Consider the following 576,716-nt stretch of genomic DNA (forward strand, 5'->3'; position numbering starts at 1 on the left):
AGTCTGAGCTATGGTTGTAACAGGTTTTGCACTGACAAAAGTACTTAAGGAAAAAGGGCTTGAGAAAAGGTCCTTGTACAAACGAAAAAAACAACAACTGTGGGCAGGAAACAAATCTGTCAGAGACCCTTATCAGTTCAAGAAGGTACTTACATCTGGAATGCAACAAATCTGGGGTTCAAGATCAAGACCTGAAATAGAGAGTTAGCTTCACAACTTAGCTGATGGTATCCAGTGATAAACAGTAGTCCGTAAGGTTTTCAAGCAGCACCTTTGGGGATAAAAAGCAGGCAGGGAAAGGTGGTTTCAGGGTGTTTCAGATTAGGGCCCTGCAGCTGCCTTTTCTTGAGAATAAAAGTGCCTGTTTTAAGCACTAAAGAAAAAAAAGGGGGGGAGCACAAATAATGTAACATGAAGTTTGGCCCTTGGCTGTTTCTTGTGGTGTAACATCAAATTATACTCAGCATTTCAAATGACTAATTTTTATGTTAATTAACAGCATGCCACAAATTCCCTCATGCCTAATGGATGGGGATTGGAAAAAGCAGCCCTCAAGATATTACACATTACAGTCTTCGTTGTTTTTCACTGTGTTCTGAATAGCATATTCTTTGTTTTTGTTTTTTTAATGCCGATTTGTATGATTGAATTGATTGGAGACTGGCACTTTCAGTTCTGCAGATATAAAGAAAGGGGTTGTCAGTCGCCGGGGCAACAACAGCAATTTCTAAGTTGTCACTTTCGCTGGTTGCCTTGAATTTGTTCATTACTTTATTGCTTGAGACCACGTCAGTTGCAAATGCATTCACATCCTTTTTTACCTGGGTGTTGCTGTCCTTCAAACCACTTAATGACCAGCTGATCGTGATACTGTCTAGACTCTGAGCATAATAATCACAAAATGTGTATTGGTTGATTCTTTCATGGATATTTATTTTCCATATTGGTATGAAGTTACTCTTCCCCAGGGAAGGCCAGGGAAGGTCGAGAAATTCTTTTGTGTAGACCAGCTCTCAGAATGACTTACTTTTAAGCCTAATGATTTGCATCCAGTGCAAATTGATTACTTGGTATAGGATGCTTGTGAACTGGCATGTGGCCCATGAATAGATGCATTTCAATCAACACAAAGGTCAACAAAATAATTGCTTGCTTGGAAATCTAAGTCAAAGGCTCACAACAGATGCAGCTTGAAGTTACCGTATTTTTCGCTCTATAGGACGCACCAGATCACAAGACGCACCTAGTTTTTGGAGGAGGAAAACAAGAAAAAAAATATTCTGAATCCCAGAAGCCAGAACAGCAAGAGGGATCGCTGTGCAGAGAAAAGTGATCTCTCTTGCTGTTCTGGCTTCTGGGATAGCTGTGCAGCCTGCATTCGCTCCATAAGACGCACACACATTTCCCCTTACTTCTTAGGAGGGAAAAAGTGAGTCTTATAGAGCAAAAAATACGGTATGTGTCAAGGCACGGAGGAAGGTGACACAAGATAAGTCTGACGGAAATTGCCCTGCGACAAAACAATTTGAGGCTATGGGAAAGGGCCATGGCTCAGTAGGAGAACATCTGCTTTGCATACAGCTGGTCTCAGGTTCAGTCCCTGGAGAACTGCTTCCAGTCAGTGTAGGCAGTACTGAGCAAGAGAGATCAATAGTCTGACCCAGTATTATTATTATTATTATTATTATTATTATTATTATTATTATTATTATTTATATACCACTTTATACCCAGGGGTCTCAGGGCAATTCACAGAATAAAATCAGGACATAAAAACCACAAAATACCTAATAAAAATAAAAACAACAACCCAATAGCCCCCACCCCACAAAAAACCACATTTTAAAAGGGCATAGGATGTAGATTCGATCAACCAAGGCCTGGTGAAAAAGGAACGTTTTTGCCTGGTGCCTAAAGGTGCATGATGAAGGTGCCAGGTGAACTTCCCTGGGGAGAGCATTCCACAGATGGGGAGCCACTGCAGAGAAGGCCCGTTCTCGTGTTGCCACCCTCCGGACCTCTCAAGGAGGGGTGTAAAGTATATTCCTTTGTTCCTTTGGGTGTCCAGAGCAGCACTGTGCATGTCAAGAGGAGATATGTAGGAAAATGTGTCAATGAGCATCATAGCAGAGGAATTTCTTGCAGCCATAGATTTGTGCCGTTCATATTTTCTCATTCTAAATGCTACCCCTTGCTTCTGAAGTTCATTATTTGCACTAAATGTGGGAGAAATGCCCCAGGCCAAAATAAAATAAACTGGGGAGGGAGAGTGAAATGGTTTATTAGCACAGCATGTCTCTTCAATGAAGACAAACGTGGGCCTGGAAGTGGCTCATTTTGAGCACTCCGTGCACCACCATGCGCAGAATAAATATTCCATGTTTGGTAACAAACGATACCTCTGCATGATGCCTAGGCACAGACTGTTGATGATTGCTCTTGATTTCAGATTTCCACTCCCATGCTGTGCTTGTCAGGATGGTATGTTATAGACGGGCATTCACTTAAGGCTGCTTCAGACTGAGCATTTCAACTTCCCCACATGGAAAGCACTTCTTTGCAGGGAAAGGCATGAAAAGCACAAAGCAGCAATTGCTTGTGTGTCTTTTGGGTTGCGCTGAGCATTCAGCAGGAGAGATGCACGTAGACATCATTGCACATGAGCATCCACATGTCCTCTGTTTCAGGGGTAAAATTGGGGACAAATTGCATTTATTTGCTTTGAATGGCCGTCATAACATCCTCTTTTTTGCTCTTCAAAATATGGCAACTCTACACACATCTCTTCTGTGGTCTGCAACTCTGAAGCTGCTTACTCAATAGAAAAATTGTCACATGCACATATAAGCAAATTATCACATCACATTTGTATACCACTCTTCCGCCAAAGAACACCTGGCCAACATGTCCTCACATCAACTTCCCAAAGGTCATGTTGCAACCTTCAAAGATAAGCATGGGTTTCAATCCTGATTCCCACTCCTGTTTCCAAAACTGCATCCACCATACTACTCTGGCTGTCAAAGGAAGAGAAAGCTGATATATTGAGCCATCTGCCTTTGGATGATCTGCAAGCAGCCTAGAGAATCATTGCTGGTCCCATGAGGCTTCCAGGTGTGCTGCACCTGTGTGCTGAATGCTAGGAAAACTGTCTAGCTGGCAGTGCCCATAGTAACCAATTTGTCTCCACCTGGGTGCTGGGCAGATTGACTGGGTCATGCACAATTTAGCACTGGCTGCCAGTTTGCTTCTGAGCTCAAGTCAAGGTGCTAACCTTTAAAGCTCAAAATGGCTTGGAACCTGGCTATACTTTAAGGACCACCTCCTTCTGTATATTCTTCTCCACATGCTCCAATCGTCCTCTGAGGCCCTCCTCCATATCCCTCAATCTTGCAGGCTTGTAAACTAAAATAGCTTAAGAAAGTTCACAAAAGAAAAGGTTTCCCCTTCCCTGACCTCCTAGCAGACCCTGTGTCCTGTCCCACAATGTTCAAGAGGACCTCCTGACCTCCAGAGAGACTTGGGGGTGGGCAGTGATCGGGTAGCTGCAAGGGGAATAAGAGTATGGCACATTCCCTTCTGCAAACTTCCTTAAATTAACTTACTGTAGAGTCCAAGCCTACAGGTGTCAACATCTTGGTTGCTAGGTGGTAACTGCTAACCCACCTGGAAAATGGAATGACTCCTGTGACCTAGCCGATGGTTTGTGTAAAATAATGCAAGTTTTCACATCATGCATTCTTTCTCAAGCGTTGGTGTTCGGAGCAAAAATGAGAGGTGAAATTACACTTTGAAATATGTTCTTAAGAACTTATGCTGCATCCTCCATTGTTAATGGTGATGTAGCTCAGGGGTCAGCAAACTTTTTTAGCAGGGGGCCGGTCCACTGTCCCTCAGACCTTGTGAGGGGCTGGACTATATTTTTTTTGGTGGGGTAGATGAATGAATTCCTATGCCCCACAAATAACCCAGAGATGCATTTTAAATTAAAGCACACATTCTACTCATGTAAAAACACACTGGTTCCTGGACCATCCGTGGGCCAGATTTAGAAGGCGATTGGGCCGGATCCAGCCCCCAGGCCTTAGTTTGTCTACCCATGCTCTAGCTGAATCAAACATACACTTACCTAGCTGGCTATAAAGTGTGAGTGGTTGATTTGGGGTTCTTTAATCCTAAATGGAGCATGCAAGAGAAGGTAGTGCATCTGTCTCTCCCTCCCCTAAACCAGGGACCTCACTGTGCTCTGCTGTTTTGAGCCAACCCACCCCCACCCCTAGACCAGCTTCCCAGTTCTACAGGAACTAAACCGTGAACAATAAAATGCTTGCACACTCTCCAGAACAAAAGTTGATCGATAAAAATGTTCTTATGTATTTTGTGCACCTGACTTAGTTTGGCTATTTATAGAATCGTTCCAACAATAGAATGCCTAAAGCTCTTGATCAAAATCCCCACCCTAAAGAATAACATTCCTAGCAGGAATAACTTCAGGATATATATATTTTTTAAAAGCAGAAACTTCCAGCGTTGCAAGTATCTTGATAACAAACTTTGTTACTTGCCATGGTTGGTAGTTCTAGAAGGTACTGAAAGATTTGCCAAGGCCCTGCTCCTTTTATGTTTCTGTCGCAACAACGCCCATATACTAACTGCATTCACCAAGCACTGCTTATTTGCTGCAATTAACATCAATGAACTTTAAAGGAAGTTACGCAGTTATGTCAGGCTGCAGCCCTAAGACACACGAGAGAAAGCCCCACTGAATGCAACAGGACTTACTTCAAAATAAAGATGTATAGCAGGGATGAAGCCTCGGGGATAATGTGTCCTCCATTTGGCCTACTGATTGCTAGGAGTGACACAGATACCATAACTGAAGACCAATTGAACAGCTGTGAGCCAGACATTTGAAGAGACGAATGTCCAATTGTGTGGGAATTCTGGCTGCGGTCAATAAAAATAACTCCCTTCCCTCCCACCATATGGCTAGGCTCCGTCAAGGAGACCTTGATCAAAACCCAGTCTAGAAGAGTAGGCCAAAACCTAATCATAATTTTATAATGATTGAGCAGGAAGTAGAAAGGTTCGCTACTGCTGCTGTATTGGAGGATATAGAACAAGGGTTATTAATATGCACCGTCCAGATCAGTCCTGGAATCTCAATGCATCCCTGAAAAGAAGGCAAAAATAGACCTATGAAGGAATACTCAATCTATAGTGGTTTCTAGAGTGTCCCGGATATGTCCAATTCAGAACAAATTAGAGATAATGGTCGCTACACTCTAGCTCCTTAACCCCTTTGCGGTGACCCCATTTCTTATTCAGTGCAGAGAGCTGCCTCATATGATCTCAGTATAATAAAATACCCACAGCAAAAGGGCAATACCCCAAAGTCCACAAGAAACAATCAAATTCCTAAGAGTGTCCAAAGTTTAATTTAAAAAAGAATCCAGAGATCTTGAGATGTAATAAAATGCCTGGTTCCTTTAAGATTATTTATATTTTTCTAAAAAAAAATCTCCTCAATGTAAAAGCAAAATTTTCACATGCACTCTATGTGCTTTTTATAAGCTTTCAAAATTAATACCAAGAAAATAAATAAACAAACATAAAGTACACAGTGTTTCTCTGCTTTTAAAACAAGTATTTTTGAAGAACTGAACTGACACTTTTTGTTCACTGTCCTCTAGTTTTTACAAAAAAATACTTCACAATAACACAAAAGCATCTGTATGGTATTAATGGAATTGACTAATTCTCCTAAGTCCCCCCCCCCCCGTCTGTTCTGTTATCTTAGGATAAATTGTCATCTTAGAAACTAAAGAAGAAGAAAAAGCATTTTTAAAAAAGATGGGGGAAGTCTCTCAGCTTATTTTGGATCCAGCAGTTTGGATCAAGTAATGAGGCACAGAATCCCATTACGGAAACTGCCACCCACACCATGACAAGACTTACTATGAAAAGAGCAAGAGAGCAACAATAGGAGGAGCTGGCGCTGGCTGAAGATTAACTGAAGTGGCTGAATTTAAGCAGAGGGTGCTGTTAGGTGGGTGGCTAAATAAAAAAACCCCAAAAAGATGCCGAGGCCACACAAAAAATAGCAAAAAATCTGGGTGACAAATTTAAGCCAGTCATCATAGCTTGCATTCAATGAGACACACACTTGCAGGAATTATTATGACAATGGGAAAGTTTGGTGTTCGGGTGCTTATATGTCAAACTTAAGACTCCATTTCTTATCCAGTGTAGGGAACTGCTTCATATGATCTTGATATAATAAAATACCCACAGCAAAAGGGCAAACCCCAAAGACAGCAAGAAACAATCAAATTCCTAAGAGTGTACAAAGTTTAATTTAAAAACTGCTCTTTAGTGCTCAATCAGAGCAAATGACAGTTGGGTTTTCCATTCACTTCCTTGGATTTTGGTGAGCTCATTTTGAAGGAAGGCTATGTTTTAGTTCTCGTCCTAACTGGTCTTCCATCCTTGCAGGGGAGAATAGCTGTTGCATGCCTCACCAGGAAGTGGTCTGACCAAGGCAATGGAGTGACATCCATACACACTCCTATTTCCAGACCCCACCTCTCTCCGCCTAATTCAAGGGTATGCCCTGCTTTCTGCTTTGAACTGGTGATGATTTCAAACAGGTGCATGGTATCCATGGAAGCCATGAATTCCTGACCCAGACCTGACACATCCTCAGGATGGATGTTGCAGCCACTCAAAACCACTCCTGAGACCACCTCAATACAATACAATACAATACAATACAATACAATACAATACAATACAATACAATACAATACAATACAATACAATACAATACAATTACCTTTATTGGCATTATGAGTTAAAACATTTCAAAACACTGGGATAAATTTAAAAGGGACAGGAGTGAGGCTGTCGAGGGTCACAAGGTACTCAATTGTTCTGCTTCACCCTGTCTATTCCCTAGAGAGATGATTCATTAAGAAGCCTTTTGGGTAAGATGGAGATTGAAAAGGAAGCCACTGAGGCAGTAATGTCCTTGTCCTTATCCACTAGGAGGAACCTTGTTTGGCTTTCTCTTGGAGCTGTGGGTCGCAGGTCCAATATCTTGCTCAGCATCTGTTTGTGGAGTCTGCTGTGCAAAGGGCAGTGAGACCACTTCCGTCCGAGAGGCTGTTGAGCAGCTGAATGGGCAAGTACACCGACAGCATCCTGACCTGTCTCTTTAGCCCAACACCCAAACTAATGCAGAAAGTTAGTGTTTAATGGTTGAGGGGTGTGTGTTAAATGTCTAATAGTCAGACTAATAATAATATTATAATAATACTTTACTTGAATTATTGCTATGTCTTGTTTTCCCCCTGTCAATTACTGCTATTGGTTAATGCAAGAACAGACTATAGGCACTGTCATTTTAAACAGGATTGGTGGCTATTTACCAGATAACTAAAGACTCATTTGATTGAATGCATCATTGGATTCAGATACTGCATTGTTATTTTTTATTCCATAATGCTGTCATTTTTGTATGTTCCAACACTATTAGATTTCAATCATCCACTTTGCCCCTTTTAAGGTCATTGCTTTTATATTACCAGTCAGTTGTAAATCCACACATTCTTTTCGATCAGAAAGTAAATGAAATTGGGTCTCCTGGCTGTGCAGCCAGAGACTAATGTCTGCTGAAATGAATGATGAGACTCTGTTATCCTCTGGTGCTTCCACCTTTTCTCTACCTTCCTCTTCAAACTACTACAGGGAGCACATGAGAACATAAGAAAGGTCCTGCTGAGTCAGACCAATGACCCATCTAATCCTGCACCCAATCCTGAAGTCCTAGAAGGACTGATAAACATTTACAACTGCACGTGTAAATGTATGAGTTGTTCATCTTTAAGGGAGAGGATAATTCACAGTTGTGTGCTGTAGCTGCTGTCCCCCCCTTATTTTTTTGAATTTGCATTTCATTTATTTGTTAACATTCTTATATTACATTGGTAAACGTTGTCATATTACATTACAGGACCTACTATAATATAATTTCCAACATGTATACAAAAATTATATACAAATTTTTTTATACCTAGAAAGAAAATGAAACAAAAAAAAGAAAGAACAAAGAGAAAAAAACAAAAACAATTCCCCCCCCCCAAATCATATACATACCAACACACTAGACTTCCTGTCTTTCCCATTGTATATTCCTTTTTTACAAATGAATGTGCTCTTATTGTTGTATATTTCTTTACGTATTATCTAATACATTCCTATATCAATATGTGCTCTTAGTCTTATTTCTCAACTCAGTCTCACTCCAAAGTCAATCAAATGCTAGCATAGATAGCAAACCTTTACTGTATTTTTGAACATATGTTTTATATCTATTCCACTTTTCCATAAATTTTTGTTTTTAATTGCCTCTCAGGGTATTTGTTAACTGCGCCATTTCAGCAAATTCTTGTAGCTTGTAATGCCAGTCCGTTATTGTCGGGGCTTCTTCTTCCTTCCACCCCTTTGCCACCAAAGTCCGAGCTGCGGCCGTTGCATATAAGAATACCTCCCTAACGGCTTTCGGGATGTCCCTGCCAACAATGTTTAACAGAAATGCCTCTGGTCTTTTAAAAAAAGTTATTCCAAACATTTTTTTCAACTCCTCATAAATTAAGCCCCAGAACACTTTGATCTTCCTACATGTCCACCACATATGATACATGTCGCCATTACTCCCACCACACCTCCAACAAGTATTCGCTAAGTTTTTAAACATCTTCGATAGTCTTGAGGGGGTGAGATACCATCTGTGCTGCATCTTTAACATATTTTCTTTGATGTTATAACACGCCGTAAATTTCATATTTGTTTTCCAAACCTCTTCCCATTTGGCCATCATTATTTGACGCCCATCTAATCATTGTTGCCTTAACCTCCTCCTCCCTAACTTCCCATTCCAGGAGGAGTCAATATATTCTTGAAATTACCCTGATTTTATTATTTATTAATTCTGTTTCGAGTTTAGAGGGCTGATTATCAAATCCAATCTTTTTATCTTGTTTAAATATTTTGTATATTTGATGGTATTCCAACCAACCAGAAAGCTGGTCTTTTATCTCCTCATATTTTCTAAATTTAATTTGGCTGTCCTCTTCTAATGTTTCCAGCAGGATCAGACCATGATTTTTCTACCCTAACATTTCAACAGTGGCCAAGCAGATGCCTCTCAGACAGAGATGAGGAACCCCGTGGTCCTCCAGAGGCTGCCAGACTCCAACTCTCACTAGTCCCAGCAAGCATAGCCAATGGTCAGGGATGATGGGGGTTGTAGTTTAACAACATCTCGAAGCCACAGCTTCTGTGTTCCTGGTCTAGGAAGTTCACAAACAGGGCATGGCTATCCCTGTAGGTTGTCCCCTTGTGTAGCATCTCAAGACTTGTGGGGGCAATTTATCTGAACTTGTTCCTCTTCATAGGAGCCTACTGGATCAGGCCAGTGGCTCATCTAGTCCAGCATCCTATTCTCACAGGGGTCAACCAGTTGCCTATGAGAAGCCACAAACAGCACCCGAGAGCAACAGTATTCCTTTCTCCTGCAATGGGTATTCAGAAGGCTCCAAACAGTAGAGTGGTCTCTCCTAACTTCCCGTCTCTTATACAATTAAGGCAACAACTTGTTCCTAGAGACTACTACTGTCCGCAGGCTCCCATTAGTTCCCCTGATCACTAAAGAGAAGCAGGGGAACAGAGCCCAGAGCAGCAGGAGTCTCCCGCGACGTGTGGCATTTGTTCCATTAGCATGTCACTCTGTACTAATGCAGATGGACAAAGATCACCCGCCACTTCCAAAGGTTAAAAGCTTTTCCATTTCGAACTTTCTGCTGAATGTAATTTTGTCGAGATAAAGCAGCACCAGAACATAAAACCGTGCCCTTTATTCCTGTACATACATAATTCAAGGACACTAATGAGAACAGAGGAATGTGGCACTGTGACCGCATCGAGGGACTCTTCCAGGAGAGGGCTGCAGACAAAGCGCAAATGGCTGGCCCTTAATGGCTCCTCCTGCGTCGCTGCGATGTGGAAAAGGGTTCAGGGGTTCCAGTCCAATTGTCTTAGTCAAAAGGCTGCCTTTGGAAGGCTTCTTTGAAAAAAAAGAAAAGAAACAAAGGGGGAAGAGTAAAAAAGAGGAAGTGTTAATTGCAAACAAGAGAAGAAGAAGAGTTTGGATTTGATATCCCGCTTTATCACTACCCGAAGGAGTCTCAAAGCGGCTAACATTCTCCTTTCCCTTCCTCCTTCCTCCCCCACAACAAACACTCTGTAAGGTGAGTGGGGCTGAGAGACTTCAGAGAAGTGTGACTAGCCCAAGGTCACTCAGCAGCTGCATGTGGAGGAGCGGAGACGCGAACCCGGTTCCCCAGATTACAAATCTACTGCTCTTAACCACTACACCACACTGGCTCCTAACCACTGGCACCACACTGGGTAAACAAGACTGGCCGGTACACAAGTAAGGCCCATTCTATTATGATCTGTGTATCATGCAAGAAGGGTAAACTTTTTCTTAAAGGAATCTTTAGGAAATATCGATCTTATTGGGGGGGGTTAAGAACATAAGCTAGGTGTAGAGCAGTTGTAGGACATCAGCCTTGCATGGAGAAGGTCCCAGGTTCAATCCATAGCCTTACCAGGTAGGGCTGGGAGCAGGGCTGTCTTAAGCATATCTGGTGCCGTGGTGCAAAGATCCCTCCGGTGACCCCCCCCCCGGCAACTCAAAAACAAGGGAGGGGGCGGTGGAAAATGTCCTCTGCCTCCCCCACCGCCTGGATCCCCAGCGTGGTGGCAGCGATCAAGCAGGAAAACGTGTTGGCGGACATGCTCTCCGGCGTCGGGGCATCCAAGAAGGCAGCCCGGGAAGGCTGTGTGCCGTTTTTCACCAGGAAGCAGGAGGAGGACGGGAGCAGGGCTGTCTTTAGCAGATGCAGAGGCTTGGGAGGGAAGCTGCGCAGCTTCCATCCTAAGCCTCTTTTGGGATCGCTCTCCTGCTGCAGAGGCTTGGGAAGGAAGCTGCATGCCCGCCAGCCATATAGTTGGCCGGGCACAGCTGGCGGGCATGCAGAGAAAGGGGAGGCTGCTGGCACTCGCTAGGGCGCCCCTGAGAGGCCGGCGCCCTGGCGCAATGAACCACTAAGACCAATGGGAAAGATGGCTCTGGCTGGGAGAGATTCCTCCCTGAGACGCTGGGGAGCCACAGTCAGTCAGGTAAACCACAGATGGACCAATGAGTCTGACTCAGTATTAGGCAGCTTCCTATGTTCCCAATAAATACAGAAGACATAGTTACAGATAGGTAGCCGTGTTGGTCTGCCATAGTCAAAATAAAAAAATTCTTTCCAGTAGCACCTTAAAGACCAACTAAGTTAGTTCTTAGTATGAGCTTTCGTGTGCATGCAGTGTATCTGAAGAAGTGTGCATGCACACGAAAGCTCATACCAAGAACTAACTTAGTTGGTCTTTAAGGTGCTACTGGAAAGAAGACATAGTGTGTTAGTGTAGGAGTTTGTGCCAGCAGCACATGAAATAGACAGAGATTGTGAGAGGTTAGAGCAGGCTTCCTCAACCTCGGCCTTCCAGATATTTTTGGCCTACAACTACCATGATCCCTAGCTAGCAGGACCAGTGGTCAGGGATGATGGGAATTGTAGTCTCAAAACATCTGGAGGGCCAAGGTTGAGAGTCCAGAGCTTGCTTGGTTGCATTCAGTTGGCTCCAGTGTGGCTTGTTTACATGTGGGAGGGGGTGGATTGCTGGGTCAGGTTAGCCATATTAATTTGTATGCCGTTGTGGAAGATATGTCATTGCCTTGTTGTGCACAAAAGTGTCTCTCCCTACATGTAAACAAACTGTGAAAAGTGGAGATGTACTTTCCCCCATTTATTTGCTTGATTTATAGCACAAGAAAATATTTAATAAAAACCAATTTAAGTAAATACAGTCTGTTTGACTCCTGGAATGGTTTGAAAACCAAGGCGTGGTTTCCAACTGAGTGCAGTATGCCGCAGAAGGAGCGTTGTACATTCGACTTCCGAAAAACATTTGCAACCCAGAACATTCACTTCCAGGTTTGCGGCATTTGGGAGCCGATTTGTTTGTGAGCCAAGCTGTTCGACAACCAAGGTACCACTGTAAATTAATACAGAGGACAGAGCAGTACAGGTACAAAAACTAGCAAAGAGCTAGTATAGTGGCTAAGAGACGGGCATTCCAACCTGACAGCATCAGATCAAACAAAGACCTTAGGTACAAGTGGAAACCACAATAAGTCAAGTATCTCCAGACACCTGAGATAACAGGCATGTTTTCACTATCAGAATTTCTTAGAACAAAATTTATGGCAAGTGTCTACATTTGATAAATGCTTTCATACTAATGATACTTGAATGAGATTCAGAGATGGGAAAAAAGAGGGGATTTAGTCATGGCAAACAATCCACTTAAAAATGGCCACCTGCGTCCCATGAGGTGGCCCTATTTGGAAGAAAAGGTTACCTATGACGGCTTTCTTGTCCTTGTCAAAGCCATCAGAGAGGCCTGGGCTGAACTTGGTTTGCAAACATAAGAATGGTTTTAAGGAGGTAGTCTGCTCCTTCTAAGTGTACAAGAAAAGAGTTTCTCTATCATCAAGGTAACATGTGGAAGGTTATGGCGAAAGGTGCTTGCTTCTGGCTTCCAGCTGCAAATGGATCATTAGAGCCAGTGAGGATTAAAGGTGCACTTAGCTCACCTAGGAGCACTTTTTTCATTTGATGGCGTGTTTCCTGGAACAACTCTACCCTGGTTTTCAAAATAGCATAGAATCAAGTTGAAAAGGGTGACTCTTTGGTAAGATTGTTGGAACAGTGAAACAGCATCTCCTATGGAATGTTTAAAGGAGTGGCTTTAGGAAGCTACAACTCTGGTGAACCTTAAACACCCATTGTTGTAATCATCTTAGGCTAAACTGTGGCCTATAAGGCCAGTGCTTATATATGGCTGGCTCACTGAGGCCAGCATTTTAAATCATCATAAGTGAACTTGATTTTATAACCAAAACAAGCAGAGAGGCCACCTTTTTCTTGGGCAGCATTCCTGTCCCTTGACCAGCAGTTTGATGAGCAAGTGCACATATGAACAGGTGAAGTTATCTCTCATGCAGATGCTTTGTTAAGGAAAGCTGCAACCACTCAAATTCTGCTTGTGGTAAAAGCTAAGGAGATCATTAAACATTTAAAAACTTCCCTATACAGGGCTGCCTTCAGATGTCTTCTTAAGGTTGTATAGTTATCTCCTTGGCTTGGTCGCATAGCTCCATAACCTCCAACATTACTCTGATGAAAATAGGGACGTCCTAAGGAAAAGCAGGACATTCTGGGATCAAATCAGAAACTGGGACGGCTTCTGTAAATCCAAGACTGTCCTTGGGAAATAAGGACACTTAGGTTGAATCTACACACATATAAAAAAAGTTGTGAAAATGCTGTTGTAAAAAATGTTTTGAAAAACATTTTGAATTTGCCATGGCTCACAATCGCCTTCTAAACACATTTGTATAATGCACTTTACAACACACTTAAAGTGTTTTATTTGCAGCTGTATAGCTAAGTCCTTGGAGGACCAGTAGAAAAGCTGGCAACCCAAGGTAAAAGGCGCCCAGAAAAAAACTGGTAATGCTATATGTTTCCTCAGTTTATATTTCATACGGGTCTTTCCTAAACACAACAAACTGAAAGAGTGGAAAGAAAATGACTTCTAACCTGAAAATGAGTGGGGAGGGGAGGCTGGGAGAAAAAGTGAGAGGAGGGCACTGAACAGAGAGTGGCATTAACAGGATAAGGAGACGGTAGCAAATAAGGCCACCTTTGCAATGCTACTTGGGTCTTACAATCCTTGGATAAAAATGCTCTTCACCACAGCTAATAGTACCCTACTTGCACATTCAAGGGGAAGGGGGTGGAATTTGCTTCATGAGACATAAAGTAAGAGCTTTTGAAAGAGATTGTATTTCAGATACCTGGCAGGTAGCAATAAAAAAAAGGAAAACAAAATGGTGGAAATTTACAGCCTCTTCACTTCAAAGACAGTATTAGTGACCTGCGCTTTCGTTGGTGTCCCCTCCAATAGCTGTAACTTTTTAAAGCGTTTTTTGTTTACAAGGTAGCAAGGAATGTGATTTATTTTTATTTTTTTAAAAATCATTTCAGAGTGCTTCAAAAGTGTATCTTCATAGCACTGTCTCCTTTTGATCAACCCTTGATAATTGGCTTCTTTTAAAGCAAGTATAATTCTGTTTTCTTCCAAGATCAACCATAATTATGCATGGCAAGTTTCTAAAATGTAGAAATTTTTGTTTTGTGTGAAAGAAAGATGCTTCAGTTGCTACTGTCCACCCACATTTTCAAACTGGCTTTTGTGGGGATGGGGTGCGGGAATGAACAGAAAGAAGCTGGCAGTTCTGTTAACCCCCTTTAGGCTGGAGTAGAGGAAGCACGCAGATTCGAAAAGCAGGATTGGATTAGGGCCCTCTCCTCACATTTCTCACCCACGCCCACCCACACACCTTTAATGGACTTGCAGAAGATAGTAAAAACAAAACAAAAAGACGTCTTTGGGTTGATAGAAGGCTGGTGGTTTTATTTTAAGTTGTTAAATGGTGGCTTTATCTTTTTAGCCTTTTAATCTTGATTACATTTTCATTCTGACCATTTTTAAATCTTGATTACATTTTCATTCTGACCATTTTTGTTTTAATGGGATTGTTTTGTTGTGTAATCTAACTACTGTGCACAATGTTCTCTAAACGGTTCTTATATTTTGTAAACTGTTTAGGATCCTATTTTGGCATTATGTACATAAATAAGCAGAGGAATGGTGCTGGTCTCCGATTGGTCGACAGTGATGAATCAGCCTGGGGATTTGCACTCTTCCTATGAGATCCTGCAGGGGTCAGGCACATAGAATCAGTGAACCACACTCCTGAAAAATTCTCCACCTGGAAGCACCCAGTGAGATGATATGGGACTGAAATCAGGCTACACGGGCGGTGCTCAGGCTGATGAGCTCACTGAGCATGAAAATAGGCCAAGTGGCTTGTTTCTTATCTGTATTCCTTCCCTGAGGACAGAAAATTCTTCAAGGCCATAAGGATAGCTGAAAATCCAATAACCTCAAGTCAGCTCAAACGCCTCATTAGGTGGTGGTGGTGTTGTTTAGACGTTGTTTAGATGTCCAACTCTTCATGACCCCATGGACCATAACACACCAGGCACTCCTGTCTTCCACTGCCTCCCGCAGTTTGGTCAAACTCATGCTGGTAGCTTTGAGAACACTGTCCAACCATCTTGTCCTCTGTTGTCCCCTTCTCCTTGTGCCCTCCATTTTTCCCAACATCAGGGTCTTTTCCAGGGAGTCTTCTCTTCTCATGAGGTGGCCAAAGTATTGGAGCCTCAGCTTCAGGATCTGTCCCAGTGTTAAATACTTATCTGTGTTTATACCACCATTGTCCTCAAGGAGCTCAAGGTGGGGTACATGGCTCTGTCCCTCCTTGCTTAATCCCCACAACAATTCTGTGAGGTAGGTTAGGCCGAGTGGCAGCGACTGGCACAAGACCAGCGAGTTTCATGGCTGAGGGGGGATTTGAACCCTGGTCTCCCAGGTCCTAGTCTGACACTTTAACCATTACACCACACTGGCTGTGTGTAAAGCCATGACAAGAGTGCTACACAAGGTAATAATGTGGAGTCTATATTAATTAATTTAAGTGATACCAAACTATCCAACCATGGAATGTTGCTCCGGTTTCAACAGCTTCAGAAACGTAGGTAGCCATAATATACTAGCAGTGCAATCATATCTACTCAAAAGTCCTGTTGAGTTCTGTGGGGCTTGTTCCCAAGTTATGTAGTACAGGGCTGCAGTCTAAATAAAGGGGTGAACAGGTAATACACTACTGGTTTGATTCACCTCCAGCTGTTCTTTTTGTTTAGCCCTACGCAGTCAATTGTTTAAACTCCAAAAATAAATAGTAACAAAAACAATGTGCCTACACAGAATTTTAATTCAGATAGCATGCTGAAGAATATTTCCTAATGACTGACCATGTGCTAGGAATTCTGGCAAGCCATCTTCCGGTTCTGACAAGCTTGTTCATCATCAAAAGCTTCATGGAAAGAAAAAACATGAAGATTTACTATGGCCTCGAGGATAGGCTTCGGGTGGAAGTTGAATTCTTTACAACTTGACAACTGAATGAGATCACTTTTAGCTCAGTGTCTGGAATACAGAAACTTGGTTTCATTCTTAAAAGCATACTAGCTGTGCGATCCTATGAATGTTTATTCAGAAGTAGAGTCCACCACATTCATGTGAGTTTACTCCCGATGTGTGCATACTCTTGCAGTCCAAGGCACCAACTGGAATATCAACCCACATTTGCTTCCAGCAAAAGGATGGATTCCTAAGCCAATTAGAAAAATGAAGGTGTACAGCTCAGTCACATGCACACGTATTCTGTTGCAACCCAGGGATTTAAACAGAAGCACAATGATCACACAATGCAAACACATATTGCAATCAAATATCAGTAGGTGTAGAAAGCAAATATCAAATGTTCATGAACATTCAGTAGATATTCAAGGCTTTTTACATTATGCCTGTGCCAATGCCAGAAGTCCACCTGGCACCATGGCGGCAGCCACAACCAAAGCTTCCCCCCCCCAGCAGCTGGTATGCAGTCCTTATTGTTTCTGCACTTCTAAAGCAGCTAAAGCACATTCCCAAAATGTTTACTTTACAGTGGTACCTCTGGTTAAGAACTTAAATTTGTTCCGGAGGTCTGTTCTTAACCGGAAACCATTCCAAACCTGGGGTACCACTTTAGCTAATGGGGCCTCCTGCTGCCGCCATGCCACCACACCCACCCGATTTCTGTTCTCATCCTGAGGTAAAGTTCTTAAGCTGAGGTACTACTTCTGGGTTAGCGGAGTCTGTAACCCAAAGTGTTTGTAACTTGAGGTACCACTGTACAGTATAGCATTTGAGGTTTGCTCTCAGTTTAGTGTGTCCCAAGAAACCCTGCCCATTACTCACCACACTTTTAGCTGTGAAAAGAATACAGGCGGATAGCTTTAAAAGCAACCACTCTAAAGTTTAGAGTCTAAACAATATTGTGACAAATTTAACTTTCTCTTTCCACCAACCTCCTATCTCCTTTGTAACTTACTTCCCCTCAGGAATTCATCTGTCAGATCTCCTGTTTTCTGTTAAACTCACTTTGCAGCATCCTCAGGGACTCCTTCTGCCCTTGTTGACTAGAATTTCTTTGATTTCCATGCCATTTGCTCAAACGCAAAAAGGTACAGTTAAAACAGGAAAGCAATTTAGGTTGCTCACTGAAGGACAAAGCAATCATGCCGTTTGCCGTTGCAGGCAATTGATTTGGACCAATAAATGAAAGGCGCTTGCAGTCATATGGATCCTAAAACCTAATTTACCTCAATTTTTTGCTTGTTAAAAGTTCGGCCATGCAAAGTGTATAAGACAGACTACACTGAATCAAAGACATTTACTGAGACTGGATTCCCCCCCCCCCAACTTATATTCTAGTGTTGTGCCTTTATATTTTCTCAGGATTTCTCCTTTCTACACTTTTTCATGTTGGCTGGTGCCATTTCCCTCCTCCAAGAGATCTGCAAATGAGGCCCTTCTTGTGGACCCCTTAGGAGAGGCTCATGGTGCAATGCCCCAAGATGGACACTGTTTATAGCAGCTCTCATAGAAATATAGAGATACAGAATGTTTTTCTAATCTGCAGGCTGTAATTTAAAGGTGAACATATGGAAAGGGCTCGTTGCAAACTTATTGTTCATGTTCCGTCTTCCAGTTTTACCAGTGTGGTTCAATTTGCTTGTCATATTGTTCTCCCTAAATTTTCCGCGTTTTCACTCTCCTCTTGAGATGCCCATTTCAATTCCCAAATAATATACTCCTTGTCCTCTGTGAGACAGACATTTCTGACAACACACGCCACCTTTCTTTAATTCTGAAAAACCTGGCAAATCCTGTCTTCAGAATTCTTTTACATGCACCTCTTTTCTTGCTTGTCCATAAAGTGCTCAGTTACTATTTTCAATGATGGGCAGGATCCACTCATTTTCTCATTTGGCTCCATTACATGACAGGTTGTCATTTCCTTCTGTAACATTGCACACTAATTTAACTGTGTGCTACCGCCTTAACCTCTACAGCTAAAACTGATTGTGCATCAAGGTCCCTGCCAAAAAGATCTGTATTCTGCTTTTGAGAAACCGGCTGCATAAGAACATAGAGAGAGAAAGAATTGACTACAATCTAATGCACGTTTTCCTGGTGGTAAGCCCCACTGAACATGCTTACTTCTGAGTATACATGCTTAGGTGTGCATTTTACACCCTTGACTTGTTTTCTGCTCCAAGTGGGGGGGGGTGATCTGGAAATGAGTGTCTCTGAGATCCTGTTGTCTTGGTCAGACCACTTGCTGTTGATATTTGGATTCATGGCAGCTATCACCTCCACAGAGATGGGGGACTGACTAAAATGGTGAACCCAAGGAAACTTACAGAAGGATCCCTTAATGCTCCATGGGGCTTCCCAATAGATAGAGGGGATATTGTCAAGAATCTCTCCTCTTGTTGTGGAATGGCAAGATGAGAAGGTGTGCCGATATGATCGCTCCTTCATGCCCTTTCCAACATTGCAGTGCCCACAAAGCTCCCTGACCTGCTAAGGAGCTGAAGACAATGAAACAGACCAGACCATGGCTACAGCACCTGCAATGCTGATGGACTGCTTTCCCTTTTCCCTTTGGTGGAACATAGGTTGTACGGGCCATGTGTGATTACCCAACACTATCAAACCTATAGTTACGTAAATACAACTAACAAATATACGCACAATGTAACTGGCTGTGTTTAACTATATGAATTCTTTATAAATCATATAAACATAATTCTTTTCACATTATCTAATTGAGTAGAAGCAATTAAAGACCAACATATAAAACAGGAAATACAAATAGATCAGTTTTTATATACGTAATATCCAAATAGAAGCTTTTTGTGTTCCACGTATGCCTTTGCGAATACAGGTGTCAAACACAACTTTAAGGAGCAGTACTTGCAAAAGATGAACTTTTCTTTGTAATGTTCCACATCTGCCTTTGCAAAGTATAGTTGTTGTGTGCAACTGCTGTATGCAGGTATCAGACGAAGGATACGAAAGATCTTAACATATGCATTTTCAAAATATAGTTGCTGTATGCAGGTATCAGACCAAAGAACTTAAAACAAGGATTCCCGGAATAATACCTTGTTTCGCCCTGCTGGGGCTCATCAGCTGTGCATACTCATATTTTGTGTATCAGAGACATGTGTGGTTACCAGCATATTTCTACCATGTGCATGGAAGGAATGGGGGCAGGAAAAAGAGGGCTGGAATGAATGCTTATGTGGGTTGCAGAGAACCGTCAGATTAAATTATTGCAAAAAGGTACATGGTCTAATTGTGTGATATACAGAAGGCTTTATATTTGCTACTTCACTTAGAAAACAAAACAAGTGACAGTTTCAGAACAGGTCATTCTGCATTTCTATTCACCATTTCTAGGAAATATATGACTGTGAAAGGTACTTTATTTCAGTGGAGCAGACCATCGCTAGTTCTGACATACTGCATTGAAATGTGTTAGACATCAGTCAAATTTATGTATCTGAGTAAAGAGCAACAGAATCTGGCACAAAATGTCGCTAGGCATTCTCGTCCTTAAACAGGAGTGCTCCTTTTCAAGGTGCCAAACCCCCATCCCTTTCTCCAGGGATACCATAAGCTGCAATGGTCAATCAAGCAGATCAATTCATTCTTCCTTCTGTTTTTCACACTCAACATTCTGTGGCTACTAAGCATGCCCAGACCTCACTGGCTTTGGGGACATTTGGACTTGAAAGGAGTAAGAAACAAGATTTGGGCTCCACTTTTGAGTATAGAGGTCTGGCCGGAAGAAACATGGATCCCGTTGGGCCAGAGCTTCTCCGAGATTTGGTGTTCAATATTAAGGACTATCAAAAAAACCGGCAGAGAGGAATTGAGAGAGAATTAAGAGCCTCGGATGTGAGATCTCCAGGCTGATAGTAGATTAAGACTGATAGACATTTATTGGGGACTGAAACCGGGAAAGGGGGGGTGGAGTTTGGGAATCCAAAGGGTACATAATTATAATTTGCTTTGTTTTTATTTTGTTTTGTTATTTGTATGAAAATTGGGAAATTCGTGGAAGGGAATTTGGATCGACTTCAGAAAAAATGTTTTAAGAATGAGTATTGATGTATAAGTATTGATGTTTAAGTTTGGATAAGGTAAAATTGGTTTTTTTAAATGAACTAAATTAAATGAAAATAAGGTTAGCAAAAATAAATTGAGGAAATGGATGAAAGAGAAAAAGTAAAATAATAATATGTTAAATTAAATTATTAAGTTAAAGTTGAGAAATAAGTAATAAGGATTTGCTGAGCTAATAATTCGAATTGGAATACAAGAAGGGAAGGTGTGAGGAGGTCTGAGAAATAAGTTAAAAGAAATAAGCAATTGAAACTTTATGTGTTTTTAATTGTTTTTAAGTTTTACATTATTGTATGTTTGTTATATTTTCTTTTTGTTGTGGTTGTTTATTTTTGTTTTTGTTTCATTATAGAAAATGCTAATAAATATATATTAAAAAAATAAAAATAAATGCTAGATGGAGTTACAGCCTCAGGTTAAAGTTCTAGAATATGGCTAGATTCCATATGGCCTAACTTGTTCATAGTCCCTCCCTCTACAGTCCCTTGAATTTCTACATACATGCCTCAGGTAGAGAGGGGTGTCTGCCCGTCTCTAAAAGTTAAAACATGCTGCATTTCCTGGAACAATAGTCCACAGTACTACAGTGCTAGACACCTTAACACAGAAGTAAACCCCAGTAGTTGAATGGGGCTTACTCCCAGGTATATATGCATAACTGTGTTTACTATGAAATTCACCAAGACCTGTCTTGGGGTTATATGTGTAGAATCAATCTGTTTATTACATAGCTAATCGTTTCACAATGTCAAATCAGACGCTCAGATTTTGAAATCCTAACTTATCAGGGTGTCTAAGCATCAGTTGTCCTCAAAATGGTTGATTTTGGGAGATGTTTCACCAGGAAATCTTTTTTTTTTTTTAAAGAGAAAGCTAATCCATTTTATTACTTTACCAAACCCTTGAGAACGACAGCCCCAGATGTCAGCTCGTGACTTTTCTGCTGCATATTTATCAAAGCAATTTTGTGTGCAGTATTAAGACATTGAATGAAAAACGGCAAAATTTTTGAGGAAGGCATTCTTTCCTCATTAATATATTCAACTCACAATCCTGACAAGTTAGAATAACCTTGTGGCCATTTTGTTATTCTCCACCCTTCCTGCTTTTTGCACAGGAGTCATCCTTTATGCTGTTTTGCCTATAATTTCTAAGGAACTCATTTTGAAACCTGGTTTGGTGTGTGTGTTTTCGTTATACGTTTTAGGAGAGAAACAGAGTGTATGGAATATCAATAAGAATATCTGAAGGGCAAACATCGTGAATGATCAGAACACCTTTTTTAATGAGTTGTACAATTATTACAGAAATGGATGTGAAAAACATCATTTATAATTTCATTAACCCATTCCCTTAACAATTGATTCGCAACACATACACCGCAAAGCAAGTTCTGGGATAATGAAAGATAGCTGCTAATGTAAAAATATTGCAAATGATTATGGGCTAAGAATGAAGTTCTTAAAACATTTTTAATGTTTAACATCTGGAGGTGGGGACGAGTCTGTATTTCTTTCTAGATCACATTATCAAGGCACAGACGTCAAAGGCACTTCATGAAGTTGGTTGCTTTTAGACATCAAGTATAGTGTTCAGGCATTCTTACATTTCAATGCTGTTTTGTAGTTCACAAAGCTGAGGGCTATATCCAAGCATTCAGCAGCCAGTAGCAGGCACTGTAATCTGCAAACAAACATGCAGTTGACAAGGCACCCAACAACCTTGCCTGTGGTTAACTGAAACAATCTGTGATATTGCGTTGGCCTTGCTATTAGAGAACATACATGCCAAAAGGTTTTGTGGTGCATGCAGTGTGACTTGAGGTAGACCTATCTAAACATTTACAGTCTCCACAGAGACACACAGTGGCTTGCCATGCAAGTCACACCTATTGCAAGAAGAATTCCCATGCCTTCACATTGCTGTGCCTCCATCACATCCTCCTGCAACTGCCAATAGGATGTCAGGAGTCAGTATGGTATGCTGCTCCACACTACAGCCACACAGAGGGCACTTTAAGATTATTGTACTGTTTAGACAGGGCCTTAGAAAAGCTGCTTTCTGATACATCACCATATTTGCACCACCTGACATACAAATGTATTTGCGCCATCCGTCAACAGTACAAGATGCTCCCTTTTTAAACACTGAGATTAATCTCCACATGGGAAAAGGAGAGGCTCTGTGAACTGCTTGGGGGAAAAAGCAGATGAGCTCCTCCAAACTCTGTAAGACCTGATATTATATAAAAATGTAAATTTCTAGCTTCCTGGAATGCAATGAGTACATGTAAAGCAGGTGTTAGCTACAACTTAGCAAGTCAGAGACATAATGTGAGGAAGAATCTAATGAGCCTGACATACAATAGTGTTCAAGGAGGACTATAATAAAAAATTCAAGAAAGTAATTATCTCTCTTGCCTTATTTTTTTTAAAAAAAAACCAAGAAGGCTGACCTTAATATAGTTGCAGAAACTATAAACACACTCCCTGAAACAAGATTGCAACAGCATTATTTGGATCTCAAACCTCTCCAGCTGGAAGACTGTTACTCATTAAACCAGGGGTAGTCACCCTTTTTATACCTACCACCTACTAATGCATCTTTCTTGATGGTAAAATGTCCTCACCGCCCACCAGTGCTCGATGGGAGGAGGATTCAGCTTGTGCCGCAGAACCCCCTACTGCCCACCTAGAATCCTGAAACTCCCACTAGTGGGCAGTAGGGACCAGGTTGACAACCCTTGCATTAAATAGTGCAAGATTTCTACTGCACAAGATCCTGTCCTCTTCCAAATGGCCCGAGAGTAGTAGGGTGCCAAGGCAATTATACCGGTCAGCAGGTATTAGGTTAACAGGTAGTATGTTCTAGGTTAGCTGGTGCAGATGAATTCTGGGGGGACTCCCAGACAAAACAGATGCTATTTCACAACAGTCCTATGGACTCATCTGAGCACTTAAAGGGCAAATGCAGATTTGCTTAGTGCCCAAGTGCTGCGCCTGCAGTACTTTATGAGGTACTGTCACTGGCAATGCTCATACCATAACCCTGCTTCCAATTCAGTTCAAATGCACACCCAGCTTCCCTGTTTGTTGCATTCCTATTTCAACACTTAAATCACAGATCCTTAGATCCTTCCTTCTTAAGGGCTCAGTTGCTTCTCAGCACCGAGATGGCTTGGAAACACGTGTCTATTTTTCCTCTTCTTGCATTCAACGTGCTTAGCGCGAGGGAGCAAGAAAGGGAGGCAGCCAGCAGGGCAGTTGGCACACTTTTCAGTCCCATTAGCCAGCTGTCAAATAGCTGTTCAAATGACTGGTTAGGCTGGCTCATTGCTAAAGGAAATGAATTAAAAATGACCTGACATAACTGCTGTGCTGGGTAAATCTAAATTTAATCCAGACTGCTCCAGCAATCTCAGCCATAAAACTGCAGGTGACAAGGTTGAAAAGGACATGGTTTTATGTCAAAACAACATAATCCTCCCTACTGCTCCAGAACATATTTTATTTAACCAAGACTTAAATATTTCTAACACTGTATGTGTACCTAAGCATCACCCAGCAGACCATATCATGTTTACAATGTCTATCCGGTGCAGAGGAGTTACCAGATTGCGGTTATTATTTGTCCTCCCAGCACTTCACCTAATGCATAACGCTGACAACATTTTGTGCAAATAAAAAGGAAATTTTTTATATATGCAGACATTTAAGTACTTCTTATTAGCATTGTGGCACACATTATACATTATTAGTAATTTGCAAATCTAGCGTTAGTTCTCCTGTATTTCAGAAAAGGGCATTCAAGTAACATTTCATATCTGAAAACAGAATGGTGTACACACACATTTTTTAAAAAAACAACATCACCAAAAATGTCCAAGAAAGAAACGAAAACCTGAGCCCTTATGTCAACTTACCACTTAATTAGATGTCAATTACCTAGTTACAAGCACTGAAAGACTAAACAAGTTTTCCATCTTTTTAAAGAGGGCTACCACTGGAATTCAGCATTAAGTTAATAAAGATTCTGAGAAGCTTTTGTAGGTTTGAAAAACTAGCAAGGTTTGGCAACAGTTCACATTTTAGAGGGATACATTGGCAAACTGGAGGTGCATTAATAGCATTTTGGAGGTTTTAAAGAATGGTATTTGCATAACACAAGAATTTTGAAACTAAAATAATCTTGCAGTTCATGTAAAGTCTTCATGAGATATAGATTCACAGTACCTGTTAATAAAATGCCTCCATTTCAGTTGCACTGCTGTGGAATAGATTCTCTGCCCTGAACAACGGACCATGTATTAAAACAAGAGTAAAATCTTCTTTCTTTTGGCTGATAGTCTTTCCGTAGTGCCAATGTGTGTGGGGTTTTTTGAGGGGGTGGGTAGGAATCTTTTTGATGATTAGTCTATGGGAGATTAAAGAGCAACTACACAGTGATGTATTTTTCCAAACCATACTTTCGTTCGCCATGATCACACTGGTTCACAGATTTTAAGTTGTGCCATTCCACATATGCTGCTTAGTTTGTAGGCAATTGTCTTCCTTCAACTCAGTCTTTCCTTATTCGTCAATCTAACCCATAAAGTTAACTTCAGCAAGAAGCAGGCCTGGTAATGAGGACATATTGCTGTGGTTCTACTTTAGACACATGGAGATTTCTCCTCCTGTAAGGTACAAAAAAGTGTGTCTTAGAAGAACATTTATAACAAACCAATCAATAGCCATTTGCTCTCGTTTCTAGAACTACTTGAAGAATACATACATTGTCCTCCATGAAAAATATAGGGGGGGGGGTTACTTTTATGAAAACTACTGAATTTGATTATCACATTCTTATAAAAGAAACAGTATAACACACTCACATTTCCTCATTACAAAAAGGGGCTCCCAAACTGTTCTTGTAGAAGTTTCTCCATTATCGTAACACCCTGTAAAAAGAACACAGACAGTAATTTTGAACCGTCTGAACATTTTACCAGCACACAATAGCTTTACAAATTGAATCTCTCTGTTTAGAGATCATCTAAGCAGATCAAGACCAACATCACTAAGGAAATATATCAGTCTTTACTGTGATGCCAAGATTGGTGCCCACCACTCTGGGTCCATACGAAAGATTGGGGTGGGGCAACATATCCCATCCTGGAGCTTCGTCTAGGGGAAGCCTCTCAATAAGACTTTTGACTTCTGCTTCAGGGACAGGGGACCAAACAGGTAACCTCTCCAGGGATAGCTTGTCCTCCATTTCATTCCCTACTGTTTCGTCCTCCTTAACTCAAAGATACTGGCAACCTGATGACAGAGCAGTGTGATGGATCACTGAAGCTCACATCAATGGATCTGAAGGAAGGAAGGAGAATGCATCACATGGTTGAGGACAGCAATAGCTCAGCAGTGGAGTTCATGCCCTGCATATAGAAATGGGGATTCTAGGTTCTGGTGATCATCGGGTCACACTTTTGGACACTCCAGATTTGTGTGCCTACTCACAACTCATACATGCTATTTTAAGTACAGTGAAACTAGAGCTGGAGCATCATTTTGCCTTGTTGTCATTTGTGGGTTGTATAGATGGGGAATCTCCTCTTTACCTGCACATCTGCATAGTGCAGAATATTATTTCAGCCCTGGACTAAGTCTGCTACAACTATGAGAAGTATGCCAGCAATATGCAAACCACAACTTGGCAGATTGGTTGTGGTAATTAACTACATGCTACTTGTTTTGCAGCTGTCATCACAGACCTGGGCAAGCAATGAACAATGACCATGAGTGAAAGCTCTGCAACCACAGAATCTCTCTGTTCCCTTTTAGCAAAAGGGAAGTTTCTACCCACATAGTGAAGAATGCCCCCCTCAAAAAAAGACACAGCAGCTTTCCTGTCCCATAGTGCAATATCATGACAAATATGAATCACTTCCAAACAGCAATAACCTGAAGAGACCAACATTCAGTTTGTTTTATCATCAAGTAATGCAAAGGTTTTCAAAGTGATGCTTTCCAAATTCAAGCCAAACATTACTTTAAAAAAAAATCAGGGAAAATGCTTTCTCTTTCTCTTTCATTTCCAGAGGAAGTGAGAATGGGCTAGCACAGCCCATCTGTCCAAATTAAGTTTACCACCATTTACTAAGTAGTTAATTGACATAAGTGAAAACCCCGAGGTTTGCCTTGAGAATTTAAAAATGTTATTTATTGAATCAATTATGTTCACACTGTGACAGTTGCTTTTTCATTTCTCCTCTTAGCACAGCAGTTTTAAGGGAAATTGTTTGACAGAGGGGCTTAAGGAAGCAGAGAAGGGAGATTTATGAAATGAAGACGAAACATTAAATGACAGCTATTAGTAAGCACCACTGTTCTTTTCGATTAGACAAGGCTCAATCAAAGTCTGATCAATATATTCCTTTAAACTAAAGCTCTTGTGCTTAAATTTTGACACATGAGATCAAGCTTCAGAATGTTAACCTTACAACATGATGCACTTGAAATGTAAAGGAACCTATTCCTACCTAATAAAATGATATAAATTCTGTTCAATATTTTCTTTAAACCATCTTTTAAAATGAGGCTTAAAAGCCCTTTTCTTTACTTTTTAAACTTTTTCTTCTTTCAATTCAAAAATTCATCAGATTACTAACTTCACAGCATAGTTATGTGTTCTATTCAGACACAGTTAGTTACATAAGGTTCCCACTTATTTCAGTGCAACTGAATATCCGCTAATGGGCAGGGCAATCCTAATGCTGCCCCAAGGTTGCTTGGAGAGGTAGAGCCAAGCACTGTATCCAAATCTCTGCTATCTCTTGCTGGTCAGGGCAGAAAACAGTGGGTGGGTGGGTGTTTCTTAATTTTGCTGCACCAGCTCCAGGCAAGCACTCCACCATGGCTCTCTGCAGCAAATGGACAAGCTTAGGATCAAACAGACTGTTGCCTTGCTATGCTTTGCCTCTGAAATGGCTTGTTTCAAGGACTTACAGTTCCTACCTCTGGGGGGAAAACAACAGGCAGTACCTCCGCAACAGTCTGCACTTTCAGTAGGTGCAGTTTGGACTTCCGTGGCAGCGGAACCCCACTACCCTCTGCCTCCTGGACATAGCCACTGAATTCATTACATATTGAATTACACACAATACATATTAAAACAGTATTTAACATAAAATGATTGGTTATCATCACAAAATCTAACAAAGGGTGTCCATGTGTGGTCTTTTTTTTTTACACTCCTTTCTCATATATTTTTTGCAGAGATATTCTTTGGTTCCCTGTTAGCTGGTACATGAAGGCCTAGCAACAACATGACCCTAAGTTAGCTTGCTTAAAAGTGGATATCACTGAGTTAAATGGGACTCGCTGCCTAGCAAATTGGTACTGGCTGTAATCCTATGACAATTTGACACATGGGAGCAGGTCCCATTAAAGAAAGTGGGATTCTTCATAAACATGCATAGGGTTACTCTCAACATGTCTCCAAATAGTACACTCTCTTTAGCATATGCTAAAAGACGTAATAGGTCAAGTCGTTAAACTGATCTTAAAATTCTCACTATTACATAGATGTAATGTACAATCTAGACAACATTTTAAAACGTTTCTCTAGTATACGTGTTCAAGTAAAAATTAAAATAATTTATCTGAAAATATTCCCTAATTATCTAAGAATTTTTCCTGAAATAGCTCAAGGTATTCTGCCATATAATCTTGACTTGTTGAAACTCATCGAGTCATATTTGAAAAAAACCTTGCAGTTTTTCAAATATAGTTCCCCCCCCCAAAAAAAAAACTTATTATACTTATCAGTTTGATCTTAAAGAGTAAAGCAGATCACCCTGTCATGGTCATTTAAATTCTAATATTTATATATCTCTTCTCCTAACAATCTCAAATTTTCCTTGCTGTAGATTCAATTATAGGTCATCTATTACAAAAGCCATTAGTGACATTGTGGGTCCAACTGTACTCCATTTCCATCTTACGTTTTTGACCAATTTGATAATAAAAAAACCTAATCTTTTTAAACTTCTCTTGGATTTGAGCTGTTATTTATTCATGTCACTTACAAGCATAAAAGCTTTTCTGATTGACAAGTCACAGAACAAACACACACACAAGATCCACTTCCCTCAAATAGTTCCTGGCTCAGATGCCAAAGCAGAGGTGGGCAACCTGCAGCCTGAAATTTATATTACATGTGTCCCCCTCCCTGCCACCACCTCCTGGAGCTGTCCAATCCCCTCCTTCCATCAGAGCTCTTTCTATTGCTGTTTCTCAGCATCTGGTATTCAGTGGCACTAATAACCACCCACACACCAATCTACCATGCGCTCAACTAATCCTCTTTTAAACCCAGCTTAGTTTGTGGCCATCACATCTCGTTGCAGCACATCCCATAAATTATTTATTCATTGGTCTGTCCTAAATCTACTCCAAATCAATTTAACTTGGGCGATCTCAAGTTCTAGCTATTATGAAATGGAGACAAGCTTCTCTCTATTACCCACCCCACACATAAATTTTATGAGCCTCTATTATGCCCCTCACTCCATAGTCTAAACATAAAAGAGAGGCCCAAACACTTTAGCTTTGCCTTGTGAAGAAGATGCTCTGACCCCTCAATCATTTCGGTTGACCTTTTCAGGACTTTCTCCAGCTCTACTATATTCTTTCTGGGAATGGCCAGAATTGTACACACACTATTCCAAATGTACCAGATCCATAGAGAACTACAACTCTGGCAGCTTTATTTTCAATGCTTTTCCGAATAATCCCTAGCAAGTATGATCGTACTTGCCAGGGAAGGCCAAGGTAGTCAGGGGATCCTCTAAATGAGTCACATGATAATGAATCCTAACTACATGTTTTAGAAACAGTGGGTTTTTTAGAAACAGTGGCTAAACCAGGGTTTGTTTTAACCAGGGATTGTTTCTGAAAACTTGAGTTGCCTCACAGAGAAGTACCGTATTTTTTGCACTATTGGGCGCACCGGCCCATAGGGCGCACCTAATTTTTTTTGGGGGGGGGATGAAGAAGAAAAAATATTTTCCCCCCCAGGTGCGGGGCTTGGGCGGGGGAAGCCCAAGCTTCCCCTGACCCCAGCCCCCAGAACAGGCTGCTATCCTGCGGGAACTCCCGCGGGCTCCCAAGGCTTGCGGACATCTGCCCGAAGCCCGGGGTGTGCGGCGGAGCGCTCCCCGGGTTTCGGGCTGCAGGCTGCTATCCGCAAGCCTAGGGAGCCCGGAGAGAACTCCCGCTGGGCTCCCCAGACTTTGGGATGCAGGCTGCTATCTGCAAGCCTAGGGAGCCCGGAGAGAACTCCCACCGGACTTCCCAGGCTTGCGGATAGCTTCCTGAAGCCTGCATTTGCCCCATAGGACGCACACACATTTCCCCTTTATTTTTGGAGGGGAAAAGGTGTGTCCTATAGGGTGAAAAATACAGTAAATAAGCTACAGCTTGTTTCTCCAAGGCTTGGCTTGTTTTCTAACTGCCCTTGTTTCATGCTTCTGTAGTTTGGGCAAGCATCTGAGGTCAGGTAGCCAAATAAACCATGGTTAAGCAAGGCTACTGGGTTCAGACTTAGCTCCAAATCAGCTGAAACAAACTGTGGCTCATAAACCAACAAGTCACGGCTTCACAAGGTGGTTTGCCAGAAACAAAACCAAGGTTACTGGGCTGGTTAGATTTTCAAACCATTCACACTTTGGCAAAATAAGCCAGAGTGCTACGTGCAAATCTGGTGAATGGGTCTAAATTATGTGGCAACACTACCTGATTTGAAGAGTATATCCATCGGTGACAAATAAATATATACTTATAGCACCGTTTAAATGTTACCATACATGTTTTCCAACCTCTATAACAATACAGGTAATTCTCCCTATTGAGCTGCATCTGGTGACTGTTTCAAAATCTAAAGCATGTCCCTCGTAAGTACAGTGCATCCATCTATTTCTTCCTAAACTGTGTGTACTGTGGGTTGCTCATGAATTCCTTGCCTTGCTTGTGCCGTGTATAGACATAATGGAAAGGTCAAAAAGCAAAGCTTTCTCCCAAAGAACAGCAACAGAAAATACTTACAGCTGTAAGAAGATTTGAGCCACCTATAACTACAACAAAAATGTCAAGCATCCATTCAGACAAAATGAGTTTCCAGGTTTATCTGGCAAAATAAACAGCAGAAGTCTGAATGCCTGCAGACTAGAGGGGTTTTAAAAAATCAATGATTCTCTTTATTTAGAAAAGGTATAGAAAGAAGAGCTCATGTGGCATCCATCACTTCCTCTCATGGTGTGATGCAGTTCTATCTGCACAATCTTAAAAAGTTCTGACATTTATCCGGAGAACGCCAAAAAGGTGCCAGAAATCAATTGTTTTCTTTTCTCAGAATAATTGTGCCAAGATTTTTAAATTATTCATATAAACTATCTTATCAGCTACCACATGGCTGAATGAAATCTACAAGATTATGGAGAAGGTTGGGGAATACACAAAGAAAGAAAGAGGAAAGAGGTTTTTGTGTTTTTTTCACTTTAACATATTTGCATAGTTCAGTCCCCTGCCCTGAGGACCCTCCACTGCCAAATGCTCCTGAATTCCATGTCCATGTAATAAAAACTCTAAGAATAAGAAACAGCTATAGTGCCCTTCATTCATGTCAGCTATATTTGGGAACTATTTTCCCAATAACATTGTTGAACTATTTAAAACGTTCACACCACGTGGCTGATGCAGATTGCAGGTTGGATAAAGTCATGGAGATACAGCACTTATAAACCTTACTACCCTGGAGTAGACATTCTAGTACAGGGGTCAGCAAACTTTTTCAGCAGGGGGCCAGTCCACTGTCCCTCAGACCTTGTGGGGGGCCAGATTATATTTTTTGGGGGAAATAAACGAATTCCTATGCCCCACAAATAACCCAGAAATGCCTTTTAAATAAAAGCACACATTCTACTCATGTAAAACACCAGGCAGGCCCCGCAAATAGCCCAGAGATGCATTTTAAATAAAAGGACACAGTCTATGCATGTAAAAACACGCTAATTCCTGGACCACCCATGGGCCGGATTTAGAAGGCAACTGGGCCAGATCCGGCCCCCAGGCCTTAGTTTGCCTACCCATGTTCTAGTAGTATTTAGAAACTACATGCAGCTGGATTTGGATGTGATTTTTCATGTCTTTGAGTAGCAGAGACTAGGGAAATCTGTAAAAATTACAGCTGTGATTGGCCCCAAAATTAGAAGCACGGCTCCATGTCAAAGTACTCTTGTGGCCCACTTGGCATGAAAAGCTGGACCATCCTCATTTACGGTAGCTCATAAACATTCTCACTTAGTTCAGCACCTGTGTTTCACACATTTGCCACATCCCCATCAGAATGAAATTACAAAGAAATGGAACACAGACAGGAGCCCAGAAGTAGATGTAGGCTATGAATCTAAATTAATACATAATGGGAGTTATTTTGTACAGGAAGCTGCCAAACACCCATCAACTGAAATTACTGAGCAAGGAGTTGGGGAAAAAGTCATAATGAACATTCACTAAGGGTGACGCATAATGTATCTATAACATAGAAAAAAACTTTTTTCCCCAAAATTAAATTAAATTAAAGAGCTTACCCTTTTCACTCCTTGATTTAAAAAGGTTCGTGCAAAAACTTCCAGGAAACAGTTCAGGAGACCTGACCCTCTTATTGATACTTTGCCATTCTGAATGAACTCTGTCCTACAAAATAGAAATGCAATTAAACATTTTCTTTCCCTCCCAATAGGTACTGTGGTTCTCTAATAAAATTTCACCCTGTAAAAGGAATAAAGACCGTATATGAACACACACAGAGAGAGAGAGAGAGAGAGAGTGGGTGCTTGTTTCAAAATCTCAGGGCCGGAACAGAACAAGTCTTCTTACATGTCACCACTGATTTTCCAGTATGCATGCAATTGCAGTAAATTGCTGCTACTAAATCTGATTGTGGAAAGACAAACTCGCAGCCGCCGGAGCTCATAAAGTACTGATGTTATGTTTCCTGTAACCAAACACTGGTAATCAAACTGTCTCCATCCTTGTGAAGTTTCTGAATCATTCCAGGCCAGGCTCATCTAGAGTGTAGTACAGAAGTATATAAATGAAAAGTTATCAGCACATGCAACACATTGGCCCCATTCCCCCTTGTTCCAAAAAGGGGAGTAGTTGGACTATTTTAAAGGCAGGAAGACATCCTATGGCCTATTTCATAGGAAAGAGATGCTGCACATCATGAAATAAGAATCACAGCTTTGGAAGGGATCCTGGAAGTAACCTAGCCCAACCATCTGGTCAGTGCAGGGGGTGGAATCCAGAACAGCACTAAGACTCTTGTCCCATCAGCACAAGGATTTCCCCCTGCGAAATGGAACATTCTCCCCCTCTTCTCAATTTGTGTGCCCCCTAAATCTGTTCTAAAGGTTCTCCCCAATTTGGGGAGGGAATGGGGCAAGTCAGGGGGGCAGGAGTCCTGTTGTGCAAGCAGAAATACTTGAGCTCACAGGTGAGTTGAGAATCACCCCAATCTGGAATAGCAGAGGCAACTACAACATCCCTGACAGATAACAGCCCTTCCTACACTTAAACAGCTTGATCCTTATTCCCTTCTGCATCTGAAGCGGTTCAAAGACCCAGCATCCCTATAAGTGGAAGCATTAAAGATCCAAACTCACATAGTTGCATTAGAAGAAAGCTCTTTGCATACGCAATGTGCTGTAGAAATAACCAATAATATCCCATCAATGCAAGCAACTAGTGGGTGAGGTTTTTCCTAAGAGAGGCAGCAACAAAAGGCGAATGGCATTTGGGGAGTTATTAAACCTGATAAAGCAATTATGAGAAGAAGCCCAATGTTGCTATTTCTTTTTCTTTTTTTCCACAGCCTCTGAAAGACACGAAAAGCTCACAGAAAATATTGATCTCAGATTGATCCTTGCAACGCAGAGCTGGGTGATGCGCCATCATTACAACAACACAGTGGCAGAGAGAAGTCTATTAGCGAGATCCAACTACTGAATTATTGACTAGTTAAAAGTATAGCAAATTTGGCTTAATTGTTTTTGTGATTGGAGTTTTATACTAAAGATCCTTTAATTAAAGTCTTGATGTTTCAGTTCAGATAAGATTTCTTACCATGGATGCCTTTAAAGGAAAAAGAAAAGTTTTGAAACTTTATCAATTGAGAAGTTCTGGATAAAATATTCAGTGGGGATTCTGAAAAAACTCCCATCTCTTCTATCACTAGCAGTCCATCTTCTTTTCATGTCATGAAACTGCTCTGATAACAGAAGCATCTCACTGGCTTCATCTGCAGAACTGGGGTGGGGGTCAGTGGGGGGGGAGGCATCTGCTCAAGCAAGTTTCCACTTTCTGTCCCACAGATTGTTTCCCCCATATTGCACTGTTCATGTGAGCACACTGTTTGACATACTGATACTCATTCAGAGCAAGATAATTTCATAAGAAGAATCAACCCAGGAGTATGAGAACTCAAAGAAAAAGAGATGGACAAGACCGGCATTTGGGGAAATGCTCAGCCATTAGAATCTTACAGATCTTTTCTTGCATATTATAATTTTTATGGTGGCAAATGGCATTTCAAGGTGTGCAGTGCATGAGACTTGAAGGAAAGATTCAGCCAGACGAACAGGAAATAGTGGGTGCCTTCATGAAAATGTGATGAAGGAAACAGCGCAATTTTATGCACAGTCACTGGAGAAATAGGTTTCTCATCCAGCAAAGCACATCTACAGACAGAATTATGCTCACTGCTCACTGTATACTTGTGCTAAAAAAGAAGAATCCAAATTCTGCACCTGCATAATTATGAAAGTTTGCATTGTTTCTCCTGCAAAATGTGTCCTTCAGCGCACACCCCTATTTTCTATCATTTACAGTGGTACCTCAGTTTAAGAACAGCTCTGTTTACGAACTATTTGGTTTACAAACTCCGGAAAAACTGGAAGTAGTGTCCAGGTTTGCAAACATTACCTCGGTCTAAGAACTGAAGCCAAACGGTGGGTGGGCACCAGCGGCAGGAGGCCTCATTATGGAAAGGGCCTCGGTTTAAGAACAGTTTTGGTTTAAGAACAGACTTCTGGAATGGATTAAGTTCGTAAACCGAGATACCACTGTATTTTGCTTCTTTTAATGATGTGAATAGGGAAGGCACTGAACCTCAGCTCCCTGGAAATCTTAGCAACTCCTATAGCAGGTGTTGCAAACCTGTAGCCCTCCAGATGCTGTTGGACTCTAACTTCCATCAGCCACAGCGAACACAGGAATGATGGGAATTGGAGACCAAAACACCTGGAAGGCCACACATTCCCCACCACATTCCCCTATAGTTTTGGGGGTTTTGCCAAGAACTGCCCACAAACTAAAGCATATGTTCACAATCATAATGACTAGCAAGGGGGGGGGCTATTAATCTTAGGACTTAGGAAGCTGGATTCTGCTTCCAATATATCACAATTTGTACATCTGTAGAACTGTAGTGCATAGTGCTGGCTATAACTGAGCATTTAACATCTGCTGAGATGACATGCTTCACAAATTACAAAATCTGGAGATAAATCAGATTTGTCTAAATACCAGTGTCCAATACCCAGTGGCAGTGAACCAAAGTTTGGTTCTCAATAATAATAATAAACAACTCATTGTTATATCAGCCTAACAAATAAGCCAATCTTCTATAGTCATGGATCTACAACATTCAAATTGTTTCTCAAGTTGGCCTTTTAAAGCCAGATTTCCCACCTGAGATTTCTAGAAGGTCTAGAAACTCTTCTTGCCAACAAGAATCAAAGACCAAATTGTCTGATCTTCCTACCAAGCATATTTCTAGTTTCATAAACAGGTATTAGTAGCAGAGATTTAGTAGCAGAGAGCACACCAAGTTTGACTTTCCACATTCTGTTTTTCTATGACTACTGAGAAAAATACATTCCTTTGTGCAATGCAGATTAGGGGCAAGGTTCAGTCAAATTTAATGATATAGAACAAAGCTTCAGCAAGCTGTAATTTCAAAGGGAACAAGTGCTGCTGCTGTAATTTCAAGGACTGCCTTTCATATATTCTGGCATCACTTTTGACAGAGTATTTTTTAAAAAACAGGATGAGTGAGAAGAATAGAGGTGGAGCAAAATTCACACTGTAAAAACTCCCCCCCCCCAAAAAAAAATGTATAAGACATAGTGCAACATTGATTGATATACAATAAACAAAATAACCTTAGACACCACGCAAACATGCATTAAAACAACATAACAGGAACTGGAAATTGTCACAAATTTATTCTTTCTAAATGCATGGGTGTTTCCACCCCAGAACCCATAATCAAATCCATCACCACCAAGTAACCTAGCTGCTAGAACTGTTGATAAGATCTAAGTTTCTAAAAAGCTGTTTTTCAATTCAGTAGTAAGTATTAAGGCTACCAATATATAATATAGGCTTGTAACTTTTGTTGTACCATTGTTATTTTCTCATGTTTGTGCAAGGATACAGATAGCAGCCTCGTACCCAGAATTGCTTAGGAATTCTAAGAAATAATAAATGGGTGCAGTTTTGGAATCACTGGTTAAAATCAATGAAAGGTTCAGGCTGCTATCTTGATTGAAAAAGGAGCTCAATTTTATCCCAATACAGACAAAAACCTGCTCCTTGAGCTTAGGAAAAACTATATTTGGTTACAATATTTTAAGATGCATAGCAATCAAATAAGCAACTTTCCAAAAAGATACAGTAGACTTGGTTATATCCTATCATATATTACTTTATATTTGTAATAGTTTTTAAGGCCAAATATTGAGCCTTATTAAAGAGGGAAGTACCAAGGACAGAAGCACTTCTGTAAGGAGACGAGAATACACTGCAACATTTTCCTGCTCTGCCCCATTGATAATAATATTACCCATTGAATATCATCAGTGAATTCATGTGCTTCACTTGTGTTGCATAGGAACACCAGATTTTGGAAGAAACTAGAAGAGCATTTGTTGTCTCCCTCCACTCACACCACATTTCAATAACGACATAAACCAGATGTTTCAGGAAAGGCTGAAAAGAGAAATATACACCTGGCCATTTGTGTTCTGCCGTAACATTGAAGAGGTTTCCTCTTCAGCCCAGCTGGCCACTAGCTTACACAACCTGAAGTACCTTAATTAATAACCCTTTGATGCTTACACTGAATATATACTGTCAGTGCAGCATATGCTGAGAAATAGTGATATATTGCTGCACCTGGGCCTGGGTGCCTTATACTTTTTTACAAATTAAAGGGTAAACTTGTCAGTGGTGCTTTTATTTCCACATGGCAATACAACTTGGTGGTTCATGGAATCACTTAGGGTTAGAGATGTAAAATTTTTGGAAATTTTGAAGCCATGGGGGGGGGGAAATGTTCTCCCCCCCCATTTTTTTTCCAGGAAAAAAATGGAAATTTTGGAAAAATTGAAAAAAAGTTCATTGTGGAGTAGTTTTACAAATTGCGTGAAATGCAGTGTATGTATTATGCTTGCAATAAAGCAGGTAACCACGCCCCTTTCCCTCAAAAGCAACAAAAAAAGCAAGAAACCATCAACATAAATTATAATCAGATTTGCCCCTTAGAACCAACAGCAAATAAAGTTAAGGTCCACCTCAATATTTAAGCTCCACAGAAGGTCTACCCTTTGAGTAGTGCTTTTAAAAAAAACAAAAACAGAAGACACAACATATACATGCAGTTTATTCTAACTCATTTTCTGAACTACTGCTATCATTTTCCATTTATTCTTCCTCTTCCTGTTTGTCATTTTTCTCATGGACTTCTAAAAAACAGCTTTGGGGGAAAATGGGGGGGGGGCTGTTCTCCCCCCCCCCTCCGATTTTTTCACTTTTTCCCCAGGCCTTCCCATCTCTACTTGAGGACAGCCAGGGCAAAGTGTAAGGAAAATTTTTTGCATGCCAGGCCCAGAAGGAACCAACATCCAGTTACTGAATAGTATGTTGCGCTAAGGCTCAAACTCTGTTTGAAAGGAAAAGGAGTGTGTGTGTTTTTTAAATTGAATTTGTTATTATATATTATAAACTGCATGATGGTAAGAGAGCTTCTAAACAGTTTACAAAAATATACAACAGAACATTAAAATGATTGATAATACACAGTTAAAAGCAGGTATTTAAGAGTATTCAAAAGATGATTAAAGTCAGTAGTGGTTAAAAGGAAGTAAATCGCATGCAGTTTCTGCGTGTTCAGATGGGCTGTCCCTAACGAAAATGTTTTGAGCAGTTGCCAGAAAGCGTACAGTGAAAGCACCTTCCTGGTGTCAGCCGGCAGGGAGCTCCAAAGGCTGGAAAGCCTGGGGGGAATGGAAAAATGGGGAGGGGGCACAAGTTTTTCTGTTTTTCCCCAAAGCCATTTTTTCAGGAAAAAATGGGGGGGGGGAGTGTGCAGAATATTCAAACTATATCAAACTATTTTTTTCATTTTTTCTGGAAAAAAACGGCTTCGGGGAAAAACCTGCCCCCCCCAGGTTTATAAAGTATGGTAACAGATAATCCAACATGCTCATCAAATGCTGTGTGTTAAAACCGCATGGGCTAATGCAAAGTTATCAACAAGAAGGAAGTGAGCTAGATGAAAAGCACTGAGACTCCCTATAAAGAGAAAATCTACAAGGGATTTTGAATAAAAGGAGCATGTTTTGCTTCTTCCGGTCTCCAGGGATGAGAGAGCAAAGCTTTAAGTCATGTATACCGGAGCAGTTACTGCTGGTATTTAAGACCATCATCATCATCATCAACCTTTTATTCGACCGTCAGTCAGAAAAAAGTACAATTGTCAATACACAGTTAAAACATCCAAGAAGATTTTTGAGCTTAGCCAACACTAAAATGGGCTAAACAGATAGCCCCATATCAATACAATCAATTAAAGTCTTGCGACGCTTAAAAGCTAAAAAAAGAAATTTGGCCACCAAGGAAGGTATAGCTCTAGTGACGTTATTCAGCAAGTGTAAAACCTGGTTTTCTCTGGGTAGGGAGCTAAATTGACATAGAAGTGGGTCTATAAAATTTTGTCTAAGCTCTGCATAAGAAGGGCAAGTCAAGAGAATGTGTTCGGTGGACTCAACCACACCCATGGCACAATGACAGGTTCTCTGGGCGTATGGTACTCCCCTGTACCTTCCCCACAATATCGCAGAGTCAAGGACATTTAATCTAGCCGCTGTAAGAAGTCTGCGGTATTCCACATAGTGGATTTCTGCGAGGTAGGGGGCTGGTATGGTCCGATAGATCTGGTCCCCTAGGAACATCCCTGGTTTTACCTGGGCTATGTCCTCTTGTCTAGCAATGTCACTCAGTCTCCGGGAGATCACAGCTCTAGCTTGATTGTACGACATAGACTCAAAGTAAAGGTGAGACAATCCGCAGGATTGAACCTCATTAGTGACCTCCCTTTCCCACGATGATTGGAAATCGTCCCTCAATATCAAGGGGGCAATACCCACTGGTTTAAAACAAAGCTTGAGCCATAGCCAGAGCTTCGTCTTCAAGGCCACATACCGTAGAGCTTGCCAGCCGACCTCTAATCTCATAACTGCACCCGCTACCGAGGGGGGAATCCTAAGGATGGCTCTAAGGAATCGCGTTTGGATAGAATCCAGTTTCAAAAAGTCCCTACGGGAGCCTAAAGAGATGCCCACCAAAAGAAGGGGGAGGACTTTCATTTGAAAGAGTCTCAAAGCTATCGTCACTGATTGAGCCTGATTCTTAGCATATAGAGATCTAATCTGGATGGCTGCTTTAGATGCATTAGTTGTTATATAGTCTCTATGGGCCAGAAAAGACCTATTTGACCGTATTACTTGTCCCAGATATTTAAAGCAGTTAACCTGCTCTAGGGGGATCCCGTTCATCGACCATCGATAGAGTCTCGGTCGGGCAGAGAAGACCATGATCTTGGTCTTAGCATAGTTGGGTTGGAGCTCATGCTGATCACAGTATTCATGTAGAGCTTGCAACATTCTCCTCAGTCCAATAGGGGATCTAGCAAGAAGTGCGGCGTCATCCGCATACAGAAGAACATTCAGAGATCGGCCTGCTAGTTTGGGGGGGTGGAAAGCATCATTGGCCATGTGAGTCACCAGTGAGTTAATGTAAAAGTTAAACAATGCTGGGGCCAATAAACAACCCTGTCTTACCCCTCTAGTGGTGGTAACGGGGTTGGAGACTAGGCCTTTATTGTCTAGCCTGATTCTCAGAAAGGTGTTTGTATGGAGGCTGATAATCAGATGAAGGAGACGACGATCGATATTTGTTGCAGCCAGTTTTGTCCATAGCTGCTTTCTAGAGATTCGATCAAATGCCTGCTTAAGGTCAATAAAAGCCACATGAAGAACCTTTGGGGCTTTGCCGGCATACTTTTCCGCCAGGTGATTCAAGGTTAATATTTGGTCTGTAGTAGATCTTCCAGGGCGAAAACCCGCCTGTTCATCGGCAATGATATTGTCGTCCTCCATCCATTTCGATAGTTTGTTTAGTAGGTACCCCGAGTAAATCTTCCCAATGACATTTAGCAAGCTGATTGGCCTAAAGTTGCTCGGCTCTGTACGTGGGCCTTTCTTATGTATTAATACAATCAACGCAGAGCTCCAGCTAGAGGGAAATTTTGCTGTTTTGTTTATATGTGTGTAAAGTGCTGCTAAAAGTGGGATCCACCAATCTTTATTTGCTTTGATGGCATCAATGGATATAAGGTCATCACCGGGGGCCTTGCCTGCTTTAAATCGATCTATGAGAGTTTCAACTTCAGGGCATGTAACTGGGTCCCAATCGGGCAGTGCTTCCGGCTCCACCGTATCTCCGCAGGCATCATGGGCTGCATACAGATCGGCGAAGTATCTTTCCCAAGTGTCCGCTGAGATGTGGGGTTCTATTCTTGCAAGCGGCCTACCCAGGTATCTGGAAATTAACTGCCAAAAAGAGGCTGGATTTCTATTCTCTGCAGCTATCAAAAGGTTGTTCCAATTGTTTCTTTCTGCCTCAAGCTTCTTTTCCTTTAGTAGGGCTTTATAACTTCTCCTGAGGGTGATAAGACGGTTACTTGGCATGGGGTCATTTGATGCTCTGTATGCCAACCATTCATTATACAGATGATTCTTGAAGTTTTTGCATTCCTCATCGAACCATTTTTTGTGGAAAAACTGTTTACCATGCTTTGTGGGGGACCGGACTAGTGTTGGTTTTAGAAGTTCTACTATATCGTCATATATTGGTAGAGGCTCATCCGCCTGCATAAGGGAAGCCCTTTTTATTTGGAGCTGATCAGACCAGAGAAGTTCGTTCAACTGCTGGGCCGAATTGGAGGTCCATTTAAGGGCTGTAGGTCTTATCTCCAGATGATCATTTGATAGGTGCACAAAGGAGTGCCTATCAAGTTCGTCAGCCAGAGTCAAGGAAATTTCTAGAGGGAAGTGATCACTCTCCAATCTTGTAGCCACCTTAAAGCTGGATATTTTTGGGGTAAGGTCAGGAGATATCCATACAAAGTCAATAGTGGATGCACGTGAACCTGACCAATAGGTGAATTCGGCAGGGTAGTCCGAGCTGACTGCCCCATTTAGCAGAAGGAAATTGAGGGCCAGCAAGGTTTGCCTGCATTTGAAACCTGCGTAGGTGGCTATGTTATCGTTGAATTTCCTTGGTAAAAGATCTGTAGTCACAAGAGGTGAAGAAGGGTACTTGCTAAATTTAGAGAATAAGATTTGGTCAGTATGTGACAGGCGTCCATTAAAATCTCCCGCCAACAGAAAAGTGGCTTCGGGGTATTTATCAAAAAGTGTTTCCAATGTCACTTGGATTTCCTGCCATCTCTGATCAACCAAATTTCTCTTATAGATTGGGCATAAGTAGATATTGATCACTACTATCGTTTCCTCTGCTGTTTGCAACTTTATAATCAGCATGAGTGACGACTGGATGTCAATTTTTTCGGCCTGAAAATTTATGGCTAAGGAAACAAAGGTAGCCAAGCCTCCTTGCGGTCTACCATGTGATAACGAGTTCTGTGTGGCATTCAGGTAAAAGCCCTTGTATCCTGTTAGATAGAAGTCCTCACAGGCCCATGACTCTTGGAATAGAAGGATGTGGCTGCCATTTATATAGGCAACAAATGATGGATCTGTCAGTTTGGATTTAATACCAGCCACATTCCATGATAGTAGTGTAAGAGGCCGCTTTGTGTTTCCCTCAAGTCATGATTTCTCTTGCGTGGTTAATCCTGGAGAATCCAAATGGGGGTGCACGCTGCGTGGAGGGGCAGTAGGGTGAAAAAAGGCAGTGATTTTTGATTGTTTGCATTTCAGGTTCAAGTTGTCACATGTCACAGGAGCAGCCAGTGGCTGGGGCGAATTTATAGATCGCTGTAAGAGAAAGTCTTGGTACGAGGGGGTGTTACTAGCCGACAAGTCCATAGACTCGTCGTTTGCCGTATGCTCTATAGTTGCAGGAGTCGTGCCTTGAGGATTGAGGCTTGTTGATGGAAAAGCACTATGTAAGACAGAAGAAAGACATCCTTTTCGGTTAGCTTCCAGTAGCATGTTTAGCCTTGCCACTGCCTCAGTGTTTGTCCAAAGGGCTGCTGGATCTCCCAGAGTCTCTTGCATCGTCATGGTATCAGCACAAGGAATGCAGCCATTTTGAGGACTGGAGATCGTTATCGCTGCAGGGGGGTCCACATGGGCTTGTGTCTGGCAATCTTTAGGAGCATCTATAATAGCCGAAGCTGGACCTGTCAAAGCTCTACCCCTTAAGGCAGTCCCTTCTTGCCGGTGGGATGGTCGGTTAGTAAATCGTGGGGAGGGGTTCATAGGAAGGGTCCGTTGCTGGGAATTCCGATCATAATCCTCAATCCTCCTTGTAGGCCTGCTAACCAAGTTTGCTGAGTTTGGGGTTTTCCCAATAGTGCCCCTACAGTTGTTAAAGAAGCATCTTTGTGGGAAGATTCCAAACCAGCTGAGACGATTTTGAAGTTTGCTCAAAAGTGCAGGAAGCCTGGGAGAGTCGAACTTGAGCAACAAGCGCTTAAATTTTGGAGTCTCTGGCAGCCATTCTAATGATAGGAGACCACCCTGGGCCAAGTAGGACCTGGTCAACCTTCGCAATGAGATCACAGCTGCTTTACAATTTCTCCAGGCATAGTAGGGGAAGCAGGAGTGAGCGATGTTCAAGCATATATTGTTAGGAGTGAGTTGGAGGTTTACTAGCTGCTGCCCCCTACTTAGACTCTGTGCCTCATGATTATCAGGTCCCTGATGATTTAATGGCGGATTCAAAATCGAGACAGGGGTTTTGATGAAGGCATTTAGTTTTTCCTCTAACATATTGATGGAAGCTGATAGCACCTTTATTTTGTCAGCCAAGTGCAGGCAAAATTTCTGCAAAGTCCTCAGCTCCACTGATTGTACTATATCACATAAAGATTTACGATGAGAGTCGGGGTAGGGAGAGAGGCCATCTGGGCTGGAGGTTATATCCAACAGCGATTTGTCTCCTGGCAAGGGAGTATTTGCAGTCGTTGCAGGGTCACATGGGCAGTCTACCTGCTTGGAGGTGTTTAAAAGGTTGTTTGGAGTCATTGCAGGATCATGTAGGCAATCTAACTGCTTGGAAGTAACAGGTGAAGGAGGCACAAGGTTGCAGAAAAACTCCTCCAATGATGAGATAGAAGGCTCGAAGATCTTAGGTGGTGAATCCAGCCCAGTAGGCTTCAAAACCTTAGACATAGGTTCTGAGGCATTAAAGGAACAGTCTTCCACAGAGGAGGTACGGCCACGTTTTAGGCTCGTCATCCTAAACCCCTTGAGCGGCTCGGTTATCTAAGAGTCCTTCAAAGGCCAAACAAGAGCTGTGGAAGGCCAGGGAAGCGCGGTCGGTGACTGCCCAAGTTACAGCTTATCAGGTTGTTAGAGAAGCTCATTAAGGAGATTTATGGCGCTGACTTTGCAAGCTTCCACCGGGTGAGTTCCTGGCGTTTTCATCAAAACATTATCGTGCCAACTTCCAGAGAAAAATAGGAGCGGAGTAAATTACAGCATGAACTGGAAAGGGGAGCTCCGACAAGCGTGTCTTACTTCGTCGCCATCTTGGCCCCTCCCCGGAGCAGTTACTGTTTGATACCAGAGTTGTTGTTTTTCAATGTGTACAAGCATTATGTTAACACTAGAGTTCAGTCTGCTATATTTGTTGCCCATTGTCCCAGTGTCGCAAGATCCTTTGGATCTGTCCAGTCCATCAGATTCCATCTTCCGGATCAGATCCTAGGAGTATGCTTAGATATTCCATTTGATTGATGAGGCACAAATTCTGTTTATAAAACTCACAAAGACCACTTTCCTGACAGTACTCAGAACTTACGTCATTCTTCCTAAAAGTGAAATGAAAATTTCAGAACCATTCCTGGTACCATTTTGAAGGACTAATATTACACTACCTTATTTCTTTTCTTTTTTGCATAAAATCTGAGCTCATAAAGCGGTTACATATTTGTTGGCAGGTTAAAAAAGGAATTCTGCACTCTTTCATAACCCGATAGCTTATTGTTTATATACTTTATTAAGGAGTTAGTATAAATTTCCAGGCAAAAATAGCAGGATGTCAATGGGAAAGGGTAGCTCAGAATTCAAAACAAGTTCACCTGGGGCAAAACTCATATACTCTTCCCTGCAAGTCTTACACCACTATCTAGTGAGAAGCTGCCCTAAAGGTCTCTCTAACGGCCAGAAATGGCCTTCAATAGTTCATCTCATGAGCATTGTGGGAAATGCCTTCCTGTCATATTCCAAGCACACAGGTGAAGCCAACTGCATGTCTTCCAAGCCAAATGTCACCCCAAGCAATTGGCCCCAACCCACTGGTTAGAACAGGGATGGGGCACCTCAGGCCAAGTGGTCACCTGGAGTCCCCCAGACATCTCTACCTGGCCCATGGGACTCTCCTCAGGCCACATCTCCTCTCCCCAGAACTACACCCCCTAGGTAGCCCTGCTATGCACACTCCCTGAGGGTTTTTGCATCTTTGAATCCAGATGATGCTTCCTGCTTACATGGATGGAAGATAGAGCGTATGTGAGAGTGTTTGTGTAGAAGCTGGCCTGGAGTAGAAGGGTGAAGTTCACTTTTTGAGGGTATGCATTGATGAAAGGGGCCCTAGTTATATGTATACAGGAATAAATGAGCAGAAGTGACTAAGACTTGCTTTAGATTTAAATAAGCTGTTGAAGACATTCCTAAAATAAAACTGAGTACACATATGAACAGCTATCCAAAATACGTCCCATATGTCTTCACACTTCCAATTGCAATATTTTTTTATTGATCCTTTTTATTAACTTGGGGAGATTGTTCAGTTTTATTTTTACTTCCCGGGTTGTTGTTGTTTTATTTTTGAGGCATTATTGCAGTGAGCCAGTAGAAGAATTTGCAGTGGATTGTGTCATTCAGTATCATTTTACACTCCATCACATATTTCTTCTTATTACAGCCCAATTATTCACGGGTGCCATTTCTACTCTTACTGAGGGTTCATTACATTTGTTGCTTTTTACCAGAACAAATTCAATAAATATAGTTCAGTTGCCCTAAAACATCCAGCCATATATTTTTATATAAATATATATTTATTTTTTATAAACTGGCACTATGAGAAAAAGCAGAGGGAAGCAAACCTGCCAAACCAATCCCTCCTCCTTAATGTCACCACTGTCACTAAGTACTTTTCATTCATTGTCTCAGCTGCCTCCACTAAACAGCCCTTTAACTTTCTGGACTTTAATTGGTCCAACCTACTCCCAATCTGGGTAGAGTGATCTAGCAGGCAGGCACAGGGTGAATATAAAGGTGCGAAGGCCTGGGGGGAACTGGAAAAATGGGAGGGGAAGTCCCCCGATTTTTCTGGGGTTTTCCTGAGCTTTCACATCTCATTGTGTAAAGTAAGGCCTCAGACCTATTTTTTTCCAAAACAAACTATGCTTTTATATTTCCCCCTATGTTTGGCCTATGAAAGTTTTGCCTGTACAACTTCTGACATAGCACAGGAGCCATGTATTTTCATGGCTCGGCTAACACACAGAAAGAGCCTGTTTTGGAAGTCTAAGGCAGGCCACCGGAAGAAGTTCAGTAAGCCTTCGGTTATGCATGCCCAGCTGCCAGCCTGCATTTGGCTTGGTGGGTCACAAGTTGTGCAGACCTAATTTCGGTATCAGCTGTGAAATTCTGGCTTGAAAGCTACTTGCTACAATGTGGCTGCCTACATTATCTAAACCGCAACCATCAGATCCTCCTGGTGTTGCCTGGTAAACAGAATAAATATAAATTAACTAGAAGGCCATATACAACAATGTGCATATAAATAAGTTACACCTTACCAGTTTGGATTCTCTGAACTTTCCCTGAAGACTGACTCTTCCTTTAGAGTAGCATACTGTGTCCATGTGAGGCACCGAGTCTTCATAGACATAATTCTATCCTGCTTATTAAGCCAAGATTCTTCTTCTAGGTAGACCTCGGGCACTTTCAGGACACTGATCTGTTAGACATAATGATTACATGTTTAAATAACGTCAAGGTGCTTGAAGAAAGAATGAGGAATTTGTTTATATTTAGCATTTGTTTCCATCCTCACACAATAAAACAATTAAGGACTGAAGCCACCCATAACATTTATCTCTTGATGCTAATACAGAAATTAAAAACTTTTAGCTGTTAGTGATGAAACCATGCAAACAATTAGGGACTTGTTCTCACGGCTCGGTGCCTAGTTAGATTTTGCCAACTGCTGCATCTTAAGCATCAGCTTAATTTATGTGGCATTTTAGTTGCCCACATGTCCTGCTTAAAGTAATGTATTCTAACAGAAGACATTTGTCGACCGTTGCACTCAAGACATAAACAGCCAAAACATTTGGTTCATTTTACATTCTGTTTGGTACCTGGAATTTTTATGTTTCCCCATCTGGACGAGGCATGGAAAAAAAAGGCAAACAGAAATGTGACAGAGAGAAATCATTTGAGTTTTGACAGACAGAATAAAGATTGCAAGTAAACAGTTCACAAAATGGAAGGTGATACATAGCAGAATGTAAATCCAAAGAGTTGCCAAGCTACAACTTTAGGACACAGAAAGTTTAAACGGAAGAAATCACTATCCTGTTACGATTTTTTAAAAAAGAGAGTCCTAGATTATAAGGACATTGTTTTGATTTCCTTTTCAAGCTCTCAAAATGGCAGATAAGAGTTGTTTTTGGAAAATGCTCTTTTAGGAACTAAGGGAAGGATACAGGATTTCAAACACAGTCCCATCCTCAGTAGTGGCTCATATGGGGGGCACAGCATCCTCTGGACAGCATTGCTGTGCTTGTAAGTACAGGGATGGGGCAAATTGGTAGCAGCAAGGTCAAGGGGGCTCTGAGTGTTGGTGGCAGAAGCCCCACAGAAGCCTCTCTGACTTCCACCCCATCCCCATCCAAGCACAGTGCTTCCACCAGGACAAGGCCACTTCCCCACACCCTCCTCGCCTCGCCCACATGAGCTGCTGTTGCCTATCCTCACGTGGTCCACCCAGGATACTTAGAACCTTCCTAGTTCAAGTGGACAATTCATTCTTTGTGGCTACAAACCTGCACCGTTCCCCCTATATCCTTAAAAACCAGCACGCATCAACCTTGACTGACATTAATTACCTGTCTTAAGAAGTGTGGAATTACATTCTGGCACGTTGCAATCCTCCTCCGGTATATGATTCCTGTAGACAAATCTGAGCATAAAAGAACAAACCAACTTACGAAAGTGCTATTTTGGAAAATAGAGATTTTTTTTATAGTAAGAAAACAAAACCAAAGGCTTGCACTATAGATGCAAGGAAGCCTGAATGTGGTAGAGGGATTCAATGTCCCTTCTTCTCAGCAGCCAAAGGATTCCAGCCCAGTTGCCAGATGGACCATGATGAAAACGTTTAAAGGGTTATATGCTTAGTCCCAAAACTATAGTATGTTTGCCCACCTCAACACATACAAAAAACCCTACTGGGCAGGGGACAGATGGTGTGGTTCAAACATTTTATTGGCATCTATGCTGGCAATGACAAAGCATCACACAATTCCAAATCCGAGCTTCACAGATTTGGCTAGAACTGCAATGGAATTGCTCTACAATTTAGCTGGTAGCAGTTGGGGAGTTAATTTTCGAGGCTCTCATGTTGCTAGCTACAAGCTTCAAATATCTTCCTGGGTCAGCACTTCAGATCAAAAATGGCTTGTTCTGCTCACTCTGCATTTTGAAATACATCCTAAGAGTACAAAATACCTCTCCACCCACCATTGTCAATGTTTGAGGCCTAAAGCAATTCTCTCGAACAATTAGAATTTATTTTTATAATGAGTTGGGCCAGTGACAAGAACAAAGCTCCCTACCAAAGAAAGAAAGAAAAGCCCCACCGCCTCTAAAACCCTTCACAAATTATAGTTATTGAGCTACAATAAGAACGTGACTGGCTTCCAAACTCACTTTGCATGTTAATATTTAATGATCCCAATCAAGTCCAGAAGCCTCAGGATGATGTTAATTGATGATCTGACTAGGCACACAGCCCGGTGGAAAAGGAGTTCTCAGGAAGAGACAAATCTCTCCCGCACAAAGTTTATCTGTGTTTTTTTCTTCCCCTGGTTTTGTTCCTGGGAGGCAGCATTTTGCAGTAGGCTTTAAATAACCACGCTGGCAGTATATTTGTCTTTCCCAGTGTGACACATTTACAAGGGGTCATAAACTGGTATTTCCCAAGAGAAAGGGATGGCTAAAACTATTATTATATATAATATGCAATGGAAAATCCAGAATTTGAGCCTCTTTTTTTTTCAGTGGTGGGGGAGAATAACTAAACTCAAAAGACTGAAGTGAATGGTGTGAAAAATGGGAAAGGGGAGATTTGTGCTGAGAGCCCTGCCTGCCTCAGCTTCAGCTACTTGAAGCAGAGATCATCTTTTATGTAGTCCTTTTGCAGCATCTGCATTGGGGAGGGGGAACAACACTAATTCCTTTCCTCCACCCGGGCTGCTCCTACTTTCTGTTCTTCTGCCATCTCAGTATGAGAGACTTGGCTGAGAAGAGGGTTCTTCTGGGAGAACAGAAAAAGCAGTCTGGCTGCAATAAACTTGGTCTGCAACCGCTTCCTAATGGTGGGCAACTGGGCAATTTGTCTTCAAGAGCCAGTTGAGGCATGAGGGCAATGCACAGAAAGAACAAGAGCCAGGGAGATAGTTCGCAAATTGCTGTCTCCAAAGTGCTCTGAGCCACAGAGGCTGAATCTCAGAAACAGGGATGAATATTTATGGATTCTGACTGCAAATTTAGTAATGGGTAAGGGTTGGGTGCGGGGAAGAATTCAGGAGGTTCAATGCGAGATCACCTGATCCACAGCTCCCAAATGAAGATGCAAGCAATTCAGTAACTACTGCCAAATTGGAGTGAAGTGGTCCATGGGCAGCTTAAAAATTAGCTCTCAGTAATCACCCACCTCTATATATCAGTGGATCAGCTCAACCCATGAGTGGCACAAAACCACTTCAATCTCTGGAAGTGGCATTTTTACAGCTGCCCCATAACATTTAATCTTAACTTGTTAGGAATTGGTGTTTTAGTGTGGCAGCTTTTACACTCAAACTCCCTCACCATTAGGCAGGCCTTTTCACTATATTCCTTTCAGGGCCTGCTGAAATCTTTTCTATTTAGGCAAGCCTACCCAGACATGTACTCCAGGCAGGCAAAGAAGATGAAGGTATTCTGGGGTAGGCAAGGGAGACCTTTCCTACTATCTCCCTTTACCTCACAACCTTAGCAGCACAAGCATAGAGGACTAGAAGGCTGAAAGAGAACCCTACTGGTTCAGTATCACCTGCCTAAACCAGAGGCCCTGTAAGTCAAGGCATGATTTGTGCCAGCTGCCTCAAGCAATGTGTGAGGTGAGTACAAGAAATAATTTCCATTACATTCAGAAAAGATAAAGCAGCACCTCCAAGCTGCATACCTGATCCTTCGTTGAGAGTGCAACCACACAGAATAAGCTTGTGCGCCTATCCCCCAGCTGGAAGAACCCCTAGCCAAAACCACCCCTTCTAGCTAGATTTAATTTCAGTGTGCTTTCCCCCACCATTTAGCTCCAAGGTAGAGCCAAGGGTCACAACATATTGATGACATTTCACCCCAAACCTCGGAGTAACCTTAGTTACTGCTCTCACGTACCTGTAAATTACTGAAAACTTTCTGGAACCTTCTAAGCAACAGTGAAGTGTCCAACTTACCTGTTTTCTCTTCTACTGTTTTTACAGCCGTGACATGCTTCTCCATGGGACTTGGATACTAAAGGAAAAGGCAAGAGAGTACACATCACAATTTATTATGTGTTAAACACTTTGGGAAATGTTTTTCCTGAAAAGTGATGTATATGTTAATTACATCAGTAAGTAGGTACACAAAAGGAAATTTCCTACTCATTGATAAAATCCTATGAGAATTTGCATGGTATTTCTCAACAGAGCTGAGTGTGGTGGCTGATTTATGCTAGGAGTTTGCTGTGATTGTTTAAGCCAATTAAGAAATTTCCCCTCAGGAAAACAACAAACTTTTTTAAATGGTCAGTTAACTCTCTTCACTATTGCCACACAAAACACATTACGCACATATTTTAAAATTGAGATCTAGGTTACAAGGTGCCTTCAAAAGAGTAAAATGAATGAGATGGTAATTTTAAACCTGTGTGATATCATCCAAACTCCACCCACTACCCACATCAAATGAACCCAGGCTTTTCAGATGAAGGCTATGCACATCTGTGAGCCGTGATGAAAAACTGGAAACAACACAAAGGGACTTAAAACCCTTTGTGGTGTGAGGAAAACAACTGGATGAATCTACCCTAAGAGTTGCATGGGGGAATTTGAAATGCATACTCTTGCATGCTCAATCCATTTTAACAGCCTTAAAGCTCATCTTAAAAGAAGCCAACATCATTCTCTTCCCTACACAACCAATAATCAATTTTGAAATAGAAAACCCGGCCTTTGAATTTCTGTATCAAAACTCAGAATCCACCTCTTTCCATTTTAGGATACAATTTGAATAGTAATTATACTTCAACTCCCCCCTCTGCCACCACCCTAGGCATTTCATTTTATGTGGGACGATGGAGTAGTAGTGTGTCTATTTGACAGGGTAAAGTGTCAATAAGATCACAGGGTGTGTCTTGAATCTCTCAATCTTAACACATTGGCCAGGTTAAAGTACACCTAGAAACCATGGTTTCTTTTCATAGAATCATAGAATCATAGAGTTGGAATAGACCACAAGGGCCATCGAGTCCAACCCCCTGCCAAGCAGGAAACACCATCAGAGCACTCCTGACATATGGTTGTCAAGCCTCTGCTTAAAGACCTCCAAAGGAGGAGACTCCACCACACTCCTTGGCAGCAAATTCCACTGTCAAACAGCTCTTACTGTCAGGAAGTTCTTCCTAATGTTTAGGTGGAATCTTCTTTCTTGTAGTTTGGATCTATTGCTCCGTGTCCGCTTCTCTGGAGCAGCAGAAAACAACCTTCCTCCCTCCTCTATATGACATCCTTTTATATATTTGAACATGGCTATCATATCACCCCTTAACCTCCTCTTCTCCAGGCTAAACATGCCCAGCTCCCTTAGCCGTTCCTCATAAGGCATCATTTCCAGGCCTTTGACCATTTTGGTTGCCCTCCTCTGGACACGTTCCAGTTTGTCAGTGTCCTTCTTGAATTGTGGTGCCCAGAACTGGACACAGTACTCCAGGTGAGGTCTGACCAGAGCAGAATACAGTGGCACTATTACTTCCCTTGATCTAGATGCTATACTCCTATTGAAGCAGCCCAGAATTGCATTGGCTTTTTTAGCTGCCGCGTCACACTGTTGGCTCATGTCAAGTTTGTGGTCAACCAAGACTCCTAGATCCTTTTCACATGTACTGCTCTCAAGCCAGGTGTCACCCATCTTGTATTTGTGCCTCTCATATTTTTTTTGCCCAAGTGCAATACTTTACATTTCTCCCTGTTAAAATTCATCTTGTTTGTTTTTGCCCAGTTCTCTAATCTGTCAAGGTCGTTTTGAAGTGTGATCCTGTCCTCTGGGGTGTTAGCCACCCCTCCCAGTTTGGTGTCATCTGCAAATTTGATCAGGATGCTCTTGAATCCATCATCCAAGTTGTTGATAAAGATGTTGAATAAGACCGGCCCCAAGACAGAACCCTGTGGCACCCCACTAGTCACTCTTCTCCAGGATGAAGAGGAACCATTGATGAGCACCCTTTGGGTTCGGTCAGTCAGCCAGTTACAAATCCACTGAGTGGTAGCATAGTCAAGACCGCATTTTACCAGCTTCTTTACAAGAATATCATGGAGCACCTTGTCGAATGCCTTGCTGAAATCAAGGTAGGCTACATCCACTGCGTTCCCTTCATCTACCAGGCTTGTAATTCTGTCAAAAAATGAGATCAGGTTAGTCTGACATGACTTATTTTTCAGAAATCCATGCTGACTATTGGTGATCATAGCATTCCTTTCTAGGTGCTCACAGACTGTTTGCTTAATGATCTGCTCCAGAATCTTCCCTGGTATTGATGTCAGACTGACTGGGCGGTAATTATTTGGGTCCTCTCTTTCCCCCTTTTTGAAAATAGGGACAACATTTGCCCTCCTCCAGTCTGCCGGGACTTCGCCTGTTCTCCAGGAATTCTCAAAGATGACTGCCAGTGGTTCTGAGATCACATCTGCCAGTTCTTTTAATACTCTTGGATGCAGTTCATCTGGCCCTGGAGACTTGAATACATCTAAACTAGCCAAGTATTCTTCTACTATCTCCTTAGTTATTCTGGGCTGTGCTTCCTCTGCTGAATCATTTGCTCCAAATTCTTCAGGTCGGGCATTGTTTTCTTTATCGGAGAAGACGGAGGCAAAGAAGGCATTGAGGAGTTCAGCCCTTTCTGTGTCCCCTGTTTGCATTTCACCATCTTCTCCTCTGAGTGACCCCACTGTTTCTTTGTTCTTCCTTTTGCTACGGACATACCCATAAAAGCCTTTTTTGTTGCTTTCAACCTCTCTAGCAAGCCTGAGTTCATTCTGTGCTTTAGCTTTTCTGACTTTGTGTCTACATGTGCTGGCTATTTGTTTGAATTCCTCTTTGGTGGTTTCCCCCCTTTTCCATTTTTTGTACACATCCTTTTTTAATCTTAACTCAATTAAAAGTTCTTTAGATAGCCACCCTGGCTTCTTTAGGCACCTTCCATGTTTCCGTCTCATTGGTATTGCCTGACATTGTGCTTTTACTATCTCCCTCTTAACAAACTCCCAGCCATCATGAACTCCCTTTCCTTTTAGTATTACTGTCCATGGGATCTCACCCAGCACTTCCCTAAGTTTTATGAAGTCGGCTTTCTTAAAGTCAAGAAATTGAGTTCTAGTATGCTTGGCTGCTCCTTTCCGCTGTATAGTAAACTTCAGAAGAGCATGATCACTCGCGCCTAATGATCCTTCCACTTCTACCCCACTAACCAGGTCATCAACATTGGTTAGGACCAGATCTAAAATGGCTGTTCCTCTTGTTGCTTCTCCCACTTTCTGGACAATGAAGTTGTCTGCAAGGCCAGTGAGGAATCTGTTTGACCTTATGCTCTTGGCTGAGTTTGACATCCAACAAATATCCGGGTAATTGAAGTCCCCCATTACTACTATCTCCCTTCCTTTTGCATGCTTGGCCATCTGTTCCAGGAAGGCATCATCTATGTCCTCCGTTTGGCTTGGGGATCTATAGTAAACTCCCACAATGAGGTCTCTGTTATTCTTCTCTCCCTTAATTTTGACCCAAATGCTCTCACTTTGGCTTTGAGGTTCTAAATCTTGGATCTCTTCACAGGTATACACATCCCTGACATATAACGCCACTCCTCCTCCTTTCTTGTCTGGCCTGTTTCTCTGAAATAGATTGTATCCCTCCATTATTACATTCCAATCGTGGGACTTATCCCACCAGGCTTCAGTGATGCCTATTATATTATATTTAGTTTGCTTTAACAAGAGCTCAAGCTCATCTTGTTTATTTCCCATGCTTTGCGCATTAGTGTACAGACATTGAAGTCCATTAATCATTCCCCCGTGTCTCTTATTTAAGGATTTTTTCCTCCCACCACTAGGTCTGCGTGCTGTTTGCTCCATTTGGTCTATGACATATGGATGATCATCTTCATCAACTGATAGACTCCTACCTTCAGGAGCACTGTCTCCCTCCCCCACATTAGTCAGTTTAAAGCCCTCCTGATGAGGTTTCTGAGATTTTTGGCAAAAACATTTCTCCCAACCGTTGTGAGGTGCAGCCCATCACTTGCCAGAGGTCCATCTTCAAGAAACTGCAGTCCGTGATCTAAGAATCCAAACAGTTCCTGTTTACACCATTTGCGAAGCCAACTGTTCATTTCCACTATTTTTCCCTCTCTCCCTGGGCCACGTCGTTCAGCTGGGAGGACAGATGAGATGACAATTTGTGCATTTAATTGCTTCAATTTCCTGCCCAGAGCCTTGTAGTCTCTTTTGATCTTCTGGAGGCTATTGCTTGCAGTGTCATTGGTTCCCACATGAGCCAAGAGGAAGGGGTATTTGTCAGTGGGTTTTATGATTCCTTGCAGTCGTTCAGTTACATCTTGGATCTTAGCCCCGGGGAGACAGCACACCTCCCGAGACATCTTGTCAGGCCCACAGATCACTGCTTCTGTTCCCCTCAGTAGGGAATCCTCTATCACCACTACACGCCTCCTCTTAGGTTTGGTCGGGGTTCTTCCGTGAGCTGTCCGTTCCAAGGTCGCCTGCACATTCCCTGAGGACTGACTTTGCTGCTCATCTTCATATACCTGATCGACTGTAATGAGGGAGAGATCCTCAAATGGAGTCTGTTCTTCGTCTTCCATGCTAGGGGAGAGGACTTCAAAGTGATTGCGTATTTCTAAACAATCAGAGCGAACCCTGGGCCTCCTACTTCTTTGAGTCACGTTTCTCCATATATCTGGCACCTGTGTTGGTGAACTAGCCTCCTTCTCAGGGGTGTCCCGTCTCCTCCTTGGTGGAGACGGGTGTTCTCTGTTGCTTCCAAGAAGAGCTCCAGCTCTCTAATTCTTTGGAGCATAGCTACACGTTCCTCCAGTTGCTGGACTTTGTCTTCTAAAAGAGCAATCCACATACAATTGCTGCAGGTAAAGCTGCCTGCAACCCTTGGTTTCACATACACAAGCTGCAGCAAACCTCGGGCTAATGCACAGAAGGGACTTGTTGCATGCCAAAAGAGGTGCCCACTTTCAATATAAACCAACTGAGTTTTCCCCTGACACATGAAGCTGGGCACAGTGATTTGTTTCCAACTGTATTCTGAGACCACAAACTGAAACCATGATATGGCTTTTAAAAAAGAAAGAAAGAAAACCCACAGCTCCCCAAATGTGTTCAAAATTGAACAATATTCCAATCTCCTTCTCTGAAAATTGAACCAGGAAGCGGGGGACAGGAAGACAGCACAAAACTGATATTAGATAAAAGATAGTAGTAGTAAATGGGTTGTACAGTGATGATAAAAGCCAGGTATACAAGTAAATATAAATCCCAAATGAGAAAACATGGTAAAACTCAAGAAGAAGATACTAACTGAACTATGCATTTCTATGTTCACTGTAAGAAGTTTCATTAAGTGACGTATATGGCAGTTAAATCTGATGCTTCCATGCAGCTTGCTGCTTTCAAATGGTAAGTAACAGTCTAATTACATTATCAATGAAACTTACAGTCTATAAGACCCATTCGTGTGAAACAAAAAAGCCATTTGCATAACTCTTCCACTAAATAGCAGACTCTATTACCCAAGTATTTAACTAGGAATAGACTCAATTTTGTGCACAGCTTAATATAAGGGAGATGAGTTAAAAGCTTATGAGTATGTGGACGGTTTAACTATTAGCAGCACCACAGCTTTCCCTATGTCCATAATGCCTTGTTTATAAACAGAATGCAGAAAACCCAAGAGGAAGAAATACATTGATTGAGCAAGCTGAATAAACTCTCTGTTGGATATATAGGTTATGTGCTCATGCTGGGATAGCTCAATCAGTAAAGCAAGAGACTCTTAATCTCAGGGTAGAGGGCAAAAAGTGGCAACCCCACATTGGGCAAAAAGATCCCCCCTGCCTTACAGTGTCTACAATTCTATAATTCTACCATTATATCAGCTACTTTCATGGATGCTAGTATCTTAAGTTGCATTCTAAATTGGTGAGTTATGTGTGTATGACCTGTTGTGCCTCAATCACCTGACCAAGGAAAAGAGAAAGCAAGAAAGATCTCACATTTCCATTCCATACGGTTGTACCATGTAACAGTTGGAGATGATGATTACCATATAAACCCTACATGTGAAAACAATTTAGCTACATATAGCTATCAGTTACATGTAAAAAGAGAGAGAAGAGGAGGAGGAGATCCCAGAGATATGTAGAATGGTAGCATTCTTCACTGCTTGGTGGGCATTTGCTTTGCACAGGTGAAATATATGGATGAGTGAGCTTAGCTGAAAGTTCTGTTTTACTGGTGAGCACTGTTAACATTTCTTTCCAAAAACAAAAAAACTTCTTCAACTAGACCACAGCCTTCAAAAATGATATGATGCCATCTCGTGGTCAACTGTTCAAGTGCATCAAATATGCAAGTAGGAGACAGCAACCAGCAAGGGGTGTGTGTAAAGGGAAAAACATGCACTGTGGCTGTTTATTCCTGGAATCCCTACAGATTAACTGATGCTCATCCAGTCTTCCAAAGCTTCAAAACTGACTGCTTAGCAGATTTCACAGCTGAATGAGAAAGTGGCGTCCTTATGAGGTGTCTTGTAAACCTGCTACGAATAAGGTACCAATCACAAGCATCCCAGGTTGGACCCATATTGAATACTAGTGTGTTATTATCACCAAGCTGGAAGCTTTGTTTTAAAGTTAGACAGCACAACCGTCTTCCATCAGAGACCAAAGATACAAAAGGTTTTACAGTGACCCAGGAAAAGGTTAGGCTCACGTTTATCACAGAGGCATAGGAGCTACTTCTCTGTGGTATAATATATCTGCTGTCAGAACCACACAGAACCTGTCTGCAGAATAGTATATAATATATAATGAGCATACATTAGATATAATCTTCATTCTTAAAATCACCCACAGGTCACAGCAATCTCTATGATTTATTGCAATTATGTGATTCACTTTGCTGGGTGCTCCAATATATTAATTAGACGTATTAAAAAGATTCAATTTTCCTGAAAATTTAACAGATGCCATGCTACATTAAGAAGAGACCAACAATTCAGGAAGCTTGCATGTGGAAAAGATTTTGGGATTACTTACTGGGACTGTAATTCTTTCTCTCCCCTTCTACCATCCTCTACAAAGCACCAGGTCACAACTGCTTTTGAAACTCCACTCCAATGACACTATAAAGACGTTTGCTTATGATACAGCGAGAGGCTGTTTTGAGAGGGAGATGAAAGCACTTCTTGGTGTGAAGATCAAGTAGTGCTCATCACTGAATTCTGACATATGATGAGCTATAATGGTGACTTTCCTGCTCTGTTGAAAAAGATGGATTACTTTGAAACTCTGTGTTTGCATAGTTTGCAATTATTGATTAATATTGTTTTTGCTTTATGTACTGCTTTTTCTGAAAAACATTTGTTTTCCATACAAACCTTCCACAAATACAAAATAAAGTAAGTATCACAAAAGTCAGCATGAATTCACTTTTCAAATGGGGCTTCCAACAAGGTTAAGAGAAGGCGCAATCCTTAGAATATGATGAAAACCAAAATACAATGCAAGCACGCTATATAACATTCACAAACACATAAATGGCTTAAATTAAATCATAGCAAGAGAACCATCTAGTCTTCTAGTTGACTTCACAGAGAATTCAGCATGGTTTAATATAATTTGTAATGATAACCAAAATCCTTCAACGCAAGAACTGAGTTCATATTTAAGTACACATGCTCAAATGCAACTAAAAAAATGGAAGCATCACAGGACTGCAAAATATATTTGAAGGATTCTCTTTTAAATCCCAGTGGGAAAGAAATCAGTTCCAACGATTTCAGGCTTCGAGGATATCACAGCAAATAAATGTATCATAAAGTAAACTCTAGTAAATGCGTGGCACAGCTAGTAAGAGAACACATATCAAACACAGTAAGGGGCTGACGAGACCAAAAAAACAAACAAACCAGTAGAAGTTAGAAACCAAGTTGCCATTTTCAAAATCTATCTAAAGTGGCTGGTATTTTATTTTACTCAAGGTGAAGCATGCACCCGCTTCAGATCTCATTCCTTCTACATTAGTAGTTATGGCACAGAGCAAAGATGAGATTCCACGGGGTCCTTGTGCATGCTTTTGAGCAATTGAAACAGCTCCCTTTATGTTGCTGTCCTTACAGTAGCCAAAGGAGTGAAGATATAGAATCACAGAATTATGCAACGGCTTGTCATGGGAAGAAAGACTGCTCACCATTTTTTAAAAAAAAAAACTTTGACAGTTGAAGAAAGGCATGTTGGGAAAGAAAGGTGCAGAACAAATGTCAACACTCAGGAGCAACTCATACATACACACACACACACACACACACACACACACACACACCTAAAGTAGGTACAAAAATTGTAGGAGCATCATAGGTGTGGGTGGTTTCCTCAATTAGTAATCTTCTTCTTTGGTGATCACTCGTAGCTGAGAAAGATTGTCTTCCATAAACACGGGTGGAGGCCAATTGTGGATCCACATGTCCTTCCACAGTGGGGACACTGGCTGCCAATGGCTGCCACACAACATGTTTACGTGGATGTGATGGACAGTGAAGAAATGTCCGTCCCCCCCGCACACACACACTAGCAACCAGAATTTATGGCTCAAATGCTGGGGGGAAATGCAGTTTACTCACAAGGATTAAGTTAGCATTCCTCAGAAGATTACAATTTCCCCCCAAATTAGTTGCCTCAACCCTTCAAAAGCATTTCTCACATTCCCATGACCAAGCACAGGCACGTTTCACATTTTCTTGGGCAGGAAAACTAAAATGCTTTCTGTTTTCAATATTATTAGTTACTTTTAAGGGACACGGGTGGCACTGTGGGTTAAACAACAGAGCCTAGGACTTGCCGATCAGAAGATTGCCTGTTTGAATCCCCATGAGGGGGTGAGCTCCCGTTGCTTGGTCCCTGCTCCTGCCAACCTAGCAGTTCGAAAGCACGTCAAAGTGCAAGTAGATAAATAGGTGGGAAGGTAAACAGCATTTCCGTGAGCTGCTCTGGTTCGCCAGAAGCAGCTTAGTCATGCTGGCCACATGACCTGGAAGCTGTACGCCGGCTCCCTCGGCCAATAAAGCGAGATGAGAGCCACAACCCCAGAGTCGTCCACGACTGGAGCTAATGGTCAGGGGTCCCTTTACCTTACCTTTACCAAGTTACTTTTAAGTTTAAAACTACAGGTCTGTCTCAGCACAATCTGGTGTTCAAGATCAAGTCAAAATGTTTAGTTATGGAGTGACAGCCTTCCCACACAATCATACCTCTCAGGCTATTTACAGATACATATTGCACACAGAAGTTCAGTTTTTACTGCTGTGGAGTAAATGCTACTTTCCCTTGCATCCACTCCTCAAAAACACACATACAGCCTCTGAATCAAATGTCAAGTGAACCTTCCTTTTTTGCCACCTGAAGCATGCTTCAGGTGAACCATAGTCCTTTCTCTATCATACATCTTGGATAACAGCTTAACACATTTTCTGTTTGGTCCTAATAAAGGTATTATCCAACTATGGGTTTCTGGATTTTTATTTTCTTATGGATCACATGGCTACCCTTGGGGTTTTTTATGTGCTAAGGTGATACCTGTCTAGATTCATCTTCAGAGTTTGTGGTTTTTTAGAAAACGAATAATCCAAACTAATATTTTGCTGCTGTCAGAGACAGAAAATGCAAAACTATAGAATGGTCACACCACAGCTGCATCCTAGTGAAAATGAGAAGGAATTCTACTAAGTATTTAGGCAGTCAAAAAGGAAAAAGATTTGTCAGTATACTGGACTGGAGTAGTAGAGCCAACACCATCTCAGGGTTGCAAGCAACAACCCAAATGAACCAAGGAAACTGGCCATCACTAGAGAAAGAACAATTAAATATATGCCTAACAACAACAACAGATCATGCAGAAATAAATGACCTATCTGGTGTAGATAACAGCGGCATACTGCATGAAATCAGCTGACATACCTGTACATAGCATTTACAAATCCTGGACAATTCTGAATCAAAGGGTGAAATCAGTCTTTTTAAAAACAAACAAAAAACAAACAATAGCCACCTCATTGATTTTAATTGAGCAGGTTTGCAGCTTACAGTGGAAAGGCATGACCCAAACTAATAGGAATTGTTTGACTCAATACTTCACACAAAGATTTAGATTAAATTAAAAACCAAAATACACACATGAAGAAATGCACTGTGCAAAAATTGCACTGTTACTTGAGGCAATGATGATCTGTAAAGATGGGGGTCACATTAATTACAAGAGAAATGCACATGCTGAGAAGCAAAACTAGATAAAAATGAAACTGGTAACAGAAGAGTTTGCAATAAAGCTTACATTGCTAGATATAAGGTGGAAGAACACCTCAATGGCAGTGCCTCTCCAATCTCTTACATTCAGCATCAACAGAAAGTAGGAAGAGAAAGTATGGTGCAAAAACTACAAGCCTGCCAGTGAAGTCATTCCACTGGATGAAAAGTGCCAGGTTGCTAAAAAGTTGTCCTTTTGTACCCCTTGAGCAGAGGAGAGACAGTATTGAGCAGGGTCATCTGACCTTAGTATGCCGATTAAAAAACTGGCAAAGAAATAGCAATTACTTTTAAATTTCAGTTTCATTTCTCAAAAGCCACAGCTAGAGGGCAATAAAGTCACCATATTATGAACATCTATAATTAAACAGTTTCTATACTTCTATTCAGATTAACAATAAAAGAATAGGAAAATACACATAGGAATTGAACACCGAAGCCAGACATCAAACACAGATGCATGTAACTTCTCTCTTTTTTTTTCTTAAATGAAAATAGCCCTTTCTGACCAGCTGCTATCAGGTAAGACCAGCATGTAAGGGGGAGCGCTCAAAAGGAAGATGGCAACTCCCTAAGGCTCCTTTTTCATTTTAAAAGATTGGTAGGGGAGAATTAGGCATCTGTGTGTAACATCAAGCTTGCCCCCAAGAGTCAATCTAGTGTTCTTCTGTGTGCGCTTGAAGCTTCGAGGAGAGGCTGGGATCTCTACCACTTGCAACGGGGTTATGAAGAAGTAAAAAGGACACAGAGAAAACTCCTGGTGTGTTTTACCTTCCCCAAACCTCAAGGCCAAATGAGATAGTAAGACCCAGCCTGTGATGCACTTTAGAGAAGAAACAGCAAGAGCTTCTCCTCCCTGGAGGAATTTATGTAAAGGATGTGGAGTCATCTGTCTGGGACACTGCTGTCCCACCATGCATTGAGCAGGCCACTGATCAAGCTCTCTTGCAGCTCTGTAATACTATTATTTATTTAAAAGAAACAAGAGATATACTTGCTACTCCAAGGTAGAGGCAGTGCCTTATCTCTTATCTAGGTTTGGGAAAGGTAAAAATAATAGAGGTCTCTCCCTCTAGTTTTTGTCATCTAAAAACCACACACACCATAAAGACTTTGCTTCCCCCTAAAGCTCCACAACAAGCACCAAAGGCTTGGGAAAGACAGTCTTATATTACTTGCACTCAAGATAATTCCCCCCAGTATGCTGATGACACCCATTTTTCATTTATGTTACATCAGTAATGACTTGTGAACTGATGGAGCTCTAGTGAGGAGTGCATGCATGCCCTAAATTATTTGAATGCATAGCACACATACCATTTTGGCATACCTGAAACATTTTTTTTTGTTAGTTTGAACATAGGCATTTTGGCGGCAGTGTTTGAAACTCTCATTGTTCTGGGTGCATTTTGCGACAGAGAATTTCATTGGCGTGAGCAGTTTCTGAGCTCTGGGTGCAGTACTGCGCCTAAGATTTCAGATTAAAACTGCAGAGTGGAAGGAACAGAGGACCTTTTTCTGCCTCCCCACTTCCATCTATTCTCTGAAGACTGGGGAAGAGACCCTCTCAAGAATATTAGGGGGGTGGGCAGGGGAAAGACTAGACCATGTGAAAAATATGTGCAGTTCATTCATTTTCAGCTTTCTATTCTTGCTATAAAAAAGTGAAACTTGTTTGATATCACTTAAAATCATTTAAGGTTTAGAATTTCTTTATTTCCTTCTGAGGAAACTGATTAGTTCAGTGAAATGAGTTTTGTAGCCGGCATCTCGTTAAGTCTTTGTTTAATTTTAGGTTAATTTTTCCTTAATTTTTTTGGTTTTTGTTATTTAATTCAATTCTATAGTTGATTACTTCTCGTTTCAGGGATTTTCACGGCAATTCTTTTGTTTTGTGTAATTTCTTGGTTCCGCGGCTGTCTTTTTTTCCATAGGTTTAGCTTTTGGCTTTCATATCTCAGTTTCTAACACTGTTTGGCAGGCAATCCTGTCCTGTGATGCAGCAAGCCAGGAGTGGACGTTAACCCCCAGCTGCCCCTGCACGTTCTGGCTGCCTGGGCATGGTGGCAGCACAAGGGGCTGCAACCACCAGCCAGCCAGCCAGGACAGGGGTTTGCAGCCACTCTACCCTCAGGACTGGTTGCAGCTAAACAGGGGAATACAGATGTTTCTCGCACATCCTGCAGTCTGTTTCAGTCTTAAGATGACAGTGCAAAGAACTGTGCCTTTATAGTTACATCTTATCAATATGGTTACACAATGTATCAATAAACAGTAACATAACAGCACAGTATTCATTTTATTATTTACTTATTGCATTTATACACCACCTTAATTGCCAAGGCATCCAAGGCTGTTTACAGTTCAAAACATTAACACACAAATGATACAAAATATTCTCAGGCCAACTTCAGAAGCGGATGGCACTAGCTCCCTGCCTCCGATTCCTCTCTTCTGCTTTTACTTGGAGAACCTAAGTCTTAAGCATCCCCAGGAATGGTTGGGGTAAGGCTGCCCCAACTGTTCACGCAAGGCCACTGAGGTTTCCTCTGGGAGCTGAAGGCAATGTGTTCACTGGCCTGGACTCCTTTGTACTAATGGTAGCATGTTATTAAATGGTAGCAAAACAGTTTGACAAAAGCAGCAAATTAATATGTGATCCTGTGCATTCCTTCTTGAAAATAAACTCATTAATTTCAATAGGGCTTGCTTCCAGATGTGAGCTCCAATAATCTCACTTTGGAAATACAAAAAATAAGTCATTTTCAGATCCCATCTCTGGCATTCTTGTTTTTAAGTAACCCAAGATAAGGGTTTCATTTGAGCCAAGGTTTCAAACCAGAACCAGATGAGAATGCTATGGCTAACTATGTAATCCTAACCACATCAGTATTAATTAGTAGTAGTATTGATTGCAGATATTCATCACTTGCAACAACAAAAAGTCTCAAAGTGACTTACATCTGTAAAAGCATACATGAAACAAAATATAAAATACATCAAAAAGATAGAAGAATGTTAATTGACTACAATAACATAAAAGGGATAAACCTTACCCCCAAAATATGAACAGGAATACAGGCTTGGGTATCATTATGCCCTATTATACAACAGCTTCTTCTGCAACCATATTTGGCCACCTGTGGCAGGTAGATGAAGCCGGACAGGGTCTACACTCCACACAAGATGCATGGATACTATTTGCTCCCCTTTGTGAATAATTTTTTACAGGCTAGCATTCTCTTGGGCCATGGCCTGCTGCCAGATTATAGCCAAAGGCACAAGTGCATTTTATCAGCTCCATATTTTCATTGCTTTATTTATTTAGATATTTGTGGCATTTATATACCGCCTAATTAACCATGTCCCCTGGGCAGTTCGCAAATTAAAAACAATAAAACACAGATGCAATTAACAACTAAATACAATCAATATGAAAGTAGCACCAGTACAAAAGTCTGCGTAAAACCAGCATAAAACCATACAAGTTGCAGTACAGTACTAAGAAGTGGGGACCATCATCCATGCTTTTGTAACTCCCACATTTGATTGCTGTTTGATTGAGTACGTTCCCAGTACGTTACCGAGCACAATTCAAAGTGTTGGTGCTGACCTTTAAAGCCCTAAAGGGCCTCGGTCCAGTATACCTGAAGGAGCGTCTCCACCCCCATCGTTCTGCCCAGACGCTGAGGTCCAGCGCCGAGGGCCTTCTGGCGGTTCCCTCATTGCGAGAAGCAAAGCTACAGGGAACCAGGCAGAGGGCCTTTTCGGTAGTGGCGCCCGCCCTGTGGAACGCCCTCCCACGAGATGTCAAAGCGATAAACAACTACCTGACATTCAGAAGACATCTTAAGGCAGCCCTGTTCAGGGAAGTTTTTAACGTGTGATATTTTAGTGTATTTTTGGTTTCTATGGAAGCCGCCCATAGTGGCTGGGGAGGCCCAGCCAGATGGGCGGGGTATAAATAATAAATTATTATATTATTATTATTATTATTATTATTATTATTATTATTATTATTATTGATACATCACATGTGTGGCTTCCCTTTAAGGGTATTTGGATGAGCATAAAATCATGCAAGAATCTCAGCTAAAGCATCAGTGGCAGATGGCTATCCAACCTCTGCTTAAAAACACCCTAGGAAGGAGAGTTCGCCATCTTCCAAGGGAGTCCGTTCCACAGTTGGCTCTTACTGCCAAAAAATTCTTCCTGGTATTTAGTTGGAATCTCATGTTTAGTTTGTGGTCCACTAAGACCCCTAGATCCTTTGCACGTGTATTACCAGTAAGCCATGTGTACCCCATCTTACATTTGAGCAGCTGGTTCTTCCTGCCTAAGCGCAGAACCTTACATTTGCTCCTATTGACATTCCTTGTTAGTTTTGGCCCAGTTCTCCAATCTGTGAAGGGCATCTTGAATGCTGATTCTGAATTCATCCTGGCTGTTCCACCAAGGAGATGAAGACAGGCACTTTGGAAAGTATACAACACACCATGGGCGTAGCTGGGGGGAAGGGGCAGCTGCCCCCTCCAAATCAATAAAAATATATAAATATACATAGTTAACTGAGGTTCTGCTCGAAAAAAACAAAAGGCCTCCCCCAATAAAAATCCTGAGTACACTCTGAAGACACAAAAAACCTTGTCTCAATTCAAAGGAGTGGGCAGGAGCGCCTTGGTATTTATAAGTTCTGGTGAAGTAACACTTTCGTGAGAACTAAGCGAGAAAAGCAGCAGCGCCCACCAGCAATCGCCAGGGCGAAAAACGTGCCGGAGAGAGAGCACGTGCGAAAGGTAGCAGTGGGAAGGAGAGATCCAGAGGCGTGTTCACACCCCCATCCGATAAACACGGGGAGCCTCTGTCTCAGCCAGGAGGATGGCAGCTGGGTTAGATAGCACGGCCCCCACCCGCGACGCAACCCCCCCCCCCAATACCCCAAAGGCTCGGCCTCACCGCGTGTTACGGGGCCAGCAACAGAAAACTGCAAGGGGGCACTGAAGTCGGGGCTCTGCTGACAACCAAAGGAGAAAATCGGAGGCTGGAAAGCACTTCCAATTAGTTTTGCCAGACTGGAGAGGGCGTGCGTGGAGTGTTCAATATAAAGATTGGGCTGGGGCGCACCGTTGCCGCCATTTCTCCTCCTTATCCTCTCCCCCCCCCCACACACACACTTGTGAATGAACCCCCTTGAGCCCGAGGAAACGGGGCCTGACACACAGCTTCGGGGAAGGGGGAAGAAAGAAAATGAGCTCCCCTTCTTTACCTTGCGGAGATAGCTGGCCACTACCTGCTCGAAGGGGTATCTGTAAACCTTGCGCGCCTCCACGGTCACCCCCATGGCGGGAGCCGAGCAGCCGCCGCCGCTGCCCTTCGAGCGGGCCCCCTCCTGCCAGCTTGCTCCCAAACGCCGGCGGCGCTCGCTCGAGGGCCTGGCCGCTCCCTTCCCGCGCAGGCTCCGGCAGCCCCCTCCCTCCCCCTCTCTGCACAAACACCCGCTCTCCCGCTACGTCGTTTTGCAACGGGCCGCAGCGTTGCCTTCCGAGTAACACCTCCCTAGGTCACAATGCAAACGCGCGCCCAGACGGGGCTGAGCGGCTTAGGCCTCTCTGGAGGTTGTGGGCAGGGGAAAGAAAAGCTCGCTACAGTTACGAAGTCATTGGACCGTTGCGCTGTTGTTTTGAACCAAACTGTGCTTTTTGTTTTTTGTTCTGGGGACTTCATAACGCGGGAACACAACGACACGTGTTCGGCGCTGGCGCGTGGCCGCTCCCACGTTCCTTTATTTCCTTTACTTCCCCTGCCTCGCGGGGGAAGGCGCATTCTCCGTAGAACCTTAATGACGTTCCAAGTGGAGAGAGGCCCCCTCCGGAATCCAATTACGCAGCCCAATTCCCCCCACGTGTGCCAGAAGCCACGCCCCCTTCCTCTCTCTCTCTCTTTGATTCTTGTTCAGAGGGTCAAAGTTTGCGGAAATGTTTGAGAGAAAATGTAACAATACCCCGGGCTTTCTGAAAACAGAAATATACTCCTAAAAATAGCCATAGTACCGCATTTTCTACGGGCATGGTGAGAATCACCACGCCAAGAGAGAAACCCAACTGCAATCCTTTGCGTGTCTACTCAGAAGTAGATCCCTGTTGACTTTAGTAGGATTTAACTCTCGGGTAAGAGTGCGTATATCTTGTGCACATTTAACTTGGAAGCACGTCACACAAAGAATCAACTTCCTTAGGACGGGGCTGCCTATGCAGATGCGTTCTGTTGCCCTTAGAGGGTGTACAAGGAAAAGGATTCTGGTGAGGCGACAGTTTTCAGAGAGTTAAGTCTCTTGCACAGAGACTCTTGTGCCACCTTAAAGGGCATTTCCAGGCAGGATTTTATTGTCAAGTCAGTCCTGGTCAGGCCCAGAAGTTTTCTGCAGTATCCACATAACATTGCTTTCATCATAATGCCAGCCCCCTTTTCACATTTAAAATGGATCTGATAAATGAAAAAATAACTTGTTATACAGTCTGCAGCCACTGCTAGTGTGGAACACGCCCCCCCCCCATTTTTGTGGGCATGGTGACATTTCAGTGGATGAGCTCTATTTCAGCACTCCAACTTCTTTGTGTTCCCACCCAAACACAGCCTAGCCCATGGGTAGGCAAACTAAGGCATGGGGGCCAGATCCAGCCCAATTGCCTTCTAAATCCAGCCTGCGGACAGTCTGGGAATCAGCGTGTTTTTACACGAGTAGAATGTGTCCTTTTATTTAAAATGCATCTCTGGGTTATTTGTGGGGCACAGGAATCGTTCATTCCCCGCCCCCCAAAAAAATAGTCCGGCCCCCCATAAGGTCTGAGGGACAGTGGACCAGCCCCCTGCTGGAAAAGTTTGCTGACCCCTGCCTAGCCATTTTGTTTCCAGTGGCCTCCAATACCAAAGAAAGAAACCTATTTCCACCAATTGCCACATGCCCAGTTTGGAGGAGATATTCTCACAGTAAATGCTGGGGATTACCTGGGAGACCAATCTCAGTACATACATCAGGCTTATAATATAACACTAGTAGGAAGATCTTGTGCACTCTTGTGCAAAACCTTAGTGTTTTCTAAAAAATGGAAATGGATATTCTCCCCCCAAAAAATCTAGAAGTTTAGTTAAAGCACTTAGATCATAATATAGTCATAGCTTCAACTCTCACCCACATTAGTCCAAACACTGTCATTTGTAACTAGCCTCAAATTTTTGGACCTCCCTAATGACTAGATAGTTGTCATACTTTGTTAATTTTATAGAGCCTGCAAATTCCCCTTGTCATGACTGGTCATAGAGAGAGAGAGAGAGAGCTTCTATACTGCAGCAATGTAGGTAGATGAGGAGAGGAGAAGATAGGATGCTGCACTTTCTTGGAGAGAAGCCTAATCAGTGAGAGCCATCCAGTGACAATGGTGGGAGGCAGCTTTCACATTTGCTGCAGTCAAACCCTAAGTGCAGATCTTAGACTTGAATGGCAGCCCTTCGCGTACATGGAGAAATTAATGGGACACACTCAGGGACACCATTATGACCAGGGTTTAATTTGCTTCCTGTCCCTGGGGACCCCCTATCCTGTCCCTACCTATGTAAACCCTATCTCTCTTCCCTTTCAGCCACCCTGAATTCTAATTCTTGGTCACATTAGTGTTTGAGAAAGTGCTACCACTGGCTTTTGACGTGAAAGGGCAGGGGAGAGAGAGAGAGAAATGGCAAGGAGGGCTCACAATGTTCTGCTTTTGATCGAACAGTTAGGATGGATATCTTTTCTGACAAATATGATATAAGATCAGAAAAGAGAAAGGCTTCTTTGTGTTGATGAGGAAACAATAGTTTGTCCCAAATTAGACCTAATATAAACGAGATTACCCAGCAAAAGTAAGCTAACTCGTCTCATTGAGGTTGTGTACATACTAAGGTACTATGCAAGAGGCTCATTTATAATTATATTTTGGGAATGATTCATGTACTTAAGTAGCTTCATTGCTTTATACTTTCTGGATGTCGCATGTTCATATTATAAAGTAGTTGTGTTCTATGTTGTTATAAATCAAGCACTGCTAGGAGTTGTTTCTTTTGTTTCCTATTATATTTCTTATCAACAAAAAAATCAGTGTGGTGCTAGAAAACAGTTTGAGAACCACTGGGTTAAGGCTTGTGGCTGGACCTGCAGAAATGGGTCCATGGCCTGTTGTTATGTCTCTCCAGTGACATGAGTGACAAGTTGACGGGCACAAGCTACCCGCTTCCCAATCCAGGATGCCCCTGTTGCTGGACAAAATCTTTTCCAGGGCCTGTGGGAAGTGCTCCTGCCATCTTGTGCCATCTGACATCTCTGGGAAATAATAATAATAACCCCACAGGAAGAAATTATGCATCTCAGTGTGCTTCGGGTATAGAGCTGTGCTGTGTCTTTTGATCATGTTGCAATGTGACCAAGAGATGAAAACCAGGAACCAGTCTTTTTTATATTTATGAGCCTGGTAAAACATTTCCTTTTGTGCAAATGCTCAGCTCAGTATTTCTGTCACAGGTAGCTTGGCTGTGATAGGCAAATACATGTTGAAATATTTTGTTCGTGTTTACTTATATGAATAATAATGGCACTTAGGCAGTACTTGTCACTGTCTCAATGCTGTATTGTTTTATTGGTTTTATGCATTTCTTACTCCACCCTGTGAAAAGTCCCCAGGGTAGTTTACTGGGTCATATGCTTGCCACAGAGAAGCATGAAAGGCTTGATATTACTATAGAACAAAAAAGTGAGCTTTAACAAGGTTCACATGAAACCTTGCAGTTTTATTATTTTTATCCAAGAGAGTAACATTCACCTTGCCAACAAAGGTCCGTATAGTTAAAGCTGTGGTTTTCCCACTAGTGATGTATGGAAGTGAGAGCTGGACCATAAAGAAGGCTGATTGCCGAAGAATTGATGCTTTTGAATTATGGTACTGGAGGAGACTCTTGAAAGTCCCATGGACTGCAAGAAGATCAAACCTCTCCATTCTTAAGGAAATCAGCCCTGAGTGCTCACTGGAAGGACAGATCCTGAAGCTGAGGTGCCAATACTTTGGGCCACCTCATGAGAAGAGAAGACTCCCTGGAAAAGACCCTGATGTTGGGAAATATGGAGGGCACAAGGAGAAGGGGATGACAGAGGACGAGATGGTTGGACAGTGTTCTTGAAGCTACCAGCATGAGTTTGATCAAACTGCGGGAGGCAGTGGAAGACAGGAGTGCCTGGCGTGCTCTGGTCCATGGAGTCACAAAGAGTCGGACACGACTAAACGACTAAACAACAAAAACATTCACCAAATCACTAACATGTCAGTCATAAACACATTTCTTGATGGTGTGTCCCATTTATTTCAGTGGGATGTATTTCCAAATAATACATTTGGAAATTTTCAGAACATCACAATCTAAGCAATGATTAAGGAATCTGACCAATAGCATTTACATATTTGAGACCTGATTGAAAAACTCTGTAGACATACATGATGCTGTGTGAAGATGGTATTCCCACCTGAGCATGGAGTATTTTCATGTGAGAACTTTACTGTGTATCTCCAAACTATGCGTGCAGAACTATCCCCATTGAATTGAGTGGAAAGCTGTTGTGGATGCCAGTGCTTTTACAAACCTTTTAGATCACAGCCAAACAACCTGACCCAAATTTGTTTCTCTAAGGCAATCCCAGTGATACTCCTAGAATTTACTCACTACTGTATTTAGAACCTCTTAGCCGATGCCTTTGCCTTATTACTTACTAGTCATAAAGATGGTGCTGCCTTTTAGAGTGGCGTTCAAATGGCCAGAATGCAGCCAAATGTGAATTTTGCTTCTGAGGTTCTCAGCAGATGTGACAGCAATGGACCTCTGTCTTCAAAAGCAGATCTGCCCCAATGACACCTATAGGTAACAATAGAGGATGGGGTGTGATTAAAAGCACCAGCAGTGGAACACATGGTGGGACTGAATCACTGCTGTTAGCCCTTCAGTCTGTTCCCCAATATCCTTTGTTCCCCAGGAAATGAGCCTAAGTGGGGTGTGAGGAGTCCCTGGGGATGAGGGTGACTGCAAAGCAGGAAATAGCTGACTGTAAAGGGTTCTGCACCAGGCAACGGACACTTCAGTGCCTTAGATCAAATACTATATATCCCTTTATTTTAGACCCACATTTGAAGACTGAGGTCTGTTGCTCAGACATATAATTTGCATTTGAGGTGCTCAGCAGAGCTCCCACATTTTTCAGAGCACCTATCCAGAGCGGAACTGATGTGAAGTTTTCATTTCATGGCATTTGCATGGCTTATAAGACGTATAGCCACACTGAAAGGCCTAAAGCTGAGCTGCTGCCATGCCCATTTCAGAATGTGGTAACCTGAAGCTGATGCAATCTAGTGCAACACTCAATCTTTTTGGAGTCCTGAAGGAAAATGATTTTTGAGTGGTTTGTTTGTTTGTTTGAGTGTTTTGAGCATCCTGGCCATTGGCTGGGAGTCAACGCTGTACACAGGACTCCTGTTTTGCTTATCGAAAGGCAAAGTTTCCATACACACAGGGTATACGTAGCTGTCTGTCCCCCTGTCCCCCCATTGTAAACATGTGCTATTCTGGCTTTTCACAAGTCACAGGCCACATTTGAGGTAGGCTTCAGTCTCAGAATCAGCAGTGAAGCGAAACTGACATTGAATGATTCAGAAATGAAATACAACAGGGGTCATAAGTTCTATGTGGATGGAAGGATAACATCTGAAGCACCCTCCATTTTGTGCACTAGCCATGCTTCCATTAAAATTCAAGGCATTTTTAGAACTGAGAAAAGCCTTAGCAGTAGTTATACATTTGCAAAGACAATCTTCAAAGCAGAATGGGATTCGTACTTGAGAATTTCAACATTAAGAGAATTCAGTCAGGTCTTAGAAATATGATGGCATTAGTGCTACTAATACATCTGTTTTCAGAGAAATCTTCTAACATACACATCCCAAAGTACACAGTTGACCATAAATTACACTGGCTATCCTTGCAAACTCAGCAGGCGAACAATGTGAGGCATCTCTTAGCTCATCAAGAGCCTTAGATCTCATATGTAAGCAAAGCCAGCCTTGACATTAACAGAGTAACAGTAGAAAGCACTTTCATTTACTTCCTTATTTGTAGTGGTTTTGGCGCTGCAAGTGGTAGCATGCTAAGTATTCAGCAATTAGAGTTCATGGTTTAGAAATTACAACTGGGGACACATTTTAAACAACACAAGCTCCATTTGTTAACAAGTGAATCCTGAGAGAGGCAGAACTTCCCCCATTAACTTCAGTGGCAGCATCTCTCTGAATAAGGCCATAAAATACACATTTTCTCTCTCTTTCCCCCCATTGCACTGGTGTTTCCCTCCCTCCTTCTCTATGGTAGTGTTTAGAACTGGGAGGTGCTGCCGAAATCATGCAGGAAAAGAACACAGTGTGCTCTAATAACAATAAAATTGAAATGAGCTAGATCTGCAGAAAACGGCATGCACCTCAGGAGGGATAAATGTGCAGCTATATGCAAAATGGGCTGTGGATTGAAAAAGATCACAAATGTTCAAGGCAAAAGGGCAAGTGAAATTATAAATCATATAACATGTTATGATTTATTTTATCAGTTGAGGTGTGGACGCTTCTGCGGTTGATTGAATCTAGAAGGATCCTTATTCTAGCAAGCTGCAAAAGGAGTGTTCATTTCCGTCCTACAATACCCATAACCTGAAACCAGGAAATCAGATTACAAATTATGAGGAATACCATTAGCCTAAACATATGCAAAGTTAGGGTAAACATGTGTTCAGGAGTTGTGATATAGTTATCAATAGGTGCAAAACTTCAATATCTCTTGTGGGAAAGGGGATAGGAGGAGGTGAGACGATTTCTATGAAAAATAACCCAATTTATGCAACAAGGAAAAGCTTCTCTCTCATTTGGCTTCCTCATTTGAGTTCTGCTGCTGCTGCTGTTAGCATGGTACTTACCGTATTTTTTGCTCTATAAGACTCACTTTTTCCCTCCTAAAAAGTAAGGGGAAATGTGTGTGCGTCTTATGGAGCGAATGCAGGCTGCACGGCTATCCCAGAAGCCAGAACAGCAAGAGGGTTTACTGCTTTCACTGCACAGCGATCCCTCTTGCTGTTCTGGCTTCTGATTTTTTTTTCTTGTTTTCCTCCTCCAAAAACTAGGTGCGTCTTGTGGTCTGGTGCGTCTTATAGAGCGAAAAATACGGTATTCAATGCTGCTACTTCAGGGACACAAATTAGAGTTTCTCAATTGGAACAGGAGTGTCAACTAAAAGAACCCAGGACATGATTCAGCCAAACTTAAGCCCTTTAAAAATGATTTCACTTGGAGAGTTAATCTTAAATCTCATCCACTGAAATCAATGAGACTTGGCTGGATCATGGCCCAATTTGTTAACAAGCTGATAGCAAGCCATAGCACTTTTAATGTCATGGAAGGGAATTGCTATTTTTAAATGGGTACCGCCTTATGTAACATATCAACACTGCATACAAACACTTTTATACCTGCAGGTGTAGCCTGAGTGCAAAGAGGTAAATACAATAGACATGAAAACTTGAAGGATTCTTTTTCTACACAAAACAAGCAAATGAGGGAAGTAAAAGGAAGCCAGAGAGTAGATACAGTCATTGAACACAGGTCCGGCAGGGTTGCCGGCCATTTTCGTTACAAGCTGGACATCGCAGAGCTCTGTAGGACTCTTTAAATCGGTTCGCCAACATTGAAAACTTGCTTCCGTGGCACACAGAGCAGGGTGCAGAGCCTGATCCCTTACACTGGGAGCAACTGATATCACCATTTGCTTCCTGAAATACAAAGGGACTGATCAAAATAAGCTTCCTTAACACCAGTTCACAGAATCCTTTACCTAAAGTAAATCCAATTGGCAGGCTAAATCCCTCTAAGATGTGTATGGCTCTTACGGTTTTTGAACATCTAGCTTTTCTGTTTGCTTGATAAATATTAGTAGGAATACTAATATCTGTTCCTCCCTGTGATTCTAGTTCCTTGCTAATGTTCCCTTGTTTCTTGTACAAGTTACGCAAAATAAATGCACACACATTTCCTCAATTTGCACAGGTCTGATTTCCGAATTTTAATGACTAGTCACACATGACTTAACTTAGTCATGATCATTGATTTGTATGGGTCTACTGCAAGCAACACATAGCTGAGCACCACCCACAACGTTACGGCTCATTTATGTACCTTGTTTTGGGCCAAAGGCCCCCATCCTGAAATATTCCTTTGGTACCTTCTTGCATGTCCATTCAAGTCCCATAAGTCAGTCCATTGTTTCGAACCCTGATGCCTTGTTTTTAAATATAAATTCTTTAGAAATGTTCACTTTATCAATGAGGCAAAGACTCTTTTTATACAATTTTGAAGCTGCAAAGCAATATCTTGCCGTTGATTTAATTTAAGCGCAATGGATTCCCCAACTGGATATCCCATAAGCTTTAAAGCCGTGGCATTCTGAATTAGAGGATCAGTTTGTTTACTAATTTTATTCATTAGCACGCTATAAAGTCCCATTGTATTACTTTTCAATTACAGTGGTACCTCGGGTTACAAACACCTCAGGTAACAAACACTTTGGGTTACAGACTCCGCTAACCTGGAAGTAGTACCTTGGGTTGAGAACTTTACCTCAGGATAAGAATAGAAATCGTGTGGCGGCAGCAGGAGGCCCCCTTAGCTAAAGTGGTACCTCAGGTTAAGAACGGTTTCAGGTTAAGAATGGACCTCTGGAACGAATTAAGTTCATGACCAAAGGTACCACTGTATTTGTAACAGAGGGCTACATTCAGCCACTGGACCTGAGGTTCCCCACCTCTGCCATAAGTCCTGGAACTGACAGATTTCGTATCACAACATTTGGAGGATGTCATCGTTTCCCTTTTTCTTTTAATGCACAAGCATATACTTTTACATCTCTAGACCAGGGAGACGCCACTACCTTACGTCTTAATGCCTGCATCTGCTCCCAAATGTACCATGCATGTTACCTGCATATGCTCGTTGTGAACAAGCTCACATTCAGTCTCCTTTATGTTCTCATCACTTGGGTTACTGCAAGTTTCTCCTCTTCCTTCGTGGTATGTGAAGGACCAGTCTTCAAGTCCTTCATCCTGTATTATTTTTCTCACCAGCTCCTTCTTAGTCAGTGGTGATCGGATGATTTTCAGATTGCTAGTGTAGATGATAATCTTCCCAATATCTAGAACAGGGGGATTCTGAAATGAAGCAGGGAACATGTAAATTGAAAGTCCAACAGCTCTCTTAGGTCCCCATCTGCTGTACAGTACACATTTGAAGCAATGTCATACCACTTAAAACAGTCTTGTCTTCTCCCCACAGATTCCCAGGAACTGTAGTTTGTTAAGGGTGCTGAGAGTTGTTAGGAGACCCCTACTTCCCTCGCAGAGCTATAATTTTCAGAGTTCCCTGGGAAGAGGGATTGATTGTTACAGTCATACCTTGAGTTGAATGCGCTTCACGTTGAGCATGTTTGAGTTGCACTCCACGGCAACCCGGAAGTAACGGAGCACATTACTTCTGGGTTTCGCCACTTGCGCATGCGCAGACGCTGAAAATGCTGTCACGCGCATGTGCGGAAGCGGTGAAACGCGACCCACGCATGCGCAGACACGCCGTCACGTTTTGTGTTCCGTTCGGGATGTGAACGGGGCTCCGGAATGGATCCCGTTCGCATCCTGAGGTACCACTGTATACCACACTGGAAATTTTTAACTCTGTGAGGGGAATAGGGGTCTCCTAACATTTCTCAGCTTCCCCATTCTTGCCTGGAAACTTCGATGACTCCCACAACCAGCAACAGTGACTGGTGCTTCCTATAGTGAGTGGCTCCTGGATACGGGAAGCAGAAATTGTGAAGTGGGAATGTTCCAAATAAGTCTGCTTATCCCTTCATGGGCGCAGCGGCCTTGTGGGCTGGGTAACACCTCCTTCCCTGAACACAACGGGAGTCATTAGTGCCGGAGGACTTCCCCAGCCGTCATGTGAGCTCTGGCTCACATCCTCCTGGCATGGAAGCCGGCTCCGTGCCAGTCTGCTGAACTGGCCAATGGCTAGCCAGCTCAGAGGGCTGGATCCACCCCCAGGGGCGAGCATGATGGAACATTTAGGCTTCTCTTAGGTCCACTCTGGGGGGATTTAAGCCAGCCTGCGCCAGCCCTTGATACTCGGCTCACCTCGTTGCATCAACACACTCACGCACTCCTTCAACAATGCATTTCACAGCTGCTTTGGCCTTGCTGTGGCCATGATGGTTGCCATATTGAGAGCCGGGTAGGAATTTGCCTGTCAGGCGAATTAGCTTTGGCCTGAGGGTTTGGCCTACCTCATAGCAATCATCACAAATTTGGCAGTTTAGGCACTGGGTAACCTTAGTCTTGGATGGAGGGGAGGTTGTACCTTCCGCTCCCCCTCCAGAAGTAGGGTATCTCTGAAGGAATTGCTTCTGTCCATATGCCCAGACAGGGGCCTGGGCCTCAGCACTCCTCAAGGCAGTGATCCCTGCAGGGATCCCCCTATTTGACGTAAGTCATATGAATCCCCACTGTCGGGTTGACCCTTGATGTCATTTCCGGCAGGCCGGCCAGAAGTAAATGGTTACCCATTGCCTATGCCAAACCTCTTCATCTGTAGTCAATAAAGTTGTGGCCAGATTCGATCCCATTCTGATGGTGTGGTGTCCTTCATTTCTAGCCCGGTTGGTGAGGTGGGGAGAGTGTGGGTCCTGGGCCTGCAAGGAGACATTCATTCTTTCATCTTTTACCATTATTTCTGTCTTGCAGGGTGCAATTCTTCCTAAGGCAACTTAAAAGTAACATTAAAACACAGTTTTAAAAACCACTGTAGACAATATCCACCTATAACGAGAGTCGCACAGGACCATGAATAGTGGATTGCTCTGTGTGCCTTGGGATGGGGAGTGCAGCTGGAGCAAGCTCTCAGGTATCTGTATCACCTGTATCCACCTGTCCCTTGGAATTTCTACAATGCTTACATGCACCATTGGGTCAATATCCTTGGTGTGCTTCAAAGCATTCATTTTTGTAGGTTTTACTTATGGATGCATCTATTCCACGGGTGTCAAACACAAGGCCCGCCGTTCTCGCCCGTCCAGTGCACCATCGCCTGGTTGTGCGCCGCGTCGCCTTTCAGCACGAAGGAGGTGGTGAGCAGAGAGGCCGCCTCCGGAGGTCCCCCACCGGCGCGACCCCGCAGGCCGCCCGCCTCGTCCCACGGGCTGCCGCGTCTCTGGCAGGGGGGGGGGGGAGGCTTCGCAAGGCTAAAGAGGAAGCCAGGGCAGCGAGCGCGATCCATCCCGTTCGCTGCTCTGGCTTCCTCTTTAGACTTGCGCGCCTCTCCAGGGGGGGGGAGGCTTCGCAAGGCTAAAGAGGAAGCCAGGGCAGCGAGCGCGATCCATCCCGTTCGCTGCCTTGGCTTCCTCTTTAGCCTTGCGTGCCTGGGGGGGGGGGAGGAGGCTTCGCAAGGCTAAAGAGGAAGCCAGGGCAGGGAACGCGATCCATCCCGTTCGCTGCCCTGGCTTCCTCTTTAGACTTGTGCGCCTCTCCAGGGGGGGGGAGGGGGGAGGAGGCTTCGCAAGGCTAAAGAGGGAGCCAGGGCAGGGAACGCGATCCATCCCGTTCGCTGCTCTGGCTTCCTCTTTAGACTTGCGCGCCTCTCCAGGGGGGGGGGGGGAGGCTTCGCAAGGCTAAAGAGGGAGCCAGGGCAGGGAACGCGATCCATCCCGTTCGCTGCTCTGGCTTCCTCTTTAGACTTGCGCGCCTGGGGGGGGGGGGGAGGCTTCGCAAGGCTAATGAGGAAGCCAGGGCAGCGAGCGCGATCCATCCCACTGCCCTGGCTTCCTCTTTAGCCTTGCGTGCCTCTCCAGCCGCAAGAGATCTACCAGAGGTAGATCTTAACCCTTGCCTCACCTGGGAGCTTCTCTGGGCAGGAATTCCCTTAGCTTAAGTGGGGTGGGGGAAGTGTGGCAGGTAGGGGGGTACCTGCCTAGACACTGAAGCCACATGTCTCTCAGATGAAAATTGGGAGTGGGCATTGTGTGAAGTGGTCTGATGGTGGGCATTGTGTGAAGTGCTCGGATGGTGTGGGCATTGTATGAAGTGCTCTGATAGTGTTTCCTACTTGGCAGGGGGTTGGACTTGATGACACTTGTGGTCTATTCCAACTCTATGATTCTATGATTCTAAGTGGCTGTGGATCTCCTGCTGCAGAACTGTAGGACTGTATAGAGTTGGGAGGGCCACCCGAGGGTCATCTAGCCCAGCCCCCTCACAATGTAGGAATCACAGCTAAAGAACGCCAGACAGATGGTCCCCCAACCGCTGCTTAAAAGCCTCCAGTGGTGGAGACCCCAAACACCTTCCGAGGTCATAGAATTGCAGGGTTGGAAGGGAACCCCAGGAGTCATCTAGTCCAGCCCCGGTGGACAGCGGGCGCAATCCATCCCGTTGCGCAAGACTAAAGATGCTGCGCAAGGCTAAAGAGGAAGCCAGGGCAGTGAGTGGGATGGATCGCACTCACTGCCTTGTCTTCTTTAGCCGCGCTGGAGAGGTTTAGCTCCTGGCTGGAGAGGTTGCGCGGCTATGGATCCCGTGCGCTGTCTTGGCTTCTTTGCTCTTTGGGGCTGGTGGGGGAACCCGGGCTTCCCCCGCAGCCCCGAGAAGCTCTGGGATAAGCAGACAGGCTGCACGCAGCCTGTCCGTTGCTCTTTGGGGCTGGGGGGGAGGGATAATATTTTTTTCCTTGATTTTCCCCTGTAAAAACTAGGTGCGTCCTGTGGTCTGGTGCGTCCAATAGAGCGAAAAATACGGTAAAAGCCCATCAACTTCAGGGGTCTCAGCCTGCTCAAATATTTTAGGCCGATACAACCGGCCCTTTGAGGGTGACCAAACTGCTGGTGCGGCCCCCGATGAATTTGAGTTTGACACCCCTGATCTATTCTATTTTATTTTATTTCATTTCATTTTATTTCTTATAAGAACATTTCTAGCCCACCCTTCATTAGATGATTTCAGGGCAGGTGCTAATACAAGAACAAAAGGAAGATTACAATAAAACCAATTCATCATAACTTATTACAGCAGCAAAAACACAGCCGATCCTTAAGAAGCCCAAGGAACCACAACCTGAACTCCTCATTCACAGCAGTGACATAACTACTAATAACCTCCCAAAGTCCAGGAAAACAGATGAAAAAAGAGTTCGCCTGAAACAGCAAAAGCAGGCTGGGGGGGGGGGGAGAGATTCCATAGGCCAGGCTGTCACCACAGAAAAAGCCCTGTCCCATACCACCATATACAGTGGTGCCTCGCAAGACGAAATTAATTCGTTCCGCAAGTCTCTTCGTCTTGCGAGTTTTTCGTCTTGCGATGCACGGTTTCCCATAGGAATGCATTGAAAATCAATTAATGCGTTCCTAGGGAAACCGCCTTCAGACCAGGTCCGGGGACAGTCTGTCCCCGACCTCTTCTGAAGGCTGGGGGGGGGACAAGGGCTTTTCTTCCCACCCCCAGCATTTTAAAAAACCCCGGGACAGCGGAGGACTTCTCCGCTGTTCGGGGCGATCTTAAAATGCTGGCGGGCAGCATTTTAAAATCGCCCCGGGACAGCGGAGGACTTCTCCGCTGTCCGGGGTGATTTAAAAGCCCCCGGGAAGGCAGGCAGGGGGGAGCAAAGACTTTTGCCCCCCGCCGGCCTTCAGAAGAGGTCCAGGACCTCTTCTGAAGGCCGGCGGGGGGCAAAAGTCTTTGCTCCCCCCGCCTGCCTTCAAAAGCCGTCCGTGATAGCGGGAAGCGCTTCCCTGCTATGCCAGACTGCTTTTAAAATGCTGGCGGTGGGGAGCACAGCCTTTCGGCCCCCGCCGGCCTTCCTGGACCTCTTCTGAAGGCCGGAGGGGGGGAAAGGCTTTGCTCCCCACCACCTGCATTTAAAACAGGTCCCCGGAGATTTCCCTATGGGCTTTCGTCTTGCGAAGCAAGCCCATAGGGAAATTCATCTTGCGAAGCGCCTCCAAAACAGAAAACCCTTTCGTCTTGCGGGTTTTCCGTCTTGCGAGGCATTCGTCTTGCGGGGTACCACTGTAATGTACTGTTCCTGGTGGTGGGACAATGAGAAGAAACAGCCCACCAGATCTAAGAAAACAGGCTGGCTGATACAGGGCAGGATGAGGTACTTCTTCAGGTATTTGGATCTGGTAATATTTTGATGGTCAACACCATCGTCTTTAAGTCTGCAGTGGTTCTGAGTACCTGGTGGCTCAGAGTCAGCGAGAATCAAAAGCCATTTGAAATTACCAGCATTAGGTCTGTTGCGCCTTCATTCCCATATATGTAAATGGACATTGAAACACACCTGTGTTGTAGGAAGAAGAAGGCAAAAAGGTAGCCACGCTGTTTCCTTCATCATTCATGTTTTACAAAATGCTTTCTCTCACTGAAGAAAAAGTGCTGCAGAACCTAAAAGCATTGTCTGTGTCCTATTGGATTTCACTTTTCACAATAAGGAATGAAACTGAATAAAGTGCTTCATAAATCCTGCCATTTTCTTCGGTGATATTGATTTTAAAGCTCTCAGTGGTTTTCTGGCTGATGTTTGTTTGTTTGTTTCCTATGTATTCTGTAGCCTTTCCCATCTATTTTACGCAGGTTGTACTTCATACTGCACATCCCATTGTTGCTAGGGCTGCTCAACAACTTTAGCAGAAAAGAAAAGAAAAGCTCAACAGCTTTTCTGTCCACATTTTCACTTTTTGAAGTATGGCAACTCTACATTGTCGCACACCTAGGTCTAAACACCAAGGCATAGGAAGAGTTGCTTGGCCAACATGAGAACTAGGTTCTGCTTCTGACTACCGCATTTGCCATTTTACAATCATTTCCATAATGGGTCATTATTAAACAAACATTACTTACCATATGGCTCTCCTCTGCCTGGTGGTCATTTAAGAGGGAAGGGCTCCCCGTGAGGGTGTATTTGTTCCCTTCTCTGAATACACTGATCCTCTGCGCATTCATTTTAGCTGATGGACAAAACCCGGATCCTGGGGCTTCACCAAGCCCAAAGAAGTCGTCTTTGGGTTCAAAGCTGCAGTGCCGAAAACTATGAGGATATTCCTCCTGCGGGATTTCAAGTTCCTGTCCATCTTCATATACCTGCTTTAAAACTCGACCACTGTAGGCAGAGGAGATTTTGAATCTGACTTTTCGGGATCTTGCATCATGCCTGGGGCTCAGTTTCATCTGAAGCTCATCCATAGATAGGGGTTTTTCACGGTGCTTCCCAGAAATTAGTTCAGCAAGGGATAGCTTTGGACTTACAAAAAAAGGCTGCTTACATGCAGCTAGGCGATGTATAATTCAACAGTTCTAGTTGGCTCTCTCACATTACAGTTTAAGAGGACACCTTGATATGAAACATTGATAGCGCCTCATGAGAAGCAACAATTGCTGCGATGAAATGCAACGGGAAAGTTGCTCAAGTAAAATGGTGACGGGGTGGGTTTGTAAGACATAAAATTGTGTTGTCTTTGAAGGACAACGTTAAAGTGGATTTATCATCAGAGGCAAAGGAAATAGGCATATAGATGTGTGCACATTTCATAGTGACAGGAATCCTTTCAAATGCACAGAACCTGCACTGGGTTTTGTCATTATTTGGCAGCTGAGTTGAGCCATTTCGCCTTAATGAATCACAGAAATAAGTGGCAGAGTATCAAGAAGAAAGGTTCACCTCCAGATTAAAGAAAATCTTGATTTTACCACCAACAGAAAGAGCAATGTTGTGTACATTTAAAACATGACATTTTAAGCATATTCAAAGCACATTGCTTCCCGCAAAGAACTGTGGGAGCTGTAGTTCACCCCTCACAGAAATCCAGTTCCCAGCACCTTTAACAAAGGACTGCAGGTAACTGCATAATTATACTCAGTCGGAAGAGAGGGAGTCCTGCCAATGGGACGGCACTTGAAATGTTCGTGGGGCAGACTGAAAGGCTAGCTGAAGACAAACCTATTTCCTTAGGCCTTTTCAGTGAAGCAATGTAACTGAGACTGAATTCCATTAATCAATTGTTTATCTGCTCTGAAATTCAATATGTATGCTTTCAAATGCGAACAAGTTTGTTTAAGGTGCAGAATGGCTTTATTGTTTGTTTTGTTTTGTTTTGTTTTATATTGTAATACACCCTGGGATCAATAAATTGATGAAGGGCGGCCTAAACATTGAAATAACAAATAAATATATGTATAATGCTCCTGCATTATATCAGCTAGGCTGGCTTCCAGTGCACATCCAAGCTGAATTTAAAGTGTTGGTTTTATCCTTTAAAGCCATACATGGTTTCAGTCCAAACTGTCTGATATACATACCATCCTTCTCACATGCTGAGATCTCAATCTGCCTCCTAGATCTAAGAGGAACATGGCCATAAGAGAGGAGACCTTTTCTGTGGTGGCCCCACACCTTCCGAACTTCCTCCCTTTGGTGCCTGACCAAATATGGGGTGCACCACTGGCATGATAATGTTTGATTATATATATATATATATATATATATATATATATATATATATATATATGCTTTCGTAGATTTTCACGGGTACAGGAATGCAGGTTTTGGTGTCTTCGGGTGTCTTCCCGTGTAAGAGTTGGGGTGTCTAGGCGACGTTTCGACGAGGTCTCACTCGTCATCTTCAGGCTGGTGCTTTCGGCTTCTTGTTACTGGAACAGAGCAGGATCTCAGTGTTTGAGTTCCTATAAATACTGTTGAGGGGGTGTGGTGTATAGCCTCCAACGTTCTGGGCAGAGAGGAAGTTCCCAGGTTAGTGTGTCTTTTGTTCTTTTGTTCATTAATTACTTGAGGGATATCTTGAGTGATTTCTTGAGTGATATTCTGAGTACCACTTAGGAGGGTCATTAGGTGTGGATTAGTTGCTAAAGCTTTCGTGTCTTGACCTCTTGAGCTTGTGAAGAGTTTTTTCTGAGAAGATGGCTGTACTGCACTTAGTTGTGCTCTGGCTTGGCTACGTGTATAGGGGCGAGCTGTGGTTTTGTGCCCTGTGCCCCTGCAATCCCTACACAGATCTGGCTGGCACAGGGCACAAAACCACAGCTCGCCCCTATACACGTAGCCAAGCCAGAGCACAACTAAGTGCAGTACAGCCATCTTCTCAGAAAAAACTCTTCACAAGCTCAAGAGGTCAAGACACGAAAGCTTTAGCAACTAATCCACACCTAATGACCCTCCTAAGTGGTACTCAGAATATCACTCAAGAAATCACTCAAGATATCCCTCAAGTAATTAATGAACAAAAGAACAAAAGACACACTAACCTGGGAACTTCCTCTCTGCCCAGAACGTTGGAGGCTATACACCACACCCCCTCAACAGTATTTATAGGAACTCAAACACTGAGATCCTGCTCTGTTCCAGTAACAAGAAGCCGAAAGCACCAGCCTGAAGATGACGAGTGAGACCTCGTCGAAACGTCGCCTAGACACCCCAACTCTTACACGGGAAGACACCCGAAGACACCAAAACCTGCATTCCTGTACCCGTGAAAATCTACGAAAGCAAATATATATATATATATATATATATACAGTATATAGTTGAAAGTTTATGGGGAGGGTAGAGAGGGACAAATTTTGCTGTCATGGCCGCCTTTTTTATTAAAAAAAATCTGCATTAAGAATTGTAAGTTACAGGAGGTGCTAAGAAGCTCCCCACACTCCAAAACTACAACAACCAAATACGATTTCCAATGTATGTCTGATGGCCCTTTCACGGGCTACACAGCAATAAATATAGATTAAGAGTACACATAAGCAAGGAGCCCCAGACAATCCTGGCTGTCTCATTAGTGTAGCTGGATAACACACACATTTTCAAAAACACCAGATTGTGACATTCATACATTGTATTCTCAGGTACGCCCTTAGATTTCCAAATATTACACCTAAAATTTGGTGTGTGAAGAGCCTTTGGTGCTTAGTGGGGTTCAAGGAGAGCCGAGCTTTGACATCAACGCAGCTTGTGCTCCCAGGCTCTAGCAAGTTTGACAAGTGCCCAGCCTTCCTTCCAACTCTGAAGCCTCAGAGTTGGACAGGGATGATCCTGACCATTGCATGGCAACAACCACCACCCAGGGTGGTACTTCCTTAGTGCGCTCTTAATTTTTATTGATTGATTTGGTTGATTTCTGTGCCCCCGTGATAGTTGATGCACATGAAAATTTATACCTTGAGTTTGTCTACTAATTAACTGTTTGAAATTAGTATAGAAAGTAGCCATTTTAGGCACACGTGCATCATGCCAAACCCAGAGGTGACCCAAAAACATCACCAAAAGGGATGGGATGGAGCGGGGGTGGAAAGGGGTGTTTGCAGGCTTTCTCCATAGTGTTTCAAATATACGCAATTTCACTTAAATGTGCAGTGTCTTGGAATGTAACCCCTGCATCATCATTCAGCCACAAAGCAGACACTTTGTGGATACAACCCACCTTGCAAGTTTGTTGTGTGGGCAAAGGAAATAAAAAACATATCCACTGCTCTGAGTTCCTTTGGGAAGCGGTGAGATAAAAAGACTAAATTTTTTTGGAGATACCAGAATCTCTTGACTAATTTGCACTGTAATTTGACTAATTTGCACTGACAGACACTTTTCTGGAAAAGCATTTGAAGAAAACACCTTGCCTGGCTTAAATGTTACAAGCATTTTGTTTACATCCATGCTATCAGCAATGAACGTCCTTTTACAGATGACAGCTCTGATGAAAATTTACATTTTCATTTCTGGTCTATTATTAACTAGCTAATGCAGTCATCTACCAATTTATCCAAGTCTGCTGTCAGACACATTAAAATGGGTGCTTCCTGTACATAATGTATAATTTGAACCTCCTGTTGTTGCAGTCCGCTACTGTAATTTGCTTTGTTGTTTTTGTTTTGTTTTGTTTTGTTGACGATGATTAACACCAGCATTACATAAAGTGCTAGGAGCCTAAAACTGGTGACTCTAGCAGGGTCCAACTGTGCAACTAAATGGCACATACAAAATGATTTATGCTAGCACAGTGGAACTTCCCCTCCCTTTCTTCCTCTCACATACGCTCTCCCCCAAATCTCCTCTGGGTTTTCCTCATCCCTCTGGAACAGATTTGGTGGTGGTGCTGGAGGTGGGGAAGAAAGAGAGAGATTAAGTCCATCCACACGCATAATGATTCCATTTGCTACAGCCCTGTATATTTATTTAACTAAGAGTAGTTTTACATACTAGTAGAAGTAGCCAAGAATAAGCCACCTACAAATGTGGAACTCAGTTGCCAAAACTGCTTTTTGATATATGTGCAGGAACTATGTAGGAGGAATTGTGGCAAGATGTGTGGGTTTCACAACATGACCAACACAATTTTGAAACTGGGACATGACCACTATGCTTTTTGTAGTTCAGTAATTTGCATGCTCTGCCCAATTTTGAAAGTGGCAATATTGTTCTCACCAGCAGGCCTTACTCTGGCAAACTCTCTGCTGCTCAGGTATCTCTTCCAGAAGGTAATTCAGTAAGGGACTCAGGTACTGGTGTTCAAGGTCAGGTTATGCTAAACTTTTAAACTGTTGCCCACATATGAGATTGAAACTGGAACAGGGTCAGTTTAATAGAACAAAAAACACCTTGGTGGGTATCACCAATTGAAGCTTCGTTACTCAAACCACTTGGTAAAAAGGGGAAGTGGCCTACATATAGAGATTTACTGAGAGACCAAGAAGGAAAATGGAAATTAAAAGATTATGAGGAAATCAAAGACTATGCTCATAGTTTGCTGCATTACTGACAATTATAGGAGATGTACAAGGAAGATAACAAAAAAGGGTTTAGCTATACAATTTCTAGATTTCAAAAGGAGGTTATAAAAGAAGAAGTGAAGCTGCTGAAGAAAGCATATAGTATTCTGCTAGAATGGGAAACAAAAGATGTGGAGGTCAAATCCGTTATGATCAAATGGGCACAAGATATTGGACATAATATACAATTTGAGGACTGGGAAAAGTTGTGGAAGGTAGATTTGAAATTTACAGACTGCTCTCTTTTGAAAGAAAACTATATGAAAATGATGTATAGATGGTATATTACACCAGTAAAAATGACAAAAATGTATAAAATGGGGTCAAATACATGTTGGAAAGGTAAAGAAAAAGAAGGTACTTTGTATCACATGTGGTGGGAATGTAGAGAAAGTTAAAAATTTTGGGAGATGATATATGACGAATTGAAAAAAATGTTTAAAATGACATTTGTAAAAAAATCAGAAGCATTTTTGTTAGGGATTTTAGGACAAGACCTGCCAAGAAAAATAAAGAACTTATTTATGTATGCTACAACAGCTGCAAAAGTCTTGTTAGCAAAAGGATGGAAGAATGAGGAAATCCAAAAGAACAATGGCAAGAAAAATTGATGAGCTATGCAGAGTTGGCAAAGTTAATATATAAATTACGGGAGAATGACAATTGTGACTTCAAGGAAGAATGGGAACTTTTTACAAACGATTTAAAAAGACAACAAAAAGATTTGGACTCCTTGGCAGGTTTTGAATAAGCATCCACAAATTTATTAGTAGAATATATGATAGACAAGGCAATGATATGTACAATTTCACAACATGCAGAGAATAACAGGTATAAACAAATCAGAGAGGGAAGCTGAGGGAAGTCTCTGGTGGGTGGGAGAGGGAGGGAGGGGGAAAAGGGGGAAATGTAATTGGTTATATTGATTTATAATTTGATTTGTTAAATTTGTTCAATAAAAATATGTAAGAAAAAGAAAAGAAACTAGAACAGGGTCAGGTTGCATTCTCCAAAATGCCTATACAGTGGTACCTCGGGTTACATACGCTTCAGGTTACATACGCTTCAGGTTACATACGCTTCAGGTTACAGACTCTGCTAACCCAGAAAGAGTACCTCGGGTTAAGAACTTTGCTTCAGGATGAGAACAGAAATTGTGCTCCGGTGGCGTGGCAGCAGCAGGAGGCCCCATTAGCTACAGTGGTGCTTCAGGTTAAGAGCAGTTTCAGGTTAAGAACGGACCTCCAGAACGAATTAAGTACTTAACCCGAGGTACCACTGTATATGGGACGCAGGTGGCGCTGTGGGTAAAAGCCTCAGCACCTAGGGCTTGCCGATCGAAAGGTCAGCGGTTCGAATCCCTGCGGCGGGGTGCGCTCCCGTCGTTCGGTCCCAGCGCCTGCCAACCTAGCAGTTCGAAAGCACCCCCGGGTGCAAGTAGATAAATAGGGACCGCTTACAAGCGGGAAGGTAAACGGTGTTTCCGTGTGCGGCTCTGGTTCGCCAGAGCAGCGATGTCACGCTGGCCACGTGACCCGGAAGTGTCTTCGGACAGCGCTGGCCCCCGGCCTCCTGAGTGAGGTGGGCACACAACCCTAGAGTCTGGCAAGACTGGCCCGTACGGGCAGGGGTACCTTTACCTTTACCTTTACCACTGTATATAATATGCTGCTATCAACAAAAAGCCATGCCGTCTTTTGAGGAAGGGCCTGTGATTCAGTAGTAAATCCCATGCTAACCTTTTCTGGAAAACTCCAACTGCTGAGATAATCGCATTTCAGAACAGAAACATAGCTGTTTCTTTACACTGCATTTAGATGTATTTCTTTTCAATGAAAATTCCCCAGCATCCCAATTCATGGAACCTTGTGGTTGATTGACCACAGAAATGGTGCGGCGGCAACGGGAGGCCCCATTAACTAAAGTGGTACCTCAGTTTAAGAACAGTTTCAGGTTAAGAACGGACCTCCAGAACAAATTAAGTTCTTAACCCAAGGTACCACTGTAATATCAATCTGAAAGTAAAAACAGGGGTCAATTTAATACCAGTTAAAGCATTCTCATGCCATTTTAACAGCTATAGCTTCCCCCAAAGAATTATGGGAAGTGTAATTTGTTACAGCTGCCAAGAGTGATTAGGAAATACTTCACACATAGCAACTCTTCCTTGTATTTCGGTGGAAGTACCTTTCCTGGAGCATTTATTCATGAGTACATCTACTCACTAATAAGTGTTCTAGCTTGCTGGCTGCTACAGAGGATACTTTGTTGCCATTTCAGATCACAAGCTTGTATAGTACCCCTCATTTGGTCTGTCCTGTTATTTCCTTAGACATACCAGGGGTGGAACAGCAGATGCAGATGCTACCTAAAACACTGCCTTATTACTGGATTATAACTTCAAGCAGGAAAAAACAACCCCCAAATTATTAGTTTCTGGAACTTTGGAACAATTGTTCACGCAAGCCAATATGATTTAGTTCCTCTCCTCGCAGGCATTAGTTTGAAAGTCTGAAAACACAGGTAAGTACATCTTTTGTTTCTGCCAGCCTTCAAAGGGAGCAACAATACAAGACTTGTGTGGAGTATTTATGGGTGGGAGGACAAGCAGTTAGCTTTAGATCTATAATTTGTAGCATCTAGTAACTAGCAACTAATACACCCTATCCTTGGGGATATTTAAAAATGGAACTTGTCTGCTAAGATTGCCATGAAATCTGGGACTGTTTTATAACAAAAGCCTTTGAAAGTATCAGTTCCAAAGAGAAATGCTGTACGATATACTCCCTCCTGCCTGTTCTTCCCATTCTTCCATTGCTCACTCCATGATGTCCAGTTCATTGCCATTTACATTATTAGTAATCCATTTCATCATGGGTATGAAGGTCACATAAGGTCAGTCAACCTCTGACTTGATGAATACCTATGGGGAGAGGGATCAAGGTCATATCTGTGACTGCTGCATGCTCAAGGTGACGTTTGCACAGACGCCTATACATCTGAGCATGCAAGTTCATCTCATTCATTCTAAGGTGTAATAGCACAGGCTTTCTTTGAAAATGGCATCTTGAACACAGAAAGAGCTGGATTGGAGCCAGTGGGCACAAATGCAGCCCCACCTCCATGCATTAATTTCCACGTGGAAATGAGCGAAGGCAGAGGACTAAACCTCACTGCGCAATGAAATCCTCTGAATTTCATAGGTACATGAGCATTTAATGAATGTGCGCATATGCACACACACCTTCAAAATATGTAGTATGACTGCCCCCTCTATCCTAGCAAGTTCTCTGTCTTAGACAGGGATCCCTTACTTTTCAGTTTCTGCATTAGGTGCTATAGTATACCTTATACCTAACAATTGTTACTCTCTTTTGTTTTGTTGCCTTTTTTTATAGGCATGGACAAAACCCTCAATTTTGGTTCTCATTTTTCCAGTCTTCAGTTCTCCACATTTCCACAGTAATTTGCATTTTTTTTATAAAAAAAAAACCCATTAAAGTTTGTCAACATTTTAATGCAAATTTCTCCTAATAAATGTATGTGGGTACTGTATGCTGTTTTGGCTAATGAACACATTGAGCTCCTGTTGTACGGTCCCAGCTCCTGCCAACCTAACAGTTCGAAAGCACGTCAAAGTGAAAGTAGATAAATTGGTACCGCTCCGGTGGGAAGATAAACAGCGTTGCACTGTTCTGGTTTCGCCAGAAGCGGCTTAGTCATGCTGGCCACATGACCCAGAAAAACTATCTGCGGACAAACATCAGCTCCCTCAGCCAGTAAAGCGAGATGGGCGCCACAACCCCAGAGTTGTTTGTGACTGGACTTAACTATCAGGGGTCCTTTACCTTTACCTTTTTATGAGGTTTTGAATGTATTACTCAACCAGAGAACTGCATTGTGAAATTCAGGAAAGTGCAAATGTGTGTGGAAGGGGCAGGGCAGAGGCGACTCAGAATCTGGCTGGCCCCACTGCTGTCACATGACAGCATCTGGCCCAATCCAGACTGGCACAACCATCTGCCTGCCCCTGCCCCTGCCCCCGCCTTGTACCCTGTCCATTGTGTGTGGCAGGGCAGTAGATACAGCAGTGCCCCCCCCCCACTCCTTAAAGCCTTGCCATGCTATGGGCGGTAGCGTGGATTTAGGATTACTTTCTAAATATTCCAGTGGTGGAAATATTACAAAATAGAGACAACAACCTCTGGAAACTCTTCTGCGTTGCTGGTAGCTACCACTGTCCTCGAAAAGGATAGGCAGCTGGGCAAAGGATCAGTTCAGATAGCTCAGTATGAGACTCTTGATCTCAGGATTCTAGGTTCAAGCCCGACGTTCGGTGAAAGATTCCTGAATTGCAAGAGGCTGGACTAGATGACTCTCATGGTCTCTTCCAGCTTCTATGTCTCTTGCTTTATTTCATACTTTATTTCATCCTTGGTGTCACAAGTTGCCCTAGATCAGCTTGTCCTTATCCAAGAAAAAAAGCTCAGCTATGCATTAGAACAAGAACAAAAAACAAAACAAAAACCAACCAACTTAATTGAGATTTCAAATGCTGTCAAGGTTTTCCTAAAGCAGTTCTTATTATGGAGAACAAACATCCCACAGGAGAACATCCAAAATTAACTGTCCTACAGAGATCACACGAGGCTGGAACAAAGGTTGGCATTTCAGAAGCAGCGTACAGTATCTGTTTCTTTCTCCAGAGCTAAACTAATCACCTGGAGGCTTTTATTTTAGATTTCTCCTATCTTGCTTTGTTGAAAAAGTAATAATGTTGCAGAGAGTGATGTTTTTAATGCAAAGTAGCTTAATTCTGCACAATCATATTCTTTTCAGCTGATCCCAATTACAGCTCCAGCTTCAGTTCACCCTCTTAATCCCCTAAAAATGCATTTATCATGCTAGTTGGTGTTTTCTAGTCCTTTGTGCAGAGGCTTGCTTTGTGTTTTTTTATTCTCTGTCATCCTTTTACACTCCTCCTCCTCTGTTCCTAAAACAGGATAAGCTTCATAAAATGCTTTTTTAAAAAAATGTTAATAAAATAGCTGAGCCCAGTTACTGATCTAAGTTACAGTGATGCAGAGCCTGAATAGCTCACATCAAGCCTATGTGTGTGTGTGTGTGTGTGTGTGTGTGTGTGTGTGTGTGTGTGTGTGTACACACACACACACACACACACACACACACACACACTCAACAGCCCCACTCCTGGTTCAGAATCAGACTTAGCCATTCCCCCTTGCCTGAAATATGTGTAGGAGGATCAGCTTGGCAACCTACGAGTTAACAAGGCAGCACGTGTTAAGTTGAGCTAAGTGAGTAATGCACCTAGTTAAAGTTTTCAACGCAGCTGCAATTTGGGGAGTGAAAGAAATGGAAAGAGCCAGATCAGAAGCTGTTATTTCACGAGCTGAGCTCATTTTAAAGAGGGTCATGAACACAAGGTCAGTAGCACTCGCAGAAATTAGTAGCTTGCTCCAGTTTCTTTCTTTTTTTCTTTTTCCACAGCTTCCTTCTTCAGAGAGGAGAAGCATTCTGGAAGAAGGTTTTAACTCCCAAAGCTTATGACCCTTCTTCATCAGGGTGAAACTTGTTCAGTGGATAATGATTTGAACTGTCTAACGCTGAGTTGTGGGGAGGGGGTATTGCTTTCTAAGGAAGGGGGTGGAGAGAGAACTTAGCCACATTAGATCTGTCTTTATTCAGCCACACACACACACACACACACACACACACACACACACACACCCCTACTCCTCTGTGTGATATGGGTCGGTGCTGGTTTTTGCAGGCCAGGACTTGAATCTGGAATTTACCTATCTGCTTCACTTCTGCTCCGTGTACAGTTGTGAAAGGTGCCAAACAGGTTGAGTCACTTTTTCTGCTGTGGGAGGAATACTGATTTCTCAGGCTGGCTTTGGATGATTAAGTCAGCTAAGAAGAGGCAAGAGACAAAAACTGCCAGTCTCCTCAAGTCAAGCGAGGCTCTTTTACTCCCAGGTATGCCAAAGTAATGATTGTTGTCAAAGTGACTTGCAGATGAGAAAATCTAGAGAATGAAGAGAGATGCCTTTTTGAGAGAGTGTGAAGCACTGTGGGTGGGCCAACAGAGTGATGCCTGTTCAATGTTGGCCTGTTTAGAAAAGGGGAGTGGAAACAGGAATGTGTTCAGCCATGTGTTTTACCAGAACACCTTCTGGCTCTTCTCTGGAGTGATCATTTTTTACTGCTTCCACAGTTATTCTTTGCATGCCATTTTTAAGATGGGCTGATCCCTCGGCAATACATCTGAATAGGAATATGATGCCCTGGTGTCAACATCTCACTTTGAGTGGAATTTATGGGGTCCTCTAATTTTTATTTTTATAATCACCTGTGCCAGTGTGTGAGATGCAGCTGCCTCCTCCCTGCCACACAGCAGCCAAAGGATATGATTCTGCTTACTGGTACTTATATTCAGAAATGACTAATGCCAAACTTTCTTTGTTTTGGGGGGTTGGGACACACCATACAAATCAGCTCATGAGGCTTTGCTTCGACTTGTAGGTGGCATGCATTTCATAATACCAAAGTAGTCAGGTGCTGAAATTGGTCTCTCCCTCTCTGTTGTTTTCTCCTGACAGGATGGCGATTTTCGGATCCTAACAATTGCAAGCATCCTTCCTGAGCAGCGTATTTGGTCACGGCAAACATCATGTGGAGTTTTCTGGCTCTGCTTTGAAATTGGATTTCTTTGTTGAAAAGGGGGGAGAAAGAGTATGGATGATTCGGCCTTCTTTGACATGCTAGAATGCCCAGTGTGCCTGGAGAAGCTGGACGTCTCGGCCAAAGTACTCCCCTGCCAGCACACCTTCTGCAAGCCTTGCCTCCAGAGGATCTTGAAGTCACACAAGGAGCTTCGGTGCCCTGAATGCCGAGCCCTGGTCCTCTGCAGCATTGAGGAGCTTCCAGCCAACCTGCTTTTGATCCGCTTGTTGGATGGAATCAGATTTGGACCCAATAGGATGAAGTTTGGCTCACTGCAAAGATCTGGGGTCCTCTCCTCTCCTGCCTCCATCAGGCGATTCCAGGAAGAGCCAAGAGCTGTGCAACTCAATCAATACAGGCTGACTGCCAGTCCCAGGATCCCTATGGAAGGGGTAAGGAGGGTTCATTTATTATACCGCTAACTTTATCAAGCAGGACACACTTTTGTAGGCCACATTTCATTTCAAAGGGTCGAATGTATTCAGATTGTGTATAGAGTTGGGTGCTTTCTTCCCCAGCTATCTCAACTGGATTTATGTCGCAACTCCCTTTTAAGTTTAAACTTATTCCGGCTGGAACCATTTCATGTGACAAATCCGGCTACTAGGCTTTTCGGGGATTGCCATCTCCAGCAGAGCTCAAAATTGTGCTGAGACTTTTCAGGTGACATTGCCGTACTTCTATTTCCAATCCAAGATTAAACCAGGGAACGGACGATTTATACATTTGGCAGAGCCAAACTACTTTCACACCTGTCGAGGACTGAGAAAGGGTTGATTTTCACTGACCTTTTTTAAGAAAAACCCGAAGGAATGCTTTGTCCTGTGCCAGTACAACCTGAGTAGGAAAAATATATATCTGTAATAAGACTAGAATCGAGTTACTAGAACTTTTAACTAGATGTGTGACTGGGTCTGAGTATGGGTAAAAAGTAGGTCAGCTGTGCCCTAGTTTCTAGTTTCTTCTTCCTCCTGCCTGTCGCACCAGTTCTTCTATCCTCAAGTGCCTTTCACGAAAAGCTCATTGTGTGATTCCCCCCTCCCACCATGTTTGTTTTCACAATTATGTGAAGGCACAAAGTGTTTGGATTTGGGTGCTTGGCAGACTGTGAGAATCACGTACGTATGGCTGTGAATGCTTCTTCAACAGTTTTGCTTGGCGATCACTTTTTCAGGGAGTTTCTGCAGCTGGTTAGCCCTTATGTAACTATACTCCTTGGGAATAATATGTATCTCGAACAGCCCTACTATAGTTCCCCTTTACCAGCGGTCATTTAAAGTAACACTTAAGGGAAATGCATGCAAAGGAACTCTCAATGGGTTGTTGCTGGTTTTGCTACATTTCTATCCTTTCGTTCTTCCACAGAGCTCAAAGCAATGCCTATGGGTCTCCCCGCTCCATTTTATCCCCACAACAACCCTGGGAGGTAGGACAGGCTGGGGTTGCATATGCACCAAACTTTTAAAGCACCCCCCAAAAATACTGGGAACTATAGTTTACCTCTCACAGAGCTACAATTACCCACACCCTTAACAACCTACAGTTCCCAGGATTCTTGGGGTAGGGGAATGTGCTTTAAATGTTTTTTAAATGCATGGTGGATACACAGATGGAGAGATAATTGCTGGTCGAAGGTCACGCAGTGAGCTTCATATGGCTGAATCCTGGTCTCCCTGATTCTAGTCTAACATTCTTATCACTATGCCACATTGGTGGGGGTTTTGTTGTTGTAACCCAGAAAAAAAATTACGTTCAGCTATCTTATTATCTTTTGATTCTGGGTGGCATCATTTTAATTCATTAGGGCAGTAGTCCAGATAAGCAATCAGAACAAGTCAAAAATGGGTGAGCGCCATACCTGTCAAACTTGGTATTATCTGTAACCTAGATCAATCATCGCTTGCTAGATAGTTACCAGGCCAGCTTCACCCTTCTTGTCACATTCACATTGCAAAGGCACCCGCAAAATTCATTGTGTAATTCTACTTTCTTCATCAAGGGTGGAATTGCCCACATGGTGCTCCTGCACAAGCCCATTGTGATAAATATGACAGTGTTTGGAAGGCTGGACTCTTAACAAAGGTGAGGGAAATGCCGTTCAGCAAGCCTGGCCACCTACATCGTGGTTTCATTCTAACATACAAATATTTAGAACAGTTCAAGAATGTCAGCATCTAATTTCTAGTGTCTAGTGTTTGGATGCTGACATGCTTTAGCTGTTCTGAATCTGGATGATGAAATCTTCAAAACAGCTTTCAGGTTACTAGATTCAAGTCAGGATGCAGCAGCCTTGCAAACATTTGCCAGCAATGCATGGTTCAATAGACCCGCCGTGGCCTCCAAGACTTAATGGCCATGTAACATCTGAGCAACAAGAAATGTCTGTATATACAAATGGTACAGAGAACCAAGACTGAATGAAGGTTGCAGGATATTAAACATGTGCACACATACAGTACACGGGATACAGTGCTACCTCGGGTTAAGTACTTAATTCATTCTGGAGGTCCGTTCTTAACCTGAAACTGTTCTTAACCTGAAGCACCACTTTAGCTAATGGGGCCGCCTGTTGCTGCCGCGCCGCCGGAGCATGATTTCTGTTCTCATCCTGAAGCAAAGTTCTTAACCTGAAGCACTATTTCTGGGTTAGCGGAGTCTGTAACCTGAAGCGTTTGTAACCCGAGGTACCACTGTATTAAAAAGTGGGCCAGTTTTCAATCCCTGTCTCCAAAGGCTGACTTTAATGTGATGATCTAAAGAAAAAGCTCTGAGAACTAGTCTTGTGAATTAGAGAGATGTGTAGCAGTTGCTTCAAATAGTGGAAGGGGGAAAGAGACAACACAACCATTGAAAAGCATGTTGCGAAATTATTTCTTTTGCTAAATGGCACTGTGGATAGCTTCATGCCTGGGACAGAAACCATTAGAAATTGCAAGGTAGGGAGCATGAGCCAGCAGACTGCAGTGTAATGTTTGGTGGAGTTGACAGGTCTGTTCGAGTAATTGCTTCCAGCAAGTAAATGCACGAAGGAGAAAGAGGAGGAGGAGGGAGGAGGAGGAGATTGTGGTACTGATTTGCTTTATAGCTATACCCATTGGTTCCCTTTATGGTGTTCTGTGGATCCCATGCTGGGCCAATGGAAGGATGGAGGAACATGTCAGAATAAGAGTAGCAGTTCTGAGCAGCATTTCTTCCTGGTTTGCAAGACCCCAGGTGAGGGCCAACGGGCATAAGCAGGAGCAGCATTCCTATAGGTAACCGAGTGGGAGGTTCTAGGGTTTTAACATCAGAGTGGAGGAAAATCCAGACTGACTTCACTGCCTGCAGATCAGCTATTAGGAGTGGGTGCCCAGGGATTTGCCTCACCCTCTGGTGTTCGCTCAGGACCAGGGCTTATCGCCAGTCACGTTGCCATATGGCTGCCACTAATCCAAAAATTACAGTTATCTAATCCACAATGTGTCCTCTCCCATAATAACTCTGTGTGAACAACTTCCAAATGTTTGGATTATCTGATGAGACATTCGGATAATGAAGAGTGCTCTCTGTATATTAAGACATTTCAAAATACCCTTTCAAGTCAGCCAGACCTTTTCAGTTGATTTTATATGACATCAAAAATAATTACAGCCATCAATGTTGTTTTCTATAGCGTCAAAAGGAGCCTTGCAAGGTGTCTGCCAGTGCTCCCTAGGGTGATTTTAGTTCCTTATACTTGTCAGAACCTCTGCAATAATTTCCCTCCCAATCTCACAGGGCTTTGAAAAATGACCTTGTCTTGAAATGACTAGATAACAAAGGGATTATCATTTTTTTTCAAAAGGGGAAAGTTCCTATAATAAGAAAGTAATAACATGAAGTGTATTGATTTCTCATTCCATGTCTGCATTCAAGTATATGTTACAATGGTCCCATGCTAATGTTTCTCAACAAGAAGTTGTATTATTATTATTATTATTATTATTATTATTATTATTATTATTATTATTATCATCATCATTATCATTATTATCATTATTATCATTATTATCATTATTATCATTATTATTATCATTATTATTAATTATTTATTGAATTTATATACTGCCCAGAGGTCTCAGGGCGGTTCACAGAAAAGATCACAATATATAAAAATCAAAAGAAAAACTATAACCCAATAACACCCCCCAAAAAGAGCCACATTTTAAAAAGGTTATAGGGTATAGTTGTAAGAGTTCATGAAAAAACATGACCTCCTCCCAAGGAGATCTTACTCTCCTACATATGCTGAGTATTTCCTCTTGGTGCATATTTGCATATGTGGCTTCTAAAGAACTCTTAAAGCACCCTCTGTTAAACTTTGCCCCCTTGTTTTTTCATCCTTGCCTGGCTCTAAACCTGCAAGAAAGCAGCCCCACCCATGCCAAGCACAGCTTCTGCCATTCCAAGTGATATTTCTTACAGCCATCGTTTGGCACTGTATACAGACTCAACACATTCCTGTGCACAGTAAACTATTATGCTTCCTGGATCTCAGCACGCCGTATCTGCGAGAAACAGTTTTGCACAGAGTCACACCAGGGAAATTGACCTCTTCACAGGTTTGGCAATAGGGTGAAAGTGAACGAGACAATGTTGGCAGACATTCAATTCACACCTTCCTGATTCTCAGAAGGCAGCTCCCTGGAGACAGTTAGAGTCAATCTTGTTTTATTTTGATTGAACATACTGTTCAAATCGGAACACTTTCAAAAGCCTCAAGGAACCACTAAGGCTGCAGAAGCGTCTGATTCTTCACTATGGGACATAAAGTACTCTCTGTACCATACCCCCACTTATGCCCACTTAGGCTTACTGAAATAAAATGAAACAAAAGCAGTTTAAGTACTAGTATATGCATGTTAAGTACCCGGTAGTTTGCACCCTGCCCAGTAGAGAATGCTCTCCATTCTGCAAAGATCTATTTTGCAAGGATCGGGAAGAGCGAAAAGTTGGGTCTGTGAAACCTAAAAATAAGAGTGCTGCACCAAATACTATTTTTACTTTTTGATCAGCAGTAGCGACTTCCATGCAGTATTTTCTTTCTGGCTACAGCAAAGATTCATCATCTTTCCCCCTAACTGCTGTTTCTTTCTCTTTCCTGAATTAGCCACATAGATCATCCCAGCCAATGACAGATCATATAATAAATGAGAAGATGTCATAATAGGAGGTAGTCAATCATATATGGTTACATGACATGAGGCAAGTGAATGCAGTTGAGAACGAGAGCAATTGAAAGCAGTATAAATGAATGGAAAGCCCCCCCCCCTCCTCTTTTTTTTTACAAAAAAAAACGCTAAAAAAACTTTCAAGCAGAAAAGAAAATTTTGGCAGTCCTGAAATGGTTCACACAAAGAAATCTGAGAATCATATTGGTTTAGCCTTAAAGGAGGGTGGTGAAGGAATATGTTCTTGCATACTACAGATACATAAGAAGAATTAATTGTGGACTATATCAAATATTAATTCATCTTCATTTTTGTGCAGTTTCCGTGACCTGACTTTTTCTTGAAAGTTTAGGTTAACAAAAATATTTGGACCCTGTCAAAAATCTTTGATACTTCCTTCCCAGAATGTGATTCTCAAATGCTTGTCAGAGGTCACATTATGTATTTTCTCAGTATTTGGGGTGAAATTTATCTCACTATTCTGCCTTGTCGTGTTGGACCACTGCTGTTCCTGTTGCCTCCATTTCTACTGTTTCATTTTAAATGTCTCTTCAGTAAACAAAAATTAAAGTTGACTTCATGTGCTGACTTCATCCCAAAGCAGGGGAAAACACACTATCGAAACTTTCCAAAAGCCTGCTGAAAAATTGACACTAATTTGAGAAACTGCTTTAAAACAGTAAAAATAGCGACATGTCAGATGCTGTTTTGTTAATTAATACAATTAATTAATTAATTAATTAATTAATGCAATGATTAAAGGTGGGATAGGGGTTCTTGGACACCAGAAGAAATGTAAATTGTCCAGTATTTACAGTAGTGGTGACTTTTGAAGTTCAGGAACTTATCATCACAGTATCCCCAATTGCCATGTTTAGAAAAACATAAACAGTACTTAAAATGAACCCCATGGTTATGACTTTCTTAGCATTGCTATGCTTGATTGGCAGCTAAGCTCCCAGGAAATATTAGTTTCTTCAATTCTCTTAAAGTCATTCAAGTTTTAGTTTATTTTTGTAAACAAAACAGCATGCTAGGCTCTCATAAAGACCTGTGCTCAAACCGAAACACATGTGATGCATACAGATTTACACACAGAGACACAACTGAGATCCACACATATATATTCGCACACTCATAAACACATGCACACCAAAGAGCAGCGCTATATTGCACAATACCTAATTTATTAGGATCAGCGTGGCTGCAATCCTATGCATAGTTGGTGAACCTGGGAGCAAGCCCCTTCGAACTCAGTGGGTGCTTCCTTCCGACTGCATCGATTTCAACTTGTAAAACACATTGAGATTCGCGAGACATTTTAAGCCATCTGTAATGCAGCCTTTAGCTTTTAATAAGAAAGCAGAAGTGTTGCTGCTTAAACAGCTTGACTGAAGCAGGAACCCCATTAAAGAAAAGTAAAGAAGTATCCATTCTCTGCTTGATCATTTTTCTCATCCTCTGACTGCTTCTGTGCTAATCTGTCACAAGCTGGAAAGTCTCCTTCTCACCTAATTCACATCCTAGAGAAAGGATGGTCCTTCCATCACCCAGTGCAGCAGCAGATTAAATCATCGCTCCTGACCTGGAAAAAGTCCCCAAGCTACCCTCTCTTTATTTCCCCTTCCACTACACCACTAATACTTGCCTAGACTTGACAGAATATAATGCCATGCAGTTCCAAGACACTCCTCATTCTATAGGCAAAACTTTATCTTAATAATGACCATAACAATGATGCTAGGTATCAAAAACAGAAAACACACTTTCAGAAAGGCTATAGGGTCACACTGCCAGCTTTGGGATGTTAACAGCAACAGAGGATGGATAATAATGCAGTCATGCCCTCTAAGGCCACTCAATCATTTCTGAGAAATATATTGGAGCTAGTACAGAGGTTAAGAGCATGAGCCAGAAAGTGTGTGGTTCAAATCTCACCTACGTTATGGTCTCAATAAAACTGCAGTCCTATGCCCATTTACTAACCCTGGGACTATGCCCCACTAAATCCAATGGGACTTACTTCAGAGTAGATATGTATTGTAAGTGGCATATTGAAAGCTACTGTTTCTCAGACCCAGCTGCTGCCATGTATCTGCACTGCAGTACAGCAGTGACAATATTGACCTGCCTTATTCAGCTGATGTAAAATTATTGAGATCATGTATGCGAGGTGCTATGAACGCAGAGAACTGTATAACATAAATGATTGTGATGGAAAGGGAGAAAAGAACTGGGAATTTCCCTTCCACAGACAATAACATTGCAACTTTTTCATTCGGATATGCAGTGTCATCTGAAAAATATTCAGACTTTTCTGAAAGTTCTCTGTTTTGATGCGCTGCTTTGATCAGCGCACTCCCATCCTGGATGTTCAGCCATCTCTAAATGGGAGACAGAGACTCTTTAATAATGTACAGTGGGCTGCTCAATCATGAGAGCAGGAGGAATTCTGGCATACACAAAAATTGGGGCAATCATCGACTGTTACCAAAAAGAATCGAAAAGTTTCTTTAGATCTTTAATGCCTAGGCAGAGAAACAAGACTTTGCTTTTTAAAAGTCTTCTAAAAAAGAAAGCCTTTCCTCCTAAACACAAGTAAATTGCAGGGAACTCACTTTATCTAGCCAAGATGAACAAAGGGTTTGGAAAGAGCAGAACACAAGGGAGCTTAAATAATTTAAAAGATGGTGCTTTAGACCCATTAAATCCATTCTCTCCATGTGAAATATATACACTAACGTACGAAGGGAGAACCAGCCTTGAATCAAAGGAAAGGAGAAAGAGGAAATCCAGCACTGACACAAAGCTAATGACACAAAGAGAGAGATGCTCCTGGATGAGGCTTCCTGCACAAGAACTGCCTCCGTGGATATAGCAGGGTTCACTCCCTTTGTTTTCCTTCCACAGCCAAGGATCTTGCCCATTCATTACAAAGAGCTGTTGGGGTTGTTATTAATGTGATCTAGGTCAATTTCAACATTGGATCAAACAGGGCCAGTCCAAAAGATAAATCCCACTGCTGTCTCAATGAGATGCCAATGGTTCACCTAGATATAAAAGCGTTTCTTTGGAAGTCTTCTGCTGCGAGGGCCTTCCTTGCATGCAACCTTCTCTGTGTGAGCAAGAGAATAATACCCTTCCCGTGCTACTGATGAGACACATAAATCATCTGCTGAGATAAAAATACACTCAACTCCAACGTTGCCACCTTCTCACAAACCCCTGAATATATACGCTGCAATATTTTCTTATCTTTCAAAGACATCCTTTCCCCCCTCTTTTGAAGGCACAGATGGGATTTGTCTAACTTGTTCTTCCAAAATTAGCCTCCAAAACTGGCCTTCACAGATCACTTGTCTTGGAATGTAGCTCAGTACACCACTGATGTTTGCAGGCTAGAAAGGACAACCTGCTATTATTGACGTGAGAGAGACTGCTCAACATACAGCTCCCAAGCTATGCATGGTATGCCTGTTATGCATGCATTGTAGCCTCCCAGATGCTCGGTCAACTTTCAGTCCCCATGGCCTTTCTTACTGCAGCCATAAAAACAAGGGGACGTTTCAAGTACCTGATGTGCCACATACAGTCTGAGAGCCACACTACAATTTTCATACACCCCAGCCAGCACAATCATGTTGACTGAGGCTGGTGGGAAGATTAATCCAAGACATCTGGGTGGCACCAGATTGGCAAAAGTTAATTTAGACTTTTGATAGCGCTGTGCTTGTTAGATTCCTATGCACCTTACAGGTGGCTTACCAAAATAGATTTAAGATGCCATTTTAAGGTGCCATGTGTTTCTTTGTTGTTTTTATAGTAGTAGACAGTGGTGTATAGTAGGAGGAGCACATAGTCAAGATGGAGAACCTGTGGCCCTCTAGATGTTGTTGGACTCCAACTCCCAGAAGCCCCAGCCAGCATGGGCAATAATCTAGGATGATGGAAGTTGTAGTCTGGTTACACCTAGAGGGCATCAGGATCCCCAATCCTGGTTTAGACTATCTAATCTCTAAGCATGAAGGAATGAGTTATTTTCCACTCTTTGGGCCTTCAATTCACCCCCTGATTATAGAAACCAGGGATGTCACAATAAACCATAGTTATCACTAACATGGGGAAGTCTGAGGCGGAAGGAGGAGGAGAAGGCATGTGTTTGTGATTAGGGTTGCTTGATTATAGTCACCCAGCCATCGTTTGGTGATTGAGCCTTTTTCCACCTGAACATGCCACAGAGGAAAGAGGTATATGGAGTATTCTAGCAGCAGGTTGCTTTGAGAAGCTGGGCTTTGCAGAGCCCAACCCATCATGAAATTAGTTCCAGAAAAACTAATTGCTAGCTAGCAATATAGATATCAATCATCCAAGAAATTAATTGTGCTACTCTGAGAGCGGGGCAGAGGCTATTTAGATAAGGCTACAAATGCAACATCTGTCCAGAACCCTCACTCTGGCCTTGTGAAACTTGCCAGATAACTGCTCCCTTCCTTCTCTAAACCTGCTACTTAATGCCACTGCTGATGTCTCCCCACCCACCACCCACAGCAATCCTGATTGTATTAAAGTTTCTACCACAGTGCCTTGGCTGCACTAAACCTCCAATATTCAGTTTCTGCTGTGGTCAAATAATAATATTATCATCATGCCTGAGGACGATGTGGTGCCATCTGAAGGATAAAATGCAGGAATAAACTAGTCTCTTATCTACTACTTTTGAATGATCTATTTGAGGCAACATGCAGAGAATAGAAGCAGTGGGGAACAGAGGGTTACTTCCCCCTCCCCTCCATATCACTTTGCTCAGGAGAGTAAGTTATTTCTCCTCCCCTTCTTAGTCTGTTTGATTATAAGACTAATAGCTCTGTTTGTGCAACATTGGAGGGTACAGAAAATGTGTGTTGAGAGGACAGCAAGATCGGATCCCAGACCTCTGCATGTTGAGCAGAACATCTGAATAGTGCCTGCATAGGTGCAAGTTGTACACGTGTAGGATTTCTGTGCAAAAGGCCGCGTTCATGATTGCACTTATGTAATCTAATCCTATACAGTTGTACACGTGTTGGATCCATTCAGACCTTCCACTGGAAATGCAGAGTCTGGAGTGGGGCCAATAGGTGTGAATCCAGCTCCCCAACCCTTTCCTGCATTCGCTGCACATTCAGTGTAACATGAGCAAGACTAGAGCCAGGAATCCATAGCATGTTCCTCGTGGTTGCTTTGGACATGGTTAGACAGGTTGTCAAGATAAGAGCCATTTTGACCATTATGAACTTCCCGGCATTGCAAAAGACTGGTGGGAAAGGACACCCCCCCCCACACACACACACATACTTTTTTGTTTTTCTTTTGCCAGGAAGTATCAGTGAAAAGAACGGCACATAACTTGCCAAGTGTTTTTTTCCTCAGCTTCAGAATCAACACTGTGTGATTTGCATCGTGTCAAAGTGCATCCTAACACTGTTTACTTTCCATTCCCTCTGCAACCCGTTTTAGCATGTCGCTGCTGTGTACTATAATTAGGAAGCAATTTACTGAAATGTGAAAAGCTTGACAACCTGAGGACTGAAAAAGTAGTGTGCAGAGGCAAACCATTTGGAAGGCATCATCTGATGCTAAGTTTTAGCTCAGGGGATGCTTCCATACGGTGGATTTACTGTAGGATAAACTGCTCATCCAACAACTGCTGTTCATTCACAAACATTTTTCATACCATTTACATGAAATCATCATCTTCAAAATGCCAGCCTATGTTTCTTCTTCTTCTCCATCTCCACCTCCATTATCTCCTTCTTCCATTTAATCTGGACTTCCTCTTCCAATTTTTAATGTCTAACGTTTTACAAATTTTATGTGTGGGGATATAAATAAGAACATTATTATTATTATTATTATTATTATTATTATTATTATTATTATTATTATTATTATTATTATTTACATCCACAGTCACTGCTAATAAAGCAGCTCTTTAGGGCATATTTTTGGCGGGTGGTTTGTCATATGTTTTGGTGGGTAGCCCCTAACACTACACCCCTACTTCCAGGAGCATACCTTAACATTTTGTGTCAGACAACCTACAAACAAAGTAAGTGTGCTTCTTCCACATAAGAAATACAATTGGCTGGCTGCGCAGCAGCAGCATCTAACACTCACGTGGGAATGCACCACACTGAGAGCACCCCAGGCGTCCTTTTAATTATGTATTCATGCTTATTTCTACTCCTGATGGTATCTGGGCAGCTAGATACAATACTGCTTCTAATACTGTTTGCACCTGGAAAAGTTTCAGGGTGGTCCTATTGCTTTGTATCCAGACAGTGCATGTTCTATAACCTCCTGCTGTAATCCTGTAATTCATTATACCACAACTGTTCTGGTTTATTTTATTTTTGTCCTGCTTTTGTTGTGCTGTAGTTGAAGATGCAATAATATCAAGGAAGCACCACAGAATAATTAATAAAGCAGAATTACATGTTGATGGTCCAATATAAATCCACCACTATTGCACTATTAGTATGTCAATGACATGCTTCAGGGCACGCCCACAAAACAGCGCCAGACTGAAGGGGCCCTCAATTGATTGTGTGAGTTGACACTTACATACCCTCCAACATTTCTCCAATGACAATAGGGACGTCCTATTCCTCCATCATCATCATCATCATCATCATCATCATCACTTTATTATTTATATCCGGCCTATCTGATTGGGTTGCCCCAGCTATTCTGGGCGGCTTCCAACATACAGTGGTACCTCTGGATGCGAACGGGATCCGTTTCGGAGCCCCGTTCGCATCTTGAAGCGAATGTAAGACGCGACTGCGCATCAGCGCGTGCGTGGGTCACGTTTCACTGCTTCTGCGCATGTGCGTGACATCATTTTGAGCACATGCATGAGCGGTGAAACCCAGAAGTAACGTGCTCCGTTACTTCTGGGTCGCCACGGAGCACAACCTGAAAATGCTTCTCCTGAAGCGTATTCATCCCGAGGTATGACTGTATTAAAAAACATCATTAAACATTAAACATTTAAAAACTTCCCTATGCAGGGCTGCCTTCAGATGTCTTTTAAAGGTTGTATAGTAACTTATCTTTTTGGCTCTGGGGTCGCATAACTCCATACCCTCCAACGTATCTCTGATGAGCATCTGAAGGAAAAGTGGGACATTCTGGGATCAAATCAGAAGCCAGGAGGGCGTCTGTAAATCTGGGACTGTCCCTGGACAATAGGGACACTTGGAGGGACTTCACTTGGAAACTTAGGAAAACAGGAAAAAGAGGCCAGAGCAAGCTGCAGAAGGTGAGAGAGAGAGAGAGAGAGAGAGAGAGAGAGAGAGAGAGAGAGAGAGATGTTTTAATTTAATTTGTAACCAAGGAAATGACTCAAACAGAAAGAAATGGGAAAAGATTAGCAGGTGTGTATATGCAGGGGGTGGGTATTGTTTTTGTTACTATGTTATGCATTTTTATATTGTGAAGCGCCCTGTGATCCTCAAATGAAGGGTGGTATAGAAGTTTAATCAATCATAATCATATTCATGATTAACCAATGACACCACTGGCAGTGGCTGCCATGAGGCAAACATTTTCCTGTTTTCTAGATTCTCTGTCTTATATTTGAAAACTCACACCTGGTAGATAGCAGGTACTGTAACTGCACAACTAAAATGAAGCTATTCTCCAGATCTGTTGTCTACTGCAAGGTAGAGGGACCAAGGCATTTTTTAGCTTGACGACCAGCGTTGAAGAAGAAATGGAAAGGAATAAAACTACCTCCCACCAAGAAGAGTGAATGGTTTGTTTGTTAAATTTGCATGGCACCTTTCCACCAAACGGTGGCTAACAGCAACAGGGTATGTGTTATAAAATGTAATGATGTGCCATAAAACAGCAAAAAACAAACATAAAAACAAGGGAAGAAAAACAGCCAATTCAAAAAGATTACAGAATATCTCCAGTACATTGCTTCTATGCTCAACTCTTCTTGCTGCATATCTTCTTTTCCTGAATTGTTCTTTTCAACAAGGTATGGAGCTTGCCACTCATAAGCTGTTTTGCCAAAGGCAAGGCTGTGTGTGTTGCAATTCATTGGGAGCGCAGAATAAGCACTGCATGCGGAAGTGGCTGAAGAATCCACACCTAGAGAATCTCTGCTTTTTCTGTTGCTTTTTCCACATACCTTAGTGCTACCTTGTAAATTGCACCAATATAATAGTCTGCTCCAAAGAGGGATGTTACACACAACACTGTTGAGAAAAATGAGTCCCACATCAGTACACCTCTTAGAGAGCCACAGTCAGTCAGGTGCTCCCCTGCGGTGCGTACTAATACGAAGCCCATGCTTCAAAGTGCCTGATTTTAAATACAGTACTGTCCACACTCTGCAACACACTGAAGATAGTAGACGGAAATGGGCCGAGTAATCACTCTGAAGGATGTGTGCATGACTTCAAAAGAGCTGAGGTGAATATTGCTCATCCACAGAATGTAGAAAGCGAGAGGAGCTAAAATGTCCTTCTTTAATTAAAGGAATTTAGCTTTTTTTTTCAGCCACACTCTAATGGTGGTAAACCTGCAAAAATCTACCCTGTTCTACCCTGGCAGGGAAGCTTGAGGGGATGCAGTAAACTAGGCAAAACTCCAGTTTTGGTGAAGGGGTAGAAAGTAAATGACCCACACAAAACAGATCTAGCTAGTGGAAGAGTCAGCTTCAATTGTTTTGTTTTAAGGGGAAACTTAGCCTTTAAAAACAAGCTCAGTGTACTTCAGTTTTCCTAGATTAAAACGGTTAGGTGGTTTGGTAGGTGAAAAAAGCACTCAGCTAAAAGTTTCAGCTTTCAGTTTGGTTTGAACCACCTGAAAACCACTCCAGTTTATGCAACCTAGAGTTACAACTAATTGCGCTTTTAAAAATATGTTCTGTTCAGTAAAAAAATCAGGTAAAAGCTAGTTAGCTTCTTCTTCTTTTTTGAGGAAACTTTCTCAGGAAAGAAGGAAGAAATCTTCCCTGAGGAGTGAATCCCCAATTAATTCATTGCCTTGTATACATTCAGTGTCCTGATACAACAAACGCAAATCCCCCTCCAGCCATCAAATTAATAATATGATGAGTAGAGAGGGGGTGATGACACAGAGGTACGCAGCCTGCCTTCTTGGCTGTGTGTCTGTGTGTGAAGTGTGTGAAGTGTGCAAGTGTGAAGTGACCCCTAGATGATTGGGACAGGTGAACGTGGTCCTGGGCCAAAAAAGGTTAGCCATTTAGACTATGTTTATATAGCCACGGTATCAAGGAGCTGTCAAGGCGCCAAATCAACCACAGGGCAGGCACACACATGGAAGGCATGGAATACAATTAGCTCTTTATTAACAGAAAATTACAACACAGCAGAGTCCTCTGGTTTGCTTTAATCCAGCTAAGGCATTGCTGAAACTGACCACTAGCTCCACCCTTCCCCCTCTAGCCCTTCACTCTGGATCCTTCCCAAGCACACAAAGGCTGTGTTAAGGGGACGAGCTCCTCCTCTGGACCTGTTTGGTTCATTGCTCAGCAACATGCAGGACTCTCCTCAATTGGGGTGTCAGAGGGGGAGGTGAGCCAGCAGGACTAGGACTGTCCTGCTGCCAAGGAGCAGGGCCAACCTCTGACTCCTCTCTGCCTCTAACCCTGTCCTGGAAGACCCTTCTTCTCCTGACCCGTCTTTATCACCCAAACCCCCTGCTTTTAGCACCTCCCACCTCATCCCTTCTACATCCCTTCAGTGTCCCACCACCAGGATCTGGGATCTAAATCATCATCTTCTGTGCCCTCCCTGGGGGGCTCTTGGGCAGGCAGCTCCCACCACAAAAGGAGGCATCTACCTTAAGAGGACTATGTGAGATATCTGAATGTGCAAATGCAAAAATGTTAGGGCTTATCCATGTATACCTTTCCTCTGCACTTTCCAGGCATGGTCCATGCTTTCAAGCTCCTCTTCTTCTTCTTCTTCTTCTTGCTCTAGAGCTTTCCCCATGAAAACCCACTCTGAATGGGAGCAAATGGCAATCCACTTCAAAACCCAAATTTCCATTTGTTGTGCTTCAGCTTTAAAGAGCATGTTTTCACAGGTAAATCTCTGGAGGAAAAAATAGTAAGTGCCATCAGACACAAACCAGGAAAACACAGAACTGTGCTTGGAAACAGCAGGGCAAAGGGTAAATATGGATAAGCCCTTAGTTAGAGTCTCCGACTTCGTAGGCCTCCATAGAATGACTGTAAACCTAGACTGATTGAAAAAAGCTCAGTAAAAGGGATCTGCTTGACTGCTTTGTGCCTCTTCTTAGCCTTCTCATCAATATGAACTTTAAATTTAAAATCAACCAAAGGAATACGAAAAATAATTGATGCACTGCATGAAGACACCTGCAAAAGGACCGTTTGCTTGCGGGAAGCTCTGCAGTTTTTCTAAGAGGAGAAAGGAAAGTTAAGAAACTCCAACTGTCTTGAATTCCCAGAAAATAATTATAGGAAAAGATTGAAATGACAAGTTCACTTTTTGACAGTATTGTTCTAGGTGACAAGACTGAAGTTATCTCAATTGCTTAAAAAGCAGAAAAACAGAACTGAAATTATAATGAAGTTACCATAAAATGGCACCATTCCTCCACAATAGACATGTGGGCGTTTTGCAAGCTGATCACACAAACTGTGTAAATAACAACCTCTCCTTTCATCCTGGAAGTGCAATCTATGGCTTCCAAAGAACTGTTAATGGCTGCCACGTATGATTGCAGAGACTGGTAATTTTTTATTATTTCCTTGTCAATTGTCTTTCTGTGAAATGTACCTTGTCTTTCAAGGCAATGCACATACCTGCCCAATGGGATTAACCACCAACAAGAGCAAGAGCTGGACTTGCAGGTGGTTGACCACATGACTCCAACTTTCAGGCGAAGCTAAACAGCCTTGTTCCCAGCACAAGCAGATGATGCACCAGACTCCTCTGGCTTATACTTGGGGAAGAGAGGGACTGAAACCCAGAAGTAGAGCACATGTTTTGAATACCAAAGGCATGGCATCCCCAGCTAAAATGATAAGGTAGCAAGTGGTAGCTTTTGATGCTCCCTATCTCTCAACCTAACAGTTCCAAAGCACATCAAAGTGCAAGTAGATAAATAGGTACCGCTCCAGTGGGAAGGTAAACGTTGTTTCCGTGCACTGCTCTGGTTTTGCCAGAAGTGGCTTAGTCATGCTGGCCACATGACCCAGAAAAACTGTCTGAGGACCAATGCCGGCTCCCTCGGCCAGTAAAGCAAGATGAGCGCCGCAACCCCAGAGTCATTCGTGACTGGACTTAACTGTCAGGGGCCCTTTACCTTTTTATCTCTCATTATAGGGAAGCAGGTGATGCTGTGGTCTAAACCACTGAGCCTCTTGGGCTTGCCGATCAGAAGGTTGGAGGTTCGAATCCTCACAATGGGGTGAGCTCCCATTCCTCGGTCCCAGCCCCTGCCAACCTAGCAGTTCGAAAGCATGCCAAAAAGTGCAAGTAGATAAATAGGTACCGCTCCGGCAGGAAGGTAAATGGCGTTTCCGTGCACTGCCCTGGTTTCGGTGTTCCGTTGCACCAGAAGTGGCTTATTCATTCTGGCCATATGACCCAGAAAAACTGCCTGCGGACAAACGCCAGCTCCCTCGGCCTGTAAAGCAAGATGAGCGTCACAAGCCCAGAGTTTTCTGCAACTGGACTTATCTCTCATTATAACAAAACATCCCAAATTAAACCATTTTATTCACAGAGTACCTTGGAAGAAGGTGGCTTTTTTTTCCCCTTCCTTTGGGAAAATTGATTTTTAAAGTTCCCAGTCATAGAATCATAAAATCATAGAGTTAGAATAGACCACAAGGGCCATCGAGTCCAACCCCCTGCCAAGCAGGAAACACCATCAGAGCACTCCTGACATATGGTTGTCAAGCCTCTGCTTAAAGACCTCCAAAGGAGGAGACTCCACCACACTCCTTGGCAGCAAATTCCACTGTCAAACAGCTCTTACTGTCAGGAAGTTCTTCCTAATGTTTAGGTGGAATCTTCTTTCTTGTAGTTTGGATCTATTGCTCCGTGTCCGCTTCTCTGGAGCAGCAGAAAACAACCTTTCTCCCTCCTCTATGTGACATCCTTTTATATATTTGAACATGGCTATCATATCACCCCTTAACCTCCTCTTCTCCAGGCTAAATATGCCCAGCTCCCTTAGCCGTTCCTCATAAGGCATTGTTTCCAGGCCTTTGACCATTTTGGTTGCCCTCCTCTGGACACGTTCCAGTTTGTCAGTGTCCTTCTTCAGTCCACACAGAACAACTCCTCCCATAGGACTGCAATCAGAATTTTTCTATATCAAGGGGGATTTTGTTATCTGAGGGAACATTTAAAAATATGCTGCCCTTGAAATCTCAAGTGGCCCAGATTAGAATTCTCTTACGTCAATCTTACATCGAAGAGTTAAACATTATAGGTTGGATAAGCAAGAAAATGGTGGCATTTCCCCCACTCACCATTGTCTATTTGGCTTGGGTTCTTTATTCCCTTCCTTCAGATTGCTGAGTATCACAAGAAGGGCCATTGCAAGCAGCAACCACCTGTAGGGTTTGTTCCTTTCATAAATGGTTTTACATTAAATCGTTCTTCTGCAGCCTCTTCTTGATGCATTCCACTGACTCAAGCCTTTGTGGGTGAACTGTTGGATGATCTAGCCAATGAGATGTCTTTATGTATCAGAACCAGAAGAATCTTTATTTGCATCAGCTACTAGTCACAGCAATAACATAAAATAAAATGTACTGAAGATAGAGGTAAAAACTTAACTATAGAAAATACATTTTGGGGGTTTACATCAATAATCAAATAGTAGGTCTTACTCTAACTGCTAACCCGCTTAAAAAAAAGAAAAAGCATTGCAGTTGTTGCTGTCACCTTGTCATCTTCATACGCTAAAAGAAAGGACACAGTAGCAATGGTAGAGCAACCCGGCATGGACAACCTCACTCCTCAAATCTTTATAAAGAGTGCAAGCCAGAAGCACATGAGCCACTGACTCAATACTGCCATCTCCACAGGGACATAACCATTTTTCTGGTGGATTTTTTGTTTTAAATCAACCCCCAAGTACAGCCAAAGGCAGTATATTCAATCTTGCAAAAGTGAACTGTAAAATTTTGCAAATAGGGTGTTCCATGATACCTCTTTCTTAATTTAGTGACCCTCCCCCCTCCTTTTTTATATAAATCTAATAATATGAGCTGGGAATCTTATAATAAATATAATGTCAACAAAAGCTGCAACTAGCTCATTAAGCAAAATCACAGTGCACATTTCTTCGAGCTCTGAAGAGAAGCTCTGAACAACTTTCTTCACACAATATGTATTCCGCCCCCTCCTCACCCTCTATTTTATGCAATGGGTAAATCTAGCATATTAGATCATCATCGTCGTTCAACTGAGGCCAGAAATCTATTTTTGTTTTCCTTGGAAAGCCTAAAACCACCAGCGATAGAGCTGAAAGTTGAGCTGAAATGAATTTGTCTCCAGTGTTCCTTTCAAAAATTCTCTTCTGCAATTTTTTATTCTGATATTCACTTGACTAAATCTTCTCTGGTTTATTAAAACATTTGAGCACAGTATTTAACATACAGTGATATTTGATTTCAATATTAGACTTTGATTTGATATGTAACAACACCTGATATTTGACAAGAAACAACATTTAATTGACTTTGACAGTTAATATGCACAGGACCATGGACATGAAACAGTATTTCTTATTTGGCTGTATTTGATAGAAGTCATCCATTGTCATTTAGCATTGAGGAGTTGACAGCTTAGGATAGATCATGTCTGACACGTGCAAAGAATTAAAATAATCAAGGCATACTAACAAGACAAAGAGTGTGATCCAGTACATGCAGAGAACATTTAGCATGAAATGGTTTTTTTTTAATTACTGAGAGGCTAATGTAATGGTTTTACTAAATCATGTGGGAGTCAATTCAGTGGTTGAACTATGCAAAGAAGTACCTTCTTCTGTCTGTGCTAAATCTATCAACATTCAACTTCATTGAGCCTTCTTTGGTTCTAGTATTCTGGGGGACAGGATGGGACAGAAACTCCCCTCTATGCACATTCTCCACATCACTCATAATTTTATATACCTCTGTTTTGTTCTCCCTTACAACAATACCAGGAGTGGCTGGCAGGAAGGGGTGACAGGGTGTTACGTACTGAGTTGAATAGGATCCAAAATGCAGCAGTCTGATGGGTCCTAGAACAATAGGATTCAGAATGCAGCAGTCTGAGTGGTCCACAGGAGCCACCCAATCCAGTTCCAGGTGGAAGTGAATCCACAACCTGATTGGCCTACAGGTGAATCCCGGCATTAGCCTATCACTTAGGGCCCATTGTGTAAATAATGTATATAAAGCAGACATCCTGGGGGAACTTCCATTCCTCCTCACCACTATGAGCTGAATAAAGAGCGTGAAATCCACTCTTGACTCCGAGTATATGCCACAGGGCTTTGTCTCCTGGCACCAGAATCACTGTAGCTTCCCTGTAGGGAGAGGCAGATGGGTGAGGCAGTGGGAGCTTGGCACAGAGCAAATGTAACAGTGTGAGCAATGGATTGGCTCCAGCAGGGTGCCTGCACCACGCCAACCTGCCTGCCATCTTGCTCCTCCCCTCTTCCCCCTGGTAAGCTGCAGCAATGTTGGTACCAAGAGGCCAGGTAAGTGTCTCCATCCCTCCACACTGGCCATTCCTGAACTGAACCTTTGTGGGCAACAAGCGTTGGTACACAGGATCTGCTCCAAGCAACTGGGATGTGATGCACTGTTGGGACTGAAAAAGAAAGTTTGTGGATTCTGAACTTGGCTTCAAGAAAAGAGATAAGGGCTGTGTGTCTTTGGCTTGGGCTCTAAAGGTTATAGCATTCTCTCATCCCAAAACAAACTGGGGGGAAATCCTGCACTGCTACTTCTCATTGCTCAGGAAACTGATGAGTTCCCCCTCTGCCATCAACTTGCTTTAAAAACAGACCCATGTAATTAGTTCTGGATTGTCCCTCAGTGGAGCCCAAGCAAGCATTATAGATCTTTCTTTCTCAGATAGAGATGGCTGAACTCCCCTCAGCTCCATTCAGAATTGGGTCGGCAATTCTGAGTGTCATTGGAGAACACTAATGGGGGAAATCAACTATGCTCAAGAGTTTTCTCAAGAATCGTAATTCTTTATATAAGCCAAACCACCACAAAGATTGAAAACCTTTCTGGAAGCTTCCCTATAGTGGAGCTTAAGCTGAATGGGCTATAGTAGAATGAGATGTTCACTAAAAAGGTTGCTTGTTCTGTTGGTCAGCTGCAGCGGCGTAAACAAGTTTCAAGTCCAAAGTCACATGTACCAGTACAATTTGCTTAGCATGGTGGCATCAGCATGAACATCATTTTTTTAAAAAAAAACCTATAAAATTATTTGTTGGATGTTCATTAAGCAGTGTGTGCGTTCAGTTAATAGTCAAATGTGTGTGACCAAATTGGTTGCTCAAAGAAAAGCTTCTGTACATCACATTCCCATTAAATAAATGCAAAGTAGGTCAATGTGAGCAATTAACCAAAGTTTCATTGAAAGTAATGAGGAAAAGTAAGAAACTCCTGCACATACAGCAACAGCTTCTGGTGACTGTGACTACCTTGTCTCATTAATGCAGGCTATGCAGGTGAAAATATTTAATGGGATTATTTACTTAAAATTTACATTTTGTGCAAGAGGAAGAATTTCAGGGCAAAGGAGATCTCCTCAGAATCAATGTAGACCTTAAAAGATGGATAAACATTTATTCTAAGGCCATTTAGCTTTATAATTTGTGGCATAAAAACACACACCCTCCACTTAAAGAATGACAGCATGTTTTAAGAATAGGGGCAATATAGGAATAGGTTGCCCACTCCCACTGTGAGGGGGTGGAGCTCTGGGGTATTCAAAGACCCACTGTGGCCAACTGGTTACACACTTTGTGGATAAAGTCACATGATTTCAGAATGATCTTGATTTTGCACGTTGCAGCTCCAGTTGAAGTACCCAATGCCACTATCAAGGATGTGTTGTGAGTTTGGTTTCAGCTTATGCAATCAGCTGGTGTGGACAAGGTCTGGTGGCTATAGGTCCAGCCACATGCCCTATTGACCCCTGTCTTTCTTGGACCTGGCTGTCTGGGTCCAGAGCATGGGAGCCAACTCCTAGGGGCCAGCCCCCCCCCAGTTGATGGACATTGCCATTCAAATGGTGTGCATGCACCCTGTCATGTGATTGATTATGCAGGGTGGGGCTTACTTGGGCCCTCCATAATATTTTTTTTCAAGTCCCCCCCCCCCCGGTCCAGAGTGTGGTTAAAACTTCACTGCATATGGGGATGGTCTCTGCTGCTTTGAAAGAGAGCCAGCCTGTTTGTTTGCCTGCAATAAGAAGTAAATGTTTCTTTCTTCTGCCGTCATTATGAGAGTAGAGCAGGATTTGATGCTTGTTGCTAAAGGGTGAAATATAAAGAGGTAACATAAAGTGATCTGAAAAAAAATCTGCCCTAAGTTACCCTCTACTCTTTTAAAACACTCACTATACTCGCAGTCATAGTGGATATTTTTTCTTTTTCTTGAATACTTGATGGCAAAGGATTAAAACAGCCCCAGAGGAATAGAAACATTGCTGTGCACATTACAGTTAGCTGGCTGGCTGGTGACTTAGGCTGTGACCTAATTCCTGTGTGCTGCTCAGCACGGGGCCTTTTCAGGGTTTCTGGGCAGCAAAATCAACCCAGCGACTAGTAAAAAACAAATAAGGTGGAATTATGTGTAGATGGTCCTGTATAAATCCGCCACTAATACGCTATACACCAGGCATAGGCAAACTCAGCCCTCCAGATGTTTTGGGAGGTCAGCCAAGCTTTGGAAGCTGTTGCCAAGTCGTGCTGGTGTGTGTGAAAGCCAGCTAGAGTCCTGCCTAACATATTTTACCAGCTCCTTGAATTTTTTGCATGGGTGGGATGTGGGACTTGACATGCTTCTTGCTTAGCTGTATAGATGATCAAGAGGGATGTGTGAGTGTGTGTGAAGACTAGCCCACTGCAGAAAGCTAAAATGGACATTCATGTCTCCACCCACTTTCACTGGCATGGGGCTTCCCAAAGGGAACATGGCCCTTGGGCTGACATTGGTTTCTCACCCTTGATGTGACCATTTCAACAAAGAAGACAAAAGCAGTGATGCCTTGCTGTGGGTCCTTTCCGTCTCCATGCTTGGCTATTTACTTGCAAAGGCTGTTTGTTGACTCCTACAAGGATGCCAGCACTGAGGTGGAGAGGAGAGAAGAAGAACAATCTCGAGGAGAGCGTGTCGCAGCATAAAAATGCGCAGCTGTGAGAGGGGTAATGTAGCTGACTGCTTCTCCGCTCCAGATTGCCCCCGCCCAGAGGCATTCTGTTAAGGAAGAAACGTATGCGACAGTTTTGTTACACACAAGGCGGCAATGAATCGCAGGATTCTAATCAGCCTCAGGGAGGTTGGGGTGTCATTGGGCTGGCAAAGGAAATTGAATTCTGGCTTCCTGGGAAGTTCCAAGAAGCGATCGCTTTGCTTTCCCTCCAGCAGTTCCATTTCTCAGATTCTGCCACATAATTCTTGTATAACTTTGTGTACAGTACAAGAATTATATACAGCGGAATCTGAGACCCAGAACTACGCTGTTCCATTGAAAGCAGCATAAAGCAGTGGTAGTAATTTACTTGAAGCACCAGTGTAGGACCAGAGGATTGTTTAAAACATCTAAAAGTTTTTTTAAAAAAAAAAAAACAACTCAGGGAAACAGTTTAGCGTGCTATCCCTTCTTTTAAAATACTTTGAGGTACAAAAAAACACGGTTTGGATTGGGCCCAGCAGAAACAGGGCTTCTACCTCCATGTTAGCCATGCAGTGCCTTGTTATCCCAGGAATCCTTTAAGAAGAAGTGAAAGAAGATTTTGATTTTTAAAACCTCCAAGGCAGTATACATATAAGCTATTGAAAACTCCTTGCCTTTGCAGCTGTATAGTAACACACAAGCTTTTTCACATACCACAATGAACACAATGTAAAAGCTATTCTTGTTTCAGCGATACTCTTACAAATAGTTGTTGTGGGTATTTTTTTTAATATCCAGATTTGAATGAAAAATTAATGGATTACAGGATGTGTTGGAATGTTTTTTTAAGCTCCACTGATATTTGTACACCTCAGAAGCTTAAATGTCTGGCTGTTCCACCATTACATATAAGCTCAAATGTTACCAACAATGCTTAAGTCTAAGGCAGGTTAAAAGATGAATTGGAAATTGAACCAAAGAGGTACCAAGTTTATAGTCCACACTGTTAGTCTCTACACCAGGGGTGGGGAACCTCAAGCCCAGGAGCCAGATGTGGCCCCTCCATATTATTATTATATTAAATTTGTATACAGACCTCTGTATCTGGCCTTTGGATCCTCCACAGACCACACCCCCTCCCCAGCCACACCCACTCTCCTAAGGTAACTGATCTTTCTCCACATATTCCTTGAGTGTTTTTTGTTTGGATGGGAATGTGCCCTTCAACTCTGACAATGATAGTTACTTGCCTGGGTGGAGGATGGAGATGGGTGTGCAAATGTGTATTAAAAAAAACATGCTTACAGTACAAAGGTAAGCATTACATGAAATACTTCACCCAATTTTGTCTCGTGCTCCTCAAACTTCAAGAGCGCTTCTGGGATATGGTTCCTAAGCAGGCTTGCACTCCAGCAACTGTTTGTTTAGGAGTTAACCAGTCAGGAATTGTGCAGCATAAGATGATCTGGTGTAAAAGCTACTGGCCTAATGCAGAGACTGGTGCTACACTTGCACCCTGCAATGTATTGGCTGTGGGCAGATTTTGTTGGTGATTTTTGTGTCGACGTGTATCTAATGGCCAACCAGGCTGTGGATTTAAGCCAGCGCAAACAAAGCTAAAATCAGTTTCAGATCAACTGTCATGGATCACTTGCATTCTCCCAGGCAGTTAGGTGGTAAATAAAGACAACGCAAGACATGCCAAGCTTTACAATTCATTTAACTGATTGTGTGAACTAAGCCTTGGCTATTATTTCCATGCTGCCTGACAAAAAAAACAGGTACCACTTCGGAGCTTGCATGGTTTTGCCAAGATAAATATGTGCAATGAGAAACAGAAGGTACCAAGTCCTTTCATGCTTGGAGCAGAGAAGAGAGGGCTATACATTTGGGGGAAAGTCATAGCTCAGTGGCAGAGCCCATGCTTTGCAGGGTCCAGTGCTGAGTCCCTGGCATCTCTGGTTGGGAATTTGAAAGAATCCTGCCTTAAGTTCTGCAGAGCCAATGCCAGTCAGTGCAGAGGTGTAGATGATTCTGAACTAGATGGAGACATGGCCTGAGTTATTATAAGGCCACTTCCTACATGCCTTGCAGTTTGCAGCACTCACAGTTAGTTAGTATGGCTAAGCAAAATTCATTACTTTGCAACTTTCTTTATTTAGGCAATTTATAATCTTCCTTTCAATGCAGCGATTCCCAAGGCAGGGAACAACAATTACAAAATGCGATCCAAAAGCATCCATCAAATCCGCAGGTGACATGGATGAAGAAAACTATGCCGTTAATAGCACTGGCAGACTTACAAAATCCATCAAATTCAAAGTTTGCTGGGCACATTTGATTTGGTTCTGTACAATACCGCATTTTTCAAGAAATTGTATTTTTAAAAACTGTTCTCTCAGCTTCAGTTTTGACAGGCTGTGCTGGTACTGGATGGTGGGAGGGCAATTTGGAAACAGTGAATCATTGTGTGAGCAGTTAGTAATATTTAAAAGGAAGAACAGTCAGATTTATTTATTTTTTAATCACTTTGATTAATCTTCATCCATCTGCAACAATGAATATTGAATACATATCTTTAGGCACAAGCAAAAACATTCCTATTCTCCCAGGCCTTTGGCTAATGAAACCATCTATGACCTTTGAAACTGTGGGAGACTGTATTGTTTTTATTTGTTACTATGTTATGTATTTTTGTGTTTTTATATTGTAAATCACCCTGTGATCCTTGGATGAAGAGCAGTATAGAAATAGAAATAATAATAATAATAATAATAATAATAATAATAATAATAATAATAATAATAATAATATCCATCACCCCCACCTGTCCCAGTAGTGATACTAGTGATAACTATGAGATCAACCAAACTACAGTTTCCAGTGGTACTGGCAAACTATTGAGAAGCACAACCAGGAGCTCAGGGACTGGAAGCCGCTAAGGTATTACCGGTAAATCAAAACATTGCATTTGCTACAGGAAATGCTAGGTGGAAATTAAAAGGGCCTTCTCGGTAGTGTCCCCCTCCAAATGGAATTCCCTCCCTTCAGATTTCAAGGAGATAAAGAACTACACAACTTTTAGAAGACCTTTGAAGGAAGCCCTGTATTTGGAAGCTTTTAATGCTTGATGTTTTACTATGTTTTTATATGTGCTGTAAGCCTCCCAGAGTGGCTGGGGAAACCCAGCCAGATGGTGGGGTAATAATAATAATAATAATAATAATAATAATAATAATAAGAAGAAGAAGAAGAAGAAGAAGAAGAAGAAGAAGAAGAAGAAGAAGAAGTGAGAACTGCCATAAGGCTGCAATCCTTTGCATACTTTCCTAGGAGTGTGGCTTGTTGACCTCAGTAGGGTATGTGTGTGGACCTTCAGAAGTTGTTGGACTCCAAATGTTTAAGGAATGCCAGAGACTTCATTAGAGTAAAAGGAACTCTTTTCTTGCCTAAAAATGACAATGCAACAGTCTCTCCAAAATCATTCATGCAGTCCCTGCCTATGAGCATTCGATTTCTCCTTGTGTGGGGAGCCCTTTATTGTAGAGCACTCTGTTTCCTTTCCATACTTTGGGGTTTCTCTGCTGATGGCAGCAGTATAGTTTTGAAACCTACGGAAGGCACAATGAGCATAACCGTACCATATTGTAATACTTGGCTTTAGCTTCCCTGCCAACTAATGTATACCCAAAATAGGATTTCTCCTCTCAAGTTGCAAAATGTGAGAAAGGTGAGGGTTAAGCTTAAGGGCTTTGGAAATTAACGTTGAGCTATAAAAAGCATAAGCCATTTGCATCTGCTGTCTTTGGCATGAACAGTTAATATCAATCTGTTCTCTAAAACATGGGAGGTGGGAAGTTTGGCATTTGTAGAGCTGACTATATATTTAGTCTATGCCACTTGGGCTCAAAATGCCTGTTGAAGGCATCGTGTGTGTCTTGTATTTTAATACAGACCTGGAATCCACTGGCAGGGATTGTCTTTAGACTAGAAATGAACAGGTTAAGCTGGGGCAGTTGCTGACCTTTGGCTCTTCGGGGTTTTCCGTTTGTAAAGAAAGAAAGGATGTGTGCTTGGATACTGCAGCGCATTTAGGATGCTTTGCTCCCATCTGCATCCTGGGAGGGATTCATTTGAACTCAGAGGCTTTCAGTCGGGATCTTTTCCAACCTAGTGCCTTCCAGATGTTCTGGATTCCACCTCTCTTCAATCCCAGCCATCATGGGGTGATGGGAGCCAGAGGACCAATGGTGTGCCACCTAAGTTAAAAAACAAACAAACATGACTGCTTCCAACACAATGTCTCCCTCCTTTCTTCATTCCCTTTTCACAGGAAATCCAGTTACAGATAGGTAGCCGTGTTGGTCTGCCATAGTCAAAATAAAAAAATTCCTTCCAGTAGCACCTTAAAGACCAACTAAGTTAGTTCTTGGTATGAGCTTTCGTGTGCATGCACACTTCTTCAGATACACTGAAACAGAAGTTGCCAGATCCTTCTATATAGTGAGAAGGTGGGGAGGGGTATTACTCAGAAGGGTGGTGGGAATGGGAGATTGGCAGATAGCTGAGATGAGCCTGTTGACGACTCTTAACGACTGTAATAGGTCTTACAGGAAAAGGCAAGGGGTGAGAAGGTGAGAAATGGCTTAGTCATGTATAATGGGATAAGAATCCAATGTCTTTGTTCAAACCAGGTCTCTCCAGGAAATCCAGACAACATCATTATCAACTTCTTACTTTCCAGTCATTTCTTCATTGCTTTGCTGTCTTTGGCTTCATGCACATTAAACCTTCAAATCTGAAGCACGTTCTTTCCCTCAAAGAATTATGGGTGCTGTACAGTGGTACCTCAGGTTACAGATGATTCAGGTTACAGACTCCGCTAACCCAGAAATAGTACCTCAGGTTAAGAACTTTTCTTCAGGATGAGAACAGAAATCACATGGCGGCGACAGTGGGAGGCCCCATTAGCTAAAGTGGTGCCTCAAGTTAAGAACAGTTTCAGGTTAAGAACGGACCTCCAGAATGAATTAAGTTCTTAACCTGAGGTACCACTGTAGTTTGTTAAGGGTTGCTGGGAATTGTAACTCTGTGAGGGGTAGACTATAGTGCCCATAGTTCTTTGGGAGGAAAGAATGTGCTTTGAATGTGCTTTAAAGGCATAGTGTATATACAGCCCAAGGCCTGATCTGAGGCTATTTAAAGAAAACCAAAAAGAAAACTTTCCAGCAGCAGCCAGCCCAGATGTCTCTGGGAAGATGACAAGTTGGGTGGCAAGGACCCTTTTCCAGATGATTTTCCCTAGAATTTGGTAAATGAAAGTAGGGATACTTGATGGCTTTATTTTCTTCACATTTTTAAGTGACTTTACCTAATTCGTGCTTCCCAGACTATTCTTGCTCATAGATTGGAACACAGCTAGCCTTCAGTTTTCACACTTCTCCAGATTTTGCAATACAGCTCTCAGTTCCAAAAGCATGCCAAAATACATATAAAAATGTTTTAGGATCAAATGTGTGCAAAAGAATCATAGAATATTTTAAGGCAGAATGCATAAAAAAATACATATTGTGAAAAATACATGGAAAGTCAGTGTCAACCAATGAAGGTCATTGGAGGTTTTTAAGCAGAGGTTGGGTGGCCATCTGTCATGGATGCTTTAGCTGAGATTCCTGCACTGCAGGGGGCTGGACTAAATGACCCCTGGGATGCCTTCCAACTCTACAGTTCTATGATTCCATCATATATATATATATATATATATATATGCTTTCGTAGATTTTCACGGGTACAGGAATGTAGGTTTTGGTGTCTTCGGGTGTCTTCCCGTGTAAGAGTTGGGGTGTCTAGGCGACGTTTCGACGTCCCGCCTGCCAGACATCTGGAAATTAGCCCTCCCCACAAAAACCGACACCAGAACCAGAGGCACACAGAACGCCATCTCCAATCAACCACACCAGACCCAAACCCAGACCCTCTCCACAGATAAATTACAGACACCATCCAGTAGCCAAACCATAGTGGCACCTCCGGATGCTGCACCCCCCTGCAATCCCTACACAGATCTGGCTGGCACAGGGCACAAAACCACAGCTCGCCCCTATACACGAAGCCAAGCCAGAGCACAACTAAGTGCAGTACAGCCATCTTCTCAGAAAAACTCTTCACAAGGTCAAGAGGTCAAGACACGAAAGCTTTAGCAACTAATCCACACCTAATGACCCTCCTAAGTGGTACTCAGAATATCACTCAAGTAATCACTCAAGATATCCCTCAAGTAATTAATGAACAAAAGAAGAAAAGGCACATTAACCTAGGAACTTCCTATCTGCCCAGAACGTTGGAGGCCATACACCACACCCCCTCAACAGTATTTATAGGAACTCAAACACTGAGATCCTGCTCTGTTCTAGTAACTAGAAGCCGAAAGCACCAGCCTGAAGATGACGAGTGAGACCTCGTCGAAACGTCGCCTAGACACCCCAACTCTTACACGGGAAGACACCCGAAGACACCAAAACCTACATATATATATATATATATATATATATATATATATATATATATATATATATATTTTTAATACAACAACAGCAGTGCAGAACAATATGAAAAATGGGAAGGAATATAATTTTGAAATGAGTAGAAATGAAATTGGCATGGGCTGCTAAACAGCTAAGCAGCCCCCAACAGATATAGCTTCCACCTCAAGTTTGAACTTATCATAAAGTCCAGATAGAGAAGGACCAATTTTTTAAAATTATTTTTTTTTGCCTAATTATCCTACATTCTAATAGCAATCTCAATTCTCCAGGTGCCTGACATTGCATAGACAGAATGGCACTACTCATGCACTGGTAGAAGGCATCATGAGACTCTGGGGAACACTGAGGTTTTCAGAAGTACGTATTGAAAAAAGGAAAAAAAACTATCAGGGTGCACACACACACCAAAAAATAACCCATTCCAGTAAAGACTGAGCATGTTCAATGGTCATGGCTAGCTGACTGATGAAGGGGGATTGAAAACTGAGGGAGGAGAGGAAATGAAATGGAGTAACTGGAATAGCAAACAGGAATCACTCTACACTGTATCATTTTCTGCTGGTCCCCACTCGTCCTCTTTATCGCCGGAAAGCAGTGCATTGTGGGTCGTCCTCTCCATGCAGCTGTTCTGACTTTGTAACTATTTTACATTTTCACCATCAATTTCAGGATAGATTTGGAATACACTGTGTATGAGGTGTGTAAAGGAAGCTACAGCGTGTCCATTTACTTTCATGAGGTCTCTTGTGCTGCCTGGCGTTTCCATCCAACTGTATCGTTCAATCACTTCCTGGCACTGGGAGCAGAGCAACCTCATTTTTCGAGTGGATGCAGATACCTGTGCTCCCTGCCTGATGGGCCCAGGGAGGTCTACACTTGAAGCCGTTGTGTAGTAATCGGCACCCTTCTCCTTATCTCTGCTATGCTTCTTTGGGAGGGGGCGGTGGCGCAGCAGTAGGTTGCGCAGCTGCTCTCAGATCATACCTGCAACAGGGACAATGAATCCAGTGAAGCTCTCTGGGTTTGCTCCAGCAGACTAAATTATCCGGTCTATTGTATAGTAAATTGAAAGTTTCAGAGTGGATAAAATAGGATTCAGATCAGTAAATTAGATATTGCAACCCAACAGTCATTTTTACTTTGGAAGCTGGCAAAAAAAAGTTGGGGTTTTTTTAAAAGAAAAGAGGCAAACGCCTTAACTCTTCTGATTTCAGTAAATTCTTACCATTTGATTTTATAGGGAATAACAACAGTAACACCCTTATGAATTATAAAACATATTGCAGTCTGATACACTGAAAATCAATGAGATCTAAACGGCTTTAACTTTCCGTGCTTTAACTGCTTTAATGTTCTGTGTCCTAGCATTTGTGTGTTTGTTTTGCCCCAAACTCCCCCCCCCCAAAAGAAACTCTTTAAAGCTGAATTGTAGCTACAATTTGGGTTTCCCACAGATTGGTGTTTGCTCCGATTGAGCTTTAAAGAGCGTGTTTTTGTGGGGAAAGCTCCAAAGCAAAAATAAATAAATAAAGTGTTGTAAGTGTTGTAAGGGACGTGGGTGGCACTGTGGGTAAAACCTCAGTGCCTAGGGCTTGCCGATCGCATGGTCGTCGGTTCGAATCCCCATGGCGGGGTGAGCTCCCATCTTTCGGTCCCAGCTCCTGCCCACCTAGCAGTTCAAAAGCACCCTTAAGTGCAAGTAGATAAATAGGTACCACTTTATAGCGGAAAGGTAAACGGTGTTTCCGTGTGCTGCGCTGGTGCTGGCTTGCCAGAGCAGCTTCGTCACGCTGGCCACGTGACCCGGAAGTGTCTCCGGACAGCGCTGGCCTCCGGCCTCTTAAGTGAGATGGGCGCACAACCCTAGAGTCGGACACGACTGGCCCGTATGGGCAGGGGTACCTTTACCTTTAAGTACTCATACATGGAGGTTTAAATCATTGGCAATGTCTGGAAAGAGCAAGGAGGGGTAAGTGTGGATAAGCCCTTAGACTGGGTTGTGTGTCATATAAAGACAGGCAGTGTCTTTTTATTAATGTACTTGATTGTGCAACAAGAAAGTTTGAATTTTGTTCTCAGAATACCTTTTGTTGCACAGTCAACCTTGCTTATGCTGTCATCACACTGATCTGTGAGGATGAAAGCCGTGATTTTCATAAAGCATTATCAGAAAACATCTGATTCTAATTTTTATTTAAAAAAACAGAGTAAGGAAAACAAAATAGGGGGATGCAAACAAAGCTGTTTTGTTAAACCCCAAATTATGATCAGAAGAAGTGTTGAAGTTCACAAGACAAATTTCAACTCCTTGAAATCACTTGAGAAGGATAGACATTACTCATTGGTAGAAGTCATATTGGACACTGATATGAATTGAGACTTGCTGCTTTTTAGGTCCTGTCATTTTAAAGACATGGAGAAATGGTTTTCATTTCCATGACACTGGTCATGATCTTGAAGTCAACATAAACTGCCCCAAATCACTCATGGTTCAAGATTGTTGCAAGCTATGTCACTTCTCTGTTTCTTTTATTTGAAGGTTCCCCAGGCGAAAGCCTTGTACAGCTACAGAGGGCACAACCCCGGAGAACTGAGGTTCAACAAAGGTGACACCATTATATTGCACCGTCAGCTGGATGAAAACTGGTACCTAGGAGAGATCAATGGGGTCAGTGGCGTTTTCCCAACAAACTCAGTGCAAGTTATCAAACAGCTGCCACAGCCACTCCCCCTGTGCAGAGCACTTTATAACTTTGATCTGAAGTCCAGGAACAGAAATGAAAAAACAGAATGTTTGCCATTTCATAAGGTAAGTCTGGTGTTCACTCGCCCATGACAGAGATCTCATTTAAGCATGCCCAGTTCAGATGATGACCAATGATTTATTGTGGCTCTTATCTAGTCTTTATTAGGGAAGTATACCTAGTGGTTCTGTGTAAGGGCACAATATAACAGGCATGCTCACTCATTCAGTTACTACTATTAATGCCAACAACCGTCTAGATGACTAAGGTATAAGTCAGTGATCATCAACCTTTTTAGCAAGTGTAGACAAGTTCGATCCCATTTGAAATAGTGCCATTTTAATACAATCTTCCCTGATGCCTTAAGATAGTGTCTCTAGTCTGCTGAACTGGAGAACAGGTATCAGTACAGCATGAGACAGTATCTGGAGAGACTGTTGCTCCTCAGTTAGTGCCCCACACATCTCAGGTACCTTTGTCACTTGCTGCATCTGTGTTACAGGTTTGCTGCCCATGGTTTAAGTAAATCTTCCATTTTTTTAATAATAAATAATACACCCTGTGAACATTCTGGGGCTCCCCAGATGTTTTGGACTACAACTCCCATCATTTCTAACTGCTGCCTGGGACCGCTGATGCAGTTCAAAACATCTAGAGAGCACTAGGTTGAGGGATGCTAATATACATGGATGTCCCAAGAAAAGATAGATTTGGGCATCTGCACAGAAACTTTCATCTAAGGATCTCAAAGCTTTGTGCTGCAACCAATCTTTTGCAAAATGCCACCTCATTGAAAAAGCTTTGCATTATTGTAATCATGAATATAAATGATTATGAGGAGTTGAAGAAGACTTCTTATAAAATCCAGCACTGAACATTTAATGAGAAAGAAAAAACCCAATCAACTTTCCACAAAACAAAGATTGGCGTTTGGCTAACGGAAAGGTTGATTTATACAATCTTCCTGGAACAGTCCAACACAAAAGCCCACTGGGTCTGTCTTTGTTGTGGGTCGTATAGTGACCAAGATGTAAAATAATGATTGAATGATGTGAGCACAGCTCCAAAGCCCACCTTCTCTAGAAAAATGCTCATATCTAAATGCCCATATACTTGTTCAAATATAACCACAACTTCCCCCAACTTCTTCCTACCACTTTACTGCTCCATATTTTCTTCATTGGGCATGTTGGGTTGCCTCTGGGCACATTTCATGACATGTAACATAACTATCAATTGACCACAACTTTCAGCGCTGAAGAAAGAGTTTTCCATGTAATGACAGTTGGTTTTATACTTGTAAACCACTTGTGAGACAACTTTACAATTTCAGTGCTATATAATAATAATAATAATAATAATTTATTATTTGTACCACGCCCATCTGGCTGGGTTTCCCCAGCCACTCTGGGCGGCTTCCACAGAAACCAAAAAACACTAAAATACCATACATTAAAAGCTTCCCTGAATAGGGCCGCCTTAAGATTTCTTCTGAATGTCAGGTAGTTGTCCATCACCTTGACATCCGATGGGAGGGCATTCCACAGGGCGGGCGCCACCACCGAAAAGGCCCTCTGCCTGGTTCCCTGTAGCTTCGCTTCTCGCAATGAGGGAACCGCCAGAAGGCCCTCGGCGCTGGACCTCAGTGTCCGGGCAGAACGATGGGGGTGGAGACGCTCCTTCAGGTATACTGGGCCGAAGCCGTTTAGGGCTTTAAAGGTCAACACCAGCACTTTGAATTGTGCTCGGAAACGTACTGGGAGCCAATGTAGGTCTTTCAAGACCGGTGTTATGTGGTCTCGGCGGCCGCCCCCAGTCACCAGTCTAGCTGCCGCATTCTGGATTAGCTATAGTTTCCGAGTCACCTTCAAAGGTAGCCCCACGTAGAGCGCATTGCAGTAGTCCAAGCGGGAGATAACTAGAGCATGCACCACTCTGGCCAGACAGTCCGCGGGCAGGTAGGGTCTCAGCCTGCGTACCAGGTGGAGTTGGTAGACAGCTGCCCTGGATACAGAATTGACCTGCGCCTCCATGGACAGCTGTGAGTCCAAAATGACTCCCAGGCTACGCACCTGGTCCTTCAGGGGCACAGTTACCCTATTCAGGACCAGGGAGTCCTCCACACCAGCCCGCCCCCGTCCCCCGAAAACAGTACTTCTGTCTTGTCAGGATTCAACTTCAATCCATTAGCCGCCATCCATCCTCCAACCGCCTCCAGGCACTCACACAGGACCTTCACCACCTTCACTGGTTCTGATTTGAAAGAAAGGTAGAGCTGGGTATCATCTGCATATTGATGGACACCCAGTCCAAACCCCCTGATGATCTCTCCCAGCGGCTTCATATAGATGCTAAAAAGCATGGGGGAGAGGACGGAACCCTGAGGCACCCCACAAGTGAGGGCCCAAGGGTCTGAACATTCATCCCCCCCCACCACTTTCTGAACACGGCCCAGGAGGAAGGAGCGAAACCACTGTATAACAGTGCCCCCAGCTCCCAACCCCTTTAGACGGTCCAGAAGGATGTTATGGACGATTGTATCAAAGGCCGCTGAGAGATCCAGCAGAACCAGGAAACAACTCTCACCTTTGCCCCTAGCTCGCCGGAGATCATCAACCAGTGCGACCAAGGCAGTTTCAGTCCCATGATGAGGCCTGGACCCTGATTGGAAGGGATCCAAATGGTCCGCATCCTCCAGGCGTGCCTGGAGTTGTTCAGCAACCACACGCTCAATCACCTTGCCCAAGAATGGAAGATTTGAGACTGGGCGATAGTTGGCCATACTGGCCGGGTCTAAAGATGGTTTTTTAAGAAGCGGTTTAATGACCGCCTCTTTCAGCGGATCTGGGAATGTTCCCTCACAGAGGGAAGCATTCACCACCCCGCAGAGCCCATCGCCCAACCCTTCCCGGCTTGCTTTTATTAGCCAGGATGGGCAAGGATCAAGGAGACAGGTGGTTGGTTTCACGCGTCCAAGCAGCCTGTCCACATCCTCGGGGGTAACAGATTGAAATTGATTCCATGCAACTTGACCAGACAGAGCTCCAGCACTCTCCCGCCCCAGCCCTGCTCCCACGGTGGTGTCTACCTCCTTCCGAATATGAGTGATTTTATCTGCAAAAAACTTTGCAAAATCGTTGCAGGAGATCTTGGGGTCTTTACAAGGCCCCGGTGGTAAAGGTGGTTCCGTTAAATTGCGGACCACCTGAAAGAGTCTCCTGCTACTATTTTCTGCAGATGCAATAGAGGCGGTGAAGAAAGTCTTCTTCGCCGTCGCTATCGCCACTTGGTAGGCTCGAAGTTGAGCTCTAACCTGTGTCCGGTCAGATTCGGAGTGAGTTTTCTGCCACCGACGCTCTAGCCGTCTCAGCGATTGTTTCATCACCCTCAGCTCCGAAGAAAACCACGGGGCTGTCCGGGCTCCATGCAATCGGAGAGGCCGCTTCGGAGCCAGACAGTCGATAGCCCTGGTTAACTCCGCATTCCAGCGGGCCACCAGGGAATCAGCTGAAAGGCCATCAACATGGGATAAAGCATCCCCTACCACTCTCTGGAAACCATTTGGATCCATTAAGTGGCGGGGGCGGACCATCCGAATTGGTCCCACCTCCCTGCAGAGGGGAAGGGTCGCGGAGAAGTCCAGTTGCACCAGGAAGTGATCTGACCATGGCACTTCTTTGGTTTCACTTTTACTTAGTGTCAGATCACCCACGTCACTAGAGGTAAATACCAGGTCTAAGGCATGTCCATGACTATGAGTTGGGCCCAACTTATTCAGGGACAGCCCCATGGAGGCCATGCTTTCCACGAAGTCCCGAGTGGCCCCTTGTAAGGTTGTGTCGGCGTGGATGTTAAAATCCCCTAGGACAACCAAATTAGGTGTCTCCAGGAGAACATCCGCCACGACCTGAAGCAGCTCGGACAGGGAATCCTTGGTGCAGCGGGGAGGTCGGTACACCAGTAGGAATCCTGTACTGCCCCTATTGCCCAACTTCCAGAACATGCACTCAGAAAACTGGGTCTTCCCAGTAGGACGCCTGATGCAAACTAATGACTTCCTAAAAATCACTGCAACCCCCCCTCCCCGCCCACATGACCTGGGTTGCTGTGCGTAAGAGAAACCTGGTGGGCAAGCGGCAGCAAGGACAGGCCCATCTGCCTCATTCAACCAGGTCTCTGTCACACAAGCCAGGTCAAATCCTCCATCCACAATCAGGTCGTGGATGGCAGTGGTTTTATTCATCATTGACCTGGCATTACACAGCAACACCTTCAGGTTATGTGGGTTTCCCCTGTTGATTCCAGTATCCATCTGGTCAAGGCCAGACCCGGAGGCAGGGATAGTCTTCAAACAACGACTAAACCTGCCTCCTCGGTAATGACATGGTCTGGTCTTAGCGTAACTCCGCCTCCTGCCCATGATCACCGAGATCGGATGTCCCAGTGCTTCCCCCCCTGTGGAACTTGTCCCAGCCATCGTGTTGGCTGGGGCCTCACTCCCAGGCAGCCCTGATCCCACCCCTTAAAAACAAAACACAAACTATACAGAACCAATAAAACAACAGAAAACAAAAACAGAACAATTATACTAAAATTAATCCCCAACCAAATATCCATTACACCCACCCACCCCCAACAAGAGAAAAAAAGGGGGGGGGAAAGAAATACAAATTTAAATTGCCACCGACTGCTTGAGGACATTTTAAAACACATTGGAACAGGGAAGCAATTGCAAAACACTTCCCAGCTTCCCCAAAAGTTTGTTCCAAATAAGGGCCTGGGCCACGCCCCCTGGGCCAGTTGGAGAAGGCCCTGGAAGGGAGCAGGCCCTGCAGTCCTCACCCAGCAGATGGTCCGAGGCTTCCCTGCAGCAGGAGTCCCTTTATAGCTGGGAGAAAGGGCCTGGGCCACGCCCCCTGGGCCAGTTGGAAAAGGCCCTGGAAGGGAGCAGGCCCTGCAGTCCTCACCCAGCCGATGGTCCGAGGCTTCCCTGCAGCAGGAGTCCCTTTATAGCTGGGAGAAAGGGCCTGGGTCACGCCCCCTGGGCCAGTTGGAAAAGGCCCTGGAAGGGAGCAGGCCCTGCAGTCCTCACCCAGCCGATGGTCCGAGGCTTCCCTGCAACAGGAGTCCCTTTATAGCTGGGAGAAAGGGCCTGGGCCACGCCCCCTGGGCCAGTTGGAAAAGGCCCTGGAAGGGAGCAGGCCCTGCAGTCCTCACCCAGCCAATATTAAATTGATGGTGATGACTCAATTAACCCAATGCTGTTATAAAACAAAACAGTTCAGGACTGAGCGAGGAGAGACAAGATGGCTAGGTACCTTGGTCATTTCATCCTCTAAGCACTCTGAATATTCCCCATTTGCCCCACTGTTTGTATCAAACATTCTTTACTGTGGTCCAAAGACCCACAAAAACAGTTTTGAAAGCAAAATGCATCAGAGATACAAGGAAATGATACCAAGGCAGTCACTAGGTTTTATGAAGAGAATGCAGATTTCTATTTCTTATTATCTTCGAGAGAAATTTTGCCACAGCCAGGGTAATATCATTTGACTTACCTTTGAGAAGATACTTGACATGGAAAGTTTCAGAGTTTCCAGGTTAATTAACAAATAAGGGTTTAATTAATTGATTCCTGGTTTGTTTATACACCCCACAGTGTAGAAAGATATGCTTCTTACAACCGACAGCCTAAGAACATAAACAGAGTCTATTCTGATAGGGTATGCCGGTCAGTCTGCCGTTTAGAACTACAGATGGAAGTACATTTAATCTGGCTTTGGCAAACAGTCAACAATAATAGGGTACTGACAGATTCATAAGATACAAGGGTAATTGAAAATCATGCCCATATTGAATTCCAGACACAAACAGTTCACAAGTTGCATGGATTGAGAGCGAAGATGCAATATCCCATAACCTCTGCCTCAAGGATTTAAGGCAATATCATAACCCAGATGATGTAAAAAGGATGATGAAACTCCAATTGAGGAGACTTTTTGGGCCATAGTTTTCAACCATGAGCTGATAGACTTCTCCCTGGTTAAATGTAAAAGTAATCCCTTCCCCAGGCCAAATTCAGAAATCTTTAACCAGTATTTCAGAGCCGCCCACCATGCTTTGGTGGAAAGCAGAAAGTATGATTAGTAGGACTGCCATTAGTTTTTCCTAAGCATATGCCCCTCAGCACCTAGAAGATAAGAAGAGGAACACTTTGTAGTATGTAAAGGAGCAACTGGCTCACAGAATAACACAGAGCAAGCTTCACGTTTCGAGTCTATGGCCATGCTGTGGGAAATTGAATGATGAGGCCGAGTTACACTTTAAGGATCTTTCCCACACAGCCCTGAGATTAGGGGTAGCTTGAAGGGGAGCTGCAGGAGGATGGCTCAGATATCGAACAGCCAGTTGTTATCACAGCCTGGGATGAGGAGGAACCAGCTGTGAGCGCCAGTTTTCACTGCAGCATCTGCTGCTGCTCATTTCGACAGTATCAACACTTTTAAAAGTGGCTTTCCACATCACTGACAACAACACAGGGGACACAGAAAAGGAACAATTTCTTTTGCTAGCTGCAGACATTGTCTCCATTTCATGCCATCTGGATGTGCTGTGATTTGTTCCTTTTTCTATTTTTTCTTCTTCCTTTATTTGTCTTTTGTTTCGGTGGTTACTCATTCTGTTTATTTGCTGCTGGAGACAGAGCTCATCTCCACCTCTGTGGCATGGTTAGAATGCTGGGATTTACTGTTTCACATTTCAGCAAGGGGAGAAGAATTTATTAACAGACCCGTGGCTGGCAACGTGAGATCAACTTTGCAAATTACAAGGAGGGGATGTTCAACTCTTGCGTCTCCATTTTGAAAACTTCCGGCACAAAAAAGGCTGTGCCCTTATTATCTCTTGCCACGCTTAAGCAAGCCGAGTGAATTGTAGTGTCAGGGAACTGACATCGGAGCGAGAGGCGAAGGGGAGGCTCCCAGATCATGCTGGCGAAGGACCCAGCAGCAGGGGGAGAAACAGCTCAGTAGAGGGGGAAGCCAATCAGCGCAACACCGGGAATAAAGGGAGACAGACGGGGGAAGTGGAGAGAGGGCTCCAGGACTCTTCACTGGACATCAGTGAGGAGAGCCCAGGTCCTCCGCTACCCACGCCTTCCCTGCGCAGAAGACTCCCGCGCAGTGAGAGGAGGAGGAGACTGGGTGTCAAACAACTTTTATGTTGGAAGAGGTTCAAGAAACGCCCACTGACGGATTCTGCCAGTGACAGAGGCAGCTACCATGAGAAGGGGCTGTGCAGTCAGAAAGTTTTAACAAGGCAAATTAGCCGAAAAGGGCACCAGTTTACGCACGAGTAACTCATACCCATTACAATTCATCAAGGTGCAATTCATACTTTTCAAGTTTTCAAGTGCTGTACTTAAGACTGGCTTTCCTACAAGGGGTCCAAGAAATATAAGGTTCTGTGAAGTTACATGAGTCAGGGTTACTTCTTGGCTGTGGTTGTGCTTAACCCGGCTTCCAAGCACCCTTTCAAAACAGCAGTAGAGACAGATGTTCTTTCCTCACTCAAGCATATATAGAGTCCACAAAATCCATTTAATGTGTTTGCCATCAGCATCCTGTTGCCATCATTTGAGCATCAAATGTGCTCATCCTGGGCAGAATTGTATTCTGATTTAAAGACCATTTGGGCTTCTTTATGGTCCTTGAATTCATTGTGAACCCAGCTTTCATCCTGTCACCTTGGCCTGCGCTTAATGGATTTCTGAGAGCCCCCGCCCTGTATGATTATTTTTTTTAAGTAATGGGAGTTTCACAGTTTATAACATGATATAATATTCAAAGGAGGAGGTTTTTTTTTAAAAAAATCCACTAGGTAGATCAGGCATAGGCAAACTCGGCCCTCCAGATGTTTTGGGACTACAATTCCCATTATCCCTGACCACTGGTCCTGTTAGCTAGGGATGATGGGAGTTGTAGTCCCCAAACAGCTGGAGGGCCAAGTTTGCCTATGCCTGAGGTAGCCGATGTGGACAGATTTCTCCAAGCTGGAAAGCCCACCACCTGTCCTCTTGACCCGTGCCCGTCATGGCTGATTAGAGCGTGTCCAGACAAGGTGCGGGCCCCCCTGGGGGATATCATCAACTTGTCCCTTGGCACCGGGATATTCCCAGCGGAACTGAAGGAGGCGGTGGTGCGTCCGCTCTTAAAGAAAACATCATTAGATCCCTCAGATCTATCCAATTACCGCCCGGTCTCGAATCTTCCATTCCTGGGTAAGGTGATTGAGAGAGCGGTTGCTGAACAGCTTGGTAGGTTTCTGGATGAAACATCTGCTTTGGATCCATTCCAGTCCGGCTTCCGCGCTGGTCATGGGACCGAGACGGCTCTGGTCGCCCTAACAGATGATCTCCGTAGGCAGCTGGATCGAGGCGGGTCGGGGCTGCTGATTCTTCTAGATCTGTCAGCAGCCTTTGACATGGTCGATCACGAACTCCTGGACCACCGCCTTGCCGATGTGGGGATCCAGGGCACAGTCCTTCAATGGCTGCGCTCGTTTCTCTCTGGTCGGGGACAGAGGGTGGCGCTTGGGGGGGAATTGTCATCGCGCCACTCCTTGGTGTGTGGAGTGCCTCAGGGTGTGATTCTCTCCCCGATGCTTTTTAACATCTTTATGTGCCCCCTTGCCCAGCTTGTCTGGAGTTTTGGGCTGGGTTGCCATCAGTATGCTGATGACACCCAACTCTATCTGTTGATGGATGGCCATCCTGACTCGGCCCCAGACACACTGACCAGATGTCTGGAAGCTGTGGCTGGATGGTTACGTGGGAGCCGGTTGAAGTTAAATCCTTCAAAGACAGAGCTCCTCTGGCTGGGGCGGGACGATATGGGATTGAGGGGGCAACTCCCATCTCTTGCGGGGGTGCAATTAGTGCCAGCACCGTCCGTTAAGAGTTTGGGTGTAATCTTCGATACCTCCCTCTCTATGGAGGCGCAGATTACAGCTATAACAAAGGCGGCATTTTTTCATCTCCGCCAAGCTAAGCAGTTGGCCCCTTATCTCTCTCGCCCTGACCTAGCCACTGTGATCCATGCGACGGTCACCTCCAGACTGGATTATTGTAACTCGCTCTACGTGGGGCTGCCCTTGAGACTGACCCAGAAACTCCAGCGGGTGCAGAATGCCGCGGCGAGACTCCTTATGGGGTCTTCGCTGAGAGATCACATTCACCCGGTACTATACCAGCTGCACTGGCTCCCGGTGGAGTACAGGATCAGGTTTAAGGTGCTGGTTTTAACCTTTAAAGCCCTATACGGCCTAGGACCCTCGTACCTACGGGACCGCCTCTCCTGGTATGCCCCACAGAGAAACCTACGGTCTGCAAATAATAACATCCTCAAGGTCCCAGGCCTCAGAGAGGTTAGGCTGGCCTCAACTAGAGCCAGGGCCTTCTCGGCTGCGGCTCCAATCTGGTGGAATGCTCTGTCACAAGAGACTAGGGCCCTGCGGGACCTGACATCTTTCCGCAGGGCCTGCAAGACAGAGTTGTTCCACCAGGCCTTTGGTCAGGGTGCAGCCTGACTCCCTCCTCTGGCAACCTGCACAGAATTTTGCTTAATTGGTTGCCTTCAATTTGATTTAATTAATTTTTATAATGAAATATTTTTAGATTGTGTAACTATTTTACTGTCTGATTATTTGTTTGTTGTTAGCCGCCCTGAGCCCGGCTTTGGCTGGGGAGGGCGGGATATAAATAAAATTTATTATTATTATTATTATTATTTATTATTTTACACAGGTCACTTCCTCCTGTGCATCCCTCCCCTATTCTAATTTCATCCCAGAAGTCCTGCTGCAAATGTCTCATCCTTATCTAAAGTGTGGCAATAAGATACAGAGCCTTTTGGGTTGTGATACCCAATATATGCAACTCTATACATAGAGAAGCCCACCTTACAGGTTCTCTCTTCATCCATCAAAGAGCTTGATGAAACAAATCTTTACCAGAGGGCATGTAATCTTTCAGAGTCAATGAGAGATTGAATGGGATGTTTGTTGTTATTATTTAAATGATTTAGTTGCATGTTACCTGAAAAGTCCCCAAGTGACTTACATTTAAAAGCATAAACATAAATACATTATACCAAAATTTAAATTCATATAAAGCATTAACATTTTTATACAACATACCAAAAGCAACACACACCCAGAACAGCCATGGGAAGCAAGGGCAGCACACTAACAATAGAACAGAATCAGCTTTGTCAATCAAAGGGGATGAGGGCGCAGATTTGCCCCCCACATTGCAGGGACGCATCACATGGTGTGTCACATGACACGTCATGTGATGGGTCTTGCCCCCACCTAGCATGCGAGCGCTCATGAACCAGGTGGGGAATGGGGGGCACAGATCTGAGCTCCGTGCTCGGCCTCCTCCTCCCCGTGTGACATTGGTGGGGAGGAGGAGGCAGAGCAGGGCCACAGGATTTGGGGGGAGCCCAGCCACCTCCTTGGAAAATGGGGGGGGGTGAAGACCCCTCAGCCCCCACCACTTGCTGTGCCTGAAAGGGAGAAATATAGGTCTCTCCCTGATGCTGAACGGATGTCTGTGAGGGTGTTGGGTGCACTTCACTGGGGAGAGCATTCCACAGATGAGGAGCAGCAACTGAAACGGCCCTCTCCCTTGTCATCACCGTCAGAACTTCCCTCAGAGGAGGGACCTGGAGAAGGGTCTCCAATGAAGTTCTAAGGGTCTGGGTAGGTGCAAATCAGGAGTTCCTGAGCTGTAAAGAGCTTTAAAGGTCAAAACCATCACTTTGAATTGGAATCATATGAGTAACCATGTGGAGGGGGGACATTACTCATCTTGTTTTTAAAACTACTGTTATTGTGAGCTGCTTCGAGCAATAGTCTAGAAGGCATTCCAGGGCAATCTAGGGCAAGGGTTGACATTGTTGGTGACCTGTCAGGACTCACATACCAGAGCCAGCCCACTGCTAATCTCCAGAGCTAACTGCTCCTCCTAGGATAATATTGGTCTCCAAACTGGAGGGACGAAATAATAAATAATAGTTATGCTTTTATTTGCTGCCTTATTATTGATATATTTTTTTAACATAAAAAAGGTTGTATACCACCTTGAAAAACAAATAGGTGAGATTTAATAGGCCACACTGGGGAGTGCCTTCTTGACTTTGCAATGATCATTAAATGATGCATTATTTCATATTTTAATGATATAAAGGCCAAGGCTAGCATGATTCATCTCTCATTGTGGTACAAGAGACAAACCCATTTGTTATCTATCAAGCACAGAGAAGTATGTTGACAACTGTCTGTTGTTGCTATTATTATTATTAATACTGATGCTATTACCATTGCCTTTCAGGGTGATATAATTACTGTCATCAGCCGGGTGGATGAGAACTGGGCAGAGGGCAAGTTAGGCGACAGAACTGGAATTTTCCCCATCTTGTTTGTGGAGGTAAGAACAATGTTCTGAAGCTACTCAGGGCAATAGCTATCAATGCCTGTACATGTACTACATGTTCTCAGAGATTATCTTTATGAGATCTAACAGACAATGGCTTTGCAGGGCCAGCACAGGGAGAAGAGAGGCTTCCAGTAAAAGCAAGCCAGGCTTCTTGAGGCAGTTCTGACACATCCATCCATTGGAAAAGGGAAGGGAATAAACAGGGGACAGGGCTGACAGAGGCTCAACTGACTGGAGAGTTAGGACTAGTCGGAGGGAGCAACCTTAAATAAATAAATAAAAGCATCTGTCCTGTGCTCTCAAGGCAGCTGAGGGATGGTGGCAGTGAACTACGTGGACTATTTCCCAATTTTGTATAGAATTAGTAAGGAATGCTGCCACTTCATTGAGTTCAGTCACATCTTTTCTCCAATAACACTACACATGTGCATATTGATAAATACTGGAGGACGGGGAGGGTGGAAGGTAGTAGAGAGACCAATACTGATGAGCCCAGGCATATGGCTGCATCAAGATTCTGTGTAGTGTGTGACCAATGCATACGGGCTGTTTACATATTGGGGGTCATAATATAGCAAATATTCGATCTTAATGAGATCAGTGGCATCAATATTATTTTCACGGGTTGGGCTGTGGAGTCCATACACACACCAGCCAAACAAACAAACAAGCAAACAAACACACAAACACACCAAATATTGGTGGAGTCATATGTAAAGATCTTTCCTTCCTTCCTTCCTTCCTTCCTTCCTTCCTTCCTTCCTTCCTTCCTTCCTTCCTTCCTTCCTTCCTTCCCCCCCTTCCTCCCCCTCCTCCTCCTTTTTGCAGTGACTTACCAATACCCACATATGCATCAGTAGCTGGGGTGGGGAAAGACGCAAAATAGGAAGTGAAAGCTACAGCAAACTGTAAGTGCTGCAAACTGGAATTCAGAGGAGTGAACCCCTAGAACCAACTGAGAATTACACTACTGCATCTGATTAAGTGGGTCCTAGTCTATGAACGCTTATGACACAATAGGTATTGAAAGTGCCACAAGACTCTGCATCATTTCACCGCAAAGACAGTAACAAATACCACTGTGTTTTCTAACAGTATCATCTTCCTACCCCATCCCTACACGCACACACACCTGCCAGTTTTGTTTTACATTATGCCCAAAGAAGCTTTCTGCGTGGGGTTGAAGAAGAAGAAGAAGAAGAAAGAAATGGGAATGTCCACTTATGCTAGCAGGGAAGGAGATACTCTATATCAGGGGTAGGCAACCTAAGGGCCGGGGGCCGGAGGCGGCCCAACTGCCTTCTCAATCCGGCCCATGGACGATCCAGGAATCAGCATGTTTTTACATGAGTAGAATGTGTGCTTTTATTTAAAATGCATCTCTGGGTTATTTGTGGGGCATAGGAATTTGTTCATATTTTTCTTCAAAATATAGTCCGGCTCACCACATGGTCTGAGGGATGGTGGACCGGCCCACAGCTGAAAAAGGTTGCTGACCTCGGCTCTATATTCTCTTGGTATTGGCATTGTGTTCATCATTTAAAACTTTAATAAAATGTTGTTGTTTTCTTAATGTGGACAAAACAAACCTAAGGCTGGAAAACTGAAAAATTGAGAGAAACCAAAATTGACAGAGCTAACCATCCATAATCCATAAGGAACATTTACCTACCTTTTTAGCATAGACTGCATACAAAGTTCTTGCCTGAAGTGTTCCAGCTCTGCCACATGCCAAACAGGAAACTTCCTATGTAAACACACTCCAGAATGTCAAATAAGACTGCAGAATGAAATGCATTCCTGCCACAGGATAGTTGGTAGATAATATTAGATCTCAAGACTACAAGTCTGTGTCAAATGCCAACTGGATGAATATCTCAGTGCTTATCGTTATAATGGTACACAGCAGGCAGCTAAGCGATTTGGATGTAAAGATTAACTACTATGATAGAAATAGAGGGCGGTTTTCAAATGAGGGCTGAGTCTAGCTGTTGTCAAGGGCAACTGGTCCCATGTAATAGCTGTTTTCTTCAGTTTGGGGTGCACAGTCCCATTTACATCCAAAAAACCCACCCCTGTTCGTTTATTTATTTAATTTATTTTCCTCCCAAAGGAGTCCAGGGTAGCAAAAATAATGTGATAAAAAAGAACTTTAAAACAATTCCAGTGAAATATCGCGACTTAAATGGATTGCTGGTAGAGGAAGTGGGTGCCGAAAAGACAACACAGATTGTATTTTAAGGGGAGGAAATTCCAAGAGGCAGGTGCCACAACACTAAAGACCCAATTCCAATATTGTGTGGATTGGACCTATTCATAATATGGTATTTACCTGCAGAGCATAGTGATTGACTAGGTATATATGGGGTGAGATGGCCTTTCGGGTATCCAGATACCTGCTGAAGCCTAATAACTGCTTCTCAGTGTTATTTTTACCTAAGCCATAGAAATCAGGCCCAACTCTAGACTAAGCTGAGACTGAGTTCATTTGTATATGTATTAGTTCTGTGGGGAAATGCCCACAGCCTGGCTTTTCAGGGATTTTGGCAAGATATTGTGAATGCTCAGCCCTGTGTCCAGAGTTCACTGCATCCTGCAAAGTATTTGAAAAAATAGATTGGAGTAGAACATGGCACATCACAATCACAATGCAATCGCAGAGCATTTCCAAGTCCACTTTGCGAGGTCAAACCCTACACACACACATGCCCTTCACATGTCATTAGCATGTACAGTGGTGCCTCGCAAGATGAAATTAATTCGTTCCGCAAGTTTTTTCTTCTTGCGAGTTTTTCGTCTTGCGAAGCACGGTTTCCCATAGGAATGCATTGAAAATCAATTAATGCGTTCCTAGGGAAACCGCTTGCCAGGCTGGAGGTGCGGAGAAGGGCTTTTCTCCCCACCGCAAGCCTTCAGGACAGGTACGGGAACAGAGGGGAAGGCACGCAGCGCTTTCCCTCTGTTCCCGGGGCTTGCGTGGGAGGAGGGTTTTTCCTCCCCACCGCCAACATTCAGAACAGCATTCTGAATGTTGGCGGTGGGAAGGAAAACCCTCCTCCCACCCCAAGTCTTCAGGAAGGCCATCCGAAGCTGGGCGGCGGGAGAAGGTGTCCCCGCCCCCCCCCGCCCGGCATCGGAGCTTCGTTCCGATGCCGGGCGGCGGGAGGAGGCGTCCCCCCCCCCTCGCCCGGCATCGGAGATTCGTTCTGAAGCCGGGCGGCGGGAGGAGGCGTTCCCCCCCGCCCGGCATCAGAGATTCGTTCCAAAGCTGGGCGGCGGGAGGAGGTCCGAGGACAGTGGGGAAGACGCGCTGCGCTTCCCCGCTGTCCCGGAGATTTCCCTATGGGCTGTCGTCTTGCGAAGCAAGCCCATAGGGAAATTCGTTTTGCGAAGCGCCTCCAAAACGGAAAACCCTTTCGTCTAGCGGGTTTTCCGTCTTGCGAGGCGTTCGTCTTGCGGGGTACCACTGTAGACAAAGACTCCAAAGCAAGCATTTCCTGGAGTTGTTGGCTTTGAATTCTTGGGCTCCTACAACAGCAAAATCTCATCTCCCTATTTTCCCCCTTCTTGTAGCCAAATACGACAGCACGGCAACTTCTTCAGACAAGCAAAAGTCACCAGTCCTCCCAGCTGAAATATGGTTCACCTTTGCGAAAATCCTTGCCCAGAACAAAGGGCACAGAGTCACCCACTTTCTCCGAATCGAGAAGGAAAAGTGTGAAGCAGTTCTCTATCACAACAGCCTTAAATACGCTCAACAGGATGGTCCATTCACCCATGGGGCGGCAGAATCTAGACATCAGCTCTCCTGTGCTCATCAGCTCCAGCAACCCCTCAGTGACGACCCAGAACCATGAGAAAATAGAATTCCCATACAGCACACCTGTTCAGGTAAATCCACATTCATTCTTTTTTAGTGTTGCTTGTAAGGAAGACGCTGGGAGCACTAAGAAAACAATATGCATACGATTAGACACTGTACTCTTCAGAGAGGACTGTTTGTCTTTGGGAGTTCCTCTTCCACACCATTTCGTTTATTCATCTTTGGGAGTGCTCATTGTGTTGTGGGTCACTATGCTCCCACTGCCCTCATTTGATCTCTTCATGTCGGTCGAGGGTGGATAGCAGATTTCCCACCCCCATGAGTGAGCACTTCCAAAGACAACGTGGGGGAGGAAAAGTGATAGAGGAAGATACATTGCCTGTCTTCTGGATTGCCACCTCCACTGAGTTTTCTGGTTTTACTTTATGTGGCTTGTAAGTATCTCTGGAATTTGGAAGCCAGCTAGGATTGAGAAGGAGGTGGGGCCCAGGAGAAGGTGATAGACTGGCTGGCTGGGCAGGAAGGCTTGCTTGGTCCGGTCTAGACCAGTGGCCACCACCTCCTGTGTGAAGGGATATGTGCATGGGCTTAATCGGGCGCAGAGCTCCATGTTGAATTGGGCAACTGGATTTAATTTTCAGGGACAAAGCTGAACTAAAGGTTGAGTACCGCCCAGCTGTAAGAGCTGTTCAGCAATGACATAAGCTTGTTACATATCCTGTCTTGGAAGCTTTTAAACAAAAAGCTGGATAGAGTTCATGATCTCAAGGACTTATTGTATTAGATAGCACTAGACAATCCATTTGGGTCTCTTCCAACTCTGTGAGTCTTTCGCGGAAATGAAGGTGTATTTAGATGACCTGTTTATTGAGCATTCAGCCTGAGATGTTTGCAGGGAGATTAGAAAATGTTTGCTATTTAATGAGCATTTATTCTGATTTGTTTGCATGGAGGTTAGATGATGTTTCATCGAAGCAAGCATTTTCCCATACTTCCCAATCCATTTTCCCATCAATTTCCTTATTGTAAAATGTTCAATATTTGGAGGAAGTTGGTTTGTTACAAAATACCGCCCAACCAGCTATTATTGTGCAGTGTGAATTTGCTGGTAGTTTATGATTGAATCCCACCTGAAAATAGTGACTGTCTGTAAGCGTCCTAAGTTGCACTGGAATCAAGGGGACTTACTATCAAGCAATAGGATATATTTTGCTGTGTGCTGAAAGTCCCTTAACTCCTGTAGAACCAGCTTATCCTGCTACATACCTTCATATACCTCAGCATAAAGGTTAGCTGACTAAGAGCAGGGCAACACAAGAACTACTCATTCTTCTAGATCAGTGCTGATTTTAAATTCTTAAAACCACTAGAGCAAGAATAATAAAGATTAAAGACTCAATTTAAGACATGCATGTGTCAGACAAAGCGGGGGGGGGGGAGATAAATCACTAGCATTAACAAAGCCCACAAGACAATGTACCATCCAACAAGTAAGACACTTTTCCCCCTCTCTCTCATTGAAATTGAAAGTTCTGCCTTATGTGTCACTCAAGCCGCCAATGATTCATAAAGGAGGAGCTGAAATAAAAGGCTAATACTCTTCATTCATTTGTGCTCTTATTTGTTATTTGACAAGACTGGAAAAATGAGGATGGAGAGAGAGAGTGTGTGAAGATTACGTTTGGAAATGAGATAGTCCATTATGGTGTGAAATAGCTTTAGTAGGACCACTGCACTAAACCAAGCTGAAGAGTTCAGACTTAACACCCTAAAAGGCTGAGGAGGAATTTCTGGTTCTGAGGTATTTAATGTGCACCTCGATTTCTTGATACTGCTTACAAAAAGAAAATGTGAAAAGAGAGTGATTGCCGTATTTTTCACTCTATAAGACGCACATTTTCCCTCCTAAAAAGCAAGGGAAAATGTGTATGCGTCTTAGGGAGCGAATGCAGGCTGCGCAGCTATCGCTGAAGCCAGAACAGCAAGAGGGATTGCTGCTTTCACTGTGCAGCGATCTCTCTTGATGTTCTGGCTTCAGCAAAAGCAACGCAAATCCTCTTCAACATTTGATTCAGAATATTGTTTTTCTTGTTTTTCTCCTCTAAAAGCTAGGTGAGTCTTATGGTCGTGTGCGTCTTATAGAGCGAAAAATACGACATTTCATTAATCAGTCATTGGTGTTGAGTTTCTTCCACCTGTTTAAAAACTGATAACTTGGTTTTTTTTAAAAAAAATAATAGTAATAATAATCCAGAACAAAACACAATATGCTGATGGAAGTTCTCCTGCATAAAAAAACCCCGGCATATAATACATATGTGCCTCAGCTTCTCCAAATAGGATGAATGTTATAATCCTTAATTTGAAATTTCCCCTTTCAGCACAGATAAAGCCTATCAAAGTCTTTAGCCACATACATGCATTTTCCTTGCTGCTTTGGAAAATAATAAGTACAGTGGTGCCTCGCAAGACGAAATTAATTCGTTCCGCAAGTCTCTTCGTCTTGCGGTTTTTTCGTCTTGCGATGCACGGTTTCCCATAGGAATGCATTGAAAATCAATTAATGTGTTCCTAGGGAAACCGCCTTCGGACCAGGTCCGGGGACAGTCTGCCCCCGGACCTCTTCTGAAGGCTGGGGGGGCAAGGGCTTTTCTTCCCACCCCCAGCATTTTAAAAAAACCCTGGGACAGCGGAGGACTTCTCCGCTGTCCGGGGCGATCTTAAAATGCTGGCGGGCGGCATTTTAAAATCGCCCCGGACAGCGGAGGACTTCTCCGCTGTCCGGGGCGATTTAAAAGCCCCTGGGAAGGCAGGCAGGGGGGACAAAGACTTTCACCCCCTGCCCGCCTTCAGAAGGTGTTCCCGCCCCCCGCCCCACTTCGGAACAGCTTTCCAAAGTGGGGCGGCTGGGGCAGGTGTCCCCGCCCCCCCTCCCCACTTCGGAACAGCTTTCCGAAGTGGGGCAGCTGGGGCAGGTGTCCCCACCCCCCCTCCCCACTTCGGAACAGCTTTCCGAAGTGGGGCGGCGGGGGCAGGTGTCCCCGCCCCCCTCCCCACTTCGGAACAGCTTTCCGAAGTGGGGCGGCGGGGGCAGGTGTCCCCACCCCCCTCCCCACTTCGGAACAGCTTTCCGAAGTGGGGCGGCTGGGGCTGGTGTCCCCACCCCCCCTCCCCACTTCGGAACAGCTTTCCGAAGTGGGGCGGCGGGGGCAGGTGTCCCCACCCCCCCTCCCCACTTCGGAACAGCTTTCCGAAGTGGGGCGGCTGGGGCTGGTGTCCCCACCCCCCCTCCCCACTTCGGAACAGCTTTCCGAAGTGGGGCGGCTGGGGCAGGTGTCCCCAGCCCCCCTTCGGAACAGCATTTTAAAATCTCCCCGTGTCCCGGGAAGTTTTTAAAATGCTGGGGGTCGGGCTTCTCCCCTTTGCCGCCCCTTGCTTCAAAAGGGGTCGGGGGGAGAGAGAGAGGAAGGCGCACGCTTTTCCCTCTGTCCCCTCTTTTGAAGCAAGGGGCGGCAACGGGGAGAAGATCGCTTCTCCCCTTTGCCGCCCCTTGCTTCAAAAGAGGTCCGGGGAGAAAGGGGAAGACGCCAGCATTTTAAAAAACCTCGGGACAGCGGGGGACTTCTCCGCTGTCCGGGGCAAATTTAAAATGCTGGCGGGCGGCAGCAAAGCCTTCGCTGCCGCCCGCCAGCATTTTAAAAAACCTCGGGACAAAGGAGAAGTCCTCCGCTGTCCCGGGGTTTTTAAAAAACCTCTCCGCCCCCCGCCAGGCTTCGGAGCAGCCTTCCGAAGCCTGGCGGCGGGAGGAGGTCCGAGGACAGTGGGCAAGACGCCCTGTCCCGGAGATTTCCCTATGGGCTTTCGTCTTGCGAAGCAAGCCCATAGGGAAATTCGTTTTGCGAAGCGTCTCCAAAACGGAAAACCCTTTCGTCTAGCGGGTTTTCCGTCTTGCGAGGCGTTCGTCTTGCGGGGTACCACTGTAATGTTATTGTGAAATAGGACTTTGGATGTGTCCCGTAATGCTTTCAACAGTTCTCTTTAGGCCTCTTTAGACGTTGAGCCTGACGACACGAGGACAGGCCAGCTAAAATTAATCCTCTGAAATGGATAGTCCTGGGACCAGGGAACCCTGGTTTCAACCCAGAGATTCCTCCACCCCATTGCCTCTAAAACTGCTGCTGAATGAGGGGAAGGGGCAACCAGGCCTTCTTCTGCCTTCATTGACCTGTCAACTATGACATGTTACCAGTGAGGCATCCCTCTCATTACCGCAGGGGGGAAAGGAATGACAGGACCATGGGTAGAATAGACAGCAGAAGCTTCAGCTCCCAATTCTCTCAATTCAGCAGCTGTTTTAAATGTATAGGGTTGTTTTTTTATTCCATGTTGCAACCTGGCAACTGTTCCTGGAAGCCAAAGATACAATGACTAAAAATGACTGTTTTCCTTGAAAACAACCCATATAAGTGGATGCCTTTCGTTCGCTAGAATGATGCCAGTGACAAGGCTCCAAAGTCTGGGGAAATTCACATCCTATCTTTTTCCGCCCAGAAAAAGCCCAGGTGTCATCAGTGAACAAAGGATTAAGTATAACGCAACTGGCTCCCAAAGAGACACGTGGATTGCAACGATCCAAATCTAGTTTGCAATTTATTAATCTGTCTGAGAACAAATTGTATGCATTGCTCATAGACATAATGCCAGTGATCAGATTCCGGGGTGGGGCATAAGGAGCCCTAAATGAAATCCATAAGCCAACTCCCAACTAGTCCCCTACGCCTTTTGATTTAGCAAAATCACCCATCCAAAGCCTCAGAGCCGTAACGGGGGGGGGGGGGCTAGCCAGTACTTTTGCCCCAGGTGAAGCCTCCAGGGGGGTCCACTGAGGCTCCTAGCCTGTCAGCCATTTTACTCTTTGGGCTACAGGTGGAGCAGCTCTCCCTGCTCTGTTGCTATTCACACTGTTCTCAAGAGCCTTTAAGATATTTGTCTGCTACCTAAGGTGAGTTCACTGCCTCTGGGTGGACTGCCGCCCTCTCGTAAGCCATGTCGCAGCCTCATCTCCCACACAGCTTCTGATTCCCTAGTCGGTTGTGGGTGAAGGTCCCCCAGTTTTCTGCAGACTCGCTCCAATCCACTCCTCCAGCCGCCGCACAGCTGGCTGGTGCTACAATTTGCCAAGTGCCTTGGCCCTAACCCTACACAATTGCACTCCTTTCCCATCTGTGTGGCTGGGCAGGAGTAATAAATCCTCGTTTATGTCCTGTTACCATTTTTAATGTCTTAAAAATATAAAATAGCCCTGCTGCATCAGTCCTATCTAATCCAGCATCCTAGTCTCTGAATGACTAGCCAGATGCTAATGGCTACAAGCAGGACCTGAATGCGGCAGCAGAGGAAAATTGCTTCCAACGGTTGTGGGAGAACATAGCCATTGTGGCTAGTAGCCATCAATAACCTGCCATGAATTTGTCTAATCCTTTTATAGCTCAGTCAGTAGAGCATAAGACTCTTAATCTCAGGGTCGTGAGTTCAAGCCCTATGTTGGGTGAAAAATTCCTGCATTGAAGGGGGTTGGACTAGTTGACGTTGATGGAAAGATCAGACCTCCTTAACTGGGTGAAGTCTTATGCTGCAATTATAAGCATTTTTATTCAGAAGTAAGTCCCACTGAGTTCAATGCGACTTACATTCTGATATGTGCCGGATCATTCTCAGTTTCCATTCTTATTATTATATTTATATCTTAGCACCGAGGAGAGCCTTTCCTGTGGGAAGGGCTTGACATGCGGAGCGCGGAGCTGTGGGGAGAAGTGGCGGGGCTGCCTTTCCTTAGCAATATGAAAATGGGGGGGGGACACGCAGCTACACATGAAACTGCCTGATTCTGTGTCAGGCCACTTGGTCTCTCCAACTCAACCATGCTACAAAAAAATGTGCTCTGGAGTAAAAGACTCAGAGGAACTTGGCAAGTTGGCATGCTCCTTACTGCTTTTCTATGGGGGAGGGTGGATGGTTGGCTTGGTACATATTACCATGCCTGCCTGCCTAAGAGGAAAGGGGCTGAAAGAAAATGCAAGGGATCAAATAAAAAAAAAGAATTAGAAAGTACAACTTTGTATTCAGATAATATATTGCCTACTTTTTGTGCCCTTCAAAAACAATTGTGTTCAGGTGTGTGCGCATGTGGATGTGGATGCAAACATTGAGGGGGGGGGAGAGGCGAACTGAGTATTTGTGAGAGAAAGCCTAGTTTCGCCTCTGCATAGCCTTCTAAAACAGTGGTTTCTGTTCGGGGCTAGTAGAAATGATAAGCAAGCCAGGACCCCTTTGCTCCCTCTCTCTGTAATTTGAACACCCTGCAATACTTTTGCCTAGGTAGGCAAGGATGCTGGTCACTGAAAAACAGTAGCTATCAGCTTTCAGTCACATCAGTGCTCTTCTAAAGCTGAAGTAATGACATTAGATTAGAACAGGCTGCAATGAACTATTTTGCCACTCATTAATCCAGGATGGAGATTCACAACTGAGCTGTACATATAATGAAAAAGGGATGGGGAAAGAGCTGCTAAAAAGATAACACAGAGGAAAAAGCCAGCTTGTTGATGGCATATGCGAGATGATGATGCATTTCACAAGACTCTAATTATATAGCAAGAGACACATACTTCCCTGAGCTTTACTCAAGCTTTGGCTAACCATATTTATTAATTTGCATGCCTTAACTTAATTACAAATATTTGCTCCTTACTGTCATTTTAGAATAAAGCAGAAGGATGGTAAAAGAGGAAGATGTTTGTTTTCTTTCAGTCGTTTCTTGACTTGCAGATAGAAAATGAAATTATAACAATACTGGCTTTTTGGCCAGGGGAGGGGGAGAGAGAAAATATATATAGTGGCTCTGTGCCAAGGGTCAGGCTGCTGCAGTTTATAGCAGATCAACTTGAGTAGTGCTCCTAAAGGGAACAAAATGAATGAATGCAGGTTTGGCTCTTTCCCAGTTGGAAACTATTGCACTTCAAAGTCCTTGTTGTTTCCTTCCATGCCAGCCTCTCCTTGCTCACTCTCCAGCAGCCACTGTGAGTTATCCAAGGGAGGAGACTGGCAGCAGCAGCCATAGAGAGGCAACCAGATGATGCCTTGCCACCAGTGCTAAATTTACGTACTGTATAAGCTAAACAAGCTATAGCTTAGGGCCCTATTCTCTTGGGGGGGCTCCAAAAATTAAAGAAAAAAACCCCCTGGATGTACATTTCCAAAATATAAGCTAAAAAACAAATAAAATAAAACCTACATACAGCAACAGTGTTTTGTGTTGTGTAGGCTACTATGATGTAAGTACAGTGGTACCTCTAGATACGAACAGGATCCGTTCCGGAGCCCCATTCATATCTAGAGGTAAATGTAACTAGCGACGACATGTCTGCGCACGCATGCATCGCTTTTCGCCGCTTCTGCGCATGCGCGTGACGTCATTTTGAGCGCATGCGCAAGCGGCAAAATCCGGAAGTAACGTGCTCCATTACTTCCGGGTTGCCGAGGAGCGCAACTCGAACGCGCTCAACTCAAAGCATATTTAACCTGAGGTATGGCTGTAATGGGCCCTGCTTGCTTGCCTGCTCCCTAAAATATCACTAGTTTGCTTATTTCTATATATAGGGTACTTACATTCTGCACATGCAAATGGCTTTAGATATCTATTAGGTCCATAAAGTACCATATAGCATATATTCAACACATAAAACAATGACAATTTGTTGTTGACAAAGGACAGCTGAACATATAAAGGGCCCCATTACCTTCAGTAGCTTAGGGCCTCATCAAACCTAAATCTGACCCTGCTTGCCACTGCTGCTTGGGACCAGCGCCAGCTCATTCTCCTCCCTGAGCTTGGCAGCGGCAGCACTGGCAGGGGAAATAGGGACATTCCAAAATCAAACCAGAAGCTGGAGTGGCTTCTGGAAAATTAGGACACATGGAGGGTATGAAACTAGTAAAACGTATAGGAGTTCTGCTGGGGATTGAATGGAGGGGCTGGAGGGAGATGCTTCTAAATGCCTGCTCAGAATCCTAACTACCTCAGAAATTAATAAGGAAGCTGAGTTCCTGAAGGCACCCAGGAGGTGTTTGGCCTTCAATGCATTCCTGAGCTTTGGGTGTGGACCTGGTAAATTGCTTTTTGTGCTCTGGTGAGTTGTGAGGCTCTCAGTTTCCCCAGCATCGTAGCTCAAGACTGACCACGTTGATGCCAGCTTAATGGAATGAGTCCTTTTGGCTCTTTTGAGAGGTTAGTTTTTCCTTTATAATAATACAATCCTTTATTTTTAAATGCAAATGTTTTCTTTTAAAAAGCAGGGAGGTATGATTACACAGTTTTCTGCACTGATAGAAAAAATGGAACAAGGAACTGATACGATTATTTCAACTGAAAAGAGAATACAGTGGTACCTTGGGTTAAGTACTTAATTCGTTCCGGAGGTCTGTTCTTAACCTGAAACTGTTCTTAACCTGAAGCACCACTTTAGCTAATGGGGCCTCCCGCTGTGGCCACGCCGCCAGAGCACGATTTCTTTTCTCATCCTGAAGCAAAGTTCTTAACCCGAGGTACTATTTCTGGGTTAGCGGAGTCCGTAACCTGAAGCGTCTGTAACCTGAAGTGTATGTAACCCGAGGTACCACTGTACATTTCTTTGTCTAGTCCCTGAAGTATAAGGCTGGTCAGAATTTGTCTTGACTGTTGACTTATGTTACTTTCCGGAGGAAATTCTGTGCTTGGGAACATTTAGGCTGTAATCCTGTGTACACTTATCCAGGAGTCTGTCCCACTGAATTCAATGACATTTTCTTCTGAGTAGACGGGAATAGGATTGTATGGCATGCTGAATTCAAAATGCTGTCACTGGTTCATAGAGAACAGGCTCCACTGCAAAGAGCTCATCTGTGTTTCATGTGTATTTGATTTATCATCTTATGGTAGATTTTACTTTATTTGGATCTGTGCAAAAAAGGGGTTAACTCATTTCCACAGTACGCCATGGGTTAAGTCTCATCCAGGAGATTATGTTAAATATAAATATAAATGAAATGAACTCAAACATTGGTTATATAATGATATTTCTTATCTCTCATAATCACTGTTACCAGGAATCAAAAAATTAAAAAAGAAAGATAAAGGAACTGTTGTGTTGTGAAATCATGTTATTAAATACAGAAATACCACATTGGGAAGGGAGATGGACTCTGTACATGCCCGTTTCCTATATTACAGAAGATCATAGTTCCTAATTAAAAATTTTGCACTATACCTTGTGAAGTTCTTTACTACTCTTAGGCCATTTTGAACCCCTTTTGGATCCTCAGGTCTATAGTGGATCCGAATGAAAAGTTGGTTTTGCAGGAGTAAGAAGACACAGAACTAGAATGATCGGGGAGGGGGAAGAGGGTAGAAGAGGTGTAGCTTATCATGCAAAATTCCCTCTTCTATACTACCATTTAAAGAATGATGCAGCACCCTTGTCTCCTGGCCACCTTAAATTATAGTTACTTGCCAGCTATCAAATTGGTGCCACATAGTCTAGCTTCTGCACTAGTCCTCAGCCTGTTTACTTAGAAGTAGGGAAACCAATGGAACTTCCTTTCAAATAAATATATGTAGGACTGGAATGGGGAACATAATCGAGCATAAATTCCACACAGAGGTGGTTTGACAATAGCATACTTAGCTGTACTTACCCTGTTGAAATGTCACCACTAAATTTCAGCTTTCATTCAAAACAGAAGCTTCACTTGCATGATTGCATGCATGAATAAGGGTCTAGAATGAAAATGAAAAAGGGTGGAGAGGGGACCTTCAGCATGCATATTAAATTTCATTATTACAATCCAAAACTCATACTTTTCAAGAGGAAGGGAGTTAACTCATAATTTCTTAATCTTTGGCCTCGGCAGTCCTTTTGTTTAATTAACACCAGATGCGACTCCATTATTTCTGCCTTTGGCTCAACAATCCCAAGGGTGGCCTCTTGCAAACAACCATTTGTTTTCTGATTGGAATTCTCCATGCAATTCGGCCAGCTGTCACATCTTTTCCCCCAGCTGTGGCGAGCAAAGGAGGCAGATGAATATGCTGTGAAACTGTCGCCTGACACCCACTTGCAAACTACAAACTGTCTCAGAGGGACTTTCAACTGTTCTCCCATCTCGTTGGCAAGGGCCAATTAGCCCTTTATAACAAAGTCACCTGCCTATAACCAAGACCTTCCACTGTAATTTGCCCCAAACTGCTTTCTTTGTCACATTATCGCTGGGAAAGCTCTGATAATATTGGTCCAACCCCTGATGTATGGGATACCTGCCTGCTGCTCACATGCCAATAAGGTTGCCGCTCCATTCGAAAACTTGCACACTCAGTTCAACAGGACACTTTCACTGAAATGCTCGTAGGATGAACTTCCATGAGCTGGGCATGCTCAATTCTCTGTGTGTTTACTTAGAAGTGAAATCTACTAAATTCAGCAGGGCTTGATCCCCAGGTAAATTGCCCAAGAATGCAGCCTTAAAGGGGTTTTTTTGCACCTCTTTGAAATGCAAATAAGCAACCTACATTGGCCAGATGTTCATTTGCATTACAAATGCCTCTCTTCCTCTCTCTCTCTCTCTCTCTCTCTCTATTCTGTATGAACAGTAATCACATATTCACATAAATGGTACATGAGAAATTAAACCTCTGTGTGTGAAAGCCACCTCAACTTGTTTGTGGCATGAGTGCTTGGAGGCAAGAAGCAACTGCATCAGATGTACCATGAAATGTGTTCTTGTCTACAAAGGTTCATGTAGGATTATGTTAGTTAACCTGCAGTCCTAATGGGACTGACTTCTGAGTCACCAGGCATAGGATTTCCCTGTTAGACTTGAGATGCCACCAGACTTTCCCTTCTCTGCTGCAACAGACCAAGGACCACTTTGAGACATAAGTATGACAAGTACAAAACACACAGAGATGAGGATTATAAAGACATACATGTATCAGTTATTGAGCGTTTTTCTTTAGATCAGCATTCCTGTGTGTGCTACATATGGAGTAAGCTCCACTGAACTCTGGAGGACTTTCTCCTGAGCTAAAATACTAAGTATTTTGACACGCAATCCGCATAAACGGGAGCCCAGGCTTTCCCCAGTTATATATTTATCCATGTGTTGTTTTTTTTAAAAGTATCTGATTAATATACATGCTTTTTTATAGCTGATGAGATACATTTGCATTTCCTGCTCTTGTACCTGAGTGCAACACATCCAAGATGCTAAGTATTTACACTCTTCTGCAATACACAAACAAACCTTTAATAAAAACTGAGGATGTAGGACTCACCCTTTAATTATAACGAAAGGTGGTAGGATGCAATGAGATGTAAATGGGCTAAAAAAACAGTTGCGCTCATGGTATCTTCTTTTGAGTTTTCTGCTCATTCTCTAGAGGGCTGCCGAAAAGTCCTACGTTTTTCTGTGGATAAATAAAGCAGAAAATAAGCTCAGAACAAAAGGTGTGGGTGACAGTGTTACAGTCATCCTGCACACTGTGTAATAATATCCTGAGTAACCTGTGTGGGGGATATGTCCAAAACAGCTATACTCTCTCTGTGGGACTGGAAGTAAGGAGGGAGGAAAAAATCCTCTCTCAAGATAGGTGAGGCTGTCATTTAAAGCCCTAGAAGTCAACATGTACTCTCTGCCGCAGGGTGCCACTCCTCAAAAGATGAAGCTTTGCTCCTATAAATGATAGAAACTGCCCGAGTCAGCAACGCCCACAAGTCTTTGGCTTTGTCTGTCTCTCTCTGTGGCAGCTGCTCACCTCTGCACTGAAACCAATTGCTTTTGAAAATACTGTAGAGTGGGTTTTTCTTTTCCCTTCCCTCTTTTGCAGCACTGTTTCATTGTTCTGTACACGAGGAAGAGGAGAAGAGACCAAATTAATTTGGCTTACTGAAAGAAACAAAAGGGTTGGCTTGAGTTAATTTGGGTTTGCATCCAGGGGAAAGACATAAAAGTCAAATAGGGATAAGCGTAAGAAATGATTGTAGTTATTATTGATTGACAGTTATTCTTTGCCAACAGGAGGGATATACTGTTATTATTGGACTGCACTGGGACTTAGCTTAAAACGTGCCTTCCATTAGGGTCCTTTGCACCCCTGGCAAGGAGCAGCATCAGCACACACACACCTGAAAAAACATCACTTTACCACAACAGCCACATTAGAAATTTCTACATTTGATGTGACCCAAGTACTTGAAGCACCTAGAATCAGGGTGAGGCGAAGCACAGCATTTCTGTTGCTGTGCAAGAAGGATGGGAAGCTTCTCACACATGATGTTGATGTTGCCAGGATAGCGGTGACACATTGCCACACACATATACATCATGCACCCCTTGGTCTGATAGGGGTTTTGCATCCCCCACCCAGGCCTGCACCCCCAGTAGGGTTTGGTTTCGCCAACCCCTAGGTATGCCTCTGTATTTCACAGACAAAAATGGGGGCATCCCTGAGCATGAATGGGTGGGGCTATGAGTGGTGCCTAGGAGTCCAACAGCATGACCTGATGGACATTGGTGGGACCAATACAATGCAAACTCAAATGCACCACATGAAGGAAGCCTCTTGTATGGTCTGTGGATAATAATAATAATAATAAATTTATTATTTATACCCCGCCCATCTGGCTGCGTTTCCCCAGCCACTCTGGGTGGCTTCCAACAGAACACTAAAATACAATAACCTATTAAACATTAAAAGCTTCCCTAAACAGGTCCGCCTTCAGATGTCTTCTAAAAGTCTGGTAGTTGTTTTTCTCTTTGATATCTGATGGGAGGGCATCCCACAGGGCGGGTGCCACTACCGAGAAGGCCCTCTGCCTGGATTCCTGTAACTTGGCTTCTCGCAGTGAGGGAACTGCCAGAAGGCCCTCAGCACTGAACCTCAGTGTCCAGGCAGAACGATGGGGGTGGAGACGCTCCTTCAGGTATACTGGACCAAGGCCGTTTAGGGCTTTAAAGGTCAACACCAAGACTTTGAATTGTGCTCGGAAACATACTGGGAGCCAGTGTAGGTCTTTCAAGACCGGTATTATATGGTCTCAGCAGCCGCTCCCAGTCATCAGTCTAGCTGCTGCATTCTGGATTAGTTGTAGTTTCCAGGTCACTTAACACAATAAATGCTTTTCTGTTGACACAGAGGAAGCAGGAACTGAAATTCCAAGAATAAGTTGCTTCCTGAATATTGGCAGATAAATATTTCCCTGGAACATACCTCTGTGGCTATCCTGGCTGAGTTAGGACAGTTGTTGGAGAGTACCCCCCCCAAAAAAAAAAGCCTCTAAATTATCATACTTTGTGGTTAGTGTTTATTAATGCTCAGTGCCTAAGGTAGCTCCACGTATTGTTTTCAGGTGGTAACTGCCAACAGAAATGGAGTCAAAATGGCGCCACTGTGAAACAAGGGGTAGGCATTAGCATACTCAGGGTAACTCCTAGGTTTGCAGAATATTTATAAAAACTAAAGAGGCAAAAGGCCTCTCCAACCCTCACTCCTGCAAAAAACTACAACAGTCCAATGAGGAATGCTGAATATCAGTAGGAAATAGAAAACAGGGGGGAACAGCTTTGTGCTTGAGCTCTTTACAGCTTATAGAACCTTGGAAAAGGTCATGGCTAACCAGCTGAAATAGGAGTGTTTCTGTTAGGAGGTGAGGTGCACTGCAATTTCCTTGTCTCAGGTTCCACTTGTTAATTCTACAGCTGATTTTTCCCTTATAAATGATCCTCACTGTCACTCTGAAGAACTAAGGAGGAAGAACAGAAGCTGAGATACTTCCCCCCAAATGTTCTGACTCTTCTCATCCATAGGCGCCGACTCCATGGGGCTTGAGGGGGCTCGAGCCCCCTCAAAAAATTTTTTGGGGGGGCTCAGCCCCCCCAATAATCTCGGGCGGGCGCCCTTCCAGCAGAGCGCCGCCGCCGTCCCCCGCCTCCTCCCCACTGCTCCTTCGCCAGCCAGCCAGCCGCGCGCCCCAATCGGAGAGCCCCGGCCGGAAATCCCGCGAGAACAGGGGAATCCCGACTGGCCACACCTCCCAGCCAGCCAATCGGCTGGCTGGGGGGGCGTGGCTTGCCCTATTTAGGGCCGGAGCCACTTTATTTGCATATTCATGAGCTTATTTATTATTCATGAGCTTTCCCGGGCCCCCCCAATATTTTTTCTAAGTCCGCGTCCCTGTTCTCATCACTGGCCATTGTATTTTTTATTTCATTTTTAGCCTTAATATTTTTTGGTGTTTCGTTTCTATGTAAAGAAAACAAACATTTCGCTGTCGGACCATTCAAATAAAGGAATGTTCATCCCTTTTATTTTTAAGTGATGGACACCACAAAGCTTATCTGCTCTTCTTCAATAGTGTCCTGCCATTTTATGTAAAGGCTTGCTATTGGAGAGAACAGAAAGCAGAAATCCAACTGCATGTGTGGCTGAAACATTCTGCATAATGCTCTAATAATTCAAACCCCACTGAAGCCACTGTAGCAATTGCAGGATGGTTACAAGAAGTCCCTTCAATTATCTTGGATGCAAAATGTAGTGCAGGTTGGCTAATCTTGCCTTGCTCCAAGTTCAAGAGCAATGCAAGGGGAGATTCACAGTTTCCCTATTTTGTTACTGCCAGTAGAGAAAGTGGTAGGATTTGTGATTGAACAATAAGCACTTCCTTCAAATGCCAGTGAGGAATAAATGCACCAGCCTGATAATTAAGCCACATATTTTTGAAGCGATGAGAGGCAAAGGTCCAAACTTCCAACTACCTTGGCATTAGAAAGGGAGGCAGAGAAGAGAGAATGTGTGCAATATATTAACTCTGGCTCCGTGGATAAATTCCACTATAATTGCTTTTTCTCCCTTTTTCTTTTTTTGCTGATCTGAAATTCTTAAGTATTTTCCATTACTGGCGATCTCTCTTCACTCCCTTTTCTGAAAGCAATTCAGAAAAGTGTGTCTCCTGAATTTCTCCCTACTGCAGCAATAGGCAGTGCTGGTAGGATGTAAACGTCAGATAAGAGCAAAGGGCCAGATCGGGTAATTAGTAAATTTGTGGGCACAGGAGAGGAATTAGGGTGGAGGAAGAGTGCATTAGGAGGAACAAGGAGGAGACAACACACAACAGTATCACCCTTTATGAAACATGCCTGCCTTAAGCATTGTAATCTTTAATCCTGGGAGTGTGTCCACAAGTGTCTCTGAGGATAATATATTTATTATGATCCACTGTGTCAGGTACTTGTAGAAGTCGTTCTTCCGACATTACAGTTCCTGTCCTGGAAACTAAACTTTTTATCAGGATTCCAATAATCTCCATGAGTCACTTCCATATAACCTACTCCTTGAACATTCATCTTGATTTCTTGGCACAAAGTTTGTGGGGAGGTTAGATGTTGTTGGCTATTTATTGATATCCCCAAATGTGGGGTTCTTGAATGTTTCTCCATCTGTTTTCCCCTTCACTCTCTCACATGCTGTCCCCTGAATACACATTCATTCATTCATTCATTCAATCATTCGCAATGCTCACAAAGGCTCATACACACCCTATTCATGCATGCCATTCACATACCACTCTCCAGTGGCGTAGCGTGGGTTGTCAGCACCCGGAGCAAGGCAAGTAATTTGCACCCCCTAACCTGTGGATTTGCGCCCCCTAACCCTAACCCCCAGATGTTGCGCCCGGCCCCCCCTGCACCCCCCACGCTACGCCACTGCCACTCTCTGGCTACTCATGCAACAGCCACAAGCAAACAGGCTACCTACCCATTGACCAACCCTTGGACAGTTTCTGCCTCCTCCCTCCCCTGCTGAACCTCTCCTACCAACAGCACTGTCACCTCATTTGATCCTAGACCTTGTGTACTAAGGACAAAAATTCACATAACAAAGCCTTGGCTTCTTTAAAATTAAAAATGGTTAAACCCCTGAAAAGCAGCTGTAGGGGATTTTGAGCTGAAAAATAGCGGGTTGGAGATAAGAATAAGCACTCCCTGTCCTCTGCCACTCCTCAAAATTGCAGCTTCCACAGACTGCTTTTCAGTAAAGAAAGTTGGGGCTTTGTTACAGGCGGTTGTGTTCAACATGTAATTTAGTCCTGAGCCTATAGTGTGGAGCATTAATTTAAGGTAGCTAAAGCCAAAGAACGTACACCCAACAGTGATGGATATTTTACTTTTTTTGTTGAGTCTATGTCATTTGGATGGTAAAATGGCAAAATCACATTTTGGGGCAGATCTGTAGCACTCTTGTGTGAAAGAGGACATGGCTGTAGTGGCAGGCATTGCCCTAAGCACCCAGGCTTTCAGCTGGAGAGCCTGATAAGCAGTTGGCAGCAAGCTCTCTTACTTCAACTGGGTGACCTACAAAAGATCCTTCTTCCCTGCACCGTACATGCTTACTAAATGTGTGAAGAGACCTTGTGTGCTGTGTTCTTTAATTTGCTACTTAATTAGTCTACAACCCTGCAAAGATTGTGAGAGTGGCAAGGGAGAAAGGGGAGGAGCCTTATCTCTCCAGTCCCCAATAACAACCAGAATGGATATTTCACATGCGCGCGCACACACACACACACACACACACACACCTTGCGTGAAAAGTCCCTGTTGATCCAACTGGGACTTTTCCCCTATGACTCCTCTTTCTAGTGGGACGGACCTCCACTTCAATTACAGTGGCGGAAATGAAGAGATAAGCTTCTGCTTTCTAAGGGCTGCCATTGCAGTAAAAATTGCATTGGTTAAAGCATGGGTAGGCAAGATAAGGCCCAGGGGCTGGATCCAGCCCAATCGCCTTCTAAATCCAGCCTGTGGACAGTCCGGGAATCAGCATGTTTTTACATGAGTAGAATGTGTCCTTTTATTTAAAATGCATCTCTGGGTTATTTGTGGGGTGTAGGAATTCATTCTTTTTTTTCTTCCAAAATTTGGTCCGGCCCCCCACAAAGTCTGAGGGACAGTGGACCAGCCCCCTGATGAAAACGTTTGCTGACCCCTGGGTTAAAGAAAAACAAGATACATAGCTGTCTTCTATGTTTTCAGCACATGGTGGCGAAGGAGTTTCTCCTCATTACAGTGGTACCTTGGGTTACAGACGCTTCAGGTTACAGACTCCACTAACCCAGAAATAGTACCTCATGTTAAGAACTTTGCTTCAGGATGAGAACAGAAATTGCACGGCGGTGGCACGGCAGCAGCGGGAGGCCCCATTAGCTAAAGTGGTCCTTCAGGTTAAGAACAGTTTCAGGTTAAGAACAGACCTCAGGAACGAATTAAGTACGTAACCAGAGGTACCACTGTACATGGGAATGGTACCAGAGTACCACATTAACCAGGTTCTGGCTGCAGAAAGCTGCTGTGCATTTTAATAGCCAACTACATTTCTTGTGTACTAAATTACATCATTCTTTAGTCAGAATTCATTGTAACAGGCAGTCTTTGTACTGAGTGGGTGTTGTTTTGCTTTGCCATTTATACAGCTTAAGCTTTCCTAAAGCTTAAGTTCACAAAACAAACAGCAGCAGTTCATGAGGTGAGTAATTGCTGAGGCCCTCTAGTTATCTGCTAAATGTTTGTGGTAGCCCTGATGGTTCTATACGACCTGCATTTCCAACGGGCATTTTCTAGAAAATTTTTATTTGATTTAGCTTCTTCTCAGAGACCCACGCCTGCCTGTGTCTTCTCTGATAAGTTAACTGTGCTGTTCAGTGACCATTCGTCTCTCAAGGCAGGCAAGCAACGTCAGTTATCTGCTAAAAGCTAATAAAAAAAAATACAGGCTGGTTTTGCAGACAGCTCTAACACTGGGATAAATACAGATAAGAAAATGAGTGACATGAACTCTTGGGCTGATTACCCTTCTCTGCTGGTTCCATGCAAATAAAAAGTGGATTAGAGGCTTGACTACACGGGGTATTTCCATCTCTTCCTCTTTTTCTCAAGAGACATAAGAGAAATGGGGGCTCCATTGTGAATATCCCTGTGAGGAATCGGTAGTTTAGTGGCTTCAGCAGAGACAGGCAAGTGCATACACCAGCACTGCCTTCACCCATGAGATGGGCAGTGGAATTCAAGGTGGGATCTCCAAGCTCACGATTCTCAATTATGACTTCTGCAATGTCATAAGGGTAACTTACAGTGACTTGGAGTACCATGTCCAGTTCTGGATGCCACAATTTAAGGAGGATATCATCAAGCTAGTGACCTAAATGATCAAGGGCCTGGAAACCAAGCCTTATGAGGAGCAGTTGAGAGAGTTGAGTATGTTTAGCCTGGATAGGAGGCTGAGAAGAGATGATATGATATGATAGCCATCTTCAAATATCTGAAGGGCTGTTGCATGGAAGATGGAACATGCTTGTTTTCTCCTGCTCTGCAGAGTGGGACTCAAACCAATGGCTTCAAGTTACAAGAAAGGAGACTCCAGCTAAACATTAGAAAGAACTTTCTGACAGCAAGAGCTGTTCAACAGTGGAATGGACTCCCTCAGATGATGGTGGACACACGCCTTCCTTGGAGGTTTTTAAGCAGAGTTTGGGTGGCCATCTGCCATGCATCAGAGGCCATAGACTCTCTCCAGCATAAGAGTTTGGTGCTTTGGTACTGTGCTTGCCATCAGTCTTGATCAGGGATAGGCATTTGAACTACTCGCAATAGGCACAGGAAGTGGCCCAATTCCTGTGTTGGTAGTATAAAGAACAACCAGCAATGCACTTGAAGAAAATGACTGAGAATAACCTGTGGCAATGATAACCTGGTCTCACTCTAAAATGCTGAGTCATTTTCTTCACCAGTGAAAACCATTCTGTATTTCCAGCACTCAGGCAGAAACCCATCTTGATAATCCAACATAAAACAGTCTCTGCTTATTTGCCATCACTGTCTAAGCTCTTTCCATGCTTATTTCACAATGGATGATCTTCACTAGGAAGCTACTGAGGAATGTGGGATGAGAAAGGGCTGCCTTAGCAGCTATGCAGCTGAATAAGCACTAAAGGCCTGAAGAATTCAATATAATGGATGTGTGGGAATTTTGCTGCCTTAACCCTTGTCAATTACAAAATGCTTTACAGAACAGGAAAATGCTCAACTCCTCTAAGTATTTTAGGTTTGCTTGCTCAATCCTACAGTGCTTCTTAAGGCATTAGAACACTGCAATTGACATAAGGGTGGGATGGGAATGTGAAAATCCATTAGGAAAGGAGATGGGGAGGGCAACCAAAGTTGCTTTTCTACACCCTCGGTTGCAATAACCTATTACTGGAGAAAATCATCTGTTAATGCACTCTTTAATTTCAAGATAGAAGGGAGAAAGAAAGAAAAGAGGAAAAACAAGGCATCTACCTCAAGCGGAAAAGACATTTATGTTGGCTGAGAACATATAGCCTGCAATATAAATGAACTTTTCTTGGAGATTCCTGCTGAAATTTAATGAACATGTTTCTTTGTTCACTCCTCCAAACAATCATGTTCCTTGCTGTCATCGCTCCATATATCCCAAAGGCTTATAATTCATAATTTATTTATTTATTTTAAAAAAATAATCCTAAATGGTGTTGGGAAATTCCTTTTTAAAAAAATAATCTTTATTGCTTTTAAAACTTACAAGGAAAGAAAAGAGGAAAAGAGGTGAGAGAGAAAGACAAAATAGAGCAGAGAAGAGAGAAAAAGAGAGAAAAGAAAGAAAAGGAAAAAAATACAATAAACAATACAAAACACAACCTTAACACACTAAACTAAACAAAGCAAAACAACAACAATTTAAAAACATATACCATACCATTTCATCACTCTATCTTTCATTCCCTTATTTCATCGACCTCCTCTCACCTCCCTTTTTGTATTCCACTTCTATTTCAGCAATTCCTTTCCATCTTTCTCTATTTTTATCATTATGTATATCTTAACATATTTTTTACCTTATTTTCCATTAATAATAGAATACTTATTTATACCTAACTCCTTATAACATTTCTGCTAAAGCCATAAAGTTTCATTCCAACAATTTTCTAACACTCATTAAATTTACAATATTTCTATATATAAACTTTAAACTTTCCCAATCTTCTACCACCATCTCTTCTCCCTGGTCTCGGATTCTGCCAGTCATTTCCGTCCATTCCATCAACCTGGAGATCTTCTGTCCGAGGCTCTTAAATCTTTTCCAAGTCCCTTCTGCAGTTTTTCTTCATATTCTTTGATGCTAAAGATGCTGAAGCGCAGGTCTTGGGGGGGCCCCGACCCAACCATGCCCCCATTCCCTCTCGACAGGCCAACCAACTCTCCACAGCTAGAACCAATGTCCATACAATATCTCAAATCATGTTTCAAGGCTCCTCCAGATCCAAAGGCCCCCACAACTCCAATCACCTCCTGAACCAGATTCAGGACCCAAAGGTCAGTAAATCTCTGCATGAAAGAGTCTTTCCAACTTTCCTTCTCCAATCCAAGCAGGGCTCCAATCTTCAAATTCTGACTTTTTCTATATTCATTCATAAAGGCCTCCACTTATAGTCCTCAATTTGCCTCGGTAAGACTGGGGCTTCCACTTGTGTTATTTTAGGTTCAACATCACCAACATTCTCCTTCGTCTCCTCCCCAGTTTGTCCTGTCAAAGTAGGTTCCTGTGTCAAGTCCTGAACAATTGTTTAAAATCCAATTGTCCACAGGAAAAAGTCAGCGCTCTCCGGCAACAGCGATGCGGCTTCACTCCGTGAAAGAAGCAGTCAATTTGAAGCACCACGCCACTCACCCCACTTCGCTCCGGATCCCCAAATCAGGGTTTCCCCGCGAGTAGGGGAGGCGCAAAGGGTGCCAGCCAAATCCCAAGTTCACAGGCTTCTCCCGCCTGTGATTTCAGTGGGTCTCCGCCTTCGCCGTGGCGGTCAGACCCTAATTTCCACGAAGCAAATTCCTCCCGATCGGAGGAACTCCGCCATTGCCTGGAGGCGCCAACCCAGAAGTCTCGGGAAATTCCTGGTTTGCAGATCAACATCATAATGATTTTGAACCCAGCCCATGTTTTCTGCATGATAGCATCAGGACTCCCGGTCATGGCAGCAGTCAGATGGAGAGAATGGATGCAGTCCAGTTTTCATCATGTTTTGTTTTGTAAAGTCACTTTCTCAATCATGATATATTTTTCACTGGCCTCAGCATTTGAGCAACATCCTTAAACCTAATCATGGAAGAGCCAAACAGGGCAATGCAAATGCTTCATCTTTTTCTTTCCTAGCACAGAAGCAAAGGCAGTAGCCAATGAAATATAGGCAGTAAGCTGCTTGGGCAAGGGCCTGTCTTTCTTGGGCTTATGTTACTCTGAAGAGTGCAATGAAGACTGGTAGTGTTATATAAATAAAAACTATAATTTCATATAAGGAACAACTAGTAGGAGCAGTAGACCCTGAAGAAATACGCTGAAGTACCCATACAGGGGGGAGGAAACCCACTATCTGTCTTAATGCAAAGAAATCACTTGGACAAAACTACTTTCTGAAGTGTATCCTTATTGTATTTGTAAGAAGAAGTGGGTTGTTGTTGTTGAAACATAAAGAAAGCATCCTTATTGGTAAGAACTACATCTTGGAGACATGGTTTGAAGAGTAAAATTCCATTTGTTTGGGAACTGAAGGACTATATCAGCACACACAGCTCTCTGATTTTTAGCTAAAACCCCTCTTTTAGCAAGTGGTCTCTCATTTCATTTTCAGCCCAAATGCTGCTCAGGGCCAAACTATGGTACACATGACAATGTGTAGGAATACATGAATATAATTTTCACTCTTTTGCAGCTTTTACAAATAGCAGCCAGGGCATCAAATAAAGACTGGGACTATGGCATGGGGGGGCGGGTTTAGTCTCCTTCACTGTTTTCCCAATAAACACACACACACACACACACACACACACACACACACACAAGTTGCTTGTGGGCATATGTGGCACAATCTTGTGCTTAATTGTGGCTTCTCCAGTGGATGCATATACATTGATCAGCATAGGTGACAGACTGGAACCTTGAGGGAAGCCACATTTCAAGTCTCTCAGGGATGACCGCATAATCCTCATCATCCCAGACATGAGAAAACAAGCCAACCAGTCGAACGTGTTCCTTGCTCCATCAGTGACTAAAAATTTAAAAGCCCCATTAAGACATTTGACCGCAGAGACAGCAGAGTGAATCAGGATTCTTCCATTTAACAGGATGCACTGCTTTGCCTTGAGGCCTGTGGCTTGTGGGTTCTTGATGTTCAGGCACACTTCCTTTGAAGGGAGAATATAATAAAGGCGCTCATTTGGATTCTTTTATTCTTGTTTACAGGTCAGCACTTCCTATTACTCGGCCCCTGGGCCCCTGGGGCAGCCAACAGCCATTGTCACCCTGCCTCATTTACAGCAACACCTGCCGGTGAATATGTACGTAAAACTCAGTCCTTATTCATTAGGTGGGTAGGGCCTTTGGCTAGGGCCGGAGATGTTGTTGCCTAGCAACCATTCCACATGCTGCCAGTCCCCCATCCCCACCCGCTCACAGGAGTAAACGAATACAGAAAAGAGGATGAAGAAGAAGCCCTTGTGGGGTTACTGTCCCACAAGCACCAGCTAAAATTGAGACAACTCTTTTTACAGAGATACTTCATTCAACTTAATCTGAAATTTAAACTGGCTTCTGAGAACCCCACATGGGCATACAAAACACTTAGCATGGGCAAGAAGATCAGTTTAAAATTCAGCTCCCAGAATTATGAGACCCATTAGTAAATGTGATCGCTTTTGAGTTGCAGAACCTGAAGAATCATAGAACTGTGGGGTTGAAAAGGGACCTCGAGGGTCATCGAGTCCAACCCCCTGCAATGCAGGAAATTTTTGCACGACATGGGGCTTGAACACACGACCCTGAGATTAAGAGTCTCATGCTCTACTGAATGTCCATGACATATCTGGGGTGGGGGTGAGTTTTGGGTGGTTAGCTACTGAAATGTCATGTGACAGGAAGGAGGTACCCAGGCAACAGACCTGAGGACCAAAAAACAGGTGCTGAATCATTAGGTGTAACCTCTCTGCTGCAGCCTTCCCAGTATGTGCCATTTAGCGCTGATGGAAGTTGAAGTCCAGAATATCTGGAGGATTCCAGGTGGGCGAAGGCTATCCTACTGCTAAAGGTTTTGAAAGGAATTCTGTTCTTGCCAACTAATTACATAGGTGTTTTATACTCAGCTACCTATCTTTCCTTTGATCACATCCACGCCATACATTAAAAGCACACATTTCCCCCCGAAGAATCCTGGGATCTGTAGTTTACCCATGACAGAGTGAGACTTCCTAGCACTCTTAACCAACTAGAATTCTCAGGATTTCTTGAGGGAAGTTGCGTGTCTTAAATGTGTGGTGTGGGCATGACTTTTGTGTTGTTTACCACACCTCTTGTTTGGGCTGGTATTTGTCTCTTCCTCCACTCATGCATCTCAGTGCATTTCTGAATCCTGACTTTATTGCTTTGGTACAGAGCACATTAACCCAGCCCATTTGGGAGTGCCCTGCCCTGTACATTTTTTACCCATCCATTCAGCATTCTTGATGAGTTGCCTTCCCTCAGTCTTATTCAGGAGCTATTGGGACATTCTTGCATTGTGTAGCAGAGGCATTGTTTGAAGAGGGCTCAGGCTTTTGGTTTGGCAGAAGTCACAGCCACAGATCCCAGTGTGGTTTTGGAGCAGGTAGTTGTGTCATAGCCTCGTCGCATTGCATAAATGGAACTGCCTCTTCCGAGTACGTAGCGTCACTCTTTAATTCCTTCTGTTTCACCAGGTGCGTTGCTCTGCACTCCTACACAGCTCACAGTCCAGACGAACTAGAGTTGCAAAAAGGAGAAGGTATCCGTGTTTTGGGAAAATACCATGAAGGCTGGCTAAAAGGAATGTCGCTGGTTACAGGAAAGGTTGGAATCTTCCCCAGCAATTACGTCGCTCCACTTTTCAGGTTTGGCTTATGCATTTTATATATGGACAATGGGGGTAGAGGCAGATATGCGAGTACAGTGGTACCTCGGGTTACAGGCGCTTCAGGTTACAGACTCCGCTAACCCAGAAATAGTACCTCAGGTTAAGAACTTAGTTGCAAGATGAGAACAGAAATCGTGCTCCGGCGGCACAGAGACTCCGGGGGGGGGGCATTAGCTAAAGTGGTACCTCAGGTTAAGAACAGTTGCAGGTTAAGAACAGACCTCCCGAACGAATTAAGTTCTTAACCCGAGGTACCACTGTAACACCAAAAAAAGTGTCAATGTGGACTTCTGCAGCCCAAATTGAATTTTATTTGGCTCAGCATGACTGCATAATGACAGGAATGGGGCTGTAGGTCTGCCCACACGCATTTTAGAAACTCTAAAGTACAAAAATTCTAAACAAAATTCTAAATTTATTATAACAATTAGTTAATCGAGCTAGCACAAAACAGCTTTGTAGTGGCTCAGCAATGAATCAAAGCTATGGCTAATTTTGTTTCTGGTAAGATAACACAGCTAAAGCCCAGAGAACAGAATGAGATGTTCATCCAAGAGTTGGTATGAATCGTCAGTGACACTTTATGGCACAATACGCCTTATTTCATCTGTTTTGCAAGTAATCATATGAACTGCATGGGAGTTTTACCTATGTCTGAAAGATGAAATCATGGTTATTCCTAGCATTACTGTTATTGCCAGCATCCACTGAATCTGTAAGAGCTGCCATATTGGCTATACAAACTGACCCACAGCACAGATTTCTTCCTTTACATTTGAAGTTGACTTTTTTGCAATGCAGCGTATTCATTGGTCCATCCAGGCAGGGGCACCAACTATAGGGGGCTCTGGGTGCCACCAGAAGTCAGGTTCTAAGGCTGGGGGGCACACGTGGCATCATGACATCACACGCACTGGGCTCCCATAACCCAGGGCCCAAGTCGGCTCCCCTGCATCCAGAGGATATTTCAGATGAGTCATCAGGAAGCTAAAAATATATACCATTGTGTTTATACTAATGAGAACTCACTTTTATATTCAATATGAAAGAATTCTCCAACACTTAGCACAGAAGGAAGCCAAATAGGAAAATGGTTAAAGTCATAAAATCAACCACCAAGTAATGAGGAATGGGATGAGCAGCTCCCAGTCACTGTGCCTCTTTCTAGAACATCTCCTGGAGGCCATGGTCGCTTCATGAAACTGACCAACCACTTCATGAAACTGAGGGGGTTTTTTATATTAAAAAAAATTTGGCTCACAAAACTTCTTAGCTCAGTCAACTAATGTAACAAAACGTGGCTGGCACTGGGCACCACACTGTGGAGGCCGGCACTTAGCGCAGGGCCTGCAGCGTGCCCGAGCCACGCGTTTCTCATGGGAGTGACATGGTGGCTTGGGCATCTGCAGGCTCGACGCTGCCTGAACCGGCAGCATGGGGCTTGCGTCTGCCCACTGCCTCTCCCTCAGCGGCCCTACAGCTGAGGGGGAGGTAGCAGTGAGGCTCCACACAGTGTGCCCCGCCCCCATGGGCAGCTTGCCCCACCCCCGGCTGCAGGACGCGCGCGCCGCACCAGGCACCCGAATGGCTAGCTACACCGCTGCCAACCGGAGATTCAGGTTAGACAAAGCATGAATGTTTCACATGCCATGTGTCAATGAACACTAATGCACATAAGCTTTAAAATAGTGTTGGATAAAAATTTGTGGAAGATGGATGTCATAGCCTTATAGTTGTAGTCTCTTTCCAGTCTGTCCTTCAGATGTCCATAGAGGCTCCCAGAAGAAAGAATGAGAGGAAGGGGCAAATGGAGATAATAAAAAATAGAGGGAAAAGAGGAAGGAGTCAGAAAATGTGAAAAAGCAAAGGGTGAATTAAGATGCAGCTTGTTTGTGTCCTCCTGCATCCTCCTTACCAGCAACAAGATACACAGCTATTAATCATGATACCTATCCAAACAGAGCCTCCATGTTCTGAGGAAGTTTATATTTGGATAGTGAAGTTACCTTTGAAGTTCATTGCCATTACTGCTTAATTACCACTGACGGAAGCACTCGTCTTCTTGTCACCAGAAACAAATTAGCAAAACATTTGTCTAAACAATGTTGATTGAGTCAGATAGAATAAGAAATGATGATAGAGATACCATGACTTAGACCAGCCTTCTTCAACTTGGTGCCCACCAGAAGTTTAGGACTACCACTGGCTGTGGCTGATAGGGGTTGGAGTACCAAACTTCTGGAGGTCACCAGGCTGAGTTAGACTATAGAAATGCCGGCCGTAAGAAATAACATTGTTGCTTAAAGAGGGCAGACAATTCCATGATGTAATTATTTAGGAATGGCTCCTCTTCAGCAGGTTGGACTCCTGACAAATTAATTGTGGATTGTTCTAGCTTCCAGCAGCACCTATTACAAATAGACACTGATAGATAGATGACAGTGCAGGCAGAATATGTGCAAAGATGAACAACTCCCCAGATCGACTAACTCCATTTTCATATGTAATCATAACAAACCAGCATGGCTCTCTCTCACGCACACCAAACTGTTATGGTAGGAGTCAACTAAGTTTTACTCAGAGGAGATCCAATGAAATGAGTGAATATGACTCAGCCAGATCATTATGCTCAATAGGCCTACACTGAGTACCTCCCTTACTCTGAAGTGAGAGAGCAGAAGAGGTGAATGCCATCGTAAAAGTGAGTTGTTGAAGTTACTCCAAGGAAGTAGATGACATGTAGAAATCTGGTCAAATGCAGGCTGGGAATCAAGTTAGAAAAGTGCAATTTTAATGAAGAATATTGATGCGTGTGTGTGTTTTTAAAAAGTATTCGGGGGGGGGGATTATATGCTGAGTTAAAATCCACAGTGGACTTTAGCCTGCTCCTGCTGTGGTTCACCTTACAAGTCTCATCCAGTCTTTGAAAGATTTCCTCTTCATAATAAAGGCAGTTCTGTCTGAAATCACTAGAAACTGCTAAATGCAATACAATTTCCTACCTGTTTGAGGGTCAGTCAAGTAAGATGAGGGGAGTTGTCATTTCATTATTTTTTGTTGTTTTATTATGGAGTTCTTCATTGTTTAAATGTTATTTGCTGGACTTGTTTTTATAGTGCCTGTAATTTTTGTATAATGTTTTCATTATCCTGTATATTATTAGTAGTAGTATTTTATGTCATTATTGCCCTGCTCCAAGACTGAAACATAAAAAGCAGGTGACAAAACAAAGCAAAACATTTATTTTTTCCATGCATATTTAAAAAACACACAGTAATTTCTATTGCTACAAGTCAGGTTTTGTTGTTCAGGTTTTCAAGAGCCTAGTTAGGAGAATGCAGGAATCTTTGGGTATGTTCCCCACTCCCTGCCTCTCATCCCCCTAGAAACTGATGTTTACCTGTAGCCTGTAAGGCATATTCTGCAACTGATCTTCCCAGCACCTTAGCTGAAGTTTGGAATCCCTTCTCTCTTTGTGGACTTACAGTGGTGTTACTTGTATCTTTATGGTGAATAGACTCTTCAGAGCAAGCCTGTCGGTTATCTTGTCAGTTAGAGGAGGTTCAGTTCAGTTGATTGAGTTTGCACCTATATGGGTGTTGTTTGTTGCTTGTTAATGAAATACCTGTTCCGAATAATTACAGTGGTACCTCAGGTTACATACGATTCAGGTTACATACACTTCAGGTTACAGACTCCGCTAACCCAGAAATAGTGCTTCAGGTTAAGAACTTTGCTTCAGGATGAGAACAGAAATTGTGTTCTGGTGGCGCGGCGGCAGCAGGAGGCCCCATTAGCTAAAGTGGTGCTTCAGGTTAAGAACAGTTTCAGGTTAAGAACGGACCTCCAGAACGAATTAAGTACTTAACCCAAGGTACCACTGTACATTGAATCTGGAACTTCATACTGCTGCTGCTGCTGCTGCTACTACTACTACTACTACTACTACTACTACTACTAATAATAATAATAATAATAATAATAATAAAGCCACAGTTCTACAATGCAATAGGTAATGCAATGTGAAAGGAACGTTATTCTCCAGGACAGAAGCACTAGGTGGAAAGGGTGCTTGGTAGTTACAAGACAAGGAGGTCACCATGGTAGAGGTCTGCGTGCAAGGAGGGAGGGTTGCACAAAAGGAGAGGCAAGGAGACATGGGGCTGAAGGTGAAAACAGGGATGCAAAGTGGAGGTGCAGAATAGAAGCGGCTTCAGAAATGGGGTTGGGAAGATGAAAAGGGAGCTTTATCGCTGCATGAGATGGGAAGGGAATGCTCTAGGGGGTTAATGTAGGGGAACAGCAGGAAGGGTGGGTGAGAAGTGCAAGTAAACATAAATGCAGGGTTTCACAATGGTGAAAAACATATGCTAGGGCTGCCATACATCCAGAATTCCCAGGACATAGCCTGGATTCGTCTTTCCAAAATGGCGTCTAGGCAGAATTTTCAAATTTGGTTAAAATATATGGGAGGGGTGGGAATCTTAACAGCTTTTGTGTCTGGATTTTCACTTTTTGAAATATGGCAAACCTACATAAGGAGATCTGTAGCTTCACAGAACAAAAGAAAACAAAAGCTCTATGGACTTACTTGGGGCCTTGTCATATTTTGTGCCTGACAAAATGGGCAATAGAAACAAAGGAAAGGAAAGGAAGGACAAGCCGAGTCATTTGGACAGTGCATCTCAGGCCATAATCCTATATTCACTTGCCTAGGAGTAAATCCCTTTGAACTCAGTGCAAATTACGGCTGAGTAGACATGTGTAGGATTGCTGAATACAGAGTTAGTTCAGATGGGTCTCAACTCTTTCCACATCTTGCTTTAAGTTCAAGAAAACTATTTGTCTTTCTTAGGCACAGTGTAGCTTAAGTTGATTGTGATCATCTCAACTGCAAACGTAAAAACTGAGCAACCCAATATGAAGTACAGGAAAACTGAATGAAAAATGCCAAGTTTTAGTCTTTTGTCAGAGATATGGAATGCCCTAGTAGAAACCTAACTATCCATGTTATTGCTTTTACTGAGGACACGCTTTTACTCATTTCTTCCCCTGCTTATATTTCACCACATGAAATTGCTCTGTTTAAATTGGAGACACCACAGCTACTTTGGGCCTAGAATTATCCCTTCTGCTATCCACTAAACTCCTTCACATTGAAATGAGCCGGTGAGTATTCTTCATCTCTCTGGCTCATTTCTCCAGGATATGGCCTCTGAAAACACCATGGCCTTGCTTCACCGATAAAACCAAACAAACAATCAAAAGCAGAGCCCAGAGACTTCAGAAGCAGCTTCATAAAGTGCCTCCATCATGAACACCAATTTAAAGGCCTGCTATTGTGTGTCTTCCTTTGGAAATCACCTCATAATAAATGGATGCCTGGGTTATTTTGTTGAATCGCTGCCCCATTATTAAATCATAAATCATTTTTTTCCAGAGCACAGAACAACGACGGGAAGGTAACAAAGGAGTGACAGAAGTTGCTGCCTTTCCCCCAGCCGGCCCCTCTCTCAGAAGAGTTGGCACAAACACTTCTCCATGGCTCAGTTTCTCCTGAGCAAATTAGGAGCACTTAGGAAGGTTATTTAAGCACCCTGCTCAAGGTGGAAGATTGATGGCCTTCTCAGCAATTTAACAGATTTAGGTGAAAGTGCTATGTGGCCTCGTCAGGGAAAGCAGATGCAGAAAGAAATAATCAGAAGTGACAGCAACACACTTTGGGGAATGGGGGGGCATTGCTTGAGAAATGGAACCACAAGTTGCAAAGAGCACAAAACCTCCCTCAGATATTTCCTTCAGGATCGCTGCCCTTCTTGGCGCTTCATCAATCGATCCATCTGAATTTAACTCAGGGAGTTAAGGAGAATTGGGAGATCACAGCCCGACATTTTTTGCCTATTAAGCAGCACAGGTTGTTGTTTTTCACCACCATAAACTGTGAACAGCAAAACAGAAAAGCAGCAGTTTATAAAATGAAGCAAGATAATTTCACCACGGCTAATTTGATCTTTAGTGGTGCGCTGGTCTCTTCTCTGAGAAAAAGATTAGAGTAGCTTGAATCCACCAAGAGCTCACATTTTATATCTGCTTCCCTGCTGTCTTAAATTTTGATAGACAAAATAAATCCTGCAGCTGCTCTCCTGCTCACCCCTCTATGCAAACTAGAAAAGATGAAATTAACTCTTGATATGTTTGCACATACTTATTACCTTCACTGCTTTCTTCCAACTCCTCATTTTTTTACTTCAAAGTTATTTACTTTGCTCTCTGAAACATTAGTGCACAAAAATGTCCATTATTTGGTCACCCCGCCACCCACCCATTTTTTACTGTTGGCTAAATACCTGCCAACATCAGAAACAGCAATGGGGGAGACTGTCACCTCCACCTGTTGTGCCACCATCGCCCCATACCTGCAATCCAGTAACCTTTTTTTTTTTTTTACATGTACAATTATGAAAAAGGACACTGTACACAACCACAGATTGTAAACATTTGTGCACATTACAGCCGTCTCAAGGGCAAAAAACATTTGGGTGTGGGCTCCTCCAAACGACCTGTTCATTGAGCGTTCATCCTTGCACAAAGCTTTTATGGAGGTTAGGGCATGTCTGGTCTTTATTGAGCATTTGTTCTGATTTGTTTTGGGGAGGCTATACGACAGTCAGCATTCATCCTGATTTGCTTGTGTCTTCCCGTTAATCATTTGTTCGTTCCACACTTTTCAGTGCATTTCCCCATCACTTTCCTAACCACTAAAAGTCAATTTTTTTAAGGACTTTGCACTAGGGCAACAAAGCACATTAATCTGCTCCAACTGCCATAACTTAAATTTTCAGAGTGTGTGTTTGAATCCCTCTCTCAAAATACTAACAGGCTAGAGGCAACCTCAGGCAGTATGTTATCAGCTAACGATGAAATATCACCCTTTTCTGAGGATTTATTCTTAGCACTAACATGCAAGCACCAAGAGGTTTCTTGTACACATTCAAATTTTCTCACACCACAGAAACATTTGTGCTGCAGATTTGAACCAGAGTAATAAGTAATTGTGAGGTATATTCTTTAACATGCTGAAATGTAATGCAAATGCCCATTAGTTATGTGCCATATTGCATGGTCTATATCATTAAAAGATGGTGTGGTGATGATGATTATTTTGCTGTTGTTGTTTTGTCGGAACATAGCTTCTGTCATTAATATAATTATTGTGAAATTCCTGCTCGGGGGACGGGGAGAATTCTGGAGAAAGATTAAAGTGGAAGGATATTTCAGAATGTACAAATGCTTACTGATCGGATTTCCCACTTTGCCCTTCTTTTTCTAACTAGGTAACAAAACTCCTGGATTTGAATTGTGCAGCTGCATTTGCTCCCTAATTATCTGTTTCTTTCTCTCTCCCTCCCTCCCATTTGACTCTCCTAAACAACCAGGAAGTCCTCAAGCTTCCCTGATTCAAGGATGCCTTCCCTCTATGCGACTTGGACGTTATCCACTTCCTCACTTTCCTCCCAGGGAAGCATCTCAGAGAACGGCCCAAGGCAAAGCAGACCTATGAAATCTGCCTTCATGCCCGCATCTTTGGCCTCACCTGTGAGGAATGTCTCTGTGCCAAGCACCTCAGGGCACACAACTCCACAGAGGAGAGGACGTGGCAGCAGTAGGAAGAGTAAGTCCTGGTGAGAGAGAGAGACGTATGAACCTGTTCCCAAGTGGCTGAGAGATGACTAGAAGCCTTTAATTAGCACATTGAAACTTGGGGCTGATGCAATAAACAGAAATGCTAGGCTAAGCCTCCTGGAGAGCTGGTTGCATGCATACAGCTGGGCTGAAAGCTTGCCTTGCCAAAGGCATGGATATACTAGCCAGAGCTAGAGACAAATCCCAAAATGTGTGGTAGAATTAATCGTTCAGACACTACCCAGAGATAGCCAAATCTGTTTCACTATTGACTAAGCAGAGAAATGCAAGCTAATTATTGTTGTTGTTGTTGTTGTTGTTGTTGTTGTTGTTGTTGTTGTTTATACCCTGCCCATCTGGCTTGGTTTCCCCAGCCACTCTGGGCAGCTTACAACACGTAAAAAATTGTAAAACAACAGACATTAAAAATTTCCTGATACAGAGCTAAATCTCTGTGTACCTCATTGGATATTTGGGGTCTTTGTTTACTTTTTCCCATTAAGAAAAACTGAGATTGCCGGGGTAAAGTAGAAGCGTTGGCAGCAAATTTACAAATATGGAGTTGTAATATGGTGTTCACCAAGGTTGCTACAGAGCAGTGTTCATGCTGGAAACTGTAGTATGGGGGTCACCGAGGTTGCTACAGAGCAGTGTTCATTATAGCTGTCCAAAACATAAATGTTGATATTTGAGTTGTTGAATGGCCCACAAGTGGGTTTCAGTGGCAACAGGACTAGTATTATTTATATAGCACCATCATTGCATGTGGTGGTTTAAAGAGTAATAGAGGTATGCACTTGTTTCAGAACAAATGAGGGCCCATTCAGTTCACTTTCCCTTTGTTCTGAAATGAATACACAGAGGAATGGAAGGAATTCGGGACTCCCATTTGTATTCATGCCTAGTTGTATGAATATTCAGTGGGATGTGTGGCCAGGTCTTGCGTATATGTCTCCAGAAGTGTCAGCAGTGCTAGCAGTGCTTTGTTATTTACCCACAATGCCCTGGGTGTCATGAATGTGGGCATTTGAGGGGAGTAGTGGCCATGATTATGGGGAATCTTTCTGTATGTGTTTCCTTAACAGGGCGCTGCAGAACACTACAAGGTGTGGTGCATTGTGAATCAATAAAGTGGCAGCTGACGAGAACAGCCACTGAAAACAGATCTCCTGCCTAAAACCAATTTTTAAAAATAAAGGAAATAATGCCACCATGAAACAAGGGCAGTGAAGCCAATGTGAAATCTACAAGTGGATTTCTATGAATTGATTATGAAATAAATGGTGTCTTTAATAATGAAAACAAATTGAAAAAATGGGGTGGGGAAGATGACAAAGAGTTCACATTCATTCCTACAGATTGACATAGGTTAAAAGCCATGTCTGCGGGGGGAAACATGAAGGGGGTGGATGTGAGCAAATATATAAGACACATATTTGGGCTTATATTTCAACCAGAGTCTGAAGGAAGGGTTTAAATCCAAGGCTTCACCAAAATGCACAGGAGGTGCATTTTGAGGCAGTAATGGAAGAAAGTGATGGGTGCTCTAGGAAGCTGCTCCAGGAAGATAGGACAGAAAAGGAGGCAAATGCGTGAACTCTTTTAAAGGAGCAGATTTTGAGGTGACGAATAAGAGTTGGAGGCCATATTCAGGATTATAATGCGAAAAAGGTTGGGAAATGGGTTAGGATCACAGTCATGGAGATCTCTGAAAGCAAAGACAAGGAATTTGTATCAAATGTACATGGTGGAGACCAAATAGGTGGCCCTGTTTCTGTTACTTTAGCTGCATAAGGAAAGTAAGAAATTTAGTAGATGAAGATTTTTCTGTCAGAGGGATTAAAGTGGTTGCGGGAAACTTCACCCTCTACCTGCTGGTGAAGGACCAGAAAATAAAGGTAGCAAGCTTCCAAAGAAGGCAGAAGGAAAGAGAGCAGGTTTACAGAGGAAGCATAGTTAACTACAGAAACTGGTTGAGCAATTGCAAGTATTACAAAAAAAAAAGCTGTGGGACACCAAATACAACCAGTTTTTTTTGTAAATTTCAACCAGCAGTTGAATAATTTAGAAGTCCCATTAATAAGTTAGTGAAGACCAAATAGATGGCACCACTTCATACCAAGTCAAGTCCTTGGCCCATCTCTGGGGTCCCCAGCATGGCATCCTTGTACCCCATGGTGCCCTTGGATATCCCCCCTCCCAGCACCCACCAAGGCCCTATATCCCTCTCGGTTTTTGTTTTTGTTTTTAAATTTGGGGTTTGGGCACAAAGGAATTGCCTGCTTTTGGTGCAGTGTTCTGCATTTTTGAGAGGAAGTTCTAAGCACCGTTCATTTTTCTTCTGTGAGAAGAAGTGGGAATTTTCATAGAGTCTCAGAATTGTATAATTGGAAGGGACCATAAGGGTCATCTTGTAGTGCCTGTGGCAGTTTTCAAGATTTCCAAGTGTGCCTCCAGGCTGGAGACCACTTGGTCTATCTGGTTCAGTATTATCCAGTCTAAGTGGCAGGCAGGTGCTCTCCACATTCTCAGGAAGGAGACTTTCCCCACCCCAGTACCTGAGGTTCTTTTAACTGGCGATATAAAGGAACACACCTAAAACTTCCTGCATACAGAGCATGTGCCTTCCCAGTGTATTATAGCTCCCTTGCAATTTTCTGTCTACCCTTAAAACTCTAAAAGTATTTGGAGTGACTTCCAACAAGCCTGAGGACTAAAATTCAGCTAAGTACTGCAATTCAGCAATTTTGGCCCATCCTTTTGATATAAAATTTCAAAAATGAGCTGCAAAGGGGTTATTATCATCTTTTAATCCTCATCTCTTCTTGAATTCTGCCTCCCCAGATGGATCTTTACAGAAACCTTTGCAACCAGGAGCTCTTATTCCATTTGTCAACTCCCTCAGGCGAGCTCCTGCCACCCAAACACGAGTGCAGCAATCTCCAACATATCAACATATCTCCTCTCTGCCCCGAGGGATTAGCACGGCTGACATGGGAGCCAGGCCGAATTCCTCCCATGATTCTTCATTCATATTAGTGCCCCGAAGCGGGAATAGCCGAGCTCCTTCTGTGTGTAGCTCAGTAATATTGGACACCAAGGAATTGCCTACAAAAAATGAATCATCTCTAAAGCCACCTGCATCTGCTCCACCCTCCATTCTGGTGAAGCCAGACACATCCAGGAACACCACTGAGAAGGTAACAGTGGGTCTAATTCATCACAGGGGTAGTTTTATTATGAAAAGCTTTGGGGTGGAGGTGGGGATATGGAATATTAGAATTGCAGGACAGGACAAATCCTAGTCAACGTACCATTACCTGGTAGGGTAGGTGGAGAAGGTCTTCACTGAAGAACTCAACATTACAATGTAATGATTACATTGACTTTTTGTTGACAGAACAGGACTAAGATTCTATATCATGATCCTGTATGTGTCATTCATAATTTCTCAAGGAGCATGTCCCTATTGTGAGAGCATACTCCCCATTATGTTAGTTTCTCATTAGACCCTCATCACCATAAATTCAATGCTCACTCGCTCTCTCGCTCTCAACCTGCCAAGATATTCATTCACTTCCCTCTGCAGTCTGCTGGCAAAGATCATCCATGTCATGGTGGGTTTGTGGATTGAAATGAAAAGATGGAAACTCTGGACATGATTTATCATTGCAACAGGAAGTCTAATTGCTGAATATGTGGTAAAGTTCTTCTATTTCCTGAAGGTTGGTTTTTGGGATACATCGTCTCAGACACCCAGGCCAAAAGGAAATAGAAGGCACAAGGTGTAAAGATAGATAATACAAAAGCAAAATAATAAATAATCACTAAGCATCTACATAGCATTTGTGAGGAATCAAAGAACTTCACATACATTTCCCCCCTCTGTTCCTTACAAGAACCCTGTAACATAGAGTTGTCTCCATGATTAAATAAATAAATAAATGATGACTTCCTTAAATGCACCTAGTGAGTTGATGATTTCTGAATCAGGAAGTCTCTGGTGCACAGATCACCCACTACCAAGCCGAAATATGTATTTGTGCTGACCCTTAGTACATTTGGAGTGGAGTGGACCAGTAAGCAAGTAGTCGAGGAAACTTTTGCATCTCTCAAAACTCTAAGCTTATATGTTACTCGGTTTTACACCAAATGACACTCTAAAATCCACTCAGCTGTAAAATGGGTAGGTGATCTATTGGGATTCCGAGGAAGGCAAAGGTGATTGGAAACAGTGCTGACTATATTAGCTGACACATATAGTGTACTTTTCAGAAATATGTCCTCCTCTATTTGTTGTTGTTTAGTTGTCTTAGTCGTGTTCGACTCTCCAACTTCCTAATGTTTAGCTGAAGGAAGTGTAAAACTAGTTGTAAAAGAAAATGTAAACGTTGTTTGTTTGTCATGTCCCCAGACAGCAAAGACAATGCTGGTGGCAGCCTTGTTGGAATGAAATAACTCCTGGTTTCTCTTCCCTTTCAGCAAGTGAAAACTGTGAGATTTCAGAACTCCAGCCCACCACCATCCAAGAGGCACAGCTCCCTACCTTTACCGACCCTCTCCAATGAGCAAGGAGGAGTCACAGAAGCACCCAAGAGCCCTGAGATATCAGCTCTCTACTCCCACCATATTATCATCGCTAGTCCAGTTTCTCAGAGGAGGATGCCACATTCCAAGACCTCATCACTGGACCTTTCTGGCCAAGCAGGCCACCTGACCTTTCCGACAAAAAAACATTATAATAGTATCTCTGAAAATTGAGATGGGTAAACATAGTTTAGATTACTTACAGAGGAGAATGGCAACAAATGTCCAAAGTGAAGCTAACAGCCACCACATACGCCATAGATCTCAGATCCAATCTGTCAACACAAATGTAAGTCTCGTAGAAGAGCTGGGCTTCTTTCAGGCATCTACACCACTGCTGGCTATGTAGTGGATTGGATACCATTCCCCCCCCCCCCATATTGGACAGAAGCGTCTTTTTTGAGTGGCTTTGATCTACAACTCAAGCTGCAAGCGTGCATCAGGGATGTGTCGTTCCCCATATGCAAAGACTACCACAAAATTAATTCCATTGCCACAAGTAGATAAAAATATGACGGAGAGGGGAATAGATTGTGAGTATGGCAGGCTATTCAAAAGACAAACTGCTCTAAGAAAGGTTCAGCGCTGTACAATGCAATCGGAAAAGCAAACCTGTCAGAAAAAGACTTCTTCTCTATACCTTCCTTTACCTTCTCTGTACTTTGGTTTTCTTAATTTTATAGTGGATGAAACTGTTTCCTATCTCCACCCACCCCCAGCTCTGGCTCAGTTATCAAATTCTCCTTATATTTTGTTTAGCTCCGCAGTATACATTTAAAGTACGTGGAGATAATTTATATGAGGTTTTGAAGCAGATTTTCTTTTCTTTTTTTAGAAATATAAAATGTTTCCCAGCCTCATCTGTAGTAAATCAAGGGAGATAATGAAACACAATCCATTAACCACATATTCCCAACAACCAATTTTGGATCCTGCTTCCATGGGACTGGCTGACGTATTATAGTGTGAATTGCACCAAGCAAACCTAGTAACCCTATGATTCAAAACCAAAACTAATTCCAAGTTATCAAAAACAAACAAACAAATAAAAAACAAATTCACAAATATGCTTTAAGATATGAGAAACTCATCCTGAAAACCTAGGGAGGAAGGTGCATGGTTTAAGACTGAAATCCTACCCACAGTTACTTGGGACAAAGCCTCATTAGAAGCAATGGGATTTACATGTGAGTAAACTAGCATAAGAGCAGGTTACACATGTGAGCATCCCATCTTGTCACATGTAAGCATTCCAGTTGACCTGGAAGTGGACTAGGGGTGGAGGACAACTTCATTTGGTTCACATTTAAAACTAAACCTAATTTGCACCTACCAAACTAACACAGAGATCAGAACATATTCTTAGGATTTTCAACTCCAATATATATATATACAGAAAAGATTTTTTTAAATGCACGGTTTATTAGAAATTCATACGTAGAAAGAAATTACGTATTCAAGTATGTATACGTATTTCCAGTGCTTTTTTATTTAAAAAATGTTTAGGGGTACTCTCATTTTGACTCAAGAAAATCACCATTTTGTAGTTCAAATCAGGAAAAATAAATAGAGTAAATGGACAAAAGTACAAAGATCCACAAAATGTTTAGGAGTATGTGTACCCCTGCATGCCCCCAGAAAAAGCAGTGCATATTTCAATACATACTTAAATATTTATTTAAATACAAGTTCTTGTACAATCTTTTTTTATATAAAAAGAAATCAGATTGTTGCAAAATGGAACAGAAGGGACTTATGAATGAACACATTTGAAATTGACATGGATTGACCCATCCACCCCATTGTCCATCCAGCTTCCACCCAGGTCCTCCTGGTCTGTAGCCACTCCTCTGCCTGCCTCCATCTTTATCCACAGGCAGCAGCATGATGCTACTGGAAGACCAGCCAGTTCCACCCCGCAGAAGGCCCTTCTTTTCCTCAGGCTCACCCGCTTACCTTATCAGCAGGTCTCACACACACAGTGCTTGCTTACTCCCAGCCTCTCTCGATCTCATTGGCTAGCTAGCCTCAGCAATAAGGCAGAATCAGAAACGCCATGTCATTTTAACCCAGCTACGACTGATGTTTAGAATTGTGCTCTGTGATAGAACGTTGTTTATTTTTCTTCCCACTGCTAGTTCAAAAGCCACGCATTCCGGCCCAAAGCAAGGGAGCATGAGATTTTGTGATGGAACCTGCTGTGTCATTTCAATAAAAGGTTGGGAACTTACGCTCTTGGATGGTTGCACAGAACGAACAAAAGTCACACAATAGATGTTTGCCGCTCACGCCAGGTTGGACAACACTTGAGAGGAAGAGTTTTCATTTGGAATCAGAACGAGGGGTTGCTAGGAGTACCCGTTGGCTTAACATCAACCACATTTTCATCTTCATTTGTAGCAAAATGCCACATTGACCCCTATTTCAGAGGCAACCTACCTTCGGAGCCAAAATGCATCCCCATATTGCTCGCAGAACCAGTTTTCTGACCTTTGTAGAATTGTGCTCTTTTATTTACCCATGTTAGTTTTGTGAAGTCAAGTATGCTTTAATCTTCCCGGTGCATACAGAGTGCAGAGGGGAAGTTCACAAACTACTGAATGCTTAAGGAATAGAGTAAAATGATAAGGTAAGGTAAAGGTAAAGGACCCCTGGATGGTTAAGTCCAGCCAAAGGTGACTATGGGGTACGGCGCTCATCTCGCTTTCAGGCCAAGGGAGCCACTGTTTGTCCACAGACAGTTTTCTGGGTCATGTGACCAGTATGACTAAACCACTTCTAGTGCAACGGAACACCATGACAGAAACCAGAGCACATGGAAACACCGTTTACCTTCCTGCCGCAGCGATACCTATTTATCTACTTGCACTGGTGTGCTTTCAAACTGCTAGGTTGGCAGGAGCCGGGACAGAGCAACGGGAGCTCACCCCGTCGTGGGGATTCGAACTACCGACCTTCTGATCGGCAAGCCCAAGAGACTCAGTGGCAGTGGCGTAGCGTGGGGGGTGCAGGGGGGGCCGGCCGCACCGGGCGCAACATCTGGGGGTTAGGGTTAGGGGGCGCAAATCCACGGGTTAGGGGGCGCAAATTACTTGCCTTGCCCCAGGTGCTGACAACCCACGCTACACCACTGCTCAGTGGTTTAGACCACAGCACCACCCTAGCAAAATGATAAATGAGGCTGATGATTCTAGCTAAGCAACATTTGTTTCAGGTCTATTTCACACATGCCTTTCATATGCAGCTGTGGTTTGGTGGGAGAGCGTATATCCCTCTACAGCAGCAGAAGGGTCCTCGAATGCAACCCTCTAAGCCTCTCTAGCCCTTCAGACTCTCCCCACACCACATCTTCTCCTCAGGCCACACCTCTTGCCAACTCTGCTTTGCACCCTTGAGTGATTTCTCCTGGGTGGGATGTGTCCTTGAACTCTGATAATGACTCTTGCTTCTCAGGAGGTAAGAGAGGGGTGTACGTCAGTACTCACCTACTGGTCAAAGTTAAATGGGGATGAGGGTGTAGCTCAGTGACAGAGCATCTGCTTTGTATGCAAACGGTCCCAGGTTCAATCCCCAGCATCTCTACGTAGGGCTGGAAGAGATCCTGAAACCCTAGAGAGCTGCTGCCAGTCAGAGTAGCCAATACTGAGCTAGGTAGACCAATGGTCTGATTCAGTATAAGGCAGCTTCCAACGTTCTTCATGTACATTCATTTCCTTGTCCATTTTTGCCTCTGGCCTCACCCACCACTGGCATGAGGCCCTGGAAGGTTGACCACAAAGGAATACAGCCATCAGGCTTAAGAAAGTTCCCTTACAGGATTATGTATGAGGAGGAAAGGTCTGTAATCCCCCGCCTATTCACACCAGGATGTGGACTGGGGGGCCCATGCCTACCATTTGCTCTTTCAAAAACACATTCACAGACTTGTTAACTGGACAAAGGGTGTCACAGCCCAATTGCTAAGAAATATTTTGGAAGCGGAATGTATCTTGGTCAACCTAATAATAATAATAATAATAATAATAATAATAATAATAATAATAATATATTTCTGCACCAGGGATACTCAGCTTTCATTCTGTGTCCACAAAAGCACCCAACGGCATAAACTCTTTCCGAAACCGGGTCTTTGGGAGAGAGGGTCACTTTGAGTTCCTCACTATATATAATGTGCATACACATTCATGAGACTCACTTAGGCCAAAAATATCCACTGCTCAAGAAAAAAATATGCAGATGGAGCCACTGGCAAATGCTCTGCTCACTGAAAATAGTGGTGGGTAGATGCCAGCTGGGGGAAGCCAACAGAAAAACATGGTAAAGTGGGGCTGGCATTATTATTACTTTTTTTTTGGGGGGGGGAGACTCCTCTTTCATCCATTTGCATTAGTGTGCTTGTTTCAAAAGCCAAAGCTGGCTAATTCAGCAATGTCGTGGTTTGCGGAGCTGGAAGGGCAGTTTTGCTGCATCAGATGAGGCCCATGGGTCAAAGATCTGACAGGTCTGATGCAAAACCATGACAACCTTATGATTGCTTGCCTTGAAGCAGCAGGAGCACTGGCACTGGGAAAGCTTTAGCTTACTATATGCTACTGTAATTATCCGCCAAGAGGAGTCATTTGAAAATAAAGAAAAACCTGCTCAGTGCTGGTGCTGTGGCAGATATGAAAACAAAGCTCATTGCCTTCCCAAGTCAAGCTTCCCCCTGAATATAGAGCAGACTAAGCTAAAGCATGAAGGAGCCACACCATGTCGATTCAAATTACTGAATTGCTATTTGCCATGTATGCCCTGTTTTTCAACCTCATGGTGCTTTACACATTTTCCCAACACGTAAGTTAACTCATGATTCTTCCCATTTTACAGAATAAGAAGGGAGGATGAGTGTGACTTATCCTACCAGAGCTATTTTCCATGTTGAGGCAGATCTAGAATTACAAACACAGGTTTCCTAAATCTCAAGCCCAGTTCTTGCGATTGGACCAGGATGTCTGCCTTCACAAGAACCCCAGGATGCTGAAAAAGTCAAAGATTAATGGTGCTTAATATATAATTTGGACCAGCAACGCCTCGACACATCTTGAATAAGGATGGATGGAGGTGTTGCTGGTCCAAATTATATATTAAACTGCATACATCTTCTACTGATGGGTTACAAGTCACAGTTGGGTTGCGCCTTGACCTAGAGTGAGTAAACTAGGGATGAATGATTGTGTCAGCCCATATATAACCAACAGATCACTGTGGTCTGCAGGTGAGGGCTTCCTGCAGATATCATCTTCTCAATATGTCCCTTCTGCACAGCATAGGAATTGGAGCCTTTAACATAGTAGCACCTACCCTTTAAATTCCCTCCTGTTAAATATTAGGGGCCTCCTCTGTTGACATTTTGGCACCTACTGAATACCTTCTTCTAACAAGCCTTTTAAGCCGAGATTTTCCCCAGTCTGCATCTGTATATACATAGTTTTTAGATGATTTTAGACATGTGTTAATTGATTTAGCATTTGTGCAACTGCTGCCCTGGGCTCCTTCGGGAAAAGCGGGATATAAACTGAAGAAACAACAACAGGTCAGGGAAGAAAACTGGCAGGGGGCGTTCTTTGGGCTTCTAGCAGGAAAATATTTTAGGCTAGTACTGTTTTTTTGCTGGGCAACAACATTCCTGACACTTGTGCAATCCACATACAGGCTGCTCAGTTCTGCTCGGTAATATCCATTTGATGGATGCAGCAAGCATGGCTCAAGAACAAGCAACTGGCTGTGTTGCCAAGCCCCGCCTCCTCCCCAAGATGGTATCTCTTTCATGTAGTACTTTCCACTGACAATCGGGAGAAGCTGGAGCTGGGGTGATGGACCTGGAGCCGTCCAGATGTTGGATGCTTGATCATTGGTCATGCTGCCTAAGGGGCTGGATGAAAGTTATAGTCCAACAATATTTGGAGGACCACAGGTTCTCCATCCTGGAAAGGAGAGGGGGAAAGCAGTTTCTAAGGCCGGCAAACAATCCTGAGGGATGTTGTGAGGGACTCAACAGAAGATTTCTTTCCAGTATCTTCAGACAAGCAATAGTAATAATAATTGGAAAAAAGTTAACCTTCAGATTTATCCTCCAGGAAAAGAATCAGGCCAAAAAGGATTATTGGAGTACTTCCTACAGCAACATACTCCTTCGAAGGGGTTAAAATAAGATAGCTAAACAGAAATATACTAAGCTCTCTCTCTTTTTCTCAGTTTTAACCACTCCTGCTGAGAGATTTCAAAGAAGCCCCTGAGGACTTAGTTTTCAGAAGTGTTGAGAAACTTCTAAGCTCTCAAGGACAGATATAAGGTTTGCAGGGAACCAGAACTCCTAAAATAGATATCAAATATAAAATCAGAGCATATCCAGCTAAAGCCACACACACCCCAACCCATGAGTTTCATCTTGCACATCTTTATTGCGCAGACTTGCTAAATCTCAGGTAGCTACTGAACCAGTTCTCAGGACTTCAAGGTCTCTACAACTTCTAGCCTAGGTGTGGGGACCTTTGGCCTTCCAAATATTGCTGAGCTACAGCTCCCATAATCCCTAGCCCTTGGCTATGCTTGCTATGGCTGATGAGATTGGAGTTCAGCAACATCTGGGGGGCTAAGGATCCCCACTCCTACTCTAAGCCAACATGGTGGTCCCCAGCTGTGTTGGATGACAACTCCCATCAGCCACAGTGAACATGGCCAAGGGTCAGAGATTATGGAAGTTCTCATCCACACCATCTGGCGGCTACCTCTGCTCTGCACCTACAGATAATAAGCTACATTAAATCATCAGCAACACATTAAAGGTGTCCCAGTTCAGGCACAATGTTGCAAATACACAAAGAACATGCCTGCACTGGCGCTGGCTGTTTCTGCCATTGTGATGACACCATCTGCAACAAGGAAACAGGCTACTACGCTGATTACATGGATCAGAAATGCCTGGGGAATTCATTTACGATTCCAGTTTGACCACCACACTTGCACCAAGCAAAAAGCTCTTGCACTCCTGGTTCAGCACCTTGAGCAGTAACTTTCTGGCGCCTCATCTCAGAACTGCTACCTGGGCTCAAAGGATGCATGAATAGATAGTGCGAGATGAAGTTACAGAGTGTGGGGCTGCGGTCCATAGAGGTGTGGTGCGTGCTGGATGTGTATTGGTTCCTTTTCTTGAAACCAGTACACAGATGCACTCTGAAAGATGAGAGACATTTCATATGGCCTATAGGACAAGTGCCACTTTCTGCTGTCAAAAAAATCAACTGGATACTGAAACTTTGATGAGTGCATACTTCAAGGAAAGAGGGGGAGTAAAGACTGCTGACAGAAGAGATCTCTGATAAAACAAGACAAGAATAAAATATGAGAAGATACGTCAAGATAACGGTAACGGCAAATGACTGGGGGGGGGGACCCTCATTTATTTTTCTATGTGATTAAACAAGAATCCCCTCCCCTAATGAGTCAGAAATGTCGTTTTAAGGACTTAAGCTGTGGATTTAAGGCTGTGTGGAGATAAACTTTCGATCCAAAGCAATGTTCCAAGACGAAGCTGGAAAGTTAAGAGTTTTGGAATGACGCAGTTAAAAATGCCATCGCCATTTTGGGAGGCACTGTCCCTTGAGTCTGGGAGGAGAAAGAGAGAAACAGAGTTGTTTACATATCGTGGATTAACTCCTCAGTGGGACTTAAGAGTGACAACTGCCTAATTTATGATGGAAAGAGCGATGTTATCTACGAAGGAGATGTTATATGGAAACCATCTGGACTTAGATGGGAAGAACAGGAAATTCACACAGGATTATTACATTTGCTTATCGGCTTAAGGAGGCTAACAGAAGAGATCGTAAAGGAAAAAGAGAAATTATATGAACAAGATATGATGTGGAAACACCAAGATAAGATTGGATAGAACTATGAATTTTGTTTGGACTGATTGGGACTGATTTGGACATTAATGCAGTAATAAGAAGATGATTTGAATCCCCCTTTGGATCTTGAAGTATGGGTTCCCCCAACAAAATTTAAAAATTTGGCTTTGTAATTTGAAATTTATGTGATGTGGTTTAATTTGATGTGATTGGCCAGTTAATAAAAAAATTAAAAAAAAAGAAAAAGAAACTTTGATGAGTGCAGTCCAACCGTCACCCATATAATGTGAACACCGTCAAATGTGTTCCCACCCACAGTGATAGCAGGATCAGGTGGGAAAGAAAATGCTTGGGGTTTGGGGAGTGTTTGTTTTTTGCTTACATCTAGTCATATGAATTTAAAAGCAGGAAGAAGGGAAGAAAACGATGATGAAATAGTTCCATGCTGTTCTACAAAAAGCCTCTATTTTGAGGCAGGGCAGGAGATATCTAAAGCCGGCTACATGTGGAGGATGCATCAGCACTTTGATGCCATGGTGATAGGTTCCTTAGAAAGACCAAAAATAGAGCAAGATGGATGAGAGGAGTTCAGAGAGGGGGTGGACACGTTTTACAGTGATGGATCTTTTTTAAAGACTGCAAAATACACCCACTTTCCTGGTTTAATAACTGCCTTTTCCTCAAAGAAGAGAGAAGAACGAGGAACAGTGACTACTGCATCTTTGGTGGAAAGGAACAGTAATATGTTGAATGAAGGTGCCGCCCACTAACCATTTGGGAAGGGCAAAGTCACATAAGCAAGGCCTTGACCTCTGCTGCTCCCCTGCTTGAAATGAAGCTGGTGTTCAAATAATCACTGAAACAGATATAATCAAGCTAGCACAGAATTCCACAAAGCTCAGAGTTAACCCTTAGCTAGGTCATATCCACACATTTTGGGAAGAAGGGTTATGTCAGGGAACTGCCATCAGCTCAGAGGCGAGAGGTGGAAGGGCAGTTGGGTTACAGGGAGCCTCCAAAGATCGTGAGAATCAGCACTTCCTCCATGGAGGAGGGAAGCCACGCCTCCAGTGGGGAAGGGGTGCAGGGCTTGGAGGATGCAATGGAGAGCCACAGCACCGAGCATGAACAAAGCGGGGGGGAGGCAGGTCCCCCTCTGCCCACGCCCTCTTTGCGCAGTCGGTTTACGCGCAGAGAGGGGAGGCGTAGGATGGGGGACAAAAGACTACTCTGCTGGGGAAAGTTTAAGGACCACCCACTCCCAGATTCTGCTAGCGACTGAGCAGACATGGAATTGAGTCGATCTGCACTGTGAACGTTTTGGACAGATAATAAAGCCTTGAAAAGACCAATGGGGAGTCTTGCCTGTTTGCTCTCAAGCAACCATGCCGGCACACATAACAGGTTACAAAACTCTTCGTTCTCTCTCTCTGACCATGTGAAACCTACCAGGAAGGAAGTCTAAGCTGGATGCTCCAAGCTTAGACTGCATGGCTTAAGCAAACCATCTTTGTGATTCTATACAAATAATTTAGAAACATTTACCATTTTGAAACCTAAGTTATATTGCCTGTCTCTTCTTGCTGCTGTATGGAAAAGAACATGAATCAGACCTTTCAAGACTTTGTAAGTAAACCATTTTTAACTTACCAAACGTGTAGTCTCTTTCTGTGCTACTTTGGAAGCAACTTAGAATGGGATATTTTGAAGGTCTAACAGCTTATATTGCCACACATTGCTGTGCTGCATGCTTTGTGATATTAATTCTCTGCTGGAGTTCTCTCACCAAAGAGTACTTGTCCCAAAACTGGATCTTAGGCATCTGGGGAATTTTTTATTTTATTTTACCATGTCTAGTATATTTTTCCTTTTCAACCAAATATAAAACAAATTATAAGATCAGCAGTTGGAAGTGTCTCAGTGTCTCTCTCATGGAAACACAAAGGTGAAAAAAACTTGATCTGACACATGAATGCATTATTTATTTAACAATATAACCAATTTTGTCATTGCAAGGGGAAGAGGAAGAAGCATCATGAGCCAATCACCTCTGAAGGTTTTCAAACAAGGGCATCTTCAAATGGAGGAGGAGATGAGTGTGTTTCGTAGACCTGGAATGTAGGTCTCCTCTTCATTTCCCGGGCCATTTGACAGACTGCAAAAGGCCAGCAACAATGAACTGCCATCCAGTCTTCACACAGGGTTCCCTGCAGGGGGGAAGAGAAAGAGAACCTTTCCACACAAGGATGACTGAGAAACCATTTTTCCATGTCACTAAGCACTGGTCTCATTAGGCTCTCTGTGCACTACCTCATCACCCTGATTCCAACCCTTTTTTAAAAGAGAGAGACAGAAATCATGGGTTTCTTCCACACTAAACAATATCATACATCATCCATTTACTCCATTTATACATAAAATCCAAACCCCGATGATGCCAACCCATTACATTCCTCTGTGACAATTAAAAACTACAACATTAAACTGCAGAGCCCTCCTTCCAGTGGGGACTAGCAAAGTGCTGTTGAGGCTTCCCAGGGCTACTGGCTTTTTCATTTTCCAGCTTGACACCTGCTTCCCAGCTCATGACATTTCAACTAGTTGCAGCCTCTTCACTTGAGAAGCAATGGGGATACCGATATCAGCCAATCATTAGCCACATCCTATTCCCTGTCAGACAAAAATGTTTGTTCGTTCATCTCTCTTTTTTATGGTTATAACTACCGTATGTGATCTTCCCACACAATAATGTTTTGTCTGATCATGTGCCTTTCCCATCCCAGCTTTTCTTTTCTTTTTACCTTGGGATCAAGGCTTTCCTCACATTTTCCAGCCTTGAAATGAAGATCACACCTGTGTTTTTAAAGGTAGTCAACAGGCCATTTCCCTATTTCCCCACACCCTGGCAGCACAGGTTTCTGAACTGCATGATGCTACCCCTGCCCACAACCAGACACTGTTGACTATAAAAACAACAACCCTGCAGCACAATTCTGTGTCTAATTCAGCGCTAAATCCCACTGTGATCAGTGGGGTTTATGCTCAGCCAGGTGAACCTGAAGAAAACTACAGCCCTTGGTCTCACAGACAAACACTGATAGTGTGCCTCCTTTTCAGTGACAGAAAAGTTGAGCTCGTTCTCCCCACACAGCCTAATGCAGGACAGACTGGTAAGTTAGATTTCCAGCCTCATGCTGCTGGAGAAAAAAGTGTGAGAGAATGTATCTTCTAAACCACAGAGAACATACTGCTGAGGGTGGTGTCGCATAGTATATATCAGGCTTCCTCAGCCTCAGCCCTCCAGATGTTTTTGGCCTACAACTCCCATGATCCCTAGCTAGCAGGAGTTCAGCAACATCTGGAGGGCTAAGGATCCTCACTCCTACTCTAAGCCTACATGGTGGTCCCCAGCTGTGTTGGATGACAACTCCTAACAGCCACAGTCAACATGGCCAAGGGTCAGAGATTATGGAAGTTCTCATCCACACCAGGGGGTTGCCAAACCGGGAATGTCTGCTGACTTGGTTGCTGATTACTGGCTGATGGCTAAAGGGGGAAGAGGTTGCACACAATCGATGCCATGCCCACATTTACCTAGGAGACATGTTGTGTTCCACGCTGCTTTTCTCTCACCACCACCCACCACAACCCCAATTTCCTGAAATGTGCATGGATGGGAAAGAGCCATTTTGATGGAGATAGTTCCCTGTGAAAATATGCACAGCAACCTTATCAAGTCCATGGCACAATATGATGGGTGCTGGTGGTTCTACCTCATTCCTTGGGGCGCAAGCTTCTGTTTGCCACATACTTGTTGTTCAGGAGCGCAATGGTGCAGCTCCAGGGTCTATTTTCTTTCAGTGGAGATGTGCTGCTCCTTCATGCAGCGTATGTTGCACCTACATTCCCCTACTTCACATGCACTCAGTCCTGGCACTCCAGCCTTTAGCCCAGCCTAAGATACACTGCCAAGGAAGTGCCCCTGTTTCATTGGATAGATAGCTTCTTCTGAATTTCCAAGTTTATTTCGCCAAAGAGTAGAGAATTTCCACTACAGACACATCCTAACTAAAGTATCCCACAAACATCCCAGAACTGATGTACTTTCAACCTCACAATGCACTCAGTGGAGGCAAATAGAGCCCTGCCCCACCAGCATCAGTCTGCTCTCAGCTAGCCCCCACCTGGCGGCCATCTTGTCAGGGGCTCTGCCTGTCAGTGGCTCTGGCTCCACCTACCCTCCCTGTCTTCTGCCCCACCATCCAACGGGCCCCAGTCACCACAGAATGCACTCCCACAAAATGTTAAATTAATATGACAACGTTTGCCTTTTGCTTACCAGGATAAAAGCTATGTGAGAAAATACACTACGTTTCCTTGATTCCTTCTGGCATCTTTTCCCTTCCTTCTTCCTGAATATGGGGCAAATGTATATTTCGCCCTCAAAGGGATATTTTAAAATGTGCCGTGCAATTTTGAAGCTACAGCAAAGAAAAACAGAGCTGCTCTTTCCCATTACTTTTAAAATATGGGTATTGGCTTGGCATGTCATTATAAACATAAGCACTGCCTTTTCCTTAAGAAAAAAAGGCTATTCCAAAGGTTTAATGCATTTACTTGGCTTTAAGGAGGCACCACACTGGCAGAATAAGAGATATTTGCCCCATAAAGAGTGGAACAGTGGTGGTTTTGGAAAGGTGAGGGATGCATACTATGAGGCACAGAGATTTTATGCTGAACTTTTCACCCTCAAAAATATTTCAAGTCATTCATTAGCAAACTAAAGATCCCCCTGCCATGCCAACAGATTTTAAACTACAGCTATGGCCTCCAACAGCGGAGAGAGGGTGAAGTGTTGATGCCCAGATTTGGCTTTCTTCCAGATTGTAAAAGGCCATAGCTCAGTGGTAGAGCATCTGCCTTGCAAGCAGAAGGTCCCAGGTTCAATCCCTGGCGTTTCCAGGTAGAGCAGGGAGAGACTTTTGCCTGAAACCCTGGAAAACCATTGCCAGTCAGTGCAGACAAACTGAGCTAGATGGACCAATGGTCTGATCCAGTATAAAACAGTTTTCTGTGCTCCTAGATATTTCTTAGCCTACTTTCAAGTCTAAAACCTTGCCAAGGTGCAGTGGCATTGCATCCTTTACTGACACCCAGGTACACACACACACACACACACACATGGCAAGGCCACGGTCTGGGAGCAGAAGATGAACAAAACCTGTCACACCAGCTGAACCCTCACTGCTGCCGGGCGGGTGTGGGGCATGGAGGGTTCATGCTGTGCCTCCTACCCACACAACGGGGAGCCTGGTCAACCAACGTGGCTCTTGGTGGATGCATCCCCCCAACACTGGCCAGGGGGCCAGGGGTGCAGCAGAGTGGCAGACAGGGAGGGGATCCCTGCATGGGTGTGCCTGGCTTGTGCCCCCACAAAACCATGCACCTGGGGCTATGGCCCACCTGGCCCTCCCCATGCTACGCCCCTGCCAAGATGACTTACAATTGTGCATACCTATATATGTTGGTGTGTGGACATTCTTATGAACACACACAAGTTCATTTGTAATAATTTTTTAAACCATGAGCGCAGGAAGTTGCCTTATATGTTTGGTCCATCTAGCTCAGTATTGTCAACACCGGGTGGCAGCAACTTTCAAGGGTTTCAGGCAGGGGGCATTCCCAGCCCAACCTGGAGATGGCAGGGATTGAACTGGGGACCTTTTTCATGTATGTGCTCTACCGCATGATCCATGGCCCTTTCCACAGTTACAAGAAAGCAACCAGTTTAAGAGAAGCCAGCTATAGGAAAATATAGGTCAGCACACAACAAAGCCCTGAAATCTGAGGTAAAACCAACAAGAACCCAGGAGCAGCAAATGTAGCAATACTTTTCAGTGAATATCCAGAGAAAATAGGCTTTCAGAGATGTCTTAAAGGCCATGACTGCTGGAATCAGATACACACATACACACATACACACATACACACACACACACACACACACACACACACACACGGAATTCCACAGGGTAGGAAATGCACCACTCCTACACCGTGCATTGTGGGTGCTGGACAGAACACTTACATGGACTTACACGTATTTTGTGACTCTCCCTGGTGCCGACTCTCAAGGCCAAGGTGGAACCCAGCAGCAAAGGGAAACAAAAGCACTCCCCAAATCGGCTTGCGATGCTGCATTCCAGGCACAAGCTGCACAGTGAACCACACACACCTGTCATTAAGCACAACCACAGGAAGGATGTGATCACATGACGAAAGCTGTATATGTACGTTGTGTGTTCATACTATGAAGTTAGAAGGGACCCACATGTCACTATGTCCAACTTCCATGTCTAACATAGGCTGGAATCCTCCATACACTGTTGCTGTTGTTGCTGTTGTTGTTGTTGCTGTTGCTGTTGTTGTTGACATCTGCCCAGGGCTTTTATTCAGCTGGAACTCACTAGAACTCAGTTCCAGCACCTCTCAGGGGGGCACCATTGCCATTATAAGAGAACAAGGGAGAGTTTCAACACCCCTTTTTCTAGGAAAAACAGCACTGCATCTGCCTCAAGTGACAATGAAGTGCACCTCTGGGGAGGAAGTCAAACTGCTGTGTTTGCAGCATCAAAGTGACCTCCCCGGGGTGCACGCCTGGGCAATGTGTATGGAGGTCATGGGCTGCCCAGACACCCCAGCCCTCAGCCTCGCTGATATGGTCCAAAGGCAAGCAGAGCAATATGTTAGGCACCAGCTTGACTCCAGGAGTTGCCGGAATGAGCCAACCATCTTAGCAACTCCACTTCAGCTTTGTGTAGGCTTTACTCCTTAGCCATTTCTTCTCCAGAAGATATCTCGCAAGGCAGCAGAGGTTTAAGATCAGAGTTTTCCTTCTCCTGGATGGGCTACCTTCCCAGGTTGATGAACCCCATCTGCCCCTCATTTCCCTCTACAGCACATGCAGAGACCACCTTCTTGATCGTTGGACCCACTATTAGTCTTGCCTGCTCAATTTGCCCGTCTCCACACGCAGGGGAAGTCTCTAACTCACTGAGGGTTTGAGACCCATCGGCTACCCTCACCTAGTTTAGTCAGCTAGTCAAAGCCATTTCCCAGGGTGTGGCCGCTGTCACATGCTGATAGCTCCCAGGAGCCACAGGTGAGAGTTGAGTGCAGTGTGTGTGTCCCCCATTAATCTATGGATAACCCAAATGATTTGTACTCCACAAGCAGACTAAAGACATAGATAAGATGCACTATGCCGAAGATGATTACAAAGGTGGCCACCTTTTCACTCAGCTCTGTTATATCTGATGTCTAGAACTGAACAAAACCAAACCCATTAAAAGTCAGTTTCACAACAATATTTTTGGAGCCAGGATTGTACTTCGCTGGAAGCAATCATTCCCCGGAGCTGCAGACAGTTGTTAAGGAAACCTTAATGTGACCTTCTCTATCCCTCAGAAGTATAGTAGTGAAAATCAGGTTTAATATTAATACAACAATATCTTGATAAGAGAGCAAGCAACCTGCTTCCTGATGGGTAGTTTGTTATAAAACACAGTAGATGAGGATACAGGCAGACCTGGGTCAAGGATCCAAGGACAGCCCTTTACTCTTTTTTCCTCCAATATCATCTCAACTCCATTAGCTCAACCGCAACTTTTATGGGATGAAGCTCTTCAATCACCAGTCTTGAAGTAAGTCTATTAAAAAGAACCTCATCTCTCCCGTGCACACCAGGGATACAGCTTTGAAAGAAGCAATTGAAACTCTTACAGACTCTTTTGTCGCTGCAGACATCAAACAGGCCAGTGGACCAGTTGCCTCCAGTACGCACGATGGTTGTGATGGTGGTTGTGACACCACTAGCGCGAGTTGGTTGTGTTGTCACAGGCCCTCTTGAGTTTTTGTTCCTGATTTTTGAAATAAAGAATAAGATAGATGTATAATATATACACAAATAAGAGGGACCCTGGGGTTTAGCAGCAAGGTAGCTCATAAACCTCGCCATCTTTAGTCTGAAAGAGGCAGGAGGAAAGAGGTTCCTTTTTTTTAGTGCTACCCATTTGCTTTGTTTTATAGCAATCATCCCCTTTTGCGAATTCAATTTCTCCCTGTTTGTGTCAATACTGTTTCCCACCCTCCGCTCACTACAAAAAACAAAAATAAACAAATAAAAGTGCCTGATTGTCGGTGCCCTTTAGTCTCTAGTGAAGAAAGAAATCACCCGTGATCAAAGCACTTGAAGGACAAATATACAAACTAGGTACATTTTTCTGTATTCACCTGCCTAATGGTAATTTTCCTTTTCCATGCTAAAAAACAACAACAGGCAACTGTTCAGAGCACAGATCTAGCAATACAGTAAATGCGCTAAATGATTTATAGTTTTAAAAGGTAGGGGAATGTGAATTGCCCATGTGGATTTTCTTTCAAAGTTGCATTTTTACCCTTCCCAGCTTATTGGCATCATTCTCTGTCTTTCAAGAAATTCGTTTTAACTAGGATTGAGGACTTAATGGTATTTTGAAAGATGTGTGTGTGTGTACACACAGATGTGACTTATCTACTGGGCTTTGTTCTGTTGCTCAGTTTTGCCTCCAAAGAAGGGCCTGGACATCAGAGAGGAAGGGGGTGCTGACCCCATGGGGCATACCCAGCAGGACTTTGTAGTTTTGGAGGATTTTTTTGTCCTAGACAGTAGTCCTCCATGTTACACAATCAATCTATTCTGAAACTATGTGATATGTCACATAGATTTGCTGTTAAAATTGACTTATTATTGTGACGCATCCTGGGAATTTACTTGAATGGTACGATTAATATATGTATATATTCCATTCTATATTCCTGAAAGATTGGGGAGTTGGACAGGAGAGGGTGCATGGGCCTGCCAGAATGATTGCAGATGTTCTTCAATTGTCGCTCTAACTGGAATCTTCCATTAGGGAAACAACAGAGAAATGGCTCAAGAAGAGTAGATGATAGCTGAAAATGGTGACTCCTCTTTAATCTTCACTGCAGTCAGAGTGAGGGGACAAGGTAATTAGAAAACAGCAGAAGCAGAGAGCAGAGGGAGCCACCAAATTGGCACATTTTTAAAAATGGGTGCATTCTTCAACATGTCATTGACACAATAATAGTGCATTGGTGATGGATTTTTACAGGACTGGCCACACATCATTTCAGTTTTGTTCTCCTCAGTGTTGTAGCATTATTACCACCTGGAGGAGCACCATAGTGTAACAGAAGCAGGACAAAAATTAAACCGGAACATTTGTGGTACAGGATGGGGCAAGCACGGATTGGAAATGAAGCAGCATGTTCACCCTGAAACCGCTGCAGGTGCAAACAGTATGGAAAGTGGGGTCACATATACCTACCCCAATACTGTCATGAACACAAATCATCACAAATGCACAATATAAATTCTGACAGGGCCCTGAAAAATTGCATTCCCACAGATTGCGTTACCAGTATCTGGAGTTGGATAGGCAAATGTTTTGCCCTCTCTCTGTGTTCCTGCTCAGTGGCTGCCATTAACCTAATGAAATGAAGGCTCCTAGTGCAGAAAACCGCTCCCCACCCAAGATACTGGGGTCAGTAAAGACTACCCCTGAAGTTGCAAACTTTTCCTTCCCAGTAAAATCACCAAAAGCATTTTTTAAAAAATCTGAGGCACCCAAATTCTTTTGTGAGTGGATCGTGGAGGTGCAGAAACTTCAAGGAGGTTAATAAAAATTGAGATTGAACTCCTCTGGCATTCCTGCAAAATGATCTCTCTCTCTCTCTTTCTAGTTTCTTCCCCCTGAATTGTCTTTTCTGGCACTTTTGTACAACTGCAGGATCTCTGTAAATCACAATGGTTAAACTGACACTCCAGTGCCCTGCAGGGACTATTTCCCCCACCCTCCCACCACAGCAGAAGAACAGAGTCGTCCCAAAGTAGCACTAAATCAAGGTAGCTGCCTCATGTGCCAATACCAATAGTTTTCAGTCTTAAACTATAACACTCTGGAGGGAAGTCCTGTACACAGACCTTGGTGGTTTTGAACATTAACTTTGTGCAAAACACTGCAGCCTGATAACGCCTTGACTTATATCCTGGCCATCTGTGAAAAAAATGTGTAGGCACCAAGATAAGCAGAGGAATCTACTGGACAGGGACTTTAAAAGGGTAGCTGGAAAAGTCACAGAGGGCCATATTAGGCCACAACAGGTGTGCATATGTGGCATGATGCATATTACTATCAGCATCCACACAAGACGTCTCAAGGTGACATACCATTAAAAATATCGAAAAATACATTTTTTAAAATGCATTTAAAACAAAACTAAAACACTACAAAATAGACACCCGTGGTCAAGTTCCATTTATCCGGTTAGGGGAGCCTGCCAGAACAAAAATGTTTTCAGTTGTTTCCTGAAAGCGCAGACAGCGGGCACATTCCATATTTTGACAAGAATGCTATTCCACAGAGCAGGGGCAACTACACTGAAGACCCTGCTCACAGTTACTGCAGAGGGAGCTTCTGGGGTCTTTGCAACTTGCAAGAGAAATTCTCCTGCAAACCACCATGATCTACTGGGTATACAGCACTGGCACATATTCCCAGTGCTCAAAAACCTGCACTGGTTGCCCGTATACTTTGGAACTCCCTTCCAGTTGAGGTCAGACAACCCCCTTCCCTGTCGAACTTCCGGCACTGACTGAAAACTTCTTTATTCCACTGAAGCCTAGTTTTATGGTTTTCACCAATTATCTTTTCTGTCTTTTATCTCTAGTTATAGAAATTGTTTAAATGAAGGATGAATACAAGAGAAAAGGCAGTCTTTCAAATAATAAAGAGTTTTTGTCAGAAACCAAGGATTAGCCTTTTTCGTATTTTTAAGGAAATGTAGCCCTGTTCAGACATTGATAGCCCACATAGGAAATGTAAACATGAGCAAAATGCACCACCACTGACTGACCTTGCATGTATCAGCCACTGAGCATTTCACCTCCGAACATCCAACATTGTACAAGGTTTGAATGGGAATTAAAGGTAAAGGGACCCCTGACCGTTAAGTCCAGTTGCAGATGACTCTGTGGTTGCAGCACTCATCTTGCTCTACAGGCTGAGGGAGCTGACGTTTGTCTGCAGACAGCTTCCAGGTCATGTGGCCAGCATGACTAAGCCGCTTCTGGCGAAGCAGAGCAGCGCACGGAAACGCCATTTACCTTTCTGCTGGAGCGGTACCTATTTATTTACTTGCACTTTGACGTGCTTTTGAACTGCTAGGTTGGCAGGAGCTGGGATCGAGCAACGGGAGCTCACCCCATTGCGGGTTTCGAACCGCCGACCTTCTGATCGGCAAGCCCTAGGCTCTGTGGTTTAGACCACAGCGCCATCCGTGTCTCTTGAATGGGAATTATAAGTGATTAAATTTACCAGGGTTCTTGATTTAAATCTGTTTGACATCAAGGCTCTCGATTCCATGAAGGCTTCTAAGGGCATTCAGCTGAATGTGCTCAACATGTGCATGTTGGAGGCTGTCATGGGCCAGGAGTCAGCTTCACCTGCTGAACAGCAGCCTGAAGGGGGAGAAGGCGGAGTGACTCCACCTGCAGCTCATCAGCATTCAAGGACACAGAGGAGAAGGCACTGATGAGCTTGACCCTAGGACTGACCCTAGGACTAGACTGGACTTTGGGTGCTGACTCTGCCTCCAGGCAAGTACACCTCAGAGACTCTTCTGATTGGCTGGCCTCCCACTCCACTGAGCTCTGCACATTGTTGCTCAGCAACAAGACTATGGCAAGGATGGGGTATTCAGGGACCAGGCAAGTGTGGCACCTCTACTTGTGCTCAGAGTCCTTGTTCAGGCATAGTTTGTCTAGTCTAAAGATGGACATCCATTGGTCCTCCAGATCTTCTTGGGATGCAACTCACAGCAGCTTAGCCAGCGTGGTCAACAGTCAGATGATGGGAGCTGTAGTTGTGGAAGGGCCACAGGTTCTCCCTCTTTGGTTTTGTCCTTGAGGAGAAATGGTTGGAGAGGAAGGGGTTGCTTGCGTATTGCAGGTGTTAGAAGGACAAGAGAACCAGGGTGATGCAGGTTCAAATCCACACTCTGCCATGAAGCTCACTGGGGCCATTTGCTCCCTTTTCGGACTAACTTACCTTAGAGGACGGCTGTGAATCTAATGCAATGGTGGTGGGAGAATTTTGAAGAAGGGTGGCATAAAAATATACCAAATAATCCATTAGGAACCTGACAATATGTGACATAACCTAGCATTAATTTGCTTTATATGCTTTGTGTAAATTAGCCTAATTTTTTTATACAGAATTAAGCATTTTTAAAATTTAAGTTTTGTTTTGAAAAAGCTTTGATTTCACAAATGAGAAAAAGCATTTCCATAGTATTAGACCAATGGTTTCAATGTATTTATCTTCGGAACTGCTCGAGCTGAGCAGTAGAGAGGATAGAAAGGAACAGCATAAATGGTTTTAGCCCAAACCAGAACGTTGCTCCGTCTGGTTCAGAATTGTCTACTACACTGGCTGGCAGCAGTTATCCAGGCTTCAGACAGATTTCCACACGTAATAGGGAAACCAGCTGTGACCATCTCAAATGCAGGCCCAACCGTGCTTCCCAAACGAATAAATAGCTAATTTATTTCTTACGGCATCATATGCAAGGAGCCATTCCAGCTGTCAGATGCTGGCAAAGGAAGAGCCAGTGAGGAGGGTAAAATCTCAGACAATGGGGTTTTCTCAGCTGTAGTAAAGCAGTAGCCTACAAGCTTGTCCATTGGAAATAAGGAAGTAGGCAAAAGATCCAGCTTTGACTGAACAGTGAAACGGGAGTTTCTAGAATGTTTGCACAAGACTGATGACATCACAGCATTCTCCATTTTAGTGTCACAATAAATTAACTTTTTATAGATTACTGTTGTGAACTGCAAACACCCCAGTAACACCCATTTTACTGCATGCATTTTTTGCTGATTTAAAGATAGAAAGACCATCTTTAGAATATTTTAGAAGGATATACATAGGAAATGACGTTCTGTCAAAATTTTTGGAACAATCGGCTGCAGCAGATAAGAAATAGGGGAGAAATGTGGTTTGCTTCACATTAAAATGTGATCATATCTAATTTTCAGTTCCCAAAACAATATATAAACAAATACATCCTCCCAAATTTGTGCTTCTCTAAATTTTGCCATGCAGTTCTCCAACCAAATGATATTTATTGCATGAAAACACAGATCCTAGTAGATTTACATAACACTAACATATGGAGATGCATGACAGAAGATTGTTTTCAAATCTGGCCCTATCTGCACTATGCATTTAAAGCAGTATCATAACCCTCTAAACAGCCATGGCTTCCCCGAAAGAATCCTGGGAACAGTGGTTTGTTAAGGATGCTGAGAGTTGTTAGGATACCCCTATTGATTGATTGTTAAACCACTCTGACTGCTCAAAGTGGTATGATACTCAGAGCCAGCCCATGACATTTTGGTACCCAAGGCAGACTCCAAAATGGCACCCCGCTCCCTGCCAGGGAAGAAGGGGTTAGGGAAGACCTACAGCAGGAACAAGGTGGGGAAGAAAGGTGAACATTGGGATCTGATGCCCCAGTGGACCTTGCCGCCTAAGGTGGTCACCTCGTCTTGCCTCATGGGTGGGCCAGCTCTGATGATACTGTCTTTGTCTGTAGTAGAGATGGTGTATATTGTTTGTAGAAATGCTAAATGTTCCTTCTCATGGTGGCAACCACCGCCGGATGAAATTGGATTGATGGCTACTAGAGATTTTTTCCCCAGTGTTGACTCTATATCTACCAGTGCATCTCATCTGCTGCAATCTTAAATATTATTTGGTGCTTCTTGGAGCTATTGTGCAGTTATTCTGTGCTGCTGGTTTCATTTTGTTTTGGGTTTAATTTCCAGATGGATCAAAACAGTGCACTTACATTCTTCCAGCGCAAACATTCCAGCCTGCCAGATGGAACAACCCCCTCTCCTCACCCCATGTGAGATGCATCTAGAGATTGTACCGACCTCCACCCCAAAAAGCAATTATAGGGGGTATTGCAGGGGGGTAGAGAGGGAAAGCCCCATTGCTGACATCCTCCTGCAGGGTTTCTGCTGGCAAGACTCCTTAGGTATTTTTTGCTGGTAATCTGCCCAGAGAACATTTGTTCTTGAGTGGCATGGAAATATTGAAAAAAGTATTGCATAAATAAGGGAGATATATATGGCACTGTAGTTAAAGTTTTGTGTTTTATGTTGTTGCTTTACTGGTTTTAGGTTGTGTTTTGTTTTAAGTGTTTAATAATTGCCACTTGGAGGTTTTTGGAATATTAAAGTTTTTGACACCTGAGCTAAGATTAAAATTCAAGGTAAGACCACGCACTCAGCAAGGTTTATTTATTGTTCTGCCTTCTGATCTTTGAAATATAAAGTTGCAAAATGTTGAAAAGCAGGCTTAATATTAAAATGTCAAAATTGTGGAAATGCAACTGTGTGAAGCTTCAGTGTTTGGCTAAATTGAGAAACTTTTTCAATGTGGTGTTTGATCCAATTTTAGGACTTGCAGCTTGTTACCAGCCTTTCAGAAGCCTAATCAGAGAACTCTAGAAAAGCAACATTAGAAAACCAAGTTAACAAAGCCATGAAGACAAGATAAAATTTCATATTAAGGAGGGAGGAATTGAAAATTAAGAAATTAAGCGGTGTGTATATTAAGCAGAAATGGCAAGCCAGCTGCTCTTTACAGATGACTCAAAGCTAAACTGCTAGCTCAGGTATCCCTGGAATAACTCCATTCAGTATGCCTGAACCCTTCTGTATTAGGAAGAGCTGTGCCCCAACTGGGGAGCCTTAAAAGAGCCCAATGTTCCCATAATAATGTGTCCTACCATTGCATAATTTAAAGGGAAAATAAGATAATATAATGTAATTACATATCCACTAATGTTTCAAAGATGACAGTAGGGGCATCTCTTTATTTTCTTACTTTATTTCACTGCCTGTGCCTGCCCCCATATCATGACTCATTGGCTCTCTTGAAGGTATGTGTGGGACATGGAACTTCGTTACTGGGTCCTGCCTCTAATATGATGCATGCACAGCCCCTGTGTCCTCAACCTCTCTTTGTATACAGCTAGCAGACCTTGCAGCTTGGGCGAATTGTATTGGAATCATTTACAATTTATGGAGTTTAAAGGCTTTATGCATGCAGGAACTATTTACAGGTTTAGTGGGGATAAGAGAGAAAATAGCAGACACCTTGTCTGAAGAGAACAACAAACCAAGATGGCCGAGCTGGAATTAACTTAAACAGAGAGGCATAGAAACAAGTGTTGGCTTGATCACTACAGACACAGTGCCCTCATGTGGTCTAAACTGACACATGCATTAACTAGAAGTTCAGGAGAAGGAAATGTATTTGTTTTTCTTCAACTTGTACTGCATGCTGTATGCCAAGGGAAACCTGTGCAAGGTTGGCTGAATGCCTTTAGGCACCGCACACAATCAGACTTTCTGTGAGATTGCATGGAACACCTATACACATCCAAATGAACATGCATAAGTGCTGCTTCACAGACATCACACTGAATTGCATAGATATCAAAGAGGAGGGTCAACATGGTCTTCCTCTCTTCTTCACAAATACTTTGTATACATGAGCCCCCTTCAAGTGTTACCATGGTGTACTAATCAAATAAGCAAGGGGAGGCTGCAGAAACAAGCATGCTAGGTCTGACCCCTCCTCATTATTGTCACACTCTATGAATGGGAAAGAGGCTGTCTGTATATGCATGTGTGCTAGAGTCAGTGTTCCTACCTACCATTCAGAAATTTAGGGGACAAGCACACGAGGAGTTAGTGGCAATCAAGTCACATTGAGAGCAGTGGGATGGAAATTAGCCACGACTTACTGAAATCCCATTCATTGCAATGGGGTTTCCCTGCAATTCATTGCTTTGATAGATTGTATTCCTTGTTTATAAAACAAGGCCTAGAAGAGAGGACAGAAACTAGCGCACATGTGCACAATTCTTTTTCCAAATGCAGCTCCAGAAAAGACAAAAAGAGAATAAATAGGAAAAGTACCAGGAAATAGGCACAGTCACTGCCTATTCTTGCCTGCTGCCACTATGTCAGAGCCCATCCCTCTTGCCTCTGGACTTTGGCTGCTTCTTCCCATTCAAATTGTTCCAGAGTATAAAACAAGTTTGTTTCCTCATCCACTTCATTTTACTTTACATCAGTATGTATAGATAGACACATAGACAGACAGATTATTCCTTGTTAAAAATGAACCTACTCCAATTTCTTCCGACAGACCAATAGAGTGTCAATGGTTTTGTAAACTGCATGGAGATTTTTATCCCCAATAAATATCGCTCTTCTCTCCCCACCCCCACATCCTCAGATCTTATCAGTTCCAAGGGGCTAAGTTCCTGACTTACAGTGCCACCTCCTGGACATCAATAAAACACACAGAGCAGTCCATTTAGCTTCTCAGTTGCTGCTCAAGCATTTCAAGAAATGGTCCATTTCAAATGGGTCTCTTCCCCACCCCTCCCCTGCCTAGCAGCAGGAGTGCACAACACGGATTTCTCTTGCTAGGTCGGGTCCAAAATGAACAGAACAGTAGATAACAATCCTTGGAGCCTTTACAACAAGTACTAATTTCCCTTTCTAACATCAATACAAACCCATCCCTTTATTTCTATGTGTTAATCCAAAGACAGGTTCTTCAATGACAAAGATAAAGCAGCCCGCTCTGCTGCCAGACGTTGTCTAGTCTACCCCTGCTTATCTTGTTGACTGTAGACTTTTTCTTGCTGGATTCCAATTTTCTACAGGAAGCAGACATCAAACAAGGGAAAGTGTTGGTTCTAGGGAGAGGAGAAACTATCTACAAACCTCAACCCATAAACACTACAGCTTAGAATTCAGTTCATTTGTGAATAGATATTGATATTGCTACAAATGTCTATATACTTGCTATGATTCCAAAGTAGAATGAAGCCTGATCCAGTTTCTGGGTCAGGAAATGGTTAAGTAGCAGGAAGCAGAGAGCAGGAATAAATAAATAGTTCTCCCAATGGAAGGATGTAGAAAGAAGATTCCCCAGACTCCGTATTAGGACCTGTGTTTTTAAAGTGTTCTAGAGTCAGGGGTGAGCAGTGAGGTGACCAAGTTTGCTGTTTATATTAAATTGTTCAGGACTGTTAAAACAAAAGAAATTGTGAAGAGTTCCAAAAGGATGTCTCCCAGCTTGGTGAATGAGCCATAAAACGCCAAATGTTACATGAACAAGTGGTTCATGTTGGGGCACAAGAGACAGGGCCTTCTCTCCAATGAAATGCTTTATTGAAATGTTTTTGTTGCTGCTCATTGCTTTTGCTTTTATATCCTTACTATTTTTATGCCTTGTAATTTTTAATTGCTTTCTTCATTGCCACAGGCTTCATTAAGGAGCAGTGAGAAATGGCAAAAAGCAAGGGCAGGGAACCTCCCGCCAATCTTCCATGGGTCACATGACAATGGTGGACACAGTGAGCCAAGCAAGGATTATAAAATTTACAGGTGAGCTATTTCCTGGCACTCACATGCCCCTCTCCATATTGCATTGAAGCAAGCAAGAGGCATCGTCAAAGATCAAGGGCACATTCCAGACACACAGAATATACTGTAATTCCAACTAAATGTTAGGAAGAATTCTCTGACATTAAGATCTGTGGAATGGACTACGACTTTTAAACAGAGGTTGGGTGGCTGTCAGGGATTCTTTAGCTGTGATTCCTGTATTGCAGGGGGGTTGACTCTTGGAGGTCCCTTCTAACTATATAGTTCCATGGGAAACAATTGAGGGCGTGAAATAGGGCTGGTGAGGGATGTGACCAAGGGCCAGGCAGAGAGACCCAGAGGTCCGCACTTGGCCCCTGCTCTAATCATTCACATTTTCAAAAGTTGCAAAGGCCAGTAATTGTTCTGTATGTTAAGGAAAACAAGCAAGCCATTTGGCAGTAGCACATATTGTTTGCTGTAAATATACCGTGTCGACTGTTCCCACCGGCCACTGCACACCGCAGCTACACAACAGGAACGTGGTTTGCACTATGACCCGTTAATGACTTACAGAACAGCTCTTGAGCTGGCCTGGCCCCAGAGGAACTGGGAAAGAGAGAATCAGGAGTAACACGGGCTGCGCAGGAATGCTAATGCAAACTGAGAGAGGGACTGACACCGTTCTAACAAGGTCAAACTTCAGAGCATCCAAAGGTGTAGACAGGCAGCAGTGGAGTGGTGGGCAGACAATACAGGAGTCTAATTAGATATACTGTATTTTTCTGTGTATAAGACGATGTTTTTTGCAAAAAAAAAAAGAATAGTAAAAAATTGGGTGTCATCTTATACACAGATGGTGAATGCATATGGGTTCAGGTGTGGGTGGCTGGGCTCAGGCTCTTGAAATATGGCAACCCTAAACTTGGCAACCCTAACTATTTTAAAATATTGATTTAATTTTGGGTTCAAAAAAATAGGGTGTCTTGTACACGGGGGCATCTTATACACTGAAAAAAGTGGTAATTTTCAGAGCCACAACTGTACATATTGTAATACCTGTGGCTACTAGGTTAGCACATTGCCACCCTTTCCCTCCTTTTAAAAGTATTTCCCTCCCTTGCAGACAGCATCATCTGCAAAACAATGGTGCTGCTGCCTGTTGGTTCCCTTGGCTGGGTTGACAATCTGTGCTGCCTTTCTCCGAGTTTTATGTGTGCCAACAGGGGATCTGGGCCAAGGCCACCTCTGTTTCTGCCAGCTCTCTCAAGCCACAGGGCGCAGTTAGCCTTCTGCCCTGGCTGTAATTTGTTCTCCCTCCACAGTTTGGGCTCCTCTTGCCGCAAAGGCAGGCATTCAGCAGACAGAATAATTGCAGAGTTAGAACTGCTCATTTTCGTGCTGGCATGCTATAGTTAGAGAGATGCTGGGAGGCAGCCTGGCTGACTGCAGAGAGCATGATCAAAGTATTGAAAAGAGGAGAAAAGAGAGGATGTAGCCTTTACCCACTTGTCTCCTTTTTTTGGAGTAGGAAAAAGGAACTGGTTAGTAAGTAACTTAGATGCCTGCTGCGCTTCTGAGGATGGAAGATCAATGAATCAACAGACCCACAAAGGCAAAGGAGTGGGCTTGCCTTGCAATGGCAAACAATGAAAAAGCATCTCTTCTGATGGGATCACATAATCCTACTTTAACCTTTCCTCCTCTTGGTGTACTATGTTGACTCCCAAGGAGTTGACATAAAAGAAAAGGCAAAGCAAGATTTTCCTAGGTATGAGGAATTTTGTTTTTGTAGGAAGACTGTAGGGTGCGGTTCCGAGTATCCACCTTCAAACATTCAAACAATTTCTGGAAGCAGGAAAGAAACTCCCAATTCAAGAAGTGTTTGTGAACAGCATTTTACATTGATTCCAAATCAGACATTTTGGTAGATGAACACCATGGTTTGTTACACCAGCTTTTATCTTTGATGTTGACTACCACATGCATTTTTTCTTACAAAGGCATTCTTTAGAATGGCTTCTGAGCTTTAGGAGAAAGTTCCAACTTTTGTTTTCAAACCAGCTCAGCTTCCCAAGCTGCAGCACACCAGTTGTCACTGTGGTAAAGTTAAAACACCATCAATCAATTATCTTCTTCTAGGTGCTTTTGCCTTGCAAGGTGATGCAGGTGGAATTTAGGGAGAGTAATACCAACCCAGATCAGACCTGGGATTGATAACATTAAGTGCCAGGTTAAAATGAAAGTATGCTCCACAATTAGTGTTTTGAGTCTTATTTGTTTTCAGCACAGTTTTTGCCACTGCCGGAGATAAGTATTTTACTTGTACAACTTATTGGTAAAATTGTATGATGCTTTGGAAATAGGAAAAGGACCAAATTTAAGTAAAATAAAACTGAAACATGTTCTTGTGAAATGCCCAACTTTACCTTCTTTATCACCTCCCCTTTCTAACACACTAATATCACAGTACCACCATAGAACCAGGTCAGCACTATAGACTGAATGCAGTGGAGACCGTGCCTTGCTAGAGTTATCCAGCTATGGAACAGCTTGGTCAGACACAGCTTCCCATCCTCAGTTATAGAGTTGGAAAGAGTAGACAGGTAAGTGAAGGGATTTATGGTGCAGTACAGGGATGAGGAACTGCTGACCCAGGGAGCACAATAGACCCATGGAGCCTTTTCATCTAGCCCATAACTTCCATTTGATCCCAACTCCTCCTGAGGCTTGCTAGGTTTCATCTTCTGCCACAGCAGTTGTGCATGCCTCACTTAGTCACCAGAAGGGACTCCCCCCAACCCACCCACCACTGCAAAAAAGGGCCAGAGAACAAGAGAGGGATGGATCTGGTGCAAGAACAAAGTGATGAAGTCAAGGGTGGAAAACACAAGCAGTGGAATGGCTCCTCAGAAATTGCTGCCTCTCCAGACTGCTCTCCTTCCTCTGCCTATATGCAACCACATGCATGTATGGCTCCACCATCTTTCAACTCTGAATATTCCAACGTGAACACCAGAAGTCTATCACAGCCCTGAGATGTTCATATTGCACACTCTTTTGTGTGTCATTTTTCATGCATTTTTAAAAAGGTGTTTCTGAACTGTCTTGATTTAGGTCAGTGAGATTATTTTCAAAAGAAAGTCACAGGGGATGGAAAATATATTTATTATACCACATTTAAAAATGAAGGACCCTGATCTACATGCAAGATTAAGTTTCCTTCCCCTCCCCAAGCAAGAAATTAAATTTGTTGTGGTCCACTAGATCGCTTGAAAGCTGTTCATGTTGTTTAAAAGATTCATAACCCAGCTCAGTGCAAAAATCTAATTAATGATATAGACTAGCGTATCCCCAATATCTGTTGTTCGTCCATTCTCAGTGAGACGAACCCGCTTTTCAGCAAGGTCTATGTGAAAGACAGCTTGATCTAAAATGGGAGATTTCTCAGCATCTTCTTTACCGAGCACAGGAACACGACGTGGGCCCAGGATAGGGTCATCAAAACGCATTAGTTTCACTTTGGAAAGATCTGGAGGGCGGGCGGGAAAGAAAGAATACACTTGTAAGACATGTGCATTTTTAGACAACAATACAAATCACAAGGCAGTTCAGGCAAGGTACCTAGCAAGGAGAGAGCATTAGCCTGGGCTGCTGAAACTCTAACTGCCCCAATTGCTTGAATAGCGCCTTGACAGATGTTTACAAGCTGTTGTGCAGGCCATTTACCTCAAAGGCTACAGAAGCCCTTAATAACCAAGGCTTAATTAAAAGGCAGTGTGGGTTCAAGAATATCCAACATGAATGCACTGACACTGAGGTGTGCCTCAGCATAAAAAGTGAGCAAACACTTCCAACGGAGGGATACATAAAGTCCTCCAATTTCCCTCCTGCAACAGAAGGACAGAAACACTGAGAGGTATGTCTAATTTTATGGGTGTTTTAATATGAGGTTGAATAAATTTACTATGTAAAGTTTTGTGTTTTAACTCGGTACAAAGCAAAATGGCTTACAGAAACTTTTCAGTAGCTTTCCTTCATGCAAATTATAATCCCAGAGAAACATCAGCTACTTCCTTAGCATTGTGCCCTCTATCTATTAATACTGCAGTTTTAAATTAGCTGTTCAGAGACCTGCGGCCATTCACTTGGGCAAGAAAGAGGAAGAATGGCTCTAGAGAAAAAAGTCAAAGGTGTCCTCACAGTTCACCCTGAACAAATGAACTATGTAATTTCCTCTTCTCTACTGCAATCAGGCCTGATGCCAGTGGTTGACCAGGATGGGTTCTGGCCACGGGCTCACCAGTCCAACCTGCTGCCCACTCACTCACCCCTGGATCTGTGTGGCAGGCTATGGGCACCATTCACAAACCAACCTTGGCTTCCAGCCAGGGGAGAAGGGGCAGGGAGCCCATTGGAAGTCTGGCAACAGCTCTAACTGCAATTTTAAGTTATACGCCCTTGCAGTTTCCAGTTATACGCCATTCTTTTTCAGGCATGACTAACAGCCAAAGAGGCATGGAAGTAAAAAAAAAAGGGTGGTGGTCAAGAGGATGTTAATAAAATCCAGAGGAATTAAATAAAAAATGTATGGAGATGTTTCCCCGGAGAACCAAGTAGTTTACAGTATACTCTCCATCTCATATCTTACTTCCACCCAACAACCCTTCTTTATCGCTCATTCCTCTCTTTTATGTCAGAAATATTCAACATAAAAGGGAGGGAGGAACATCGCCTGCATAGAATTGTGAAAGGAAAGATGGTTAAAACTAGAAAATGTTTTAATACAAGCAGAAATGTTGTCTCGGTTTTGTTATTAGAGGCAACTGCTTTTTTAAAAAGAAGTCCTTTAAATAAGTTCAAACGATTTCTCAGTAAGAACTGCGAAGCAGAACTTTCCTAATGAGCCAGCTATTTTAGTCTGCCTAAGTTGCTGCTCTTTCACCACTAGCTTTTATCAGATAATCTTTTCAAGTGCCTGCCTAACAGTGACATCTTCTGGAAACAACGATTTGGAAGAATTACTGATTTACTCTCAATTGCTTTTCATTCACTTCAAACAATCAGGTTGTGCATCTCTAGTAATTGCCTGCCCGAGCCTGAAATGTGCAGTACTCCATTTTTGCTTTGCAAGACAAGTTATAGACTTCTTCCTCTCAGCTCTTTTCTGAAAACACAACTTCACACTGTAATATAAAAATTGTCTCTCTTCCTAGGATCAAAACACACAAGCCGCCAAAGTGATGAGGAAATAAATTATACGACGTGAAAAGTTTGGACCAAGACATAATTCCCTCACAATTGCTGGAATCAGCAAAGCCAGCAAGCAAACAGGAAATTGTCTCTGCTTTTTAAATAAATTCTGTCAGTTCTGTTCAGCAGAGCAACCTGAACTTCAGGCTTAATGCCTTGCTTCCTTTAAACAATTTAATTAGAAGGGCGGAATGCCTGCAAAATAAGGCCATTAGCAACTGGATAACAGGAAGGGACTCAACGTGTTCTAATTTGAGGACACACTTAAGAATGTAAACAGAAGTCACCTCAAAATACACCTTCTGTAAAAGCTGCTCACTCCTGGGGTTGTATCTAAAGTGCAGCTGAGTAACGCATTCCATCAGTACAAGGATTTCCACTTTTGCTGCAGGCTTCTCCCCAAATCTGTTCTAGGTGCTTCTCCAACACTCTGGAGCAGATTTGGGGAAGGTGCAGGGTGCATGCAGGGAAGGAGGGGGAAAGCCCTGCTGTGCACTGACACCTTAACTGGATAACGCCCCCGGTTAGCAACTAAGCTTGCTAGAAGACCATTTAGACAAGAGGTACAGGGGGTGAGGAGGAATGCACAAACGTTGCTCATCCACACAGTTTTTTACCACCTCTAATCACTCCGGAGGGCAAGCTTGGCCCTGGAGACCACAGCTGCAGAACCCTGTTAACATTTACTCCCCACCCCCAGCAACTCCCATTGCAAACAAAAATAATCCTTGAGTCACCAAACTCTTTTCCCCAGGAGGTTTGTCAAAGCCCGAGCATCTTTCAGAAACAATGCAAAACAATTTTGTTTTGGTCAACAGCATTTGATGGCGCAGACTGAAGCCAGCATGCGGGTTTTCTGTGAGCATATTAGTTAGATCTGACAATTAAGATTTTCAGTCTGAATTTTAAAACAAAGTCACCAAATTTAAGGTTTAGAATTAAAGAAGGTTATAGTGAAAAATGAAAATGGCACCAAAGGAACATCAAGAGTAAATAATCTCAGGAACTTTGGGACACAGAATTGGTAACATTTTATATTTTTAAACACATACAATTTTTACAAATTTGTTTTCAGCCTTAACTGACAAATAAATAATTTGTTGAAGCTAACTTCTATATTACAAGAAAGAAAGAGATATTTTTTCACAGCAGCTATGGATGTCAAATCTGGCTCTTGAGTGAGAATGTGCATTTGCTTTAATGCCTTTATGCTACAAGTCATTACTGCTGGTGAACCCTAAGTGCTTTCAGGGAGATGGAGCTAATACTTACCACCTCTAACACTGTATAGTTTGAAATTTAAGACTTGAAAATAATGTGGTTCATGCATTAAGAAAGTGTGAGTTGAGTGGGAGTGGGTGGCTCAGGGGACTTGAAATGGATTAATGCATCTTTCACATTTAAGTTGCAGGATCAGGCCTGCAATAAGCGAACATTAGCTGGTGGAGAGGGGGCTGACTTCAGATCTGGAGGGAGGGAGGGATAAGTAGGCTCAGAAATCCCCAGGTGAGCACAATTGTCCTGTGAAGTTCTGGCTCAGGCTCACAATGGCCTTGGCTGTGGCTCCAACCCTATCCCAGAAATTCTGGGTTCCTGCTGCAGCAGCATTCCAGAGCACAATAGGGGCTCTGGTACCAGATGCATATACCTGCTCCCCAACATGAAGCTCCTCCTGCTGCAACAGACACTGTGAGGTTAGTTTCAAGAAAAGGGATAAAGATGATCATGGTGGGCTATGCTAAGGCTGTGCTGCCAGTGAGGTTACTTAAGAGTATGAGGGGGCCAGAGTCTTGGCATGAGCTAAAAAATAATACAATTTAGTCTCTTTTTAGTTAGAAAATCATTGCCGAGTCCATCCTGATTCAACATCTTCACTAACAGTAATTGATCATTGCTATCAACAGGCATATCTACAAGAAATGAATCTTGGGCTCTGCTCCAGATTCCGGACAACTCCAAGAGGAAGGAATGACTCAAGGCAAGCTGATCCCACAGGGATCTTCTCACCACAGGGGGACGCAGCTAACAATCTGGTCATTGTTCAAACCATTACTGATACCATAATAAAGGTAGCGTCTATAAAATCATGTACAGTGTATACACAATTGGTGCTCTTTTCTAACCAGCAAACCTCCTGTAAGAATCACTGTAGCAAAGGCCTCTTTTGGTAGCATCTGACAAATCTTAGATTGACAAGATTGTAAAGTGTGTTGCACACAAACAGTGCCACAGAAAACCAATAGAAATAGTAGCAAGTGAACAGAGGCCTGATTTTATAGTTAGAACCATGTGAGACATCCAGTGAGTAAGAAAACACATTTTTGACAATCAGCATTTACTGGATAAGCTGCTTTGTAGGAATTTTAACATCTAGCTGGCTGAATTATTTGACCTAAATTTTACCTTTGATTCCTCTGTCCATCTTCATCAAGCGCCTGATTATTGCATCTCGGCCATCTCCTTGCCTGACCTCTATTTTTGTAGAAAAGTGGCCATTTGCTGGTTGAGGATTCACCAGAAAAACAGACACACCAGGCTATAAGAAAAACAAGAGGTAGAAGGTGGAAAAATGTCAAATATCCAACCTGATGGTAGAGACTTGTTACCGTGTATCTTGGATCACAACTTGCCAATATGGCTTACTTCCACCTGTACAAAATGATATATAGAAGTCTAAACATTTCAGCTGCAGTTGATACTCTTATGTATACAGATGTCTCCCCACTTACACAGGGGTTACGTTCCAGGGTACCACACATTTATGTGAAATTGCATATGGTGGAGGAAACCATCTAAAAAGTCTGTAAACACCCTCTAAACCTCATAGAATTGCAGCTGCAAAGGCTCCTGGGATTGCTACCCATTTTCCCACTCTTTTCATGCCATTTTTGCGGTTTCCCCACTCTTTTCAGGCCGTTTTTGTCCCTCTGTGCCTTTTTGAAGTTTAAGTCTTTTTAAAAATTATATCTGGAAGTGGCACGAGAGTTGAATATGCGCAAGTAGGGGGACGCCTGTATTCATTTGTGTGTGTTTTAATGTATTTGTTACATTTTTATCCCACTTTTTCTCCAAGAATCTCAGAGTAGAATTCAGTGTTCTCCTCCACACATTTTATCCTCATGGTCAGCTTGTGAAGTCACTAAAGCAATAGCGACTGGCCAAAAATCACCTCCCGTTACCTTAGGGAGCTGAGCTTGGAGCCCTGTCCATTTGCTGAAGGGCTACACCTCAGTGGCAGAGAATCTGCCTTGAATTCAGAAGGCCCTGGATTCAATCGTTTGTACGTTCCCGCCAGGGAAAAGGAAAATATTTCTACACACACTCCCCTCTCCACCCCCCAGCCCAAGGGCATATTCCAGCCAGCCCAAGGCACCCAGGGAGGCTGCTGCCTGTGGATGGGAGTGTGGCCTGGGAAGAGTCTCAAGGACCAAACCAAAAGGCCTGGCAGGCTGCACTCACTCACTGCATGATGTCAAAATAGCAGGCTTTTCATGCATCAAGCTATGCATAAAACAGTCCCCAGTCTAGCATCAAGAAATGGAATCCAAGGATTGGAGCTTGGTCTCAGTGGTTCCTAACGAGTTCTATGGGTAGAATTAACAGGGTGCAACCTTAGATACCACTGAGAAGTGGAGAAAGGACTGGTGCTCTTACCAGACATTACTGGCAGGTCTAGCCCCCATCCTTCAGTGATGCATCTTAGACTTTTCTCTCAGATACATGGACAGTTTCCGATGCCTCATGCAGGGCACAATAAAGTACAGTGGTACCTCGAGCTACAAACGCCTCAGGTTACAAACGCTTCAGGTTACAAACTCCACTAACCTGGAAGAGTTACCTCAAGTTGAGAACTTTGGCCCAGGATGAGAACGGAAATTGTTTGCCAGCGGCACAGTGGCAACAAGAGGTTTCAGGTTAAGAAAGGACCTCCAGAACGAATTAAGTTCGTAACTAGAGGTACCACTGTAGTTAAGTGGGGAACAAAGTCTCAGAAATCAGTGAAGGAAGTAGACTTGCAAACTTACTTCTACTCTGAATGTGCAGAATGGTTTTCCAGGACAACAATCTTCTTTGATTTTCTCATCTCCCTCAGAAGAAAACTTCAATTCTATATGTTCCAGCTGTGGAGGAAGAAGAAGGAAAGTTCAAAACATTGGTGGTGCAGGGGGTGATAGTACAGCAATCACAGGAGTATGCCAACATTTAATTCTCTTGAAGCACATTCATGTATTTCTTTGTAGCAATGAAGATTCTAAAGAAAGATACTGCTGACAGCAAGTTGTGCCCAAGACTGGCCCAAATCAGGCACTTCCCATTACATAAATTTATCTCCAAGCAACTGACAGCAGCTCTGACTTACAGCTAGATGCTGTTAGATATACCCTAAAAGGTTGGCTACAAATCCATTCAATGATGATGATTGTGTTTACAGGATATATCTTGAATAAATTCTCCACTAAAATGGTCGAGAATTTCCAAACCATCTTCTTACCTTGAGAGAAAATCAAGCTAACTGGGGACAATAACGTTATTCACGTAAAAAGTAGTAAGATGATAAGAGAGAGAGAGAGAGAGAGAGAGAGAGAGAGAGAGAGAGAGAGAGAGAGAGAAGCTGGCTACATTTGATAAAATCTCTCCTTTCCATTGAAGGTCAATGATACTGAATATAGAAGTCCAATTTAGGGTGCTCTTGGTCACTAAAATCTGGAGAGCCTCTTGGCACCTAAAAGACCCCCCCAAAAATATTATGGCATATGTCTGTACAGGTTTATGCCATAATAAATTTGTTATCTTTGAAATGCCACAAAACTTTAGGTTCTTTTTTTACTGAATACTTCCAACATTCAAACTATCAAGCAGGATTGGACTCAGATAAACCAGAGGTCTTTCTCCTTGGAATAATAGGTTCTGAATTACCCAAGAAAGATGTAAAGTTATTTTTGTATGCCACAACTGCTGCTCGAATTCTTATAGCCAAGAAATGGAAAACACAAGAACTACCAACTATGGAAGAATGGCAGATGAAAATGATGGAATATATGGAGTTGGCTGACCTTACTGGAAGAATCCGTGACCAGAAAGAGGAGGAATATCAAGAAGAGTGGAAGAAATTTAAAGACTATTTGAATAAATAGTGTAATATTAAAAATTAGAAAGTACTTGAAAGTACTAAATTGGCCTAGGAGGAAATTAAGAGTTAGTAAAATAATGGAGATGTAGAACTTTAAGAAAAGTTAAGAAATTTTATTTTAATTGGAATACTGTGTTTTAATAATGATATTGGAAAACTGCTACATTTAAATACATGGAAATTCAGATGGGAGGGCTCAGAGGAAGTCAAAACCATATTTATGATGTTAGAAGTTTAAATAACCAATTAATTTGTATTGTCTGGGTGTTTGTTGACATGTATTTTTCTTTTTCTATTTTCTTCTTTGTTTATATTTGTGATTTTGTTTCTTTTTTGTTGTAGTAGGTGATATATCTGTAAGAAACTTAATACAAACTATTTTTTTTTTAAAAGGGGGGGAAAGGATTGGACTCAGATACAAAAATTGATTACCAACGTAATCACGTAATTCTATTAGGGACTTCCCACCCCACACACAACTTGTAAGCTAATCCACTGATAAATAACTTCTGCAAGCTTAACAATTAAATGTGCACGGGCAACCTTAAACCAAAAAAGACATATATAGACATTCAGTGTGTCTTCAAGCTCTTTCGACTTGAGCCATTAACTCCGTGACAAATGCTCACCTCCAAGGAATTTGTCAGGTAGACTATATTCTCCATGAGTACGGCCCGTTCATCAAACTCCAGCTCCAGATCAAGAACACGTGGCCCTTTCTTCTCCAGATTCTCCTGTGATACCAAAAATATGGAAAGCATATATTTTAAATTGGGTCATCTCTGTGAAACCTGAATAGTGCAGCTGAGCAAGCCCAAGACAGAAAACATCTGACAAAAATTCATTGCATACAGCAAATGGGTCTAAAGCTCCTAGCAAAATTTACAGTTTTTAATTAATTAAACACAGTTCCCGCCTCTAAACAGGAAAGAATCTAAAGCTTTAGCGTTTAAATGACAATAGTAGTTTTATGTCAGAAATTTTGAAACATACATAACAATCTTGTCTTCTTGCATACCCAGGCTGTGTGTATTCAGCAAGCTGCCATTCTATTCCTTTACACCAAGATGTCCAACAGGACTGAGCTTGAAGGCCAAATTGCAGGCCATAGAATCTTTTGTCCCCTGTGCAGGCAGAATGCACCCACTGCGAGCCAACTGTACAAAGAGGTTGCCACAAAAAGCAACATCACTAAAATGTGGTTCATGAGCTATGTGAGAACATCTGGAGGTGACTGCATGTATCACTGCTCTCCTCCTCACTTCTGTGATTTGGGCAGCCAATAAACATTGTGGAGCAACTGACCCCCCCCCCCAAAAAAAACACCACACACACAATATCTAGTCTGGCAAGAAACAAAGATCTACACTATCCAAAGAGCAGTCACAAATCTGTGTGTTGTCCAATAACAATGCCAAAGAGTCCTGCACTATGCTTTGAAGCAACTGATTGTCAGCACCGCAGAGGTCCGGCAGGTGTGCAGGTCTTAAGAAGCACTTGTGAAGCATCCCTTATTATTGGGACTTCAGAAGCCTCTTTTTACCTGCCCACCTGATGTCATATAAGATGCCAGGTGATTGGGCAGGTGGGTGAAGCTTGACCAAAATTGCAAGGCGAGTCAAATGGGAAGGCCTGGCAGGCTAGAGGCAACTGAGATAGAAACCTCCACATATAATCTCATCTCAGTCCAAACACTACAGCTCTTGCAAAATTCCAGAAATGCATACCAAGAACAATCTGCTGGAGTTAGATTACTGCTACATCAAGTATGCAGAGTATTCTTTCTGCTACTACCAATGTGTATGACAGGAAGGTGTGCATGAGAAAGCAATTTTGTTGAATTGGAACAGTGTGCTGGATTTGTTACCTTGGCTAAAGAAAGTACACATTGATAGAGAGAATAAGCAACAGCTGTCTTCCCTTTCTACTGTCGTTCTGCAAGCTAGGTGCTTCAGCAAAAATAAAATAAAAAAATGTGCCTAGCATTTATTTAGCGTGGCAAGGCTGACTGTGCCTCTAAACAAACCTACCAAACACACACACACACACAGAGAGAGAGAGAGAGAGAGAGAGAGAGAAACCAAAGTACCATTGGGGCTACAATTTAAGCAGTAAAAACACCCACCCCACTCTGTTCTAAAAGTCATGACACATTCTTCTTTTTTATCACTACCCCATATATATATATATATATATATATATATATGCAGGTTTTGGTGTCTACAAAACCTGCATTCCCAAAACCTGCATTCCTGCATTCCCAAAACCTGCATTCCTGGTGTCTACAAAACCTGCATTCCCAAAACCTGCATTCCTGTACCCGTGAAAATCTACGAAAGCAAATATATATATATATATATATATAGGGTTAATCATACTTCTGTGAATTTAGTACTCATTAAATTCAGTATCCTTACATCACCCTATGAACCATCTTCTCATTCTAATTTTGTTCTACAGCCATGGGCCACAGGAATTTACATTATTGATTTACATAAACCTATACACCACCTTCTAGTCAGAGCATTTTTAGGTGGTTGACAAAAAAGCTATTAAAGCAATTGCATTAAACTATCATGACTGTTTTAAAGTAACAATATAACAACACCCACTGCAGCCAGCAACAATTATCAGCACAATATCAAGGCTCAGAAAATGCTTGGGCAATGACCATGTGGTCATTATTACTTAACAGTTGTTATTTAAGTGCATCAGTTAAATCCTCCTGGCATTTTAGTCTCCTCTGACTAACTGATAATGCAGGGAGATTTTAAATGTGGCCAATAAGCTCTGTTTTTAAAGTCATGCTTTCTCCTCCAGTTATCAAATGTATTTCTTAATGTCTCTCTCTTTCTTTTTCTTTTCTCAGGAGAAATCTTGCTGCATTCAAGTTGTGATCCCAAGCTATAGAACAAAATGGAAGTCTTTGCTATAACCAGGAGCCCAAGGTAGTTACTTCCAAATTTAACTGGTAACAATGAAGTGGGTTTTTAAGTCCTAGGCTCTTTGTTCCAGCTTCCATGAACAGGAGAGGGAGGCATATTTTTTTCCCTTAAACCCTCCTCCCTTTGTACACCCCAGCAATCCTTGCACACAAAACATGCTCAAGAGGGCTGGGTCACCCTATGGAAGGAGAGAATTTGCTAAAATTGCCTCCCCTTTCTATTCGCAGAACATTCCCCTGGAATGAAGAGCCTTCTGTGAGTGAAGGAACATAATTGGACACAAGCCAATGTGACCACCAATTTCATTACCCATTTTGGTTCAAATTTTCAAGGGATGAAATTTTACTACTATTAAATTTATATACTGCCCTTCATCCATAGATCTCAGGGCAGTTCACAACAGAAAAATACAAAATAAAAACAAGATTTTAAAAAGATAAAATACACAATAAAAACAAAAAACAGAAACAAACCAATAACCCCCCTCCCGTAAGCTGCAGGAAGACTGACCTTGATCATAGCAACAAAAGGCATAACCCTTTTCATGTATTTCTTCAGTTCTGTCAAGGAGTTGAGTTCAGTGGCAATTATTTTATTGTCTGGTAGTTGTCCTCCATTGGTCTACAACAAAAACACATATGAGATCCTTTTTTAAAAAATAAAATAAAATCCAATTAAACCACTGCATGGCAGTTCTCGTTTTTAGTAGCAAGCACATATAGCCTTCATTTAAGTTTACCCCAGATGCCTAAAACTTTCCTCCTTGAAGATCTTAATACTGTGGTACATTCCCATGGGGAGCATCCTTCTAACTTCCCTTTTAAAAACTGCTTTTTAGAAAGTTATTCTAATCAATAGAGAAAACAACACAGCCGCAAATCTTTATTTGGCAAGTCTTTCTTTGTATGTGTGGCTTCACCCTAAACATCATGCCCAGCCCAAATCATTTAGAAAAATCTATGAGCTCAGTCCTTCACAAGCTGCAATCTACCATGCCGCACACAGCAGTGCCGTCGTGCCGTGGCCCACAAAGAACACAGTAAGCCTCTTGTTTGTACTGGCTTCTAGAACTATAAAAACAGGATAAAGAGAGAGGCAGGTTTATTGAGCAGCCTGATAGCTCCTAATACATGGGCTTCTTTGGGCTTGGCGGGCCCTAAGGTATGCTAGGATCCATGCTTGGACATATGTCTGCTTCCACTGCAGGAGAAAGGAATTTCAGGCATCTGTTTCTCTCACTTTCTCTGCTACCATTTTCACACAACTGCATTTTTCATGTGCCACATGCAAAGAACTGCAGGGTGGTGTCGTGGTTACAGCATTGGACCAGGGAAGCCCTTGGGCAAACTTCCATGGACCCACAAAGCTGCTGGGTGGCCATAGATCATTTTCTCTGACCCTAACCTATCTCACAGGGTTATTAAAAGAATAAAGAAGGGTGGGGTGGAGAGAGAAACATTACATGCTGTCAGCACCAGTGTCCCAACCTCTCCCCAAGTTCACACTACAATTTAACTTCATCGATAGGAGCCCCAAAGTAAATGGGAAAGTACAATTCATTCTGCCTTGTTAGTAAGATCCATATTCTTTCTGTTCAATATGGATTGATGGCAGTGGACACCAAGTTACAAAGACATGCTTGTTCCTAATTAGAAGGAAATTAATTTAACCACATTACTGCAGTTTGAAAAGACACGGCGAATCCACAAATCAACTCTGATACTTAGCTGTTCTGCTTGAGTGCTGCTGTTGTTCTTGTGCCACAAGAGTTAAAGGATCAGTTCCAGAAGCTTAAGAATTCAGGGACTGCAGCTTTTCAAGCCAGATTTCTTAGCGTTGTGCAAGTTTTAAGGCAGAATAATTTATTGTGCTCTAATATATTTCTTACAAAGCCAGAGAATTATCATACTCACCAAAGACTGGAGTGGACCTCAAAGCTCCTTGCCTAATAAGGAAGTTACACTCGTCTGAACACAGCCAGTATTGCTGCAGAACAGGCACTTAAATAAGCAGCTAACTAAGCTTTCCATTTGGCAAAAGATTAAGGATAACAAAGCTGAACCCATTTTCAAATGAACTCCATTTCCAAAACATCACTAGAAATGATGTCATACAGCAAACATAATCACACACCCAAAAAAGACATTACGACCAAACTGCAATAATCTTATTAAAACACTGGAAACACTTATTTCCCCCTTAGATTCAATAACTTGATGCCAAGTTAGCTTTATTTTCAGGAGAGACAGAGAAAAGAAAGTGACGAGAGAAGCAAATAATAAAGTAAAATGGGGAGATAGCTGACATTCTTGTTTTCTTTCTTACTGGCTTTAACAAATTACTGTTACTGTGTACTGTTTCTTATATTGCTCTGTTGGGTTTACTACAGTTATTATTGGAATGTAAGCCACCTTGCAGACCAGGCATAGGCAAACCCGGCCCTCCAGATGTTTTGGGACTACAACTCCCATCATCCCTAGCTAACAGGACCAGTGGTCAGGGATAATGGGAGTTGTAGTCCCAAAACATCTGGAGGGCCGAGTTTGCCTATGCCTGTTGCAGACAGTCTGGTGGAATGGCAGGATGGAAAACCGTTCAATAAGCCAACAAGCAAGCAATGGGAGGGAATTTAGGTAGGATGATCACCTGATAATGCTTGCGCAGAACAGACAACGTAGTGTGCTGCCATGGGGGGTAGTTCTTGGCCACGTAAATGGTACAGTGGGATGGTTTCTGGGGTGCTTCTTTGTTGCCTTTCTAGAAAACAAAAGGAGACCTTTCTCATCAGAGGGAATGATTCTTCAAAACCATCCAGTGTAGGAACAGCCGGGGCGGGGGGGGGGCATAGGCCTTTACCTTTCCTTTAGCTGGTGCCATGTAGTTTTTGAGGCGCAGACGGAGTTCGTGAGCTACTTCTGTGAGGTACTGGGAAGAACGGATCAGGATTTCATCCACAGGGCCAGGCACAGGCCAGGAAGCTTTCATGATGGAGTCAGTCTTTAAATTTGAGTTAACAACAGACACTGGGATTAGAAGAGAGGAACAGTTCTTACCTTCCTTGTTCCAACATAATGACGAAGTCTAATAGGGCCATACAAAGGCTATGGATTGTGCTTGGTTTGCAGAACTGCTGATATTTAGCTGAAATACGATCACAAAGAGGGAAAATGTGACGACTGCAAAGCGGTTCACTGGCGATAAATAAACAGCCATACCTTGCCCAGCAATGCCCAAATATGTTCACACACATGAGGGCAGACTGGAGCCAACAGGAGAGTCTGAGATTCGATAAACTGGAGCACCAAGTCCCTGTGCATTCCTTCGATAGCTAGTTCACGGTACTTGTCTTTTGCTGCCTGAAAGAGAGCCAGCACAAGCCCCGTAAAAACAGTCTAACTGTCATGGAAAAGCATTGCATAAAAGCCAATCTCCTTGCTTTAATATGTCCTTAAAACATAAACTACTTATAATCCTATAATGGATTATTAAAAGGACCATATTTTTTATTTTTTTAAAAAACCTGCTGGGATTAGGACCAAATGAAATTCTGCCAGTGGGACATTATATAGCTTTACATTATTATGGCTCTTAAAAAAGACATCTATCGGCACAGACATAAAAGTCAAGGATAACTGTAACTGTATATTAGGCACTATCATTCTGAATGGCCCACATAAAAAGCTACCATTAAGTAGTAAGGAAAAAAGAGGCAATAAATATGATAGATTATTATGCACATAGTTCAGCCAGCCGAACCACACTCCTGAAAGTCAGCTGCGTAAAGGAGTCAGAGCAATTCATTATTAAGCAAAGCAATATGCTGCTGCAGATATTTTGGAGAGTTGCTGACACCTTATGGACTAAAGTGAAAAACATCCTGCTTTTTAATGGCAGCAGGAATACATTTTCTGATCCATCCATCCTTGCTTAAAATTAAGTTTGCTAAAAGAAGAGAGAGATAAAGGAAACAATTTTTTCTTTAATTATTGGCCCTCCCTCTTTACTGCCTGCCAATGACTATAAATCCCTGGTTGTCAGAAGGGAAATAACATCCTGTGGAAGTATAATGCTTAACAAAGACTACTGGCTACAGGAATATGAATTTTATGTCTTTCTACCTACCCTTCTAGCATAATGCTAAATGTGTGCTGCACAACATAGCAAAAGCAGACCAGCCACTGTGGGAGAGGTCTTAGTTTAGTGCTGAATTGTGTGCATGTTAAATCCCTGGCATCTCCCACTAAAGGGTCAGAAGTAGCAGAGCCAAGTAAAACTATTATTCTAGCAGGCAGCAAAATTTCAAACCAACTGCTTTACCACCAACTGTTATTGCATTCTTGAAATGTATTTTAAGTGTCAAACTTTTAAAATCCTGTGCTACAGAAAGTGGACAGCCTACCTGAAATTCAAAAAAGCCTGTTTTCAGAGCTTCCTTAAACATCATCTTCTCATAGTTTTGATCTGTTTTCATGATGCCTGCACTCATTTCACTGGGCAGGGCATGGAGGAAGAGAAGAACAGAGAAAGTTCTAGTTAGATCGAAATAAAAGAGAAGTGCCAACATGCAGGAATCTGTGATTTAACATGATTATACATAACAGTCCTGGGGGATCCACATTTTTTTTCTGAGCTAGAAAGTTGGTCTTGTTCATGGTACCTGGCAAAAACTCTGTCGTTGAAGGTGGTGGCAGGCCCACTTCTCAAACTGTCCCAGTTAGCAAGTATTTCCTTCACCCACTCGACCCAGTTGTACAGGCGGAGGATGCCAGCATCTGCCATGGCTTCCACAAAGTTTGCATCTTCAACAGTATCACCTGCATCAGCCAATGCCAGCCGCATGCCTAGAAGGAAACCAAGTCAGTGTTAGAACATCAGGTGCCCTGTAAAAAGGACAGTACAGCCTGACTCCCGACTACTTTTCCACATCAATATCTGAGAACATTGCTAAAAACATCATAGACAGCATCACTGCAACTCTTCATTGAAATTACATTTCAGAAGGCAACTTCATTGAAATTTCATTGAAATTACATTTCAGAAGGCAACTACAACAGTTAGAAAGATTTTCAGTGGGGAAGAACATGCTTAAAGAATAGCACTGACAAACGTTTTGAAGTTCTCATGCATTGGCATGTCCTTCCTGTCATGACCTCCCAATATGCAACCTGAAAAGGATGATCAGCTGGAGCTCCTGTTTTCCATGGACAGCAGGGGTGAGGAACTGGATCTAGCTGGTGGGCCAGATCAAAAGCTCCTCCCTGCCATGCCACTTTGACAGGTGGGTGGAGCTGGGCACCTATTAATCAGTCAATTTATTAATGGGCAGTCAATTTCAAAGGAAAAATCAAGAGCACACTCTTAATTGTGCTTCCAATTCCTGCTACGGTTTGTAATCCAGCTTGAATTCAAACTCCTTCTGTAGCCACAGCTCCAAATATAACTAGTTGCATTTCTGATTCTTTCTTTCCAGATGCAATTTGGCTCATTTTGAATTTGGTGCCTTCTTCAATAGCTCTGGGTTGACACAAAAAAGGGTTAAATTAAAAATTTACACTAGTAGCTGGAAATGAAGAACCAGTGTGCCCCCTATTCTTGTTTTCTAATTTGGCTGAGTCTTACCAGTATAACCTGGCCAACAGTTTTAGCAGATTTTTTTTTCAATGCCAAGCTAATATGCCCTCTTACCATCAGCAGAAAACTTATCCAGAGCTTCGCACAGAGTGAGGAAGTTGCCTGTAGATTTAGACATCTGTGGGATAGGAATGTCAAACAGAGGCGGGTTACAGGAAATCTGTCCACTGTCTGGTGAGAAAAGTTAAGCAATGTGCTATCCATGAGAACAATAATAAAACTGAACTCCCCTGAAATAAACACACACCAACACTCACACGTAGACATTTTATATTCATTTCATTCTAACCCTCATTCACTCTACCCAAATAAAGATTTCTGCCTGGTTTTCATTGTTGAGATCTGTCAGTCCTAACCATCACAAAAGTATAAACAAATAAAGTACCTTCTCTGAATTTAGGAGGAGATGCCCGTTTGCTCTTACAGATACTGGCCATTTTTCTCTGCATTAGAAGACATACATGAAAAAGATTCTTTTATTTTTCTTAAACTTTTAAAGGCCCTCCCAGAAGCAGAGCCACAGGGATGACAATATTCTTCAAGGGAAAAGAAATGTAGGACATGCACTATGTCTTTGCTCAAATGCAATGGATGTGTTAAGGTTCAAAAGCAAATACAGCATGCATATATGTCAACGAAATACAATGTTAACAGAACCAATGGAACATAAGAACCAGCTACTGTCTCCTAGATCACATGGATTAAACTATCCTGGTTGAATAGGCCTGACACTCAAACCCTTGGTTGTTCTGGAGGCCTCCTTCATGCCACCCAGAGAAACTACACAAATTAGAATAAAACTTTGCTGCAGTTTGTATGGTGCTTGTTCTTAAAACTTTGATTGCATATCCTCCAAGATGGAAGGGCCAGAAAACATTTATTTATTTTTATATATGTGTCCAGTTCACAACATACATATTCTGCAACACACTCTGAACACTGAGCTCTTGAAAATAGTGTAAGATGGTGAGCATCCCAAGGCACCCAGGTAGTGAAGTGAGGCTTATCCAAATCAATCAAGGCACACTGTCTGGAGGGCACCTGGGGAACCAAATTCCTTGAGGCCTAGCAATCTTTTGACCCTGAAGACATTCGGGCTTGTGGACAAGCAACTATGACAGGCCCTCCTCGGTGGACATTGAAGGCTGTTGGCAATGAACAGTGCAAGACACACTACTATTCTTAGGCTTGGAGCCAGAGTGAGGACAACCCATCTGGGAGGCAGCAGGAGATAGCCATTCCCAAAGCCTCAATTAAGTGTTAGTTAATCTGCATTGTATAACTGGAGGGAAGAATGATCAAATCGAGGCTCAGGTGCCTATTAGCTGTTTAATAAAGTTATAGCCATGTTTTAATCCCACACAGATCTTGCAAATGTCTCTTCCTCTGTACAGGAGCAATTCACTTTCAGGCCTCAGATGAACTCAAAAGAGGTCTGCAATGAAGACTTATTGTGACTGTGTGTATGGCTGCAGCTAAAGATTTGAAAGTACTTCAAACCAACCTTTGATCTGGCCACATGGCCACATGATTATAAAGGTAGTATGACAAGTGATTCGGAACAAGGTCCTTGCCAGAAGCACGCAGATCCACTGGATACCAATACTCAAACTCCTGCTTCAGTTTATCCAAAGCTGCTTTGGGGATCTTTGTTGCTGGGAATGGCGCTGTCTTAAAGAAGATGTAGTCCCAAACCTCTTTGGACATCTGGTTTGCCCTGCATAGATTAGGACAAAAGTTATGCAGGGGAGAAATAGTGACAGTTATCTTAAGCATCTATTATGCTGCTAAGTATAAGTACCACAGTGTACCTTAGTTCTCAAACGCCTTGGTACTCAAACAACTTGGAACCCAAACACTGCAAACCCGGAAGTAAATGTTCCGGTTTGCAAACTTTTTTCAGAAGCCGAACGTGCTCCGTTTTGAATGTTACATTTCTGATTTGAGTGTTACGTTGAAGTCTGTATGTTTTTGCTATTTATTTTGCATTTTTGTTTTTGCTGCTCTTTTTTTGTTGTTTTTGCTGACTGTATGGAACCCAGTTCAGCTACTGATTGATTGTGTGACTGCAGTACAGTGGTACCTCGGGTTAAATACTTAATTCGTTCCAGAGGTCCGTTCTTAACCTGAAACTGTTCTTAACCTGAAGCACCACTTTAGCTAATGGGGCCTCCTGCTGCCGCCGCGACGCCACCGTGCAATTTCTATTCTCATCCTGAAGCAAAGTTCTTAACCCGAGGTACTATTTCTGGGTTAGCGGAGTCTGTAACCTGAAGCGTATGTAACCCAAGGTACCACTGTACATTATTTATTGCTTTCATTTTATGGATCAATGGTCTCATTAGATAGTAAAATTCACGTTAAATTGCATGTTTGAGGGGTTGTTTCTAAAAGTCTGGAATGGATTAATCCATTCTGCATTACTTTCTATGGGAAAGCATGCCTTGGTTTTGGAACGCTTTGGTTTTGGAATGGACTTCCAGAATGAATTAAGTTTGAGAACCAGGGTACCACTGTACAAAGCTCTGCATCTACATTCTACTAGGCTGCTCAGTTACACATAGTATGACATAAGCCTTCTACATTCATGAACCACCACAGGGCTGAGGAAGCTGTGGCTGTGCAGATGTCTCTAGTCTACAACTCCCATCATCCTTGGCCACTGGCCATGCTGGTCACTGGCCTGAGGGGAGCTGGAGTCCACAATACTTGGAGGGCCACAGGTTTCACAAACCAGCACTACCATGACAATACATTTTTCCTGTCCTCGTTCTTTTTTTAAAAGTAATACTGACAGGAGAAAACAAGTTAAAGGTTGTAATCCAGAAAAAAGCCAGTTTAGCATTTCTCATCAAGCTCCTAAATGAACCAGTTATAGCTAGGCTGATTGATGGGTTTAAGACAGATGTTGCCAAGTTAGAGTATTCCACAAACTAGAAATAGTGTGTGAACATTTCAACTAGTAACAAATCTCATTAATGTGCCATCAATATAGCACACATTGGGTTGACTGTAGAGACAAAGTACTACCTGCAAACCAAGACTCCTATTCATTTTTATTTATTTGTTAAATATTTACACCGCTCTTCATCTGAATATCTCAGGGTCGTTCAAAGCATAAAAATACAGAATACATTTTGAACCTGGGCTGCAGCCACACTAGACCTGATGCCAACATCTGCCATTGAGAATAGAGTTCACACATGTGGGAACACTCGGTTACCATTCCAGGTTTGCACCTCATTAATAGTAAAAGTTCTTGGTTTTATTTATTTTTTCAAAGCCATTTTTTCAAAGCCAGAAATGGTTTTTTTCCAATTTGAGGTATGAAAATACCCCCCCCCCATTCCAGGTATAATGTTTATGGGGAAAATATACAACTGTAAATTTCCTTGTGTCCAGAATTAAGAGTCACATACAGATAGAGTGGTGACTCATATGGGCAAGTTTCACAAGAGCCTCTGCCTGTTCAAGGGGCTTTGCCCTGTCTCCTCCCCATATGTGCCACCCCAAATTGGCTTGGGGCAGTTCAAGAGAACCCCCAGAATAGTGCACATGGGGCTTAGGGGGAATTTAGATGCTAAATTCAATAGAGCCACACTGAATTCCACCCTATGTCTTGACTTGAGCCATACGTACATTCTTTGAAAATGTTATTAAAGAAGTTGCTTGGATTAACCTTAACTCAATTTTCTATTTCCCTTTAGAAATTTAATCAGCAAATTTGAATTAATACATCAAATGCAATGGAAGGGTTTGCATAATGACTTCTTAGATAGCCACAAACTTTGACTAGAGCAATGGGAGCAAAGGGCAGTGCTCCTGTGAAGCTAAAATTCTGTTCATTTCACTCTGCTTTTTCTAATGAGAGAAAAAGCGAGCCAGACAACTGCTATGCAGTCCAATTAAGAGTTCAGAGGAAAGACTCACCAGACACTACACTACCTTAAAAAGATTATTCCTATGAAAAATAGCTCTCATTTGAACCAATCCTCCTGTCTTCAGTTACCTTCAGGTTTAAAAAAGGAATGAGGGCGCTGGAATATCGCTAGGATTTCCATTTCTAAAGCATTCATCTGTGGCTTCACCCAGAGAAGATATGCTCCACCTTCATCTAGTTAACTCCCCAATTTAAAAGTGCAATTGACCACAGCAGTAACCACTGCATAATCGACCACAGCAGTAACCTCATTAGAAAGAGACATTTTGAAGCAAGAAGACAGGAGCTAATTAACATTCTATACTGAATACAAAACTATAATCCTTCATCTTGTATGCCACAGAAGACTAACCTTAAGTTTAAGAGAAGCAATAATGCTGGAAGGTCAAATTAGACAATTTGGTATTGAGAAAATTGCTTGAAGAAAGAGTTTTGATCATAGAACAAGGATGGGGAACCTGTGGCCTTTCAGATGTTGATGAACTCCCAAATCTCATCATCCCCATCCAACATAACCAATAGTCAAGGACTATGGGAGTTGTGGTCCAGCAACATATGAAGGACCACAGGTTCCCCATGCCTTTGCTAGAGGTTCTATAATAGCCTTTATATCTGAAGATATATCTACCGTACTGAATGCATAGTGGTGGACTACATAAGCAGTTAACAGGATAGTTAACCTCAACTATTTATGATTGCAGACAGATTGCCAGGAAGGTGAAGATTAGCCATCTGGTTCTCTTTTCAAACACTTTTTTCATTTCCTGGGGAAACAGAACTAACATTAAAAATCAGGGTGGTTTCTGATAACCATTTTTTCTAACTATGTGGCAGTTTACAGTTGTCCTGCAAAGAATCAAATTCGTTCCAGACTCCTCACCTGGTACACAGTTTGAATCAACATGAAGACACTATAATAATGGCAGGGATTTTTAGTGTTCTGTTGGAAGCCGCCCAGAGTGGCTGGGGAAACCCAGCCAGATAAAAAGGTAAAGGGACCCCTGACCATTAGGTCCAGTCGTGACCGACTCTGGGGTTGCGGCACTCATTTCGCTTTATTGGCCGAGGGAGCCGGCGTACAGCTTCCGAGTCATGTGGCCAGCATGACTAAGCCGCTTCTGGGGAACCAGAGCAGCGCACGGAAACGCCGTTTACCTTCCCGCCGGAGCGGTACCTATTTATCTACTTGCACTTTGATGTGCTTTCAAATGGGTATAAATAATAAATAATCATAATTATTTTATTATTATTATTATTATTATTATTATTATTATTATTATTATTTAAAACACTATACCCTGGGAAACTTTTCTTCTCACCTGATCCCTAACGGAGACTGTCCTTGTCCCCGGAGATTACCCTGTTGGAGGAGATGAGCAACCGTATAGAAAGCCATGTAGATAGTGGAATCGGAGAGAGATTCGATCAACCATTGCTCATCCCAAGGCAAACGTGTGCCTAAAAATATAGCAAAATAAATTATTTGTGTTGTAGTCAGCACATTCCTTAGTTGTCAACAAAAAAACGCTTAAGAGCCTTTTTACATTTCAGATTAAAACAACTCAATATTTATCAGCTTGTCTCTGTTGGCAGCCATTAGTACGGTAAACTGTGACTCACTCAACGTCTTAGAAATTGAGGTACACCTGAAAGGAGCATGCTTGAGTTTTTCAGGGAGTGACACTTGGGGGTCCTATCCCAAGCTACTTCTGAATCAATACTCCTCATTGGAGTTATATGAATCTCTAGAATATGCTTCTACATGGAAAAGTGAGGTGTGCCTTGATTTCAGCTCATGACAGATGTTAATTTTTCTGAGTATGTTGTCTCTATGGGAATCAGCCATTGCAGATATGCTTTAAAAAATATTTAGAATATTAAATTGCTCCTATAGCAAAGAGTTCCCAATTAAACAATAGGAAAAGTTTTATCCTACCTAATCCGTATGTCCTTGAACAGGCATGTTCTTGCAACCAATCCAGAGTGGCTTCAAAATTTCTTCGTGTCTCATCACCAAACCTGAAAAAGCAAGATAATTAACCCTTGCTGTCTCTTCCTGGGCTTATGTCAGCCCACCTTGCCCCTACCCCCACAACTTACGTCTCAAGGTTTTTCAAACATTCAAAAGTTTGTCGCTTCCAGTTTTCTTCACCATAGTCCAAGTACCTAAAAATCAGACAAAAGGACTTAGAATGAAGGGCGGTGAGGGATGCAACTAACTTGGCTCCATCTTTCCTTCCAACTCACCATTGGTCACAAAGAGCCACCACACACTCATCTGCAGATCTAGATATGACTTGTTTCTCTGGCTCCATATAAACCATTGCTTCATGCTAAATAAAGAAAAGGATGGGATTACAATGCTGGGACAAAAAAAGGGAATATTTATGAAATAGGGAAGTAGCTTTAGCCATGCAACTATCCTGAATTCCATTTGACTAATAACAGCAATTTAATAATCCAAACCTATGCTCACCAGTTCTGTTGGAAGAGCAGACAGGGACAGAGTTTATTTAATTTCTGTGGCACAAGAGTGGGAATATGCTCAGCAATAGTCAAGGCAGTTCAAGGAAGCAGCTACCTAACTGTGGCAACTCAATTGTCCCATGTGCATGGCTTTCAACTCATGCTTGACTGTTCCTTTGTCTATACAATGGGACTCATTGTCATTACATGACTATATTATGGAGCTTTATTTTCTACAACCTGGACCATCCAGAGCAAACGCTTTACTGATGCAATAAAAATAATTCCACAATCAAGAAAATCTCAAAAAGATGGACAGCATCAAGCCAATGGAACAAAAGTCATGATTCTCAGTACTTCAGCTGCCCTCTTGTGAAAGAACTGTGCAAGTACACCAGATTTAACCACTGCATGGTAAGATAGGAAGAATTCAAAACTGCAGAGCAATCTAAAGCCCAAGTGAAGCAACAATGGGGCATGATAGAGCAGTGGAACCAACAGAGCATCCCCAGCCCCTTTGCTCACACTAGCTGGGACAGAAGGCAGGGCGGTAGGCATAAGCTTGTTCCAGGTTATGCCAGCATGTCTCTGGCACAGATATCGGGCCTAGATCAGGCCTGAAACTGTGGGGGGTAGCTCAGAGGCCTAAGGATCCCAAGCCAGCCCAACGCCCTGTTTGGGGGCTTTCTACCCATCTGCACTTTTGGTGGGTAGAAATGGGGAGTTCTGTGCTGACATAGGCCAGTGGACTGCAGGAAGGAAGACCTCCACCCCATCAGTTCCCTGCTCCCATGGCCTTTCCTTTTCAAAACTTTATAGGGACAGAAATGTCACCACACCACAGTCCGCTCTTCTCCAATATGCCTAAACAGTTACTTTCAAAGCCACAAATCTTGTCTTTAGCAAACAGATAAGGATTAGTTCACTAAAGAATACAGCAAGCTCTGCAGGATTCAAAGCACCCATCTAAATAAAGCAGCTATTTCTATTTGACAGGTGAAGCATAATAATTTCTGTTTTGCAACAAAACCAAAGCACTTGACTTAGTGCTGCTTAGTTTCACGTGGCTACGATTGTGTTTCAAAAAATCAAGCTGTGCTCTGTAGAGACAAGCAAGCAATAACTGTGTTGTGGAAGCCACTGTATAATCTTAAAATACAATACAAACCACTACACACATTGTCTACCATCTTCCTCTGAATAAGCTTCTTGACATCCTGCACCTTCTGGCCTTTGAAACCCTCCACGAGCATTATCTGAAAAGGGAAGTCATTGCAGAGATTACAAACTGCTTTAGAAGTTCAGTTTATATGTGAGGAAGCTGGTCTCCGTCCCTTTTCCTCCTAGAGGATGCCTGCAAGAAACCCACATAAATCCAATAATTGTAAATGAATCAGTGGTTTTAATCCTAGAAATTTTATCTCCTGACCTCAAAAGCGAAATAACTCTTCAAAACAGAGTACATCAAAGGAGATATATATATATATATATATATATATATGCGCAAAATGGCAGCAAAATTTTATTCATTCATTTATTCATTCATTCATTCATAAAGCACCTCTGATATGTGCATAACACTTCACAAAGAACAGATATGATCGGTCCTTACCCCAAGAGGCCTGCAATCTAGAACAGACACAGGGAAACAACAGAAGAAGGGGACAAGGTGTGGACAGGCAGTAGAGGACCACAGAATTTCAATTAAGCTGCCTGTAATAAGGAATTTCAATTTTTTAATTTTTAGAATACCCGTGTGCAATTTTTTTAAAAAACACACACACTTGATAAATTGTCCCATGAGTAAGTCAGAGTTTAGCTTTATAGCCTTAAATGTGAATGGACAAAGCTATTCTAAGAACAGAGTCAAATGTATAAAGGGATGTCTAATTTACATGTCTGATGAAAGCAAGCCATTACTCTTCAAGAAGACACATCTGTTTGCGATACTTGAAAACCCCCTGGGTAAATCAATCTCTAGTAGTCTTGAGTATCTAGCCTCTTTTAATACGAAGACAAAAGGTGTTGGATATACTTCATTATGGAAAAGCAATAGAAGTTTTAAAAGATGTTCAGCTATGTTTCAGTGGGAGAGCACATGCCTTTCAGGCATAAGAGATTTGGTTACAGAGTTGGCATCTCTGGTTAAAAGGTTGACTACCTGAAATATAGCTGCCACTCCTCATGTGAAAATAATCTTTCCTCACATACAAGTGTTTGTCGCACATAACTCTAGGGCACTGCGCGAAAAAAGTTAAAAGAAATGCTTTAGTTGCACTTACACTTTTGTAAGCATGAGAACTGCCATAAAACCTATCTATATAGTACTTCATGAATCTTTTGCTACTGCTTGTGTTTGCAAATCACTAGGATTTTTTTCCCTTCCGCTAAGTTGTCTGGATCCAGCCTTCCCTTAGATTCAACAGAAGGCAATTTTTGAGAAGTATCCCTAAATCCAAACAAGTCAAAGTCTGAAAATCGCCTAAAATGAATGAAGCCTAGCCAGTCCATACATACCAAATACAGTGGTACCTCAGAAGTCGAATGGAATCCATTCCGGAAGTCCATTCGAGTTCCAAAACATTCGGAAACCAAGGCGCGGCTTCCGATTAACTGCAGGAAGCTCCTGCAGCCAATTGGAAGCTGCAGAAGTCATGCTGGATGTTCAGGTTCCAAAGAATGTTCGCAAAGCAGAACACTCACTTCTAGGTTTGTGGCGTTCCAGAGTCAAAACGTTAGACTTGCAAGGCGTTCGGGATCCAAGGTATGACTGTACCAGTTACAGATTAGTTATGTATCCAGAGGAACACACAGAGACCAAAAGAGAACAGGACAAGTCTTGCATTCAGTGAAACAAACCATAAAGTGAATTAGCTTTCCCAACCTGGTGCCCTTCCGGATGCTTTGGACTACAACTCCCAGCGCCCTGACCATTGCCTAGCTGAGGCAAGTCCAAAACAAGTTGGGAAAGGCTGTAGTAAATAAAGAAAATGGTGTGTTCAAATCCATTGAGTCACCAAGCAATCAGAGTTGGGATGAATTCCTTTTCACCCTTATATTTAAAAAAGCAGAAGTGGTGGCATACAAACATCTCCACACAAAAAGAAACAAAATTCACTTCTCTAACACACACCCCCTCTTGTGAAAATCTTAATTTTTTACTTACTCCCTCATAAAATCCTTTCAGGTATAATCTTTCCTTGGCTTCTGCAAGTTTCTCTCTGTCATTTTGACTCTGGATTTTCAGCTCGTCACAGATCAACGGAGCAGAAAGGTTGCCATAGCCAGGGATCTCAATGATGGGCACCTGGGAATAGCACATAGCATTGTAAAATAGTTGTTTTCAATCATGCAAGTAAATCAAAGAGTTTTGCAGGGGATTCAACCATGACTCCAAAAGCCTCCAAAGAAAAGGGATCTTCATTTTATGGTTTTTCAACAGTATGTGCATTGTTTACTGTCTGAAGGGCAGGGAATGTAAACTATGCGGGGAGTGGGGAGAGAGAAAATGAAGTGAAGCCTATTTAATTCCATCTACAGTGGTGCCCCGCAAGACGAATGCCTCGCAAGACGAAAAACTCGCTAGACGAAAGGGTTTTTCGGTTTTGCATTGCTTCGCTAGATGAATTTCCCTATGGGCTTGCTTCGCAAGATGAAAACGTCTTGCGCTTTTTTTTAAAAGCCGCTTGAAGAGGCGCAGTTGCGACGGACCGTGCTTCACAAGACGAAAAACATCGCAAGACGAAAAGACTCGCGGAACGAATTCTTTTCATCTTACGAGGCACCACTGTATATGCAAGGTTCTCACACCTATATGACAGATGGGCAGAATATTATATGCTGAATTTCGGGTTTGTTTGCTATACCAAAGTTGGGTTTTGCTTCTTAAACCTGTTACTCCTCAGTGATCAAAGGTTCACTGGACTTATTGAGGCAATTAATTTTACATGCATTGGCTTCAAAAGTTATCCAATAGGCACCCAGTTCTCAATTTTGCATCAAAAGCATAGCTGCCTGGCCTGTGCCTGCAACATGCAAGTAACAAAAAAATACATAATCAAAGCGAAGCCAAAGATCAGACAGCCGGATCTGACTTTCAGATGGAGTCACACAGCTGTGCATTTTTCCTTAAAGAATTAACAGGGCTGACTCAGGCCTCTTGATAGACTAGAAGGCAAGTCTATGGGATTCTCAAGGAGTCTCACAGCACCCCTGGCTGTGCAGTACTTTAGCAGGGCTAGAGCTATGACATACGTAACAGAAAAAGCAGACCAACACAAACACATAAATCCCTCAGATAACACAGGTGACCAACATGTACACCCAACTAGGGGTGAGGTCAGTTTTTGGCTTGTTTTGCATTAAAAACCTGCCAGATTTGCACTCCCCCCTAAAAAAAACCCCCACAAACTGAAATAAATTTGTATTCTTCCACATTTTGGAATCAAGTTCAAGTTCTCTGACCAAATACGGAATGTGTATACTAGAGGAAAGTGTACATTAAAATGAATATACTAATTTAAATTATATTAGGGGGAATAGCCTATAATACTGTGCATATCAGGCAAAATTGCAAAATTAGAATGTGTACAGAATTTGTACGTTAGGAGAAATGCACACTAAAATGCTTCTCTTTTAAAATAATGCACACTGATGTGGAAATGTGTAAAACTCATATCTTTAGGCTCCAGGAAAAACATTCCTCCTCTCCTAGGCCTTTGGTTAATTAAATTATCTATGGCCTTTTAAATTATGCGTTGAGAGTTTCTTGTTTTTCTTTGTTGCTATGGTATATTTTGTGTTTTTATATTGTAAACCTCCCTGTGATCCTCGAATAAAAGGAGATATAAAATTTTTAATAATAATAATAAACTGAACTAGAAAAATAAACAGAGAAAATACAAATTGACAGCTTTGTCCATTCCAACACCCAACACAATCCTTCTCTGCTGCACTTACTGGTTCAAATGGCAGGACCATTTCATCTTTAATGCCATACTTTGCTCGAAGTGCCTATGAAGAAATTGAAAACAAATATGAAAATCAAATCTACAAAAACCTGACAAACAGGTCTTTGCCCTTACTGCAAAATTTAATCAAGTCAATAATTTGATTAATGAATTGAACTTCTGATCAACTAAAAAAGTGCCTTGATTAACTAGAAAGCACATTACTTTTAATGCAAGCAATTTAAAAAATTGCAGCTGCCAAGCACCATTTTAAAAGCAGGCATTTCCTCTCTCACACACACAGAGGAAAAAACACCTATTTTAGTATAATGTCTGCCCCAAAACAAGCGTGCATTATAAAGGAGCATATGCTTTTGTGCCTCCAAATAATTCTTTTTACTGTCATGCAGATGTATGAGAAATTAACTGATTCATCTTTTCATTAAAGAAATCTTAACTGATGAATTGTACAGGTTTTATGAAGAGCCCGGTTTTGCCCATTTTCATTGCCTTCTGATACCCTACACCAGCCTTTTCTTTCCAGTTATTGTTAGATTCCAACTCCCATTGACTCCAGATAGCATAATCAGAGATTATGGCAGTTGTACTCTAACAACACTTGGGAGGGCACCAGGTTGCAGAAGGCTATCCTACCCAAATACATCTATTGTGTCTGCAAGAAATAGCCTGTGCTATCGCCTGTAGAAACTGTGGCCATCAGTTGCCAGCAAGTTGCGGTTTTCCCAGGCTTAAGCGGTTCACCTGTTTTTTCTTTAAGTCTCTCAGGGCTGCAATGTCATCTGGGGAATCGGACGGGACACTTGTGACAACTCCAGTGCCTTAGAAGCAGGAAACACATATTATCCCATTTGCATTTTTATGGCAAAATTCAGAATAAAAATGCAAAGTTAATTGCAAATATTCCAAAAGGTTTCTATGTGCATGTACCTCGCATAAACAAATGCGTAAATCGAGTTAATGCTAATAAAAAATTAGCCACATCCTTTGACTAGAGCAGCAAGGGTGGGATTATTCCCATATTTCAGTCATACGGCTGAGTTAGCTTTTTAAAAGCAACTACAGCTCTTGCTTTAAGTTTACTTGGTGTTTTCTGGCAGAATAAATGGGCCAGCCTACAGCAGGTTAATTGTCTCTTCCACTCACCAAGGCAGGAACCACGTGATATGAATTTCATCGCTTCCTCCACTCATTCTTCCTTTTGTTAGTTATGTCTCCCTTGTTTACCTGTAGCCTTTAAAGTTACTTCTTTCTCTTTACTGTTTTTTTTAATAAGTAATTTTCTCTGCAAGATACTATCTTTTCTCTAATGGGCTCTGTCATGGAAGTAAACGAATGGGAGAGGGAGGAGGAGTGGAGGAATTTACAAAATTATTGTTGCATGGTTCTTGCCTGGGTGAGTTGAAGAGCACAATTAACCTACCACAGGTTTCTCACATTCTGCCAGGAACAAGCATGGTTAACATTAAATATAGTTTGTTTGAAACAATCTGACTAGAAAATAAACTGCATTTAATGTCAACAACACAGTGCTGGTTTGCACAAAACACTAAACCACAGTTAAGCAAAACTGAAAGCAAAAACTTCTGAACTCCTTTTTCCAGAAGTGTAGAAGGATGGGAAGGGAGAGGCATGTGAACCAGAAACCTGCAAGTCTGGTACGCATCACGCTAAATGTTGGTTTAGTGCAGATGGAGAATTTCATTTGGTCTGCATTTTTCAGCAACCTGACCTAATTTGCACCTCCCAAACCCTTCAATTTCACACCTCTCCAGTTTTTGTGCTATAGTTCACAGCTTTAAAAAACATTACAAGGAATTTGAAAATTTCATATTTAAGGATAGAATACATTTAGAAATGTGTGTGAAATACATATTTAAATGTGTATCTTGTTATTAAACATGTGTTTAAATATGGATTTTCATACTGATTTTTTTAAAAAAAGAATTAATGCAGAAATGGGATAGAATGGGCTTACACCATGAGAAAATAATTATATCTGCACACAATATGCAACTGATGCAGAAGAAGGTACAGCAACCTTACCTTTATCTTCTTTAATAGTCAACATAGGAAGAGTGTAGATAACTTTATAGGATGTTAGAGGGGCAGAGAGGGCAGCTCCAAGGATCTCCTACTCAAAAAAAGAAATATTTTTAAAGATGAGGTGACTCCCACATTATGGCCATAGGATCACTTACAAATGAAACATCCTAGTGCCTTCATTTACACACAGTTTCTCTGAAACCAAGTCACAATATTTTACTTTTTGTGCTTACAGAAAAGGTCAAATGCAGCAGAGAAATGCTAGGGAAGGCACGGAAACCAGACCACAACAGCTGAGTAAGGCATTAAGTAGCAGATTTCTGTTATATATGTATGCATACAAAACATACATTTTTGCAGTGATATGCTTTTGTATGAGAATTTGCCCTTTAGCACGGTATCATTTTAACCACATAAATGCTGGTTCTGAAGATGACTCCACTTTTATTTTCAAGATTATGTGGAGATTCCAACAACATCTGGAGGGCTTGCTTAGCCATTTCTGCACTAGTGGAATTTGCAAGTTCCAAGTTAAACATTTCTCAAAGTTTGCCTGCCCGTATAAGGGCACATCCTCTGCCTCATGAATCACATTAACAATAGATGACACCATTGCTCACCTCTCCCATCAGCTCCTTCACGACAGGAACTACACCATTAGTTTTTGTAAAGCCCTGGTAGGACATATTCCTGGCAGCTCTCTGTGTGCAAATAAAAATATCCCCATTCAGGGTCTCAAAGCCAATATACTTCATATCAGGGCGAACCCAGCAATTAGTCTGCCCAAACATGGTCTCCGGTCTCAGAGTTGCAGCTACTAGGAAGATATTCTTTCCTTTAAGGCCACTGTGAAAAGAAAGGAGAAGTTGTCTAGAAAAGTATTTGAGAATATGACGATTCCCAAGGAAGTCCCCCAAGGGAAAACGTGTGAGGAGTTAAAACTATGTATTAGAAATTCTACCCTTTTATTTCTGACAGTTTCTATATAATGAATGTAATCTATGAGATCCCTAATCAAATTAACCTCACAATGCAAAAAAGAGTTATTAGCCAAGATGCAGATAATTACCTTAGCTTTACAGGATAAGGTTCGACCACCTTCATTTTGATTAGTGTGTATTCTTGAGGTCCAACACCCTAAGAGACAATACATGAACAATAATGAGCATGCCACTTCCACTATTCAGTCTGATCAGATGCCCAGAGGCAAACTAGAATGGACTGCATGTCAGCCACTATCCCTATTAATTGACAGCAGTTAAGATAACCCATGATGTATCCTTTCTAAGATAAAACTTTCAGAAAGCTAAAATAAATAAGTGGGAATTGTGTGGAAAAATCTAACATAAAAATGCAAGCTTCCAGTTAAACAAATGCACTGGTCAAGATCTAAATAGATTGGCCAATGGAATTTCTTATTTTTGTCCTTTTTCGCTCTCAAAAAAAACTTATTCCTGCTTCCATATCAAACTATTTCTACAAGACTTCTGTGCAGAATTTACCTAAACCCCTTTAGTTTCTCATTTAGATATTTAAAGTAATTAAGTGAGGATTCAAATAGACTGTAAATGCTTTATTTTCTTCAGTTCAAATGCAGTATATCATTAGCAGTCAAATGAATCAAACATCCTTTGTTACCTCCCCGGTTTGCCTGTCATGATCCATGCATGGTTGTCCATCTTTTGGAGAATAAATGGTGTATCTAAAAGACAAATTAAATACATTATTTAGATAAGTGCAAGAGAGATTGAACAGGAAATCCTTTGTGTTTAGGTCACAATGCCAGCTTAAAATGAAATTCAGACGCTCTCAATGGTTTCCTCATAGCTGAATAATTTCAAGGAGAAAGCTACTATCTAGACAGGACTGAAGAGGGCACTGTTTCTTGTTTTCTATTTGGCTTTCACTTCCCACAGAAGATCCTCAATCTAAGTCAAAATACCGTATTTTTCGCACTATAGGACGCACTTTTTCCCCTCCAAAAATGAAGGGGAAATGTGTGTGCGTCCTATGGTGCGAATGCAGGCTTTTGCTGAAGCCTGGAGAGCGAGAGGGGTCCGTGCGCACCGACCCCTCTCGCTCTCCAGGCTTCAGGAAGCTATCCCAAGTCTTGCAAGCCCGGCGGGATGTCCCGCGGGCTCGCAAGGCTTGCGGGCAGCAGCCTGCACCCAAAAGCTGGGGACAGCGGGGAGGCGCAGAGCCGCCACCCCGCTATTCCCCGACCTGATCTGGAGGCTGGCGGGGGGAGAAGCAAGCCTGCTTCTCCCCCCCCCCCAGCCCCACAAGCTCGGGGGATAGGGGGATGGCGAAGCGCCGCCTTCCCGCTATTCCCCGACCTGATCTGGAGGCTGGGGGTGGGAGAAGCAAGCCTGCTTCTCCCCCCCACCATCCCCACAACCTCCAGATCAGGTCGGGGAATCGCGGGATGGCAGCGCTCCGCCATCCCGCTATTCCACGACCTGATCTGGAGGCTGGGGGTGAGAGAAGCAAGCCTGCTTCTCCCCCCCACCATCCCCACAACCTCCAGATCAGGTCGGGGAATCGCGGGATGGCAGCGCTCCGCCATCGCGCTATTCCGCGACCTGATCTGGAGGCTGGGGGTGGGAGAAGCAAGCCTGCTTCTCCCCCCCACCATCCCAACCTCCAGATCAGGTCGGGGAATCGCGGGATGGCAGCGCTCTGCCATCCCGCTATTCCGCGACCTGATCTGGAGGCTGGGGGGGGGAGAAGCAAGCCTGCTTCTCCCCCCCACCATCCCCACAACCTCCAGATCAGGTCGGGGAATCGCGGGATGGCAGCGCTCCGCCATCCCGCTATTCCACGACCTGATCTGGAGGCTGGGGGTGGGAGAAGCAAGCCTGCTTCTCCCCCCCACCATCCCCACAACCTCCAGATCAGGTCGGGGAATCGCGGGATGGCAGCGCTCCGCCATCCCGCTATTCCACGACCTGATCTGGAGGCTGGGGGTGGGAGAAGCAAGCCTGCTTCTCCCCCCCACCATCCCCACAACCTCCAGATCAGGTCGGGGAATCGCGGGATGGCAGCGCTCCGCCATCCCGCTATTCCGCGACCTGATCTGGAGGCTGGGGGTGGGAGAAGCAAGCCTGCTTCTCCCCCCCACCATCCCCACAACCTCCAGATCAGGTCGGGGAATCGCGGGATGGCAGCGCTCCGCCATCCCGCTATTCCGCGACCTGATCTGGAGGCTGGGGGTGGGAGAAGCAAGCCTGCTTCTCCCCCCCACCATCCCCACAACCTCCAGATCAGGTCGGGGAATCGCGGGATGGCAGCGCTCCGCCATCCCGCTATTCCGCGACCTGATCTGGAGGCTGGGGGTGGGAGAAGCAAGCCTGCTTCTCCCCCCCACCATCCCCACAACCTCCAGATCAGGTCGGGGAATCGCGGGATGGCAGCGCTCCGCCACCCCGCTGTTCCCCGACCTGATCTGGAGGCTGGGGGTGGGAGAAGCAAGCCTGCTTCTCCCCCCCACCATCCCCACAACCTCCAGATCAGGTCGGGGAATCGCGGGATGGCAGCGCTCCGCCATCCCGCTATTCCACGACCTGATCTGGAGGCTGGGGGTGGGAGAAGCAAGCCTGCTTCTCCCCCCCACCATCCCCACAACCTCCAGATCAGGTCGGGGAATCGCGGGATGGCAGCGCTCTGCCATCCCGCTATTCCACGACCTGATCTGGAGGCTGGGGGTGGGAGAAGCAAGCCTGCTTCTCCCCCCCCCACCAGCCCCACAACCTCCAGATCAGGTCGGGGAATCGCGGGATGGCAGCGCTCCGCCATCCCGCTATTCCGCGACCTGATCTGGAGGCTGGGGGTGGGAGAAGCAAGCCTGCTTCTCCCCCCCACCAGCCCCACAACCTCCAGGCTTCAGGAGATCCCCACCGCCAGCCCCACAAGCTCGGGGGACAGCGGGAGAGGCGCAGCGCGCCCTTCCCGCTGTCCCCCAACTTGGTTAGAAGGCTGGCGGGGGGAGAAGCCTGCTCCTCCCCGTCGCCAGCCCCGCAAACTCGGGGGACAGCGGGAGAGGCGCAGCGCGCCATTCCCGCTGTCCCCCGACTTGGTTTGGAGGCTGGCGGAAGGCTTCCTCCTCCCCCAGCCCCGCAAGCTCCCAGAGCGATGCCAAAGCTGCGCGCAGCTTCAGCATGGCTCTGAGTCCCGTTCTGGGGGAGGGGGAAGCTCGGGCTTCCCCGCCCCAGCCCCGCACCTGGCGGGGGGGGGATAAATTTTTTTCCCCTTTATTTCCCCCCCAAATCTAGGTGCGTCCTATGGACCGGTGCGTCCAATAGTCCGAAAAATACGGTACTTGGCTAACATAGGCTCTCTTTATTACTTTACTGAAATAGAATGCCATCTATCTAGTCAGTATAGAAGCAGGTGTATATCACATGACCACTCTGGTTCTCGTGGTGCAAAACAACAGCACCTGTACCAATATAATTAATGATCTACTCATTTACAAAATGCAGGATAATAATTTGAAATTTTGACAATTGCTTTTATTAATTTGATCATTTATTTTACTTCATTTGAAAAGGAAACTACTGATCATGTCAATAATTCTCATTTCATAAATGGGATAATTCAGTTAAAGTTTAAAGGTGCACATGTACTCTCCAAAATTTGACAGAATTATCCACAAGCACTCATACCAAAGAAGCTATTGGCTATTGGACTGGTGAGCTCAGAAAGCCTATAATCAAAGATTTCCCCAGGCCACGTTTATGAAATGGTACACATTGCTAAGCAAGAGGATACGTCAATCAATTCTTCAAGTTTTATAGAACGAATATATTAAAGGACTATCTTACCGTTTCCCAAATTTAACTTTATTTCTTTCCCTCAGAGTTAGAAATTGCCATCGTACAAAAGAATCGTAATAGGGGTTGACATCAGTGGTGACAAAAGAACGTCTCCAGTCTACCTAGAAGTTCATAAAAATGAGGAGTTGCATGATGTTCCAAAAGTTTATATGGAAACTCTGTGTCACCATCAAGAGTTCTCACAAATTGTGAAACTAATTCCAAGAGGACTTTAGAACCGCATCGCCTCCATTCCATGTGGCATGGCAAGATGAATATAAAAGCTAGGGGACTTTCAAAAACAGAAAGTCATATGCCATGGACATTAGTTGTTCAAAACGGAAAAAGTAAACGTTTCCAACTTCAGAATTCCTGCAACAATAACTGCTGATGTAACTCAATCTTTCAAAGCTATTTCCCCTCTAAATAAGAACAACCAAAACATTTGCTATAAGTAGGCAGATGTTTATGAAACACTGTTACAGCTGATGTCAAACTTTGTGACTCAACATTTTATTTCTAAAAGATCTACAGCATAACATCACACGGTCACTCAGGAAATAAATTAACCTAAGAGAAAGACTTTTTAAAAGTTATACTTTTAGAATAAACAAGTACCTTCAGTCCCATGCTCTTTAAATCTTGAATAGCCTGGGGTGGGAAATAATCAATCCAATGTTCAGCCTCTGAAAATTTCACTATTTCTTCATCAGAGAGACCTAAAGATTTCATGATCCCCCATTGATACTTTGAAGAGCCAGTCTTGGCAGCAGCCTTACTCTTCAAAGAAAATAAGAAAGCAAAGTAAATAGACTAAGTAAAGCAGACAAACTATGTCAGTTTTATTATATTCATAAGTGTAGGATGAACATGTCCATTAATTTTTTGCACATTTATGGACGATATATGCAAGTCTACATCTGTACTCCTGAGATGCAAACAATCTTACAACAGCACCATGAAGCATTTATGTTTTAAATTATACCTTTTTGCCTTTAGCCTTGTCTTTGATGACCACTTCTTCCTCCTTTGGCACTTCCTCTTCCTCCTCCTCTTCATCAGGGAATTCTGGTGGACAGCCATACAGTTCCATTTCTCTTTTCAACTTATCTGCACATGCCTATGGAAAAATCCGGAGTGACTCAGTTAGTATAGATGGATCAATGATTCAACAGTGCAAGGCTTGGGATAAAATATTTTGGCAATTCCAAACTTGCTGCCAAAAAGAAAGACCAGGTGTCAGGATTGCTGATGAATATTTATTGGTGGTCCAATATGCTTATTTGCTTGTGCAGATTCCAGATATCTGTGCAAGTATATAAAGCCCCTAAAGGCAGACTTTTGGCTGAAACATGCCAGGCTACCAATAAATATTCATTTAACAATAAATATTCATCAGCATCCTGGCACTTGGTCTCTCGTTTTGACGGTTCGTTTTCTGGATGCTTCCTGGTGTTTTTTCCTCTGCAATTCCAAACCTGGCATCACATCTTCAATTGAAGTTGACAGCGTAGTAAGTAATCTGCCATGCCATTCCCTCAAAGGGCTGGCTGGCTGGCTGGCTCACTTATGGTGTGCAAAAATTTTAAAGAACGGGTCTCTTCATTTTAGCTTCAAAATGAAATGATGAAAAGAAATGCTCTGCATCAGCAATTAGAGCTAACTTACTAGAAGCCATAGAAATAAACAAGCTGTTGCTCTACTACATTTTCTTCATGATACCAGAAACACAGGAGATACTAGGACATTATAGTCAGGGATCCAAAGGACCATGTAACTGCTTTCATGTACAGAGACTTGGAATGAGTGGTCGAACATCTGCTTGCTATTCCTAGCAAACTGTTTTTGAAGCAGAGGGGAAACAGAATGTGACATGTTCAAAGGGGCGGGGAGAGAATTAAAAATCCCACTAGGAATGCCCAAACCCTTCAGCACACCTAAGAGATCTGTGGGTCCTGAGAAAATTTTAAACCCATATATGGAAACAACTGCTATGCCACTCACATGAGTACCGATTACTATGAGAAAGAACTCATTCAAACAGCTATGCTAAACCAGAATTTTCACATCTTTTACCATAACACGCCTATGTGCATGTTTTATACCTACTGATGTCCAAATTTAAAGCATGTCACACACACCCCACTTTGTTTCTAAACTCAGAATCTGTGTACCCCTGCTACAAAAATGGAATGGTTTATAAAAAATATTTTATTTTTAGAAAAAGTCATATAGCATAAGAGCCAAAAAGGAAGAAGAAAACAAAACCCAAATTTTACCTTAATGGGCATGCCTGTACAATGTAGTCCAAAAGGGAACAGGCAGCTTTTTCCTTTTAGTTTCTGGTACCCAACTGCAAACTGTGGGAAACAGGATCACAATGGCAATAATATAGCATATATCAAGTAAGCTTCCGAGTTTCAAGAAAAATAAAGGGAGGGGGAGAGCATGCAGGACTGGAAAAATGGGTGGGATCAAACACAAATAGGTGGTTTAGAAGTATTAAGAAGTGCTTGCATTTAGTTGTAAACATTGGAAATGCTTTTAAGACACACACTTTCTTTCTGCTATTTGTGGTACTACAACTGCTACAACACACAATTTGAAAGGAACAGAAAAAGCAAAGTTATTAATTCCCAGCTAAGTTACTGAGTTCATAGAACGACTTCTGCTCATGCTATGGAATTTCCTCTCCCTCTCTTCCCTGCTCTACCCCCTGCAATCTGCCCCAGTGCAAATCATTGCCTGAGCTCAATGACTTTGTTGGATACAGCCTGATGTCTTCACAATGGAGATTTTAGAGAGCTTCTACTCCCTAGAGCAAAGAAAAATTCTACAGTGATTTAAATTTTTTGTTTGCTCCATCTCAAAATCTCCGCACTGGGAACAATACATATTTTTAAGTTAATATAAAACACGTTATCTGACCAGGTTACGAGAAATAAAACTTTAACAACTGCTAAAACCTCCATTTACCCCCCAGTCAGGATAAGCACAAATAAAAACATCTTGCAAATATTTGAAAACTGTGTTGTTTAAGCGGATCTCTGAAGAGTGTCAACAGTGAAACAGTGATATAAATCACTGAGGACGCCCCTCTATATATGTGTCTCAGAGCACTTCTTGCTCTGAGACACAGATAATATGCAAGAGTGAGCTTTCTAGGCCAGTCTACAGCATCCTTCCCCAACCTGGTGCCCTCCAGATGTTTTGCACTCTTTTAACCCTCAGACTTAGCCAAATGGCCAATAGGCAGGGAGAATGGCAGGTGTGCTCCAACAGCATCTGGAGGTCACCAGGCTAGAAAAAGTTGGCCTACATTTAAATGGCTCAAGGACTGAACAAGAACACTTATTTTCCCTGGTGAGGCTTGTTGCTAACAAGGAAAATTTCTTACCTCACATTTGGATACGGAAAACGTGTGTCCTAGATGAAGTCGGCCATTCATGTATGGATACGGAAAGGTGGCAAAGTACTTGCCATTGCTGAATGGAGATTGCAAAACAAAAAAATGTGCATCAAATGATCTGCAGAAACTAAACTAAAAAATTACAAATACTACAATTCTATATTCCCTTATTCAGGGATGTGTGATATAGAAATGTTTAAGAAAGATGTTGCATACAACCACATCAGTACCTGCTAAAGGGCATTTCACTTGTGGCAAATGCACTGACTCCAGTATGAACACTAAAAATGTCATAAATTGGGTCTGCCGTCCAACTAAAGATTCAGTTTTAAACTACACTTCTAAACACACTAACCAGGGAATAAATCATATTGCACTCAGCAGAACTTCTGAGTAAGAATGCATAGGACTGCACTGTCATCAATTAAATATGAGTTTTCTTGAAATGAGTGATTAAATGTCCATCCAAGCAAATAAAAACTCCAGAGGAAGATGACAAAGATGTGTAGAATAGCAGGAATCATATTTGAAAAAGTCTTCCCTCTTATGTGATAGAAATGTTCTTTGAAGGTAATATCTAGTTGCTACACCTATCACAAGCCACTACTGGCACTTTCTTTAAATATGTTCTTCTGATAATCACCTAAAATCTTTTAAGTTGCATAGAAAAAACCCCTAACTCCTTCTGGGTACATAATCAATTAACAAAATTTTTAAAAATATTTATGTCCTGCTTTTCAAACCATTTTTTCCATGCGACATGTTTAAAAAATAAAATAGAGCACTAAAAATTTCATTGCAGCATTAAAAACCAGAAAAGTAGCATAAATCACAACAAAACTTTAGCCTTCCAAAGTAAAAATGTTTCGAGCATTTTATCGTTATAATGTTCACACATGCACATCAACAATCATAAAAGTCCTCTCCAAATAACTGTTGGGGTTGAGGTGAACCCCATTAAACCAATTTCCGTCTTCTGCTCCTGTTCTTCACTAGCTCCGCCTACAGGGTCATCCACAGCTTTCCCCACTTGTGGGATAATTAGAATTCTTTTTGTGTGCAGTTAACTGGAACCTAATTTATTCATGATCACCTTTGGTTACTGTCCAAATTAAAACTGACATGGAATGTTATAAAGAGGGTTGTATTCAGTAGTGACTTTGCACCAGCAAAAAGCACAGAGGTTGTGTAATTTTTGCAAACACCCCGCTTCCCACTGCTGTTCTCTGTGCTATATCATATACTGTTCTAAAGGGTATTCCAATCCACAGGAGCAGCGTCTCGGGGTGCCAGTCATTGCAATGGACAGGGGGTGCTGAAGAAGATTGGATGCACCGCTTTATATGCACTTTCCACCACTGCATACAACTCAGAAAGCGATTTAAAAGGAAAAGCTACCAGCTGAGCATCAAGTTTTAGTTTCTTTCATAAATGCAAAATGATCTCCTTACACCTTCTTCCATTCACAGCTAAAATTTAATCTTACATCATTCAGGCTACAATCCCATGCATATTTATTCAGTTCACTGAATGCAAACTAAATGAAATGGTTTCCTACCCCCACCCCCAACTCCCCCACACAACAGAATGGTCCCAATCGGGATGGTGGTGGTTGTGATGATAAATAGATAGATCATTCACAAAATTGTTGTTTGCATGAATGGCATCTTCCCCAGTTTTTCCCTCACTGAGACTTCCGAATCGTGTTGATGCTGGAGACACACAATTTCTACAAAATACAGGTTAAACACTTCCTAAAGTAGTATCAAAATTGTGGACAACATTTACTAATATTCTAGAACTATACCAAGTCTATAGTGTTACAATAAAATTCTTCTCTAGACTGCATAGCTCTTTAAGAACACAATGCAACTGTTGATACAAATGTACAAATAGATCAATTTCCATGCTAGAGAAAAAAACTGACATAAAAAAACTGGTTGGAATCTCCTCAGTGGCTGTTCAGGTATTTTAATGGTGCTAATTGCCATAGCTATCCAAATGTGAACTCACAATGGCATGCAAAGTCAACCAAACAGGTACAACTGAGACTCAAGACACCGATCCCAATTCAGGCTCCTCAAAAGCCACAGTGAACCAAACCTTCAATATTCTGCACATTCCCCTCTCTAGTTTTTGTCATAATTCTGGAAAGAGTATCCCCACCTTTTGTGGTTTGCAGCATCTGCTGCGTTAACTTCAAATGCTCCCTCATCATGCCACTTCTTTTGGATTTCCTTTTCAATTGCCTTCAAGAAGTCCACTTTAGCTGTCCCCTTCCGTTCCTTAAGGAAGAAGACAAATCTATTAGAGCAAGTGATTAGTTTAAAAGTCAATAAACGCCTACACAGAATCTCACTGGAATACAGTGGTGCCTCGCAAGACGAAAAGAATTCGTTCCGCGAGTCTTTTCGTCTTGCGATGTTTTTCGTCTTGCGAAGCACGGTCCGTCGCAACTGCGCCTCTTCAAGCGGCTTTTTTAAAAAAGCGCAAGACGTTTTCGTCTTGCGAAGCAAGCCCATAGGGAAATTCGTCTAGCGAAGCAACGCAAAAACGGAAAACCCTTTCGTCTAGCGAGCTTTTCGTCTTGCGAGGCATTCGTCTTGCGGGGCACCACTGTATTACAATCCACTATGTACAGAATCTATCACACACCCTCCACAACATTCATCAAGTAAGATGTTTCCTATACATTGTTCAAGGTTACTGCATTAAAAAGTAGTTATGAGCATTTACAGGAAAATACTTTAAATTTCTATCCATGCTTCCATATGAGCTTAGATCCTAGTCTATGTTTTTTGGAATTATCAATTCTGCAAGATGTCAAGGTCAGTTTGCCAGAAAACTCATTTATTAGTTGCTGCCACGCATTAAAAACCTTCATCTTGACATCTTTAATAAGCAAAATGTCTGGCATTATTATGTACATCACCTTGAGACATATGCAAAAGGAAAATAATAAATAAACACATTTTAAAATTTATTATTATTATCGGCAGTGTGCAATATGAGGCTCTCTTCAGAGTTTATTATGTGATCTTCAGAGTCTGATGCATTTCTGCACACTCTAGACAGAAAAGGCACTGGACCACATTGAGGTACTGAGCTATCCCATTTCAGAGAATTAAGGTAGGCGTTGCCCTTATCAAAACATTGTGCCTAGTTTAGAACTTTAACCCTACCTATCCCCTTAAACAATGCACTCATGTCTGCAGGAGGAAATAAATGGGGGCAGTTAGGGACTCAGTTACAAGGATGACTAAACAAGGTGTCTGTCAAAAGTGAGACAAAATTTTAGAGCTTTCTTAGTCTGGTTAATTAGCCAGTAATTACATCACTATCTCAAAGATGGTTTGGAGTTGCTTTTAAATAAAAAAAAGTATAACTGAAAAGGTTTTCTCTTGGAAAAAGATACAATTTAATAATTAAAGTAATGCCCAGGCACAGAAAGTGTGAAAGCAAGTGACCTTTACAATGCAGATACTTTTGCTTGAAGCTCTAGGAGAAAGAAATACACACACAGGTAACATCTAATTACAAAATGCTCATCTGCACAAAACTATTTTGCAGCATATTAACTGCCAGCACTGAAACGAAATTAATTTTAATCTGTCATACTCTAACTACATTTCATCAGCTGGATAGTCTTGGTGGCTTTAAATTGGAGACTGAGGCTCAAGCACAATCAGACAATTCTTCCTGACTAGAGGAGCATGAAAAATTTGAGCCCAGCCTGTCATATTATTGGTTAATGAGGCAAAGAGCAGTCGGACTAGTGTTACCACAAACACATCAGATTTATTACATTTGAAGCAATTAGCACATTATATAGATGAACCAGAGGTAGAAAGCATTCAGAAGTTGTTATCGTCACTGCCATCACCACCACCCGCCTTGCATCCTCACTAATGCTTGATTTCTTACTGTGTTTTAATTTGTTGGAAACCACCCAGAGTGGCTGGGGTAACCCAGTCTGATGGGTGGCATATAAAAAATAAATTATTATTATCCTGAAAATATAATATGATCTCTACATTGACCATAATATGTGGGCAGATTCAGGCCAGAGAAGGCAGTTTTGCAGATCCTAAAGCATATGGAACTTTAAAAGCAATAACTAGCACTTTAAGTCGGGGCCACAAACATACTAGAAGCCAATGCAGATGCAGCTAATATAGCAATACAAAAAGACCCAACTCACCTATTTCCATGATCATTAATCTAGTTTGAAAACAGGCATCTTACATTTAAAATGAAAGCTCCTTGACAAGACTCACAACTTTTGATGCAATGTATTATACCTCAAAAATGAATTTATGATGTTCACTTTCAGCAGATCAGCCACATCAATAATGTAGAGGGGCTGGCCCACCCCAAAAGGCTCAAGACCACTGGCCTTTCTCAGGAAAGAAACTCTAATGTTGCTAATAAGGGGCCAGTAAAATAAGGCAAGACACCATAAGGTATCTATAAAATACTGTACATAAGACTTAATACAAATTGTCCATCAACACAACCTTTAGACAAAGCTGTGGCAACAAATTTTGTCTGAAGACCCTAACAAGCATGCCATCTTTTGTTAAATGGCTTACACAACTGTCACTTTCCCCATAAAAAGCAGAGCTCAGAGATGATGAAGGAGATGAACCAGGATGGGATTTTAAATCTTTAACAGTTGCATAAAATATATAACTTCAATAAATACAGCTTTTATCATTTCTAAATAGCAAGCTGTATTTGCCATGGTTCTCTCATCTACTTTACTATTAAATGCGCAACGTTCAGCCACGAAACTATGCTGACCAGGATACCGTTCAGGAAGGAAAAGGAGTTTCCAGCATATAATCTCAACCCTTCTCCACGGCACTACTGCTGAAGATTTTTAACAATGACTTTAGGATTCTTTTAAAATCGTGAGACCTTCTATAATGCAGTATGTCCAACTATTCTAAACAATAAATAATGGGATACCTCAGGGTAAGAGGTAAAAGACACTTGAAGGGAAACTTCGCAGATTAATATCTACTGCTTCTTGAATTTGAGTCAATCTAATGGAGCCCACCGCATAACGGGAATACTAGACTCAATCACAACCCCGACAAATAAGCTATTTTCTATTATGTATCTCAAAATAAGCATATGCAACTTGCTTGTTTGGCGTGAAACACGTTTAGCGATTTGACATGGAAATGCTAGACAAGCCCCCTTAATAACTGACGGAGCTGTCACAGCAATAGGAAGCCCATAGGAAGGGAGGAGGGTCGGTGGCTGGTCGGCCTTCCTCCATTCCCTTCTGCTTGCAGGAGAGGGGTCCATTTTCTGGTCCAAGCCGGAACCCCCCCAAAACTAACCCCCCCCTCATCCGCGACCACCCAAAATCAACGGCCGTATTCACCGTCATAGCTCCCGAGCTTCTTCAGCCAACAGCTGCTCTCACGGCTCGAGCCTCCTCCACTCCACGCTGCCGGTTCCCCCACAATGCAACGGGAGCGCAGATGTCATCAGCTTCCTTCGCAAAGGCTGCCGGGAGCTGGAGTCCACACGCCGCGAAAGCAAACGTTGACAAGCCTGTAGAACTGCGACTCCCGAAAGGCATCGCGCTCGCCGGGTGGTTCTTCACGAGCCGAGCTTTCCTAGAACGGAATACTACGATTCCCCTAATGCACAGGGGCTGAGAGCCGCACCAATGTCTAAAAACAGGGGTGTCCGAACCTTTAATTTTCTTGGTCCGATTCCGCAGGGGGAGGGCGCTAAAGCGGCCCTTTTCGTTGTTGTTTCCTCCACCCTCCCGCTTTGTCCATGTGACAACGAAGAATTGACAGTTTGGGAATATCCTTTGATTCCTCCTTCACGCTTAAAAAAGAGCCCGTTTTGGCTATACGATAGTATTGCAGGAGTCCTGCCCTAAGAGCTTTTAACAGGAGCAGAAACTATGTATGTATTTTGACAGAATAGTTTTCTGCATAGTTCTGTCATAAGCATTCAAAGTCCCTGGAAGTTGTAGAAAAACCTTAAAAAACGGGAAACAGCTTCTGCACCTTCAAAGTCACATGCAATCAGAGTGCAGTGGATGGTAGACACCCAAAGCAATCTTTATTGTGTGTATGTTTTCAGATGCGAATCCCACCAAATTCACTATGCCAACTACTTCCAACTAACTGGGGTTAGTGTTCCCGTTTACCCATTCACCTGGGATTGTCCCACTGTGTTCTGGGTGGAAATGTATAATACTGTAAATAAAATACGCTGTAAAATAAATGTGCTAAAACCATGAGAAGCCTTTGTCAAAGCCTGTGTTTCAAAAATAGAAAGGTATGAAGGAATGATCAGAAGCTTTAACATGATGAAATTATATTAGCCCCAAGACACTGGTTCAGTTTGCAGATTATACATGGTATTCATTTATACAGATCCATAGACAAAACCTAAGGTCCACTTAAAAACATGATAGAATACAGTAATGTTAAAATTAAAATTAAACAAATTTATTGTGCATTCTATACCTTTGTTCTTCAGCAGGGTGTGAAACTAATACAATGGTACCTCAGGTTACATACGCTTCAGGTTACAGACTCTGCTAACCCAGAAATAGTGCTTCAGGTTAAGAACTTTGCTTCAGGATGAGAACAGAAATCGTGCTCCAGCAGCGCAGCAGGAGACCCCATTAGCTAAAGTGGTGCTTCAGGTTAAGAACAGTTTCAGGTTAAGAACGGACCTCCGGAATGAATTAAGTACTTAACCCGAGGTACCACTGTATACAGCACTTACAGAACATAAGCTTTAGTACCTCAAATAACTATGGTGTTATGCTATTGTTCTTTAACCAGGTGAAGCTAATATACAGTACTGTTTTAACACACATCACTGAGTGATTTCAAAATGGCTGCCATTTCAAATCTGCTGTTTACTCATTGTTCTTAATATAGCTATTTATCTTGGTCTGCTATCAGAAAGCAAAATAATATTTATTATGGTATGCTCATGTACATAATAAATTGGAATGACAAGTTCCAATTTAGTTTAGTTAAACCAACTAGGTTCATGCGCGGGTCTTGAACCTTCTATCCACAGGCTTGAGCCAGCTGAAAATTAGAGGCCCACCAGTCATAAAATGGTAGTGTAAGGGCAGTGTCAGCCACAAAATGGTGGCAGATGGAGGCAGAGTGTGGCATAATTTTATTTATTTCATAAAACGTATATAACTGCTTGGTTGTTAAAGACAACAACCACTTCTAAGTAGTTTACAGAAAACAAAACCCGTCAAAGGTGTTTACAGTTGGCAATTACTTTCGCTTTCTATTACTGTAATATCTAATCCATCCTTGGAAATTACTAAATTCTTTGCCACAGCATTTTCTTGTGCCAAGGAATTCCATAGCTGTGTTTCTCAAGATAAGTAAAGACATTTACTCTCAATGTATTGTAACTCAGCCTCCCCATTTTGGGTAGAATTTCCTGATCCAGAGGCTCTAAGTGGAGAATGCTTTTTCTTTTACATTTTCCCCTTACCACTCTCAGAAAACGTATTTTTATCAGTCTGTGATTTCTTCTCCCATTTTCCTTTCAAACTCCACCTATACTTCATTTCCTTCCATTCCCAGGCTACCAGTTTATTTAATAACTTCTTACTCCTATATAACAGCTTTCAACTCTTATGACCTTCCTTTAAGTTCCCAATTTACTAATAATTATTATTCAGAGTTTATTTCTTATTAATATTAACAATTATGATAATTAGCCTTTTATCTCCCTTTCTAATTTCTTTCACCAGGTCTTGTGGCTCTTTTCTTTCAGAGGAAGGAGAACTTCCTTTATCTGTCTCCCAGCCACCTTTACTCAGCATGCAAGGAGTTGCTCATATGGACACAGGTCTAACCATAAGGCTATGGAATGGCTATGGAGCAGGGCAGACAAATGAAGAGGCCCTGGGCAGGCTCTGCAACTGAGGCCCACCTGAAATGGTCTGAGGACTGTCATGTGCCCAGCTTCACAATGTCTAGAGCTTTAAGACAACCTTATAATAGGTGCATATACATAAGTGTATCATAAGTGTCATAAGTCCTAGAATACAAAGAAACTTTCATATCAGGAAGAATGATTCAACTTTATTATGTTTGCTGCTTTCCTTTCACAGTACAGTAAACCCTCAACTTACATGCATTTAACTTGTGCATATTCGGCTTTATGCACACTGCAAAAGAAAAATTAAAGAGGGAGCAAGGTTTTGGGAAAAGTAACTAAGGCAATCCCACCCGCCATTGAACCCAATGGGTTTTCACTATACACAATTTTAGTTTTAAGTGCAATCCCCAGAACATAACCCTCACTCAAGTTGTGGACTTAATGCATGTCAAGTGATTTCTCCCCCAAAAAATCCAGTAATGCACTTTGTTACCATATCCTTTGTTTTAGACATCATCAATCTCAACTGGAACTGGTTGTTCCTTGTTTTGTTGAGTGCACTGCTGCACGATCCAAGACTTAGAAGTCCTATTGTCTCCATTGGGACTTACTCCCAGGTAAGTGTGTAAACTTTCTTGAAACGGATACTAAACGTAATATTGCAGAACAAAGCAGGATCGCACCTTGCAAGCACATCTCTAGAAATAGAGACGCGCAGATCAGACCAATTTCCTACTGAGAAAAGACGAGTTCTGTACGGCACAATCCAAACTGTAAGTCCAGATCACTGACCCTGTTCCAGTCACAGCGGGGCCAGGGGGCAACCCCTTATAGCTCACACCGGGAGATTGGCTAAAATCTATGCATACCAAGGGGGTGGGGTTTAGATTCCATGAGGGCCCCACCCCCATTGGAGAACACGCAAGCTCAGAACTTTCTAGTACGCGTGTTTAGAATTGCAGTTTACAAAGAAATGTCTCTAAGAAAGATTCCTATGTACGTTGACTCCTAATACGTATTCCACTGAGCTCGGAACCAATAATTCGCAAGCGACCTTCCACTTGCTAGAAATAAAATGGAAACTATGCTTCCATGCTTTGGAAAACGCAGACGACATACCATACTTTATTTGGTTGCAGTCCCATCCACTGGTTGTGTGCGTGTGTATGCCTGTGTCTGTTGGGGGCGGGATTGGACTCTGCACGCGCTCAGAGACAACCCCTTCCTTCGCAGTCACTGCGCACGTTCCCGAGCGCCGTCTATACGGCGTGCCGAGGCCTGGCTCGAAGCCACCTGGCCCTCGGGAGCGGTGCCGACCCTTGTTATTTTCCCCCCTCCTCTTTCCCGCTCACGTTGCTCGCGCGCCCGCAAAGGGTTTCACGCGTGCTGCCTCGACCTAGCCTGCTGCGGCCTTTCACCACTCACCCCCCTCACACACCCGCTCGCCCACTACCTCCCGCGGCCGCGGATTGGCTCGCTCGACTCGGGGCCTCGCCGTGCGATTGGCTCCGCCGGGAGACCGGGTGCCCGCCCTCCCCCCTCTCCGGCACCCAGCAGGTTCGGCTGCGCTCTCGGCTCAGCTAGTTCCTGGTCTGACTCTTAGGCCCTGCCTGGGCGACAGGACAGCGGGGGAGCTGCCGCGGGCGAGTAACTGCTCGCGGGGGAGCGGCGGGTGGGGGAAGGGAGCCGGAGAGATGCTGCCCGGAGTGTAGCCGCCGCCGCAGCAGCAGCGCCGCCGCCGCCACCATCATGATCATAGAGAACGTGGACGCGCTCAAATCCTGGCTGGCCAAGTTGCTGGAGCCAATGTGAGTGCGGCGGGGGCTGGTTGTGGGGAGTGGAGGAGGAGGGCGAGGGGCAGCGGCGGCGGGGCAGCGGTGGAGGCCTTCCCATGTGGGAGAAGGGAGCCGAGGGGTGAGAGGCAACCGAGGAAAGGGGGGGCGAGCTGGGGAAGAGGAGTTACGTGTATGTGGGGGCTCCTTGCTAAAGAGTCAGTGGGGTGAATGAATAGGTGAGGGGGGGGTCGGTACTGGTAAAATGCCTCAAGTCCTGGGGTACATGTGCGGGGATGGGCTTCGTACCAGGAGGCGGCGGCGGCGGCAAGAGGGGATTCGTGAAGAGCTGCTTTGGGTCGGCAGGGGGTGCGGGGCAACTGGCGTCAACTAGGGGTGTGCCTCAGGAACGAGGTTAAGGCTATAAGTGGTTATGGGGCGGGGAGGCCGCTGAGGGGCCGCGTGAGGAAGTAGGTTGTTTGGGTGGGACACACACACACACACACACACGGAAAGAGTAGGTGCTGAGGTTATGGGGCTATGCAGGGTGCTGCTTTCTGTCTTCTGCACTTGCTCGTAGTTATTCCAAACTGTAATCTGGTGACTATTTGTTTTATAATGCATAGCTACCACAGTATATATCACTTTAACAAAACCAGGGGAACTACTCTTCAGAGCAGCTCCTTGAAAATTAAAACATGCAGCATTAGGCCAAGTGTGCCTTACTGCAGGAGTGCGACAGTGGAGACAAAATGTTGCCCCGTCCTGTGTTCATCCCTTTGTCATAACATCTGAAATGTTGGGGGTTGATAAGTTGTTTGTTAGGGCAGTTAAAAAGAGCACTTCAGACGGAAGAGGGCAATCTTGATTGTGTTTTTATTTTTAGTTGCAAGCTTTTGGTTATAAGTTGCTTTGGGTTTCTTGGGCTGCTTACCCAGGGTCTGTGTTTACTTTTTGGAAATGAGGCACAGTGGAGACTGTGGTGTCTTTATAATATATGTGAGCCTCCATTTGGAAGGGTTCACAGCAACCCTCCACAAAAGCCTTGCTATCTCCCATATCTGCAGTTGTCAAAGTGGCCCATGGGAGTAGGGAAGTTTTGGATCACTGTTAAGATACAGTTCCCCATCCTGGATATATACTGAGAGTTTGACATTGTTGCTTAATAAGCTGGTGTTTTGTCAAGCTGACACTTAAATTCTGAGTGTCTATTACTGCATCAGTGATAAGCAGGCAGAGACACTAGACGGAAATCTTATATTATATATATTTTTGCAGTTGGTCTGTTAATTGTCTTTTTGGCCCAGGAGCTAACATGTCAACTTCCCTGCACTTAACTTTGGGAGCAAGTACTCTACACTAAACTATGAGCTTGAATTGATACGTGACTTCAGTTTAAAGTTCTGAACAGAGAGTTAAGACTACAGACACTCTTGAATATGCCAAGAGTGAGTTAAAACTAAACTTGAACTACCTTGTTGTAAATAGACAGAGTACATTTCTGTCTCATTTGTATAATCTTAATGTGTACTTCTCTGCTGCATAGAGTTGTGAAGCATTAATTTTCAAATGCCTGCCCAGTTCCTTGAAGACATTTCAAGTGCTAATTATACTGCCTTTGTGCTTTTGTTGGCTTTAATATGCATTTCCTATTTCAACTACTACAAAATTCTGATTTATTATTAAACAATAAAGAAGTAGCAATTTCACATTTGCATTTCTGGGCAATTTTGGCATTTAATCCATAATTACAGACTTGCATAATTATGACCATGAAAAGTTCCTAAATTCTTTACTGTGGGTGGGATTCACCTAGCAAACTCTATGAGTGAAAGTCCTAGGCAAGGGCTTCTGTTTGTGCAATGGGGCTTCCCCACTCTCCTCCCCCTGCTTGCCCCCTGAAATTGGCTCAGGAGGGTTAGGAGTACCCCTAGTACAGGGGTGGGGGTAGAATAAATCGTTCCTTCTGGCTACTGGATAAGCTTGTGCAGATTGAATGTTTATCATAGCGCAACATTAAATTTCACCCAGTATATTTAGTTGTGCATAGTAGTTTCTGGGCAAACCATTTTGGTTAATCTGCTAAATTACATATTTGGTTAATATTGATAGTTGTTGGAGTTATGCTTGCAGTCACAGCTATATGTAAATACAGTTGCTGAAACCTAGTTTTGAATATTATGTCCTTGTTAGATCAACATGCATTTTTTCAGCCCTGGTTTCAGAACTGGTCATAAAAACATGCTTCATTTAACATACGAAAAGTAGAAAAATGTCTCTAACTTACCGTATGTTTTAGATTTCTTGAATATCTACAGCTACCTTATACTGAGCCAGATCCTTTGGTCCATCTCACATTATTGTTGAGTTGGCTGTCTTGAGTCTCATGCCGGGGTCCCATCTAGACTTTAACTGGAGTCTCCAGGCATTAAACTGATACTCTTTGCATGCCAATCATATGTCATACTATTATGCTATGGCCCAGTTGCCCAGGTAATTAATCCATTTGTGGTTCAGCATCCAGGAGGAAAGAGGAAGTGTTTAATTCAGCTGAATTAAAAACCTCAGAAAGGACACTTTGAGGGTAGAATAGTGATTATTTGCTCAACTGTGGAAATCAGAATTGGGGAGAGCCCTGCTGCAGTCATGCCCTGCTTGCTTCTCATAGGTTGGCCATGGTGAAAACAGGGAATTGGACTAGATGGACCTTTGGCATGATCAAGCAGGGCTCTTTTATGTTCTTAGTTCTTCCACAGAGCTGTCAAAATCATACCAAGTAGTAGGTTTGCTTGTTTGTTTGTATAGCATTTGTTCAACATAAATTCTATTTTTGTATCAATTCTATTTTTGTATCGAGCACTAGTTAAATTAAAACAATAGCAAGATGTTCTAGCCACCCTTGAATTAGAAGACTTCATTCTAAGGCTCTGAGCCTAAGCATATGTACTTGGAAGCATGGCCCACTAAAATTTGTGGGACATGCTACTTAATAATGAGGGGAGGTATTCATGCTTAATGACATGTTTTCACTGAAGAGGAATCCATTGTAATGCTTCATTGTGTATTAGACTCATAATGCTGTAAGTTACATAACGATAGCAGTATTTTTTTCCTTAGATGTGATGCCGATCCATCAGCCTTGGCTAACTATGTTGTGGCATTGGTCAAAAAAGATAAACCAGAAAAAGAACTGAAGGCTTTCTGCGCTGATCAGCTAGATGTCTTTCTGCAAAAAGGTACTGCTGTGATTTTTATTTTATTTTATTTTATTTCTTGCTAATGGCAGGATTTTGTGAATATGGTAGTAGGAAACTTTAGGTAGGAGACCTGGAGATAGAATCATAGATTTGTAGAGTCTGAAGGGACCCCCAAGGGTCACCTAGATGGAGCTTAATTATATGATAGCAGCTCCAACTGTATAAACTTCTCAGTAAAACAATTGTACTGTAATAAAGGAACTTTGCCTATTTACAATTAAGCAGTATATAAGAGTGTGAAACATCCCCCCCCCCGTCACAGATAGTTTTACCTTCTGTGCACAATTACTGAAGAAATACATCTTTACATTGGCCAAAGAGTATCCATATTAACTTATGAAGACAAAAAAATAGAAGTAACTAGAGCACAATTTTATTATGGCACAAGCCAGTTCATCTCTAAGTTAGTGTAGCATGTGTTAGCTATGAAATACAAATATGAATCACAAAGTGTTTGAACATAAGCCGCAAAACATTGGCTGCATTTCAGTGTAATACTAAACCATAGTTTAGCACTGACTAAAATGTAATTAGATTAATTACAGTTTAGTGAGTTGTCTGAACCATAGACTGGTTGATCTTAACTATGGTGAAAGCTCACAAACTATAGTTGGCTCGCTTCCAAGAAGGTTGTAGAGGATGCTTATGATCCTGTTCTTGGGCCTGGCAGGTGCAAAGCCAAAATAAATTATATGCTCCTAACTATGGAGCTGATGAGGAGGCAGCATCCATCTTCACCGCTGCTTTGGAACTCCAGGATTGGAAGGAATCGTCAAGCTCCATTTGCTTAAACCAACACTTACACCATCTTTTTCTGTACACAAAATGATTAACCAATAGGTTTTAATGCATTTTTGAGAACATATGGCATAGATCCAAAGGGCTAGTTTAGGTAGAGGACAACACCATACAAGAGTGTACTTTTGTGGAACATTTCATTTCCTTCAAATGGTAGACCTCCGTGTCACTTGGCAAATGAATTTTTAAATACTCCTTACTTTTAAAGAGACTTGCAGTGTAGCATGGCAGACTTTTTTGCTAATGAGAAAACTAGACCAGCGCTCTTTCAGGCACAAGGAATTCAACTGGCCTGGATCAAAGTGTGATTAATATAAAACTAGGGAGTAGGATCTCTTTTGGAATGATTCCTTTTTTTCTGTATGTCTCTTCCAGAAACCTCAGGCTTTGTTGATAAACTCTTCGAGAGCCTATACACCAAGGATTACCTAGCTCCCAATGAACCAGCAAAGCCAGAGTTGAAGCCTGTGTGTCAGGTCAAGGAAGAAATCAAAGAGGAGGTAATGTTAAATTTCTTTGTCACTTGCTTGTGTCTCTTGGTGCAATCCTGTGCATGTTTGTTCGGAAGTGTGTCCCAGTGTGTGCATAGGATTGAAGCCATGCAGTATAGTCTTATACATATCTACTCAATAGCAAGCACCCTTGAGTTCAGTGTGACTTACTGACAGGCAATTATAGGATTGCAGCCTTAGTCTAGCTTTATTAGAAACGAGAAGTTTTTTCCCCTTTAATATCCAAAGGCAGCAGATAAGCTGGTGTGTGTACGTACATGTGTAGACACACACATGCAGGTGACAGTTTCACTATCTTTTATAGTGCAGATCCATTGTTAATAGTTATGCACGTCATTTTGAAAAGCTATGTATGGCAGTTAGCAAAGTGAACATTTCTTTCATAGTTCAGCCCTTTTAGATGATGAATGGCTTGGTAAACTTGAGGTGTCAGCACTGTGCTTTTACATTTATTTATAGCCTACTCTGTAACAAGGTTCTTCAGGCAGCTTACTACATAAAAGAAAGCAAATTAAAATTGATTAAGTAGTGAAATAAAAAGTATCAGTTAAAAACAATGCAACCCAAAATACAAGGAGATGAGAATAAAATAATAAGGTTGAAACAGTTTAAAGCTATAAAAGACTTTGAAAGTCCTGGATTATTATTATTTTTTAAATTGTTTTTATTAAAAGATTTTCTTGGGTAACAAAGAGGTATTCATGTGGTACCAAAAAATATAATACCGTGCTCTCTGCAGTCACCTGGTGGAAGCACCCAGTGATGGGTCTCCCAAAGACTTGTAGGTGCATATAGGATGAAGCAATCCTCCAGGTACCCTGTCCCGCAGCCATAAAAGACTGAAGGGCAATATCAGCATTTTGAATTGGGCCTGGAAACAGATTTGAAGCCAGTGAAGGTGATGAGCACTGGTGCAATGTTCTCATCTCTCTCACTTAGTAACCTTGCAGCCATATTCTGACTGAGGTTTCTGGACAATTTTTAGAGACAGGCCCACACACAACATCTTGCATAATCCAGACAGGTGGTTACCATGGTGTGGATAACAAGTTAAACTATCTGTCCAGTTACAGTTGTCCTAGATGGGGCTTGTCAACCTGGGAGGGTACCCCATCTAGGAGAAGGAAAACACTGATCCTAAACCGTCTCTACCTTGCAGCTATACTCATTTGTATGAAAGGCTTTGGGAGTAAACCCTGAGGAACAATCCACGCACACTGATTTGCAGGACATATTTAGGAGTATAAAAGTCTTAAAGAGCAAACTCTACACAAATCCAGAGTGGGGTGCCTAAGGCAGTTGGATGGTGTCTTGTATGCCTCCTCCTAGTAACTCCTGCAGCCAAACAGGGGCCCAAACAGGGGCACATCAGCGAGACCGAGAGGGAAGTCTTGTCGTATGGCAGCCCAGGGCCTCCGTACACCCTACCCAGGCTTGTGCCCCTGGGAGGTCACATCAGTGCTGCAAGTGCAGCAAAGTTGCAGTTGTAACTGTTGTACCAATCTAAACTGATAGAAGGTTCTCCATGCTACACTTGTCCTTCTAATGATGAAGCTGAATCAGTCAGCACACCCAGTGCCTAAACCTATTAAATCTAATGTCACTCCTATTAAGGGAGTGCAACCAGGCTTTAAAGTTGATTCTGAAGCCAGATAACCAGACCTCTGCAACCTTCTGCTTTTTGAGAAAGTTTACTTGAAAAGAGAGGCGCTCTACCAGAGTCCACAACTTCAAGTACCCCTGCATGCTGTTACCTATCCTGAATCCTGACTTCATACATTGCTTGCTAAAATCCTACAACCTTGGCTGTTCTAAGATTGTACAGTTCATAGTACTAGGGGTGTCTTGTTTAAGAGTAAGTAGTGGAGGAAATAAACCAGTTAAAGTGTAATGTGTTCATAGCTCAGACGGGCTGATCTGATGTAAGTGGTGGACATATTACAGCAAAGTATTTGGCTATACTTAGATAAGGTCAAATGAGACATGATAGCCTCACACCACACAGTCCTGCTCCTCCCCCATCTCATATGCCTGTATTTCATGTAATGTTAGAGGTGATTTTTATTTCTAATTCTAAATTCTCTTAGATATCAAAAGATTAACTAGAGAATGCTTAAATCATGTTTAGACTCCCCCCTTTCTATAGACAGTTCAGTATATTCTGTCACACTTTTGTTGTCTTTCTTCCACAAACTTTTTTAGAAAGTATGAATTGCATTATGTAATGAAAGCTAATGGCTTTGAGATTACAGACTGTTGCAAACTTTTTGCAGAGCTCCTCTCAGTGACTGTTTAGAGATTTCAGCTCTTCTGCTTATGAAAACTAATAACCCAGAAATAGCTCCAATAACTCTTGGATGAGACTGATTTTTCATTTCAGTTGGCATTCAGGCCTGCCTTTGTTGCTGAGACTGCCTTTGTTGGCCTGGTGTCAGGAAAGGGACAGGGAGGATGTGGCCATATTGATTTTTTCTTGACCTCCCTGCACTTTTTGATACCATTGACCATAATATTCTTACAGAGAGGCTGTCAGAGTTGAGAATAGGCTTTGTTCCTACTTGGTTTGTTCTCTCCAGAAGGTAGTGCTTCGAAGATATTGTTCAGCTGCATGAAGCTTCCAAAGCACAGAGTTCAAATTTATCTCCCATTCTTTTTAACAACTGCATGGAACTCTGGGCTAGATGAGGGCCAACAAATTGAAGCTTAATCCAAATAAGACTTAAGACACTGGTAATGTGCAGGTCCTCTGTCTGCATGAGTAGAATGCATCTTCTTTTTGAAGGTGTTGCACTCCCTTTGAAGGAGCAGGTGCGCAGCTTGATGGTACTCTTGGATCCAACTTGGTCATTGAAAGCATAGGTTGCCTCAGTGGCATGGAGTACCTTCTGCCAGCTAGCTCAGCTGTGTTCCTATCCAGCTAGACATGAGCGTGGTTTCAGTTGTCTGTGTTCTGGTAACCTTCACATTAGACTACTGCAATGTGTCATACATTGAGCTGACTTTGAATACAGTTTCCAAATTACAGTTATTTCAGAACATGGTAGCTAGATTGTTAACTAGAACAAGGATTCATCCTAGGATTACAGGGCAGTTTACAATAACAGAAAAATAAATACCATAGTAACAAACCAAAGCAGGCCACCTACCCCATTTAAAAGACGATATATTGTTTAATTAGGCAAAGGCCTGAGAGAAGAGGAGTGTTTTTGCCTAGCGCCTACAAATAGGTGCCAGGCAAGCCTCCCTGGGAGGAGGGGGGAGCCACCACAGAACAGACCCATTCTTATGTTGTCACCCTCCAGACCTCTTGTGGAGGAAGCATATGATGAAGAGCCTCAGGTGATGATTGCAGGGTCCAGGTTGGTTCATATGGGGAGAGATGGTTGTTTTGTAGTTGTCCTCTTCATTACAATTCACACTAGAAGCAAATTTAAAATGTGTATACAGTGACGTGTCTCAAGCCTTGCTCTCTTATTGCTTAAATGGGTTTTTATATTCTTTGGGGTCTTCCCCCTCGCCCCTGGGAGTGAGCTTCGTGTGAGGTGATGTTTTGCTTTTTGTCTTTAGCCATTTCAAGAGACTTTTGAAGATGAGCGAGAGGGTAAAAAGAAGAAATATACTAGCCCACAGAAAAATCGTTCAGATTCTAATGAGCAAAGGTTAGTACCTGAAGTATTCTTCTTTAACACTTGTTAGCAATTGTTGGCCTCCTAATCAATTAAACTTCTCTGTTTCATAATAAGTTTTGTGATAAATTTAGTAATGTATGTGTCCCCTCCTTTTGTATTATGATCAGGAAGTTTTACAGATTCTCACATAATCCATTAACCGGTCACCTTGAGGGCCAGACAATCACTTTTAGCCTAACTTACCTCACAGGGTTATTGTGAGGGTAAAATGGGTGGAGGAGAACTATGTACCCCACCTTGAGCTTGCTGCAGGAAAGATGGGATATAAATGAAATAATTGAATCTTCTGTGCCCATGGATGCAAATAATTGTTTTCTGCAGGAGGGGGGCGGTCCCCAACCATATTAATATGATTTTATTTTTATGCAATACTAGCATCCTTAATAAAACAAACAATTTGGAGTTTATTTTCTTTAAGGCTATTACACCTAACATTTTTTGTAGTTTTTTCCAATGTCGACGTCACTTGGATATAATTACATTTAGTTCTTCATACAAACTTCCCTCTGTCAAAACTGTTGTTCTGTTTTGATGCCATAAGCATTTTCAGCTTTTCTAAATCCACCTGTTTGCATGTGTTGTTTTTCTTAATAGAACTAGAGAGAGAAAAAGAGATGATGGCAAATGGAGAGATTATGATAGATACTACGAACGGAACGATTTGTATAGAGACAAATACGATTGGCGAAGGGGAAGAAGTAAGAGTCGCAGTAAAAGTAGAGGACTTAGCCGAAGTCGTAGCCGCAGCAGAGGTAGAAGCAAAGACCAGGAGGCAAACAAAGAAAGGGATGCAAACAGAAATGTTGGTGAGTCGTTTAAGTATTATAGCCAAGTAACGTCTAACCTGAGTTTCATGGGAGTTAATGAAATGTCATACTTCTTAATGAACGTTTTATCCTGAATTTCTGGCAAATTCAACAAATAGAATTGCCTTTGAGAAGAAGTGATTGCTGACTTGTTATAAAGCTGGCTAAAAGCTGTGTTCTGAGAGCAACCTAATCTAGGGATATATTTTTTTAATTTGTTCTCAGGTGTATTCTGGTAGAGCAGTACCTTCTGTTATACTTTCTCTGTTGGTAAAAGCTGCTGCTTTATATTGTTAGGTTTCTTTTGGTAAGGAAGAAAGGTTGGATTTTCTTAACTTTTAATGGATCCCTGCCCCTAAATAACTGAGGTCTTGTGTTGCTATAGCCTTTCAAGAAAAAAGAAAGTAATTGAAATTATTTGAAAAATACAGTTTACTTTTTATTTCTAAAGGAAATCAGTTTAGTTAGTGCATATGTTGCAGGACAAATATTCACATTGTCTTGCAAGAACGAGCCTAAGTACACTGTTAAGACATTAACCAGGCTGTGCTTATACATTTTTTCTCGCATTTGTTATGGTGTTAAATTTTCTGTATGCTGTCAGAGAATCTCCAAGCACGAAGGACGAACATAGAAACTTACCTAATCTATTACATTTTTTTTTTCAGATCACAGAGATCGAGCCAAATTTAAATGTGAAAGGAGTGATATGGAGAGCTCATATAACCCAGTGGCTTTGTCTTCCGTTAACTCTACTGAACAGTATTCCTCTGGAGCACAGTGTATTCCCAGTGCTGTTACTGTGATTGCACCTGCTCACCATCCTGAAAACACAACAGAAAGCTGGTCGAATTACTACAACAATCATTCTGCTCCTAATTCGTTTGGCAGAAACGCTCCACCAAAAAGACGCTGTCGAGATTACGACGGTAAGCGTTACTCCTGGTTGTTCTACTTAGATTTTGCAATTAAGAATGCTGTTTTGAACTATTTTGTTGTTGTTGCCAGCCACACAGTATAAGTGAGACTTTGGCTTAAAATCTATATGTAATCTATTTTAATTCATTCATATGTAATCTATATAATCAATCAGATAAAGGCAATCTACCATTAATGATGGTTTATATTGTGATTTATTTTTATTTTACAGAGAGAGGATTTTGTGTACTTGGTGACCTCTGTCAATATGATCACGGAAATGACCCCTTGGTTGTGGATGAGGTATCTTTGCCAAGCATGATTCCATTTCCTCCACCACCCCCAGGACTTCCTCCACCTGGAATGCTTATGCCTCCTGCGCAAGGCCCAACTCACAACATGAGAATGCCAGGGCCACATGTACATCCTCGGCCGCCGCCACCTGTTAGAATTCCTATACCAAGTAAGATTTCCTCCTTAAAATAGCACTTTAAAATACTGCAGTCGGCACAGTAGCTGAGAACATTTCATAAATGGTGCTTTATTTCTCTAACGTAGCATTACAGGAATCTGGGGTTTGAAGGACCCTCCGGAGCACATTTAAGGGTGGGTGAGGGAGCTGCAGGGGGAATAACTGAAAACTGCTTTCTTCCTGCCCAGACCCTCTAGTAGATCCAGTGCTTGGACTCCTAGCTAGGTTTTTGCCAAAGGATTTAATGTGAAGGTCAGTTTGATATATATATATAAGTCAGGTTATGACGCTTTCAGGTTAACGGGTGCAGCAGTGGTCTAGGTATATGGCTAAACAGAAACTAAGATTTTGTCTCAACACTTGACACACCCTAAATGGGTTGAGCCATGGGGCTGGGCAAACAAGATGGCTGTCCTCTGAATAAGCTGGGCCTGCTGAGTGTTTGCACCCATGCAGCCCTCTCCACTTCCTTGGTGATGGAGGCAGAGTCAACAGGGTTGGCCCACTGTCTCATTTTTTCCCAGGCAGCACCCCAGGAGGGTTCATCCCTGACAGTAGACAGGGCCAGGGTCACATCAGTCTGCTGTGATGTGGTGCTTGGGGTGTCCAAGGCACTCTGCTGTCAGTCCACACAGCCACTGTCCTGGAACTGGATGGACACCTAAGCTGCTAAACCTCTTCCAGGGATCCAGTTCCTCTAATGCCCTGTCCTTGTCCCATGCCTCCTTCCCTTTTGACCACTTCCACCAGGATGTCTCCATGGGGCTCGTGTCACCCCCATTCTGCTTAGTGATACTATTGGATACAAGCATGGGTATATAACAGCAGCATAATGGTGCAGGATTGCAGCTTAAATGTATAATGTGTAATGTATCTTGGACCTTAAGACATGCAAACAGTTGTTGACTGGTGGAGACAGTAATGTTGAGGATGTGTAAGGTTTTTTCCTGCCAGGGCAAATAGAAGCATGTGCTTGTGTTGGCAGTTGGCGGATAGATCAGGTGCCAGATCACACATTTGCATCAAGCTGGAGCTCTTTTCCCAGGCAGTAAGGGCAGGTTTGTCTCTTTTTAAGAATATCTGATATATGCCAAGGTATGTGTTTTCTGTCACGTTAATCGAAGTCCTTTGCCTTGCATAGCCACTTATAGAGCAGTGCTAAAGGAGGTGAAGAGTTAAGGGCCACGCTCCAGGTGTCAGACAGACTGGGCACCTAGGTAACAGTAATGTCAAAGCATTTCCCTATTTACTTCATTGTATAAAGGCAATTATTTTTGGACTTGCCTGAACTAGCAGCCCTCTTCAGGAGTTGGGCCTTTTTTCAAACCTTTGGATAATGAAAAAGCTTTTCCTTTTTTCTCTCTCTAAAACATTGGAGATGGTAGAAAGAACTGGCTAGATTAAATTTAGTTTCAGACCAAAAATAGAGAACATGCCACTGCATGCATGTGTTTTTAAGGGGAAGTCCACTAATGCTGTGTTTTAGTTATTTAAAAAAAAACATTCACAGTAGTCACTTATTACTAATCCTGAGATAAATTGGGTCAGGGGAGTAAATTAAGGTCTTTGAATTATTTACTGGTTATTTACTGGTTTGGAGATTTGAGCAAAGTACAAGCTCATCATAAGAGGTCAGCTAGATATACAAAGTATCATACTTGAAAAATATCTCTGTGTGTGTGTGTGTGTGTGTGTGTGTAGGATTATAATTTAGGGCATTCACTAGAACAGATGAATAATTAAAAAATTAGAAGAATTTAGATTCCATTTCCAAGAGTAGCCAGTCAGATGCTCCTGAAAACTCACAAATAGCAAACCCAGTCAAGCATTTGGGAACCTGTTTCTTAATGTATTGCTTCTATGGCCATAGTGCTGCTGTTCCTGCCTTAGATAAGTGAAGCAGTAGTGGGGCCTGACACACACATACACACACTTGAAGACCAAAGATATAGATAATGCTGACCTAGAAAGGCCAATGGCTTGAGTCAGTGTAAGACAGCTTCCCATAATCCTTTATATTCAGAGGCATTATTTAACATAGAAAGTCCACTTTAGCTATTGTGGAAAAAATTGTATGAGAGAAATTTGGCTAGAATTTGAAGTGGACTTGATTTGGCTCTTCCTTGACACTGGAAAGAATGGGCTCGTTTTCTGTGTGCACCCTCACTGAAGCTGTGACCAGCTTGGGTATTTGTTTAGCAGCTGCAGATCCTCTGCAGACAAAAGTGCGAGAGCTGTTGGATGCAGGAAAATAAGATTGTTCAGAGATTGGTTATAATGCAAAACAAAATCAGTTTGGGATTATTTCAAAGACCGTTTATTTCAATGGACCATTATAAGAAAAGAACCCAGCAGTTTAAACAAGCAGCAGATGTGTATATGACTTGTTCAAAGCCTATCCTTGCACAGCAAAGGATGAGCCCCTTATTTTGGATCAGTCAGCAAGGATAATGTGTTTTCTTTCTTCAGTCCTACCCTTTTTGCAACATTTCTATTGAGGTTGATGAAATAATAAGCAAAAATTCTGAATTGTTGTAATCGGACAGGTGGAAAATATTTAGTAGATGTGGTTTGCTGTCAGGAAGGTCAGAATGACCACACCGTTGTTGCTGCTGCTGCTGCTGCTGTTTGTGTTGTTTTAGTTGTTACTATTGTTATTGTTATGCCACTGGCTCTTCCTTTTTCTAGCTCACACAGAAAGTTCATTACAACAGAAAAATAATTTCTCCAGTTTATTGAAAAGTAGCTTTAACCAAGGCTTGGTGCCATTCACTATAAATGAATCAATCAATTTATTATGGTCACAGACCAGAACATATACAGCATATACAGCAATAGACCAGAACATATACAGCATATACAGCAATAGAGATCATGTAAATATACATAGGTTAAAATTAAACACTCGCAGTAAATAATGCAAATATAAAACAATTAAAATATGTAGGTTAAGACTATGATACCACATTGCTTAACTGTCTGTAATCAAGCCTATACTTCTATGTGGCCTCAGTGCTCCACTACCTGTCCATATTGTAGCCTTGTGGTTGGGCCCTCCTAACACCAGCAACTTTGCATGCTGAGTAAAGGTGGCCAGGAGACAGAGAGCTTACTGGGGCGGAGGTCCTTTTCCGAAGGTGAAAGAGCCAAAGGAGTCTTTTAGGAAAACTGGAGACATAAAAGGTTAATAATAATAATAATAATAATAATAATAATAATAATAATAATAATAATAATAATAATAATATCTGGAAAGAGAAGGAAGCAGTCATATGAGAAAAAGGTGAATGGAGAAAGATCAAGGAATGAAAGAAATCAGTTTTTTTGGAATGGAAAGGCATAAGTTTTAAATAAAGTGTGGAAAGAGAAAAGAAGAAGAAAATGCAGGAGATGAGTAAAAATATTTTGAGAGGTGTTGAGGGCAGGAATAAAAATATAAAGTTTAGTCTGTTTCACCTAGAGCTTCTGAATCAACAAATTCTGCCTTCAATGGGAAGACACAGTAATCTCCAAGGCCAATGTGTGTACCTGGCTTTAAGAAATAGAATTGTAACACTCCATGCCACAAGGAAATCACAGTGGCAAAGAGTTTAGCAATTTCTAAATAGGATTAAGTATTAATAAAAAATGCTATTGTTAATTGCAGCTAATCATGTCCAACTCTACCTCCATCTGCTACCATTTTGTGACTAGTGGGCCTCAGCAATTGTCAGTCCTCTCCAGCCCTAGTAGTAGAAAATTGGAGAACCCCAGTGTCCTAAGCCTATGGTGGCAAACCTTTTTAAGCCTCAGTTGCATTTCTTTATTGCCAGCCCATCTGGGGACTTCATACCAGCAGGAGGTGGTACCAAAACAAAGCTGGGTTGGGCCAGAACCAACGGAGTATGGGACCATCCTACACTCACATGAATTCACACAGCTGTTTTGAGAGAGAGAGTCTTGTTCATAGGAGACAGAGAGAGGGTGAGGTCATTAAAGAGAGATTAATTTAGCCCAGCTGAGGCTGGTGAAGCTGAAATCATGAAAGTTGTTGGTAGGGTTATATTAGTATATTATGAACAAATAGATTGTGGCAAAACTCTTTTGGAACACACTTTGCAGGCAAAAAGTCAGAGGGCTTTGAGGCTAAGAATGAGGAGCTTATGCTGGAGACGGGAGCAGACAGAAAGCCAGTTATAGGGATGTAAGGAGGCCCACCACATGGTCAGAGCAGCTGAATGAATGAATGAAGTTGGCAGCAAAGTGCTGGCCAGAGGTAAGGGAACCAAGGTCAGACAATATAAAATCAGGACACAAATTAGTATTTAGCTTTGAGCTCCTCAAAAGAAGAGCCGTATTTTGTAATGTGGCAAAGCATGAAAAAAATAATTAGCTTTTTAGAATGTTTATGTTTCATTCCAGGGCCACCTTTATCACAGGCAAGTTTGATTAACAGCCGTGACCAGCCAGGAACAACTACAGTGCCCAGCCTTGCACCAGTGGGAGCTAGACTACCTCCTCCACTACCCCAAAACCTACTATATTCAGTATCGGAACGTAAGGAAATAAAGATTTCCACTTCTCTTGTGTTCTACCAGTACTTGTGATGTTGTTTACACTGCACATCTGAAATAGTGGGGTCTCATTTCTTTAATAAGCATCATTTTTTTAAAAAAAGAAAGACAACAATTTTTATTGGTTTTTATCCAGCAGTACATCAAATGGTGGTGGTTCTATCCATTGACTTTAGACATAAGCTTACACATTAAATGTTCAAACATATAACTTAACGTAACCTCTCCCCTGAGAAGATTGAGCAGTTGATTTTGGTTAAATAAAGAGGTCCACTTTTCTTGGAAGGTATCTCTTTGTTATGCCTTTATTGCCCTCCTGCGTCTGGTGAGCTGCCCAGACATTGCTGTATCCCAGATATTATTTTCCCATGTGTTCATGGGTATTTCAGCCTGGTTCTTCCATTTTCTTAATCATGCTGCAGTCACTAAGAAGCCTATTAGTTCTCTCTGGTGCAGGGTAGAGCCCGTCTATTTTCCAAAGATAGCAGGGCTAAGGCTGGATTTGGAGAATAAGGTTGGCTTGTAATTGCAGATATAATGAAGAATACTCTGTTCCAAAAGTTTTCAATATAGGGGCATTCTCACCAAACATGAATAAATGAACCAAGTTTTCCACAATCCTTCCAACATGAAGGGGAAAGGGGTGGGATTAATTTTCGCAAGCCTGACTGGTGTCTAATTAGTGTGTTGTTATACTGTGTTGTAAGTCCCTTTGGGTCACCTTTGTGAGTAAAGCAACAAAACAGTAATAATAATATTTTAAAATTCTGTTATGACATGCATGTTGCATTGTTCCTGCCATATTTACATAGCTCAAATTGAACACGTTTATATATAAATATATTGTACATGTGAATTATGTGCAATATTTTTTTTATTTCATAAAAATTACACACTGCTTGAATGTAAAAAAAATCTCAATGTTGCTTACACAAGACAAAACAGTAAAATCAAGAAAGTTTTACAACCCTACTTTAAAACAAACAGATGTTAAAAATATTAAAATGTGAAAAAGCACTTCTGCTTGAGCAAATGCATAATATTGCTCACATAAGATTTTTTAAAATGAATCAGAAATCTATATTTTTCTTTCACAAAAGATACGTATGAACCAGATGGCTACAACCCAGAAGCTCCTAGTATTACCAGTACTGGTAGATCTCAGTATCGACAGTTCTTTTCAAGGACACCAATGCAGCGTCCAAATCTTATTGGCCTAACGTCTGGTGAGATGGATACAAATCCAAGAGGTGAGATGTTGTTTCCTGAAACCCAAACCCTCAAAGTCTGAATACTTAGCAAGGGAGCATTACAGACTTTGGCATTCATAGCAAATGAACCCAGTGCTGATGACAGTGCTGTCATTTTCTGTGTGCAGTGATTTCTTTCCCTCGTGTCTAATTTGTATTTTCCTTCCCTTTCTTTAATGCACAATTTGAAGAGTGGCAAGCAAACAATGATCACTAGTATCTTTACAACTAGTGCTGTTCAGTGTGCTGTAGTCTGGAATCAGATCCAGATTCTCCTGCATGAGTTTTTCCATATTTGCACTAAAATGCAGTTTGTGCCTAATAATAGATATATCTTCCCTGAGATCCCTTCATAATAAAGTGCTATAATTGTATGTAAAATAAGCCCGAGAAACCCAAATCCCCACAGTGGTTCGTATTCATGGACACCTGATCTGCTTATGTTCATATCCAATGTACACTTTTCATATGCATACTTAGAAGAAGGTTGGTAGCTTAGTGGTAGAGCACCTGCTCTGTATCCCCAGTTTACTCTCTAGCACTGGACCTTGCTGCCAATCAGTATAGACAATACTGAGCCAGGTGGACAAATGGTCTGGTTTTGGTATAAGGCATCTTCCTGTGTTCCTGATTTTTTAATTGTACCCAACTTAATGTGCAGGTGGTACTTGGTCTGAGCATCTTTAAGGGGTAAAGGGGACCCCTGACCATTAGGTCCAGTCGTGACCGACTCTAGGGTTGCAGCACTCATCTTGCTTTATTGGCTAAGGGAGCCGGCGTACAGCATGTGGCCAGCATGACTAAGCCGCTTCTGGCGAACCAAAGCAGTACATGGAAACGCCGTTTACCTTCCCGCCGGAGCGGTACCTATTTATCTACTTGCACTTTGACATGCTTTCAAACTGCTAGGTTGGCAGGAGCAGGGACCGAGCAACAGGAGCTCACCCCGTCGCGGGGATTCGAACCGCCGACCTTCTGATTGACAAGTCCTAGGCTCTGTGGTTTAACCCACAGCGCCACCTGCATCCCTGAGTATCTTTAATTTCGTCCAATTTATTGGCATTTTTTGTTCTCAGAAACCCTGAGCTTGCAGCATCCTATATATTTCAGCATTGTATATATTTCTTAGGAAAGTCTATGCATTGTAGACAGTATAGCTATGAGCCCTTTGGGAAAATGTTTTATACATGTTTGCACTTCACCATTTTATAAATACAATTTGCTCCCACTTCATTGCAAGCATACAATCCTTTGCTTTCTTTCCAGGTGCTAATATTATCATCCAGACTGAACCTCCAATTGGCATTGCAAGTAACAGCAGCAATGTATCTAGAGTGGTGCTTGAGCCAGACAACAGGAAGCGGGTTTCAAACACTGTAGAAGGGCCATCTCCAAAGAAACCCTGGATTGGAAAGTAAGAATTTTCTGTGTCTATAGAGAACAGGCAGAAAGAAAATGAGCCCCATTCAGTTCATTTGAAAAATTTTTGGTTTGACTTATGAGACTCTTTTATGAGAATTGGTGAATAATTCCTCTTGTGTGTTGCAAAGAATACATTGCAAAGATAATGTTGCAAAGAATAGATTGTGTTTGTTAGTCACTATACAAAAAAGTCTCACTGCAATTTAACAACAATCAATAATATGGCAAAGGGCTTGGAATTTTCCACCTTGTTTTCTGGAATGTCAGTCTTCCCCAACCTGGTGTGTCCTCCAGACATTATGACTGTAGCTCTCACCAAACCTGCCCATTGTTAATGGTGGTTGAAACTGATAGGTGTTGAAGGGCACAGTGCTGAGGAAGGCTTCCAGTGAGAAGCTCTTTGACTTCCATGTCCAGATATTGACAACGTAGTTGAGTCATTTTCATTTCATTCCCCAGAGTCAGGACAGGCTGCTGTAAATTTAAAATCTTACTTATTTTATTCCCAAAACAGCATTATGAGGCAGGTTAGAGGAACATCTGCTTCACCTTCGTCATCTTTGTTAACGGCTTGTTCATCGTGTCAGTGCAGTGAATGCCATAGCATTTAAAGTCCAAATGCTTGTCGGCAAACCCATGTAACAGTGAGCCTGTATCCTCGTGTGATTAGAAGTCCTCCTTGGTGGTTAGACACAACTCTGTAGATGTAATGGTTTCCTTTAAACGTGAATTTAGTCTGACAATAAAATGTAGAGTGCCTCAAAGATAGTGTTTGACCAGAACTATCTAATGAGTATGTGTTGGTCAAGGAATTACTCATATTTCTTTGCATCCCAATGTAACCCTCTGTCATTGTGTAAAATGACTGGAACTTAATATGGATATTAGTTGAAATACTTTAATGAAAAAGGAAGTAAAGTTTCATATAACACGGTCAATGTATAGCATTCATAGTCAAGACAATAGCTATCTGTGACTGTTAGACCTGATAGTTAGAGAACTACTTGAAGCTGGGAACACAGTGGTAGATTACTTGGCTTCTGAGCTTCCTGGGGTATCTGACAGGTCTTTTTTAAAGACAGTGCTTGGCTTAGTGGGTATTGGTTTAGCACAGCAAGGTAGCCATTATGGTTATAGGCAATAAAAGGGAATCGTTGTATTTACATTTAAATGTAATTTTGTTAATGTTAAGAGTCAATCCATCTTTTTTCTCTTCAGACAAACTAATAACCAGAATAAGCCAGGATTCCTGAAGAAGAACCAGTATACAAACACCAAATTGGAAGTTCGTAAAATACCACCAGAGCTAAACAATATTACTCAACTTAATGAACATTTCAGCAAATTTGGAACAATTGTCAACATTCAGGTAAAACAAATAATATGCCACTTGTGGTTAGTAATACAGCAATGTAAAGAGGGACAGGAAGTTTCTGGGACTAGTCTATATATTCCACTTTGTTCAATACTGCATTATTCTCTGGTAGAGTAAATAAATCTAACTTAGAGTCTTGCTTGAAGAACCACTTGGCAATGATACAGTCATGAGAAAAAGAAAGTGCGCCCTCTTTGAATTCTTTGGTTTTACATATGAAGACCTAATAACAGTCATCTATTCCTTAGAAGGTCTTAAAATTAGGTAAATACAACCTCAGATGAACAACAACACATGACATATTACACTGTGTCATGATTCATTTAACAGAAATAAAGCCAAAATGGAAAAGTCATGTGTGAAAAACTAAGTACACCTTACAATTCAATAGCTTGTAGAACCATATTTAATAATAATAATAGTAATAGTTATAAATATTTATACCCCACCCATTTGGATGGGTTTCCCCAGCCATTCTGGGCGGCTTACAGCACATATAAAAAGTGTAAAACATCAGACATTAAAAATTTCCTGATACAGGGCTGTCTTCAGATGTCTTCTAAAAGTCAGATAGTTGTTTACAGTGGTACCTCTGGTTAAGTACTTAATTCGTTCCAGAGGTCCGTACTTAACCCGAAACTGTTCTTAACTTGAAGCACCACTTTAGCTAATGGGGCCTCCTGCTGCCGCTGCGCCGCCGGAGCACAATTTCTGTTCTCATCCTGAAGCAAAGTTCTTAACCCAAGGTACTATTTCTGGGTTAGCGGAGTGTGTAACCTGAAGCGTATGTAACCTGAAGCATATGTAACCCGAGGTACCACTGTATTTCCTTGACATCTGATGGGAGGGTGTTCCTACCCAGAAGGCCCTCTGCCTGGTTCCCTTTAACCTCACTTCTCAGTGAAGTGAAGGAACCGCCAGAAGGCCCTCGGGGCTAGACCTCCGTGTGCAGACTGAACAATGGGGTGGAGACACTCCTTCAGGTATACTGGACCGAAACCGTTCTGGGCTTTAAATGTCAGCACCAACACTTTGAATTGTGCTCAGAAACATACTGGGAGCCAATGTAGGCCCTTCAGGACTGTTGTTATATGGTCTTGGTGGCGACTTCCAGTCACTAGTCTAGCTGCTGCATTCTGAATTAGTTGTAGTTTCCGGGTCACCTTCAAAGGTAGTCCCACATAGAGCGCATTGTGGTAGTCCAAGCGGGAGATAACTAGAGCATGCACCACTCTGGCGAGACAGTCTGCAGGCAGGTAGGATCTCAGCCTGTGTACCAGATGGAGCTGGTAGACAGCTGCCCTGGACACAGAATTGACCTGCGCCTCCATGGGCAGCTGTGAGTCCAAAATGGTTTGATTGGCAACTTCCATAGAAGGGACTCAGATACATACTATATATACACAGTTCACTATCCATCTCTTTTTGGATTAGGGAGTAGAACCTTTTAAACTGAAGCATTATACCTTGGGTGCTTTTTAAAATGTAGTATTGTATTGTTATGTAATGTTGCCTCATGTTTTCTTAGGTTGCCTTCAAGAGTGATCCTGAAGCTGCTCTAATTCAGTACTTAACAAATGATGAAGCGAGAAAAGCTATTTCTAGCACAGAGGCAGTGTTGAACAATCGGTTTATACGAGTGCTATGGCACCGAGAAAACAATGAGCAGCAGCCATTGCCACTATCCCAGCAGCAGCAGCAGGCGCCACCACCTCTTCATCACCCGCTTCACCTGCAGCAACAAATGCTGCCACAGCCTCCAGCCGTAACAATGCACAGCAGTATGGCAAAGGTATAGTGCCATTGTATAAACCTGATCACTTTTCTTTTTCCTTAGCTCTTTAGAGAACTGTGGGTCTGCTTTCAAAATTAAAAAGCTCATTTTTCAATGTTATATGCACAATGCAGGTAACAAAGCCACTGACATCAGGTGCTTACGTCATCAATAAGGCCCCAGTTAAACATCGTCTTGGAGCACCTGGTGGAAATCAGCCAGACGCTCAACATTTATTGCTTAACCAGTCTAGTTCTTCTTCAGAAGATGCTCAGGTAAAGGAGAGTGTGTATTATGAATCATAAATTCATACATCTTTTCTTTAACATGGTTAGGATGTTAAGGTTTACCTGGTTCTGTCAAGGGTGTTCACCTTGCTGTATTGAACTTAATCATGATTCAGCATCCAACAGGAAAATGAATAAACTGTGTCCTTTGCAACCCAATGCACCACCACTGTATGCCCACCACCCTACTATCAGTGGATATGGCTAGGCCAGATGATGTGCCTTAGTGAAATCTGCCTCGCAGGTTTCAAGCTCACCAACCCTCTCTCCCAGAACGAAGAATCACGGGGTGGTATTTAACTAAATAATGTAATTGCATGAGCACAGCAATTTTTGTTCGCTCAACAGACCCCCCCCCCCCGGTTTGTGCTTCTTGCGTCATCACCAAATCTCTTAAAGAGGGTTGGGGGGAAATCCAGAGCAGATAGGGGTCATGTTTGAAACAATCATAACTGTCTTCCTCCAGCTACTTCTTTAGATAAATCTCCAGCTATTGAGCAGGGTTCTCTGTCTAGTCCAAGATTTTATGCTGTGTCCAACAGAGCCCAAATTGTACCATTTCCTGCTCGGGCCAACACATTAAGAAGTCTTACTACAGCTTTCAGAGAAGCCCTCAAATCCACTAGTCCACTCTTTCTGCAGAGTCACTAGTGATATTTGGGCGGGGGGGGGAGAATATCCCACGCTATCCCCCACTCAAAAAAGGACTAGAAACTTCTCACCCTTAAAAGGTCTGCTGTGTCAAGGCAAGTGTTTTGTGGGCTGCAGAGTGGACGCAGGTAGATCAAGAAAAGCAGATTCACAGAGATAATCTGGCTCAGTGCTAACTCAAGAAACAACCTCAATTTTTTCACCTTCGTTAAAAGATTTCAGCTTTCATGCCTTAAAGACATGATTGGTTTGGGGGACCTTCCAGGTGACAACAGAGTTAGAAAAAAAGGCAGGGGAGAAGAGTGAAAGCTCAGTTCAGTAGTTGTAGACTGATCTGTAACATCTGAAGAAGCAGGATAGTGAAGGCATAATCATATCAGCAAAATTAAGAAAATTCTCAACTATTGCCAGGAAAATTTTAAAGTACATTTTCTTTAAACTATAGTAAGTATTTTATAAAATGAAACTCTAATTCTTGTTAACTTTACCTATTTAATATGTAATCAGTACAGTTAAGGAGCAGATACTGCAATTAAGAGAGTTGGGGGAAATTTCCATTCAAAAGATCTTACATATCCCCTTTCTCTTTAGAGTGATGTTGTGTGGAGTCTTCCCCTTCATAATGATAGGGTTAGTTTTGAAATTTATATCTGCCAGGTTAGTGCCAGATCTTTGAAACCCTAAGGACAAAATTCTCCTACTATCCTTCAGTCTGTTTATTACTGGTAAGAGTCTTTACTTCATCCCCACACAATCCTTAAAATATCACAGAGAGATAGCTTATAGTTTGGTTTTGTCTATGAACAGATGGTTTCTAAGCAGCATAAGTATGTTGCTTGCACAAAGCTTCATCTTACCACAGCACATGTCATCATAAAATATATTGCTGCTTTCAGATGTTTCCCACTTCAATTGGCCATTCAAAGATGGTTTACAGTTCCTCCAATTTGAAGACATCTATAAAGCCTGGTACAGGAAATAAATCTCATGATGTCCAAGAAGTTTTTAAAAAGAAACAGGTAACTGTTTGCATATTATTTCAATATATTTCATAGCCATGAGTTTTTAAAATGGGGTTCAGTGTGTGACATGTTTTCCTGTTAGTCCTACCCCTAGTTCTGATTGGAATTCAGGAGATGGGAAATTCTTTTTCTTTGACGATTTGGACCTGAGTGTGACGAGCCTTAGCTTTTGAAATGTAATTCAATATTTTTGTGTTAAAGGGATACTCATTTTTGAGCTAATAGCCAAACTTTTGGTTGGCAAGGGGTGGGGGGTCTTCAGTGAACCTTGAATTGTTACATGTTAGTTGGTTTGTCTGAACTCTACAGCAGCTATCCAAGATTTGTGCATGCACAGCAAGACTTTCATTGCTTTTTTATCTTCTCCAATCCCACATGAGATTACACATTTTACAAGCACAAAACAGGCTTTCAGCCTTCCGCAAGTCAAAAGCATCATGTAATTCAGCATAGAATAGCTGCAGTTGGGGTGCTGTGTGAAAGAATAGAAACTCTAGGCATAGTGATAGGACTAATAGTCTGAATATGTAACATAATCTGAATTTTGACCAAAGACATTTATTTGATATTGCTTATTGCAACAGCTTTCCAGGAGCCATGAATAAAGTCAGGATCTGTCCACTCTGCTAACTACCAGCAGCACAACTTGCATCTGTAACTGAAGATAACTATGTTCTCTTGTAAACTCTAATGCTGCAGTTGGTGGAATCATGTTTACATTTAAATGGTTCATGATATTGCCTAACATTGTGGTTTAAATCCGTTTCTTTGTAGCCGTTGTTATTAGGATGTGCCATATAGCTCACTAAAAGCATTTTATTCTTGATTAGGAGGCAATGAAGCTGCAGCAAGACATGAGGAAGAAAAAACAAGAAATGTTAGAGAAACAAATAGAATGTCAGAAGGTATGCTTGGCTTTTTTTCCATTTAACTTCGCCATTAACTTTGGTTGTGTCTAATTTTAATTTTTAGTAGCAGAGTATCCCCTAGTAAGCATTTTAAGGGTGCATGCTTTTCTATCTAGTGTGGAGGATGACGTATTTTCAATCTTGTATCACCTCTTTATTTTAACTTTCATAGATGTTAATATCAAAATTGGAAAAGAATAAGGCCACAAAACCAGAGGAAAGAGCAGATATAATGAAGACACTGAAAGAGCTAACAGGAAAAATCTCTCAGTTGAAAGATGAGTTGAAAACTTCATCTGCCAGTTCTACAGCATCAAAACAGAAGTCAAAAACAGAGGTAGGTCCTCTTCACACACAGCTGTTTTCATTTCAGAAGCTACTACAGTGGTACCTCAGGTTAAGAACTTAATTCGTTCTGGAGGTCTATTCTTAACCTGAAACTGTTCTTAACCTAAAGCACCACTTTAGCTAATGGGGCCTCCTGCTGCCACTGCGCCACCGCTGCACGATTTCTGTTCTCATCCTGAAGCAAAGTTCTTAACCCGAGGCAATATTTCTGGGTTAGCGGAGTCTGTAACCTGAAGCGTATGTAACCTGAAGTTTATGTAACCCGAGGTACCACTGTACTAATTGGTGCCTCCGGGAAACTTATCTCCCTATATTAAAGCCAGCATGAGGGTCTTTGTTAAGCATTGATCATACCTTTACATGCATTATCCTCATAAAGAGGCATCCAGGTGTTGAAGGGGCAACTGGCTGCGTCTGTGCCTTGACAGGTTTCTGGTCATGCTCCCTTACGTGTTGAGAAGGCCTCCACCAGCATACAATCATGAACCATGCATGTCCTGCCAACAGCCCCTTCAAAATGTGGAACCCCTTCCATGCAATATATCACTTCTATCTTCTATCTGTCTATATGTGAAATTATACCACTTCTATTAATCCTCACAGGGAACCACAGTAGATGGTTTCAGTCACCTCCTTCTGTCTGGTTTCTCATCCCTGACTCCTATTAAAGCTGTAAGATGACCCCAGAAACTTAGTGTATAATGAAATTGGCCTGCCTCTCGCGCACAGATACTCTACCCAACACTCTTCCCTTCCCCTCACTCAGAGAAGAGGATCCATAACTAATAAAAACAAAGAATGTCCACACTTCCCCTAAAGGGATGTTCACCTTAAATGTTGTCCCGTTGCCCACAGTGCTTTTATTTCTGAGCAAAGGCCAGCAAGAGCCTACACACACACACACACACACACACACACACACACACACGAAGTTCCCTTTTTTATTCCGCTATCAACTTCTCAAACCTGTTTCTGCAGTCATAAGTATTCGGGATCTTCAGATTTTCTAACGAGAGCCTGCAGTTTGCCCAATCACCTCTAGGGGTCACATGCGACTCACAGCTAGTGTCAATGCTGGGTAATAAGTGTTTTATAACTGTCAAAGCCTACCTTAAAATATTTTATTTATCACATTTTATATCCCTCGCTTGTAGTTCCAAAAAGATGCCCAAGGGAGCTTGCAAGTATTTGTTTTTACCCTGAAGGCTCTAAGCCCTTAAATAGTGGGTGAGAAGAATTGAAGCCCAAGAGGTAGCATCTTAACACACCTTGGTATGGAGATAAATGGAATAAAATGCAAACAAACTTGCTTTTTGCTCTCCCCACCCCATTCCCAATTCCCTTTTAAAGGCACAGAAGGAACTTTTGGATGCAGAGCTAGACTTTCATAAAAGGCTGTCTTCCGGGGAAGATACAACAGAATTAAGGAAAAAGCTCACCCAGTTACAGGTGGAGGTAAGTTTTCAAAGTTATATACTATCTTAATTGTGCTGTATATTATACATGAAACCTGTTGCAATGTTCATGGAAGATAAAGTGTATTCCTTTTGTCTGTAGGCTGCCCGTTTAGGTATCTTGCCCGCTGGTCGTGGAAAATCGATGCCTTCTCAAAGCAGAGGACGAGGACGAGGTCGGGGAGGGAGAGGGAGAGGTACAGTGAATCATATGGTGGTAGACCACCGTCCCAAAGCAATAACCATTGGTGGCTTTGTGGAAGAGGAGAAAGATGAGTTGCTGCAGCACTTTGCGGTAAGTCAGCAATTTGTAACTAAAATTAGATTAAATTGTTCTGGTTTCTGTACTCTGTTCTAGAATAGTATAAAGCTATTATTGCCCTAAAACATGGGTAGGCAAACTAAGGCCCGGGGGCCAGATCTGGCCCAATCACGTTCTAAATCTGGCCTGTGGACGGTCCGGGAATCAGCATGTTTTTTCATGAGTAGAATGTGCCCTTTTATTTAAAATGCATCTCTGAGTTATTTATGGGGCATAGAAATTTGTTCATTCCCCCCCCCAAAAAAATATAGTCCAGCCCCCCACAAGGTCTGAGGGACAGTGGACCGGCCCCCTGCTGAAAAAGTTTGCTGATCCCTGCCCTGAAACTTAGCTTCCTTCATTTTGAGTATAGCGTTAGTTGCTTTTGTGGTTAATCTTGTCTGCTTCCTAGTTGAAATTAGAAATGGAATGGCATCACATATCCACCTGCATTTAGCTTACTTCTAAAGGAAATCGACCCTCTCAAGGAATATCTAGCTGTAACTTCCACTTCCACCTCCTCCTTCTAAGATTTCTGATCTTTGGGAAGCTACTTACGCAGACAAGTCACGACATGGTCCAAGTCATGTTTTTAATGCCTTTTAGTGGAACTGTCATGGGTCTAAAGCTGCTTTGGATACCTTTATATATTAGTCAACCTTTGAGTTACTTGAGGTTAACTTATTTTTTACTCCTGAAGCAAACTGGTCCAGCCAGTTTTCATGTGAGAGCCCAATACCATTGAACTGCCACAATTTTAACGCTTTCTTTACATATAGACAGGTAAGCGTTTTTGAAGATCTGCAGACAATAAGCAGAAACACTGGTCTCTGCTTCCTTTTCTTCTGTTTCACTCTGGGTATCCAATACACCATTGCCTTCTTGTCTGTAAACATAATGTAGGTGGAGCATAAGCCTTTTTGATGGCAAGAATATGGGCGATATCCAGTTAGCACTGTTGGAGCAGCAGGAAGCATATATGCTTAGAAGAAGAGGGAGAGCAATTTCTGCCTCCCCTGGAAATTTGTTCTGTCACTAATAAAATACACACACACACATACACAAATATACCTGAGCTCATATTCCCACTTTTTGTATTCTGCCTCTCCTCCCAAGTATGTGTGATCTTCACATATGAAGTAGACTGAGGCTAAGAGATTAAATGGTCCAAGGAGTAGGAATTTGAACCTGCAAACTCCCTGATCCTACTCCATCACTATAACTACTATATTGCACTGGCTTTCAGTGAGTTAGGGTTCATTAACATGCAGCCCTAGAAGAGCATGCATAGATCTTATTCATCGTATGTGTTTTACAGAAATTTGGAGATATTGAAGGCCTTCAAGAGGAGGATTCTCCTTTAAGTGTTGTTCTAACATTTAAATCCCGTTCTGAAGCTGAAAATGTAAGTAATTATAAGCTAACATTACTGTACTCCTCTAACAGATAGGTAGCCGTGTTGGTCTGCCATAGTCAAAATAAAAAAATTCCTTCCAGTAGCACCTTAAAGACCAACTAAGTTAGTTCTTGGTATGAGCTTTCGTGTGCATGGTATCTGAAGAAGTGTGCATGCACACGAAAGCTCATACCAAGAACTAACTTAGTTGGTCTTTAAGGTGCTACTGGAAGGAATTTTTTTATTTTGTACTCCTCTAAGATGCACTAAAATATCTGCTTGAATGGAAAGTGGTTCATTAATATATTTGGGGGGGTACTACTTTTACAAAGGCATTGAATATTTGATCACTGGTTTATAATTCAGCCAATGAATATGCTTGTTTAAATTATGATTCAGAGAAATGCTTGTAGTAGAGAGTATAAACTCTGATTATTAGGGCTGTGCAACCAATTTAGCCAAACCCGGAACAAAATCTGGTTAAGGCAACTCTAAATCAAGGCGAATCAATTCAGAGCTCAAAACAGGGAGACAGACAGAGCCCATTTCAGAGCTCAGACAGAAAATGTTGCAACACAACATTGTATGAGGTGGGAGGGGAGCTAGACTTCGCTCATTGACCACTATAACTTTGAAGCCAGGGATTTATTTATTTTTTATTTATTTTTTTAAATAAAGCTTTGTGTCTTAGTGTTGCAGTTAGTTACAACACTGGTAACACTGCAATTTGGATTCAGGATCCAAACCAGGTCAGAGCAGGTCCAGGTCACCAAATCTAACCCCACATTAAATCAGGAGTCCTTGCATAGGCATGAGTACTATACTGTATAGTAGAAAGACTTCTTGGAAGTGCACATGGTGATCCTTCTGCTATAACAGCAAATAGCCTCTGCTTCTTAGCACATAATTTGTATTATTGTCTTCTCTTCCCACCCCTCCCACCCCCCAAAAAAAATCCTACTCTAGGCGGCCAACCAAGGATTAAAGTTCAAAGACCGACGACTACAGATATCATGGCATAAACCCAAGGTACCCTCTGTGTCCACAGAAACGGAGGAAGAGGAACCCAAGGAAGAGGTACTGGAATTATGTTTAAGCGCTGCTTGTCTATCAAAGCCTCTCTCAAACACTTTTTATTTTATTTTATTTTTTTGCTTCTTACTGTTTTGAGCTCATTATAGGAACTGTCCTGGAAGGGCATTTCTGAATGCTGAAGATATTTTAGGAGAACCTTAAGGTTGTCTGCATTCTCGCCGTTTTGTGACTAAATCCTCCTGTTCTTTAATTTGGTTCATAACTCCACAGCATGAATCAGATGGTGGACAGTTGGTTGTTTTTAATTCTTTAGCAATTTATACACCACCTTTCTGGACCAAGTCCACCCAAGGTGCCAAGCAAAATACAAGCATAAAACACAAGAATATATTATAATTGTATTCGATTAATTTGATATTTATACCTTGTTTTTTCTGTTAAAATAATACTCAAAGCTGTGTTACTTTATAGTTTATTATGATGCTATATAATCGAAAAATAGAGTATATTTTAGCAAATACAAAAGCCATTTCCAGAGCCACAAAAACAATTGCATGACCAATAAGACACATAAAGGCTATTTGAAAAGTGATTTTTTTTTTAAGCTGAAGTGGCCAGCACATCCCTTGAGAAGGCGTTTCATAAGGTAGGGGCCGCTGCTGAGAAAGCCCTGTCCATTATGCTCTCTAATCACTTCAGAGCACTCAGATTCAGTTGTCACATTTCACCACCCAGATCCATTTTTGCTATGTTTTCTCTGCATGTTTAACCCTGGCATGTAGCATATTTAGAGGAATATCCAAGGGAAAATTTTGCCCACATTTTTCAAGTCAAGTAGAATCACTGATATGGACCAAAAGGTTGCAACTGACTATTGTGGTATCGTACATTAAAAAAATAAGCGTATTATATTTTGTCTTTATTCAGGAGACAGAAGCTTCAGATTTATTTTTGCCTGAAGATGATGATGACGAAGACGAAGACGAAGATGAATCTCGTTCCTGGAGAAGATGAAACTTGAAATGGAATCAATAGTTTTAGAATTGTTGAACTAAAACTTTTAAAAAAATATTTAAAGGAAGTCAATGAGCCAAAAATTGTTTTTGTTTTTTGTTTTTATTTTCATACACACAAGAAAGCAAGTGTGAGTTTGAGATATTAAACTTAACAAATAAGTAGCCACGATCAGCCAAAGGCTAAGTGTTGCAAAGGTGGTTGTGATCCTCTGAAGATGGAATGTATCAATCTTTCAAGCCCAACTTGTGTTTATTTTGTTTTTAAAATATGGAGCTTTTTCAAGCTATCAATGGCTTTATAGGCTTTATTTAGTAATGTAGTGTGAGATGAGAGCTTTCTGTGAAGTTCATTTATATGTCAACATTTCCTGGAATTTGGTAATTCAAAAGTCCCTTAGTTAGGTGGCAGACAAGTTATTCAGTTTGAGTAAGTTTCACACCTGTCCAGAATTGCTCCTAATCTTACTGTGGATGATACCATTCAGCTATCTAGCAGAATTACAGGGCAATTCTGCCCATCTCCACATTCAAACAAGTCCACATCAATGACAGCTACTCTTGTCTAATATGGCAGTTCTTCTCAATCTGATCTTCAGACATAGTCCAGCCTTACTACTTTTTGGGTGCAGCTTACCACTGCTCTGTGAATTCCACATTTACTTTCATGGAGCATCCATGGACCTCCTGCATGAATCCTATTAAAATGAACAGAGCAGTTAGTGCTTGATGAATAGCTGGTATAAGGAAATACATCTAAGTGCTTTTAAAAGTGTCCAGCCATTTGAGTTCATTTTCTGTCCTCTGTAGCTAAATAAGCTCTCTTTTTTTTTTAACCTTTTTAGGTCAAGCCTCCACAGTATTCAAAGCAACTTGTTCTTTTTTTAAGACAGAAAGCCCCAAGTCTTTTTTAGAAAAATCATTAAAATGATAAGAGACCATCACTTCTAATAATATTGTGCTTAACTCTAAAGAGAGCAACTTTGGTAAAAGAAATGTTGAAAAGAGACTGATTAACTTAGATGCTTTTTATTTCCATGCTTTTTGGTTATGCTTTCCCTTCCTTCCCCCACACCACTTTTTTATAGCACCTAACAGTAGCTGGGGTAGATTGCGGTAGAAACCGTATTAAACTATTTTGGCTTTCCAGGGCAATAGATCTTCATACTCAACTCATGTGTCACTTGCTTCTGTTAAGCCTAAGCACATTGTCCTGTAGATCCCACACACACACTCTTGGTGCCTCTGTACTATGCCAGTACACATTAGGGCCATTTTATATAGGAAAGTATGTTACGCCACAGCGTTCTGAATGTTAGAGTCAAAGAAGCAGAGCAAACAGTACTGTTCTCAACTCCTGTGGTACTGGAACACTAATGCAAGCAAGTAAAAAAAAACCTATTATTTTTGAAGTTTTCTATTAAAATGTATTACTGCAAATGGTACTTTACCCTCTCTTAAGTATCAGAAGTACTACATTAGATCTCAGCTAGCTACATAAAGTCAAGCACTCTGTTCTTTTGGGTACTGTTGTGTGTGTTGTGGTATGTAAAGTCCAAAGTAGTATCAATTTAAATTCCAAGTCATACTTGGAGAGGAGTGTAATTTGTCAGCAGTTTTTTGCCCTTTACACAAAGACCTTTGTTTTCTAGATTATTGCTACATTCCGACTAATGTTTAATCTCAGTGAATTACGTTAGAAGAAGAAAGCACGAATATTGCACACCGTAACAGGCAAAGCCTTGCTCTTCCCCCCCATTGCCTGCAATGTCTTTGGAATGCCTGTGACTCAGTATGTGGCCATCACATATACTGACCCATTGCAGCAAAATGCTTGAATCTGAACAGTTTAATCAAATGATAGAGGGAACAAAGGATTTATATATGTGTATATATATATATTGTACAGGGTTTTCTTAAAACTGTATAATTGTGTAAATATTTTGCTTTTTTTGTGTACTAAAACTACCAGCATCTAGATTTCCATAAGAATTCTTGTATTTTTGTATCCGGAAGATTACAGTGAGTGAATGAAGCTGTAAGAGAAATTTCAATAGCCTTTGGCACAGGTAGACCGGATAGGATTCCTTTTCATATGGTTTTAAAATAACATTTTGTTAGCACACTGTTCAGAACAGGATGGATGTCCTTGCTCAGAGTGTTGGCTTTTTTTTTCATGGGGAGCGAGAAAGATTAGGGGCCATGGGGAAAATATTTATTTAATGGGGATTTTCCCCCCTTCTCTTTTCTTTTAAAATATTTGTTGGCTTACATAAATCCTCTGGTGACATCTTAAATGTGATTTCTCAGGCCAGAAGCACAAAAATGAGTTGTGCCCCTGAACCCATGTATTGAAAGCATACTATTACGTTACTGAGAATGTAAGTGATGGGCAGCATAGTAGTAACTCACTTAATACAAAGGAGAAAGGAAAACTAGTTCAAAGTGACCTTCATTTTGACATAGCTATGGATCTCCCTGTGTTGTGTATTAGAACTTAGTAGGATACCGTTTGTGTTTCTAGGTAGGTAACTTCTGGTAACACTTCATTTTTTATTGCTGTGGAATTGTCACTTCTGCATTCATAAGCTATGATGGACAGCATAATATAATACCTACTAAGTGACTTGAGAATGATAAATCAATCTGAAATAAAAGGCTACTACACAAGGAGTACCACTTCACTGACCACTTAGTGTGTAATCCCATTGCAATCCAGAAGAATGCCACAATGTAAATGGTCAGTGAATCACCCCCTCAACCTCTACAGATATTAATGCTTCTACTATATAAGCTGTCAATTAAACTGTGGTATAAAAATTTTGGTTGGTTTGTTTTAAATCCTTGAGCATAAAAAAGCCTAGCATCCGAAAACTGATTTGAAAAATATATGCCCACATACAGTGGAGATGCTTCAACAGTTTTTAACAAAATCATGTGAAAAGGAATGGTAAATTCCTCTCAATGTATAGTAAACTTGTATTATAGTTTTTACAAGATTGTGAACTTGTGTAATAGTATATTAGGAGATATTGTTGGATTTCTAACTGTTTATACATTTAAATTCATACATGTAATGTTTGTTTTATTGATTACACTCTGAATTTCTAAGATGCATGTTGACTTTTTTGCAATAAAGAAATAATATGGAATGGCGTAAAACTACAAACGAAAAAGGCATAAAACAGATTGAATTGAAATTTGGAAAAATAGCCATTCCCAAAAAATTATAATCAGAAAAAGAGCTGTATTGCTTCATTTCTTCCGAGGTATACTCGCGTGAGTGCTTGGTGCAGAGTGTGTGTTAATAAATACATTTGTATACATATTCATATGCATAGACATAAGCAGTTGGAGAGAAGGTGCAGTTTTGTGGTAAAATGTTGGGTATCTTTATTGAAGTAATACAGGTTGGTTAAGCCTGTGACAGATGTGAATGCTTGCCTCAGAATTTTGCTATTTCCTCTCAGGAAGGGCAGTTTGAGATAAACAGCAGCTTTGTGACAGAACCTTCAGGAAAATTCTTGGACAACTTAACTGCCCTGCCCCAACTTAACTATTCTCAACTGGAAAATTATTTATTTTACCTCACCTTTCCAATGAATTTGTTTTGTTTGGGAGGCAGCTTACAAATAATAATAATAATAATAAATAATAATAATAATAATATAAAATTAATACAGTCATAAAGCTCACTTTTTATTACATGGATAAAACCAATAGTGTGCTTTTTAATCATGTTTGCCTCCAACTTAACTAATAAAACTGGTGGTGGTGGTCTCTTGATGACGATGGTATAGAGGGAGGGATAGTAAGATATCAAGTATTAGGACAATAGCAACTGAAGGATATTGTTCACTATTCTGAAATTCACGTCACTGCAAAAGCAAGAAAACATCAGTAATTTATGAAAACAGATTTGCCTATATATCTTTGAACTCAAGGTAAGGTATATTTTCTAGACAATTCTGCATCTAGGCAACCTAGATCTGCTAGGTTGAGTAATATTTGCTTCCTCTCTTTTTAGGCCATACCTTTTAAGAGCTAAGACACGGAAGAACAGTAATTCTTAAATTAGGCTGGCCCATGCTAGTGCACTATCAGGGAGCCATTGTTAGGCTGTGAGAAATTAAATTCTCCGAGGTTGCCCACTGTGCTTGTGAATGATTTACCATTCTGGTCTTGAAGCAGCTTGTGAGCTTTTGTGATAATATGTTTTCTTTTGCTCTAAAAATTCACCTTTACATGTATAAAGATCCCCTCCCCCCACAATTTTATTTCTGAAAAACTGCCCTGGCAGTTGGGAACACTTGTAGAAGTTCGATGCAGCCTAGATCTTTCTGTGTAGAAGATTAATGAGAAATATGTACATGTTAAATTTGCTCTAATCCACCACCACAAATGGCCTTTATTTCTAATCTTCAGTACTTCAATACCTGCATAACAGTGGTAAAGAATTCCTTAATTTTTTGTTACTGAGAGCAGAAAGACTTTAACTACATCACTGAATCTGTAATCTGAGGGCATGATGTGTCTTCATGCTCTCTATAAAACTGAGGGAAATTCTGAAAGGCTTTTGCAAACCCCAATGTGGCATGGAATCATTGAATTATAGAGGTGGAAGAGACCCTGAGGGTCATCTAGCCCAACGCCCTGCAATGCAGGAACCTCCGCCAGATCATACATGACAGATGACCATCCAACCTCTGCTTTAAAAGCCTTCAAGGCTTGCTTGTAGTCAGGCCGCCTCTAGATGGGCCATGGGTGCTATCTGGGTCCTACCTCATCCCTGCTTTGAGCAGCAAAAGATCTCTGGTCAGCATTGTGTGTCTGTTGGCTCTCAGGCCTTGTCTGTACAAGAGCTTGGCATCCTCACAAGCAAGACCCAAAAGTATTGGAAGAAGCAATACATGAGAAAATAAAGCACAAAAATGGTGAATGGTTTTATGTGATGGCCATGCTCTTTCTCCCATGTGGATCGTGGGGGTAATGATCTTCCATACCGAGTTATTATAAAGATAACTAAGATAATGATGTGAACCTCTCTGAGTGAGCACTTGGAAAAAGCTGTCCACTCCTACCTGTATCCCACCTCCCCTGAAAGGAGGTGCGCCTAGCTATGGTACAGTGTTACTTCTAGCAGGCTGCATTATTTATGTCTGTCAGAGTTAACTTCATCCATCTTCATCTGCAAGCTGAATCTGAGCTCAGATCCCCTGGGAGGAGGGCAACGCACAAAACAAATCCCATTTATTGGGACTCTACAGAACAGTCTTTATGTTAATCTGCAGATAAACATATTTAAAAGCAATATCTGTTGTGACCCTAGCTATGTCCGCCCAAGAAATGTGATGCACTTCATAATATTTTTGGCCATTTTATTTTGTTTTCAATATAAACTGAAATGCGCCTTTGCAGCAGCAAGACAGATTATGATGATCTTTCAGTTTTTTAGACATTGCTCATACCGGTTTGCATTATTTTCTTTCAGCTAGCCATTTAGACGTACTGTAAAATAAACATTCATAAATTTCTTTCAGTTATTGAGGATTTCAATTTTATATCTTTGTAGAAGTGTTTTGATAGAAAAGGCTGATGTTGCATGTTGAGCTGGGCTGCCTTGACACAGTGTTCAGAACACAGGATCCTCCCGCCAACAATACTCCATGCTTTCAGCATCGATAGGCAAGTGCCTCAATCTTTTTTCTTTTTTGTGTAATTTTGGGGAACTACTAGATCAATGTCACGGCCAGGTTGCTTAGCAAGAGCCTTGTGTATTTGTGGGCACGTTTGCATAAAGATTAAAAAGGAGCATTTATGATACACCCGCACCTAGGCCATACTGGAATCCCAACATATTATGAAATACGTAGCTTTTGAAGGTTCAGAATGCTGCATAAAGAGGCTTATGTCACTTTAACAGTCACAGATGCCCTCAAAGGATCCTGGGAACTGTAGTTTATCCCCCCACAGAGCTTTGCTTCCCAGTACTCTTAACAAACTACACTTCCCAGGATTCTTTGGGGGAAGCCACGACTGTTAAAAGTAGTGTAGGAGTGAATTAAAAGTATGGTGTGGACGTTACTTAAGTTGTGCAATTGGCCACAATTATTTGAAAGCTCTCATCAGCATGGCACTTCTCAAGACAGACAGTGTATTCTAGGGATGTGCATCGGCTCTTTGTGTATTCCAAATAACCAGGTAAATTGGGATGATTCAAGGCAGACTCTCACATTCCCAAATTGGATTGCATTGTTAACAAGGCACATCAGGGTGAATCAGGGAATCCTCAACTTTGGAGTAGCTCTGTTGCTTCAGCATTTCCAAAATGTCAACCACATGACCGCCCCCATCCCTCTTTTCTTTTCTGAGAAATTAGTCAGGAGACGTGGGGTGAAAGAATTGGGGCAGGGTCTTTTGTTTTGATGGACAGGGCCAATTTTTAATCACAGTGATTAAAAGTGGGTGGGGGTTGTTGGTGTTGTTGACGTTAATTTTTCGTATCTTTATTTTGAATCTCATGATTCATCGTTCAAATTGGTTGTGTATTTTTTGATGTTTCAATGATTGTTTATGACTACTTTAGTTATGGTTGTAGTTATGTAATTTTTTTACATGTTGCAAGCCGTCTCGAGCATAGTTTTAACTTTAAAAAGTCAGCAAACAAATGCAATGATTGATTGATTGATTGATTGATTGATTGAATAATCTTCCCGGTGCACTCCAACCACAGTGATTTGAAGGAAGGATGTCAAAGTGAATAAACTAAGTTGGGTCATTTTTGTCCTTTGAGTTTTGGCTGTGAAAACGGGGTAAGCGACAGAATTAGACTAGGTGGATTGCGTCTTTCCCAGTTGTTTTTTCCTAGCAAGATAAAGCAATAGCTCATTTTCTCACCACCACCCCTCAGGTGACCACTCAGTAGGGAATGTCTAGGTGATGTTGGGCTACAACTCCAATAATCCCTGACCATTGGTCATGCTGGCTGGGATGAAAGAAAAGTGGAGCCCAACAACAACTCTGGAGGGCCGCAAGTTCTTTCCCCGCCCTGGTCTACAATTACTTAACTGCAGCACTAGCAGCTTGTAGTGAGTTAACCACCTTCCAGAGAAGTTTGCCTGCCATGACCTTATCTGCTCACTGAATATCTCCCGATAAACTTTATCAAGGCTTCTCCAGAGCACAGTCTGAAAATGGCTATGATCATCTTGGTGCTTAACTCTGCTCATCTTGTTTTGAACATGCAATATAGTACACATGAGGTTATTGTACTGAAGAACCTTTTTTAAGTAATTATAATTTGGTATTCTGTGCATCTTTATGCTGATAACTTTAAAGCACTCATGGTCTCTGTGATTTATTTAAATACTAATAAATTATACATTTATGGCACTTTAGTAATTCATGTGAAAATTATTTGGAGTCGAGCCACTATAATGTACTCCTGGTATGGTCTCCTGTGGCCAAAAATATGTCAAACAACAGTTCCATCCACTTTCTGGATTCACATTTTAGAGTGACTTTGGGTTATTCACAGGTCAGGGAAAGATAAGGAACAGTTTTTGAAGAGAGCAGGCCTTGAACATTTGAAATCCATTTCATAAGCAGCGAGGGTTATACTCTGTGCCGATGCTACTCTTCTTGTGCTCAAAGTACACCTTTTGTTTGAAAGGCTTTCCCGAATTCTTTCCTTCATTACTTAGTCATAGGCTGTATATGTATGTATGTATGTATGTATGTATGTATGTATGTTTGTTTGTTTGTCTGTCTATCTGCTGTGCTTGAATCCCATGCTTCTTCCAAAGAGCTCACTGTGGTTGCATTCGCATGGCAGTTTATTTGAAATGATTTAGTATTTAGGTGATAGCCATGTTTTAATGATGCTGCCTTTTATTAGACCATCATAGCTTTGGGGTTTCACAGAACTTTCCAGCTTTCAAAATGTTTGTTGTGAAGAAAAGTATATCTTTGTGGAGGGTGTGTGGGTGGGAGAGAGACAGGACACATACAGAAAATGATGTACATATTTAAATAAGACATTTTGCAGTCCTATATTATATATTATTTAAATCTTACACCCGCACTCCCTCCATATACATATTCATTTATTTTAAGGGTGATAATAAGAAATTGTGGGTGAGGACTAGATTCTGTGACTTATCATTAGAAAATGATTCAACAGGCAGATTTGAAGCTCAGCAATCTAAGAGAGATAAATTCTTAAATTTAGGCTCATGCTTAACTTGGGGTAGAAAGGATTAGTGGAAGCTGATCTATTAGGGCAGATGGCAGACCCTCCAATTGTCCCTATTTTTCAGGGACAGTCCCAGATTTACAGAAGACGTCCCGGTTTCTGATTTGATCCCAGAATGTCCCTCTTTTCCTTAGGACGTCCCTATTTTCATCAGAGAAATGTTGGAGGGTGAGGAATGGGACACCCCTCATCCAGCCCATACCTGTCTGCCTTCTTACAACCAGTCCAGGGCTTGGCAACACTTTCTGAACTTAGTAGGGTGGAGGCTTGGGGCACACCTTGAATGAGTTGGCTCTACCTGTTATTGGCCCTCGCTCTGGCTCCTGTTGGTGGCCCTGATTCCACTCCACCAGCCCAGTGGGCACCAGCTACCACCAAAAACTATGAGAAATGGCTTGTTTTTGTATGAATTAAAGCTGTGGTGAATGATCTCGAGAAGTTGGCAAGTGATGTATGTTTTCCTACCATAGACTTTGCAGGGGGGGGTTGGGGGTAATGATTTCTTTGTTTGCCTTTGGGGAAATTGTTTTCTGAAGCCCATGAGAGCATCTCTAGTAATGTGCCATAATCCATGAGTTGTAGAACATGCTTACAGTTTTTATTAAAAGGCATTTTTGTGGCCAATGTTATGCAGGCATAAGGGTGTCCCCTGCACATGCTCAGTACAAACCTGTTGTCAGAGAAGGTTGCGTGATGCAGGAGAATTGAACGTTGATGCCAAAACTGGGAGCAAGCAAACAGACCACTATGGCTTGAGGTGTTGAATTTCTTGGGCATTTTGTTGCAGGGAGCAGGCGGCTGAAAGCCACCCCTAGATATTTTCTGTCATAACATGTAACATGTGCACATCTTGTTTCATTTCAGCTGCCCTGTTTAACAATGCAGCATGTTCTAAGACCTCCCTGCTTCCTTCCCCAAGTGCTGAAACCCGCACAAAACAACAGGATATATCTTTGATGGGTGAAAAACAGTGGAAAAAATCTCGAGAGACATGTGACAGAAGATGGCACGCAGGGCTTCTAAAAATACCATGTAATGCATCCAGCTAGAGAGTGTCTGAGGCAGTGGTGGGAATTCAGCTGGTATGTGAGAAGGAAGCCGTGCCAGCTACAAGGCCCAGCAGGTCCCACTCCTTAATAAAACATAGTTAAAATGGCACAGGAAGCCATGGCTTGTCAGCTCTGACACCGTACATGGGATTTCAGCAAGCATGTGATGAACCACGCACGTCTTTTTGGCCAATGTGCAACTGCTTATTCTCCCCCAAAGTCAAGCACACCACTATTCTGTTTGGCTTTACAATTAATTACAAACTGGGAGGGAATGCAAACAGAAAGAGATTGTTCTAATTTCAGCTGACATGTTGGGGGTTTTGTCCTCCCACTTTGGTTGTTACGTTTTGCATTCAAAGTTTAATGAAGGTTTCAGTGATTACTGATGTTAAGAAGCAGGCAAATCCAAACACTAATGCTAGTCATGTTTCTGAGCTGCAGGTCCAATACGCGGCTGTTTTGATATTGGTTTCTAGTGAATGTGGGTCAGGAAGGGCAAGTGACAACATGCGAAGGATTCATGTAGTCTGCTTGTGGGTTGTCACTTTTTTTAAGTACCCAGATTTGCCAGGCTTCTGGAGCAAAACGGCTATCTAAATATGCCACAACCATATGCTGCAGCTCTCCCTATCACAAGATACCCCTTTGGAATATTTAGTAATGTGATGCAAAAATTGGCACTTATGGCTTAGATGCCCTTATCTTTTGCCTTGCTCTTTCCAGGCACAGGTCTGCGCTTAAAAGCACCATTTCTGAAAAACAAACTTGTTGTTTGCTCCAGAGCCTTTTCCACAAGACCCGCTCTTTAGCGCTCAGTCAGAGCAAACATCGACTCGGGTTTTCCGTGGATTGCTGTTTGCTCCGATTGAGCTTTAAAGTGCAGGTTTCCACAGCTCTGGAGCAAAAAAAAGTGTGCTTGGACGCAGAGCTTTAAAGCATGGAAAGAGTGGAGAAGCCCTCTGTACTCACAGCAACATTGCAGAGCAGCGACGCCGAGTATATGGGGCGGAGGGGGCTTCAGCCACCTCAATATTTTGGGGCACGGAGCTCAGCCTCCCCCATATTGAGTGCTCGGCAGCCGGGCGGGACGCGCGAGGGTGAACCAATCCGTGCGCCCAATCCCTTGCGCGCCGCAGCCTGTCTCCGCCCCTTGGGTCAGGCCTGACCCGGGGACAGAGCAGCCGCAGCTAGGCGCCTCGCACACCGCAGCCTCTCTCTGCCCCAGCCAGCAGCCTCTTTCTGCTGCGGAAGAGCTGTGTGCTTGCAGCCCAGTTGAGGAGAAGGGCGGCAGCTCTCTGCCGCCAACTCTTCACTCTGAGGAAGCTCCCTCACACGCTAAAGCCAGGCTTCGATGGGAGTTTGTTGGAGGGAGAGGGCGCCTGGTCGCCCCCTCCAGAAAATGCACCCGGTGGATGTCTGGCTGGGTTGGTTGGGGGGGGAGGTGTCATGCGTGTGACATCATGCACATGTGACATTCCCCCCCCCCCAAAAAAAAAATGTTGGGCGCAACTCGGCGCGCCTGTTGCAGAGGACCCATTCATCACAAGCATGGTTGAGTACAGGCAATAAAGCAAGAATGGGAAACCTATGACCCTCTGGGTGATATTCGACTCCAACTGTTGTGTTTCAGACTGCTGTTTCAGCCTGCCTCCCAACAAGGCAGAAGCCACTTAGGATCCAAGCCAGGGAATAGGAAGTATAACACTTCTTTTTCGTTTGGAAGAATCTCTTCCTTTCTTTGGTTGTTCCTGATAGTTGTCAGCAGTCCACACCCCTCTACAGATTAGGTTTGGGTGAAACATACAATTAAAAACAAAATCATTAATAAAACATTTTGTTAGAAGATTAAAAGAAACCATTTTATGTCTATGATCCTTTATTGGACACAAGTCTCTATTTCAGTATAGTCTCAGTGATTTGAAAAAAGGTGCTTTCTACATTATATCTGATTAACAAGTTGAAAATAAAATGTCTACACAAAGCCAAAGGCGAATAAGATTCCAGCCAATGAGTTGCAGTAAAAGCAGCAAACCACAGTGGAATTTGAATAAATATTTTGTCATTCACAGCAAAGTGAATTACAGGCTAGTTGCATCACGGAGAAAGGGAAAACAAAAAATAGTGTTCAACGGCTGGTGAAAACTTACTGCTGCTCACACTGCCCATTGATCTGTTTCAACAGCAACAGTTGAATAATATGAAGCATGAACGTGTATTGCCAGAACCAATCAATAATGCTGACAAAGTTGGGTATTTACTGGAAACTTTTGTCGTATCAACAAGATTCTTTCGGGGATCTTTGATTCAACTACATGTGCCACATTTTTCTTCTTGTTGATTTTTTTCTTTTTTAAGTCATTGGACTATATATATTGTTTCCTGCCAGATATATTTAATTCATTCTTACTGAAAAAAATGGGCTTGGAATGTTACTGACAAATCAGCAAAATGTCCACCAATCTGTGAGAAAATAGAATGTTTCCTATGGGAAATTTGCCCTGCACCAACTTTCCAGCATCTATTGTTGTTGTTTTTGTTGGCCTGGGCATTCCAGCATGTAGTGTAAATTGGTTTTAATCTAGCTGGTTTTATCCATTCTGCTTAACCTTATTATTTTCTTTTGACTGCCTTTCTCATATTTTTATCATCATCACCATCAATTTATTGCAGTGAACAGACCAGAAATACGATCAAAACAAAACCCGCCCTGTGCACCATACTCTTAAATACAGTGCAAATACAAAGCAAGGTGCAACATTAATGTCCTTGGTTTAGGTATACATAAATATAAGAAATTACCTAAGTAGCCTCCAAAAATTATTCTTCTCCCCAAGAAATAGCTAGTGGCTTTTTTTAAAGCCATTGCAATGTCTTTTACCACTGTATTTGAAAAGCACTTTCATTGACACTAGAGAGAAGCTCCGCACAGGAGATGACATGGCTCTTCCATTGTCCAATCTGATCGAGGAAATGTCTAGTGTTACCCAGATGGTCAATTATTCATCAGCTAAATAGCCAAGCATCAATTACCTGGCTTGATTCTCTTATTCATTAAGGAGATTGAACAGCCTAGTTTAACAAAGCAAGAGGAAAGTTGCTAAGCTACAGGGGATACCTGACCAAGCTGCCCACACATGGCGAAACTTCGCAGTCCAGGAGAAGGAAAAGTTAGACAAACGGCAGAGTCCTGTGGATGGAACTCAGGGAATGCTTATGAAAAGCCACATCTACCAGCAAACAGTCACATTATAATTCAACCTGAATATCTTTCCTGAGAAACTGGGGCAGGGGAAATCAGGGAAAAGTAAAAATGCAATTAGTAGGCATACTGAAGGGTTATTCAGAGCATGAAACAGATACTAAATGGATACTAAGGGGGCACCCATTAATTATGTAACACCTTTGCTGGTGCTTTTTTCAGGACCAACCCCCACATGATCTGGAAGACACACCAGAAGTAAGGTACTCCAGTGGTAATGCAAGATATCCCATGGCTAAGGTGAGCTCTGGAGGTGTCAATTCAGAATATTCAGGAAAATCTCCCAGGAAGGAGAATCCAAGGTGATTGGATGTGCTTCTGAATAGGGTTTTCACCCTTGAATAGGTAACTCACAGAGTAATCCAACTCCTAATACATCCAGCTGAACAAGTTTTGGATGGAGTGGTGGTATGCCTTTGCCACTGGTAGGGAAGCCCCACTATGGAGAAGCACTCCAATGTGCCTGCCCAAGAAGTAGGTGGGAGGAAGCTACCAATGTGACTTTCCTCACCAGCAGTAGCCAGTAGAACTCCCCTAAACAGGGCACATTGGAGACAGGGAGAGGCAAGGCCGGACTGGCACAGGATCCACCAAGGGTACCGACTTGACCCCCACATTGCAGGGATGCATCAGGTGACGCATCACATGACACATCATGTGATGCATCCTGCCCCCACCTAGTGCGCTGACTCGCTTGCCAGGTCAGGACACACAGGTGTCCAGGTCTCGTACACTGGGTGGGGAGTGGGGGGCACAGAGCTGGGCTCTACACTCTGCCTCCTCCTCCCCTTGTGATATTGGTGGAGAGGAGGCAGAGCGGGCCACAGGGTTTTAGGGGAGCCCAGCCCCCTGCTTGAAAAATGGGGGGGCTGAAGACCCCTCAGCCCCCACCACCTGGAATGCCTGGGATCCACTAGATCCTGTGTCAAGTTCACTGCCTGGCAGTTTATTTCCTGCCTGCTTACCTCCCACTCTCTCTGGCACAAGCGGCAGGGCTGTAGAAGTGGTTTGGAAAAAAACCTCTAAGCAGAAAATGTATCTACGATTGGCATAAAAAATTTGAAACTACGGGTGGTGCAAACGTAGAAGTCCTGGATGAACATGTGTATTGGAAGAAGTTGATAGTGTTTGCACAGCCATTCAATGAAGCCCAGGAAAATCAACGTGGAGAATGAGTTGCATTGGGGCAGAAATGGATTATGGGTTCGATATGTGTTGTGTGACAAAGGGTGCACACATAGAACATCTGTGACTGTTTCTAAAAAAAACTTTAAACATTCCCCTACAATTCTGTTACAGGTAACATAAGACATATTACATTCTTTTTTATAGTGTGTTGACTGTATACTTCATTATGAATCACCCTGTATATATGAAGGCACCAGAAACATAAACATTTGTGGAAAGTGTTTTTTTAGGCTACAACCCTATGCATACTTGCTTGGAAGTAAGCCTCATTGAAATCTTTTGGAATTACTCTCAGCAAACCTACCCAAGTGCACCACACCACCAGCAAACCAATTGATCCAAAGTTCATAATGAAATTTTATCTTCTTCAAAATTCTACTCATGCAGCTGGTTGCAGAGAATTTGTAAGGTGGCAAGGTGAAGTAAAATTCTTTAGGTTAGGAAAGATAGGACCGTCTCTCCTGGTATGCCCCACAGAGGACCTTAAGGTCTATAAATAACAACATTTTGGAGGTACCGAGCCAGTGTGGTGTGGTTAAGAGCGGTAGACTCCTAATCTGGGGAACCGGGTTCGCGTCTCCGCTCCTCCACATGCAGCTGCTGGGTGACCTTGGGCCAGTCACACTTCCTTGAAGTCTCTCAGCCCCACTCACCTCACAGAGTGTTTGTTGTGGGGAAGGAAGGGAAAGGAGAATGTTAGCCGCTTTGAGACTCCTTAAAGGGAGTGAAAGGCGGGATATCAAATCCAAACTCTTCTTCTTCTTCTTCAATGAGGTTAGATTGGTTTCAGCTAGGGCCAGGGCCTTTTCAGCACTGGCCCCGACTTGGTGGAATGCTCTGCCACAAGAGACTAGGGCCCTGCAGGATTTGACATCTTTCCGCAGGGCCTGCAAGACAAAACTGTTCCGCCTGGCCTTCAGCTTAGACTCACTCTGACCCCTTATATGGGATTTGGCATATAAATTTTCCCTTGGCTTTTTTGCTGGCCCAGGTAGGACCAGCATGGATAGCTGGCTCAAGTGAATATCTGATGTTTCAGATATTCAGTTACCTGCAACAGTACCAAAGTACCCAGTTTAGGAACCAAACTGGCCCCTAGAGCACATCAAGAGCAATAGGATATTGGGTCAGGCAAAACAACTAAGGTGATTTAATGCATCTGATTGCTTGAACAGGATGTATAATGTGTGCCTGACACATGGAAAGAGAAATCATGTCAATGCTATACACTTTGAACTATGAGGCAAAATATTCTGGGTCCCACGTTTTGTTGTTTCCTTAGTTGTAAAGTTTAACTATAAAGAGAGTCTTCCATTATACAACTGCCTGTTTCCTCCTAATCTCTGAACTGGGTCAGATAATAAAATGATTTATGTGAAAAGATCCATAAACTTTTCATATAATTTTGTGTTTGGAGTGAGTTCACTGGAGCATTGTCAGGGTGTTGTTTATTTCCTCCTCCTTCATCTCCTCCCTCCAGAAAGACCATCAATAATTTACTGGGAGGAGAATGATCTCTCAAGTTGGTTGCAGCTTTCCTTTTATTCATGTGAACAGAGTTGCTTGATGGCCAGCCATCTGGGTCTTTAACTTGTTCCTGTTTATGGTTTTGAACTTTTCTGTTTGTGGGGTTTAGACAAACCAGAAGGAGCCAGAAAGGTTTGATTTGATTTGATTTTTTAAACCTCATGCAATAAAGAGTCAGCTCAGTTAGATGGAGCAGTCCATGCCTAAAAAGAAAATCAGTCAAGCCAAAATTCATAAATTCATTCATTCATTCAGGGAGGCAGGAAGCACTTGGGTGGAATTCTTATCAGAAAACAAAGAGTGACTGACAAGAGATTTGTTCCAAGTGAATATCATATATGAGCCTTCAGTGTTTATCTGGAATGTGTCTTTAAAACAGTGCCTTGTTTTTGAGACCCCTATAAAAATATGCTTTATTAAAATGGCCTCTCATCTTATGCCCCAGCCCCAGTAATCTTAGTTAAAGGGACATTTTAAGTCCTTGTGCATGAAACTGAAGATCAAGTGTCAGTTTCATTATCTGAATAGCTGGCAGTGGCTGGCTGAGCAGGAGAAACCTATTGCTAAGGGCTCTTGTATGCAATCCTACATTTCCCCTTTTATTTACTTACTTTAACTCACAAGTTCCAAATAGCAGGAGGGTTAAGCAAAAAGACAAAGGCCTGCCATTTATCCATCTATTAATTACCTCTAGCATGGTAGGGCCGTCTGTAAATACAGTGCTACTTTAGATAAAACTTTCATGCAGCTATTTAGGCCCTTTGAAATATAAATGATTTCCTTTAAATTTTTTATCATAAATCAAGGCATGGAGCTATGCGACAACACACTGATTCCCCCCCTGTTGGGAGGAAGCTCTCTCTCGCTCGCTCTCTGCCTTTTGCCTTTCAAAGCCTAGTTCATGTTCCACTTCCAATTGCCTGGCTCTAAGGCTTGATGGGAAGTGATGGCGTGCTGCAGTCTTGTCATCAGGCCCTCTGCTCCTTGGGCTGCCTTGTCATGTTGCCAGCAGATCTAAGGAATTTAAAGGGGGAAAGAAAGGGGGCAGGGAGGTAGTGCTTTAATGGCCCTGTACCAGCAGAGAACAGAGAGATGCTGCTGGACTCGCTGTGGAGAGGTGACCGCCCTATCCCGTAATCCTTACCAAGGCCTCTTTGTCTGGCTTTTGAAAATCTCCCCAGACCCCTCACTGGTCCTGCTTCCCACCCTGGGTATCTTTTGCCTGGCTTGAATGTCTCCTTGAACTCTGATAAGGCCTCTTTGTGTATTATAATGATTTGATCATATGTGTCATAATATGTTTTTGAGACCTGTTTGTTTCCTTGTGATGATGAGGGGCTATAACCTGTATTTGGTTGAGCGGTAAAAACTGATGAAGGTTTAGGCCTCTTGGATAGAGGATAGAGCTCTCTCTCTCTCTCTCTCTCTCTCTCTCTCTCTCTCTCTGGGTGTGTGTGTGTGTGTGTGTGTAGAAACTAGCCTACTGTCACCAAGATAAACTTTACCTTTGTGGCTCTGTCCACTTTTGCCACTGGCTCCTCTCACAACTGGTATGTCGCCTCCATAAGGGAATGTGGCCCTCAGGGTGAAAAATGTCCCCCCCCCCCATTAACAGCACCAGGCAAATAGTGTTTTAAGATTGCCTGGGTCTTTTAACACTACGTTAGTTACATTAATTTTATGCTGGGATTTTATTGCTGTTGTTTCCTGTTTCAGTATATTTTACTGTACATGATTCCACATTTGGTAAGCTTTTCCAAGAGCTTCAGCTGAAGAGCGGCTAATATGTTTCTGGAAAGAAGGCAGGCAGGCGGCCAATTATACTCGGCTCCTTCCCATAGGCGCCGACTCCATGGGGCTTGAGGGGGCTCGAGCCCCCTCAAAAAATTTTTTGGGGGGGCTCAGCCCCCCCAATAATCTCGGGCGCCAGGGGCGGGGGCTCCTGCCTCGCTGCTTCGCAGCACCACCGCCACTGCCAAGGCACTGCCGGGGGAATTTCCTTCCTCCTGGCGGTTTCAGCCCCCGCGAGAACAGGAGAATCCCGACTGGCCACACCTCCCAGCCAGCCAATCGGCTGGCTGGGGGGGGCGTGGCTTGCCCTATTTAGGGCCGGAGCCACTTTATTTGCATATTCATGAGCTTATTTATTATTCATGAGCTTTCCCGGGCCCCCCCAATATTTTTTCTAAGTCCGCGTCCCTGCTCCTTCCTGGATTTTGGCTGGTTGTGATCCATGTCCTGTCTCCACAGAGGCCTGAGCAGGCAACAGAGTGAGAACTGGGATGGAGAATGGACCGCTAGATATTCCTCCAGTTTTTAGTAACTGGAAATGCTATGTCAAGGAGAGGAAACCTGTGAATCTCCAGATGTTGTAGGACTCCTGCTCCCATCAGCCTTGGCCAGCATAGCCCATAGTCAGGAATAATGAGAATTGTACTCCTGGAGTATCTGGAGAGACACATGTTCCCCTGTCCTTGTTGCTGGTGGTGACAATTTAAGATTGGGCAACCCCACTACAAGAACATTAAAAAAAAACCTCTGGGATCAATTAGTATGAATGGATTGTTTTATTTCTTTGTTTCTATAGCATGACAACCAAGGTGGCATACATGGGGCAGGATTAAACTAATGAGTGCTGTCAGTGAAAGGGAAAGTGCAATGGGGCTTTTGCCCTCTCCGCCTTCCACATGTCCCTGCATGCCTGTTTTCCACCCCACCCCCAAAATTGGCTCAGGAGAACCTCCAGAACAGTGTGCAGGGGGAGGAGAGAGGAGATTGTACACTCTTACATTAACCAGAGATGCTTCAGTCATTATTGGCATCTGTTTGTCTCTAGAGATAATGGAGTGCACCCAGGGACGCGGACTTAGAAAAAATATTGGGGGGGCCCGGGAAAGCTCATGAATAATAAATAAGCTCATGAATATGCAAATAAAGTGGCTCCGGCCCTAAATAGGGCAAGCCACGCCCCCCCAGCCAGCCGATTGGCTGGCTGGGAGGTGTGGCCAGTCGGGATTCCCCTGTTCTCGCGGGATTTCCGGCAGTGCCTCCGATTAGGGCGCGCGGCTGGCTGGCTGGCGAAGGAGCAGGTGAGGAGGAGGCGGGGGACGGCGGCGGCGCTCTGCTGGAAGGGCGCCCGCCCGAGATTATTGGGGGGGCTGAGCCCCCCCCAAATTTTTTTTGAGGGGGCTCGAGCCCCCTCAAGCCCCATGGAGTCGGCGCCTATGAGTGCACCTCTGGGGATGAAGTCAAACCACTGCATTAGCAGCACCAGGGTGCAAGCCTGGGCAGCGTCTATGGAGGTCCTGGGTTGCTCAGCCTCACTGATGTGGTCCAAAGGAAACCAGAGCAACATATTTAGCACCAACTTGGCTGCAGGAGTTGCCGGAGGGAGGTGTACAAGACGTCATCCAACCATCTTAGGGACTCCACTCCAAATTTGTGTAGGGTTTACTCCTTCGACTTTTTTTCTCCTGAAGATATCTCTCAAGGCAACAGAGGTTTGGTATCTGATTTTTCATTCTCCTAGATAGGCTAACCTCTCAGATTGACAAGACTCATCTGCCTCTCACTTCCCCCTACAGCACATGCAGAAACCTCCTTCTTGACCATTGGTCTTGTCCTTTCAATCTGCTGGAGCCTGTCTTCACAAGCAGGGGATATTCCCAAACTCATTGAGGGTTTGAGAACCATTGGCTACCCTCACCTCAGACAGAGGGGAAGTGGCAAGAGCTGCACCCATGGATCCCAAAGGTGGAATGACAGCACCCTGTTGCCTCCCCCCCATCACTGCTCCTCACCAAGCACTGCTTCTGCCTCCTGGATGGCAACTGCGGGGGCAGCTGATACTCCTAGGAATTGTGTGGTAAAGGGTTGGGTTTGGCTGTGTGGCCTCTAGTAGCTGATCCTGGCTGTACATCTGGGAGTGCACAACTGAGAGGGGGTGCCTGAGAGTGCCCCCTTACAAACCACATGAATTCCTCCAGCCTGGAATCAGACTGTGTTCCTCTCCTCCCCCCCCCCCACTGCCCCAAATACTTTGTGGTTCCTTCCCTTGTGGTGCCCTGTGCTGGCTGTGAGCTGCTTCCCTTTGCCCTGGCGGCAGCTCTGAACATCTGGCTGCTCTAACCTGGGGCACCTGTTGCGTTACTCTGCTGTGCTCGCTTGCCACACAGTTCCAGGAGTGAGACAGATGGGAGAAAATTTGGACAGCTTTTGTTAGCCAGGAGGGAGAACTAGATCCCCTTCACAACAAAGAGGTGATGAAGATTCTCCCTCCCGGCTTCCAAGCTCTAATGGGGCAGAGACTAGAAGTTCCTGGGCAAAACAGGTTCCCGCAGGTTGTAGTAGTTGGCTGGATACCTACTGGGATGGTTTTAAGAGAGGATTATACAAATCCTTATGTATAAGGTTATCCATTACTCCTAGCCATGATGGCGATGTGTGTCAGGGACTGGCTGGGAAGCACCAGTTGGGAATCCCATGGGAACCCCCAGAGGAAGAAGGCTCAGAGCCAGGGTATTGGTGGTGGGACAATGATGCGTGGTCAGGGGGAAGGAAGAGCAGACAAACTCTTTTCTAGGTTGACCTAACCTGTCCCACAGTGCTTATGTACACAGTTGCATAAGTTCCCCATAATCGGTCAACAACCCTTGCTAACCAACCCCCAGTAACAGGTCTTCCCCATCTGCCCATTTTCAGGAGGTATTTTTCTCTGCGAGGTGTTTCCCCAGCTAAGCAGCCACACAAGTCATCACAGGAAAGTCTACCTACCATTCAAGGAAAGAGTTTCTGCACTGCTAGGTTCTTAGAAACCGACCGAAGAGAAGCACTAAACATACTTTATCCTTCATTAAAAGAATCAGAGATTTGTGCAGCTGTCAAAAAAGAAAAAGAAGAAAAGAAACAAAAAAAGCATTTAAGATCAATGCATTTAATAGATTCAGATTATGACACCCAGGATATAGAAAACATCTGGAACCCATAGGCATTTTTTTGCGGCTGGGGAGAAGAACCAGCAGGGCCCTAGATGAGTAGAGATTTCCTTGGACCTGAGTCAAATTTTGTGCAAACAGGTCCCACCTTCATGAAAGAAATATGGGCACTGGTAGTGTGGGGGGATGGGGGGCAGCTGCCCTCTAGATCAAGTAAAACAATAGAAATGCTTAACTGACTGACCAATTGCATGAGTTCTGACCCCCAACAAAGTCCTGCCCTCCCCCCAAGAATCCTGGATACGCCCATGACTGGTAGGTAGACAAGCAAGAGAAAGTGTTTATTTATTAGGACTTGGGGTGCAGAGCCAAGGTATGCATGTAGAGGCAATGGGGCGGGGTGTGCACGCGATTTAACAAAAGGGTGTTCGTTATTCCAGGGTAATTTCTCTTCTGTGCGTAGTGATTAGAGTATCAGAGTAGTCTTGGGGAGGCTTCAAATCCCCACTAGGCCAGAATTTGATCCTGGACTGGTGTCTGTCTGTCTCTCTGCCGAACCTTACCTGTTGTAGTTGTGAAGATAAAAGAGAGGCGTAACCCATGTATGTTGCCTGGGAGGAAAGCTATGTTATAATATATCCGTTATATATAAAATAGGCTCATCCAGCAGATCTTGCAAAAGACGCGGTTCTTTTCCAAGCCTTCAAATTATTATTATTCTGCTGTTGGAAAAAAAAGAATAGCTCAGTTGCCTAGACTGCAAAGTGATGATAACTCCAAAGTTGCAGGTTGGATCTCTGTATGGGACAGATGCATATTCCGGCATTGCAGGGGGTTGGACTAGATGACCCTCAGGCTCCCAACTCTACAATTCTATGATTTGAAACTCGGGCCCGAGCCCCTCTGGAGCTGGAAAAAAACGTACGGAGCGCCAAAACTGGCCAGGTTTGTCGCCTTGGGACGGTGCGCATTTAGCTGCTTTCTTCGTCCTGGCCAGTTCTCCGGCCTCTTAACGCGCTGCCAGAAAGGAATCCCCGTCAGAGCCGACAGGGCGGCCTTTTAAAAAATGCCTTTTGGCAGGATCCTTCCCAGCGCCTTAGCTGGGGACCCCCTGCTCTCCTCCTGCTTGGCTCCCATCCCTGGGGCTCCCCCCCCCCTTCCCTCTTGGCCGGCACCAGCAGTAGCAGCAGCACGCGTGCGCACAGGGTGCTGGTCCCATGGCAGGCAAGGCTTGTAAGATGAGTGAAGAAGCCGAGGTGGAAGCAGGCGCGGGGCGGGGGGGCCGAGGCGCAGCGCCGTGGCAAGGGAAGCGTTGTCCTTGAGCACCGCTCACTTTGACAGGCGCCCGCCAGAGAACCAAGGCGGCCTCGATGCCCGACGCCGCGTCCCGGCCAGGTGCGCCAAGATGCTGGGCATGAACGCCAAGGCGCCTTTCGGCGTGCACCCTGCCCTGCAGGAAGCCAAGTTCGCCAGCCTGCACTCCAGCTCGGAGGCGATGCGCCGCGTGTGCCTGCCAGCCCCGCAGGTACGTAGACGGAGCCTCGCGACTGCTCGAAGGCACATTTTCTGACAGGCCCGGCTTAATGTTTTTTTCATGTCTCCTGCACAATCTCTCTCCCTCTCCCTCTCTCCCCCTCCCTCTCTCTGATCCACATGTCTGTTCCAGCAAAGCATCTTGCGCCTTCATATTAATTTTTATGACCTGAGCTTTGAGAAGAGGAATCTCTGTGCTTGAGAGAGAGAAAATGTGTTTGAATGCCGACTTGACGGTATTCCCCACTGACGGCGCTCTGCGCGTTCTTGCTTGCAGCTGCAGGGCAATATATTCGGGAGCTTTGATGAGAGTCTGCTGGCCCGCGCGGAAGCTCTGGCGGCGGTGGACCTGGTCTCGCACGGCAAGAGCCATCCTTTCAAACCCGACGCCACCTACCATACCATGAGCAGCGTCCCCTGCACGTCGGCGGCGTCCAGCTCCTCGCCCCCCGTGGCCATCTCGGCGCCCTCGCACCACCATCACCACCACCACGCGCAACATCCTCACCATCACCCGCACCATCCCCACCCGCACCACCACGCCGGGGCGCAGCACCAAAGCCTCGACGGCGGAGACCTCCTGGAGCACCTCTCTCCCGCGCTGCTGGGCGGCCCCGAGCCGGGCGCGGTGCTGGCCGGCCCCATGCACCCTCACGCGCACCCACACCTGGGCGCAGCCATGGGCCACCTCCACCAAGCCATGGCGAGCATGGCACACGCTCCTCCGCCGCCGCCTCCCTCGACGGCCCCGGTGCAGGCTCCCCACGCGGGTTTGCCTTGCCTGGGCGACGTGGAGTCGGACCCTCGCGAGCTGGAGGCGTTCGCCGAGCGCTTCAAGCAGCGGCGCATCAAGCTGGGCGTGACCCAAGCCGATGTGGGCGCGGCGCTGGCCAGCCTGAAGCTGCCCGGCGTCGGCTCGCTGAGCCAGAGCACCATCTGCCGCTTCGAGTCGCTCACGCTGTCGCACAACAATATGATTGCGCTCAAGCCCGTTTTGCAAGCGTGGCTCGACGAGGCCGAGGCCGCCTGTCGCGAGAGGAGCGCGCAGGCCGAGCTGTTGCGCGGCGCCGAGCGCAAGCGCAAGCGCACGTCCATCGCGGCGCCCGAGAAGCGCTCGCTGGAAGCTTACTTCGCGTTGCAGCCGCGCCCGTCGTCCGAGAAGATCGCCGCCATCGCCGACAAGCTGGAGCTCAAGAAGAACGTCGTGCGCGTCTGGTTCTGCAACCAGAGGCAGAAGCAGAAGCGCATGAAGTACTCGGCGGGGCACTGAGAACGCAAGGTGCACCAAAGACCATAGATCACATACATATATCTATAGCTATATCTATATAGATCTCTATAGATGTTGCTCGACGGCAACAGGGAGCGGAATAAATGGACAGCCCTACCGAGCCACAAAGCCATGGACCTTAACCAACCAACAAACGCTTCCTTCTTTTCCTCTGGCCACCGGCCGCCTGGTTTATTTATTTATATTTATATTATTATTATTATTTATTAATTAATTGCTTATTAATTATTTCCATCATCATCATTCAGTTGGCACAGCTTACTGTTGTTCCTCGCTGCGGGAGCGGCTGCAAATCAAAACTACCAACCGGCCTATCCATCCAAAATAAAACGCGCGCGCACACAAAAAGTTTGTTTCTCCCCCAACCTCCAAGCCATCTTTCCCCGTTTCATCCTTCTGGGTTTCTCTTTTCACCCGAGTGTGTGTCTTCTGGCGTCCTAGAGAGTGTATGAAGCGTGCCATTTTTGTTGGAAGAGTTTAAACTCTAGAGGTATTGATTTCTTTTTTTAAAAAAATTAAAATAAAAAATGACACAATAAGAACGGCAGTGGTAGATGCAGTTCGGAGGGGGAATCAACCGCATCTGGATTTATGCAGAGAGAGGTGGGGGAAAGAGAGAGGACCGGGAGAGAAGGGAATGAAGATTTATTCAGATTTTGTGGATTTGTATCGGTGGGCAGGGGGAGGCTATTTTCTGAAAGTCCGCTATTGTAATTTGAAGCCAGGTTTGGGTAGTTTTTGTTGCTCCACCGCCTTTTACATGCTTGGTCAATTGCATGCTGTGGATAACTTAAAAAAACAAAACAAAACCCGATTCCTTCTTAAAAAGCGGAGGTGGGCCGAGCTTTGTTTTTAACAGCAAAATGGCTTGGTCTTATTTTTCACACACACACACGCATGCCTCTCTCCAGATGCAGTATAGTTCGTTGTTTCTTGGGTGAGGAGAGAGGAAGGAAGAGGGGGTTATCTGAAATAAATCCATGCCGAATGGAAATCTTTGTTGGGGAGTGGGGGAACTTGCATTCCCCACCCTCCATCAGCGACTCGTGGATGCGTTTACTTTTTTATTTCCAAACACGTGTTGAAAGATCATACTGAGCCAGCAGCAAGTAATAGATTTTTGCCTGAGGTGAGCCACTGCATCCACATGGCGTAACGTGTCTGCCCACCCCCACCCCCCACCGGCCAAAAGGCACCTCATCCCGGTCAAAAAGTAAAACTCCCCTTCTAGTAAGGAAAACTTTCACCCGCACAGGACGATCTGCAACACTAACTGCATAAAAGCTCATTGGAACTGGAGTTTAGTGGGTCTAGCAGGCTTGAGATCCGAGCTCTTTCACTTGAGTCTGTTGAGTCTGAGTGACTTTAAAAGAAAAACAACAATAGATGTGAGACTTTTCATTGCACCTCCGAAAAGAGTTTACTTTTGGCCCACTGCGGAACCCATTTTGAACTGAAGACAGTCCCGCAGGAGTTTTTAAAATATAGCTGTCAGTCCTCGTCCGGGCTTTGATCTAAACATGTTTCTGCACTAAGTAAAGAGTTCTTTTTGCAAAATGTGTTGTCTGTATTTGTATCCGCCCCTCTCCTTGGAAAATTTATATTTCCTCCCTGGAATTGGGGCATTTTGTTCACTCCTGTCATCTCTACAGCTTTCTCTTTGTCACTAACTTTCTGCCCCTGCCTCCCTGGAAAGACATTCTGAAATTTCTCAAATAAAAGAAGCTTTATTTTTCAACCTGAACTGAAGTTTTTTTTTCCCTCCCCCACCCCCACGACCGTTTTGTGGGTTGATCTTGTGGTTGATCTTGCTTTCTGTTTAGATGGAGAAGTGTGGGGGTCAGGGAGAAACATTTTTAGGCGCGCTAAAATGTTTCAGTGAAGCGAGTAATATTTGTGCCAGAAAAGAGAGTGGCACATCTTGCCTGACGAAGAGTTCTGGAGAAGGTGAAAGCTTGCCACGCTTTTGTGACATTGTGGTTGACCCCAATATAAATATTGCTGAACTAGATTTTCCAAATATTTTCCTATACGATGTACTCCGAGTTCAGAGGGGCTAACTCATCGGAAAAGCGTTACAGGGTTGCTGCGATAGGGGTCAAGCCGTTCCTTAAGATTATTGTATGTACTGTATTGCGTTATACCTAATTTCGGCCCGCATAATCTTCCTAGAAAACCAGTTCTTTCTTCACATTATATCATACTTTGACTGTTAATGATAACACTTAATTCTCATCCCTACATCTGACGTATTTTTGTTTTGATGCATTTATTACCGCTGTTCCCACGTGCAAACTTTTTTATTGGATGGTCAATGTTTTGGGGAGAGAGAGACAGAGAGACAGAGAGAGAGAGGTACTCTAATATAACAACATCTCTTGCCAAAATCTTAAAACTTTCTTGTGGTAAAACCTACAGAGCCCACTAATGGTGAAAATAATTTCGCAGTTCATTAAAAAAAATAATCAAATTTTATCGCTGTTCATTAAAAAATAAAACAAAATACCGGACGGATTGTTTTTGTAATAAAGTTTAGCCGAAGCCCTTCTCAGCAGGACAAGGACGGAACTTCTTTGTCTGAAGTTCCATTGAGAAGCAAAGAAATCGCTCAAAACAACTGTATCAAAGGTTGATTTGGAATTCTGCTTAAAAGGAAAGTAGGGCTTTTGTTTATAAATCCCCGAAGCACCTTAAAGGATTAAAAATTAATGCTCGAACCGCAGCGATCTTCGGAATGTCTCGCCCTTGCATATCAATGAATATCCAGCAACAAAACTCCGACCACATTCTACTTCCTTTGAAAAAATAACAAGAAAAGCTCCTTACTGAGTGGTTTTTTAAAAGTTTTTTTTTTTTAGTCCCATGAAGAAAATCGTAAGAAAGAGCATTAAACTCTCCTTCAACGCCCTGGTTTCATTTTGTTTTCTCAGCGAGCCCCAATGATTTCCCCCAATCAAATGTCCTTTAATAATAAATGCCCTTGTGTCATTACATTATATTGTGGGTTCTGAAATTTTAAAATAAGGTTGATGCAATATTAATTGGATAACGTGGTATAAAAGGGGCAGAAAGCAATGCTGCCTGCATCCTGTCTTTGCTATCCGCTTGGATTTCAAGAAATACCCTTTTCAGGGTTGGTGGCGGTTGTTTTTATTTAAGAAACAAACTAACAGGTAAGAGGCATTTAATGATTTTAACATTCCTGGTTACTTAGCCTGCTGCATTGCTGTATTTTGAACGTAGCCTCCTGTATTATTTGGTTTTTTGTGCCCCCCCTCTTTATTATAATCTGCCTTCCTCGTGCTTCCCCCGCTCGTGAGACTTTTCTTCTTCGATTTTCTAGGTAAACATCCAGTTTCTATGAGGATTTGCTTTAATAGAATCGCGTTCAATTTTAAGATAGGCTTAACAAATTCTCTAGTTCTCGCTCTCTTTCTTCGGATACGATCCCGGGAACTGAAGAGTTTCCCCAAAGTCTCATGTCAACAGAAACAGATTTTTGAAACTTTTTTGAAACCCAGTTGGCCTTCCAAAGTTGATGTTCTCAATTTCAGCACCTGAACAGCTCCCTGCATAGACAGACTGTCCATTTTTTAAAAAAACTGTTACTATAAAGCCAACCTCAGGGCATTCCACTTCAAGAACGCAACTTTCTTCTCCACGGAGTTTCCCAGATTTAATCCTGAGAATGTGCTTTTGGAAGGGATTTCTTGATGTACGTCCCTTTAAAAAACCTCATCTTTTATTGATGAACAGCTGTTGTACTTTATTAGCTTCTTCGTTTCTTGTGTGGGTTGCCACGAACCGCGCTGCGCTACATTTAGCCTGTCTTACAAAGGCAGGCAGGCAAGCCGACTGCTACTTACACTGGGTTAGAAAACAGGAGAGGGGAATGACGCGGGCGATGGTTTCTCATTGACTGTTGCCGGATATAGCTTGCAGTTTGGTGAGTTTTATATTGCCCATCGGGCGGATGTTTCGGGAAGCAAGTTCCGAACTTATCAGATAAAGCAGAACAAAAGCGATTCTGGGAAAGAGAGAGAGACTCAGAAAAACACACACACACACACACAGAGAGAGAGAGAGAGAGAGAGAGAGAGAGAGAGAGAGAGAGGTGTCTGTTACCCTTCTTAATTTTTAACACGTGCAGAATAGTGCCAACTGCCTATGTTAAAGGACTTGTAATTGGACAATAAATGTCTTATGCCTGGATTTTGATTAGTTGTCTTGAGGGGCCCCTGTCCATTCTTCTGCTATAGGTTCCCATGCATTTTCATTCCGATGTAAGCGCAGGCGGGAGCTTGTCCTTCAGTCTCTTTTTTACCCCGAGTCCCATCGTGCAGAGTGAAGGCTTGTCTTCCCTTTCCACCCACAATTTCCCATGCGGTGATGAAATCAGTCTCAGCATCTTCCAGCTTCTGTGCACTTTTTGTTTGTTTGTTTGTTTACGTGTCCAACATCTAAGTCTCGTACATGCCTACTTAGAAGTAAGCCCCGCTCATAAGGATGCAAAAGGGTTGCAACTCAGAGGGCCAGAATCTATCTAGCAGCTGGTTTCTGTGTATGAAGAGAAAGAATTCAGAACTACTTCTTCTTCTTCTTCTTCTTCTTCTTCTTCTTCTTCTTCTTCTTCTTCTTCTTCTCCTTCTCCTTCTCCTTCTCCTTCTCCTTCTCCTTCTCCTTCTCCTTCTCCTTCTTCTTCTATCAATGTCTTGTGATGGGCTACAAAAAACTATGATACGTTCGTTCCTGCCGATATTTCTCGTTCCCCTCAGTTGCTTTATAAAGTAGAAGGAAACAGTAGAATGATCTCTCTCTCTCATAATATGGTGGCCGATGTGAGTGTGCAGATGCTATTCCTCCTATCACGCCTTTCCCCTCTCGCTTTTTCATTGAATAATCGAATTGTAGAGCTGAACTATGCAGGACTCTTTGGCCCAACGTGGGGTCCGAACTCACAACACTGAAATTAAGAGTCTCATGTTCTACCGACCCAGAGAACCATATACAGTACCGAGTCAGACAGTACATGGTCTGTCTCGACTGACGCGCAGCGGCCAGGCAGGGTTGTCTCCCAGTCTAGCTCCGCTGCCTGGAGAGGCCGGGAAGGAACATGGGACCTTCTGCATCCAAGATTGATGCTCTACCAACGGACCAGGGGCCTGACTCAGCAGAAGGAAGGGCTCCTATGCTCCTTCCTCTGTGTGTGACTCTCCGAGTCCTGCGGGCCTGCTTGCCTCCTCCCTTGCGAATCCACTGAGTGATCGCGTCTCATACACCAAGGGGGCGGAGGGCTCCCCCCACCCTTCCCCCACCTCGCCACTCGCTGCCCGAATCAGCCCCTCCCAAGTCACCTCCCCTCCTAATTGCCTCTGCTCCTCTGGGCCAGCCGGGGCTAGAGTCGCGCTGGGGGATCTGATCAATTAGTCATTAAGCGGCTCCATTAGCTTCCTGATAGAAACGCCCCGTGTCAGTTTCCTTGTTTGTGAATGAAAGCATTCATTATGAGCGCCGCGGAGGGGCAGGGCGGCGGGAACCTGATCCGGCCAGGCGGGAGGGGAGCGGGGAAGGGGACCCAGCGCACAGGCAGCGCCATTCCATCCCGAAAGGAAGGCTTCCTTTGACCAGAACTTCCAGCCGAGCGTCTTCTGGTCTCTTCTTCCAAGCCAGACGCGAGAAGAACGAGGCTGCCATTCCCCACACCCCACTCCTTGAAAAAGAAGCCCTGCGGAACTCATAGGGACTTGAGGAAACATGTCCCAGCCATAACAGGAGAAGCGATTATGGGTTAAGTTAGGACGTTTTAAAAATCCAATTGGACCATTGATTCGTTCTTCGTCAGAAGTCCATGAACTTTGAAAAGGCTTCCTGCTTGCCTGGATGTAGGATAGACTCTATCCGATAGAGTAGGTGGGTGGTCTGTAGAAACTAGCCTACTGGACAAAGGTGAATTTTTTCACCTGCCTTCCACTGGCATGTGGTCCCTGGAAGTCGCCCAGAAGGGAATCATGGTCCACCGTCTGAAAAAGGTTCTCCGACTCTGTTTTATTCAATATTAATAACATCTACCAAATAGGCCTATATTTTAGAGAGCAGAGAACTTGCAGGGTTTGTTTTATTTTGGTCATGGCGAGTCTAAGTGCTGTCTGAGGCAGAAAATCTTAATGTCGCTCCTATTTCCATTAACTAATGGAACACAGCAACAACACCAACACACACACACACACAGAGAGAAATTATCCACAATAAACCCTACTGGATCTAAGGGGGACTGTGGAAGAACTCTCCTTGGTAGATTGTGCCCTCTGGGTCAGAAAGATCTGTCTGTCACACTGCCAAACTTTAGTGGCACCCAAATATGCCATTTGAATCAGTCGCTCTGCTTTGCTTCCTGATAGAGACTGCCTCTGCTTTTGGTGCTCTTCTTGCAAAACTGAGAGACAGTGAGGTATAGTGCTTAGGGTGTTAAGAGTAAGGCCTCAGAGTCCAGGGTTCAAGCCATGAAGCTCACTGGGTGAACTTGGGCCAGGCTCCATATCAAAGCCTAGCCTACCTCACACAGTTGTTGTGAGGATGAAATGGGAGAGAGGGAGAACCAGTTACGCTGCTCTTAGCACTTTAAAGAAAGGGTGGGGTATACATGAAATAAATGAATAGATTGGGAGACACAACACAGAATCTTGTGTATGCCCAGGAGAGTAGTATCCAACTCAAAGAGAAAACTTAACATTCCCAGTAATGCTGCCTCACCCGTGAGATAAGAGTCTCATCTCCATGGTGGTCGAGTCAATCCTCCAGATGGAGATATGATAGCAGTGTACGAACCTTATAGTGTTCCTTTTTCTACTGTTCATGAAATACATTTGAAGAAAGTGTGTGGCCTGCTATTTCTTGAATAAGAGAATGAAAGATGTGAAACAGAAAACTTGCTTTCTGCATGCGAGTCCTACAAAAGACGAACGTTCTATACACATTCCAGTCAAGGAGTTGGTCCATCTGGACATTTTGCTGCTCTGTAAGAAGTTTTTCTTGATGCAGACATGATTACAACATGACAGCAGTCAGGAAAGACTGTGCCATTTCCCCCTGATCTGACAGGACGAGGGGACCAGAGAAGGACAGGGAGCCTTTTACCCTGTTGTGGTTGTGTAGGAATGTGGGCAGGTGCAGCTTGACATGCAGTACAAAAGTGTGGAAGAGGCTCAGATGACACTCACATTCCCTTACCGCAGCCTTCTCTGTTCGTTAGCTCAGTTTGCTTGCAAGTTCATCAGCTCTTGACACAGAGAAAGAAGAGAAGTTTGCCAGTTCCGATTTATCACAATTTTTCCATAATGCAGGGGTTGCCAACAGAGTGCCTGTGGGCACAATGGTGCCCTTGAGATCTCCGCAGATGCCTTCTGAGCTCCCTCCCTCCTTCCATCTCTCTCTCTCTCTCTCTCTCTCTCTCTCTCTCTCTCTCTCTCTCTCTCTCTCTCTCACACACACACACACACACCTTAGTCAGAATGAAAAGCTGAAGTTTATTTATTATTAAGAGATTTCTATATCATCCTTCTCCAAAAATACACAGGGTAGTTTACAACAAAATAAAGCAACATACAACATACTACGTAATATTATTCACAGGAACTCAATTAGCAGCAGCATAATTTGAAAACGACTTAACCCACAAACCTCTACAAGCCTGACCATAAAAGGGCCCAATTTAATGAACATAAAGTTTGGGTGAGGCACATTTCAGAGGGGAGACATTCCACAGATGTACAGTCAAATGTTTTTCAAGGCTCAGTTTGATTCTACTGGATTTGATCCCTTCGAAAAGCAAAGCGTGTGTGCGTGCGTCTGTGTGTGCACGCGCCTGTGTCTGTGAGCTTTCCCTCTTCCTGCCTCTCTTTCTCTCTGTGTGGCTGATAGATGTGGGGAGGGGTGATAGATGTGACCAGAGGGGCTGTCACCCATAGCACTTGCTCAAAAATCCGAATGTGCCCACAGACCTAAAAAGGTGCTTGGCTCTGCTGTAATGCAGCTTATTAAGAACCCTAGTTTTATCCACATAGTCATCTTTCTGAATTTTAAAGTTAATTCACACAAATGCACCTTAAAAGAAGAAAGCATACATCCCTTTAGTTTAAGCTGTCACTTGCCTCTTTGCTTCTTATGAATGGTACTCTGCTGCTTTTGACAGAACCTGGACAGGCAGGAGGAGAAGAAGCTTTTCCTGGGAAAAGGGATGAAGTGATGGGGGAAACTCCATCTGCTAAATGTCAGGCTGCAGTTAAAAGACCAGGAGCAGGGCCAGCCAAAGAGTTTGCAACTGAGTCAGAACTGAATGCCTGCCTTTAATACAAGGAGTGGATTGTAGTTGCACATAATAACTGCTTTGGGATTAAAACCCCTCCCCCCTTTCTTCAGAGAGAGAATTCCTACAAAAGTAAGAGAGCTATCACCTCTAGGCAAGCATGATGGGATGAAGCCAAGAGTTAATCATCAGCTCAAATGTTAGGCTGCAATTCTGGAGAGATCTCAGGGTATATAATTCAAACATAAGACAAGGCAGTCTGTATCAACCTGATTTGGTGAAATGAACCCACTTCATCCAGTCAGATAGACAGTTAACATATGCCTCAACCTCAGGTTGCATTTGCCCCAGAGTCAATTTTTCTGTTGATAGGGTTCCTGTATGCTCTACAGCAACATAACAAGTGTACATTCAGCAGGTGAACCTTCCAGGCAGAAGCAGTGGTGGGCAAAATCTTCACCTGCTGAATTTCTGCCTGTTGTGAAGCTATTTGATTTGCCATGCTTATCCCATGCTTCCTCCAATGAGCTAAGACGGGTTTGCAAGAGTTTTCTCATTTTAGCCTGACTGTGAAAGAAGTTAGGCTGAGATTCAGCAAGCAGCATGAGGCCATTCAGTTTCATAGCTGAGAGGGAGTGCTGCTATGGTTCTTGAAAGGGGTGGGGAGCTGCCTGGGAAGGTGGCTCATCATCACTGGGTTCAACCATTGTTTGGTCCCCACCACAGACACCAGCTTCCTTGGCAGGAGCAGCTGGATCTGGGAAGCTGCCCACCACTTACATTTCCCGCATTGCCCCCCATGCAAAGCAGAGTGCTCCATGGCACTGCAGGAAATTTGAGGAGTTGGGTGGCTTCCTAGATTAAAGTGCTGCTGTCAGATAAGCCTGTGGCAATGGAAACAGCTTATCAGGAGTGCCAACACAGGGGCATCAGTCCCTACCAGGAGGTTTGGGTAGGAGAAGTGGTCCATGGGTATTGGGTGCTGATGGCAGCTGTGCTATAGCTCAGTGCTAAAATATGCCGTAGGGATCTCAGATGCACAAGTATCAGCAACTCTTACCCCTTCTCCTGTACCCTAGCTGCTTCATATAAACCTCACCATGTCTCACTCCTACACAACATTTGAACTCATACTTTGGAGATTTCTTTATGGTTGCAGAAGCACGGAGAGCATAATGTTGTCTCATACCTGTATTGTTCTTGCTTAAATAGGAAGGATCTCTCTCTCTCTCTCTCTCTCTCTCTCTCTCTCTCTCTCTTTCTCTTTCTCTTTCTCTCTCTCTCTCTGCGTGTGCACGCACATGCATCTGTGTGTGTGTGTGCACACATGCACACATGCACGTGTGTGTGCGTGCACACACATACACCTTGCTAAATCACTGGTCATGGAAGCACAGCAAATGGATCTATGGCAATACCTGTGCCATATATTGAAATTAAATCAGCTGGAGAGCCCAGTTGCTTAGAGCATGCTGCTGATAATGCCAAGGTTGCAGGTTCGATCCCCATGCGGGACAGCTGCATATTCCTGCGTTGAAGGGGGTTGGACTCAATGATCCTCAGGGTCCCTTTCAACTCTACACTTCTTTGATTCTTTGATTACTAGCTTGTCCAATGTAAACAGCTAAGAACATAAGGAAGAGCTTACTGGATCAGACCAATGACCTATCTAGTCCAGCATCCTGTTCTCACAGTGGCCAACTAGATGCCAATGGGAAACCCATAAGCAGGATTCAAGCACAAAAGCACTTTCCCTCCCTGTGGTTTCCAGCAACTGGTATTTGGAAGCATCACTTCCCATCATGGCTAGTAAGTCTTTGATAACCTTTGATTTCCCTCTCCTCCATAAATTTGTCTAGCTGCTAGCAGGAAGCATATGCATAGCATTTGTGGAGTAGCCATTGGTTTTCATTATCTGTAAGATAAAGTGCTTCTTTGTGCATTCTCCTTGCCTTGCCAACCATCTAGGCCAGGACCTGCTGAAAACTCCCATACAATAAATAAGTTGTAAGTTTCTTCAGCTGGTTGTTTCATCAGTGCTGACAGCTCTACTTTCAAACTGAGTGTTACCCTGAACTTTCAAATTAAACATTACTTTCGATAGACTCTGACATGCAGCGTAAGAGAATAACACTTCTTTGAAGCACAGAGACCAAGTGAGAATTACCAAGACCTGGCACACTGGTGAATTTTTCAAGATCTGTACAGATTCAGAATTGAAAATAAGAGCCAAGCTGGAATTTGATGATCTCATTAGAAAACTTGTAAGGCAGAAGCAAAGGCTGTTTTTGAGCTTGAGAATGTCTCTGGTGAGCCAGAAGTGTTGAAAATGAGCAATGCCCGTGTGATGCCAACATAATGGTGGACATTCGCATAACTTAAGGAACACAAGGCAGCTCCCAACTCTACCTGAAGATGCTGAGGATTGAACCCAAGACCTTGTGCATGCAAAACAGATGCCACACCCGCCCTCCTTAAAAATCTGAATGCACCACCGAGAAAAGCTGGGTTCTGTGACTCGTATCAGTAATGCAAATTAAGAAAGATTCCATGTGCTTGGTTAGATTCTGTTACTTACTCAGCATCTGATAGTCAGGGATAGGAACTATATAGTGCTCACAATTCAACCACTTATCTCATTTTGAAGTGAGTGAACATGAACATGAACGTGAAATTTAGTACAGTCAGAGACCAGCTTGTGAAACACAAATGGAACTACAATCCCAATAGCAAAACAAACATTTAAAACAATATACAACAATGGATTTCAAGTTTAAAAGTGCGATAGGCATATAAACACATAAAAACTTTAAGATAGACTACGTTCCCCAGAGTTGGTAACGACTGGACCTAATGGTCAGGGGTCCCTTTACCTTTACCTTACCTTAGAGAAATGAACCAGAGTTGCCCGTGGATCCGAGTTTAGGAATTTTCTTAACAAACTAGATTGAATCTCATTAGTGCAGTTAGGTAATTTTATTTAGACTTTGGGGACATCCTGGTCTTACTTGGGGTAGTTGGTGCGGGGGCTCTTTCAGAATGTAGCAAGCCATCCTGGATGTTTCTGAGGGGCTTCTTGCTCATTCTGCTAAGAGGGACTCTGAGCATCTACCCCCAAGAGTTCTGACCAAATGGCACCATTGTCTTAATTCATAGGAAGGTATTCTGAGCTCTCACACACTTTTCACGGATGACCATTATCATAATGAAAAAAGCAGATGTGATGTCCAAAATCTCAGCCCATGTTGTTTTCCTCTCCTACTATATTATAGGCTTATCAACATATCAGATGCAGCATATCCTTTCCCTGATTTCATTACATCATGATTTTCCCTCCATTTAAAAAATATTATTTGCCTTATCGTCATTCACTAAAGTGGAAAAGCACAGTGTAACGATGTCAGGACATGGATAACTTGTCCTCCACATTGCAAAGGAGGTAAAAAACAATTGTACTCCCCAAAATTGTCATCGCAATTCTTTCTTTTTTTAAAAAAAAAAAAATAATATTTATTACTTTTCCAACAATTTAAACACTACAAAAAAGAACAATACAATACAATACAAAAACACTACATAACACTAACACATTAAACTAACAAAACAAAACAAAAACCGTTTAAAACACATCAAACAATTTCAATATCTTATCTTTCATTCACTTATTTCAATGACCTCCTCACACCTCCCTTTTTGTATTCCACTTCTGTTAATTGTTTCAGCAATTCCTTTCCATCTTCCTCTGTTTTCTATCCTATAATTATCTTAACACATTCTAACCTTATTTTTTCCTTTAATACTCTATTAATCTATTTATACTTAATTCCTTATAACATTTCTACTAAAGCCATATAACTTCATTCCAACATTTGTCTAACATTCATTAATTTTAAAGTATTTCTGTAAATAGTCTTTAAACTTTTTCCAGTCTTCTTCCACTGATTCTTCTCCCTGGTCTCGGATTCTGCCAGTCATTTCCGCCATTTCCATATAGTCCATCAACTTCATCTGCCATTCTTCCCGGGTGGGTAAATCTTGTGTCTTCCAATACTTCGCGATAAGTATTCTTGCTGCTGTTGTTGCATACATAAAAAAAGTTCTATCCTTCTTTGGCACCATTTGGCCGACCATGCCCAGGAGAAAGGCCTCTGGTTTCTTCAGGAAAGTATATTTGAATATCTTTTTCATTTTGTTATAAATCATCTCCCAGAATGTCTTAATCCTTGGGCATGTCCACCAACGCAATTCTTTCTTAAATCCTTATTAATTTTGCTGAATCTTTTTAATTTTGCTGTCACATATTGTCCAAATGTTTTTGCTGGTTCATTTAATTGCTGCATGATTTAACAGTATTTCATATTTTGTACTTTCCACCCAGTGATATTTGATACTGGAAAGTTGATCATTTATAGGATTTGGTAGCTAACATGCAATGGTGTATAGTATTTGGCAATATGGAAAGCTGATACCCTGTATTATATTGAGTGGAAAAAAGACTGAGATGGTTTTAGTCCCCCTGCTACATAACCCATTTCAGAAGACGGATGGAGGAATGTGACCCTGTTAGTTCTCCTGAATCTCTTACAATAATGATCACATTATAAAATAAACTTTTCTCTGGTGATCAATATTCTGGGCAGGGCCAAGTTTGTTTGGTGTGTGTGTGTGTGTGTGTGTGTGTGTGTGTGTGTGTGTGTGTGTGTGAAGGCAATGGATGACATACAGGCAGAGAGTGAACGAGCATGCAATTGAACAGAGGGGGCTCCTCTATATGAGCCACTAACAACTGATTCCTCCTCTCCCTGTTCCCTGCTTGTTTCCTAATATCCTGCGCTGTGTCTCCTGAGGACAGCACATGGGGGATGAAAGCAAAGAAAACCAAACACGCCATCGGCGGCATTCACTCAATTGATTTTTACACAAAATTTGCCTTCATGCTCGAAGGATGGAAAAATGATCCCATTAATAATAAATCATGAAAACAAATGTGGGGAGGAAATCAATAGAGGCACATTTGGTGTCATAGGGAGATGAGGAGGAGAACTGGGGAAAGGAAATCTCACTACAGGCATCAGATTAGCAGCACTGAGGTGTTGTGCTTGTTACATAATGCAAGGACTCTGCCTCTTTCCATTATATGCATTTTGGGAGTGTGCTCAGGAGAAGAAGCTGCCGCAGCACAGGTAGAAAGTGATGCACACTCCTCTCCACAGGGCAGCATTTCGGAAGCAGGACAGCTGATCCCACAGTGGGAAGATTCAATTGAGAATGAGTAGAAAAAGAGGGGCAGTTTGTGAGCAGTTAAATCACCTGTCACGTAATTTATAGTCAAGTCTTGCGGCTGCTGCTTTCTTTCCATCCAAATAGGTAGACTAATAGAAGAAATGAAACTATATAACAGTTCTTTCCCAAGCGATCCAAAACTTTTACCTTGAAATAATCCATAATTTGAGAAGATGTATTCAGTATCCATGAGTTTATTTGACTATACAGTATTCCGACTATTCCAGGATTCCAGCTGAAGAGACTCAGCATTCACAGCTCTATCCTTCCTGCTTCAGTCCAGCCAGTGTTGTTGGGGGGTTTTTTTGTTCTCACTTGTTGTTTCAGCTTAATCAGTCTTGGGACACTAAGCACATTTTGCCACAGGCATAACTGAGCAAACACTGGATATTCCAATCCTATCCGCTCTCTGTTGGTTATCGATGCTAGAAATCAGCAAACTGAAGTAGTGTTTTCAGTGCTATTGGAACTTGCAGATATCAGAATTTAAATATGCCAAAGTGTGTGTGTGTGTGTGTGTGTGTGTGTGTGTGTGTGTTTAACAAGCGTTTCCTTTCTGCAACTGAAGATTTGGATGCAGAAATAAATGAGACAAGAGAGAGTTACTAAATGTTCTATAGACAGAGGCAGGCATATTCTCCAAGGATGCTCTATTGAAGGGAGTGAGGTCAGATCCAACAGGGGGACAAGTGCAAAAGAAACTTCACAGCTCCACAGCATGAGCTGTCCTGTGCCATGAAGTCTGCATGATGAGATGTCGTGGTTTTGGCATGGAAAAGGAAGTACCTTCCCACACTTTTCTCCACTCTGATTTTATACTAAAGTGGCATTTCTCAAACTTTTTGAACTTGGCTCCTCCCCTCACAACTGCACACAAATACCCCAAATAGCAAGGCAGCATTTCTAGAAGGAATCAAAAGTTATTTTTATCATTCTCACCGTATGGTTGCTCCTAATCCTATCCTAGCTGGCTGTTGAGTCTGTTCCTTATTGTGAGTTATTGTACAAAAGAGTGCCATATATCCCTATTTACTGACAATCAAAATGTACAAGTTGGAAAGGAAAACCTGCCATCACCTACCCAAAGAGAACAGCATTTGGATAATGCAAAGTTCCTGAATGATTCAGTGATGAGTTTAAAAGAATAGGGTTTTGTTCTGTATAGTTCTGCTTTGGACTTTCGGGAGAGGCTTGCCTGCCCCAGTCTTCATATGAACATATGCCACAGCTCCAGGCCCTGAAGCCAATAACAATTCATGGGTGGTAGCCAACTAAGTAAGTCATACTCAGAGTAGACCCATTGAAATAAATGGACTTCAGTTACTTATGGTTTTTTTTTTATTTCAGTGGGTGGAATCACCCACTGAGCATGATATGCATTGGCTATCACCCAAGAAGGTATTGAAAATTGATTTGGCCATTGTCTGAGCTAGATTCATTTATGTTTGATGCTCCCAACTGGCAAGCAGGTTGCATGTGCAGGTAGCAAAAAATTAGCCTCTCACCTTGTTCAACATGCCTTACTAGCTGATGGCATAATTTACATGCTGTGCAGAAATGAACAATTTTTAGAGTGGTTTAAAAAATCATGAAATATTTTTTTAAAAAATAGATATATAAAACCACAATCTTATAAAACAGCAAGCAAGCAAAAAAACAAAAACAAAACAGAACCCAGGAAAAAAGACTCATCAGTTCAAAACTAGCTAGGTTTGGAAGCCCTGGGAAAATATATAGGTATTTGGATGACACTGAAAAGATAGCAAATTTAGTGTCCTGTTATCTTTTGGAAGAACATTCCCTATGCCTGGTGCCGCCACTGAAAAGGTCATCTGTTCTGATCACATCTGCCTAACTTCAGAAGACGGAAGGACTCAGAGAAGGCCTCTGATAATGATTTTTTGTTTGTTTTGGTAACTGCTTTTATTTTCATTTCTAATACACAAAAAACAATAACGACAACAAAGAGGAAGAGGAAGAGAACGGCTCAAAGCAAATAAGGAAAAGAAATGGGTTACTGCAGATTATCCTGAGTTGTTTTGTTTCCGCTGTTCTTATTTTTGGAAGAGAAATACTGTAACTAACAAGTTCATAGGAGCAAGTTCAGATACTTCTGCACCCTCTTTTAAATTCGCCATTGCGTAGGCCTTGAACAGAGGTTAATATATTTCCTGATACACTGGGAACTGGCATTCCCAGCATGTGCACCGAAAATACTACTTTCCTCTGCTAGACTAGCGAATGCATTTGTGAAAGCAGTCTTTTGCAACTATTCGCATGAGTAAACCCACTAATTTGCAGACTCTGAAGAGATGGTGGTCTGAGTATGAAAAATGTGTGAGAACTTCATATTAAATAATGACCACAATCAACAAAGACACTCCACTGTGTAGTAGGGGCAGCAAAGTACCCCAGTCTCATGGTGAGAAGTAGAGACCAGTTGTTTGAGCCTTGTTCTGTAGAATAAGGTTCGTGCAGCTTATCACCCTTCTATGGGGTTGACGTTTAGCTGGCCTCATCATTACCCTTGAAAAGCAGTCAGATCAAATCTTGCCACCAAGGGAAGGTGGGAGAAGATTTGCAGCAACAACAACGTTAGTGTAAGTTCCATATCGAGCATTAATAAAACATGTTCCCTGGGACTCGTGTACAGCTTGGATCCTGAGGAAAACATAAAAAGATAGCACATCCTGATCAGACATTAATATATTTGGGCTTCCCCCGCACCACCTCAGTTTAAAAAGGAAGACAAGAAAGGAGATTGTAGGTACTCCTTTCATATGCATAAAAAGCAACGCCAAAAGTAGAGATTGCAGTATTTATGGGAGACAGGCGAACATCTCTTTCATGTCTGGTGTTTGAAATTTCTTTCACAGTTACCTGTGGGAAAACAATGCGCAGAGCTCACCCGAATATGCTGTATAATTCACACAACTGGAACTACATAAAAAAAAAAACCAGCTCAGAAGATAAACCCACTAGAAGAAGAGCAAATGTGATTTAGAAAGGGAAGATTACACGTTTGGAGTTCCAGACACAAGCTAGATGTGCATCAGTCTGTAAAGTAAGGTTGTTCTGCTGTGTATGAGGTTCTAATATCAAAGTAAACTTCAGCTTGTGCTGACAGCAAGAAAATGCCTAGGTGACTTAGCCTAGGGCAGGCACGTGGTAGATGGCTCTTTTTCTGCTTTTGTAACATAGGGAAGATCTTTTCCTTTCCTTGTGTACCTGCAGTGCACCCCTTTCGCTGCCCATGAAGAACAGAGGGTGGAGGGAGGAAGTGGAGCGATTTAACTACAATGATTTAAATGTTAAGTCCTCTAAATTCAAATGCTTTAAATGTCTAAAGGAAGGTAATTTAGGGCCAATTCATGCATTATGAAATAACACTGACTGTGTTGACAAGAGCATCATAAAGCAGAAATGGATTATGCGTGCAGTGGATATTTTTGTGAGCAGGGATATCTGCAAGTGCCCTATGTCGACAATTCCTGCTATGTCTTTTTGTGAATACCCATTATACTGCTCATGCCAAAACGGACCATGCACTAGGGAAGCATGCACACAAGCTGTTATCTGTGCAAACTTGGGCTATTTTCTTCCATAGGGCACATGATTTCATGGAGTAATCTAAGCAGTTGGTGAGAAGGGAGAAAAAATCTCCATGGCCCTGGCCTCAGACTTTGGAAGGGTGCAGGAGGGGGAATACATTTTCAGTGTTTGTGTTTTGTTTCATACTGTCCTGCCAAAATGCCCAAGGCAGTCCTGCTCAATGCCAACCTTCTCAAATACTTTTGCAGTCCTGCCTGGTTCATATCTCTTTTGTCATTACCATTCATGAGAAAATGTTAATCCTGAATTTTTGTTAAATGTTCATATTAACACATCATTTATTCTTCAAAACAATTCATTATGCTATGCTGTTGATTACTGTCGCTTATCCCAAACCTAATCTCTCTCTCTCTCTCTCTCTCTCTCTCTCTCTCTCTCTCTCTCTCTCTCTCTCACACACACACACACACACACACACACACACACTCCCCCCCCCCTTTAGACAGGGCCATCTTTAGCATATACACCGCCAGGTGCAAAGATCCGCCCAGTGCCCCCAAATTTGGTTTAGCCACCCCCAATTTTTTTAGGGGGGGATGAACTCAAAGTTGTTGAGCTTCTTTTGGGAGGGGGGAAGCCAAAGTTGTTGACACTATGGACTAACAGAGCAACGGAGGAGGGGGGCAGAGACTTTCCCTCCATTGCTTTTCACTGCCGTTGATCGAGAGGGACCAGTAGGTATACATTTGGTGCTACCCAGAATTCAGTGCCGGGGTGCACCGCACCCCTTGTACCCCTGGGTTATGACAGCCCTGCCTTTAGACCTCTGTGCCCTTTTAAGGGAACAATACAACCTTAACTGGGAAGCCATCTGCGGGGTCCCAGAAAGTGGGGAAAGTGCCACTCCTCTGGCAAAGATATTAATGTGTCAACACTCACTAGCAGGAAGTCCCCAGGACTAAGGCCTCATATTCTGCTGGCATATGTGTTCCCCTACTCAGTGGTGTTGTAAAGGTTGGGCCAGGGGGTGCGCCTCTGGGGGGGGGTGACAAGAAGGCACCCTGTGGGGGCTCGCAGCAGCATGAGCAGCCATTGCACCGCCGCAGCCGCATGTGGAGGATCCTCCGTTCGAGGCTGCAACCGCGAGCAGAGGATCCCAGCGCTGGTGGCAAGCAGCTATGTTCAGTGCATGTGTGGCATTGCATGCATGCACTGTATGTAACGGTGCCACACATATGCTGTACATAGCGGTTTGCTGCCGGCGCCGCTCAAGCGCCGTACAGATGGCAGTGAGATCCCTCTGTCACTGCTATAGCCACATGTAGAGGATCCTCCGTTCGCGGCTGTAGCAGTGATGGAGGGATCCCGGCACCGTCCGTACGGCACTGGAGTGGCACCACCGGCAAACCACTATGTACAGCGCATGTGTGGCATCACTACATATGGTGCATGCGGTGTACATAGCGACAGCACACGCACGCCTTATGTAGCGACACCCCGCCCCGGGTGTCACGACGCCTTCGTTTGCCCCTGCCCCTAGTGCTGTTCTGGCAGCAGAACAGGGCAACATGACCCAACATGGTCCCAAACTTTGGGTCGAAGCCTAAAGGTCCTGGAGAGCTAACAGTTGCATCCTCAGCATCCTCCGGAAGAATGGTATCCTCATGTCCATGTGGCTCTTATACACAATCAAAGACTAAGGCTACATCGGCACCATACTTTTAAAGCACTATTTTATTACTTTAACAGTCATTGCTTCCCCACAAAGAAGCCTTGAAACTGTAGTTTGTTATGGGTGCTGAGGGTTGTTCGGCAACCCCTATTCCTTTCACAAAGCTGCAAGTCACAGTGTGGTTTAGCAACCAACCCCTCTTCACAGGGAACTCAGCACCCTTAGCAAATCACAACTCCAAAGCCATGACTTAAACATGATTTAAATGTGTGGTGTGGATGTGACCTTGGAGTTCTAATTGCCTGTCAGTCATAGGCCTGGCAGCATACTTAGGGGATATAGTTAGAGACACATCCCCACCATGCTTTTGGAGGGAGGATAAAGAGGTATAGACCAGCCTATTGTACAAAAGTAGTATTTATGTCAGTTGCTCTGTCCACTTTTGCTTCTGATGCCATTCCCACCTACCACTGGCAAGGGCCCCTTCAGAGGTTGTCCAAAAGGGAATGTCGCCCTCATGCTGGAAAAAGGTCTCTAGCCCCCACTGATAGAAGGGCTTCTTCTATGAGTTTAAGAAAAATGTCAGCAAGCTTATGCTGATCTCCTTAAACAAACGAACCTACACAGAAAGAGGTGAAGAAAGTTTATTTTGACATTGTTTCTTAGGAAGCTTTATTTTGGGAGACTTATTAGAAATACAATTTGAGAATCTCAATGACAAAGGTAATCCTCAGGAATCGGCCTCTGTTTTCAATGCTATCACAGATGATGACGAGATCGGCACCCGCATGATTGTCCCCAAGATGGAGACAGCCAAGATCATTTTACATGAATATACAAAAACAGCTGCTAGATACAGAAGAAATTTTGGGCATCAACAATCATGACAGAATTCAGCATTAACAGTCTAGTGAGCGATGAAAGGTGCTATAGCCTATCCATTATCCGAGCCATCCATATCCCTGGATTATGTTACAGTATAATGATTTCAATATACGGTACATTAAAGAACAATTCTGCATCAGCTGAACAGCTGGGGAATGGGGGGCAATTTACGAGGCTTGCCTGCTGAAATCAATAGACTCATTGATAGCACTGAGCTTTAAATCTAGCCTTAGTTGACCTGAAAGATATCAGAATCTTATCTTTGCATGACGTGAAATTATTGTCAGCTAACTTCAGGAACAAAAGCATTTTTGAGCCAATACAGGCAACACTTTTAAAGTTTGATAGCTTGGCTGTTCCAAAAGAGTTGTTGCATTTGTTTGCTTTTTCTAAACACCAGCATAGCTTAGTTCGCTGTCATTATGATATAACAAATTAAATTGTTCCCCGTTTCATTCTCTTCTGAAAATAAAAACTTAAAACCCCCTCTGATCTGTGCTTTAACCTGCAGCACAGCCAGCTAGTTATGTCCTGGGGGAAAGGAAGGTCGGAAGAAAGCTGTGTTTTGTAGAACTGTAGATGTACTGCATAAGCCTGGAATCTGTTCTTAGTGTCAACTTTACCATCTGGAGTATGTCCACACCCTTCTTTTCTTTTATAGCAAATGTCCTTATGGTGTCAAAGAATAGTTTGGAAGCGTGTGAGAAATTCCCAAATAACTGACAGCAATATCTTTTATAGGGTTTTCTGAAGATGCAAGGAAATGAATGTGTGTGTTTTTTCTTAACACATGACTCAACAGGTAGAAAAAACAACACCCCTTAATCAATAAGCAGTTTTACTGGAAGGCTGCCTGCAAAACTTGTATCCCACCAAGCTGAATGCTCCCCACCAGCCATGTACAGTGTCCTACAAGGGGCTCAGTAAGCACCTTATTTTTTGCTACTGCAAGGGCTGCCAAAACAAAGGGATGACCCCGTGTCTCGCAGCTGCACTGCATTAGGAACATGAAAAGCTGCCATATGCCACCAGACCATCAGCTCATCTAGCTCAGTATAACCTACATTGACTGGTCATGGCTCTCCAGGGTTCCACCTAGGGGACTTTCCCAGTCCTAACTGGAGATGCTGGGGATCTGTAAAGCAGATGTTCTACCACTGAGCCACAACCATTCCTCATTCAGTTTCATGGCTCACGTGTTGCAAAGCATAATTCAAGGAGAGGCTGGAGGGTGTCAGAACAGGGACTTCTAATCACTCCAGGCTTATAACATAGTGGATGGCAAACGTATTGCTCTGCCAGAGGTGGATTTAGGGGAACATGACTGGTTTGGTTGCTCTGGGTGTGGAGCCTTGGGGGCACCATTGGAGATGCTGCAATGATGATTTAGAATGGTGCACAAGAAGCAGAGGTGCACTGGATTTTGGTGCACAGGAGACCGCTGGAATCTGAGTCCCCAAGATCTGCCACTGACTCTTCCTTCCCATGTTTGCAATAGCTAATTAGGAGGGCAGATCATGCCACTTCGGCTGTGCTAGCAAACCTCCCTTTGGCTGAGTCAGGTTTTTACCTGCCTTACACCTGTTGTCATAGGTGTGACTTGGCCAAAATGGAACAGGAAAGCCTGGCAGGATTAATCAGGCCCATGGGCAAGAGGTTCCCTACCCTACCCTAGGCCTAGGGATTCCCACATGCAGATTTCTCACAGCTTTCCTCAACTGTACCATGAAAGCTGTTGCCACTGAAAAATCATACTGATTCTCATCAAAGAAAACACAGCACCTTTGGGCATCTTACAGACACAAGCGTCCTTGTTTTCAGGAATCCTGCACATGTTTTTCTGTTCATTAATTTCAATGTCTTCTCATGCAACTTTTTGTTCCGAGTCAAATAACAGAGTACAAAACACATGTGTATCTTTTACATCAATCATTGTTTTCTCATTTGAAATACATGAAACTGGTGGACGGATCCTTTTCTTGGTTATCTCTTCCATGTGTTTTATCCTAAGTCTTATTCTTCCCCAGCTGGTGTGCGTACCCCATTCTTTACCTGATAGATCTGTGTCCCACAGCATCCTATCCTTTCAATAACTTTTATTCTGTGAATTGCTCCCCCCCAAGTTTTGAAGAAGATGATGCCCAAGAGGAGCCGATCACCCAATGAAACTACAAAACAATCATTTGCAGGGCACACCCCTCTCTGAGCGACATCCTGTCCCTGAAAAAGCAGAATGCGTGAATTGAGAAACAAGGGGTAGGAAGGTTCATGCAAATGCAAAGGACAGAGTGATGTCCTCACTTGAATTCCCCCAGTGTCAGGCATTTGTCATTGTTTGGCAAGCTTCAGAAATGAGAGTGATGGCTAATGATGAGGCGACAGCAAACAGAGTCCCTGGTGGTCCAGGCAGCTTGTTTCTCCTCCATTACACTGAGAGAGCCTGGCAGCCAGCAGCCAGAGACCAGCACAAGTTGAAGAGCCATCCTATGGAGCTTTCTTTCTGCCTTTTCTTTTTATCTCTTTGTTTGGATGCATAATGAAGTTGAGACAAAATAGGGAAACGAAACAGGCAGGGGGACTTGTTCTGCAGCAGCTACAAACCTGTGAAAAGTTAGCAATGCAGACAAGAGTCTCAGGGTAAGAGACACCTGGGGAAATGCCGTGTTTCATGCCATGTCCTTGTAGTGTGTGGCATGGTGAAGGAAAAGGACTTTAAGCCATTTTGTGAATACTTTTTATTCAGCAAGGTTTATAGCCTGACTACTTGATCAAAAAATAAATAGATCTCCAAGCATTTTACATAAAATAGTTATTAAAAATAACAATTAAAACAGTAACCAAATAAAAAAATGTCAAGCTGTAGAAAAGATCAACAGATTTTTAAAACAAACATGATAAAAATCATTTTTCATGTGCTACAGTCATAGATCTATCTTTGATGGATGAACTTGCATGATCATTTCGAAAGGAGTTTCCAACTCAAGAAATTACTTCTTCCTCTGGGCTTCTGCTCAATCCTGTCCCACTGTCACTCAGCTCTACAGCTCACACTTAGCACAACTTCCCTCTACAATTGATAAACACACTTAACATCAGGTAGTGAGACTGAAATTTCCTACATTGGTGTCTGCCTACAGAACATGATTTTATGACAATGAAATCCCCTGTATGCCTGGGTAATTGGCTAGGTCCATTTCAGCAATGCTAACACTGCCGGGAGGAGAGAAATTGCCTGACATAAGTTGGTAGGGAAAGGAGAAAGAGTGGCGCCTGCTGCTCCCTGAGGAAAACATTAAACATTATTTTAAAAATATGCTTAATTTACTATTAACCCAGGAGACAGAACATCTCTTCTCTCTCTGGAAAATACTGCACATTTTATAGCTTCTTAGGAAAGACTTTTAATTTTTCCCATCCCACTCTGAATACCTCATAGAATGTACATTTCTAAAAGCTATGTTGAATTTTAAAACAACAGACAAGCAAAACCCACAGTAGGCAGAAGATGCTTGAGGTAAGGTGGCATGGACAGAGAAATTAATAACTTTGTTTGGCCCCCACCCCTGACTGAGTTACTGCTGTTGCAATGCTGTGGGGATTATTTCTTTAAATTGTCAACATATCCCAGTCAGTTTCATCCATGTAAGTGTGTATCTGCTTGAAATCTATGGAGCTGAACTAGCACCATTTTGAACCCAAGCCGGGCCTGGTAACATCCATGGGCTCCAACTCCTTTCCTCTCCCACTTTACTTCTTAACACCCTGTCAGATTGACACATAAACTGACTGCCACTTGCGATTTTGAAGAATGCTTTCCCAAGATGCACCTCAGCTGAAATGCCCCCGAGGAACAAAACAAAGATGAATCGCTTGGCTGAAAGGCATCTAGTGAACAATGAGTTTTATTCATTTGTATTGCAGCCAGGCTTGGAGCAAGCAGAGCAGCAGCACCAGGTTATTTGGCAACTAGTAGAGGAGGGAAGCCATCCTACAAGCTCAGCTCCCTGCACTGAAGTGAGCATGGGGTGTACGTATGGAGAGGCTAACTGGGACTATTTTAACCTGCGTTATAGGGCTGTTGTGGGGATTAAACACCTCTGCCCTCTGCTCCTTGGAGCAAGAGCAAGCTATAAATGTGATAAATATTTTAAAACATTGCAGCCCCACAGCACATGACTAACATTACCCCTTATTTCAAAACTATTTTACTGTACAGAATAAACACCCGAATTCTGGTATCCCCAATGGCCAATCTAGAGATGTCTGTGTTTATTCAGCACACTCTTTCCCTTTTAACTACAAAATGAGGCAAGACCTTTTTATATCAGCCTGAGAATCTGGGAAGGGAAGTGAAACTTGCCCTCTCTCCCACCTTGATTCACTGTGCTTGGATGCTTTAAGCTACATTCACCCCAATCCAGCACACTTCTGGTATCAGAACTAGACTGAGGAAAACAGCTTAAAGCAGCGAGGTGTGGGATCACTCCTGAGTGCTCATGTTGATATTTTAAAAATAGAGCCCTCCTATCCCCATAAGTAAATAGGCAATGATGCACATGGCATAAGGCATACCCTGCAACATTTCTCAGATGAAAATAGGGACATCCTATTCAGTTGCTCGGTCCCTGCTCCTGCCAACCTAGCAGTTCAAAAGCACATCAAAGTGCAAGTAGATAAATAGGTACCGTTGCGGCGGGAAGGCAAATGGCGTTTCCGTGCTCTGCTCTGGTTCGCCAGAAGTGGCTTAGTCATGCTGGCCACATGACCCGGAAGCTGTACGCCGGCTCCCTTGGCCAATAAAGCAAGATGAGTGCCGCAACCCCAGAGTTGGTCACGACTGGACTTAATGTTCAGGGGTCCCTTTACCTTTACCTTTATTCAGTTGTTGTTGTTGTTGTTGTTGTTGTTGTTGTTGTTGTTGTTGTTGTTGTTTTATATGCTGCCCATATGGCTGGGTTGTCCTAGCCACTCTGGATGACTTCCAACATAAATAAATCTGTAAACATTAAAAAAACTTCCCTATATAGGGCTGCCTTCAGATGCCTTCTAAAGGTTGTATAGTTATTTATCTCCTTGGCTTGGGGGTCACATAACCAGCTTTCTATGTTCCTATGGAACTCCCTCCAACTGGAGGCAGTGATGGCCACCAGCCTGAATGGCTTTAAAAGAGGATTAAACAAAATTATGGAGGAGAAGGCCAATGGGTCCCAATGGGTACTAGCCACAATTGTCATGCTCTGCCTCCACAATCAGAGGCAGCAGTGCTTCTGAATCCCAGCTGCTGGAGTCCACAGGAGGGGAGAGGGCTCTTGTGATCAGGTCCTGCTTGCTGGTTTCCCATAATGGTCATCTGGTTGGGCACTGAGGGAACAGGATGCTGGACTAAATGGGCCATTGGGCTGATCCAGCAGAGATCTTATGTTCTTAGGCCATGTTCATTGACACAGGGAGGACAGGTTGGCAGAAGCATCACAAGGGATTGAGCCAGTGGGCATAAATTCCAGGTGTCAAGTGCCTAAATCGCCACAGGGAGGAGATAATGCTTGGGGTTGGACTACATGACCCTTTGGGTCCCCCTCAACTCTACAATTCTGTGATTCTGTGACAAGTTGGATTATTGGTCCATCTGATTTAGTTTTGCATACACTTGACTAGTGGTGACTCTCCAGGATTCCAGACAGGGTTCTCTAGCCATAGCTGTCAACTTTCTGATTTGAAAATAAGGGATCAGCAGCCTCACCTGTCCTGGGGACAGTCTACGGGATATCTAACAATCCGGGATAGCAGCAGGAAATGGCACTGGAATAAGGGAATTTCCCGCAAAAAAAAAGGGAAGATTGACAGCTATGTCTCTAACAGTCCTACCCAGGAGATACCAGGGATTGAACCTGGGACCTTCTGCATGCAAGACAGATGCTCTACCACTGAGCTACAGCCCTTCCCTAATTTGGTTTGGCTCTTTCCAGTCTAGGACTTGGCCCATGTGCCAAAACTCATTTACAGCGTGACTCCATACCTGTTTATGAGTTAGACCTTACTTCCGTACAGCTGTGCATAGGATTGCTGCCGCCCGCTGGAAAGTTACCGTGATTGTGTTTGCCCAACGATGGGGACCATGGAGGTCCAAGGCATGGAGGTCCAAGAGGCAGTGCACCTCTGTCCCTCATCATGTGGTTTTGCAAACCAACCCAAGGAACTTTAGTTGCAAAAAAAAAAAAAAGTGTGGCAGGCTGCAAGTGCCACCCACGTCAGCCAGCCGAAGCAATCCTGACATGGCAGCTCTGACAGGCACTAATTAAACTGATCTGGGTTCTATGTGGTGTGATCCTTTGCTCAAAGGAAGGATGTGAAGCAGGCATAAAGAGCAGCACGGCGGAGGAAATGGGAGAGCAGGAGCACCTAGACACATCAATAATTCAGATAATGCCAGCAGCAACAAAGGGAAAGAGGGACCAGAACTAGGAGAACAGAATATCATAAAGCTTTTTAATGGTCTTTTTCTATTAATGTCAGCTCGGTGACCATTTTTCAAGGGGGTGGAAGTTTTCCAAAACTCCGGTGGAATCTAGCAACGAAAGCTAAACTGCACCTCCCCTCCATGTGGTTGTAATTCATGGTCTCGGAAGTGGAATGTGATTGGTGCTGCTCAAAAGTGCTGCTCCATTTTAAGGAGGTTTTCCCCCTTTCTTTAAAGGAAGCCTGGGGAATTAGTACATACATTCATGGTGCAAGAAACTGGTGGCCTTGTCACAGTGAGTGGTGGGTGGTTAAGAGTATAGGCTGAAAAGCCTTTGAATTTTCTCTTGATCTCACCTTTCCACAGGCAGGCTCAAGTTAGCTGCAAAAATCCTCTCCTCATCCCACATGTGACCCAAATCTACTCCAACAGAGGGTCCCACAGCCTATATATGGGGCATATTCTGAAGGTGGGGGTGGCAGAGGAGAGGAGAAGAAATGCCACTGTGCAAGTGGAAGTCTGATGTGCAGGTGGAATGGCAGCATTGGCTATACAGTGGTACCTCGAGTTACAAACGCCTCAGGTTAAAAACTCCACTAAGCTGGAAGAGGTTGAGAACTTTGCCCCAGGATGAGAACGGAAATCGTGTGCCAGCGGCACAGCGGCAGCAAGAGGCCCCATTAGTGAAAGTGCACCTCAGGTTAAGAACAGTTTCAGGTTAAGAACGGACCTCCGGAACAAATTACCGTAAGTTTGTAACTAGAGGTACCACTGTAGCACATAATTTTTATTCTGTGCTCCGATTATGATGCAGTCTCATAAAACTTTGGGGACCCAACATGGAGTTAATCCCAGATGGGCTTAGTGCTCTGCCTACTCTGCAAGTTTGCAGCAAAATAGTGGTCAAGCACTGAGTCAATGTGACCACCAAGCATCCAGATGGACAGTTCATACCAACCCTCCTTTAAACTAAGTCTCCTTCCTTTAACAATTAAACTTTGAAAACATTTATAGAATAGATTCAGCATGAGGAGACAAAACAAGAATTGCATTGCTCACCATTACCAGAAACATCATAGGCACTATCAAACATCCAGCCACATTCCACACAGCACTCCAAATATCAGTAGATGTGCTAGCTGAGAGTAGAGTTAGGTTATTGCAGAAACAAAATACTGCAATTTGAATTCTTTGAATATGCAGTTTATCTGTAACATGAGCATTGTGACCGAATCCTTTATGGCATCTGAATAAAGCATCCTCCAGGAAGGCCCTCAGAGACCTCTGTCCTCCTTGCTTTGTATGGGATGCCAAAGTAGCCATTGGACTAAAGTTTCTTCTTGTACTGCAATTGCCACAGTTAGGATTGGGCTGCCGGTAGCTGCTGTGTCATAAACTATTTAATAACAAGCATTACATATATATGCTCACACATGCACAGGCACACGCACATGGCTAATATACAAGAAAATCAATTCAGAAAGACTTGCCAATGATTTACCTAATCATTGCTCTGGGTAAATACAACACATAGCGGGTGGGGGGGTATCTTAACAACTAGGACTGAATTCATCCCAAATATACAGGCTAAAACTGCTCCTTGTGTTCCTTTCATTTCCTATTCATGGCAAGTGTCTGCTGAGCATTCTGTCATGAATTCCACTGGGACTATGCATTAATCACATCGGTATTGTTAACAGAACCACACAAAGGCTGTTTTGGTTTGCAAGGCAGGAGATACCTTATAAACATCAAGAGGTGGTGTCAACAGAGGGAAACATGATCTAGTCCACAGAAAATGCCCCCAATTTTATCAATTTTAATGATAAAATACAAGTTTTGCTTGAAAATTCTTGTGGCCAAGCATTGGGAAGGGGAACGGAAATAGCAGATTATCTGTTAATCTGATTATGCAGATTCAGGATAATCTCTTGAGTTTGGGAGAAATACAGTTGGCCAACTGTACATCACTATTGGACACCTCCCTCACACCCTCTCTCTCCCCACACCCTTTCGCACCCTCTCTTCTCTCTCACACACACAATTTGTAGTATGTTTTGATCTACCTTTCACCCATTATACTGTTTTAGCCCACTGCATTATGCCAGTCACATCCACCCAACGTTATTTTATTCAGGAATTTGCAGGTGTCATATAGTCAGAAAAGCAGGTTGCCTGCCCTATCCATCCCAAAATAGTTGCTTCTCTCTCTTTCTCTTTCTCTCTCTCTCTCTCTCACACACCCACCCACCCACCCACACCCCTGCTGTTCTTTCTGTGTTCATCTGCCAGCTGAAGGTTGCCCACAGTCCGAAATAGGACTTGAGGGTCTCCCATGGCAGATGCTGCCACTGCTGTAGTCTGGAGACCCTCCAGACAGCCCAGGGCAAAATTTTTAATTCAGCATCAAACTTCAGCCTGAAATCTGGGAGAAAAAATGACAAGATGTCAATGTCTCTGAACCTATTTAGCTGTGCTTGAAACTTCACTGATCTGGATCAGAAAACTCCAGATAATAGGTTATAATTGTAAGCTTCCTCAGAGGCTCTGAGAGCTTTGTGCACTGGTTCTCATTGCCTTGAAGGTCAATATGACAGGGACTTTAAAGAATTAAACATGCTACATTTTCACAGGAAGCTAAAGCAAGCAGCTTTGATAGTGACAAGAACTCCAAAGGCCCTGAAAAAGAACAAGGGGCTTGGCCCCATAATACCTTCAAGAGACCTGTAAGGGAATCACAGCTGTTCGATACTATTAATGCTTCTCACCCACAGGATATTTTCATCGTACAAAGTGCTTTCCAATTGATTCGCTGTATTTCATTCTCACAAAAATCCTTTTGGGCAAACTGTCACCATTTGCATGTTACAGATGAGGAAATCACTGGGGCAGAGTCACCATTTGGAAAGCGAGTCTTTGCAGAAGTTGAGGCCAGAGGCAAAGACAATATTACAGGCCACCATTCTTTTAGAACTTTGCTCCTTAACATGTAATCAATCATAGAATGCTTCAGCAGCCCCAAAATAATTCAAGGTTCGTCATCACATTTGATGCAGACAGACTTGCAAAATTCTCAGGCCCGGTTTGAAATAAGAAATACATAATGGCGGTACTCTACTACATTTTACTCAGAGTAGACCCACTGAAATTAACTGAAGTGAGTCACTTAGGCTAGTTAATAGGTCTGCTCTAGGTAAAACATAGTTGAATACCACACTTGCACATGTTCAAATGTGAGGTGATTAGAAGTCTGTACATATTCTTTAAAATGCACTCGTCTAGTGTCGGAGAGAATGCATTGCTAGCAAACGTGGGGGGAAAGTAACACAGACCATCTTCTGTGAAAAACCCATGAATTAAAAGTGTAGGTAAAAGAGATGCGTGTAGGCAATGTATTACTTGTGCATGTATCGCTTGTTTGTATATGGTATTGCCTATTCAGGAGACTAAAATATTATTATGGTTGCAGGGAGCCGTTCCTTTGTTAGGGTGATTGCTTGCTTATGGCCCAGGTGGCCGATAGTTGACATTTTTTCAATGGACACTAATGCCTGAGATATTGTCTGGAGATCTTCAGAAAGTGCTTTGAGAAAGTGACCACCTTTCTTAAGCGGAGGGGGTCATTTACCGTATTTTTCGCTCTATAACACGCACCCGGCCATAACACGCACGTAGTTTTTAGAGGAGGAAAATCCGTAGGCATGCCACCCGTAGGCATTCCCTCCATAACACGCACAGACATTTCCCCTCACTTTTTAGGAGGAAAAAAGTGAGTGTTATGGTGCAAAAAATACGGTATATGTGCATGTAACACAGGGGAACCCAACATGGTGCCAAGGCTCCTCGCTCCTCCCAGTTTTAGGCCTTTTCTGGTTTTTGTTTGTTTTGGTTTTGGGGGATAGTTCAGGGTGTTGACAGCTTTTTAAATTATTTTAGAGTGTCAGTGTTTTGCTTGCTAGTGGGGAGTGGGTTCTGAGCATCACTGGATTCTCTACTATGAGATGGGTGTTTTCTGGTGCCCATGAGTTCCATAGATTTCCAAATGTGCCCCTTGGTCCAAAAAGGTTGGAGATGACCCCTGGTGTAACATGTAGTTCGTCTCTTAATGAAGCAACAAAGAGCTTTCATCCCTGCGACATCTCCGCTGCAACTCTAAGTGTTGCTTGGGAAAACAGTCAAATACTGGCATATCAAGCTAATAATGCTCACCACGTTCTGTTTCTTCATAGCTATGGGAAAACATTAAGCAGAGAACAACTGGATAAGAATGGGTGGGGTCTCTTGCACTTGACTAGGGCCAGTATACCCCCGGGGGAGAAAAGAGGCCTTGCAGATGTTGCACACTCTAATGAATACATTATTAATGTAATTTTGTGAGAACCTGTGAGATATGGGGATTAAAGTAGGGTTACCAGACGTCCCTGGTTCCTGGGGACAGTCTCCGGATTTGCAAATCTGTCCCTGGACAAATCCCATCCCCAGAATGTCCCCAGATTTGCAAATCTGTCCCTGGGAAATGTGGCAGTGGCAGCCTCAGCAACCTCGAGCCAGCCTGGTAGCGCAGTTGGCTCTGGCTGGCTTCAGGAGCTGCTCGCTGCTGCCGCCACTGCCAAAGGGGAACCAGGGACGTCCGACGGTACAGATCTCTTGCCCCCTTCCCCCTTTGTTTTGACTGGTCGGGGGAGGCTCAGGAGTCATGGGCGGGTGGGCACTGCCCAGGAGGGGCGCAAGGTGCATGGTTTCTCTGCCAGGCAAGGTGCAAAGCCCTTCTTTTGCACCCTGTGAAACATAAATGTGCAGAGTTTTTTATAAATCTCCTGCCCCCTTCCTCCTTTGTTTTGACTGATCAGGGGAGGCTCAGGAGTCACGGGCGGGCAGCGCACCGTTGCCCTGTATAAAGGGCTTTGCACCTTTATATAATATGCATGTGTGCTTGGGCCCAGGGTCTTTTGCCTCACCATCCCCACTACTGACTCCCTGTTGCTACTCAGCTTTAAAAAAAAAAAAAAAGTGTCCCCAGATTCATTGAAAAAAATCTGGTAACCATAGTTTTAAACAAAGACAACCTCACTGCTTGGGACTTAGCTATACCATCCTAAAAATGTTTTAATCTCAGGTCATGGCAATGTGGAGCTGGTGCAGACAGTTCTCACTGAAGTCAGCAGAAGGCAGGTAGTCTGTGTAGACTTTTTCCACCTCCTTTCGCCCCACCCCTTGCAGCTGAGAGGACAGATACTTCTGTCTCCGCACAAGGGCAGAACCACACCCAGTTTCCTTCCTGCTGATCCTTGGAGGCGGCTTCTGAATCTCATCCTCTCTGGAGACACCACCACCAGCAGCAGCAGTATGTCACCTGCTGTATATGTGGCAGCTGATGAAGAACTGGCTTCTGGGACCTGAGGGGCCTCTTTGAATGGCAAAGAGTGGATTGTTCGATCTGCACAGACGACTGACAATCACTCTCCGAGCTGTCAACACTCTTGTAGTGCCAGTGGTTTTAAGCAAAATACATGAATAAAAATGAAAGGAAGCAAAGCATAATATCAAAGCAAAAGGAACAGGAGCGCTGTTTTATCACGGTCCCATCAAACGATCCCTTAGAAACTCTTGATTGTTGAAAGAAGGCAGCTCCTTCCTGTTGGGAAAAGTGGGGATAGGCAGTGGCACATGGAAGAAAACTACACAAGAGCACAGAGTTGGTACAGAGATGCAGGTGTTTGCAGCCTGCAAGCCATGGACAGCAGTCTGTGGAATCAGGCATGAAATTCCTTCCAGACTTTAAGGGTACAGACAAAAACCTTTCAAAATACACATAGCTGAAAATTCCAAGGGGAGGTCCAGTCTCCCAGGAACAATATATGGGGGTTCTGTGCCTTCCACAACTGTGTGCTCTTCAGCCTCCCCAGATGTCGTTGGACTACAGCTCCCATCATCCCTGGCCATTGGCTAAGGTAGCTGGGGATTGTGGGAGTTGTAGTCCAACATCTGGGGACCCACGGTTGAAGAACCTTGATATACTGAGTGACAGTGTCCTCTAGGATTTCAGACTAGGTTCTCACCCAGCTGTTCCTGGAGACACGAGGCATTGAACCTGCAACTGAGCTAAGGCCCTTCTCTGAATCTCTACAACACTCACCAGTTTTCTTTGTCTGGGTTTTTTGGGGGAAGGATGTCGATGTCACTCTTCTCAATCTTACAGGGGCACTCTGGAAGGAAGGAAGAAGCACACCCTCCGTAAACAATCATATTCACAACACCAAACCCTCTTTGGGGTACAAACTTAATTTGATGATTATTCTGTCCAATAATTTTTGTAGGAGGTGGACAACTCAATGGTACTAACGACCAAGTAAATATGCTTAAGGTCGCAGCATTTGGCTGCAATCCTGTGCATGTTAACTTTGAGAGTTAGTCCCACTGAAATCAGTGGAACTTATTAATGTGTCAATGTACATGCGGAGGATCAAGACCTTACTATATCACAAAAGTTAGGTAAAGGTAAAGGTACCCCTGTCTGTACGGGCCAGTCGTGTCCGACTCTAGGGTTGTGTGCCCATCTCACTTAAGAGGCCGGGGGCCAGCGCTGTCCGGAGACACTTCTGGGTCACGTGGCCAGCGTGACGAAGCTGCTCTGGCGAGTCAGCACCAGCGCAGCACACGGAAACGCCATTTACCTTCCCGCTTGAAAGCGGTACCTATTTATCTACTTGCACTTAGGGGTGCTTTCGAACTGCTAGGTGGGCAGGAGCTGGGACCGAAAGATGGGAGCTCACCCCGCCACGGGGATTCAAACCGCCGACCATGCGATCGGCAAGCCGTAGGCGCTGAGGTTTTACCCACAGTGCCACCCGCATCCCGGGGTCACAAAAGTTATTGCTCCTCAAAGAATGGGTCAGTGGTCAGACAAAATGCCGTGCTAATAAACTGTTTGCTTAACTGTTCTTGGGTGATGGGGCTGACAAGCTGACACGAGGCTGAAAGGAGAAATCTGCCAAGTCAACACTGTATGCCTGAGGCTGATGCTGCCTCTGGCTCCCACAGAAGGCTTCGTGCGCACTGATTCCCAAAGCACCTTGCTTCAATCACAGAATGCAATCCAATGACCTCATGGTAGCCAGAAAACCAAATAGGCCCTTCCTATCCTCGGGCAATCCTGATGGCTAGGTTTCATGTGGGTGGTGAATTTGATGCTGGCATAGGTTTCCCATAATACCTTGCAAAGAAAAAAAACACCCATCCTCCTTTTTAACAGTGGCATTCTGTCAAAGGCATGAGGGGAATTATACATTGCTCTCCTTGCTAGTAGGATTTTGACTGCTCTTATGGGTGGAAAGATCTTGAGCTTTTGTTGTATGGTTGCATATTCAGTTGAACATGGCAGTAGTGTTGACGGTCCCAGCAGGAACTACAAGGGATAACAGGTCGTTCCAGAGCTCTAAACCTAGTTTATTTGAATAAAAACCAAACTAATGAAGCACCATTCAATGGCTTTGTAAAAGCAACAGGTATGAGAGTGGCAATCTAGACTGGGACTTTAGCTCTTTTACTCCCACTGCCATCTCAATCTGGATCAGCTCCCCACTCCAATCCCACCACACCAGGGGTCTGCAACCCGTGGCTCCAGAGCCGCATGTGGCTCTTTTACACCTTTACCGCGGCTCCGGGACGGATACTAGCGAGGGGAGGAGGCGCATTGTGCGCCCCGACACTCCCCACTGTGGCGGGTGCTGTACTGGCTGTGACGTCGCATGGGGGCGGTGCGTGCGTTAGTCACACACTGTCCCAACGTCACCTTCCCGCCCGCCCGCCCGCTACATTGTAAGGGGCATGTACACTGGTCACTGCATTGAAAGGGGGTATGTACGCTGGTCACTGTTTTGAAGGGGGGTGAGGAACACACACACACAAAAAATGTAACTAGTTGATTTAATATTTATTTCTATGAGGAGGAGTAATTCTGAGGGGTCAAACAAAGAAATAATAAAAAAGTGACAAAAAAGTTATTTTTATAATGACGAGTTTTGCGTCTCCCAGTTTTTTTTCCCTTCGGTAATGGGTCCAAGTGGCTCTTTTTGTCTTAAAGGTTGCAGACCCCTGCACCACACCTATTTGCACTCAAAGAAGACATCCCTTTTGGGCCAGCCTGAATTAACAAGCACAGCCCTAAAGTGGACATGAAAAATACAGTGGTACCTCAGGTTACAGACGCTTCAGGTTACAGACTCCGCTAACCCAGAAATAGTACCTCGGGTTAAGAACTTTGCTTCAGGATGAGAACAGAAATTGCATGATGGCGTGCGGCGGCAGCGGGAGGCCCCATTAGCTAAAGCGGTACCTCAGGTTAAGAACAGTTTCAGGTTAAGAACGGACCTCCAGAATGAATTAGGTTCTTAACCCACGGTACCACTGTATCACTTTTCCAGTTTAAGAAACCGAGCAGCATAGTTTCTTTTAATTCTGCTGCTGCTTTTAATTGCATTGTTGACTGTGTGCCACCATGGGCATTTGGTCTGACGCAACAGAATTGCAAGGTTAAAATGTTTTAAATAAATGACTAACAAAGATATGTCTACTTGAGAGTAAGATGCACTGTGTTCCATGTGTTAGTATTTCACTCCTCCCACTGTAAGGATCATCTAATCCTATTATTTACCGTACTTTCTGTTCCGTGAGAAAGGAAGCCTGTCTGTGTGACTTCTGTCTCTGGTACTATTGTACTTTTTTCTTTCTGCTCTGTCTTGCAACAAGACAGGGTGTCTGTATGAGGGCTGCTCCTCTCATATGTGTTTGTTATGTTCTTTAATCTGTAATTAGTAGAAATAAAGTAGGTATGCCCAGCTACCTCCTCACCTCCGTCTGTGCTGCTTTTACCCTGCTAGACCTGGTGCTCACAAGAGAGCAGCTATGAGTCCCAGAACATCAGGACTCCTTCCCGGGAATGCTGCGTAGCTGTTCCAGTTGCCGGAGGAGGCCATGGGGCCTGCAGGAGTGTTCCATTACCATGGGGCTTACGGCATGCATAGATTTGCAGGGCAAGTCAATTGCTTCCATGACTTTTAGTCAATGAATGAATTAATCAATTTGTGTTACGACACCTCTGATTTGAGAGGTACAATCTTTTTGACAACCCTTCCTCCCACATGCCAACCTTTTTATTTATTTAAGGCTTTCAGGGTCACTTATAATACCTTTAAAAAGACAACAAAATAGACACCTAGGGAGGAGCTAGACTGTGTATACACATTTTTCCAACGAGATCTCAGATATCCCAGTGGTTTCTTTTGTTTCTGAACCTCTGGGCCAAAGTAGATCTTACTCTGGCCCAGAAACGGCTGCCAAAGCAGATATTAGTCCTCTTGCAGGGCAGGTCTTCCTCACCTGGACTGCCGCTGCTGCCTCTCACACTTTGGGCTCCCAATGTCCCATCATCCAGGACTAAACGCAGTCGGAAGAACAACATGGTTCAGGCGACACTTCTGCCTCTGGAAGCCAATGGCATATCTTGACCTACTTCAACTGGAAATACAGCAGCTGGTGAGGGCACTTCCTTCTAATCTTTGAGAAAAGCAAAACCATGCCAGTCTTATGTAGCTGTAGCAACAAATCACCCGTTACTCTTGATGTTTTGACACGCTCACTGCAGAATGGCTGGGAATATGCTCCTGTTTCAGCGCTAACTCTTTGTAGATTCCCATCTGTGACTCTATGAATATTTGATGCCAGCGGCCACTCCACATACCCACATTACTGATAACTTTTGCCCAGGAGCTAGAGCACAATTATCAGCCGTCAGAGTAAGTTAAAAGAGCTCATTCATTAGTAACATCAAAGGAGCAGATACATGTGCATATATTTGGTTTCCTAGGTGGACAATTAAACAAGGCAGGTCTTCAGCTAGTCACTTGCCAGTGTGGTGTAGTGGTTAAGAGCGGTAGTCTCGTAATCTGGGGAACCGGGTTCGCGTCTCCGCTCCTCCACATGCAGCTGCTGGGTGACCTTGGGCCAGTCACACTTCTTTGAAGTCTCTCAGCCCCACTCACCTCACAGAGTGTTTGTTGTGGGGGAGGAAGGGAAAGGAGAATGTTAGCCGCTTTGAGACTCCTGAAGGGGAGTGAAAGGCGGGATATCAAATCCAAACTCTTCTTCTTCCAAAACTTGCTCTTTAAAACTACGAAACTACTTTAAAACAACAAAACACAGTTCAGTTGAGGGCTTCCATTTAACAAGCAGAATCGTCTCTTTACTGCCCCCTTTCTTTTTCTTTTTCTTCTCCCTCTCCTTCTCCTCCCTGAATATTCATAATCCGCTCCTGTCCTGCATCATCCAAAATCTGTGCCAAGACAATCTTACAAGTGTAAGAACCAGCTTCCAGAAACACTGCTTGCCTAGAGGCTGCTCAGAGTCAACCATGGAATTTCTCCGAATAAAACAAGGCAAATCATTATTTAGAAATGAACATACACTTGTTTTCAAAGGAGGGACTCGTTTTACAATGAGTAACATATTTGGCATTGGGTTATGCTGATTTCCCTTTTTTATGCTTGTGATTTTAGTCAGTGTGAGCAGCTTTGGAAGAAAGGCAGATAATCAAGATTATATATATTTTCAAATAAAATATTCATAGGAAGGCCAGCTCCCAGCATCCTGCTGTACTGTAAAGTGACCAAGAAAGAGAACCCGGGGTGAGGCCAAGCAAAGAAAAGGGTAAACTATGTAGACATGAATTTCAGTTCTAAATAGCTACCACTGAGTTTTAAGGGGCAGAATAAATCAGGGTTGGAGAACTTGCAGATGTTGACAGACCACCCCCAACTCCCATCAGTACCAGCCAGCATGGCCTGTGGTCACTCAGCAATGATGAGAATTGTTCTCCAACAATGTCTGGAGGGCTACAACTTCTTGGGCGTCCAAGCAAAGCAATGGCAGCCACCAATCCTTCTGCATTCCACCCTCTACAGAGGAATTGAGCACACGAAGAAGAGAAAACCTAAGCCAGACAGGTCCCTTGTTGTGCAGTTTTGTTTGTTGTTTCAGTTTTGTTGAAAGGGCTGAGTACACACAAGCATTTAAAGCACATGAATTTCTCCAAATAATCCTGAAAACTGTAGTTTGTTAAGGGTGCCAGGGATTGTAGCTCTGCAGGAAGTTCTTTGGGGGAGAATGCATGTGCTTAATATGTATGTGTGTGTGCAACCTAACCCTTTAGGGGCAAGTGAAAATGTGTGAGAGAACATGGTGTCTTGTTTGCTGGCTAATTACTTGTTCCTAGGCAGCAGACAAGAAACGAGGCCATTAACAAAAGACCTAGCACAGAAGAGACATGAGTATTGCAAACAAGTGAGATTTCATTAATGCTCTTTCAGGTCAATCTTCAAAGCAATCCACTGGACAAGCTATCAAAAGAATCCGACAGCTGTAAAGTACTCCCCAGAAGATCTGCATTGCTACCTTGATGGATAATTCTGTCTACACATACCAAAGCAGATGAAGGGGATCTCCTAGTGGCTAAAAGGAAGAGTGAAAATAAGAGTTACACTATGGAGGGGAAAGAACCTGATTAACATTGGTTCTTTGAAATTATATTCCTGTGATGTAACGATCAACAACAGAAGTGGATTCTGCAAGCTCTTATCGTTGCAGAGAGACTTATATGTCAAGGTTAGAAGAATAAACACCCACTATCCATAACTCAGTGGTCACTGTCTGAAGATCTTACTGCCTTTCTCCATTTGAAATTATAACCTATCATACTTGATTGAAATCATACTTGATTGTGTTTGGGTGTCTGCTTGGATTTATGAACTGCCTATATTAATATACAAATTTAAATTAGGATTGATAGAGTGTTCTTATTGCTAACCTGAGCTGACATCATTTCTTCTTTTTCTTTGTTATATTTGCAATGAAAAATACACAACTAGAACCTTGGCTCTGGAATACAGTACAATCCCATTTAAAATAGTAGGACTTCTCTGAGAGTTTAAGTTATCATTTATGGTCTGCCATTCACCCAATAGACAAAAAGTGTAATGTGACAGATTCAGCTTCCAGTTTTGGTAGGGTTTTCTCACTACCCACCAGGTCTGGAATTTTCACTCCTGCGCCTTTGCAATTCCATCCTGATGATTTCAAAAAGAGGATGTTGCTGGTCCTACTGCTCCCACAGACACTAACTGTGGCTAGCCATCCTGTAGCACCCTGCTTGTGGTTAACGCTTAGCTGGAATGAAATATTCAACGCAGCAATAGAGAAATTAAAATAATTATTTATTTGTCAGACAAATAAATGAGAGGCACAGTGGTATATGGTTACCAAGCTCTGGCCTGGCCTCCTGCCATTATGGCCAGCCCTTATATTCCCTTAATCCAGCCCCCTTTGCTCCTCCTATGGCTGCCTCTGTCCAATCAGCCTGGTTGGATTTCCTATTGGCTGATTGCTATATCCAATCCTAAAAGATACACCCATATCCTCCTGTCCTTATAAGGAACACAAAGAGCTATATATTGTTACATCTATAAATGACAAATAAGCAGTAATATATCTTACATGTGTCTCAACAAGGAATCTTAATTACCAGCTCACCTCTTGCCCTCCTTGCCCTATTGCCTTCTAAAACAAATGGTTAATCTTAAATTTTTATCTTAAACATATGTCAAGGATCTTGAGTTTCACATCAACATTGAAAGATCTCCTTCATTTGAAGGTTTCTAAACAAATGCCTGACAGCCATATATCAGGACAGCTTGGATGGCGTCTCTTTGTCTAGCAAGAGGGCTGGGCTGGTGTCTGACTTAATTCCAGGATAAAATACAACTCTTTACAACTATATGAAATAAGAATCTAGCATTTCTAAATCCTTTGCATAATTATATTTAAGACAATATATTTAATACACAACACAAGTAGCCTCTTAAAAGGAATAAGGTCTTTGTAAAGTAGAAAAGGGAACTCAGTATAAAACAGTTTCAGAAGAAACCTCTTTAGTTTACATCTCCCCCCCCCCTTCTCCAGCCAGTTGCTTTGTTTCCATTAGCTCTTCCCAACATTTATTGCCCTCAAACTCTCTCAGTTCAGCTTTAAAAAGACTTCCCAAAAAGCCTCTCTTTCTGCCAGCTAGATGCTTCTCCATTTGGTCTTTAACCTTAGAAAGAAGATCTGGCTCATTTTTCTGGGAGGCACATTGGCATTATTTTACTATTTACTCATTCCTAATTATATTTATCTCTGCCTTTGTTATCTTCTGTAACATGTAGGGTCAGTGTCCTTACTCAGTCTGTAATTTCAGCTTTTACGACTTTGAGAATTGTCTTCTGCTATTAATCAAAAGGGGCCCCTTGTCTAGGAGGAAAAACATTGCCAGTGTTTTCTTAAGCAGCTAGCCTTCTTGCCTGGCATGAAACTTTTGAAAATCTAAGCTCTCTCTTTAATATACAAGTCCTGATCAAACATTAATAAAATGCAGGCTTATGCCTGATGCCTCATTCCCCCCTTTCAAGCTCAAGGACCTTCGTCCCAAGTGTCCTTGATAGCTTGACCTTCATCATATTCCTGAGGTAAAGCTCTGTATAGGGCCATGATATGAGGTAGAGTTTCATTTGAAACCATCTTGCTAATTGTACTTCTAAAACATGAAATGATACATGGCATCATACATAAAACCATTACCACTACTGTCAAGAAAAACAAGCAAGACAATAGTATCCCTTTGAGTCCTGTGACATTAGGTAACCAATTGGTGAGCCATCCCATATCCCATCCTTCCCATGTTTGTACTGGGACATGTGCTATATTCTCCATCTTTGTGGCCAACACACGGATTGCCTCACCATTATCTGAAATGTTAAAGCAACAGGCATTCCCTGTCAAGTTCAAGACTCCACATAGGCCTCCCTGCTTGGCAAGTACATAATCCATCCCCATTTTCAGCTGCAAAATGGCGGCTCTACTTTCATCCAACTGTTGTGCAATAAGTCTCAAACTCTTGGCCGTTGCATTGGTTACAAGTTCCACTACTGCTTGCAATCGAATTATTCTGTTTAGATTATAAATAGGATCCCGTGCCCCTTGTATGAGCTCACCAGGATTCCAGGAGGCAGGATCATAATAGGCTATAATGCGCTCTGGTGGCCAATCATCAGTACCGCTCCAACTTTGGGTACTTCCTCCTGCTATATGAGAAATATCAGCGTTTCTTCGTGTACGCTTGGCCAAATTAGTGGGCATAATCCACATTGGTGGTAATACCCATCCCAGGAAACAAGTCCCACTCCATTTGGAGGGGAGTTTCTTGTATGCCCATTCTCCACATATCCACCACAACCATCGGGTCTGAGGTTTTTGGTACGTGGAGTACAGAAGGCGAAATATCAAAAGAGGTAGAGAGTTCACAGTGCAGTATGTCAGATTGCCTTTTTCTGTCACAGTTATGTTCCATACCACTTTCCACGCATGAATAAAAGGAGGTGCACAGGGCAAGGCATTCCGAGTTCGATAGGTAGTATCGTGTGCCCAGGTATTCTTAATATTATCCCAAGTATAGTGACAATGAGAAGAGCCTATCATGGTAGAATCAGCTGCATTTGATGATTTATGTACACAGAATTCCCCTTGTACAGGTATAACTCGTAATGGTTTAGTTGAGTTCCATCCGGGGAAATTCTGTATTTCTGTTTGGTGTGGTATTTCGCTTACCATACCAATGGCATCTAATGGTATCGGTAATAAGGGCATACCTCCCTCTGAATCATCTGGCCCAAGAGAGCAAACAAGGCAATTGGTCCTATTTGCAACATTGGCTACCATTTCAGCTAAACCTACCCACATATTGTGGTCATGGCGGAATCCATATTTAGTCAATTTGGCCAGATTCAAGGACCCTTCCCCTTCCCAAGGGATCAGGATTAATAATAGAATCATGTTGATGTCTAGCATATGCATTCCTTCCACAAAAGATTACCTTATTGTGATAGCAAATAAATAGTAGTCCCAATATAATTCCCCCAGTGACAGAAATGGGGAACCACCAAGACCAAAACATATATCCCGAGGATCCCCAATGAGTAATATCTCTGATAATTGTTCCACAAGGGGGGGGGGGCATTCAATTAATTGTATAAGAGAATCTTTCCTTTCACAATCGCTGGTTCAGATGCTCCTCAAGCTTCAGGCGTGCGCAGGTCAGCCAGCTTCCAGGTTGTGGCTGCAGCAGGCCGGTCGTCTAATGTTGCCCGTGACCTAGCCCGTTCCCGGTAGGGCTAGATACAGGGGTTTTTGGAGAGAGTCAGTTTAAGAGGATTAGAGGGGTCACCTTTGCACGTCCAACTGCCTTCGGACTTCTTCAAACGGGAGTGATGAATCCAGGGGGTCACCTCCGCTACCTTCACCGCTGTTGGAGTAGAGAGCAAGACGGTGTAAGGTCCACGCCACTTAGGTGCAAGTGGATCACGTTTCCACTCTTTCACCCATACGCTATCGCCAGCCTGGAACTGATGAATCGGCTCGGCAATGCTGCACGGCGTGCGCTCGAGGGCCCACCTGTTAAGAGAAACAAAAACACGGGAGAGAGATTGCACTTGTCCCTGTGTCACATGGTCTCCTATTTGTTTAAGATCAGCTGAAATATCCTGAACAAAGGAGGGCGGTCTCCCATACAGGAGCTCAAAAGGTGACAACTTAAGTCTTTTTGTGGGTGCACACCGAACACGAAACAGTGTTATGGGTAACACATCTACCCATCCCAATCCCGTTTCCTGGGTTAATTTTGCCAATTGGGTTTTCAGAGTCCGATTCATTCTTTCAGTTTTCCCTGAACTCTGAGGCCTATAGGCTGCATGCAGTCTCCATTTCACTTGTAGGACTCGACATACTTCTTGTACTACTTGATCAATGAACGCTGGCCCATTATCACTTCCAATGCATCTAGGTAATCCAAACCTCGGGATCAATTCAGTCAGGAGTCTCTTAGTTACCTCTCGTGCCTTTTCAGTTCGGGTGGGAAAAGCTTCAACCCATCCGGTAAGAGTATCTACAAACACAAGGAGATACTTGAATCCCTTAGAAGGGACCAGCTCTGTGAAGTCCACAATTAGGCTTTCCATGGGGACATATCCCACATGTTGGATTCCAGGAGGTTGTACCGGTCCCTGCCTGGGATTGTTTTTAGCACAAAGAACACATTTCTGTGAAATGCAAGTTGCTAATTGTGATAGGTTAATAATATACAACTTCCGACTGAGACTCTCTCTGGTTGCAGTACCGCCAAGGTGAGTAGATTCATGATAATTTCTTACAATTGTGCCTGCTAGATGATGAGGTACATAAATCCTATTGTCCGGCAGGATCATCCAACCGTCCTTCACAACTGCTCCTTCCTGTTCAGCCCACTTCCTCTCTTCTGGGGTATAGTGAGGTTTAACTTCTTCTGGAACTACCTCTGGTATGAGGGCTGCTATAAATCCTCCCACAGGCTTCTGGGCTGCCTCTCGGGCTGCTTTGTCAGCAGCATGATTTCCTCTGGTTATTGGATCCCTTCCTCGTCCATGACCTTTGCAGTGCATTACAGCAATCTGTTCTGGAGCCCATACTGCTTCTAACAGGATTTCTACTTCAGGTCCATATTTCAAGGCCTTCCCGTGGGCTCCTATTAGACCTCTTTCTTTCCATAGAGCACCATGTGCATGCAGGGTTAAGAAGGCATATTTAGAATCAGTATAGATGTTTGCCTTACATCCGGCTGCCAATTGCAGAGCTCTAGTTAAACCTATAAGTTCAGCTTTTTGTGCTGAGGTGCCAGCAGGCAAAGCTTCAGCTTCCACAACTTCCTCATTGGTGACCACAGCATATCCTGCTCGTCTGGCACCTTCATGCAGGTAACTGCTACCATCAGTATAATACACAACATCTGGATTTTTCAATGGTTCATCTTTCAGATCGGGTCTACTGGAATAAACTTCATCCATTACTTGGAGACAATCATGTGATTCTTCATCATCTACCTCTGGTAGGGGCAGCAAAGTCGCTGGATTGAGCATATTCACTACTCGTAGATGAATCCTGGGATTTTCACACAATAGGCCTTGGTACCTAGCCATCCTTGGGTTCGTTAGCCAATAACTACCCTTATATTCCATGAGTGTCAGAACAGCATGAGGTACATTCACATACATCGTCTGGCCGAAGGTAAATTTATCAGCTTCTTTAACAAGGCTTGCAGTGGCCGCTACTGCCCTTAGGCATGGAGGCCATCCTTTTGCTACTGAGTCCAATTGTTTTGACAAATAAGCTACTGGACGGTTCCAACTTCCTAATCTCTGGGTCAGGACTGCCGCTGCAATCCCATTCTGTTCATGTACATACAGCTGAAAGGGTTTTTCCGAATTAGGCAGTCCAAGGGCTGGGGCCTCCATAAGTCGTTGTTTGATAACTAAAAAGGCTTGTTGCTGCTCAGGTCCCCATACGAATGGGTCCTTTTCTGCACCTCGAGTGCTTTCATGTAAGGGCTTGGCCAGACTGCTGAAATCAGGTATCCATAGTCTACAAAACCCTGCTGTTCCCAGGAATCCTCTGAGTTGTTTCCTTGTGGTAGGTTCCTTGATAAGGCAAATAGCTTCTTTCCTCTCTGGTCTCAATGCTCGTTGTTGGTGTGAGATGTCAAAGCCCAAATATTTGACCTTTTCTAAACATAACTGTGCCTTTTTCTGGGAAACTCGGTAGCCAGCTTGCCAGAGCAAGTGGAGCAGTTCCTCTGTACCTTCTTTACAGGTATCAAAATCCTTTGCTGCTAGTATAAGGTCATCTACATATTGCAGAACCACCTTTTCTCCAGGTATTGAGGGGTAACTTGTTAGATCCTTCGCCAAGGCAGTGCCAAATAAAGTTGGGGAATTTTTGAATCCCTGGGGCAATCTCGTCCAGGTTAGCTGGCCTTTTGTTCCTGTCAAAGGGTCTTCCCACTGGAAGGCAAATATAGGTTGGCTCTGTGGTGCCAGCCGGCAACAGAAGAATGCATCTTTCAAGTCCAATACAGTAAAAAATGTTGCTTCTGGTGGGATCAAACTCAGCAGGGTGTATGGGTTTGGTACATTTGGGTGCAAGGTCTCGATAGCCTGGTTTACGAGCCTCAAGTCCTGCACTGGCCTGTATTCATCTGTCCCAGGTTTTCGAACAGGCAAAAGGGGTGTGTTCCATTCTGATTGGCAGGGCTTAAGCAGACCATATTTTAATAAGCGGTCCAAATGTTTCTGGATGCCCTCTGCTGCTCGCCGGGGTAAAGGATATTGCTTTACAGATACAGGGGTAGCCATAGGTTTTAAGGTTACTACAATTGGAGCTATATTCTTAGCCATTCCTGGGGGGCTATTTTCAGCCCATACTCCTGGTGGCACCTGTAGAGTTCGGAGGAGCTTGTTTAACTCTGTATCCAATGTGGGTTGGACTTGCAGGGCTGACATTAGGCGCCATGATTGTTCCTTAGGTACTGAGAGGGAAATTATTCCTGCTGCCTTTGATGGCAGTTTCATTTCTGGACCTCGAGGAGTGAAGGTGATTTGGGCCTGCAATTTGGACAGCATATCTCTACCTAAGAGAGGTATTGGACACTCAGGTATATACAAAAATTGATGGGTTAAACGATGTCCCCCAATCTGGCATTCCAAAGGTTGGAGGAAAGACCTCTTAGCTGACTGACCAGTGGCACTTTTAATGACTACACTTTTGGATGCCTTTTTCTGCAATAGTTCTGGGAGTACTGAGTATTCAGCCCCAGTATCAATCATAAAGTCTATTAAATGGCTTCCTAATTGAATCGTGACCGTGGGCTCCTGGAAGCCTAACTTTATGGAGTCCGGTCTTTCCTAGTCTTGGGTAAAATCCTCCTCTGCCAGTCCAATGACATTGTCCCTACTCCGTCCTTGTCCAGGTCTCTGATATCTTCCATCTCGGATCATTCCCCGTCCCCGTCCCTGGTTTCTTGGGCCGGAGCCTGGGCCTGGGCCTGGGCCTGGGCCTGGGCGTACTTCTTCCAACCTCAGGGGTTCAGGACACTCCCGCTTCCAATGACCCTCCTTCTTGCAATTCGCACATTGATTCCTTCCCAGTGGTGGATTCCTTCCCCGCCCTCTTCCTCCATTTAAGGGGCGGTAGTCTTGCTTCACTGCTGTGGCTAGCATTACCATCTTTTCCTTCTGCCACTTCTTCTTCTCTTGTTTCTCAGCCTCATCCCTATTCCGATAAACTCGGCGTGCAATGGCCATAATTTGGCTCATCAGCATCCCTTCCCATCCTTCTGATTTCTGAATTTTCTTACGAATGTCAGAAGCGCACTGGGCCACAAATGTAGCAGTAATCATTCTGCTGTTTTCAGGGGCTTCAGGGTCAAAAGGAGTCCATATACGATAGGCTTCTTGCAGCCTCTCTAAAAAGTCTCCTGGACTCTCATTTGGTTTCTGTTCTACTTCTGAGACTTTAGACATATTAGTGGGCTTCTGGCATGCCCTGCGGATACCTTGCACAAGCGTCTGGCGATAGGTGGTAAGCCTGGCCAGGTGAATTACATTGTTTGGATCCCAATTAGGATCTTCCAAGGGAAAGTTGTCTTGGAGATGACGGTCAATATTAAAAATATTTCCCACTCTGGCCTGCTCACGCAAATATATCTGTGCCTTTTCAATTATGTCTCTCCTTTCCTCAGTGGTGAACAGAGTATTCAGGAGCTGGTGGCAATCTGTCCAAGTAGGACTATGAGTATTTATTATTGAAGTCACCAAGTCCATCATAGCCTGAGGTTTTTCTGCGAAAGATGGGGTGTGTGTTTTCCAATTCATCAGATCCGTAGTTGTGAATGGAATATATTGCAGGGTCGAAGTTCGAGGTGGCCGTGGTCCGAGTTGCCCGTTAACCAGCACAGGCTCCTCAAGTGCATCAAATACTCTTCTGAGAGGGGCTACTACGTGATCTCTCTCTTCGCTTTGCTCTAGGGGCCTCAAATCATAGGGGATGGTATTTGTCCCAAGGCGTTCTTTTAGCAGCCTTATACGCCTGGCTGTATTGCTTGCTGACCGATTAAGGTCTCCCTGTAACTTCTGTAATAATTCTCTAGGACTTGGATGTACAGGAGTTTGGGGTAGGCAATCAGTTGTTCCACTAAAAGAGACTGTAGATGGAGTTCTACTGGGACTCACAGATGGAATAACCGCTTCTGCTTGGGCTTTATTATAGGCCTCCAATGCCTCCTGAAGATATTTATCATAATCTATCAAGGAATCAAGTTCTGTGACTCCAGCCCCATTATTCATTCCACTTTCTTGCCTTGGGGTTACAACTGGTGGAGTGTTTGGATTAGGCTCCCTTCGATGTGGAGCATAGGGTGGAGGTGGAAGCAGCTCTTCCTCTGGTCCCTCAAAAATGGGTTTGAGTTTATTTGGCAAGATTCCTTTCCTAGCTTCGGCTTTTACAGCCAATAATTTGCATCGTTGGACTTTGCATTCCCTTATCCATGGAGGATTTTTATTTAATGTGCTCAGCCAGGAATCTATATATGAAAATTGTTCTGGGCACCCTCCAGTTTCTTTGGCGATGTTAGACCAAAGTTTGCTTACTAAATTTATATCAAAGGTTCCTTGAGATGGCCATTCAGTATTTTGCTTCGGCCACTCTAATTCACATAACGTTCTCAGGCGCTCTGGCGTCATTTTGACTCCATACGCCCCTGAGAAGGCTTTCTTAAAATTATTTAACATACATTCAAGAGGTGTATTTTCCCCTTTTGAACCCCCAACTCCCATTGTATGGCCCTGTGAAGTATCCACTCAGTCACTCACACACACGCTTCGTGGGTTTCCTTGCCTGGTGAAGTCGCCTTACCAGGAACCGAAGTACTGCCCACTCCACACTCAGGTCAGCTACAGATTGCTCTGTACTTTCTCACACATACAATGCGCTAGATACTTCACCACACACTCTACCTCCCAACTTTCCTTTTCCCCCACCAGACCACCATCTGATATACCCAACCACCTAGCGTACTCAGTTCCCACTTACTGAGACGCAGAAGTTTGATCAAGACTTCTCTTCCTCCCAATTAATTGGAGGGCCAAAAACCCCTTAGTGCACTTACCCTTGGTTGGTTCCGTTTCCCCCCGGTCCGTCGCCGCCAGTGAGCAGGGTATCAGACAGACGAGACTTCTGCGTTCCCCCTGGAAAAATTTACCAGTGCGCGCTTGGGTAAGCAGTTTAGAGATCCTCTCTCTTGTACCCTGCCCAATAGGGCGAAGGGGCTGCGTTCCAGCAGACCACTTATCCGAGTCACAGGAGCACCATAAAATGTAGTACCCTGCTTGTGGTTAACGCTTAGCTGGAATGAAATATTCAACGCAGCAATAGAGAAATTAAAATAATTATTTATTTGTCAGACAAATAAATGAGAGGCACAGTGGTATATGGTTACCAAGCTCTGGCCTGGCCTCCTGCCATTATGGCCAGCCCTTATATTCCCTTAATCCAGCCCCCTTTGCTCCTCCTGTGGCTGCCTCTGTCCAATCAGCCTGGTTGGATTTCCTATTGGCTGATTGCTATATCCAATCCTAAAAGATACACCCATATCCTCCTGTCCTTATAAGGAACACAAAGAGCTATATATTGTTACATCTATAAATGACAAATAAGCAGTAATATATCTTACATGTGTCTCAACAAGGAATCTTAATTACCAGCTCACCTCTTGCCCTCCTTGCCCTATTGCCTTCTAAAACAAATGGTTAATCTTAAATTTTTATCTTAAACATATGTCAAGGATCTTGAGTTTCACATCAACATTGAAAGATCTCCTTCATTTGAAGGTTTCTAAACAAATGCCTGACAGCCATATATCAGGACAGCTTGGATGGCGTCTCTTTGTCTAGCAAGAGGGCTGGGCTGGTGTCTGACTTAATTCCAGGATAAAATACAACTCTTTACAACTATATGAAATAAGAATCTAGCATTTCTAAATCCTTTGCATAATTATATTTAAGACAATATATTTAATACACAACACAAGTAGCCTCTTAAAAGGAATAAGGTCTTTGTAAAGTAGAAAAGGGAACTCAGTATAAAACAGTTTCAGAAGAAACCTCTTTAGTTTACATCTTCCCCCCCCTTCTCCAGCCAGTTGCTTTGTTTCCATTAGCTCTTCCCAACATTTATTGCCCTCAAACTCTCTCAGTTCAGCTTTAAAAAGACTTCCCAAAAAGCCTCTCTTTCTGCCAGCTAGATGCTTCTCCATTTGGTCTTTAACCTTAGAAAGAAGATCTGGCTCATTTTTCTGGGAGGCACATTGGCATTATTTTACTATTTACTCATTCCTAATTATATTTATCTCTGCCTTTGTTATCTTCTGTAACATGTAGGGTCAGTGTCCTTACTCAGTCTGTAATTTCAGCTTTTACGACTTTGAGAATTGTCTTCTGCTATTAATCAAAAGGGGCCCCTTGTCTAGGAGGAAAAACATTGCCAGTGTTTTCTTAAGCAGCTAGCCTTCTTGCCTGGCATGAAACTTTTGAAAATCTAAGCTCTCTCTTTAATATACAAGTCCTGATCAAACATTAATAAAATGCAGGCTTATGCCTGATGCCTCAATCCCACAGCAGACCCTAGTGAAAACAAGAGAGAAGAACCACAAGTAACATCCATTGATAAGTCCAGATGGCCAGACTAGACACCCAGAGCTCTGAAATAAGAGAGTCGGCACACAAGCCCCAACTCTCTTTCTCATCCCCAATCATCTAGTCAAGCCACCAGAACTCACTCATAGCTAGCAACACCCTGACTATATTTGTGATTGGGCTACACTTCCCGAAGTGAAAGGTAGCAGCAGCCAAAGAAAGTCCCGCTTTTTCTAAATGGTATCTTTTCAGACAGATGCCAACAACAACAAAAAGATCTTTTGTTTTTGAACATTTAAAAGCACAACACTTTCTCTTGCAAGTCAGTGGAGCAGCAAGCTTCTAAGTGGACCTGAGATGGCAGTTTAAACAGAGGTATAACCTGAGTGGTATTTTGGCTTGAAATTAAAACCCTACTTTTAATCAGCAATATTAACCATGGGTAACATTTTACAGTATTTGAAATTGTATTTTTATCTGTAACAGCTTTTGCTTGCTTTTATATATGCAATAGTTGTTTTATATTTTTATTGTATTGTGAGGTCGCTTCAAAATGCCTCCTAGGAAGTGATTTGTTAATTAATTAATAATGGATTGCATTTGTAATAGCAATTATATTTTAAAATGTTTAAAAATACATTATAAATCATGGAAGAGTAGCATGTTAATCTGCTGCAGCAAAAAACCAAAGAATATAATCCCAGATTATATTGTCACTCTACATTTTATAAAGTGTATTTGTTTTAAAATTGTTAACTGCCATAAATCAAATGAATAAATCTGAAAGTATTTGTTCTTTTTTGGTAAAAAGATCGCATTATCTCTTCGCATGAAATAAGTCCTGAGCAAGAAAGACCCTAAACGTCTCTACCATTTCGGAGAGGACACGATGGAGCCCCACCATAGCTGAACTACATTAAAATTATGATTTAACTGTATCACTTTTACTGCTCTCACTTCAGACCCCGCGAGGTTGAAAAAATGGCTTCTCCAACATACATCCGGAAGTTCCGTATCAAAAGAATAGGATGCGTCCCTTTATATTCTTATCTCTGTGGTCAGAGACTTCTTCTTTTTTTTTGAGGTAAACAAGGTCAATTCCGGGTTATAGGTCACGTGACGTGCAAGCGAGCGGGCCGCAGGAGGGCGCGTTCAAGCGGCGCCGCTTGATGCTCTTTGAGCCAAACCAGCCAGTCACTACTCGCTTTCCGCCTCACATTCAAAATCGGCGGCGACAGGCACCAATCGAGGCGAGGGTGACGCGGCGTCGTCATGTGATTGACGCACCTGGCAGCCACTGACGAGGCGGCGAGGCCTGGCGAGGGTGGGCGTGTGCGGCGGCAGAGTCGGCTGGTGATGGCGGAACGAGGAGGAGGAGGAGGCGGCGGCGGTGGCGGCGGCGCGAGTGGCGGAGCAGGCGGCGGCGAAGGGGACGCTGGGGCGGCGGAGCGGTACAACAATGAGATGAGGTAAGGCCAAGTCCTCCTCAGGGAATGGCGGCGGGCGGGGGGAAGGAAGGGGTTGGCAGGAGGAGCCAGGAGCACGAGGCCTTTTGTGAGCGCGCGCGCGCGCAGGGGGCACGAGCGCCCTTCCCGCTCCGCTTTGGCGGCGCTGGGCCCGCCCCCCTCCGTCCTTTCGTCTCGAGGCGGAAGCGGCCGTTCGGCCTTCGCTCCCTCTCGGGGCTCTCCCGCCCGCCCGCCCTTCACCTCAAGCCTCCCTCCTGCCCTGGTGAGATTCCCGCTCAGCGCCCCGACCGCTTTAACCTCCGTTATTCCAGAGTAGTACCGCCTCCATGCTCGCTTGTTTTATTTATTTATTTCCAACGGCTCTTCAACTCAGGAGGAGGCGGCAAAGAGAGGGCCTTGGGGACGGGATGCCCGTTTTGTCTGTTGGCTGCTCCCCCACACGCAGCCGGCTTTTGCCAATGGCGGCTCCCGGACACACGCTGACGTATCAAGAGCGGCGGGCGGGCGGCGGAGGAGATGCGTGGTTCCCTTCTTCCCCAGTTCCTTCTTGAACTGGCGCCTCAGCTGGGGGCCCGCGGCTCAGTAGTAGTTGAGAGCGCATGCCTCTGTGCATGTGGAAGGCCTTAGTATTTCAGCAGGAAAGAGGATCTGAGGAAGGCAAGGGGAGGAAATACAACAACCCTTGCATCTGCAGCAGATACCTGTTAAATCTATTCTGTGCAGAGTTAAATGAAGCAAGGGGCTGCCTCAAGTGTAAGGCAGGATTTCATATGTTCATAGACTGCATTGAGGAGGAGAAGCCCCTCAGGGTTGTGTGTGTGTGAAAAACTTGAAATGCAAGTGTAGAAGGTTGGCCAGATCGCATCTAAAGTTTTATCCAAGTAACCAGAAGGAATACTTCACTTGCTAACAGTGGTCCTGCATAAGGAAGCATTCCCACGTAGGAAATACCGTGAAGCTGACATGTGACATTAATATAGGGTTGTGTTTTGCATAGTACGCTTCTGGCGTCCATGTGTTGGAAAGCTGTGTTGAATGGCAGCTTCTCAACATATGGATGCGGAGCAAAACACATGCATGACGATTTTCCATACATGGAAATGCTTTCGTGTTTATTATTAAAGTCATTTCTGTACTGCTTTGTATTCCTGGAAAAAGAATCTGTAAGGAGTTTGCAACTTTCCTCAAAGCTTCAAATGAAATACAGTAAAGATCCACCATTTAAAGCAACGTAATTAACAGAAAAATATTTGTAAACATTAAGAAATTACAAGTAAAAAAATCAAATATTAAAAATGTACATATTAAGCATAATTAATGACTAAACAGAATAACTGAGATTGAAGATGTGCCACCACCCCAGCCCTCTTCCACTTAAAACATATGAAGCAGTCCAGTTTAAAGTGGGAAATCTCTACTTGTCTGTGTCGCAGCTACGTGAAAAAGAAGACAGGGCTGCTTCACCTTCAATAGTCATGCAGAAGAAATAATTCCAGCAGCTGGTGAAAGTCGTCTGCAATTTTATTAAAGGTGCAGGTGTCCAGTTTGCTCTTTCACCCAGCTCCCCTGCTTGCATATACTGTATCTTTGGTAATTTGCAGTACAATGTGACTTTCACTGTATCCAGAAATTCCACTGCAAATACTAACAATCATAAGAGTAGTGGAAAAACTCACCCAGATAGTATTTTTAACTTCTAGTGTTCATAGCAGCAGTCTCTATTCCAATTTAATTGTTGTGCATCATAAGAAAAAGGCATTGTCCTTTTGAAATGGCCCATTATGACAAACAAAACAAGGCCTGACTATGCATATATAGTGGACTTGGTACTCTTAGGCCCAGGCTCTTTCTCCATTCTACTGCAGCAGTGGTGAAAGCAGTGAGGATTTAGAGATGTAGGATAAGAAGCCCTCAATCCAAGTTGTAGCCAGCCTTTATTCTCTTACACCAGACTTTGGGTAGATGGCAACAGTAGTGGATACTGGAGGTAGAGGGGAGGGCAGGAAGACCCATATCACACTAGAACACTGTGTGCTCTTTAGCAGGCCGCAGATCTTCCTCCTCTCAGAAACCTATAGATGAGGCTTTTTATGTTCAGTATGAATTGAAATGAAATAACTTATATGTCTCGGAAATACTAAAAGTTTTGCATTCTCTTGGATTCTGCCAATTTGTCCTTCCCAGGATAGATGTGGGCAACCAGTTTTTCCCATACACTAATGCATGGCAGAAAACTTTTCAGTGCTTTATTTTTTCCGCATAATATTTTCCATTTCACAAGTTCATTATTATCAAATAATGGAGGCCAATTGCAAATTCTCATTACCTATGCATGTGCTGTGATAAAATTCTATCAGTTCTGTAGACAGTATTTTTCCAGAACTGGCAGAATACCTTCCTTAGTGAGAGTGTTCAGTCTTGGCACCCCTATTTATAAGATATATTTTAAATGACTTATATTTTATATGTACAAAATACATGCACATTGTGTCAGTTTACTTTGCTGCATTGTGGCTTTTTCCTTTTAAAATACATGTGAGCTGTGATAGGAAAAGTTCAGGCCCAAACTTGCTTGAGTTCTAAAGGCATAACCTGAAATCCTTACATATGTGCATCCTTTGTAACTCATGCAATATGCATATATTATATACTCTCAATAGCTTTATCACAAAAAAATCTGATGTGGCTCTTGACCATCTCAGTGGAGTTGGCAGTGGCCGCTGAGTGTCACATCACAAATTTACAAGTTATATACAGCAATAGAATTCTTAAACACCTTTGTGCTATGCAACTTCCAAAATTATAAGGTTGAATATTAAGTGTTGAATTATTTGTCTGTTGTCGTTCACCACCTTATAACCTTTGTTTTTTTCAATTTTGAGTCATCATGCCAACATTGGTATTGCACTGGCACTAAATGGTGGGCAAAATTGTTTTCCTGAGAGCATCAGAAGAGCGTTTGTTGGTTGCAAAGGTGAACGTTTTTTCTATATATACATTTACTAAGCTACCTCTGTAGAGGGCTGGGTGGCACAGTGGGGATAGCATTCTCAAATTCTGATTTAGGCTACAAGTGAAAAGGATGTAGATGTTCCCATCCAAGTGTGTGGTGTGCACCCATTCACATTATGAAACTGTTGGGTGCTTTGGTATTTATTAAAATCAGTTGTCCATGTCTTGGATATATATAAATACAGGAAAGATATGGGTATTGCACCTTCCGTTTGAGGTGACTTGTATTTAGGCTTGTGGGAGGGAAGCTTGTGCAGTGCCTTTCCATTTGAAGTATCCCCAGTCTAGATACTGCTTTCTAAGTCATTTAAACTGTGAGGACAAAGTTTCCCAAACAGTTTGGGGTTCATGATAACTTTGTCACAATGTTTTGGTTCACTTGTAACACCAATTCCCTTCTGTTGATCAAATAATTTGAAGACAAAACTGTTCATTTTGGTTTGCTCACAGAATGGCTCAACAGCAAGCACTGAGATTTCGTGGACCAGCTCCTCCACCAAATACTGTCATGAGAGGCCCACCACCTCTTATGCGCCCACCTCCACCTTTTGGTATGATGCGAGGCCCTCCACCACCACCCCGGCCTCCTTTTGGACGTCCTCCATTTGATCCAAATATGCCTCCAATGCCACCCCCAGGAGGAATTCCTCCACCTATGGGACCTCCACATCTACAGGTAAAAATGTATGAGATGAGGACAGTATCTCTTTCTGCATGTCCCCCAAATATGCTCTGGATGGTTGGGAGAACCTCCAGAACAGTTCTGGGAGGCATGCAAGGGGAGGAGAGGCTGGGAAAGTTCTGTTGTGTTTGGGGAAGATGTTCTGTGCATGCAATGATTTAGTTGGATACATCCCATAGGGACTTATTTCTGGATAGATTTGGTTAGTTATGAAGGCACTGTGAATTTGAACATCCCTTGTAATATTTTTATTCTTGCATATGTTTGTAGAGACCACCTTTCATGCCTCCTCCAATGGGAAATATGCCACCACCTCCCGGTATGATGTTTCCTCCAGGGATGCCACCTGTCTCTGCCCCTGGAACACCAACAATGCCACCTACTGAAGAGATCTGGGTAGAAAACAAAACTCCAGATGGAAAGGTAAGATTTATCCCTAGTAACAATAGTAATAATTGTTGTCTTGCTGCATTGAAGATACAACAATCCTGTTGGGAAAGGCAGAAGGTGTGTGTTTGAAGTTTTCAGATTGGCACCACAGGGGAGTCTGAATTGTTCCCCTCTTTGGGAAAAGGACCAGCCCAGGGCCTAGTGGTTCCATGGCTGGCCCTGCTCTGCATGCTGTGCCTGGATTTGGGGCCCCATGTCTTGGATAACTTCACAACTGCCCACAGTTTTGGCAGGCACGGTGGTAACCTTTATGGCAGCAGAATCCCCTGCAGGGTCGTGTTCAGTGGATGGACACGTCTGCAGAATCCCAACCCCCTCTAGCAGCATTGATCAGGGGATTAGGCTTGCATCCTTAGCAATCTTATTTGTTAAGGTGGTTGTGTAGTATTGTAACGCCTTCAGAATACTAAGAAAAATTTCTAACGATTATATTGATTTTGAGAGTTTTTCACAGGTAGGAATCTGAAAGGTGAATGGAAGAACTAGGTTATGCACAGTAGCATAAAACTGTCTTTTTTGCCTGTAGGTTTATTACTATAATGCACGGACACGTGAGTCAGCATGGACCAAACCTGATGGAGTGAAAGTTATTCAGCAGTCTGAACTGACACCAATTCTTGCTGCTCAGGCCCAGGCTCAAGCCCAGGCCCAGGCTCAAGCCCAAGCTCAAGCTGTAGGTGGTTCCACACCTACTACTAGTAGTCCTGCATCAGTATCTCCATCTCCATCATCAAATAGTCAGTCATCTACAACGTCTACTAGTACCACAACGACGTCTGTTTCACAAACAGTTTCCAGTAAGTAAATTTGCTGCTGAGTTTAATATTAAATTATTGCACCACATGGAGGTGCTATAGGATTCTAGAATGCTTACAGTCTGAGTTATAGAGGGAAAGATTGAATATACCGTATCTGCATTATGCTGTGGCCATGCATATGCTGAAGTGCTTTCATTATGTTTCAAAATTTTGCTTTATATTACAAAGTGTACCTTCACTCTGCAATGGTACAGTGTAGTTTCCTTGTTCTTTATTTTGACTAGGAGCAATGTAAGTTCCTAATACATCAGTTGTTCAAATGACTTTATTTGCTGTTTGATGAATCAACAGAAAACTCATGCCACTGCTCTGGAGGTTTGTTAGGTGCATTTTATGGAAAATGTGGAAATGAAATAAAATCTTAATCCTTTGAAGAAAGCTGAAAAAACCCATTATCAGCTATTTTCAGAAATTTGCCTAGGCTGTTTGAGGTGAGTGTGCGTGTGTATGGTAAATTTTTGCAGCTGCAGAGATTATTTCATTATTTGATCCTTGCAGCAGAAACCTCTCGGTGACTCCACTAGCAGAGCACCTTGGTAATCTTGGCATTAAGATTGAAGTTTATACTTAAATGAAATAACTTGCAAGTTCTTAAGTGGCCTCTCTCTGTAAACTGTGCATAGTTTTGTAAATTACTTATGAGAGCATAATGAACTTGGCATTATTTACAAGGGAATCTTGGTGAATCGTATTAAACATGGAGCTTATACATGTATGATACAGGGTTTTGGATGTTTGTTCTCTTTATCAGCACCTACAACACAAGACCAGACCCCCAGCTCAGCTGTTTCAGTTGCTACACCTTCAGTCAGTGTTTCAACCTCTGCTCCTTCTGCTACATCTGTGCAGACTGTACCCCAGCCAGTCCCACAGACTTTGCCTCCTGCAGTACCTCATGCAGTACCTCAGCCAACAGCAGCAATTCCTGCTTTCCCACCAGTAATGGTACCTCCATTTCGTGTTCCTCTTCCTGGCATGCCTATTCCACTTCCAGGTAAATTGAGATATTATGACTGTCTTGCCAGCCACATGTCCATGTTGTCAATTTGTTTGCACTCATGTGTCTACTGTGTATGGAATTTGCCTGAATCCTCTTCATTTAAAATATATTCTTCAACAAATTTGGAGTTAGCTGACAGGCTTTTTAGAGTAAAAAAAATATTCCAGAATTTATTTTTATTGGCAAGAAGTCATGTAAAACCCCTTTTTTGGCATGAATACATATTATACTTCAAACACAATTTATTGGTTTAACAGTTCATGGTTGGAAGAAATTCACCTTGTCTTTGTTCCTTAAGCTGCAATCCTATACACACTTACCTGGGAATGCTTCCTTCTGGGTAGACATGCTTAGGATTGCACCCTAAGAACGTGATACTAAGCTTTACTGACTTTAAAATAAGTGATGTCTTGGTATAAGTAGACTACTGTCTTGAAGTAAATAGCTGCTTTGGTGAATTAACTGTTATTAAACTGGTTAATTACCTATACAAGCTCTTCAAAACATTAGTTGTAGAGTCACATATTACAGTGCAGCTATTAATGTATGCATATTTCTAAATGATAGAGTAAAACTGACTGAGTGCAAAAGAAATACACTTCAGTTGTTACCTTGCCAAGTGGTAATTACCAGATGGAATCAGTAAACTTTCATTGAAGGACAGTATAAAATGAATTAATAAATTCAAAGATAGGGTTTAATTATCTGTCAGTGCAAAAAAAGTTCAAATCCATGGTGCCACCTATGGTGTCCTCCCTTTCTTGCCATCAATTGTACCCCTAGAATTTAAAGACAGACTGTGTTGCAGACAGGGAGAGGATTTGGTGGTACTCACATACACAAGTACTTTTTGGCCGGGCCATATAGCTTCATTCTGAAATTGGAATAATTTCAGGCCTATATGGTTGAAGACAGAAACTTGGACCTATGTGGGAAGTGTGTTTGAAAATTTGCTAGTATATAATAACTACGGTAGTCTATTTTATTTATAAAAATTTCTATACTGCTGTTCATTTGAGGATCACAGCACAGTTTACAATATAAAAACACAATAATGCATAGTAACAAACAAAAAGAATACTCCTCCACCTCCACCCCTGTTTAAAAGGCTGTTGTGTTTAAACACTACTTAGGATTCTAGCATTACCAGGATTCTTAAGTCACCTCAGCTGACTGAAAAAAGGTTAACTTTTCATAAAAGCTACATCTAGTGCCAGTGACATATGTGGCCATTTATACAAAGATATGTTTTTCAAATTCATGAAACTCTTCTAGTTTGGCTTCAGTGCTACTGGCCAAGTTGCCTGTCTTAATAGTGAAACCTTAGAGCTCTTAAAATATACAATATGAAATTCCAATAGTTATTCTGAAAAGTATAAACGTGATTGGTAAAGCAGCGGAAACTACCTAGCACAGGAACAGCAACAACAGGAGATACAGAAGGAAGGAGGAATTGGTGAAAATTCCACCATCTTCCTCCAATGTGAGCAGAACGCTGCTGATTTCAAGTCTTGATCCAATTAATAGTGTAGTTTTTGTCGTTTCCATAGGCAGAATCCTATGTGCATTCTTTAAACAGTCTTTTCGTAGCATAAAAAACAAGTCAAGTTAGAATACTAATGCACTAAGAAATAAATAAGAGCGGTTGGAACATCCAGTAACATCTTCAAATACTGAAAATGTATTTTACATTGTCACTACTGCTATTGTATGTGAAGAAGTACCTGTTCGAATTATTTTCTCTCCTTCAGCCTTAAGTGTTTAGTTATAGTGTTTAACTATACAGCCTTAACTAAACAGCCTTAAGTGTTTAGTTATAGTTCATATGCTATAAGCTACTGATACATTTTAACATGACAAGTTTGACAGTGGAAATGGCTACTTTTCTCAAAAATCTTTCTGAACAAAAACTTGCCCAGATTCAGTGATCTTTCTGTAGCACAATCTTATGCATACTTATGCAGAAGTCAGTCACACTGTAATGATACTTACTCTCTAGTAAATCTGTTTAGGATTACAGCTCTACACTTAATTTTCAGGCATATTCAAAACATGGTTAACAAGATTAACCTCTGCATTCATTGCAAATTTGTAACGTAAATACACCCTAACATATATCAGCAAATATTTTGCTTGACTTGGCAGTTGTGCATTTTGTTCCATGCATGAATAAAGCTTGGGAATATTATTAGAAAAGATATTTTCTGGAAGACTAATGCAATACAAAAACCCATGAATGATAGTTGAATGTTTTTGTATTGGACACTCTTGAAGAAACTTTGTTTTTTGTTTGTTTTGAATTTGGGATTTAATTTCATTTTGTGCATCTCAAAATATGGGAGTAAAAATATCCTAAAAGAAATTTGGGAAGAGTTTATGTTCTTGCATTTTCTAGTGTTAGAAGGTACTATAAACTTGGTACCTCTTTAAATTATCTCTTGTCTGGAATGTCCCTTCAACCCTGTTTCCCTCCCCTCATTCCTCAATTGCTGGGTGTCCCATCCTATGCGACCTGTCAGTAACATTTTTCAATTGGAAAACAGTTCTTGACTGCTCTTTTCAATGAATAAACTTAAAAGGCGTCCTTTAAACGTAAGCCTACCTTGCCACATGGGACTCTTCTGTGTGGCTAGGGTAGTGTTTTAAAGAGCTAATTTGTAATTTGTTTTGGCTCTGGAATGGAGAAGGGAGAAAAGATACAAGGGAGAGCATATATAGGCAACTAATGAGCCATCATTTCAACTTCTCTGTTTCCTTTCTTCTTTTGGAGGGGGCCTGTTACCTTGCCCCTTACTTGCATTCAACATCTTACCTTCAACCTTGCCTGTTTTCCCTCTTCAGACTGATACTCCTGTGCCTTCTAGTATGATTTGCTTTCTCAACACCACCATTCTTCTCCCCCTGCTCCCCCAAATACATTCCTAAGGCTTCAGTCCTGTGAACGCAATGGGGCTTCCTTCCAAGTAAATGTGCATAGGATTGGGCTAAATGAGCTATTTGCAGTAATCCTGGACAGATTGCTGTAATACGGCAAGATAAGTATGATCTTTCATAGCATTGTCTCACAAGGGGGTGGAGAAGCTTGACCACACTGAATTTAAATCCCTGCATCATTCCCTCATTTTTTTTTAAAAAAAGATGGCTGCATTGTCATTTAAGTCCTCATGTTCAGTATAATCCGAGATTATTGCAGGAACTTGTCATTGATCTGGAATCACTATACTAAAAGGGAAACACATTTTAGACCTTCCTGCTTGCTTCCCACTGCCATTGAAAAAAATAATGGCATGCTAAATTTGTAGCAGGAAAATTGATACTACTCAGATTCCCAGTGGTAGCTGACATGCAGTGGCAGCTTTCCAACATGCTTGCTTATCCATTTTACAGGTGTAGCAATGATGCAAATAGTCAGCTGCCCGTATGTAAAGACAGTCGCTACCACCAAGACCGGTAAATTTTTTTAAACCATCTTAGTCTGTTTTGTCTGTAAGTTGGCATGGTAGTGAATGTTGTTGTTTTTACCTTTATTTGCTTTTCCCAAATAACTGGATCTCTTATCTTTATTTTCAAAATACACTTACAAATACAGATTTCACATGTAGTCAGCAAGATTTCCCCCCAATTAACTGGCTATGAGCATAATTAGTTAAAAAACAACAACACTTATTCTAGACTACTCTGTTCATGTGAATCTCTTCCATAACCATATTTTGTTTTTGCTTTCCTATGTGGGATACAGTGTTTGATTCCCCCCCTCCTGCTATTTGTACAGTGATCAGACTTTGTTTGCATGTTAGTGTGCTTGTGTATGTGTATGTATGTCTGTGTCTATGTTTAAACTTACATGTTAAAGGCTGTTCTAGATATATATGTTTTCATGCAAAAAGGAGTTTGTTGTCAGTACCTTACATATTCACAAAAAAACTAGAGTCATGCTGCATTAAACCATCTGTTATTTTAACCTTAAAATCCAAAAATCAAAGTTGAAAGCAAAATCCTGGGTTGTATTGGCACCTAAACATGTGATCCTGACTTCTAAGATTGGGTGCACTTGACAGCGGTTGAAGGAGCTCAGTAAGTGTGCAGGACTCTCTCCCCTTCCATGGCACTGGGGAAGCTCTGCTTGCATGTGTGGGTCTGCTTTGCTGGATCACATGACCATTTAATAGAGAGAACTAAGAAGATTTCCTGATAATCATGCTACATCTGTACTGAAGAAGCTGACTTTATTGTTTTACTACTCTTTGTTAGTGTTACCACTTTGAAGAGCAGTAAATCCTTCCCATCTTCTTTTAATGCTGATTATTATGATAGTGTATGGAATTAGCAATAACTTCATTCTCAACACTTAAAAAATAGTGCAAATTCACAAGATTCATCAAATATTTACTACATTTTGTGCTATCCATGACTGGGTATACAGGGCAGTAGTGATTAGGCAATGTGCAAGTACAGTGTACTAACACAGAACTACAGCTTAGAAGAAATGTCTCAGCTTTCAGTATTGATAGCTTCAGTTTCATTAATAAGCCACTGTATATGCTGATTTCAGTTCGATGCTTTGAATTCACAAAATGTTACTTTATCAGTACTTGCCTTTTTATTGCTCCTTCTTATGTAGGTGTCTTGCCAGGAATGGCTCCTCCTATTGTACCTATGATCCATCCTCAGGTTGCTATTGCCGCTTCACCTGCTACATTGGCTGGAGCAACAGCAGTCTCTGAATGGACAGAGTACAAAACAGCAGATGGGAAGACTTACTACTATAATAATAGGACACTGGAATCAACATGGGAGAAGCCTCAAGAACTAAAGGAGAAAGGTATAGTGTTCAGTTTTGGACCAGTTAATGTTGCACTTTGCAAAATTAAAAAGACAAATTGGCTGATGAATGTGTGTGCTTATTTCTAGCATTTTTAAACCTGCTGTATGTCATAAAGGTAAAGGGACCCCTGATCATTTGGTCCAGTCGTGGCTGACTCTGGGGTTGCGGCACTCATCTCACTTTATTGGCCGAGGGAGCCAGCGTACAGCTTCCAGGTCATGTGGCCAGCATGACTAAGCCTCTTCAGGCGAACCAGAGCAGCGCACGGAAACGCCGTTTTCCTTCCTGCCGGAGGAGTATCTGTTTATCTACTTGCATTTTGACATGCTTTCGAACTGCTAGGTTGGCAGGAACAAGGACCGATCAACAGGAGCTCACCCTGTCGCGGGGATTTGAACCGCTGACCTTCTGATCAGCAAGTCCTAGGCTCTGTGGTTTAACCCACAGTGCCACCCGTGTCTCTCACTGTATGTCTTACATACAGTTAAAACAAGAGTCTCTCTGTCTACAGACTCACAATCTAAAAAACATGACGCAGAAAGAAAAAGCCATGGTGAGTCAGAAGTAGGGGGGAAGCAAGCAACTCTTATAATGACCAGCATAAATGGAAACAGTTCAGGGACAGGAGGAGTCCAGTGGAGCTGGTCTTTCAGAAAAGCTGATGGGATGATTCAGTGTCCCACCTCCACTAGTATGCTACTTCTTTTACAGTCTTTCCCTTTCTTACTAGTTCACAGTTGAAGTTCGTTGTTTCTCTTTTTGTCTTAATATGGCACACTGTTACAAAATGCCCCAGTTTTGCGTGTGTGACTTTGGGCTCCTGGATAGCAGACCTCCACCGCCAGGCTGCAGTTTCTCTCAGCTTCCGTCTAAATTGAGAAGTGCCTGTTTTTTTCCTGGAGCCTACTGCCAGCTGTTTTGAGAGTCTCCAAGTATTTGCTTTTTATGGATTTCTTCTTACAGATGGATGATTTCTAGAATTCTATTTAGTAGCTATCTCCAGGTTGCTTCATGTTCTCTATTTAGATTTTTTAAACCATTTCTTATTGGCCTTGGCATTTCTGTTGCTGTGTGAAAAGGGTATGACTCTTTGAGAGTCCTTTGTACAGGATGCCTAGCACTATTAATCTGTCACTGATAAGCTCTTCCTTTTTGTTCCCAAATCATGAGTTTTTAAAAAGGTATTCCGTTGACTCTCTAGGCTTTGACATTTCAGGTGGAAATACTCCACCTCATAAACTATATTACACTTAAGAATAAAAAATTAACCAAATCTGCTCTGCATAGTTATTTTCAGTACCTATCTTATTGTCTTGTCCGTAATTTGTTTAAATTGTATTTTTAAATTGCTGTAACATGCCCTGGGATCTTAATGATGAAGGGTGGGTAAGAAATCAAATAAATAATTAAATAAAATTAATAATCCTTGGTTTTCCTCAATAAAGTTGAAGGATTTAAACATGAGGGAGCTGAGTCTAATTTCTCCTATCTCATTGTAGCACAATATTGCTGTGCAGCAACAATCAAATCTTTTCTGCCAGACTGGTTATTCTGAGGGTCTGTTGAAGCTTTCTGGGGCTGGAAATTGAGCAATTTTTGTAACACTTAAGGCTTGGGTTTCTGACACCATCTCATACTATTTCAGAGAAGGAGGCAGGCCCCAAAGGATACCTAACAAACAGCAACTTTATTGCTAAGAACAAACTAGATTAGAATTGCAGCATAGATAACTGTCTTAGTTTGGACAAAGACATAACAGTAGTCCTGGAGCCAATATAAATCTCCACATATCAGTAGCAAGAGAATACCACTATATTATCTCATCCTTGTTGTGTAAACATTTAGAATTATTTTCTAAAGTACTTGTGGTATCTGCTGATTACAGAAGTGATTGCCATCCTTACCATAGATAACCAATGTAAGGCGGTTGCATGTCCATGGTAATTTTGAAAAGACAGAAAGTATGAAAATATATTTCTTTTGGAAATATAAGTAGAAGACTGTAAATAACAGTTGCTTTAAATAAAACCAGACTGCCTAGTGAAAAGAAAGAGCTGCTTCTTCGAACTCCTTGCATGTCAAGGAGCTTCTCCAGACTACATACCTGTTCCTTCAGGGAAATGCAGCTGTGTTGGCAATAGGCAGATTTTCTTGATTTCTGGACTGGGAAACCCCCCACAAGGCCTTCATCTTACCAGGATTCTGACTCAGTATTGGGTCTTGTCCAGTCCACCACTGTATCAAGAAATTGAGAAATTGCACAGCACACTAGAGTTGGATGTAACAGAAAAATAGAGCTGGGTGTAATCAGCATACTGATGATACCATACCCCAAATCTCCTGATGACCACTTCTAACAGCTTCATATAGATGTTAAACAGCATCATGCAGCACATAAAAGTGTAGCTGTCTGGGAGCAGAAATATAGCTACCCAGTGTCATTCTGCTAGCTCTGTAATAATTTGTATAATCACAGATACATGTCCATAGTTGAGAAAAATTCTGACAAAAATGAAAACACTAGCATTCAAATGTACTTTTCATTATGAATAATTATGCTGATAAGAGCCTTAAGTTTGAATTTACAGAAAGTGGAAGGTAAAAAAACAATGCTTTTCCCTAGAAAAAGTAGAAGAGAAGATGAAAGAAAGCATTAAGGAGCCTGCCGAAGACCCTTTGCCTATGGAGACTGAAGAGGAGGAACCCAAAATTGAACCTATCAAGGAACTTATAAAAGAGGTAAAAGACATGAGAAAAGACATTTTGCTGTATTTAAATACTCTTATGTTGGTTTGTGGTTGGTTTGTGAAAACAAAGCTGTAGATCAAGTAGAATGAAGTGGAAGATGCATTTAAGTAAACTGAAATAAAATAGAAAATGCGCACATTTTGGTCTGGATATTGAGAGCATATTGACAGCTCTCTAACGTGAATAGGTTGTTCTTATATTTAGGAACTAACTAGAAGCAATATTTGATTTTACAAATTACTTAGAAAGTAAAGCATTGTGGATAGTCTTCAATGGCTGAAAAACTTGATCGTATCCAATGTTAATCATACTTTGCGTCAACCAGTTGAATAAGTATGACAACCTAGGTTCATTTATTCAAATACATATTCTGAGTAAAAACAAGCTGAATACAGTCCACAGTTTTTAAGGCACACATTCAGTGCCTTAAATATTGAAAACTTGATTTACATTTAGGAACATAAACATCAAAACAAAGTGCTATTGCATAGTTTTGAAAGTAGTAAGATAGCACAAACTCTTGGCAGCTTTTATATTACTTTGGAGCAGATTTTGGGGCACATGGGGGTGCAGGTGGAAAGGGGCAAAAAGAAACCAGACATCCCATTTCACAGATGGATTAACCACTGTGCAAAAGCAGATGGGCATCTTAGGATGTTGTCCTTAGTGTGTGTTAAACAAAAAATGAATTAATCATTATAGTTCAGAAACTTTTCTTACACATTCGTTTCACTGATTTCCAAATTACTTTTTATTTCCAATTGATTTTATATAGTTCCTCCTTATCCTTGTCAATTCACTATAAATGCAACAGTTGGTTTTAAATTACCTTTGATCTTTCACCAGGAACCAAAAGAAGAAGAAATGACGGAAGAAGAAAAAGCAGCTCAGAAAGCAAAACCTGTCGCTACTACCCCTATTCCTGGTACTCCATGGTAAGTAACATTTTTTTCCTCAGATTGATTAGTGTGAATATATAATAAAAAAAAATTCCTTCCAGTAACACCTTAGAGACCAACTAAGTTTGTATTGGTATAAGCTTTTGTGTGAATGCACAAAAAAGCACACAAAAGCTCATACCAATAACAAACTTAGTTGGCCTCTAAGGTGCTACTGGAAGGAATTTTTAAATTTTGTTTCGACTAAGGCAGACCTACCTGTAACTGTGAATATATAAGTACTACCTTTAAATCTGTGCATTCTATTCATAGTGAACATTTTATGCATTGTTTATTTCCAATATAAAATTAATGTTAGATTTACAATGATTTAATCAATCAATAATGTTAGCAATAGGCTTATATTATACATTTCATGTTGAATAAAGAAAAAATCAGTTTACATTATTTTTGTATGAGATTGACCAGCAGTTAGCAGTGATCGTAAGTCTACTTTCTGTTTATAAAACATTCTAGTACAGACAGGTAAAATTAAGTGCTGTTGATCTTGGCTATAATCATATGCACATTTATCTGGGAATAAGCCCACTGAATACAACGTTGCTTATTTATGAGTAAGCATGCTTAGGACAGTGTGGTTTTATGGAGTTTAAGAGCATGTGACAAAGGCATTGGGACCTCTGTATTTTATTAACTGAAAGCATGCTTATAGATTAAACAAACTTTGATAGAGTATTGATAAACCATTGATTGATTGTGGCTTTCCTGTAGGTGTGTGGTGTGGACAGGTGATGAGAGGGTTTTCTTTTACAATCCTACCACACGTCTGTCTATGTGGGATAGACCAGATGACTTAATTGGAAGAGCAGATGTGGATAAAATTATTCAGGAGCCTCCACACAAAAAAGGAATAGATGAAGTGAAAAAACAAAGTAAGAGTAAAAACAGTATTCTTCCTATTTTGTCTTCGTTATTTTGCAATTTTGAATATACTTACAGGTTCATTTTTTTGTGCTTATTCAAAGCAAGATATATTTTGTGCTTATTTAGAAGCAAGAGAGAACTGCACTGGAAAAAGTTATTGATCAATGCATGATTTCTGGGACTCAAGTTGTGACTAAATTAAATCATTTTTTATTGCTAAAAGTAGGCTAAGCATATATTCAGTAATGTGAATATTTACATAATCATAGGAAGTGCAGGTCCTCTATATTTGATATCTCCCATTGCTTCAAAAGCTAATGTTTTCTTTCACTCAACAATTCCCTCTACTTTAAATCCACCGGCATGTAGAACAAAGTTAGGGAAACATGGCTGGTGGGTGGTCTGGGATGGTGAGATTGGGGGCGGGGGAGATACAGGATCCCCTTCTGTGATGTTGGAGATGCAGCTGGAAACCAGGCAGTGGTTCATCACATCTATGAGCTTGATTTGGCCTTTTTGGTTGGATGGTGCTAAAGGATTAGTGAGATTTCCAGTGTAAACACTTGGAATACTGAAGTGCTTTTTACTCTGTGTATACATACACTACATACCTCACAAAATACATTGCAGTCTTACCAAGAAGCTTGGTTGGGCATAGCTGAGCTGTGGCGCAAATTAGTTTCAGAGACCTTGCTGACTGCAGCACTCACATTGTAACACAGTCCTAGCATCCTACAAGAATAACTACGGTGTCATTCCTGAACTACATGGTTCAGTCTGGCTCAACATTTCACAGGTTTTTTGTTTGCTCTTTTAAAAAAAATATCAATGTGTCACTTAGGTGTTTGCTGCACTGTGTTCCTTTGGAAGGAAGGGTGGAATATAAAATTTATAAATAATAACAAGATTTCACACCAAGCCATAACTGGCTGTTCTATCTTATTTGAGCCTCTGCCTCTGAGGCTGGTATGTATTAAGTTCTGGAAGCTATGGTAGAGTGGATTTTTAAAAAAATTATAGATATTAATTGGAAGCATACAATATTATTTATTTTTTTATTTTTTTGGAAGCATACATTATTGATCAAATGTTATTTGTTGTTTAATTTTATTTCATAAAATTAATATACCTATTGATTGTGGGGGGAAACCTCAAAGTGGAATATTGCATTCTTTTTAGAGATTCTAATGTGTATCCATAGACTAACTTTGCATGTCTTAAAATTAACATGAGATGCATTCTTTACCTTTATGTAGACAACAAGCGAATATAAGTGGTGTGTTTTTTCCCCTGAACTGTACCTATAGGGATGCTAATAGAGGCCTCTCTTACAGTAAAAGAAGAGCATGAAATGCTAGATGAAACAAATGATGATGAACCTATTAAAGCAAAGAAGCGGAAGTAAGTTGTGTATGAAAGGATAGACTGCATTAATTTCTGAGCTTTAAAGTTTTTAAGTCTGAACTGGGGCTCAACTCTTTCAGTGTGTAAAGCTAAGTTTCCCACACTGCACAGTGGCTTTTGTAGTCACCATATTGAGTGAGATTGCTTGTCTGCAGTATGCCCAAAGTATTGTTGTATGCTCAATCATATTTTTAAATTAATTGTCTGGGGGGTATTGGGCCAAGTTAAATAGTCTCTGGTTCCACTGTGCATTGAATAGAATGCATTGAATGGAATCCACCCTGAACACATGTTACCAAAATGATGTAAAGCTAAAGATTTAATTGTATTTTTTTTTAATGGAGTCTTGTATGCCTTCACTTTCATAGGAAGGAGGAAAACAAAGACATTGATTCAGAGAAGGAGGCTGCCATGGAAGCTGAAATTAAAGCTGCTCGAGAGAGAGCAATTGTCCCGCTGGAAGCACGAATGAAACAGTTCAAGGACATGCTACTTGAAAGAGGGGTCAGAAACTATTATTGTATTAAGTCAACCTTGGTGTTTCCTGATTACACTGACATTTTAGCCCAAATAATGGAAAGATCTGTTAGTTCCTATATTGTTCTTCTTTCACTGACAAGTTATTCCTGCATACTGTCATTAGGATTGAAGGATATTGGTTATCTGTATACTAATAAGATATTCCAACTTTGTATGGGTGCTAATGATAAGGATGTCCCGTGCTTTGATAATTTGTTGTTGTTTGATTGTTCAGAAGGCACATGTGCAGAATAACTGGTCAAAGATAAAACTAGTGTTCACTTTAAGTAAATGCCATTGGGAAACACACACACATTCTCACACACCTATTCATCTGTTGAAGTTCTGCGATGTAGGATTGTTGCACACAACTAGTTGGGTGGTGCGTAATCTTAATTTGGGGAGTTGGATAAATTGGGCTTCTGTTCAAATCCTTATACTACGATAGTTTCACATTTGAAGAGTGTGTCTGTTACCTATTTGTGTGTACTGAAGATAAATTCTGGATTTCAGTAGCATATTTTTTTCATGCAAAATGAAGCCCACAACAGTTGTCTTTTTCAGGGGCAGTTTAGGGAAGTGGAACATTTTTGGCAACTATCATTGCTATTCCTGGAGCCTTGGTATGGGTGGGACAGGAGAACGGCACATATGTTTGCAATTGATTTCAAAATTCTCTTGTTAGAGTAAAGAATATCAGCTTTCAGTGTGATTTTTCCAATGCAGTTTCCATGAAATGTTATAAGTTTGCCTTGTTAACCTGTCTTTTTAAAAGTGCTCCAAAGACAATTTCTGTGCAAAACCTTTGGGTTTATTTGGGGTGGCGGCGGGCGGGGGAGACATTGGATCATTTAGAAAAAGAGCTATGCAGGCAGCAGAGGAAGTCAGAGTAGAGAACTTCAAGGCTCTCTTTTGATGTGGCAATTTTTAAATGTCACACAGTAGTGGCTATTTTAATGAGTAATTAGATGTGTGTTAGTTCTGTGTAATTATGTAGACGTTTTTGGAGCCAATTAGTGTGGAAATTTGTGATGCTGACCTCCTGGAGCTTGTCATCTATTAGTGATGAAACTGCTGTAAGGGTTTCAGTTATGGCTCTTCTCTAACAGATGTCCTGTAGGTTTCAAGCAAAATAGCACGACTTGCTTGTCTTTGGGTGAATTTAATTGCTAGGAAAATCAGCACTTTTCTCTCTTCCACTCCACCCCTTTCTATTTTTTTTTAAAGGTTTCTGCATTTTCTACTTGGGAGAAGGAGCTACACAAGATAGTTTTTGATCCCCGCTACCTGCTTCTTAACCCTAAAGAAAGAAAACAGGTAAAATAAAGGCCTACAGGTAAACACAACTGGCCTGTGAATTCTGTGATATCTGGAGTTTCAGATAACAAATGTTTAGGGAATGGGGTGGGGAAAAGGTAAGGTTCCGTGTATTCCTTAAGAAAGAGAACTTGACAATTTCTATAGGGAAATGAAAGCTTCAAACTCAAATGTATGTTTAGGTACAAAGCCCAGCACCCCCAAACCATAATTGTAGCAGAGATTTGTATAAAAATATTAACAGGAGTATTTGACAAAGAAACCCTGAATATGTTATTCATACCCAAAATATTCTTGTGTGAAATCTTTTACTACAAAGATGAAAATAAATGGGAAATGTAAAATTTGCAAAAGGGAACAATCAGGATTTATTTATGTACACTGTTTTAATTTCTTCATCTCCAGAGTGATTATTTAGAAGCTGAGACTTGGTAGAACCACCAGTTTCTGAACCAAAGGTGGTCAGTTGTATGTCTCTCATATTAAATCATGCACATATAGCCCAATGTTAAATGGGTGTTTTTTTGTCCTATCCTAACTAGTGATAAGTGTGGATACTGTGTCCTCATGAATAAATGATAATTTGATTGCATTAATATTGCCATAAAAGTGTTTCTAAGGTTATTGAGCATTCTTAAATGCTGGCTATGAGGTATAAAAGAAGAAAGAGCTGGCTGTTTTCTGATAGCTTCTCTTATATATTAGCTTCTCTTAGTGAGAATTACACTTTTTGGCTTTGATAGAGGAGAACATGTCACTGTCTCCGTATATAGCAGTATCTTTGGCAATACCCTTCTTCACCTCCCCTCCTGGCTGCTTGAGCTGCAGGACCCCCTTGTTCCATGCCACATTGTTCAAGATGGGCTTGATCCCAGCTTGAGTGATGACATATAGATCTATCAAAGGACATGCCATTATCTAATGAAGACCTCTGTGCAATCTAAAAATACATCCTGATGGAAGGAAGCAGTTCTTAAGCGTCCAACTATTTTATGTTTGGTACTGTTGCTGCTGTGATTGTTACTTGGTGCCCCAAAGAACAGTGTTAAAATTCATGTTGAATGGCTTTACATAAAAGTTTTTATAGAGAGGAATATTTCAGTGAGTCCAAGCTTAGTGAAGTAATACTCTTGGCGTCATATATGGTAACTTCTCATATTACTGCAAATGATGCATCCTAGCCTTTGACTTGTCCTTTGGAGTTCTCTCCACTTACAGGGTGATAATGCTCCAAACGGTATACTCTGGTGTTTCTGTAGGTATTTGATCAGTATGTGAAAACTAGGGCAGAAGAAGAACGCAAAGAGAAGAAAAATAAAATAATGCAGGCTAAGGAAGATTTCAAGAAAATGATGGAAGAAGCGAAGATTAATCCCAGGTAAGAATATTTCCTCCTACATAAATAATTTTAAAGCTTTTTTCAGGCACTGTGTACTGCTAGACTTGGTTTTACTTGAAGTCCAGTACTATCCTCTGCATGTTTACTTTCATTTAATCCAAATTTTATGACACTGGCTATTTTAGGATATGAAGCAATCCCAAATGCTTGGCAAGGTGTGGAAGATGGATTTATTTGCCCTAAATGTTCACAAGCCATGTCCTCCAATCTGTAGGTTTCCTCATCTTGATTAGCTGTGAAAACACCAACATTACTGTATAGAATATAATAGGGAACGTTTACTCTTTTTCAGCATTATGTAAATATGAAACATATTAGTACCAGAATTGTTTGTGACTTTGAGCAGTATTTTTTAAAAGCTGTCCGTTCTACTTAAGCAAACTACATATGCAAATAGGCCCTATGACAGGCAAGTTTCCATAAGCTATTCCATAGTCAGCATGGGGAAAGGACCAGGTGGATTCTCTCTACTTAGCTTCATAATTTTAGGTTGTGAACTGCCCTGAGATCTAAGAATGAAAGGTGGTATACAAATTGAGTAAATAATAATATTAATTTTATATTATTTATTAATGACCAAATAGGTTTCCATAGAAAGCAAGACATTGCCAATATATTGTTCAACAGTATGTAGTTATCATTTCCTTTTAAAGACTTGAGTATTTCTTTTGTGTAAACTAGGTAGGATTTACTTTGCATTACATGTTTGTCTGCTTTACGTTAATACTGTGGTTTCAGTAAAATGCAGTGAAACGCCCAAATGTTTCTTCAGAAGTTGTGCTACTTTGCTTGAATTAGCTTGATGTTTACAAATGGTTACCCTAAACAAACTTATTAGGCAGGGGTGGGCAACCATTTTTCTGTCAGGGATCGCATTCCCCCAGGAGTAATCGGTTGGAGGCCATATGCCATATGTGGGTGGGGCCAGGTCCAGTGGTGGGTGAGACCACATTTTTTCTCTTTCTGATGCCCCTTTTTCTCTCTCCTCTTTCCTGCCTGTCCAGCAGACTGTCAGGGAGTGATGAGTCACTCTTGCCAGCAGTCTGAACTGATTGCTTACAAAGAGCTTTTGAAATGAGGCTGTGGGCCACATAAAATAAGGTCAAGGGATTCAGGTTGCCCATCTTTGTTGAACAGTACTGAGCTTGAAAATAATTGCTTTCTTAGTGTAACCATTTTCCTTACTTAGCCATATTTCTTTCTTACTACTTTTTTGCACCCCAAAGGACACAGAAGTATATATCATTTATATATTGTGTTTGTCTTCTTTACCCAATGTTGACTAAAACCAATCTCCAAAGGACCTGCAAGTCTTGTTAACTAATTTCCCTTTTTTAATCTAAGGTAACAGTGCCCATTTGGAAGTTTGCGTTCCTTAAAAATCATATTTGTGCTTTGTGTGCTCAGAAATCCATGTCCAGTCTTGCTTTTACAGCTCACTTTCTTTAGTTTAGGTTTACATTCACTTCCAGTCAGTTGAATAAGCTACCCAATTATTCTCTTGTTTTAATTTACCCTACAGCAACATTAGGCGGGATTGCCCAAGTCTAATTATTTCCATGCTGAGATGAAAACATTCGTAGGATTATAATGTCTCACGTAAACCTGGGGCCAGATTAGCATCAGACCTTGGAAAAAAGCACAGTAGTGTTTGTTTTTTTCGAGGTAAGTGGCAGTACTATATCTACTGCACATCTGAGATTTGGAATCTGGCCCTGGAGGTGAGAGTACGGTTAATAATTAAAACTGCAGGGAGTAAGGGTGGGAAACCCTTCAGACACTACTGTCCTTGCTCACAGTATTAAAAGAATCTGAATTTTTGTACCATGCCAGTTCTATTTCTGGCAGTGTTGGGTGGCAAAAGAGCATTGTTAAATTTACATTGCATAATCATGAAGTATCAGGACAGATTGACCATGGAATTTGTCTTCTGCAAGGATTATGTTATATGTGAAGAACTGCATTCAGTGTGTGCAATTTTTAAAAAAATAGTTTTAGCTGGTTCATGTCAACTTTCTAAAAAAGATAAAAGACAAACTTTATGTCTTGGACCTTCAACGGTGGCAAGGATACCAATATATTGGTGCTTAGTGTATGTATTCCAACAGAACCAAAACACAGTTGTGCTTTTGAATATACTTTCCGTCTACGAAAGCCCTGCCAAATCAGTACACTTGCCATTTTGTTACAGAACTACTTTTAGTGAATTTGCAGCCAAGCATGCTAAAGACTCACGATTCAAAGCAATTGAAAAAATGAAAGACCGGGAAGCCTTGTTTAATGAGTTTATCACAGCAGCAAGAAAGAAGGAAAAAGAAGATTCGAAGACCAGAGGAGAGAAGGTAAGATTTTTATATCAAGGATGTGAAAATAGCCTAATGGGAGGATTGGAGAAGGGCCCATGCTAGTCTTCTAGATTTGCCCTTCACCCCCTCCCCCAAATTATTTTTTCCTTTTGGTCTCCTCCCCCCCCAGTTTAAGCATATGTATCTTATTTGGAGGTGTGGGGTTGGTCATTTTACTCTTTTTTTTTTCTTCTAAATTTGGAATAAGTTTAATGTTCTAGAAAATGTACTATAATTTTCTTCTAAATTCATATCTAGATTTTAAAATCCTAGATATATATATTTTTGGTGGGGGGACAAATGTCTGACTGGAAAACTCCAAGCAGACCATTACATACCCATTCTGTCAGGGATGCAAGCAAGGTTTGAGAACTATTTGTGGGCAAATTTCAAAATGCTAACACTTCAGTGGTTTTTTTTAATCTTCCAGTAAATGTATCTTAGCATGACTACTTATCAGAATTAAAGGTCGCCTATGAAAGATTAATGAATTTCAAATGTCATTTGTCTGCACTGTCAATACAAGAGACAAAGTGCACATCACTGGGGAAGGTGGATGCTACAAAGTATCTTCAACAAGCGTTAGCATCAAAATATGCAGCAACTTTCTTCAGTGTCCTAGCATACACCTTTGAAACCTAATCATTTCTGGGATTTCTGTTTCCTTACATACTCCTTAAGTGAAGCTAATATAATTTCCTTTCAATAAGTAGCATAGATAGAGGCAAAACTTTCAGGCAAAAGTTACCTGTCATATAGGAATGGAAAACATTCACAGCTGAAATGCAAAAATCTTAATATTGCAAAAAATAATAATCGGAAAATCCTTTGAGTAGGATCCAACACTTGTCTGGGCGGACTTCCACCCACGTATTGGGTATTTCACTTCCCCACTGCTGCCCTATTGTGTGAGCAAGCATCTGTTCCACACTTGGCATTTGATGGAACCCCTTAGGGAACTGAAAATAAAGGCGAGTGACTCACATAAGGCCACTCATACTAGGCGTGAGATTCAGCCTAGCAACTACTTGATGCACTGCTCAGTCTCATAGGCTGCAGCCCTGTACCCACTTACCTGATATTGAGCCCCATTGTACTCAGTGGAACTTCTGATAGATATGTACAGGATTGTGCCCTCAGACTCTTATTCTACATCAACTCTATATGCACCAGAATGATTAGCTTTCTAGAGGTGAACATGTATAACCTAGAACTAGCCTAAATTGCACTCTACTTGTTTTAATCTATAATCATGGCTTAAACATTATTGTTGCACCTTAGCCATTATCAGAATGAATAGTTGATAAGTAAATTATTTTATGTTGCATGAGTTACATCAAACAAGATTTTGTGTTAAATAAATGTGTTTATCTTTGCATCTGAAACTAATTATTTCTTTTCTCCCAAAGCCTCTTGTAACCATTTTATGTATTCTGTTTTGTAACAAGTGGATAGATTTTACAGTTTTGTGCTGTGCGGCCTGTCAATCAGTTCAGTCTGACAGCTGTCAATCACTGACACGCAAAGTATTATGGGATTCCCTAGTGAGGAAAGAATTGGTATCTCTGTGTGGTGACTTTAGCCTCCCGCAGTTCCGGTACTTTACATTTTTTTCAGTTTTTTCCTTGTGAAGTGATGAGAGTTGTGCCCAGAATGTGTAAACTGCAAAAAGAGGAGAAAAATCCTCCTAAATAAAAGCAAAGTATTTTCAGCCATACATGCTTTTTTGATTCCACAAGAAACATAAAAGTTGATTTAAAATATGCTTAAAGTGTTAAGTGAAGCTTTCTCAGCCAGTTCTTCTCTTCCCAAAAAGAGGTTTAATGCAGGGGTAGAGAAACCTGTGGCCCTCCAGATTTTGTTGGACTCCAATTCCTATCATTGCTGGCTGGGGGTAATGGGCGTTGGAGTCAAACAATATCTGTAAGGCTTCAGGTTCTCTACCTCTAATTTAATACTATAATTTTGTGATTTCCCACAAACCTTTAAAGTAAGTGATTTGGGTTTTGTTTGTTTTGGCATCTTCCAACTCTGTGGTTCACTTGTTTAGTGAAATTAAAGAGAGAAGATAGCACAGTTCCCTTAGGACTAGAAATATGACTAAGGAAGAGATGTAAGGCACATCAACTAAACTGAGGAGTTTCATCTTTCAGAAGTGTATTATATAGCTCCACTCAGTAAGGTCTAACTAAGCTGAAAGTTGCCAGGTCAGTACCTTATAACTAAACAATTCTGCCTCCCTTCCTTTTCACTAGAAAAACTTCAGCGACCCCCCAGCTACCATGTCCATGTTTTTTAAAAAATAAAAACAAAGCCAGAATAGAGGGACAGGTACAGTTTTGTTACTGCATTTATGGATTTAGTATCTATAATCTTGGAGTTACGCTTTTCATTTTCTACTTTGCTTTTCCTGAAGGGTGACAGTTTTCAAGTAAAATGTGGTGTTCTCACCACTGTATGAAACCAGAAAACCTGCATGTTTCCTAAACCCTAGAATTACCGTATTTTTCGCTCCATAAGACGCACCGGCCCATAAGACGCACCTAGATTTTTGGGGGGGAAATAAAGGGAAAAAATTTTAATTCCCCCCCAGGTGCGCTGCGCTACACCAGGAGCTTGGGGCGTGTGGAGCTCAGCGCGCCCCAAGCTTCTGCGTGCCGGCAAGGTCTCCGCTAGCATGGGAGAGCCGCGGGGCTCTCCCAGGGCTAGCGGATCGCTGCGCTATACCAGGAGCTTGGGGCGTGCTGAGCTCAGCGCGCCCCAAGCTTCTAGGTGCGCGCAAGCAGTCCGCTGCCGCCCCAAGCCTCGCGCACCCGGCAGGAGGTCCCACCGGGTGCGCGAGGCTTGGGGCGGCAGCGGACTGCTTGCCCGCACCTAGAAGCTTGGGGCGTGCTGAGCTCAGCGCGCCCCAAGCTTCTAGGTGCGCGCAAGCAGTCCGCTAGCCTTGGGAGAGCCGCGGGGCTCTCCCAGGGCTAGCGGATGGCTGCGCTACACCAGGAGCTTGGGGCGTGCTGAGCTCAGCGCGCCCCAAGCTTCTGCGTGCGCGCAAGCAGTCCGCTAGTCTTGGGAGAGCCACGGGGCTCTCCCAGGGCTAGCGGATCGCTGCGCTACACCAGGAGCTTGGGGCGTGCTGAGCTCAGCGCGCCCCAAGCTTCTAGGTGCGCGCAAGCAGTCCGCTGCCGCCCCAAGCCTCGCGCACCCGGTGGGACCTCCTGCCGGGTGCGCGAGGCTTGCAGACACTCGCCCGAAGCAGGGGGAGCCCTCCCGAGGGCTCCCCGTGCATCGGGCGACAGGCTGCCGCCCCAAGCCTCGCGCACCCGGTGGGACCTCCTGCCGGGTGCACGAGGCTTGCAGACACTCCCCGCACGCGCTCTTCCGGCTGGGGAGGTGACGGGCGGCTATAGAGGCTCCTGCCATAGCCGCGCGTCACCTCTCCAGCCGGGAGAGGGTCGCGGGGGGCTTCTTTAGCCCCATGCGCGTGCTCTCCCGGCTGGAGAGGTGACACGGGGCTGTAGAGGTTCCTGCCATAGCCGCGTGTCACCTCTCCAGTCGGGAGAGGGTCGCGGGGCTATGGCTTCTTCGCTCCATAGGACGCACACACATTTCCCCTTCATTTTTGAAGGGGGAAAAGTGCGTCCTATAGAGCGAAAAATACGGTATATTAAAATATTAGGAGAATGGATTGGCTGGTTTTGGTAGAAAAGTCCATGGAAGGGTTGCCTTTAGTTGGAATACTGTATGTTCCTGCAGCACTAGGTGGTAAGATCATGCTAGCCTTCAAGTTAGAAAAAGGAGGGCAGCTGCTGGTTTCTAGAGAGACTGGTGCATGCTGTGTAGATGTCAGGCAGGTTTGTTACTGTACCTTCTTTGTGTTCTAATGTTCTGAAGCCTTCTAAATGAATCCCAGTTAAATTATGGCTTGAAGATTATCTTTGTGTACAGTAGAAAAATAGCAATAATCGATTAGGTGTGCCTGTACAATGACCCTTACTTTAAAGATTTCCACAGAAACACATTTTGTTTTTAATTTCGTAAGTGTTGTTTTCATATATCTGGCTTAGAAAGCTTTCTATTTTGATACTAGCTGCATGCTGTGCTTAAGTTCAACTTTGGAATAACAAATACCATTAAAAAATAGCTACAAGGTTGCTGAATATCTTCTTAAATACTACTCTGATAGATCTGCTATTGGTGGAGAGAAAAATTGCTCTACACAGTGTTGTGCAGCCTTTTCATGATTTTATTTGCCTTTGGACTTAAAATTCATTGTCCTTGCATAATACTGTGCCAAGAACCAAACATAAGTGTTGAGGGAGAGCTACAGACTATTAGCATTATTTTTATGTAGTAATTAATAATTGAAGGAAGCTAGAATGCAAGTTTTAATTGGCTGGTAAGGCATCAAGCTGCACTGTTAATCATACTTAAGTCATTGGGATTTGGTGTCCTATTATGTATTAGGACTTGGGGTTGCAGGTAACACCCTCTGCATGCATGATTTGGGTTTGGGGGGTTGAGATTTATAATATAGCCTGTCTTACAATGGAATAATATCTGTTCTAGAGCTAAAATAACTATGATCTCTCTAATCTCAGAAAGAAGCTGTGAATGCTCTTAAAGCGATAAACTTTGCCCCTTGGCAGGGCTTAGCCATTTAGAAAGATAAGATAACTGGTAAAAGGTTTCTTAATGGTCAGAGGCCTGATTACGGGTGAGCATAAGTTGTTTGTGTGAAGCATCTTCCCATGTGATTGCAGCAATTGTACTCTTACTATCTAGCAGCCATGCATGGGGCAGAGGTGCTGGTGGCAGAGCTAGAATAACTGGGAGGGAACGAGGTCAGGAGAGCTCCGGTTGGCAGTGCATCTGTGGAGCTGCCACCAACCTGGAGCTGCTCCAGCCTTGCCACTTCTCTGCAGCACCACCACCTGGAGGACACTCCACTTCTCCCACATACATGCATAAACCACTGTTGATGCTTTCTCAACTCCTGAAAAGGTGGGTTTTCACTGCCACAACAACATGAGAAGTTGATTCATCCAAACAGATTATGATGATCTACTGTGCCTTGTAGTTAAGTGATTTTACCCGTCCAGGTGACAGTACCAAAGGCTCTGCAATGACATCCCTGTCATACATAAAATTAAGAAAATTTCAGAATTTCCAAGGGAAGCCAACAGAAAAAAAATAACTTGGGAGAGAGGGGGAAGGAAGAAGAGAAAAATAATGCTTATGTTTTGCTGCACTTGTTTATATGGAAGGGAGAATTGTTTCATGAAACATTTCATTGTAGACTGAATTCTACTATTATGATTTATGCTTGCATTTAGCCAGATAACTATGTTTGGACAACTTCTCACTATTTTGTATGAAACTTAATTGTGCCCTTCATACCAAGTTTTGAAATCATTATCCATTGCTAGCTGCTACCAATGGTGTCCTTGGAACATTAACGTGCCCATTTTTATGATCACATATAAATATTGATACTTTATTCTGTGATTCTATTCCTTAATTCAGTGAGTTGGTACTTAAAAGTGCAATGAGAAATCTAAGGGTGTAGCCCACCAAGCATTGCTTCTGTGAACCAACAATCTTCAGTGGATTATACCATGGCTAGAATCCAAAAGTACAGTATACACATGTGTTCTAGAGCTCTGGACTACTTATCAAAGCAGGCTCTCGTTATAAGTGGTGTGGACTTAGACTGCATGCACACACTTCCTTAAGGTGGAAGGATTGCACAAATGAACACATATGTCCCACGGTGCACATTACACATTGTGCTTCCCTGCCATGCATGTAGAGGACAGTTTCAGTAAATATGAGGACTAGTCCCATATTTACATTCTGGGTTTCCTGTGCAGTTACTGCAGGAGCAATACCAGTTGTGTATATAATGCACACTCTTTAAGTGGAAGAGCAGATTAGAGCTGCTGTAGTAGGAACTTCTCAAGCAAGCCCTAACTATTGAGATGGTTCACTTCGACATGTGTAAGCACCCTCTTTAGGTAATGTCCTAAGATTCTCATGTCTGTGCAGTAGCCTTAAAGGAATTAGTCACATTGCATTTTGAAGGCTTCTGTATTATGTTTTAATATATAATTAAATCTCTTTCAAAATGGCAGTGGATTAAATTTAAAGTTTAATATTCTAATGGAATCATCTAGTTTTGAATCTATTAAATTAAAATAGTTTTTGCTGTACGGTGAGTCTGCTTCTTTTTATTTCTAAATTACACTGCAAGCTTTCAGAAGTCTAAGTGACTTCTTTTGTTCCCTTTTTCTTCCTTTTGTCTTATGTTTTGAAATATAGATCAAAATGGACTTCTTTGAACTGTTATCTAATCACCACTTGGACAGTCAGTCTCGCTGGAGCAAAGTGAAGGACAAAGTAGAGACTGACCCTCGTTACAAAGCTGTGGATAGCTCTTCACAAAGGGAGGATCTTTTTAAACAGTACATTGAAAAAATAGCCAAAGTACGTGTGTTACTAATGAAGCTGCTTCCATGTTTGTAGTATTTCAGTGATGAAGCAATTGACAATAGACTTTGAAATACCCCACACAAGCATAAATCAGTTTTCTTAGCAGTGGTAGGAATTGCCCCATAGTCTCAGATTGGGGTTCTTAGTTACTTACTTATTTATATTGCCTTATAAAACACTCTCTTGAGGTGACACATTATATATATTATATATAAAAAAGAACGAGAGCAGAATCTGGAAGACCATCCTAGGGTCCATAAAATTCTGTAGAGTGATGATAGAGGGATTAGGGGAAGTTTTGGACCAATAGCCACCCTATTTTCCTAACAGATTCTTGGAGGCAGGAGAAGGGAGTGGAGTAAGGTGGCCCTGAGGATGTTTTAGGTATTCCAAATGACTTCACTAAGCCCAATTAAATGTTGGACTTTCGCCACTCCTTTTTGAAAGTCCTTGGAATGTTTTGCCAGTACAAGACCAGAGTTGGCTTGAACTCGTAGAACACTTACTTGAATCCTAGCCCTGATTTATTCTTCACTCAGCGGTTCTGATTTTGAAGGTAGTCTTATCACATCTCTTAGTATGCAGTGGGTTGGGTTGGTGTCCTTCCACTGCTGAAAGGTTTTTTGATCCAGAAGAGCCTTCCAGCCACATAACAGATTTTAAGACGATGGTTAGGAATTCTCCCCCCTTTCTCCATATGCTGTACAGAATTAAGGAACCCTCGTAATATCATGGGAGGGGGTGGGGTGCTGCTGAAGAGGAATTGCTTTGATTCCACTTCATTAATGGAGCGATACCAGTTGGATACAACTCAGTGTCTTTCATTTGTATATCCTATCGGAGCTGTGATAACTATAGTTAACAAACATTCTTTAAACATTTAATTGAAACCTTGCACTAGTAGCAGCAGTTTAATGGATTTTTAACTAGCTGCGTTAATTTGCTTTATCAGATATTTTTTCTTGAGTTCTTTTTGTGTTAAAATTCGTAGCTAGTCTAAGCAGAATGTAATGTGCATTTTGGCTTCCATTTCAGAATGTGGACTCTGAAAAAGAAAAGGAACTGGAAAGACAGGCTCGCATTGAAGCAAGCTTGCGTGAACGAGAGAGAGAAGTTCAGAAAGCTCGCTCTGAACAGACAAAGGAGATTGATAGAGAACGAGAGCAGCACAAACGAGAAGAGGCCATCCAGAATTTCAAAGCTCTCCTATCTGATATGGTGAGATTCCTGTGTGTTGAAATTAACAAGGTCAGGTATGCACTTGTGTATAGAGAACACATTAAATTGTTTCCTGTTGATTTTAATCCCATAAGAGACTGATGTGAGTATAGATGCCTTCCCTAAAGTCCTATGATTTCAGAAGAGCTAAATTATCCATTTTTCCGTTCCCCCCTTTTTCCATTGGCCAGTGTAATAATTGGGTGGTATTCAACTAGGTTTTGCTTAGCTACTCAAAGAAATTAATGAACATGACTAGGGCTCCATCTCCATTTTACAGTCATGACTCTCCCCCCCCCCCACTTTAAACAGCCATGGCTTCCCCCCAAAATTCTGAGAACTGCAGTTTGTTAAGGATGTTGAGAGTCAATAGGAGACCCCTAGTCCCCTCACAGAGCTACAGTTTCCAGAGTTCCCTCGGAAGACGGTTTGACTGTTAAATCACTTGCAGAATTCTGCCAAGAAATAGCAAATGGTAGCAAAAGACAGGATGCATGATAAGGAAAGGGAGTGTTGCATAGCAAAAAACCAATCCTGCTTCCCTCAAAATGAATAACAAAGAGAATGTGACATTGATGGTCTGTAACATATGGAAAATACATGGAGATACTTTAGACCACAATGATATCTTAATTTCTCTTTGCTTTGAAGTAATTTGGGGCTGTATGTATGTTTGTACATTTTGTATAATCTACATAGATAACCATTTTTTTAATCAAGGACTTTTAATCAAGGACAAGGATTTTTAAATCAAGGACTCCAGCTCATTTGTTCAAAGTAATGTGTGATTATCCACTGCTAGTTATACTCTGCTGAAATCAGGGGGATTCAGTAACTGAAACCCTTCTATATTTGAGGCAGTTGCTCATGACCCAAATGGGTTGGGTATTATTCCTCATCACGTGATGGAGGCAGGAGAGCAAAGAACTCTGGGAGGCAGGCACAGTCTCCTCATTTTTTTCTCTCCTGCCCAATGAATCAGATTGTTTCCCCCTGGCTCTCACTGATCTTTAAGCTAAGTTCTTCTACTTTCAAATACTCTTTTTTACTTTACTTTTTTCTTTTTTGTGGGTGGGGCTACTCTTGAGTATGACTTAGTTGGATAATGCTCAATGTTTCCATGAAACTCGTAGGTATAAGTATTGTCTTCAGCACAGCCAAAATCCATACTTTTTATTTTTTTGGGGGGGGGGCACCCACATAGCAAAAGAGACCACCTTGGGAATATTTTTACATTAATGCAGACATATTTCTCCCTCTTTGGTAGATGTATTCATACCAAAGTAATGGAGAATTACTTTGACACTTGACACATATTTTTACGACCCAGTCTAGTTGTGACTGTAATTGGTTTTAAACTCTTTTTAATGCTGTATTTTAATATTCCTGTAACCCAGCCAGGGACTTTCTAGTGAAGGGCAAGTAATAAATGGAGCAATAATAGTAATAATCTTAATGCAAATTAACTAAAGTTTTTGAAGTATATATTTTAACAAGCTGTATAGTGATTGAAATTATTCCTTCCATTAGGTGCGATCTTCAGATGTGTCATGGTCTGATACTAGAAGGACACTTCGAAAAGATCATCGGTGGGAATCTGGCTCCCTTCTGGAAAGAGAAGAGAAGGAAAAACTATTTAACGAACACATTGAGGCACTTACAAAGAAAAAGAAAGAGCATTTTCGGCAACTTCTAGATGAAACTTCATCAGTAAGCAGATGCTCTGCAATTTTTCTTGGGTTCTAACATAGTTTTATGTGTGTTTTATATCTTACTACAAAATATTATTGAGATTAAATTGGTATTTTCTACTGTTGTTTCATTTTCCACTGACTTCTGCCCAGCAAATCTTGGAACAAAATGTGTATATGCTGAATTACAAAGTAGTTTGTTCAAGCCCACTATTATGTTGTGCCCCTGTTTCTAGATCTGAGCTATTTTGAGCGGGTGGAGAGAGATTTGCAAACATTTCTCTGATTCCTTTTGACAAAGTCTGATGGTTGGTAGCAGATCTCAGATACATATGAAAATGTTTATTGGTGGGGCAGGGAATAGGTTTAATCCTACATGAATAAATGTTAACAATTTAGTAGCATGTATTGATTTATAGTCTACCAAGTTAAACATCTCACTATTTAAATGACTTCAGTTTCTCAATTTATTTTATTTTGCAAGTCTTGTTTAAAAGTAGCATTGAGTTCAAAAGTGAAAACAGTGTAACAATAGACCAAAACTGTCAGTCAGCACCTTTATATCTCCTTCCCCTCACTTAACATTTGAGCACAATTAAAGGGCATCCCACTTTCTGTGTTGTGCAGCAGTAGTATAGGCTGTTCGTGAGAGAGTGAATCCTTCCCCCTGGACATCTGCTGAATAGAAGGTCTTTTGCTTCTTTGCAGCAGCCTCTTCTACTTTTGGGTGATTTTCTCTGATTATGGTTATCACATGTTAAGTCAGAGACCATCCTTTGCAAAAATTGCAGCTTAGTATTGCATGTTTGAATTTCTTACCCCAGCCTGTAATATTTCTATTTTTCTATTTCAAAAGATTACCTTAACATCAACATGGAAAGAAGTAAAGAAAATAATTAAAGAAGATCCCAGGTGTATTAAATTCTCCTCCAGTGACAGGGTAAGAAGCCTTACAGTGGTCATTCTAGACTACCCATGTGATGTTAAAACCAACAGCAATTTCCTCCCTCATATATTTTGTTCAGCAGCTCCTAATAGACATTAGGAGATCTATGTTGTAATGGAGATGCAATGTCCAAATTTGCTTCTTTCTTTTCATGCAGAAAAAGCAAAGAGAGTTTGAAGAGTACATCAGAGACAAATATATTACAGCCAAAGCGGATTTCAGAACGCTTTTGAAAGAGACCAAATTTATAACATACAGGTGTGTATTCAAAAGCAACACAGAGATGGTTCTTCAACCTTTTAATATTTATGTCGAATATCTGGTTAGCTTTAGCAGTTTTTTAAACAGGGGAAAAATGGATTGCCATCAGTTCTTTCCATGAATTTGAAAGTATTCTAAATCATGGATTTGGATTTCTGGGATGATACTGTTCAAATTGAGTATCTGTGCCAAGCTAATTTTTATGTACACAAATATTTAGAGATGTATATTTTATAAAATATGTGGCCTGCTCTTAGCAGTGTGAACAGATTGGGTTGGATACAGAGCTGTTCGTCCACTCCCATAAGGGTTGTTTCTGACCTAGCAGAAGAGTGTTGCATGAAGAAAGTTGCCCCAAGTCCAGAAGAGTTCCTCTCGTTTTGTGCAAGCTCTTCCTCAAAACCATTTTGTGATCCACAGTGTTTATATACTACAACCTGTATTATCATCATTCACTATTTGTTACAGTGTAGCACAACTCCTACACTGGGCTGCTGCATTATGAAGAGTTGCTGAGCTCAGTTAGCCTCTGCCAACCTGGTTTCTTCCAGATGTTTAGGACTACTGCTCTCATCAGCCCCAGCCATCAGCCATGCTCACAGCATCTTACCAGCACGTTGGCTGGAGCTGCGGCAAGTTGTCATCCAAATCATTTGGAGGGTATCACGTTGGCAAAGGCTACTCTAGCCCCTATGGGAGAGCTGATGAGAAAGCACTTTTTCTGCTCCTAGCCACTGATTGTTTAGTTAACAGCAGTCCCCTTACCCATGGATAATTCTATCCATTTACTAAGGATAACTTGACCCCAGTAGGTTGTGTACTTTTCTTTTTAGTTAGTCCTTTTGCAAAGTATCTATTTAACAATTTACATTGTTTATATACCACCTGTATGCTAAAGTGTTCAGTGCAGTTTCAGAAATGTTAACTATTAAAACAAAAAAGTTGCAAACTAACAAAATAGCAGATTTGCCTTCAGCTGTTAGTGATCTCTGCTGATCTCTACTTGAGGAGCTTAGCTTTGTAGGCTGGGATTCTCTTATTCCTTTCCTTCTTGGTTCTTTAAGTAGCCCCAGGAAGATGAAGAAAGGACTGGCAACAACAGTTCTTGTAGGCCAGTGATGCTTTATTCAAAAACTGATGGCATGAGCTCCCCACTCAGGCTTATCCTCTTACACTTGATTATTGCTATTGTTATTGAAATAAAGCACTGTCTCAAATGAATGTAAATAATCATATTTATCTTCAGTTGGTCTGGAGTACAACTGGGATATTGGCATCCATTTTCTACAGGTGTTCTTCAACTGCAGTGTTTAATTTGAAATGTGCTCATTTTTCTTATTTTACATTTTTATAGTTTAATTAGTGCTGATTTTAAAAGGTACTGGCAGCCCTTGAGACTGAAGTCTTCTGTTTACCTGCAGAACAGATACAGCACAGGCAGTGGCAGTGCAAGATTTTTTACATTCACACATCCCTGCCATTTTGCCTCACCCCTGACCTGAAGGGGCAACCTTATAGGTGAGAGGATAGCCCAGTCTCTGTGTCCTTTTGAGCATTTGGCCTACCTGATTGCAATGTCAAGAGAGATTGATTTTGGTGGGTGGAATTGTTACTGGGACACCTGTCCACTAGTATCTTCACCAAGATTCCAGTTCATTTCTGCGGTGCACCCAGTCATCCAATGGTAATGATGACCCTTACACTTAATTGCAGATCCAAAAAGCTGATCCAGGAATCTGACCAGCACCTGAAGGATATCGAAAAGATATTACAGAATGACAAACGTTATCTGGTACTTGACTGTGTGCCAGAGGAGAGACGCAAACTCATTGTGTCCTATGTAGATGACTTAGATCGCAGAGGTCCCCCGCCTCCTCCCACAGCTTCAGAGCCTACAAGACGAACAACAAAATAATTGTGACATACTCTTGAACAAGAATATCTGTTAAGTCAAGAAGATTGCATGAGCCATCTGTCAGGTTTAATCGTATACATTACCATGAACCTATTGCAAAAACCATCCAAGGAGCAGAGAGAAAAGCAACATTTGTGAACATAAAACAGTCTCTATGCAGAGAGAACATTTGCATTATCGATGCTTTTTCTCTTTGTCGCATGACTGACAAATATTCTAACCATGCAGCTATTTCCAGTGATTTTTAGGTCCTAGAACAATGCGATATCTGTGTACAAGGTGTGAATGTTGGTAGCATTTTGAAGCGTTCTTGGCAGCGTTACATGTGAAAGCCTTGGGATGATTGATATTAGTGGTTTCAAGTTAAGAACGGCAAAAAATACCGCAGATATCCTAATGGGAGAGCCAAGGTCAGGCATTCTTATGATTAAACTATTGACTGCTGAAGACCGCAGTAAGATTATGCCCCTTCATGAACCTGAAAATATAGGGCCTAATTCTCTACTCATGCGTGGCCTTTCCTGTATATAAATCAGGACTAACCCCATTAACGTCAGGTCCAGCATGAGAGGAGAATGAGCCTTGCAGTGACCAAATTGAATAAACACCATTTGATCTTGTTCACAGGCCTGCTTTGATTCCCCCCTCTCCTTGTCCTCCCCAGTAGGCACAATCAAGTTGCTTTGCCCTGTAGTCGGTAATGTTTTTGCTGTAAATTGGAAATGCACAGGAAAAAGTGTGTTCCCCAGGATAGCACGGTTGTACAAATACACTTTTATTTACCATAAAGTGATCTCTACCAACTTCTGGATTAGAATATGAAGTTCCCTTCTGGGTATTTCTTGTAAACTATATTCCTGTTTTGAATGTTAAACTTGTGTTTCTAAAGTTTAATTTTGAAATGTTGGGATTGTTCAGTTTACGTATTTGAACGACAATAAACCAACCCTTTTTATATATGGATTGTACATGCTTAGTAAATGGCTCATTACATTTGGGCAGAGTGGAGGAGGGAGAATCTGAAACAAAGGAAATACCATATCCATACCCCTAGCAGGGTATAAGATGGTGGCACATTTTTCTATTCCCTCCTCCCCTTTTCAGATAGGTAGCTGTTTTTTTCTTCTTTCATTTCTAGGTTTTTTTGCGCAGTGGGAAGGAAAGTAAGTATATTACTTCCAAGGCTGGCATAATTTGATGGCAGATGTTGCCACACCCACAGTGGGAAGACTTATGAGGGCTAACATTCCTGGACTTCCACAGCAATCATAGGATCACATCCTAAGTGGTTTATTTGATGAGTCAGGCAATATGGAAATCATACAAATAGGCATGGGATTTTTTTTGAAAAATTACCTACACATTTAAAGTAGTCAAAATGCCAGAGCATGGGCATCATAATGGGGGGGGGATCATTTTTTACTTTTTGAGGGATTATATCAAAGGATAGTGCTTGCTAAGAGTTTGTAGTGGATTCAGAGGATTCCCAAGCTAATATAAATTGCTTTAGAGGGATTCTGGGCTTGTCCAAGGTGAAGCAGTATGTATGAGATGCCTCAAGACAAGAATCCCACCCCCAAAGTTTGGTGATTTGAACGCCCAACAAATGCTGTAGAGAACATGTCTCTAAAGCTTACCTTATAACAAAAATGGCAGGGTGGTTTGAGAAAAAGGTAAAGCACCAAGAGAAATGGGAAAGCTCTTGTGATTGACAGGTCTAGCTTGAAATCTGAGGGAATGATTACTGTCCAACTAGATTTGACTGTCCAATTCCAGTGCTTTCTGGGGAGGGGTGTGGGAGTAAATAGCCTTAGTGCTGCATAAAATACTAACAGCATCTATATTTTGTTGAATTTCAAGGTAAAAATAAAGTATAGCTTTTATTTCTAAGTACCACAGAGCACTTTAGCCGCAAATGCTTCTTTTAAAAATGCATAATAAGTATGTGCACATTTCCTCACTAATGAAAGTAAAGCAAGTTCTGCAGGGCTGTTTTCTCTTTAGAGTTGCCGGATCATTTATGATACTCGCCATGAATGGAAAATTATGGTGTTGTCATAGGTTGTATATGCTTTTACAAACACCCTTCGCCCCCATTGCTTGCAGACCATTTCAATGAAAGAACTCGGATCAACATATGACTGGTGGAATATTTCTCCTGTATAATTCCAGAGACATCCTACAGATGCAAAGTATTATACTAGTATTCCTTTTCAGTATTGTAGTACATTTTAATTTTGTGTCTATTTCTACGGTGCTGGTAAGGTATGCAATATAAACCATGTCTTTGGTAAAGATTTGTCTTTATAAACTTGCCTGCTGAGGAGGGGAAAAACAAAAAAACACAGCTTGCTTTTGTGGTTGCATCAAATATAGTTACTACCACAATAAGGTGAGCCTGGTGCAGCAGGAGCAATCTGCACACCCACGTCTTATTGCACAAACAGTAGCCAATGCAGTTGCAATCAAACTAAGTGTAGTGTTGAAAGATACAATGCTCTGTACACAACCAAGTGAAAAAACATGCACTTATGGATACCCAAACGACTTGGAAGTTTATTGAAACTGGCATGTTGAACCACACATAATCTAAGTAGTTCTTTGGGTTGGCAATTTTTTTACAAGCAAAAATACAGTAGCACGTGATCCAAGAGCTGCATCTCAGGATATTTTGCGATGTCACAGAAGCACAACTCTTATTTGGCAAAACGCAGTGTTGCTGTTCCAGGTTTTGATCCAGTGGAATAATCTGCTAATGTAAAAGGGGGAGGTGATTTCTGCCACTTCCCACTCAGCTTGCTTTGCCACCTAACACTTTTCTGGAGGATCTGCCAACTTCCTGAACAGACTTGCAGGAGGCCGCAGGAGGAAAGGGGAAGCAGTGAAAATTCTTTTTCGTTGTATGGTAAAAGACCCTCTCCCCTGGATCAACATCTGTTCTGCTAGCAGAAAAGGCAGCACTGGATTTCATCCACAATATACATTGTTACTCCCCAATGTCCTCAGTTCTATTAATGCAGCCTAAGGCAAACACATCGAATCTCACAGTGTAGTAGCCACTAGAGGCAACAGAAATGTCTTTGGCCAGCCCTGTTAACAGTTCTGTGCATTAAAAATGTTTCCAGGAACAGTTGTTGTGTCCCTGTTCGTTTCAGAGGGATGTGTACCAATTAAAATGTCATCAATACATCGGAATCGAATAGCTGCAAGATCTGAACTGTAACTTTAATCCCCTGAACTTTTTATGTATGTATGTACAGTTCCACCTTTAAGCACTCAGAAAACCTATAAGGAAGAATAGCACTTACGTTTTAAAAGCTAGTTTGCTGGAGTCAGTTTTTCCTTTCATATACAAATGTGCTTCAGCAGTTGTGAACAGTATTGCTATGTGATGGATAATGCATGTTGCCTTGCACTGAAATAAGACTAATCCTGTCCTGCATATACAAAAGTTGTATTTCCAGAACTGTGGATATGAGCCACACCTGATGATAGAACTCAATCAGTAACTCACTTGCCCTTTTCAAAAACAGTATTTTAAATGAGAGCGAGTGAGTCCTCATATGAAGATGAAACATGCAACTGTATCTACAATTGAGAGATAAAGTAATAAAGCTTTGGAAAAATATATATACCGGTTGCATAATAAGGTCCTGGTGCATTTGATGTAAGTGGCTCTTGTTCAAAACTTGCCTTGCTGCCAAATACAAATGTTATATTAATTGCTAAATGACTATACAGTGGAATGGAAGATTTCTACACACCTGGTTTGGAACACTATACTTAGACTATAAAGCTAATTTCTGTTATTCGTGTGAAGTGGCAAGCCCATTAAGAAGGCTGATCGGTTAGCAGAAAAACATGAGCCACATTTTCTTTGAGCATGTTTAATACATATTAAGTGTAATAATGAGAGAACCTGTCATGCATACTGCTTCATTAGTTAAAACCAAATTACACCTTTTGCTCTGCCCTTCTTTTTGAATTGGTCAAAACCTGTTCAAAGCCATAATTGTTCACCCCAAAGCGTGCCTACAAAACCTATATACAGAGTATGTATTATAAATAAGCACAAAGCCCTTCTGTTTTATAGTCATCTCATGCAATTTCAGCTCACTTCTTGATGCAAAACTACTTTGCAAATGTAACCAAATTACTATTTTTTCCTTCCTGAAATTTTAACTTAAATCACCATCTGAAAATACAAGACATGCATTTTAAGTAAAATGAGAAATAAAAATCTCAGAGCAGAATAACTGGAATGATTAACTGACAGTTGCATTTGTTCATTACATTAATTCTGAAGTCCCAAGCACACATGCAAAGGTGTAAAACTAAAGTAGTATACCCAGTTCAGCATTACTCCAAGTAAGCAACAAAATTATGATTATATATATATCAGCTTTCTAACTTCAGTTCTGTTGATCACAACCTACTGTCTCTTGCCCTTCATGTTCCCAAGGAATAGGGTCATTGTCTTGAGCATCAGGGACTGCTTCCCTGTCGTGCCAGAATTGTTCAACATCTGGCAAAATGGGCATCTCCTTCTTGATTTCCATGCTTTCTGAGGTTTGAGGGACGGAGGGGGGCTCTTTTTCTTCATCAGGAGTCACTACCTCTGGAGAAGGAACAGAATCTGGGGCTTCCTCCGTGTTGTCAACCACTGTTTCCTCCTGATCTTCTGGGGCAGGCAGCGGTTTCTTCAGCGTAAGCCTTTTCCACAAGCCTTTGAAACCCTCCCTGAACTCTTCTGACATCAGTACAAAGATGAGAGGGTTGGCCGAAGAGATGGCAAACATCAGGACCTGGGTAGTGGCCATGAATCCTTGTGGGGGAGCAGGCCCACCCTTCTTCAGGTGCCAGACCCACAGCCAAGATATCCAGTCAGGAAGCCACATCACGGCAGAGGTGACAGTAACACTCAGAAGCATCATAGTCAGGCACCTGGATCTGATCTGGTTCCTCAGGTTCTGAGTCTTGGTCCCCCTCCGCTGGCATCTGCCATAAGCTCTCCAGAAATAAAAGAAAGCAAAAGTGAGGGGGGTGCAAAAGACCAGCAGGGGATAAAGCTTGACAAAGGCTGACATAAACTCGTGAGCATGGGCTGGAATGATCACGATGCACAAAGCAGAGCCTACCTCTGGCTCCCAGAGGCTGCTGAAGAACCACAAAGGCAGCGGGATTCCCAAGGCCAGCAGCCAAATCGCCAGCAGCACAACGCAGATGGTGTGCCATTTGATGCTCACCTGCTTAGCCGGGTTATTTGCATACATGAAGCAAGTCTTGGCAACCACAGCGATGGTCAAGCTCTTGGCTGTCATGCAGGCGTGTCGGAACCAGTCGGAGGTTTTGCAAAGAAACCACCCCAGGTACCAGGCTCCTCTGGAGTAAGCTGCTGCCCTGAAGGGCACAACAAAGAGGACGAGGAGCAGGTCTGCCAGGCTGAGGTTGAGGATCAAGGAGTGGATCATGGACGGCTTCCCTTTCTTGGAGTTGTACAGTAGGATCCCAATGACACACACATTCCCTGCAAAGCCAGCCAGGCAGATCACCCCTAAGAAGGCTGGGATCACCACCTTCCACTCCTTGGAATCCTGGGGCTCATAGCCTCCTGCATAATGGATTGGTAAAGCCAGGGAACTGTTCATGGTGCTGAAGGCAGATTCTGTCCACCAAAGCCTCTGTTATTGTTGATGATGCACGCCAATGGGAGGTAAATCCTTGCGCCGTTCTGTCTCCTTTAAACCCTCTGTGGGTGAGGAAAATCTACCATTCTGTAAGTAATACAAAACCTCTGCGAAAAGCCTTGATACAGTACATGTGGTTCTAGCCAGACCCTCTCATTGCTATATACCTGCGACGGCTTTGATTGACAGTCCCCTGGTGGGAGCACGTAGCCTGCTGCTTATTAGCAATTCTAATAACCAGTGTAGCAGCCCCATGGAGTAATTAAAGTGATTCTTCCATAAATGATGTAAAACTCAAAAATGCTGTGCCTGATTCCTTTTATTACTATTATTATTTTTTACAAACGATAATGTGCAGCTAATCTCTGGACATTTATTAGAGTAAACAGCAGGACTGAATGGTTTTCTGATTTCGATGCTAATTTGAACTTGGGCCATTGGCTAAAATAATTCTGCAATCATGCCAAAAATATGTAGAACTCAAAAAGCTCCACTCCGGGTGCTACAGGTGCAAGCTTCATAGAAAATTGCCTTTGCAGTTCTGGGAGTTAATGACAGGATGGTGTCACTGCACAGACTCTCTTAATGCTTTGATAAACATTTGACGTGGGTATATTCCATGCTCTTTTACTGGGGTTTTTTAAAATAAAAAACTTACCTTTATATTATTTTAAGGCGAAGGGGGGGAAATGGGGGGGGGACGTGTTTTGTTTTTGTTTTGTTTTTTAAATTGGAAAAAAGGAAAAATACTGGGGGTGGGGAACCTAAAAAATAAAAATAGGGTTTTTTGGATGGTGTTAAGCTGTGTTCTCTTTTCTTGCAGGGAGTCCTCTGTTGTTCTGCTTCCCTCTGGGTCCCAGCCTGCTCTAGGCACATTAGCCACTGTGGAGGTAGGCTTAGGTCGGGCCTGGGCTTGACTGCGTGGTTTTTCGCGGCCTCACTGGCCCTCCCGGTGCTCTCCTACCTCTGTTCTCCCTTTGTGTCGTCGGCAGCAGCAGGGACGACAGTAAGCTGGGGAGGCTGGGGCTCCTTTCTCCTTTTTTCTTCTTTTTCTGCTGGCTCCTTAGGCCTCCAGGCCCCAGAGCTCCACCGGCTCATGGGCGGGTGTTCTCAGCCCTGGCTCAATGAGGATCGCTGAGGGAGTGTTTGGCGGATCCCCCGGTTGACCTGCTGGGTGCCCCCAGTTCAACCCGGTGACGGCGTTAGCGGCAGCAATCCTGGTGGCCCGGGAGCCTGCCAGGCAGCGCAGTTAATGCTGGCTGCCTTCAGGAGTTCTGCTGTGCCATGGCCCGCGCCATATTGCCTCCATTTATATTATTTTAGATCATTTCACAGGATACAGATTTTTCTCGCTCCGCATCTTATCCTCACAACCACCTGATGAGGCAGATTCAGCTGAGAAACAGTGCCTGGTGCACAGTCATCCAGTGAGTTTCATGGCTGAGTTGGCATTTGAACCCTGGTCTCTCCAGATCCAAGTCAAACACACTAACCACCACACTTTGCTAAGAATCAACATTCTACTAAAGTTCAACAGAAATTTATCCTCCCGTAATTTAAGACCGGGATGTGGGTGGCGCTGTGGGCTAAACCATAGAGCCTAGAACCTGCCGATCAGAAGCTCGGCAGTTCGAATCCCCGTGACGGGGTGAGCTCCCTTTGCTCGGTCCCTGCTCCTGCCAACCTAGCAGTTCGAAAGCATGTCAAAGTGCAAGTAGATAAATAGGTACCGCTCCGGCGGGAAGGTAAACGGCGTTTCCGTGTGCTGCTCTGGTTCGCCAGAAGCGGCTTAGTCATGCTGGCCACATGATCTGGAAGCTGTACGCTGGCTCCCTGGCCAATAAAGCGAGATGAGCACCGCAATCCCAGAGTCAGCCATGACTGGACCTAATGGTCAGGGGTCCCTTTACCCTTTACCTTTAATTTAAGAGCATTATATCTAGGCCTGTCTTCTGGGGAAGTTGAAAGCAAGTCCTTGCCTCTTCTATGTGACAGACCTTCTCCTATTTGGAGAGTCCCATCTCACCTTTCTTTCCTCCTGGCTGAACATGCCCATTTCCTTCAACTTTTCATCATAGGACTTGTTTTCCATACTGCTGATTACCTTTAAGGCCCTCTTTGGAACCTGTTCCAGTTAGTTTATATACTTCTTAAAGTGTGGCATCCAGAACTATAGCTAGGTACAGGATGCCAACAAGTTATTAGGATGTACTTTTTACCATTTAATGATCAATGAGGGTTAATGGGCCTTTGTATTTGATGCTACATCGCTGTCCACAAATTTAGTGTCAGATATCCTAGAAATTATGATGGTTGAAAACCAAAACCTCAAATACTTGTCCTGTGTGGAGAACAAAGCCCAGTTGCTGCTGCTGCTATATTTGCCCTATTTAATATTCTCAGCCAGTTCAATCTTACTAAAAGCTTACATTTGGTATCATGTAGAAAAACAAATGGGTAGAAAATGAAATGGACATGTGCATAGCCATTATTTTAATAAGGCTGACCATGTTGCACTGCTTTTCCCACCTGTGCGGGTAAGCAGGAAGGAAAAGATTATTCTTTTTGCTTTCTGATCCAAGGAAGACAGTGAAGTGGGTTGTCTGCTTATTATTCACTCACTGTTCCCCAGCTGGTATTACAAATGGGCCACTTTTTAAAGTGACAAGGAGCATTATTCTCATTGCAGCACATTAGTGCATATATAATTCATTTCCTCTTAGAAAGCCTCAGCAGCACTACCTGCTGCTCATTTTTTCTGTGCCATAGTTTGCCTGATACTAAAGATGTGTAGGTGGTGGGAGTATCAGTGATCTTGTGAGAACATGAATCATATTCCCAGGTGTCAACCTGGCTTGCTGATTTGTTGATTTAGCTACTTTCTTCAAGAATGGTGCCAATGTGTTTATTCCTATTTCTCTCCTGCCACCAAAAACAAACACACCGCTCTGATTGCAGATGGTAGGTTTCTTTCTTTTTACAGTGAATGATTTTTTATGAGTAGCTACCACCTCCGTTTGAGCCTAGCCATTTCCCTTTCCTACTTCTCTCTCCACACCTTCCCTCAATCTGCTTAGGAGGCTTGAAAGAATCCCTCAAAACAGATTGACAGATGTCGTCCCACTCCCACTATGACTTCCTTGGTTACATCGCAACAATGGAAACTTACTTCTCCAAATGCACAAGCTGAAAACCACACAAAATGCAATGAAATACTCTGCAGCAATATCCTCCTACAGGTATAACCACCAGCATGGACCCACTCACAAGTAATACTGTGCTGTGGTCCCCAGTATTTGCCCCAAACATGCTGTGTGGTGGTGCCGGGCCTGACCTAGTCTGCTGCAGACTTGGCCTGCCTTCCTCAGGCTTAGCAATGCAATCATTATGGAATACTCCCATGAGGATTTGTGTCTATTTTGAAAGCTTCCATCTGTCAGGGTTAAGTGCATATGATACCAAAGGCTATTGCAATGCCATCTGAGCAAAAGAAGAGCAGGGGATAGCTACCACCTGCAAACATTAAGCTATCTTAGCACATGTAATATTTGAAGCATCAGTACTTTTCTTGACTGGCATGGCTGATCATGCAACTACATTGTTAGCCAAAATAGTGTCTGCCTGACATATGCAGTGTGCAGTTTGTTGGGTTGACAGCTGGGCATTGCTGTTTTTCACATTGGCAGCCTGTGTTCCAGTCTCTGTTCATCCTTATGAGACATTTGTGGCCTTTGCCGTATCACTGGCTCCAGCCACATACAGCAAGTATACTCATTCGCATTGACAGCTACATCCAGACAATTCCATGGGACCTGAATGAACATTGTCTATCTGTGTCCATAGAAAATCTCTGTATGCAATGGCATGTTTCCTTGAGCCAACCTCCCTTGCTGCATCCAACTCCTGGATTTGCTTATCTGTAAAATGGAAGCAATGGCGACCTAACTCATGGGCTACATGCAGTGTTTTTTTTAAATAAAAAAATGTTTAGGGGTACAGTGGTACCTTGGGTTACAGACACTTCAGGTTACAGACTCCGCTAATCCAGAAATAGTACCTCGGGTTAAGAACTTTGCTTCAGGATAAGAACAGAAATTGTGTGATGGCGGCAGCAGGAGGCCCCATTAGCTAAAGTGGTACCTCAGGTTAAGAACAGTTTCAGGTTAAGAACAGACCTCCAGAAAGAATTAAGTTTTTAACCCAAGGTACCACTGTACTCTCATTATGACTCAAGAAAATCACCATTTTATAGTTCAAATCAGGGAAAATAAATACAGTAAATGGACAAAAGTACTAAGAACATGCATTACCTCATATTACACAGCTGACAGCTCACAGTAACTTCCATAATGAGGCCAAACTTTCATCAGTAAACCACACATCAACATTCCACACTGCTTCACACACTAAAAGCTCGCTTCCATCTGAGACTCAGGAAACACCAGGAAAGGAAATGACGCCACCATCAGAGGTGGTAACAACAAAACTGACCAATCAGCGTGCTAGATTCCAGCTCCTGCTTCACGCATTAAACGCTCGCTTTCATCTGAGACTCAGGAAACACTGTGACAGGAAATGAGGCCACATCAGGGGTAGCAATGGAACTGACAATTCACCGTGCTAGAGAAGAAACTATTTTTTTTAGTTTCTTCTCCCATTAGATTCACAAAATGTTTAGGGGTACACATACCCCTGCATCTCCCCAGAAAAAAAAGCACTGGCTACATGTAAGGATTAATAAAAGACAAGGAAATGGTACCCACTGCTTGTGCCCTGGATACAGGAAGGACCACCTTCTCCCACATAACCCTGCTTGTATGCTGAGATTATATTTGGACGGTAGCAGATGGTATGGTGGCCTTACATTAAGGTACAGGATGACCAAGGCAGCATGGAAGATGCCCACACAATTGTATGTATTTTTGTGGAAGTAACACCCGGGAGCTGACAACTTTACATAACCAAATTGGCAAGGTGAGGATAATTTGTATTGAGTAGAAGCATCAATGCAGAGTGTGGTTTGCACTGAAGTCACCCCCGCCACCTCTTTTTAGTTTAGTTTGAGTCCTTAGATAAGTGTCTGTCTGGCTCACTACTTTGGGTCTGAGTTTTGGGCTGGACACGCAGTTTTAGTTATCATGACATGACCACTTCAGTTACAAGTAGGTAGCCATGTTGGTCTGCCGTAGTCTAAACAAAATTAAAAAATGCACATGAAAGCTCATACCAATAACAAACTTAGTTGGTCTCTAAGGTGTTACTGGAAGGAATTTTTTTATTTTGTTATGACCATTTCAGGACATGCTGAACTCTCCTTGAGTCTACTCAGATGACCTTGCCTTGACAGTTTTGCTCACATGAACAGAAGGCACTCTAGGTCTTTGTGAAGAAAAAATTTAAAGTTTTGTGGCACTTTTAAAGACTAACAATTATATTGGGGGTTTTCCCCCTCCCAGAAGCTAAGAAGGCTACCTTACTGGAATATGTTCTAGGAAACAGTGGGTCTTACATGCAAAATCCACTAGATGGCACAGCTTTGTCATAGATTTGATACAAAGTGGAATGGATTTCAGATGTGAACTGAAAGCAAACTCTCCTTATGGCTGCAGATGTGGCTTTCGGAAACCAGACATGTGGGCATATTCTAAAAGGCATAGGAGAAATGTTTCCCCATATTAGCTATGACTAATTCACAAAGGTTCCATAAAACAATGTGGAAGTGGAGGAATTGCCAGTGTTCCCTCATGCAAAGGACAATCACTTCCCATTTGTGACTTTTCATATGCCGTATTACAGAATGGGGATGCATATGAAACAATACAGGGATAAACTAGTGACGAGGAAACAGTGGTCCTCTCAAACATCACTGGATACAACTTCCATCATCCATAACTACTGGCCATGCTCACTGGGGCTGATAGGAGTTGAAGTCCAGCCACATATGGCCAAGGGCTCCCTCTCCCTGCTCTAAGAATTATAAAGGGGTTAGGGTGAGAGGGTGCAAAGAAAAGTGGAATCCCTATGAGGAGGATGAGTTGATGACGACGATGAAGTACTAGGGTGAGGCTAGAAGCAGGACCAGCCCTACCATTAGACAGACTGAGTTGGCTTCCACAGACGCTTTGGGGCAGGAAACAATGTCAAGGTGTTGCAGGACAGGGCCGGGTGTGCTTCATCACCTGCCCCCTTTCTAAAGCAGTCTGCTGCCTTCAAGTGTGATAGAGGATGATTCCCCATTGTTAGTGCTGAAGAAAGTTTTAACATAACATGGCAGGGGATGGGGATATCTTGCTTTTTGCCTTAGGACCAGCCCTGGTTCACTAGGAAAGTAAAAGAGAACCCCTTAGCACAAAGATGGGAAATGTTGTTAAGTCTAAGGGAAACATTCAAGGGCCGCCTGCTGGTGGGGGGCAGAGGCAGAGGCAGAAGTGGGTGGCACAATGACCACACATTTTAGCTTTGCATGGTAAGCTAGCTTGTGTTACACCCACGCCTCTTTGTCAGAATTCAAGGACATATTCTGGCCGGGCAAAAATGCCCAGGGTGTGATACAGAGCCAGTGAGGGGTGTGGCCTGGGGAGGGGTGAGGTTCCCTGCCTCTGCCTTAGTGCTTCATGTAATTTGATCAGCAGGGCATTATTATTAACCTGAAAAATCCATTTTGCAGTACAGCAGCATTCCTGAGCCACCCCATTTTACCTCAAGCTGCCATATAGGGGGAAAGGACTTAATACAAATCTTACTATGCAGACTTCAAATAGGTTATCCAGGTTCTTGAGCTCTATTAGCTGGGTGTCCTCTTTTTAGGGATGTTTGAATTATTTGGAACAAGTTGTTGAGGTAAAAATTCTCCTGAATTTACACAAAGACATGCATGTGCTTGCCACAATATGGCCTAGCTGCAGCGGTGGCATCAATTTCACTATACCCTGCTTACTACAGAGAGAGAGAGAGAGAGAGAGGGAGAGAGAGGGAGAGAGAGAGAGAGAGAGAGAGAGAGAGAGAGAGAGAGAGATAGATTCATGGTCTCATATAGGGCTACTATCATGGCTTGGCTCCTTATCCATTCGTTTCATGATTTGTATTACATTGTCATAGATAAAATGGATGGTGGAAACTGCAGGGCACTATTTTTAGGAAGGCTGCTCCAACCACTACATAACACTACTGAGATGTCATTCCCAACACCCGGGAGGATTCTACTGAGGGAAAGTTAAATGTACTTGGTTGTCTATTCTGTTCTCTAACATGCCATTTACAAATTTTGAGTACATGCTTTCCCCCTCACACACCTCTTTGATATTTTTCAAGTATCCAGGGAAAGGTCCTTCTGACATCTGAAACAAAGCTATTGATTCTCACAAGCTAAGGAAAATCAGACCGTTTGAACCGAGATGCCTCATTTCATTATTTGCAAAATTGGTGGTGCATGTATAGTGACATTTGGTAACAAAGGATGCAGAGACCCTCCCAAAATAAGTGACAGTTTTGCTGGATTAGGGGGTTTGGCACTGATTCCATACTTCACATACTAATTCTAATTAAATTACACACACACAGAGAGAGAGAGAGAGAGAGAGAGAGAGAGAGAGAGAGAGAGAGAGAGAGAGAGAAACTAATCAGTGTTCAATTTTAAGTATAAAAATCTAACACTAAATTGTTAAAGACAGAATGTCCACCACAGACAATGCCAGAGGGGTGGAGGGTGGGGTAAACACCCTCTGAAAATGACCTTGCCCCCCCCCCCATTCCTGAACTCCTGTCATTAACATATGATGCCAATTTTCTTTCTTACCCACCTAGAAATATACTTTGCTCCTTCTGTGTTTCCCCTGCCCTAAATCCCCCCATGTCATCACTTATGTCCAGTCTTAAGATTCACCTTTGTGAAGTGTGGGGCTGCTTTGGATCATTGCTCAGTCCTGGCTTTAATTAGTGTCTGACCCACAGATTGCGTGTTTTGTTTCCTCATAAAGTTATTAATGATTCGTGGTTTTCTTTTTCCCCACGATAAATTAATTGGTATCTCTACCCTGGTAGCAAAGATTTCCATCTTGAGTTTATAATTGCAGTCCTTCCCTCTGTGGGTTTTTAATGTCGCCTGTTAATTACTTCCCTGTACATGGGACAGCAGAATCCATACTGGGGGTCCCCCAGTCAAGTCTCCCTCCACCAGTCATTCCTCTCCAGTCGTGCATTTGGAGATAACTAGGGTTGGTATTTTGCATGCTTTTGTGGGCTGCTCACCCAGCTAAATTCAGCCTATTCAGACTAACACAAAGCTCTCTGATCAAAAGTATCGCTCTTCAGCCATTGTGAGATATTTTTAGCATCTACAAAGGCAGAGAAGATGGAAAGCAGGCAAAGTGCAATATCTGTAATCGAATTGCTGCACTTAAAAAGGAACCGTCGAGTACTTTGTCTCAGGTTTGACCTACCATGATGATTCTCATTAATCTGGTCTGATGGAGAAGAGGGGGAGAGAAGGAGAGGGTTAGCCAGGCTGTATAAACAAGGAAGAAACACCTTTTCTTGTTTTGTTTTAAGATGCATCACACACACCAGCGCAGTCGCTGGCAATGAGGGGGCAATGAGAGGGAAACCTCCCCAAGTCAAACAAGATCTGAAGGGACCTGAGCTAAATGACTACATTGGTCGGGGCTTGAGCCTACCCATGCAAACAAGCAGCTATCATTCTCTCCTGCTAAATTGTTGGGGTTTTTTTCAAACCTTGATGTAATGGAGGTTTATTTAAATTCTTCCCTGCGTAGGCTCCATATGGCACACTGATGTGAATGCAAACAATGGGCTCAAGTCATTACCAAGGCCTAAGTCCTACTCAGAGTAGACCCATTTAAAATTAATGGACATGGCATAACGTCAGGACTATTTTCTGACCCTGCTTGCAAAGGAGATTTTGTGCCCCCAAAAATCTCAGTCATGACCTTGTTGATTTACATAATCACTGTATGCTCAGAGTTACTGTTCGTCTATCTTAATTACTGGGTCAGTTTGGATCTCTGCTCTTTTTTCTTTCCTGCAGAGATTGACTTTGGTTATTAACTTTCCATTGTGATTATGCTAAAGGAGTCGCAATCTCCGTCAGCCCCTGCATTTCTCCTAGGATGACCCCGGATTTCTATCGGGTTAACCAGGACTAGTGCTCATTTGAAATGCACTAGTTGAAGGGCAAATCAATTAGTTCATTAAAAAAACCTCGTAGAGTTCTATTGCTGATCAGGGACTTGGGTGGTTGCAATCATCTCAGGCAGTGATGTACTGCTAGACAAATAGATCAGTGCCTTTCAATTTCCCATACCCTGGGGTGAAATCCACTGACAATGTCAGGGAACCAGCATTGCATAAATTAGTGTGCCAAACATCCATCTTCTAATTCAGTATCAAAGTATGCTTCTCACCAACTGGTCAAATGATGTTAAGTACCCCCTGCCCCTTTCAAACATCACAGTCGCCCCTGAAGCTAGTCCAAGCCTGAAGACAGACATATAATCATTTAACTTTCTTGTCTCAGAATTGGTTAAAATTTGAGTTCAAAGCCCTTCAGATGACACAGCTCTGAGCAAGGCTTCAAAAGGGGGATTGCAAACACACAGGAGCCACATGGCAGTGGTAAACAGCACAAGCCTACTCAGGAGTAAGGGGTCTGCCCCCCTAGTTAGTAGCTTCAGGTTGCAACTTTAAAAGCAGGGATGGGGAAACCAGATATTGCTGTACTACAACTTCCAGCATGCCTTGGTGGTGGTGGTGGGGAACAGGGTTCCCCATTCATGCCTAAAAGCTTAGTGAGCAGTTAGCTCATTGTCTGAAGTCTCTACACTTGCATTTAAACCCAGCATTGCTGCTCATTAATGCAGGATAACCCTAAACACGAAACAAAGTCCTGGCACTGTGCTTTGGAAGGCTGTCTGTAGTGTGACAAAAAGAGGGTCTCTCTTTCTCTCTTTGGGTGGGTGTGAGTGTCATAGGTGGGAGGCATATTTCTGGAGGGGCTTTCTCTCCCATGCTTTGGGAGACACGCTGCTTCCACTCATCCAAATGGGGCATTCAGCTGGAAAAAGCAAAACCAAACACTCCTCCTTGACCCTTAATGCACTCCCTTCTTAAACAGTCCAGCTGCAGCATTTCTGAACCTACTGCGGCTTCTGAATGCTCCTCAATAGCAGCTGGCTGTAGAGCACATTGCAGTAATCTAAACATGGCGCCAGTCAAGTACTTGCCATTTCTCCCCTTCACTTGCCACGCCAGTCCTTTTGCCTGCTTTCTCCCTTCACTGCCTGCTTTTGGAAGCAGGACTCCTTTTTCCTGGCCACCTTCCTTGGTCTTTCTCAGTAGCCTGACACCCAGAAGTTAAGCAGACATGGAAAAAAGTGCTGGTGCAGATAACTTGAAACACTCAAGGAACAGGGCAGTGGCAGCTTATTTGTTTTACATCTGGCTTAGTATGCACAGAAGAGAGAGGCTGACTAAAAAGTGAAGTAAGAAAATCTCACCACCATGGCCACCACCGCCACTGGGGATAAGGAATAGCAAAGCTTTTGGCAAAATGCCCACTCCCTGCGAAGCTCAAAGGTAGCCCTGGAGTGCCTGTAAACACATTTCTTTCGCTTGGCTTCACACCTCCCTGCAGGAGTTCATGCATTTTTTATCCCTACCTTTAAAAATATGGTTAGCATGTTCATTAAATGAATAAGATTATTATTAATTTTAATTTATCTTGTTTATTGAGACCAGCTGTTCATTAACATTTATTTATCTGCTTATTTTGCAGCTAAACCAATTATGTAAAATGCGCCGTGTTTCATGCCTAGGGAGGCATTGCCATTTTGAACTGCAGAGCCCATTAAAATAAAATAAAATGGTGAGGGGTTTTCATGGTATCCTGCCGCCTGCTGTCCATCTGTGACAATAGGGCAGTCACTTACGCATCACCAAAACAAAACAAAAAAGGAAGCCCCTCACCAAAAAGGAAGATAAAAAAGGGCATAGGTTTACATGGTTTCGAAATACGTTAATTTGTATGTACAGGTGCACATTTTAGAAACGATTGCTATTATTTATATGGAAAAAAGCAATGCATCTCACTATAGTGCGGAATGCCACTTGGTCTGCTGTCCTGATCTTGAAACTAGATTCTGAGACAGTCTTTCCAACAGAGGGCTGGTCCCCCCCCCCCCCGAAATACTGTCCTCATAGAGCCCTTCAAATAGAGGACTGTCCTCTGCAGAGTAGGATCAGTGGTGAAGCTGCATGCTCTGGCACCGGGGGTTAAGAGCAGGTGGGGGCGTGGCTGGTGAACATCTTGCGGGGCATGGCATGCATCCTATGCGCACGGGGCACTGCCCACAGAGGCATGGTGCGCTGCTGTGGTGGTGTGGCGCCCCAGCGCGGTGGGGGCACGCACGGTGCGTGTCCAGGGGCGGCCGCAATGGCACCCCCTCCCTGATGGTGCCAGGGGCGGTGCACTCCCCCACCCCCCCATTCCTCCGCCAGTGAGTAGGATGCATAGCTATTCCACTTAGGAGTCTCCATGTGCAGAAGCTGAATGCATGCGGAGAAGGGAATAAGATCAAGGGTTCAAGCATATTTTACAGGGCTGTATTCAAGAAAGTCATTGTCCAAGTGAAGCTTCCCATCTCTCTCCTGCATGCTCCTGCATATGCACCCTTCCATCTGCTCTGGGCCCCCCAACCCCCCCCAGAACACATTTGGGGGGAGGAGAGAAGACTGCATGAATGGCAGTCATTCCGCTCGCACGATAAACAGAACTGAGATCATCCATAAATTATACAGTGTAACCTTGGTTCTCAAATGGTTTAGTTGACGAACAAATTGGCTCCTGAACACCGAAAACCCGGAAGTGTTACGTTTTTTGAACATTTTTTGGAAGCCAAATGTCTGAGGCTTCTGCAGCCAATTGGAAGCCGTGCCTTGGTTTTTGAAGATTTTGGAAGTTGAATGGACTTCCGGAACGGATTCCTTTCGAGAACCAAGGCACCACTGTACTACACAATGCATTCATTTACCCATGCCCATTTAATAAAGACAATAAAATTGCAACACACCAGTTTTCATGTACTGTCATATGAAAAACTCCACTGGTGATTCCCAGGAATGCTCTATGATGTCGTGAGGAGCCAGGGGGCCGAGCTGAACACCCTCTGAAAGTTAAGGGGGCCAGACCCCCTCAACCCCCAAGAGGTGGTGCCTATGCTAGGGATAGTTGGGAAGGGCATGGAAGGAGTGAGGATGAAGACAAGGCAGTCCAGTATCTCTCGCATAGCATCCACTGGGCCACCAGTGTGGCCTCGTCCTCTTAGTGCCAGCAAGAGATTCTTTCAGCAAGTCTTTATAGCTAGTGAGTTTCAAAAGTCAAGATAGACAGAGCCAGAATGGGCTGCTTTGTGGAGGCCTCTGCACATCCAACAGCAGCTTAGAACAGAGAAGAGGATGGGTCATTGCCATAACACCACTGTCACCCTAATCTTCATAACCTTTTTCAAAATTGCTAATATTTCATTGCTGTTTATTATTTCTATAGCAATGTCACTGCACATGGCTCTTTACAGAATATAGGGCATTGGCAGGTGGGGAGAAGAGAACAAGTCCTTGACCCAATGAGCCAAGAATCTAATAAACTACTAAGTACTGCACTATGTGTTTGAAAAGAGCCGCTAGCCTCTGCCTGCAGCAAACATGATCAATACGTGCTTCCTATCCAAAGCTCTCTGGGAACCATGTGCAAAGCCTCCTTTTTCTCCATCAAGGCCTTTGCATGTGCAGACTTCATGTGCATGTTGGATCACCTGAGAGATGGGGTTATTTTTATTAATTTTTTTTAAAAAAGGAATCAAATTAAGACACGATTAGGCAGACTTCTGTGCATCGATCACACATCCTTGCCTGGTTGCTGGTACATAGCGGAATGCAGTCAACCTAATGAGCTCCCATCTGCACAATGGTGATGCTGGGAGCACACGTAGGATTTTAATCCTCGCCACTTTCTCACTCAAACTGGGAAATATCGCCCTGCATGTGGGAGGATCTTTGCCATATCTTTTCATGCAGCATTTCTCTGGAACAGCCATCCATTATTCAAAATGAGTGTGGCATTATCTAAACTCCCCCTAAAGGGAAATAACCTTGCCAGCTCATTCCTTGAAAACCATGGATATTATTTACTATTTCAGTTGTCAGAAATGGCCTAATAGACTGGAATTTAAATGAAACTCACTTTAGGGGAGGAAAAGTCCATTTTGAAAGCAAAATGCCTTTCAAGAGGATCAAGTAGTCGGATTTGCCAGGGGTCATAAATTCAGAGCTTCATCCCCTCACTTAGGCTGGCAGGTCCCTTCTCAGCAATTTACATACTACAGCTTATCAAATCAGTTCCAAACTTCTTCAGACGAGACACTCAAGTGTGAACTTGCTGGGATCAAAAGAGCATAAACCAGCCCACTTACATCCATTAAAATTTCATCCATCAGGTGTCAATGGGAGCTCCAATGGGCACGTTGGCCATGATCTAACAGACTGGTGTCAGAACTGTATATGCCATTCCATGTTAGGAAGGGGAATGCAAATGTAATAACTAGGAGAAAATCTGTTGGGTTTTATCCAACAAAATCATTGTGGGAAAAGTGGAACAACATCTGTGAACACAATGGAACTCCCCCTCCCAATGCCTCTCAAATCTGTTATGGGGTGCAGAGCAGATTTGGGAGTGGGGGAAGGTGCCATTGCTCTCATATTTTGCAGATGTCTTTCTTTGTGTGGAGGGATTTAGCTGGATACCCACAATCTGCGATGAGTGATGTAATGTGGTAGGTAACTACTAGTGCCTTATTTTGCCCCACCCCCACATGCCCAAGGACACTGTCCTGCCACCACCCTTCAACTCAAATTGCACGTTGTGACATTATCATCTTAAGAAGGGGCACATTTCAAGCCATTCAAAGCAACTCCACCTCTCTCTTCCCCTGTTTGTTTATTCAGAAAGGCAAATAAACACAAATGAGCTCTGACCATCTGAGAGAACACAGCCTCACCAAGATAATTTTCTCCCTGTCTCACTGCCACACTCAAGCAAGCCAAGTCATTCAAGCAGCCCTTACAACTGAACATCTGGAAACATAGGTAGGCTGTGCCTGCAAGCACCTTTGGCTCTGGAATTTGCTCTCTGTCCTCCTTGATTTGTTGCCACCCGAAGAGAATGAGAGATCTATCTGCCCATGCAAGCTTTTACCCCAGGGAGGAGGTTATAGGCTAGGCACATAATTTACTCTGAGAGATGCGAGTCTCTAACCGTTAACGTTGGCCAGTGAGTTATGTGCATTAGCCTTCAAATGCCCCTAGGGAGTGACGTGACAGGTGCATATTTCACTTGCAAAATAAATATATCATATTATTTCAAATTAAAATACTCTCTGCCTTTCAGCAATTATAGCATCTGGCCTGTCATGCCCATTTCTCTCCCCCCCTCCCTCCACGTTAGTTGCCGACTAGTCTTCTTAGAGCACGGCATGCACATCCTCTATTAACTGTTTGCATGCACCACACTGCTCAGTGCATCCCAAGTTCTTGACAGTTGCAATGCATCTGCGATAGAATGAAAATTCTGGTCAATCTGAAAATTCTATAAAGACTGGGAAAGTTTTGGGTGGGGGACTGAATCCCTGGGCAGCAGCGCCAATACTGGTAGCCTTAGAACAGACCTGAAAATAGAACATTCAGTGGGCCCTTGTCATGTATTTGAACTTCAAGAAGTAGCCACAGCGGGGCTAACACCTCAGTTATGATAGATTATGGGTACTGAAAACAAGTGGTAAAGGTGTATTTAAGGCAACCATCACATACAGACATTAAAAAGGTAAAAGGTAAAGGGCCCCTGACAGTTAAGTCCAGTCACGAACGACTCTGGGGTTGCGGCGCTTATCTCGCTTTACTGGCCGAGGGAGCCGCCGTTTGTCCGCAGACAGTTTTTCCGGGTCATATGGCCAGCATGACTAAGCTGCTTCTGGAGAAACCAGAGCAACGCATGGAAGCATTGTTTACCTTCCTGCTGGAGCGGTACCTATTTATCTACTTGCACTTTGATGTGCTTTCCAACTGCTAGGTTGGCAGGAGCTGGGACCGAGCAACGGGAGCTCACCCCGTCGCAGGGATTCAAACCGCCGACCTTCCGATTGGCAAGCCCTAGGCTCAGTGGTTTAGACCACAGTGCCACCTGCGTTCCACGTGGCTAAATTAGGTCCCTTAAATTCAACAGGTCTTCTCTGAGTAAAGCTTAATTTAATACCACCAAAATTCTTTGGGGAGGGAGAGGGAGTAGAATTCCCACTTTCAGGATGGAAATAGAAATGGGCAAACCTATGGCAGCGATTCCTATTTTGGGGGGAAATATTATACTTTTTTCTTTTTAACTTCCGTCTTTGACACTATGCTACGTTTTCCACTTCTGTAATAAACCACCTTTCCAAACTACACCACATGCTTCATAATTTTTTGGAGTCAAAGAGGAATTTGCTTCACAACATGAAGGGAAAAGGGTACAGACAACCATAGTTTGCGTCCCCCTATACAGACATACTTGAGAGTAAATCATATTGAACTCAATGTACCTTCCTTCTGAGTATAGGAAATCCAACCCTGGAACCCACCAATGTAGCTTTATAAACAGTCTTTAATATTTCTACAACATGGTCCTCAAATGTACGCTGGCTTTTAGTGTAATACAAATCAATTGCAAATGGTGTGACTGAAGAATAAATGAAGGAGGAATGAATGGCTAGCTTTAAAAGAACACTGTTACCAAGGGAGAAGTAACAAACTAAGTTTGCTTCATCACAAAGTTTGTGAGCTGAATTCAATAATCATGCTTTCTTACCTTCCCCCTGCCTCCCATAGAATAGTCCCACTGGTTCTTGGACTTAATGAGCAACACATGATTACTTACCCCTACTCTTGAAGAAGAGGAGCAAAAGGTTGTTGATCACCGGAGGATATCAAAGAGCTCCAGTTGATTCAGAAGATGGCAAGTGAATGAACAAGGCGCCCCCAGCAGCATCTTTAGGCCATGATACAGAAATAAACAGCACCAACGACAAGGGTCAGTGAACACTCAGCTGATTTTTAGTTCATCAGCTGCCCTGATATGTTGAGAAATTAATGCTCATTAAGGTTCCCATTATTTCCTGATGAGTAACACACAGTGGAAAGAAATTGCATCAACAGCATTTTATGCTCAGATACATTTGGCTAATATTTAGTTTCGGCACTACTTTAGATGTATAAATGTATTAGTTTTAATTAAAGAGTTCCAAATAGTGCATTAACCTCTGGCTGACCTTGGATACAGATTTTGCATCAGTGGCTAGAGCCAGTCAGTTTAAACTCTCTGGCTATGCCAAACTCACTGGGGAATGCCTAACTACAAATTACAGGCCTAAATGTGTAACTAAAGCCTGATACCCCACTTTTACCTCAGGAAAGGATGCAAGGGGGTGGCTTTGAATGGGAGAGTGGTGGCAGGTGTGGGGATTTAACCCTTCCCCTACCTATTTTTATCTGCTTCAGATTGTCCCTCCCTATCTTGGCTGCCAATTTTCAAATGCACAGCTGCCAGTAAGTGGGTCTGCTCTGCAAGACCCACTGCAGGCATTCCTCATAGTTGGCCTAAGCAGCTATGCATAAGCCAGGTGCACAATGGAGCTAATTATCCACAGGTTGTGACAATCAGAACTATAGTAGTTAGCTGAGGAAAGCCTTACAAGCCAGTTCTGAAACAGAACACAGAGTAGTTAGTGGAAGGATACCTCTGTCTGAAGGTAAGTAGCTCATTCTGAAATACCTTGTGCAATGAAAAGCGGGTGAAATATGTTTTAAATAAATAAATTTGCCAAATGCAGGTTATGTACAAAGGAACTCAGGGTAGTACAGGGTTGCCTTACAAAAGAGGACTGGGTGCATGGCTAAGTACTAGGTTGGGGTTACCAGAAATGTAGGGCTGGGCTGTATAGTCAGAATTTTACCATTATTTAGTGTTAGAGCAATTGTATATTTGACTTTAAAACCTATGACCAACCAGAGTTTAAATTAGCATGGCACCCCTCCTACATTTGAATGCAATTTCTATGAATGCCAACTTTTGTTTGGATACCCGTCTGGACATTTGGATAGTATGGATTAAACTACATATAAATCAAGATGGATGTATGGATATTTATTCTATTGTGAATGTGAGCGAGTGATTTTGTTTTTGTTCTGTTTTTCCTGCCCCCCTTTGTTTTATCTTTAATACATTTATATTAATACGTAGGAATATCATGTTTGAGTTTTACAGATTGCCAGTCATGGTTTATTTTTTACCTGCTTTTATCTTTTGGTAGATGAAAACAAGTGCTTTTCCCCATCTGCTTTCAGGTTTTTGTTGAGTTTAGCCATTTTAGGTGGTCTTTGTAAATGCAGAGCATTGCTATATTTAAGGATGACTGGATTAGACAAATTCCCATCTGTGTTTTATCATTAAGACATTCTTTCTGCCCCACTTTTTCCTCACATATACCTGGGGAAGGGGATCAGTTTGAAAGACATGTAGATTTCACTCCCCACCATGTGTGCACCACCGACTTCACAAATCTTCTTGGGAGGATGGGAGGAATGCCCAGAACAGAGTTAGGGGATGAGGGGGAAGCAAAGGGAGGAATTCCTGTTGTCTATGCAGAAACCTTTGTGCTGACAGGAAAGTTGCTTAGAACTGTGTAAGACACAAACCTGGCTCTCCCCTTTCCATGGTCAGGGTGGGCTACTGACTTTTAGTTTCCCTAATAAAGGAGGTACTTGCCAACTTTGCCAGAGCTGTTAAGAGCCAACCGGACTTCTAGCCCCATGACCTCTTTCCCGTCCAAAACCCCAATCCTACAACAGTACAGATGACTAGAACATTTCCATGCAATGCAAGATTGAATAGTAAAAGCCCAACAAAGAGAACGAACAGATATCAGAGAGCGCTTGCCATGTTGAATAGCTGAAGAATATCTGAAGATCAAGCTGCCCTTTTTCATGCATTGGTCCTCTACTGCTACTCTGTTGTTTATTGCCCTTCTCAGGAAAACTAACTTGGCGCCAATGTTACTATTGTTTTGGCACCAGGCAAAAACCTTTTTTATTCACCCAGGCTTTTTAAGTATGACATATCTGTTTTATTGGCTGTTTTTATCTCTGTGTTTTATGGTGTCATTTGAGTTGTATTTTTCACTTGTTATATTATTGCGAGCTGCCCTAGAATCAATTTTTGATGAAGGGCAGCATATAAATAATATTTTAAATAAATTTTTAAATAGAGGAGGGAGAAAATAACACATCTAGAACAAAACTCCAACCCATCCATCACCACAGCGAATAGGTTCAGAAAGCACCAGCTTGAACCACCGTGGCCCCTGCTGTACATAATAGCTCTTGTATCTTTTAATGATTGCGTAGAAGAGGGAATTGCCGAAAGCGCAGGGGTGCTTGTCGTGCAGGGGTGAGAACCTGGGACAATATCATTTATCAAAGGCACGGTGTTGCTGATCTCATTACTGTATTTGTATGCCTGAACTGCCTTAGGCCAGAATGCATGGAGTCACCCAGTTTTATCCTGTGAGCAGGTCTGGCCCAGCACAGAGGATTTCTGGGCATCCGCCTTGGCTACTGACATTCCAAGGTTTCCTTCCTCAGCTAATAATTGTGTCAGAGTCACTGTCTGCACTTCTGGTAGAGATCCACACAGGCAGGTTGTGTCCCTTGCCTTCAGGGAGGCCTGAAGCAAATTAAAAAGCCTGAGGGGAGGAGCAGGTTCTTGAGGCTTCAACTGGCACTGAAACATTAAGAATCAGAAAATGGTCGACTCCTGATCGCTTAATGTCCTATTGTCAGCCTGCTTAGCCTACAGTGAGACACAATGGCCTGAGCCTCCCTCACAATTTAACATCCCTAAGGCAGTAATATTCAACTGAACAGGCTGGGCCTGCCCAGAAAGGTGGGATAGGCTGAGTCTGAGGTGCGTCCAGGGCAGTGGAGGCTGCTCTGTTAGAGTGCATGGTGCCCTGCCCCTGCCCCACCAACCTCAGACAGCCCACAGCAAGCTCCCACCTGCCTGCCTTCTTTATCTGCAACCACCAGCCAGGGGGTGGCTCAGCCTGTCAGTAGCCTCCACCTACTGTTGATCTCCCTGACTTCAGCCTTACCAACTCCCAATGGACACCAATCACTGCTTGCCATGCAATGTTTTGGGGTCCATAAATGTAGACAAGAGAAATGAAGACTTGTGCAGAAGAATGTCAATCTGCGGAGTGACACAACAATTTACACTATAGTCTTGGGCCTACTTTTGCCCCACAGGATCTTAGGGCATGCCCCCAAATTGCCATTTCCTTTCAGATGTTGCTAATGTGGGGTCCTCAGGTACACATGCACTCAAGAGATCTTTCTCGGTGCCCACAGGGTCTCTTCCCCCCGCTGAAATTAAGACTTGAAATAAGGATTATGTGGAAGCCATTAGAAGAGGTTGCAGTGTGTGCTTAATTGTGGGGTGGGGTGTATATGCCCATGACAGTTTATCTTGTTTTCATGTGCCCACAGGCTGAAAAAGGCTTGTGACCCCTGCTATGTTGTTGCTGACTAGTGAATGGAATGCTTTGAAGTTATAAATCCAGCCACAACCTGCCTCAGGTATGCTTCACAGCTGAGACACGACAATGATTGCTAGATGTTTTGAGGCACCATGCAAAAATAAAAAATAAAAAATGGAAAAAGCAGCACAGCCACCACCCACTGACAAATCTAGTAGACAAAACTAGTAGTTCAAAACTCAGTGCAACACCCAGTTTATGGATTATGGAGAAGAGGCTTATGGAGTATGAATTTTTTAACTTAGACAAGAAAAACTACTAATGGTTAAGAGTGAGGATAATGTGGTTATGAATAGTTCATAGGTCAAATGTTAAGGATACATTTCTGCTTCTGCCAAAATAATGGAATGTAGGAAAATCTCTTGTTTTTTGTAATAGCAAACCAGTGTGTGTGTGTGTGTGTGTGTGTGTGTGTGTGTGTGTGTGTGTATATATATATATATATATGCAGGTTTTGGTGTCTTCGGGTATCTTCCCGTGTAAGAGTTGGGGTGTCTAGGCGACGTTTCGACGAGGTCTCACTCGTCATCTTCAGGCTGGTGCTTTCGGCTTCTTGTTACTAGAACAGAGCAGGATCTCAGTGTTTGAGTTCCTATAAATACTGTTGAGGGGTGTGGTGTATAGCCTCCAACGTTCTGGGCAGAGAGGAAGTTCCCAGGTTATTGTGCCTTTTCTTCTTTTGTTCCTTAATTACTTGAGGGATATCTTGAGTGATTACTTGAGTGATATTCTGAGTACCACTTAGGAGGGTCATTAGGTGTGGATTAGTTGCTAAAGCTTTCGTGTCTTGACCTCTTGAGCTTGTGAAAAGTTTTTCTGAGAAGATAGCTGTACTGCACTTAGTTGTGCTCTGGCTTGGCTTCGTGTATAGGGGTGAGCTGTGGTTTTGTGCCCTGTGCCAGCCAGATCTGTGTAGGGATTGCAGGGGGGTGCAGCATCCGGAGGTGCCACTATGGTTTGGCTACTGGATGGTGTCTGTAATTTATCTGTGGAGAGGGTCTGGGTTTGGGTCTGGTGTGGTTGATTGGAGATGGCGTTCTGTGTGCCTCTGGTTCTGGTGTCGGTTTTTGTGGGGAGGGCTAATTTCCAGATGTCTGGCAGGCGGGACGTGTCGTCACGCTTGTTCATGTTGTGAGGGTGTTTCTCTATCTCGATGGCTTCCATGATTATTCTCTTGTGGTGATGTTCCATGTTAAAGAGCAATTTGGAATCTGCAAAATTAATTTCGTGTCCTGTTTCTTTCATGTGTTGGTAAAGAGAGGAAGTTTTTTCTTCTTTTTTGACGGCATTCTTGTGTTCTGCGATACGTGCATTTATTCGTCTGTTTGTTTGTCCAATGTACGTGGCTGGGCAGACTTTGCAGGGTATTTCATAGACCCCTTGGTTTTCTAACTGGATTTTATCTTTTGGGTTTCTGAGGATATTGGCTATTTTTTGGTTGGTGCAAAAGGCTGTTTTGATATTGTGTTTATGGAGGATTTTGCTAATTTTATCTGTAGTGCCCTTGATATAAGGAAGGAGGGCCATGCCATTGTTTTCTTCTGTGTCTTGGTTTTTGGGGGGTGTTTCTTTTTGGATTAGCTTCGTAACCCTGTTTTGCTGGTATCCGTTGGCGATTAACACATTTGAGAGATTCTGTAACTCAGTTGTCAAGTGGTCTTTGTCAGCCAGGCGTTTGGTTCTGGAGATGAGAGTCTTGGCTACGGAGTTTATTTGTGCAGGGTGGTGGTGTGATTGTGCATGTAAGTAGCGGTTGGTGTGTGTTTTTTTCCGGTAGATAGTGTGTCCTAGGGAGCCATCAGGTTTTTTGTAGATTAGGACGTCAAGGAAGGGAAGTTGGTTGTTGGCTTCTATTTCCATAGTGAATTGTATTTTGGGGTGTAGGCTGTTGAGATGTGTGAGGAAGCTATCTAGTTTTTCCTTCCCGTGTGGCCAAATTACAAAGGTGTCGTCAACATATCTGAGCCAAAGTTTGGGTTTGTGTTCTGACTTGTCTAAAGCATTGGTTTCAAAGTGTTCCATGTACAGATTTGCGATGACCGGTGAGAGGGGTGATCCCATAGGTGCTCCTTCTATCTGTTTGTATCTTTGTCCATTGTGGATGAAGTACGTGTTGGTTAGGCAGTGGTTGGTCAGGTCCAGGATGTATTCGGGGGGATTGTATTTGTTTTGAATGGCTGTCAAGGCTTCATTAATGGGCACTTGTGTGAAGAGAGATACAACATCGAAGCTCACAAGTAGGTCATCGGGATGTAGGTTTTGCTTCTTTATTGTTTCTATGAACTGGAAGGAGTTTGTAACGTGTGAAGCGATAGATTCTGCATAGGGCTGAAGTTGCTTAGCGAGAAATTTAGCGAGATTTTGTAGAGGTGAGCCTATGGAGCTGACTATTGGTCTGAGTGGTGTTCCTTCTTTGTGTATCTTGGGGAGACCGTAGAGTTTGGGGCATCTGGATGATTTTTCTCTGGGGATGATTCTTAGCTGGATTTCTTCACTGATAGGAGAGGCTTTTATTTTGGATTTGGTGGTTTTTTCCAGATAGGTGGTGGGATCTGTTTTTATAGGTTGGTAGGTAGGGTCTTGGAGTAGATTTGATAGTTTTGCTTGGTAGTCCGATGTGTTCATCACAACAGTGGCATTACCTTTGTCTGCTGGGAGAATGATTATGTTGTTGTCTTTCCTCAGGTTGGTGAGTGCTTTCTGTTCTTCTTTGTGTAAATTGCTTCTGGGTGGTTTGCTGGAGCAGAGGATGTTGGTGACTTCAAGTCTGATTTTATTGGCTTCATCTGGGTTGATTTTGGTTAGGCTAGCTTCGACTCCGCATATGATGTTTTCCGTGGGGATGCGTCTCGGGGCGACTGCAAAGTTGAAACCTTTGGAGAGTACTTTGGTTTCAGTTGAGGTGAGGATCCTGTCTGATATGTTATGTACTGTTTGTTTCATGGGTTGTTGTGGAGGGTGGCTGGGCTTCTGGCGTTTCTCTAGTTTGTGGAGTCTGAAACAGAGTCCTCACATAAGACAGACATACACACCAACAAACTCCACAAACTAGAGAAACGCCAGAAGCCCAGCCACCCTCCACAACAACCCATGAAACAAACAGTACATAACATATCAGACAGGATCCTCACCTCAACTGAAACCAAAGTACTCTCCAAAGGTTTCAACTTTGCAGTCGCCCCGAGACGCATCCCCACGGAAAACATCATATGCGGAGTCGAAGCTAGCCTAACCAAAATCAACCCAGATGAAGCCAATAAAATCAGACTTGAAGTCACCAACATCCTCTGCTCCAGCAAACCACCCAGAAGCAATTTACACAAAGAAGAACAGAAAGCACTCACCAACCTGAGGAAAGACAACAACATAATCATTCTCCCAGCAGACAAAGGTAATGCCACTGTTGTGATGAACACATCGGACTACCAAGCAAAACTATCAAATCTACTCCAAGACCCTACCTACCAACCTATAAAAACAGATCCCACCACCTATCTGGAAAAAACCACCAAATCCAAAATAAAAGCCTCTCCTATCAGTGAAGAAATCCAGCTAAGAATCATCCCCAGAGAAAAATCATCCAGATGCCCCAAACTCTACGGTCTCCCCAAGATACACAAAGAAGGAACACCACTCAGACCAATAGTCAGCTCCATAGGCTCACCTCTACAAAATCTCGCTAAATTTCTCGCTAAGCAACTTCAGCCCTATGCAGAATCTATCGCTTCACACGTTACAAACTCCTTCCAGTTCATAGAAACAATAAAGAAGCAAAACCTACATCCCGATGACCTACTTGTGAGCTTCGATGTTGTATCTCTCTTCACACAAGTGCCCATTAATGAAGCCTTGACAGCCATTCAAAACAAATACAATCCCCCCGAATACATCCTGGACCTGACCAACCACTGCCTAACCAACACGTACTTCATCCACAATGGACAAAGATACAAACAGATAGAAGGAGCACCTATGGGATCACCCCTCTCACCGGTCATCGCAAATCTGTACATGGAACACTTTGAAACCAATGCTTTAGACAAGTCAGAACACAAACCCAAACTTTGGCTCAGATATGTTGACGACACCTTTGTAATTTGGCCACACGGGAAGGAAAAACTAGATAGCTTCCTCACACATCTCAACAGCCTACACCCCAAAATACAATTCACTATGGAAATAGAAGCCAACAACCAACTTCCCTTCCTTGACGTCCTAATCTACAAAAAACCTGATGGCTCCCTAGGACACACTATCTACCGGAAAAAAACACACACCAACCGCTACTTACATGCACAATCACACCACCACCCTGCACAAATAAACTCCGTAGCCAAGACTCTCATCTCCAGAACCAAACGCCTGGCTGACAAAGACCACTTGACAACTGAGTTACAGAATCTCTCAAATGTGTTAATCGCCAACGGATACCAGCAAAACAGGGTTACGAAGCTAATCCAAAAAGAAACACCCCCCAAAAACCAAGACACAGAAGAAAACAATGGCATGGCCCTCCTTCCTTATATCAAGGGCACTACAGATAAAATTAGCAAAATCCTCCATAAACACAATATCAAAACAGCCTTTTGCACCAACCAAAAAATAGCCAATATCCTCAGAAACCCAAAAGATAAAATCCAGTTAGAAAACCAAGGGGTCTATGAAATACCCTGCAAAGTCTGCCCAGCCACGTACATTGGACAAACAAACAGACGAATAAATGCACGTATCGCAGAACACAAGAATGCCGTCAAAAAAGAAGAAAAAACTTCCTCTCTTTACCAACACATGAAAGAAACAGGACACGAAATTAATTTTGCAGATTCCAAATTGCTCTTTAACATGGAACATCACCACAAGAGAATAATCATGGAAGCCATCGAGATAGAGAAACACCCTCACAACATGAACAAGCGTGACGACACGTCCCGCCTGCCAGACATCTGGAAATTAGCCCTCCCCACAAAAACCGACACCAGAACCAGAGGCACACAGAACGCCATCTCCAATCAACCACACCAGACCCAAACCCAGACCCTCTCCACAGATAAATTACAGACACCATCCAGTAGCCAAACCATAGTGGCACCTCCGGATGCTGCACCCCCCTGCAATCCCTACACAGATCTGGCTGGCACAGGGCACAAAACCACAGCTTGCCCCTATACACGAAGCCAAGCCAGAGCACAACTAAGTGCAGTACAGCTATCTTCTCAGAAAAACTTTTCACAAGCTCAAGAGGTCAAGACACGAAAGCTTTAGCAACTAATCCACACCTAATGACCCTCCTAAGTGGTACTCAGAATATCACTCAAGTAATCACTCAAGATATCCCTCAAGTAATTAATGAACAAAAGAAGAAAAGGCACATTAACCTGGGAACTTCCTCTCTGCCCAGAACGTTGGAGGCTATACACCACACCCCCTCAACAGTATTTATAGGAACTCAAACACTGAGACCCTGCTCTGTTCTAGTAACAAGAAGCCGAAAGCACCAGCCTGAAGATGACGAGTGAGACCTCGTCGAAACGTCGCCTAGACACCCCAACTCTTACACGGGAAGACACCCGAAGACACCAAAACCTGCATATATATATATATATATATATATATATATATATATATATATATATATATATATCCCTAGATAAATTCATGTACCATAGCAATATTGGTGGCTTTTGTCCAAATGCACTGTTTAGTGATTTGATCAGATGCCACAGTCCTATTGGCTTAGATGCCCTTGATGTCTCTGAGGGGCAGGTAGAAGAGAAACGAGCAGCTGAATGCTAAAGGAAAACCAGGAACTGGAACCCTGTGGATGATTATTTTCAACTAGATTCCCTTTTATGCCATAAATATATATATTTGAACAATATATTTTAGGTGCAAAACTTTTAGTGGAAAGTAGGTGGCTAGATGGATACCGCTGGGATACTGCTAGCATAGATGAAACATGAATGTAGCCCTAGATCAGAGGTGCAAAGCACAGAGACCAGCAGCAATAGTACCCATTTGTCAGAACACCTGTATTGATTTCAATATTCAAGCGCTCCTAATCCAATTGCATACACAGTTACCACAGATTGTTGTGCTATCTAATTCACTGGCCAGTCTAGAACCACAGAAGCATGGATGAGGCTGAGCATTCACACTACCTTATCCCCAGGGTTCTAATATTTTTCCTGCCTCTTGTTGTTCAGTCCTCCAAGTCTCCCTTCCTTTGTTTGCTCTGTCCAAAGGTACGTGACAGGCAGATTGACATCATGATTACAGGGCTTCCTGGCCTTATCAGGATTCTCTTTTCTAAAAAAAATAAAAAATGGTGGTGCAATTTCAGCCAATCATACCTTATTAATCCATGTCCTCTAAGGGGAATTGCTCACCTATAAGCCAGGCCTAAAAACTGTTAACTCTGTTGTTTTATCAAAGGTAAAGTCCTGTTTATTTGCAAGCGGCATCTACAGCTCTCATTCCATTGTCTTCTCTCAGTTTAAGCAGAGCTTTCGTTCATTCATTCATTTATGCATGCATGCATCCATTCTTTCAGTCAGTTCATAACTGATAACAATGCACTGGGGAATTAAAAATACAAATAACAGAAATATAATAGGAGGAGACATGATTATAAAAGCCAGGCCCCCTGAGATACAGGGACTGAGGGCACTGATGGACTCTTTGTGTTTGTGATTCTATGAAATATGAGTTATTTGCATAGTTTAGGGTTGATGTTACAGGGAAAGTGCAATTCTTGTGTTTGTAACAGCTGGGTGGCAAGCAGAAATTCAACAGGTTAAGCCTCTTCTGGTTTGGAAATACAGTAGGGAAACTTTCCCTTGTTCACTTTCTGTGTCAGACATTTTATTACTGTGTGGCCAATGATTTGTTTGGGGGGCCCTCCACTCCACCTGCAAAAAAGGACAGAAGTTTGCATATGACCCAAAGCACATGCAAATCTGTGCCCTCTTTTGCAAATCGGGTGGAAGGGGTCAAAAATAAATCATTGACCACACAGTGTACTAGGCCCAGAAAATCTTGTTGATGCTGTTGAAAACTAAACACCTATGAATACACGTATAAATAACATTCACAGAACCTTCATGGAGACTTGTATTGCAGAATAACAACCCTACACTTTATTCTTCCCAGAGTCTAATATTCTTGGGAAGCCACAAATGGTCTGAAGAGGACACTGAAGCCACTGCAGCACAGCCAAGGCAGAAGAACACCCTCACTTGGTTTCCAACAGTTAGTGGGTGGTTGAATAAGACTTGGTCTCAAACCCCTTCTTAGCTGTGATGTCACTGGGTGCCCTTAGCTTGCCACCTCTTTCCCCTTTGTAAAATGGCTTACTTACCTCAATACTTAGGAACACAGAATTTGCAAAGCACCTGCTCATTAAAATACTACAGCCTTGATTAGCAATAATAATACGGTGGGTGGCAGTATTGTAATGGCCCTGCCCTTGACATCTTGGGATGAATGATGCACACTTTCCAGTCTCATCGCTGCAGCAACTTTCGCTATTAATCTCTTAATTATTTCTCTATAACAAGACTCTGATATCTTCTTCTCCTTCTGGTTATCAATCTGCCCCAGGTCCATCTGGGAGTCTCGTTTTCAGCAAGTTTCAGCTGATGGAGGCGCATGAGTGATTTTTAATTAAATACAAGTTATTTGTTTCCACAAATATAGAGCCCTAATTAAAAAACAAACAGCATAAAACTTCATCTTTACAAGCACCCGGGCAGGAAGCAGCGCTGTCTGAAATGCTGACATTCAATGAACAAATTAGAAACATTTATCAGCTCAGGATGCTGCTTGCATATGCAAATTGGGCTCTAGCAGGCTAGCAAGAAGTTAGAGCAGGATGGACGAGTAACTGGTACTAGGGAAGTTTGTTTGCAAGGGGAGGACTAGATGGAGTAACACTGTTTGGTAGAATTGGGTGAAATCTAGTGGGGTATCACTCCTTGCCAGAGTTGCTTAGTGGCACCTCTGGACCCTCTCACATCCATGTCCCCCGGATTCCATTCTTGATTCCTTGATTGCACTGACACCTCACTTTTCCTCCAAGGAGCTCAGGAGAACTTACAGGTTCAAAGGCAACCTGCCATTCAGGCTGTGTACCAACAACATTTTGTTTTAGAAACAATGGAGAATCAGCACTTGTTTTTTCTAAGTAGTCCTATTAAATTTATTATCCACCCTTCACCAGGGCAGTTCCTAGGGTGGGTTACAACAATTTAAAGTTCAGAATTAAAAACAGTGAAAACATCTAGATCTGTTGCATTCCACACACCCTCGAAAAATGCTTATTGAGAAACATTAGGAAAATAAAAGCTCATTGCAGATTGATTCTGCAGTGTGTCCATTTGAAAACAGATGTAGGAGGTCCTGACAGTGAGGGTGATGATGTATCCACACCTGCCCAATGACAGTGTGGGTGGGCATTTGTCAAGATCACAATCCATGTTTCTTTCTCTATTCACCTGGGGCATTTGCAGGGAGGAACGGGCATGGGTGACCTAATCAAAGGAAGGTTTTTCAACCACACATCAAGTAATATCTTTTTTTGTGTTAGATAGGGTTTAATGTGTACTCATCCTTAGACACCCAGATCTACATAGCTTCAGTGGTAGAAATAAATCATTTGCTTTGGGGCCATTGAATTCCATGATATCACTATTTACAGTACAGTCATACCTTGGTTCTCAAACTTAATCCGTTCTGGTAGTCCTTTCAACTCCTGAAACCATTCGAAAACCAAGGCGCAGCTTCTGATTGGCTGCAGGAGTTTACTGCACTCAGTTGGAAGCCGCGTTGGACGTTCGGCTTCTAAAAAACTTTCAAAAACCGCAACACTTACTTCCGGGTTTTCAGCATTTGGGACCAAAACGTCCGAGTACCAAGACGTTCAAGAACCAAGGTACGACTGTACAGTGTGGTCGGGCCACATTATCATGGCCCATTCTCTGCTTGCATTTTCAACATGATTGTAAGAATAGTGGAGGCTTAATTCCCCCCCCTGAGAAATGTAATTATGGGGAATTTAGAAGACGCTTCAATAATTACCTTACAATTTATGTGGTGTGGTGGCAGCTGTTCTTCTGCGTTACCTACTTTGCTCTTCTACAAAGCAACTCTAAAGGGCTCATCAATGGAAATTTAAAGGAATGGAGCAATTACTCTTATAAGTATTACTCATGCACAAAAAACACAATACCAGGAAACAATACCTTGAGTAATTTTTCTGACAGTGAAGGTGGGAGAGGGGGTGACGAACTGAGCCTTGATGCTACCTGCGTAAATGAAACCCTTGATTCAGCCTTCATTGCTGGAGAGGCATTCATGGGATCTGATTCATGTTGAAGTTTGATGGGCTTAATGCACTTTCCCACTGATGGCATGTCTGCCTCGAAAATACCCCTCACTAAATTGTTTTCAACAGAGAGAATAATGTGAGCTGCTCGTCTCATCTAGAGATAATTCCCAACAGGCGCAACCAAATAGTCATGCCAATGGTTGGGGATAATGGCAGCTGGAGTTCAGGAACATCTGGGGGGACAGAGGTTCTCCTTCCCTCATAGGAGTGTTTCTCAAACTTTGGTCCCCAGTTCTTGTTGGACTACAACTCCTATCTTCCCTGCTAGCTAGAGATGATGGGTGTTGTAGCCCAACAACAGTTGGGGAGCCAAGTTAGAGAAACACCGTCTTATATAGTATTTGCAGTCACGGTGACTGCATTAGTTGGAGGACATTTCATTCGGCAACAAACTGCCGCAGCTTGAGAGCTAGCAGAAAAAGAAGAGATATTCAAGGTGTTAACTCAGGCGGACGACAAATGAATAACAACTACACATTTACTAGATGAACAAAAGCGATTTCATGGCTAGCTTGCAAGAGTCAATCATTTCCTTAACCCACCCTCCCAGATGCGAATATTCAGAAAATATTACTAAAATGAAAAGGATGCTGGCCAGTGAAACCAAACTGTCCCTCTCCAAGCTGAGTAATAGCAAAGAAAGGCCGTCAATCTACCATTTTTTTTATCTGGCAGGGCAGGGAGAACAGCAAGCCATAATGGGCGGCAGAGAGCACATACATCACTAGGCGTAGCAGACATGGGATTCCCTGGGGAGTCTTAACAAGGTGCTGCCTAGCCTAAAATCCACAGAAAATCTGACTGATAATATTGCATTATGATAAGGTCCTTTTGTCAGCCAAAGGCTGTGTCTCTCCACCGCCCCGCTCCCCCCATCCCAGGCCTGAAAGGTGTCTCGCTTTCCCAAACCCATCCCCTTGATCTTCTCGATGGACAGCAACTGGGGCTTAAGCCTGATGGAGAGGGGAGTGGGAAGGTGGAGGGAGAGAAGAAGCAGGCATTAAAATTGATAGCTCAGCAGCTCTGATGATAGAGAGCTTAATACTTGTTATGTGGTATGTCACTTATGGCTGGCGCAGCAATCTTACTCCAGTGACAAATTGCATTAAGGGAGGGATGAGAAAGCGAAAGCCTGCAAATTAAAAACAAACCAGTGGTGCTTACAGCATTCCTGTCATTGATGGGTGACGGACCTCCTCAGCTTTAGGCTAGGGTGTCAAGTGCAACAGAGACAGCCAGCTTTCACATTAGATTAGCCATGGAGATGCAGGCTGCATCCAGGCAAAGGGAATGGCATTGCCAGAAGCAAATGAAGAAACCAAGAGGTGGTCTCCAGGAGGAATAAGTCTGAACGGATTATATCAAGCTAAGTTCATATTAGTTCTCCTGTTGCGGGTGGGGCGTACAGAGCAGCTTTCTTAGTCAAGGTCTGTTTTCTCTCAAATCCAAGCAGTTTCTGCCTGCATCCTTAGGAATCCCTCGTGTTTCAAGCCATATGTGATTATTCTGCAGGAGCACCTACTTTTCTATATTTGGTTTTACTATCTGTTGGTGCTTGGGAGTACAAGGTGAGAAAAAGTGGCCCATGCGGGATCCCATTAATTTCATAATGGCCTCCTTAGCTGCTGCTTTCAGAAAGCTGCAGGGGGCATGATTTGACTAAGGGGGGGGTTAGTGGGTGGTGTTTGTGGGTTTCTTTAAGGACCTGCCTTTCCTTCCATGCTTTGAGCCACTGCAGTAAAGGACCATTGTTATAACCCATTACATGAGTTTAATTGTGAAAAAACACAAATCCTTTTGCTTTTTTAAAACATCTGCTATCATGAGGTATATAAAGGAACCACAACCAATAATTTTAATACACACTTTTTTTTTAGTAATTTACTTTTGAATAAATCCGATACGTATCCCTTCAAACCTTCTCCTCGCTAGTCTTGCCATACTACTGCGAACCCTGGTATGCTGCCAGGGCCCAGCTCTGGAACCTCTTCTGAATGCCAAGGATCAGTCCTGGAAGAGGGGAAGTAATGGTAACATGCTTCTGAGCACATGCATTGGTCTTTCCCCATGGCTCCTCAGATCAGAGAGTGCAGCTTCTTTCCAGGCAAGAAATTAACAATTACTGTATTTCCCCCCACCTATTCATATGGACACCCCTAGAGGTAAATAAGAAAAAGCAAACCAGGCCATAGGCTCTATAGCTCTTGAAATGGTTTCTACGATTCATGTGAGTGCCCCCGAATTCCCAGTTAGACCAACTGTGCTGTCTATACTACACAATTTTTAATTTTAATTTTAAAAACATACACAACTTGCGTGTTTTGACCTTGTCAGACAACCATTGTCACGTATTTGTTTATTGTTTTATTTAGCAAAAATTATATACGAGTTGATTGTATGAGAACGTGTAAGTGGTTACAAAACTATTAAGATGCTTCCAAAAACCGCCTCCAACATATTGTGATCCAGATATTTATCTATATTGTCAGAGCTGCTTCAAGATCCTAGCTCACAGAGGATCACGCTAGCCAGCGGTCATTAAGTAAAAGTCTTTATTGAGTTACAGTTTCCATTCCCAAGCTGCTGCGTGCAACTCTACGTCTAATGGCTAGATCGGCGAAGTTCCGTCTGAGTCTCCGCCCCTTGTGCACCAACTTAATATCCTAGCCCTGCTCCACCTTTTCCGCCTGACTGCTCTCCTCTGGGTCCCTCTGCCCCCCGGGGTCTCTTCCTTCCGGGATTCTTCTGACGCCGACCCCCCGGAACTCCCTGTCTCCTTGCGCCGGGCTTTAGGACCTGGCTCCCTTTCCTGGCTGCCTACTGCGTCACTTTCCTGTGCATTTGAACTTGGCGCACGCGCCCAACCTTCCACTTTCCGTCTGACCGTTTCTTCGCTCCCCGATGGAGGTGTGGCCACTCCTGACTCGTGCCCTCCCCCCTGTTGCGAGCTGCCAGCGCTTGATCTCTGGCGCTCTTCCTCTTCCCTGCTCTCTGGCTGTGACGCTGGTCCCGATTTCCAACTGCTCTCCTCGGAGTCCCCTCTGGCCCTATCTTCCTGGGGTGTCCCCCTAGGCTCCCCCCTTGCCCTGACCACTGGTGCTCCTTTCTGTGAATCTTCTGATTCACTGGAAAGACTCGGAGATCTCGGGTCGTCGTCATCACTCATCTTTTCTTCTGCCTCCTCCCCCTCGCTCTCTGTTTCCTCCCTTGCCTCTGCTCCTGAACCCCTGACATCCATCCCCCCCTCGAAGCCCCCCGTTCCCCCCTCCCCTCCTTCCGGTGCGGGAACTGGGTGCTGCTGTGTCAGAGGGACGAACGTCGGATACAGTTCGCTTCCCGTGGCGGGCCTCCATCTGAAGTCTCCCGGTTCTGCCTCCCTGCTCTCGTCGACGACGGTCACCTCCACTTCCATCTCTGTGCCGCCGTGCTCGAAACCAGGGTCGTCCCCGAAAACGTCCATGTCCGTCTCTCCCTCACTTCCTCCTGGCGGCGTTGCTCGTCCTGGACCTGCCAGCCACTTCTTGCGCCACTGCTCCTCTGGTCTATCGTCCCACCAATATGAGGGTTCCGAGGCAGATCCCGAGGGTGACCCCTCCGGGGAACGGGCGTCTCGTATCGGGTCCTCGTCCGAGTCGAACCCCCGGAACGTGCTGGCAGAAAGCGTTGGCGTGAAAAGCCAGTCATCGAAAAAGTCTGCTGGCATTGGTCTATGTGGGAAGAGGGCATGAAACTCGTCTTTGAGCAGAGGTTCGTCCAAGGCGTAGCCCGGCACCCAGCTGTTCGCACTGGCCGGGGTGCCCTCCTTGGCGAGAAGGTATTCTACCCCTTCTTCCCCCCATCTGGAGTCCAAAATCTCCGTGACTTCGTTGATGCGTTCCTTCTGTGCCACTCCCGCGTGCCCGGTTCCTTCTCTGAGCGGACTCGGTGCCGTTCCGGGTTCCTGAAACCTGTGCGGTGCCTTGTAGGGAGTGAGCACCGATCTGTGGAACACCGGATGCATTCTGGAACCCTCCGGAAGCGCCAGCCTGAAAGCCACCGGGTTGACCTGCTCTTCGACTTGGTAGGGCCCCAGTTGCTTATGCCCCAGCTTCTTCTTGGCCAACGACCTGGCCGGCACTGCGTGGGCTGCTAACCAGACCCAGTCTCCCACATGGATCTCTTCGCCAACCCTTCTGTGTTTGTCCGCTTGCACCTTGTATGCATGTTTGGCCAGCTCCAGGTGTCGCCGCAGCTGATCGTGGACCTCCTGCAACTCCGACGCGAACGCATCTGCTGTCTGCGGCTCCCCCTCCCCCATCCTTTCCAGTCCCGGGAAGGTTCTGGGGTGCCTCCCGTTGTTAGCGAAGAACGGCGTGACCCCCGTGGACACGTGCTTCGTGTTGTTGTAGGCAAACTCGGCGAGCGGCAGGTAATCCACCCACGTCGCAGGCTGTTGATTCGCATAACATCTCAGGTACTGCTGCATGATGGCATTGACCCGCTCCGCCTGCCCGTTGGTCTGCGGGTGTCTCGCCGACGCCAGGTTGATCTTGACGTTCAGGAAGCCCATCAGCTTCTGCCAGAAATTCGAGATGAACTGTCTCCCCCGGTCGGACAGAATAGACCGTGGCAGACCGTGAACCTTGAACACGTGGTCTATGAACAGTTTGGCGGTTTGCTCCGCCGTGGCCACCTTGGCACACGGAATGAAATGTGCCATCTTGGAGAACAAGTCCACCACCACCAGCACGGCCGTCTTGCCCCTCGAGCTGGGCAGATCCGTGACAAAGTCCAGGGCCACTCTCTCCCATGGTTCGACCGGAGTTTGCAGCGGTTCCAACAGTCCGGCCGGCGGTTTGTGCACCGGTTTGGCCCTCTGGCAGGTGTCACACCTCGCCACGTAGTCCGCGACCTCCCCCCTCATTCCTGGCCACCAGAAGTCCCTGGCGACTAATTCCACCGTCTTCTCCTTGCCAAAGTGCCTGGCAGTGGGCGCGTCGTGCAGCTGCTGCAGTACCTTGGCGCGAAGTTCGTCTCCCGGCACGTAGATGGCCCCTTTACGAATGAGCAATCCATCTCTCAGCTGGAACTCGTCGGTCGCTGCCGTGCCCCTGTGCACCTCTGCCATCTTTGCTTGCGCGAAGGAGTCATCCTGCAACGCTCGCCGCACCGCCTCCAGGTCCACTGTTGCCGCAGCGCACGCCCACACTGTTGGTGCGAAGATGTGCATGGCGGCCGCTGGCTTGGCGTCCTCCAGATATTGTGGCTTACGAGAGAGAGCGTCCGCCATGATGTTGGTGTCCCCCGGGACATACTCTATTCGGAAGTTGAAGTTCGCAAAGAACTCAGCCCAACGTATCTGCCTTTGGTTCAGGAACTGTGCCGTGCGCCAGTGCTCCAGATTCTTGTGGTCCGTGCAGACCTGCACCGTGTGCTTGGCGCCGATCAGGAAGTGTCTCCATGCTTTGAATGCTGCATGAATCGCCAGCAACTCCCTGTCCCAGATGGTGTAGTTCTGTTCGGACTTGCTGAGCTTCCTGGAGTAAAACGCTCCCGGCCGCCAAACCCCCTGCGGGTCTTTCTGCAGCAGGACTGCTCCCACGGCTCTGTCCGAGGTGTCTGTCTCCACCCTCATCGGCCTGCTGGGGTCGACATGCAGCAGCTGCTCTTCCGACGCGAAGAGACGCTTGAGTGCCTGAAAGGACTGCTCCGCCTGCTCTGTCCAGATGAACTTCTTTTTCTTGGAGCTAAGCGTGTCCGTGATAGCCGCTGTCTGCATAGCGAAGCCTTTGATAAACTTGAGATAGAAGTTCGCGAAGCCGACAAACCGTTGGACCTCCTTCCGGTTGCGTGGGCTCTTCCAGTCCAACACCGCTCGAACCTTGGCGCTGTCCATGGCGAGCCCCTTGTCAGACAACTTGTAGCCCAGAAAATCCACCTCCGTCACGTCGAATTGGCACTTCTCCAGCTTGGCGTAGAGCCTATGCTGCTGTAGCCTGCTTAGCACTTCTTTGACGTGTCTGTCATGCTCCTGCTGCGATTCCGAAAAGATCAGGATGTCATCTAAGAAACAGACACACGTCTTGTAGAGGAGCCCTGCTAACACGTGATGCATGAACGCTTGAAAAACGTGGGAGCCATTTTGCAATCCAAAAGGCATAACTCTATATTCGTAGGTGCCCAGAGGCGTGAACATGGCCGTCTTCCACTCATCCCCTTCCCGCATGCGAATGAGGTTGTACGCCCCTCGCAGGTCTAACTTGGTGAACACGCTGCCCTTCCGTACCTTTGCGAGGAGGTCGTCGATTCGGGGCATGGGGAAGTCCGATGGCTTGGTCACACTGTTTAAGATGCGATAGTCCACCAGCAGTCTTTTTTGGGGCGTGTCCCGCTTCTTAACAAAGAATACAGGACTGCCCCCCGCTGCCTTGGACTCCCGGATGAAACCGCGCTCCAAATTATGATCGATGAACTCTTTGAGTTCCTGCAGTTCGTCCTCAGACATGGAATACAGCTTCCCTTTAGGCAGCGCCGCCCCCGGCAGCAGGTCAATTTTGCAGTCATATGGTCTGTGGGGGGGTAGCCTGTCTGCCTCCTTCTCGCAGAAAACCTCCAAAAATTCTGCGTTCTTGTGGGGAATCGCTTGCAGCGTGCCTAGCAGCAGCTGTGACTCCTCTTCCTCTCCTTCCTGCCGGGGAACGATGCAGTGTTCAGCACAAAAGGAAGAGCCGAAGGTCAGCTGCCTCTGGTACCAAGCCAGCGTTGGGCTGTGCTTGTCCAGCCAACTCATGCCCAACACAATGGGCGTGTCCGATAGTTGAGTGACGTTGAAGCTGATGATTTCCTTGTGATTCCCAAGGCGCATCACCATTGGTGGCGTCTGCTTCACCACTTGCCCCCCTAGCAGCTCCCTGCCATCCACCGTGACCACCTGCAGGGGCAGCGTGGCCGGCAGCAACTGTATAGCGTGCCGGTCTACAAAGTCCTGCCCTATAAAGTCCGCATTGCTTCCCGAGTCAATGGTGAGCGGCACGTCCATGGTGATTCCATTGGGCAGCTGGAGTGATGCGGTGAGCCTCACTACTGGTTTGGGCGGGAGGGGGTCCATGGGCTGTGAAATTTCCGGGGACTTCTTCACTGACACGTCTGGCTGGGCCCCATTGCCTCTTCTTCCAGCCAGACATCGTCGTTTCCCTGCTGTGGTCCTCCTTGTTGCGTTGCTGCAGTTACCATTGCTGAGGCTGCAGTGTGCTTGTGGAGCCTCCGGGGACACTCTTTCGCCATATGCCCTGGATCCTTGCAGATGTAACACTTCCTGTTCCCTCTAGGAGGCTTCGCTTTCACTGTTGTCGGTGCTAGGGCTCTGGCTGCTGATTGAGCCCTTGCACTTCCAACCTCCATAGGTTCCACCCCTCCTCCTTGTGGAGGCGTGGATTGCGCACGCGCTGCTTCTCTGGGAAGGAAGGAGTAGCCCCTGGCTGGTTCGCGCCCTCCACGCCCTTCGTCCCTGCTCCACGGACGTTCTTCCAGCCGCACCCCCACGGCTAGCGCCCTCTGAACGATCTCCTGCGTGGTCCGGGGTCTCTCCCCCCTCGCAATTTCATCTTTAACAGAGCCGTGCAATCCCTCCCAAAACAGGTCTCTTACAGGAGCCGAATCCCTGTCCCATTCCAGAGCACTGACCAAAGCGAAAAAGCGGGCATGATACTGCCTTACGCTGGCCCTCCCTTGTTTCAGTCCATGTATCTGCTGCCGAGCAAGATCCACGTCAATGCTTGATAAGAAACACCCATCCATCGCTTTAATAAAGGCATCCGCATTTTGGAGCGCCGGATCCTTATCCCTCCACAAATTGCGCAGCCATGCTTTAGCTTCCCCATGCAAATGGGACATGATGAACCCCACCTTCTCTTGCTCATCTCTAAAGTCTTTTTGCAGCAGTTCCAGTGCGCACATTACATCTGCTCTAAAGTTGGGGTACTGCTGCAGGTTCCCATCGAAGTGAGAGACCAGACCACCTGTTCGTCTCGCCAACCCAATTCCCTCCTGTTTGGGTGTCAGTTGCCCGTGCTTCGTAAGCATGTCCAACCTGACCTGGAGATCCCTGCAGGCGGCAGCTGCCTCCTCCTCTCTCTTCCTGGATGCGAGAGCCTCGGCATTCAGTTGTGACACTGCTTTTCTGAGTTCCTCTATCTGCTGCTCAGCCGTCATGTTGTCTGCCGTTAGTGAGCTAGCTAGTGGGCACCTGCTTCTCTCCTCTCCTCGAGGCTGTAGATGCCCACAATTTAGAGACGGAGCTTACTGTCAGAGTTGCTTCAAGATCCTAGCTCACAGAGGATCACGCTAGCCAGCGGTCATTAAGTAAAAGTCTTTATTGAGTTACAGTTTCCATTCCCAAGCTGCTGCGTGCAACTCTACGTCTAATGGCTAGATCGGCGAAGTTCCGTCTGAGTCTCCGCCCCTTGTGCACCAACTTAATATCCTAGCCCTGCTCCACCTTTTCCGCCTGACTGCTCTCCTCTGGGTCCCTCTGCCCCCCGGGGTCTCTTCCTTCCGGGATTCTTCTGACGCCGACCCCCCGGAACTCCCTGTCTCCTTGCGCCGGGCTTTAGGACCTGGCTCCCTTTCCTGGCTGCCTACTGCGTCACTTTCCTGTGCATTTGAACTTGGCGCGCGCGCCCAACCTTCCACTTTCCGTCTGACCGTTTCTTCGCTCCCCGATGGAGGTGTGGCCACTCCTGACTCGTGCCCTCCCCCCTGTTGCGAGCTGCCAGCGCTTGATCTCTGGCGCTCTTCCTCTTCCCTGCTCTCTGGCTGTGACGCTGGTCCCGATTTCCAACTGCTCTCCTCGGAGTCCCCTCTGGCCCTATCTTCCTGGGGTGTCCCCCTAGGCTCCCCCCTTGCCCTGACCACTGGTGCTCCTTTCTGTGAATCTTCTGATTCACTGGAAAGACTCGGAGATCTCGGGTCGTCGTCATCACTCATCTTTTCTTCTGCCTCCTCCCCCTCGCTCTCTGTTTCCTCCCTTGCCCTTGCCTCCGCTCCTGAACCCCTGACATATATGATATGCACAAATCCCATCACATTTCTCAGATGACCGTGTGCTTAACTGAGACATAATTTCTAGTTGGAAAGGAATGTACTTTTGTGTCCTGTGTGACTGCAGAAGACTTAAAAATTGCGTAATGCCACAATAAATGCAAACTTGTCTTTAGTCATACATCTACAGCACCCGACTCCTGTGAAAGGATAAGGGTAGGTCCTGAGAAGTGATGGGATTGCCAAAGTGACGTAGAAATAAAGTAATTAAAAATAATATAAATTATGGGTTAACAGGCAAATGAGTGCATAGTTGGTGGTATAATTTTAAATAAATGTTCTTGGATACACCACTTTAGACATCCAGGGTTTATTAAGGGTTCTGCCAAGAGATCATCATGAATGTCTTTGCAGCTTTACACTGGAGTATGTGAATCAAAGAAAATGAGCTTTTAATGAGGCAGTGTCAGAGAGGGCAGGTGGGGGCTCTTTGAAGTCGTCTATAATTCATTCATTTCTCTTCCTCCCTCCCCTGAATCAGCCCCAACCCCTCAAGAGAGACAAAGAGTGAGAAAGTGCACACACATACAAACGTGCTGCATTTCTAAGGCATGTGGGTAAAAACTGGATCCAGTAGAATTAACCTGAGCTTGGGGGGGGGGGAGGTGAAAGATAAAGTGGCAAAGGGCACCATTCTTCCAACTTCATCCTTCAGCTCCATGTACTCCTCAAGGAGTACATCCCCAGAACTTCATGACCAAGAGGGCAGTGAATAAGGGGACGCTCAGAAGCTTTGTGGTCAGTAGGAGAAGACCACCTATTGGTAACCCCTGTAGTACATAGATGAACCAATGCAATTTTATGTTGTGAGCTGCCCTGAGATCTATGGGTGTAGGGCAGTATACAAATGTAATAAAAATAATAATTATCACGTCCCCTTTTCAGCTTGCAATTTGGGGGCTCTCGTAAGCCCTTTCCATAGTTATAACTATAGCATTGGAAGGCCAGGTGGGCAGAGATATGTGCCCTTGGCAATGTCTCTGAATCAGATACTGGCAACAAACAACAGGGGAAGGCTTTTCTCTTGATGCCTTCCTGATGATCTTCCCAGAGACATCTGGTTGGGAATGGGATGCTGGTGCTCTGCCAAAGCCAGTTTGCACCCAACCCTGGTGTTGCTGTTGCCCCTTACATGTGGTGGCTTGTAAATAACGGGGTGTTATGTGGCTACTTCCCACCCCAGTGAATTCCCGCTACTCCTCAACCTGGCAGCTGTGCCACTATGGTGCGCTCAGAATATACAGAGTGTCAGCAATTCCGCACATAGTAATAGGCAAGGCCATTATGTTCAGCGGTGCTACTTTCCAAGAGATCATTTTCTCATCCATTAGTAATAGGTTTACTCAGTGCACTCTCAAAATCAGAAATCCCACCCAAAGTCAATGCAATTCTCTGACCAAGGATACTTGAATTAACATGGCCCCATCTCAAGTGAATCTTATGCCACTTGATCCAAATGCAGTTAATTGCATAGCTTACAAATGGAATGGATTTTGGCCCTAATGCAATCTACATCTTATTAATGTAACAAGTGAATGTGCCCTCCTATTTAGATATATGGGGGCAGCTCTGGAATGTAGATTTGCACACAGCTAGCATTGCATAGGGAGGATTTTTCAGGGCTACTATGGCTATTTCAAGATTTCATTTGGGAATGCTGTGGGGTGCAAAAAAACTAGGGACTGCTCATTTGCACACCCTAAAAGCCCTTATACATTCAGAGATGTTTCTCTTCCCTGGAGTCTGATCTTATACCAGGCCCTGTGTGCTGCTGCTTCGATGCAGCAGATTGTAACAATTTCTGAAATTGGTGCCAGAGGGATAGCTTGTTCTCTTACTCTGGTGCTGGGGATCCAGCCATCCCTTCATCATGGCACGGCATCATACATCAGCACTGCCACACAAGTGTAGCTGTGCAAGGTCTTGCAAAGGCTGGGGGGTCGAGAGAGTGCAGGTGCACTCAAGCAGTCATCCTAAGGATTTGAAGTGATGTAGATGCTACCCAACCTCTTTTGAGGTGGACATAATTGTGTCTGACCTAACCAAACCTTCTCCGCTCATCTCCCACTTCAGGCACTAGTAATCCCAATACTACACCTGAAAAGGGGATTGTAGGCTACAGTGGTGCCTCGCAAGACGAAATTAATTCGTTCCGCGAGTTTTGTCCTCTTGCGATTTTAAGAAAAAGGAAACAAACTTGCAAGACTTTTCCGTCTTGCAAAGCAAGCCCATAGGGAAAATTGTCTTGCGAAGCAACTCAAAAAACCAAAAACCCTTTCGTCTAGCGAGTTTTTTGTCTTGCGAGGCATTCGTCTTGCGAGGTACCACTGTATATCTATTGTCACTTGTGATCGTTCTGGCACGAATGCTGGTGTTGCTCCTTCGCCAACAGCGGGGTTTCTGCCGCCTGAGGTGGTTTCTTCACTGTGCCTTATAGGCGGGCTAGGCCTGACGTTGCAGGGCATCTTGGGAAAGACGTCATAAATGATAATGGCTGGCCATTTGCTTTGGAAAGCAAACAGTTATCCTCACACAGTTACGTGTGTAGGCTTCTAGATGTTCATTTTTCAAACTGGGAGAGATAGTGGTTGGAAAATGTTAAATTGCTGCAATCTGTTTTTTGTAGGGTGACCCCCTAAATTCAAGGATTTAGGATTCAGCAGATTTCCTCAAAGGTGCCCTGCTCCCCAAACGCCCTGCTTCCAGGGTTACCACTGCTTGCCACTGGTGAGAACTTGCCACCTGCCCACAGGAGGCTGGGTAATCGGGGAGGACAACTTGCCAACAGCATCAGAGAGTTAGGGTTGAGTCTATTTCACAAGGCCTTAAAGCCAAGACAGAGAAGTTCCCCATTAAAGATTAAAATTGTTCAGCCTTTCTTTCCCCCTTTCCCCAAATTATGAAATCAGAAAGCATGAAGCCATGCTAAAATAATCATCAAGTGATTGAACCTTGTTCTTTTCCAAGTTTACCTGCCTGAAATCTATGATCTGGTGTGTTCCATTACTCGTTCACTGTGAAGAACGACAGTAAACCAGGTAACGTTTGCATCAATATTAAAAATGGGCATGGAAGAACTTATGTGATAGCGATGGAAGCAAAGCAAGGAATAACTATTGGGACAGAAACCATTAATCAGGGCAGATGCAGTATAATTGCCAAATTCAAATTGTTCTAATTGTTATAAATGAATACAGATCAGGAAGGCAAACAGTTCTTACAAACATATATTCCCCAGGGACACAGCAGGTAGAATTCCAGGTGTGTTGTCTGATAGATGAAGGAGCAGCTTAGAAAATAAACGTTTCCTTATTTGATTTGGTGTTTGTGTACTGCCTCTATATTACTTTACAATGCACTAATGTAAAGAGGGCCATCTCACACAGGTTCTCATTGGCATCTGGCTGTGAACACAGAGTGTGGTACTCAATAGGAGTGGTGTGCATCAGCCACAATATTTAACTTGTATCTGTAGCTTAGGGGAATTGAAGAACTCACCCCCCCCTTTCACAAAAGTGAATGAACTTTGCAGGCAGAGTAACCCCTCCAGAGTGGATTAATGCCATTTTGCCATATTGTAGACAAAGTCATCACAGTGGGTTGTATTCAACAAAGTCTGCCTTTTAGCACATAATTGCATTCTTATCACATGTGCCACTTAGAGTGGTAGGAAGGAGTGGTCACAAGGGGCATTCCAGGTTGGGCTCCCAAGGGTTGTGTGTGATGCATTCTGCATGCAAACGAGGTCTTCCAGAGCTGCACATCTGTATGCACTTACCTGGGAGCAAACCACCTTAAAATCTATAGAAATTGTTTCTCAGCTGACATGCACAGCAAAGCATCCCTATGTTGGAGGGTATGGAGTTATGCAACCCCTGAGCCCTCTGAAGGCAGCCCCATATAGGGAAGTTTTTTTAAAAAAAACATTTAATAGTTTTTTATGTTTTTATATATGTTGGAAGCCGCCTAGTCAGATGGATGGGGTATAAATAGTAAAACAATAACATTAACAATAACTGAACAGGACATCCCTATTTGCATCAGAGAAATGTTGGAGGGCATGAAATGGCACCCTCCTTTTCTGGCCAGGGAACTAGGAGTGAGTGAAGATTGACATCACGAATGGGGGTGGGGCAGATAAAGATCTACATTGGGAACAAGGGTGTGGGGAGACCAGCAGCACCAGCCTTGAGTAAAAATTGGAAGGTTGGAACTAATATAACACACATTAGGGAGCCAGTGTGAGGATAGGTCAGAGAAGAATACAGTGGTACCATGGTTGTCGAACGACTTGGCTCCCAAACAAATTGGTGTGGTGCTCACACAAGGTCCCCAGACGTTTCACCATCTACTGATCCCTGTGCCACCACTTTATTTCTCGCTGCCACCACCCAGGCCCTACCTGGTACAATACTGAGTCCAGTCAGGGTTAAACTGGAACATAAACTTCTGTTTATTTAAATGGTATCAGTCAGTTACAATCATGGGGTGCCTATCCCAACCTATAACTTCCGCTACCTGCTCTCACTCACTAAACCACCTCTCATATATTTACTTGTCTTCCCAGCTCCTAACTATTCCTGACTCAGCTTATTTCGCTACACTAACTCAACCTACCCACAGACTCTCCCAATTCACTCCCACTCCAGCCAACCTCCCAACGAACTCTTCCCTTCGCCCCTCCCAGAGCTGGTTTTATAGTCCCTCTGACTCCACCCCCCTAGGTTCTGATTGGGTAAGCTGTTTAACTATTTCACCTCCAGCACTCTCATATGTTAACATCACATTCGGCTCCCAAACGCCGCAAACCCGGAAATGGATGTTCCAGTTTTCGAGCGTTTTTTGGAAGCCAAATGTCCAACGCAGCTTCTGTGGCTTCTGATTGAGTGCAGGAAGCTTCTGCAGCCAATTGGAAGCCGTGCCTTGGTTTTCAAACCATTCTGGTAGTCAAACAGACTCCTGGAACGGATTAGGTTCAAGAACCAAGGTACCACTGTAGTTATTTCTACCACCAAAGAAAATGTTGTACAACGCGGCAGCACTTTATAAATGTTAAACAATGCTGATGCAACAACAGTGACTCTGTTAGCAATGTATGTTAAATAAGAGGACTGGCATGGGTGAATAAAATGAAATGAATAATCACAATTAATTGGCTAATAAGTGACGGGGCAGAATGCTGCCCCAGGGGCTCCTTATTGCTACCACAGAGCAATGTCATATATTAGCTGAATAGTTTAATCGCTGCTCAAGTTATTTACATCACTGCAATTTGTACCTATCACTACCCTTTTTAGCAAACATTTCTCAGTTCTTACCTACCTCTGCCTCGGGGAATCTGATATCGGATAACCTGGGGCGGGGAAGGGATAGCCTTTTGGGGGTTTATTGCAGTGCCTTGGACTCGGACAGCTTTCGCACAGCTTTGGCAAATGAAGTCAGCTCACGACAGTGCATCAAACTACTCCCTTTCTTGTGCAAATAGCAAACGGATATTAATTTGGCAGTACAATTTATCATTGCTTTCCCTTATGTACCCAAGACATGATGCTTTAAAAAAATCATAATCTCCGCTTGAAGGTTTCTTCATTAAGGGCATGCAAAGTTGCTGCAATAATTTTGACCTTTGCCTTGGCACAAATGAGAATGCTCCTGTGTTCCAATTCTGCTTGCATCTGGTCAGCCACTGTGAGAACAGAATACTGGACTAGGTGGACCACTGGCCTGATCTCTTTTTATGTTATTATGAGAGGGCTGTCAAGTTATCATTGGATGTTCCTGCTAGTTTCCTTTAGCTTGTTTTTTTTTTAATATAATGCTAAAATGTTACAATTTCTAATCCATGTGTTATATAGGGCTAGATTTTAGCTGCAACATACTTGCCTATCCTGACTGGTCAGCCATGTTCTATGATAATATTTAAATTAAATAAAATATATTTTTTTTAACATTTTTATATACTACCCTGAAACACATATACATAGGGTGGTATACAATTTATTATTTATTTATTGCATTTCATATAATAACAGAATTGTAGAGTTGGACAGGACCACAAGGGTCAACTAGTCCAATCCCGTGCGATGTAGGAATCTTTTGCCCAAGGTGGGGCTCAAACCCACAACCCTGAGATTTAGAGTCTCATGCTCTACCAATTGAGCCATGTTCCAAGGAGCTCAAGGTGATGCAGATGGTTCTCCACTCCTCCCTTAATCGCCACTGTGAGTTAGGTTAGGGTGAGAGGCAGTGAATAGCCCAAGGTCACCCAATGAGCTTCATTGCTGAGTGGGGTGCCAGAATGTCTTGGGCCGGCTCATAAAACAGGTCAAGATGATGCTTGAGTATGCACACAAGGAAGGTGAAGAATGTTGAAGGATTATTATTGTTATATATAACTTAGGCCCTTGTGAAGTTGCTTTACGGATAAACCTTAAGCGTTTCACTGTGTCTAGTTAGTACAGTGGTACCTCGGGTTAAGTACTTAATTGGTTCCGGAAGTCCGTTCTTAACCTGAAACTGTTCTTAACCTGAAGCACCACTTTAGCTAATGGGGCCTCCTGCTGCCGCCACGCCGCCGGAGCACAATTTCTGTTCTCATCCTGAAGCAAAGTTCTTAACCCGAGGTACTATTTGTGGGTTAGCGGAGTCTGTAACCTGAAGCGTATGTAACCCGAGGTACCACTGTACTGCCCAGTCCATCTTGTGCAGTTCCCCTTCATTTGCATGAGCCGGCCCCAGACATTTTGGCACCTAAAGCAAACCACAAAATAGCTCCCCCATCCCCACCAGGGAAGAAGGGGTGAGTGAAGCTGTGAAGTGGTGAGTGCAGACAGAAGTGGAGCCCAAACATGGAGAAACAATACAGAGGAGTCAGCATGCTGGAGGGGACTCCAAGGTTTGCAGAAGTACAAAAAGAGGTCAAAAAACAAACTCAGGGGACAACCCTTCCTTAGATACCACTGAGTGTTGAGCATCAGCTAAAAAAGGAAACTGGGAAACAGGGCTGAAGATTGTAATGGTATATTCTGGAGGAAGAGCGTGGGTGGCTGTCACCTTGAACAGGAGCGTCCCTGTTAAGGTGTGCAACATTTTGCTGCAAATCTTACTTGTTGCCATTCTCTGAACGAAAAGAAGCCTGTATTACTTTATTGCAACCTTTTCAGGCTTTCAGTTTAGTCTTTGTTCTGCATCTGTTGTAAGGAAGGCAGATGATTTCCTCCTCTGCCCTCTTTAATGTCTCCTCAAATATTTGCTATGATCTCTGCACTCGTGTGTGAGGTGGCAAATTGTGGTTGTCTGCATAGGCGCCGACTCCATGGGGCTTGAGGGGGCCCGAGCCCCCTCAAAAATTCGTTTGGGGGGGCTCTGCCCCCCCAATAATCTCCGGCGCCCCTCCAGCAGAGCGCCATCGCCGCCCCTCCCCCAGCCCAAAATGCACAGGGTCGGGCTGCATGCCTCCTGCCCTCCCTCCCGAGCAAACCTCCACCCAATTTCCTTTGGAGCTGATTAATAGGCGCAGCATGCTCTCCCCTATTCGCTCACGAGGAGGCGGCGCCACTTTATTTGCATATTCATGAGCTTATTTATTATTCATGAGCTTTCCCGGGGCCCCCCAATATTTTTTATAAGTCCGCGTCCCTGGTTGTCTGTACCCTTTTCCCTCCATGTTGTGAAGCAAATTCCTCTTTGACTCCAAAAAATTATGAAGCACATGGTGTAGTTTGGAAAGGGGGTTGTTTATTACAGCAGTGGAAAACGTAGCATAGTGTCAAAGACAGAAGTTAAAAAGAAAAAAGTATCAATATTCCCCCCCAAAATAGGAATTGCTGCCATAGGGTTGCCCATTTCTATTTCCAACCTAAAAGTGGGAATTCTACTTCCTCTCCCTCCCCAAAGAAGACTTTTTGTGGTATTAAATTAAGCTTTACTCAGAGAAGACCTGTTGAATTTAAGGGACCTAACTTAGCCATGTTCATTCATTGCAATGGGTCTACTCTGAGTAAAACCAAGCCTTTGTCTTAATTTTATTTACAAGTTGGAATTAGTTTCTTTAAAGTGACATTTCTCCCTATGTGGTTCCAGTTAAGCATCCTTCTTGTGAAAACTGCATCGAAACAGGCAGCTGAAAGGTTCTGCAGTGAGGACCACATAGGCACTGGAATTTCTGAGCTCATTATGCTTATCCATCAGATGTGCAATTTCATTTTCTCTCTTAAACATTGAAGTCTGCAACAGGGAGTGTGTGTGTGTGTGTGTGTGTGTGTGTGTGTGTGTGTGTGTGTGTAGGGGGGTTCACTTCATTATGATCCTGCTCCAGCTGGGTATGATCTTTGATTATTATTTTCCTTGTGAAGGAGCCAGCATGCTGATAGGGAGGAGAAGCCAGTCAGGCTGCTATATGAAACGTGAAACGAGCATTTTACACAATGCATGTTTTACATTTGAATGTATTTGCTTATGTAGCATCTGCATGCAGGGGTCCTTTGCCATTTTAATCATCCTGTTTGTTGGATGGCTGTGGCAGGAGAGGAGGCATCCACAGTCATGCTTCGGGCACAGAACAAGGGAGGCAGAACTATAGTCTTCCAGGGCTCTCTGGACTTTCCAGAGGCAGTAGCAGCCAGCAGGGCAAGGTGGTGATGCTGAATTGGCTTTCCAATGCCAGGGTCGCTCCTGGTTATCAAGAAGGAAAGGGGGGAGGAAGCAAGGTCAGCACATTGGCAAAATCTTGGCCCCATCCACCTAAAAGGTTCCCCGGCGGGAAGGAAGAATGCAGCTGAAAAAGGCTCCCCATGCCCGGCATCAAAGCTCCCTGAAGATGGGTGTCCATTTTAAATAGGCTTCATAGGCTTCATAGTCTTTAGTGTCCAGCGTGGAATGTGTTACTATGCTTGCGCATTTTGTTCCTTGCTTGAGAATTGGAAACTGAAAGGCTGTGTCATCAGTTTCCATAGCAAATTTGGATCCTGGCTGTTGGATAAATCTTTTCATTCCTTCATTAACTTTTTAATGCTTACTACTATAAAATAATGAAAGGCTTAGACCTTGGAGATACAATTAGACTGCTGCCATTGCACAAGCCTTCCTATAAGCATGCATAAGGAGGTAGGCCAAGCAATAGTAGGCACCAGCGGGTGGGCAGTCACTGGGGGCAGCCTACCCAGAACCCCTGAGAAGCTTAAGCCAATCCTGTATATTATTATGGTTGTGTCCTGTATCAATTACAAAAGGAGAAATGAACATTAGACGTTGATCAGTGATTAGGTGGTACTTTGGTGATTCTATTTTGAGGGAATGCACTCCATAGATTATGTCCAGCTCTTAGTGGTGCAACAACAAAACTGCTAGCAGAGTTGCAAAGCTAAGCAGAGTCCAGTATGATTTCAAATTAGATGGGGGACCAGTTTGAATCCTGAATTGCAGAAGGTTGCACTAGATGACCCTCAGGACCCCTTCCAACTCTACAATTCTATCTGTACTATGGGGATTATACTTTTCTAGCTATATTATAAACTCCACTTCAGAAATTATTTTGTATCATGATCATATTGTCCACGAAAGTCCACAGTAAGGGTTCATCCATGTTTGTCCTTGCCCAGCCAGTTCCCCCTGAGGAAACCCAATCTTTACTGCTGAAATGGAGCAAACTTCAACTGGGCCTTCTCTTGTTTGCTCTGATTTATTGCTAAAGTGCAGGTTTCCCCAGGAAAAGAGATGGGGGCAAGGGCAAAATCTCTCGGACTCGTGCCTGTAAAGCACAGAAGTGGAGCACAGCTTGTTCCTGTGCTTTTAAGGCATGGGACAAGCAAAAGTGTGGAGGAGCCCTCTATTATGACAAGCGGGAGATACCAATAGTTGTAAAAAAGGATTTTGAATGTGTCTGTTTCAGCATTTTTCTTTATATCAACAGGACCTTTTAATCCCTTGTAAAACGGTATGAATGATATAAAGCAAATGCATATAGATTTCACAGGCTTTTTAATGGCCATGCCTTGTGTTGTAGACTTGATTAGCTTTGATTTTGTGTGGAGTAATCTGTGCTGATTGTCTTTTATGACTAGGTTATAGTTTCTGTGATAATGACCTTTGTTCAGAATGCAGACACCAAGACCAAAATAATAAACCCATGCTGGGAGAAGGTTTCATTTATTAGAGTACATTTTCCCTGATACATTGAAATCAAAATTCCATCTTTTAGAAGATGATTACAAACACCATAAAAGAAACCCCACATTTCACCTCTTTCATCAACCAACGTGTTGTATGGCAACCCAACTAAACAGATCTGCCAATCCTGGCTGCGTTAGGCAAGCACTTGACTCCTGATGCGGGATTATGAAGGGGCTGAGGAGGCTGCCCCTGATAAAACTCAAATGGAAGATTTTTTGGCAGCTCGGCTTTTCAGAGAGGTTTAGACTGTGGGTTAAAAATAATAGCCCTTGTCACTTCACATAGCCTTGTTATTGGAGATATTTAGTGCTGAGGCTGGGCTGTGGGGGTAGTATCTAGGATGTGATCATGTTGCTTCCTGCATCAGTGAACACAATATTGATTGTGAGCTGTCATGGCTTGGGCACACTTTATGGTACTCCAGCAGGCTGCCTTCGACAATGAATCATGCCACATCTCTCATGCACTGCATTATCTTAAGACAGCCCTAAGAGCAATGGGGTGTCCTTCCCTAATAATACACCTCTCAAATATCTCTGTAGCTCTTCTAAAATACGGCAAGCATCCAAGAAATTAGCAAACTAGCTCCTTAATGCTGCTATCATTTATTTATTTTTGGATTCTGAAATCCATTCAAGCCCATGGTGGTGAGCCAGAGTTTCTTGTCATAAAGCTTACATTTTTCAAAAGTGAGCATCACTAGGACAGACAGAGTGAGAAATCTCTCTCTTCTTTTTTCTGCCTTTTGCCTCTCTAGCCAAGCCACCAGGTTCTTTTGAACAGGTCACCTCTAAGCAGAGCTTGATGCCAACATACCGTTGGAGCACATGACCCAGTCACTGTATTATAAAACCTTGGAAAAATCTCCAGATGAATGTCTTCCACAGAAATGGTTGATTCCCTTCTGAAAGTTCAAAAAGTGTTATAGCTGTTTGGTCTGTCTCATACAACAAATCAGCTTGTCCATTCAGTAATATGACAAATACAATTGGAAACTGCAAACAAAAAACAGCCTATTACTCAAATATTGGATGCAGCTGGATACTATGCTTGCAGCTTTAAGCGCACAGGGGGCAGAGGCGTTATGCACTTATGCCCCTCTCAGATCCATGGGCTACACTCCTGACCCTTTGATTCACCTGTTATTCCTTCAGGTTTCTGAAAGGTGAACTCTTTTCAGTCTGTTCTCCAAGCATTGGCTCCTCCCACCCAAGTCTCTTCCTTCCTGCTTCCTGTTCCACTGAAAACTCACTCATTAGTGGACCAAATTCAAGGGCTCACCCTAACCAGCTCTGTGGCCATCCGTATTGCCGCACAGCCCTATTGATTATTAAAGAAAGACCTTTAGCAGAATGTGGGGTGATGCAGTGGCAGCAGAGATGGCTCAGAAACAATCCTAAGCACTGTGAGGCATGTGTTGGCCCTGAGAGGAAAGGGGGGGCACCTTTTGACATGTGTGATCTACTCAGCTAGAAGTGTCCCACCTACTGAGAAAGCTATGCCAGATTAAAATAGTCTGACAAGAACCTTCTTAATAAATGTCAACGTAAACTCTGGTGCAGCTGGCACATGGGAAGGAGTTGGGTTGTAAAGCAGGGCATTGTCATGGAATGACAATAAGGAGAAAGGAGTGTGAAAGGAACTTCACATTCTTTGGCATTATGATGCCCACAGTCGTATGGAAACCATCTCTTCCCAGCCTATGGTTGCGTATCCTTGGAGTCTTCTTAGTCACTGACTGCTTATGTGTGCTATGCTCTGTGGGGTCCCTTGACAGGAAACAGATGATGGGAGACAACCTGAACACAGAAGTACTTGGTGTGGTCACAGTGCAAAAGCCTGGCTAGCAGCGAGTACCGTCAAGGATACACTTGAAGGATGCAAACCATAGGATGGTACTGTGAGCTCTTTCCATGAAATGGGCTTTCCAGCTCCCGTAAGTATTCTGACAAGAGCACTGCACACTGTTTGATAAGCTGCTATTGAAACTCTTAGGAGTGTTTCCATTGTGTTTTATGATGCAGCAAGAGAAGGGAAATCTGAAACCCTGGTACATACATCCAAAGACATTGCTGGATCATAACCGTAAGCATCTAACCTCGCTGTACTGAGGTGGTATATTTCTGAACACCTAAGGCTGGTGACAGACAGGGGATGGATACCATTTTCATTGTCCTTCCTTTTTGTGAGTCTCCTCGGGGGCATCTGTTAGCTGCTGAATGCTGGACTAGAGTAACCTTTGATTAACCCAACAAAGAAACCTTTCCCTTAAAAGCTGTCACCTTTAATCTCTGCTCATAGAACACACATGAGACCAAAGAGAAGCAAGAGATTTAGTCTAGAATCCAAATTCTAGACAATGTTCTTTGCGTGAACGAGCCCTTTGAGTCTGCCATTGGATGACCTTAGTGCCAATGGCATAGGGTTGGGATCCTCACTCAGAATTTGGAACTTAGCAACTCCACACCAGAACATTTTGGAGACAATTTTACTTCTGATACCAGAGTGCAGCCTTTCTTTACAGGAAGAAAAAAAAAGACCTTTTTTTAATTAAGAAAATGACTCATTTACTCCTGCTATTTTTTTTAATCATTTTGTGTTTGTTTTTTTAAAAAAGAGGTTACTCCTGAAAGCCATTACGTGTAATAAATTTATAAGCCAGCATACTTTTTTTTCCTGTAGTCATTCCTTTAAACAAGGCAAAACATCTAATTTGCCCCTGACCTGAGCAGTCTTGTGAAGAGCAGGCAGGGAGTTAAGTAGTTTAATAACAATGAAAAAGCTTGATTCCAAATATCTGAACTTCCTCTTGCTCCCAGGACTATCAAATCAGTGTCCCCTTCCCTGGCTTCCGTGCAGCCTTGTAGTATTTTGATGTCTCTTGAGAAAAGTGCAGGCAAAGTCTTGCTCGTAAGGTGTAAGAGGTGGTCAGCTGGGCACAGGAAAAGGCTGGGCTTTTAAGAATCCTTTACCCGAGAGGGTGTTTAGAAATTCTTGTATGCTTCACGGCAACAATCACAAAGGTTGGAGCTACTGCCCCACTTTTCACAATCGGAGGAAACAAGAAGCGCATTGATCTTCAGATATCCATCTTGTCAGAGAAAGCACTGGTTTTATTTCTGTAGGGTCTGTTCTCTGATCATAATTTTATTTACTTGTTTTTATTATTATGGTAGTTCGTTTTTTAAAAAACCCACCCTCCCAAACCAATCAATTGTTCAAGAAAGGCAAGACCTAGATTAGATCCTTGTAGTGGAATAGGATAGTTTACCATGCAAAAACGAAGAGCTAATCTTCATATTGCGGAACCATGGACAACCTCTCTTAGAAAGCAGCCAGGCGAGGATAGCAATACATGTTGGTTGGGTGGCTATTTTTCTGTGTGTGTTTGTTTTATTTAAATTCCATAAATTAGCAACTCAAGAGTTCGTTCTTTTAAAAGGAGGATAAAAAAGAACAAATGTCTACGGGAATAAATAAATAAATAAACAATATTTAAACACGCACTACTAAAAATAAAAAAGGAGAGGGAGGAATCCTCCCTCCCACACACAAATACATATTTATGTCATGCAAGAGATTGAAAGAGAACTTTTTTTAAGTTCTCTCACCCAAATCAAAGATAAAAATTTAAAAATAAAATAAACTCACAGGAAATGCAGAAGAAAGCTCAGATTTGTTTTGGTATGCAAAAAAGTTGCATATTGGAAGCATTGGGTTTCTTTTTTGTTTTGTTTTGTAAGGTATTTTGTATACCAGCAAAAGGCACCACAGGATCAACCCAGCCAAATCCCTATGAGGACATCTGTGGGGTGCGATGAAAAAAGGTAAGAGCCCTCATGGTTCTTCATGAATGATGAGTCGAAATGTCTATACTGTGTACCTGTTTTTTTCTGTCTTGGCTTTGCTTTTCTTCTGTCTGAATGCCTTTCCAGAAAACAAAAATAGAGCTCAGTGATCCTTAAAGTAGCACTAGCATCATGTCCGCATGCAATGATGGAAGGACAAAGTGGACTTATTGCAAGTGGGACAGCGACGCTTCTGTGGGCTGGGCCGGGGCAATTCACATATTTTTCAGCTGGGGGAAAAATTAAGAGGTTGGATTTGTGTTCTAGCATGGAATTAGAACTATGGACTGATTGAAACTAAATTTAAAGGCGGTGGGGGCAGAATGATGGAATGTCACAAAGGCTGTGGGCTGCTGTCATGTGTAATGCGTTGGTAGCAAGAGCTTAGGACTTGCCGCTCTTTGCCATTGACAAAGAACAAATACAGTTTTGTATGAGGTCACTGGCTTGAATGGTATAGAGGGGGGAGATTCAGCATCTCAAACACTCAGATCCAGCCAAACATAAGCACACAAGCACTTTCGCAGTCAAAACATGTGCTTGTATCTGTCCCATTGAGATCAACGGTGCTTAAAAAAAAATTAGATTATGCTGGATTGTACCCTAGGAAACATTAAGTTAATGGCATAGTCATGGTAGTCACCACAGATGTCAGATACCAGCCAATAGGAGGTTGTGACACCTGTGCAACATAAAATGGCACGGAACAATGCAACAAGTCCTCTAGCTGGAAAGAAAAGGGCTGGGGCGGGGGGAGCAGAAATGGCATTTCACCCAAAGCAAAATCTTGTGGTTTTGCAATGCATTAGCTAGCTTGGGCAAAAATACATTTGTACCTCTCATAACAACAGTGTTACAGCAAAACATTTATTGTGTGACAAGTATGCACAATAAATGATAATCTGGAAAGGCCCTGAGTTGATAAAAGGTAAATGCCATTTTTAAAAAGGGGAAAGGACAATTAGAGGGGGGGAAATGAACCAGCAAAGGAAACTGAATTCCTGTTGGGGGATGGGGATGGCTGTAAAACCCAAAGATCTCCAAAACTGAAATTGGGTAACTTAATCTTTAGATACAGTAATACATCATTGTATTTTATGGCCTTGCTTGCTTTTTTTTTTTTTTGTAAATATATTACTATAGTCTTAACTTCTGTATAAATTGGCAGATGTCTAGAACAATATTTTTAAAGAAACTAAAAGCTACTACTGAGTACTGGGGAAAAATAAAGCGCAAATAATTCAGGCTTGCTGTTGAATTAATGGTGTCACTTTGTAGGTCTCAATACTTGGAAGTCAAATGTTCCTAATGGGCTTTGCCAACCCAATTTCTTAAGATTTGGGAGAAAGCAATAGACACTGGAATCTGAGTGCTTGCCTCTACATAACTAATGTCTGCAGAGGAATAACAAAACAAATAAGGAGGAGAAGGGAAAAAATTAAACGGAAGAAACATTTTAAAACTTGTGTTTGCTAGTTGGTACCCAGTACGTAAGATTCCTAAGGAACATCTCCCCCACCCCTTCCTAGTTAACCTTGTCCTGAAATATATACAGGTTATTTGTTGCTGCCACTGCTATGATATTTTCTGAAGGATGCCAAGCTGTATGCAGGATCTTCTTGCTAAAGTCCAGACTGTCCACACTAATTTCATCTTTTCTCCGTTTGCCCCCCACACAAACTTTGCGGGGTTTCAGGATGGCACGGGGTTTGCTGTTTTCCCGTGAGGCCTCCAGGGTCACATCACGCTTGGTGTTGCGATCAAACATTCTGAAGAAATTGTTGTAGGAGCCGGTCATGATGACACTGAGGAGCAAGCAAAGAGAATGGGGTGAGAACAGAAATCAAATCAGGTGACGTATCCAATAGAATTAAAACCTGTTTTGTTTCCCATCCCGTGCATTTTCTGCCATACCCAATGATGATGGCATTAGTTTAGCCTTAGATAAACACTCCAGGCCCCTTTGGCAGAAAAAGAGGCACTGAGGTGTAGAATAATGAATGGGGTGTAGGTGGAATTTTCTGTCCTCCAGATTTGTTGACTGAGGTGAGGTTTCACTTCCCCTAATGGTTGGGCTGATTCCAGCCAGCATGATTGTTTGTACAGCTGAGAAAAGTCTCACTGCTTATACCCCTGCAGCTTCAAATCCTATTTAACAGGTACTGGGAATTGGGAGCACCTGGCAATGAGGAAGCATAGCGCAGGGAGCCCTATTATACTCCTCCTTCTCAGATTCTTACGTTTTTCACCCAATCCACAGATCCATGAGTGGGGAAAACATAACAAAAAAGCTTTTCACATCAAAGAGGAACCGTATTTTTCGCTCCATAAGATGTACCTAGTTTTTAGAGGGGGAAAGCAAGAAAAAAAAAATTCTATGCAGAAAATGTAAGCCGCTCTCACTTTTCTTGCTTTAAAGCAAGCAAAGCGAGAGCCACTTATATGGCTTCTGTCCCGCTTTGCGCAGCTCTCACTTTGCTTTCCCATCCCTCCTCCCGCCTCCCTGTAAAAGAGGAGGAGGAGACACCGGAACAGGTGCTTTGCTTGCTTTACAGCGAGGCAGGAGGAGGGATGGGCAAGCAAAGTGAGAGCTGCGCAAAGTGGGACAGAAGCCATGTAAGCAGCTCTTGATTTGCTTGCTCCCGTCCATCCCTCCTCCCACTTTGCTGTGAAGCCAGCAGAGCTAGAGGCGCTGCACAGCTCTCCTTCTTACTCTGCTGGCTTCAGCAGAGAAGCGCAGCGCCTCTTCAGTGAAGCAGGAGGAGGAACGGAAGGGAGCCCTTACACAGAGCCCTTCCGTCCCTCATCCCGCTTCACTGAGAAGCCAACAGAGCAAGCTGTGCAGCTATCACTCTCGCTGAAGCCAGCAGAGCAAGAGCAATAGCCACACAGCGGCTCTTGCTCTCCTGGCTTCACAGTGAGCGACGAACAGGAGCCATGGCTCCGGCTGCAGAGGCATCACTCAGCTCGCAACTGCAGCAGTAGCCAATTGATCCCTCTGTCGCCCAGTGCATTCGCTCTGTAAGACATTTCCCCTTACTTTTTAGGAGGAAAAAGTGTGTCTTATGGAGCAAAAAATACGGTAATCAGCCAAATCTGGACTTGCTGTATGTACTTAACCATCTCAAAACAGAAAGATACAAATATGGGCTACAATGGGATTCCTTAATCTGGTTTTCTATCAATGTTATTGACTTTCAATTCCCACCATCTCCCATCATTGGACAGGCTGAGGTGATGGGAGTTTGAGTCCAATATTTGGAGGTTATCTGCTGACATGCCATCTTTTGTCATGCTTTCAGGTGTCTGAATCAGAGTGACCACTACTTCCACAAGGCTATGCAATTTTTCTCTTCTGCTAATATCCTGTGCACAGAGAAGAAATACTCTGAGCACACTTAAGTCTTTATGAGATCCAGGTATGACTTAAGAATCCAGAGCAAAATCCCTGTCCTCAGACCCCCAAGTAAGAGATAGGAAATATGTGACCCTCCAAATGCAGTTGGACACCAAATCCCATCAGTACCAGCCAGCATTGCCAGTAGCAAGGGATGATGGGAGCTGTAATTTCCCATCTTTGCCCTAAGTAACAGCTGCAAGCCCCTTTGGCTGTCTGCAAATGAAAATGGACAAATGTACTACAATGACAACCAGCAAATTTCATGTTTAATTTTACACTGCAGATGAAGTGACCGATTTTGGAAGGCACATCAATCACCAAATTGGGAACATGAACATCTTTCTGATAAGCAAGGTGTTTACAAATAAGGTGACAATTTAGTTAGCAATATTTGTCAAAGCACAGCTAGAAAAACATCTCAACTCATCTCTGTTCCATTTCTAAAGCGGAGAGAATGCTCCATTTGCGGGGCTGCCTTTGCATGGGGAGTGAGGGTGCTACCTTTTCTTTCCAGGAGAAAGAGGTAGCCTGCCTGCCCCCTTGGGTGTCAGCGGCAGAGGGACTCCCTTCCCCCCAGTGGTGGTAGGAGGAACAAGCTGCATTGGCCCCAGCCATGTGAGGCGCAACCTCCTTGGCTCCCTTAGTGGGAGCAGTGGTGTTTCCCCCCGGTGGGCCCAAGGCCAATGTAGCTTTTTCCTCTCTTTCAACATTGTGGTGTATCGCCAGGTCATGATGTTTGCCTGGTGATACATCGCACTGTTGAAAACGTGGAATTGCCCAGCCCTAGCAGTGAGCAGAACTCCACTAGGGGAGGCAGACTTGTCGGCTGTCACAGAGAGACGGGGATGGCACTTAGAATGCCTCTGAATCCAAGGCTGCGCTGCTGAAAAGGACAAGCCCCTCCTGAGATGCAAATGCTGTGATCTTTTTTGTCTCCATAAACCAAGGTGTAAATAAACTACATTTCTAAGACACTGCAGACTCTCTGTGCCTTGATGTTCCAATGGAAAAACAACCTTGGTTGAGTGCCACAGCTTTTTTCCCTGCCTGCCCCCCGGCTGATGAACAAATGTCAAGTTTCATTCAGCTTCACAATGATATCTACACCACATCAACAGGGGCATAGCATTGGGAGTGGAGGTAGGTTGCCAGGGCGATTGTCCCAGGCAATTTTTAAGAGGAGTGTTGTTCAGATCACCCTCTCTTAGCCAGCCCTATGGTGCTTTTGCAAGGCTGGGATCTGATCAGATCCAAGCCTTGCAAAGCAGCTCAGGGAGGGCAGCCTGAGAAGGATGCCATGCGCTATTTGACCCCAGCTTCGCCCTCAGGGGGCTGGGATCAAAGGGCACGTGTCCTTCTCATGATGCCCTCCATGAACCAGCCCTGTTTCTGAGGCTCACGACTGGCACACGCTTTCCCCCTCAGCCCAATAAACACACACTCTGCCGCTGCTCATGAAGCAGAAGAAATGCAAGATCAAACAGTGCCAAGAGGCAACTAGGGGTGGGATAGCCAAAGTAAAAAGAGGCTTCTTACCTGTCAGACCCATTCCACACACATTCAAATTTATCAAAAATGCAATCGTTCTCGTAGAGGGAGCACAGCTTGCTGCGGAGGTAATCATGAACCTAAGGATTGAGGCACAGACAGAAAGGGTGATGGTAAAACAAGGTTCAGTGGGAATCATAATCCAAAGCCTGGTTTATAAATCTTGTGAACCAACACAACATAATATCCACTAGTTCCCTACAAGCTCATCTCTTACTCATTTAGGTTATCAGATACATTAATCCTGGAGACATCTTCTACAGTGGATACATTAAGCTCTTCATTACTAATCCAGAAGCATGACTCAAAAGAAATGATGTTCACAAGGTACTTAAGGGAAGAACACAGCAGTCCCATGGGAGAAGGCTGCTCCATTACCAAAGAGTGGGAAAAGACAACCTCAAAAATCATCTATTAGTATGGTGATGGGGGAGAGATGTGGGTAAGAAGAGCACTCAGCAACCTTATTTTCATAACAAAGATTCAATGAAGGGTGAAGCTGTCCAAGAATCAATGCACACACTTGCTTTGCAAGCTCCAGTTATCTGTTCCAGTAGTCTGGAGTGAATGTGTATAGGGGGAAGTCTACCCCGGCATCCAAGAACAATGTTGGAGGATACAGGTTTAAGGGGCAGGCCCAAGACTTTATGCTGCCTGAAGCAAAGGGGCAAGATGATGCCTTCCCAATTCCACATTCAGAAGCCACTTGGGTTGGCAATCTACTCTTACTTCAGCACTGGTGAAGGGGGCAGCATCTTCCACTGCATCTGAGGGCAGTAGAGCAGAATGACACACACAGTGCTCTGCTCCAATACTTTTGTAATTCCTGTCCACCAGCCAGACCTGCTACCTCAAGTGGTTGTCTCATTTTACCTAATGGTAGGGCCGGCCCTGATCCCTCCCCTCCACCTACAGGGTGGAATTCATATAATGAGTTCCATCAGCAGAAGCCCTGCACAAGGACTTCTGCTTGCACAACAGGGTCATTCTGCATGCCCTGCATACCTCTGAAATTGAGCCAGGGGGAAAGGGAGGGTTAGGAGAACCACTAGAACAGTATGCAGGGAGAGGAGGTGGGGAGGTGATTCTGCCTGGCAAGCTGAAACGCTTACAGTGATCGAATGTTTGCTATAGCATGATGCTGAATTCCCCCCATAACGATCAAAGCAGAACCTCTGCCCAGGTAAGAAGCATTACATTCAAGTAATTCAGAGCAGTTCTAGTTTATTGGTGGAGAGTGTGCTCTGCATACAGAAGGACCCGGGCATATAGAGTGTCAGGTAGCATGTAGAAGCAGGAACTGCCCCCCTGGCTGAGATGTTGAAGAGCTCCCAGCCAAAGTAGATAATAGTGGTCTACATGGACTGATGGTCTGCCTCTATATAAGACAGCTTCATGTATAGTTTGGCCCCTTGGCCTTGCTCCTGAAAGAGACAGTCTGTGTTCCCTCAAAGATCCCTAAAGACACACCAATGTTATTAGGCAAGAGAACACAAGTATATTCCAAGCCTCATCAGCAATTTCATTACTTTGGATTTTTTGACAAGCAGCCTTAAAATTATGCCATTTTCCATGAGATCATATGCAACAGAAAAAACAAAACGCAAGTATCATTCTAATTTCAGTTGGAATGGAAAGGAGCATCCTAAACAATGAGGACTTTGCCTGGTAGTTCAAAGAACTCATAACAGTAGTTATGTAGCAGTTTTGAATGTTCAAAGTGCTTTACATAGATTGGGTTTGGCCCAGACTTAAGTAATATTCAGAGCAGAATAACTGAAATCAAACGCGTTTAAGTTATGTCTAACAGTGGATCAACTCTAAGTATGACAAAGCCAGGGTGCATCCCTTTATCTTTAATTCCTACCACCCATTTATTCACAACACACACAAAATCTTGAGGATGAGGTACCTGGTATGTTTCAATCGGTCTGTTCTCCATGTTGAGGTCCCACACCTTGACAGTGAGATAGTCCCTGGTCATGATGTACCTCCCGCTGTGACTGAACTTAACATCAGAAATTGAAGAGATGATCTCAGAAAAAAACGACCTGTTACTTGGGTCTTCGGGCTCTTCAAAAACTATACAACACACAAAAAACAAGTCACTTAAAACATAGTCAAGGCACAAGTCAATATGGCTGGTGCCAATGTGGTAAGTATTGAAGTATTGATGTGTTTCACTTGCACAACAGTGTGGAAATATTTAATGGAAAATGGTTACAGTTCAGGATAGTATCCAGATATAAGTGCTAGCGGAGCATTCCCATCTGTGTTTGTCAACCGAGGAGCGGGGATATGCCAACCCCCTAACCCTTCTTCAAACAGCACAGCTCTCTGCAATCATGAGTACAGCTAAATGCCTAAAGGCTTTGTTTTGAATCTGGAACCCCAGTCAGACAGGGTTCTGGGTCACGTGGATGTGTTTGCATATACAGATTTATGCCAAAAACCTACATTGCGGACAACTGTGCTCCATGTACATCTACACCCTCATTCTGACAAGCACAAAGGCAAGAATGCCCGAAAAGGGCTACAATAGCTTTCATTTCACAGAAAAAACAAGACCATAAATAACATAATTCTGCAAAAATACAGTCTTATCAGGGAGTAAGCCTTATTTAAAGCAAAGGGACTCACTTCTAAGTACATATGCATAGGCTTGCAGTGTTAGAACTCATCTGAAAGTATCCTTTAAAAAAAATGTTTGTTTTATTTTACTGTGTTTTGAATTTTTGCAAGCTTCCCTGGGAAAAATGTATTGAAGTGGGCTATAAATATATAACATTTTATAGGGGTAGGTAGGTAGGTAGTCAACACAATAGGAGGAGGAATGGATAAAGTCCACTTTTAAATATGCAATGTGTAAGCAAATTTGAACAGTTTCAGATGCCTCACAGAAAGAGCAATGTTGCAAAAACCAAATTTTATTTTAGAAAAAATATATAGTCAGCTGAGTAAAATCTCCCCTAAAAGTTCAGAGTTTAGTGCAAAAGCTGACAAAGGTAGGGTGAGGGGACAGACACAGTAGGATCAGCACTGAAGTCTTAACAAGATCTTGTTTTTTCAGTCCTTAACATATAATTGCCAGAGTGAGATTGCTTGTTTTGCCAGCTTTTTCATTCACCTGACAATCTCAAACTCCATCAAGCTACCTACATTTGCATTTCAATGTTTCAATGCATGGCATCATTAAATATATATACCTGTAGACTATAAAATATTAATTTCTTAAATTAAAATGCAACAGAACAAATTGAGCTTTCACACCTGGACTCCCACTGAATGACTGGCAGCAAACCAAAGTAAATAACAGTTTTTAGGAATCTAAACAGAAGTGTAGTATGATTACATCATGTGAGAAGTCAATGAAACGGCACCCACTTTATGCCACCTTCTGATTTGTAAAGTTGGCTTCCATGGGACCAAACTTTGGTCCACTGGATCAGAAGCCAGAGGGATTAGTTCTTCAGCTTCACAGAAACCTTGAGAATCTTCCTGTCTTTGTTGCAGAGGCCTACTGGCCAAGGCCCTGACTGCACCATACACTTAAAGCACTATCAAACCGCTTTTAACAGTCATCAGCAACCATTCCCATTCCCAGAATTCAATGGGAAGAGGGACTGATTATTAAACCACTGTGGGGACTGTAGCTCTGTGAGAGCAATGGTCTCCTAACAACTCTCTGCACCCTTAACAAACTACAGTTCCCATGATTCCTTGGAGGAAGCCAAGACTGTTAAGAATGGTGTGAGAGTGCTTTAATTGTATGAAGCAGATGTAGCCTGGGTTGCTTATAGAAATCCTTCTGGATCAGGGTGAACCCAAGTGTAGGACATTCTGCCTGGCATCTATGGCTAAATGTGGACTTCCCTGCATCTCCTTTCTGACCTTCTTCCTAAGAAATTTATCTTGCTTCTGTCATGGAACAGCTCATCTATATGCTGCACTCTGCTTTTCCTTACCCAACTATAGTGTGTGTGTCATGCCTATCTATCTATATCATATATATATATATCTCAAGGTGATCTGGGCACTGACAGCTGGTCCTGGACCCTCAGAACGGTTGAGATTTTAATGACTAGGACATTTTAATGAGAACACTCATCTTTAAAAGAATGGACCAATCTCTACCAAGCCATCAATTAGTGGAGTAAGAAGCACTTGTATCAAAGCTGCCACCAGTCAAAGAGATTTAAAGCTTTACGGGCCAATCAATATATGGCGTTAGCCAATCGAAGTCAATACAGAGGTTTCAGAGCAATCGCTTACTTTGTGTATATATATAAATCACAACTGAATGGCCCAAGAAAGCAGACCGATGCAACTGTGAAGTTAAGACCTTTTTTTTTGGTAGGAAAAATTTCAAGGATGCGTTCAATGGATGAGTTTTAGGACCCTCACCATGCTTTTTCAAAATGTTGTATTTATATTAAGTAATCATAAAATAAAGATATGATACCACAGCAGAACTTGAGAAAGAGCATCTTCCACTGTTAGCATACTTTACTTTTATGTGTGACAGTGGCTCTACTGGTAAAAGTAAATAAATCTTATGACCATACGTAAATTCTTAAAACAACTACCAGAAGTTTTCTCCACTACCATCATTCCGCAATTGACTGTGGTGACAGCTTGGTTCCTCAGCTGTGGACAATAACCTGAAATCAGGGATGGGGGACCTTTTTCAGCCCAATTTTTCAGCCACATTCCTTCGGCACCACCTGCCAGTGGTGGGGCAATAAATATAAATTCTACCTTTGCAGAGCAAGCAAATTTCTACACCTACTCACGCCCATTCTCTACCTTCCATCCAGGGAAGACAGACACATCATCAAAGATATATTCCAGTCAGGCAAAAACACTCAATGCAAGTGTTAATCAGGGCTGCAGAGGCACTCTGGCCAGGGAGAGTCTCAAGGGCAGCTAGAGAGGCTTGAAGGGCCACATTCAGATGCAAAGCTTGCATTTCCCGACCCCTTGCCCTATGTGAAAGTGAGTGTTTGGGTAAATTGTGTTATGCTTTTGTTGGGGTTGGTGGAATCCTAGATTAAATTTTGTTCTGACTCGTAGTGTTAAGGCTGCCCAAGTTGTAGCACATGGGATTGCTGGTTCTGGTAACTGTGTTTGTGGGGGTTTTAGATTTGGCTGAATGTATACAGGCTGTCTGGCCTACGGGTGTATTAGTGAATGTGGAATTTGTGTGGTTACTGAGTGAAAACTTGCTTTATGGATTTTATTATTGTATCTTTTTATTATTTTATATGCTGGTATATTATTATTGTTCAGTTTTCTTTGTTGACTGCTTTGGAATCTTTTCTGGTGCATAGAAGTATTATAAACGCTTGAAAAAAAATGAGAGAGAGGGAGAGGGAGAGAAGGAGAAGGAGGAGGAGAAACTACATGTATATTTGACCAAAGGAAGCACATTTCTGTGGCCAGGGCAGAAAACATGAAGTGTGGCTAAAACAAGACGAAGCTTAAGGAAATTTCTTAGAGACAGTAGGATTTCTTTCGCACTGCATGGATTCAGCTGCAATGCTGTGTTCTCACCCTTCGAAGGGTAATGACCCACTTGACACCTAACATCCTGGCAATGAGAATTTTATTTACTTATTAAAAAAAATAAGTCTGACACTAGCAGTCAGACCTCCTGCAGGAAAAACTGGGGAAGAGAACCATACCAGAGCAGTTTTTCCTTTCTCAGCACAAATATTTGTGAGTTTCATTGCCCTCTAACTGAATGCTGAGCTGTGAAGTCCTGAATTTTGGAATATGGTGTGTGCAGGGAGGAGGGATGGAAACATCCCAAAGTGCCAGGATAAATGATCTCTCTACAAATCTGAAATGGCACTGCTCACAGCAGTCTCCAGCTTGAGCTCCTTTAGCTGCCAGCAGGAAATCTCATGACTTGTGGGTTTTTCAAAAATAAAACGAAAACATCAAGAGAAGGGGAGGGGATCAAGATCTGAGCTGGCTTGCGCAAAGCACCTAACTTCCACAAAAGCTTGTCGCGGCTGTAATAATTATGGGCTCAGGCACACTAGGAGGCAGGATTTGGGAGGAATTTTTAACAGCGGCATCATTTCTATGGGTTCTGTTATGTGCAAAGCTTGAGTCAAGTTTGCTGGTGCTAAAGTGACAGCAGAGGCGATGGGCTGACTTTTGCTGCAGTCGAGGAAAGAGAAATTTGCAACCACCACCAAATTATACAAAACCTGAGCATGTGAAAAACTCAGGGTCAGCCTAACTGTGATGCTGCAGATCTCCATATATTTTTATTTCTATTTTAAAGCAGCCATGGGGGGGCACTGAATTTGAGGGTGGAGTGGGGTTAATTTTGCCCCGCTTTATTTTCCTGATCTAAATACCCCACCAACCAATATCTGCAGGAGTGAAGAACCTGCAGATCCTGCTCTACTGCAACTCCCATCATCCCAAACATTTGCCATGCTGGCTGGGACTGGAGGGAGCTGCAGCCCAGCAATATATGGAGGGGTATAGGTCAGAAAAGGTAAGAGGCCATCCACCTTTCAGTTATGCTCCCTTGGTTTCTATACATCTTGTACCATCCTGTAAAATCTCTTTTAGAGAAATATGCACACAGTGGAAGCAAAATCATTCTTAAATTCAGGTGTGCATGTAAATAGCAGTGCAATTTATATATACAGTTGTACCTTTGTTTTCGAACTACTTGTGACTCGAACGTTTTGGCTCCCGAACGCCGCAAACCCGGGAGTGTGGGTTCTGGTTTGCGAACATTTTTTGGAAGCCGAATGTCTGAGGTGGCTTCTGCAGCTTCCAGTTGAGTGCAGGAAGCTCCTGCAGCCAATTGGAAGCCGCGCCTTGGTTTTCGGAAGTCGAACAGACTTCTGGAACGGATTCCGTTCAAGAACAAAGGTTCGGACTGTACTGGCTGATTTGAGCCAGACTGCTGCAGTGGAAGAGAAGGGGAGCAGGGCCACTGCATTAGCTCTAATGAGACCCCTGCTCCTTTTGGCTCCTCCTCTGGTCATTATAGGAAGATCTTGAAGAACTGGTGCCCACGTTTGCTTCCCCCCCTTCATCTCTCCTTCCCCAGTCTCCTTTCTTCTGTGCTGTGTCTTATTAGTGTTAAGCCTGAAGGCTGCAAACTGTTCTGGAAGCCTCTTTGGCTGAAGTGCAGAGTAAAACTGCTTTTAATTAAATATCGTGGACCTTGTTGTAAGAAGACATAAACATTTACATAACCCGCTTGCCACAATGCCATTTTTCTTTCTTTCTTTTTCTTTTTAATTGATACACCAAAAAAGAAACAAAACAAAAATACAAATGAAAATATTGATAAACAGAATATTAATTACAAAACAATAAAGCAAAAATTGGTCTTTAGACTATAGACCCAACCTCCCATCTATTCCTTATTTCAATTATATATTGCTTGTTGCCAGTACACACTTTTATTTTAAATTGACTAATTCTTAATTTATCTTAGGTCTCATATCTTACTTAAAGCTACTACTGAAATTATTCGAATGCTGCAACGGAGTTTAAACTGCTGTAATTATTTTTCAAATAAACTTTGAAGACCTCCCATTTTGAGACAAATTTCTGTTTTGGTTTGTTCTTTATCTTTTCTGATAGGCTGTCTAACTCCACACATTCTGTCAGTTTTTGAGTCCAATCATGAATAGAGGGGATTTCATTACTCTTCCATTTTGTAGCAATAAGAACTCATATTGAGTACCCAAAGTCTTGTTACCACTTGACCATGGCCGCTGTAACCTCCTCCTCCTCCTTGACTTCCCAGTCAAGGAGGAGTCGGTATACCTTGGAAAGGGTTTTTCTTTTAGAATTTACTAATTCGGATTTGAATCAAGAGATTTCTGCTGCAAAACCCTTTTGTTTATCAGATTTGAATTTCTCATGTACCTGATGGTACTGAAACTAATCTGAGATGTACTCCCTTATTTCCTCAAAGCTTTTTAATTTTAGTTGGTTGCCTTCTTCCTTTAATAGTGTTTTATATGTTGGCCAAGTTTCCTAGGTATTTTTCCTTTTCACCACGGAGGCTTCAATTGGGGAAGTCCACAATGCCATTTTTCATGCTACCCAGCAATCCAGGATGAGAATTATATGTGCAGACTACAGGATTTAGAACCGGGCTTGACTTTATATTTCCTTGAATTGGGCCTGCATCCAAACTCGCCTGTGTAAGCTCCCTCTCAACAGTACATTTGGTGAAGGGCACTTTAGAACAATGCCTGCTTTGCGGTTTATTCATCAAAAGGCAAGGCATAAGTGACCTTCCTTCCCACAGTTTCTGTCTTCATCATTTGCAATGACTACCATTGCAAAGTGAAAATTGAAATGCAGGAATTTGTGAACTGCCTTATTATCAAAGACCAGATGGTGCTCCTTCACTCAAAAAAACCTCTGCCAACTGGAGACTTGGTGGTACCATGACAACTGGTGCAGAGAAATCTTAAGATTCCTCAGATCATCATATATGGGGCCTATCCCAGCATAGAAGGGGATCTCTGGGCAGAGAAGACAACCATTCTCCTCAACCCCCAACTGAGACAGCAAGGGACTGCTTTGGGGAAGAAAGGAAGGAAACCAACCGAAAGGCACTGGATGGATAATCACTATATTTTTTGCAGAATAACTTTCTATTTGGTAATATATATGCTTAAATATTCCCAACTTTTAATATGTACCAGCAACAAGTAGTCAATGTCTTCTACGTTTTTCTCCTCATGTCATCATGTCTGCATCCCTAAAAAGTTCAATGGTAGGGATGGGAGACCTCAGGCCCAGGGCCCAAATGTGCCCCCCCCCCGGCTGCTGCACCTGACTCTTGGAACTCTCCTCAGGCCATATTCCCTCCCAAGGCACAACACTCATCTAGGCTGGTGTGCATTCTCCTTAAATGTTTTTGCCTGGCTAGAAGCTGCCCTTCAACTCTGAAGATGCTTCTTGCTTGACTGGATGGAGGACAGTATTTAAAACAGTAGACTCAGGACAAGAGATCAAGGAATGTCAATGTAAACAGGTATGTCTTCAAAAAAATCATGGAATACCAATGCAGATGGGGCCTCATATTTCAGCAGGGAGTGCATTCTATAGTACTAGGCCCACTGGTGAAAAAGCCTAGCCTCCCGTAACCACAAGGCAATCATTCTTAGGCTGCAGCAAAACTAACCTGCAGAATGATATACAAAGTCTAACTTCTAAAATGAAATTATGAACAACCTAAAATTTATTTCAGCCTGAAATTGGGAAAAATAGGATACAACTGCAAAAGGGATGCTGGGGAAACCTTGGTGATGCTGACAACTAGTATCCTCTGGAATCTGGTTAGCAGAAACTGCTCTCCCCTTACCAACAAAATTTCGTGGAAATTCAATTTCTCACTTCTCTATTTGTTGGGAGCACTTTGCATTAGGATAACCAGAACCAGTCTATTATCATCCAAGTTGGATAGATCTCTTGGTTCCAGATCAGTCTCAAGCACCCTAATGCCAAAGGCTGCAAAAGTATACTTTGAATGACACAGGGAATGAACATGTTGATAGAGGAACAAATGGTGGTTTGCAAATCTGGACTGTAGGAGAGCTGCCCTTAAATATTCAGCAGACTAAATGGAGTTGGAGTTCCTGACTACAGTAGTACCTCAGGTTACATACGCTTCAGGTTACATACGCTTCCGCTAACCCAGAAATAGTACCTCAGGTTAAGAACTTTGCTTCAGGATGAGAACAGAAATCGTGCTCCGGCAGTGTGACAGCAGTAGCAGGCCCCATTAGCTAAAGTGGTGCTTCAGGTTAAGAACAGTTTCAGGTTAAGAACAGACCTCCAGAACGAATTAAGTACTTAATCTGAGGTACCACTGTATTCATGTTTGAGGTTTTTTTGCGGTTGGGGGCATGGAAACATCATTTAACCTTCAGGTGCTTAGGGACCTTGTCCCAAGAGGTTTTCAGAGCAACTAATGTGGGACATGTGGTGCAATTTCTATAGTTTCTACATGTTCTGTAATTACATGTCATTTCCTTAACTTTGTGGCTGATTAGTGCAGGATTCCACAATGCACCATTGTTCTGAATAGAATTTTTTTTTTTAGTTGATGACTAAATCCTGAAGATTTACAGAAGCCCCTTCCCCAAGCTGGTACCTCAGGATAAAATACATTGTTCACTACTGCAAGGCAGGACCTATTTTGGAAATGGGTGGGATTGGTCCTCTGCTTCCATTCTGAATAAAACTGTAGTCTTGCTTATAGCAGCAGGAACAGCTTGATTCCAAATAAACAGCTCTCCCACACCAGCAATGAACCATTTGTTTCAGTGTCTGTCAAAGGTGTCCCACAGAAGGCTGTGTGATCCTGTAACACACAATCCAGTTGCTTGGAGCAGCTATGCACTCGCTTCCTGTTTATTCTCCACTTGGACCTTTTCCTTCTTTTGTGTTTATGACGTAATGATAAAGGCACAAAAATCCTGGCCTTCAAGGTTCTCAGGGGGCTGGGGAATTTCACAGAAATATGGTTAATCTCTCTCGTACAATGACATTTCATCTGTAAAACTACAGAGCTAGCACTCTTCCCATCTGGTGGTATGGCTGACAATTTCCCCTATAATGGGACAAAACCTGGCAATTTTCCCGCAGTGCAAAAGGAGACTGTGATTTTTCATTTTAGAGAGGCAGAAAGCAGAAGGGGTTTCTTCCCCCTCCAGTGACATTTCATTGCTCCCAATATAATGAGAGAGGCTCAAGAGTTTTCTACGGGAAGAGCCATATCCAACCTCTGCAAGTTTCCGAGTTTTCCACGCTGGAAACAAGAGGAAATGTTTCAGTCATTTTGTTCTTATGCCAACAGCAGACCACCAGAAGATAAAGAGAAATTAGACGCTGTGGGTTAAACCACAGAGCCTAGGACTTGCCGATCAGAAGGTCGGCGGTTCGAATCCCCGCAATGGGGTGAGCTCCCGTTGCTCAATCCAGCCTCCTGCCAACCTAGCAGTTCGAAAGCATGTCAAAGTGCAAGTAGATAAATAGGTACTGCTCCGGTGGGAAGGTAAACAGCATTTCCATGCACTGCTCTGGTTCGCCAGAAGTGGCTTAGTCATGCTGGCCACATGACCCGGAAGCTGTACACCAGCTCCCTCGGCCAATAAAGCAAGATGAGCGCGCAACCCCAGTCAGCCACGACTGGACCTAATGGTCAGGGGTCCCTTTACCTTTTTACAGATTTCTAGGGTTGGAACGCATCCAGATTTGTGCTCATCCCTCACCTAGAAAGCATGGGTTTGAGCAGTTTCCCGCTTATCCCATGCTTTCTAGGCATGGGTCTGAGTGGTTTTGGATTTGCCCTGCTGCTTTCCCTGGGAAAATCAGATAAAATTGAGCAAATATCACCTGGAGAAAACCTGTTTGACGTTTGCCCCAATTCAGCAGTGAAGATCAAGTTTTCTTGGGGGAAAGCGGCGGGTCAAGGGCAAGTCTTGATGGTAGTTATGTTGAAAGTCACTTACTGCTATTGGAGTAACCTAGAGCACTGATTTGTGATAATGCTTCTCCCTTGCCAAGGATGGAGCAATGTGGGTGGGTGGAGAAACCTCTAACCTCTGCATGGTTAGAAGGTAGCCTGCTGTACAATTTTGCCTCTGGCTCTGCCCACCACTGGCATGTTATGGTCACTGAAAGGCAGCTGTTATGCCAAAAAAGGCTCCTTGCCTCTGCTGCAGAAAGTATACAGAGCTGCTACGAGGCTCACACTATATGGCAGTACTACTCACAAGGGAATGGTCATTTGGGAGAACCACCACCTCCCATGTAAGTGCTGAAAAAAGGGCTGTTGGTTGCACAAGCCATCATGGAATATCACCTGCCTTATTGCTCATAGTTTGTAGGAAATGAAGATTACATGAAAACTGAAACCCAATCACACTGCAGGAAGAACAATTAGCCACAATAAAAGCCAGACTCTGCAGTTGCTGAGAATACAGGCTTGGTGGGATGTGAAATCCTATCCTTCTAAGGCACTGAAAAAGAGCTCAATAAAATCAGGACTATACACTCCGCCGAGTCTGGTCTGGGACCGTAATAAATTCAATTCAATATGCACTCCGCCACTGGGTGTGTGTGAAGGGGGGGGGGAGTTGGAACTTTTCCAGGAATCTTATCCTTGGCTCTAACGCACCTACCCAGAGGTGCGACCTTGATACTGCTTGAATATCACAGTACAGAAAACCCAGCTATGCTTTTTATGTCGCTGCTGCCTCTACAATGGCCACCTGCCAAGAACGAAACAGTTCTGCAAAGAGTGGCTTCTCTCTAGGAGGCACTCCCAGAACAGCATGGGACAAGGAAGGTTGAGCAAGGGAGTTGCTTTCAAGGCCACAAGCAACGGATTTATCTTGATAACTTTTTAAGGCTACTGCATTACCCACAGTATTGTGGGGTGGTGGTTCAGCCAACACTGCCATATACATGTCGGAAAATTTCTGGGTGGCAGAGTAAGGTAAGGAACATACTTTCTTTGACATAAAGAAACAGATTCATTTGGTACGGCTGTAGATTGTGCACAGAAAGAAGTACATATTTCCAGTTGCATGGTGCATATCCTAAGGCCAACCCACAGCAATGCATTACAGGTATATCCACCTGTGACACGTAACAGAAACACAATTGGAAGGTGCTTCAATACAATCTGCATTTTGATTAAACACAACTAGTTATTAAATATTTCCTTTTGAAAATTCATCTGTAAAGGCCAGAGTCACTTTTTTTTGTTTTGATCCCCAATGAACTGCCTCAATTCCAACTTGCAAGTCTGCTGAACCACAATTGACTGAGGGCCAATGCTTCTGAAGGATAGGGAAAAATCAATATCAGACGTCAAGGGAGAGGTCAAATTGAACTTGTTTTCACAATTGGCTTGTATGCGCTCTAAAGGACACTGCAGCAGCAGCAGAACAAAGAAACAAAGCAAGCCAAGGTCTCCGGTGTTGAAAAAGGGAAGGAAATGAATCCAGCCTGCTTCTTGATGCTTATATTATGAATCTGAGGTGGTACAATAATCAGACACTGGGAGGAAAGAGTGAAAAAATTGTGGCTGTCCAATGAACTCTAGTGATAGATATCAGGATATAATCATACGCTTGGAACAGCCATCTAATTGGGCTTCTGTGACATCTCCCACTAAGTGGAAGCGATAAAGCCGAAGAGGTCATTTTTGTAACCTGGTTATTAGAGGTTAGGGATTGATTCAATAGCAAAAAAAAAAAAAAAGAAAGAAAAACTGCAAGCTACTACAGCATCATGGATGGGAGAAATGGCTATTTTCCTAGGAAAACAGCACCTTTGAGATATAAACTCAGTCAAGAGGAACATGCTCATATTTTGTCTGTACTTTTTGTGGACAAAAGAAAATAAACAAAACATGACAAAACACATGCCAGGAGAATATGCCAATCTAAACAGGAAAACATGCAGCCATTGTGAACCTTATCAGAGTTTGCATAATGGGATCAACATGTGCAAAAGTTAAGGAGGCAGAGAGGTCTTGTTCCGCTTTAGGAAACGGACGTAAGATCATGTGACAAAGGAGATCAGTCATAGAAAAGGGGAAGAAAACTTGTTCCTCACAGAAGTCCTGTTTTAAGTTCAGATGCAGCAATAAGCCAGGCTTTGTCATTAGAGAAATGGGTGATGCCATGCCTCATGCTTGCATGTGCTCTCCTTCCACCTTCCTTCGTGCAAGAGGGTTTGATGCTGGTTTAAGGGCAAGCTATGGTTTCCACAAACCATAGTCTGCTGCATTCAGATGGAATGACAAACAATGGTTTGCAAAAACAGAAGCTAAAGCCTACCACTCTTCCCTTTCAGCATGATGGAAAGAAGGGAACACATCCAACTATAGTCAGGCCACCCCTCTAAAATATAGTTTGTTTACGCAAGACAAGCATTCTGATTCAATTGAATTAGGCTGGTTCGCTGAGATTAAATCCCCCATGGATTCTTGGTTCAGGTATAAGAACAACTTGTTCTACTTTATAAATCCTGAGTCAAAATAATCTAGCTAAAATGACTCAGCCCCTTGAGAAATTCTTTACATAAGGGTTTAATCTGGATTAAAACATCTGTGTAATTTAACGTAGACAAAAATAGTTAAGGATAACTCAACATCTACATAACACTTGTTCAGATTGAAAACCTATTCCAGTTATCCACTTAACTGTAAATCACTACTGGTTTCATTTTCTACTCTCTTTAGCGCATCAACTTGCCAAATTCTTTGAGTATTTCATTTCAACTGCATTGGCATTTTCTCTTATCAAGTGATGCAGGTGGAGCTGTGGTCTAAACCACGGAGCCTCTTGGGCTTGGTGATCAGAAGGTTGGAGGTTTGAATCCACGTGATGGGGTGAGCTCCTGTTGCTGCCTCAGCTTTTGACAACCCAGCAGTTCGAAAGCATACCAGTCCAGGTGGATAAATAGGTAGTGCTGTGGCAAGAAGGTAAACAGCATTTCCGTGAGCTCTGGCACTCATCACAGTGTTGCGTTGCACCAGAAGCGCTTTAGTCATGCTGGCCACATGACCCAGAAAGCTGTCTGCAGACAAACGCCGGCTCCCTTGGCCTGAAAGCGAGATGAGCGCCGCACCCCATAGTCTCCTTTGACTGTCCATGGGTCCTTTACCTTTACCTTCCCTTATTAAAGGGGGAGAGGCACATAACCAAACTGATGTGTGAAAATGTGAGCTGAGTGAGTTCAGAATGTGGTAAAACCATGTCGAACACACTACCCAACAAGCATCTGGCATCTTTGGGACAGCATGGGAATGAACAGTGGGTTGTTACCAGTGGTGGAGTTATAAAGCAGTCACACAACCACATCACCACATACTGAACTCTACATGGATACGGTCAACCCCTATTTTCAACATACCAATTTGAGAATGTGATTTGATCTTTTATGTCAGGTGTGGGGAACCTTTACTAAGACTGAGGGCTGCATTCCATCATGAGCAATCTTCTCGTGGTCACATGCCAATGGTGGGCAGGGCTAGAGGCGAAGGTGGTTGGAGCAAAGTGTGCAACTTTTACCTTTGCTTAGGAGGCTACATTCCAGCCATGAAAATGTCTGAGGTTTCCACACACACACTCCACCCATGCAAGCAAGAGGCATTATCACAGCTGAGTGGCACATTCCGCCCAGGCAAATGTACTTGAAGAGGACGCAAAGCAGGGCCAGTGCAAGGAGTGGCCTGGGAGGTGGGGTGTGTCCTGATGGCCGGGCAGAGATGCCTGCAGGGCTGTACTTGCCACCCAGGCTACAGGTTCTCCATCTCTGCTTTAGTAGCTACATTCATCTTAGTTGTTATAGAAAATAGTGTATGACCTGCAATTTAATATCACCATTTCTGATTTGCAAAACCACCACATTAATAATTAAAAGCTGACTCCCAAACTGGAAGCACTCTTCAGATGGCAAGAAATGGAAAAAATGGGCTTTGGATTAAATTTTGAGGATCAGAATAACTTAGTTCAAAACCAATCTCTCTCTCCTGTCCTTTTAAAAAGCAATTAGCTGAATCTTTGCAAGAGATTTATTTCAATTCTGGCTGGAAAAGGCATCAGGCGGGGCCTTATAGCAATTGCACATCTCTTGTTCAGGGGGACAGAAAGCAATGGTGTGGGTCCCGTTCCCCATGCATTAAAGCAACTATTCATAAAATGCTTTGCCATTCCCTCCGCCTTCCACACCCAGGGATTTCCCATGTACTTTGAGCTTTCAGTTTGACATTAAGATATCTGAGAACCCAGTGAACCAGAAACTGAAGTGAGGTCTGGGTGTTACTCATTCTGGCAGGAGGGTAAGGTTCGGTTGTACAGAGATATAAACAGCACCAAGGTAAAATGCATGCTGCTCTTACTTTGGCAATCACAGCAGGAAGAGGATATATTCTGTTCACTTCCAGCTGGTAATACTTTGTGTCAGAAGTAAGCTTGATAACTGATTACTAAGAAAAAACTAAGGTTTCTTCTCTCCCCCCCCCAATAGACCTGCCATTGAGATATATATTTTTATATAAAATAAGTACAAATCCTATTTTCTCATTCATCCTTCCGTGGGCCAAAATATACTCACATTTGGAGTGCCTGTCACACAGGGCGGACGCTCGCATGTCGCACAGTCTTATTGTCCCCTTGCTGCTGCTGTAGACAAAGGTGTTGCAGTGGTGCGGATGGAACTCTGCAGCCGTAATCACTTCTGTCAGCTCCTCCATGTTTGCTGGTTTTATATCTACAATATCTGGCAGAAGTGAATCAAGGCAGAACAAACAGCACAGAGCAGGAGGCCTAACATGATGTCCCAAGGAAGTGGGGAGGAGACAAGAGACTGCCATATATCTGGACTGGGGAGACCTGGGTGGAACTCACTTCTCGTTTGTGAATCTGAAACTGGGCCAACTACTAACCTTCTGAGTAACATACCTGAGATGTTATGAGGATAGAAGGGGATAAGAGAAGTTATCGCCTACCTCTCTGGGTGCCTGCATGTTAGCTCATTTACACTAAGCTATGGCTTGGTTTAATGTTATGTGTAAATGAGGGCAAACTGTGCATATTTATTTGTTTATATTTTGTTTATCAAAATATGTATATATTGCAGTTTCACAAAAATACTGGAGTGGTATACAACAATTATAAAAGCAATGAAAACATGCAAAAACAAATTAAAACCATAGATCACTGACTACTGCAAGATAAATATGATCTGCACAAGGCCGGTGGTATAGGAAAGTTTCCAGATTGTCCACTGGAAGAGTTTTCCATAGGACTAGGCAAGTAACATGAAAGGCTCAGTTTCGTGTTGACATCAGATGAATCTCACCAACTTGGGGGACAAATATCAACGCTTCAACAGATGTTCTCAGGTGTGATATAAGAATTCAGGTGGTCCTTAAGGTACCCTGGATCCACGTTATTCAGGGTTTTATAAATTATTACCAGAAATTTATACTTGGCTAGGTAGTGCAGATGCTTTAATAAAAGTGTAACATGCTGTCAATCAACTGCCCCCACCAGCAGTTTAGTTGCTGCACTTTGGACTACAACTCCCTGCCAGTCCGACTGAGCTGATGCAAGTTGTAGTCCAAAACATCAGGAATATGGTAGCTTGGCAAAGTATGGTCTAGACCAAATCCTTCTCTAGCTCCGTCCCTTTCAGTTGGAATGTTGTGCATATTATCAAGTCTCTTATGCATCCTCATGCTGTAACATGCTGTGGTGCTAGAAAGAACACTCATTCAAAGCACGTTGCTTTATCTGCCATCAACCATGTGCTAGGTGATTGACTCAAAATGAATCCTAACTCATTAGTCAACTAGGTTGCCCCCTGGCTGATGGTAGGCGCACAATGGATTTTCTATTTCAGAAAGCAAAATCAATCTGTAACACCATGGGCAATCATCTGAGGAAAATAACCAGACTAGTCAGATGAAATAAAAGGCCGAGGTAAGTCACATAAATACCAGCCACTTGCTCTCACAAAAACAAGTTATTAGCTCCTACTTTTCTCGTTTCCTGGATTTTCTTTGTTGCTTATATCCGAGCAGACACTCTCCATTCTCTGCTAGTTGCCCTGGCATATGGAAGCTATCCTCAGTGGGATTGTATTTTGGTAATTATAAATGTCCACTGCAAGGAGGCGAAAAACCCCAGCTCAGTCACCAAAACCTTACAATTTACCAGTAACCATGCTTTAACTGGGATAGGGCAACTACTTTATGACATTCATGACCTTAATGACTCAACAAAATAGCAAGCTGTCTATCATTAAGTGTCTCCTTCCTTCTTTTCCTCTTACCAAATATTTTAGTTTGGCATACATTAACAAAATTGTTCCTCAAAGTGACAGCCTCATTGGTCTCGTTTGCACCTAATGCTATACTATGTTTAATATCAACCAAAGTTAATAAATCATGGTTTAGTGTCATGTGCGAATGAGGCCACTGGCTCCACAGAACAAAGGAATTCCTCTGATCAGGCTAAAGTCCAATTAGTTTAACAAAAAATGCTTTTCAAATATGGTTTTCCTTAACAGGCCAAGAAATTGATTCTCTCTGGTTTCCCATGATGCATGAGCCTAGGTCAAGAACTGAGGTGGTGGGAGTCAGGGCATGCAACTGTTTCTAGAGACCACTGGTTGAAATGGAGGTGGATTAGAACATGGAACTATAACAACTCCTTGTCTGTTGTGAGTCTCCAGTATTGAATGAAAGTGAATGGGAGACCATTTGATTATAAGGGATTGGACACAAGGTTTCATTTCTAGAAGCCCATCTCCTGATCTTCCCTCCCTCCCTTAAACAAAAGTCTTTGCTGGTGAAGAAGGGTCTATAAGCCCTTGCCTAGAATATGCATTAGTTGTATCCTATGCAATCATGTCCTGACCACACTGGAACACGGTGAAGTGAGAATCATCTGGGAAGGAAGACCTACTAATAATGCCCATGGGTATTACTAACCTGACCCCCCCTTCATTCCAGGAAGCACCAGGAACGGCTTAAGCAGGCTACGTTTCATCACATGGCCTGCCCAGGTTCCTTTGTTAGAACTGCATTAAACAGGTGATCACAATTCCACAATCTTTTCTGCCTACTCACTCTGGTCAGCTAATTTCCTACTATATCTGCTTGGCTATCATCACATGATAACCCTCCATTATCCAGGCTTTCTTTTGTTCACAGTCTACTCATTCTCCACTGAAACTTGGCTAATTTATTGTGTTAATTACAGGGCAATGCTATGCGTGTTCATTCAGAAGAAATTCCCACTGTATCCAGTGGGGTTTAACTCCCTAGTCACTGTGTTTAATACTGTATCCTTAATTTCCTTTCCAGTATGGGAGAAAGATATTTCCTGACCTTGCCCCATCCTGATAACTTCACAGCTCCACAGAAACCTCTCTGGGTTCCCACCTATTCCTCCCCTTTTCACACCTCCATAAACCTGTAGTCCTGGGAGAATGAAGCGCATATGCACAGAAAACATGTAAAAAGCAGGGCAATGAAAGACTATGAGGGCTAACGAGAGTTATATCACCAATTCATAACACACTGAAGCAAAGGGCAGAATCTGTACACTGACACCAGCTTCACCAACAATTGATCTTTAGAGGAGATAAAATGTCTTTTCAATACAGAATTGGAGCAAAATTAAGATTGTGGCTAGAAATGTTTTGAGCGTTCCCTGATTCCAATAAAAATAAAATAAAGAGCAGCACCCCATACAAAAAAACAGGACAGAATATATCCAGGATGCAATGTGGTGCTTTCAGACCATATTATTTCCAAGCAAAATAACAGGAAATCTGTCTGTCTTGGGGTATTTTTTAGTCTCACAGGGATGTTTGCATCCACACTAATTAAAACTCAGCCTGTGCTTCTTTATTGATTTTAGTGCAAGGAAAGCTAGCAGCTAAAGTAACTGCTTACTTTCAGATTACAACCGTTTGCTTTGGTTCAAGATGGAAGAGTTATGATTCCTGCCCCCTGCAACCCCAACCCAAGGGACAAAATGAAGCAGTTTTAAAAAATAGCCAAGGCATCACACTAGAAAAGCTTTCCAATAATTGCTGCCGGGGTTGGTTTTTTTCAATTCTTCACATTTCGATCCAAGATAGAATCACAGATGGACACAATTGTAAGATTCAGGGTATTTATTGGTATTTTTTTCTCAGCTGGCCTTACCATTCAGAGAAAAAGCCCTGGTAAGTGCAGATGATCTTTTGATGATTGGCTCCCTCAGTCATTGCTCTGAGATGGTGGCCACTGATGTCAAGCAGTTTTAGATTTCACACTACAAAAACCCCAGCATGGGCCAATTCTGTTGGCTTTGTGAAGCCTTAGTGTGGATAAAGGGGAGGAGGAGGGAAAAGCACAGAGGCATTCTTTGCCCCATACGGAAAACAAATTAAGTTCCTGCTGCTAACAGGGGCGAATGGGAGGTTAGGAACATCCTTCTCCTGTAGGGATTACTGGGAAAATGTGGCTGTGTGAAAAATACTTTCCTTAATGTAGCATTATATGATGGGGAAATTGAATAGTTGGATATACCACTCTCCTCATCTTCTCATAAATGAAACTTGTGTTTCAGAGAGATAAGGGATCCAATTCACTGGGGCATGTCCCCCTACACAGTCCTATTGGAATGAGCATGTGACTTTCCACCCTTATTGATAAATTTAAAAACTAGAGAATCGCCAGGTCCAGATAGCATCTACCCCAAAATCATTAAAGAACTCAAATGTTAAATTGCTGATTTAACAAAGCTATGGAACTTTACCCTAATATTAGCATCTGTAACCAGAGGGGCAGGAAGTGGGAAATGAAAGTTACATGCCATTCGGTTTAACATCTATTCCAGGCAAGTTTATGGAAACAATTTTAAAAGACAAAACGTTCAAGTATATAGGAGAAAATGTGCTGGAAAAGAGTCAACATGGCTTCTGCAAACCATCTCTCTAACCTTTAAAATTGTTTGAAAGGGTAAGCAAGCAGGCTGATAGAAGTGACCTGGTAGACACTGTGTATTGGTCTTCCAAAAAGCTTTTTGATAAATGCCTTCATCAAAGCCTTCTGAGTAAACCAAGCAGTCATGGAATAAATGGATGGGTCCTCTTATAGTACGGTAACTGGTTAAAAGAACAAAAAGCAGAGATTAGGCATAAATGGACAGTTCTCCCAATGGAGGGATCTGAGAAGTTCCACAAGGATCAATATTGAGGTTGGAGCTTTTTGAGCTTATTCATAAATTACATGAATAGTGAGGTGTCCAAGTATACTTATGACTTTGAATTATTGTGGATTGTCAAAACAAAACAAAACAAAACAAAAGGATTGTGAAGAGCCCCAAAATGAATTCATCAAACTGAGTGAATAGACAATAATATTGCAAGTACAGTTCAACAGTGAGGCACACTGAGGCAAAAAATATATATCCTAATCTCTACACACTGATGAGGTTTGAACTGACAGTGATTGATCAGGAAAGAGACCTTGGAGTCATGGTGGATACCTTGATGGAAATATTGGCGCAGGATGTGGCAGCTATGAAAAAGGTGAAGTCCATGTTATGGATAATTAGGAAAAAGTTTGGGGAAATATGCACTCCAAGATCAGAGGAAGCACATCTCTGAATACTAGTTGCTGGGGAGTAACCAACAAGGCATCAGACACCCCCAGGCAAGCACAAACGGCAACCTATTCTATTGGTGGCAACAGAATGCTTCTTTCAAGCCCGATTTCAGCTGGGAGGGGGTGGGGCAGAGTAGGCTACAGGCACCAGGAAACCAGGCAACACGTTGGCAATCCTTGCTTTAATAAATCTCTCAACCTCCTAGCTGCAAGACTGGAGTAAGAAACACTGACTTGTATTATAGTGTTGCACACCAGAGCACAAGAAGCTGCCTTATACTGAGTCAGACTTACTGGTCAATCTCAGTATTATCTACCCTGACTGGTAGCTGCTCTCCAGAGTTTCAGACAGGCATATTCCCCGCCCTACCTGGAGATACTGGGGCATTCTGCACTCTGAATCTGTGACCTGCTGCATACACAGCAGATGCTTGACCACTGAGCTACAGCCCTTCCCCTTGTGCTAAGTTTATTATGTGTGTGAAATACTTCGAATGTTCAATAAATATTAACGTTCATGGCAAAACCATATGAAACACTTTCTTCCAGTGACAGTCAATTTAGAGAGGTTTCCCATCCCTGGTCTGCATGTGCAATGCTTCCTCACCACTGTCATGTTGGTGATGTTCTGGTTTCAAGCTGCTTCAGCCAAACGGGAGGGAAATAATCTGGTGAAAGTGTGAAAAAGCAGTGCACTGTCTGTCCATAGATTCCAAGTTTTGCTAATACTGTACACTTCAGTACCTGCCTGTAATATCTATGCTGCCAGTCTTCTTGTCAGCTGGAAGGATGGTCCTTCAATTAAAATCACAAGCCGGGAAACCAAGAAATATGGGCTCTTTTCCCAGCCTAGCAAAGAATCCCCTTGGCTGCATTATTGCATTACTACTGATATGGCACGGAATCTTTTATCCTTACTTTGCTTTCATTGAACACTGTATCACTCACCACAGTTTAGCAAGGGGAAGGACGTGGGAGTGAAATCAATGCATAGGAAGAAAGCAGCAAGTATACACATCGCATGCAAAGTCAATGGCAGAGCTCAGAATGAAAATAATATTAACAGGTGTGATTTAATTTTGCCTACAGAGACGCTTTGATTTAGCTTCTCAAGCCATGCAACTTTACAGCAGCCTCAATGACCAATGAGACTACTCTGGAGGAAGTGGTTTTAGTGGATCTAGCTTCTCTAGAAAGTTAAAATTTGATTTATTTTGGACTTTGCACAAATGATGTTTCAGGTATGTCAGATGGCATTATTATCATGGACCTATAGGAAAATTTGTCAATCTGTATTGATTTACTTAAAATATTTTGCCACGAATGCGCACAGAGGTTTTGTGACATGCACCATATCTGAATTAGGATGAACCTCCTCCCTCGGCATAATTTTCACTTACAACTCAAGAAGGATTTCATCCTGGCTCTCTAAGGGACAAAAGGCAGGTTCATTAATCCACTGTATGCTTCTGCCCCGGGGGATATTGAGACCTTGTTAAATAGACTCTGCACTTGACCAAGGAAGGAGCTGTCGGCACACATGACACAGTTCTGATATTGAAAATGTTAAGCTCATTGACTTCAGTGGGAATAACTGGACATAAATAGCTTGGAAATTGCAAATCCCTGAACTCACCATGCACACGCAAATAAATAAGCAAATAATATAAATATGCTAACCAATACAAATCAGTGGCAGAGCACCTGCTTTGCAAGCAGATGGTGGCATTTAAATCCTTTGTGTGTCCAGGTAAGGCTCCTATCTGAAACCCAGGGATGCCATTGCCAGTCAGTATAGAGTAGGGATGAAAAACCTCTGGCCCTCCAGATGTTCATAGATTGCAACCCCCACTGTCTCTAACCACTGGCCATCTTGCCTGAGACTGATGGGAGCTGGAGTCTAGCCACATCTGGAGGGCCAGGGATTTTCAATCCCCAGTGCAGATCATCTTGAACTAGACAGGCTGACCATCTGAGTCAGCATAAGCTTCCTATGGCTACCCCACACATTTAAATGGACTCAGCGGATAGGTTGATATTATGGTGACAATGACAATGGGCCAACAATGATTTTCCCCCTAACAGCTTTGTCTTAGATTTCAGTAAATAAGTGAGACTTCACTTTTAGTCGGTTCTTTCTGGAAACATCTAATGGGCCATGGCTGGCCCGAGACGTTTTGGCACCTGAGGCAAACCACCAAGAAGGAGGGTGTGAGCGAAGATCTACTTCAGGAATAAGGGGGGAGGGAAATAAAGATTGGCATTGGGATCTGTTGCCTCTGCAGATCCTGCAGCCTGAGGCGGTCGCATCACCTTGCCTCATGTGCTGGCCCTGCACGAACCAAAGATGTGCTCTCCCAGAACCTTATTTTGCAAGGAATTTTGTGCATACACAAGGATGCAAAATGTAACTAGCCAAGTTAGATTGAATTTATTGATTTTATTTGGTACATTTTTGTGCATGATTGTTGTGTTCCCTTGTGTTCCCTTAAATATATTTTGACACTTGGCCTTAATTATAATAGGAAAATTATCTTAACAATATTTTGTTAAGTTCTGTGTCCTCTGGCCCTAAACTCAAGGCATCTCTCTTTATTTTCCCTGGAACTGGGCTAAAGAGAGGGGAAATAGATGGACGGGCTAGGGTGTGACAGGAAATTCATCCTGTCTGTTGGCAGCCCCTATTAAGTCTTCTATTTTTGGAGGGGGACCACTTAATATGAACTTCCCCTCCAGATTTAAATACCTGGGTTTAACTGAATAGGTCTCTGCCATCACATCTACATAGTGCTTTACGCAAAGGAGGCACATCTACTTCATAGGAGCTTTCCCCTGACTCCAGAAATATGCCAGTGTAGTCCTGTAGTGGGAAAAGTCTTTTGATCATCAGTACCAGAAGAAACGGATGAGCCTTTCCCTCAGTCCAGTGCCAGGGATCTTTCACGGGATCCCATGCACCAGTGGAGCACAGAATTGGGCTGTTAGATTTTAGCTTCTCTTTCATCACATTTTCAGACTGGAAATTAGTTATGCATTTTAAAGAACCAATTTGTTCTTGCAAATGAATAATAGATGGGCCCAACATGAAATGTGCTGGGTTTGTGAGCACATGTTGTTTAGATGGGAATGCTTAACAGGACACACACACACACAGAGAGTGATAACATAGTTTAAAAGGGCCATGTTGTGCAAGAAGTGCAGGCTTTCTGCAGTTAATGTGTAATGCAGGCTCACCCAACTTATGCTGTATCCAGCCAAATGTGGCTTAATAAATGTCCTGCTTCTTCTGCCTGCATAAAAAACACCCTGAACATTTACCAAGCTGAAGGTGTGTCCCCTAAACTACAACTCCATAGACATGCCCACTGCATAACTGGAGACGTAAGCATGGGCACACATGCATCAACACTTGCACACTTACTATTGCAAACATTAGTGGAAGGCCCATGCAAATAAACTGCCATGTTAAGTGTGAAGCAATTCTAAATTGACCAGAATTTGGAGGAGAGGGTAACAAGAGAAAAAGGGGAAATTATTAACTTCCCCAGTGTAACCCTCTTCTAAAATAAAAATGCATTTCCCTTGCTGTCAAAACCAACTTAAATATAAAAAATGGGCAAAGACAAGGGTTTTCAAATACATTCCTTACCCAGAGAAGCTGCAATTCTAAAAATAGCTCTGAGGAATATGCATAATGCCTTCACTATTTAGTAATTAGCAATTGGCCCTGCACACATCATGCTATATAACTGCTAAGCACATCATCGTCATCGTATTGCAAGTGCTTAGCTTTGTCTGGATCACACATATTATCCACTACAGATTTTTCACTCTACGAGGAAGAAGCAATTGGCAATTTTGCAACTGTCCACTATTCTCCAGTGCACAGAATTCAAGTAGGCATCTATACACTCAAATCTGTAATAACCAGGGAGACACTTTAGGGAAGGGACAGGATTTGTCACATGCTGACAGGTTCCATCTATGGCTCACTGACAGACCAGAAGGCTTCCTTCATTTAAAATATGCCATGTTGATGGGGTGGGCTTAGTCATGCTGGCCACATGACTCAGAAGCTCTATGCCGGCTCCCTCGGCCAATAAAGCGAGATGAGCGCCGCAACCCCAGAGTCGGTCACGACTGGACCTAATGGTCAGGGGCCCCTTTACCTTTAAACTCACAGCAACCCACTGTTGGCTGATGCAGGTTGCAATGCCACAAGAAATGAACAGCAGAGCTGTTTGCCTATGGGAAAGCATGCCATGTTATAATATTCAACTACCCCAGAGTGTCAACTTACTCGTGTGTGCTAGATGGGACATATCTTCAGCTGACCCAAAATTACACAGGTTGTGTAATAGCTTTAAAGCAGGGTTTCTGAAAACCCTGCAGAACCTGCCAAGTTTAACTGAAAATTCTGCAGTGGGAGACTGCTAAACAAAGTGCAAGCAATAAATGAAAGGATAGATCAAAACGCTTAATTGGTTCCTTTGCATCAATGCTGTATTTGCATGTCTCTCTGGATGCATCATCATCTTTTTATAGCAGGGATGAAGAAGCTGTGGCCCTCCAGATGTTACTGGACTCCAACTCCCATCAGCCCCAGCCAGCATGGCCAATGGGCAGGGGTGATGGGAGTTGTGGCCCAGTAGCATCTGTGGAGTCCTGGGTTAGCCACCCTTGAAGAGTGTGTGTGTGTGTGTGTGTGTGTGTGTGTGTGTGTGTGTGTGTATTTCCCCTGAAGGGACCCAAGTGAAATGTGAGGTGTTGTGGTTAAAAGCAGTTCAGGCGAGAAAGGGAGGCTGCAGACTAAACTGCAGGATTGTGAAAGGGAAAGGTGAAGCGTTTTGCATCCAGGCTAAGCCAACATCCCACTGCTACAGAAAAGGTCTATTATAGCAACAGAATCATAGCAGGCTTCAAGCTGCACAGTTCAAACAAAAGCACACCACGTTCCCAGCTCTCTGACTTGGCATGGTGAAATCACGATTGCTTCAAGTGCATACTTACACCCCCATCCTACCGATATTTCAAGAGGCACCCAGGGCCATGAAAATTAGACCTCACATCCTAGTTAAAAGCTGGGTGCCTTTTAGTTTGTCCTTCCCAACTGTTCCCTGGCAACTCTTATTATCCCTTTGGCTTCTTTTCACCACAACTACTGCTGGATCAGGGCGTGCTGAATTTTTCAACTTTCAACTTCCAAAAATGAGGGGTTCTAAAAGGTTGTGACGTGACTTGGGATTCAAAAGATATTTTGGTTAAATTAATATAGTTTTGCTTGATAAGTGAAATGTGTGTAAAATTGCATAGAAATAATTAAAAATGGCTGCCAAGTATTTGCAGTTATATTATTATTATTATTATTATTATTAGGCATTACCTGATATCTTCATAAGGTAAAATTAATATCTTTGGTTTTCTGAAAACAGTTTCTATGCTTTTTAATCAAATGTAGCTTTACCAAACTAAATGTTGTCCGAAGTAACAGCAGATTTGAATTCCTCACACCCCAAAACATACTTTTAAGACCCCTCACTGAATAAATTTGCAAAAATTGTTTCACCACCTAAAATGGCACACTCATGGCTGCCTCATGGCGTGACCGTACTGTGGCTTCTGAGGAAGAGATTAAGAACAATAACTTAACAATAGTGATCAGGCAAATCCTCAGCACATTGTCTAGAATAAGAAAATTCAAAAATGCACACACAAACACGGTGTGCACTTATGAACAAACCAAGCACTGGGTGCTTCCTCCCTGCCCCCCATGGCTGGTAAAGGAAACCTACATTTTATCTGCTTACTTGAGAGCAGCATTGTTTGAGAGAGCAATAGATGGTATTCTAGCAATGTTTTGGGCACACCTGATGTAATTATTGCCACAAGTCCTATTATTATTCCAGTTGTGGCTTTATAAAGGTGACTGGCACGGCCTCATTTGCATGCCTGGTTCCAGCAGCCTGTCACATATCTGTAGCATGCAATGAAAGCTACCTATTAATATTTCTTCTCCACATGCTCCCTAAAGGCACCTGTCTTCTAAATTACACCTTGCAATTGCCTTCCTCCCATGCTGATCCTGTAAGCAAAATTCAACAATTTGTCAACCGAGCTGGAAAGCAGCACCTTGCAATAATGACCAGCTGAGCTGAGCTGCATTTAGATTCCTAGCTAAGGGAAGCAGAGCCCAGTGTTAGAAACTGAGATATGAAAGCTAGGAGCTAAATGGTACCTTAAACCTAAGTTATGTGCACAACAACGGAATGTCTAGTGTAGTTTTTTTATAACAATAATAAAAAGCTGAAAATGAATTAACTGTTGGTTTTTCACATGGTCTAGTCCTTCCTCTACCCACTACTCCAATATTCTTAAGAGGGTCTCTTCTCCAGTCTTCAGAGAGTAGCTGGAAATGGGGAGGCAGAAAAAGGTCCTCCTTTCCTTCCACTCTGCAGTTTTAATCTGAAATCTTAGGCATAGTACTGTGCCCAGAGCTCAGAAACTGCTCATAAAATTCCCTGTTTCAAAATGTGGCTAGAACAATGGGAGTTTTGAACACTGGCAAAGCCCTGAGTGTGGTCACTGCAAAGGCAACACAAGGGCCTAGAGATAAACTGCAATGGTAGTTTTTTAAAAAGGAGGATCACCTTAAAAAATGAAAATAAAAGGAAGAGGAAGGCTAGCAATCTCACTCTGTTTACCTTTAGTTTTAGATTTGCATACAGTTGTACAGACACAATGAAGCCTGTAGCCATGGGGGGGGGTGTAGATAAATATATATATACATATAATACCTGCAAAAGACCATGGCAGAATGCTCTCCCCAATGTTGCCTGTTGTCAGTCTTTGTCTCTTCCCTGCACAAATCCTGATTCTTCCCTATCATCCTGTCCCCAAATCCTGACCCTCAAGCCCACTCTATTCCTCTCCCTCTGCCCATCTGACACCTTTCTCCTTTCCTCCAATTCACACACTTTCTTCACTCTTCCTTCTTTCCTCCTTCTCTCTTATGCATGCACTGTTGGCTGCAAGCCTTGATTAAACTATAGTAAATTTTCCTCATTTCAGTGGAACATGCTACATGGTCAGAGGAGAATGTTATTTGGTCTGCATTTTAAAGGAAAATTGACCTAATAGTCAACTCCCGTAGCCTGATTATTTTTTGAATTTTACACTCAACTCAAATCTCAACTCAAACAATGTACCAAAATATGTAAATGACAACCACCACCAAATATTTTGGGGTAAAATATGTTTAGAATGGCTACTAGTAGATAAAATATGCATCTTTTAAAGGTTGTATCAGAATCTCTCTTTTTTTTTAAAAAAAAACAACCTGTTACAGATGGTTTGCAGAAAGATGGAATGGACTGATGAATGAACACAGGCTAAATTGACCCAGATCAGAAATAGACTAATTTCTCCATCCCTGTGTAGAGGCTGCAGCCTAACACCAAGATCTTCAATGCATTTCTTGGGACACTAGTCTTACTGAAATCAATGGTGTCTTTAGGATTATAGCTTTACCTGATAAGCTAATGAAAACAGGAACGAACCAAAGCTGCTTTATATGGAGACAGACCACTGGGCCATTCAGCTCACTACTGTCTACATTGATTAGCAGTGGCTCCTACCAGGAGATGCTGGGGATTGAATATGGGACCTTCTGCACGTAAACCAGATGCTCTACCACAGAACTACAGTCCTTTCCCTGGGTGATGCCATCAATACCACACATGGGAGTTGTGTCCCAATGGCATCTTCCCACACAACTCTGGCAACTCTGTATATGCAAGGTCACCTCTTTATCCATTTGGAAACTTGTACCAGAACCACAGAATTCTCTGAACTCTCAATATAACTCTATACTCTAAGGGGGAAGAATATGAACTCAAACGGCAGTTACTCCAGCACCCATTCTTTTTATCACAGCAACCCCCCAGTAAACCACTTTACCTACAGAAAGTGCTTTGGAGAAATATGCTTGCCACCCTCCTCTGTCATTTCTTAACTCAGGCAATACTAGTCCCAGGTGTTTTTGTTGTCCTTCATATTCCCCTTCTTTACTCTCTTGCAAAGACCTTAAGACTCTCTCACCCCATTTCTCCAATGCAGTTACCAGAGGGAAGCAGTCCGCAATTTACCTAGCTAAACTGAGAGGGAAGGAAGTCATTTCCTTCATACTGAATGGCTACAGCTGACGAAAATGGTTTCAAGTTTTACTTTGCATTTCAATTGTTTTTCTAATTGTTTGTAAGCTACCAAGAGAACTTTAGGTTATGGCGTATCATACAAATGCCATAAGGTCAGTCAGTAAAGAAGGTCTTGGGCACATGTAGAACTTTTTATAAGGTGCTCAGGGTTTGCCTCACTTCTGAGTAAACATTTGTCTGCAGGCTAAAGGCAGGTGGGGGACTGAGACAAGTACAGTTGTCAAATGCACTTTAAGGACACAACAAACCAACCATTCAAGAGGTGCAAACTTGAGGTTCAAGCAAGCGGTGCCTTCTCAGAACAGGGCTCTCTTCTGATTGGATGGCAACTCCAGCCAGATTCATGCAGCAAAGGATACTAAAACTTTGATTGGTTATTTCAAAGTTCCACAAGTTTATCCTCAAGTCATCCGCTGACATGTAAGTTTCATAGTCACTGTTCACAGATATGGAGTTGATGTGATATGTGTGTGCATTTGCGAATACTCTCCTGGGAGTTGCCTCCACCATTAAATCCATGGGCCTTAGCACGGGTACCTGTCAAGACAAGAAACAAAAGGAGTTAATGAGAAAAAATAGTCTATCATCAAAGAAAGTATCATATACTGCAACCACTTTTCTGTAAGCAACAGATATGGTTATTAGAACTGGGTTCTTATGCTGGGTTAGAAGAACAGCAACATTAAGAATTTGATCTTGCTTTTTCCTCCTCCTTCCTATTCCCCTTTCCTCATGTGTCATGTCTTTTTAGACTGTGAGCCTAAGGGCAGGGACCATCTTAGTACTGGTTTTTGTAAGATGCTTTAAGAACCTTTGTGACTAAAGGGTGAAGTACAAACCCAACAAATAAATAAATAAATATTAAGGTTAGTAGAGATTCCACGCCCTGTGAGCAACCTTTATTTCCTTCTTCCCATCATGTAGAAGAACTGGGGCAGGTATAACAACGTAACACAAAAGCACATGGCATAAGTTTCCCCACTCCAATGCTTCTTAAGTATACTCCAGTAAATCAGTTGATGAAGCTTCAACTATATAAGGAAACTTTAACATAATAGAAAGGCGTCAGCCAATGGTGGCCAATACCAATGTAGTATTTCCTCCAGCAGTTTCATTACTGTGCATTATTGTCTGTATGCTGCCTGGGGAGATTTCCCATGGCTGTGGAGGTGGAGACGGGGATATGACAGCCAGGATCAAGTGACACTAGAACATAGGAACTGCCAGCTCAGAGTCTGAGATTAATGTGATGAGCCTGCTTTCTAATTCAGCCTGACACATTCAATGATGCATCGTTTGCTGTTGAAGGACTTGGCGCAGCCATCTGGGGACATGGCCCAGCATTTTGCCCAGAGACTGCAGGGAGAAAGCAGCCATTGAGGCTGTCAAGAGAAACGTGATGGTTTTCAGAAGTTAAAGGGTTCTATGGTCATATCAGACTTCCCTAGAAACAAACAAACATCAAAATTAAGGGCTTCGCCATAAGATTTTTACTTAGCCCTGTGAAGTTATGTGGGAAAGGTGTGTCTTAATTGGTTTTCTTACTGCTGTTCACTCAAAAAAACAAAACCCAGAGTTTCCCACAATTAGGAAGAATCAATCAATCAATGAGTAGGGTGGACAGATTGGCTCAACCGCAGTAAACACAGTGGTAAATGAGCCAGTCCACAAGTACAGTTTATACTGGCATCTTTGTTATGCATTTACTCTGCATAAGAATAATCAGAATTCTACAAGGGAGGGCATGTTACAAGGGAACAGAAAATCTAAATGGTCCAACAGGTGCAAAGGACATTGGACACTGAGGTCCAGCTCTGAGGGCCTTCTGCGAGAAGTGAGGTTATAGGGAACCAGGCAGAGGGCCTTCTTGGTAGTGGCGCCCACCCTGTGGAATACCCTCCCATCAGATCTCAAGGAAATAAACAACTATCTGACTTTTAGAAAACATCTAAAGGCAGCCCTGTTTAGGGAAGCTTTTAATGTCTGATGTTTTATTGTTTTTAATTATTATTATCATCATCATCAATTCTGTTGGGAGCTGTTCAGATTGGCTGGGGAAACCCAGCCAGATGGACGGGGTATAAATAACAAATTATTATAATAAAGTGTGTAGTCAGGATTAGATGGTGTTTCCTGGTCTTTATGAGACCATGGTAATGTTTAACAAGCAACCAACCAATAAGGGTGGTCAAAACCACCATCCATTTGTTGTAGCTGGTACCATCTTCCAGTTGTGGTGATCAGATATTCTAAAATATATTCAAGACTTCATAAATGAAGGCCCAGTGCACTCTAGCATAACACAAGGAAATGCATCCTAGGGAGGGGAAGGGATGGAGCTATGCAGAAAGAGGTAACTTCTTAAATAATGTTATCCAGGACTAACTTTTGGGGGGGATGGGGAGGGTATCAAAGCTCACAAATGGGATGCAATGGGAGCAGCAATGATAGTTCATTCATGCATCTGCCCTATTTGAATCTAAAACTGGCAGGGTAGGAGTGTCACATTTTTACAACAAAATGTGCATGTGGGTGAGTAGAACTAGACCTTGCCCTACAAACCATGATGCGCGAATGGCAGGGTGATGTCTTCTTATCTGCATCAGGAAAACACAATGATCAGCAATTTTCTCCTTTATGCGCCCTGATTTCTAAGACCCCACCCACCCATTACCCATTTCCTTCCATTCTGAAACTGCACTGGAGAGAATGTGCGAAATGGATCTCAAACCTGTCTAGTCAACGATGGTCACAAGTAAATGGATGCTTTAAAGATATCAATTAAAACTTAGCACATAGCTCTTTTACTACAGTGGTACCCCGCAAGACGAATGCCTCGCAAGACAGAAAACCCACAAGACGAAAGGGTTTTCTGTTTTGGAGGCGCTTCGCAAGACGAATTTCCCTATGGGCTTGCTTCGCAAGACGAAATCTCCGGGGACCTGCTTTAAATTGCTGGCGGTCGGGAGCAAAGACTTTCGCCCACAGCCAGCCTTCAGAAGAGGTCCTGGACCTCTTCTGAAGGCCGGCGGGGGGCAAAAGTCTTTGCTCCCCCCCCCGCCTGCCTTCCCGGGACAGCGGAGACTTCTCCGCTGCCCCGGGCGATCTTAAAATGCTGGCGGGCGGGAGCGAAGCGTTCGCTGCCGACCCCCAGCATTTTAAAATCTCCCCGGGACAGCAGACAGAGAAGTCTCTGCTGTCCCGGGGAGATTTTAAAATGCTGGGGGTCGGCAGCGAACGCTTCGCTCCCGACCCCCAGCATTTTAAAATCTCCCCGGGACAGCGGAGGCTTCGCTCCCGCCCGCCAGCATTTTAAAATCGCCCCGGGACAGCAGGGGCTTTTAAAATGCTGGCGGTCGGCAGCAAAGCCCTCCTGTCCCCGGAGCTTGCGGGGTGGGAGGTGGGAAGAAGGGCTTTTCTTCCCACCGCCAGCCTTCAGAACAGCCTTCTGAAGGCTGGCAGTGGGAAGAAAAGCCCTTGTCCCCCCCCCCCCAGCCTTCAGAAGAGGTCGGGGGACAGACTGTCCCCGGACCTGGTCTGAAGGTGGTTTCCCTAGGAACGCATTAATTGATTTTCAATGCATTCCTATGGGAAACCGTGCTTCGCAAGACGAAAAACTCGCAAGAAGAAAAAACTTGCGGAACGGATTAATTTCGTCTTGCGAGGCACCACTGTATTAGGTTTCTACTTAAGCCACCCTTCTCTTAACTAGTACAGTCACGACGTTCTTAACCAACACAGACAGGTCCTTAAATATATTCCTTATTCAATTACAAGAGTAACCTGGGGGCAGTATCTATATGCCCATTATGATAGGGTAATTCAGTGTAACAAACCAAATTAAGACCCTACACAGGCTGTCAAATAAAATAAACCAACTAACAATTTAAATTATTTTGTGTTTTCAGAAGGGGGAATGAAAATGCCAATCTTTCGTGTGTGTGTGTGTATGTGTGTGTGTGTATAATAGATAGATATAGATAGAGATGAAGTACAAAATACTGTTTCCAACCCCTTTCTTCTCATCTGGTGAGGATTTTTCCTCCTTCCAAAGTTAATGGAGCACTAATCCTCTTTTGCACTGTAAAATTCCCTTTCTGCCATGGTTCAGTGGTGGGTGTGGTTCAGAAAGCAAGGGGATATGGCCTTCCTCTTTGTGCCTATCAGAATTGCATTTCTTCAGGAAGCAATTAACCCCAAATTGAAAGCATCCCAGGAAAGAAAGAAGGAATTGCATCAGGATAACTGCTGCTGTTCTTTTTAGAGCTAAGCTGAAATTTCCCAGAAGACATTTTTCCTGAGAAATTGTGAGGGCCCCCCTTTTCTCCCTCACTTCCTAGTACACAAAACCTACTTCACAAATTCCCTTATTTTTTATAGTAGCTATTTTTTCCACAACCCCACCCATCTTAGGTCCAGGACACACTGTGGAGGATTCAAAATGGTGGCCAGGCTGCCAACACAGTTGCTTCTGCTGCTACTCATAGCAGCAGCCACACCCTCCCAAAAACTGTTGGGGGAGGGTGGTGAAATGAAAGAAACTGTGATACTGGCACCCTACCCTCACAAAAATGTTGCAGCAGGGGAAAATGTTCCCCAGGGGAAATTTTTTGAAATTCCTTCCCCCATCCCATCCCACCCTGCTCCACATAGGATGGAGAATTTTGAAAGGCCATTTGCGTACAAGCTCTAGCTGTTTAACTACAGTGATACCTCTGGTTGCGAACGGGATCCGTTCTGGAAGCCTGTTCGCAACATGAAAAGAGCGCAACCCGCAGCGGCGCGTCTGTGAACGTGCGGGTTGTGATTCACCACTTCTGCGCATGCGTGTGATGTCATTTTGCACTTCTGCACATGCGTGAGCGGCAAAACCCAGAAGTAACCCTTTCCGGTACTTCCGGGTCACTGTAGGACGTAACCTGAAAGAATGTAACATGAAGCGGATGTAATATGAGGTATGACTGTACTTTTCGTCTGAGTTTTTAAAACAGGTTCCTTGAGGGGGGCTATATTCCCAATTGAAACAAATGCTTAGTCAGACATGCTTTGTCCTTGTACTTTATCGACAGAGACTCGCTTTCAGCATTCAAAAGTAGTCCTCTCAAATCACTGCGGTGTAAAAAGCATAGTTAGCAGAAAGGAAGAATCGCAAGGTGAATGTGCTGCTCTGCATGGAGGAATCTGCTCACAATATCTGCTGTGCGACTTTGGCCCAGTCATCTAATTTGTGTTTCCTTTTTCTGTTTTATACATAACACTTATGACTCCGTGTGGCTTTTCTGTGAGATGTAGCAGTATTTTCCTCTGAAACGCTGTATCCTGCATTTTAAAACTGAGTGATGTAAATGCAGTGTGAGAATGATAACAGAGAAAGAGAGAAGCCCAGTGAACTTCAAAGCTGCTTCTCAAATCTCGCTGGGTTTGTGGGCCTTCTCTTGAAACTACCCGGTTTTATGTGCTGTCAAGTTTAACCCACATCTAAATGTATTTTTACACGTTGGAATAACATGTGAGAGTGCATTCTTTTTTTAACCATGTGGCAATAGATGTAGACATTGATCTGAATGCCATCAGATGCCATTGATCAAACTCCTATTGAGCTTTATCTTGACCCCATTAACATGAGTAGAGAGAGCCCAATTATTCCTGTGCAGTCATGAACTCAGCAAGCCTATGTGGCTCAGGGTACAGCAGCTGATACCCCCTCCTGTCGTGCTCAACAGAACCATTTTATTAAATTATTAAAACATCACCTGTCTAGACAGAATATCTGGGCAGCACTGGATGCGTGTGAATGCTGTGAGATAGTGAGCACCAACTTCAAATGGAGCTCTAGGTGCTACGCCTTCCTCTTCTATGTCTTTTCCTCCCCTCCTCTTTCTCTTTCTAGAAGGCATTGCCTATGCTGTCAACAGTAGGAATAACCGGCCAGTGCTGCCTGGGGATTAATATTTTGCAGACAGAATATTCATCAAGGACTATTATCATGGTAGGCTTACAATTTCACGCTCCCTGTGCCTTTGCCTTATTGGGCCATTCCTATGAAGTGAGAGGAGACACCTTCCTGCATAAAGATAAACTTGCAATCTAATTACAAGCCTCTGCTTCCCCCAGGCGTTCTCCTTCCTTCTAAACTCACACATTCAACCCTAGTGTCATTTCTTCCACTGTCTTTTGTTGCTTGCTGTTTCCCTCTGCAAGTCCTCCACATTAGAAATACTATAATCATAAAGGTAAAGGTAAAGGTACCCCTGCCCGAACGGGCCAGTCTTGACAGACTCTGGGGTTTGTGCGCCCATCTCACATCTATTGGCCGGGGGCCAGCGCTGTCCGGAGACACTTCCGGGTCACGTGGCCAGCGTGACAAAGCTGCATCTGGCGAGCCAGCGCAGCACACGGAACGCCGTTTACCTTCCCGCTGGTAAGCGGTACCTATTTATCTACTTGCACCCGAAGGTGCTTTCGAACTGCTAGGTTGGCAGGCGCTGGGACCGAGCAGCGGGAGCGCACCCCGCCGCGGGGATTCGAACCGCCGACCTTTCGATCGGCAAGCCCTAGGCGCTGAGGCTTTAGCCCACAGTGCCACCCATAGAACTGAACAAAATACGTGAATGGGCTTATTGCTGTCACCAATTTGTCTGATGGTATCCAACCAACTGTTACCCAGGTGAAGGGGGGGAAATGATCAGATGGGAAAGACTCATGGAGAAGGGCTTTGCATCCACAAGGTTCCCGGTTTAATCCCTGGCATCTCCAGGTAGGACTGAGGGACACTCTTGCCTGAAACCCTGGAGAGCAGTGCAGAGACAATTGTGAGCTAATTGGAGCAATGTTTTGACTCAATATAAGGCAGCTTCTGGTTCCTATATACCAGTGATGGCGAAACTTTTAGAGATTGAGTGCCCAAACTATAACCCAAAACCCTCTTATTTATCGCAAGTGCCAACACGGCAATTTAAACTGTACACCTCATTTTTTTCTGTGTGTTTCAGTTTCTTCTTTATGACTGCTATTGAAATAAATAATCCTTCATAAAAGTTACTGCATTACATTCTTCATTAAATTATCTTTCCATTGATATATAATTTTATGGTATAACTCAGTGCTTTTTTTCTTTAAAAAAGTGACTCTCATTGTGACTCAAGAAATCATCACCAGAGAACAATAAATACAGTTCAAACCAGGAAAAATAAATACAGCAAATTTCTTCTCCCATTAAATTCACAAAATGTTTAGGGGTATGCTTCCTCCTGCATCCCCACAGAAAAAAAGCACTGGTATTACTCCAAAACAATGTGGTATTATGAGGCATCAAACCTCGGAAATACATTTTTCCCAGAAGGTCCTACAATTTTGGCCACTAGTGTACACTGGAGGGCTGTACTAAGAGCCACCCTCTCCTTAATATGAGATAATAATGATTGTCTGTGTGTGCACATAGAAATAAATATAATTAAAAAAATAAACGCAGCCAGATGGTCGGGGTATTATTATTATTATTATTATTATTATTATTGCCATTTCTTTGGCTGCTGTTTGATCGCAGCCTCAACGGAATGAATTTCTCTGTTGGCTTCCGTGGGAAAGCCCAGCGGACATGTAAACCCAGCAGCCCCTTCTTAGGTTACCATCTTTATATGCTTACTGACCTGGGAGTTAAGCCCTGCTGAACTCAAGGCGGCTTACTCCAGAGTAGGAAAAACAGACTGGCGGGAGGCCTGGCACATGAAAAGTCAATGCCTGTTCAGCTGCCAGGCCCTGGTGCCACAGGCTTTGGGTGTGCACAAGCTCTCCTCTCCTCCTCCCCTACCCCCAGTATAGAAACTATGGCCCTGGTGCTGCAGGCTTTGGATGTCGCGCACAAGCCCAGCACAGAAGCTACGGCCCTGCTGGGGCGACGACAGGCGTGCCCACAGAAAGGGCTCTGAGTGCCCTCTTTGGCACATGAGCCATAGGTTTGCCACCGCTGCTATATACCTATGTGATCTCTCCACACCCTCAAGGTTCCAACAAAATGGCAGCAGCAGTCTGAGAAAACACACTGTTGATTATTAAGTGTGCTCTTGTAGATCTGGACCATCACTTCCGGCACCTATTGTTTTTGTGTGTGTTTTAATTTCAAGACTTATACAGCATTTCCTCTGTAGATATGCAGCTTGCTGTAACTTTCTCTCCGAATCTTTCCCCCTTATGTGTACAACCACTTATGCAAACTGAAAAGGGCAGAGCCTGGATAGCTCACTTGGTTAGGTTGCAGGTTCAATCCCTGTATGGGACAGATGCATATTCCTGCATTGCAGGGGGTTGGACTAGATGATCCTCAGGGTCCCTTTGAAAACATTGAAGGAAATGAAAGCTGTAGCAAACATAAGCCAGCTCTCTCCCCCCCCCCCCGCCCCGGGATTCCACAGAAGCATGCACAGCCTGTCTCCATTTTATCCTTGTAACAACAACCCTGTCAGATAGGATGGGCTCAAACAGAATTCCTGGTCCAAGGTCACTCAGTAAGCTGCGTGAAGATTTGAACCCTGGTCTTACTACTAGACACTCTGGCTACTATGCCACACAGGCTCGCTCCCCATGTTATGATGGAAGGAAGGCAGAGCGGGATGCTGGACTGAGGAAGCCCATGGAACAAGAGCGGAATGGAACAAGGGCATTCTGCTGAAGCCCTCTTTGGGAATCAACAAAGCTAATGAGCTGTGCAGCTAAGAGATCAGCGAGCATTCAAAGTCAGCATGTCCATGTTGAACCAAGTCAAGTTTTATAACTCTACTCAGCAGCAAGCTGAAGCACTCCTATGCTCAGTTTATCACATAAACACACCTAGAGCCTGCCCCTTGAGCCACTTTCAACTGCAAAGTTCTGGTTGCCTTGAACTCATGTGGCTTCCTCATTTTGTTAATTCAACGAGGACAACCACCACCACCTTTCATAGTTTGGATATCATGAACTGACCGATGATGGGGAGGAGGAAGAGGATCCCGGTGAGGGGTGTAGCTGAGGCTGGAACACACCAGGGAAAGCAGGGGATGGGGATGGAAGTACTCACAGGGTGACGGAGGATGGCGAGGGGATGCAGGTCAATGTACAGAAACCAGAGCAGCAGGATCCATCACCAGAGCCAGAGGGACCCCTGTCTCCATGAATATGGTGGGCTCTGAAGTGTAGGGAGCAGCGGGAGTGGTGCTCTAGGAGGCTGAGGCAGACAAGGGCCCTCAGCTCAGCTCCCTAGCTGGCCAGGTGGAGCTTGCTAGCTCTGGGAGGTGGTGTGTGATTCCTCAGCTGGAGCAGGTGAGGGTCATATGCCTCATCAAGCCCAGATGCTGCAATCAGCATGCAAAGTACCCAAGGGAAGCAGAGATGAAGTGGTGTGTCTGCTCAACTGCCCATGTTGAGGGACTTTGGCTTGGATGCTCCAGGACCTGTATGGGCCTGCGCTTCAGGTTTGACTCTCAACTGTATCCTGACTGGTGGACTTCAGACTTGGCTACACGGATTGACCCCGGACTGTGTTTCCTGACCTTTGGATTTGGGACTGTGTTCTTTGCTTGTGTGGCTTGACCCCTGGACTTGGCATACCAACTTGCTGCCAGTAGGCCAGGGGTTCAGGACAAAGGAGGATCCAATCATGAGCCAATAAAATAATGCATATCTATTCTTCCGTTTATAGATCAGTTCATTTCTAGGCCAGAAAGAAATAAAGGGAGAGATGGAGTTAAAAGCAGATTGGAGTATATTGGGGCTGTGGGACGGGGAAAGGAGTGCATAGCTTGTGTTTACATGGAAACAGCCACCTGCGCTTGGTTGATAGACTGAGTCTTCCAATATGCCCTTTTCAAACTGCAGCCACGGTTGCCAAGCACACAGGAAAGGTGGTGAAACCGAGCAGAAGAGGGAGCGTTGTTCACTTTAATGAATGTGCTTAGTGGTTCTCGACAGTCCAGCCAGCAGGAGTCTGTTGAGCTTTTCAATTACCACTGCACTACAGAGCATGCTCCTGGCACACTGAACTGCCCCAGCACCAGAGCACATGCAGATATTCGCCCACAGCTGATAAAATAAAAACCAATTGCAAAGAAAGGGGCAGCAGTATTTTGCTGTTTTCGTCACAGACTGGCCTTTTGCAATACAGTCTGTGGAGATGCAATTTAAAGGGGAAGTGGGAAAACCGGCACAGCTATGGCTTCCTTGCTCTGAATCAACTTGCACATTCAGTCCATGTTCCCCCTGGGTTATTCAAGAGCAAGGTGGGCATGGCTCACTGACAAAGTTTGGTGAATATTACAGAGGGGAAAGCCAGGTGTAAAGCCACCTCTTCATTCCTTAACTTTGAAACTGATTAATGAGGATAAAATGCTCATTATGCCCACGAGTCACAGTTTTTGCCTGCCAAATGTATGTAAGTTTGCAGTTAAAAGCTGTGATTGTTCCATGTACTCATGCTATGCAAGCATGTTACATGTGTATATTTGTCTTTGTACCTGAGAACTGGTTCAAATGATTCTGTCTTTTGGTATCACGGTCATTATTGTGTGCATTCATGAACGTGTGTGTGTGTGTGTTTGTTTGTGTGTGTGTTGCCCACTACATTAAGGTGAACATAGTTTTTATAACAAACTTAACCCAGGTATGCAATCATACTGCCTGGTAAAATCCCTCCCCCTAAAATTTCCCATCTTCTGTTCAAAGGTTGTTCCCTAGCTTTTACTGAAAATGGTGTAGCAGTGATGGTTAACACCATATATTCAAGATACAGAATAGTATTACAAGGCTAGCTGAGTAGGGAAGTGTTTTAGACATTTATGATAATTGCAGTCACGCATGGGCGAATGGAAGCTGGCCATTTGGCATGGGGCCTTGTTAATTTGGGGTATTTGATAAGTTTTGCAACTTGTTCTTATACACATCGGACCAAACTGACACTTTCAAGCAAGAGAGCAGCTTTTGGTTTTTGAACGGGGCACCTTATTTTGTTCTTATGTTTGACTCCCCATTTTTTATTTTTATTACAGAGATGTGGCATACCTAGGCTTCCTTGCGCTGTTGGCAAGAAGCTGTATTAGCACCACCACCCATCCCTTGCACCCTTGGCCGGCTGTGGGGGGGGGGTCTAGGCGTCCCAAGAAGCTAGCGTGCCTTGCCTGGCTGCCCAGAGCAGTGGAGGAGTGGCCCAGGGAGCAGACGGGCTCCTAGCCACTCTGAGCCAGAGTGGAGAGGTGTGATTTTCATGCCTCCCCTCAGACCTGTGCTCTTGGTGGGGGCCAACCCCTGGATACACCCCTATAGGAACCTCAAAATCTGAATTTCGCCTGGGCATCTCCGAGAAGCCCTGCACATATACAAATATCAATTCATTTCTCGAACCAGCAATGGCTGCTAATGAGTCCCATCAGTGCACAAGGGTTTCTGCTTCTGCAACAGGGCCTTTCTGCAACAGGGCCTTTAGATTAATTAATCCAAAACAAAGTGCAATAGATGCATTTTGCCCCACCCCCCAAGTTATTTTGTAGACAGGCTAAGGCAAGGAGCTGGTCTCTGATAAAATATCTAAGAGAAGGTTCAAATATATTCTCTCTCTCTCTGCACAGCAGCATCGAAGAACAAAATTCGGTAGAGTCCCTTTTAGAACTGTAAAATGCATGTGAGAGATTGCTGTACTGAAAATGCCCTTAAGACTAAGCATAACTGCACACAAATAATTTATGCATTAGGAAGAAACATGGAAGTGATCACCCAAATGCATTCTGAGGTGATAAAATCCTGTGTCAGAACCCTGCACTGAATATGATCCAGAAGCCATGGGCTGCCCCCACCATTTTGCTGCTGACCCACATTCCACTTCAAGGCAGGCAGAATTTATGCTCTTCCCTATTAAATAGAATATTGTATTCGGATTCCCTTTTCCACACACCAAATACTGCAAGCAATTACGCAGCTCAGGCATTGTACTTCTCTTCTCGGACCCCCTGCAGTGTTTCAGAGCCTCTCAAAAACATCAACTGAAGTCCTCACATTTCTTGAAGAGAAGCTTTCACGAAAAACTCTCGACTGTCATGAATTTTCAAAAGGGCCCTTTTCCCTTTGGTTTGATGTCCTTAGCCTCTTGTGTTCCTTTTCTCTTTGACATCTCTGAAGCCTTCCCACACAGATGTTCAGTAGCACAGGCTAATCTCTGAGCCCGGCAGTTCAGACCATCAAGAAAGAAAAGTACAAAGGTGCTGCCAGCGATGGAAATAGGAAGAGCTAGCATTTGTTTCTATTAGTTTTAAACTTAATTAAAACAGAAAGCCGAAGTAATCGCTGCAAGAAACTGCTTTAATGTAAGTATAAAAGAAGACCCAAATGAACCTTAGAGAATAATAGGGTTGCTTTTTAAAAAAAGTGTACATGACATAACACTGCGTAGGTAGCCGGCTGCTGAAAGAGAATGAGAGAAATCGCTGCTGTGTGGGGCAGAAGAAGAGGTGGAATGGCTAAATGTTAGGCTTCAGCAAGAGTCAGACAAAAGGAGAAGGGAGCTGGCTGTCTACGCAACTGGATCATGTATGATCCAAAATAGGTGTGGGGAAGGATGGAGGGCTGATGAAGATCCAAGGTAAGAGATCAAAGACATGGAGGAGAGGCTTAGGCACTGAACTCACACCAGAAACAAGGTTATCAGATTGATCAGCAAGCTCTGAGGTTTTATTAGGCAATAGTGAACATGGATTGGCCTCTGGTGTCAGCTGACTGAGTGTTCAGGAAAGGTGGTAGTGAAGCCTCGGTAGCACCGAGCTTACCCTGCCAGGTATGCAGCAGAAAACAGATCACTGGTGGTTCAGGAAGTAACATATAGCAGCCCTGGTTCAATACCTTATGCTAAAGGAGGGAGATGTCCCTGTGCAATGATGGGAAGGTGGCTAAAGAAGAAAGGGGTCAATAAGAATGCATAGTGCATGTGGCACCTTGAACATTTTCCCTGGAAATGCCCTGTGCCCCTTTTTATGGCATCTGCATGATGTAGCCCATCCCACTGGCACTATCCCTCAGCCTAGTGGCACTGGACACCTCACAAGCACATACACACCCCTTCCCATGTTCTGCCACTCAGTAAAAAAGCAGCACAATCTCCCTTGGCCCTTCCCTCACCTATGAACGCCTACTGAATTAGCACACATTCACACAATTAAATTGGTATGTTAAGAAGCTCGGTGGAATGGATCTGTAGAGAAACACATAGCTGGCTTTCAACTCAACCTCCACTTTGATCTCCTTGTGATGACCTGGTAAATGCATACTGAGCTGCAAGCTGGGGCCATATGATGGCAGTCTAGTAGTTTAGATATTTGGGAATGGATTCATTCATCCCACTTTCCCCACATGTGCAGTTTGGTTGTGTGCATTGGGCTTTGGCTGCTAAAGAAAATATGGTTTACCTGCCTAAAGGCTGGGAACCTCATCCTCCCAGTTCAGGCATCCTGAGTCATCACCTCATCTCCTACAAACTGTCTTGGGAGCAAGGTTTTAAAATCTGAAATATTTTTCTGTTACCTTCAGTATTGCTCATGATGCTTCCCAAAGCAGTCCATGGACAACTTTGTCTTACTTTCCCCCAGAAATCTAACACACCAAGCCACTGTTCACTGTGCCCCAGCTATCTACTGATAAAGTAAGTGCCCCACTACACGTGTTTGCTTTCAGTGTTCTGCCTGCCTCTTCTGTTATGCGTCCATATACCATAAGATGACGACTCTGGAGTCTTGGGCAAATGGAGTAGCCACGCTTTACGTGAGCCTACTGAAAACACAACCTCTTTTCCAGCCAAGACTACATTTAGACACTGTGAGGCAATGGTGGTCCCGAAGCTCTTTTTAAAGCATGATCCAGGCAGCAATACCACCTCTTAAGACAGTGGGTCTCTTTAATCCCAAGTCACAATATATTAATAAAAATATGCATTTTAAAAGGTGGAAACCAGAGAATTTAGAATAGAAAATAAGTGGCAGACCAAGTAAGAGCAGAAATCTCTAGCAAATGTGGACTGAGGAAACAGAAAGTCTAAATAATATCACCTATAAAAGCATCATACTGACACACTGCACATTCCTGCTATTTGCTTAGAATAGTTATATATAATGTTTACCGTGTCCCTTTCCATGTTTTAAAATTTCAGTGGTAGGTAGCAGTTGAGACCATTCCACCTCGACAGCTATAGATTTATGGACTACTTAGCAATTCAGTACCTAAAAGGCATGATTCTTTCAAGTGATCTCACTGATATATTTCTCCTATCCCCTGCCCCCCAAAAGAGCCAGCAGACGGAAACTCATCTGCCAGATTGATAGTTTCCTCTCGTTTCACTAATCAGGGAGAATTATGCAAAAGCACAATTGTGTTATCAAATGCAAAGTCATAGCAATCTAATTCCACTTGATAATTCTGTTGGGCACATTGTTTTTACAGTATGCCTAGACACAGATACCAACGGTGTAATTGCTGTGGAAAATCAGATGAATAGGAGAAAAATTCCAGGAGGTCAGTTCTGGTCATCGAAGCTCCAAGCTGAGTTTACAAATATTAAATGGATGAATAATGAGCCTGTAGCAGAGAAAAGATCCAGCTCGTGACCAGGGCAAGAACAAATAAAAAATGCAAAGAGGCAATAAAAGCCTCTTTTTCTCCCTTCTTTTCCCCCCTTAAATAAGAATTTCACAGTCATAACTCTTATTCATACTGGTACAATGTGCTTCTTTATTTTGCAGAAGGAGTGCAGCTGGAAGTGAATATCAGCATGTAAAATCATACATATGAAAGGACTCTATCTCAATGGCTCTGTTAAAAAACAAACCAATGGATATATGGGCAGTAATGTTAATGTCTAAACTGTACCACAAAATAAGCACACATACTATATACATACACTGAAAAAGATAGAGCTACCTGGGTTATTTCACCCGAGAGATGAAAATAGCATGGAAAGGATGCTTTTCAGTGGGTGGGAACCCACTAGAGCCAAAGAGTTGACCCGCTGTCCCACTCCTATCTTCCACTGCATTCTATAAAGAAGAAAAACTGGACCTGAGATCCTATCTAGAATTTTTAAAATGTATCTATGTATTGTATGATCAACTCTCCCAGTGTCTCAATCTTTTCCTTAACTTTTACAATGAGTAAACCTGCCTAGAGTCCACAAATTGCACTTAATATATATGAGAATTCAAAGTAACAGACTTGCTAGCATTAACACTAAGCCAAACTATGGCTGAAGGTGAACGGGCAAGCGTGCAGGTACACAGAGCAAAAACTGACTCCCATTTTTCTCTTCTCCCAGTCCTGCAGCTGCTGTTGCTGCACTACCAGGAGCCGCCCTAAGCCATTGTTCAGCTTAGCCTTATGCCCCAAATCAGGCTTGCAGCCTGACTCACTCTAAACAAACCACGAACTGTAGCCACAAGGTTTATCCTCAGCTTATGACTCATGGTTTGTTTTAGGGAGACAAACCCTGAGGCTTTGCCTATTTGGACTGTTGCAGGGCTAGCCTCAATACTTTCTAGCTGGATTTCTCAATAATGAACCCTCTCTAGAGGTTTATTATCCCCCTTTTTGCAATTATCACTTAGAGTTGTTCCAGCCTCCTGGAATGTCTTTACAAGCTGTGTTTTCAATTCACCATGGAATAGGGCTCAGGGGGAGTTTGACACCAAATCTGACATTACACTCACTAACTTCAGTTCATTAATTTATTCCAAATTTTGTCCCTCTGGTACTAAGGGCTGCTATAAGACTTTGTCTCTGTGGTATTCAGGCTGCTATCAAAATCCCAGACCCAATTAAACTACAAATAGTGGTTAATAATGGGCTAAACCTATTCAATAAATGCTTGATCCATTTGATTTCAGCAAAAAAAAAAATCTCTGCTGACTAATAAATACTGATTTTCCCAATAAACTTAAAGACAAATTATCTGCTGGACTTCTTGAATTTACAGATTGTAACTTATTGTTACCTATAGATATTGTGAAATCAAAACCAAGAGCTACAGACCATGACCATCTTCTATATAATTAATGAGAATATCCTTCCTGTCTGTTCCTCAAGGTCATTTAGTAAGGCCTTGGGGAATCTATAGACCAGTTTTCCTATGAAGGGACATAAGGGATTTCATTATTAGTCTCCAAAGCATTCTCACACTGTCATTTCAAGAACATTCCTATTTAATTAAGTTTTTAATATCTTTGCTAAAATTTCATTTTTAAAAAAAACACAACAACTATAAATTTAATTCTTTCTAGAAATCCACTTAACTCCATATATATGGTGCCAAGTCAACATTAACCTACAAACACAACATACACTCACCCAGTAAGAAGTCTTTTTAAAAATCCAGAATGCCCCTTAGACTCCTTTATTATGCTCGGAAGAATTCAGGAGTTTCTAGGTCTTAAAGAAGTTGATGCAGCTGCTGAAACCTTCTGCACCAGTGTCCCTGCTTCACTTCTGCTTCTCCCCCATTCATGGCAAGCTTTGAGGAAGAGGAAGATCAGCACAGAAGGCAAGGAACAAGCTTGGTCTTCATGAGCTCTTCCAAAAGGCTCTGAGATTTTCCCAAGGAAGCTTGGAAAAATTAGCAATGGATTGCTTTGATGAGCCCCAAAATAAATTTTGGATTATTGCACTATGTAGATATTTGCATGGGTATTTCTAGACATAGTCTAGAAAAGCCAAAGTAAGCATATCTGCAAGGAATGAATTTCTATATGAGATTAGCTGAGCATGCAAATGGTGCCCACTGAACTCTTTTAAAACCATTTTAAGTACCTATTGCAAATGGAGGAAACCTTTTTTTAATTATTTCTGTTGCATTGGTTTGATGATGATCTGATCATTCAAAATTGATTAGTTCTGCCGCTTGAGTTTTATGGCACTTCATTCTTTTTAAAAAGCCAAATGTTTCAAATTACCCTATCTGTCATTAAAATGATAATGTTACTCTGAAGTGTGTGTGCATGTAAATCTCTGTGCTGCATAATAAATGCTCATCTAACAGAAAGAGCAACGCCATGAGTCTTACAACATAACTAGTCTTACTCTTAGCATCCTTTGTGTAAGTGCTGATGAAATCTGTAGTGTGTGTCTGTGAGAGGGAATACCTCTATGAAATATTAAAGGAAAAAATATACATACAGAGAAGAGAAGACTACAGATGTGACAGGATAAAGTACCAATTCCTGATCAGACATCCTCACTACGGTAGCCACTAAGCTGTTCACAGGAATGTGTCAAATATGTGAGCCATTTTGGCTAGATAGCTAGTGGCTGGCTAACTTGGCCTAGACAGCTCCCTATTTTTAGCAGGTCCCATTTGCAATCTTTAATTGGAATAATAATAATTTATTATTATTGGGTGCACATATTCAGTTTCCTGTATTTTAATCAAAACACACACAGGATTCAAGATGAAAAGTCTGTCCATCTACCATTGTGTTTTCCCTTGCTTAATGTTGTGTTATTAGACAGACTGGATTTGCCTTGATATGTCCGGCTCTTCACAAACTTTTCACGTTGCCATCCCCTGCCTTCTGCAGCCCTTAGAGGGCATAACAGCAGAGTGGACAACCTTTGCCAAATGCCATAAAAAGGTGGGGCTCGTTTCTCCTGTGTTTAATTTTCTCCCCCTAGTCTCTTTTTATTACCAAGGTTAAGCGTATGGTTTGCCTGGTATTGTTATTATTCAGAAGCCAGATAATAGATGGCAGGCTCTATTTTGCAACCAAACAAAAGGAATCCTCAAACAAGGTATGTTTTGAGTGACCCCTCATGGTATCCCTTTTCAGAGCTGCCTGCAAGAAACCCACTGATGAACAGCCTGCATTATTGGCAGGTGGAACAGGAGCTTCAGGCCAGCAGAGTGATGCTACTCTTGCTACATAGGCAGAAGTCAGCAGAGTTTATCAGGGCTGGGAGATCTCTGCCCTATCCAACACTTCCACAGTGTGGTGGCTTGGGTATTTGGGTTGTGACCTTAAAGGGCTAAGGAAACAAGTCCACTTAAGGGCTCATCCAGACTTCCTTTTGCACTGAGCTTTGCCTGGAAAGGTCTGTGTTTTTAAAGCTCTATGTCCAAGTGTTGTTGCTTTTGTCCCGGCGCTTTCCCCTGGAAAACCCGTGTTTCAGTGATTAATAGGAGCAAATGGCAGTCTGGACCTATGCCTAGAACACAGCACAAAAGGCAGTCTGGATGAGCCCTGTGTGACTCTGCTGGAATAAATAAACTGAAACACAATACAGATGCAGCAGAGGTGGTGATGGCAGGTGTTCGCCTGCCCTGTTGCAGTTCTCAAAATGCAAGTTTGCAGCTTGGTGATACTCTTAAATTCTCCACGGCTAGAGGTTGTTCTCAATAGTAACGGCTCGTGGGGTGGGACTGTGTTGCGGCACTGCCCTCTCAACACTGGCATCGCTGCGGTTTAGTTGGATGGAGCTAGAGTGGGACACTGGATCGGCTCCACTGATGTGCCCATGCAGCCCCAACCTCACCATTGCGCTGCCTTGCCCCAGTGCTATCCAGAGAAGCTGCAGTGCCACCAATTGTTGGCAGGGCAGCTCTGTGGCACTGCCCCACCATGCAAGTCACCATGCAAGTCCTTAGCATGAACAGCAAAGCAGACATTTCCCCACCCATGGAGTCAACTTAATATACTATTTTCACAAGAATATCCACAGTGCTCTCTGAATCATTGCTGAATTATTACTGAATTTTAATTACTATGAAATGTGCCAGTTCAGACCACTGCTAGAACATCCCTCCAGCCAACTCACCAGCTGTTTTCTACACCTTCCTCCCCTTAATCTTGACCAGTCTCAAAGGTGAAGTTAATTGTGCAGAAGATGCATCCTTGGCAGATAAAATAAATCAGTTGGTATCAGACTTTCCTAAGACATTAGCTTACTGAAGCTGCATATGGATTACTGTTTCTGAAGAGCAATGAAGGTGACTTCACCTGTTAAGGGCAACCTGGCATAGATCAAGTTTTGCTGGTTTGATAATTTCTTGAATAGCAAGACATTGCTGAGCAATGGACCTGACGTGTGTGTGTGTGTGTGTGGATATATCACTGATAAATCCTTTTACGTATCATTTATGGCCTTCCTCAATATAAAGGCACCTATTGTTATGGGGGAGGAGGGGTAAGCCATATGCCTGGGTCCCTTTCTAATTTCTGAATCCAGCATGGATTCAATTTCTGGAATAGCCAGGTTAGCTTCCTGGTGAGGCAATGACCCTCTAAGTATGGGCCATTAAGGTAACAAAGGAAGTGGCTCTGTGCCAGGTCCCTGATGGCAAATGGATGAGGCCCCCTGCCTCACTCAACTCACTGATAGTTAGAAAGGCAAAGGTTAGAGTTGGGTGTTAAGAGTTCAGTTATGTGAGCTAGAAGCTAGAGCTGGAAGCAGCAGGTTGGGAAGCCAAAGAGACATAGAGATACTTGTGACTATGGGACAAACAAAGACCCTTATGGTGTTAATGCTGTGAACCCCTCGATCGTAGGCTCAGGTTGCATATATGTGTAAAAAAATTGTCTATCCTAAAGACACCACAGTCTCCGCTGTCCCTCATTCTAAAGGAAACACAAACCCTGGGTAAGCACCTGGAAACCCCGGAATCTCACACTGCTCAGGGATGGGACAGCATGCAAAACTGTGTCCCTACTATTAAAAAAAAATCAATGAAGTTGTGTGATGCAGGCAATGACAGCTCTAGGAAGCTCTGGCATTCTATTATCTGTATGCTACCTGAGTAAACTTGAGCTCCTCTGAAAGTACAGATTGTGGGTGCTGCTGAACTGAGGTGTGAGGATAGTGGCCTATCCAAGGCAATTGTTGGCAAAGGCAGCAACCGCTTGGGAGTAAGCTCCACTGAACACTTAAGAGGTTTTACTACAATCAAGCCGCATATAAATTTTGCTAAAAATATGAGCAAATAAAAACCTTCTGAATAAAGTATTGAAGTGCACATGTGAGAGCTTTCCTCGCTAAAGGCAAAAGCAGAGTTTGGAAATCTCCTCTCCTTTTGGCAAGGGAATACCCATCTCTTGTACTTAGGCAGAGCAGGCAATGGTTCTGTTCCATTTCAAAGAAAATCTATTACTTGTTCACTCATCTGATACGTCTCTCCAGATTACCTGGTGATGTATTTTCACTGCATTACTATAACCTACTTTTCTTTCCTTTCTCGTGTCCCAGAGGATTCTGCTGCCAAGAAGATGGCTTTCTAGAATAGTTTAAGGCAAGGAGAGTACAGGCAATGACAAGGAGAAAGAGGGGGTGGGGGTGGGCACGAGCTTGCTTCATGTGCCCTCGTCTGTATAGCTGCATTGGCATGGTGCTTTGTTAAAGAGAGCCACTGGCTGGCACAAGGAGATGTGGAGAAGATGAATTTGTTCTCCTTTCTCCTGGAGCCGGCATCCAAAATGCAAGCTGATACATTAAAACAGATTGAATCATGTTTTTATTCTGCCATCACTGCTGATATGGAAGCAATGTACTCTCTTGATAGCACTTGTTTTTTTGAAGCAAGGGAGGGCGACAAGAAAGGATGCAGCCATGATGTCTTGAGAACTCTGTAGTGCAGCTCACACGTGGCATTCAAAGGAAGGAAAACGCTGTAAGCCAGTCCCAAAGTAAGAGCAATGCGAGAAGTGCACACTGTATGCAGAAGAGACCGTGTGCCTTAGCTCTGCAGTCAGCCCCTTTTAAAGAGCAGTAAATCTATGTGATACGCGACTGCAAAAATGAGGAAAGGAAGGGACTTCTTTTTGTTGTTCATTTTACTGGCTGATTAAACTGGGTTTCGTTAAGTGGAGATCCCAGGGCAGCAAGTTGAATAAGATAAAAAAGACACAACTGCAAAGTCATAAAACCCAGAAACAAGCTATCCACTATTTTTTAAATCATTACACACTATAAATACAACAGCAGTTCATAAGTCCACTAAGACCTTGAGCTATCCAATCAAATGCCTCTGAAAGCCCCGGTGCCTGGTGTAAAGTTGGGGCTATCGGGTGGAAGGGAATTCCACAGTCAGGGTACCTCTACAGAGAAGGACCTATCTCTCCAGATAAAACCCCTCTATCCACTCTTTATACTGCAGGCAGATGAATTTTTTCAGTGCTGAAATCAAAGATAAAGCCCTCTGCCTCCTCTTTATAAGTAAAAAGAGTGTTTCCAGTGTCCCACAGATCTGGAGTGGTGTGTGCGTCTTTGTACCTAGTAAGTGTGCATGTGAATGTGCATGGCCTTATGTGTGATGTATGTAGTGCGGAGTTGCAGGTGCATATGGACTTCAGAGGGGGTGACTGACGATCAATATGGCCCTAGGGGTGAAAAAGGTTAGCCACCCCTGCTTTAGAAGACTTCTACATAGAGCTGCCCTTTTGTTTGCTGTTGCTGCAATATGTCGATGGTTTAGCTGTTGCTGGTCAGCCATTCGCATCCAGCTCCAGCTGTTAGTAAATGTCACCAAAACAAACCACTCAGAAAACAAAACCACGGACATCCATCTCTGTCGTCCTAGAGGATGGCAAACTCCATTCCTCTCTGCTTCAATAATGGACAAAGCCCTGCTTAAAAGCGAAAGTGAAGACTTTTTAATAAGGTTACACACCGCCAGTCAACCTCAGAAACGTCTTCTCCCCACCCCCCCCCTTTCTGACATTGTACAGAAAATTGAGATGATTTATATATTGCAGGCCTTTCTGACATGCGTGTTGCATCTGGAGCTTCTGTGGGGGCTCACAAACTAATCGGAAGCTTATCTCCCCCTCTGTGGAAAGGTCTCCTGTCAGCTTCCAAGGCCCTCTGAACAATTCAATAACTGACACCAAAGGTTCACCCCAGAACCCTGAACATCTTGATGTTTCACGTGCTCAGACAAGGCCAGCGCCTGCAAGGGCTACACAGTGACACGCGACTGATAGGTATGCTTGTTCAGCTGATTGGATGACATTTGTTTCATTAAATTAAAAGGCTGGCTGCAATTTTACTGTGCACAATGGCAGGCTGAGGCTGTAGGCACTCAGGAGCGCAAGTGAACCATCTTGCCTAGAGAAGGTTTATTACTGAAAATCCCTGTGATCGGAAGGAACATAAAAATTCAGACACCTAGAGGCCCGCTGCCCTAGAGAACTGAAGCACTTTTGTGTTTTCCTCAAGATCAGATCCTATGAAATCTGTGCCATTTTTCTAGCACCCCCCTCCATGAGCAAAACACTGTATTATCTGCTTCCTTGCATAATTTCAGATAAAGCATGTGCTAACAAACACTCTTGATCCTTGACTTGTTCTCTAGGTCTGCTGCTCCACCCCACCCATTTGTATCTTACACACATCTGCAGTTACATTTCATGTGCTTTCCTTTTGTCATAACTAGGGTTTTCATTAAAAGACATGTGATTCAGAAATATTTTTTCCTGCTGCTCCTCCAATGAGAATTTAACTGCACCCGCACAATTAACACCTCAGTCAGTACTATGTATGTCAATCTCTTTTAAAAAAGAAACCAGATTTTTGCTGCTCATAGCAATGTGTACATGACACTGATTAAGACATTCAGCAAAATCTGTTACCTGAAATACTATAATAAAAAAGGAGGACCCAGACTCTCACATTATTAGTTGTGGCTCAGATTGACACGCCTTGGGGGGAAACAACAACCTGAAAAGAATCTACCAAGCAGGCCACAGCCTCTAGGCCAGTGATGACCGACCCTTTTGAGAATCATGCCATAACTCAAGCCCAACGTATGGGAGAGTGTCACATTTGTCACTTGATGTACAAACATCTCAGACCGCAAAACATGTAATATGCAAGTGGATTCAATTTTCTACACCAACTAAGCACATAAATTCTAGTTGTCTACTGCAGGATCAAAGCTGAATTTCAAATCAATTAACCCTTTGTAGGCCAGAGGCATTTTACACAACCACAAAGACATCTACACAGCTGCCACATTTATAAAATGTGACCTGCCATGAAAATAAAGTATTTAAAAGGAGATGAAATAAAGCCTGCTACCTTTTCATGACATTTAAAACCAGATCTTCTGCAACCAGTCCTGGATGCTGCTTCAACCTATACATCTTCTACCATCCCCCCAACCTCTTTTTTTATTTTGTTTTGTTCATCAAAGGAAACAGAAAGTATCTTGCTGTGCAGAGCACCCCAGGGGGACATTTGCAAACCTTCTCTTCTAACTGAAAGGGTAGTTAAAAGTGAGGAGGAAATACTTCTATCAGAGCCTCAGTAGAAGCTTGATTTGCAGAGTGCAGGATCAAAGTCAAAACATTTCTCCTTTAAAGAGATTTAAATCATAGATGTTATTTGTGCTAATTATTTATTGCAAACATCCCCTAGCACAGACAAAACCACAAGCACTTTGGATACTACAGCTATGCAAAAAAAACCTCCAGCAAAACAAAACAGCAATGCTTTTAGGGATGATTCAGAGGAAGAATGCAAGCGGTTATATGAGTTATATGTATGCTCACTGGGGACAGGGGGCGGCGGCGGCAGGGAGGGGATACAAAACACCAAAGTACCATAATCCCTTTATTAGTACAAACCCACTTTTGGCATAACTTCCTAATTCTCACGTCCTGCTTACTGTAACCCAGTCTGAAATAACCACACATTGCTTCCCAGCTTAGCCCTGCCTCCTCTTCCTCTCCTTTCCCTAGGTAAAATTTAAGATTGCTAGCTTCTTGGTGATGACCTCTTGCAGCTTGCAAAGCGGCACTAAATAAATAAATACTAAACAACTAAAAATCACAAAGCAGCATTTGAGCTTCTAAATTCACCAGGACTCTTTGGAACATGCAGAATTTTTCCCTAGCACCAAAGAGATATCAGGTACCTGGTACACCTCTGTGGTGGGGGACATTTCACAACTGAGGGACCACTGTAGAAAAAACTCTTTTCTCCCACAGCCAGCTGGTGGAGGCACTTAGAGAAGGGCCTCAGCTGAGCATCTAAAGCAGCCTCCCCTGACCTGGTGCTCTGTAAATGCTTTTGAATTCCAAGTCCCATCAGCCCCATCCAGCCAATGATCAGGAATGATGGAAGTTGTAGTCCAGCAACATCTGGAGGGTGATGGTTTGAGAAGACTGATTTCAAGGCTCAACAATTACATATAGAATTGTGTGATTTATTAGTCAACGTATTTCAAAACTATGATAACTTCAACTTTTCCTTGTATGGAGTTTATTGTATTCCTTTGATAATCATGGTGGGATGACCAGTATTCCAGATGCGGCTGTGCCATAAACGTGTACAAAGCATTATGACACTGGCTGATATTGGTCCCTTCCTAAATAATTTCTGACATAGAATTTGCCCTTTTCATTGCTACTGCACAGGAAAGTGACGTTTTCAGTAAATTATCCAAGTGTTTACCACACGTATATGATAATGAAACTGATGCACACATTCTGTATATAGCAAACCTCAAACGTGAAGTAACTGTTTTAACAGTTAAATATTTGCCTTACCCCAAATTATCTCTGCACAGAGAAAATGTCAAGTATGAAGCTTTAAGCATCTGAAATTATGGTGTACAGCAAAATAAATAGATCGTGTTTTTGATAACAAAAAGCCACTTAACAGGGTCACAGATATCACTCCGCTTCTCACGCACGGGCACTTTTATCTACATGGAAGTATTTCAGAAAAACAGAGCTTTGTAAACAAAAGTGCATCACTGGGAAGAATGGGCATGAAGCTGCTGAAGTGAAGTGAGAGGTTTGTTAAAAGAGGCTCTTATAACTGTTGTTGATCTCTGTGGAAGATGAGTTCTCAGGAATGTCAGACCCTCCAAATGCAAAAGCCGCAGTAAAAAAGGAAAAATAGCTTTAAGTAGCTATCATTTCTGTAAGCTAGAGAATAGGAAAGTAGTTTTGCTTAAAGACACTCTAATCTTTTGCTCTTACAGACTGATGGCATTACCTGTGTCACATAATAAGCACCATGAGACTTGGCATTTAGAAAGCGTATTGCTTCTTCAAAGTGCTTTAAAGTAGGGGTTAGGTATTCCCTTAGGTCTACCTGCGACAAATATTGGGGAATTAGCAACAACTTTGCTCTGCGTTGGGGAGAAAGGAATGCAGACAGTAAATGCCAGTCTGATCATTATTAATTTATTATCATTTATTAAATTAGTATACTGCCCTTCATTCGAAGATCATAAAAATATAAAATGAGAACACAAAATATGTAAAAACAATAGCAAGAACAGAACAAAACCAATAACCCTCCCCCAACATATTTAAAAGTACATGGAGTGTTAATCAGCCAAAGGTGGGGCTAAAGAAAAATGTTTTCACATGGTGCCTAAAGAGATGCAATGAAGGCACCAGGTAAGCCTTCCTGGGGAGAGGATTCCACAAATGAGGAGTCGCTGCAGAAAAGGCCCTTTTATGTGTTGCAACCCTTCAGAAACGTTGTGGAGGAGGCACACAAAGAAAGGCCTCAGATGATGACTGCAGGGTCTGGACTGGTTCATATAAGGAGAGGCCATCCTTGAGATATTGAGGTCCTAGGCCATTTAAGGCTTTATAGATCAAGACCAGCAATTTGATTTTTTAAAAAATGATATTTATTAGAAATTTAAAAATTACAGAAAAAAGAAAACAACAAAAAAATTAACCAGACATACATTACAATACATATAAAGAAAAACATAAAAAACAATACAACAATACAGCAAAAAAGAACAATAACATTAAAACACACATCCAATGTTCCATATCTTTATCTTTCATTTACTTATTTCATCGACCTCCTCACACCTCCCTTTTTCTATTCTAGTTTAATTAATTGTTTCAGCAAATTCTTTCCATCTTTCTCAATTTTTGTTGTATAATTTATCTTAACGGTCTAACCTATTAATTAACTCAGCAAATCCTTTCCATCTTTCACTATATTCTGTCATTCAATTTACCTTAATTTATTTTAACCTTATCTTACCATAAAAAACCTTAAAACTTAATACTTATTTGTACATAACTCCTTATATCATTTCTACTAAAGCCAAATAGTTTCATTCCAACATTTTTCCTAATACTCGTTAATTTTACACTAATTCTCAAAATAAATTTTAAAAACTTTCTTCCAATCTTCTTCCAACGTCTCTTCTTCCTGGTCTCGGGTTTTGTCAGTCCTTCTTGTCCATTCCATCTAGTCCATCAACCAGGTGATCTTATGTCCGAGGCTCTTAAGTCTTTTCCATGTCCCTTCTGCAGATCTTCTTCTTGTTTATACCTGCACTTTACCTTGTCTTTTGTTGATCTTTTTCTTAATTTCTTTCCTTTCTCATTGGGGAGTAGGTCTCGGGGGGACTCCAATCCAAAGATATCTCCATCTCCCCTCAGCAGATCAGCCCATTCCCCACAGTCCCATTCCCCACAGTCAACACTGTAGTCCAGCAAGTATTTAAGAGCATGTTTCAAAGTCCCTCCAAAATTAAGAGCCCTCACAACTCCAGACCCCCCCCTGGTCCACTCCAGATTCAAACTTCAAAAACAGCGGCTTATGCTCCTGCAAGGCCTCGGGTCTCTCTATTTGTGTTACTTGAGGTTCAACAGCAACCTCCTCCATTATCTTCTGCACTTGCACTTGCCCTGTCAAAACAGGTTCCTGGGTTGGTTCCTGAATGGTTTCTATATGGGTATTCGCCGTTTGTCCAAAGTTTCTGACTGCAACAGTCATCAAATCCATCTTCTCATGCATCTGCTCCAACAAAGCACTTGTCTTGCAAAAAGCAAGCACCAAAACTTCCTCTAAACACATTTCTATTCAAGGTCAGAGTCTGGTCCCACGATCCTAATCTCCACAGCTGTGAAATCCCCAGATCGACTCGAGCAACAATTTAACAAGCTCCCTCTAGAGGAGACAATTTCTATTTGTATCCATCTTTTGAAGGCAGGTCCAACAAAATAAAATTACTTTCATTTTTCAAATATTTTGTTTCTTTTGAATGCAAAAGGCAACATTGGAATCAATTTGTTTCTCTTTTTTAACTATCTGTCAAAAGACATTCCATTCACAGTCAATGAAGTTCCCCATAAATTTCTGTCTCTGACACCCCGTTCCCAGGTTTGAGACAGTGGAAATTTATCTTTCTTCACTCTCTCTCCTGCAGGCTTGAACAATCAAAAGTCCCCCCCCCCTTTTCTCCTGCTTCCAAGAGGGGTTTTGGTGGTTATAACTGAAGGAAATTTAGACCTTTATATACGACTTTGCAGACTTTAGCTTGCAAAGTTTTTGCTTCAGTCTATTTACAAAAGTGGAAGGCGCACTTCCTGTTTAGAACCTTCCCGCTTCAGTGCCAAATTAAAATGTTTCTTAATCCAATTTTCCGTTCTACTCTTGTTTAGAGTCCAACTGTCCACAGGAAAAAGTCAGTGCTCTCCGGCAACGGCTGTGCGGCTTCACTCCGTAAAAGTAGCGGTTGATTCAAAACACTGCGCCGCTCACCCCACGTCGCTTCAGATCCCCGAAAAAGGGTTTGCCTGCGAGTAGGGGAGGCGCTCCTGGTGTCAGCCGAATCCCACGTTCCCAGGCTTCCTCCGCCTGGGATTTTTGAAGCCTTCGCCGCGGCGGCAAGATCCGATTTTCACGGAGTGGGTTCCTCTCGGTCAGAGGAACTCCGCCATTGCCGATGGCGCTAACCCGGAAGTGGCCTACATTGACCCAAGACCAGCAATTTGAATTAGGCCCAGAAACTAATTGGCAGCCATGCAATCAGGTCAGGATTGGTTTTAAATGCTCAAACTGTCTTGCCCTGGTGAGCAATGTTGAATTTGTGTTGTATAGATATATCGCATCTAATAATTGGATGCATTACTAAAAATAAAGAGCCTAGTGACACCTTGAATGCTAACAAATTCATTATGGCTTAACCTTATGTGGGACTAGAATCCATTTCACCAGATGCTTCAAGTGTAATCCTCAACTGGCAGGTTGCAAGAAGTACAGTTCTGTCACCTATGGCTTGAACTGCAATAATGGTTTCCTATCTTATTACATATGTCAATTAACTTGCTAATGCTAGGATGTTTGTTTTACCATCAGTTACTGCCATTGTGCATGCTTAACCGCACTGATTTTGCATATATTGCTTCCATGCAATTGTTGCAGACTGTATTTTCCCCCATTTAATTTCCATTAGTGTTTTCACTCCCCTTCCTGCCGGTACATCCACATAAACTTGTCACCTGATAATAACAATTTGCTCATCAGACTCATTCATCTGACATTCCTGGACTCGAGTCTATAAAACAAAACATGTCAAAATTTCCCTCAAAACGTTAAAACAAATCGTCCTGAAATGTGACTTGGCATAAAAAGACAAGAGCAGCAATAGATCCATCGTGCAATGGATTTTTACTACAGAGAATTCAGACCATGCTGCTGCCAAATGCTCGCATGCCAGTGCTTTTCCTCTCCTCTCCTTGTTGTACATTGTCAGATCGACTCGAGCAACAATTTAACAAGCTCCCTCTAGAGGAGACAATTTCTATTTGTATCCATCTTTTGAAGGCAGGTCCAACAAAATAAAATTACTTTCATTTTTCAAATATTTTGTTTCTTTTGAATGCAAAAGGCAACATTGGAATCAATTTGTTTCTCTTTTTTAACTATCTGTCAAAAGACATTCCATTCACAGTCAATGAAGTTCCCCATAAATTTCTGTCTCTGACACCCCGTTCCCAGGTTTGAGACAGTGGAAATTTATCTTTCTTCACTCTCTCTCCTGCAGGCTTGAACAATCAAAAGTCCCCCCCCCTTTTCTCCTGCTTCCAAGAGGGGTTTTGGTGGTTATAACTGAAGGAAATTTAGACCTTTATATACGACTTTGCAGACTTTAGCTTGCAAAGTTTTTGCTTCAGTCTATTTACAAAAGTGGAAGGCGCACTTCCTGTTTAGAACCTTCCCGCTTCAGTGCCAAATTAAAATGTTTCTTAATCCAATTTTCCGTTCTACTCTTGTTTAGAGTCCAACTGTCCACAGGAAAAAGTCAGTGCTCTCCGGCAACGGCTGTGCGGCTTCACTCCGTAAAAGTAGCGGTTGATTCAAAACACTGCGCCGCTCACCCCACGTCGCTTCAGATCCCCGAAAAAGGGTTTGCCTGCGAGTAGGGGAGGCGCTCCTGGTGTCAGCCGAATCCCACGTTCCCAGGCTTCCTCCGCCTGGGATTTTTGAAGCCTTCGCCGCGGCGGCAAGATCCGATTTTCACGGAGTGGGTTCCTCTCGGTCAGAGGAACTCCGCCATTGCCGATGGCGCTAACCCGGAAGTGGCCTACATTGACCCAAGACCAGCAATTTGAATTAGGCCCAGAAACTAATTGGCAGCCATGCAATCAGGTCAGGATTGGTTTTAAATGCTCAAACTGTCTTGCCCTGGTGAGCAATGTTGAATTTGTGTTGTATAGATATATCGCATCTAATAATTGGATGCATTACTAAAAATAAAGAGCCTAGTGACACCTTGAATGCTAACAAATTCATTATGGCTTAACCTTATGTGGGACTAGAATCCATTTCACCAGATGCTTCAAGTGTAATCCTCAGCTGGCAGGTTGCAAGAAGTACAGTTCTGTCACCTATGGCTTGAACTGCAATAATGGTTTCCTATCTTATTACATATGTCAATTAACTTGCTAATGCTAGGATGTTTGTTTTACCATCAGTTACTGCCATTGTGCATGCTTAACCGCACTGATTTTGCATATATTGCTTCCATGCAATTGTTGCAGACTGTATTTTCCCCCATTTAATTTCCATTAGTGTTTTCACTCCCCTTCCTGCCGGTACATCCACATAAACTTGTCACCTGATAATAACAATTTGCTCATCAGACTCATTCATCTGACATTCCTGGACTCGAGTCTATAAAACAAAACATGTCAAAATTTCCCTCAAAACGTTAAAACAAATCGTCCTGAAATGTGACTTGGCATAAAAAGACAAGAGCAGCAATAGATCCATCGTGCAATGGATTTTTACTACAGAGAATTCAGACCATGCTGCTGCCAAATGCTCGCATGCCAGTGCTTTTCCTCTCCTCTCCTTGTTGTACATTGTCTGGCTTATGGCCATTCTTCTGACCTTCAACGCAATTGCAGCATCAGCCTTTCACACGCAGGCTGGCCAAAGCACCACTGGCGAAAGGAGTTAGTCCACCGTGGGACAACTGACACGGCCTGGTAAAGCCTTATCTTTCTGCATTGCTTTATCCCAAATTTCTTGGTGGTGTTGTCAGGTGAGGCTTGGTGTAGGCAAAAATAAATACATGCTTCTCCTGGCCCTAATTCCCGCCCCCCATCCCAGGATTTTAGAGCTGTTAAGGAGCCTGCCCACCTTGACAGATTCCTGTCCAGCTACACGTAACCCTCCAAAGAGAGCACAGGAAGGGATGTTTTTAGGTTCTCATGCCCATGCTGTTATAGTGGATAACAATAAACCGCTAGCTATCATTGGGGACGCCCTCTCTTACTATGAATTCCTCCAGAACACATCACTAATACATATCAGGTTGTGATAAGCATGAGAGGATCACTGGGAACACCAAAGGAATCTGCAGAGTTCTATTCTTCCAATTCCTCCATTCTTTCCCGTTTCTAGGCTTTGCTTTCCAAAATGCCATTTCATTCCACGTGTTGCTGGTAACTGTTGCCAAAGCAAAGCTAGCACGATATCACATGTCATAAACCTGTACCGGTCCAAGGGCCTGTTCTCTCTAGCCAAAAGGATTGAGCCATGAGAACTTTTCCCCAATATATAACATTCGTTATTCAGAAAAAAGTTCACCTTGGTCAATGGGAGAGATCTTTTCGACAGTGATAAATCACTGAACTCCCAGGCATGAAAAGTCTCTGTACTCTATTTTTCAGTTCCTCTTCCAACACTTTGACCTTCATAGGTCCCAAACCTCCAGATAATTTAATAGCTGTTAAAATAAGGTTAAGAAAAAGGGAAAGGTCATATAAGAAGAAAACTAAGTATAACCTGGTATGGGGGTGGGGCAGAGGGAAGTGGAACACTAAAAGGACCAGTAACTGATGTCCAGTTGCTACTTCATCACTGAGAAATATTAAATCAAATCCTGCTTTTATGGACTAAATGCAAGACTTTTATAACTAAGTAGATAAGGAGAGTCCTGCTAGATTGGGACAAAGGCCCATCTAGTCTACTATCCTGTTCTCATACTGGCCAATCAGATGCCTATAGGAAGCCTGCAATCAACACCTGAGTGCTCAGGTGCTCTTTTCCAGGTGTGATACCCAGCAGCTGGCCTTGTGAGGCATGCCATACCCGCTTATCAGCTCTGACAGTGGAGGCAGGACTTAACTATCATGGCTAGTAGCCATAGAAGACTCCCCAGTTTTAGGAGAAGGTAAAGAAGTTCATTTACTTCTAGCCTCACATCCTTAACCTGAACTACAAGTAGAAATAAACTGGGTAAAACGCATACCCCACAAGTGTTTATTCTGAGAGCACAGCAGCCATTCTGTTTATTGTGAAGGGGGCAGTTCAAGGGCAATTGCCAAACAGGAAGCTTTCAAAACAACTCTTGTGTGTATACAGCTACTGTATATTCAAACTCCCTGTGTTATGGCCTTCATTAATTACTGAGCTAGCTAAGTCACAGTGAATCTTTCTCAACAGCCCTTATTTTGTATCTCAAATTCTCTACCATCAGTCCAAGATAGTAGAATTAAACAGACGGGATTTTGTTTGTTTGTTTAATGAAGATTACACTGGTCCAGAGCAACCAAGGAACTACTTAAAAACACAGCAGGCAAATACAATCAGTGACAGCAAGCATTAATCCCGCCCCCCACCCCAAAATCAATATATAGAAAGCATATCCCACTGAGGATCCATAGTTTTCATTAGGTTGATCTCTGAACAGCATTCACTTGACCAGAGTTGGACAACAGCTAAGGGTTAATATGACAAAAGCAAAATAGCATTATACCCTTAGAATATGGGCTGCCTGTGTGACACTACGATCTCATAAATATAAGAGTCTTGATCGGGTTTGTGCTTTTTTATTACCTCACTATTTGTAAGAAATGCAATAAGGAATGAGTGATGGGCAAAATAATTGACTATTAACCTTCAACACTACAAACAAATTGCAAATATGACCCTAAAATCCAAACTGGGAAGTGGATCATTGTGTGGCTTTCTTGCTGCTGTGGGTGGCCTGGTTTCCTGGAGAATGTAACCATTGCTCAGAGGTGACACTCACATTTAATCAGTTTATGGATTTATTAGGGACAGAATTTATTACATCTCAAAGAATGTGTTTTAAATCTCGTATTGATTTGAATAATGTGCAGTGAAGATCTGCCTTTGTTCCCCTCTCTCCCAATGTACTGTAATGTATAAATATTAATTTAAGTCTTATAACCAGTATATATATATTAGGTGGTTGAGGCTGCAACCCTTACTCTCCTGGAAATAAGCTCCAACAAAGTCAATAAAACTAACTTCAGAGTAAATATGTACACAGCATGCTTTGTGGCAGGGATGGGGAATCTGTGGCCCTCCAAATATTGCTGAACTCCAGCTCTCATCAACCCCATCCAGCTTGGCCAACGGCCAGGAATAAAATGCAACCCAGCAACATCTGGAGGGCCACAGGTTTCCAATCCCTGTTGCAAGGAATGGTAAAGGATCACTCAAGTACTCAACAAGACATCTCTACTCTGAACTACCCTTCCTTGTACTATGGCTCTGTCATATCTGTTATTTCCTTGATGACCACCCTGATACAGAAAAACAGAAATACTGAACATACTGCATTCATTATTTTGGTCACAGACCAGTTCCAGCTCACATACAATATCAAGGAAGTCATAAAACATGATAGTTTGAATTTGCAATTAGGTATAACAGGGACAATACAAATATAGCAAGAGTTAAAAAATATATAAATTAAAACTTAGTCACTAAAATATAACCTAAAATTATCATTTAAGGCCTTGATCATTATGATAGCACAGCTTGTTCCCTAAGTTTTATGGCAATCGCACATTACGTGATCTCAGGATCCTTGTCCTCTACCAGGGATTTTAGAGATTGAAGTTCGGATTCATTTGGAGATTTTTGCATGGCGGGGGTAATAAATACCGAGCATATATCAGAAATCAACATGGGGCATAATCCTATGGAGCTCTTGCACAGCTGCAGTTCAAGAGAACTTGCCCAGAAGATATTCCTGGTGGGTTGTGCCCCATAAGATGGACCTGTCTCCTACTGTATCACCCTTAATGGCATCCAAAATCCATTGCCAATGAAGTCACTTCATTTTGACTCATAGTACAGTTACTCCAGGCAATTAATTAGTCATCTGGAGTTATTGTATCACAAGAGACCAGCAGGCCTCAAAGGTTTCCAAGACAATATGCAAGACAATGAACATTATCTAAATGGCAGCCTGTCCAACACCATTCCCACAGTGCAAAACAATTCATTCTTTTTGGGGGCATTTTTCGCCCCCATGTTCAGCACACCAACTCTCACAACAACCTGCAAACTTTGGAAAGACAATTGACATGAAAATAAACAGAAAGCATAGTAGCCAATGAGTGACTGGCTGCGTTTAAGATGGCAAACGTGTGTACAATTTCTTTACCTAGGCAGTCCAAGCCTATATATGTTTGCTCAGAAGTAAGCACCAATGCTGAGTCCAATGGCAGTTATTCTCACGTTAGCGTGTGTAGGATTGTAGCCTTAATAATTAACTGAAGCTGTTCAGGAAGAGCTCACTATGAGCTGTCACTTCAAGCCACTGCAGGGTTCGGCCAGTACAACCTAGGCTCAAACTGGCATGTCAGCCATGTGGAGAATCTCCACTTAGATCTAGACAAAGCAAATGTGGCAGTTCTGCACTGGGTCCTTGCTTTTCACACATTAAATACATGTTCTTCTAATGCAGTGAAGAAGGCAATCTTTGAATAGTATCATTTTGACAGTGCATTTCAGAAAAAACTAAAGAAGTCAATAACAACGATGAGCAGTTCTGTCTGTGCATAGCAGCACACTGGTTTAGATATCCAGGATATTTGAGAAATTATTTTAACGGGCCTTCTGAACCACAGTGAGACAATGCAGCCTTCCAAATGCACTATTCAAAATGACAGTAAACAAACTGTGAAGTAATAATAATAATAATAATCTTGGCCTTGAGCAATGCCTTCAATATCAAGAATCGGCAATGCAATATGGAAACCATTTGCTTTATGGTGAGAATTAATTAGTTGTCTGGAGTTATTAAATGTCTTTGCTGGCCTGCGGGCGATGAAACTAGAAGCTATAAAAGGTGACCCAGAGTAATAATAGCACCACACATAAAAAACTCTTCTAAATCAATATTGTGCAGCCATATTAATATATGCTAGACTAACGGTCAATACCAAACCAGCCATTTTGTACAACAGGAGGTAATGGGGCTAAAATAGGAAACACATCCAGAAAACTGTAACTATGTTCTTTCAAAGCCATGCTGCGCTTTCAGGTTCAAGGCTTCTTTAGCCAGTAGTTAATTAGTGGAAGCACAGAGACTCTCCTGTGTGGGATGGGTGCTTTGTGAACAGAGAGACCCAAAGCACCACAGCTTAGGCTTCAGATCCTAATGAAGCAAGTGCCCAGTGTCCACAGAACACATACTTCTCTGGAAGAAAGAAACACTCCCACCAAAGAATTGCAGTTTGGATGGAGAAATCAAATAAAACAATAGCTCTGCTGACTGACAGCAAAAGAAACAGCTATACAATGCACATCAGTGTTCTTCAGTTAATTCTAATGCACTTGCAATAAAACAAGGAAGGCTACCATGTGCTACGATAATGACTCTGAAGAAGGTGTAAATTGCTGCTAAAGTAGCCTGAAGGAGATCTCACCACTATATTGCCAAGAGAAGGAAGAGGAGCTTCTTTTAACCAAAAACGAAAGCTCTTTATCTTTTTGCTACTTGAGGAAAGAGGGAAAGGAAGACAAAGATGTCTATGGGGTGCTTTTCAGAATGCGAATACAGGACCGCAACATGAACTTCTGCCTAACAGAACCTTGTGCTTTGGCTGCAGTAAAGCAAGGTGCACCAGCTGAAGCTTCTTCCATCACTCTGCTAAGAGGTGATGTCTGTCAAATCTCCTCCTGTTACATAGTTGGTGCAGCAAAAGGAAAACACCTTAGGTCAGGAATTGACAACCCAAACAGGAAACCCAATTTTCTTGAGGTGTTCTGGTACTAAAGCAATCAGATGTTTCTTCTACTTAGTATTGACTGTCTTGCTGAGCTGTTGTTGTTGTTTATGCAGCACTATTTGTACTACTATAGCTTATGAATAACATAACCCAAGGTTTTCTACAGCATGGGTTGGGATACGGTGTTTTCTATACATTACCGTTTTGCCGGACATAGAAAACACCTGTGTTGAACAAGTGTGAGTGTGTGAACTATAGTGCAGGTATTGTTCACACCATCAGTATCTCAAGCAGGCAACCATCAGAATGCACATAACCTCTGTGTAAGAAAACCAGAATGTGTGAAAGAACCGTTGCTCTGAGTCAGTCAGCTACAGCAGGCAGTGATGTCTCCCTTACTTCCAAGTAGCTGAACCCCTAACAGAAATGTACCCTGGCAGCTAGAACACGAGACCAAAGCGAGGTGAGAATCCAAAGCAGAAACACGGCTTGTTTAAACCCAGCTGCAATTGCTATATGCACCACACTCCAAAGAATTCACAGGTGTTTTGGCGAGACTGCCTTAAGCAACGGCAAGGCTACCGTCCTCATTACAGTGTCAAACACTATCTCATTACTATGACAGGGACAATTAACACTCTGATCATGCTACTAACATCTAATGTGCAAAGAAAGGGTATTCCCAGACAGGTGTTAATAGTGTGAACAGCACTCCTCACACAGGAAGGTATTTTGCAGCACCCACATGACGTCACTGGCATCAAAATGTCCATATCAGTCCATATCTCACCCCCCCCCCACACACACACTGCATTTAATTAAGATTGTCCCTTTCTGGGGAAAATCCAGTAAGTAAAAAAATACCTGTTCCCAATTACACATTTGTAATATTAGGCCCCTGTATGGAAACATGCCAAGAGTACAGTGGTACCTCGGGTTACAGACGCTTCAGGTTACAGACGCTTCAGGTTACAGACTCCGCTAACCCAGAAATAGTACCTCGGGTTAAGAACTTTGCTTCAAGATGAGAACAGAAATCGTGCAGTGGCGGCGCGGCGGCAGCGGGAGGCCCCATTAGCTAAAGCGGTACGTCAGGTTAAGAACAGTTTCAGGTTAAGAACGGACCTCCGGAACGAATTAAGTTCTTAACCCGAGGTGCCACTGTACTTCAGACAGAAATGTTGTGGGCTGTTGTTTTTTGCTGAGATCATGAGTGATGAAATAAAGAAACTCTGACTTTTTTGCAGGGGAAATGCCCCCCCCCCCGGAAATATGCATTTGCCATACCCGTAGTGTGGTAATTGTGGAGGGGTCTCGGAGCCGTCCATCTTCATCTTTGAGATTGTAGCCCTCTGGTCTTTTGTCGCGTTCACTCACTTTCCATAGCTTCACAGTTTTATCTAGAAGACAACGGGAATACCCAATTGACATTTTTTTCTAAGCCAGATCGAATGCTATTGAATAACGATACATTTAATATTCCACAATGTTTTCTTTTATTTGTTATTTACGCAGCTCATTATATGTGGACAGGGGTTTTTTTTGTTTATCACAAAAATTATATTAGTCTCAAAACAACAGTAATTCAGATGGGAAACTGCAGTTGCAAGTTAGTGACTTGCTCAGGGTCACCAAGGTAGTCCATGACTAAGGAAATATAGGATCACAGACTCAACTCCAATGCAATTTTCACACCATGCCCTCTGCAGGTAGCATGATCAGGTTTCATTCTTGCTGAAATCAACGATCAGAAATGACACAGAAGCTTTTATGAGTCAGAAAGTGCAGGAACGGCCTCTGAACCTGAAGCAGGAGCACATTCAGGGTCAGCCCCACAAGGACCACTTTCCTTTAACTCCACTGCAGAAGACTCAGAAAGGATTGAGGTTCCCCTATTCAATCGCAGTAGGAGATTACTGGAGAAGGATAATGCAAGGCTTCCCTATCCCCTACACGGACCAAATACAGAGGGTGCTGCAAATCCATAGAATGTTGCTACTCATATATCCGCTGTCCCATTAAACTTCTGTGTTTAGATAATTAAAGGTATTCCACACAAGATGCCTATGCAGAATTTTCCTTTCTATATATTTAGACATAACCAGTGGTCCAAGAAACTGTTGTGACTTTTCGGACTAAAGTAGTCAAATGGAAGATTTTTAATGTTTATACCCTGACCTAGTAATGGTGGCCTAAACCATGCATTTCTCTCAATAATTGGTCTTGGCGCAGTCAGGCATTTGATATTATTTCAATATAGCAGGGGGAAAGCACAGCTTTATGTAAAATTAAGAAGGGGCAATTACAAGGATTTCTTCTCTGATCGCATGCTGAAGAAACACATGCCACCAGTTATTCCTGCCAATTTGGCAAAAGGAAATAACAACATTCATGACTATGCAGCCTATCTATCATGTTTGAATATTTCAAGCAAATTTTAAACCAGTAAGCCACAAAAGTAGATTCCAGTGTCTCGTCTGCAAAAGGTTGCTGATTGTAATCTGGTCTCTGCACATTGCATATGTCAAGCTGAATGAATTTTACTTTGGCACAGGTTGAGGGAACAGCTTAGACAAGAAAACTAGCATGCACAATATCCTATAAAAGCAATTTAGAGTTACATGAAAGCTAACTGCTTTAGCTGAGCTTTGATTGCAACAGATTACATTGCAAGTCCAAAGGGTGACAAAGTACAAACTAGAAAGGAGCCCAATCATGTCCGTAATTTACTCAAAAGTCAGTTTCAACTCCCTCCTCCCAGTGAAAGGAATAAAATCTGACGTCTTATCATCGACACTGAATCTGTGCTGAATTCCACAATTGCCAGCTTGCCTGTCAGGTGGATATTTCCATTGGCTTCATCATTTTGTTGTCATACCATTTATCGTTGTGCCATGAAGTCCTTCAGGGAAAGAGCCTCAGGAACATGTGGCTTTTATTCTGAATAATGGTGTTTTCTTTTCCCCCTCCTGGCGGGTGCTCTATCGGCAGTTTGTCATTGCTCCCACCAGCCTTTAAAGACAATCTTATTCATCTTCATTTCCCTCCACCCCCTTTTCTGGGGATTCCAGTTGACTCCTGTTAATTTTGTTGTATTAACTCATTTTGATCAAAGGGCCCTTCCACACACTATGTAATTTTGGGAACAGAATGGGAATATTTGGGTAGAAAAGGTAGCAGAGAACGCTGAATCATTTTGAGGTATTTATAAGCATATGAAAACACCTTCCTGAATAATATTCCTGTTAATCAAAAAACTATTTAAAAACTCAATTAACAGAACATTAGGCTACATAATTAATCTTCATTGTGTTTCAGTGAATCTTCCCCCAAATGAGTTTAATAACTCTCAGAATTTTATTACAATGATCAATAGGGTAAATTCTTTAACACAAAGTAAGTTGACTATGAGAGATAATTAGACCCCCCTTTTTTCTCCTGTAGTAATTAAGTCACATCCATCTTAAGGCTTCATTCATCCTAGTAACATCACTGGATCCTCATGATATTTATCTAAACATAACATGAAACATAAGCTTAGCACAACTGAAAACTGAAACAAATTAGGAATGCTTCTTCCCTCCTTCCCTCCCTATTATCGTAGAAGAGTGTAATTCTGACAGAGGCTCCCCAGCACAATCATGAGGTCAGAGAACTTCACCGTGGTTAACACTAGATCAAGGTCAGTGCATTATGCATAAACTGACGGGTATATAAAAATTGAACCAGAACAAAATTGGAGAGCGTATGGTTGCTTTTCTTATGTGTGAACTATCCCTGGTTGGTTACATAAGACAAGTTGGAGCTTTTCTTAGAGAGCTGTGAATAGTAATCATTAGAGAAGTTATTTTGATGGACTCTTCTCTTTTGCTTGGGTTCTATATGATCAAGAAGGGGTTTTCTTTCTACCCTATAAAAAGGTACAATGGGTTTGTTTTACTAAACCAGTCTATTTCTTGATATGTTAAGTGTTCTATAGAAGGTATGTAATCCCTCAGCACAATGCCCTGCAATTGTTTGATTCGTAATCATCACAAGGACACCCTGTTTATAGGCCACAGTGCAATTAATACACGAAATAATGGAATGCCTGCAAATGGCATATCTACATTTCTGCTTTTCCTATTTAAAAGACTTCTCAAATTGAGATGTTTTTCAAAACTGGGCTTCCATCTTGTTTTCGGATTTTCTTTTTTTTTTTAAGTCTTCCTCTTACTATGGGCTTTTACAGAAGACAAAAGACCCAGATTTTATTCTCAGCACTAGACTGGATCCAACACCAATAGATCATTTCCATGTAATAAACAGGAAGGTAGGAACAGAAAGGTAGGCTGCAGGAGGGTAGAATTTATGCTGCTTTAAAACAAGCTATGGGAGAAGTATGCTCCCAAACTGGGGCAAGAGAACAACCCTCAAACTAAATAAAAATAAAGTGATAGGGGATGAAAAAACTTTCCCCTCCTTCTTTTTTGCCTAAGACAATTTAGCTTCAAGCCCTCTTTGCAAATGGAGAGAGATTTCCTCCATATAAAAGATGCTTGGGAGTCATCTTAAAAACTATCATTATAGCTCTATTTTTTAGTACTTGGCCTTAGTTATAAGTTGTAAGTTTAAAATTTGTGTCCTTTCCCTTAACTATCAAATATTGTATGAAGTGCTGTTCTTTCAGATGAAGGTTTTCCAGTAAACTAATCATCACTGACAATAACATCTGTTTTCAAGTTACATGCCCGGATAAAAAAATAAGAGCAAATCTGAAAGCGTATAGGATGTTTGGGAAGGGCAGCGCTAATGTAAAATGCCTTCAGAAAGGCTAAAATCACATACTAAAGCAAAATTGTGAGAACTGTCCCAAGGATAATTTAAGTTGTTATTTAAGCCATGCTGTTCATTATCTCACAAGTAGCAGTGTGTGTGGAACAGTCATAATGTGAAGATACATGAAACACGTTAGGACACGAGACAGAGGAGAGGGCAATTGAACTCAGCCAGATACCTGTGTCTAGTTGCATCGTTCTATGCAGAGGTACAACTGCACTAAGAAGTTCCTAGTAAGATCTGATATTAATGGGCTGTTGACTTACATTATGAAAAGGGGCTTTATTACAGCCACTGCCACCATCTTACAAAGCCTGTGAGCTTCAGTCGCTCCACCCGTATATGAGAGAGAGAAAGTAATACCTACCCATCCTGCAGCGAGATTACAAGTTTTAATTATTGCAAGCCACCAAAGCATAGCAGGATATTTGGCTGGAAAGCAAAGAATTATCTGTCATTACTGCAACATACCATTGGTGGAGAGAAGGAAGTAGGCTGCATTTTGCTGCGGGAGCCATCGTATTTTATTGATCTTCTCCTCTATCTCTAAGCTCTTCAGGTAATCGAACTCAGGTTCATGGCTCTGGAATGTGCTGTAAACATTATATTCTCCCCTGCGATGGGGCTGATTTTTGCTCTGTGGGAGTGGGAAAGAAACAATAAAGGGATTCTTAAAAGAGCCAGAGCTAGCAAATTTTCAATTGATTCTTTTGTTCTCAGAGGATTGTTAAAAGACAGGGAAATGTCTGATTATGGTGACACATTACAGTTTAGATATCAAAGCAGACACAAGAGATCTTTCCTGCACAATGCATCCTCCTCATGTGTCAGTTTCTCTGCATGCTGATGATAGGAAGCAGGAATAGCACCTTTGTTCCATGAATGAATGAAGGCCTCCCTGACATTTATCTCCAAAACATATTGGCAAGGTGTGAAAGTGGCTCAAATCAAGGGGCAAACCCTACTTGGCTTATGCCCAGGATCACAGCTCAATGCAGTGTTTGCCTACAGGCCTAACAGAATTAAAAATAATAATAACAACCCAGGATGGAATGGAAAGCATACAAAATGGTCTAAAGTTGCCTTTATCCTGAAAACTGCTGTTATGCTACTATGAGGCACTTCCAATTTACAGTATCCAGATGCCCAATCATAAGGCCACTTCACACATGCGAGCCATCTGCTTATTTCTTCCATGCAATTCCCCCACACAATGGATTGCACAGACACTCCTCTGGGTGAAATGGTCTGTACACTGTTATATGTGGGCAGAAACCATTTCCACAATTACAGCAAAACTTTGTCCCACTGTTGCAAGCTTATAAAAAGGTCACTGGCTTCTCTGAGCTGAATTGGACACAGTCTGGTTCACACTGAGATTTCCCCAACGTGACCCCTGTGCACATGAGAGGTCACATGGAGAAATCAGCAGCCCCCTTCACTGTGTGAACTAGCCCATAATGGACATGTTTGAAATACTACAGCTTATATTTAAATAGGACTCTGTTTCAAAGCACTTTGCATTATAACAGTAAAAACCCACATATAAAACTGCCTTATGTCAGATCAGACCATTGGCCTGCAGAGCTGCCTTGTCTGCCCACCACTCAATCCCCAAGGACTCAGCCAGAGAATATTTCTCAACCTTGCTCCCTGAAGATATTCCAAAAAGGACCCATGCCTGTAACTAAAGTTGGCTAGTACTATTACTTACATGTTGCATATGGGAAGGAAAGAGACTTCAAAGGGGAACTCCTTCTCCTAAGGTCAACTAGTAAGTTCATAGCTGAGGTGACATAACCACATATGGTTATTATTTGGCACAAAAGTAACTGCAATGAGTCTTCAACACTTGATGAGATAAATTCAATTCAGCTAAAGATGCACATTATTTTAGGAAGCTTTAAAATCCCCACCTAGATGGGAGTATATGCAACCTGCATAACTTCATCAGATTGTTTGATCCAAATTAGATGATACCCTCCAAGAGCCGAGATGCATAGCGTGGGGTTTGTCATGGGGGCCGTGGCCCCAGGAGCAATTTTGAGAGGGGGCGCAAACAGGCACCCCAAAGCAGGTTCCCACATCGGAGCCTGGCTCCACACCAGAAGTTGTGGCTTGGCTGCGGCGCTTGTGCCCGGTGCAGCTCTGCCCCCACCCTGGGTCAGGCCTGACTTGGGGGGAGGAGAGCAGGTGAGTGGATGGCAGCGCTGCTGCCCACCCTCCTCAGCTGTAGCACACCTCGTGCCCGGTGGCAGCAGCTCTGCCGCTGGGTCATATTTGATCCGGCAGCAGAGAGCATCCCACCTCTGTCCTGGCAAGGTGCGCCTGGCAGATGAGAGCAGGGGGAGAGTGGGCGGCAGCTTCCCTGACCCTCTCCTACTCTGAACTGTGGCATGTGAGAAGGTGCCCTCTACACCCTGCCCCCTTGGGGCAGCACAGGCATACACTTTGCCACTGTAATAGCCCAATTGAGGGTACTCAGCAAAATAATAATAATTTTAAAAAATGTACTGCTGCATGCATTCATTTGATGTAAATGAGTTGACGCCAATACCTTAAGCACCGGGGCAGTACTGCAGGCCTTAAGCATAAATATTCTGGAGACAGCAACATTCAGATTTTAAATTGTACTAACTGAAAATCAGTTTTTGTCAAATGAATTTTAACCAAGCCATGACTGGGGGAAAGCAATTGACCATTTTTCACCCTTGTACCACTTTATCAAGCTGATGAGGCCAGAATATGGCATGTCATTCATAAGAGCTGATTCTGCCACAAATAACGTGTTGCATTAAAATGATGGTGCCTGATGCTAGCATTTCTACTAGAGGCTCTTATAAATGTCTGCTCATAGCATTCTCTGAAATGTTACAAGTGAGACATTAGTCCCATGTAGATGAAAGTTATCCTACACAGTTTGAGATATTCACAAGATGCCAATAATCCTGCTATGTGAGTTAATGAATGATCCCCTTAACTGAATAAAACCCTTTTTGCAAGTGTATGGATTGTCTATGTAGGGTGTAGATGAGAAGAAACTGAAAACCTTCAGCACACACATCTACAGGTGGAAGTGTCTTCTGCTTGCACCAGTGGGATCAACTCAAACTGTTATCAAATTCCTGCCTTTTTGATCCAATAATACCTTTCCATTCAGGTAAGACATATCTCTGCCAACTAGGACAGATTAGAATAAAAAGATATACTTGGGAATCATATTCTGGGAATGGCCCATGTTGTGTATTCTATAGCAATAAAAACTGTCCTTTCTAAATAATTATACAGAATACACACACACACCCAACAAGCAATTATACAAATGGAAAGAAATCATAACTGACAATACCGTGCTTCCACTGTGGAGTTTAATTATATGTGAAACCTTAGAATATATTCTTCACTGGCATATGGCAACAGCATCACTACTGTTGTGTAAGGCCCTGCATCAGTGTTTACCAGAATAAGACTATGCATACCTTTGCAAAGTAAAGCAGTTGAGAGAGCAAAAGAAAAAGAAGTAAGAGAAGTCGTACTAATGATTAAACAAATCAGACTTTAAAAGCATTATTTGGCTGGGCAAACAAGGCAGTTGGGTGTCTTTGAATTCATGATGCTTCAGCAGTATTCAGTTTATATTAGATTTGCAGCCAGCACTGACTGTTAAAGGAAGCAAAAGGATGCAGAAAATGTGGTATTTGCAGGGTGCTTCATGAGACAGAAGCTGGCCTATTGATGTTAATGGACTTTTTTGCAATTTTTAGTTTGCTAGAAGAGAAGCAGGGTGAAGACTGACACGCAAAGATTAGGAAGCAGCAGGAAGCTTCTTTTAAAAGGATAAAAATGGGCATTTTTGCATTCACCAGCACTTACCTCCTGCTCACGCTGAAATATTACAACGCGACCCCCCTTGTCCCCTGTCGCTAGTAATTCTCCTGTGTGGTTGAATTCTACTGTAGAGATAATGTCAGCTGAAAAGAAAAAGACAAAGGCAATTTAAGTTAACTGCAACCTGGCTTTGCACAGGCATCTAAAGGCTTCATTGCCTATATGGTTACAGGAACAACTACCGTCAGGGCTTTGCCTCCCCTGTGGAATTTCTATGGAGCAGTTGGATGTTCTATTATACTTGAATATCATAAAGCGAATTCATAGACATTATAAGCAAAGAATTGTCAAGATTTAAAAATCCATATGAGCACTTCAAATAGTCAGCCATTACACTCTTGCTTTTGTCACCAACATAAATGGCTGGAATGTTTACACCGGCTGGGGGATGGTGTGTGGGAAAAGCACGAGTCTTTACAAATAGCATCTCATGAGGGCTGGCCAGTGGTGCAATCTCCAGGCCCCATGTGATTTATGGGATGAAGCAGCCTTGCTGCAGGAGAGGGGGAAATAACCTTGCTGGATAGTCTGTTAAACATTATTCTTTATTAATTTTCAAGTGATGTACAGCAATCTAGGGAGGTGTGCACTCTTAATGCTTGAAAGGGAGAGTGTACAATGTCATTTTCCAAAGAGAAGGAAAGGGTCACTGGATGTTAAAGGCTACAATAATGTTCCTGCTATCAGAGTTGGAATCCCTGGTTTCTAAAGAAGTTTTTAAAAATTCATTACATAAAACACTGACAACATGGTACTGGAAATACACGGGAAGTCACAGGCACTATCAGAAATGGTTACTACAACTACATTCCACGCTGTAGTCACAGTGATAACCAACATGCCGGTTGAAGGCCAAATTGCATTTTTCTAGTTACTGCTGCTTGACAGAATGCAGTGTCCCTGTGACAAAAGTGCTTTCCAAGGAAAAATATCTCTCATAATAACAGAGTAAAAGTTGCATGTTTATTCTGCTTTAAAAATGTCTAGAAAAATGTTGTCTCCTCTAGCAAGTATCTGCCAAACGTCAAACTTTGGTACCACAGTGTGAAATGGGATGATGTGCCAGTTATCACTGCCTCTCACTTAGATCCTCAGGAAGCAGCAATAGGTAAATACCACCTTAGATACTATTCATTAGCGCTCTCTGTATTCCATCATCACCTAGATTCACTCCAATATAATCTTCCCTTAACAATCACACTGTCTAGTATAACGGATTCATAACCACAGAGAATCTACATTGACACGAAATCTTTTGATTAAACTTCTATTAATTGCAGAGCAAAAACACACACCATTTTTTCATTCTAAATGTTCATGTCAATAGTGAACAAAGAATATTTTTACAGATAGGTAGCCGTGTTGGTCTGCCATAGTCAAAATAAAAAAATTCCTTCCAGTAGCACCTAAAAGACCAACTAAGTTAGTTCTTGGTATGAGCTTTCGTGTGCATGCACACTTCTTCAGATACACATCTGCTACTGGAAGGAAAGAATATTTTTGTTCATTCATTCACACACACACACACACACACGTAGACGCAGTGCTTTTTTTCTAAGAAAAATGTTTAGGGGTACCCTCATTTTGACTCAAGAAAATCACCATTTATAGTTCAAATTGGGAAAAATAAATACAGTAAATGGACAAAACTACAAAGATTCACAAAATGTTTAGGGGTATGCGTCTCCCTGCGTCCCCCCCAGAAAAAAAGCTCTGCATATATGTATATATATCTCCCCTTGGGAAGGGCATGCGGTGTTAGCAGAGTGAGGAAAGCATGATGCTCATATGTTCTTTTCAGCCTCTTCCCCGCTCCCCTCCCTGAAATAATTCTGCCCACAGGGCCAGTGGCGTAGCGTGGGTTGTCAGCACCCGGGGCAAGGCAAATAATCTGCGCCCCCTAACCAGTGGATTTGCGCCCCCTAACCAGTGGATTTGCACCCCCTAACCCTAACCCCCAGATGTTGCGCCCGGTGCGGCCAGCCCCCCCTGCACCTCCCACGCTACGCCACTGCACAGGGCCACAGCCTGGAAGGAGTAGGGATGCCCAGGTAGTTGGCTCCCATGCTCAGCCTCAGCCTTAGGAAAGGGGCCAGAGCTAAGGGGACACCAGTAGTGGGAAGAAATGAGGTTGGAGCATCAAGGGAGGAAGGCAAATGACAAAGTGCATGGGCACAAGGGCCTCTCACCCGAGGCTCCCCCAAAACCTGGAGCCAGTCATGAAATTCATCCCCTTCAAATACAAATATACAGTACACCACAAAACTGAAATGTGTTTCCTCAGCAAATGAGCCCATGCCTCGTGGCTGGGTTGGCCCTGAATAAGATCTACGTTAGGATCTGCTGCCTGAGTGGATCCTGCTGAGTTTAATGGGATTTACTCCCTACTAAGTGTGTGTGTTAGGTGTGCTGCCTAAACTACACATGCCATACATGTGTAGTTATATTTTCTGCAGCCCACAGGGATATGTTTCAACATTTACAGCTCCAAGGCGACTACCTCCCAAACCCACCCCTATAACGCAATGTCTGGAAGCATTATGTTATTTAATAATATTCAAACTCTCCGAAGTGAAATATAATGGAATATACATTTAACTAAAATACAGTAGAGAGGTGCTTGGGCAGAGAGTGATTTGACTTACAAATGCTGTCCCTTTCAAAAGGTGGAAGAAAGGAGTGTTTACACTGCATCAAGGTAAGCGGGTAACCTCCTGATGAGTGGATTTATCAGGGCTATTCTTAGGAAAATATGTCAGGGGTTAATTCCATTGCAATTACTCCCTGTCTTCAGCAACTGCATCTGAGTGCAGTTTTCAGTGAATGCAAAGCACAACTAGAGAGGGAGAAAAATGGCTTCCAACATAGCAGTATTGCTAGCTAAGGGCTTCTTTTATAAAAATGAAGGCTTTTACACATTTTTAGCTTCTGGCATCCATTTTCATTGTGTGTTAGGGAGCAGGTTTTATGGTATCATGGGCTTCTTTCAGCACCCAATTTACATTTGCTCCCTTCCAAGTTATATCTAATAAAAATAAAGACACAGCTATCAGGACCTTGTTTCAGGGTGCACTGCCAACCCAGGCATCTCTTCTTTCCTTCCTCAGAATGTCTAGTGTAACACAGATGTGTGATGTAGAACCTTCATATTGGGTGCTAGAGGCACAGCAGAATGATGTCATTTTACATAGTGAAATGGGACATTACAAGAAAGCCATGTGGAGTGGATGCCTCATAAAGTCTCATCTTGTCCTCAGAAATCTGGGGAAGCAAAGAGGTGGTATGTTTTGTCTCCACAAGGTATGATAGTAACAGACAACTGGCCTCCCACATGGTTACATCCTACTATATAGTAAACTCCATCTGGTAAATTGTAATCTGTGTTCATTGCCATTGTGAGTTCCATTTAGCCCAAATGCATGTTGATTTGTGCTTTTAAGAGCCTGTGACCCCACTCTCCATGGATCCAGTCACTCTCTATGCAAGAAGCCTACTCCTCACATATACTCCCCCCCCCACCATGCCTGCTGGGCCATGAACATCCAGATGGCATTAGGCAGGTGAATAATGAGTTCCATGCTGCCTCTATTAATATTTGCACAATTTTCTCCATATTGCCCTGTCTCTTCAGCACTAAGCATATTTACCAAGACATGAATGCTTTCTGAAGTTTGTCTTAACTAATTTATAGCACTTGCTTGCTGTGAATAGATTTAGGAAGACAATTTCATTGTAGACAGGGCTGTGACAACAGCTGAGAAACCCACAAGGGCTGCAGTGGGATTTATATTCTTCTCTTCTTCTTATTTGGCGATTACTTGTAGCCGAGTAGGATTGTCTTCCATGAACATGGTCTTAACAGTAAGTCCGTAAGTGACTGTGGAGGCCAACATGTCCTTCCACAGTGGGGACATAGGTTTCTGGGCAGGAGTTGATCATGGTGAGGGTTTGCCAAACGTTTAGCACATTTCTCCCTTTCGTCCTGTGTTCCATTGTCTTCAAAGTCCACAACACCTTCGGTAAAGGCTGTTCTCCAATTGGTGCAGGCAAGTGTTTCTCAATTGTTGGTGTTTCTACTACATTTTTTAAGATTTGCCTTGAGAGAGTATTTAAACCGCTTTTGTTGACCACCAGCATTACACTTTCCATTTTTAAGTTCGGAATATTTTTAAGTTCGGATTCTTGTTTGGAGGACAATAATCAGCCATCTGAACAACATGACCAGTCCAACAAAGTTGATGTTGAAGAATCATTGCTTTGACACTGGTGATCTTTGCTTCTTTCAGTACACTGGCATTAGTTCACCTGCCTTCTTAAGTGATATATAATTTTTTTCCGGAGACATCATTGATGGAATCTTTTGAGGAGCTGGAGATGGTGTTTCTAAGTGGTCAATGTTTCGCAAGCATACAGTAAGGTTAGTAGTACAATAGCTTTGTAAATATGTGTTTTGGTTTTCCTGCGAATGTCCTGGTCCTCAAACACACTGTGCTTCAATCACTGAGTTGGAATAGTGGCGCTGCAGAGGCGTTGTTTTGTGCTTGTTGGTGCAGCACTTTGGGTTTTTTTGGATGTTGAGTGATAGGCCAAGCTTTTCATAAGCTTCTGCGAAGATTTTTAAGATGGTTTGCAGGTCATCTTCTGAGTGTGCACACACTATGTTGTCATCAGCATACTGAAGCTCTAAGACAGAAGTTATAGGAACCTTACTCTGCTTTCAGCCTACTCAGCAGTATTCTTCATATCCCTCATGGAGATGTAAAAGACATGATTGCACTGGCTGTTAGTAGCTTGCTTACTTTGGAGGATTTAGCACTGACCTGCAAAAAGCTAGTCGTTCTGGAGAGCTAGCAATAACCACACCAATCTTGCAACTGCACTATTTATTAACAGAAGTAAAATGTTTTAAGGTGAAGTGTGAGAGCACACATAGGTTAATGACTTGGGGTTTGCAATACCAATAACAATACAGAATTAATAATACTGCATGTTACACAGTATTGACTCCCCCCCCTCCCCACTGCCTGGACCTTTTGCTTAGTTGCTGCTGCAGAATGGGAGTGGGAGAGCTAGAGGCAAAGAGATGCCTTATGTAAGAGTAGGAGGCTAAATCTTATAGGCTCAGCTTTGTTATGAAGAAAGAAAAGGAACTAGGAAGGTGGGAGAAGGTTTCATACAAAACACACAGTTTCCCAGTCCCACAAGAGCAAAAGAGGAGTGAGATTGGGAAAATGAAGAAAACAGAAACAAGTAAAGGAGTTGAAACTGAAGCAACACCATCTAACGTTCTTCATAACTTTTCACTGAAACAACACAGGCAGAACTACAGATAGGCTTCCGTGCTTTAACAAGGACTTATCATTTTAGGCAATTCTTCCACCTGCCAAGAGTGGATGCCTTCATTCAGGGTGGCCAGTAACCTGAACCCCATGGCAAGGCAACTCACCCTTCTCTACAACCATTGTGGCTCCAAGGATTCTTGTGAACTCACTTCTTCTTTGCCTGTACCTCTCCACAAAAGATTCCTGACTAGGAAACAACAAACATGCCGCAGAGGCAAGGGGGCAAGGCAATGAGTTGGCATGGAAAGGAACTACTTAAAGTTAAAGAGAGAAAGATGCCAGCTGCCTCAGCCATCAATGGGACTATGGTATCTAAAAAGGGTAGTGCAGAGTAGTCTTCAAGACTGACCCCCAAAACCCGACTAAATTGGGAGTGCAATGTGCACCCAATTACAGGGAAAAAATAAACGAAAGGCCTCACTCTGAATCTCAAACAGCTTTTCCTAAAAGATCCAGGCTGGACATGAGCATCATTGCACAACAAAAGACACAGGTGGCGAGTTTCCTGGCTTAGCTTCAGTCGTACAAGCTAAAAGCCCTGCCAGAGTGCTAAACACAAGTCAGATATTTGTCCCTACATCTCAAATCTTATTTTAATAAAGTCATCTGGTCCTTGCTGAAAAACATAAAAACTTAGATCTGTCTGGAAATACAAAAAAGGCACTTTGGTCTAATTACGATAGGATATGCATTCATTTATAAGGTATAATTAATTAGCAAACTTGAGGTGCTGCTTGCATTAGATCAGCAATTACTTGGATCAGTTCTGGCTTGTACCCAAGGGCTTCCCCAATTTAACCCAAAGATGCTCTCAGTGCTTGGAAACTAAAAGATTTCTGGGGCAGAGACAGAGTACGAAACTCCTCTACAACAGAGAGGCCAATAAAATAGAGGGGGGAAACCCAACCAATTCTTCTTTGGCCTGTTACACCAGGAAAGATTGGTTGGGAGACACCAAGGGTTGCATTCAACACACATTTTGTGCTAGCGCAAGCATTAGCACTGACCCAAGGCGATTTCCGCCCCTCTTCCCTCTGAGCAGGCTTCAAGCCATCCCCAAATCAGCTCTGAATGTTTTGGGGAACCTCCAGGACATAGGTGAAGAAGGGGAAGAAATTTCAATCATGCAAGGAAAAATGGTTGCATTGGTGGAATGTTCACCTTAGCGCTACGTTGATTGCAACCCCCAAGTGACTGATTTCCCTCACTCCTTTTCAGGAAATGAGCATCTAAGTATACAATCCCAAGAGCGGCAGAGGTGGCCTTTCTTTCCTTGGCTAGTTGGGAAAATATCCTCTATTCTTCTAAGTGGCATCTGTCAGTGTTTAAAATTGCAAAGACACTCCTGAGCTGCTGCTTTTTCATTTTTAGGGTTAACTTGTGTCACTGGAATGCACTACAGTCTGATCCTGATTGTCACCTGCTACTTCAAACCAGCCTTCATTTAAAGGCCAATGCAGTGCGCAATATTAATTTGAATTCATAATGCTATTTGCACGATCGGTATATATAATTCATGACTCTTCTTCACGAGAAGACTCCAGCAGCAGATTTGTGGCAACAGAGGGGAAAAACTAAGATTCCCCCCCCCCTCCGCCCCATCCCTTTTACTTGCTTTCCTACACATGCAGTGCCTGGAGAGTGCGGAATTCAACGAAAACAGTTTCCATGGTGATCCTTCTTTTCTCCATGAGGCAGATGATGCCAGCCCGTACTTCTCTCCCTTCTGAAGTACATTAATGCTCTTTATTGCTTTCATGCTAAATATATTGAAGATTGGATTTGATTTCCTCAGGAGCAATACCATTTTTATCGGGGGGGGGGGGGCGAATGGAAAGTAAGAAGCAGACACAGAACTCAGCATAAAAAATGTCATATTTTCATTTCAGGCAAAAATATATATACACCAAACGGATGGCCCACCCACAGACTAGCTTGAGGTGGCAATGTAGGTGGGGCTACATTTGGATTGCCATGGAGAGATAAAATTCCTCATCTTTTTCATATCGCCTGCAAACAAGTCTGAACTGAAATGGGTGGATACTGCAAATGTTTTTGCCCCCTGGTGTAAAGCTTTCATCATGGGGGGCGGGGGGAGCAGGGTCTTGAAATAGTGTAAAAGAGGAGGGCTGGCACTTCACTCTCATATAGGGCTTACCATATTCCAGTTCACCAAATCTGACAGCCTAATTTGCATATTATGGGTTGGGAAAGTGTTTGAGTGCACACACACACACACACACACACACACACACACACACCCCTGCTGATTTCCCACTTCATATCATTCCTTTCAAAGCTGTTTCATGGGAAGGAAACAGGTGGTTGGGTTTCTGCAGATACTTTTGTAGAAGAGGAGAAGAAGATATCCTGCTTTATCACTACCCGAAGGAGTCTCAAAGCGGCTATCAATCTCCTTTTCCTCCCTCCCCCACAACAAACACTCTGCGAGGTGAGTGAGGCTGAGAGACTTCAGAGAAGTGTGACTGGCCCAAAGTCACCCAGCAGCTGCATGTGGAGGAGCAGAGACGCGAACCCGGTTCACCAGACTACCGCTCTTAGCCACTACACCACACTGGCTCCCTAGCGTGCATTTTGAAATGTACATTATGAGAACTGTCTTTCGTTAAAAAAAATAATAAAATCCTACCTGCAAGCCTATGAACTGTTTCTGACAGCAACACTACTGAACAAAGTAGACTTCACTTCTCTGAAAACACCTATAGGGTTGTACTTTTGATCTTAAAAAAAAAATAACATTCAACTCACTTGCAAAGGCTGCAGAATCATAATATCTCCTTCCTTTTCTTATGCCTGGAAATTAGTTACTTATTTTCCTCTCTGTATACAGTTTGGTGTTTTGTTGTCAGTCTCAACACTTACATGTTGGAATTTTATCTCTGATACTGTTGTAAAATAATCATCATTAAGTTACACAAACTTTCCCTAAGAACAGGAATGGGAAATCTGTGACCCTCTTAATTATGATGGTGACTGGGAGCAGCCACCGGGACCATTTAACACCAGTCCTAAAGGATCGGCATTGGCTCCCAGTACGTTTCCGAGCACAATTCTAAGTGTTGGTGCTGACCTTTAAAGCCCTAAACAGCCTCAGCCCAGTATACCTGAAGGAGCGTCTCCACCTCCATTGATCGGCCTGGACACTGAGGTCCAGCTCCAAGGGCCTTCTGGTGGTTCCCTCACTGTGATAAGTTACAGGGAACCAGGCATAGAGCCTTTTTGACAGTGACACCCTCCCTGTGGAACACCCTCCCATCAGATGTCAAGGAGATAAAGAACTATACAACTTTTAGAGGACATCTGAAGGCAGCCCTGTATCAGGAAGTTTTTAATGCTTAACGTTTTGCTGTGCTTTCATTATGCCGGAAGCCACCCACAGTGGCTGGGGCAATGCAGTCAGATGGGTGGAGGTAAGAAATTGTTGTTGCTGTTGTTGGACCCCCATCAGTCTTAGTCAACATGGCGAATGTTCAGGGATAGTGGTTGTCCAGAAACATCTTGAGGGCCACAGACTCCTTGCCCCTGCATTATTGGACAGTTGAAGCTTGGGGGGCAGGGTGGGGGTGGCTGTGGAGTCCTCCCAGTGGAGGCAGCTCTATACTCGGGGGTGGGAGGGGGGCAAGACAATGGCAAGGTCAGGAGAGCCTGCATTTATGTGTGCACCTGTGGGGCAACTGCTGTGGGGCTGCCTCAAACTTGCCACTTCCACCCTGCCCTGCCCCATCCCTACGTCAAAAAGTACAGCACTGCCACCTCTGGATTGTGAGTCTGGAATCCCACTCACCAATAGATTTGTCATTAACATGGTGGAAGCCGAGGCCTTTCTGGGGGAAAGTCCTTATTGACTAGGTATAGCTAACATGCATTCTCTTTAACAATCCTTAGGCTACAGAGACTGTGGGGTCTCCTTCCAGAGAGGCAGCTATCAGGCAAATTTCAAAGATAGGTTTCAGATGTCACAGAGAAACAAGGGGAGTGGAGGCATACACAATTCTTCTGGTGCTTATAGAATAGGAACTTTCCCTGGGAAAGAAAGAGGTGCCTTTGCACATGAAGTTTACTCATATCACTATGGAGAAAGGATGGGGGAGTTCTACTTTGGACACAGAGCGTGAATCACTTGCCAGCTCTATTTCATGATGACTGAGACTGTTCTTCTGGATGAACTGGATTCTACAGGAAACTTCTGTTGCAAAGTAACTCCCAGACAGGTTTCAAAGTTCTCATCTTATCTTTGAACTCCGTAACAGCTGCGGACTTTGGTAATATGGCACCCAGAGTGAGGACAAAATCCCCCCCCCCAATTTCTTATTTTCACAGTAATTCCTTTTGGTACAGTTGCTTTTTTATGAATCTTCTCAGTAGGTACCCATATAAATATAGGGTTGTTATTATTATTATTATTATTATTATTATTATTATTATTATTATTATGCATTCCCTCATCTTGGCTCCTGTGTGGGAGACCAGCTGCACCATCCTAAATCCAGCACTGACCATAAATAAGGATTCCAACCTTGCAGATGATAAATTGAGAAGTACCATTTAAAAAAGCCCCCAGGAAACCTCAGGGCTGCCAAATGATGAAGGATTTAGATCATTCAAATCCCAAGCTATGAGTTGTCAAATCCAGTTTAATGCTGATAAGTGTGGGATAATAACTCATTGCACATCCCCTCTCTAAGCCCACCAAACAGAAAAAGGACAACAGATTTATTGAAGGAATAGGGATGCTAGCACTGACCAGGCTGAGTGATTGTACAATAATCCCCAATGTCCCAGGCCTGCTGTGTGACTGTAATAAAGGCAGCCAATGGGATATTGCAGTGTTCCAGCAACCACAGAAGGGAATTTAAATCTAAGAGAGAGCTTTCGTGGTGTTTTGATGGATAAAATAAACACAAGGAGATAAAAGGAAAAGTATAGGTATTGAGAGAATGGAAAGGAACAACATTTGGGGCTGCTGGACCCTTGGCTTGATCCCCACAATTGACAGACACTCAGCATATACCTCTGGTCCCTAACAGTCATCTTAGAGACTGCAAGGGTGGGTGTGAGTGTACCCCTCCCCCCAAAAGACACCTCTGAAGAACTGTACCCAAAGACATTCAGTAGAAGCTTCTCTGTTGAGTTCATTAAAATGACAGTGAATATGTATCAAAAGGATACATAGTCATTCTCTCATGCAAATCCTTTCTGAAAACCCATTTCTTTTAAAATAAAATCTGATATGTGCTCTAGGCCAGCAATACAGAACAAAGGCCAGCAGTTGAAAAATTATGTTTATGCTTCTGCAGAGAAATTGTGGAAATAACAGTTCAGAGTCTGCCAGTCTAGAGACTGGATAAAAGGCCTCAGACGAACAGTTTCAAGTCTAGGCACAGCTGTGAACTACAGAGTAAGTTTTCAGGCTTTAGTTTGTAGCACTTTGCATCATGAGAAAGAGGATATGCTGCTCATCCCATCTCCTTTTGCAAGCATTTCCCCAAATGTGATTCTAGGCATCAGCAGTGGCCATTTAAAACAAGCATTACATTAACAGTTATCCTAGTGAAACCAGCTATGCTATGATATGGATGGTCGCAAGTAAAACATAACAAAATGCAGTGTTATGTCTACCTATATCTGTTGAGTTGATGGCTGGGACAAAGGAAACCAAATCATCTACAGGTAGGCTATCTGTGCAATGCCAGGGAGCTTTAGGAATCACTGGTAAGAGGTTAAAGGCATTATACAGAAAAGGCAACCCAAAAAAGTCATTTACAAGCCATGGACAATAAGCAAAGAAGTATCTACCCAAGATGAAGAGCACAGGAAGACAGGCAAAGCTGCACGACACCAGGGCCAACAAAGTCAAGACTAGCTGTTGTCCAGTATCCAGGTAAAGCGATAGGTTTTGACTCAGAAATATTTATAACCAGGCTAGAAGAGGGAGAATTAATGGTCTGTCCAAAATGGGACAATAGAACCATGCTGCAGCACGGACATCTTTATCCTTGATTGACACACCAAAAAGAGCATCAGTCCATACGACTACAAGTCTCACCATTAAGGTTCCAGCACACCTTATATAGCCACGACTATATTTTCACAGTGTATAATATAGGCATCTTTTTGAGCAGGCATCCCCAAACGTGGCCCTCCAACTGTTTTGGGACTACACTTCCCATCACCCCTGACCACTGGTCTGGTTAGCTAGGGATGATGGGAGTTGTAGTCCCAAAACAGCTGGAGGGCTGAGTTTGGGGTTGCCTGCTTTTTAGGATCTTGAAGATAATTTTCTGTAGTGTGAAATCACTTTCAGTTTGGTCAATGAAAGCTACCAGGAATCACCAAATTTGGAAATAAATATTATTTCAAATTACAGTAACATACTTCTGAGTCAAACTACCCTCAAAGCAACGAGTTCAACCCCTTTCAATGTTACAGAAGATCCAGATTAAATGACATACTGGGCAATGCTAGATATATTTGGAGAAGACCCATTGAAATGGTTGAACTTAAGTAATTTAAGACCGTAGATCTCAATGGATCTACTTCAAGTATGACTAACATTGGAAATCACCCAGTGTTCTCCCCCCCCCCATGGGCAATACCACGTTCTGTTGCCTGTGATTCTTACCACTAGAAGGAAAGGTATGGAAGTATCCCCCTGGGAAACTAGTTTACATACTAATTTAGGGACAAACTGGAAGAAAAGCTCATCTTCACATTTCCTTTTTCCACAAAATTTGGCTTAGGAAGAAGCGAAAATGTGTTTCCGTGCAGTCCGCAGGCCCTTTGCAATACCCAAGTCCTTGCTAGTCAGAACAACGAATTGCTTAATACTTGTAGCCCCAAGCAAAATTTCTGCTTAGCTATTAATATGCCCTCATTGCAGAGTTGAATTTCTGCCCACTATTCCAAATTACGTAGAAGTGGAATGGCAGAGTTTCAAGAACCCTGTGTTTAATAATTAGGTTAAAAAGTATTAGGGAAGGAGGGAATGATTCCCGATGTTTCAATGGAAGGGTCATGCCCAGATTATCTGAAGCAATCAATCTTCTTTCAAACTGTGTGGTCCACAGTAGGGGAGGGGGCTACAGAGGTTAAATCAGGATCTAATGGCATGCAAAATCACACATGATTGATCTGTATTGATTTTCCCCTGCTGAGGGGAATGATAGGCTAGCAAACAGAAATCAATTCCACTGCATTAAACTCAGTACGCATCTGGGCTCATCAGCAAAAATGGCTTGAACATTATTGCCCAATCACAGAGATATGCATTGTATATATATGTTCATATCTTACTGCTTGCTACAGATAACCAAATTTCTTTATTTGAGCCGGTGGAATTATAATTATAAAAAGAATTATAATTCAAAATGGCACACGCTTGCAAACTATGCAAGAAGACTGGATCCTTGCTTGACAAACCATCATTATATATAGTTAACCAAACTTTTGAATGTACCTGAGAAAATTCCAGTCTAGACAGAAAAAATCACTTTGTTTCAACTATGGGAAAGACAAAATGTCTGTTAGCTACAGGCTTCATCACCCACTATGGTTCAGGCCAATTATACAAAAGGCAGAGTATAAAAATGAGAATTACAGTACAAGCTATTGTGTAAGTTTATTACGATTAAGTGCTTTCTACAAAACTCGGCTCAGAATGGGTTTTTTTAGAAGCACAGTTCTCCATTTCATCAAATATGAATTTGGGCTACTGATACACTGGGTTTTATATTGGGAACCATTTTTTAAGGCAAAATGCATGTGCTTGACTTTTATAAAAGGGCCTTCTCTGTGGCTGCACCTAAAATCATGGAATCTTTTCCCCTGAGAGGCTTAGCTGACCCACACATTTGGTGTTTTGCTGTATGGCAATGCCTAACAGGGCGGGCATTTATTGGAAAGATACTTTTTATTCAATAACTCAGTTTTATCTGCTGCATTTCTGTTTTTATTATGTTATTAAAAAATTAAAAATACTGTATTTTATGGGTGGTTTTAATTGTTATTAGATGCCGAATGGTGCAGAAGAACCAAAAGGATATTAAATGTTCAATTAAAACAGTCCAACAAAGCACTTTTATACATCTTAGCATTTGCTTGTGACCACATATGGGGAGAGGAGCCCAAATTTGTTATCAGTACAGGAGACACAACCTAAACTAGCTGAGCAAGATTTCCAGTTGTGAATGGAGTGTCACTGCAATGCAAAACCCCTTGTGCTTTGCCATGACTAAGAGAAGCAGAATGACGAATGAAAGCCGAAGAAACATGGTATCATTGATGCTGGCAAATAATCTAAGAGCACAACCTTATCCATGTCTACTCAGAAGCAAGCCTCCCTGCTTTCAGCAGTGCCTACCCCAACAAGGACTGCACTCTAACTTTATGTGTGGTGTAGTGTGCAAAGTTCTGAACAGTGGAAATATGGAAACAGAGAAGGGCCAAAATCAGCAATAAAAGGTGTGTGTACAAGAACAAAGAATAGGTAAGGAGGCTTTTTAAAATGTAAGCAGTAATTTGATAATTAGGACCATGTCAGTTATAAGCTCCTGTAAAATAGAGTAGCCTCCTCATTCCATCCTCTTCTACTCTTTAGTAGAGGAACAACACGAGTATTTTCCAGACTTTGCTCAGATTTAAGGCCAGAATGACAAAGATTCCAGCTTTGATTCAGGCTCCACCATATACAACAAGCTCGGTTCCTCATGCAAGTCTTGAATTAATTCCATTGCCATTCTTCCTGGGTTTCCCCCTCCCCTCTCCTGCTTAGTATATTGGACTTTTGGCCCTTCCAAACCCATTGGAATGTAAAGTGTGTGTCTGGAGGCCATACATATGTCCCTTCATTAAACATACACCGCCTGTGCTAAAGAGATCAGGAGGTCAACAGGCCAAGGGTTGAAACCACAGAATTCGTTTTTTCATTTATCCTCTTGTTCTCCATGCTCCCCTTCTTTCCACTCCCCTTTGTCAGGAAATGATGGAGATTGACAATTACCAACTGGCAATCTCCTGTGCAAATGGCGGGTGCCCCACACTGGTCTCAGATTTGACAAACTGACCTTCACATTGCAAACATACAACATGCCAGCTTGGGGTGTGTGGTAAGCTATCATTTTTAATTGGCCAGGCCATGAATAATGTTATCTCTGATAACTAAAGAGTGTGTTAAACCAAGAATTAGAACAGCAACCTTGTGGTTCTTCCTTACACTAGGAAAATCACTGGTGGGAGGGGGACATAATTAATGGCTGCTCCGGAGGTGTTTCATCTCTATTTGCATGAAATCTGGTATCAGGCTGCAATCAAATGAGAGATTCACAACTTCTCATGATAGGGAGAGATAACATCTGCTCAAAGACCCTTGCATTTTTACTTTGAATCAATCATATACTCTGTGAAGTCCAGGGAAATCACCACTAGGCAGTAATTTGCCACAATAGTTGCCTCATGGCAGGAGAGACTGATGGAAATTTTCAGACCTCTGCAAAGAGATTTCTAAAAGGAAGATGGGTCTATCTCAATCTGGGAAGTGATTTCCTCTGCACTTTCGCCAGAGAGATTTTGAACTCATTCAAGGAAGCTGATAATGACTCTAGACTCTACTGACAGCTCAATTTAATGTTCCTATTTTTATGAAATACCTAGGAGCAGGTATTCACTGTAGCATAAAAGTGTTAATACTTTCTGTGCAAGGCTAAAAAGGCATTCCATTTTGCCCCCTAGAATGCTATTTACTTCCTGGTGCCATTAATGGATCACCTTTTACTACCTCTTCGGCGGTTCGAATCCCTGCGACGGGGTAAGCTCCCATTGCTCGGTCCCTGCTCCTGCCAACCTAGCAGTTCGAAAGCACATCAAAGTGCAAGTAGATAAATAGCTACCGCTCCAACGGCAAGGTAAATGGCGTTTCTGTGCACTGCTCTGGTTTGCCAGAAGCGGTTTAGTCATGCTGGCCACATGACCTGGAAGCTGTACACCGGCTCCCTCGGCCAATAAAGTGAGATGAGCACCGCAACCCCAGAGTCGGCCACGACTGGACCTAATGGTCAGGGGTCCCTTTACCTTTTTAAGTAGGAGGCAATCGTTTAACACTATGGTCTGCTTCTACATAAAAAGCAGTTGCCTCTAGGAATCATCATGCAATCTGATTGCAGAACATTACATGTGCGTTTTTCTGGGCGCACACATGTGAGAAAACCATAGCATCCCAGCTGATATAAATACAGCAAACCAAATTCATGTACCTTTTTGATCAATGATGATCTCAAAAGTGCCACCTTTTCTAAACCTGCTTCTGTGTCTTTGTAAGCCACTCAATATACAGAAAATAAGCAGGCAAAGCACAGAACACTTTAAAAAGGTCAGCATGTTGGATGACATTCTGCTTCATGCACAGAAGGACTTCCCCCATAAGAATTCTGTAACAGCTCTGAAGCACTAAGGGCCAAGCTAAATGTGAGACTAACTACATTGGCAGCAACCACATTGGCTGAAAGTTAGTAACTGACACAGGGAGGGTGCAATGAGCCAGAAGTACAGAATAGAGGCAGAAGCTGTAGTCTCTCCAGCTAAGGAGCTGGACCAGGTTCAAGGCTCTAATCCTGCTGCTGGAGATGAAACCACTAACAGGAAGAGGTTTCCCTGAAAAATTTGCACTTGAACTCTGATGTTGTATAATCTACTCTTCTGCTGCTTATCTAGACTAGACTTTAGTTATTTTTATCCTGTGAATTTAGAAAATCCAGCAAAGAATATATTTTGCTAAGTTTTGAAAGATATGCAAAGCATGAAAAATTACACACCTGATTTACAAAACTGTATGCCTCCATGACAATACTTAGCTACAGAGACATTCTTTATTGTATGTATGCTTAGCATAATTAGAAAATATGCTTTCTGTAATGCAGTGAATTTGAAACAAATGATTAATTGCACAATTACAAAGATCCATCATTTTTATATCACTTTTATTTTGTAATTTCCACTGTTACATTTCTCTTTCTCTCATGCATATCCACACAAATTAGAGGAAATCTGTTTGGCAAGTGATGAAGTATCACATTAGTTCTTCAGTATTCAGAGTGGGTCTTATTTATCAGTACATTTTGATTTGCCCCACTGCTCCGGTAAGCTGAATGGAGAGCATTTTGATCCCTTTCTTTTTTCCACCTATATTTCAGCCTCCACAGTGATCCATGCACTGCAGAATTGCAGAAAGGCTTGTTTTTGTTTCCCATGTTTTATTTGATTTCACATACTCTAATGCTTCATCATCAATGTCACCAGCAAGGTAAACAAGGAGCAAGAATACATTTACAATTATCCAAAGCAAGGCTTCCATGTTTTGTCTGTGGATGGGCCTTATCCAGAATTTAGCTGCAGTAGTGTCTGGTCAATTGACCACAGAGTCAATCATAGTGTGATGATTTCAAAAACCCCTTTCCATGTGGTGTTCAAAGACAGTTGTTGATTTAAACATGCAGGCTGTGTTTTGCTGAACAATATCAAATGAGCTACATTAACGGAGTGTAGAAATGTTTTCAGGAACAACAAAAAACTCCTTGTTTTGCTTTTAAATTCCAGATTCTGCAAGACAATGCAGGTGCTGGTGAAGCTTTCTATTTAGCTATAGTTCTCTCAACATTGTCTTCCTGTTGTTTTAGAGGTGGTACATCTTAAGACAGGAGGGAAAGCAATCTTCCCCACAAATTATGAATTAATATGACTGGACACTGTTCCCTGCTATGCCAGTGTGACCTTGAGCATGTCCTTCTTTGTAGTATTTTCAGGTGTTCAGAGTCAAATCAGGCCCTTGGTAAGCTTGTCTCTTCCCCGCTCCCTCCAAGGAGCCCTGAGCCCTGTGACAAGCTAAACAGTGGCGAGCACAGGGTCTCCAGCATGAAGATTTAATGATGCAAAAGCTGAATTTCTGCTGAATTTCTGCCTATTAACCGACTATTAAAGTCAAAAGGCCATATCAGGAAAAGGTTGCAATTTTACTGGCAAAACAAATCTTTTCAAAAACAGATCTTTCCCCACCATCTCAGAGGTTTCTGTGTGGAGAGAAAAAAAGTTGCTCTTATGCACTCCTGTCTTAACAAAACAAGCTAAGGAAGTGCATGTGCAAGTTTTGAAGTTGGTTCTTACGCAAGGCCAGAGAGAAAAAACAAACTCAGCACTTTGTTCTTAGTTCTGGAACTGGCAATAATGCACCAGAGATTATCATCTTAATTTATTAAATCATTCAATTATTGACTCTATGACCTAAGAAAAGTGCCTAAGGTGGCTTACAATCATATAAAAAGAAGTATAAAATGCAAGGTAACACTACAATTAAACACTACAATTAACACTACTGGGTGAGCATTAAAAATAACCCACAATATTTGGAGTTTGACACCAGGCGAGATTAGAATATAGAAGCTTGATGGAAGAGAAATGTCCTACCCCACTACACCTAAAAGAGCAAGACAACCCAAGGTGGGAAACACCAAAAAGCCCTCTTGCTTATCCTGACTGCACATCTCTGGGTGGCAGAACAGAGAATAGATCCTGGTGTCAAGCCTGTTTGTTGCTGCCATTCTCTGGGAGGCCCTAGGTTCACCACCATAGGAGATTGCAACTGATGAAGGTATTCATGCTGGAAGAGGCACTCATTCAAATATCCTGGTCCCAGGACATTTGGGCCACCTTAAAAGTCAGTAATGGATGCCACAGTGGGGCCACAGCAGCCACCTGACCTCCCTCTGGATGCATTGCTTCTGCATACTTTGATGGAGACTGGGTGGGGTGATGAGGCAGTGAGGGTGTTGCAGTACAAATACTCCACTCTAGATTGGCTCCGCCAGCAGGTTTGCACCCTACTGACTTCACCACAGTCTCTTCCCTCCCTGTCCCAGTATGCAGTAATGACACAGCAGGAGGGAGGTCAGGTTAGCTGCACAGCATCTGCTACTGCTTCAGTTGGGCCCAAGTACAGAGTGGAAGCCAGTTCATATTAAGAAGGGCCTGTGTAACATGGGCAGAAAAAGCAGACAGCAGAAATCCTGTCTGTTGCAGCAGCTGCAGTTTCTGGACACGTTTCAAGGGCAGCCCCACATAAGGTGTATCACTGATTTAATTTTTAAAAGGGTGCCCCCTGTAGGTTGATAAGACTCTCCAGTTCCCATCAGCCCCAGTCAGCATGGCCAATAATTAGGGGAGATAGAAGTTGGGAGTGCCACATCTGGACTGCGCCATGTTGAACTACTCCTGCTATAGCAGTTAAGAGCTTGATGCATCAGCTCTAGGTCTCTAATTCTCAGCCTCCAGGTATAAAACTGGAATAATGCTACTGACATACCTTACAGGACGGTTGTGAGGATTATAATGTGTGCAAAATACCTTGATCATGTCAGAAAAGCCCTATATAAATAAAATCCAGCTCTCCAAGACTCCTTTCATCTTAGCCTTTATGATCCCATTCATTTTGGGGTGTAAAGCTGCATTTTCACTTGAGTATCCAATTACTGAAGGTTCTACTAGTAGTAAATAGATTCTTACATATAATTGAAAAGCAAAGCAAAGAGAAATAGCTATATATTTCATCTCTGTTATTTGCCCAGCACCTGCCGAGGAAGAGATTCCAGAACTTATTTGCTCTATAAAATTGCATCCGTATTAGAACAAATAAAATTGATCTCTAAAAGGTCACGTCCTGTGAGCATGGGGAATTGTGTGCTGGCCAGCTATAACTCTTGGTTTATATCACTTTGTTTAGCTACAGCATGAAAACTTAAGCACATGTAACACAGCAAAGGCAATCTATAGCTGTCAAGACTTTTTATATACTGTTCCACAGTTTAGTGCTAGCCATGGAGGCTGTCTTGTGGCTATCCAAGGGAAGCCATCTGGTATCTTATCAGGCAAACCCTATTGATTTTCTAAACATTTTAATGAGTCGTACCCAAATGTCACCAAGTGAGAGAGTTAAATCTGGGAAGCAGCAAGCTTCCTCTCACACCCGGCAGCTGTTTTTAGCATTTGATTGCCATCATTTTATACTGATGCCATCTACTTTTCTACATTATCATACTCATTGCAATATGATGCACATGCTTTGTAATTTTAGGGCCAAACACAGACTTTTACATAGTGTAAAAACCGGAAAATAATTAAACAAAGTAAACAACAACATGCCTATAGGGGATTTCAGAAACGTACATAGTCAGGACTATGATATACAATTATGTTATAAAGAGGTGGTTATTGTGATTTGTAGCTCATGCTGGTTAATCAGCACTGTGCCCCTGGGTAATCCATCTGCACAATAACCCTACGTGGAGAGATCTCCATCATTTCAATGTTGCAGAAGAGGAGACTGAATGATTGAGATTTATTGAAGGTCAGAACTAGTGAGTTCCCCAGACTGAACTTCTGCCCATTGGAATGGCCTCCCCTCTCCTTTCCCCATGTGTTGTTCTGGGGGTTCTTCCCACCCTGAAAGCCAATATGGTGGGGGTGCCAGGGAGGGAATCATGTCCTGCCTGTCCCCTTACGCTGAGTCCCATTAGCAAATCTACTTAGTTGAATCCAACCTGAAGATTCAAAATTCTCTTTTTGTGCTTCACATCTGCAAGTGGCAGTACTCTTTTCTATCCTATTTGCTTTATCCGCACAATATTTTGGCTTTATTTGTTGGCACACAATTTTACTTCTCCTCTCAATCTCCTTCCCCAAGATGCTCCAGTAACACTCCCCTCAAATATTTTTGGTGAAACCTTGTGGCCAAAAGTCATGTGCCACAACCATCAAGCATATTCACTGTGTTCAGTGGGGCTTACTTTCTGGTAAATGTGCACAGGACTGCAGCCTTAAAATGTTCACTTCAGAAAAACCCATCTGAAAACCTAGCCCATAATAAATATAGCAAATTTGCCAGATTTCCCAATCGTTCTCTGGAAGAATCTTACCTTGTGCTCAAGAGGGGGTAGGGAACAGAGATGAGAAGCATTTGAGAGAGAGAAAATCATGTCTATTTCATTTGGCTTTTTTGCATCTTTCAGACAGCCAAATAGTCCCATGGCAGGACTACTGCCATGCATTTCTCATGCTTTAAGATGATAAGCACCGTCTCTGTGGCATGTACCCTGATTAATAGATGACCCAAGAGATTTGCTCATTTTGCAGAATTGTAAATACTTGAATAGTGCCAATGTGTAGCACAGAAACAGTCAATCCTTTAGAGCTGTCTAATTTTAGGGTGGTTTCAAATCCCTCTGGTATGCGAAGGAACCATGGCAATCCTTTTAAAAAGTAGAGGATACTGAAATAGTGTGGGACCCATCTGTGTGTAAGTGGCTTCCATGCTACTCTGTTATGAACATTTGTGTTTTATTCATATGTCTAATAAAGTGGATTCTAAGTATGTGGACATGACTGGAGTTAAAGCTTGGGGGAGGGGAGATTTATTTCCAGGATTTATAGACTACCTTTCACCATGAAAAGTGGTTTATAGAACTGCTTAGGTTTTAACCCATGGTTTTTTGTTTATTTTCAACACATTATTGGACTGATGAATTCATCAACCAATAATATGGTGTTGAATACCAAAAATAAAATAAAAATCAAAGATAAAAATCATAGGGCAAAATATAACTTCAGAAATAGGCAGAGTCCATAAATAGGCAAAATACAACTTCCTTAAAATATCAAGCATCTCAAGTTGAACAGGAAGGGGACTCTCTGATCTCAGCTGGGAGGGAATTCCACAGACTGTGGCCCAAAATACTGAATGCAGCGTTCCTGGTGGATAAGACTCCCACAAAGATCTCAGTTACTGGGCTGGTATATAAAGTATCCAGTAGTCCTTAAGGTATCCTAGGCCCGAGTTGTTGCAAGTCTTGTAAATTAATATTAGAACCCTGCTTAAACCTGGTCCAGGAGTAATATGTCCCCACCAACCATCTAGCCACAGCATTTTGTACCAGCTATAACTTCTGGATCAAGCCCAAATTAACTGAAAGGACATATAGAATTTATTTTTTTAAAAATGCCCATCCTTTTCACACACATACTCATGAGCAACCACAATAATGTGTTATGCCACTAATCTACATTTTGGTGGCAGGTCTACAGCTCTAATGGCAGACATCAGATTGTGCAGTCTAGATTTGAATTTAATCAGCTAAATGCCATTTAGCCAACTTCTGGAACTGTACCAACTGGGAGAATGTGCAACACCGAGGTTGTTTATTTTTGGCCCAAATTTCAGCAACGTATACAAGCTGCTAGAGGACTGAAAACACTCATATACAAGCTAAATCTCACCCACTGAGTCAGAGAAGGTGCAATGGTTGCAGTCAATCTCCTTTTAACCCTTTACATGCTACATTCCACAGCCAAGTGTTGTTTGTCATCTGGCCATGCCTGGCATAGTTTTTGAAGAAACTCTTAGTGTGTGAAGGGATTTCTTCTATTAACATATTCAGGAAAACATGTGCAAATACACATAAACTATCTACGATACCATACATAAAATCCACAGGACTGCAAGGTAATAGAATTCGAACTTAAAACTCACAACTCAGCAGCCTGTGGAAGCACTCTTATCCCATTCTCAAACAGCAAAAGATATACGGTAGTGTCACTTATTCTAAAAAGTGTGAACCAAGCTAATCCAAAAAGCACATGGATATACCTATTGCACTGCTGTTCTTTCAGATTTAGATAAAAACCTATCAGAGTATTGCTATATGGCTCTGTGTTTATCTAGAAAGAAGTAATGTAAATCTTCATACATCCATATCTCAAATGGAAAGGTCACGGGTCGTACTGATGTTAACATCTGCAGACTACGATAACAGGAATCCATCTTAAACAGTCAGAGAACTCTAATATTTGCACGGCTAACAATGTCTAGAATTGGTAGACCAAATATACCCTTCAACATCCGGGGGCAGGGAAGAGGGTAATACCAAGTGCAAAAGATGGGAAAATTCAGTGCCACCCTTTGAGCCTTAAACTGCTTATGATAGAGGCTGGTTAACACATGGTTATTCTGCTTTATTCCATCATACGAAGCAGACTTGTAAACAGGCACACTTCTGGTTGCCAATGGAAAGCAAAATTCAGCTCCAGGCAACCAGGTAGAGATTTTTAATTTTTCTGCTGGTAAGGGGACACTAATATACAGTACATGTGGGTAAAGCATGCTAATACATAGTGTGATCAATAACATTTGTGGATTTGCAAGGTTATTCATTTCATCTCTACTTATTTATTATTTGTATTTCTACCTGATTTCTACAATCAAGAGTTCCCCTAAAACAGCTACTTCGGATGTTGCAATAGTCTGAAAGATTCAGGTTTCTCACTTGAACATCATTATTTCAGGGGATTCAAAGCCGCAGAAGCTTTTAATGTTCTACGGCTAAATTAAGGTATTGTGGAATGGCCTCTTCCCTTTTCTCAGACAGGATCAGCACAGTCTGAAACCTACTTTGGAGGTTTTCTGGCAGAAAGAGTTAGAGATGGAAGCATTACTTGCTTGTGCTTCCTCTCCCCACATTCCATAGGAAGAGGAAGCACAAAGGTCACCCAAGCCACCTCTGCTGGGTAGATCAGAAGCAGCCCACAGGGGAAGCTGGGACAGGAAAATATCCCACATCCCCAGTGGTCTTTTGCCTGGTAACAGTACTGAGGCTAGGCATACCCCTCACACCCTCTGAAGCCAAAAGTATCAAGGAAAAGAACCCTTGCTCACATATCCACACCATATTTTTATGGTGTGGTTTGTTCAAAATTCTACCTTTGTGGGGGCTCTGTTAAAGGGCTTTAAATGTGCTTTAATGGTATGGTGTGAATGTGATAGCACACATCTGCAAAGAATTTGGTTGACAGGAGGTCATCTATTGCTGATCAAATAAGCAGGGCATTAGGAAGCACCCACCACCATCATAGCTGTTTGCTAACCAATCTCACTGAAGCTGTTTCTAACTTGGCTTCTGAATTTCAGAGGAATTTCAGATATACTTTGATTTTCTTGCAAAGATAGACTGTATCTTCAGAAACAGTTATTACCTGCTACATGCACCTTTAAATATCTTGAAAGTTTAAGTTTATGATGTGCAAAGAGCCTGTGAGTACATGCTAGCTTCTTGCCTCTTGAGTTACCTCCTGGAGATAAAATTCTTTAATCTCTCTCTCTCTCTGGACCAGCTGTATAGTGACCTACTTTCTGTATCGCTGGAGAAAGGGGGTTGCCCCATTTTAACACAGGCTGTACCTCAGGAACCCTGAGCTTAAACTGTCAATCCTACAAATCCAAAGTGTTCATTTGCATTCCATTTTTAGCTGATCTCAGTGCTATGGCTTACACATGAATATCCCACCCCACCCATGCAACAAAGGATGACTTGTTTCTGGGCATTTCCTTGCCTTAAAAAAGGAAAAGAAAAATCATATACAAATTCTAAGATAGAAAGGGAAGCGGGAGACTTGAGTAATTATTTGCCTTATTGAGTAAAAGCTTTATAATAAAATTCAGGTTATAATAAACTTCCAAATTTAGATTCACATACTTACTAGATTACTTAAAAAAAAAAAGCCAGAGGGGATTTAATTAAGTTCATTCTGACAAGGAATTAAAGAGCTTTGCTGGAAGCTTCACTGCTGGTGTTGTGAGGGATGCAGCTTTGAAGCTAAAAATAGAACTTCCTCCGTCGCTATTAGTATAGAAATGCTGGAGCAAAACTGTAAAGGCAAACCTAAGCAGATCTTTGTTTGCTGACCACACACCAGAAATTCACTGTCAGCTTGACCTGGTTGCCTCTAATGAAAACTTAGTGTGCAAAACCCCATGTTAATTAGAATGGAGTGGGAAGAGGCATTATGTATTCTAAAATTCTCTAACTCCAAGGGGCAAAAATGGAGGGTGATGCTGTTAAATTGAGTGACTGTCGAGGAGCTGCCATGTGAGTCTAATGCAGGCAAGCCTGTGGGCAGGTTTTAAATAGCTGCTTTAAAAATAGCATCAGGTACCTAGGTGCAGTCAAACAAAGATGTATTCCATATCTTTAATGAAATGTTCATTTGCAAATTGATACTAAAGATTGTTTTAGTTCAAGTATGTGCAATTACGTTCAGCAGAATCTGGAAAGTTTGCTGGTGTTTTTAGGAAGTAGGAAAAGGGAAGTATCCCGTTCACCTTACACACATCCACTACAAAGCCGTACACAAGACTTCCAAAGATCTGGTGTAATATCACTGGACCCAATGGAAATTTCCCCATGGGATTTGGACCTGCCGTCTTGAAGAAAAGCTGCTTCTGTTTGCTTCTAGTCTGTCATGAGGATTAATTCAGCTGGCCCCTGTTGTGGAAAGATTCTCAGACGACCTGTATTTTCTCTGGATACTTAGAAGTATTCTTACCTGCTGCCCAAAAATGCAGATGCCCCAATCTCACCTGGAACAAATTTCACCTGAATGTCATCAAATATTTCACCTGAATGTCATCAAATATTTCACCTGAATGTCATCAAATATTGTGTAGAGAATACCAGTAATCTCAGATATGTTCACCACTCTTGGACAACTTTCCTTTTAACCCTTTTCCTCTCAGTATTTTGTGAAAGATTTTTCCTTTCACAGGCTACCCACGAAAAAAAGTGAGTGCAGCACATTTCCTTCTTCAGCTAATCTCCTTTTACTCTCATCTTGCTTGGTACAATGGAGTATCCAGTGTTAGCAATGGATTTGTTTTTTATACATGATTACACTTTCAAAACCTTGCCAACCATTTCCCTGAGCTTCCTGTTACAAAGAAGACAGTCTGAAGAAAATACAAGGACGGCAGATTAGCTGGCAGCTAACATCAGCTAGTAAAGCAAGTGGCAATGGCTAAAAGGTTATTCCCTTACATCTCAAAACCCCCGTTGCTAATATTACTACGGAAAGACCTAATCCAATAGACCAGGCTTCATCAATGAATAAAAAGATTGAAAAACACCACGTTAAATGCTTATTTGATTTTCATTCATGGCTCTTTGCACCAGCAGAGTGCAAGCGGCCACATCTCAAAGGTTATGATTAAGCACCTTGACAACCTGGAAGTCGATGATAAGGTATTTTCCTCTGCTAGCCGAAGCACAACGTACCTTCTTGAAAGGTGGCAGCAAGTTTCTTAGAAAAGGCAGCTTATTCTTGACTTCATTTAATATCAGGTGCATTTTGTCACCTTAACCAACTGAGTTTTGTGACCAAAATATTGTTGATCAGATTTAAACAAAAAACACAATGCACTCAACACATTTTCTTGGCGCTTGTTCATGCAAGTAGGGATAGCAGATGGTGATTTCTTCCTATATATAGTCAACCAGGTTATAAACCTCAACTTTGAACAACAATTTCCTTTCAACTTCTAGCAGGCCTTTAAAGGATTCCAAAAATAACAAAAAGGCTTGCTCTTACTGGAGTCTCCTGAAGGACAAAAATCAATGCTATCTTCAGAATAATCTCTATCCCACTTCATGAACAGAGCTCCCAACAAAGGGCCTTTGTCCATGAAAATGAATTCTACCTTGAATGCAGAAAGGCCGATTTTCTTATTAATAAGCCTGCCAAAAGTAAAGTATTTTCAAAGAGGGGAAAATAAGAACTTATCTAGAGCTACTGTGCAATACATCTTGCAGGAACTGGTACATTATCTGTTTTACCTAAAGCTCATTCCTCTGGAAGAGATGTCAGAATCCATGTCATAATCTATATCTCAAAGGAGAAAGTGAGAGGAGTCTGGCATAAGGCAAAAAGCTGGTTACAATAAAGCCTGCTGTAAAAAAGCCCCAGCCCCCACAAACTATCACAGCTATCTCACTTTCAACAGTCCCTCTTCTGTTTACTTCGATCTCACTGTTGCAGCACATACAACCTACACGATAATCCCTTCCAAGGAAAGAGAGACAATGCAAAATACAGGAAAGGCTTTCTCTACATGCCAGTGTCAATGCATTCAAAGACAGCTCTTACATTGGCAATGCCCTCTCCCCACTCCCAAGTGACGTACGCTAATAGCAAAGTAGGTTAAGCACACAAAAGGTATGTGATATTGGTTACCTTTGGGGAGTGACATTTTTATACTGCACAATAACATATAAACAGAGGTTATTTGCAAAGATATTCATGAGGGGCCCTGGTAGGGTTGCAACTTCCAACTGGTTCCTCGTTTTAACTATGTGGCCTTTCAATTGATAGTTACTACACATCATGGTTGCACCTCCAAATTCCACCTTATACTATGGAAAAGGAGATGCTATTAGAACCAAGTTGTATCACTGCCAGTATTTTTTGCAAAGCCTTTTCCCACACCAATAGAAAGGCAGCTCTATGCCTTGGATTTTCCACAAATCCCTAGTCATCTATGCTGAACGATGAAACATTTGGGCTGCCAAAACTACAGAAAGGACTGAAGAAGATGGAATGAATACCAAAACCCATTCTAGGAAAGAACAAAGGCCCACACAGCATTCCTGTCGGATTCCAGTCAGGGCATACCTTCACTCAGTCTCCAAACAGAATTCAGACATCTCAACAATGTGTAAACCTACATCGAAGCACTGAGATCTAGGAATTCTTCTGAAATTGTCAAGTGAATTTCTTCCCTGATTCTTTACATCTGGATTATCTGGTCTTCATTCCAAAGTGACATCTTAGGAGGTCTCTATTGTTCCGTGTTTTTAGTTCTGAATTTTGTAGAGTCGTTTCACTTCCTCCTGCCTGCCCCTGCATTTCAGTTGCACATCTGCACATCACTTTACTTTTGCTGAGTTTTTGCAGTGTTTTATTATCAATTTTGTTGTGTGCATGGATAAAATATTGTGGGGGGGGCACAGCTTGTAGTGATGGTGCACATGGTTGTCTCAAGATTATGTAGCAGAGGAACCCACTAGTAGTTGGCATCTGTCTGTCTGTCTTGAGAGACAATGAAATGCACCTCTGTGGGTGAAGTCAAACTGCTGGAGAAACACTGTCTACCATGGCTGCAGAGACTCACCTGTGGATTTTTTGCTGTGTTAGCAGCACCAACTCTCTGGGGCACAAGTCTGAGCAGTGTGTATGGAGGTCCTGGGCTGCCCAGACAACAATACCCTTGTCTCAGCCTCACCAAAGGAAAGCAGAACAATACATTTGGCACCAGCTTGGCTGTAGAAGCTGCCAGGAGTAGTAGTACAGGGGACTTCAGATTTGCATAGGGTTTACTCCTTAGCCTTTTCTTCTTCCAAAGATGCCTCACAAGACAGTGGATACAGATTTTTCCTCAGGGTTTATTCCTGAAGCCTTTCTCACCAATGATTATAGCCGCAAGGCAGCAGAGGTTTAGGATTAGAGTTTGCCTTCTCCTAGATGGGCTACCTTCCTAGGTTGATGAACCCCATCTGCCCCTCATTTTCCTCTACGGCACATGCCTTCTTGACTGTTGGACCCACTACTGATCTTGTCTGCTCATCCGCTGGAACTTGTCTTCATATGCAGGGGAAGTCCCTAACTCACTGATGGTTTGCACACGTAGAACACTGCACAAAAATAAGCTTACATTATGCGTATTGATTGCATACCTTTAATGCAACATCAATGCACTCACACAGAAGGGAACATATGTGAAGGATGTAAAAGCTGCAACTCTATTCATGCTCCAAATCCAGAATTAATGTTAGTAACTCTCCTAATTAAACCCAGTTTCAGAAGGAATGGGATGCAGAGCACAATGAACCACTGAACAATACAAGAATTGAATGGGGGAAGTCCTCTTGCCCTTACCAAGAGCACAGTTTCTTCCTCTCAAGCCATCTTGCACAGATTGCTTGTGCATCCCTGAGTGCTCTACAATCATTTGCAAGCTGCTACCTTGTTTCTTGTGGGCAAGCACCAATAGGGTCATAGCAGCTTGCTGGGCTTTCCTTGGAAACTTCTCTCCCACCTAAAGGGGAAACATTATACTATGCTTGCCCTTAGCTACAAACACAGTACATGCTATAGAAGAGTCTTTCTATAGTAGCATCCCACAATGTCTGATGACAGCCCACCCCCAGATGTCCTGTGCTGCTCTTTCCTGCCACTCTTTTCCCCCATAACGCAGGCAATGCAAGTGCTCCCAGTGTTTCCTGAACACTTAGTGATCATTGCTAGTGCATGAGAATTGAACGGAGCAGATTAGAGGGTGTTTTATACCCTGTGGTGTGATCAGAACACTTGGCCCACAAAGAAAAGAAAACCACTCAAGTGCAACTCTGCCCAAAGTCTGACTGCTTCCCATGCAGCAAGCTATTTTGCCTACCTCCGGCTATATGCCACAGTGAGCATCCCTATGTTAAGGTGATGAGTAGGGGCAGTGTGTGTGTGTGAGTCTCTGTGTTCACTATGTCTGTTTATGTGTTCTGCATCTGCAAATTTGGATGCATACAGGTGTGTGATGTGTACCTAATATGTGTTTGGCTTGACCACTTTGAGACCTGGTCCTGCCCACTGTTTGCATGCAGCCTACAAAAAGCTTTCTATGCATTTCTTGACCCAAAAGAGTCTTCCTCCAACAGTATAGACTCAATGTACACACCCATTTCACATGTAAAATAAACATTTTTATCTGCACAGAAGTCTGGAAAAGGCAGCTACAAGAAGAAATGCTCACTATTGACTAACTGGCAAAATATCACAACATAGGCAATGACACATTTTTGAACTGAGGCCCCAACATAGTGCCCAGTGGCACTGACACATTTTCCACCACCATAGCATCCCAAAGTACAGAACGCACCCTAATTCATGTAAAGGTAAAGGGACCCTTGACCATTAGGTCCAGTCGTGGCCGACTCTGGGGTTGTGGCGCTCATCTCGCTTTATTGGCCGAGGGAGCCGGCATACAGCTTCTGGGTCATGTGGCCAGCATGACTAAGCCGCTTCTGGTGAACCAGAGCAGCACACGGAAATGCTGTTTACCTTCCCGCCAGAACGGTACCTATTTATCTACTAAGCCCTAGGCTCTGTGGTTTAACCCACAGCGCCACCCGCGTCCCCTAATTCATGTACATGAGAGAAAATAAAAGGGTATGCTGGGGGGACTCCATTGGGTTGGGGAGGCGCAACCTACCATTACTCCCAGTGTCAAGGCTGAAGTGCAGGGTTTGCCTTCACTTGAACCCAACTGCAGCCATTGACTCACATGGTGGAAAGCAAAGCACACTACAACTGGGGGCACAGTTTAGATGGGAGCAAAACCTGCCCCTTCCCCACCCCAGATAGTGGAGTCAACAGCAGGGGTAAGGAACCTGTGAGGCCCACAGGTATTGCTGGACTCCAGCTCCCATCATAAAATGTTTCCTGTGTCCTAGAGTTACATGGACAGTGTAAGTAAGGAACACACAATGACCATGATTTTATTAAGGGTTCGAAAATGAGCTTCTATAAATAAGATGGGAAAGAACTCATGTAAAATTTGGAACAAACTATAGAGCAAATTTAACAAGTCATGACGTTGGCATATAAACTAAGATAATCCAGGTTCAAGTATGGGTTTTCTTGTAACCAATTAAATTGATAGATTTCTTTTTTTAAAAAAAAATAGTAGCCATTCTCTGGAGCACTCAACAGGATCTATGCAAATATTTGAAACTGATACCAGTGAAGTGCACTTCCCACTGAAAGGCACTTGCAGATATTACCAATTTGGTTTGAATTTTTATTTTATTCACTTTTTGATAAATAAGCTGCACTAACTCCTAGAAGACCCCTGTAATAGGTAAGATAAAGTTAATCTACTAATGTTTTTACCAGAGTAAACCCCAGAACAGAAACACATTACTTCCCTATGATGGAATTTTAAATCAGGGGAAGGGATTAAACAGTATTACTGAGCTGATGATAGTGACTTGAAAAAACCCACAATGGATTGTGGGTAATGATCATTATTTGCTCTGCTATTTGTATTCTAGGAACAGTGCTTAACTCTCAGGTGCCCGTGTGTGTTTTGCTTATGATTTCAATGAGAATATTATGAATGGATTGTGTTAAGTAAAGCTAAGCAGGGCCAGGCATGGATGGCTCAGTATGAAGTTTGTTGTATTCTATTTGACTCCTAATTCCTATGATATGTTTAAATGCATGTGCATTGCTGAGCAAGCTTACATGTTTTCTTTTGAATGAGGCGTTCTTAAAAATAAAAAATAAAACCCTAGCGCTGTAAAACCGAATCGGACCAGGAATATGTGTGATATGTGAGCACCAGCTAAGGAAAGGGTTGGCTCAGCCTACATTTTTTCTTGGAACTGTGGGACGGACCTGGCTATGCAGCGACTAATCAGCAAAGGCACTCTAAAGGTTTGCTACACAGTCACCATGACAGCTCGATCAGCAATAAACTAAAGTTTCAGAGTCTCAAGAGGCTAGTGAAATCAGACTTCCAACGCTCCTATAGCAAGGCACCTTGGAATCTAAAAGACCTTCTCAGTCTTGCTGCTGCATCAGCTGCCAACCCATTTTGGGAGGAGAGTGACAGATGTGTTATAAAATTAGTGCCTGGATTCACTGATCCAATAGTCGCTGAGGTGGGAAGTAACGAGACTACTGACAAAGAAGGTATTTCATTCAATTGGTTCACACGCCACTGCTTTTTTCTGCAGAACGGAATGGAGGCAGTCTGTGACACAATGGCCTCGTGTATGCCTAACAGACCCTCCTCTGGCCAAGGTGGTAGACAAAAGGATATAAATATAAAAGGAATTCAAAATTTCAACATCAGCATTAGTTAGAATACTTAAAAGGGCACATGGTAAATGACTGCTTCCTATAAGACCCCATTGGCAGCAAACCTCTCCACATCTGTACAAAATGATGCAACAAATAAGGAAGTTTAGCAAATTCCCAACTTTGGTGTCACAGCAGTCACTTAACAAGCCCACCACAATGCACTCTTACTATTATGTACTACAGAATCCTGCAGGCTCTTGATCATTATTTATATTTTTGGCAGCATACTTTTGATATGCAGAGACATAACTTTCAGGGTTATTATCGGCAGCTCACTCTCCATCCTTGAGTTGGGGTTCTCTAGCCTTTCACAACTTCATTAGAGGAACTGGTTCAGTGGGTCAGAAGACAGATAAAGATGGGCGTTTGGAATACTGCTTGACTAGAAGCAGGGCTCACATTTGTCCCTCCAGATACTTCACTCTTCTACCACAATTACTCATCCAGGATTTTCAGAGTCTGCAAATGTCAGAATGTATCCACTGCATCTGTGCCAGTTCCTTACATGACCTAGAAAATGAGATGTTTCTGGCACTTCCTAGCCATATAACCAATGCTTGGAAGAGACACTCGGACATAAATTATGAAGGAGCTATAGAAAGCCTCACCATTTCAAGGCTTTGCAGCTCTTATCTCATTACTTACAGTGTCTGATTTGAAACAAATGGCCAAGCCTTTTGTTTTATATTACAAAAGGTTATTTACATAGCATTTTGATGTGCAAATGCTTTACAAGACCATGCACAATTCAAAATACCTCTTTTTGAGGGTGTTCGCTTCCTATTCTCATTTAACAAATGGGGAAGGGGGTCTTTAAAATGAAACTTGCTGAGGCAACCAATGAAAGCAGCTCCAGATGTTTACCTTGAGTGAGCTGCACTTGATCCAAGGACCTGATTAACTTCAAGCAAGAGGCTTGCATGGCCTATTTATTAGCGTAGTGGTGAGAGTTTTATACTAGTGCCACAGAGATCCAGGTTCAAACTCTCATTCAGCCAAGAAGGTCACTGGGTGATCATGGGCCAGTCACTCCCACACTCTCAGTCTAATCTGCCAAGTGATTTGTGATTAATATCAACATGCAAAGTGATGCCCGGTAGGCAGAAAGAAGTGGTGGCTGGAGCAGGAAGTCAAACATGATGCCTCACAATGATATGGAACCTTGTTATGTCTCAGAGTCTAATGTTCTTGCTGAAAGTATGCCTGTGATGGAACCAATGACAGATTTTCTTGAGAGTGAGAAGAGATGGTTTCCAGGGCAGTCCTAGATGCACTTCAACAGAACTGCCTTTCGGTTAAAAAAAGAGGGTGGGTTGGGAGGGAGGGAGGGAGTGAAGACTTTTACCCTGCCAAAAATTCATGCAAAAGGAGCAGCAACACAGCAATTCCTTCTGGTCTACTGAAGCTATACAAAAGTGGTTTCAGTCCACCCTGCATAATATATACTGTCAGTTATGCCTCTGACTCTCTCACTGAAAGCTTCTCTCCTCTCACCTCCCCCTTGAAGCTCATTATGGATAAATGTATTAAGACCACATTCTATTGATCCTTAGCTACCTTATTTATCCCAAGATCTGAAACCCAGGGGACTGATATGTAGTAAGGCATTCTATTGGCATTTTCAGAAATCTTGACATCTTCCATCAGTGCACTGCAATAGCTGTCAAACAAAGGATCATATTAAAAGACTGCTTGGCCTGTGATAAGCACCCAATTATTACTGTGCATGGCTTCCTCAGGTCTGAAGATTCATACTGGTGGCACTCAAGCATGGAGGAGAGGAGATAAAATTTAATTAATAATTTTGACAGCTAGGCCAACAGCCTATTAAAAGGCTGTTCCTTGCTGTTTTCCACCATGACCTTATGGCTTGTAAACATTACAGACCTTGACTGGTCATGAGCTCATCGTGAGCTTTAATTTATGGCACAGGTTGCAAGTCATAATTAGCTAGTCTTAAATGGAAGCTTTTCCAGGGCTCCCACGGAAAGCCTCATATGCTTTGCATAAAGAGATTCTCTTTTAGCTATTCCATGCGCACGGAATATAAAATGTAATTTCCCAAGGGTTAAGGCCATGTCACAGAAGAAAGGTAGGACAAGTATATTCCCTGTATTTTCAAAGATTATAATTTGTTCCAATAAAAGTTGGTCAGTGGCAACTAATGATAGGGATCTGCAGCATGTAGACCATCATTATATTTCTCCTCTAGTAATTCCTGGTTTCGAACTAGGGAAGATAAATTCTGAAAACACAGAGCAACAATGGAAACACAATTAAAAAGGTGCTTTAGATGGTGTTAAAGCTCGGGGGCAGAAATACAAAAATAGCTAATGCACAATGAAATACATGGGGTTTATTTCAAAGTAATGTGCTTAGCAATATGACTGACTTTAGCAATATATTCACAATAAAAAGAGCCATTATTATTATTATTATTATTATTATTATTATTATTAATTATTTGTACCCCCCCCCCATCTGGCTGGGTTTCCCCAGCTACTCTGGGCGGCTTCCAACAAAGATTAAAAATACACTGTCATGGATCCTCATGTAATGAAGCCGGGGGAGAAAGATATAGCATTTATGAAGCACTGTATCAGCTTACCAAGGTGTTTCCAAAGGGAATCACACTCACCCACCCAAAATCAATTATCCTAATAATAATAAAGTAGTAACAGATTTTAAATGTAAAGTAATAAAACAGATGAAGAATTAAGAAACTGAAAGAAAGCTTAGGAATAACAATGACTCCGGGCAAATATAATCACTGAAACATGCTATCAAAAAATATTAGCAGCACATCGCAAGTAAAAGGGGATGAGAGGGCATGGGAAATACCCTTATTCGTCTGTGTGTTTTGTTATGTACTTCCTTCAATAGTATTGCATCCAACCTAGCATCCATGACATAAGATGGATGCTTATATATGAATGTGAGCACTGCACAAGGTTATGGAAGTTGGAAATAAATACAGTAATTATGACCCCATATGAGTAAAGAAAGAACGTATTTGCTGTTTTACCGTATGTGTGTGCAGTGGGGGGCTGCAATTGGATATAAGGCATAGCTCTTCTTTGACCATTTAAGCAGAAGAAAAAAACCAACCAATTATAGAAAGCCCGCCACATGACTCTTCAGCGTGTACCATTCCTTCTGCCTTATAAATCCTTCCACCAGTCAATAATCCATCAGACACCAGATGTACTAAGATGGCAGAGAATCAAATTTTTGTTCTCTTCTCCCCCCTGATTTGGATGGGAAACGAGGAGAAGGACAGAAAGCAGTTATACATATATATCCAGCTGGCTAGACAACCCCTCCTGTGCCCCTTCTGCCTCAGGCAGTTCTGTGGACTGCTCAAGTGGCCTCAGGAGCTGTCAGGTGGTCAAATTAACAGCACTTGGATTTTGGGAACTAGTTGTTCTTCTAAGGAATGTGGCTGTCATTCTCAGAATGCATTACTGCTATTGGGGATGTAAATATTAGCATTGCTCTCCACCAGAGAAAGAAAAACAAAATGGCTCACAAACACAGAGAATCTCAAATGCCTGTGTGGTAATGGCATAAGACAACTGAGTTCCACATCACATGGGGGGCTCATTCAGCAGATTTTTCCAAAGGAAGAATGGAATGGATGTGTGTACACAGAAAGAGAGAGAAATCAAGCTCGCACACAGAGAGAATGTAGATGACTTACAAGCCCCCGAGCAATATCTTTGCAAGTCAGTACCCTAGCTTAGTCCCAGGGACTGCTGCCTCAGGCTGTGGATTGGCAAGCATGTGAAGAGCTCAAATGCCTAGGAGCTGCTCTGTCCAATAAGCTATAGTTCTCCCACAAGGCAGAGCAGATAAATAAACATATTGGTGTTCCCTGAAGCTCTCCTTTTTCAACCCTGCTGGTCTTTTCCATGGACTCCAAAGCTAGGTAATGGCCGCAAGCACTTTATATGGCACATATTTATACCTTGCTCTAAACTTTTTCAGATACAGATCCAATCTGAGATGGAGGAAGCCAAAATAATTTCTTCAAAATGTTCTGCATTTTAAGGACTAAAGGTAATTCATGGAAGGAAGTCTGAGGTGCTGGTTCTGTCCTTAATAGCATCATCACAGTTCTATCAGCTTCTGATGTTTCACGGTCTCATCAACAATATGCATGCATATATACAGTGATTTCTAGCATACTTTTTGTAAGTGTACTTAAAAGGTCATTCACAAAAGAAGGTAGGTGTTATTTTGTTTCTTCTTACCAAACTGGTGGAAGAGCTGTGGTGAACTTAAGTGCATCTCCATGGAATAAAACTCCTAAGCATCACAAAAATTTAAAAACTAAGATAGAGGGAATGGGAATTGGCAGTGAGTACCGTATTTTTCGCCCTATAGGATGCACTGTCCCATAAGACGCACCTAGTTTTTTGGGGGGGGAAATAAAGGGAAAAAAATTATTTTCCCCCCAGGCGCGGGGCTGAGGCAGCCTGAGCTTCCCCCGACCCCAGCCCCCAAACAGGCAGCTCTCTGCAAGCAGTGGGAGCCCAGCGGTGGCTCCCGCTGCTTGGGGAGAGATCCGCGAAGCCTGGACGCGCTGAGATCAGCGTGCGCAGGCTTCGGGATGCCGGCAACTCTCCCCAAGCAGCGGGAACGTTCCCGCTGCTTGGGGAGAGATCCGCAAAGCCTGGACGCGCTGAGATCAGCGCGCGCAGGCTTCGGGATGCCGGCAACTCTCCCCAAGCAGCGGGAACGTTCCCGCTGCTTGGGGAGAGATCCCCGAAGCCTGGACGCGCTGAGATCAGCGCGCGCAGGCTTCGGGATGCCGGCAACTCTCCCCAAGCAGCGGGAACGTTCAGAGATTGGCTGCATTTCAGATGCAACACAAAGCATCTTTTGTTTCATCGCACTACACATGAGCTATATGCAGCTCAGGGAGCTCCACCTTCTCTCCTGGTGCACAAACCAACTTAGTGTTATGTCCAAGTGAGCATTTGTAGTTTCCTTTCCCTGAACAAAAGTTGGGAAGCTCAGAACAAACAATGGCTTCAGATTGTGATTTCTTTGGAGAGAGAAAAACTATATGCATGGGTTCAAATGGAACACCAGGATGACAGCTCTGCAGTTTGCTTCCTACTTTGACTAAGCGAGGCACAACGCAGCATCTTGTGCATGAGCTGTATGCACAAGATGATTAAACCATTTATACTTTGTGACATTATATCTGAATGCTCTCTCTTTCTCGCTCTCTCCACACACACACACACACACACACACAGCGAGAGAGAGAGAGAGAGAGAGAGAGAGAGAGAGAGAGAGAGAGTGTGTATTTCTAATCAGTATGGGATAAGATCGAGAATACTCGCCACAAGAGAAGCTATTTTCAGGGACATCTCTCTGTCAAGTAAAATGCACACTTCATCCCTCACTCAGCAGTTCTCTTAGTACTACTGGCAAGAATCCCTCATTGAGACTACCTGAATGGGCATTTTTTTCAGAGGATTAAAGCTTGATGTAAGATAATAGGTTGCTGAAAAGGGGCAGCTGAAAAGAGGATGTTTGGAGGAGAGAGAGCAAGGCATTAGCAGGAAGGGATACTTGCAAAATCTAATAGGAGAATGAGATCAGTGACATGGTACACGGAGCTGTAAATAACCTTCATCACATCCCAGACTAGTAGAATTTAACCCAAACTGCATGTTGCATGGATAGCCTTCCATGATGGAAGCTATTTAGAGAGCTATAAGTCTACACACTATCGTCATCAAGCTTAGTAGCTAAAGCATTAGGACCAGTTGCAAACAACTCTGGGGTTGCAACGCTCATCTCGCTTTACTGGCTGAGGGAGCCGACGTACAGCTTCCGGGTCATGTGGCCAGCATGACTAAGCCGCTTCTGGCAAACCAGAGCAGCACACGGAAACACCGTTTTCCTTCCTGCCTGAGCGGTACCTATTTATCTACTTGCACTTTGACGTACTTTCGAACTGCTAGGTTGGCAGGAGCAGGGACCAAGCAACGGGAGCTCACCCTGTTGCGTGGATTCAAACCGCCGACCTTATGATCGGCAAGCCCTAGGCTCTGTGGTTTAGACCACAGCGCCACCCGTGTCTATAAAAATAATGATATTCAAATGTCAAATATTTTAACTTGTCAGCCACCCGCTTCAACACCCCCCCCCCAAGAGCTTCAACTCATTGGCTGTGGAAACCCACTCCAGGCTGTAATAAGGGGAAAGACAATTCCAAAGTGGAAATTGTGAGCTGTCCTGTGGGTAAGTACTGTGAGGACTCGCCTGAGCTTCTCTCAGAAGGGGTAAAAGTGAAAATGCTAATTAACCTCAGCTGTTGGAATGATGCCCTGAAAGGAACGTGACTTAGAATAGGTCACAAATCATAAGATAATAATAAAAAAGCCACAGTGCTCTGGGGACATTAAGCGATTACAGAGAGTTGTTATTTGGCTGATTTTCACACATCATTAGCATATGTATAATTTAACGAGTGAACATGCAGAGGATTGGCAAGACATAAGAGACCCCTTCTTGAAATGTGAACTGTAAATTGAGGTGGCCACACTTAAGAGATTTTAATCATGTTGGAAAAAGTAACAAGATCAATTATATTAAAGACATAAGGAGAAAGAAGTAGGCCTTATTCCAGTCAAATTTTTCCAATATGGACCTGATGTAAAAAGACGAAATTCCCAGTTATTACTATAAGATATTTAACTGATCAAAATGAATCATCAGGTTATGTATGTTTTAGGGCACACTTTTTCACGGTACTTTAATAGTGGACAAAAAGTCAGAGAAATACTCTGAATGAATTTTAGGAAATGTCAAGAGAATTTTACTTCTAAAATGATAAGATGGGAATTAGTTATCTAATGAAATGCCAACAATACTTGAGATGGTTCAAAGATTGATTGTGCAAAAGGCCATTTACAATTCTTTACCCCAGGACGTAGTTAACCCCAGGAATCAAACCAAATCAAGTATCTCATAATCTGCATAAAGGTACTGTCTTCACTGTACACCAGTAATACCAAGGAGTGTGAGGCAAGTATCTATCAGAATAATTTCTCTAATGCCAACCTTGCCTGTCAATGCAACAGTGAAATGTAGGTCACATTTTAGTGTCACATTAGAGGTGGGTGATAAACTCTGCCATTTGGCTGTTGGTCCCTGAATAAGGACAAAACCAGAAAACAGGAACCAAATCCCTGAAATTGCTGACAGATTTTCAGCAAGACCCTAATACATTAAGAGGGGACCGGAGAGAAACTGCATATGGTTTCAATTCCTGTGGACTGCTTTGGCCTCTTGCTCCTTCTCTGAAATTCAAGGCACCCATTTCTCAACCATCTCCCCATTCTATTTTGGATGAACGCCTTTGCAAATATGACCATGTCACCATCTGGTGTGGCTGATGCCAGGCATAGCATTGCAGCAGTGATCTCCCTGTTTATACTGACACAACATACAGTACTGAGATAGTTCACGTGGTTAGTATGACGCCTAGTGCTAGTGCTAGACTATAATACAAGATGACCTTGACCCAAGGAAACTAATGCTGCAGAACAAACAGGAAGTCGAGGAAAGAGTTGTAAAACCAAAACCAAATGTATGTACATCAAATAAAAAACATATAGCAAGTAACCCCAATATCCCTAGCACTGACTCACCTATTTCAAATATCAGTTATGAATCTGTAATGTAACATACATAAGTTCTGATGTACAAATAAAAAAATCCACAGAAATTAGATTAGTTTACCACTGGTTAAAAACCCACAAATCTGGAAAGGGAGGGTGATGATATACACCAGCCTCATGTGAAACACTTAGATTTACCAATGCTGCTCAATCAAAAGACTAGATTTAAAAAATGCTGTGAATTATATTAGCAAAGGTGTTGGCCCAGGAAAAAAGCTTATTTAAGCTAACTAAAATTGCCACAAAAAAATGTTAAAGTTTTCAAGTTCTCCCAAACTCTTCATCAGGCTAGATCAGGGATAGGCAACCTAAGGCCCAGGGGCCAGATGCGGCCCAATCGCCTTCTCAATCTGGCTCGTAGACGGTCCGGGAATCAGCGTGTTTTTACATGAGTAGAATGTGTGCTTTTATTTAAAATGCATCTCTGGGTTATTTGTGGGGCATAGGAATTCGTTCATATTTTTTCCTAAAATATAATCCAGCCCACCACATGGTCTGAGGGATGGTGGAATGGCCCACGTTTGAAAAAGGTTGCTGACCCCTGGGCTAGATGGTAAAAAAAGGGGATGGAAGACTGTTGTTCAAACCATTATAGTCTGCATCTGACAGAGTCTTAAGATGTGATGTGGGACAGAGTAGCCTACATTCAAATGAAGCCCTTTCAGGTGCTTTGCAGGCTTCCAGTTGTACCCAGGCCTCCTGGAGAAGAAGAAAATGCATAATGGCTGTGCTCTCATTTAATACAACAACCGGTTGTTGCTCTGTTCTGCCTCCCCCACTCCATTTCCAGACAATAGAGTTTTGTTGCTGCTGCTGCATGTATCAAGTTTATTAAAATGAAGCTACACCTGCATTAGAATACACATGGCAGAAAAGGGAGAAGTCCTTTGTTTTAAAATCAACTGATTGGCATCGTCAGTGAACCCTCTGGGATTGGCTGCACTAAAGACAAGACATGCCCATCGAACTTGCCCCAGAGGGGATAGGTGAATTAAGGATCTGGCCTTCCAGTCAGTTCCAGTCCCCTACCCCTCTCATGTCTCCCCCCTGCCCACACATTTGTTTCCTCCCACAATCCTTGAAAATTGGACTGGCAGCCAGAAATATGGGCTAAGCCACTAAAGCTTGAGTAGACCTATTATGCTAGTTTTGCCCAGTGCCTTAACTGTGCAATTAACAGTTAAGCTGTTTGCCCACTGTACTGTGACTCATGTGCTGGCATGAATATTGATGTCCACTCAAACAAGTTCAGCCTGTGAGCTTGAAGTGGGTGGGACTTACAGCAGGAATTATCTCGGCACTTAATCTGTTTTATCACATGAGGAGTCCAACCCAGTATCTAATATCACCACACCTTCAGCCCTGCCTGTAACTCCTGCTTTCACCAGCCACCATTCTAAAGGGGCCTTGCTTCCTCTGCCTTTGATCTGTTAATTGGCTTTCACCCTCTGATCCCTTCATGCCTCTTCAACATGCAAATTGGATCTTTCAGGCAGTCTAATTTGCCCAAACTTTTTACACTCTGCTGCCTCATCTCCTACAATCCCCTCTGGTCCCCCTCCTCAGCTCACCCCTCACCTCTTTTAATTTGTCACAGGAACTGGGAAAAAAGCCTCAGGGCACCACTGATTAGTTTGGCTTTGCTGCCTCTCTTTCTTTTCAGTAGGTGGGTCACCATCCTCTCCAGTGACTCTGGGAATTTTATTGCCCCTTTCACAGATGGGAGAGAAGCAATTTTGCCCAACAGGGGTGGGAGGTGCGGGGGAGAAAGCAAGTCTCTCATCTCCAAAGCCTTCAAGCTCCCAGTTTGGGCGGGGGGAGGGAAGGTTGCACAGAACCTCCAGTCTTTCTGCCCATAGATTTCCACAGTATGGGTGGAACATGCAGGACTAAATTAGTGAGAATAAGTATCCATTCATGGATGGCAGTGGGAATGTCCCATATTGTTAAGCATGCTGCTCAAGAACCAAAGACAGTGGCACCTAGTCCTGCAACTGGAAATCTACCATATGTTTTCTCAACAGCAGAATCATTTGCTGGGCTGAGGAAGGACTTTAAATGCACCTCCACTGAAAAGATTATTGTAAAGCAGTAAATCAATACACCAGGAAGAAAGGGTTCACACCAGCATAGTCCCTCCATGCCGAGCTACTTTTCAGCTCACAGGGAATTTTCCCTTACATGCACACTTTAAAACTAAAGGGATATGATCCATTCTGCTACCTAATTCAGTATACCTCTGAATGCCAGCTGCTGGGAATCACAAGTGGGGAGAGAGGTGTTGCACTCAGTGTCTGCTTGCAGGTTTCCCACAAGCATCTGGCTGGAGAACGGGATGCTGGACTAGATGACCTGCTGGCCTGATCCAGAAGGCTCTTATGTTCTTCATTTGCTCACTCCACTTGCTGCATATATAGACTAGGCCCTGCTCAGTTATCAGGATCCATCACTGATTCTTAAAAGGGGAACAGGGCTGTACAGTAACCTATTACCCTGGCATTGGATTGGCCCCTTCTGCTTTTTAAGTATAAAGCACCCTGACCTAACCTATTGCAGCAAGAGTTCTTTGGTAATACATATATCGCATAAAAATAAAACTCCTTTTATTTGGGAATATTTGTATTACAAAGCCAACTTTTAAGCTGCTATAATGGATGCATTATATGTGCTTTATGGTCAGAGCAAGTGACCTTTAAGTGCCTATATTAAAATGCCCACAGGCCCTTAATATGAATACAGAGGACACAAAAGACAGACAGCAAAGGGGAGTTCTTTGATAGCCAAGATCACTCCTTTAAATTAAAAAAGCAGCACACACCAGAAGGGGAAATCCAATCAGCAAAAGGTTTACACACCAATGGCATGAACTCCCATAAGGTGTCTTAACCAGGAAGGATAATTGTACCTAAAGGCTACATGAACATCAACAAAACATAAAATTTCAACTTGGCTAAGTTGCAACGCTCATGGTGCATAAGCATCCAAGGTCAATAAAGTAATCTTGCCTCCGGCTACTAAGGCTGAACAAGCTAAATACTAGTTTACAGGCCTCTGGCCAGCAAGCGAGAGAGAAAGATGATGACTGGCTACTTCTCACTGTCCTGCTGATCCTGTTCACATATTCACAATTTTCAGTGCATATTTTCTCCATTTAAATCCTGGCGATGATAAGATGTGAATGACAGATTAAAGAATGAAAAAGGTGTTTTCAGAAACAAACAAAATAAGAATTGGAGGTGGGTGGGAAGGCCACTCCAAAACACAGTGCTAGTAATACAGCCTCATCAATCTGCAAGGATTGTATTTGTAACAATGTACAACTCTGTAGTTTCTTTATATTTTAACAGATGTTGTGTTTATGGAACTACAAGATGATCTAGGTTTTATGAATAGTGCTTCCCCCCTCCCCAAGATGTTTCTTTATATGATTAACTGACTACAGGCCATTTGTTTTACAACAAAGATGGTCAATGATCCATACACACTGATTTATTCAGGCCCCATGTACCGTAATGGTTGATGTCTCCCTGGTACTGTTCATTAGCATCCAAAAGTGATTGGAGGGATGCAGATTATGAGAGCAGTTCCCCATTGCTCTACATGATAGTTCATTATGTAGGAAAGAACTGACTGGCAGGAAAACTAAACTCCTGAGAGAAAAGGGAAATATTAAATACTGAAGCAACTATTAAACCCAATTTCAACAGTAAATAGGTAGCATACTCCCATTTCCAGTTTATGTCCTTTATTGGTGTTGTAACCAGTTTGTACAAGAATATTTCTAACTGTAAATTTAATTATGAAAGTGAATTTTACTTTTACATATATTAAAGGTGCATCAGTTAAGACTGCATATAATTTTTAGATCACTTAAGGAAACTAAACATGGAATTTGGAATCAAGCAGATTTGGGCATAGACTACTGTTAGTAATAGAATTAGACTGGTTGTGAATGATACGCTACATAGGTGCCTCCTTGATTTTGTTATTTAAATAAGTGATATCATGTCTTCTAATATAGGAATTATACCACTTTGATGCGACTACTACTACTATAAGGAACTGTTTATCACTTTTGCTATTATCGCTAATGAAGTCTGTCTAAATAGCTCATAATGCATCCTGAAATATCAAGTGTTATATCTGTGTAACACACTATTGTACTTGCTTTGTACAAGATGTAAAATTTCAAGGGTTGTTTTAAGCTAGTCTTACTGTAAGTTCTTCTAAAACTTAAAAGACGACTAATAACAAAAAATTGCAAAAAAAACCCCACACACTTGGTTTCCCTTTTGAAGCTCCATACGCCTTCTTGTGTGCTGCCTTGACCTGAAAACCTGCAGTTTGCATACCAAAAAATAACAACAAAATGTCCTTTTTGGTTTCACAGAAATAATTAAAATAAGGAACAGGTATATTGAATGAAATTTTCAGCTCAAGCAAAACAGCAGCGCACACAGTAAGTTATGCACAAACCATTTCTGATCAGAATTTCAATAGCCTCAGGTGATGCAAATAGGCACTTCTGAACCTTTCCTGAAGCTATGGGACCAAAACATATGGCTGAGATTAGTTACCAAGAGGAAGCTTAATTCCAAAGCCAGCAAAGATTTGATCAACGAGTTTTGGAGTAGGTTTACATAAACATGAAGGAGAGATTACATAAACATGATGAAAGATTTTATCTACGCACTGCGGAAAAAAAGGCCCAGGCACTTTTGGTGCTGAAGCAATGCTCCCCACACACACCCCAGAGACATTTTTCATCATTTTCCAAATCAAGAGCATCCTCCCTAAATTTAATATAGCAATTTCAGCTTTCAGAAGAACATTTTGATATGTGTTAATGAAAAAGAAAGTGAGCTCTGCTGTTCTGGGAGTGAATTCCGAACCATCATACGCACGCTATAAAGATAATTCAGATTTATACTGGAATGTAACAATTGATACCAAGCCTCTATGTGTGCAGTGTAAGAAATATTGCTAAAAGTTCCACAAATGTTGTTTTGAATTTTCAACAAATGCTGCCTTGTGTTCATTGTGGAAATCAAATGCATACATTTGTTAATAGTGGCTTGGTAAATATGCTGAGACACTGGCTGTTGTAGTGTTTGGTATCTGTACAGTCAAAGTTTAGTCAAACAAAAAATGAAATCCTGGGCACTGAACTGAAATGGTTGGGGACAATGGCTCCTAACCTCCCCTGGCGCCCTCAAATAAACCCAACAACACAGAGTTTAGAAAGAAATATATAATATGAAAGTCTGCCCACCAAAAGCAAAAAGTATTAAGAAATACCTTATTATTAAACCAAACACTTAGGCTGATAAACAAATATACACCAAGTATACTCAGCAGTTAAAACTGAATTGGTAACGAAGTCAAGGCCTCACTTCTAGGATATTTATTCTTGAAAGATAATCACACACATTTGTAACAAAGGACTAATGGCAAAGGTAAAGGACTCCTGACAGTTAAGTCCAGTTGAAGACGACTCTGGGGTTGCGGTGCTCATCTCGCTTTACTGGCTGAGGGAGCCGATGTTTGTCCACAGACAGTTTTTCCAGGTCATGTGGGCAGCATGACTAAGCCGCTTCTGGTGCAATGGAACAGAGCAGTGCACGGCAATGCTGTTTACCTTCCCGCTGGAGTGGTACCTATTTATCTACTTGCACTTTGACATGCTTTCGAACTGCTAGGTTGACAGGAGCTGGGACTAAACAATGGGAGCTCACCCCGTCACAGGGATTCAAACCGCTGACCTTCTGATCAGCAAGCCCAATAGGCTCAGTGGCTTAGACCACAGCACCACCCGCATCCCTAACAAAGGACTAGCATGTCCTAAATCTGCCCCAACACTAGCATCTAAACCATGTTAATTACTTTTACAAATCCACAGTCCTGAATTTCCTTACTTTTTGTCCTAATTAAACTGATGCGGGGAGACTACTCCAATCTCTATGCAAGGGCTTGGTTTTGGTGGTTTGTTTTTTTAAAACAAACTTTACTCAGGAGATGAGGGAACTTCTTGGATTTTTTCTGTTTTGCCAGGGGGCAGAATTAATTGATCTGGAGTGCCATAGCATCCCAGGGGACAATGAACTATTTCTGTCCAGAGCTGTGGCCTAATTCCCATAGCAAATATATCTGCTGTATGTCCATTGGGATCTCCCAGTGGACACTGTGAAATGTGAAGGAGAAAACCTAGTTTTTGGAGTCAGAAAGCCACATGTCACACATTTACAGATGCACTTCCCCTCCACCCTTGAACGCATCTGCCATGGCAAAGTATAAAGGTATGAATTCTTCTCAACATTTCTGTGTATTGAACTAGGATGTCTCTGAGCCAGTATAAGCCAAATAATAAGCTAAGGTCCTATGGTGCCCATGTATTCCACAGACGCAGTGGCAAGGGTTCCCAGAGTGTCAGCCTAGGACCAGAGAGACCAGTGTTCTAATTTCCCTGCTCACTGAGTGATCTGTGTTTAATCATTTGTCTCCCAGCCTAACAAGTGTGTTGGAAAGAAATAAAATGTGCAGGGGAACACCATGTGTGTTAACCACGAACTCCTCAGAGGAAGGCCAGGTTAGCAATGAAATAAACAGGAAGTAGTTCGAATTCTAACATTATACTCCTTTTATCAATTTGCTACTAAATGAGATAGGAACCAAGAAGAGTCTATAAAAGTAATTTGGTAAATAATGAATACATTCCTGGAAGAATGCAGAGGGAATCATCTACGAAAATTTATAGAATATATTAGCACTTATGAATTGTTCAGAAACCTTTACTGCATATGCCTTCACACAGATCAGCACTAAACTCACTTCTTAAACACAGTCCCTGCCTGACCTGCAGCTCATGACTCCTATCTAGACCATTTCAGCTGCTGTGATAAGCAGTTCTGTGCTTAAGGAAGTGGGGTGCAAGCCCTAAATATAGCCCTTACTACAGAAAACTCTGGGCACCATGCTAAGTCCACTCAGTGAACATAGGGTTGCTAAGATGTCCCTTTGGATCCAGTGGAGTACTGACAGCCCTACTCCTTTCTTTCCACCCATGCCCCTTTCTGCTTCAAGCTTCTGTCTCAGTAAAGTCCATTGTACTGCAAGTTTGGGTCCAAGTGCCAGCCAAAGGGACAGACTGTCCTTGAGCGCTGACACATCCCCTTGGCTATGTTTCGCTACATGCTTGGCTGTGTTCCAGTAGCTGCGTGCAGAGTTTTACTGGATGCGATGTCACCCAGCAAAACGCCAACTGCTACCCAGACCCCTCTGAAAGAGGGCAACCCCCCAAACAAAGAAGAATTAACAGGGAGAGACTGTAGATGGCAAGATTGCTTTATTACATGCAGCAATGTTTTCTGGTGGAACACAAAAAAAGCAAAAGGTTAGCCCTACCTTGTTCCCTAAGAAAAAAGCTTCAAAAGCTGAGCAACAGCATCACTGGGACAAGTCAAAATGTGACAGAAGCGTGGCAAGATTTCAAGTCTCCAGACCTCTTCAGAATTTAATCTCAGTAATGGGAAGCAACCACTGTTGCTTTATTGCAGAGTCCCTACTTATCCATTGCTTCATTATCCCAGAATCACAGTAGGGCTTCACCTGTAGCAACAGCACAACTGCAATACCATAAGCTATACACTATCTACACAATATTTTGGCATCAAAAGGTTCTGATCCTCTGTTGCTTGACTTAGTTGCATTGTAAGGTATTCTAAGGCAGCTCCAAGCCATTAATAATACTGAATAGGATACTAAAACTATGTGACCATTGTATACTTGATACAAAGGCTGATCAGGTTGTATCTTTAAACATAAGTAATTTTTTCTGCTCACCTTTTTCATCAGGGCTGGAAAAAATGAGTCGAGTGCCACCATCAATCACAAAATGCACATACTGATCAGAGTTATACAAGACAGAGCTGATAATTTGAAGGAAGTGAAGATGCCTAAAATAGAATTGGCTAATTACCCCGTTAGACATCTGAGGGTAGGCGGTATCCAGGATCTTGACTGTCTAAATCATAATTTGCAATTAAGACTAATCACTGTAAATATTCTGTATAAAGACTGGGAGCCATGATACAATGTAGAGACAGGCTGCAATTTTTTTCTAGTAATCACTGGCACATCAGAAAAAAACAGACCAAGAGATCAAAGGCAATCTCTATATTGACATAACCCTGAAATTTCTCCCAATCACCTGTGCAACTTCTATCCACGGAGTTGGACAGATAACGTGATTATATATCAGCCTTCCTCCAACCTACAGCTGTCCAGATGTTTTGGACTGACTACTGGGCATGGCAGCTGGGTGTGGTAGGACATGCAGTCTTAGCATGTACCAGTCTGTAGAAGGCTGTTACATGCAGTGCTTAACACGTATATTTTTCATAACTGTAGTGCAGGACAGATCAGGAACTCCAATCAAACAAACAAGGTGCTTATGCTGCAGGAGTAGCATGGGAAGAGTAATGGAACAGTGGTGCCCATGCCATTGCAGGCTGTGCATGAAGTAGGCTTCAGTCATAGATTCACAGGAAGCCACCCCTACCTGCTTTCTATCCCATATGTTCAGGACTCTGGAGAATCTCATAAAAAGACCACACACTTGTATTCATGGAAAAAATCCATAGGTATCCCATATGTAAACTTAACCCTCTTGGCAAAGCCTACAAGGTAACTATGTCATCAAGGCAGCAATCCAATACACACTTAAAGATGTAAAAGTAAAGGTAAAGGTACCCCTGACCGTTAGGTCCAGTCGTAGAAGACCCTGGGTTGCACGCTCATCTCACACTATAGGCCAAGGGAGCTGGCGTTTGTCTGCAGACAGCTTCCAGATCATAGAATCATAGAATCATAGAGTTGGAAGAGACCACAAGGGCCATCGATTCCAACCCCCTGCCAAGCAGGAAACACCATCAGAGCACTCCTGACATATGGTTGTCAAGCCTCTGCTTAAAGACCTCCAAAGTAGGAGACTCCACCACACTCCTTGGCAGCAAATTCCACTGTCGAACAGCTCTTACTGTCAAGAAGTTCTTCCTAATGTTTAGGTGGAATCTTCTTTCTTGTAGTTTGGATCCATTGCTCCGTGTCCGCTTCTCTGGAGCAGCAGAAAACAACCTTTCTCCCTCCTCTATGTGACATCCTTTTATATATTTGAACATGGCTATCATATCACCCCTTAACCTCCTCTTCTCCAGGCTAAACATGCCCAGCTCCCTTAGCCGTTCCTCATAAGGCATCGTTTCCAGGCCTTTGACCATTTTGGTTGCCCTCCTCTGGACATGTTCCAGTTTGTCAGTGTCCTTCTTGAATTGTGGTGCCCAGAACTGGACACAGTACTCCAGGTGTGGTCTGACCAGAGCAGAATACAGTGGCACTATTACTTCCCTTGATCTAGATGCTATACTCCTATTGATGCAGCCCAGGATTGCATTGGCTTTTTTAGCTGCCGCGTCACACTGTTGGCTCATGTCAAGTTTGTGGTCAACCAAGACTCCTAGATCCTTTTCACATGTACTGCTCTCAAGCCAGGTGTCACCCATCTTGTATTTGTGCCTCTCATTTTTTTTGCCCAAGTGCAATACTTTACATTTCTCCCTGTTAAAATTCATTTTGTTTGTTTTTGCCCAGTTCTCTAATCTGTCAAGGTAGTGGTAGCATGACTAAGCAGCTTCTGGAGAACCAGAGCAGAGCACGGAAATGCCGTTTAGCTTCCTGCCGGAGCGGTACCTATTTATCTACTTGCACTTTGACATGCTTTCACACTGCTAGGTGGGACCAAACAACGGGAGCTCACCCCATTGTGGGGATTCAAACCACCGACCTTCTGATCGGCAAGCCCTAGGCTCAGTGGTTTAGACCACAGCGCCACCCACTTACCAGGGATTAAATTCCACTGCAGTCATTAAATTCTACTGCAGTCAAGAAGGCTTACTTCTGAGTACACATACTGTGCTGCAAGTCTTTTGGGGTGTTAACTTATGGGCTTTCAGGCTTAGCTTTTCCAGCATCTTATAGGCCTTCACTATTCACCAGCCCATAAAGCAAGCTGAATGACTTTTACCTGCCTCAAGAGCATTTGGTGGCTCAGCTGAGTAGTACTAGAACTGCTTCATCAGCACAAATGCTACCTATTAATGTATCTGTGACAGATGAAAGGAAACTTGATTATATTAATTGCTTATGGCGTAGAATGAAACTGCTGGGCCTGAAAAAGCATGCCTATAAACAATGGCAATTCTTCCAGTTCAAGCTGTAGGTCAGCTTTTACGTGCACTAAGGAGATTAACTTTATTGCTAGTGAAGAATTTAATTACAGGAAGTGATTAGCCAAGTGCTCCTGATCAATGCAAGCATAGAACAAACTGTGTTCAGTTTGCAGTTGTGGCAATTTGTTTTAACACAAAAAGGCCAATGCCTAAAGGGAAAAATGGTTTTGGTATTGGAAGACATTTGATACAAGCACAACACAAGTCTAGGCACGGCAATTATTCTCCACATACCAGTGACCACCCACTCATTCAAGCATTGTTCCATAGCAAAGGGGGTGGAGCAGAGAGTTTCTTGGAGCCTGAAAGGTTGTTTCCCTTTAGAGTAGGAGAGAAAATAAACATGTTTGCAGTGCTTTCTAAAATAGTTTCAGAAATTGTTTTAAGAAAAACAGACATTTTTAACACAAATACAAACACTCTAATGTCATTTCATCTATTAAAGTCACCAATTTGCTTCTGAGCTTAATGCAAAGTGCTAGGCTTAATTGTTATTGCCAAGATCTCCCAAGGACTGGTTTTGCCCATATGGGCCAAGCTACCAACTCAACTCCTGAAGCTCTGTTTATGGTTCTCCCACTGTGTGAAGTTTGGCAGAGGAAGGGCATGCTTGGATTTCCTCAACAGTAGTGTCTACCCCATACCATATCATCACCTGTTTTGTCCACCTCACCACGTGCCTTTTGGCAAGCAGCTAAAACACGAATCTTTGAGAGAGCAACTGGCCTCATTTAACTCCAGTTGCCCAAGCTACAGCTTGTTTCCATTTTAATTCCTTATGGTTGCTAATTCTGGTGAGTAGCTCTGTTTCTGTTAAAAACATTCATTAAAACAAAACAACCCTGTGATTGGGATCCAACTTGTACATATTTCCAGTGCTTTTTTTCTGGAAGGACGCAGGGGTACGCATACCCCTAACATTTTGTGAATCTTCATTGTTGGGCCTCACTGAGGTGCAGTATTTCAATATGTGTAGGAAATGAGAGTACCCCTAAACATTTTTTTTAGGAAAAAAGCACTGCATGGAAAGATGGAAAATAAATGTTTTAACAAACAATAAAATATTTATTAAGACTTATTTACTAGCCATGATACGATTTATTTATTCGTAGGCATATTTATAACCTGCCCTTTACCATGCAGTCTCATGATGTTCAGGCACTTTGAATGTTAATTTCTTACAAGGCAAAAACCTTGCTGGTCAAATGCCTGCACTTTCAAGAGCTTTATCCAGCTACTCCATTAGTGACAAGAGGTCCACTTCTTTCCTTGGGACACTAGTCAGAGCAGAAATGTATTTGCTCCAGTCAGCAACCAAGTTAATGAATTGAGTCCTGCTTGTAGCATCTGCCTTCGTACACAGCAGTCTCAGGTAATGTGGATGTCTCGTTTGTAATTCAATGCAACTAACTCATCATCATTCATTCATGTAATCACATCTTCCATTTAAAATCGTTCATCACCATTCAAAATAAAAAAGCCTGTCAAAGTATGCATGGAGCTTTAACTGAACCTATTTTCAAACATATGCAGCCATAATTTGGGGGGGAGGGCCATAGCTCAGTGGTAGAGCATCTGCTTTGCATGCAAAAAGTCCCAGTTCAATTGCCAGTATCTCCAATCAGCTGCAGTCAGTGTATAACATAAAACCAGATAGAGCAAAGAGTCTGCCTTGTTATAAGGCAACTTTCTACATTCCCGTAATTTTAATATAGCTTATTTAAGACTGAAAATCTAAGCATGTCCACCAGAAATAAAGCTCCATTGAGTTTAATGGGATCTACTTGTGAGGAAGCAAGTGTAGGAGTGGACTTCACTTCTTCATTCTTTTTTAGACTGGCAACTTGCTCCTGAACAATCTTACAGAACCCAATGAGATTATTCAAGTGTAAGCAGTTCAAGGATGAAACTCTGAGAGAGATAAGCCACCTTGCTATCCAAGTGGAAATATGAGGTATGAAAATGCAAATGTTGGAAGATTGTGCTTATGAGTAATGTGAGATAAGTCTTTCATTATTTGCAGGTGTCATTTCATCTGGAAATGGCAGCCAACACAGAGACCAAATTAAACTGCTCTTAAGTTGTAGACTGAGCATATTTAAATGTCATTTGTAATTAGGAGGCTTTAGGAAGCATCGGAAGAACATTATTAACCCATACTTTCCCATTCAGCTTTCCATCACTTTCCTCATCACAAAAAGTCTGATTGTAGGTGGGGGGTGGGTTTGTAGCACAAGGACACTAAATCAACTTTAATTGTGCAACCTGAATTTGCTGGTATGTGACTGAATAAAATAACAACAGTCTGGGATTGTGTTTCTATATTGTCTGTACAGGCTAACAAAGGTGCAAGAGTTTTACACAGGAGTCTTCTTGATCCCTACCTGTAATTGCATTGTTTTATACGTCATGTCCCATGATCATATTATAAAGTATTTGTGTTCTATGTTATAAATCAAGCACTGCTAGGAGTGGTTTCTTTCTGATTTCCAAAGTATTTCTGAACAATAAAAAATGTGGTGTGGCACAAGCAAATTTTTATTCTGAAAGTGTGGCCCAGAGAAAAAAGTTTGAGAACCACTGAATTAATAGCTATAAACAAATGTTAATTTTGAAAGATCCAGTTTAAATTAGTGCAGTGTTTTCCTCAGAACACTGGTCAAAGTGATGTGATAATTGCAGGGAGAGAGAAGAGAGGGAGAGAGGGAGGGAGGGAGAGAGGGAGGGAGGGAGGGAGGGAGGGAGAGAGAGAGAGAGAGAGAGAGAGAGAGAGAGAGAGAGAAGCAACAAGCAAGAGATTCTGGCGAGAGAAACCTTATACTTCTGGAAT

General features: G+C 42.9%; 10 protein-coding genes and 3 long non-coding RNA genes across 33 annotated transcripts in view; 7 read left to right on the forward strand and 6 right to left on the reverse strand.

Annotated features, from left to right (window-relative positions):
* Positions 1-466: 466 nt before the first annotated feature.
* PRELID2 (PRELI domain containing 2) lies at positions 467-65,953 on the reverse strand. 3 transcript variants are annotated; one of them, XM_081181048.1, is made up of 7 exons: positions 65,434-65,639; positions 49,765-49,822; positions 47,152-47,225; positions 45,838-45,998; positions 32,021-32,126; positions 25,262-25,327; positions 467-675 (listed from the first exon to the last, which is right to left on the reverse strand). In XM_081181048.1, exons 1-6 carry the CDS (start codon positions 65,506-65,508, stop codon positions 25,271-25,273), a joined length of 531 nt encoding a protein of 176 aa, XP_081037174.1. In that variant the 5' UTR covers positions 65,509-65,639; the 3' UTR covers positions 467-675; positions 25,262-25,270. The 3 variants fall into 3 exon arrangements, with proteins under 3 accessions (XP_081037174.1, XP_081037176.1, XP_081037175.1); XM_081181050.1 differs by lacking the exon at positions 467-675 and adding an exon at positions 24,839-25,063 and having other exon boundaries at positions 65,434-65,634; XM_081181049.1 differs by lacking the exons at positions 467-675; positions 25,262-25,327; positions 32,021-32,126 and adding an exon at positions 43,577-43,839 and having other exon boundaries at positions 65,434-65,953.
* Positions 65,954-70,641: 4,688 nt separating this feature from the next.
* On the reverse strand, positions 70,642-81,224 carry GRXCR2 (glutaredoxin and cysteine rich domain containing 2). Its single transcript, XM_081180636.1, has 6 exons — positions 80,149-81,224; positions 79,938-79,989; positions 75,882-76,084; positions 74,251-74,478; positions 72,445-73,047; positions 70,642-72,193 (listed from the first exon to the last, which is right to left on the reverse strand). The coding sequence occupies exons 1-5, from the start codon at positions 80,548-80,550 to the stop codon at positions 72,868-72,870; spliced, it is 1,065 nt and encodes a 354-aa protein (XP_081036762.1). The 5' UTR covers positions 80,551-81,224; the 3' UTR covers positions 70,642-72,193; positions 72,445-72,867.
* A 9,216-nt stretch (positions 81,225-90,440) lies between these two features.
* On the forward strand, positions 90,441-177,685 carry SH3RF2 (SH3 domain containing ring finger 2). 3 transcript variants are annotated; one of them, XM_081181023.1, is made up of 11 exons: positions 90,448-90,587; positions 90,990-91,143; positions 91,767-92,282; positions 123,581-123,850; positions 135,178-135,273; positions 138,856-139,173; positions 161,505-161,599; positions 162,992-163,162; positions 170,622-170,857; positions 173,713-174,068; positions 175,351-177,685. In XM_081181023.1, exons 3-11 carry the CDS (start codon positions 91,902-91,904, stop codon positions 175,627-175,629), a joined length of 2,202 nt encoding a protein of 733 aa, XP_081037149.1. In that variant the 5' UTR covers positions 90,448-90,587; positions 90,990-91,143; positions 91,767-91,901; the 3' UTR covers positions 175,630-177,685. The 3 variants fall into 3 exon arrangements, with proteins under 3 accessions (XP_081037150.1, XP_081037151.1, XP_081037149.1); XM_081181024.1 differs by lacking the exon at positions 90,990-91,143 and having other exon boundaries at positions 90,441-90,587; XM_081181025.1 differs by lacking the exon at positions 135,178-135,273 and having other exon boundaries at positions 90,447-90,587.
* Positions 177,686-185,306: 7,621 nt separating this feature from the next.
* PLAC8L1 (PLAC8 like 1) lies at positions 185,307-196,196 on the reverse strand. Its single transcript, XM_081181047.1, has 4 exons — positions 196,022-196,196; positions 191,127-191,263; positions 189,443-189,579; positions 185,307-185,551 (listed from the first exon to the last, which is right to left on the reverse strand). The coding sequence occupies exons 1-4, from the start codon at positions 196,147-196,149 to the stop codon at positions 185,405-185,407; spliced, it is 549 nt and encodes a 182-aa protein (XP_081037173.1). The 5' UTR covers positions 196,150-196,196; the 3' UTR covers positions 185,307-185,404.
* Positions 196,197-196,307: 111 nt separating this feature from the next.
* On the forward strand, positions 196,308-208,576 carry LOC308579960. The gene is made up of 3 exons (XR_014004656.1): positions 196,308-196,403; positions 197,945-198,080; positions 208,086-208,576. It is a non-coding gene; the product is annotated as an uncharacterized lncRNA (long non-coding RNA).
* On the reverse strand, positions 204,081-250,740 carry LARS1 (leucyl-tRNA synthetase 1). Of its 2 annotated transcripts, none has more exons than XM_081181001.1 (32): positions 250,552-250,740; positions 243,697-243,815; positions 241,519-241,606; positions 240,401-240,481; positions 239,107-239,241; positions 238,740-238,901; positions 238,131-238,243; positions 234,946-235,009; positions 234,377-234,444; positions 233,928-234,153; positions 233,308-233,395; positions 232,006-232,082; positions 231,254-231,307; positions 229,461-229,601; positions 227,473-227,550; positions 226,076-226,161; positions 225,929-225,994; positions 225,765-225,847; positions 225,148-225,286; positions 221,393-221,605; positions 220,274-220,331; positions 219,943-220,006; positions 218,915-219,098; positions 218,657-218,747; positions 217,473-217,613; positions 217,114-217,254; positions 216,904-217,014; positions 214,768-214,878; positions 211,942-212,046; positions 210,207-210,302; positions 208,585-208,717; positions 204,081-204,460 (listed from the first exon to the last, which is right to left on the reverse strand). In XM_081181001.1, the coding sequence occupies exons 1-32, from the start codon at positions 250,552-250,554 to the stop codon at positions 204,255-204,257; spliced, it is 3,525 nt and encodes a 1,174-aa protein (XP_081037127.1). In that variant the 5' UTR covers positions 250,555-250,740; the 3' UTR covers positions 204,081-204,254. The 2 variants fall into 2 exon arrangements, with proteins under 2 accessions (XP_081037127.1, XP_081037126.1); XM_081181000.1 differs by lacking the exon at positions 250,552-250,740 and adding an exon at positions 246,926-247,081.
* LOC308579959 lies at positions 247,751-250,544 on the forward strand. The gene is made up of 3 exons (XR_014004655.1): positions 247,751-248,069; positions 248,292-248,503; positions 249,302-250,544. It is a non-coding gene; the product is annotated as an uncharacterized lncRNA (long non-coding RNA).
* Positions 250,741-251,006: 266 nt separating the features above from the next.
* RBM27 (RNA binding motif protein 27) lies at positions 251,007-283,689 on the forward strand. Of its 4 annotated transcripts, none has more exons than XM_081181013.1 (21): positions 251,007-251,240; positions 254,322-254,440; positions 255,635-255,759; positions 259,339-259,430; positions 260,055-260,266; positions 260,935-261,195; positions 261,417-261,647; positions 266,037-266,192; positions 267,310-267,459; positions 268,726-268,873; positions 270,100-270,250; positions 271,785-272,048; positions 272,165-272,305; positions 273,865-273,987; positions 274,821-274,895; positions 275,071-275,235; positions 276,597-276,701; positions 276,804-276,995; positions 278,320-278,406; positions 279,364-279,474; positions 280,360-283,689. In XM_081181013.1, exons 1-21 carry the CDS (start codon positions 251,182-251,184, stop codon positions 280,444-280,446), a joined length of 3,054 nt encoding a protein of 1,017 aa, XP_081037139.1. In that variant the 5' UTR covers positions 251,007-251,181; the 3' UTR covers positions 280,447-283,689. The 4 variants fall into 4 exon arrangements, with proteins under 4 accessions (XP_081037139.1, XP_081037142.1, XP_081037140.1 ...); XM_081181014.1 differs by having other exon boundaries at positions 251,008-251,240; positions 266,058-266,192; XM_081181015.1 differs by lacking the exon at positions 251,007-251,240 and adding an exon at positions 251,274-251,346.
* A 408-nt stretch (positions 283,690-284,097) lies between these two features.
* LOC308579958 lies at positions 284,098-341,824 on the forward strand. The gene is made up of 3 exons (XR_014004654.1): positions 284,098-284,389; positions 286,018-286,130; positions 340,998-341,824. It is a non-coding gene; the product is annotated as an uncharacterized lncRNA (long non-coding RNA).
* Positions 302,065-305,326, forward strand: POU4F3 (POU class 4 homeobox 3; the record flags this gene model as incomplete). The annotated part of the gene is made up of 2 exons (XM_081181095.1): positions 302,065-302,184; positions 302,470-305,326. 2 exons carry the CDS (start codon positions 302,065-302,067, stop codon positions 303,460-303,462), a joined length of 1,113 nt encoding a protein of 370 aa, XP_081037221.1. The 3' UTR covers positions 303,463-305,326.
* Positions 341,825-353,589: 11,765 nt separating the features above from the next.
* TCERG1 (transcription elongation regulator 1) lies at positions 353,590-389,553 on the forward strand. 10 transcript variants are annotated; one of them, XM_081181005.1, is made up of 22 exons: positions 353,590-353,740; positions 357,200-357,425; positions 357,702-357,854; positions 358,408-358,678; positions 359,451-359,693; positions 363,087-363,149; positions 364,321-364,521; positions 367,148-367,263; positions 368,119-368,207; positions 368,943-369,103; positions 370,403-370,496; positions 370,868-371,003; positions 372,246-372,335; positions 373,595-373,713; positions 375,926-376,076; positions 382,395-382,559; positions 383,601-383,783; positions 385,314-385,493; positions 386,331-386,414; positions 386,578-386,678; positions 388,036-388,199; positions 388,395-388,533. In XM_081181005.1, exons 1-21 carry the CDS (start codon positions 353,628-353,630, stop codon positions 388,181-388,183), a joined length of 3,087 nt encoding a protein of 1,028 aa, XP_081037131.1. In that variant the 5' UTR covers positions 353,590-353,627; the 3' UTR covers positions 388,184-388,199; positions 388,395-388,533. The 10 variants fall into 10 exon arrangements, with proteins under 10 accessions (XP_081037131.1, XP_081037137.1, XP_081037129.1 ...); XM_081181011.1 differs by having other exon boundaries at positions 388,103-388,199; XM_081181003.1 differs by having other exon boundaries at positions 370,430-370,496; positions 388,395-388,445.
* A 1,572-nt stretch (positions 389,554-391,125) lies between these two features.
* Positions 391,126-394,419, reverse strand: GPR151 (G protein-coupled receptor 151). The gene has a single exon (XM_081181036.1). It carries the CDS (start codon positions 394,242-394,244, stop codon positions 393,009-393,011), a length of 1,236 nt encoding a protein of 411 aa, XP_081037162.1. The 5' UTR covers positions 394,245-394,419; the 3' UTR covers positions 391,126-393,008.
* Positions 394,420-442,563: 48,144 nt separating this feature from the next.
* PPP2R2B (protein phosphatase 2 regulatory subunit Bbeta) overlaps positions 442,564-576,716 on the reverse strand; it is a 267,466-nt gene continuing 133,313 nt past the window's right edge. For all 4 annotated transcript variants that reach the window (XM_081181030.1, XM_081181031.1, XM_081181032.1 and 1 more), the window contains 8 exons: positions 524,747-524,844; positions 521,345-521,510; positions 517,343-517,455; positions 481,163-481,340; positions 467,538-467,702; positions 453,313-453,482; positions 451,389-451,480; positions 442,564-448,257 (listed from right to left, as the gene is read on the reverse strand). In XM_081181030.1, coding sequence (XP_081037156.1) covers positions 447,978-448,257; positions 451,389-451,480; positions 453,313-453,482; positions 467,538-467,702; positions 481,163-481,340; positions 517,343-517,455; positions 521,345-521,510; positions 524,747-524,844 — 1,262 coding nt within the window. In that variant the 3' untranslated portion in view covers positions 442,564-447,977. The remainder of the gene's footprint in view (positions 448,258-451,388; positions 451,481-453,312; positions 453,483-467,537; positions 467,703-481,162; positions 481,341-517,342; positions 517,456-521,344; positions 521,511-524,746; positions 524,845-576,716) is intronic.

Source organism: Podarcis bocagei (genome assembly GCF_964188305.1).
Source record: "Podarcis bocagei genome assembly, chromosome: 2".
Taxonomy (NCBI): Eukaryota; Metazoa; Chordata; class Lepidosauria; order Squamata; family Lacertidae; genus Podarcis; species Podarcis bocagei.

Bases quoted from the DNA above. Each gene is read 5' to 3' on its own strand.
- PRELID2 (XM_081181048.1), bottom strand. From the start codon at position 65,508: ATGGGGGTGACCGTGGAGGCGCGCAAGGTTTACAGATACCCCTTCGAG. The intron at 47,226-49,764 runs GTAAGTTGGACA...TTTTATGCTCAG, and splicing joins AACAGTAGAAGAGAAAACAG to ATTTGTCTACAGGAATCATA. The intron at 32,127-45,837 runs GTAAGGTGTAAC...TCTATTTTGTAG, and splicing joins AGTTCAGAGAATCCAAACTG to GACAGAGTTCATTCAGAATG.
- GRXCR2 (XM_081180636.1), bottom strand. From the start codon at position 80,550: ATGGATGAGCTTCAGATGAAACTGAGCCCCAGGCATGATGCAAGATCC. The intron at 79,990-80,148 runs GTAGTCAGAAGC...TTTCTGCTAAAG, and splicing joins ATTGTAAAATGGCAAATGCG to TTGTTGAGCAGCCCTAGCAA. The intron at 76,085-79,937 runs GTAAAATAGATG...GTTACTTTTAAG, and splicing joins CAGTATGAAGTACAACCTGC to TTGCCTTAGGAAGAATTGCA.
- SH3RF2 (XM_081181024.1), top strand. From the start codon at position 91,902: ATGGATGATTCGGCCTTCTTTGACATGCTAGAATGCCCAGTGTGCCTG. The intron at 135,274-138,855 runs GTAAGAACAATG...CCCTTCTTGTAG, and splicing joins TCCCCATCTTGTTTGTGGAG to CCAAATACGACAGCACGGCA. The intron at 174,069-175,350 runs GTAACAGTGGGT...CTTCCCTTTCAG, and splicing joins CCAGGAACACCACTGAGAAG to CAAGTGAAAACTGTGAGATT.
- PLAC8L1 (XM_081181047.1), bottom strand. From the start codon at position 196,149: ATGGACAAGCTTGTAGGCTACTGCTTTACTACAGCTGAGAAAACCCCA. The intron at 191,264-196,021 runs GTAAGAAATAAA...TTCAAAAATCAG, and splicing joins GGCTCCTTGCATATGATGCC to GAACAAAAACTCAAGAGGGC. The intron at 185,552-189,442 runs GTAAGTCCATGT...TCCCCCCTGCAG, and splicing joins GGGAGAGTCACAAAATACGT to GGAACCCTGTGTGAAGACTG.
- LARS1 (XM_081181000.1), bottom strand. The intron at 239,242-240,400 runs GTAAAATTTGGG...ATTTTTCCATAG, and splicing joins GTACAGGCATGCCCATTAAG to GCATGTGCAGATAAGTTGAA. The intron at 235,010-238,130 runs GTAAGATAGTCC...TTTGTCTTTTAG, and splicing joins AAAGTTAAATTTGGGAAACG to ATACACCATTTATTCTCCAA.
- RBM27 (XM_081181013.1), top strand. From the start codon at position 251,182: ATGATCATAGAGAACGTGGACGCGCTCAAATCCTGGCTGGCCAAGTTG. The intron at 270,251-271,784 runs GTAAAACAAATA...ATGTTTTCTTAG, and splicing joins GAACAATTGTCAACATTCAG to GTTGCCTTCAAGAGTGATCC. The intron at 272,306-273,864 runs GTAAAGGAGAGT...TGCTGCTTTCAG, and splicing joins CTTCTTCAGAAGATGCTCAG to ATGTTTCCCACTTCAATTGG.
- TCERG1 (XM_081181002.1), top strand. From the start codon at position 353,628: ATGGCGGAACGAGGAGGAGGAGGAGGCGGCGGCGGTGGCGGCGGCGCG. The intron at 369,104-370,402 runs GTAAGAGTAAAA...CTGTACCTATAG, and splicing joins AGATGAAGTGAAAAAACAAA to GGATGCTAATAGAGGCCTCT. The intron at 372,336-373,594 runs GTAAAATAAAGG...GTGTTTCTGTAG, and splicing joins ACCCTAAAGAAAGAAAACAG to GTATTTGATCAGTATGTGAA.
- GPR151 (XM_081181036.1), bottom strand. From the start codon at position 394,244: ATGAACAGTTCCCTGGCTTTACCAATCCATTATGCAGGAGGCTATGAG.